This window comes from Poecile atricapillus, chromosome 1, assembly GCF_030490865.1.
Source record: "Poecile atricapillus isolate bPoeAtr1 chromosome 1, bPoeAtr1.hap1, whole genome shotgun sequence".
Taxonomy (NCBI): Eukaryota; Metazoa; Chordata; class Aves; order Passeriformes; family Paridae; genus Poecile; species Poecile atricapillus.
The window spans coordinates 144986829-145454335 of NC_081249.1; the positions used below are offsets into that span (position 1 = coordinate 144986829).

At 38.2% G+C, this 467507-nt stretch overlaps 13 protein-coding genes across 23 annotated transcripts; 7 read left to right on the forward strand and 6 right to left on the reverse strand.

Moving 5' to 3' along the window:
• Positions 1-2105: 2105 nt before the first annotated feature.
• Positions 2106-29399, forward strand: CAPN3 (calpain 3). Of its 2 annotated transcripts, XM_058842331.1 has the most exons (24): positions 2106-2694; positions 8614-8683; positions 9148-9266; positions 9884-10017; positions 10424-10592; positions 11165-11305; positions 13694-13777; positions 14149-14234; positions 14903-14980; positions 15443-15603; positions 16160-16329; positions 16951-16962; positions 18113-18321; positions 18842-18878; positions 19829-19843; positions 20959-21060; positions 22418-22495; positions 23202-23259; positions 23846-23910; positions 24948-25016; positions 25568-25646; positions 27165-27281; positions 27752-27810; positions 28411-29399. In XM_058842331.1, exons 1-24 carry the CDS (start codon positions 2404-2406, stop codon positions 28435-28437), a joined length of 2430 nt encoding a protein of 809 aa, XP_058698314.1. In that variant the 5' UTR covers positions 2106-2403; the 3' UTR covers positions 28438-29399. The 2 variants fall into 2 exon arrangements, with proteins under 2 accessions (XP_058698314.1, XP_058698322.1); XM_058842339.1 differs by lacking the exon at positions 19829-19843 and having other exon boundaries at positions 18842-18893.
• Positions 29400-30470: 1071 nt separating this feature from the next.
• On the reverse strand, positions 30471-71679 carry ZNF106 (zinc finger protein 106). 3 transcript variants are annotated; one of them, XM_058842311.1, is made up of 22 exons: positions 71513-71678; positions 62727-62812; positions 61384-61445; positions 57062-57259; positions 52798-54888; positions 51341-51953; positions 50388-50457; positions 48596-48750; positions 48440-48500; positions 47778-48119; positions 43541-44318; positions 43126-43181; positions 42496-42641; positions 42058-42192; positions 41053-41169; positions 40501-40692; positions 39779-39841; positions 38163-38282; positions 37624-37695; positions 36381-36452; positions 35595-35741; positions 30471-34600 (listed from the first exon to the last, which is right to left on the reverse strand). In XM_058842311.1, the coding sequence occupies exons 2-22, from the start codon at positions 62778-62780 to the stop codon at positions 34544-34546; spliced, it is 5601 nt and encodes a 1866-aa protein (XP_058698294.1). In that variant the 5' UTR covers positions 62781-62812; positions 71513-71678; the 3' UTR covers positions 30471-34543. The 3 variants fall into 3 exon arrangements, 2 of the variants coding, with proteins under 2 accessions (XP_058698294.1, XP_058698285.1); XM_058842302.1 differs by having other exon boundaries at positions 43541-44321; XR_009277957.1 differs by lacking the exons at positions 30471-34600; positions 35595-35741; positions 36381-36452; ... (1 more) ...; positions 38163-38282; positions 39779-39841 and having other exon boundaries at positions 40555-40692; positions 41053-41206; positions 43541-44321; positions 71513-71679.
• Positions 71680-71764: 85 nt separating this feature from the next.
• Positions 71765-91709, forward strand: SNAP23 (synaptosome associated protein 23). 2 transcript variants are annotated; one of them, XM_058842389.1, is made up of 8 exons: positions 71765-72083; positions 80767-80872; positions 81405-81446; positions 82686-82734; positions 83252-83369; positions 86648-86800; positions 87362-87506; positions 89899-91709. In XM_058842389.1, exons 2-8 carry the CDS (start codon positions 80816-80818, stop codon positions 89962-89964), a joined length of 630 nt encoding a protein of 209 aa, XP_058698372.1. In that variant the 5' UTR covers positions 71765-72083; positions 80767-80815; the 3' UTR covers positions 89965-91709. The 2 variants fall into 2 exon arrangements, with proteins under 2 accessions (XP_058698372.1, XP_058698363.1); XM_058842380.1 differs by lacking the exon at positions 71765-72083 and adding an exon at positions 72809-72941.
• Positions 91710-95061: 3352 nt separating this feature from the next.
• LRRC57 (leucine rich repeat containing 57) lies at positions 95062-100646 on the reverse strand. Its single transcript, XM_058842365.1, has 6 exons — positions 100547-100646; positions 99690-99860; positions 98486-98621; positions 97217-97485; positions 96568-96753; positions 95062-96008 (listed from the first exon to the last, which is right to left on the reverse strand). The coding sequence occupies exons 2-6, from the start codon at positions 99771-99773 to the stop codon at positions 95967-95969; spliced, it is 717 nt and encodes a 238-aa protein (XP_058698348.1). The 5' UTR covers positions 99774-99860; positions 100547-100646; the 3' UTR covers positions 95062-95966.
• HAUS2 (HAUS augmin like complex subunit 2) lies at positions 100642-105553 on the forward strand. The gene is made up of 6 exons (XM_058842353.1): positions 100642-100955; positions 101362-101454; positions 103142-103211; positions 104002-104134; positions 104789-104897; positions 105035-105553. The coding sequence occupies exons 1-6, from the start codon at positions 100686-100688 to the stop codon at positions 105182-105184; spliced, it is 825 nt and encodes a 274-aa protein (XP_058698336.1). The 5' UTR covers positions 100642-100685; the 3' UTR covers positions 105185-105553.
• Positions 105554-108001: 2448 nt separating this feature from the next.
• Positions 108002-206845, forward strand: STARD9 (StAR related lipid transfer domain containing 9). Its single transcript, XM_058850652.1, has 34 exons — positions 108002-108094; positions 120810-120879; positions 122231-122347; positions 148375-148491; positions 150419-150451; positions 150541-150602; positions 151064-151176; positions 156149-156218; positions 158426-158498; positions 159377-159444; positions 160425-160522; positions 160740-160940; positions 161361-161458; positions 163188-163265; positions 164017-164091; positions 164588-164767; positions 168571-168622; positions 169503-169640; positions 170429-170511; positions 171522-171625; positions 173746-173790; positions 180780-180970; positions 184266-184746; positions 185618-196816; positions 197599-197796; positions 198944-199127; positions 199613-199759; positions 200398-200503; positions 201111-201253; positions 201487-201551; positions 201640-201845; positions 202243-202322; positions 202717-202875; positions 203939-206845. Exons 1-34 carry the CDS (start codon positions 108048-108050, stop codon positions 204038-204040), a joined length of 15183 nt encoding a protein of 5060 aa, XP_058706635.1. The 5' UTR covers positions 108002-108047; the 3' UTR covers positions 204041-206845.
• A 950-nt stretch (positions 206846-207795) lies between these two features.
• Positions 207796-239679, reverse strand: CDAN1 (codanin 1). The gene is made up of 28 exons (XM_058862600.1): positions 239290-239679; positions 236051-236751; positions 234304-234528; positions 231818-232011; positions 231273-231392; positions 230285-230363; positions 229766-229886; positions 228662-228771; positions 227877-227966; positions 226739-226814; positions 224606-224814; positions 223876-223990; positions 222931-223074; positions 222153-222319; positions 221511-221592; positions 220752-220841; positions 219610-219664; positions 218490-218623; positions 217700-217803; positions 216100-216249; positions 215645-215708; positions 215075-215153; positions 213981-214138; positions 212914-213021; positions 212476-212539; positions 211063-211265; positions 210272-210379; positions 207796-209572 (listed from the first exon to the last, which is right to left on the reverse strand). The coding sequence occupies exons 1-28, from the start codon at positions 239383-239385 to the stop codon at positions 209447-209449; spliced, it is 3972 nt and encodes a 1323-aa protein (XP_058718583.1). The 5' UTR covers positions 239386-239679; the 3' UTR covers positions 207796-209446.
• Positions 239680-239721: 42 nt separating this feature from the next.
• LOC131584712 (uncharacterized) lies at positions 239722-242457 on the forward strand. The gene is made up of 2 exons (XM_058850089.1): positions 239722-240190; positions 240912-242457. The coding sequence occupies exons 1-2, from the start codon at positions 239737-239739 to the stop codon at positions 241568-241570; spliced, it is 1113 nt and encodes a 370-aa protein (XP_058706072.1). The 5' UTR covers positions 239722-239736; the 3' UTR covers positions 241571-242457.
• Positions 242458-245356: 2899 nt separating this feature from the next.
• TTBK2 (tau tubulin kinase 2) lies at positions 245357-327999 on the reverse strand. 2 transcript variants are annotated; one of them, XM_058855401.1, is made up of 16 exons: positions 327871-327999; positions 305284-305443; positions 301306-301453; positions 295744-295817; positions 294590-294730; positions 293187-293291; positions 279169-279234; positions 278534-278626; positions 277437-277562; positions 274386-274543; positions 273202-273418; positions 271607-271818; positions 269920-270517; positions 264591-264839; positions 253650-254914; positions 245357-252657 (listed from the first exon to the last, which is right to left on the reverse strand). In XM_058855401.1, exons 2-16 carry the CDS (start codon positions 305350-305352, stop codon positions 252189-252191), a joined length of 3990 nt encoding a protein of 1329 aa, XP_058711384.1. In that variant the 5' UTR covers positions 305353-305443; positions 327871-327999; the 3' UTR covers positions 245357-252188. The 2 variants fall into 2 exon arrangements, with proteins under 2 accessions (XP_058711384.1, XP_058711393.1); XM_058855410.1 differs by lacking the exon at positions 264591-264839.
• Positions 328000-328680: 681 nt separating this feature from the next.
• On the forward strand, positions 328681-347958 carry LOC131574792 (photoreceptor outer segment membrane glycoprotein 2). The gene is made up of 5 exons (XM_058829538.1): positions 328681-328806; positions 330096-330515; positions 340322-340990; positions 344742-344988; positions 346351-347958. The coding sequence occupies exons 3-5, from the start codon at positions 340410-340412 to the stop codon at positions 346615-346617; spliced, it is 1095 nt and encodes a 364-aa protein (XP_058685521.1). The 5' UTR covers positions 328681-328806; positions 330096-330515; positions 340322-340409; the 3' UTR covers positions 346618-347958.
• Positions 347959-351269: 3311 nt separating this feature from the next.
• On the reverse strand, positions 351270-410918 carry UBR1 (ubiquitin protein ligase E3 component n-recognin 1). Of its 2 annotated transcripts, none has more exons than XM_058840319.1 (47): positions 410755-410918; positions 400125-400381; positions 397923-398001; positions 396521-396631; positions 395066-395196; positions 393924-394062; positions 393325-393387; positions 392895-393018; positions 391059-391166; positions 390647-390735; positions 389722-389820; positions 388896-389053; positions 388145-388244; positions 387753-387881; positions 387357-387537; positions 386430-386491; positions 386104-386214; positions 385068-385133; positions 384859-384960; positions 384185-384248; positions 383645-383769; positions 382701-382753; positions 381592-381694; positions 381023-381071; positions 379370-379524; positions 378368-378467; positions 376576-376685; positions 375841-375930; positions 374087-374274; positions 373764-373969; positions 371375-371468; positions 368938-369090; positions 368415-368512; positions 367753-367846; positions 366170-366318; positions 363808-363863; positions 363409-363505; positions 362167-362234; positions 361176-361326; positions 360247-360334; positions 359453-359586; positions 358138-358246; positions 355985-356041; positions 355436-355513; positions 354630-354800; positions 354333-354434; positions 351270-353898 (listed from the first exon to the last, which is right to left on the reverse strand). In XM_058840319.1, the coding sequence occupies exons 1-47, from the start codon at positions 410833-410835 to the stop codon at positions 353757-353759; spliced, it is 5274 nt and encodes a 1757-aa protein (XP_058696302.1). In that variant the 5' UTR covers positions 410836-410918; the 3' UTR covers positions 351270-353756. The 2 variants fall into 2 exon arrangements, with proteins under 2 accessions (XP_058696302.1, XP_058696292.1); XM_058840309.1 differs by having other exon boundaries at positions 393924-394065; positions 410755-410913.
• Positions 410919-413604: 2686 nt separating this feature from the next.
• Positions 413605-442104, forward strand: TMEM62 (transmembrane protein 62). 4 transcript variants are annotated; one of them, XR_009276888.1, is made up of 16 exons: positions 413613-414020; positions 417895-418006; positions 418899-419036; positions 420333-420378; positions 421585-421726; positions 421924-422048; positions 422189-422311; positions 423172-423327; positions 424775-424934; positions 426536-426649; positions 427603-427687; positions 429234-429338; positions 430097-430215; positions 431120-431454; positions 438029-438111; positions 441974-442104. XR_009276888.1 is itself a non-coding variant. In XM_058832021.1 (15 exons), the coding sequence occupies exons 1-14, from the start codon at positions 413859-413861 to the stop codon at positions 431444-431446; spliced, it is 1914 nt and encodes a 637-aa protein (XP_058688004.1). In that variant the 5' UTR covers positions 413613-413858; the 3' UTR covers positions 431447-431454; positions 438029-438452. The 4 variants fall into 4 exon arrangements, 3 of the variants coding, with proteins under 3 accessions (XP_058688025.1, XP_058688004.1, XP_058688013.1); XM_058832021.1 differs by lacking the exon at positions 441974-442104 and having other exon boundaries at positions 438029-438452; XM_058832030.1 differs by lacking the exons at positions 438029-438111; positions 441974-442104 and having other exon boundaries at positions 413614-414020; positions 431120-433070.
• Positions 438587-452538, reverse strand: PTGR2 (prostaglandin reductase 2). Of its 2 annotated transcripts, none has more exons than XM_058832053.1 (10): positions 452495-452538; positions 447460-447528; positions 446143-446261; positions 444933-445124; positions 443822-443992; positions 442630-442839; positions 442091-442212; positions 440829-440916; positions 440048-440087; positions 438587-438810 (listed from the first exon to the last, which is right to left on the reverse strand). In XM_058832053.1, the coding sequence occupies exons 2-10, from the start codon at positions 447494-447496 to the stop codon at positions 438746-438748; spliced, it is 1044 nt and encodes a 347-aa protein (XP_058688036.1). In that variant the 5' UTR covers positions 447497-447528; positions 452495-452538; the 3' UTR covers positions 438587-438745. The 2 variants fall into 2 exon arrangements, with proteins under 2 accessions (XP_058688036.1, XP_058688046.1); XM_058832063.1 differs by lacking the exon at positions 452495-452538 and adding an exon at positions 452340-452363.
• Positions 452539-467507: the final 14969 nt, after the last annotated feature.

Genomic DNA, 467507 nt, shown 5'->3' on the forward strand with positions numbered 1-467507 from the left:
ATTTTTCCATATATTTATGCCATAAATGAAGAAATAATTTTTTTAGTATATCTTTACAAAAGAAATAATTTGGTTCAATTAGTGAAAACAACTGGAGAGAAAACTTCATACAAATTAAATAGCAATATTAACATTTTAGATTAGTTCAATAAAGATTAGTTCATTGTTACTGTCTGAACAGGTCAGCTATTTGGATACTTCTGCTTGCAGTAAATTCCATCATATACAGGATTTAATTCCTGAGAATTTGTTTTGCTGTTTGTGTTAGACAGCACATCCATTCTCCTCTATGGAAAATTGTGTTTATTTAAAGATACCATTTGTCTTTTACTAGGAATTCCTGTAAAAAAGATCAGAAACCTGCATAACAAACCATCTGTCCAGTAAGAAACAAGAAAAGGAGAGATTGTATTTTAAGTAGGTGTAACTCTTGAACATACCTAAATAATGACATTGGCGTAGAAGTGAGAAGTGCATGTCCTCCTGCCATTCCGTATGCAGGCACTGGCTGATCTGTTAGCTCTAGCAGTAGCAGCAGGCTTGCTGACCATGCCAATAAAAAAAACCACAAACAAACCCACTGCTGATCATTCACATGATCCTCCCCAGCAGCCCACAAAGAGTTTCTCAAATGCCATACCACTACAATTCTTCCAGAAACTGAGCTCTGTATATAAGAGGTGCATTGGTATACTGGGCAGGAAGGGAGAATACGAAGGAAAAAACACATGCACAGGCTGCCAAATGTGCACTGTGCTGAGCTGTGCAGTGAAAAGCCCTTGCATCTCACTATTTGAGTATCCTGCAAAGAGTAACACGTGGCTCTGCCAAGCTGTCCTGCAATGTAGTGTCAAGTATGAGACCTGCAATCCTTGCATCTAAATGTAATGAGGAAGTCATCAATTCTGCATCTGAAGAACCCACCCTAAAGCAATTGCATTCCTATTTTCACAGCTGCTTGAGTATGTCTTTTTCAATTGCCCTGTTGGTGCAAGAAGGCTTGAATTCATGATAAAAAGAAAAGGATTTAGGCCACCTAAATGGCCTAAAAGACTGATGATTAATATTCCTAAAGATTAGTCAAGTTTGCCAACTATATATTACCTTGTTTAAAAGTTTCTCCAGGGAAGTTTCCTTTAATGAACTGTAGTTAGTCCACTTTACTGTTGATTTTAAGTGTGTAAACTGAGCAAATGGCTGAGGAAAAAAAAATACATCAGTGCTTTGGAAAATGCCATAGCCCTAGGCCAGAAGGTCAGCAATGTATATGTGAGCCAGAAATGAGTGTCATTAGGCAAAAATAAAATCGGTGTCAACCTGTGATTGAAGACTTCCCAATTAAAAAAAATAAAAATGAAGGTATTACAGGGCTTTTCTTGACGTATAAATATTGTCACCTTTTAAAGAAATGGGTTACAGAGAAAAGCAATATGTGTTTAGATTTTCACTCACAGAGGCTATGAATTTGTCCCTTATCCCACTGTTGTGTGAAAAAACATATGTGCAGACTCAGATGTTTCCTTTAACTTTGGTATATCTAACACACACATAGTGGCCCAGTTTCCACACTAGGCTCTATAACTTTTCAGCCCCTACACAAAGCGTTGCTTTTTTCATGGGAAGTAGCTATTACAAAGTGAATCTTAGTGTTGCCAAGCTGCTGTCCAGAGGAACCAAACCCAGCTGGCAGGTATTGACCTGACCTCAGTACCATCAAATAGCACCTTTTTCACTATTAGAAACATCTTCTGATCATCTTTTCTAGTAGTAAAAATTTGTCTATATCTTTTCTGCCACAAAGAGTAGAAACAAGTCAAGCACAACAGTTCTTTTAGTAGTGTCAGGACCATTGCCTGGCAGTACTTCGTACATAAGGTTCCCAAGCCAGCAGTTAAGCTTCCAGTTCCACTGTTCCCTCTACTTAAGGAAAAGATGAACTGCTTGCACCAGGAGTCAGCCCACACACAGAACCCGTCCCAGGAACATGCCTGGCCTCAGCACAAGCTGCACAGAAGACTGACACCTTCTCACTCATGCCTCCCCTCTCATTTTTCCTCTCTCTTTGCCTGTAGTTATTTTTAGATTTCACGGTTAAAGCTTGTCCCTTCTGGACACTCACACACACAGGACAGCACACACACGCTGTAGATACAACTCGGATACGGGACAGAGCCAAATAATCATCTTGCCCCACATCAAGGAACAAATTGCGATTTCTGATGACAAAATACTGTCCTTTAAGAGGATGCGAAACCACATGGAATTTTCTGGCTTGCAAATTTGACTAGAAGGCTTTCAACAGACAGAAAAGACGGTTTGCACAGCTACTTCCTCTTCTCTGAAATTTCCTTCCAGTTTGCAAGATCCTGCTGTCTTTCAGCATTTGCTGTAAGCCTGATTCCCATGCCGACTGCCATAAATGCAGCGGTGGCTCAGCAAACAGCTGCTGGGTCAGTCCCCAGCGCCACCATTGGCACTACGGAGGGAACAGGAGGGGGCACAGGGGGGATTTATTCTGCCATTATTAGTCGCAATCAGCCCATTATCAGCGTCAAGGAGAAGACCTATGAAGAGCTTCACAAGAAGTGCCTGGAGAAAAATGTTCTCTATGAAGATCCCGATTTCCCACCAAATGAGTCGTCACTTTTCTACAGCCAGAAAAGCCCCGTCAAGTTTGAATGGAAAAGACCACGTGTAAGTAACATGTTTGCTGATTGCCTTTTTCTGTCAATTGAAGTATACACCCTGAGTTTACATTTTTGCAGAAATTGTGTGCTGGATAGACAGGTGGAATAAACTGGAAATACGTTTCCTTAGAGCTCTCCTGGAAGATAACAATCCAGGGCTGTGAAAGGTTAGGCAATGTGTATATAACGACTAAAATACAATAAAACGTAATGAAACAACAACAACAAAAAGAGATTGAATTAAATACTTAGAAAGAGATATGGGGAGTTTAATTTTCTTCTTGCATGGTTTGCCTGGGATTTTCTGGTCTGAAAGTACTAAAGAAAAACTCCCCCCATTCTGCAACAAGTTACTGGATTTGCTGAGGCTTAATTTTTTTAACACTACCCTGTTTCACTTACACCTTTATTTTGGTATTCTGCCATTTTTCTCATGTGTGAAAATGAAAGGATGGTTTATGGTCTGAAACGTGCTTTTAATCAGTTGTGGGATTGCTTATCCCGCTTACCATAAACATGGGTATTCTAATCACTATGAAGACCCACTTTTGGCTAGTCATCCCATTCATTCTCCTGTTTTATGGGAATTCCTCAGGCAGCCTACCTTTTCTTTTTTATCTTTTTTTCTCAGTCTCTCTCACAGAGGCAGAGGACTAATAGCTCAGTTCCCAATTGATTCTCCCTCCTACTTCAGGAGGAGTTACACTTTTTCCCTGTCATATCTGCTGGGCAGTTGCTCCCCTGCAGCAAGGCATCCCCTAGAGCAGTGCCTTGGCCCCTGCTGTGGGGGTATTGTTCTGAGGAGCCTCCACAGCTCCTTCTCTCCGGCAGTTTTTGGCCACCTCTTTTATATTTGCCATACTTCCCCTGCGCCCAAACCTGTGTTTCGGTGGCAAAGTCAGTGGTGATAGATAAAACTGACCACGGGAGTGTAACTGAATAGCAAAAGACCATGAGCTCTTGTGGGTGGCTCTTACAGACGTGGAGGAAGGCCACGTGCTTCTGTCACAATAACAGCTTGAGTAATGTAGAGGGATCAAAATGAGTCCCCCATCTGCAGTGCCCTGTGCACTTGTGCCCTTTCATTCCTTCATCATCCCCATGGCTACATCAGCCCCTGGAAAAGTGTGCAAATAACTTAAATGCAGCCCCAAGTCAGTCATGTAAAGGGATGGGATTTCCCCTCTTTCTTCAGAGGGAAGCAATTTAGCAGTACAGTGCATGAGTGTCAGCACCCTGCGGCAGACAGACTGCAAGTGGCACATTAGAAAGCATCAAAACAAAAGAAATGCACAATATAACCTCAGACTCGTCTTATATAACTGTGCAGGCACAAATGAAGCCTTTCTTATTGGAAAAGTTCAGACCAGGATCTCAATTCCGAAGACTTTTCTTTAAGTCAGTCATAAATATGTAAGTTTGGACTTATTATTCATGTAGCAGCCACAGGCTGGGGACCTGTAAGATTTAAAATACAATGTCAATTTCAAAACCAAAGCTATCTGTTCTTTTTTTTGACACAAGCCAAGACTTTATAAAATCAAATTAATATGAAGGAGTAATACTGGGCTAAAGAGTATTTTGCTAACAGGTTAAAGCAATCATTGAAGCACCACATAAACTCAATTGCACGGGCTGTGTTTTGTAATAGTCTGTAAAGATACGGACAACTTCTGCTCTTGTTAAATTGCAGTGGCTTTTTTTTACCCCCCCAAAGAAAGAAACTAGCTTATAAAATATAAATTTTATATAATATATAATTAAAATAAATTATAATTATAATAATATATAAAAGAAATAAATATAATAACTATATTTATTTAATATATTATTTATATATTATATGTAATATATATAAATATAATAATAGTATATATTTTATACTTACAATAAATTATAATTATAAAATATAAATTATAAAATTATATAAAAATATAATTTTAATTACTTTGGAATTCAGGTCAGTAATTGAATAAAACTTGATAATGTACTCTAAAAGAAATAAAACAAAAAACCTCAGAGTTCAGAAGTCCTGAGAGAATATCCTAATGCTGACCAGTCTAGATCTTTCCTTGTGGCATTTTATGTGCCACATACCTCCAGATACAGCAAATAAACAAGTGATCAATGTGCTCTATCATCCCACTTAAAACAGAGGGCTGGGAAATGCACAACCTATTCCCAACTCTTTGGCATCCTGAGTCACCTTAGTCATGTCACCTCATCAATTTGTATCGAAGCCCCTCTACCCAGAGGTTGGGTCCTCCCCTGCCACCTCCCAAAAAGCTTGTCCTCTCCTGCTGCGAGGTAGTTAATGCATGAGGACTGGCCTTGTCCCTTACCCACAGAAGGACAGGTGCCGTGCAGGGCAGCTGGCAGCCCTGGCAGGGGGGCAGCAAAAAGGCCCTTGTAATTCTACCCAGCTGGTGACTGCCATGCCACGACATGAATGCACAGAGAAGACCTCCTAAAACTCAATTCGGACAAAAGCCAAGTGAGAGCTCTGAAAGTTTCCCTGAGTAAAGACTGCAGGATCCATCCCTCCAGTGTTTCTGTTCAGAGTATGCATGACCATGGTTTGGATACATAGAGGGAGAATAAAGTCTCCCTCAGTTAATGCAAAATATTAAATTAATCACTCACCCACAGCAGGTAAAAGAAGCCCAAAGAGCAGTTTACACCTGCAAAAGGTTATATCCAGCTCATTGGCTGGCTGTGCCTCTCACAACTATGCTGCCTGTGGGAATTTCTCACAGCTGAGAGCAAGGATGAGGCCACTGATCTTTGAGAGCTGAGAAAAAGTCTGTTTTAACATGACAGGGAATATTAAGAGGTCCTGCTGCAGTCCTGTTTGGATCTAATGACACCAGCGTCTTCATAGGCAGGCTCTACTGTGACATTGTGCTTTCAAATGCATCAATGTCATTCTCCTTCCTCACAGCCAAGTCACAGCACTACCCACCAAATTCAATGACTTCCCTATGGTGATCCTCTCCATAGCGAGAAAATCACCAGAAGAAGCTCTCTTTTAATAATGAATGCATATAAAATCAAGTCAACAAACTATTGGATTCTGCTTGGAATGAAAATTAATCAGTCAGATCATCTACTGCGCACACGTGAAGCTATTGGAATTTAGTAATCACAAAATGTGGGCCTGTGCAGGTCATGCCCCAAAGCAAAGATGGCAGTTAGTGCCACCAAGACAGAACTTTCAGATGAAGATTATCCAGCTCAGAATCTCTAAAACCAGCTTGGTGTCTGACACTGAGCTATGCCTTGAAGTGTGCAGCACAGCTATTTAAAAGCATGGTCTAGACCACAAGAGACAATGAGACTACAAATTGTCTTAGGTGGAAAAAGATCCTTCCTCTCTTTGATAGGATCAATTTAGGGAATTTACTTTGAATGCTATAGTTTATTAACAGCAGTTTTTAAAGGAATGAATGTCTGCAGCAGTATAAGCTGACTGGAAGATTTCCTCCTGATACAGAAGAAAAGCTAATGAAAATATAACAAAGGTCAAATGCCATTTTTAGTTGCATGCTGGCTTTGCATTTTCCAGTGCTCCCTTCCAAATGACTCATAAGTAATCTCTTCCCAGAAAGCAGCATGCACCACCACTAGGTTTTTTCCTGGGATTCTTTGTTTTCCCTGCTGTAACTGACTCTTTGTAATGAAATTGCATTCTGAACTGGATCAACCCAGTGCAACACAAAGATCCTTTGGATAGTTCCCAGACAGTCTGAGGGACTCAGATCAGAGGAGGCTCTTTTAAAAGATGAATCATTGCCTCAATGAAGTGCAGCCTGTTGGGATTCTCGGTGATAACTTGACCTAGGAGATGAAGAGCAATCCCTTGCTCAGCCAGGAAGACTGGAAGGACAGGCCTACCACCTGCAGCTTGGACACCAGGTTATCTGACTCTGCTGACTGAGTACTTCAGCCTTGGAAGATCTTGATACCTTTCTCTGCAACTTCAGCTGTAGTAACCAGAGCTAGCACAGCTGGAGATGAACTAGGGAAATAGAAATTAAAATAATATCCACAGTGTGCAATACACACCTGGTCCTCATAAAGAAATGTAAGAAAAGCATTTCTGTCATAGCAAAACCAGGCCATATGACAATTGCATGATTCTCTCCTTTGCATGCCTTTACCAAGCATCCTACAAAACAAATGACCCCAAGATGCAATAAATGGCTCTGAGTAACACATCATTGTACATTTAATATTTGGAAACACCTAGGTGGCACCTGACTACTTTCAACTAAAACACAGCATGCTGGATTTCAAAGCTAGTTACAATAAGAGCAAAATCGATCCAACATAAAATAATAGAATTGGAAAAAACACAAACCAAAAACCTGGCATCTCAGACTAGTGACTGTGCTAGACTGTGCTAGCAGAGCACCACAGCAATGTGAGGAAGAATATTTTAAACAAAGCAAGTGAGTGGAGAAAAGCATGAAGGCATCTCAAACATCTGCTTTGACAGAACAGGACCCGAACAGCTGACCAAGGCCCAAAATAACAGGACAATCCCTACATTCCTTCCCTCGAGGAAAAGATAGTGCCTGCAGGGGTTGGTGGTAGGGAGGGTGGCAGAAGTTGGTCTCTGGCTATATGACTAATCCAAATACTTACATCAAAACAACTCTTCTGATAACTGTGAAGGAGAAAAAAGTGGCTTTGAACCAAGTGAAACTACTAGACCTGAAGCATGAGTCTGGGAAAGTCCAGAGCTACCCTGATGATATGAGTAAAAAGCTTTAGACTATAGAGATAGAATCAGCTGCCCATGTGTGCTGCCACACAAGCAATTGTCAGTTGTCTGTTCTGTCCCCTTCCCACTCTAGTCCCAATATCTTTCAACAGATTGGGCTCTTGGACTATACTTCGTCTTCTTCCCAATTTGCAGCTGCTCAGGACAGTGCTCCTCAGATTGCAATATCTTTCTTTCCTTACCCTCACAAGAGATGCATCCGGAACTTGTGTCTTCTTATTCTTCTCCATATCAAGTATTTGAGTATGACAGACTCAAAGCATAAAGCAGGCACATTTTTTACTCTGTAGGACAGGTTATAGGAACTACTTTCCTTGGTTTTCCTCTACACTGCAGTCTTTATCCATTATAGAAAAGGGCTATGTAAGCCTGCAATTGTCCCACCTCGCTGCATTTTGCCTTCCCTCCCTGCAGAAATATCTTAATTGTTTATGCCTGTACAGCATCTTATACCCATTCTGTTCTAGTACAAATACTGACAAACCCAATATATTGTGCAATGTGCAAGACAAAAGACCTGTCCTCAGAGACAGAGGTGGTATCTGTACATATTTTTGAATACAGCATTGTCAATTAAATATGGCAACATGAGGAAAATAATAAAATTTCTTAACCAGCAACTGATTATTTCTGGTAATTAAACTTATGATCCTTTAATTTTAAGAATGAGTAATGGTGGGGTTCATTACCAATGAAATGCATTCTTCAACCCTTTTAATGCCCCAGCATACCAGTTACTGTAAGGTGGACATAAGATAATTTTGAAATAATTTAGCCTAGTACCCTGATGGTTTTTTCATCTGCTTGCTCTTGCCTTCAATGTTTTGGTTTTTTCATTACTGTGCGGAAAAAATATTTTCCCCAATTCTTCTCATTTCAATGTGTTTTCACATTCCAATACAGAGGGAACACCCCAGGCTCAATACGGAGCTATTGATACCCTGTAGATGCATGGGGAAAACTCTGGAACATCCAGATTCCAAAACATTTTCATAGTGAAGCTCTACAGATGAAAACTGGGAGAGAGCTTTTGATACCACAAGCTATCCTATAGGAAAATGTTCTAAAACTGCCTTTACTTCTGTGCTAAACAGGCATCATAATATATGCTATTCCTGGTCATCCATTTCTGTCTTGCAGGAAATCTGTGAAAATCCACGGTTTATTATTGGTGGAGCCAACAGAACAGATATCTGCCAAGGAGAATTAGGTATGAAATTCTTACTTCAACTCTGCACTTTTTAAAATCTGCATCATAGTTTAGCTCCCAGTTTTCTCTTGTTTCCAAGGTGGTATCTGAAATCCTCTATCTCAGTTATTCCTTTACTCTGTAGAAAATTGTTGAGATCTGTTCAGTAGCAATCTAGGCAAGAACTTTTAGTGAAAGATTCACATTACACAGGGAATTCTTAATGCAGGTAACAGTGCTCATCAGATTTTAGGCTTTTTCTAAAGTACAGGGAATATCATCTGTTTATCCTATTTGTACACTCAGCCATGAACAATGCCCATGAACATTTCTAGAGCACAAATAGATAAAGTGCTAAAGTACTGCAGAACACATGGAGACTCATGCTCTACTGAGAGTCAACATGTCACTTGGCAATATCTCAGGTTTTCCCTTTGATTCTAGTTGCTCTCTCCATTTTATCAGCTGCTTCTGCTCATTTACAGGTAACTGCTGGTTTCTGGCTGCCATTGCTTGCCTGACACTGAATAAAAAACTACTCTGTAGAGTCATACCTCATGACCAGTCCTTCATACAAAACTATGCTGGTATCTTTCACTTCCAGGTGAGTCGCTCCGTCTAGTGGTAAGCATACGCATTTACTCAAGGCTCAGCTCTTGGCACGCTCTTCCCTCTTTTCTCCACTCTTTGGAAGCCTGAGTGACAGCAGGGAGGAAAAGGGATTGAATTGTCTCACCGCAAACTCGTCCATCAGGGCAGTCACAGAAGGGACAGCCAATAAAAGCAGTTAGGGAGCACTAACCCACCAAGGAAGCATTTGCAGATTGTGGTGCCCTGGGTGTGAGGAATAACAACAGATGCCTGGTCCTGCCTCACTGCTCAGATACAGCACTACAGCCAGCACAGACACGCAGGTACTTGGCAGGAGCAGCTATTTTTAGGCCTACAAATAGCTGGTCTGTTATAACAAATTATCAAAGAACTTCATATTTGGAAAAGATTGACTGCTTTCACATTTCCTTTGGTTCTCTTAAAGAACCTTTTTTTCCCAGGCACATTCAGTACAGCTGCCTTCCTCACAGTAGCTGTCAGTTTTGGCCACATTTCAAAGCAGTTGATTTCCACATTTCTCCTCTCTCACCCTGACTTTTCAGCCAGGCTTCCCCACTCCCTGCACCAAGTCAATCCAGTTTTGTGTTTTTCCTGTTTTCTTTTGAGCAGTTCTGGCGCTATGGAGACTGGGTGGATGTTGTCATCGATGACTGCTTACCCACCTACAACAACCAGCTGGTCTTCACCAAGTCCTCCCAGCGCAACGAGTTCTGGAGTGCCCTCCTGGAAAAGGCCTATGCAAAGTAAAGCGAACCATGGGCTGTGCCGGGCTCCCCAGCAGGGCTCTGCCTGGGACAGTGCTTAAACCACTGCATACAGCCTTTAGAAGCACACAGAGAATATACCTGAATATGTCAGTGCTTTTTCCCACGCCTGGGAGCTGGGAATGGGTTAAAGTGTATTTTCTAGGAAGTTTTGCTACTCATTCAGAAGTCTACATTTGATTTTCAGCATATCTTTCTTTTTTTTTCTATGTGCACAGGTGGCATGTTTTAGAACTTTTAACTTGTGAGTTAGCAGACAGATGGTTTGAGGGTTTTTAGTATATGTGTTTACATAGCTGTAGTTATTCACACACAAGATGGATGTAAATATATAGGTAGCTATCTATACCTGTGTCAAAGAATCTTTTTCTTTTCTCTTTTCAAGACTCCATGGGTCATATGAAGCTTTGAAGGGAGGCAACACCACTGAAGCCATGGAGGACTTCACTGGAGGAGTCACAGAGTTCTACGAGATAAAGGATGCCCCTAAAGATATTTATAAAATCATGAAACATGCCATTGACAGAGGCTCCCTCATGGCCAGTTCCATTGATGTGAGTCCATATGAACTTTGCAGATAAGAAATGACAGAGGAGAGGGACCTCTCCATTCTTACCCAAATATGTACCACCTTTGGAACTGCTTGGTTTAGGCCACACACAAAACATCCATTTCTAGGAGATAGAGTAATCCCCCCTAGAGACCAGCCATTACTCACCAACAGGGAGAACCAAAAGGGAAATAGACCGAAGCAGAACACAAAGGTGGAAAGAACAGGTGCAATCGGCAAAACCAGCACCCCTTCCCCCTCAAGACCCTAACCTAGTGAAATGAGGTTAGTGTGAGGATGCTGCAATTCTGTTAAGACACAAATCTTCATGTCAAAGATGTTAAGTGTGTACATTAACATTTTATTGTCAATATGGCTTCAGACTGTCTTCACTTATTGTGAAATTTAAAAGTAAAAAAATTAATACTTTATGGATTACCATATTTCAGTAAAGGGGGAAGAACAAGCACTGCTATTGACCACTGTAGAAAAGTATGGACGTAATGAGGGAAAAGAGAAGTAATCTAGGCTAACTTTTACTACGCCATGATACTCTTCTCCCCTTCCCTGTGCCAGGATGACCTAGGCTTTTCCTATGGATCAGCTCCTGGAAGCAACATTGGAGAACTGATTGCTCGCATGGTGAAGAACCAAGAAAATGCACAGATGACTCAGTCTACTGTAGACTACCAGGGGATGGAGGAGAGGCCAGCCTGGGTATGTCTTCTAAGCAGTTGACTTCAGAATGCTTTTATTTAAAAACTGTTAGAGAAACATATCACCTATGCTTTTAAGTCCTTATTTGGTTTCACAGAATAACACTAATGAAATATTCTTATGGATGCTGTTTTACATGTGTGTTAAAAGACTTGAGTGCTTTCCAACACAGTGACTGATGCTAGAGGGCTTCACTGATACTCAGGCTTTAAAGGGCTGCTGGCTTGTGACACAGGCTTATTATTTGCAGAACAAGAAATTTAGTGGAAATTAGTGGATTTTATCAAGTCTCTTGCTTGAATAGGATGGAGAGAAGGAAAAAATTAAAATACTAGAATAGAACAAGATCCTTGAGTGTGCATGGAATGTCAAAGAAGGAAAAAGCAAGCTCTGCATAGCTCACAGTCCAGGCAAAAAAGCTCTTTGTGAAATTATTTTGAGACGGTGCTCTACCCTTTAATGGAGGAGAGTCTGCTCTAGGGATGCTCTTTTTTGATTACTGCCAACAAAATCCTCATTAAAAATGCCTAACAAGGAAAAGGAAAAACATGTTGAGTTATATGTGTGATGAAATACAAATTAACTCCAGCATATCCACCTCAGTATCTAGCAAAATAAAGAGAGGGATGTTAAAACCCTGTAAGAAAAAATCCCATACTGGACAACTTAGAAGCTTCCAAATCTGTAGAGGGACACTTTGCTGCCTTCACTGTGTCAGGCAGTTGTCATACCTTGCCCTTTAGGGAACTGCATTTCCATGACAATAGAATTATATCTCTTCTTTTACAAGGGTGTGGGGAAGGGTGGGAAAAAACAAACAAACAAACAAAACAACAAAAAAAACCAAAAAACAAAAAACAAAGAAAAATCCTCCACAATTACATCACTCAAAACTTTTGGTTGTGCACACTTTCTTCTGCATTTGCAGCTGAAATAGCTGATTTTTTTCCTCTTCTGACAACCATATTTAGTTCTTTCTAAAAGACTGAAATTATGTCATTCTTTGGGAAAGACCAGTATGACTAGCTTTTTTTTGCAAGCATAGCTGCCCAAACCACCCATGTTTGGGGGGAGAATTTCCTCTTTGGTGACTGTCAACTGAAAGATTTCAAAACTCTTTCTATACTTGTTGCCCCAGCAGCTGTTGGTTATTGCACATTCCTGAACCATCACCAGGAAAAAAATCAGGACTCCTGATAGAAAGAGGCAGATGAAATGCTTCCAAAACCTGCACTTTGAGATGTAGTCCAGAGCACCAGGAGTTAATGTTCTTAAACAGAAAGAAGAGAAAGGGGTTCTGTCAAGTAATGGTGGCAACAACGAGAAGAAACAAAGAAAAAGGGAAATAGGTGTGAGGTTATAATATGAAAACAGAATCAAGGGAAATGAAACCAAGTAGGTGCTGAAGTGAAATAATGGAAAACAGTTGCAACATCAAGGAAATACTTGGATGAGATCCTCCCTGTGCAAACTGAGACCATTCCTGTGTGACTTTACTAATTCTCCCCCAGGATCCAGCCCTGCCTTTTTCATGCCATGAGATGTGTCAAGAAGGGGTAGCAGAATTACTGAGAAGACCTTGCAGGCATCTCTCAGTAACAGACACAAAGAAGGAGGGGAAGTTTTGCTCATGGTCCACGTGCACACGGCAGGGTCTGCCCCTCTCACTGATAATGGAGATCCCTGTACAAGTACAGCAGGCTGTGTGCTTCTGCCATCTTGCTCCCAATTCCAGATCTCACAGATAAACCAGTAAAAATCCATAAGACACACTAAAAGCTGATGACTAAAACAACAAATGTATTTACACCTGAACAACAGAGTTACGCCCTTTCTGAAAGTTAGATGCAATAAAAGAGTGTCAGTTAGCAGGAGCAGTGTATTAAATGGGTGTTTAAATGTGTTTTCATGTGGAAAGATGAAAGTATTCTAGGTGTTGATTTGCTCTGATGTTTAACCAGTTCATAATAACCTGTAATAACCTTACTGAGCTATTCAGCAACATACTATCCCAGAAAAGGCTGAATAGTCCTTCTAATACAAAAAGCGAAGTATTTGATTAAGCATGCTATATCCCGCTATGTTCCAAGTGCAAAAAGCCATAGCCTTCAAAAAAGCAAAAAAGACACCAGAAAATGTCCTTCTCAATGGATATTAGCAACTTTTTCCATTTTTAGTTCATGATTCACTCCTTCCTAATCATCAACATGAATTCTGTGGGCGCTTAGGTTGACCACCTTGACAAACACAAAGAGGAGAAGAAGCCAAACAATCCCGTCACCCGAATGGTAGCACCCTCTCTTGGAAAGCCCTGGCTGGCAGCACCTGTCCTGGAGCAGGCAGCTGAGTTTTGCATGAGTCCCACGGGTTTTTCTCTCTGTCTAACAGACCATAGTGCCGATGCAGTATGAGACACGGATGTCCTGCGGGCTCGTCAAAGGCCATGCCTACTCCGTGACGGCCGTGGAAGAGGTACGTGCACTGCTCCCCTCCAGCTGTGCACAGCTGCAGCCACCACTGGCCTGGTCCCACGCTCAGCAGCCAAGCCATGAGAGGCATGAAACAAATGATGAGCTAAGGAAACAAAATTATATTCAAATAAGTAAAAATCTTGTGGACAAAGAAAGCTATCCAAGTTTTAGCTTTCTGGGGAAATGCCCACTTGGGCAAAGGTGGCCATAGGCAGCCACCTCCTGGTCTTACAGCCTTCCCACAGTCACCCCAAGATCAGGGCTGGGGTATGGCCCAGAAAAGCACCATCACTGAAGGGTGCGGTGACAGGCAGAACATTTCCTTTTGAAGCTACCCTCAGTCTATTCTTGTTGCTTTCTTTTTTCAATTAGACAGTATTTAAAGGGGAGAAAATACGCCTGGTAAGGCTGAGAAACCCCTGGGGCCAGGTGGAATGGAATGGAGCCTGGAGTGACAAGTGAGTAAGACAGTTTTGTGTGATTTGAAAAAGAAGTCGCAGCTTTATTTGCCTTTATGCAGTTTGTTTATAATGCTAATATTCAATGATGAGGTATCTGAATTGTCTTTGTCATAATTTTGAAGTTGATTGAGTGCTTAGCTGAAGATGTAAAAAAGAAAAGAGTACCTAATAAGATATTAAGAGGGACTTTAATAAATGGAAATGGAGAGCCCAGTTTAATGACACATTAAATCTGTTTTTACTGCTTATTAAATTCAGCAGTGTCTGTTTTCAAAACAAGATGTGATAGCAGAAATTTTTTTTAAGTTATGAAAGAACTAAATAAAGCAAGATGTCAGGGTTTCCCTTAAAGGAATTTCAATTGGCACACCAGCAATGATAATCTGCAAACACCTTTTTCTTCAAGCTAAGTAAAATTAACACAGTTCAGCAGATGTTTGAGAGCTGCTAAGAGGAATTCTAAGGGGAAGGCAGAGAGAAGTAGAACAATGGCTTCTTTTGTTTGAGCAGAAGAGGATAGCATTGAGAACAAGTAGTTTCAAGGCTTACAAAGGAAAAATTACGTGGAGGTAGCAAAATGATTTTTCACTCTTTGTGGCTAAAGTTTAGAAACTTTAATGAAAAGTGTATGGCAAATCTAAGCTAACTTGTTTACTCCTTTGAAGGTCAGAGGAGTGGGACTCTGTTAATGAAGCAGAGAAAATCCGCCTGCAGCACAAGGTCGTGGAAGATGGGGAGTTCTGGTGAGAGCATCAGTCAAAAACCAGTGCTTCTCTAGGAAATATGCAATCATAGCAAAAATGAATGACATTGCACTACTACAAATCTGCTAAAACCATTGCAGGGACCTCTGCTCCCCTTCATATTCCCGACAAGCCCTGCTCTGTGATCCTCTCATTCTTCCACCAGGGATTATTCAGTGCCATCAGCACAGTCTTTCTAATTATGTGACACTTCCACAAGCTCTCCATCACCCTTCCTACATACCATCCTCTCAGCTCAGTTTCCCCGAGTTTGGAGCTGTACCTGTGGTAACTGACCAACCAGCAGACCAAAAGCATTTGGAAAACATGGCACTCCCAACTGCAAACTTGTCCCAGTACTGACAGTGCTTTTGGTCACCATCCTCCACCTCCCCAGGGTCTTTCAGACAACTGCCAACCATGTAAATCCATTTGAGTTCAATTTCCTCTCAATTCCTCCAGGATATCATTTCAAGATTTCATGAGGCACTTCACAAAGCTTGAGATCTGTAACCTCACACCTGATACTCTGGAAGTGGATAAATTCCAGACCTGGACTGTGTCAGTCAATGAAGGACGCTGGGTGAGAGGCTGCTCAGCTGGAGGTTGCCGCAATTATCCAGGTGAAGAAAGGGTCCTGAGAGATACGAACTCTTTGATGGGGACGAGGGTAGATCCCAAAGGCTAAGTCATACCACAGCCTGGATAGTGCTCAGCCATAGGAAAAGCCTTGCTTCCTCAGTGGACAAGACATGCGATTGGTAGCTGGAAATCTTCTGTCACCATGCTGTAACAGAATATTGTAAGCCCAAAAGGCAGCCATGGCAAAAAAAAAAAATCATTGTTCAAGTACTTCACAGTACCCCAAGTAGAAGGGAAAAATTTCACCCTAACTGTTAGGTTTCACTTGGGAAATTCACTTTTTTGGATTAGCGATAGGTTTAGGGACTTAAGAAGTTTATCAGATGACAGTTCTCCATATATCCTCACTTGCTATTCAGTTGTTACAACTAGGGAACAGCCATAATATGTAAAAAAACCCACATAAGTCTTAGCCCAATTTTAACCTTTCCCTCAGGAGCCATAGGCAGGGAACTTAAAAGTTCTCTTTGATCATGAACACCATTAGAAGACTGAAGCTTTACATGTTTTCTTTGGCTTTCTGTTGGGATTTTTCAGATACATTTTGGACCAATCCCCAGTATCGCTTGAAGCTCCTGGAGGAAGATGATGATCCTGAGGATGAAGAGGTTATCTGCAGCTTCCTTGTTGCACTGATGCAGAAAAACAGGAGGAAAGAGCGCAAGCTGGGAGCCAACCTGTACACCATTGGCTTTGCCATCTATGAGGTAACAGCTCTAGATTTTGGTCTTTGCACTGTGGTCACAAATCCTGACAGTATGCATTTACCACTGAATCATTCAGACTGACTACATCAATTGCAATTTTTGCTTTGCAAGGAAGTTGGAAAATCTGGAAGAGAGGAAGGGAATTCAAGTCTTTCTAACTGCTTGTACCATAGTAATGTCAGGGTTTACCCACCTATTAAGTAAGATGCTTTTTAGGCTTTTATAGTGACCTAATGCCAGATTTTAGCATACTCTTTCCTATATATTCTTCAATCTCCCTTTTATCCTTTCTGAAATTAGGCATTTCATTGGCAGAAGAGTGTGAAAAAGGAAAAAGACATCCAAGACTCATATGTAGCAATTAACCTCTGTCCCTGATATTGAATTGATGAAAAAGTCAATTTACTCAGTCCCTTGCACAAACATATTTGGTTCAGATTTTAGCTGATTTCTTGTAGATGCCAAGAAACCTAGAAAGGAAGAGGGAAAGTGCTTATCTGGCTATGGGTATTTTAATTATTGTGTCCCCAGAACTCTAGGTGAATGCCCTTCTGTATGACCTATAAACATGCAGACTCCCCCTGCAGCTCTGACTGTTTCTTCTCTCTGTTTCTCCCTCAGGTGCCCAAAGAGGTATGCGCAGAACGGAGCCAGATTGACATCTTGGTGCATACTCACAGCTAGTGTTACTGTAGTGCCTGTCAGCAAGTCAGCAAGAGACTGCCCAGTCAAGGTTGTTTTCAGGGATGTAACAGCAGTAGAACTGCTAAATTTTTTGCTTTGAGTGTTTATTAGTAACATTTTGTGAGTAATTTTTTAGTTCTTTCTCACTTGCATCCCATTTCCACTTGGACCATTTCCTCAGTGCTTCTTTTGTCTTCTGTGGTGGCCTGGCCATCACTTGCACAGTTGGTCAGAGATGCAGAAGCAGTGCCTGTGAGGGCTTAGCCTCTGCACTCCATGCAGAACCACCCTAAACTACTTGCATTTACTCCTAAAAATAATACAAATGGCCTACATTCTGCAGTCACTGAGTTTTCTCTGTAGTCTTAGAATTTGTTTAGAAAATTAATGGTATTCTCAGACATTGAAGAAAGCTTATTAAAAATGCACAGATTACATTTTTTTCTGAGCCTGACAGCAGCTGAATCACCGGTATCACAAGTTTTGCTAACTAGCTCACCTGAAGTTTGTTACTTGGAAAGCATGAGATTGACAGTCTGAATGTTGTCTTTGCTAGCTATCTTACAGATGGTTATTTCTGAAAAAAACAGCCTGCAAGTGTTCTTAGTCCACAATTCTTGGCTTAATTTTCATATTTGAACTAATGCAATGTTTGATCATCATATTGTTAGATTCAGAACTCATGTTTTGGCTAGACAAGGACATGTTTCCGCTGAAAGCACCTTCCCTTTACCACTCTGCATGCAGGAGTTTGCTTACACTATTCCTTGCCTTATACCCTCCAAGGAAAGTGTCTGAGCTTTGGTTACATACAACCCAGCATGTAGCAAAAGGGTCAGATACAAGTGCCTACACAGCAGAAGCCAGCCACACAATCTGCAGATGGGCTCTGGAACAGCCCTCAGAAGCCAAATAGACTCAGTCAGTAGCAACTTAAAGGTGACAGAGTCCTTACCTGCCACCGGCTACCACCACTCCTCAGCTTGCTAAGCTGCTGCTTCCTGTGTTTACTGTCCCAGCCATGCACTGCCTGCATGGCAACCCACCTGGGAAATGGGAAAGACATCCTTGAAGACAAATTGGCTCATTTGTTCTGCAGATGCATGGTACCAAGCACCACTTGCAGAAGGATTTTTTCCTCTACAATGCCTCCAAAGCTAGAAGTAAGACTTACATAAACATGCGAGAAATCTCTGAGCGCTTCCGGTTACCTCCCAGCGAGTACGTCATCATCCCATCAACATATGACCCCCACCAGGAGGGAGAATTCATCCTTAGGGTCTTCTCAGAGAAAAGAAGTCTTTCAGAGTAAGTTGCAGAGCCGTTTATCTGGCCATATAGGTGGAGTGACCTCACTAGTCTGCTAAAGTCATGTTACCAGTCTGCTACACCCTGCTTTTTATTTTCTTAACCTCATTAGAAACTCCAAGCTGCAAACCCACAAGCTTACTTTATAGACTTTATAGACTAGCAAGAAACTGCTTTGAATTGTCTTTGGAGAAGCTTACTGCTTGCAAGATATCCTTTGCAAACAAACCATTAGCCATTTACTAAGGCCAAAGTACTTCTGTTTTACTTCCAGTTCATGGTTATCAAGGCTCTTTACAGGCGTAAGCCAGGAGGCAGCCATCCTGGATATGGTACTTGGGATGTTCAGCTCAAAATGGGAAAAGGCTGCTCCTTGAGCCTGCAGCTGTAATGCTGGAAGCCAGCCCACACTACTGGCTGCTTGGGAAGTTCAAGCAGCTGCTTAAAAAACACCTAAAACACCAAACAACTTTGGAAGCAGTCACTTTCCTGATTTATTTATTTTCTGCTTTCCACTTAGGGAGGTTGAAAACACGATTGAGGCAGAGCGTCCTTTGGTAAGTACTGTCTTGGTCCTCTTTTGTGTATAGGGGTAGAGAGAAGAGGAATATGATACCTAGGGAAACCTACAGCAGGAAATAATTTGCAGCTACAAATGACAGCACATTTATCACAAATTCTCACGTTTTTTCTCATCAAGATAGTTCTGTTGACACTTGCTTTATATACACTACTTTCTGAACTTGACTGAGACCAAAATACTATTGCAGATTTGAAATCTTGTCCTGGCATAAAGAAGCTGGATGCTAAGCATTGCCTTTGCCTCCATCCATGGAGATTATCCGTTTACCAAGGGAAGCCTAGCTCTGTGCCCTGAGATCCTTTCTTTGTAAAATTGGGATCATATCTAATAAAGGAAAACCACCTTATTTTGTAGTCCCTTCTTTCTGAAAAGGGATCCTAATAGCACTCTGATTCAAAATAGCATCCATGACAAGTTCTAATTCTTCACCGTGGAGTTTTACACATCTTTATGGGAATATACTAGAGCTAACAGTACAATTAATCTTGAAAAAAAAATCAGAGGAAATGCTGTTGCACAGAACTGAGCTCCATCAAACCTTGCTCAGAAATGCTCCCTTTTTGTTTGCTGTCATAGGGAAAAATAACTGTCCAGATATGAGGGAATTGGCAGGTTGGGAAAGAGAAAATAAATACTCAGAACTAAAGAGATTTTGTTCAAGCAGACCAAGCCCCAGAGGAGATGAGACACAGTTTTGCTATGGTTTCTGCAATGTGTTTCTTTCAGTGTGCCATTTCTTAGTGGCTGCATGTTCCCTCATTTCTAGTGATTTGAAAGCTGTATAAATATAGCAAATGGGAAAATTTGTATGAGTATAGGAACTGGAAAAATAAACATGAGAAAGGGAAAAATAAAAAAATTAAAGTTTGCCATCAGCTCTGCATAATCTGATCAAGCGCTTTTTAATTTTTTCTCTTCACACAGAAGAAAAAGGGCAAGGTAGGTACCTGTGCAATGTGCTTAGTGCCAGCAAGGCAAAGAAGCATGTGCAATGCATGAGCAAGGGCAGAGTTCCTTGGTATTATAATCATCTCTGTGTCTGGAAACTGACCTAGTTAATGAAGGGTGCTGGAAACGAGGCCATTTGCATGCAGCAAAGATTTTGTCTTCCTACATTAGATTCTAAGGAAATAGCATTAGCATCATAAACCCCTCTCACTCAAAGGGGTGGTGAAAGGGTAACAAATGATTCAGCTTTATCAGCTCAGTCCTCTGGATTGCTCAAACTGTCCTTCCTTCCTACCCCCTTCACAGGTAACCTGACACCCCTTGCTAGTGAAAAGCACGCCCTTCTCCAGACATGTGCCCTCACACTTGCTTTCCATTGCCTAGCGCAGCAGCCACTCCCCTTTCCTGAAGTTTCTGCTCACCAAAGTCCAGGATTCTATTTTTGATTTGACACAACACATTTTGGACCTTGAAAACGTAATCAGATATTTTAATCCCAAGACAGGCTGATTGTAATTAATACTCTAGAGTAATACATTCACATCATGTAGCAGTTTTTAACTTGTTTTAAATGCACCAAACCAGAACAATTGCACATGGCTGCTTCCAGCTGAGTGCTTCAAGAATCAATATAGAGAAAGAACATATGCTTCACATAACTAACAAGCTCATACACAAATAACTCCTTTTCTGTGTACAATTTACATTTGGTTTGTTTTCAGTGCTACTGCCCTTCATTGAGGGGCAAGCTCATCAGTTTAAGTGATGAGAATCTAGGAGGCCTATTTTGCTTAAAAACAGGGGGGAAACCCCATAAAAAACCAACTAAAGCACCAGAACAAAACCACACAAAGAAACCCAAAATGAAACAAAAAAAAAAAAAAATCTTTTGCAGCTTTTTTTAGCATGAGAAGAGCAGCAACAGCAGAAAATTTTTCACTTTTATTTTTATTCTTTATTTTCTTTCATTCCAAGAAATGGCTTCTCTCATCATACTCAAGAGCCTGAGTTATTGCTGCATGCACTTTCCATGGAATGCTTGTAAGCAAATTTTCCACTATTTCTTGTGTAATTTCCATTTCTCTTTTGCTCTCTTCTTCTTCTAGCCTATCATCTTCGTCTCTGACAGAGCGAACAGCAATAAGGAGCTGACAGCAGATGAAAATGCTGGCAAAGATGGTGGAAAAACCAAAGCAGATAATAAAAAGGTTTCTGCAGCAAGTGGCAGAGGGGGAAATAAGGCTTGGTCTGGCTAGCATGAAAGAGTGGCTGAGGAGAGCACAGGAGTAGGGCAAAGAGGTGTCCTGAGATACTAAACAGCTTCTCATCACATCTTAACATGACTTTCCTCTAGTTTATGTGGATCTAATGAGCATGAGCACAGAGAGACTGTCACTTCAGGTATTTAACAGCTTTGCAGGGGGATTTAGTAGCTTGAAGACATCTCCTGGTTGCTCTCTCATACAAGAATCCCATTTGTGAGAGATTCTTTCCCCACCTTCAACTCACTCCCGCTCGGCCCCCTGAGGCAGTACCACTTAAAGAGGGCACATGCACAAACCACAACCGAGGGTTTGTGCATGAGGGTTTGTTTCAGAAGCTCCTGGCAATGAGCATGGCCTCTCCTGTTACAAACTACACACCTCTATCCTAGTCCCTTTTGGCTAGAGGATAAATGATGGGCAAACCCAGGAGCACCCCCCTCATTTCTCTTGCTACCAGAAAGGAAGAAAACAGAGCAGCAAATTCAGAGTTTCTGCCTGCAGGAGGGTGAGACTCAATGTCTCTAACAGCCAGGTCCCCACATCCAGGCTTGTGGCATCTGGAGGCATGGCTGGAGCATCTGCTTAAAGGGAAGGTGCTGCTCTCCTGCATGGCTGCTAGAGCATGCAGGTGGTGAAGTGAGAACCAATCTAAACTTTCCTCTGCATTTAGACAAAGGAAAAGAACTAAGCCAAGAAATTCACTTTGTTACCGATAACTTTAATTTCCCTTTTCAGTATCAGTTTCAGAGTTCAGGGTTGCATTTTCCATGTGACTAGAAAAGCTTCATGTTCCTTGTTTTCCTCTGTCTCATATGCTGTTTGTCTTCAGCAAGGGGCTGCCCACATCATAAAGAGTGCTCACATGGTCAATTATAGCCTACAGGGCAGCTGGGAGGCAAATACTGTGTCCCTGCCCATGGCAAGGAGACTTGAACAAGAAAATGTTTAAGGTCCCTTTCAACTAAAACCATTCTTTGATTCTCATGTATGCTTCTTGTGCTCCAAACTTCTCTTTTGCAATATTTTGAAACAAAAAATTAGAAGATAACTGCCAGTGGAAGTAATAATTCAGGCTCCTTCAAACAGGAAAGAGAACAATGAGATGAAGTTAAATACTTGGCAGTTTTAAGGAACACAACTAACAAAAACATGGGGAAAGGAGTGGGAGGACAACCCATTCCTCCAAGTGCCTCCAGATTCACTAAGATGATCCCTCACAAAAGGGCAAGTGAGCCATCCAGGCCCTTTCTCTTCCTCACAGGGCTCAGAATGTATCTCTTCTTTGCTTGTCTCTTTTCAGCGTTCTTCAGCAAAAGCTCATGAGGAGAGTGAGGAACAAAAACAGTTCAGGAATATTTTCCGACAGATCGCAGGGGATGTGAGTATGCAATCAATCCCTGTCTCTGCTCTCAAAGCAGCCTGGCCACAAAAGTTCCTAAATCAACTACTCCATTGATTCAAAACACTAAATATTAAAATTTCCCTTGAATTTCCTCCCATCAAATTCTCTTTGTGATTTTGAGATAAGTAAAATCAAATAAAAACCCCATTAAGGACACAGCTATCATTATATGTATGTATAAGCTATTCCCACCGTGTCTGAGGGAGTCTTATTTAAATTCATCCTTTTTCTTCTATCTCTCCTACAAGATGCTGTTTTGCACAGCAAGTATAAACAAGTTAGAAATGCAGTGCCCTCTGCTATATGCTTACCAAGAAAAGTTAAAGATAAAAATATAAAGATCAAAGAACTGCATATATCAAGTAGGCTGCAAATGTGGCACAGGAATTTTCTGATTTTGCTATTTGACTTACACACTGGCTTGAAATTACCAGTCGTTCTTCTAGTTTAAGAGCACTTAGTTTAAGAGCACTGTATGGTAGCTTCAGGTCTACCTTGTACTGCAGTCTCAAGACAGAGCTGGACTAATATTCACGTGAAGTAGAATGCCCTCTGGTTTGAAACATGTATATACCTTATTGAAAAGTGACCAAAGACTTCATACTTTTAGCATATCCATCCATAAAACTGTTTTTCATAAAGAATGCTGTAACCAATGATATTCTCACCACATTTCCATTAGGACATGGAGATCAATGCTGAGGAACTTAGGAATGTTCTCAATAATGTCGTAAAAAAACGTGAGTTTGAGCATGTTTTTACTAACCCTGGAGAAAGAAATCTGTGACAGAGCATAACTCCCCACCCCAAGCTGCACTCTAAAAATTATTGATGTTTTCAAACTCAGAAATTTCCTAGTTACATTTCCATGGACATTGCATCTGAGACTTTACAAGCTGAACTTTTCACAGAGATGGTCTCTACAGGTTGTTAGCACTGATAATCTAGAAATGAGCAGATGTTCATTGGAACTACACATGGGACAATAATGCAATTTTCTGCAAATGTTCTTTTAAAAATTTTCTAGTGGAGAGTCAGACCTTTCTCCCTGTTTAGCAAACTTTAACCGACAGACCCTGCTTGCTTAGTAACCCAGAATTAGTTTAGTTTTCCAGAGGTTTTTTTTGTATATAACAAGTCAAGAAAAGTAATATCTAATTCACAAACAATAACATTACCGAGAGTCTCTGATTTTCAGATTTCCCTACCACTTCTTCCTGGATGAAGGAAGTAGGTTTGGCTTTTACTTTGATTAGCGTTATACCTGAGAGGAAAATCACTTGCTGATTTGAATGATTTGTATTCACCTGGGATCATTTGTTTCAGACAAGGACCTAAGGTCAGAAGGGTTTGAATTGGAGTCCTGCCGCAGCATGATTGCCTTAATGGATGTATCCTTTTCTGGTGTAAAGGGAGTGCTTGAAACCACTTGAGTTCACTGTTTTTCACCACCACACACACACACACAACTTAGTAAGCCAGGGAAACAAAACAGCAAATTGTTGTCAGATAAAAAAGCACTCCTGGTTTGGCACATCTTAATTCCAGTCATGTCAACATTAGCATAATTGGCAGAGAAATATATCCCCGAAAAGAAAGCTACAGAATAAATCAGTCAGTATGACATTCTTCTTTAGGTATCAGAGACTGGCCACATTATGTACTAAAGCATGATTTTTTGATTATTATATTTAAAACAAACTCAACGTAATTATAGTTCTTGCTAATAAACTTACTATATTTATCTCTTTAAGTTTATAATTTATCACATATTCTGTTGCATGCTCAGCTTGCAATGCAGGCAGAATTTGTCTGGAACAAGCGCAATAAAACAGACTATAAGATTCCACATGGTTACCTCTGCCACAACCACCCTCAATTTTCCAGTTTGACATAACACAATTTTGAGAGAATATAAGTGCATTCAAACATAACCAGAACAAAAGTGTAACTACAACCCACAGCCATAATGGTTGGAGCCTAAACACATTTTTGAAAACAGCTTTAGTCAACATTTTGCTTATTTCTCAATTCATTTTAAGCAAGGCAGAAAGAGCTTCCCTTCAGAGTAAAGCTCAGTTTTCTTAAAAAGCACTGAGTGAGCTTCACATTTGGAGGTATTTCAGATGAGCCCACTAAAACATCCTACTCACGCACTTCTAGAATAGTTCCAGAGGCAAAGCTGTGTTCTGTACCCAAAGTTTGTTTCTACGCAATTTATAAGTAGTACTTCACACTCCTGAAGCATTATGCTATGCACAATAACCAAAATGTTTATGAATATTTTACTGCACAGCTGAGTCCACTCTTAATGCTGAGGAGATTCCAAACCCTGTTTCACATTCATCCCTTCACCAGTAGTTACAGACTTAAGTAATTTTATCTTAAAAATATTGTGGGTTTTTTTACCTGAATGTTTGCATGACAGACAGATGGCTCAGGGAAGATAAACTTTGATGAATTTCGACATCTCTGGGACAAGATTAAAAGCTGGCAGGTATTGCTGTTCTTCACAGCTTCTGCACTGCAAATGTTCTACAGGAAAACCAGAATGCTCCACATGCACTCCACCAAAAAGAAAGGCTAAAAAATAATTGGGAATTACCTTTGAAAACGAAAAGTACCATCTCTTCTCATCCTACTTCACAGCCCAAGCAAATAGCCTGAATCTCTCAAGTATAGGCTGCCCCAGTGCAAATAGCACAGAGACATACAAATTGAAGGAGGAGAATGATGGGAACTAGAGTCAGGCCTCAATAATAGCTTAATTAGGGCAATGAAGAGGGAGGATTACCAGCATAAATTCAAGTCAAACAAGGAGAGTCTCAAGGGGAGAGCTTTTTTGCTTCCCAGAGATTGGATCTAAATTACTTTATTTTGCAACTGAGAGAAACTGTGCTGACAACCCAGACTGCTCAGCAGTGGCAATATAAGGCACGTGGCAAAGCCTCCAGGTGCCAGAGGCACACATCCCATATCCATTTAATGGGTGCATTCAAGAGAAGTACAAGTTTTTATTACAGTTGCTGTGTTCTTTTCTTTTTCCAGAAAATTTTCAAGCGTTATGACACGGATCATTCAGGAACCATTAACAGCTATGAGATGCGCAATGCAGTCAATGATGCAGGTACTTTCCCCAGTGCAGTGTCCCGCAGCTGAAGAAATCTTGTTTTGTTTTGGTGCATCACAGGGTGAGATCACTGAACACACTGGGGTGCCTTTTAAGGACAGATCCCATAGAAATGATAAAACATTTTTTCCCCCACTGGCAGAGTTTCTCAAATATCCAAATGGCAAGCCTTGTATGTCTTTCCAGACAAATAGATCTCTTCAGCTCTTCTTTAATGCAATGAGTGATCTTTTGCTGTCGTAAGGATGTCCTACTCAGGGTCCCACTATTCAGGGAGACCAGGGAGTGCTGAAGACATTTACTCTCCTTTAAGCAGTGGATTCTATACATTTGTGTGAGTAACAAACAAGAGCAGTGGAAAACCTTCAACCTGAATGTACAAGCACCGAAACCAGGATGGAGCAGGTCCATGTCCAAGTTTGCATCACAGGCAATTGTGTGGACATTCATTGAGTCATGTTAATGTTTCTCAGTAGTACTGAGACACTTGTGGGTTCAGTCTCATCTACCTGCACAATGAGAAGAAAGTATTTTTGCAAAATTTGCAGTTAATGAAATTAATTCTGAAAAGAGAGGCTTTGGATTTCTCTTACTTGTCTAAGATACACCAGAGTGCTTCTTCCCCTGGGGAGCAGCCCTCCCCCCACAGATATCTTTACCAGGTCTGTAAGGGAGCGAGATGATGTCTTTGATCAGAAAATCTGTAGTATTACTATAAACCGAGATGGGATTATTTCAGTGACACTTGCTTCCAGTAGTATTTTGGCACATCAAGGAACAGAAACAAATGGCTACCTTGTGCTTTACAAAACCTCGGTGATTCTGTAATCCTTTGCTAAAGACAAAACTACACTTGGATATTGACTCCTGCTGAACTATGGGTAATTTTTATTTTCTGGGTTTCTGTTCTCAATGTAAAAAGAGAAAATATTTAAATAAATCCTGCCCTGACCTTAGAGCCAAGAATATTTCAGAGTCTTACAGCACGTAAGCTGTGCATGACCTTGCGTTTAGCCAACAAACAGTTGTACCTGAACTGTGACAGACCCTTTCAAGGCAGAGGCACAGGCTGCAGCATTCAGTGCCAAAGTTTGGCTCCATCACACCAAGGAGTTGCTTCCTTGTCTATTTTTTGACCACTGTTTAACTGTGTTTTTATAGCAACTTCCTCCTTCATTTCTGTCCCCCACTTTTAGCTGATTTTCCCTCAGCAGGCCCAGCTGAGCCATCAGGCCCTCTGGGGCTGCAGCTCTCCTCTTCATGCTTACAGCCTGAGGTAACTTACATGCTAAGGGCCCTCCCAAATCACAACTTCAAAACATTGCTCCTGGCTTAGGAAGGCAGCTGGACACAGTGAAGCTCCTTAGAGCTTGACTTCATTTTGTTTAGCACTTGCAGCAGGACCTTCCAGCCTGAGCCTGGGCCAGGCCAGGGGAGCACCCGTGCCAAACCCCTCATGGAGCAGCGCTTTCCCCTCCTGAGGCCCAACTGTGCCTTGTTTTTGCTTCTCTGCAGGGTTTCGGCTGAACAACCAGCTCTACGACATCATCACCATGCGCTACGCTGACAAGAACATGAACATCGACTTCAACAGCTTCATCTGCTGCTTCGTGCGCCTGGACGCCATGTTCCGTGAGTGGCTGCCCCGGTGTGGCAGCACTGCCTCCCCTCCTGCCCCCAAACACAGCCATGCAGCCATGGAACAGCTTGGGCTGAAAAGGACCTTGAGGATGATCTGGTCCCAACCCCTCTGCTGTGGGCAGGGACACCTTGCACTGGACCAGATTGCTCAGAGCCCCGTCATACTCACAGTGAAGTTTGTTCACAGCACTACTGCCTGTGTAGGGTATTAATTACTAAAGATATGTGCTTAGGGAATCTAAGATGACAAGTTGTCTCATACAAATGCAAAAGAAACCACTGTGTTTCTCCTTGAATTAACTAAGGAAAAATGCAGCAGAAATACTTGCTGAGCCCACAAGTAAAGACCTGCACAAGTTGGCATTTCACAAGGGGAGCACCATTTGATTTCCTGTCTGGGAATCATCTTTACTCATACAGTAACCTAATCTACTCCTTGTATTTTTGTTTCCTTACTTTAGGGGCATTCCACGCCTTTGACAAAGATGGAGATGGCATCATTAAGCTGAATGTCCTAGAGGTAAACTGCTTTATGAGAGTATGTCTAACACAATGTCACAATATTAAATCTTAATTTTATTAATCATTGTACATGTTTTCAAGGCCGAACTCTATTGAATAGAGTTCATCTAAAATTGTCACCCAATTGGTTAAGAAAACCCAAAACCTCCTAAAATTTTACTACAAATTTTACACAGAAAACATCCATGATCTGCCAGCAACAGCTGCTCTATAAGACTCCAGCTGGTGCTGAAGGACACCTTAATATCATCTTTAAAGTCCATTAAAAAACTTTTTTTTTTTAATGAGGCAATTAAGATTAAACAAAGTGGTATGGTATTAAATGATAATGGGGTTTAGTATAGCTCTTGCCTTCTAAAAATCTTATTAAGAAAAATTAGAAAGTTTCAACTTCAAAGCATGCCCTTTGTTAGGGAAACCATTAAAAACACCCTTCACTTTTTGCAAAGGGAAGGAGAAGTAAGAGCAAGAGACTCAAGAAAATTCCCCACTGCCATGCTGACAGCATGCAGCTGCCCTCCAGCTAGAGATGGTGGTGTCTTCATACAATTGGTGGCAGGACACCAACAACTCTTCCACCCTTTAACTCTTCTTTCAGTGGCTGCAGCTCACGCTGTACGCGTAACACCAGAGCCAGTGGCCACCTCCATCAAGAGCACGCTGAAGACTTCCAAGGAGCTCGTACCATTCATCCCAACCGCAAACAGGAGCACTTCCTAATTATGTCATTCACTCCCCAAGATGAACAGCACATGGGAAGAAGCCCTTGGAAAAAGAGACACCCATACTCTAGTGGACAGGACAGTGCATGTATACTGTAACAACTTCTATAGCATCCTGACATTTTTCCTTTGGGCAAGAAGGATTAATTTATTGATGACTGAATTAAGCTTTCTCTGCATGGTGAAGACACTGAGAATACATATTTGTTCTGCTTGTGCTGACAACTGGAAAGGTCTTCCCTCAAGTCAGGTGAAACTGGGACTTTATTTAACTGTGAAAGTCAGAGGTGTTTACTGCCCCCGTGTAATTGGTCATTAACTTTTTGTCCTAGTCTTGGTATTATCGTTTCATCTCTTTGTAATGTTTACTGAATCTTTCACATGAAATTAGGCTAATTACATTAATATTATGCAACCCAATGTTGCAGTTAGATTTGTCTGTGCAGGTTGGATCTCTGCTATGTAGAAATTGGAGAGTAGGGCACGACAGACTGCAATACCAGACTACAGCTAGATATGCCTCAGCAGAAGTACCAGAACTGAGCAATTTGCTCTCATTTTTAGTACTCTTCCTAATTACAAATGTGAACATTGTGTTTTCCATTGCAACTGCATTCCCCATAACATTGAGAAACTTATTTGCCATTCAAGGCAGAAAACCTCTTATACATACAAATTTATATATCTACACACATATTTCCCCCCACCCAGGTCCTATTTCCCAACACTATAATGCATTTCCTTATTGCAAGAGGTGACTTGTAGCAGAATCAGATACTGTCAGCATGACCACTTTGGGAATATTATTCTAATGGGCAAGTACAATTAGTTTAATGGAACCAAAAATAAAATCAATTGGATTTTGGCCGAGGCTTTTTATTTTTATTCTGAAAGAATAGCTAAAGATGAAATATTGAGCTTCCTCCATTTCTTCTTCCATTCTCCTGAATATACAGAAGTTTTTGGAGTTTATGACAAGTGTGAAATTAGCTTAATATCTCAAATATTTGCCAGTTTATTCCTTGAATACATTAAAAAAAAAGAAGTGCACTTGAGAGGTTCCCTTGCTACCAGCTTAAATGATGACAGGTTTTCACAAGTACAATATAAAAAATGGAAGGAAAAACAAAACATGCAAGGAATACCAGACTTTGAGAGGAGAACCTTTTACTTAGTTCTCTAGTAACAAAAAGTAGCAAAGCAATCCACTAATGTAAAGCAAAATTTAAAAAAAAAATCACAGCATCAACTCAGTTACTCCACTGAGTAGTACATTTAACTGAAAGGTCACTAAGAAGCAGAAAACCTTTTGACTGCAAAGTCCTTAGTGCTGTCTTGCACTGTAACTTACTCTGAAAGAGAAAGGAAGTCCTATAATTTATCTAAAGAACAGCTATTGTCCTTCAAATTCAACTGTTTTTTTAACCCAAATAATTTTTAAGATGACTGGAACACCTGGAGCCCTGGCTTCCAGCCATGCCTTACCTCCACTGAGCTACTGTTTTCCATACAAGTATGGCAGAGATGCTCTCAGTTGGGATGTTCCAAGAAAAAACAAAATCTATCAGTTAAAAGATAAAAATCAGGATTTTTAACTGGCAATTCAAAAATGGTCCTTATACAGTTCTGGTGAGTGAACTACCAACAAGTTCTACAGCTCTACAGAACTTCCCCAGAAATGGGCCATGAAGCAAGACACGCAGTACATCAGCCTGGAGGCAGCAGTTGGGTGGACAGTTTCATTTCCCTGCCAAATGACTAGGTCTGAGATTCCTGCACACCTGTAACATTTCCTGCCAGTGCTGGAGCTTCAAAGTGGCCTGTTTAATTTTATCCAGCACTCACAGAACAGGAAAAAAATCCAAAACAAATAAAATTCTACCAAATCCTGTGAAAGAATCATTCTATTTAAAACAAAGGAGAAACAGACGAACCATTAACAATATAAAGAACTTTATTTTTTTTATTTCTTCTTTTGCCATGTAAAGTTTTGTTATTACACTCACAGCTTTGTACCAAAATGAGAGAAAAAAACCATGATCCATCTGTGCACGTTTTACACAGCTTACATTATTAAATATTCAATCAAGTTGTTCTATTCCACTTCCATTCTTTAAGAAGACTGTTTAACATTACAGCAAAATGAAATCTGAGAAGCTGGCAGGCGCATATAACAGAACATATACCTATACAGTTTGCTCTTTGAGGATTCATTATTTTACAAACAGCAGCTGAAACCGTTTTCTCATCCTTCCTCACATATTCTGCAACTCTGGACAACTCAGACTGCTTGAATTATAGTACAATACAGGCCCAAGAAAAAACCAAGATTCACCTGTACCTGTGTTTTAATTCAACTTAAGGGAAAAGTATTTTCCCAACGAAAACATTTCCCCTGCCATTTACAAGTTTGCAATTATCATTTACCTTGATCCAGCATGACTGTACTGTTTGAAAATGTGCATTAAGAACTGCACTACTTCAAACACACCACACAGCCAAGCTCCTGCTATTTTGCAGAAGCCAACTTATGTGCTGATACTAGGTTTAAAGTCTAATTCACATATAACTGACACAAGGTAAGCAGAAGCCTGGATATTTAATGCATCTTTGTACCAAGAGATGCAGTCTTCCCTCCATCCCCTTCCACGTACAGAAGCAGCAGCGTTAGGCCAGAGTGTTTTGCACTGCCAGATAGCTGTTATTTTTCTCTGAAATTTGAAGGAGAAAGGAGAAACTAATATAGACAAATCCCAAAAGGCCCCTAAAGGGCTGTCATACAGCAAGTCCAAAACCTTTTTTAACAGTAGACTAATAAAAAAATCCACAGCTAATCACAAAATAAATCTTCATTCTACTCACTCTTCCACCCACAATTTTTTACTTGCATAAAAAACAAACCAAAACCAAAAATAAGTAATCCTGAAACTGGCTTCAGATGTGCAGTACTGCTTTTCATGCAAATATTACTGTGTTAAATGTCACAAACAGCCCATCTTGCCAAAGTTATTGCATTCTTCAGCTAGAGGTATATCAGGAGTCAAAACCCTCAGTTGCAATACCAGAGAGGATCTCACTAACAAATACCAACAAACATTATTTTGGCATTTCTGTTCTGATATTGCCTCCAGATGAAGTAAATGGCCAGTTGTGAAATCTGCACCAAATTCCAACTGAACAAATAGGAAACCACTCCACAGAACTCCAGAGAAGCCTGGGGATTTTCACAGCTGCACCACTTTATAGCAAATCCTTTTAAGATATCCTCATGGAAAAACCAGCATTTTCCTCTGAATCCAAGGATTTTAAAAAATTGTTTCTGATTCATGAAGTAAAATTTTTCACCCATGCAGCTCTGCTATTTTCCCATCTCTTACAATGTATCTGAAATGACCTACAAAGCAGCAAAAGACACAACTGCTAAAGCTGGACTTCAGTAGCCCAGACTTTCCAGGAGGATTGTTTTCAAGACAGCTAAGGAAATATCATGGACCACACAAAAAGAAAGACCGCTTCTACCAGCTAGAAAAGATAAATCCAACAAGCAAATGGGAATGCAAATAAAGTGTCATAACTGTGTTTATTGCAACATCTAATGAGAAAGATCCTTATATGTTCCTGAAAACAGCTGAAAGAATGTAAAGAATCACAAGGGAGAAGTAACAAAATCTGCTCTCACACACATTTTTCAGAATGCCACTATTGCCCCACAGGCTTGTCCTCGGGACATACCTCCACATCTTCACTTGCAGCACAGTCCATGAAGGACAGCTTAGGATGCCTACCCTGTTTATGCCACACTTACATGCTCCCTCATCATGGTTCAAAAAACTCTCAGAACTCCTGAATACCAACACCTTTGGAAATGGTTTAAGTATTATGCAATCTTCTGCTTTTAGGTCATCAAAAAACCCAAACAAATGCTCTCAGGCTTTAGAGCATTACACCCTCCATCCTAAAACATCTACACTGCTTGAAGACTTCCCCAGACTTGATTCTCTATTGAACTGCTTCATCCACAGTCCATAGACAGAAAGATTAAAAAAGCCCAGCACCAAAACCACAAACACACATCCCCTAAAAACCAAAACAAGAACACCCTCAGAACAGCCTGAGGTCTGAGCCACATATTGGGGCTCTTTGCTATCCACAAACAGCTTAATAAAAAGTAAACAAACTAAATCACCACAAAAGCACTGGAACCTCAGAGATTCCCATGTCTTTGAAGTAGGATGCTACTACATCTCATTCATATTTTACTCCCATCTCAAAAATAATATCCATCAGTCAGAGCAATTCTGCTTGTCTGCTAAGATAATACAAAACCAGTGTGCTCCAGAGAAGGCCCTGAAGTTCCTTGATTGGATGGCAGAGGAACATCCATGGGCTTTCCTGAATTACTCACTTTCTTGGCCTAAAAAGGCTTCTTTACAGTCAAAGAATGAGGCTATAAAACTTATTTGGTCTATGGTTGACAAGTTTGAAAGTGGTTGTGAATAAGATACCCAGTAAAAACAGTCCACTCAGGATTTTTTGAATTCGTGTACAAGCAGCTCAGTTCACTGCCTTCACCCTCTCTTTACAGCTTGGGAAAACTTCTGCTTATTTTATCCTGAGCACCAAAGGCAAAAGTGAACACAAAGCTCCTTGCTAGATTAGTCTCAACGTTAAGAGGGTTCTTTGCTAAATTAGTGTCATTAGGGAGGGGAGAGAGGATGGCAAGTGCCAGAAGGATATTTCACTGAACTTCCAAGGTGAAGCAATCCCACTCAAGGGGACACCTGCAGGAGAACCCTGACAAGCTCAGTCTTTCTTTCTGCACTGGCCTCACTGTGGTACCTTTTGTGCATTAGGAGAAACAAGACTTTTACACGTGATATGCATTTCATATCCTCAGCTTCTGCTTGAGAACTTTAGACTTTAAAACCCTGTTCCATTCTTTCCAGTTGAGTTTTTGTGAACTTCATATAGCCCAAGACAATTAAGCCAGTTCACAACAGAAACAAAACATTACCAAAGTGGATGCACTCAGACACACAGTGCCTTTGCATTTCTCTTGGTTTGCTATGCCAGGAGGATATGGGACTGCAAAGCTCAGTCACTAAGATTCCACAAAATCAGCAATCCAATTACGGTGTTTTATCAAGACAGTAGTGGTGGTTACACTGCTCTTTAACTAAAAGAGAAACAAACACCACTTACTTTTTTCCCATACATTTGGACCTATACTGAAAAAGACTAAGATTGCAAAGCATGTGAGTAGAGCCACTGTTTTGGCTGTTTTGCTGCTACTGGCATCTCCCTCAAGAAATAACCACTTTCCTCAAAATAAACAAAATACCTCAAGAGGTATGGTATCTATCACTGTATATATTGTGCCAGTTACAGCAATTTTTACACAAGGAATAAAAAATAAGTTACATACAATTAACATTAAAAAATTAATTTATTCCAGTCTCCATAAAAACTTTTATTTTTATGAAGAAAGTAAAAACGTACACTGGATATTCAGGTTATATTGTTAGAATTTGTGATATTCTGGTTTGCAGAATTTTATTAAAATTGGCTAAAAAAATTGGATACAACAAAACCTGATACACCTTGGACACATAATAGGCTGCAAGCTGAGTTTGCAAACAGCAGCACCTATTGTAATCTAAGTTTTCAACACCCCTTTGGACTTCCCAAAGACTGTACTTCTTAAAAAAACAAATAAAACCATCTGAAAAGAGACAAACAACAAAAAAAACAAGGCAGACAAGAGGAAGGAATATTCTTGTCCACCAATGAATTAAAAACTTGCAAGAACTTGGGCTAAGTCTTAATTACCAGCCTTATTTCTACAGAGTACAACACAACCTGCAGTCTCTGTAGCAATGCATTTCAGCCCCACTCAGTTTTTGCATTCCAAGTGGGGAAAGAAAGAGGAAAGACCGGAATAAGAAACTGATGTTATTTGGAATAATTTTGGCATACAAAATTACTTCCCAATGTGGGAGGTGAAAAACTTCACGAGTCAATCCTGCTGTCATCCTCAGCATGTTTTTCAATGTGTCCTACAGCGTCCTAGAAAAGAACCAGAAGTCAATTAAAAAAAAATCATTATGATCATCACAACAAACTGCACAAAAAACTTTGCAAAAGATTCTATTGCAAATTCTTTGCAAAAGTCTTTGAAGCCTCAGTGAAGGTGACATTCAAGATAATATACATTTGCTTGGCTTAAAGCCTCTAAAAAGATAAATATTATCATTGTCAAGCTATTAAATCACATATGAAGTGTTTCACATCCCACATGATTAAAGGGAAATAAAAAACAGTTTCCTTCTTGATTAGAAGAGTAAATTAAATAAACACATCATATCTAAAGCCCAGACTTAAAGAGAAATTCAGAATTCTACTGTTTGTTAATTCTTGAAGAAACCTCCATCCTTCCTATACTTTGGAAAGCATTCAAAGGAAGGCAGCTTATACTGTGCCACGGACTAAAATGCAGATTATACCAATCAGTCTATAGGTAACAGCCCTCCTTACACCCATCCCACAATCCTTTCCACATCACTTAATCCAACTCTTAAGCCTTCTTCATTTTCTTCTTTCATTTTTTATGCACGATTTATTTAAAGATTGTTAGCAAAAACAATCTCATGTGAAAAATAAACAAAAATGAAAGGAATAAATAAAAATTAAAAGGATAAAAACCTGTTTTCAAGGCAGATGTTTTTTCATCTTATAAAGTTATTTTTCCTTCATAAACTTCCTAATATCTTGAATAGATTTTCTTATATAATATTTTGAGAATTCTACCATTTCCATGTAATATTTTAGGATCAAACTGTTTTAAATTGATCGTATGTCAAATTATCATAGCTGCACTGTTCATCTGCCATGGGCTGAACTGAATCCTGTTAGCCCTGGATGACTGTAACCACATGCAGTTAAGCCTGCCAAGGCTAGAAAAATTTAAGCCTTTTAAGAGAAATAAGATCAAGTCCCACAGTTGTGGTCATATAAAGTACTTTATATTACCAAATACAGCCATGTTATTTTAACCACATACCTGCTTGGAACCTTTCCTGGAAGTAAAGAAAGCATCACAGTTCTTCCAACGACATTTCAGGGTCTGAAAATTTGGATTGGTGTGGTCAGTTAGCAGGTGTTGTTTCAGATGGTCCACAACTCCAAAGATCAGTGAACATCCATGCCACTGGGAAAAAAACCCAACACACCAGAATAAGCCAGGGAAATACAATTTTTACTAATGCTTTTCTTCCTGCAATTTCACAATACTCTTCCAAGGCTGTAGGCACACCTGCCAAATCCTGTAAGTTTTTTATCTTATTCAATTTCCATTTTCCATGGTCTCTTCCTTTAATTACAGCTTTAAAGAAAATTTTCCTGCCTTTAGCCAAGCCTAGACCCATCAGCAGGAAATGGCAGGAGGAAGAGAGGAATTAAACCTTTACAAAATTTAAGCTTACCTATGACAAAGTAATTTGGAATTTAATTAACTTATTTATCACAGTAAATCAGCTTTTCTATGTCACTCACCCGAAGTTTTTGTTATTAAATAGTGATATGTCTAAAAACTGCCAGAAAGAACAGTAATTTACACTAACAACTTGCCCCAAAGCAACACACACACACACACACATACACACACTGAAGACAACAAGAAATTAAACTAGTGGTATATACCTAAGTGATATATACTTTAAAAGTACATACACATTTTAAAATAATAATGAATTATGAAAAATCTAAGGTCAAACTACCCAAGACTAAGTGACTAGAGCCCACCCCCAGAAAATTCAATAATGAAGACTAAATACAATTTGCTAATTACCCAGCATCGATAATTTTGCATCAGATTAAGCCTCACAGCTCTGACACTGCCATCATAGCATCCAGTGTAGATCTGTAAAAGAAACATTTATGGATAAATAAGCTGGGAATAAAAGAGGAAAAAAAAAGTAAAATTTTGAAGGAGACTTCAGTGCAGGTAAAAACAATGAAACATCAGTATGCAAGGCTTCTACATTTAAAAAATAGGTACAAACAAATTATTTAATTATTTTAATATTTGTATTCATAGTTCACAAAAACCTACAAATAAATAAGAAATGCTTCCATAACCTCTATTGTTGATAGTGTTGTGTGTGTAACAGTTCAGAAAAGTTTAAATTATGGTACTATACACTAAAGTTAAAAAATATGTAGGTGTAAATGTCAAGCTGAATGCATTTCCAGGACTTAACTAATTACATCAAAATAGGATGGAGAGGAAGTGTGTAGAAGAACACCAGAATTTCAGAAAGACTAATGCAGATCCTTTCACTCATCACTAAAGTTCTCATCTGAACCCTTCTTTTAATTGAGAATGCCCACAACAGACCACTGCTGGGGCACAGTTCAAGCCTCAGGTTGGACTTACATGAGATGTGATGCTTGGGCAGAATGTATTCCAATTATTAGGAAATCTGTTGCTTTGGACTTAACTTTTCTCTTATTACAGATCACTACTATACCTTTCATTTTACAGTCTCAAAGAAACCTTCCAAACAAATTCCTAGACATGCAGACAAATAAGCGCTTTTAAAAACTATTTTAAGAAATATTTATCCAGAAGTGCTTCTGAAATTGATCTTGCAGGGCAGATGCATGAAGAAACCTCCACACCTGAATCAATTGCACACCTTTGTTCTGTCAAAGGTTGCTAGAGGTTTGGCTTTGGGTGTATTTCTCCAGCACCTGAGCGATGCCCTTAAGTAAAAGTTAAACAGGATTGACACTTGAAAAAGCAGAAGTATTTTACTATTTCTAGCATCTTCGCTGTAATCATAACTGCAAGAAGAACTATTCTATTAAGACTACAGTAAGCTGAACAGTGATTTTTCCCCACACAATATTATTACATACATATAAAGCTGTTATAGCCACTTGATTTTTTGACTGAGAGCAACTTGGAAATGCCAAATCAGCCAAACAGCAGCAGGCTGATTTCTTTATCTGAAGAAATTGAACTGTCTTGTATGCACCTGTGGCAATTACAACCTTCTCTTTAAGAACAGTGAAAAGAAAGGAGTTACCATGCTCTTATGGATGGTCATACACATAATCATATCTGTGTGGCCTCCGTAGACTTGCAAGCGGTCGTGTGACTGGAAAGAAACAGAAACAGACATTTAATAGCATGACATTTTTAAGAGCCATTTTTCACAGACATCTAAAGGATAATACTTCCAAGAGCAGTTTCTTTGGTAGCAATTAAACTGCTATGGTGGATTCCAAACTTTATAGTCACCTTGAAAGCTCACTTTTGTTTACATTGCTTCTGGGAGTCTTTTTGTCCAACTAAGGACTTGTTCTCTCAGCAGACAAAGCTAACATTTTCCCACTTTTCTGAGCTGTCATTGTCTTGGAATAACCCAGGTTCCAAAAAGTGGTTTAGGTTATGTTCTTTAAAACCCATGTATCTTGACTGGTGAGACAACTATATATACTGAGTGACAGGAAAAAGAGAGATGGGCTAGAGACCAGAAAGTACAAAGATGACTTCTATTTGACTTCAAAATCATTAATTAACACATATTAGATAAATGTAATTAGTAACCACCTATTTTTTTACCTGTAGTTCATAAACACGAACAAATTTATCCAGACATGCTGTCACCATGACTTTCCCAAGAATGTTCACAACTGTTACTGCATGGTTATGGCCCTTATAGATCCGTACCAGCTCTCCAGTCTGCATCAAGAAAAAGCAAAGGTAAATAGGTGTTTGGTTTGAAAAACCAAAAGAACAAAAAGGTTTCACCTAACCCATATAGGGTAGCTAGCTTCAATGCTCATTACTAAAATATGGAAACAACCTTTATTAGACTTCCATTCCCTGTGAAGGCACGTATGACCAAATATTACTTATCCTTTTGTTTGCCCATCCTAACACAGAGCCATTCCAGTACAAAAGAAATGCATGGGTCTTTGTAAAGTTCTCTCTTCTTTTTTTCTGCTTCTGAACAGGAGTCACCAGTGTGTCCAGGTGGCTAAAAAGCCAAAGGTATCCCAGCCTATACCAGGAATAGTGTGGCCAGCAGGACCAGGGAAGTGATTCTTCCCCTGAACTCAGCACTGGTGAGGCCACATCTCAAGGGCCCCTCAGTTTAGGAAGGACACTGAGGTACTCGAGTGAGTCTAAAGAAGGGAAAGAAGCTGGTGAAGGGTCTGGAGCACAATTGTAATGAGAAGCAGCTGAAGGAGCTGGGTTTGTTAAACCGGGAGAGGAGGAGGCTCGGGGGGACCTTATCACTCTCTACAACTCCCTGAAGGGAGTGTGTAGCCAGAGAAAGTCAGCCCCTTCTCCCATGCAACAGGACAAGAGGAAATGACCTCAAGCTGTGCCAGAAGAGGTTGAACACTAAGAAGAAATTTTTCACAGAAAGAGTGATTACATTTTAGAAATGGCTGCACTGGGAGGTGGTGTCGGAGTCATTGTCTGTGGAAGCATTTAGGGAAAGATTGGATGTTGACAATGCCATGGTCTAGCTGTGATGGTGTTTGGTCACAGGTTGGACACGATGATCTCAGGGGTCTTTTCCAACCTAATTGATTCTATTTCCATCATTAGTGACCTATTCTCACCCATCCTGAAACTAGTACCATGCTATTAGTATTAGCACTATTTATGTCGTGATAAAGATCAGCTAGCAAATTCAGCTAAATACACAGAAATATACTAAAATTTTCCTCTGGTAAGTTTCTTATCTAACTTGCTGCAAAACTACATGAATGCTTCTGCTAGGACTAAGGGAAGATGGTGCAAAAGAGGGAGAGAATGGTAAGCTAGAGACAAAGCATTCATGATGCTTTTGAACCATCTAGGGTGGAGCACAGTGTTCCTCAAGTTCTTCCACTAATAAAGAAACTTTTTCCCCACCACAATATCTCACATGGTTTTTCTTGGAACCTTCTCCATATTATCAGCATGTCTATAGTTACATTTGCAAAAAAAAAGATGCCCAGATAAAAAGGCATTGCCTATCATGTGACAAGAGTCAGCAGGTTTATGTAGCCTCTTCATGCCTCCAGAGTTACATAGTCACATTCACAAAATCATAAGACTTCCTTTTCTGGAAGCAATCTGCCCCACCAGTCAGTCAAATATTTTGGAAGTACTGACTTTATAGCATACAAATTCAGTGCCTTAATAGCAGAAGTTAATCCATCTTTCTATATGAGACTTACATGAATGTTGTGGGCATGGACAGACTGATCACTGGAACCACTGAATACCAGATCATTCACAACCTTACAAAAAAAAAAAAAGTATTATATTTTGATTAGATATGAAAGGGACAAGCAAAATATTAAGATGCTATTCAGTTTGAAGTTGTGCTGTAATATTTCCTAAGTTTGGAAGCCTTAAAATCAATCAAGAGTATGAAGGAAAAAGCATGCACTGAGCTCTTTATGTAAGAGCTAGATATATTACAATGATTTTTGACATTTCACAAGTGACATAAGAAGCTTTTAAGTTGCAGAGCAACAGATAACTCACCCTACCTATGGATTATTCTCACAGACAGCTCAGCAGCAAATCAGGGACCAAGCAAACTGAATGCAGAATGCTGTTCTGCACATGCACAGTAAAGCCCAATGTTTCCTGGAAATTTTGGATGTGCTGCATACTTACTTATATGCTGCTCATCCAAGAGAAATTATGCTCCTAACCCCTAACAAGTGACAAGACAAGAGGAAACAGCCTCAAGGTGCACCAGGTGAAGTTCAGAATGGGTATTAGGAAAAGTTTGTTCACTGGAAGGATGATCAGGCATTGGAACAGGCTGTGTTCCAAGGAAGTGATGGAGAAAATCTCTATTAAAATAGAGAAATCCTCTATTTCCTATCACAATCTGCTCATCATTCTAAGCATTCTTTGTGCAAGATGTATTTTCAGAGACACTTGCCTTCATGCAGAGAATAGTCTTGCTGTGACCTTCCAGGGTTCTGAGAAGCAGTCCATTCCGTGCATCTCGCACGCTGATGGTGCAGTCATAGGAGCCCACTACCAACAACTTGCGTGCTCCTTCCTGAGCTGTGGCTAAACAGCTCACTGCTCTAGGGCCATGGCATTCAAAGGTATCAAGCTGTTTATTATTCTGGTGGGGAAAGAAAGAAATGGTATTCAAGAATTAAAATTTTGCTATGACACTGACTAACTTAACAATTAAGTTTCCAAATCAAAGAAATAACTCCTTATGTTATGAAGACCAGGAGAACCTTAAAGAAAAACATAACAATACAGCACCTGAAAGAAAAGTAAACAAAGAGATAGGTAGATAGGACAGCTTCATGCATGGACAAAATAAACAACCAAAAGGGGCCAACAGTGACCATTTATACCAAAATGAGTTCATTACAAATATATTTACTACTGTAAATAAAGAACGGAAAGAAACACAGAGGAAAGAAACAGTATCACAATAGGCTTTCAGGTGCCAATATTTAAACAAACTAACCTTTATGCTGAAAGTAACCACAGTGCCATTTGCAAGACCTGCATAAAGGATCCGCCATCTACTGTGTAAACAGAGCACTCGATCTTCCAATTTAAACTGTTCCATGCACTCTTTGGTCTAGCAATGGAAAGAAGTACTTAAAGATTTTCATTAACTGAAAACAATTCAAGAAAAAAACCTTAAATGAATGATAATTTTCACTTTTTAAACCAACAGAACTGGAGAAAAACATCTGAGAATCTGGTGTCACATGGCAGTTTGACCCTGATTTTAATCAGGCCCATCAATCTCTAAGGCTTGACTGTAGTTCAGCAACCAATTCTAAACCTTAACACTTTGTTCTAATCACAACCTTTAATGTGTATAGAAATTTAGACTTCTGACTGTATATATATACATATGAAAATCATCTGTTATCTGGTTGAGGATTCCCCATTAAGCTCCCCACAGGGAACTTAGAGAGTTTAAAACCTCTGGCAGTTTGCTCCCTGAAGCAGATACATGCTTTGTAGTCTTTCAAGTCACAGGTTGAGCAAATCTTTTTATCATTTAGCCTCAAATACCCAGCTTCAGGAAGCCTCAGTCTACTCTTTTACATGCCCTCAGCAAACCAGATACCTGCTCTCTTTATGGCTGCTCTAAAGATGGAGCAGAGAGCAGTGCCTTCCATAAGCAATGAAGTTAAAATACAGGGAGAGAAATAAGATTCATGGCCAAACAGCTATCCTGCACTTTGGTATTCCCAAAATTTGGGATTATACCATGCTGTTCTGGCAAAAAAAACTCTACTGACAAGCTAGTCAAAAGATTAGTCAACTGATTAGTAAATCAGTTACTGGTTTGCTGTCTTGCTTGTGTGTTTTTTTTCCCCTGTTCTATTCTAAAGAGGTATTAAGAGGTGTTCATGTCCAGATCATATGGGTTTAGAAGGCTTTTAAATTTTTATTTGCAAAGAAACACTTGCATAAAATGCAGCATATGTAAATCAACACAGAGTTTGAGTACCTTGATATTGTAACAGTTGACAGTGTGGTCACTTGAGCCAGTGTAGAGTGCAGCATTCTTCCCATTTGTCTGAGTGACCAGAAGGCAGTTCACTTTTGAAGTATGTCCTTCAAAGATGGCCACACACTTCCTGCTCTAAAAAGGAAAGCATGGAGTCTGTCAGCATAAAGGCCCATAAAACCTCTTGAAATATGTACCTAACAGAATAAGGTAGGACAGCTGAAAAAAATCAGGATATATGTGGCAATCTATCTCTCCTTGTCCCTCTCATAGGGAGAAAGAGTTGGGGAGGTGGAGAAGAGAGGTTTGAAGAAAAGAATAGTATAAAATAAATTAGAAGCTTGACGAAACAGCTGCTTCCTTTACTACACAGTAAGGCGTTACAAAAAAACCTTGTGATTGCAATTAATGTAACACCACTCCCACAACCTTACTTACAACGAGATTGTAGGCACAAACTGTTTTGTCTGCTGAGCAGGTATACAACAAATTCCCAAAAATCTGAATAGCATTCACTGCAGCCAAGTGTCCCTCAAAGTTTCCCTCAGTAGGTTCTTCATCCTCACCTGGCTCTGAAGACACTTCTGCAGGACAGAGACATGTACTTTTCAGTATGGGAACACAGTCAAGAAAACACACTGCTGTCAATCAGCAGAACTGTTTCATGGGCTCAGAACCTTTAAGTCAAATCTCATTGTGGATTTCAGCAGGACTGTGAATGTGACAGAGGGCAATATAAAGTGCTAAAAAGACCTTCATATGACTAAGTTCAGACCTATCTTTAAAATTAAAAAGAGATTGTATTATTGCTTGTCCTAGAGCACTACAGAGACTGTGGAGGAATAGCGCTCATGCGGGAAGTGCAGGGGGATGTGGAGGAGTCAAGACACAAAGCATTCAATGTAAGATGATATAAGTGAGTATGTGTCACTTCCCACTTCAGTTTTGAGTGTAAGCTTTTATCTTCAGGGCAAAATTCCCCAATGCAAGCAGGCTGACTAAGATTTAACACAAAGTCCTGCAAGATACTACATACAAAGCATCAGAAGGAAAGCTTAATAGATATACCTGAAGAGTTCTTTGATCCTCTTAGGGATGATATGGAAGTCTGTATCTCAGCCACACTATAAGACAAAAAATAAACAGTAGCAAGATTGGACTTTGCATGCTCATTTTCAGACAAAATGCTGGGGTAAGTAACATTCCAAAACACAAAACTCTGCACTTAGTGGAAAATACGCTGTGACAGATAAGCTCAAAACCAAACTGGGCAGCCCTGCTCTTGTATTAAGAGAAATTACTAGGTAACAAGACACACTCACTTGTTGACCAAAAAAGCCAAAGCCAAGTTAGTTTTTATTGCCCCTTTTATTTCACTCCTGAAGTCACTGATGTAAGACTTTCTGAATGAAAAAGAGGCCTCTTATGAATATACTATGTAACACTAATAATTTTACTTTTCAGAGCTCTACAATAATCTCACCTTCTTTTCCCATCATTCCTAGAATTTGTGCCAATCTCACTGGTGGAGCTCACTTCATCATAACCAGAGCAAGATGCCTCTAGGGCTGCTTGATCCACAGAATTGCATGAATCCCTCTTTGATGGACTGTCTGGTTTCTCATCTCCTGACTCTGATGAACCAACATCAACCACATCACACTGAGGTGCTGAAATTTCCACTAGTTCCAGAGAAGCATCACTGTCATTCTTGTCTTTGTTTCTTACTGCTTGAGCAGTAACTCCACTCTCCTCTCTTGTAGGAGTAGATGTAGTAACTTTTTCTCCTTTAGGAACCTTTCCACCCTTGACTTTCCGGACAGGCTTGAAGTCAATCATATCCTGCTCTGTATCACTGTTGTCTGGCACATGGGCTGCCCTCAGAGTTTTCTTCTTCCTTAACCTTCTCCTCCTTCTATTCCCTTTCTCAGCTGGGACTGAAGCCATTGTTAAGTGTTGCTCAGACGGTTCTGCTGACAATTTGGGCGTTTTATCCACTGGCATTTCTAGAAGGACTGAATGCTTTGAAAGGGAAGTGCTACACTGATCCAGCAAAAATTTTTCACCAACTGTATCATTTGCTTCTCTCTTGCTGCAAACAGACACTGAATGAGGAGAAGAGTTCTCAGGAAGTCCAGACTGTCCCTTGTCTGCATCAGGCTTGTGGACATCTTGATTAGTGTGCTGGAAACAAGCTGCCAGTCCTGCTAGGGATATGGCTGCAGTGATAACTGGATACACTGAAGTTTTCTGGTTGGTCTCTTCTAAAGAAAACAGCCTAGTGTTACATTCAATCTGTACAGCAACAACTCTTTATGCAGAGTGTATTTTCTGGTTACACTTAATTGTGAATGTAAAGTACATATTCTTACATGTTGAAAACTATGTGCACATGTAGATCTGCAATTTCAGTCAGCTATCCAGCCTTTAAAAAACATAACTAGGAAATAAAATGTTTATCCATGCATAGAAATAAAGGAATGGGGCACATCACTCAAGCTGCTGGCTGGCTGTATGCTTTTAAAGTTCTGACAATCTTTGGTGAATCCTACATTGTTGACTTAAGATGCTATCACCCCTCTGTGTCCTCCCCTATCAGCTGTCATGACTGCTGTAGAAATTACATTAATTAATGCATGCCAAGTACGATTCAGCTGCTCAATGACAGTTTGAAAATCTTGCTTAACCCATCTGGATTATTACAGCTATTACATATAGTTATTTCTACCAAGCTACTTGGATTTACTTCAAGGTAGATAGTTGCGCACAACCCACTCTGCAGCACTGTACCTTCATCGTGGGGAATAGCAGCACTGTAAGCCATGAGGGAAGGCTTTATTTAGTTAGTTTAGTTTACTTAGCTCATCTGTGGTGGACTATGCAATGGTGTCAACACACTCTCCCTGTCATTTAATTGTGGCTGAATTACTATGAACAAAATGATTCAACCTCTCAGCTGAGACAGACTAAGGGAATTATCTCACAGCTGTTTCCCACACCCTAAAATTCCCCAGTTACACTTGCAATAACTACAATCTAAAACAGGATATTTCAAGTTCACTGCATTTCTGGCGTGGGATCACACATCACAAACAGGAAGTTGGCAGTATTTGAAACACTTCCCTCTTCCAGCCTCTCAGAAGCCAGCAAATTAAACCTACACTAATGCTTGGCCAAAAGCACATTACACATCACAGGACCAATTTGATGGTTCGGAATCATGCAGCCAACTAGAAACAGCTAAAATGAGAACATCTCTCACCCACACCTTCCTCAGATGGGGAATTCCAAGATAAAACTAGAACTTGCTGACAGCATAGGATATATGTTGCATTTAAAGTAAATCAATGGAAAGAAGTTTTTCCCTGGACATATAAGTGTCATGCACAATTGCAAAACCTGATAGAAAAACCTCTGTATGGAAGAAATGAGTCATTAGATGAAGTTTGAACAAGTTACTGTGTAAAATTATACTGAGAAGAAGGCACACAAAACCTTAAATTCTGAATACGCCTCTAATATTATGTGCCACTCATTTCCCACTGGAAAGGGGAAGGAAGTAACTTGGTCACTTTATAACAGGAAAATAATAGCAAACAGCCACTTAAACTGAAACTTCTAAACTCAAAAGTTATTAATTCTCAGCACTTGGAGTGCTGCAGGTATTAGAAAAAGAAGTAGAAAATTACCATGGCAGTGTAAGAAAACAGAATCACTCAGTTCCACAGGTGGGACACTGCTGGCATTTAGGGGAAATCAAATGCAATCAGCTCCCTCAAAGAAAGGCTGAGCTAACCTTAATGGGAAGCTGACAAGCTAAACATTCAACTCCAAAAAGTAAACGATCTGCCACAGAGCGAATTCCTCTTCCTCAAATTTCAGAATTTACCTGAAGGCAAATGCTTATTTCCCCCCAAATTACTAGATTTATCTGAAGGCACTCTCATTTTAAATGTAGCACATATAGAAGCGCATCAATACCAAAACTATGGTAACTTGACAAATGAACATAGAAATAATATTCTTGCTTTTAATACATCAAAATTAAGTTTGTTGGAAACAGAAGAACAGTATGATTGAGAGCTTTCCAAAGTAATTATTTAAGTAACAAATGTAGCTATACACTGAAGGTTCATCTTCATAAGAAAAATATAAAAAAAAAATCTTCAACTTCTCTGTTGTGAAGTTTCAAGATTCTGCAAACAAGACACTTCATGCCACTGCAGCTAATGATCACTAAATCTTTCCTCAGAGTTGGAAAACTGAGAATAAAAATGACGCTGATACAAATAAAAAAAAATTAACTGATGTTTAAGCATAACAGTATGGCATATGCCAATAAAAACAGGAAAGCAAAGGAAAGGTAGTGGCTTTCTAAAAGCTGAGTCTTAACAATGCAAACAAACAAAAAAGCTGATTTCTTCCCCAGCCCCAAGTTTACTTTAGTGAATGCCCCCAGAGCTTGACATTCCTTGTCAAATCCTCAAAAAAAAAAAGATGAAGCAGAACTCAGAATACTACACTAACATATTTTAACAGAATGGAATACAGGAAATGCAATGGTGACTAAAAAAAAGCACAAAAACACCACCTATATGCAATTCTATAGCTGAAGCAAACTAAAAAATGTAAAAAAAATCAAATTCTTTTAATTAAAGAAGTCTAAACTTCAATTCAGCCAATATTCATCTTGTGCTTGAGAAAAAAAATAATGCTTAGAAAGGCAGAACTCAACTTTTTCCAACAGTATTTTGTACTTCAGTTGGAGAGGAAAAATATTGTGTTGGCTACCTTTAACAAGGATCAATCTTAAAAAAGCTTTTCTCAAATTATCTAAGTTAAAGGTCTGGGTAAGTGACATTGTTATGGCAGACAACCATCATCAGAGTCACCCTGATTGACTTCACTTAAGAAAGTATGGGATGAGCTTTTAATCTTCAGTTTTTACCTTCAGTCACAGTAGCAAGTTGCAAAGGAAACTACCAACAGCATTTAAGCCTTTGACCACAGACTACAGCACACAAGTTTCATGGCATCTAAACTGCCTAATTAAAGAGTTAGCTATTTCAGCTGCAGTCATTAAGATCTTACTTTGCTGAGACAGGAACTCTCCCATTAGCAGTCCAATTAATTCAGCAGTTTCTCCTCCAGATAAAAGTAAACCCCTATCTTCATTGCTAGCCCTCCCATGCCCCTCACACGAGTGAGCGGTGCCTAACAGCCAATTAGTAGAAGAACAGTAGAAGAATTACTAGCCAATTAGTAGAAGATGGATTGTTACTTCTAATATTACAATTTATACTCTTTGTGCTTACCCAGCAGAGCCCAAGAAGAGCACAGAATAATTTTGATGTAGCTGTTCATAATTTTTTTTTTTAATTTTCAGGCATATCTTTTTCATTTGTAGGCAGACTTTTTGCTACCAGTGCTCATTAAATGATGCAGAGTAAAAGACAAAAATTATAGGGGAGATTCTCAGGTTTGTTGGGTTGTGTTGGTTTTGCATTTTATTAGTTAATTAAATTATTCTAAGAGGATGTAACCTTCAAATCCATATTTGCTCTATTTTCAAAGCAAACCTAGAAAGTACTACACAAGTTAAAGAGCATTCACCCCTGCCTGACAGACTGCAGGCTGAGACACAACTTACTTTCTTTTTGGGAAAAAAGAATTTCCTTATTTTCTTAAAGTTAATTATCTTAAAGGAAAACTACAAATACCATCATTCTGTTCCGCCTCTTCTGTTTGTGGAGCACATGCAGAACTCTGGAGTACAGAATTCACGTTTAGTTCTGTGCCTTGTGGAGACACAGGTTCTCGTTTAACTTGTACTGAGGAGTCAGGAGTATTGGAAGGTATACTGCCAGAGGACTGGAATGGTGATGGCATGGTTACTGGAATAGAAGATCCTCCTGGAGGTACCGAGGAAGACAAACTGTCCACGAGGGGCAGGAGAGAGCCTGAAGGAACTGGGTCAGCTGCCATCTGAGATTTGCTGTTTCGTCTCTCAGTTAGGGCATTGCAGGAAAGTTGCTCTGAGAGTTCAGAAGGTTCATATGTTTCTAATGGCAAAGGAAGAGACACATTAAACAAACAAACAAATAAAATAAAAGAACAAAAATATTTTACAATAAAATTTAGTGGAGCCAGGAGCTCATTTCTTGTGGACACTGAGTCAAGGAAGAGAAAAAATTTTAAAAAAGACACTGGAGAGAACAATCAAAACTGACAGTTCACACTTGACAATAAAGGCCTCATTTTGAAAGTCTATGATTTTACTGTAGCTTAAATGAGCAGATTCAAGTTAAACACAGTTTTTAAAAGATTCTGAGTTCAAAGAATATTAAACATTCCACTGTTGTAGCTCTATGGTATCCTGTACCTTGTAGCCCCTGCAGGATCTGGATTCTCTGACTTCTCAGTGTACTCATTTCCATAGTTATCTGCAAAACAGTTGTGGCTTATATCAGTCCCACTGATTTGACAGGCAGTTCTTCATGCTGCTAACTAGTTCAGACAGTTTCCAAAGCCCTGTTACCTGCTGCTTTAACACAAGGAACCGTTGAACCTCAATATAGGCAGCTTGCAGGGCAGCCCTCGCCTGCAGGAGGCTCCTGTCCACACTCTGCAGGGACTTACTTAACTCTTCTTCCCTCAGAGAAATAGCCAGCAACTGATCTACCTGAGAACGTTCTGAAAAAGAAACAAAATGTAGAGTCCAATTGTACCCAACAATACATTAAGATCCACTACTTGCAATATCACAATAAATAACAGCACCTCAGAATGGAAAAAAATCACATAGATTAGGTCAAGCATTCAAGCATCAATAATTATACAAGCTGAAAAGGATTATTTATAGACAGCACTAGCCACATCTACATGGATCAAGGACAAAGTCAAGTATTCCTCTTTAAGGGATCTCAGCCTTGCCTCTAGTAACTAATTCCATCACAGCTTTGCCAGCACTGATTTAGTTTAAATAAATTAAGTCATTCTCTTTCACAAAGATCTTTTCTTGAAGTACATGTGTACTAGTACAAATACACACCTCCCATTAATGTAATCAAAAAGGCAAAGGCAAATTTAAGCTAAACAAGATCTAAATTATTCAGTAAATGCAAAGCCAAGGAAAAGCTGTTTCAGAGAAAAAGAACCTAATGATTAAAAAAAATAGTTTACTATTAAAGATCATTTTGGGCCATGAGACTGGTGTTTGCAATCTCCTGAGAAAGAGTCTCTGACCACTGTACTCAGTAAAAGATCATCCTATCCCTCCTAGAGACTTCTGGTATTACAGAGATTGTCCAAACAAATTTCCATTTGGGCACAGCTAATTGCATTCACATTATAGTTTCTTTTAGCAAATTTACTACAATAACAATCACACTAAAGCAAAATAATGGGAAAAAGATTTTAGTAAGTGGAATGTGTTATTAGTCTCTATAACAGACACTGGTCATTGAAGACAGGGGCTGATAAAATCCCCCATTTCAAGTAGTGAAATATTCATTCCCATAAAAGAGTCATATTATTGCCCTACATTACAAACAATTCTTAATAAACAATAAAAAAAAAAAATTAGAAATGTTAAAAAATTTGAAAGCCATCTTCTGGAGCCCAATGCTCCTAGCAATGGTTTAGTTATTCTAACTACAGAATACTAAAAATACTAAGAAAATACTCTTCCTAAAACACAATGGTTGGATGGTTCGTTCTGAGACATGGTGATGAGGATGTTTTAGGCATGTTTGAGAAAGATCTGTCTAATGCCAGAATAAGAGTTTTCTTTGATCAGGAGCAGGAAGGAGAGAGGCATTCCACCCTCATTTCCACTAAGGACATTAAAAAAGTAAAAAAGTATTTCCAGAGATGTCAAAAACAGAAGAGACAAAATTAAACAGAGTATAATTTTTTTGGTGAGACCACACAGAATTACAAAGGGAAAAGCTGCACAGAGAATTAGAAAGAAATTAACTGGGGACTTCTCCCTTAAGAACTTCCATCCAAATAGGCAACAAACCTCAATACCCTGTACAGGGGGAAAGCAAAGGTCCTATTTGTACAATCAGGAATATGAACTGCAGGCAGAAAGGATGCACATACCTTTCTCTTAGAAATAACTTATGACAGACTAAGATAAAGATCTTCAGAGAAGAATGTGTTGCAGATTTGTGAGCAGTCCACTCTATAAACTTCAGTAAAAGCCAAAGAAGTAGCATAGTAACATTAAGGAACTACTACTTCAGTCAAGTCAAAATACTACTATGTTTATGTGGGTGTTTATAGTCTCTACACTACATGCACACACATGTATGACATTCACTCACCTCTTTTACCTTTGATTTTTCTTCTTTTATTATTTCTTTCTAGACTAGGGATTTCAGGAGAAGATCCCTCCTGCAAGTAAAATCATCTATTAAAAAGTAACAAGAATAATTTTGCCTAAATCAAGAAGTAGAACATCCATCATCTTTTCAATCATTAATCATAGGCACAGAGAAGAACCCACAATTTGCTTGTACACTCTTGTTTAACTCATCATTTGCTCTGCTCTTAAAAGAGGGAAGACAACAGAGTGCGGTTATTTCATCTCAACCAGGAAGAAATATTAAATAGGCAAACAGCCTTCTTCTTATTCAGATGTTTAAGATCGCACTTGAACCAGAGTTTCTGCTCTACAGTTTTAGTTGAAGGTGTGGAGGATTAAACAGTAAGGAATTAAAATTACTGCTTTCTGCAAAACCATTTTGTGAAACTGATCACCAAGATTTTTTTTAACCTTTGGATAAATCTAAGACCAGACTGTGAAACAAATTCAGATTTAAGGATATAATTTTGGGTATATATATATTTTTTTTAAAATGTTTTTATTTCTTTGCTTAACCATAAAGCCAGAAACATCTAAGGAAAACAAATTTCTACTACAGGCTAGCTTCCATTTAAATTGTGTTGTGAAACACCAAGATGCTTGCTACAAAAGTAGTACTTCCACAGAAATATTTTACCAGCTTTTGTTTACCAACATAGTAGGCCAGGTAACAAATCAAATAAAGAGCATTTGTCATTCCTCTTGATTATAAAATATTATCAAAAGTCCCGCACTATGAAAGCAGAATTTAAAGAAAATTAAGTCAAACAAGGAATTAATTTAATGTTATCAATGTATAAGATTATCAGATGGGGAAAGTCTTCCTTGCACAGATCTCTTCAAAGCTGAACGACCACTGTTAGAGAAAGAACCTTTTCAGCACACCAAAGCTGGACAGAATTGCACACTTACTCCAGTTGCCCTTCGCTTCTTTCCAATTCCTTGGCTGTCATTCTGTTCAGTACCAGATGTGCAGCTACTGTCTGTAGCTGCATCTATGTTATTAGACACTGCAAGAAGTGAAGCTGGACGATTTTCTTCTGAGATCTCTAATACGTTTTGTTTTTCAAGTAGAGGTGTTCTCTTCTCTGGGCTCTCCTGGTCTTGTTCTGCGAGGCCTGTGATCTCAGAGGTGGCCTGTAGGCTGTGACTTCTTCTGCTAGCCTCAGTTCTTTCAGACATAAAAGGTGACAAAGCAAGAGATGGTGTCTCCTCTTTCTGATCAGCTTCAATGTCAGTGATTGCCTCATATCCAGATGTTATATGATGTGAGTGGCTGGCTGCAATTACTTGTCTTTGCCCACTTTCTTTAATTTTGGCTTGTTCACTGAAAAAGCTATAATCAGAAGGATTTCTGTCTGCTATGACACTGCTTTCAGAAAAGCTACGTTTTCTGGCAGAGCCAGATACTGCTAAAGAAATCCCTTCCCACTGGAATCCTTCTAGAGTAGATGGATCAGATTCTTCACTGAGTTCTAGACCTTCTTGCTCATTTTGAACAAGAGGCACCATTTCTATGCCAAACCTTTAACAAGATAAAAAGAAAAAGAAATAAATTAGTTACAAGCCTGCTACGCATAGAAAAAAGCCTCTCCCTTCCCCAAACGTACATTACTGCTCTAAGTAGTAGGTTTAATACCATTACACTGGTATTCTGTGCTTTCTTCCTCACCTGAAAATGGAACTTCTCCTGTGTATCACATAATCAGACTTAGCGGCTAAGAACTGGCAGCATGATTTTCAAGTCAGAAATCACATTATTATAAATTATTCCCCAGCAAGACTAGAATAATCACATATGACATCTGTTCAAGACACTTCAAATACTTCAGGTTTAAGGAGTTTCAAAAATGCAGATTTATATAATTGCTTCCTTAAAGACAAAAGCAAACTGCGTATCAGAATAAAATATTAACAAATGAAGACTGAGCATTTACAGTGCTTGCAGCACTGCAAGCATTTCTTGTAGTCCTAAATAGATGAGGACATAGGCAACTGTCACAGCATTGTTCCCATCCTGATTGCATTTTTACATTCTTCCATTACTAGAACTTGAAAAAAACCTATGTTGTTACCATCCACATTCAGATATTAAAGCAACCATTATGAACTGATCAGAACCTTTTCTGAGCAGATTACTTTTACTTATCTATGAACAGACATTCATTCATAGCATCAATCAACAAAAACTGCAGTATTTGCAAAAAAATTGCACCATTTTCAAAAACTCTGCCAAAGACCGTGGCATAGCAAGCTTCATTATGAGCTCTTAGTTTTAGGATTTTGGAGTTCATTTCAGATATGGAAAACAACAATCCTCCCCCCTCAGCATGCCCTGAGAAGCATCGTTAGATCTGAAAGCTACCAACCTTGGTAAACCTTTGCCAAGTTCCTGTTTCTTCTTGGTTACCTGCTGGATGACCTGATCCCAGTTAACATTTCGCCGGGAAGCACTAAGAATCTGCCTGAGCGTAGGTTTAAGCCCTGACTCCTTCTCTGTCTCGCTTCTCCGAAGACAATTCACATTCCGAATGCGACGTGCGTTATTGAGATTGGGCTCTGGGAGATGTGTCCCGACTTTGCTCTTCAGACTGATATGCCGTGTCAGGTCTCTTTGCAGAGAAGCAGGCAGGCCAAGCTTGCTTAAGTCTGGAAGAAGGCTGCCTCCTGACTGGCTTCCTCCTTTTTGAAGCTCATTATCTGAAGGATTTTCAAAACCTTCCATTTCAAACTGATCATGTGACTTGACACACTCTTCATTCCCTTCCCTGTCCTGTGAAATTTTCAAATCCACATGCAAAGGGTCCTGACTGCTTGATGAAGAAACTGTGGGTTCTATCTGAAACGTAAAATTTTTTAGCTCAACAGAAGCAATACTTGAAGCAGATGGTTTTTTATAATCTTCCTTTTCAGAGGTGATAGTTTTACCATCAGAAGCATCACAGGGTAAGCAAGAACTAACAGAAGAATCCAGCTTTGCAACTCTTGCTTCTGACTTCTCACTTCCCATTAAATCATCACCACTCACATCTCCTAATGAATCTAGTCTGAACTCCTTCTTTGGCAACGCTTTCCCAGTTTCTCTCCTATTCTGGTCACTTGTATCTTTGCAAGAACTTAAGGGTGCATTTTGCAAGGAATGGTTGGACTGAACACCTTTGGGATTTTGTTCTGCTTCACTTAAGTTATTAACAGGATCTCCAAGATTGCTACCAAGCACACCTTTGTTGTCTTGTAAGTTACCAATACCTGCACCATGCAGTTTTGATGAATAAGAGGAGAAACCGTTTGCTTCCAAGTTCACTGCATTCGAATGATTCTGTTCTTCACTACTAGTTGATGATAACAAAAGCCTGACATTTTTTAAGAGACTGTTCGTGTCTTGCTTTGTCAAGGATAACTTCATATCTGTGATATTCAGTAGAGGGGATTTCACTGATGGCATCCTATTACTTCTGCTATCATCTTTGTCAGGCTTTTCACTACTGGAGCAGTCTTTTACAACCTTGCAAGAATCAAGGTTATCTGAGGTTCCAATAGAAGGGGAAGATGCTTCATGTTCTTGAAGTTTTGAAAGGCTAACATTGGCTTCACCAGTTTTTTCTTTCACTGACGAATCAGGAAGTGGCGTAAGTACAGAATCCATTTTATCCAAAGTTTTTGAATTATCTTCAGACCGTGCTTGTTGCTCTGCAGTTTTCTGGGATGGGTAGGGAGTCCAGCGATATGTTTTATCTCTGGAAGGACTGACACTTTTTCCACTGGCTCTTGAAGTTTTGCTTTCTGGTTGTTTCAATAGACTAAAATCCAATCCCCCTTCAGCAGCGAGCTTATCACTAGTAAAATCCAGACAGTCATCCCTATTCCTTCGATTTCTGTATGGCAGAACATCGCCTTTCTCTGGCCGCTGCCATGTGTACCTTTCCTTACTGTATATACTTGGCTCTGGTGAATATGAATCTCCCGAGCTTCCAAAATTCCAGCCATTTGTACCACGAGAACTTGATTTCCAGTTTCCTCCATAACTCTTGGAATTCCAGCTAGAAAAATGACCTGTTTCCTCTGAGTGCCAAGTAGAATTTCTTTCCCTGGCACCATGATGCCAATTTGAGGTTCCTCCTCCTCGCCCACTTAGATGCCAAGCATTTCCAGAATTCCCATAGTTATGTCGATTTGAAGGGCTTCCTGAAACATTCTGGTGCCACCCAGAGCGCCCCCTTGCACCTCCTGAATGCTTGTTTATATTAAGGTTCCTCTGAGAGTGTGAAAATTTGCCTTGTCTAGGACTAACATAATCATCTTTTTCCCACTTCCAGTCCCTTTGTGATGCACTATGATGATGCCAAGACGATTGATCATAAGCTTCTCTTTCTTTGTATGCAGCTCTTTCTTCTCGCAATCTCTGTGATCTCCTATCATCACATTCTAATTCTTTGTTTGCACAACTTGGTTCAGTTTGCCTACAAAAGAATTGAGAAAAGTCTAAATTCTGATGCTATTCTACTAAAACGCAACAGTCCACAAGCTTCATGAATTTTATTTTCACTGGGAAGAAAATATATTTTTAAATTATTTATTATAAAAATAAACAAGATACTTTTTTAGCAGCTTTGCTGTTCAAGCTTCAGTAATGTTTGACTTTCAAAACTAATGTACCTTTACTTAAAGATGATAACTTCAAAATTTCTCTTACAAGACCAACTAATTTGGTGCAGGTACAGTTCAATAGATTAATTCTCAAATACTTGTCTTTAACTTGAAAGATAATATTCCTTTTTATTTATTACTGGACTAATAAGAAACTAATAAAAATAAAGCTTCTTTATGTTATATAATCTTTGTAATTTGATCTTAGTAGATAGAAAACTTAGTAGTGAGATAATTATTTTTTCTGAAGACTATTCTGCTGGTGCTACGTGGTGTAACTAGAGTGAACTGACACAAAACAGAGGAAAGTTAGGCTGAAAAACCCATTATTATCTTTACTGGATAATAACTGATGTGATGGCTCCATTTATAAAGGTTAAATTAAAACAAAGATGTAAAGCATCCACAGAAGATGCATCTCAAGATACAAAAGTGATTTGTCTTCTTTTAATCAAGGGACTGGAACAGTCCACAGCATGCAATGCTCAGTCTGTATGAGCCTCCCAGCAGCACTATCGACTGCCCTTTGGATAGCACTCTTGCTTGGCAACTTCCCACAAACACGTGCCAAACTATCACATGTCCATTTAAAGATAAACGCTCTCTTAACAGCTACAGCTATTCCCAGGGTCAGCAGACTAAACATTCTAAGTATTTATCCAACAAAATTAAGAGTTTTCATTAAAAGTTTTTTTCCAGAAACTGATCACAGAAATGCATCCATTCTAGATCCCTGGACAAGAAAGACAGTAAACTTTTACACTACTACCCAAAACCAATTGATTTGAGTAAACTGAAAATTCATACTGTATTACCCTTTGTTTTTGATACATTCCAGTTCTGCTAAAAGATTCACTAATAACTACTCTCTAATGGAAAACAGTCTACTGTGCAAAACAATCTGAGCTCTAAAACAAGAATTAAAAAAAATGTCTAAGTGATACAGTAAGTTCTAAGAGCTGACTCAACCAGATTATGATGTAACGGAAACAATTTTGCTGGATTAGTAACTTAATCCTTGTACTTTCTTCTTTTCCCCCTCTCCAAACCAGCACTCTACAGACAGAAATTTTAAATGGTTTTACTCGCCTCAGAATAACACTGCACTGACAACATTACTCTTCTTCCATAAAACAAAAAGAATAAGTGACATTTTTGCTACCTACATTAACCAGTATGAAAACATCACCATTGTGCAGTGCAGGGACACACTAGCTTTAAAACTAGTTTTGACACAGTGATGTCAAAACTTAATACTCTCCACAGATTTCAACATCTAAAAACACTAATTCAAATTTATAGCCACAGAAAGCAAGAGCTTCTTTCAAAAATTATATGCCCCTTTAGTATCGTCACTAGACATCTATTCAAATAATATATTCCCAACTGGAACATCACACAAGCAATGCTCATGTGCAGATTTTCATGTAAAATAAAAGACAGTACTTTCTGCAGCCTTCTATTTCATAGTGAGCCACTGGAACTATGTTTAGCTAATGGTAAGCAGCAAGGTAAAAGAGGTTAAGAAATTTCATTCAAGATTAGGGGATTTCAGTATGACATTTACAGAATAATCCGATTTATTTTATAAAACAAACATGTTCAGCAGCAGTTTCTTAAAGGCCAAGTTCCTACAGACAACCTCCACTGTAAACAACATTAGCACTACTGTCCATTTACTAAGCCTTCAGTTAAAAAGGTAGCAAATATTAAAATAAAAACATTAGGATTCTCAAAACACAAGACTGTTTTCACCCATAATGGAAAATTACTGTATTTCCTTACTAGTAGTAGAAGAACAGGACAAGAAGGTTCAGCAGAATTATATGTCAAAACTATGATATCCACACAAGTCTCTTGGATTGTTCTCATAACATGTACACTGGCTACAGGCAGTTTACATTTCATGAGCACCTAAGCCCCAGGAGTGCATTGTCATTGTGTTAAAAGCAGTTCTATAACCGAAGTGGAGAAAGAAAAACTCACCGGTTCCGTTCCTTCTTTTGCTTGATTAGTTGAGTGAGTTCTTTATCAAGGTATTCTTCTTCTGCCTCTTCTTTCTCATCCTCTTTTCTGTCATGGGCATTAATGTTGTCTTTGTGCAGCTGACTGGAGATGTGTTTGGCATATGCTGACAAACCCACCAGTGTCACCCTGCACACACGGCATTCATGGGTGCTATCCCTAGGAAGAGAGGCAGAGGGTGGACTTTCAACTCTGCCAACTGGCATGGCAGGTGGCTGTGGTCTTACTTTGTTTCCTCTGAATGTGCTTGAGTTCAAGGCAACTAGGTTTTGCTCAGTATATTCAAGTTATTTGAATTCTCTGGCTTTTTTCTTTCAAGGTTTAGTTTTTTGATGGTCAGCTTTTACAAGATTTTTTTCCAACAATCAAGAGGTAAGAGACTTGGTAATAAAGACGTGTTAACTGGGAGGAGGAATTCTTCTTGAATTGTTGTACTCAAAATCTATTCAGAGGAAACATAGTGAGCGAGGAGGCAGAATGAAAGGCTTCCAGAGCTAGCAGGAGCTCTGAAGCCCATCCATGCTGCCAGCTGCACTGGGGAAACCTGGTGACAGCTTCTACATTTAATCCCTGTCCTGAGCCTTCCCCCAGTGAAATTTAGAAAAGGGAAGAGGCAGTACATGGATACAGCCAATCCTGATACAACATAACCTAAACTGGGACAGCTGAGACTGCTGCCTGGAATCCAAAGACTCCACAGCACAGTGAGTGATGGGAGAGTGTCTTTAGTTCACCGTACTTAATTTGGTTCAAGTGTGCATGAGGTCTGCTTTCTACTTTAGAGGACTTATCTTACAAAATATAGAGAAAGTTGACAGCTGTACCAGGCAAATGGTTTTACTCATGTTACTGGATTAAGGTTACAGGACTTGAACTTTTTTTTCTCTTTTTAAGAAATTCAGATTTCTAAAACCACAACAATTTTTCTTCTGACAAATCCTTCCAATACTCCAGTGTTAAAGAAGTACACTGTTAACTTCCTAAACACAGAAAATATATTCACCAGATTAAAAAAAAACAAAAAACAAAAAACCTAGAAAAAAATTAATCAGAATATACTCCACTGCTAATAACTGAGCAGGACCAAGACAGGATTCACTGACTGCCTCCACAATGCTTCTTTCCATTCTGCCAGTTAATTTATAAAAGCAGATCTGTATGTCCCCATGGAACACTTGACACCAAGGTCTTAGAACATAAGCATCGCAACATGACACACAGTTCATGACTAGTGTTAAGAAAATGGAATCCATAGAGGAAAAAGACAAACATGAATCCTTGTTTTTTTAGTGAACAGTTAGAAATAAAATGAGAGAAAGATCAAAATATGTACATTCACTCAAGGTATTAAGGCAATAGCCTTATTGGAGTGGTCAGTCAAGTGTCATCAGCTATGTTTTATTTATCCTGGATATCAGTGGTTTTCCCTACTAACATAGTTGAGATATTTAATTAATGTAGTCATTCAGACACACCTAGAGATGGCTTTATTTTAAACAGCCTAAATATTAAAAAAATCAGAATTTTTATGTTTAATTATTCTGTATGTTGCAGCCTAGTTAATTTCAGATTAAACATTAAGATAAATTTCATTTATGTCAGTAGCTTCCAAATTTAGCCTGTACTTTCCACAACTAAGTGTACTTTATTTTGTACACTTCACACTCACTAATAAACATTCAAAGTCCATATCCTATAAATTGTGCTTTGGGCCATCTTATTAATGCAATAAAGGTAACCAAACCAGTATATTTTATTAATGTCATTGGAAGAATCCTCTTCACATTCATAAATAACACAGCTGTGCATAGCTAATAGGACTTATTTTTAACTTAGGTCATCACACAAGGCAAACTGCAAATAGAAAGTTGGCTTCTCACTGAAAAAGATGTTCCTTTTGCATAACATTCCACTTCACTCATAAGGATTCTCAATGAGAAGCACAGCCCAATGGTTCTAATGTGGTAGTAAATAGGCTTTAAAGAACAATCCACATCCCTCATAAGACCTATGCTTCAATTCTTTCATAAAACTTTTACCACACTCATTTATAAACTAACTAAGTAAATGCAAAGTTTTATTTACTTTGGACAAAGCCAGTGAGTTAACAGCTGGACTGAGGACAAAGAACTTGTTTCTATCACATCTAACTTGCAAGTTACTAATTACAAAGCTGTGGTCCTTGTACCAGCTGATAGTCTGAAAAGAATTCTCTGACCTGCTGTTAATCTGTAAGACCCTAAAGAAAAAAAATACAACTTTTTTTTTTTTATGAACTGCTTTAATTGAAGATAAACTGGCTAGGAGTTCACATAGCTACACTTGGGGGAACTTAAGATTCCCTTCAGTTCTACACTTTTCCTAAGCCCATTAATGCCATCCAGAACTAGCACAGTCCATGACACACACTGATCATGTCTACACACTCCCCTACCATACAGGAACACAACACATTCTTAGTTGTTCAACAAGACAGCCAAAAGAAGTTTGAGGTAAACACGACAAAAACGTTCTCAGTATAAAAGCATCCAAGAGTTTTATTTACTGCATGTGTACTTCAGACTGTAGTCTCAATGTCCTTTGTAACAGGAACACTATTTCACTTTTAACTAAAAACAAACAAAACCCAAATATGCTACAGCTTTGTACTTGGCATCCAGTTGTCCTTATACATCACAAAGACTAAGGCTTCGAGACAGGAGAATAGTCTTAAAATGCTTCCACAAAATTATTCTAGCCCTTGAGATTGATAAGCTAACTTCAAAAGGGAAAAAGTATGAATCAATATGTGTGTATCCTTTACCTCCTCTTCCATACAGGAAGTCTGAAAAGTGACTGCTAGTTGGATAATAAATTTCAAGGTGGTATGTTGATACTCTATACACTTTAATGGTATTATCCTCTGTTACACAATTCAGCCACACCCATGAGCTTCACATTTTCTTCTTCAAGTACATGGTTGTAAAAGTCTCCTAAAGAACTTCTAATTAAATTTAAACAGGAGGAAGAAGGGGCACAAGAGAGAGAACAACGCTGCTGTTGCACAGTGAAAAATTAAGTTCATTATTTTGAGAACAAGCATCTTCCATGCATTCTTCTGCAAGAGTAATGAAGACAGATAGTTACATTAGTAATAAAAAATGCAATGATGAAGAAATTTAACTTAACATCAGTCCTATGGAAATGGAAAACCAAAAATTGACAATCATTTGCAAGCCACTTCAGACACAATATATAACTTCTAGAAATTAGTGTTACTTTCCAGAGTCATAACTAAACTGAAACCAAAAATAAAATGTAGAAGGCAAAAAATATGATGCCAAAATAAGTAAAATTTCAGAATCATTGTCAGAAGAACACAGTCCAGAACAGAAGTGCCCCACAAGTCAGCTGACCAGAAGCCAAAAGTCGGTTTCTAGTGCAGAGAGCATTCTGGCTTTTTTCCCTGGGTATAAGATAGATGCTTTGACAAAATGAATCCCCCATACCCCAAAGAGTGGAAAGAGGATTACTTTTAGTCCTTTGAAAGATGTTTAAAACAGATTTGTCATTTGTTAAAGTTTGTGCTGAAAGATGATTAAAAATTAATTTGTAGATGAAATATTCAAGTATTTGACAGCATCTGATGTCTGTGGCTACCTCAAAATCCATACACTTGAAATCTTTTTTAGTGTACTCTGGTTGCAACTTAATTCTCTATTATTAGCATGATATTTGAATATCCCTTAACTCCCCCTCTCTCCTTTCCAAAGATTTCAAATAAAACAAGAAAACCTTAAAGAAAACACCATCCAGCATTGTTAGGTCTCTTAATCAAGCAACTGGACAATGGTGGCAACTGACAATCACTCTAGCAGGTATCATTCTCACAGTGTTTTAAAAGATCAAGAACTGTTTTTACATCATTGAGAACTTAAAAAAAAAACCCCAAAAATTTAAAAAGAAAAATACCACTGTTCCTAATTCTGACAGAGGCAGAAATCAAGTGCTTGCAAAAAAAAAAAAAAAAAAAAGAACCAAGCATGAAACTGCCAAGAACGAAGTAATTTTATTTCACTGCAGTCAAAGCAATGCAGGTGAGCTTTCTTCCACATCGTTTGCCTCCTGAGTTTCTGACATCACGAGAACACGTTCACTGCCAGCTGTACGACAAGGCACGCTACTAAAGTGAAACGTAAAAATAAATTGTGCAATTCAGCTTGTATGGGAAATAGGTCAGGAGTTCTTCCAGAAAGTGACATCCAAAATGGCACAGGGAAAAGGATGCAAGATTGTTCTCATACCTTCCCTTCAGGTTTTCCAGTTCTCTGTGGTGAAGCATGCTTCTCATGTGTTCTTCCATCTCCTTCAACATGAGGAGAAAAAATAAAATTGGTCAAAACAAAATAATATGCTATATCGTGTCTGAAAAGCTCACTTTTGAGAATTGTCCTGCCTTGCACAAGGGTGTACTCCTTGTACTCCTGCAGGGTTGTAGCAGTTGCCATTCCTGTTTCTATGACTATGAAAACACAAGTAGGCACACCTGCAGGAAGTTATGCTACCTTTCCCAAGATGAACATACATGAGTCATTAAAGCTCAACACAATGTAAGCAGAATTCCAGGAAAAAGTCAAATAGCAGTGCATGTAGCACAGTTTATTATACTGATTTTTCACTGTTGAGAATCATTTTAATTAAGTCTCATTAAGATCACTCTTCAGAATCACAGTACTTAAAACAGTTTTCCTGTGCAATCTGAGCAGTTGCTCTGCATTTGTAAGACAGCTGTAAATTCACCATCACATACTATTTTACTTGGTTAGACACTTCAGAAACTGAGATGTACATGTCAGTTTGTAGTTTACAGCAACCCTGATCCATGAACAGTAGTACTTTTATAATTATTTACTATTGAAAGGGAGCTGGCGGAAGAGAAAGAACATTCATCACTCAGAAAAAGGAGGTAGTCCAGGTGATTTAACTTTCTTTGGTGTATGACCCAAAGTGTTTGGAAATCTTCAAAGACCAGATACTAATCACTATCCTCGTTAGCCCTTGAAAACCTATCTTCAAAGGGAAAAGAACATCTTCAATCTTGATGAGTTGTGTGAATTAAAACACTGGCATTTGCCACATCTCCACATGCCATGCAGCTAAGCAATACATGAAGGTCCATTAAGAAACACTCAGTTTCAGTGCAGACTTTGCATAAATACACAGTACACAGAAGATGGACACCAAACTGACACATTAATGAAACACATGCTGTGCTACACAATTCCATTTGGCTCTTCCATATGGAAACACAGACCTCACAAAAGGAATTTGAAAAATTGTGTATTGCAGTATTCTTCCCATATCACAATTTACAGCCAAATGTGTTTTTCACTTTAGTATCTTTATAAAATAATATAAGAAACCTGTAAGACCTCACTATTTTTAACATTCAGAACCAAGCATTCTGCACAGCTCACTTCAAGAAAGATACTCCAAAGCACATGCAAATATATTCTTGGCTTTGAGATAGACCTATGGCAATATATACCTGGTAAAGGGAAATTGTAGTTTGCACAATTTTAAAATGGAAGCATTCTCATTCATATTTCATATTAATATCTACTGATACATGTCAAGCATTAATTACCTTTTTTGAGTTGTACACAATGTGACATAATGCACATTTTCGTTGCTGAACCATGCTTATTACTCTGGAAATATCTTATCCCATACCTGCAAATAAAAACAATTTTAAAATAACCAACATTCAGGATTACTTGTTTTATTAATTTATTTTACTAAATAAAGTAAGCAAAGTTCCCCTTCATGAAAACTATTGTGTTGAGCTTAAGAGAATACATGCTTCTCATGCATAGTCAATATTCTTCAAAAAAAAGATAAGATAGTTTTAAACAGTCATCTAAAACATCCATAATAAAAAGTAGCTTTCCCTTTCTTCCATTTTGGTCCTTCTCATCCAAGATGTGGTAATCATTCAACAGCCAGAGATGTGTAGGAATCCTCTTAGCTACTCAAATCAGATTAACAGAACACTTTTCACTGGGATGATGACAGGGAGATAAGGAATTGGGAAAACCAAGCAGGGCAAACTCAGATCTTTGTTTTAGTACACAGGGCCGCTCAAGGAAGATATTTAAGGCCCTAGGAAAATGAAACAGAGGCCATTCATGACATCAAAGACCACTAGTCTTCAAGTTTTATCAATTCATTTACCTACCATAAAATAACACCTGAAGTGATTTAAATTCTGTATTTTTCTCATTAGTCTCTGTAGGAAGTACACATATATATGTACTGAAATACACTAATCAGACAGCATTTTAACACTAATCAACTTAAGACTTGCATATATGCAAATGAAAGCAGTAGCAGGTCAAATTAAATGTCATATGTATTTTATCATAATGTTTAATTCATAATGAGTACAATGAAACTAGAGTCTAGGTTATAATGCAAAAACAGGTATGTCTGTTTAAAAAATGGTATAATCTTTGTACTTTTCTTTCTCTTAAAAGACACTAAAATACAGAATTTCTGAGCGTTATTGTCATTTTTTTATTGACTTGGCAGAGGTAGCTCCTCACCCTAAACTGGAAACAAATGTATTTTTTTAATACTTGGCATTTTTGTATCTGCACAGAAAAATACAAATCCTTTCAAATTCTGCTATCTTGTATTAGGCAATTTCAGAGCTAACTTAGCTAATAGATCAAACTTCACCTGTAAGAGCTTTCTTCAAGAACTCTTCTTCACAACTGGTTCCCTACAAAGAGTTCCCTACAAAGTTAATTCTAATTATTCAACATCAACCTGCTTTATCAGGGGCATCAAAACCTCTAAATCTGGTACTGACTAGAAGCTGTGAGCAAAGGGCAGGAACAGGATTTTTACCAAATCCAAATTATCTAGAATCAAAGCAGCTTTGATATTCAGTTATTCTGTCCAACTGTAAACAAAAATCAGCAAGTAAAACCACAACCCTTTAAGTCCAAAATGTAGTTCTTTGACAAGGAACTCTTTCCCTACAGTTTTCATGTCCATTTACATGTAAGGTACCAGCATCTGTCCATGTTAAAGGGGAAGAAACTGAGAGCTGCAATAGCACTTTTACCATTAGACAACAGTTTTCTCCCTAAAAAAAAAAATCCACATCATCATACTGAAACAAATACAATTAAAACACAACAGGAGATTCAGTCATCTTGTGTTCTCTAACCACCAGTCTTGATCTCCCTGAGATACCTGGTCGTGTTTAAATATGCATTTTTTTAGCTACATCACATGGGCACATTATATACTTGAATCATTAGTAGCAGCTGTTTATTTTGACAAATAACCCCCAACAAAGGTATAAGATTATTCAAAACTTTGCACCAGCCTGCATATAAATTCATAAGGTATCAGTGATGTCCATGCTGTTGGGGAGGGTGAAACAGGGAAACCTTATGAATGTGATTGTTTGGCAGAAGATTCTGAAAATATGAAGGCTAGAATCAAAGCAGAAATGAAAGCCTGCTTTGAGTCATAGGATACTGAGTATTGGTTAACCAAAGAACAATAGCCTAGCCAGCTAAAGGAGAATCCCTGTTGATAAAACAATGTCCTTCTGCTGATAGAAAGTCCAAAGTTCAAGAAGCAAGGAAAGAACTTGTAAAGCTTGTAGAGCCTAAAATGCAACACTGTATGTAAAATCTTTAGTGGGTGTATCTCGTAGTGATTGGTTACTGGGAATTAGAATATTCACTACAGAAAAAGATATATTGGACTGTAACAAGAACTTCGCTCTCTTAGCTTTTCTCTCTTACCTCTGAACCCTTCTCTCTTACCCCTTTACCCCTCTCTCAGCTCCCCTCTCCCCCGCTCTTACCTCTTAACTCCTAACTCGTCCCTCTTTCCCTCTCTTACTCTTACCCTCTTAAGCTTTTCCCCCCTCTTATCCCTCTCTTCTCTTCTCCCCCTCTCTCATAAGCCTCCCTGGTTTCCCCCGCTCTCCCTCTATTGCTCTTACTCCCTCCCTCCCCTTTTCCAACCTCTCCTCCCCTGCTCTCCCCGCTCTCTCTCCCCTCCCCCTGACCACATGAACGCCGAGGCTGGTGGCGGACACAGGTCTCCCCTCTCTTTACCCATATAATAAATTGCTTATACTTGAACAGCTTGACCCTGGAGAAGTCTCTCACCGCGAGCGAGCATTATACACAGCAATACATGCAAAAGCACCTCCCCTTATGGAAGGTCAGGATACAGAAATACTATCTTTTGCAACAAATTATTCTGAAAACATTTATGAAGATTACAACTTTTTAAAAAACATATTTCAGCTGAGACAGCAGTTAAGGAAAGTTTAAGCTACTACAAGTAGAGACAGAAAATGAGATATTGCAGACTCCTGATTCTCTAGTGATTTATTAGATGAGTATAGTGGCACATCATCAATATATTGTTTATACACAGATCCATGCAGCTGCAACAGATCTAAAGGAATTATTTATGATCATACACAAGTGACAAGGGTTTAGATGCCTATCCAACATAGTAAAGCTGGTTTGATGCAATTAATATGGACGAACTCATGGGAAGCAAGGCTGCTAATCCTTGCACCAACTTCAGACACTTCCTTTTGCATTAAAATATTCTGTACTCCCCGAACATTCTTCACTGGCACTACTTTGTAGTTGAGCAGAGTAATACCCTACATGTGCTCAAGATCTCATTCAAGATTACCCAAGTATTTACAGAATTTGTTCTGTGCTGGGCTGAAAGCAGCATAGGACTTAAATCAGGAAAAGCAGGCCAGTTAGCACGGAACATTAAAAAGCTTCCACCAGCAGAGCTAACATTACACCTGTTTTGGCTAATTAAAACATATAGTAACTATACACGATTACAGGAAGAGTTTCTGTCCATTTGGGCAAACTGCCCAATCAGCTGGGCATTACTTATGACAGAGTACTAAAAATACTAATAGAATTCAAATGCTATTGGATGTCACTATGAAAAGGGAAACTTTCAACTCTACAGAGAGAAGCCCTCAGAGGCATGGACTCAGAAATAAAGAGATTTGGTAGCTGTTACAGGGATTGGAAGAACACAGACACACATTCTATTTCCAGATCACCTCTTGACTTACTGTCTTACATAGATATAAACCAATTCCCATCATCCTTAGCTTTCTCCCAAATGCTGCTAAACCTATAAACCCCATGGATCACTTTAATTAAGTACTTCAATTTTACCGTAAAAGAACTTCCATTACGTAGCCTGAATAACCTAGTAAATCAAAGGTATCTCCTCAGTCATTATGCAAAATCAACAAGAATCAGACAGCTTTTGAGCCATGCATTTCGTCTCATCATATGCTGGTCTGTTCAATCTCAAAACTTCCACTCTTCATGAAGAAATTTCAGAAACAGAACTCTCTCTAGATAAATGCAGGCAATTTTGAATTTTTTTTAAAAAATAACACTTCCAGCTTTTATCAGCTTTAATACCTTGTGCTTTTTAAATTATTAACTTACTGCATAACATAGAAAATCACTTTATAAGGGATTTGAGAAGGAAGATGGACTACTCTAAAAAATGAGCAAACTGCAAGCAAAGATAAGATTTTGCTAAAGAGACCCCACCACCATATAAAAAGAACACATGTTAAGAGGAAAATGTAAAGCCTTTGAAACAAATTAGATATTACTAAAACTTCTTATTTTGAGGGAATGTAACTGTTCTATGGGTGATTTATTTCTTTGTTTTAAAGGGAAGGGATGCATTTTACAGCTATGCAATGTAAACACAACTTGCCCATAGCCTGCACTTGTACAGAGCTTGGAAACACCACACAGTTTTAATTAAACTAAGTCTGCTTTAATTAAAGCAAGTCTGCTACAGAGATTTTGGAGAACGTTCCTCACAACTGAAAATAGTCTACAAAGAAAATTAGGCATTAGACTACTTCCTGCTACAACACCCATTTGTCCACAGTTATTCAACCTTACTGAATAATCTGCTACAGATTAGTGGCTGAACACTCTGACTATATAAAGCCACAAGTGCCATGGAGTGGGGTGTGCAGTCTGGCATTCCAGCTGCCTAGAAATCCTCAGGAGGCTTCAAAAAGATCATCAGTGCTGGCCTGTTTAAAGACCTGCCTAAATGCTGCATGTCCCTACAGAGAGCAGTGGAAACTCAACACTTGAGGAGAACAGGAGGTTACAAATTCACTGTGCAGAATGTTCTGCAGCAACATGCTCAGCACATGCTCAGCTCCTTGTGGAGATGTCACTCCTTGGTGCCTTACTGACTTCTGTCCTGTGGCAACCAATTGCACACATAGCAGCTGAACTCCAGAATAGTAATAATACACAGGCCTATGCTCCAATTTCATCACCTCCAGCAGAATTTACATGGAAAAAAGCACCAGCATTCACAGCCTATCTTCCCTTCCAAGATTCATTGCCCCCTGAAGCATCTGAATTCACCATGCATACCCACTAGACCGTAACTTCTACTAATTACCTTAACCCTCCTTCTGGGCACATGTGTGAGGCATTAACTTTCCTTCTGAGATGTTGATCTGTGCAACCTAACCCAGGCAACAAACAAAAACTTAAGGGCTAACTAAAGTCATGACTAACAGCATGATTCTCCTTCAGCACACTGTCAGGCACTACAAACTACTTTGTAGTTGGTTTATTATTTTTACAGGACAAAGGAGAAAACTATATTACACTCCAGAAGTTAAAATACTTGTACCAGAAGTAAAGCTTTTAAGGTAAATTTCTCCCTGCTTTCCAAGATTTAATTTTATCCATGTGACAAATTAAGGGTAAGGAGTCTAGACTCCTGAGGACTGAAGCAGAGCCACTACACAGCAAATGTTTTAACTGAGCAGACAAGGGCTCAACTGTTTTGACATCAAACCAGGAAAGAAGAGTTATTTCACAAATCAAAGTTCTTTCGGCTCCTGTTAAAAGCAATAAAATTTACTTCACTAACTGGCCTAGAAAAAATCTAGCAGAAACTGTTTGAACACTATCCCATGAGAATGGCTGGGGTTTTTACAATATACACGAAAAGTTTGCTGGAGATAAAGACACCACAGAGAAATAGCTTAAACAGACCAGCACAGGCACAAAACACCTGGCAGGAACACTGAGTTTTCATTGACTTCTGTTTTTATTTCATGTAAATCAGGGCACAGACCAGAAGAACACTTACACTTTAAGCCACAATCAAATTGCATCTTTCCAACTCCTATACATAGGCAGTACTAATAATTTCCTAATATACAAAGGAAGTTTTCCTTGCTGTAAATCAAGATGATAATTTCTCCCTAGTGAAACTAAATGCCTTACTGCTACCTTATTCATGAAAGCTTTTCACACACCAGAAGATTCAGGAATATATTCTGTCCAAATTGGAATGGAGAGTAGTTCAGCATTATTGCTGTAAACTGTCATTTAGAACACCTAAAATCCACATATCTGGAAAGCTTCTGTTTTCTCCCACACTCCCTATTTGGTTTAAGGCATATGCAAATTTTGTTTTCTTCAGATGTTTTCCTCAAACATCAAACATTTCCTGGGCTTATTAAAATAGCCACTCCCCTTTCCAAACTGCCCAAAGCACTTTAAAATATTTGCTCAAAACTGGACATTATACTCCAGCTAAGATCCCTATTAGCACCCTTAGGAGAAGGGAATTGTCCGTGTATCCCTACTACTATTACAGCGTCAAACATATTTGATAATGACTGAGACAAAGTCTTACTATGAAGCAACACAGTGATCCAAAAGAAGTGGGTAAAACAACCTAATTAAATATCATCTTTAAATATTTAAATCTAATAATTTAAATATTTCTGTGACTTACAAAAGAATTTACATCAGCTAATTCTGGTAACCTTGAGTCACTTTATAAAGGGTCTTCACTATACAGACCATTATAAGAACGACAGAAATACCCAACACTTAATTTTACACTTATTTCTGTAACATTTAATTGTATCATTTTTTCCCCTTCCTAGGCTCTTTAAGCTCACAATATCCTTCACAGGTATGACATCTCTTTTACTGATAATAAGTTAAGAACAAGGACTCAAAAGCCACATCAAAACAGATTACTCTATACATCCCATCTATTGCAGTTCCACAGAAGCAGGTACCTGGCCTTGCCAAAATAACTCAGGCTCCCCAAGAAAGATCTGTACAGACAACAGAGAACGAGCAGGGAGAGCATTCAGTAAATAATTTGGCTTCTTCTATTTACAGTGTCATTACAGAGTATGAAGAATCACTGGAGAGTGATTTGAAGCACTCAAACCAAGGTACTCAAGTCACACTTCAGTATAAAGAGCATTTACGCCAGGAAAACCCAAGTTAAGGATTTCAAACATTATGACATCAATGACCAGGTAATAGAAATACAGGGCTCTGCCTAAATTATCCTATCTCTGTAATGCAGTTTGTCCCAGGGCTGAACACCAACAGCTCTACCACAATAGTATCAAAATGTAAAATAGTCTAGGACTTGACAAAAGAAACTCCAAAACCTTACATTACAAATATAAAACACAAAGAAATTACTTGTAAGGTATAGTATCCTCTTAATTAGTTAGAATCAGTTGGAGTCAGATAACACCTCAAATCTTATGACACCATCTGGTGGCAGAGTTCAGAGAAGAGGATTACCAGACGTTAAAAAGAGCTTTAACAGCTTAAATTTGATTCTGAACAAATTTAAATTTTATTCTGGATATCTTATGAATTTTTTCTTTACAAGATAAGGTAGAAAGAAAATTGATAGAAAAACATTTCCCCTTTACCTAGATACTACAAGTTGTAGTATCTCTGTACACAATTTAGGTACACATTTAGAGGACAGTGACTGCTGTTACTCTGTACTGGAGTCACAGCCCTGCAGGAGTTAAGATGTCTTCAGCTGACATCTCTTCAAATGTGGGACATTTTTGGACATAGGGAATAGAAGCTACCTGAAGTTTGGTCACAGTGATGAACCTGACTTAGGTAACATACAAACGTAAGTTGGGTAAAACCAATGTCTTGTTCCAAATTGAAACTGCCAGAGTATAGCACCTATTCTGCTAACTTTATATACAAAAATCAATCATTAGTGGAACATACAAAGCAGTGCAAGTGCAGCTGCCTTGCACTGCCAGTTCACCTGAAGTCAAGCAAGGACTTCAAAAAGAACCCAAAACATAATTCAGCTGCTTTTCACAGGAGGAACTTCAGGTTCGAAAGGAACTTTTCACAGGAGGAACTTCAGGTTACTATTTTCCATGGTAAAAAGTTAGAAACACATTGCATTGGCCCTTAGAGCCTGCTAATAGTAATCCCAAATACTGTGGTGCTAATGGAAATAAGCTTTTAAACGTCAGCAAAGCTATTAATCAAATTTTTGGAAGGCTTAAGTGTTTGTGGGGTTTTTTTAGGCCAGGATCTGTCAGTTCAGCAAAACAGCCAATTAGTTAAATACAGCAATTGAGATTTAACTGAAATAAGCAGCAAATAACTGAAGAACAGCAATAAGCAGCAGATATATAAGAAATGCAAGCCTGGAAACTCATGTTGAGAACAAAGTTCACAAATTCTCAATCGTCTTCTCTGTCAGGTCACACCACTTCAGTTCTTTAAAGCTATCACACCACTATCTGTTCTTTAAAGTTGCACTTCATCAGGTGTAGGAAGGAAGGTGAAAAAGCAAAGTTTTTTACTTGCATGAGAAGACTTTTACTAAATCTCCATCAACGAAGTATACTGAAATATGAATTTTAATCATCATTGCCACTTGAATCCAATGTTTCATAAACTTCTATGAGTTGACATTCATACACATCCCTGAAGAGTTGTTAATATGTTTGGATTTGAACTACCCTGTGTGCAGTGATAAATGATTACTTTCAAACACCTCATATTTTAACATACTATTATGACTTGTTTCATGCTATCAGTCCCACTCCTTTTAAGATACCAGATATTTATCGCTGAACTTATACATGCTTTCACTACAACATATTTTCAGATATTTGCTTATAAGGAAGGCAACTAAGCAACTCTGTACTCAGCCACACTTCATCCTCAGAAACACTTCTGGCAAGTATGAAGAGGCAGCAAGGCAGCTACACACCTGGACAGAGTCCTTCGCTCTAAGGAAGCTGCTCTAGAAGCAGGGCACCAAACACCAGGGATCACTACAGCAATAGGGGATGCTCACAAGGCAAAGCAAAGCGCATGCCCGCCCCAAGGCGAGACGTCCGCTGCCGCTGCCCCTCCAGGCCAGGCTGGCCCTGCTGCCCTCCATAGGCCGCTCACTCCGCCAGAGCCGGAGCAACCCACATCGCCCCCGGCCGCCACAGCGCTCCCCAAGCCCTCTGCTCTGTACAGCCCCGGTACTCACGGATCGCACCCCTCTCCACGGCAGAGGCCCGCATCCCATCCCCCTGTGGGATCGAGGAACCCGGCCAGCAGCGCTCCGGGACCGGCCGCGAGCACGGCGCCCGCAGCGGGCCCACCCCGCAGGACAGCGCGCCGTTTGGCGGGGCCACGGCACAGGCCACCAATGGGCCGGCGGAACGGCGGCCGCGCTGCACGCTGGGAGGCACGCCTACGTGCCCGCGGGGCCTGCCGGGAAATGCAGTCCCGGCGGCGGCGGGACGGTGGTGGACAGTCGACAGGCGAATGAACTTCATGGCAAGGGCACCGGCACTGGCCAGCTGGGGGCATTTATCAGCAATTAGTGATAATAAAAGTTAATGTTGTTGTGTGTAAATGCAGCGCTTTAAACACGCGTAGTGCCACGTGTTAGCGCTCTACAAATCCGACGCTGCAGACAGCGGGTACCTCAGCAGCGAGATGCCGTGGACATCACGCTGGGCCGGACCGGCATCCTGGGCGGCTGCGCCCGGGATATCTGCTCCAGGAACGATTTCTAAGGCAGAAGGAGAAGGACGTGGGCTGTGTAGTATGCAGTAAGTCTTACTCCACTGGGATCTTTCACGAGGCTAAAATCCACAGGGGCTTGACGCATCCCGAGATGCTGAGAGAGAGGAAGGAAACCAAGACCCAGCTCTTGAGATCGCAGCAGTTTCACTGGAAGAGGGACTTTAGGAGCCACGTAAGCTGGTGCAGCGAAAGGCCCTGATGCTGTGAAAGCTACCGGCTGTGCTTACAGTGCCTACAGCAGGTACGGGATCTGTCAGCACCCTCAGGGAAGAATTTACCTACGCCCGAGAAGGAATATACCTCCGGAAAGGCTGCGCAGTTTAGCTACAAAGGATGGGATCGGTGATTGCAAACAGTAGCTTTCCCTTTCTGCCCTCCTTTTCTCCGCTGGTGACAGAAGGGGGCTAACACTCATCGTCCGAGTAGAGAGTAGTAACTGCAGAAAAACCCCACTGATACAAAAAGGGCCACTTCTGTACTGCGTTGTTTGCTACCGCAGCTCCCGTCAGCACGGCCGGACCGCGGGCCACCACACGCGCAGCCCACACCCGGCACTGACACCCCGCAGACCCCACACGCCTGCACTGCCCACCCCAAGGGGGAGTGTGGTAGTTTAGATGGAGGGAAGCAGGCGCAGCAGCCCAAGTGTGCCGCCATGCTGGGTGTACAGAGGCCGGCGTTCCCGCCCTCCGCCGTGTGAGGCGCCGGGTGCGGCTCCTTTCTGCCGCCACATTGGGAGGGTAGAAGGGCGGGGTGGGACCGGCCTCGCTTCCGGGGGCGGCGGTGACGCGCGCGGGCCGGCGCTCGGCAGCGGGGACGGGCGGGACATGGGAGCTTAAAGGGGTGGCCCTGTCCGGCGTGAGGGAGCGGCGGTGGCAGTGCCGGTAGGTGTGCGACGGGTTGGGCTTTGGCAGCTTGCAGCGCCCCGGGCAGGGTGGCAGGCTCTCTCATCCGGTCCGTTTCCTCCTCCGTGCCGCGTAGCTCTCTCTGCGGGGCAGGCTGCGGCTGCCGGGGGCCTCTGTGGGGCGAGGCGGGCCTGGCGCGGTCCGGCCGCGCTGGCTCAGTGGTTGCCGTCCTGTATCGGCTGCTCGGGGTAATGGGGCGCCGGGCCCGGGTCCTCCGAGCCCCGCCTCAGCTGTGGGTGTGCCCGCCCCCGTGTGCGGGGAGGCCTCGTGGGCTCGCCCCTACCGGGGGCGGCAGTGCCATGTTCAGGTGCCTTTTGTTTTTGCTTGGCGAGAGCCCGTGCACTGCGCTGTTAGTAGGGTCCAGGAGAAAACCCACCTCTTGTTGCTTTTTCTTAAGCTTATGTATTGCGTCCTGCTGCCTCTAGACTACACTGTAAGATACTGTAGAGTTAATGTAGTAAATAATAAGCATCGAAGTGCTTTTTGTGTTTCTTTCACTTGTACGTCTCGATTCCTTGGTCCTGCTGGGAATATATTGGTGAGTCAGCTTTATTTTTCGCTTTTTCTTCCTTTTTTTTTGTCTTTCTGTTTCGCTTAATGTGAAGTTAACATATGACTTGACTCTCTAAACGACCTAAAGCAACTTCGGAAATTTCTTTATGCAACCTCTCTGTTTGCCTTTTTTTTTTTTTTTTTCTGAAAAAGGACACTAGATGTTCAGTGTTTAGAACTAAGGGTGTCGCTTTACTTCCCCTTCATAAACAAACGTGTTTCTGTGCTGTAGAGGGAACAGCTATGTAGGAAGGTAATTAGGGACAAAGGAAAAGTCTCTTGTGATATCAATTGCTTGGTTGATCTAATTGAGCACTTTATTGCTTACTGGTGGTCTAGTAGCCAGTCTATATGCCTGACCTCTGCTCTGCAGTTTTTGAAGTAGGTTGTTATATAGTACAGTTTGCATCTCTAGAAGAAATGGAATCTATTACTGTCAGTAAGTGGATCAAAGTTTAACTGAATTTGTATTGGCTAGTATCTGATTTGGAGTAGGTTTCATGAGGCTTTTTCAGGGACAAAAGTGAGTTTTTGAGGTGAGTGTAGAACTAAACACACTGCACAGAGGAGGTGGCATTGGTAGCGCCTATTCTTTGTGCTATCGCCTCTGTGCAGTGTGTTCAGGAAGCTGATAAGAGAAAGCAGGAAGCATGCAGAGTAGTGTCTTGGTCAAGGGCCCGGGTCTCTTCCTCTAGGGCCACATATGCTTTATTTATTTTATTTATTTCTTGTAGACATAATCATCTGGAGGAGTACATTCTGGTGCTGATACCTTGTGCCACTCTGCATTAGCTGGGCTGAATTTCAGCTAACTAGCAATTAGGATAGCTGTTTGTGTTAAGGAAGGGTTTTGAAAAAAAAAACTTTTCTGTGTTAGTGATATGAAGACTTTGAGAGAACAAAAAAACCCCAGCACCAAACACAAAGCTGTCTAATAAACTGTCTAATTTTGACCTTTGCAAGCATGCACAGGTCAAATTCATACTTAACATTCACATATGTGAGAATATTGCTTTATGAGTTCTTCCATCTTTTGGAGAAGGAAACAGCTCCCTTTACAATAGAAGGAACTCAGAGCATCCACAATCACCTGAGGCTGTACCAATTCACCGACAGCTAAAAATACAGCTCATGAGATACTGGCTTACAGTCAGTTGCTGCAACAGCTGAGTTGTATCACCAGCTAGTTCCTATCTTTGTGGTAAGAAGGCATAGGCTGTATTTCTCAATCATACTTTTAGATGAACTGGATAGGGTATTTCCTTCTCCCTCCCCCCCCCAGTTTACAAGTTATCAGTGAAGGAGGAAGAGAAGTTTGTGATATTGATTAAAAGCATAACTTCACAGCAAGAGGGGTAGGTGCAAATTGAGGACCTTCAGGTGGTGAGTAAGGAACTAGTTTATGATATGTAGCAAATGTAATGGATATATGACAAATTTCTGAAAGACATTCAGCCCATCAGAGGTACAGAACTGCTGCTTGTCAGCTAGAGATGCAGGACAAAAATCTTATTCAGGGTGGGTTTGTGAAAGTGCCAACAATCAAAACAGTATTGATCTGGTACCAGTAGACCTGTCTGACTTTAGAAAACTTGTCACTTTTATTAGCCTCTCCCTATCCAGATGTGGACAGTGTAATTGGAGTTGAACAAGCACTTTATCAGGCCTTGTGGCACCCTGCAGTTAATTTAAATTCATGAAGATCAGTAAGGGTTTTGAGTACTTTGAACAGCACAGCCGTAATGTGCTGTGACTGCAATAAAGCACGGAATTACGTTTTCTTTTTTCCTAGACACAATAAGCATTGGAATTGCTTCTCAGCTAAGTGCTGAAGAAAAGCATATTTAAATCATGTAACTTGCCTACTATAGTTTTAATTACTATGGAAGTGTCTTATAAATCTCAGGAGATCACTGGTATTAAAAAAAACCTTGAAAATGCTGTGCAAAGTCACTGTTGTAATGGCTTTTGAAACTTGTGTACATTGGAAACTGAGTGTGTTGGTATAAATAGCTGGCTTCCAGTTGGCAAGTAATTCTGAATGAAAATGGAAACACTTGCAAGAAAAACCTTTAGTGGTGCAGTGGAATATTTTAGGCCAATGAGAGAGACAACAAAAACAGATTTCGTGTTAATTTTTTATGGTGTGCTCTGGGAAGGTGAGTGGCAGAGATGATTATGTTGTTGCTGCCTGCATACAGCAATGCTTTTATCTCGAGGGTCTTTTCATTCAAATGCTTTATTACTTCCCACCAAAGTTTTTAATGTGCCTATTTTCAGGAAACCCAGCCAGTGAACTACTGTTGGATGAAGAGATACTTCCGTAGCTTTCTGATCACAAGCAGATATTTAAACCTGGGGACACATAAATGCAGACAAGTCACCATGGGTGTTCCTAACACAGAATTTGTTCCTCTCCCACTCTGAAAGTTCTGCCTTGGCAGATGTTTGCTCAGTTCAGTAGCTGGGGTTGGGACAGAACTCAGTGCTTGGGATTGATCCACTTCAAATGTGGCAGTGTGAGCAGTGATTTTCCCAAGCAAAAATTTGCACTGTACTCTCAAGGGATCACCCTACTGCTAACAGAGACCTAGCCATAGCTCACATCAGTCTGTGTCACCTTCCAACTTTTTCAAGTTACACAAAGAACTTGCTAAAATGCTTCAGCTGCTCTGTGAGTGTTGATTAACAAAATTAAGTTCTCTAAGGCAGTGATGCTTTGAATGGACCATGATAAAATCAGCCCAAAAGTGCTTGTTGTGTCCCTCATTATTTTGCAATAACGCTTGCTTCGTCTTTTTCTCAGTCATCTCCAACCTAACAACTTCACATAGGAGAGTGAATTCAGAGTTTTTTAGCATTTTTGGAGCCATGACCAAATGGATGGCAAGTGGAAAAAAGACTGTGCAGACATAAGTTTGCTTCCTCTTGTTCAGGAGGTAAAAGCAACTTAAACCTAATACATCCCCAATGCTCATCCTCTGGATTGGGCAGCAGTGTTTTAGTTATATGTATTATAGTGGTGAACTTACAGGATTGCTCAGTGCAACATGAGTAGTCTTGTGAAGAGATCTAAAGCTTTAGGTTGGAATTTCAAAGAACTTTTTCTGTCCTGCACAATCTTCCAAATAAAGCATGGCAGTAAAAATCTTATTTCTTCTTACTATTATTGTTAGGTTCTTATTATTTGCTGGCCATGCATCTATTTCCTTGCTGCTCTGGTTTCTCAATGAATCTTCCTTTTTATAAGGCAGTGATAGTTAAGGTAATGAGTGTGTTGTAGTCCTTTTCTTCGTAGGAAAGTTTAATGAGCCTGGCTACTTTGAGAAAATACATATTTGTAGCAAGTCTAGTTTTGCATACCCTGCAGGTATCAGACCTTCCTATGAAAGGGGCAGAAGGGGAGTTGTACTGAAATGTGTTTAACTGAGCAAATACTGCAGAAAACTGATAACAAAAAGTAAACAAAACTGACATCACATCCTTCCTTAAAGGAGTACTGCTTTGTATTTAGGCACATTAGATTCTTGTTTAAAACTTGCCAGTCTAGAAAGAAAATTAAGCCAAAATATCTTTGTAGTCTTTTGTCTTTCTTTACTTTGGTTATTTTGTGGCTAGGATTTTTTAAATGGAGCAGGAAAGCAAAGAAAATAGACATTGAGCATCAATGTTAAACTAAATGCTTGCCTTAGCAGATGTTATCATAACAAATGTTATCATAGCCATATCAAGTTTTTTCTCTCTGTATACTTTATCTTTGAGTAATCTTAATGCCTCATGTATAAAAGAATTTTGTCATTATACCATTAGCATAAGAGCTGGATACCTCAAAGGATGCTTTATGATTCCTAGGCGGAAAGATGGGGAAATGAGTATCCTTTCTTATGTATGTATACTGTCTTCTATTGGAACAGCTGAGTTATTTCAGTCCAAATGGCCTCATCTGGGCTGTTAAAATTTCTTTTGAGATTTCTTGCATGAAAGGTAGCTGCTGTGTTCAGCTGTTCCAATTAGGCCTGCAACTATTGAGTGTATATTTACGTCTTCAGAAACAGCCTATTTTGGAAATGTTTTGTTTGTTTTAAATTAGCGTTGTGTGATTTTTTATTTTTTTTTAATGTTTTAAACTGCTGTGTGGTAGGAAGTCTTTATTGCCTAGGGAATGTGTTTTTCTATTCTACCTTAAGGCACTAATTGCCTCTGCAGAGCTACCATGTAGGTTGTGTCTGTACTTACAAAAGCAATGCAGCAAACTAACAGGAATAAAGCTATGGGGTTTTTTTACTCTAATGCATTGGGCTTGGATATTCAACCTTAAACAGACATAATAATCAAACTAATTCAAAGAGCATGCTTTCTTATGCCTGTCTTAAGGAAATCTTAATCTGTCTTGTTCTATATATCTAATGGCAATGTCTGAAAAGTGAAGGTGGGTCAGCTTGCCAGGAAGTCTAGAGAAAGAAAGGTGCTGTCACTTTTCAGTGACATAAGACCTCAAGAAATTATCAGAAAAGTTGAGCAAACCTATCTATGATGAAATGTTGTCACAACCTTCCTCTTAACCAAGTGTTCTGCATGGTTTTACTTAGCTTACTCACACAGGTAATTTATCCTAGCAATTATATGAGCCATCGCTTTAAATTATGGTTTTATCTCATAAGAGGCAAAGCACTACAGGTGTACAAATATGAGCATCAGAATATAAGCACGTGCATACCTCAGCTTTGAAGAATCCTAGAAGTAACTTCTTTTCCTTCTGTGTCTGCTGTGTTAAAAGGGTTTTTCCTCCACATCTTGAAGCTGGATTTCTTCATTGTTAGGCCAATTTTTAAACAGTTTCAAGACCAAATGCTATTGATTTAGGGTAAAAGCGAGTGGAATGCTGTGCATTTCTATAGAATTTCTTGCTGGCTGACAGTGGAGCTATTTAGGAAGATCTAAGCAAGCTAGGGGAAGACAAAGCCTGTCTGTCAGCTGTTGGAACTGGTTTGCTGATGACACAAAGCTGGGAGGAGTGGCTGATGCCCCAGAGGGCTGTGCAGTCCTTCAGAGGGACCTCAACAGGCTGGAGAGATGGGAAGGGAAGAACTGTCTGAAATCCAGCAAAGACAAATGCAGGGTCCTGCACTGGGGAGGAATAACCCAGGCACCAGCACAGCCTGGGGGTGACCTGCTGGAGAGCAGCTCTGCTGGAAGGGACCTGGGTTCTGGTGGACAGCAAGGTGTCCCTGAGCCAGCAGTGCCCTGGTGACCAAGAAGGCAAATGGTGTCCTGGGTGCATCAGGAAGAGCATTGCCAGCAAGTGCAGGGAGGTGATCCTGCCCCTCTGCTCAGCCCTGGTGAATCACAGCTGGAGTGCTGTGTCCAGTTCTGGGCTGCTCAGTACGGTGAGACAGGGAGATTCTGGAGTGGGTCCAGCAAAGGTCTACAAAGACAATTAAGAGAGTGGAGCATTCCTCTTATGAGGAAGGGCTGAAGAAGCTGGGCCTGTTCAGCCTTGAAAAGAGACACCTGAGAGGGGACCTCATCGATGTCTGTCAGGATCTGAGGGAGCTGTCAGAGGATGGAGCCAGGTTCTGCTCAGTGGTGCCAAGCAACAGGACAAGAGGCAATGGGCAGAAACAGATGCACAGGAAGTTTCACCAGAATATGAGGAAAAGCTTCTTTACTGTGCAGGTGACTGAACACTGGAACAGGTTGCCCAGAGAGGTTGCTTAATCTAATTCAGTGAAAATAGGTACTTTCTTCCCTGTCCCATGTTTACTGGTCCTTAACTGTGCAAATCAGCTTGAAGGGAGTTCCCAAATTCAAAGCTGGGACTGCCTCAAATAAATCTTATGAAAAGAGTTTGAGTCTGTGAATGAAGAGATAATTCACTGATTATACACTGAAATTGGACTACTGAAAACAGAGTTATTTAGAGGCCTTATGTGGGAATATATATTTTTTTAAAAAAGTTTTATTTTTTTATTTAAATGGTAACAAAATTAACTTGCATTGACATCTACTTTAGAAAAATCTCCTGGAGCCATAGTCTCAGGCTATGCTAGTGCTGAAGACCAAACCTGCTGAAATATTATTTAAATCTTGAAGTACAGCTGTAAGGGATTTAAGTGTCTTGGTTTCAGTTCACCATCAGAGTTATGTACACTTCCTGTGAAGAACTGTGGGGTAACAGCTGGGTAAATTGCATAAATTTACCCTCCTAGGAGCAATTACTTATATATTCTAAAATACTGATCTTGTAGGGGAAAATTGATCAAATCAAGCAGGATATTTGGAATTATATCCATGGGTAATGTAAACTTCATTGCAAGCTACTCATGTGAAAGATCAAGGATTAGTTTAAAATTAAGGGGGAACATTTTGCGGGAAAAAATATCCTCTTACTTCTCAGCTTTTGTGTGCTATCTTACGAAATTCTTGTATAGCCTGTGAGTTCTGCTTTTCCATTGCTAGGAGTGGTGGCTTTATTACCGTTCCTCCAACAAAAAACGAAGATTCTTACCTCTGAAAAATCCATCTCTGATAGGAACACTCTTATTTATGGGATTGCTTATTCATCTTCTATTTTAGGCAAAATATATATCTTCTGTTTATAGCAAAAGGTAAATCATGGTGTGTTGAGACTGCAGTTATGACCCTGTGTTTATTATGAGAAGGTTAGATTAGAAAACCTTTGCCACAGTTGCAGACATAGCAGTTGAAACCTTTGTGAATCCTTTTGAATTTGAGGAATTTCCTATAAAAAAAGAACCACCATTTCTGGAGTGTTACCTGGGATCATTTTAGGTGGTGTTTCGTATGTGAGAACATTTCCCCCTTTTTCTGACTATTGAAATTCTGCATTGGAAATGGAAAGAACACTTCAACTTTATACTAATAACTTAAATGTCTTAATGAACTTATTTCTAGATTGCTGGGCAAACCAATGTGTTTTTCCAGCACGGAGAAGCTTGTTATTTTAAGACCTCATTTCCTGGTTTCTAACTAACAATAGAATTTTTTCAAAAATGTTTAGGAAGCCAAATCTTGGAAAGAAAACTGCTTCATATCCTGATTGTTCCTATATTTTTTAGTTCCTCAGGTCATACAGCTGAATAAGTATTTTAGTGTCTTCGAGTCCTAATGAGATGTTTTACTACACAGAATGAAATGGATAGGCCCTCATTCTTTGAACTATCTTCTAGTTTCAACTCAAAATACTGATGAAAGGATAATTCTGATGCTTACTTTGTGTCTGTTATTACAGGAGGAAGGTTCTCTTTAACGTGATTACTTACAAGTAGTATTTCCTCATCATGGATGAGCTATCACCTGAAGAAATTCAGCTGAGGGCCAACCAGGTCACTGATGAGGTAAATATTATAGGAAGACATCTGGGATTACAGTACTTGTCTGACAAAATTAGAACTTTTAAAAATAAAGACAGACCAGGATAATGATTCTGCAAGGTTATAGCTGAATGTTTTAAATTTTCACTTTAGTTGGTGAATACTGGAGTCCTCGAAGACTACTCCTAAAAATGAGGCTGAATTTTGAAGTCACTTACTTAATTGAGTATTCATCACCCAGTCCTGATTACTGATATTATGGAATTTGCTTACAGCATTGTTAATCATATTGATACTTCATGGCTTTCTTATTTAACTAAAATTCATTTGAATATGTCATCCTTTATGGCTTTCCAATGGGCTAAGAAAAATAATAGCAGGGACAGAAAATCAAGAAAAACTAATGTGCTGCTACTATGAGCATGTATTAAATACATACAAGGCAATGAACCTTTTGTATACTATTGCCTTACTACAGTGAACTGGCAGAGGAGACTTTCAGACACTGATGTGTATGTAAGTAATTAGTGCACTCATTTTAAAATTCTCTTTCTAGTCTTTGGAAAGCACAAGGAGGATTCTTGGCTTGGCCATTGAGGTAAGAAAAAGATTTTGAATTCTCTGGATTTATTGAGTATAAAAAGCAGCATGTTTACTGCCATTTTAAACAGTTTTTTGTCTTTCTCAAGACACACACTTCATCATTAGAAGTTGCTGCTTTAATTCAGTAGTAGCATTAGAATGGCATAACCTTCATGATTTTTACATTATATCAGATTACAGAAGAATCACTATCCTTTTTACCTGTTTTAAGCCAGAGGATCTAATCTCCAAATGCTACAGATTACTTGTAAAAAGTCTTCTGATGGTCAGTTATGTCTTTGGCTGCATAATTTACTTTTCATAACATCTTTCGTCTGTCTTTTAGCTCACTTGGTCTGTGAATAGTGGAAATGTTTAGCTGTGAGGACAGTAGGGCTCAGTTGGGTGGGGTAGTAGAGTACAACTGCTCTCAGTTCTAAACAAGTAATTCTGCATACATCTTCTTACAATCTGTTAATCAATTTTAACTAGTAATGATACTCCTAAAACCCTTTTACATGACTTGGAACAAATCTGTATTTTGGGTTTATCAACGTGAAGTTGTATGAGGAATCTACTTCTCTGCACAGTTGCAGAAGATGCTACTGTTATCATTTGAATTATCATAGCCTGATGAACACTTCTCACGCACGGGTGTTAAGCACATGTCATGAGCCAGCAATGTCTCTTGGTATAGCTTGGTGGTTCATTCTATGCTGCCAGTTTACAGTAAAGCATGGATGCAACTTGCATGCTGGATCCAAGACTGAGCCAGCAAAGAACTCTGCTGTAGTACACTTCTCACTGCTGAATTCTTAGGAATGGTTTTGCAGGCTTTGTTTTGCTTTCTTGCATTGTGACTCCCAGGACTAAAGGCCTTCTAAGCACTTTTGAAGGATTTAGGGATGAGTGAACCAAATGCTGCTTCTCAAAATGAAGCACAACTATGTTTACTTTTCTAGCTTGATGTTGTCAGTTCAATCTGAGTATTACAATAAATTTTATCTTGTTGTAAGGGAAGAAAAATCTCACAAAAATGCCTTAAAAACCTCACTAATTGAGATAGTAATTGAGGCACACTTCTTATCTTAACATAGCTCATAATTTGAGACTTCTAATAGCTTTACTACAGAAGTTATTCTAAGTCCAGTGTTTTATTATAAACTTGTTTGGATTATCAAACTTGCTATCCAGATTTTCTGATCTTGCAATGCAATCTCATTTTTTGTATATGCAACTAAATTTCTTTCTACAGTCCCAGGATGTTGGCATCAAAACTATTACCATGCTGGATGAGCAAGGAGGTAAGTTCTTCCCTAACACTAAAAATCAATATTATATTGTAATCAGTGTGAGAAAAGAATTATCATTAAAAGGGTTGTTGCTGAAACTAAAGGCTTATTATTAAAGACTATATAGGTGAAAATGGTATTTCCTAGTTGGTTATTCCTGTGTATTTGTTGTATTTAAAAGAGGTTTTGAAGTAGTTGAGAGGTAATGATAGTTACAATGTAATACAGCTCTGCTACAGAAGCTGCTTCTTTCCACCATGGCGTGAATGTAACTATGCATTTATTCTAAAAGTAGCAACAAAAATGCTACTCTAAGGATAGGGAAGTTATTTGCAAAGTAGTAACCAAAACCTTCCACTGAATATCTTTCTTAAAAATTAAAAAAAAAAATCCTAAAAGACAGGAAAGGAAAAAGTAATTTGTCTTGGTATAAAGATAGAACTGAAGCTTGTTCCTGCTAGAAAGAAATGTTAATTTTCCCCACCTTCCCCCAGTCCATGTTTATCCAGGTTACTTGTTTCTCTTCTAGAACAACTAAATCGTATAGAAGAAGGCATGGACCAGATAAATAAAGACATGAGAGAAGCTGAGAAGACACTGACAGAGCTCAACAAATGTTGTGGGCTCTGTGTCTGTCCTTGTAACAGGTCAGTTATATTGGTACTCGAGCCTGGAGTTCTAGAATATTCCCAATATATCTCCCAGGAGATATTAACTAATAAAAGAGCTAATTAAGCTAATTAAAAATTAATCTCTACCAAAGCTGATTGTTTTGGTTTGTAGAGCTGCATCCTTTTAAAGCTACATGAGAGTAACTGAAGCTTACTTGTATCTAACCATACATTTTTTAATATATAAATATATGTATATTTATACATAACCTTTTACTCTAAGTACAGCTGCTATATAACATCCTGCACAGTTGGGTCCTAATCTCTTTAAGGCTTCTATTTAGTAGAAGACTATCAATGTTCATGCAGATGAGACCAAATTGGACTGCAAATAGCTATATATATGCAAGTGCCTGTCTGTTAGAAATTTGATTCCAAAAATAATTTTTTCACAACAGTACTTTTGTACTAATATAAAAGCAACCTTATGTTTTGGAGAAGCAAGTTAATATTGGTTCTCTAAGCATTTGAAAAATATTCATGCTTTAGAGAGGGTGAGAGTAGAACAACAGAGCAGACACTGGTGTTAAAGCTTTAATCTTTTCACTAGTGACTACATAAGTTCTTGCAGACCTGCTTCACAGTGCCTTTATAACATCAATGTTAGGGCTGCTATATCTAAGTCAGTTCAATAATCTAATCTTTAGTATGGCACAATGAAGGAGGCATAAATTGAGTGTAGTGACTGAAATGAATAGTGTGTGCATTTGTTGGTTTTTGCTCTTTAGCATGAGCAAAATCAATTCTCATTCAATGGGGAAGTAGCAGAAATTTAGGTAAAAATTCCTTGTTGGAGCTGGGTCTACTTAACCAACAGAATAGTACTTTAAGGGTCATGTAGGATAGATATGAGTGTGAGTTCTAAGGCTGAAAGTCTTAGTGCTTTAGTCCCTTGAAAATGCAGATGTCCTGACCTCTGCATAGGTGAGCTTACTGCTTTATATTTGTTGGCTCAAGCTGGTGGACTTCGAGCAGTTTGGCACACTCAGTCTTTGTTTTCTGTAGTTGATAGTCTTATTTCACTGAAGCTAAGCAGCTCATTGATGCTGAGCAAGCTCAGAATTTGTGAACTCTTGTGGCACTCCAAGTACACAGATAATGAGAACAGAAATAGTTGTGTACCAAACTGGACAGTAATATACAGAAAAAAAATGGGTAAGTAGAGTGCAGCAAAGAACAAAGTGCATGTCTTTCATGTATCTACTGTTACACCAACCCTTTTATCAATGTCAGATTTACTTGCCAACCTTCTTGCCATACCTCCACAGCTTTTCGTATTTTTCATAAAAACATGAGGCTAAATAAGCTAAATCAGAACATTGCTGAATTGTTTGGTGTTTTTTTTAAATTTCTCTTAGGCTTAGATTATTTATAAAAGCTTTGTGAAAGCACAAAATACTGGCAGTTCTGTTACGCAATCGATGTACTAATAACAATTTACCTTTTTGTTGATCTTTACTATGCCTTCTTCTCCATTCTCTCCTAACACTGATGCTTGCTTTCTAAAAATGAAGACTAAGATAAGAAGCTGTATTCACTTAAACTGGTGAAAGTGGATTTTAGGACAAGGTCAGTGTTAGTAGTGCAGATGCATTTTTAACCAGCTGTCTGAAGTGATGTTTCTATTGCATTAGTGCTTGCATGTGCATGATGTCTGTCTGCATGCAGTTTGCCTTGTGACTGATGTTTCATAATACTGATACAAGTAGAAAATGTCCATTACTACAGAGGTTATTATTAGCTGTGGAAATGGTGAACAACTGCTTGAGCCATTGCTGGTTTGACAAGTTGTGTAAATTGCTTTAGCTTTGCAGAAATGCAACTTGAGAAATGTGAATGTATAGTAATTTGTAAACAGCTCTTAAAGATAGGTGCTGAGAAGTTTTCTTCTTAACTGTGCTTACTTTGAACAATAATTCTTTTTCTGCCTGTCTACTTCACAGATGCAACTAGTCTTCAGGTCACTTGTTTCTATTAATAAAGTCCTCACAGTTGCCTCTGGCATGTAAGACTTTACTTCTCCATAAGCAAATCATACAAAGATTTCTTCCGGCTTTAGTATAAATGAGATGAAAATATAATTATCAATCTAGTTGCAGTAAACTTAGAAATCTTTGGGCCTGTGTATGTGCAAGGAGCTAGAATTGACTAGTTTAGGTTTCTTCAGGATTTTGTTGGGTGCAATATTTTCATTATGAACTGAGAAATTATTCTATATTTCCCCCTTGATATATTCATTCTAGATTACTTCTTGCAGGATCTGACCAATGAGACATAATTTCCCATATTGAATACATAAACAGCAGTAGAATGAGAGGGAATACTTGCTCATTACAGCTAATTTCACAACTCTTCAAACATAATGTCCAGGTTAATGAAAGGCACCAAATCTCTAGAAATTGACTGCCTGTGATTTCAAAGTTAGGTGCACTGAGAGGTGCTACAGATTGCCCTTCACAAGTGTCCACCAAACAAGGTGAACATAAGACTATTCTCAAAATAAGTTCTTTAGGATTCATGACAACAGACCCCAATTTAGAGAAGTTTATTTCATCAGGTTTCCTTCCCCTCTTGCTTTTGTGGCTCTGTGGTTCTTGAGACTGCTTTGTGTCAGTGTGCTTTCTTTATTTTTTTTTCTCCTATGAATTACATGGAAAAATGTAATGGTAAGTTGGTTAATTGATTTAATGGAGTTAGTACAACTGAATTGCAGAATGAGCTACTTAAACAGGATTACTGTTAATTCATAATCAAAGTTAACATGAGAAGCATTAACTTTTTCTGTTGCCAAGTAACTGTTAATGTTTGATAAAAAAACAGTAGCAATTAATGGTTTTCTTCCATAGTATAGGTATTTGAGGGAGTTTTTACGTTCATCCTCATTTCTTCTTGAAAGATAACTAATCTTGACTCTGGATTAATTCCTGTTATAAGTACAACTCTATAGGGTAAGCTTTCCTGTGACTGTCATAAGTTTCTGTCCTCTGGTGAAGTATTGTTTTAAGCAAATTACTGTTCTTCTATTAAAGTTTAAGACCAAAGTAATCACTGTCCTTAGAGTAACTCAGTTGTGTTTGTACTATCAAGATACAAGAACTTGTATTATATAGATAGACAAAGTTTTATGTGTACAAAATTTAATCTCTTTCGGGCACAAGACGAATGTTTCCCGAAATTCTAGGTTAATAGTGAATTTCAGTCAGAAAGCCATATTTCTAATGCAGTGGTTCAGATTTCTTATTTTTGTGGAATAGGACAAAGAACTTTGAGGCCAGCAAAGCATACAGAGCAACCTGGGGAGATGGAACAGAAAACTCAGCAGATCATGTGATATCCATGCAACCGAGAAGTATAAATCGGCAGCAGCCTCAGACTTCTGGAGGACCAAGTGGCGGATATATTACAAGGTTTGCTTGTTCATATCTCTCCATCTCAAATGCACAAATCCTGTTACTAGCTGTCAGCTTCTTTCAGATGCATTTTAGGTCAAGTATGCGAAATAGAATTTTTTTTACTATTGTTTGGAGGAATTGTTACTTTTTGGAGAGGAGGTGGCACCTTCAGTATTGTAGTGCTCATCTTGCACTGCTATTTTTTTTTTACATAGTGGTGGTATTGTCAGTCTGTTTCTGAATGTGAGAACTGTAAGGCTTAGTACTCAGTTATTGAGGGGACTGTTAAAAATATCAAGGCCTATGACTGTCATCAAGTGTATTTGAGGGAAACTCAAACTCACGTCTTAAAGCTTCTGTTAACTATTTTAATTTTTAAGGCTATTTTTGTAGTAGCCTTAAAAGCTTAGCACTTTTTTTGGTGAATGCTTGCTTGAAATACAGGGGGTTTTAAAAGGGGAAAAACATACCTTGGTTTTAATGCATAGTGCAACAAACAGGTTCTACTAGAGTAAATACGGGCAGGATAAAAACAAGTTCTTGATTCTTGAAACATTGTCTTAATTATTTGAACAGGATAACCAATGATGCCAGAGAAGATGAAATGGATGAAAATCTTGCTCAAGTTGGAAACATTCTTGGGAATTTGAAAAACATGGCTTTGGATATGGGCAATGAGATTGATGCCCAGAATAAGCAAATAGACCGGATAAATGTAAAGGTAAGTGTCAAAGGTGTTCTCTGCTTTCAGTTCAGAGGCTGGAACTCAGAGGTTATTAGGAATGCACCCACTGTATTTGCAGCAAATTTGTGGTAAGGTTATGCTATCCTCTAGGTTGCAGTGATTTGAATAAGAATTCTACCTTGATATATATAGGGTATATAGCTTAAAATTCAAATGCTCGCGTGTCAGGAAACCTAAATATACAGCACAGATTACTGCTTACTCTAAAAACTAATAAATTCATGAGATCAAAAGTACAAACATTTACTGGAGGTATACCTGGGACATTGTTGCTAATTTTTTTTTCTTGTGGTGTGGAATAGGTACTTATAACAATAGCAAGGCTCTTCTGAAATTCCTAAAAAGTCACTACAATGAATGTAAAGTAAAACACAAGTAATTCATTGCCCTAATTCTTGTGGATGAATTAATATTGGAGCTTGGGAGACTTTGGAATAATGAAGTTTGTAGGTGCACAGGGAAGTGGGCTGCACATGAAGTTAGTCATAGTAACTTCCTTTCTTTTTTTTTTAATCATTTTACTACTTAAGTGTTTGCTTCTCCAAACAGATTAAGCATATATAATACAGTTTAGGGAGGTTTCTTTCCAAGGACAGCTTAATGAGGATGCTAAGACTATTTTAGAAATTCCCATATTCTGAAATTAATATAAGTTATTTTATAGACGTCCTGGTTAAGAAAGAAAGGAAAATGTTTAATGACTAGCCTATATTAAAGATTTCAAACAGTAGAAGTGAACACCAGTTACTGTGAAATTATAGTATTAAGACAAAATGGGAATTTAGAAATCTCATTGAAATGTGCAGTAGGGTTTAAAGCAAGAGGGACAGGACTCCTCTAGTTTGACAAAAATGGTGGTTGCATCTGTGTCAGCATCTCAATTTTGTCTAGTAATTAAGGGATTGTGGTATTGATAAGGCAAATCAACATGATTATATGGAGGATGCCTTAACTGCCTGGTCAAATAAACTGCAAGTGGGAATTATTGTTTTTAGTAATAGCGTTTCTAGTAAATTCAAGCATTTGTTTTGGCCTGATGCTCTTTTGGTTTAGTGATTTGAATAAATCTTGCTGATCTAGTCTTAGTAATTACTAAAATATGGTGTATACAAGTTAGAATTGCTTTGCAGACAAGAATAAAAATGAAAGTGCAGTTCCTGGACTTGACTGGCAACTTGTCTCAGGATATTTAAATTAATTTTTTTATGCTGATAACTTCCTAAATCTAGTGAACAGTATGGAAACCAAACCATATGTTGTCTGTAAATCTCCAAACAACAGTATAATGTAAAGAAACAAAGAGCAGTATTAAATTTAACTTCAGAATAGAATTGATACTTCTATTTTTTTTTCTTTAAATTCTGACTCACCTGGGAAATAGACTTGACTGGGTGACTTTTAGTAGTATTACACAGGACTCCTAGTCTGAATAAACCCATAATGAAGCTTACATTCCTGGATTTTTCTTAGATCGAGTAACTAGGTTTCCAAAGTGTTGTTAACAGATTTGAATCCCTGTTTCTGTAGTAGGTTTTTGTCCCTCCCTTGCCCTTGATTTGAAAGGCAGTAAGGAGGGAACAGGAGGGAAGGACTTGAACTGCAAGTGTGCTCTGCCCAGCCTATTGCAAGACAAAGGTGTGAAATGGCTAATACTTGGCACAGGTTGAGCTTCTTAGGACTTCCACTCCTACTGAGGGCAGAGGCTGATTTTGTGCTTATTACACTTCCTGCACATTCCCCAGAACACACTGTGTAATTGGGGCATTACTTACAAACTCCTTATCATACCTTTCAGTAAAACTATATTTTGACACTTGTTCAACCTAGATACTGTGACCTGACTTTCAATGCTTTATTTTAGTAAGTTAAACAATAATAAAATTTAAAGCTTGTTCTTACAAATAGCATATTGTTACAGCACTAGGACATTGGAGGGGAAGTGAATGAAAACTATGGATTTGCACTAAGCAAAATAAATCTAACTTCATGCCCGTAGGCCCAGTTTTGACTGTTACTTACAGTTCAGAGCAACCTTGTTGCTCTGCAGAGGTCCTTAAGATGTCTAAACACTGGTAAAGAATTTTTATTCCCTTGTTTTGTTAACTTGCTTTCTGACCAGCTGAGGTAAGCTGCTGTGTTTTGGAAGTCAGCTAAAGAGAAAAACCGTTTTCTCTTGGTTTTTTCTACCAAAATTGACAGCGTATGTTGTCTAGGGAAAAAAAACAAACAACTACTTCTAGCATATAGAAGTTGCTCCCCTTCTCTCTACCACCGATGATACCTTGCAATTCAGAAGTTCATGTCAGTTTGAATTTTTAAATTGTTTTGCATCAAGTCTTCAAATGACCTATGAATTTCTCTCTTTCAGGCTGATACAAACAGGGAACGCATTGAGCAAGCAAACATCAGAGCCAAGAAACTAATTGAAAATTAAAGCCTGCTGTCATTGTTCAATGACAGCCTCTCCAGCTGCAAGCCACCATATTCATGGATCTGTGGAACGTCTATTCTGAAATCAGAGGGGCGGGGAAAAATGAAGCAGTACCCCTTCTGTAGGGATTAGTTTTCTTTTATTGCTTCATGTAAACGTGGCCTTGACTCCAAGAAAGCAGCCAACTTCCTTTTACTCATCTGCCTTCACTTTCTTTAAACTGCTCAGGGCTAAAAGTGTTAGGGCTTTGAGAATCTTCCTGCATGTTTTATTCCTCTTCCCAGTTTCTTTATATTATTTGTTTTGAAATGTTATTTTCCTGCACCGAAAATTCAGTCCTTTATTTAAGTTGAACAAGCAGGGTAACCTGAATTCACAGTTGTGGAAAGTTGGAGAGGGCACTTTGCACTGTTTGAAATACCTCATAAGTTGAGTGTCTTCACTAAAATAGGGACTACGTGAACATTGTCTGATTTGTATCTCTAGCATCTAACCATAGTTTTACAATCCAAACCACGATTGGTTTGGAGTTGAATTTATGGATCACAGAATTGAAGAGGCCCATTACTTACCACTTGTGGGTTGAGGGCTTTAAAACACTTCTTAACCACACAAACTTAAAGGTAATGGTAACCAGAGGGATATACAGGTTTCCATTTCTTTACTGTAGATTGACATCGGTTTGGAGGCCATGACTAATCATGCTGCATTGTTCTGATAATATTTGTTGTGTATATCTGATCTAAACCCCATGCACACATGTAGGAGAAGATAAAGCTGTCTCCCGAGGTATTTATTTGATGGAAAATTTTACACCCCTTATCTAAAAGTTAACTTTTAAGTGTTTGAATGATGCATCTGAACTGGAAGAAACTGAGTAGAAAAGCATACAATTTTCTTGCATCCCCTATCTTTCTCTCTTTTGGCCAGTTTTCACTGGAGTTCAGTTTATGCCTTTCTCCAGTGCAAAATAATGATTGAGATCTGGTGCAGAGTTTGCTCTCAGCAGTGACTTTGGGGGTGCTTCTTAAGCCTACCAAAACCAGAGAAGCTTATTGTAAAACTTTAGTCACAAGTCTGGAGGAAGAAGTAGCTATTGATGACCTGTATGCTAGTTCAAAATAAACTAGTTCTAAATAGATTCCTGACTGGTTTATTATTGCAGACTTTGGGACTGGCAATTGGAAATATTACGTATCCAAGTTGCTTGCAAATAAAATGTTTTTCCTCTGTTGCAGAATATAGGAGTTTCTGACCAGGTGAGGTAAAGCACTCTCCTGAGAAGAAAAATAGTTTAGTTTTACTGCAATATAAAAAGATTTTCTTGAAATCTTGATAGTAATTAAGTTTCAAGTGACTTAGATTGTTTTAGCTCCACCCAGCAATATATTATGCCTTTTTTTAAAGCTGAAAATGCTGCTTTGGACTAACCTTTGATACTCAGTGTTTGGATGGCAAAAATCTTCAAACCAAACTGATTGGATGAATAATTAACACTAATAGCATTATGGGGTGCTTTTTTGAAAGACAGTCCACAACTACCCTGTAGCCACTAATCTTGAATCCCAGAGTCAGAGATGACACTAATCCACCAAAATGCAAGACAGTGTTTAAGTGTTCTGTTTTTTTTTTAGTAAAACTACAGTCAGTGTTACCAGTATCTTTTCAGTTGGCTGCCCGGACAACTTGATAGTTAAAGCAAAAAGAACCAAAACCAACAACCACACGCACAAAAAAAAAAAAATAAATACATAAATCCCACCAAACAAAAACCCAACCAAACAAAAACCCCCAAACAACTGACCAAAGGATGGGGCAGCTGCATGTAAAAATAGGCCAGTGGCAGTTTGCCTTCTGTGAATAAGGTAAAATCATTTTTAGGGGACTAGATACTTGAGTAGTGTGGGTTGGCTCCTCTCTAGCTTCCGGTTATTGTTGGCATGCTAATGAATTTCAAAAGTTCACTAGCTACCCAATCAGTAAATGAAGATTATGTGCCTAAAAATGCAAGTAGCAAAGAAGTACTTTTAAGAACTTTTTAATTGCATAGTAAACTTTGAGAAGCCACCTGCATAGGGATTTCATATGCCCTTTTTTCCTTCTTAAAAACTTCAAATTTATTTAAGGAATATTTGCTGCTAGTTGTGAAAGCCAAGTATATGTTATTTAATTATGATTGTCTCCTGGAACAGAAGACTGAAGTGGTTACCTTATTCTGCTTACACAGTACAAGCCTGCTCTGTACCATTTGGACATTCCAAACATTGGAATGTTTTTCTCCCTTGCCATTGCAAGTCCTTGTTCTTGACTTGCCTGAGCTCTCACAATAAATGAGCATGTTGGCTGATAAAATGCTGTGATTGGTGTATCAAAATTGTAATATTGTAATGAATACCACACAAGGATACAAGTTATGAGACTCTTGAGTACTATCAGAGTACCAATACTATTTTCTGATGCAGCAAGAGCCAAATCTGTGAGGGAGTTGATGCCTTTATGTTAGTCATAAACAGTTTGCTTCTTGGATGTCTTACTGTTGTGTATAGAATAGATGCTTAATTTCAATATCTATGGTATGAAATTGACACTTGTATATCTTTGTATGTCTGAATGCTATTAAGAATGAAGGTTTACAGTTTCTGCTTTTGATTGTTAAACTATATATTGTGCACAAAAATACATACTTTTATAACTGAATGTGTTTTAAAACTATTTTCTCCTAGAATTGTCTTTGTTTAGTTTCCTGTCGTTGAAAAACTTGGCAGGACTAATTGCTACTATTCAACTAGGAAGTTCCATGTCTATTTTTATTTCACAGAAATCCCAATGCTAAGAAAAGAATGGGTGTGGTTGGGAGGAGAGGAATATTGTGATCTTTAACACTTCAGTTTTGATCCTCACATAATCAACATCTCTTAAATTCACAGTGAACTGTGTCCATCTCTTCTTTGAAAGATCATGATGTACATGGGAGTATACTTCAGGATGATAAAGGAACAAAGTAAAATAATTTCAAACTTTCTAGTTAATTAAGTGGTAACAGATGACTAGCAAATAACTAGTCCAGTAGATGAAATTAACCTACTGCCACTACACTTTCATTTGTGAGGCATTTTAAATTGTATTTTCTCTCATACCAGAGCCTCAGGTTCCCAGAACACTCTTTAACGGGGAGGAGGTACAGGAAGAAAGAGAGACTTCTGTCGACTTGCCACAGTTCTAAGCTGCAGTAGAGACTAACATCCCTGGGAAGAGCTTGGAAGAAGTACTTCTAATATACTATCTAGTAACTACCAGAAACTAGGGACACCCTGGTTCTGTAACTATTATGAGGAGGTAGTACATGTCACATGGGTACACTTAAAGGACAATAATTGGTAAATTCCAGCTAGTCTGCTCCTTGATGAAAGACAGCTTTTTAGCACAGCAGTAACTGTACTATGAACTGCAGCACATGCTGCTTGTACAACTACTTGTAGAAAACACCTCTGTGAAGGCAATAGGGTGAAACAACTCACTGTTCACAATGACTTACAGCTGCTAATTCACTTTGCTGCATTTGAAGCAATGCAGTGTCTAAATGCTGGTGGAGCAGATGGATTAAATGTGTGTCTTCCTGAAATGGAAAACTGGACAGCAAGTGATACAGGTCTGAAACAAAATGCACAAATGGTTTCTATTGTTAACTAGGGTAATGCTCTACCTCAGTAACTCCAAAATTAAAAAGCTGCAAGTAATTATGCACAGAAATAAAACTTCACTTTTTGCAGGGTGGGGGTGATGAGAAGGGAAACAGGAAGTCCCAATATGAAACTACTGATAGGTTATGTAGAGTGCTGAAATGTCTAGAACAGCATTCCACTATGTGACTTAGTCACAGCTCATTGCTGTGAGTTAAAATGGTCAAGGGCATCAGTCAGTTATTTTATTCCTTGCAACAGAAATAAGTCATCCTCTGTTCTGGAGCAAGTTTAGTTAATTAGGACTAACTTGGTTCCAATCAGTATTTTACGTGATGCTTTCTCCGTTCTGCTCTACAAAAGCTTTGATAGCTGTCATAACTCCAAAGCAGCAAAGGAGCCTAACAATGAGAAATTGAAAGATTTGTAAATGTACCAGTGATCACAAAAAAGAAATGTTGACTTACTTAAATACTTCACACTAAGATTTTTTTTTTTTAGAGCAATGCTAACTCTGTAATTTTCAACAGTTCTGTTCTACCATCTCTTCTTACACATTGTTGAATAGAAAATAACAACACTGGTAAACAAACACATTCAATGAGAGAAGCAGCACCTCTGAGTGCAGATACTTTCAGTAAAAAATTGTACAACTGAAATGGTACCACAGCACAGTATTGCCAAGTGCATACATATTGATGATAGACCACTCCTTTGGTGAATGCAAAGGGGGAATCTGCTAACTAATTTGTTCTGTTGATGTCTCATGCACAGCAAAGCTCTAGGGAAAAAAAAACCAAAACAAACTAGTACTTCAAATGGGATTTAGGTATCAAGTAGAAGGAGGAAAAATTTAGAACAAGTGTGGAGGCTTTATTCACTACTCAGTTTGCATGTCTTAATCAGTGGAATCCATTAGTATGAAGTTGAATAGATTTCTGACTATACAGGGCTTTGCATCATGGTAAGACATAAGTGTTCTTAAAGCACTTCACTGTATGCCTTGCAAAACAAAGTAGTCTCATAAACATGGTCAGCTGTCAGGAAGCTAGTCAAGCTTCTGTCAAGCTAGTAGATTTTTTTATTAAAAAATAGCTGGAATGGGGATTCTTAAGTAGAACTGGTTCCCTGTTAAATGATGAATCACATCCATCCTTTGAATAAGGAGCTGATGTCCCCTAAAACACTCTTCTTCTAAGTATTACTATGTAAGAACTGAAATAAGATGGCAACAGGGTCAAGGAAATAAATACCTCTCTGAGCATCTCACAAAAGAACCACTTATTTTTAATCATAATTATGAGTGTAATGTTGAAGTGTAGCTGTTACCAACAACAGACTCAAGTAGCTAAGTGAGGGCTTTCAGTGACATCTTTGTATTACTTAAAAAAATGACAAGTTACACCAAATAAACTTGAACTGATTTTTTGAAAATAATTTACTAAAATATACAAGTACATATTCCTTTTCAGTATAAGTTACATAATTGCATACATTTTTAGCTCTTTCTAGGTGCTTTTGGTAATAAGGCAGCAGCAATGGGCTGACGACTAAAACCTTCAGCATTGCTCTGTACACAAGGAGTCAGTGCAAGGATATTATATTTTCTAGCAATATACATTTTTACTGAATACACTGAAGATGAACCTAATTTTTATTTCATACAGCTCAAGCAAAACTGGACTGTAGTGCAATTCTTGCTTACGGGAAAAGAAAGCCTGTAGTGTAAAATATAAATGAAGGATGCTCAAACCACAATTTGTTTACTGGAAGCTGTTAATAAAACATTTAACTTAATCACAACTATTTGTGCTTCATTAAAAAAAAAAAACAAAAAAAACCCCAACTAACACAGGTTATCAACTAAAACCTCATTTGTAAAAGTTCTTCTCTGCATAACAGTGCGTACTGCAAGACATACAGTGCATTAGTGGTAGAACTTCCATGTGCTATCATGGAAAAATGTTTCCAGAAGAAATAATCCTCTTACAAATCAACAGCCAGCTTCCTGACAAAAGGGAACTGGCAACTTTGAAATGCTTGTTCCCTTTCTCTGTGAAAGAACAAGCCCTGACAAAGGAGAACATGTAGTGTGTTAAAAGCTATTGTGGCACTAAAATCAAAACTGGCCCCTGGGCAGGTTCATCAGTTCAATACCTATATTCTCTAGTTCAAGTTTATTCAATGTGGTCTTAACAGGCTGTTTCAGACTACTACAAGAGGAGTACTCTGATCATTTCCTTCATCAGCCTTGGTTCAAGTCAGTGAAGCAGATGCTTTGATTCTATGTCTTCTTACTGGTAATATACAGGATCAGAATAGTGATCATGCAAACTTCTTCTTTGTAGCTGTAAATCGTTCCATGTACTACAAAGAAAACAGAAAAAAAACCTAAGATTTTTTCAGAAATTAATAGGGGATTCATTACTACTAAAAGCAGCTGAGCTTCTGCTCTCAGACTCAAAAACAGTCTGCATCTAAAGCATATTTTTATATCCCAGGCATAACTATTAAGAGTTTTAATTTTGAACAAAGACACGCCGAAAACATTTCTGGCATTTGCTGCAATTCTGATTAATGGTCAAATCTCCAGTGTTAAGGATGAACTAATATTAAATACTTAACAAATGCTGTATAATTTGAAACATCCCTTATTTTTTGTCACATTAAAGTGAAGACAGGATTGTCATTATCAGCTACCCTTTAAAAGATGCTGATGAAAGAACACTTATCCTACAAGGCAGTTATCTCTGAAGAACTCCGGGAGTTGTTTTCAGAGGTTAGTTACGAATCCAGTAGCAATGACACCACCAACAGACTATTTGGTGCTTTTATTCATCAGCATAAATGCTTAGTACTCTGAGTAAGGACTTAACCAGGAGTTTCTTTAAATACAAAAAGGCAAAAAAAAACCCAAAACACAAACCTTATCATAACCTTCCAGTTCTCTGAGTTTCTTGATTTCGAAGAGGTTGCCTTCTACTGCAAGCAGTGAGATCTGGGAATCACTGAGGATACTCTGAGGCAGCATGCTGAGTTCTAGACAGTTTTCTTCTAAACGCAAGACTTTGAGGCGTGGACAGTGGGAGATCTGCACTGAGATCTGGGAAATCTTGTGGAAATAAAAAAAAAGAGAAATGGGATTAAAATGGTAGTGATCAATGATTATTAAGTGATCTGTTTCTGACTTATACAGAAAAATTACCATATTGTAAATAGAAACTACATTAGTAGTAAGTACTTAAAAACGATGCATAAGTAACAACTGATCAAAAATCAAAATACATTTTTTTATTCCATGATGACAAGCAACCTACACATCTGTTTATCACATTCCTACTCAAGAACTGTTCAAATAATTTTCTGCATGACTAAATCCAGAATTTTTTAGTCAATCAATTCAGGCAGTTTGATGTGTTGGTACACAAAATCTAGTTATGATTCCTCATTTGTGTTGTGTCCAGAAAGTGTCTTTCAGCTATAAAGTTTTGATGGTCTCATCTTACATGGCTGTACTAAGTTCAAGATAAACCATGTCCTAAATTTACATTCCCACAACATCTCAGTTACCAGACCTGATTCTGATTCAAATTGAGTTCAATAGCCTGCAGTTCTCCCACGGTGTCGGGGACATTTTGGATCTGGTTTTTTGAAAGATCTACCACATCCAAATGGCGAAGACCAGAGAGCTGTGTAGGCACAGTCCGAAGCTGGTTTCCAGAAAGGCTCAGGGTTTTGAGAGCCGAAAGTTGTCCAAATGCAGCCGGTAGCTGCCTCAAGTGATTGCCATTCAAGTGAAGTGTTTCCAGTTTTTTCAGTTTGCACAGCTCATCAGGTAAAGCAGCTAGAGAAAAATGACAGAAAAACGTATGACCTAAAGAGCAGTAAACATTCATACCCATTTAATTCAAATAAGCTTCTGCAGGGAGAACAGTGCTATATTAAGTCATTTCTTACTGAATTCCTCCCCAGTTTCCAGTGAAGGCACAGATAGATCCCTGCAGAGAAACTTAAGCCCACAGACAACACGTGCTTGTTAACCATCATCTATAAATGTATCAAAAATAATCCGCAGACAAGGCAGACCTTCAAATTATGGCCTGAAATCACTATTCAGAAGATTTTAGCCTGTCAGTTATAGTCATTACACTCTGCCAACATGTTCTATGACACCTGAAATACCACAAAATTAACAGCTTCATCTTTGCTCTTTAAAGGTATTAGTCAACTTCCTCAGAAATGAGTTATAATTCATTCTGTGTCATACTAGCATACAAACATCACCAGGTAAGGTCTGCTGGCATCCATTCATACCTCTTTCCACCTACATGTGGGTATAACTAATGAGCTGCACTAGAGAGTCAGTGAAGTTTGTAAATTACCTTTATTTTCTCAAGTAGGCAGATAACACATAATTAATGCATAAAACCCCTAGTTTCTTCATCATGATTTTTTCATAATGTTAATGTTTAACAGAAACAGTAACAACCAGCAACACTGTCTACATGTAATCTTCATTACCTGTTCTCTTGACAAGTACTAAACCATCTGACACTGTTAAACCCTCACATCAGGTTAAGTCACAGCACAAAACCTCTGTGGGTTTAAGTACTCATGTAAAATTGGTAATACACTAAGCCACTAAAGCTAATTCTAAAAAACTAGTTTTGTAGAATTTATGATTTAGAGGTTCTTATCCTGTACATGAATTCCAAAGATTTCAATTTAGGTGACCAAACTCCTCATTTACATCTTGTGAGAGTTATATAATTAAATTTAGTTTTTGATAGAGAAAATGAGTTATTATCTTAAAACTCAGTGGAGATATTAATTAGCAGGCATACTTAGTTTGTTGTTGTTTAGAGCAAGGCTCTTCAAAAAGGAAAATTTTCCAATGAGAGGTGGCAGGAGCTCTATTTTGTTGTTCGACAAGTCTATTGTCCTTAAGTTGCTTGTTAGCTTCTGCAGATCTTCAGGAAACTATTGGGGGAGGAAAAGATACAGCATTTAAAAAGCTGATACAAATTTGAATGTTCAAGTTTCACAGCTTAAAATTTTAATTGTCTCACTGTTACATACTGCCATATGTATCACAATTGCAATCACCACACTGTGATTAGCTAATTTGTTTAACCCATATTTTTGAAAATATTTTTTCATCTGGGAAGGGGAAAGGGGTATAAAGAAAACACTAACATGTAGAAGGAGTAGTTTTTCATCCAAATAAGGAAAATTAAAAACATTGCATTTTCATCCTCTTATGTGCTTCTCTTAAACATGCCAACATATACTTTAAAATACAGCCAGTTAATAACTATATATTTTAGCAGAGTATTCTGTGAAAATTTTTCTTCTCCATTCCTTTTTGAAATAATTATGCATACCATTTTCCTTATTTATACCCTGTATCACTTTGGTACTGAGTTGTGGCACTCAGGTGAATAAAAGAAAAACCTGACAATCACCATCAAGGAGTCCTGATGAATAAGCCAGTGGTTTTGATCATCCTTTGGCTTGCCATAGAAAAAGTGAAGAGGGGAGGTAGGACAGTGGAAGAAGGTATGTTAGAAAAGGCTTGGAAAATTACTGCAATATAGAGTTATTCTTGGCTATCCTGTGAATTGTTGGTTCCAGGACATTCTGTGTTTTTCTGCAGTTGAGTCTAAGTTAAGATAACTTCCAATGTAATAAACTTTCAGGATGCTTGCTGCCAGCCCATTGAACAGCCTGTACAGACTATTCATATGTCTACAATTAAATATATCATAAGTACCTACAAGTGACATCTAAGTGTAATCTAAGTTACAATACGGTTATAAAATTTATATTGTCCTCTTCAAGTTTACAGCCATTTTCTAAAAGCATAACATCATAACTAGTAATTCTTGAACATATTTGCACTGTAAAGCATAAGCTCATAAGCATGTAAGTGCCCTGACAGATAAATTCTCGATCAGATGACAAGACAAGCAAAAATGAAAAAAAAAAATAAAAAATCTTGATATATTTTCCATACAAAGAGCCATGTTTCCCCTCCCAGTACATTACCTCAGTAAGCCCCTTTCCTGTGAGCTGAAACACACCAGTTTTCTGTGCTGTCTCCAGGTGGGCTTTTAGTGCACTATTTCCCATCCTAACAGTTCTCTATCAAGCACACAAAGTGCGACTGATGGTGTCAGCCAGTTTTACTCTGTGCTAGAGAAAGGCAATCCAAAGTCTCTGTGATAAAGCAAAGGTAAAAAGTCATTTTATGTGCACTGTCCCCAACACTACAAGTATTCTGACACACTGAACCATTTCACTGCTGTGCTTTCATCTCACTCATAATTAAACCTAGAAGTCTAAAGGCTTACTTGAATTTACCTAGACTAAGGTGTCTTCCTTACAGCAGTTTGATTACTGAAACTATGCAACAACCACAGTTAAAACTAAGTGGAAAACCGCACATTTTCTATAGTTTGCCTTTTCGAGGCCCCGCATCGCATCATAAGGAGATTCTCTACGGAGACGGGCTGTGATCTCTGTGGCATCTAGCAGCGCTGGAATGCCAACACTGTTACTGTTTTATTTGGGTTTTTTGAGACCTTTATTTAGAGAGCAGACTCCTCTGCCGTGTCTGTTAGCAGACACACGACACCCACCTCCGTAACCCCAGCGGGGCTTAATCCCAGGGCGCGCGGCTCACCCGGGATTAGTGCCGGGCTCGCTGGGGAGTGAAGGCTGGCACAGCACGTAGGCAGCCCGACACGAGATGTGCTCCGCGCCGCCTCGGGCCCCCCGGCAAGGGGCGAGGCCAGCACCGACCCGCGGCAGGCCGCGGTGCCCCCGCCCCAACCCCGTCCGGCTGCTCCGGCCCCGACCCTCGCACCGCCGGGGGCCGCCGGGCCCGGCCCGGCCCAACCGACCTGTCCGGCGCCGCTGGCAGACGCTCCGCGGCGGCGGAGCCCCGGCCCGTCCCCCGCGCTCCGCCCTTCCCGAACCGCCGCTCCGGCCGCGCCCGCCCGGAACCGGACGCGTGTCAGCGCCGTTCCTGCCACGCCCGCCATGGCGGCCCCCCGGCGCTCCCGCTCCCTGCGGGACAGCGGGACCCCGGCCGCGGCGGCCGCCACGCCCAGCCCCCGGCCCCGCGGGGCGGGCGAGCCCGAGCTCGACTCCGATCTCGACGGCGATTCCGAGCTGGAGCTGGAGTGCAGCTCGTGGCTCAGCGCGGAGAGCGATGAGGAGCCGGGCGCGGCCTGGCCCGAGCAGCCCGGGGAGCCCTCGGCGGCGGCCTTGCTGCTGGAGCGGTGCGTGGCGACGGGAGCCGTGCGGCAGGTACCGCCCGGGCCGCGGGGAGATGGGAGCCGTGAGCAGCAGGGAGATGGGAGCCGTGCGGCAGATACCGCCCGGGCAGCGGGGAGATGGGAGCCGTGAGCAGTGGAGAGATGGGAGCCGTGCGGCAGGTACCACCCGCGCAGCGGGGAGATGGGAGCCGTGAGCAGTGGAGAGATGGGAGCCGTGCGGCAGGTACCGCCCGGGCAGCGGGGAGATGGGAGCCGTGCGGCCGGTACCGCCCGGGCCGCCGGGATAGCGCCGCGCGGTTCTCGTTGCTCTCGTGAAGGGCGCTGTGTTGCGGAGCGCGGGAGAGGAACAGCTTTGGACTGTTAAAAACCTTTATGGAGCATTTGCTTGGTACGTTCGTGCTGCTGATTGCGTTTTTCCTGTTGTTTTACTTTCAAAGGAGACCTTGGATTTAACTTGCAGAAGAATGTCATGTTTTCCGAAATTCTCAGAGATGGAAAAAATGGTAAACGTGGAAGCTGAAATCAATGAGGTACAGCCTTTACTATTGTCAGTGTACACTCAACACTTCCATACCTGGAGATAATACAGGGCCCCAATGAAATATCAGACTGCCATATGCCATGTTGTTTCATGTTTTGAGGATTTTGTTAACAATTCAGCTGTTTAATGGGTGGCACTTTTTTTCCCCCAGTGGTCTGAATTGTTATAAAACAAAACTATGAAACAAAAGTTTAAGTAGAAGGATTCAGCACGCTGTACCTTTGACTAAAGTGTTACCTGAAGTTTTTTGAAGAAACTGAACAATAAAGAACAACTTGTAGTTGACTTCAGGACACAAAAAAGTGTCTCTTTATAGGCAATATTGTTGGTTAGCAGGTGGTAATCTCAGACATTTCATACTGCCTTAATTGGCTGTTGCCTTTTATTTTACAATGTTGGTTTAGACACTATGTAGACTATGAAACTGCTTTGTAGGAGATGTAAATAGGAGGGACATGGGTTTGAAGGGTAGACTATTCGGTGATTAAGGAATTGGCAGGAGAAGAGCACTGGACACAGCAGAAGATTGAGATACCATCCAGAGGGACTGGGCAAGCATGAGAAGTAAATAGGTTCACAAGAACCTCAAGAGGCTCAAGACCAAATGTGGGGTCCTGCACCTGGATCAGGGCAATCCCAGATGTGAGTACAGACTGGGAGATGAACTCATTGGGAGCAGCACTGTGGTGAAAGACTTGGGATTTCTTGTGGATGAAAAGTTGGACATGACGTGGCAATGTGTAGTCACAGCCCAGAAAAACAACCACATCCTGGGCTGCATCAAAAGTAGTGTGGCCAACAGGGCCAGGAAGGGGATTCTTGTCTTCTGTCCTTGTGAGACCCCACCTGGAGTGCTGTGTCCAGGTCTGGGATCCTCAGGACAGGAAAGAAGTGAACCCTCTTGAAGTAGTTCCTGAGGAGGGCCATGAAGATGGTCCAAGGGCTGGAACACCTCTCCTACAAAAACAGACTGAGAGAGCAGGGATTGTTCAGCAGCCACCCAATACTTAAAGAGGGTTTAAGAAAAGAGGGAGACTGACTTTTTCCACAGGCAGATACTGCTGGGACAAGGGGGAATGGCTTTAAAGTAAAAGAAAAGAGATGAGATTAGATTAGATTAGATTAGATTAGATTAGATTAGATTAGATTAGATTCAATTAAACATTAGGAAAAAATTCTTTACTGTGAGGGTGGTGAGACACTGGAACAGATTGCCTAGAGAAGTTGTGGATGCCCCATCCCTGAAGGTGTTCAGGGCCAGGTTAGAGAGGCTCTGAGCTACCTGGTCTAATGGGTGATATCCCTGCCTATTGGCAGGGGCTTGTAACTAGATGATTTTTAAGGGCCCTTTCAACCCAAGCCATTCTATCATAAGTTCTGTGGTTTAGGAATGAATTGCAAGATCTGTCTTTTCCAGCACAAACCTCCAAATCATTTAGGCTGGTGTTTTTAAACAGTCTTTTTCTTACTGACCACAAAATCCCCACCCAGTAGTAGAAACTCCCAGGGAGCAGGATAACGTGTTCTTGAGGTAATGCTTGCTCTCTTTCACACACATGTTCTCCCTATGCTACCGCTTTCTCCCTTTCCACTTCCTCCTTCACCCCAAGAGAGTCAACAATGTCTGGATAAGTATGTTAAAAATGCATTTTCATTTGATGTTATTATCGTTGTAGATAAAATTGAAAATAGAAATGATGCAGTTGGAGAATGAGACAGCAGACATTACTCACCCTTTTTACTTAGGTAAGTGCAGTTGTACTGTAGAAAAATGAAGAGTCTTAAGTTAGATGCAGATTAATGTTTCAAATGAGTACATGACCCTTCTAGAAGTTATTGCAGCAGTTACCTCTGAATAACTTGTTCGAGGTGGTAGGTGTTTTATTAACACCTGAAGCATGTTTCCATACTATTTGAACTTGCACTCTCTACTGTCTCATAGAAGCTGCATGTGTAACTCATTCTCCAAAACAGTGTAGGAGGTGTGGTTAGCTCCCCAGGGTCAGTGGATCATCAGTTCTGAGATCATCAGCAACTATTGGCCTGCATTTGCTACTCTGCTTCTTTTCCAGAAACTCAGTGTATTTCTGTTGCATCTCTATCCCCCTAAACTTATTACATTTTTAATTTAGCACTTAGGGAGCACGTGCATTGATTTATTATAATTGCACATTTTGTCCACTCTGATTTTATGTGTGCTTAAAAACTTTCTAGCTTGCTACTCTTGTGCTAGACTAGTGAAATCTGTTGTGATATTTCATTGCTATGGTATAGTTGACTTCATCCCATAGAGAATTTACTTAAAACTATAGATAATGTAAAACAATTATATCTATCTCTGAAAAGTAGGTATTGTGATTTTGAGTGCATGTTGATACTAAATCATATATGCTCCAACAAAAGCCATTCTGATTAATGCCTCTTGAATGTAAGCTGTCCACTGCAGTAGATCAGTATTTTTCTTTCTGTCTTCAGGAGAAATTTTGCTTTTGTTTTAGCAGGAGATTAGGTTCAAAGTTTCAATTTTATTTTATAGGGAAAAAGTGTGAGATTTTGCAAGACATGAACAGGCACTTGGAAGCCATTCTGAAAGAGAAGAGGGACCTCAGAAAGAGGTTGATCAAACACAGATGTGAAGAAAGCCTGCCTATTGAGGCTACTTTTCACAAGTAGGCACAAAGAAAATATTTTGTCTGGTTTTCTTGAGTCCAAATTAATTTGAACTAACAGACAATAAAAATCATATGTTCTCAATAATTTTTCCACTGATAAAAATAGACAAAAAAATGGTAGCAGAACCTCAGCTAAAAGCTGGTAGTTTACTCATTGATAAATTAATAGAAATGTAGTGATACATATTTTATGAATATTTACTTAGGTTATTGGTCTTGTCTTTAGAAGTCTACAGAACAAATTGTGATGCATTGTTTTAAACAAACGTGCTACATGCTGGATTTGTTATACTTCTCCCAAGCAGAAGTTGTTACTTTAGCACTGGGTATCTTCCTTCCACTGTTGCTTGCTTAGAATTAAATGTGAATGATTCTCAGAGATGCATAGTGCATGTTTTACAAGTATAGTACTTCTTCTTACAGTCTAAAAATCTAGCCCAGGTACTGAAGGAGTGGCTATTCACTTCTGTAATTCCTGCTCTGCTTGTTGCTAAAGGCCATACAAAAAGTGTAATTGCAGAAAAATTAATTAAGATGGTTAGAAATTTGCATAAAGCTGGAAAAGGGGACTAAGAAAAGCAGGGCAATGAAAAAATAACTTATTAAATTCTTGTTGTTTAGCACAAGTTTTGAGCTCATTTTTGGTTACAGGTGTATAGTAGAGTTGTTGGCTGAGGCTGTGACTTTCATTGAGAAGCTTGAAAACCATTTGCAGTCTGTGAAAAGCATCCCTCAGGTACCACACATGATGAGCAATATGGTGAGTAGTGAAAGAATTGAACCTGCTGTCTTCTCCAGCATGATAAATGCAATGCAGTTTGGTTGTTTAGGTTATTTCTATGTCCTGATAGACTGACAGGATGTATAGAGATTAAATCCAACCCTTTTCTGTTTCAGGACACCACTTTGTCAAAAACAAAGGTGCTCATGATAGAGTTGGAGGAGCTGACAGAGCAAATACTGAAATGGGAAGAACTGCAAAAGGAAGTGTATTCTAACAATGTATGCAATACTGCTGACTTGGACTTTGGCTTATCTTTAGCCTAACAAATAGTTTTCCTCAAGTAGGATGACTGCTCAAAAAACTACATTCTTAGGTTCTTCTGTGAAAACTGCAACAGAGATGTCTTTAAATCCATAGGTAGTTATATTTCTGTTATTAAGTAACAGTTCTCCAACTATTTACTAAAAAAAAGGACAATGAGCAGTAGTTCATAGGAAGACAGAGTACTGAGAAGTTCCTTTTTGAAATAGTTGGATAAGAGTCCCTTGGAGCCTGTGTCTTCAATGGAAAATTGTTATGATATTTTTTTTGCACTTGCTATAGTATCTTTATTCATTTTTGTAAGCATCTCGATAAAACACTGTATTTTGTATATTGCCGTAAAACTTTAATAAAAGTACTAGATTTCAAAAGCTCTGTTTCTTGCTTTTAATTTTGTTATAAAGTCCTATAATTAAAATTATAGAGCAAAGTCTTACTTCCAAGCTTATGCTTCCATAGGAGCTGCAGTCAAAAAATTAAATTAGTTTTAAATTACAGTTTTTTAGGACTGATGTGGTTTTGTGGGAAAGCAGGAAATTCTTCAATGATAGTGATAATATATTCTTCAGATTCTCTTTTTCTGTTGCTTGCCCTGTTTTCGGTGTCCCACTTGGAATAAAACTCTTGTACCATAAGTAAGATTGACAGTTTATCAAAAGCATTGATTGTCCCAGTTTGTAACCCTCATGAGGAGACAGGCTGGTGCAATGTCACTGGCAGGACATCTATAAACCAGTATAGTTGGTTGTCTTTGGAGGGTTTATATTCAGGATATGGAGTAGACTGAAGTGGTGCAAATGTATTCCTTTCTATTCTTGCATCATTTGTTATGTGAAAATCCAACCTGTTGATTTCTGTTGCTGAAATAAGAGCATTTTGCTTTTTCAAAATAACCACTGGGTGGCTCAGTACCACAAAGTTCACAAGTTTACCTGACTATTGCACATAAAGCAGAATTAAGGAAGAAATATTTGGCTTTGTTGAGCGCACTCTATTATTACTTACTTGTACTTGGTCTATTTTATATGTGAAATTTTCTGAGAATCTCTTTTTAATCTTTGTAACCATTCTGCAGAGTGTGATGACAAGACATCCAATTTAACAGTTCTCTAGTGTACTGTGTAAGCTGATGTTCCTCTCTGCTCCCATCGAGAAGAGGACAGAAACAATTTTAATTAGGTTTAAGCAGGATATCACTAGGTAGGCTCTAAGAATATAAACAGCATTTATGCAAACAGGCATTAATGGGGTCTTTGTGTCAACACTTGCTATATGTCATTACAGGATTTGAGTCCAAATTCTCATGCCACTGTTGTTTCAGAAGTGGAAATTAGGGTTTTCCACACAACTGCAGAGAACCTGACATTTTTAATGAAAATGCTTTGCACATTCTGTGACACAGGAGAAAACAGAACAATAGGTGATCATAGGTTGGACTCAATGAGTCATTTCCAACCTAATTGATTCTGTGATTTTTGTGAGTAAAAGTCCTGTACATCTACTCTAGGCTTAGACTCTCACTCTGTCTTACAGTGATGATTTAGACCAGGCAGTGAAACCGTTGTAATTTAATCATTTTAGATCACAATGGAAACATTCTAGTCAGTTTGTTCATTGTAATTCTTTGAAATATGTGGTCTTGCCATATCCCAAAGAGTTGAGCATATTTTCTTCTTTTACTGTATCTACTTTTGAAGAGTTGACTGTGGAGTTGGTAGAGTTTAGATAATTGCCATTTGCCAGTGATGTGTCAATTAATTCTTTAGTGTGATTTCAAAGTATTTCAAGTATACAATGATTCACAGCTTGTAGGTATTCATTTTAGCACCTCTGTGGTGAATGGAGTATTGGGTCCCAAGGATTTATTCCATTCTTCACTTTGGAAAAGTTCTGAAATATGGTGCCTTTTTCATTTAGCTATAACATTTCTGGAGTTTAAGGCAAACTGTCTCATGAAAATAACTATACTTAAAGCAGTTAAAAATTAAACAGAAGTTGTTTATATATAAAAACAACATAGGATTCTTAAACTCTCATATATGATATTTAAATATAGCTCAGTTTATCATATTTTGAAATGCAAAACCAGGAGTCCATTTAGAAATTTGCATTGGCAAATGGAATTGTCAAAATCAAATAGGACCTGCCTATTGAGCTTGGCATCTTTTTTATGCCAATGCTACTTGTTCTTGCATCTTCCCGTAGCATCATTAGCTGAGTCACTGACAGTGACAGTATTCTGAAAGAAATTTTTAAAATACCTTCCGTGATTTTTATATTACTCTTAAGTACAAAACTTACACCAGTGCAACAACTAGGTATTGATTTCAGTTAAAGTTCTTCGGAAGTTTCAAAATTTTCTTTTAGCTCCTAAGTACGACCCACACGAAGATTGGATGTTTCCAAGGAAATCTAAAACACTTGAGACCTTTCCTTTAGCACTAATAAGGAGGGGATACTTGCCTTCCCTAAATTCCTATCAAATGCATGTGAAGGGATTACAGGGCTCGTCCCTAGTGAGCGCTTTAAGGGCAGCACCCTTCATCGTGCTGGCGGCGTTGAACTCTTGGGTAAAGGAGGTTCAAACAGGCCTTTTTGGGGGTGCCGCCTCCTGTCTCAGGCTAAAAGCGCGGTTCGGATGCTGGAGAGGCTGCGCACGGCAGCTCCGGGCAGCCTTTCCCCAAGCGCCTGCTCTCGGCCGGGGAAATTCCCGTGCGCTCCCTCACGGGGGCTGCCTGGGCCGGGCTCTCTCCTGCCCGGCCCTCCCCGGCGGGGCGGCTCCGCTCCTCTCGCTCCTCCCGTCCCTCCCCGTCCCTCCCCGTCCCGCGGGATGCGGGGCCGGGGCTGCCGGCCGTCAGCCGAGCCATGGCCAACGTCAAGGTCGCCGTGCGGGTCCGGCCTCTGAGCAAAAGGTGCGGCGGGGCGCGGCGGGGCGCGGCGGGAGGCTCTGCTGGCCGGGGGAGCGGGGGCCGCCGGTCCCGGCAGCCGGACCGGGATCGCCGCCCTGGAGCGGCTCAGCCGCGGCTCAGACAGGGACAGCGGGACCCGGGGAACTCGGCGGTACGGCAGGAGGAGTGGCAGCCTCCCGCCGCCTCGCTAAATAGCTTGGAAAGTTTGCTTGGAAAGGTCACCCAGTGGGGCTGTTAGGCTGACTTCCTTCTTCCTGAGCTCCCCAAAACAGGACAATTGTCATGCGGTGTCCAGGAATCTTCCCTTCCCCTTCTGTTGTTGCTGTTTTTTCCAGTGGGAGGCAGAGCCGGATATTCCCATTGTCGCCCAGCTCCGCTCCCTCCCCGGCTTGCTTGGCTCCAATGGAAATCCCAAAAGCTACAGCTTGAAGACAACTCCCACAAAAAAAAAGAAGATGCCGTAGCACAATGCTCTGGTGTTATTTGTATATAACACATGCTTAAAACCTTGCAGACTTGGGAAATTCGGAGCAAAGAAGGAGAAAAGGTGGGCAGCCCAAATGTCAGCGGCTGGTAATTTGCTCCTCCTGTTAGAGAAATGCTATAGCACTCCAACAGGAATGGCTTGAAAAGTGGTACAAGCTCTAAGGGCCAGTCTTGGATTTGATGCTGCCTTTCTTTTTGGCTCGAGTCCCTCGTGTTGTCTTCTGACTGCATGGACTTTTGTGATAAATAACTCTTTCATGCAGTAGAGAAAATGATTTTTGAAGATTTGCCCAGCCAGAAAAGTAGCCTAGTCATTTAGCCAGCAGTACACTAGCATATTTTGGACTCTTTTGTTCTTACTTGGCTATGGATTTTTATTTTATTTTCATAAAAAGACTCTAGAGACTTTTGAATAAAATGAAAAATCTCACCCAAAACGAGCCTGCTAGTATTAATAGAAAGGGAAGCGTGCAAACTAATTTACAGGTTTTCACCACATTTTGCCTTTATGTCAAAGCTAACTGATTTTAAAGATACTCTGTGCACAATTTTGTTTAAAATCGTGCTTGGGTTGTATAGGTCTGATTTGTTGAACAGCTGTGAATGGAACAGAATTTAATAGCTATTATCTATTAAATTATTATCTGGCCTATTTTAAGAAGAGTTACAGCATTGAAATAAGCTAAGTTTAACCTTTTATTGCTTGGTGTTGCCTTAGTGGTGGATATATTATTTGATTGTTATCATTATCTTCCCTCTCACTAGATCTGCTTGGTGAGGAATGTTGTACCACGTCTGTATTAATGTTTTTCCTGCGTGGGCTGCTTTAAATAGTGCATAACAGTGAATAGGTCATTATAGTAATAAACAGCACCTGTAACTGTCAGATAAGGTGTGATAAACAGGAAAAATTTTGATGTAGGCAGTGTGGGCCAGCTGTTTGGTGAGGGATGTAGTTTGGAGAGGAAGGTAGGATTAGAGAGGTGGCCAGCTTCTTGCACATGGGAGGAATTAATCTGAGGCTGAAACAGAAATGTTTCTATGAAGGTGAGAGTGGGAACTCAGGAGGTAATGCAGGGAGAAACTGGTAATTAATTCCATCTACTCAACTCGTGATGGTGAAACAGATGGGATGGGAAGGGAGGCAGAGACCAGTCTCATGGTGTCTGACCCCAAAAGCAATAGGCCAGTTGTACCTTCTACTGTGCTGCCTCAGCAAAAGCATTTTAAGATGGATTTTTGTATTTTATAAATGGGAAGAGGAAGTGGTTGTATATACTCTGTGAAGGCTCTGACATGATAACTTTCTTTCCAGCCTTGAGCAAAATTGATCAAATGTAATGACTTAGAGGCAAATACCAAATATATGAAGGCTTCGAGTAAAATTGATAGACGTTGGAAAAAACTCTAAGTGGGCTTAAAGGTCTGTTCTCTTCCAGCTTCTTATACTGTTTCCATGCTGTTATCACACAAACCTCTTGCTATCTCTATACACACACTCTGCAGTTGCCCCAACAAGTACCCATATTGCTACAGCTTCTATCATGTTTTAGGTGTTTTAAAAAGGGAGACTTCCTGCAGTAAAAAATTCAGTTCAACTGGATTGAAGTACTGTAATTTGTACACTCTCTATTCCTGCCAAAAATACTAAACCTGGCTTTTAAGAGTACCAGAAGCTGAAAAGCTGCAGGCAAAGGCTAGAACTCATGAGTCGGTTGTTTCTAGGCTATCATATGAACTTCCTCGTTGCTGCTCTTCACTTAATTTACAGTTGCAGATGAACTGTGGTTTTCCATCTGAAAATTGAGATGTTAAAAAATGTTCATTCGGGAGCTGTCAAAATTCTTATTCTTTAGCATAAGGCAAAGAGTGGTCTTTTTGTTCTGTGTCTGTATGGCAACCATCACAGTGCATTCTTTGACAGAGAACTCCTATGGTCAAATAATCCATGACAGATATAAAGCAAGCATGGTTACACGAAATGCAGAACTACTGCATTTCCACTGCCTAAAGTTTGAACAGCCTGTAGCCAGTGTTCTTCATAATGCTATTTGTCATTCTCTAACAGACTAAATGATTTTTTTTTATCACCAAAATACAGTGTTGGGTGTAAATTCAGTCAAATATTTTCCCTGGAGTAATATTTAAAAGTCTTTATTAGACATTTACTATTCTACATGCTAAAAAAGATTTGTCACTTCTTGGTTACGTGGATACTTGCTCTGTGTGAATATGTTTCTCCCTTAGAATGAAATATGGAAGCCTGAATGGGTGCATTAAATTGTCTATAGCCATAGGTAATAATCAGGTATTAAACAGGAGCTGGGAACTGATGAAATCCCTTTATGGTTCATTTCCGGATGTCTTAATGCTTGGTCTATTGGATGTTGGACTTTTGTAAGGAAAGTGTAATGTTATTTTTGGCTGTCAGTCAGAAGCTGTTGATAGAAACACTTTGAATGCTAGCATGTAACTATGTGAACTGGGAATGTTGTTCCTCTTTCTTTTTTGATGGCTCTGTGGAGGATGCCAACACTGCAGTCTGCAGTGTGGTGCTGTGATAGGAGACCTTACCCTCCAGACTTGGAAATGGTGTGACTGGCTGAGAAAAGTATTCAAGTTATTTCAGTATCGTGTCCAGGGCTCTCCTTGTGCCTGGGTAGCTCTCTTAATACTGTGTTGGGTGTCTGTATGCCACAGAAACCCCTGAAGCGTTGGACATGTCCTTTTACTTTTTTATGTAGGCCAGCTGAAACAAATGCTAGTTTTTATGTGCTGCTGGATTCAAATGTGTTTGTCCCTTTGCTGTGATAACCAACGATGTATCCAGTACCTGCTTGGGGCTGCTGATTGCTCTTACTGAGAATCTTAGCCCTGTGTCATGTAAGAAGAGAGAGGGAGGGCTGTTTGTGCATGGGACCCTCTAGGAGAGGAGTGACCCACATGATCAGGGCAGTGTCATATTGGGACCAGGATGGAGCACAGCTGCCTCATGCCTTTCCCTCCCTGATCCACTACATCTTGTGCCCTCCATCCAGCTGGTCTCAGCTCATTTGTGTGTACCCGGGATTCAGTCCTTTATCAAAGTAGTTTGAGAGCTGCCACATAGCTCAGAGATAGGAAAGAACTTTAAAAAAAAAAAATTCTCTATACCACAATGAAGATTCTCATGCATTTCTGTAGAATTCTTTTCTTAGCATGGCCCAGTGACTAGAAGACATTGCATTCCTTCATGAATTGTGGAATGATACCTGGGTAAAATCATTCACAGCAAATTTCTTTGGTTCACTTGTAAAATTATAGTGTTGGTAGTTAAAAATTTGACACTGGGGCATCCAAGTTGCCTTGTGAGGCTTTTTAAACTTTAAAGTACTTTGCTTCAGAGATAGTACCCTGAAGTGTGAGAGTTACTTGTGCAGAACCAAGCAAAACGTAAGATATATTATGCTGTTGAAAATATCATCTCCACTTTTCAGCTGTTTCTCTGGCCTGGAAGAGAGCTCTTATTTGGGAGAGTCTTTCCTGGTGTCTGTACTAACTCACAAATGAACTTTCCCATTCTCTATGACCCTCACAGTCACCTGAAAGAGTTGCTAAACAGATTAATTGATCCAAAAGCTGCCCTTTGCCTTTTTTCTGCTTTGCGTTGTTTCTGAGCTGTAACCTGAAGCCTCGTGGCCAGCTATGTATTCCCCAGTCCCTTCAGTTCTTGGCCTTGTCCTCCACATTCTGGCAAATGAAAGCATCAAAGAAATGTCTGGGTAGTCCCAGGAGGCAAAGCTGGAGCACACTTCCAGCTGTGCAGGTGTTTACTATCACAGTCTGAGCTGCAACAGTTGTTTTCCTCATTTTTGCTGCTCTGCATGAACTATTCCTCTAATTGCCTTCCTGGAATGCAGCAGTTAATGACGCCGGAGGAAAGGATGGGAAAGAGGAGTTAAGTTTGAGGTCCTGAGAACTCAGGTGAGCAAGCCCATGCCTGGGAGGGAATTTTAGGGAGTTTCTCACTCAGAGTTTCCAGAAAATGGCTTGGTGTGGGAGGCTGACCTGAGCAGTGTGCTGATCATAGATTCACTGAATAGCTGAGAAAGAATCTCAAATGACGTGTGCATCATGATGTGAGTATTTAAAATCTATTGAAAGTAAAAGCTATGTGGAAAAATATAATTACTTTCAGATCATTTTAACATGCAAAGTAAATTACTATTGGCTTTTACATTTTTAACTAGGCTCTGCAGTGCTCTATCTCCTTTGTTCTTTGTAATCACATTATAGTAAACAAAGAAAAGATTATTTTGCAAGGGAGACTTAATGCTGTTTTATAGACTGTGCTCTCAGCTATTCTACATGTTCACGTGTAACCACAAGAATTTAGATACAGCAATGTGGCCTACTGCTGACAAGAGTGATAACTTGCAATAAATTTTGTAGAAAACATTCCTTGAATCTTGCATAAAATAAGTTAAATGCTTTATCAAAATAAAATTAAAGCAACAGCAGATTGGAACTTGTTGTTCTCCTTCTTGTATATTTTCATATTTATATATTCCTGGTGACTTTGGTGCTGTTGTTTTCTAACACATAGAGAAATGGCAGACTTTTATCTACTTTTATCTACTGTGATAGTTGAGTGATAGTTGTTCCTCTGTTAAACATGGGCTTTGGGAAAAAGCATGGTGGGAAAGACCAGTGTCAGGCCTCCAAGAGTCTTTTGCTGTCTCAAAATCTGTATGAACTGCATTGTTTACGCATTGCTCGTGATTTCAAACTTCTTTTCCACAGCAGAGCCAGGATTTTTAGAAGAAAAGTTGAGATTTTAATTTTGCTTTTATAAAGAAAGTCCCTCTCCAAACAAATGTCTCTTAACATTTGTTTAACATTATTCTGTTAAGGTTGTATTGACATCTTTTCCTCCCTCTGTTAAATTAGTTATTTTCTTTTACTTAGCCTATTATTTAAAGTTTCACGTAGGCTATCCAGGTGGCTGCTCTTTTCTCTTGGCATTAGCAGGTGGTTTTCATAAGACACATCTGTGACTTTGTAAGGGTACTGCATCAGCAGCTTTTCCCAGATGTATTTTTCTTGAAGTTGCATGAACCAAGTTTTCTAAGTTTGGTAAAGGACAGACTTTCTAGCTTCGTGAAAGAGCAGAACTGTGCATGACCCTGAGATGAGCTCAATAGGTTAGAGCATGGTGCTGATAACACCGGGGCTGTAGTTTTGGTCCCTCGATGGGCCATTCACATAATAGCTGGTTTCATGGAATGAAAACTAACTTCTGTATCCACATTCTGGTTTGCATGGAAAACATGGCATCTGTACAGCATTCTTTTGATGCAAGTTTGAATTATACTATGTCATTCCTCAGTAAACAGCTGTGAAATCAAGAATGGATGAAACTGCACTGACTGGACTGAAGCTTTGTTTTAAATCCTCCGTATTTCATGCTTCTTTGAACACTGGTGGTATGACAGATGAAAAAGACTTTTTTCTCTCCTCTTCCCTCCTCTCCTCCATGTCTCTGCATAAAAAGAAAACACCATTATTCCATAATTCAAAGCACTGCTGTATCATCAGGAGTATTTCTGACTTGGATTTATCGAGGAAGATGACTCATGTTTATATCTGCACCAAATACCGATATTTTTATTGCTATATAGTATTTGCAAAGGAGAATGAGGGAAACTACCCAAGAATAATGGTAATCACTAGGACTGGTGATTTTTTTGACTTTCAGATTGTGTTAGGCATTATGAAAGCCAATGAAAGCTTCATGCAGCTGGGAGTAGGCTCAAAAAATTACTTGAGCAGCATGTCTCATACAGCAGTATGCTGTCTTGGTGAACTCTGTGTACTTGGCTTCAATAGAGAGTTTAGAATTATTTATAAACATCTGTTCTGAATTTGGTCAGAGGACTGCTGACCATCTGTGCACTCCCATTTGCAAGACACAGTGAAACAGTTTTGACTTTAAAGAGAAATATCCAAAATGGTATTGGATAATGAGAATAATGAGAAACACTGAAAATGAATCTTAGATAAATTTACTTGATTGTCAATACTTTATTTTTACATATAAAAAAATCCTGCTTTGGCCAAAGTGAGGCTATTTATACCATTAGCACCTCGACCCTGACAGGTTACAGCAGCAGGTATAAGGAGATACGTCTCAGGCTGGTGTTGTGGAGGGATGCTGTGTTTGGGAAGGTTGTGGCTGGAGGTTCCTTGACATGTCAGTAGAGTTCAGAAGCTCTAATGGCTGAAAGCTTTGATATTCTCTACAATTTTTGGTGGAGCAGCATGGACTCTTAGTGCTCTCCTCATTGCACCCTTGGTCTCCCAACAGGTATTTCCTCAACCCATTTTCCTGTGATAATGTTCTCTGAAGACTAGCAAAGATGAGAATAAGCCCTGCAGTTTGTTGCTTTGTTTCCATGGCCAAGGTTGGTCAGTCATTCAAGAAGTGCAAAGATGGCAGCTTCTCAAAGACACTTCTGCCAAGGCTGCCAATAAACAAGAGCCAGAAACACTGAACAACATACTGTTAAGGGAAAGAAAAGATAAATCTGACTAACTGAAGTTTTCCCCATGAAATGTTTAAACTTCATGACCATGGGAATACTTGGACTAGATTTTCTTCAGGATTATACATAAACTGCTGGCATGGTGATTGCATAGGTGTGCCATTAGGTGGCACAAAGTGTCCCCAGGTACAAGTGTCTGCCTTACTTACAGGCTGCCACAGGTATGGGTCATGTCCTGGGAAGTGACAGTCCAAGAGACAGCAGGGGTAACTGATGGTATACATCCTGCCACATTTTTTTCTGGAAGAGCCTTTGCAAGAGGAGAGGGATTGGTATTCTTGACACACTACTTTTGAGGGACTATGCTTCAGTACAGGTTGAGATTGGGTTTGGAGTTAGCTTGAGTGGTGGGAACTGGCAGGAAAACATTAAGTAATTGCAATGATTACATTGCAGGATTATTTTTGAAGCTTCTTTTAAAAAATATTTAAGAATCTTCTTGTACTTGAGTTGTATATATTGGCTTTCATATGTTTGATAACTTTGGTGAATACTTTGCTGGCCTGTATTTGTAGAAGCTGTTTTGTTGCATGAAATGTCTACTGCTAATGACTACAGTATTTTTGCTTTATCACTTGTACGCGTTCCTAAAACAAACAGGCAATTTTAAAAAAGTCAGCTTCCTTTGTTCTCCAAGTGCCTGACTATTACTTGAGAGGGTGGAGGAGAAGTGGGCAAATTTTAGAATGCATAAAAAAACGACTTCCCCCTTTCTTTCCACCCACTGCTTCCTCCAGCTCTGCATACCTCCTTGCACTTCTGTGCTCTGTGTCTGAACTCATCTCAGTGAGATTCAGCAAGCTATGGAAGTGTCCCTCTCTGGGGTCTTGAACCTCTCATGATTCTTTCCCACTGGCTCATTCTTGCAGTGTCTTTGTCCCTAGGGGGGTTGCATTAGCTTTACATCTTGGCTGCAAAAATGACTTTTCATAGCAACAGGAAATGGTATGAGATTCCCTTTGGACTGCCTGTATTTTCAGGATTTCTGCAGCAGCTTTGCTTTTGCCAGGTCTCCCTTGTAGCTCCCTGTTACAGCCCTGCCACTCCATTCTGTACTTATGCCACTGCTCTGTTGTTGGGTCTGCATTTCTCTAAAGCTTTCTATAACTGAGAAGATGCAGGTCTTCCCTGGGACAAGCACCATCAAGTGTTGTTTCTACAGCTTTTTCTTTGTCCTGGGAACTTGTTTTCATGGAAAATAATTTAGGAGAGGCATTTCCCAAATACAGCATGCATTTTTCAAAAAGTGGGAGAGGAGAGAGGATGAGGAAACTAAGTGTTAGGACCACCGTGACTTCTAAGGAGCAGAAGCCAAACATGTTACTAGAGAAGTTTGAAGCTGATTTTTATGGGTACAAAAAATAGTTTTCAAACCTGTGGGGAGAAAAGAAATTTGGGGAGAAATGGGGAGCACCCATTCCTAAGGATGATGAATTGCTTTATCATTCAAATGCAAACTGTTGCATGTAAGACTGTAATGACAAATTTAGGTTTTGCTGAGAGTGCTTTTGTAGTGTTTGCAATTTGGAGTTAAGGTCAAAATATCTGGAACAGCTGTGAGTGTTTTTCCTCCTGGGCTTTAGATAGGAAACTGTGTTTTCTTTCCCCAGGTTCTATGTTTTGTACCTAAATGAAGTGTGATATAAATGTGTGTTTACAGCGAGTTCCAATGCACAGCCTGTAGAGCTGGCAGCTCCAGGTTGCTTTGTTTGTGCTCCCTGGTCTGGCTGTAAGCTGCAGCAGAAGGGAAGGGTCTCCATTCCCACCACCACATGTTCCTGCTCTTTCTCTTGCTTTGGCTCAGCAGGTTGTGTGACTGCTGGGCTCAGGGCTCTGGAAGGGCTTGAGAGTCCTGTGACACCTTGAGTATTTATTTTGGTATGGGTTTTTTTTTTCCTGATCACAGCTGATATGAGTCATTGCATGGGTGTGTGGTTGCTAGAAAGTAGAAACACATGTGGGGAGTTGGAGCAGCAAAGAGAAATTGCATCTTTCAGCAACAGTCTGGAATTAAGATAAAAGTCTGGGTGCTGTGAATATGCACCCAGAGCTAAGGAAGATTTTAGTTCTGTCCCCATCTTCTTGTGGCTTTCTTGTTTTGTGTGACTCAAGTGAAGGTACTTGATTGCTGCATTAAGCTTTGTGGCTTCATAGTGTGGAATGTTTGATACCTGGTAAAAGGTGGCGATTTCATTTTGTATTGTGTTTTACCAGGTTTATTTTACGTTTATTTTAATATAATAGATATGTAAATGCCAGTCCAATTTTTCTTAGATCCAGAAATTCTTTGTATCTCAAAGATTTTATGTTTGGAATTTCTTCCTTATCGTTAATCTTTAGTAATGACTGTAGCCTGTGAGAGCATCAGTCTAGAAGAACCCACAGAGAAAAGTCACTTTTTCATGGGGTTATGTGTAACATGTGTGGACTGAAGGCAGTGAGTTTCACGTAATTATCATAGCTGGGGTTGAGGCCACTGTTTGCTGTTGAGGTTGCCTTACTTCTGCAACTAGAACACCCTGGCATTTAAAACTATTAAAAGCTTTTCCAGATTTCACCCATTTGAGAACAAATGTTCTATTCATGAAAGCCTGTTTCAGACTAGGTTGCTTAAAATTATTTTTAAGCTTCACCCAGAACAGTTCAGCTGCTGCAGGAGATAAGGTTATGGGAAATTATGTTTCAAAACATATAAAAGCTACTCGGGGGACCTTTTATTTGAATTCCCCAATTAATTTTAAAATTTGAAATCTGATGTGATTCCCATCTCAATCTACCCATTTCTGCCCAAGTTCTAAACCATTAAAACTCTTTAACATGCTCAGTGAAGACTTGTAATAATGTAGCAGGTAAAAATTTTAAGGGCTCTACTTTCTCTCAGCTTGAATTTTCTAGTGTTGACCAAATCATGCTTGCATCATCCCCTTATGTAAAAAAAAAACTCATTGTTTGAGCATTGCTTTAATAACTTGAGCTTGGTGCTGTCCAAGCCACAATGGAAGCCCAGGAATGGGACCTGGAGAAGAAGGTGTTCTCTCTGATTTATTCTCAGTAATCTGTTTGCTGACCTCAGCACATGTACAGGAGGAAACAGCGGTTTATTTGTGGGGTGTACAAGTAAACTTGGGTTAGACACTGGAAGAACTGACAAGAGGAGCAGGGTTCTGTATCTTTGGAGCAGAGACATCAGCGACTAGCTACAATGCATTAGGAGAAGGGACACAAGACCTGCAAAGCAATTGAAGAATGCCTGGGCAAGATGGACATGATGCCAGTGAGAACACATGGCACATATCTGTAGGGAACGACGTGTGTGCATAGGAGGAGAAGGATAGGAACTCAGTGAACTATTTAGGGTGGTAAAACTGGAGCATTAAGGACTGAAAATTAAGGATGCTCACCGGATTGGGAAACAGGATAGGACCAAGCTCACACTTGGGCAGTGAGGGAAAGAGCTCTTTCCTAAATGATCCCTCTGGTTTTCTGTCTTCTGCTGTTCTTAAACTATTGTGAAATGCTGTTAAAATGTCCCACTGTCTCTTAAATCAGATCTACTGTACAGGGTAATTGCCAGCTTTGTCCATTAGCTCACCTGGCAGAGATTTATACATGGATATCAAAGCCCCCTGAGTAACTTACATTGGAAAGCATTTGCTTGTCAAAACATCTATAAAGTTACACATGTCCAGGTTGAAATGCATCACTTGCACATTTCTAGCTTAGGTACTCCCAGCCTGTATCCTCAGGCACTTTGTTCTTTAGGGAGCCCTATGAGACCTCTGTTCTGTACTCAGCTGTGCATAGTGGGACATTTGGTACCCAGCTCTCCATAATGTGCTTCCCTTTCTCTTGGGATCCAACTTGGGGCTCAGGTGGCTGATGTGCTGAACAGCTCAGTACTCACAGCTTAACTGAAATCTCTGGGAGCTGTCCTTGTATTTTCTGTGAAGAGCCACGTATAAGTTTATACTACAGGAAATACCAAGTTCAGTCTGTCTCAAGGAGGGTACCTCAAAAATCAGTAATGTGCAGCAAGAGACTTTAAGGTAAAGCATTACTTCTGTCTGCAAAATGGGAACAGTAATGCTCAGAAATGTGCTAAAACCTCTTATGCCTGGAAAGTTCAAATGCTACAGTGATTGTCTTCAAGCTTTAAGTGTCCTAAGGCATTGTTTTGAATCTTGTTTTGGAATAGAAGGTATGGGGTAAAAAATGAGTAGTGGAGAGACCCAGAGGCAGGGATGATATGCTTTGGGACACCTGGAAGTTAGGGTCCTCAGTGGAGACAGATTGTAATTGGTGGGGGACTAAATTCTTCTGCACACATATAAAGGAATCTGTTACAGGTCTAGGGTCAGGACTGAGCAGTTGTCAGCTGGGTTTGAATTTTCTAATTCTTATTCTCTCTGACCTAGTTTTTAACTGACCTCATGGTACTCATCCAGCTGATTATCAGGATATATATATATATATATGTATATATATATGCATCTAACCACAAATGACAGTGTGTCTTCACCTTAATTTTAATAAAATTAAGGACAAAATTGTTTTTAATTCTAAACCGATTTCTTGCAGCTTTACAAAGCTAATAGCCTTCATCAAAACTTTATCAGAAAGTTGAATCTTACAAGATTTGTCAGTATCAGACCATAAAGCAAAATACAGAGGAAACATAAAGCATCTTTGTCTTATTCTTAGCTTCTCAGTACCAAAGTTGGAGAAACAGGACACTGACATCTTCTTCCTCTATGCTATCCTACTATGTATTAAAAAATTCATTATAATTATTGAGAAGGATAAACAAGAGCATCCTTATCTTCAGGCAGCTATCCTGCTGTCAGCCTAGAAATACGATGAACTTGATTTGAGGATTTTGTTTGTTTGTTTCTTGGGCTTTTGTGTTGGTGTTTTTTTGTTTGTTTGTTTTTTGTTGTTTGTGGTTATGTTTTTTCTTTCTCCATTTCCTTTTTTCATTCCTTTCTAACATGACTTATTTTGGATGCGGAGGTGGTCTGTAGTACCCAGTCACAGCTGCTTCCAATGACAGATTTAGACAGTATATATGAGTGCATGGTCCTTTGCCCTTGAGGAAATCCTGTCCATTTTACATTTCATGACAGGTTTTTTTGTTTTATTGTTTGTTTGGTGCTTTTTTTTCCCCTAAAGTGTACTTTTTTGAGGACTACAACAAACACTTTGGATTAAGTGGGAAAAATCAGACAGTGGTTGCACTGAGGACTCTTGTGACTCACAAGTCTGTGACATGGATCCCTACCCCACAAAGCACAGCCAGTCTACCAGTGCTCCACTCTACTTCCTTGTGAAAGTAATTTAAAGCAACAACTCTTAAATACAAATGAAATCCTAACAATGTATTCAGGAAAAACACTTCAGAGCTCTTTAATCACCACAGTCTCAGGGTTTTTTAGCCCCTTGCTATTGAGATACCTGAATGCAGATCTGCAAATGCTGTTTCATGTCACAGAATCTTATCTGTGTGTATCTGATATCTGAAGTATCTGATTTATAGCTCTGATTTGTGGTTTGCTGAAGTAAACATAAATTTCTGAAGTTTAGTCGTTTGACACGCACCTTTCTGTTTTTTTATATTTTAAATGGGTTTTTAAAATGTGTTCTGTTTCCAGAGAGAGAGCAGAAGGAGGAAGAGTGATTGTAGAAGTTGATGACAAAGTGGCGAAAGTCAGAAATATAAAGGTATGCTTTTTGTTCTCTCCTCTTTTCCATGTAAGAATCCTGACATCCTGATAATTTTCTCTGTTTGCTTGGTTATTGGATCATTCTAATAGAAATATTAAGGGAGAAGTTTAAATTGGCACAGCCCTAGAACTATTGCAGCAGAAATGTGGGGAGGGGTTATTTTGGTTTGGGGTTAGTTTGTGTGTTTTGGGCGAGGGGTAGGAATTGAGAAGGGACATAACAGGTAGTTGCCTTGTCTGTATGTTATGGTTATCAAAGCTTCTGCAATCCTTGTTGCATGCCATTATTCAAAGCAGTTGGTAAATTGTTTAGGATTTTTGCATATCTTGCTGTTACTAACATCTGGATCATTTTTTTTCCCCCTGTATCTTTTGTCCTTTTGTATTTCCTCTCAGAGTGCAATTGATTTGCAGGAAATAGAGCAAATTGTGTAAAGCTAAACTTCAGGCCTTGGTAAAAGACCAAGAGCTATGAGAATAAACTGAGTATAGCCATCATCTTCTTTGAGAGCTCTGGAGCCTGCATGGTTTTTTTCTGCTTAAGTTAGTGTGAATGTTGAGGTTATAACAAAGTTACCAATCAGATGAAAATTACATGTGTCTTAGTTTAGGGCAAATTAGGGAGGAAAACTCTAAATGGGGATACCAGTATCATAAAGTCACCCCAGGACAACATGTATATGGTGTTTTGTAGCATGTTTGGACTCATTACTCTCCTCCTTTGAGTGTTCATAAGCTTATCTGTTTTATTACTGATCACTTGGGCAAGATTATATGGAAAGACTTACACAATTCCTTTAATTTCAGTGTGCTAGAAAGGCTTCACTGTCATTGTTAGTAGCCCATAAAGGTTGAGTTTGCACTGTGCAGTCCCAGTGACAGAAGCATTATCGTGCAACCCTGACAAAGCAAAGGGGAAATTGGGGAAAAGACCTGCATATTCAACTATGCAGAGGGAAAATTCTTTTCTTCTTATCAACTGGGGCCTCATTTCTGTGATGTGGTTCTCTGTGAAGCAGAAGAATTTCAGAGAAATATCAAAAGGTTTATAAAGCTTTCCTGCCAATACATAGAATTTATGAAGATTAGCTGAATTGTGTCTATTGTATGTGTCTTGGAGAACCTTGGCCATAGTAAATGAACCCTTCAGTAAAAATGCTCTAGCAGGTTTGTCAGGGATGTCTCCATCTCACTCTAAACACCAAAGACAATTGAATAAAGAGGTTTAACTCTTTTCCCTTTCCACAAGATGGATCCTAGATAAACTTCTCATTAACTTGGAAAATGCTTTTTTTTTTTGTGTGTCATCTTCAGAATGACTTGATATTTCTTTTCCCTTTTATTGTCAGGTTGACAGTAGGCTTGATAGCAGCTGGGACACGAGAGAAAAAACTGTGGCCTTCAGCTTTGACTACTGCTACTGGTCAGTCGACCCTGAAGATCCAAAGTATGCATCTCAGGAAATGGTGAGTGATGCTTCATGTCCACCTTCCCATCCCATTTTGTCCTTCATAACCACATCTTCAGGAAGACATTGAGATGTAGAATGCATGACATCTCCTTTTCTATTCTGCCCCAATCTTTTTCTTATTTTGTTTGCAATACCACAGTACTCAGTCCTTTTTTCTGAAGTAGGTGCAGTAGAAATGTAACACCCTTGTTTGTCAACCAATGCACACTTCCCTTTGTTACGTTAAATTTGGTAGTGATCATTAATGCTGATGACCTGAGGGCTCTAGCTTAGAAATGAGAACTTTTTTCAGGATCAGGTATGAAGATCTAGAGGGAGAAAGCTCTGAAAGAAAGAAAGAATGTTGAGGTGATTCTTCTGAGAGGATCAAGAGTGAAGTAATCACATCTTTAAGGGTAGAAAATTTTACTTATACTGTATTTTTCGGAGATCTTTTCCTTAATAAAGCATCAAAAATCTCATGTAACTAATGGAGACTCCCCTGTCTTCAGATCCAAGCTTTGGTTGATTAAAAAAGATTGAAGGATTTGGCATTAAAATAGGATGTTATAACGACTCTGTTAATAAACAAGGAATTATTAAATCTACAAATGAATACAGTGCATAGCAAAGCTATCAAAATATTTCATTATATAAGCATAGATATTTTGCCATTAAAATCAGGTTTTACTGCTGTTTTGTCTTCAGAATTATACAAATTTCATTTCTGTCTGTTGTCAGTACAACTGTTCCTGAAATTTTGACCTCTATAATTGTGGTGTTTTTCACAGAAATTCTTAGTTAAGACTGAGTTAGTCCTGTAAAATTTGTATTTCTGGTAATGATGAGCACACACTACTTTTGGGAGTCAGTGTTTGAAAAGCTGTCACATTTGGCAGTTACTATAACTGTAGGTGAAATTCTTGACTGTGCTTTATTTCGTTCCTGGTACAGTAATGTGGAAGATGCTTGGAGAACGTGGGAAGTATATTTTGTGTTTGAAAAAGTAAATTATCTTTCTGAAGTACTTGGCACTAGATAAATTTCTGGTTTAGGGGGTACAAAAAACAAATCTTTAAATGTTAATCTGTTTGGGCTCCCCCAACCCTGCTTACATTTTCTTGTTTGTTTTGATTTTGTGTTTGTTGTGAGTTTGTCACATAATACAAGTAGAAGCTTCCTTCTTTAAATGGTTGACAATATAGTTGGCTTTCTAGCTGGAATGGTTTAGCAGATGAAATGCTGATAAATTCAGCCTGCCAAGTCAGTTTTAGCTCTACTCTGTGAGAGAAATTATCAGAACTGCCAAATGGAAAATATAAATCTTGGCTACAAATGTAAGTTTTTGTTCTTGTTGTTATTAAATATAAGTGTGACTGAAAAAGAACGTAAGATGCAATATAAACACTGCAGCGTCCTTGCTGGGGTTGAGTAGCTATTTCAGATGCTGTGGAGAAATTTGTGTTATCATGCAGTACAGTTTTATCTGATAAAAACAGTGAGGGGGAAACATGAATTCCTGGGCCACAGAGAATTGAGAAACGGGCTGTAGTTCCTTTATGTGTGCCTGATGCTGACTGAAAGGATATCCACGGGTGCTCTGTAACTGCTGGGTTACTGAGCCTTAGACAGATGTCTTATGCGAGATAAGAAAAGTCAAAAAATGGACCGGTGTTTTGAAAGGCCTCGAGTCGTGAGGGAATTTCTTGGGCTTTTTGCCTGTCTTTGTGACTGTAGAACCAGTAAAATATACTTCAAATGTCCTTAAAAAGAGGTTGCTGGAATACAGCAATTTTACCATACTTCTGGGCATTTTTCTGCCCAGTTATACTGCATGAACGAATTTATTGTACTAATTCCATGTTTGGAATCATTGTTTCAGTGCTGAGCTGACAGCAATGATGTTATCAGCAGCCAAAGGAGGTCCAGTGCCACTGTCATCCTGTAAAAGCTTTTTTTCATGAGCTGACCTTGGAGTGCTTTTCCCTTGAAGATGTCCTGCCAACTGTTATCATATGTGGTTGGTGTATTGATTGAGGAAGAAAAGTAGATAAAAGTATCTGTCTTGAGATTGATTTTTGTAGAATGCTATCCTTTTAGTAAACTACTTTTATTTTTTTTTCCCTGTAGATGGATGTATAAAAGTCAAGTCCTAACAGCTTCTTCAGTTATGGACTCTCTGAGAGTGTAACAATAGTGGGAGGGCTCCAAATCCCAGTGCTTAAGTAGGATTTTAAAGATACAGCTCTGCTCCTCTGAATACTTCTTACAGTTTCTTCCAGATGTTAACACTGTATACTTCAGGTTCCTGTCTCTTACATTTCAGAGACATGTACACACAATACATTTTATTCCCTATGTATTTTGGTCAAATACTTCACAGGCACTTGTAAGAGGCTTAAGCCGCACATGTGTAAGTACTTTGAAATGTTTGGAAAATGAGTTTGGATTCATTGTTCTGGTTTTTATAAAGACTGTTCTTTCTCTGCCACCTGTATTTCATTTGTATTTTCCAAAAAGGGACTACACGTTGCCCATCTTGTATGTTTTTCCCAATGCATTCACATTAGTATTTTTATTTTTTTTAAAAAGTAGGGGAAGTATTTTTTCACTTTAATTTGGGAAAAGCAGACCTTGCAATACAGTAGACTGAGGAGGAACTGGACCAATGTAGTAAAATCAGTAATGTTCATGTGACAGATTCTATGCCTTTGCTTTTATTTTTTTAATAGTGCTGAAACCAGAAGTGCTTTTCTCTTCAAAAAGCTGGACCAAAAAGTCAAAAGTAAATGCTATTTTTTAAAAAGTCAAAAATATAAATTATTTTTAAGAACTGTTATTGTATGCATATTTTTTAGGGCTGAATTTAAGAAGTAATTCTTGTGTCATTATATCTATATATCTATATCTATATATACAAGTTTCCTTGACAGGAATTACAGAAATAATGTAAGCCACCTTCTGTCTCTGAAAAGAGTAAAGTTTGTTAAACTAAAAACAAAGCTGATTTTGACTACTGGAAGAAGGACCCATTACTGTTGTTGTCTGGGAAACAGGCTGCTTAGCAGATGTAACCTGTTGGATAGTGGCTGGTTTTGGAAGATGGCTTCAGGAATCCATGGATAGTCTACTTTTATTTATGATTATTCCCTCATTTGAAACATTTAAGGAAATAGATATGAGCCAGAATTCTGGTTTCTTTATTTCTCTCCTGTGGTGAAATACGAAGTTATATGAAGTATACAGTCTTTCTAATGATCATTGAGTAATTCATAATCTTCATTTAGATTTCCAGTGTAAGTGGTCTGAAGTCTTATCTTTCCTTTAGAAGTTGCATAAATTCTTCACAAAATATAAGATTTTTGAAATAGGTAGGTCAGCTGTACAAGCATTAATTCATTTTCCAAATAAGCTGAATTTTACAATGTGACCTGTGGTTTTTAGGTAGTCACTTTGGAGACCTTTGGTTTTTGTTTGGCATTTGTTGCCTTTGTTTTCTCACTGGGAAATGGAATACTTTGTGTTGATACTGATCTGAAGTTTTCATCCTCTTTCACTTTCACATTGCAGATGAGCAATACTACCTTCTTGTTTTAAAGATAATTTTTTTTTCTAACTGGATTTGTTGGTGTATAAGCAGAGTAGAGAAATCAAGAAACACCGTAAGGGAAGTCTTATTGGCTAAATCAACCAGACCTATCAGCCACCAAAGGAAGAGGGAAAGGAAACAGATTTGCCAAATCCTTCTAAATAGGGAGAGATGAACCAGGCACCAGGGTTATAGGCCAGAGAGAAAGAAAGATCAAAAACTTGTGTGGGGCCAGAGGAAAAACAGGTCACAAATAAATATGGATTAAGGACAGGGACAGAACATTTGATGTGCAAAGTATGAAGTGAGAAACAAAATGAAATTCTAAAATATTATAGGTATTTAAGAGAAAAAGGTCATGCATGGTTTTCTGATCTTAACTTTGCAATTTGTTACATGCATTTTCCATGGCTGTAAAAGAGTGAATGGTTTTCCAAAACATCACTGTCAAGATGCAGTGATAGTCTTAAAAAAACAGTCCTCTGCCCCCAGAAATGCCAAATTCAAAAGAGAAAATAAAACAAACAACCCCCAACAAAACAAGCAAAAACAACAACAGAAAAAACACAAAAAAGTGTAATATTTGAGGTGATGTGTCTTTTCCTGCCATTTTTGAGACAAAGTGTAGATTTCCTCTGTTACAAGTTGATGCAGAATTAGTTCAGTCTCACAGAAGGAAAATGCTGATTGTCTGCACCTGGGCTTTACCACTTGCAAACAATTAAGTAGTTTTATTGTATCTCCTTGCATTTTTCTACTAAGGTTTTTTAGGAAGTGATTTTGATTTGGCAAAAAAATCTTCTTTACTATAGGGAGGCATTTTGTGTGATTCTTTCCTTCCCATTCCTTTCCTCCCTAGATGTCTTCAGGAACCTGTGTGTAGTTTGGGATTGTTTTCCAAAGACAATGCTGGAAATGCATCACTCTTTGGTCATTATATAATTATGGGACTCTCCTGTCCTAGAGATTCATTATATTTTTTCATTTTGCAGTAAAAATCCTGTGTGATAATGTTATTTTAATGATATTTAGGGTTATAACTTTCATTTTCACAGGTAGACTCATGCTTGCTGATTCTTTCTGCTGGTTGAATGTGATATGTTAGTATGTAAGTGCTGTGAGACATTTACAGTTGTCTCAGAAACAAACATCTACATTTAAACTTACTCAAATTTTTGTCTGGCATAGAAAAGTGTGTTTCAATCTTTTGAGCTTCCCTTGTAAAACCTAAAATAGCTCTTAGTGAATGTTGCCCCAAATCTGTTTTAGCTCCACTAGACTGAGGAGAAATTTAAAAATGTTTAAAATTTTAAAAAGTTTAAAAATGTTGCAAAACTTATGTAACTGCTCATTTAAATCCTACTGATGAAAAAATATGTTTCAGCTTGGAAAAGAAATATGTTTCAGCAAGCACAGTTAAGCAAAATCAGAAGGGTATTTTGCAGAAGAGTAAGAAACACAGGAACAGAACTAAGCATCAAATACTTCTATAGCTGGTTGCTACAGCTTCAGTCCTCAGCTTCCCTCCAGCCACACTTCCCATCCGGCTATTGTGCACGCTCAGTGCCGTGGTGGGCAGGCTGACCCAGGAATCTGCTCCTTTTGATAACAGCACTCTGTTCCATGACTAACAGGCTTTGAATGGTGGGTATAATGAAATCCAGAAAAGTGTTTAAGTTCCCAACCAGCACTGATTCCAGTGGGATCCAGAACTCCGAATGGGTTTTCTTGAAACACTTTCTGTAGCTTAGTCTTTTGTACTTAGTGCAATAGTTTCATGGAGATGATAGTGTTTATAAGGGAAGTTGTAATTTAGACTTTAGGTTTTCCTTCCTCAGGCTTCCTAAAGAGTTAAATAAATAACATTCATATTGGTCAAAGAATTTTACACTTCTGGGCTGTTTGACCCAATAAGTGTGTGATTTTGGTTTGACACAGTATATTGGGTATATGTTGATGTGAATATTCCTTCAGTGTCTCTCTGAATATTATCATTCTCATTAACACTGTGACTCTTAATGGATAAATGAATGAAATAAAGATATATCCATAAAAGCCCTTGACCAAAAAGTCTATAAATAAACAAAAAAGATAACTGAAGTAAATCTAAGAAATGTAAGAGTGCACAGTGGTTAAATAGCTGAGTGATTACATACTCTTGCATACTTTTCCCTGAAGGAATATATTATTTTATGAAGACAAGCGTCTGTCTGTCAAAGAAAAAATAAAATTGCAAGACTTGTATATTTTTCCCTGTATGTGGAGGTTGCACTGTAATGTGTTACATGTGAAGAGTATCTTAATAAATTGGGAGGCTTTTACAGTAAGAAAGCAGTAAGAGTATAAAAACAAACCTTATTGCAAATTTAGTAATTGCTCCTAATTTCTTGACCTTCTCACCCTGTACCTTCCTATTGTTCAGCACTTGTTTATTAATGTAAGTGAAAGAATAACAATGATCCTTTTTTTGGTTCATTTTCACTGTGCTTTTGAACCACTGAGAGTTTTACTGAAAGATTGTTCAAAAGCAAGACATGTTCAATTAAAGGTTGCTTATTTCTAAGCTCTATATAGCAAGTAACACAGGTTCTCTTTGCCTGTCTGTCCATTCCACGTGTGTAGCTAGGAAGAGCTCCTTCCTCTTCAAATGTGTCATCCAATTATTTCTGTCTTTGTTTATAAATATATTCATTGCAAGAATTATTCCTTGCTCTGGAGGCAGAAATGGGGATTACTGATGGCTCATGTGGTAGAATACATATAAGCCCTATAAAGAGGTTTTGTCATTTCTTCTTCTAAGTGCTTTCCATCATGTCTGGTTTTTCAGTATAGTTGTATTTTATCCTATTTCCATCTAAGAAAAGTAGCTAGGGAAAGGAGTAGGTAGGCTTTTATTTAGTTGCTTATCAGAGTATGACTGAAAAACGAATAAAGGAGCAGATGTTTAGGATGCAAGGTTTCCAATATGGCACTAGGTTTTGATTTTTTTTTTTTTCAAGTGTTTTGTTTATTTGTTTTACATGTTAACTGCAAAAGCTTAGAAAAGTTACACAACTGTATTGTTTGGAAGGAAAATATTGCAACATACTTTCCAACTCTTCATCAAACTAAGTCACTGTATTCCTTTTTTTTTTTAAAGTGCAAAGTAATGTGTTGACAAACTTCACCTGAGAGACTGTTCCTCTCTAAGCTGAGTTTGTGATACTTCCATGCCTCTGTGCATTCCCTGCAAGATTCAAGTTTTAAATTGAAGTCTTGTAAATTATCAGCACAAAATCAAAATCTGTTATCTGTCCTATGAGCCTAATTATTAAAAAAAAAAATAACACAATGAACTTATAATTTAAATGTCTTGAAAAATTCTTTAGGTTTCTCTCTCTCTCTCTGTCCTCTCCTCCTCCTTGTCTTGTAAAAGGAGGGAGAAATAGAAGGCAGCAGCAGCTGTGGGTGTAAATGGCTTTTTCACACGAAATATTTGAAAAGCAGTAAGCATTCCATCTGCAAGAAATTTTTCTCTCCAATTCAGAGTGGGACAGAAGTGAAAAGGAGAGTGTGCTATAAGAAAAAGGCTTTTTGTGCAATAATTGGATCAGTATATAGTGGATTGTGATGGAGGCAGGGAAGCCACCATGAGTGTATGTTATAGATCTTCTGCCAGCAGCACAGCTGCTGTGTTCAGTTTGTGATCAAATAAGGTCATTCTTTCTGACTATACCAAGACTTCTTTGCTGAAAACTTCTCTGGGAACTATTGTGAATAATTGCAAACTTCAAAGCACGCTTTGTTGGAAGACAAAAAGAATCATATTGCGTTTCAATTTATTGAGACATTGAATTAATTGATAGGAATAGTTGTATACATTCATAGGCAACTATGGTCTAATGTAGAAACACTTCAAGTATGAGACCTAAACAGGAGTGTACAAGAAAGGATTAAGCTGAGGAAAAGCAGTAAACTGTTTAACAAACAATGAAATGAGACATTTTCTGTCTGTTCAGGCTGCTCATGCTCACTGATTGTTTCCCTGCTAGGCACTGACCATTGCATACTTAGATACACAGAGCACATTCTTTACAACAGGCACTCAGTATAACTCACTAAATAATATTCAAAGGACCTATAAATGCCTTCAGCAACTTAAAAGAAAAAAAAAGAATCAAGGTCTTTGGGTTGTCAGGTGTTGTGCATATTTGCAGTGAACCTGCACATTCTCAGTCTGAGTTACTTTTACAAACCTTGTAATTATTGCATGTCTTACAAGTAAAACCATGAACTTGTATAATGATCTGCAAACATTCTGAAGTCACCTGCAAACTATGCTTATTTGGATGGATGATTTTTTTTTTCTGTTTAAATTGACACTGGTTAAAGATGTGAGATAGAGATGTTTTTAAGAAAAAAATCTTCTATAAAGATAAGCTGTATGTAGATGTTGATCTTTCTTACTTGTAAATGGACATTCACAGTTTAAATTCCTCTATGTAATCACAGCACAGTTTTTTCTCCATGTTCTTAAAATGGTGGCATTTCTTTTCCTTCTTTTAATCTAATATAAGGACTATTCCATACTCCTTCTGTTTTGCAAACAGGTTCCCTTGTTCATCTGTAAGAATTTTCACACCATGGCAACTCACAGAAGGAAAGGTCATATTCATGGTACTTCCAAGGCTGCAGATTGATCCAAGATTAGTCTTTAACTTGGAGTGGTTTTTCTCCAGACTTATCAATGCTTTATGTGAATAGCTTTAGTTAGACTCATCTTTCGGGAGCTGAAATTACTGAAAAATTAGTCTGAACTTCAGCTAAGTCTCCAAGATCATTATGTCTGTGAGTTCCATAGTCACTGGATGGAAGGATGTTGATAGGCTTTTGCTGGGAGACTGGACCAGGTTTGGAGATTTTCTTCTCTGGGTGTGCAGTTTTATTTTCCTTTAGCAGGCAGCTTCCTTATGAAAGATTTTGTTGGGCAGGACTGTGCTAGCATTGAATAGTGAGGTATGTTTATTGCAACAGCTGTGATCGAGTTCCACACAGCCAGATTGTTTATCTCTGAAAATGAGCCATGTTTCTGATGTGTTGAAGGCATGAGGCTGGACTTGCACACATAAGTAGTTGAAGTCTGATAAACCTAAACAATATGCATGTGTCCAGTTTCACTGTTAATTAAAGTGTTTGGTATGATCAGCAGTTGTTCTTTTATATTATAGCAAAAAGCAACCCTTCTCTTTTTTGTGAATTTGTGCTCACTTTATTTATCTCCAATAGTAGTTGACTTTTATATTTTTCTGTTAACTAAGATGATATGCCTCAGGGAGATATGTGTGTGTGACCTTCAACACAAACTGAATGAATCATCATTTTGGCTGTATCTGAGCACCTGCGTGTTGACTCCCTATTCAGCTTTATTTTTAATCAACAAGAAAGCCTGCCCTTGAGACCTTGAATTGAAAAGCAAAATTAACATCTCCATTCAGTTGTGGCTTTTCTGACAAAGCAGGTTCTGATGGCAGTTCCTTTACATTATGTAAGACAGAGTGGAGATGAATAAAATTAATTCAGTCTGGAAATGCTTACAAGTAGCCTCAGCACATCAAAATTGAAATCCTGAGTATCAGTTTAGGTTTCCTTACCCTCACATTACACACCACTATGGAAAAGTTTTCACTCTTTATAACTTCAGTGTTAGAATATCAGGACATTCTTATCTGAACGAGGGGGGATGATATTCTCTGTTTTAGATTCACAGATGTATTTTGAGGGGTGTCTTATCAAATTACATCACTGTCACATGAAATAGTTATTAATAAGTTTTGGAGTGGACCATTTGAATCAGTCTTTGCTGGATAGGTCTTATTCTTGAGATGCTGAATGACAACAAATACTTTCCTGAATTGATGGGGAGCTTTTGTGTGTGCCAGTAAGGACCAGTTGCTTTCAAATTACACCTAATAAAGTTAAAATATATCTCAGTTTCTGCTCTACTGTTATTGCAAGTGTTTTCCATTTTCAGCCATCCCTTTCCTATACACACATATGTGCTTCAGAGTGTGTACATGGATTGTATCAATGGTTAGTGCTTTTATGGTATTGTTGGCAGGTTTCTTTACAAAGAGTTAAGTCTCTCTAAAGAGTATGCGCCTCATCCCACCCCAAGTGACAGACCTACAAATAAAACATCAAGTCTGAAAAATTAATCCAACAAAGTGTGAGGATCCAGACCAGTGTTAAATAAAGTGGTCTATTTTTTTTTATGTTTATAGATTTTTAATTTATTAGGATTTCCTAGATAAAGGTGGGGAAGGGAAACCTTCTCTAGTTAGCACTGGAGAACTGGAAAGAGAAAATGTTTATTCAATGTAAAGTACCTTCAGGGAAGTTTATATTTGCCCATTTTCCATGTTATTTCGAAGAACTGTCTGCATCTCTGGATTTTGTTTCATTTCAAATATGACTAAATGGGAGAGCCCAAATTACCGGTGCAAGACTGCTTTACACTTTTTGTTTTGGTAGCTCCAATTTTCTGAGTCCATAAATGTTCTGCGAGTTTCGTCCAGATCTTGATTTTAGTAAAAGATCTCTCACAGCACATTTAAGCTGGGCTTCAGGAATGCATCATCCATGAAAAAAACAATTGCTTTGGAGATGAACAGAACAAAGGGAGCAAATGTCTTATCTTGGGCTGGGTTTTGCTGAGTGTGTCTTTTTATGGTAGCAGAAAGTGAATGTGAGTAACTGCATGTAGTTTTAGGAATAAATAAGCTTTTTTTTTTTGCTGGAACATCTATGTTGAAAGTTTCATGGGTATTACATGTTGTAATCCTCACTGTGAAAAAATGAGATTTCCTGATGGATTTTAAAAGTCAAAAACCTCTGAGCAATGATTCAGTATTTTGAAGCAAGTCCTGTTGGGACTGGTCTATGACCAGGACAGTAGAACACAGTAATCACTTTGCCACACAACCAATGAGTAACCTGAGTCCTTGAAAGAATGATGCAAAACTTTGCTTACATTATGTCCCCGAAAGCTGTGGTGTCCCTTACGTGGTGTCACCTCTCCTTTGGGGGCAAGAGAGGTGCATCTCTGAGTCCCACCTGCAGAACAGCAAAGTGCTCCTTTAGCAGCTGGCATTGTGCTGCACATGCTGTGGCTTTGGAGCTGTATCTGCCTGTCCCACCATCTCCAGGACCTCCCTGCACGGAGCCAATGCTGTTGGGGATTCATGGTGGATAGCTCAGGTTACCCTACATCATGCATGCCATGCAGAAGTCCTCATGCTGCTTTACTTTGTGCTCTAAGGCTATTTTTTTCCCCCAGGCTCTCTTATTTTGATGTTCTTAGTTGTATCGTTTCTTAACAACTGAAAGTAATGGCCAGCGTAGTTAATGAGTGAATAATATATTTTTAATTGAGGCATGTTTTAACCTGTTTCCTAACAGAACACAAGTTTTGCTTCAAAATGTATGACTCTGTATTTACTGACCTTTTCATTACCTAAGCAAGGTCTGAAACCTACCTGCTTTTGTCTTTTTTATGACTCTATTTTTCTTTTTTTTATTAAATGGAAGAGCATTTCTCATAGCTGTTTTGAAGTAGGAGAAAAGATTGAATCATGTTAAAGATCTAGGGAGAGAGTTGATAGGAATTGATCATTAAAGCAGTGATTTTTTTTTGTATTCTACCATGTTCAAATTCCAATCAAGTGAAAGGGTTTGGTGGAGCTAGTTATCATTTTAAAGCCAAAAAATAATCTCATTTCTGTAATGATTAGGAAATATTCTAGTCCAGAACTTGGGGCTGTTACTTGTTCTTTTTCAATAGGTTTTTTTTTGTGTCTGTGTGTGTTTTTGCTTTTGTGTTTGTTTGTTTTGGGTTTTTTTTTTGATGGCTAACACTCCTATATCTCTTAGTTATTTTTAATGTGTCTTATAGCTCTAAACCAAGAAACAGAAACTGAATTTCCAATTCATATTCAGAAAATTAGCAACTATTTTGATTTTTGAGTGGAGAATAAGGTAAGTTAAAGCCTGGGCTGAGGTAGCTTTTATATTTTTAATTTAAATTCAGCAGAAACTCAAAAGAAGTGTCAATGTCTTGAAGATACATTTAGTCTGAAAACATAAAGATTTTGGAGGGTTACAGAAACTTGCTTTCAGCTATTCATGTCCCCCTTTACATCATTTCTGTGCATTTGACTCTGTTGAGTACACCACAATGCTGTTATTGTCTCACTTCCTACTGCATGTCATTTGCATAACTTTGTTGCTTATTACAATATATGGAATGTAATCTTTTTCTATTCCAATTATTATGAATGCAAGAGGCTTTCTGCAACTGCATTTCATTGGCATGTTGAGTTGAAAGGGGAAGCAAAAGAGATTAGAAGTTTGTCTTGATTAGAAGATCATCTTTTGCCCCCATTTTATCAGCTAAGAGTTGATTTTCTTTTTTCTTTATAGCAAGCTGAAGCTGTATCTGTCCAGCTCCTGCTTGAGGTCAGGGAGTATTCCATGAGCACTGCAGCTTGATCATCCCTAGTGCTAAACTGTTGGAGTGCTTCCTGGTGCTGCTTGGCCTGGGATAGCTGCTTCTATTTGTGAAGATTTGTAGGCACAGCCCAGGAACTGGCAGGGACCAGGACCATTTCTGTCTGGCAGTTTTCATGTGGCCACCCTGCCTAGGAGGCTGAGAGTGCTTGATAAGCTGAACACAATGGTCTGTTCCATGCCTTGTGGGCTGGGCATGTTTAAATAGCTGCTGGGGGGAGCTGGCTGAGGAGTTGTGGGTTGTGAGTTAGGGGTGGAGAGTTAATTTTGGGTGCTGAAGTTTGTTGCATGCAGTTTGGCACCTTTTATGCTTCATAGTGAGTATCAATAAATCAAGATTTTTTTTATTTATTTTTTTTTAATATATGTGGTCCACAAGATAACCAGCAGCATGCACATTGTAATGCTTTCCTGGGGCTGATATAGTTGGGAAAGACTCTGCAAGAAAGTCTGCCTTTCTTGCAGCCAGACTGGTTAACAGATTAATTTCTAAAAATGAGGAAAAGGACTTGGGGAGAGAAATTATTTGATAACAGAAATAGAAGAAATAATCCTACACACAGAATAAAATTGTAGAACTGTGCTTTTAAAAATCCTCTTCAAGTCAGGCTTTGACTTTTCCAAAGCAATTGAGGGACTAATAAAAAAAGAAGTGTTGGAAGTGAAATGCTTAAAAATGTACAGTCCACTGTGCTATTTTGACCTATTTGGGCAGCTTTGATCAAAGCAGGCAGCATTTTTAAAGAATTTGCAGATGCTGTGGCCTTCTTTTGCTGTGAGAGCAGCATATACAGATCTTGAATGTAAGAAACACCAAATGCTTCTGCTGAAGTCATTACACTGAAAAGAGAGAAGTCTGCTTGGAATTCCCAGGGAGATGGATGGTCATCTTACACAGCACAGCTGTTTGGAAATCACCTACTAGTTTGAACATGGGGTTATTATATTCAATATTCTTTTGAAACAAACAATATTCTCTAGTAACTGAATTTCTAGCTGAATCAATGATGCAACAGTTACCTACCTAAAAGAGAAAATAGTGCAAGTAGAAATAGAGATTAATAGGTTGGCATATTTGAGAACATCCTGGGGTTTTATGTGAATCTGTCTTTTTCTGAATAAATTTATTGTAGTAAGACACTTGTATTAAAAGAGGGTTGAGACATGTATTTAAAAATTATTGATTTAGCCTATACTCAATACAATAAACTTACATTGGGGTAGAACTGACAATTAAGTTGCAAATCATGAATTATAATTGGTGACAAAATTGATACCTCATTATAGACTATTGTACCAATAAGCTGAAAAGAATGTAGAAGGGTGGCTAATTAGTTAAATCCTGCAAATGCGTTAATGTCCTGCGTTTCAATCCTTTCTAAATATGTTTTCTGAACATCTATCTATCTGCCTCTGCTCATTGATTGTTCATTTCTTGGCCATTTTAGTGTGCTGCATAGCATAAAATCTTAATTTGTAGAAGGAATAAAATTTAATGCGTCTTCAAGAGCTTTTAATGCTGATGAAATTTCTTCATTCTGTCTCATTTTTCTGTATCACCTTTCATGTATTTTATTAGTTAGTGGGAAAAAAATCTGGTTTTCTTAGACAACCAGATATGTTCTCTGAATATTTTAAAAGCTTTTTCTTTTTTTTTTTTTAGTCCAGAAGACATCATGTCTGAGAGGGAAACTCCAGTACTTTCTTCACAGGCCATAATATCATGAATTTTTTTATTTTTTTTTTAATATTTTGCCAAAGGGTCTTTGTTCATTTTGGTAATACTAATGATTTGGTTATTGCTAGGCTTGTAATGGCTCACAAGTATGTGACCTTAACTGGGATATGGAGATTCTCTGGTTCTGATGCCTGGAGTTTTTTTACTGATTTTTAGAAGATCTGCATGTTTTGATTTTTGAAAATATATTGTGTTATCTTTTGCTCTATGAGAGTATTTGGATAGTTGGATTCTTCTATATTTTACAAACACTTTTAAGAAGTTTTACAGGTGATGTGAACCACCTTGCTTTTTGCTTTATGATAGTTAAATAAATTATAGAATGAACTATTGAACCATCTTCATAGTATGTCTTGCCCAGTTTTGAGGCTGGTGTGGTATGCAGTGAGCAGGGAAGAGAATTACAGAATAAAGCAGTATTTCTGTCCAGTCTCAGTAATTTCTAATTTCTGCTCCTAGGAGAGCTGAAATAAAAGAAACTGATACTCTGCACTTTTTTTTTTTAATGTAACATTTCTAGTTAGGCGAGCTTTGGTTCTTCATGGCAGCTTTGCGGTTAATGTGCACTCCTTGTAAATTGGAAGTGAACAGAGCTCCATTGACCTTGCAAAAGAGCAGAAAAAACAATTTACTAAACCACAGCCCTGTCAAACTTCATTCTTAATATATTGTTGAGAATAGGATGCCAAAATCTCTATCTATGAATTCATTAGTCACCTTAAATTGCCTGCTGTTGTTTGGATTCTCCTGGAAACTGCTAAAAGCCATACACATTTAGAAAGGACTTTTTTTCCAGAGGATTTTATGTAGTTCCAAACCATTTTTTTATTTTATTTATTTTTAAAGTTGTGGGACATACCATAGAAAACATCCTCTTTTTTTCTAAAAGAAACCAAACATAAATCTTTAATATTGCAATAATTTTTGAAGAGCTAGAAGTCAAGAAACTTGCTTTTGGGGATTTGACTGGTGATTCTTGATCTTCTCAATGTACATTGAAGTCATATCTGAATTCATAAAAGTGTGTAGATTTTTCCTTCACATCCTTTTTGTGGACATCAGCTGCACTTTTAGTTTAGGCCAGTCAGGTACGTGCTTCAAGACACAGGCATAAAATTAGTCCCGCCGCTGTAAAGGAGTTTTCTCAGTTGAAATGTCACTGTTCTCTGCTTATTGCAGAGTGGGTGGAGTAGATGACCTTTAAAGGTCCAAGCTGTTCTACAGAATTATTAGGGTTGGAAAAGACCTCTAAAATAATGGAGTCCAAACATTAATGCAGCACCACCTTGTTCATTGCTAGGCCATATCCCCAGTTGCCACATCCACAGATCTTTCGAATACTTCCAGGGACGGTGACACCATTACTTCCCTGGGCAACCTTTTCAGTGAAGAAAATTTTCCTGATATCCAATCCAAACCTTCCCTGGCACATCTTGAGGCTGTTTCCTCTCATCCTGTCACTTGTTAGCTGGGAGAAGAGGCTCACCCACACCTCACCACAGCCTCCTTTCATGTAGTTGTTCAGACCAGTAAGATTTCCCCTGAGCCTCCTTTTCTCCAGGTTAAACAACTTCAGCTTCCTCAGCCACTGACCATAAGACACTTCCAGACCCTTCACCATCTCCACTGCCCTTTTCTGGACCCACTCCATCACCTTAGTGTCCATATTGCTGAGAGATGCCCGCAGGGTTTGTACAGGGGGACAATCACTGCCCTGGTCCTGCTGGCCACACTGTTCCTGATACAGGCCAGGATGCCATCGGCCTTGTTGGCCACCTGGACACTGCTGGATCATGTTCAGCTGCTGTCAACCAGCACCTCCAGGTCCTTTTCTGCTGGGCAGCTTTCCAGCCACTCTTCCCCAGCCTGTAGTGCTGTGTGGGTTGGTTGTGTAGGACCTGATGCTTCACTTTGTTGAACCTCACACTGTTGGCCTGGTCCATCCATCCAGCCAGTCCAGATCCCTGCAGAGCCTTCCTGCCCTCCAGCAGGTCAGCACTCCCACCCAGCTCAGTGTCATCTGTGAACTGTCTGAGGGTGCACTCAGTCCCTTTGGCCAGGTTGTTGAAGACATTAGACAGGAGTGGCTTCCTAGCACTGGGCCCAGGAAAACAGCGCTGGCCACCGGCTGCCAGCTGGATGTAACTCCATCGACTACCACTCTCTGAGCCTGGCCTTCCTGCCAGTTCTCTGCACCATTTATGGTGCACCCAATAAGCCCTGAAAATATTCTAAAAACTGTCCCTGGCAGAAGGCGTGTACATTTATGTCTTTATTTTAAGTAAGCAAGCAACAGAAATAAAAATCTGATGATTAAAATAGATACAGTCCTAAGTCTGTTGCCTGAAACTAGGAGGATTTTTTTTCTTCCTGTGAAACAGAGGTAGAAGCAACTATAACTAATACAATACAATACGTGTCCTTTAAACCTTCTCATCTCCCCAGTTATGGAGATGCAATTTCTTTTAAACAAAAAACTGTTGCAGTGAAGTACCAATACTGTGCAGTAACACCATACAGGTTTTTTTTAGATGACAAGCATTGCCTTATTAACAAAATGTACTGCTACAACTTGTTTAACATCCCAATTTATAAACAGAATGTATCTCTATATTTTAGTGTAGAATCAGCTTACAGTTTGGTTCCAATAAATCTCATCATTGCAAGTGTAAAAAAACTGAAATCTGAGGTAAAGACCAAGCACTTAACTTCCATGAGCACTTGCAAGGTTCTACCCAGATTAAATAATGCCAAACACAGAAAATTTACTTCTAGAAGCAGGATGTTACTATATTGGGTTTGAGTACCATTGAAATGTAGTCATTGTTGATTGTTTTATGAACAGAATATGCCTTGTAGAATTTTTGCTGGCATTTTGACAGAATTATTGATATAAATAACAATTTTCAATGTCTTGCCATCTCTTTTGTTTATTTTTACTTTATTTTGGTCTCTTGTATGAAGGTGAAAAAATGAACTGATTGCTAGGAAAGTATATTTTATAGGCTTAAGAATTGTTTTCCAGTGTTGTAATCTTAAGAGCTTGTGATCTAATATGAAAAGAGAATACCCATTTCCAGCTGAAGGGAAAAGAAGCAGAAATCTGTCTTGATAGTGTCATTGTGCTTTTGTCTGAGTATTGCAAACAGTTGTTAGCCCTTACTGAATTACTGAAATATTTAAATTTGAAATAGATACTAAATATCTATTAATATCTATATCTAAATATCTCCATCCTCAGCCTTCTCACAAAATTAAGGAGCAGTTACTTTCAGAGACACAAACGAGAATTGGTATTTATCTCTGCTGTCTTGTACAAAAAGAATTAGTGATTTTATATTCTTTTTCTTTATTTTCCTTTCACATGGAATCACAGACATCCGCTAATGACCTGGGATCTTAGCCAAGAGCTAGCGGTGGTGGGAGAAAATGCAGGATATTTATAACTTCATTATAATCCATTATTTATTCCTTGCTCTCTTCATTGCAAGAAAGATATAATTGAGTATAAAAAACCCACTTAGCTCTCACAGTATTTATTTTGCTCATTTTAGAAGGATATCAGTACAACTGCTCTGCCCTTTTTTAATTCTTTTTTTCTTTTCAGTGGTCATTCAGGCACAGATAACAATGGTATCAGAACATTTAAAGTGACAACTTACATTATTTTTCTGCCATGAAATAATATCTGGGGCATGGGAATGAGATGTCTTAAACACCTGGCTGTGGAGTAAACAGTGGGACTGTAGAGAATATTGTGTTGCTTCTTCCAGCTGTGACATTAGCCTTTGCTAGACTTTGAAAAGCTAAAGATTTTAGCTTCCCCCATGGTTCCATTATTGAATGGTCTGACCCAGAATTCACTCAGGAAAAATTTTCCTTCATGGGGTATTGCTGGCACTGGTCTAAGTCACAGTGTTACTGTTCTGCTGTTGGAGATGCACAGAAATTAAATCCATACCTCTGACATCCAACCCAGCACTCAAAGCTGGTCCCATGCTCTTGGGGCAGAGAAATGAAACCACTTAGTTTCTCATCTTCTCATTAAGACAGTGTTGCAAGTTGTGTGCAGCTAGCCATTTGCATCCAATCTTCTTCCTTTCCCTCAGGATGCTTACTGGTTTTTATCCAGTTTTAAAGACCCCAAAACCACAAAATTATAGGCCTGAATCTTAAAGTATTCATTAATAAAGCCAAAAAATTGTCAGGTGTTTTCCACTGTAGAAAGCTTTATTATGATAAATATAGCTGGACTGAGCTAGATCAATATTGATGTAGTATCAAATGGTGTAGAGTTTGGATTATATGGCTATTACATTAAGATTTCTCTTCTATAAATCAGCGATAACACAATAGGAATCCCTTTTGGAAAGGAAAATAGATGAGAGGTATGTGCTTTTGTATGGGTAGATAAAATACACAAGCTGATGTTTACAGCAGAATATCTGCAATTTTATAAAAAAAGAAAAGAAAAAATGAAGTAGAGAGGAATTGTGCCCTTGGTGATGAAGCAGTTTAGAACTTTAAAAAGTTCAGGTTCTATCAGAACATTTATAAATTAGACTGATGTGGTAAGCACAGATTTTTTTCCTTTTTTGTCAAAATGAGATGTTTTTTTAATGATTAATCAGTGAATAAGGTGTATTTTCATGATTATATAATTCAGCAATAAAATGGCAGGAATGTAAAGCTACTACTCAGCCTAATCAGAATCCAATATTCTCCCTCCTGTTCCCCCCCTCCAGAAGAACAATAGATTTGTCACATGCTATCTGTGACTTTCTCTAGTACTTTTGTTTCATGGTTTCTCCTAAATACCTTAATCAAGCTTGAACTTTCACGCTGTTAAATTTAGTGTGTGTGTACGACCATTACCACACAGAGCAGACAGTTTTTCCACTGGAAAAAAAATTACACCTGGTAAGATGAACAAAGAAGTCATTGTTGTCTCTCAGTGGGAGAATTAAAGCACAAAGGGATTTAAAGACACACTGGAAGTCTGTTGGCAGAGCCAAGAACAGAACTGTCTCTTAAGTTCTGGTGCAAATGCCTCTGCCAGGAGCCAAGCTTCTTGAGCTGGAGAGAAGCCGTCCCTTTCACAGCCCTGCTTCCGGTTGGACTGGGAAAAAGAAACTGAAAAGGCAGGATAGAGAGAAGGAAAAGAAATAATCCTGGTTGTGAAGCTGTGGCCTCTTGTAAAGAGAGAAAAAACTTTCCCAAACTAACCAACCGATGCCTTCCCCCCTTCCGCTTTATCCCATTCAAACCAAGAAGTAATGTTGCTGAAGTAATCCAAATGTCACAGTAGAGGCTTCTGAGCAACTGATCAGCATAATGTGCTTCCCTTTGCTCGTGCTTTCTCTGACCATGTACAGAAAGCCCTTCGGCTGACACTTGTTTAATATTTGTTAAGACAAAACACGTGCAGAAAAAGCCTTGCATTGTTGGAACAACCTCCTAGATTTGTTTTTATGTATTCCTTCCTTGCATTCTCTTTCTGCCTTTTTATGTAAATTAATTAAGGGTTTGTAAAGACTGTGGGACGAAGGTTTTCATTATTTTGGCAGGAATTGCTTAGTTCTGTATAATTCTACTAAATTAATGTGGTTTTTTCACCTTAAATCTGAGTCTTGGATGCTACATTTGAGATGTAGCAGCAATGTCATTAAATACAATTTAGTTGTAACCCAAACAGCAACAGCTTGAGGCAAAATTCTGGAAGGAAAACACAGGAAATACGAGATGCAGCATATCTGTAGCTCACAGTGGAGACCGTGGCAAACAGAGCCTGCAGGATGGAGCCTCTTAGACTTCATGCAGTTACTCAGACTGCCCTGACCTATTGACACACTGACCTGAGTGTGATTTTGTTTGCATAGTACACAACAGCACCTCTTTAATACGTAATTCATTTCATAGCTGTGTCTGCTGCAGTTGTCTTGGTACTCTGAAGCTTTCTACCTACTGATGAGGAAGTTTTCCCTTATCTTGTTTGCAAGGCAAATCATTAATGGAAATAAGGCTGTTGAGTTTTCTCAGCATTTATAAAGTGACTTGTTGGTTCTGTGGTCAAAAGTAGCTTTTGACTGTGTGTCTTGCTTCAGCTGAGTCTTTTCCATTTTCATTAAACTGGGATATTTTAAAGGCTATTTTTAAATTGTGCTGTCCAAGAAGATCATTGTCTTTTGATTTTGTTCCTGGTTATTAGCTGTGGGAATTTATCTTAGTATCCTAACTTTAGCCTAATGTTTTGCAGTAAAACTGGATTGCTTTTGGTGAGTTTTCAGTGTTGATGTTTGTAGACTATGCCTTTAATAAGTACAAATTTTATTTATTCAAAAATCCTTTCTTTATTCCTTTCTTTTGTCTTTACCAAATAAACTCTCTTGAAATTTGAAGTTTCCTAGTTGGATTTAGTGTCCTAGAGTGACTATTATACATTGATGATTTCAGACATTGGCAATAAGTAAATGGGTGCTGTCCAAATAAGACTTGATAAACTATTCTGTTAATTTGTTGCTCATAAAAGTTGTAGCTTCCTCCTTCTTTTTTCCCCTCCCTTTTCCTCTGCTTTGGCCCTTGCTTGTTCATTGTTCTCAAAGCGAAATGAAAGTCTTATTTACCAGAAATTACTTAGGGGAAAAAACCCCCAAGTGACAGAAAATGCTTATTTATTAATATTCATTTTTTACATTTCCAAACTTGGCATTACATGCTGTACCTGGAAGTTTACTGGATTTTTTTTTAATGTGACTCTGAGACTTGGCATGAATGACTTGGAAAAACATTCAATTTCCCAAATTACTAAACCCCAAAGCTTAACAGTCAATTAACTGTCATTTAAAACAATTTCTTTTCCTTTCTTCTTGCAATCCATGTTCTGATTGGATTAAGGAAGGAAAGTTTTATGCTCAAGAAATTTATATTGCCAAACCTTCATTTCTGATAGAATGACTCCATTATCTTCAAAATTTAAGCATTTATTAGTGTAAGAGGGACACTATCAGAGAATAAAGAGAGCCCCTTCCACTTACATTGTAAAATATGTATTTGTTGTCATCAGCTGTGCTAGATGTGGATCTATTCAATGCATAGTAATTCCAAGTAAAGTCAAAGGTAGTGATATTAACTGAGCCTTGTGTTACAAAGTCAGTAGCATTAGTTTGAATCTCATGCATTAGAGAACAGTTTAATTATCTCCAACCTTTTGGAGGAATAAAAGAAAAACTGACAGCAAACACACTTGTCTGTCTTAGTGTGTGTCACAGAGAGGTTGTAGATTCAAGGGAATATCCACAGGCCATTGGTTTGATAATAACTAAGAAGTCAGAGAATATAAAAGAAAAAAGTTTTTATAATATGCACAGGTAGTTGGGAGAAATAGAATATGCTAAAACTTTTTTTTTAATTGAAAAATAAACAGGCCTTTTTAAAAATAAGAACTTGAAAACAGAAGGCTTCACAATTTTAATATCCGAGCAAAAATTTCAATGTAAACTAAAGTCTCAAATCATTACTGTTAACAAAAGAAATCTGAAAGTTATTTCACTTTTGGTGAGTAATTGGTCCATGTCATATTTTACTTCTTAGCAGTAGAACAAAATATATTCCAGAAAAAAAATACAGTCATCTATCTGCTGATCCATACTTATACACAGACATGCAGGTCTAACGTGATAAAATGTGACATTATCTCAGGCTAATAAATAAGGTATTTTTCAGTGCCTTGCAAAGTCATTATTTAAGAAAGATGTAAAAAAAACCACTATAAATTTTGACTTTTAAGCTAGAAAAGGAGAGCTGAGAGAAGATTTCTGATTCTGCTGTCCAAATGGGAAAGAATCAGAACAGATTGCTGCTCATCTCTTATAAATCTCCTGGTAGTGAAGAAGATTGTTATTCTTATTACTCACAAATCTAATTGCAAAATCTGTTTCCAATTTCTAAAAAGGAAGAGCTTTACTACTTTAGTATTGTGAAACTCACTTTATAAAGATTCATGCAATGGGAAGAAGAAATGTCTTTTGTCACTTGGTCATCACTGTTTCTTAGGATAGGTGGTGTCGTATCCTTCTTTGAAATCTCCGAGACTCCTCCAAATTTTATCTTTTGGTTAGACAATTGATATTCCTCATACATCGTTTTAAAAATGGACTGTGTGGAAAAGGTTAAAATTCTCAAGCATTCTTGAAGAAGCAACCCAAAACCATATCTCAGTTTGTTCTACCAATTTTTATTTTGTTTTGAATTGAGTAGTAAATCCTAATTTTCATGTCAGGGGTGACTTGATACAAACTGCAAATTTTTGGTGTGGATTTACTTTGTGTTTCATGCTGACTTCAGTTCATACTTCATAATTTTTGATTTCCAAAAGAGTTTCTGAGGCTGTTTGATGAGTGGCACATTCATTTAACCGCTAATACATTTGTATTTCAAAAGAAATAAATAGTCTTTCTAGTCTTCAGTTTTAAATAGGATTAACTCGATGGTGATAATTCGACAGTTGTCTTAATGCCTTCTCACAACTTTTTCAGAAAGGCATGGGGTTTTTTTTCCGCTGTTAGGACTGTTGACAAGTGATAAATTGTAGAATATTTCCCAGAACACCATGGGGTATGGACCACATACAGCTGGGCAAGTACAAGGAAAAGACATGGCAGAGGCAGTTAGGGCTTTGTTGAAAGGCTCGTTCTTGCACGGAACAAAGTGAGCAGTGCCAGTCACACAGAGCAGCCATGCAGGGAAGACAGCGTTGTCTCAGCCAAATGGTGTGTTCTCTGCAGGAAACCATATCCAACTCGTGTTTCTTGAAAAACCTCATCTTCCTGAAGTTTCATTTAAAATGTGAGACTTGGAATAATCCCAGAAGATTCTTCTTTTCCCTGCCACCCTCACCTCGTGATCAGCAAAATCTGTGATTCAATCTATTGTATCATGAAATATGTTAGTACATATGCCCAGAATGATTAATTAGAGGACTTTTTTGTATAATCTGCAACTGTTATTGCTAATGGGTATTTGGACTAATGCCTCTGATATTAGAGAAAGCTTTGATTTCAATTACTCTCCTTCCTTTTTAAGCAAGTAATAAATTTATTGCTGTGATTCAACTTCTCCATTTTTTCTGCAGTACACCGAAACAAAGAGGCTTTTCTGACTAAATTGAGGCTATATTCAATTAAATTAATTGTAACTTATCCTCACAAAAGGAGAGAGAGTAATTTACCAGAAAGAACAAAAATTAAACAGTACAAATCAGCTTTTACTAGAAGTTCAGTAAATAATTTTTGGAGATTCTGATGCATCACTATCCTAGGGTTGTTGTTGTTTTCAGAGAATCCAGGGGTTTTTTGTATTATGTCTTCTCTCAAGACCTAATTAAAAAAAGGTCTGATTTGAAAGACATATTTGAATTAAAGTGTCTGAGTAACCATGTGTATTTAATACAGAGTAAGTGTAGCAGCTTTAACTGAGAATGTGGAGTTAGAGGTTCTTCTTTCCGAGAGTCCAAGGTGCTCTTGGAGAGAGGGGATGCCCAGTAATTTGCACGGTTGGCTTAAATTGCTGTGGATGTGGTAAAATTACAAGGAGTTTTATGAACACTAGTGAGAACATCCCACAATCTTCTGCTAATGGATAGCATTATTCCTACTTTATCTGTAGGAAAACTGAGCCATGAAAACGTTAAATGAATTGCACAATGTTGTACAAAAGTTTCAACAACAGAGAAAGAGCTAAAATGGTGTTGTTCTAAAATACCAGCTTCAATGTCCAGATGACACTGATTGGTGTTGTTGTCCTGAAAGTTTGCCACCTGTGAAGATTTCATTTTATTATACTTAGCTCAAGTTACTAACTCTCAAAGATCCATTATGAACCTTCAGAAAGGAGGACAGCATTTAATGAGGAAACTATCACAGAATCAAGATACTTCTCTAGTATTTATCCCTGTTGTAAGCGGTTCTGCCATGTGAAGTATGGGTTTCTGAGTTGATATGGAGTCCTTCAGCTGCTTTTAGTACAATGAGCCATGCAAAATTCCTGAATTTATTCAATGTTGATACTCTGAAATGGGCACAGTATTGCCTTGCTCCCCTTACTTCAAGATAATTCATCCTGCAATTTCTTAGTCCTTTATACTGCTTGACTCTGGCCCTCTGTCAGTCTGCAGAACTAATTCTTGCCCTCTTGAATTTAGATTCTTTCCTCCTGCCCCTTATATTCACATTCTCAGCTACTGATTTCATTGAGGTGCTCACACAGGAGGAATTTTCTCCTTTGAACTTAAGTGTCCTGTCTTAGAGATGTCCTGCAAGATTTACATGCTAACCAGGTAGGGAAGAGATCCTAGTGGTACTTCTACTGAGTTCACTGGAGAATTCACATGAGAATAAATTTTCCTGGACTTTGAGCCCTTTTAACCTCTCTGCAGGGCTTCTACCTGCCTGATAGCCCAATTTGCTGCTCACAAGCAAATGTGCCTGTGCTCAGAAACACTCCTGCCCTGAATCCCTTGACCATCAGCTTGGACTCTACGCCTAATTGAAGTCTCTCACCTTAAACATTCCTTGGTGAGTTTTACACAGCCTTGCAGGCCCCACTCAAATATCCCAAATTCTCCTGTTTCTTTTTTTCCCCTCCAGGTTGCTGTCTGTGAAGTCCAGGTCAGCCACTCCAAAGCTCCACCTCTGTTTCTTAATGGCCTCCAGTAGTGACTGGAGGGTTTGTCTCTATCTTTTTTTTTTAATCCCTTGTCTATTACATTTGTATCCCTGTGTTCTGCTCATGGCTTTCACTGTGTGCTTTGAATGGAAAAGTTTCTTGAGCTGATGATCCTAGTGAAGCAGATGCTCTGACATGCCACATATTCAAATACAAAAAGGGGTAGTCAAATTTTGCCAAATAGGAATGTTATTAATTCTTCAGCTGGAAATTAGCATCTTGTCCTAGTCTGAGTTGAAATATGATCTGAAAACTAAAGTCTCAGGAGAGGACTTTCAATCTGCTTTCTGTGCAGTTTAGGAAAAGTGGTGATATCTATGATTTATTTTTTTTCTATTGTTTTTTGTATCAGTTTTGTATCAGACATTTATCTGGTCATTGGAGAAGAAAATGACCTGGCAGTGGATGAGATTTCGCAGCACTAAAACAGTGAAATCCTATGCATTTCTCTATATATACAGACCAGCTTTCTATGTGAACAGCAAAAGCATTAAAGCTTGTAACCTCTCTTTTGCAAGGCCAAAGTGTGCAGAGGCGTTGGCAGCCTGCCTGCTGGAACCTTTTGATCCACAATGCACTTCCTGGCAAACCTTACTAAGAGTCCTTTGAGCTGGTTTGGGGCAAGGCTTTGATGTCCTGAGAGCATGATCGCAATGTGGGTCACCTGTGGATCAAAAAGAAAAAAGAAGGAGCAGGGAAAGCAGAAGGAATAAGTGGTCAGACCTTGTTGAATGGGTAGTTTGTCAGTGTTGGTCCAGCTTTAGCAGCCACAGTAGGACCACTGCAAGCTTTGGAGGTCCTGAGAGGCTGACAAGGATTTGGTGATAACAAGTCCTGGCTCTGTAATGCAATGAGCAGAAAAAGACAGGTCACTGTGTGTTTGGTGTGAGAAAATAAAGCATGTAGCCTCTGGTGGAGTCACTTACAGACCAGGTGGGTCAGATAGAAATATTGCTTGGGTGAAATCTGTGTGCAGGATAGACTTTGCTTTGCTTCTGATCTGTAATTTTGATGCTGAATTTATGTAATTGCATCAAAGAGCCTTGATCATACCTTTCTGTCACATTTATGATGAGAACTGTAAATGCTCAGGGTAGGAAAGAGCCTCAAGAATTCACATAGTCTGAATATAAAATAAGAGATAGCAGACAGGGAAGCACTTAAACACTACTTCTACTTGTCAGCACTATGCTTGGTATATATATATATATATATATGTATATACACACACACACTAGTATCTTAAGGAAGATCTAACAAGTGGATGCTGGGCACTCAGCATTGAGTCTGATAAAATAAAAAGACAAATGAGTGAAGATCCTTGTTCCCATGGAGTTATTAAAGGAGCAAGATCTGTTACTATTAAAGAAGCAAGATCTGCAGGTAATGAAGAGTGTTTATAAGGAGATATATTGTTCATGGTCTGCTTTATTTCTCTTGGTCTTTTCAGGTGTTCCAGGACCTTGGCACTTCTGTGTTGTCTGGTGCATTTAGAGGATACAACATCTGCCTCTTTGCATATGGACAGACAGGCTCAGGAAAAACTTACACAATGATGGGAACACCTGTGAGTTACACCATTCATTTTAAACTTAGGGCAGGATGTCTAGCAGAAACACTGCTTTATTTTTAAATGGTGGTTGTGGTGCTTGTTGAACACAATGCTTATACATGTTTTATTCAGTTTTTAAATTTATAAAATGAGAGCCTTTAAATTTAGCTTAAAAAGAGAGTATCATGTAAAATATTAGAAAGTGTGGTGTAGTTTGAATATTTATTTTTAGATAATATTCTTACTACATATGAATCTTATCACAGAGTTAGAGGACAAAAAAATCAATACCCTGGAATAGTTCTGGATTTTAGAAATCGTAGCCCAAGATAATACGAAGTATTCATTCCTATGTGATATTTTGGCAATCTGACCTATGCTGAGATTAAGTTAATTTCACAAATAAAATTGAATGCAATTCACAGTAATACTTTTGAAACAGGCTTGAATATTACTTGGAATATTGGCCTGTGGAAGTACTTCCAGTTTTGACACACATTTGAATGAAATTTACAGAAGCTGTTACATTTTTAGATTTTTCTACCAGGCATCACCTAAAGTGCATTTTAATCTTTTTACTCAGATTGATGGAGTCAATTGATGATTTCCTGTGTTTTGTGTAACAGGAGACAATTCGATTTTTATCCAAGAATATTCTTAGCTGTTGGTGAAACGTACTGCTAAAAAAAAATATAAATAAATAGTTTGCATAAGTGGACCTGTATTTTCTACATCCATGGGATTCTGTTTTTGAGGTGAAATAAGGGCAAAATGTGTTTAACTCCAAAGATAAGAGGCTTGTTCTAACATAGTTTGTTCTTTTGACAAGAGTTTGGATTTTTAAAATTTTATTTTCTCAGTAGACATCAACAATAGGATTTAGTTACATTCTTACCAGATTCTCTATTAATTTTATCTGAAACCAAGTTTTATGCCATAAAAGCCTGAAGAATTGTTAAAATTTAGGTTAATAGGTAGCAAACTAGGATATTTATATTACCCTATCTTGAAAATTTTTGAATCTTAGCAATTCATAATGGCCACAACACAAAAATGCCATTATTTTCAAGGAAATATCTGGGTGTTGTGTTTCTAAAAGATTTCTTGCTTAAAAATTAATTTATTTCTCCTATGCAATACTGCTTTTAACTGCTCTTTAATAACATGTACTCACTGTGAAGCAGTGTTCCAGTGTCTGGTATAAACAGAATTTTTTGTCCATGGTGGTCCACTTGATGAACCTGGATTTTATTCTTGTAACACAGTTTCAAGTGTGCCTTTTGAAGAGTCTTTCATGCTATTCAGCAAGCAGAATCTACCTAAGCCCTGGTGTCTTTCCTGGGCTGCCTTGGCCCTGGAGTCACTAAAGTGTGAGCAATCATCCTAAGGAGAATTCATCACACAAAACCACACTGTTACTTCAGTGCTGTGTAGACTCTTTGGGCAAAATTTAAATCACATAGTCTGGGTATTGTTAACAGCCCCATATCCTGTTCTCTCTGAGAGACAAAATTTATAAAACTAGAATATAAAGCAATTCCAAGGCTCCTCTGTGATGCCATAGCATGAAGAAATAAAAGTAGAATAAAGAAAACTCAAATATATTCATGAGCAATCAAGCTAGTTTCAGTGTTGGCCTGGCTTCATCTAGTCTGCAACAGCTCTGACACATGTCCAGTATCATTACATCAAACAGCTTTTAGATTTAACCCAAGCCTCTGAACTTCTCATCAATGCTGTGTACATTGCTCTAAAATTACTTTTGGTATAGATAGCCATGCTGTTCTGAACTACACTCCATGGCTGTGTTGAAAATCACTATACAGCCATTACTGCACTATGATTCTGTCCTTTTCTTATAACTTGACTTTTGTTTAAAAATAGGTTTTGCATGAGTGTTGGAAAATATATTATTTAATTTTTTTCTGTTTATTATTTGAAGGCATCCATTGGGCTGACACCTCGTATATGTGAGGTATTTTTTTTTTCCTTCACTTGCATTTGTTTAAGCAGATAGATTTTCTTAATGTATTTTAAATTTACATAAACTTCTCATTTGTGAAGGGCCTCTTTTCAAGGAAGAATGATTACTCAGACCAGATGGCATCATGCAGGGTAAAGGTCAGGTAAGTGTTTTGGACAACAATATGGAAGCTTTTAACAACATACTCCTGTGATCAAGTGAAGTAAAGACTAGTTAATTTTGTTTCTGTTTTCTTAAAAGATGGTAGTTTTGGAATGAGGGGAAAAACAAAAAGGAATGATGAGAAAGCACTGGGTGTAGTTTTCCATCTAAGAATAGTTCTTTGGATGCTGATGTTCACTTTTGTATAAACAGCTGAAATAGGAATGCAGTGAAAATTTACTTGCTTTGTATAACTCCTAAATTGAGCCATGATCCTACATACCTGTCTTATTCATCATTCCCTTGGACCTAATAAAGCACTGCGTTTGAAAATCTGGGCATTTGAGGCCACTAATGCAAAAATCTATGTAAGAGTCAGTTACATTGTCTAAGTATACAGTTATTCCTTTTGTTTTGTTTTTAGTTGAGTGAATTTAACTTTCCCTTTTTTTTCCTTTTCAGTTTTCTTGAAATCTATAACGAGCGAGTCCGAGACCTGTTAAAACAGTCAGACAGAAAGAAACCCTACACACTTCGAGTTCGAGAACACCCTGAAACAGGACCATATGTGCAAGGTGAGAGTGGGCTTCACAATCAGCATCAGAACTGCAGGTGAATGCGTGTCAGGTGTGCATGTATCTTGGCATGTGTTCCTGCAGTGATGGTAATTGTCTCTGCTCTTCAAGGGATACTTTTCTCAAATGTTTTTCTTCTTGTATGATCACCTGTAGTATACTGAAAGCTTTGCCTTTGTTATCCTGCTGGCTGGATATCCTGCACTGTCTGCCTTTCCAGTCATAGGTCATATTTGAGCTATATTATTTTTCTTTCTTTTATTTTAAAGGAATATTAACTTAATCAAGGAATCTACCAACATTAGCTCTACATGGGTTCTCCAGACCAGCCTAAGATCCCTTCACACCCATTTCATACCTTGGCAGCAGAATATACATTTAAAAAAAAAAAAAAAAGTAGATCAATTCAACTTTTGATGTTGCAGGGCCGGCCATGAAAAGCAGTGAAAATCTCACCCAAGTGAAAACCTAATAAGCTTGATTTTCAGTTGTTAGCTTTTTCAGTTGCCTTCCTTATTTTTGTTCTTACCTTCTCTCTCATTGTTTTCCTACTTCCAGTTTATTTTCAGTCTTGATTGGTGCTTTCACCTCAAGGTCTCATACAGCTTTAAACTGTAGTTTGGCCTTTGGTATTTCAGAAATTGGTTGGCTCCTGGAGTAAAGTTTTCCCAGCTACATTGCTATGTATCCGACCCAAAGTTGGCAAAAATCACATCTCAAAATCTGCACACCAATGTAAAATCATACGGTGGAGATCAGAAGGAAGAGTGTTTTCCAAACTGAGAGTTTGTTTAGAAAGTAAATGCATACATTTCCTTTTCTTCTTGCCTTGTATCCAGTGGACAGAATTCCAGAGTAGCCTCTAGTATCACTGAATCTGCAACTGCTTGGCTGGCCACCAAGTGAGTAGTAATACCTAGGGGGTGTGCACTTAGTGCACAAAATGCATACCACATAGAATTTTATGGATCCTGGCACATCAGAGCAAATACTGATTTGTCCTGGCTTCTAAGCAGAGTCCTGGTCTCTGTTTAGTGAATTTCTCTTGCTCTCCCTGGTTGACTTTTCTCCCTGTTTTTCTTTATTACGGCATTGCACATCACATAGTTATCCTTCCTCCAGAGATTAAAGGAAGATGTGACAACAGATAGACTGTCTTGACTGTGTGAATGGATGGAGCCTGATTCCTTGGACACCTGCTGTATAGGTCATAGCACATCTAACAGCCCATGGTTCCTCCTCTCAAAATTTGAAATCAGCATGTGCAAAGTGTTGAACTTTCATGGTCCTGTACACAGGGCCCTGTCAGACATTCTGGTTCTTTCAGCTGTGCTTTCCCAGCACATCAGCATCCTGTTTAAAGGAGGCTTGGAAAATAATAGATGAATTGATGGTCTCATTAGTATGGCAAACATAATTCCTTAAAAAGCAGATTCATAGACATTTGGCTTTTATTGAGGGCTTTCCAAGATTCTGTTTCTACCTGCTTTTTATTGGAGAACTTCATTGTTGATGGAGTTCAGATACTAATTATTTTCTTTTAGCAGCTGCTCATTCACCACACAAGAAAGGGTCTTTAAACTGCTTCCTTCTTTGGCAATTTCCATCTCTTTTCTCAGGCCTTATATCTCCAGTGATTCCTTGGCTGCATATAATGGAGTTTCCCTGTTTTAAAAGAAAATAAAGTTATAGCTTCTGCCAATGGGCTGGCTTGCCTTTTTGTCTTCATCTGGAAACTTCCAGGCCAATTCTATCACTTCTTTTTCAATTCTGTTGTGGCTTTTGTTACTGTTGTTGTGGGGTTTGTTAGGGGGGGGTTGTTTGTCTGTTTGTTTCTATTGTGCTTTTTTTATTTACTCATTTTGAATAAGGATTTTATACTTGGACGCAACTGAAATTTTTGACTGGAACAATTTTATGCTAGAGTTCCAAAATATGCTAATAAAGGTCCCAGTTGATTAGATTTTTTAAACTAAGAGGAAAAGATAACGGCTAAATAACGTTTGCCACTTTTGGCAATGTTTGCAAATTCAGTTTGAATAATTTATTTTAGATTATTCACTCCCTCTGTATATTATGACAGCCTTTTACCTTTTCAGTGGTAAGTGTGATTAAGTTGTTTTTTTTTAAACTGATCACATGCATGAGAAATGCAATATTTTCTCTGCTGAAGACACCATGGTGTGCAATTAGATGCTGTTGTGAGACCATGTGAACTGAAGTAATTTCAGGATGATGAGTTAGTGGCTTAGGGCAAGAGATGATAGTTCTTGTTTTTCAACATGTGTATACAAATATATATTATTGAATTTGCCTATGCAGTTTATGCAGTTGAGAGCTGTTATAGTTTGCTTTATTTGAGACAGCCCCAGTGTCTATTTAGGAGTGGGACTAATAAAGTGTGATGGAAGTGCATTCATTAGCTCACATCAAAAATAAGCAGCAGTGAAGAATTTCTGTAATGAAGATTTTCTACGTGCTGAAGTAGTCTTTGGCAATTTTATACGTAGTCTCTCTGTGCAGGATCAGTGTGCAAGAATAATAATTCCAATAGCTAGACAGCCAAGATCAAAATTGTCAGCAAGTGTACTAGGAGAGCTTGGTTTGTGTTTCACTTCCAGGCAATTTACTGTATGGGAGAAATGAAATGCTGAGCATCAGCAAAGCTCAGAAATTTTCCATTGTTTTCCATAGATCAAGCAAGTATTAGAATCTGTATTTGCATCATACTTCTTGCAAGCAATCAGCAATTTTAAGGTTTACTGGCTCTTATGAGGAGCTCCTCAGTGTAAATTAGTTTTAGTTGTGTGTTTGGTGTCAATGACATCCAGAGTATGGCTAGCTGTGGATGAAGAGTAGAGATGGGGGATAATCAGAAAACTTGATCTCTTCAAGGACACTTAGATGCTGTGGGCAATGCATTTTCCATTTGCAAGTCCAGTCAGAAAGTCCCAGCTCTGAGCACTAAGTGTTTTAAATGTTTTCCAACCCATCGTTTTTTCACGTAAAGGCTTAGGGATTGTAGCCTTTAAAATGCTGGAAGTGTTTCAGTGCTTTGGATTGGAATAGTTTCAAACTTCTCCCTCACAGATGGTTGCACTGTTAAGGAATCGGCCTCTCTTAAATCAGGAAATGATGCAATCTATTTTATTACTCTGAGACAGATTTCTGGGGGGAGATCCTTTCTTACTCCAAGGCAGATTTCTAGACAAGTGAGTGGTTTTGATCTTTCTATGGGACTTGAAAATGACCTTTCTTTTTCTGGCAACCAACAGAACACTTCATTTCTTTTCAAGCAACATTTAAAATATTTCATTAACCTTATTAAAAAGCTAACTGTTTTAAACTCTCAGCTAGATTGACAATTCCAGTGCTTAGGGAAATGTAGGCAGGTAAGAATTTCTTCCTTGCCTCCTTTTTATAATGGTATTTTTTATTCAGTTAAATAAGACCCTGAAAAGGGATCTGGGAAAACAATGTATGATAGTTTCCATATTCTGAGCTTTGAAGATCCCAGTGTGGCTGGAAAAATAATGGGCTTCTTTCTCAAATGGAAAATGTGATGACTTCTGGAATTAATGTGTTGTAAAGAGACACTAGAGAGCAGAAGAAATACTTCTATTTGAAAATCATCCTGTACTTTGTGTGTGTGTAAGTGTTCACGCACGCACACTGGAGTTAGGGTTATTTTAAAAGTGTGAGTGATCCAAAAATCTTTTTTTTTCTTAATACGTATCAGTTATTAAAGGACTAAAGTGAAATCCCTTCTTTGTCCTAGGTTTTGCTTTCATTTAGAGTTAAGCAAGCTGTTATCATGAAAGGATAGACTCGTAACAATATCAGAAGTATCTATTTCAGTCTTGTTGAATTTCATATTAGTCTTGACTTACATTCTAGAAGTAGACAAATTATTTTATCCAAATCAATTTTTTTTTTCAGGACTTTCCCTTCACCCACACTTTTGTGGTCTGGAGTAACACAGTCCAAACCTAAATCTGTGGAGGGAGAACAAGCTTCTCTAGATTCCAGCTGTGAGATAAAACATTCTGCGCAGGCGTGTTTTGCTAGCTGTGGTATGACAAAGACTTGCTTCACAGCTCAGGTGTTTTTGTGGAGTTACTGCAGTACAGATGATAAATAATCCTTGGTGACAAGGCATATTAAACTGGATTTATGGGAAATACAAGCCTGTTGAGGATAATTTTGTGCATGTGCTGGAATTTGCACTTTGCCAGGAGCTGGCAGTGCTTCAGTGCAGCAGCACACCGCCCTCAGCTGGGGCCCTCTTGGTCATGACCACACCTCCAGCACAGCAGGCTCTGAATGTGGGATTCCTTTCATTTCTTTAGGGGTTTTCCCCTCCTTAAAAATACAGTCAAATTTAAAAAAACAAATAAAAATGAACCAAAAATTAACTGAAAGGAGAAGACAAGAAAAGGCCAAATGATCCATATCATTATTTGGGGAGATCCTTCAAAAAGCCCTCTGAGGAGAAAAGTGCATGAAGATTCCCAGATGCAGGCTAAAGCCTATTGAACTAAGTGGTAAATATTCACAGGGGTTGGTTCCTGGTTCAGTTAGTTGTGTGAGCAGAGCTGTCATCCAGAAGCAATGGCCAAAATTTTTTTTATTCTATTTGTACCCAAGTAGAAGCAGTGACATAGCTGAAAATTTATTATGGACTTAGAGTTATACTGTTTTTTATGTACCATTGTTGTGCAGGTGGAAAAGTTCTGATCTTTGAAGGTATGAGGCTTTTTTTTTATACTAATGTCACAGCATCAGAAGGATGAAGTAGAATTTTTTACTTCATTTTTTAAAAAAAACTACTCTAGTCAAGACACGACTTGTATTATAGACTGTCATCTCAGCAGAACATCCTTATTCTCCTGATGCTGGGTAAATTTTTGGATAAACAGAATGAAACTTCCTGAGAAAGCTAACTATTTAATTCTTCTTGAATCTTTGGCAGGTTTGACTCAGCATTTAGTTACAGACTACAAGCAAGTTGTAAAACTTCTAGAAGAAGGAATAGCTAAAAGGTATTTTATATTTCAAACCAGCTCCATCTGTATTTAACTCTTTTTTTCACTGTGTGTTGATTTCATTGATGTTTGTTTTACTGACCGTGTTGCCAGTGTTTTGTGATGACAGGATGTCAGATTTTGTGATCCTGCACATGACACACACACACGAGATGTTAACTATCATCATACTGCCCAGAGCAAGAGCTACAAGCACTCATGAAGTTGCTTCTTCAAAACTGATCCCATGCTGACTTATCCACAAAAATCCACCATCTGTCTGTGATAAAAAATGCAAGCCAAGAAAACATTTTGCTGTAAACAGACATCTGTTTTTTCCCTTCACTTGCTCATGATACTTTTGACTGGGTAGCTTTCAACTCACTTCATTGTGTAATTCAGTGATTTAAAACTGCTGAAAATATAATGTATACTTATTTATTTTCTAAAAGCACTTGGTTTACAATTATTTGGTTTTATTTCTATAAGTTTCTAGTCCAAAGTGTGTGTTTGCTGTGAGTGAACTGTGGGACTTAGAGCACTGGTGAAGCAAATGATTTTGGCTCTTGTTAGTTAAGGCACTTTTTGACAAGAAGCCCTGAATATTTTTCTTTACAGGTGCCCTTACAGTAATGGGGAAAAGTTACATTCGAAAGGATCCTTCAAATCCTAATCACAGTTCCAAAATTGGTATTAAGTCTTATCATGATATTAGTCAAGGTTTTAAAATAACAGTGATGATGGGAAGTAAATAAAAACTAAGCTGCATTATCACAAAGAACCCCATAGAATATACATCAGGATTAAGTTTTACTCTTTCTGCTTATAGCAATAGATGCAGCTTTATTGTAAAAAGAGACTATTTCAGGACAACAGAATTCCAGGTGAATATGTGGGTTAAGTGGGTTGTGTGTAATTGAGATGTGAACTCTCTCTGTAACTACCTTGTATTGTTGGAGTTGGGGAGTGCTAACACTTCCTCCTCCAAATCTTGGAGCACTATATTTTTCTCTTTTACTTTATAAACTTTGGTGCTGTGCCCTTACATTGTCTGCCCACTGTAGGGCTGTTTTCTGTCTTCTGCCCTTTACCTAACTGCTTGTCTTCCTCCAACATCTGGAGACTGGTTCATGTTCTCCTGCTACCTCAGCTTTGGCTTGCTTATAATCACTTATAAGATGTGCTCAGCTGCCTGTAGCTTTTGGCAGTGGCCACTCACATGACAGTGGAGGAGGTGTGGGAAGCAGAGAATAACGGGGAGGAGGGTCCTGGCTCTGCCCTCATGCCTTGGGCACTCAGCAGCGTACACACAGCTGCTCTCTAGTGCAACTGGTCTCTGCAGTGCTCTGACAGCTGGGCTTGTAACAAAAACATGGTACCACAGTCCTTTTCTGCACTGCTAAAATTACCTGCTGTTGTTGAGGGCAGGCTTGGCAAAACTGATGATAAAGGCTACACATATAGCTGATACTCAAGGCAAGCTCAAAGGAATTTGCTTTTGCCCTGAAAAAAATCCTGCTTTCTTTGGGTTTTTCTAATTAAAACAACAATAAAGAAAGTAGAATTTCCAGAAGTTTGCATTACAGAGGCAGTAGGAGTGTCCTGCTGCTCCTCTTTCTGTGAGCAGCTCCTGCTTGCCAGAGTGCACTGGGTCAGAGCTGTTTGACTGCTCTGTCCATGCCAGAGAGTCGAGCAAGTGTCACACAGGGAATTACAGTATTCATTTAGCACTCACATGCATGCACTGGTTAGTCTCATTGGACTCTAGCAGTGCAAAAGAGCTGTATCAGGGTGAAGGAACCCCAGATGTGGTGTATGAAGGTTTTTGAACCCTTTGGAAATGCCAAGGGATAAAAATGGGGACATAGAGAGAAATGTGCTGGGCTTGTACACTCTGTACTGGGGATGAGCTCTTTGATGCTGTTGCTGTCTGTACTTCTCTGCTGTGTTCCCTGCCTATGCCACTCCTTATACCTGTGCTGTAAGGCTGTTTTAAGATATCTCCTCAGAGTGCTGCTGGTGGAAAAAAAACACCTCTAATTGATTCTCAGTTTCCACCCTTCCATGTTCTCTGCCAAATGCTCAGGGATCAGATCCAAGAATGCAGCCTGCCATATTCTCCAAGTTTCACATTTTTTCATTTATCTGCTGTATTTGTTGATTTTGATTTCCCTGAATACAGGGAAGTAACTCTTTTTAATTGAATGGTTTTTTCTTCTTTCTAGAATCACAGCAGCTACACATATTCACAATGCCAGCAGCAGATCCCATGCTATCTTCACCATCCACTACACTCAGGTTAGCTAACAATAACCTAACTTCCTCTTCACTTTCAAAAGCATTGTTGTTCACTGTGTTGTGCACTGTTTACTCGTCACTATTTTGTGTTGTTTGTAGTAATGGTGGAAGCTGTTACTTATTTCCTTTGGATCACACTGCAGATGTGTTGAGTGTTTATTGAAGCATTCTGTTCCTTTGTGCAAGCTTAAGGTCAGAAGTGGTGCCAGAACCTCACTTTAAAAAGGAATGTTTTCAGTTTTAATCCTTTGAAATGCAATAACCCCTCTCGGATGCTGTGAAAATTACATGTGAATACGTTTGAGGTTATGTTTTATCACACTTGTTTAGTATTCCTAATTGAAGTACAGCATCAGTTTACACCAAAATTTCGTATCTGTCCAGCTTTTTAGATGTGCTCATCTCTTTAGCATTTGGCATCCAGTACTCTCCCTGAGACAATGCAGCCTTTCTCCGGAGGAATTACATCCTTCCCTGGCAGGGAAATCGTTCAGTGATCCAATAGACCTTTTCTATCTCACACTTCTAACATCCTGTAATCACAGAACATTTTAGGATATTTTTCCTTAGTTTCACAAAAGGCCTTCGGAATACATTAGTGGAAAATAACTCTGCAAGGTCTACAAGAAAGCCTTTCACAGTCTCTAGGCAGTAAAGGGGTTTTTTTGAGAGGAAATTGGCATAAGAGGGTAGTTTCTCTGTGGGATGAGAAAGCTGTTGAGTTAGTGGTTTGAACACAGTCAGAGGGTCAAGGTCACAAACAAAGGCAGTGAGACAGTCATATGTACAACTCAGCTTCAAACAAAAGAGCACATCAATTTTATTTTCATTAATTAATTAAGGGGAATAATCTTCTTTATTGATGTTTTCTTCTTCAGGCTATATTGGAGAACAATCTTCCCTCTGAAATTGCAAGCAAGATCAACTTAGTGGACCTTGCAGGCAGGTAATAATATACTGAAGGGAAAGAGGTAATTTTCTCTGAAGATGCTGACAGCACCATCTTAAAAGATGAAGTTTAATATTTTAAAGTTTCATTGAACTAACAATAATCCTGACTTTCTTATAATAAAGGTACATTAACAATCTTATAACAGGGAATATTAAGCTAATATTGTCTTTGTCAATAGTTCTTCTGTACTGGGTATTGGTGTTCATTGGGGAAGGGAATTCCTGGGTCCTCAGAACCAGTACTGTGCTGTTGCATACATTTAAGGTAATTCCATTCAGTTCTGTATTCTTATAAAGTGTTTTTTCTGGTAGCTGTTGTTGGAATTACTAAATCTGAGCTTGAAAAGAGGTGAGGGGAAAAGGAATGTGTTCCTCATGCTTAGCATTGGCAGGACAAAATAGTTATATCTCACTGTTTATGTTGTTCATATTCCAAAAGTTCCTAAGTCTCTGATCTTTGCTATGCATTTCAGTGAGGAACATGTGGTTGTGCTGGATGTGACAGAGAACAGAAAGATGGAAATTATGCTGAAGAATTACAGAACAGTCATAGAAAAGGACTTTTGTTTTCTCAAGAACATAAATTACCATGCACGTATGGTTAGAGAAAGTAGCATTGAGGGAATAGACAGACTTTTGTAATGAGCCAGTTTACCCTTGTGGAACTGTGAAATGCATGTTGTTTTTTAAATTCAGAAGCACTATGACTGGGTTGCCCAGTTCAGACTTGAGTTTATGTTTTGGTGGGTCTTCAATGCTGTCTTGCACCAACAGCCTTTGCTCATGGTTGTTCGGACTTTATGAAATAGAGGGCAATATTAAATATTTGAAGTATATGGGGTTTTTAATTGCAGAGTTCATAAATTTTGTTTTCTTGTATTGCTTGAAAATACATAATGTTTTCTTATTGACTGGATATTAATAATTAAGCATTTTTGTTTATTTTGCATTGTCTTTCATGCTTGCTTGCTACAGTGAAAGAGCTGATCCCAGTTACTGTAAAGATAGAATTACTGAAGGTGCCAATATTAACAAGTCACTAGTTACACTTGGAATTGTCATATCCACTTTAGGTAAGCACATTAGTTCTTTATATTGAAGGGTAGGGATAAAAGTGTATGACTCGCTCACCGTGTGTTGAGTGTAAATGTGTATTTGCATTTATGTCAAAAAGCTCAACTGAGCAGCTGTGTGGTGTCTTCATAAATTGTAATGACATTTAAGAAAATTAAGTAGCCGTGACAGAAAAAAATAACCCCTTTCCTGAGCTCTGTGGTATTCCTCCCTCAGCACAAAATTCTCAGATGTTCAGCAGCTGCCAGAGCATTAACACCATGACAAGCGAAGGGGAGGGCAGCCATGCGGGCAGTCCCCCCCCTGGCAGCAGCAGTGGTGCCAGACGGCCAGCTTACATCCCCTACCGCGACTCCATCCTCACCTGGCTGCTGAAGGACAGTCTGGGGGGCAACTCCAAGACCATTATGATTGCCAGTGAGTTTGGTTTCTATTAATTGTTTTATATTTTGTACTACATTGTGCCTTTAATGTACACTTCTACTGCAGTGAGAAGTCAGCTATAGCACTTAGAATCTGTCCTTGTAAAGATTTTCCTAAATACTTTAATAGAATACTCAAGGAAATGAAAATGCATGCTGATTGTGCATGAAATTATGTTTAAGAGTCTTAAGGTCATAGCTTTGATTTTAGGTGATTTGTTCAGTTATAAATACAATCTGGAGAAGACATTTTCTGTGAGCTTAATGAAATAACCCTAGGGTTATTTTTTTGTTTTAACTTTTAAAGAAGCAAGACTAAAAAAAAAAAAACAGCAAAAACCAAAACACCTTTTTGAAAAGTGATGAGTTAAATTAAATGCTTTTTTAAATTGTGTAATTTGTTTTCTCTCTGTAGCCATCTCACCTGCCAGCTCCAGCTACAACGAGACCATGAGTACCTTAAGATATGCCGCAAATGCCAAAAATATTATTAACAAGCCCAGAGTAAATGAGGTGAGGCCTTGAGTTCTCCCTAAGGTAGCCTATGCAGCTACAATTTCTCTTCTTCTCAGTACACAAAATAATGAAGTCTTTAAATATGTGGGAATAATTTTGGCCACAGAACTCAAGATTCATTCATTGCCTGTTCTAGGAATGAGCTCTGACTTTATGACAGATTCATTTGTTTGATTATGCAGAGGTCCTTCACAGGCTGCACAAGTTAAAAGATGGCAGAATATTAAGGAGAGGGTCAGGTGCTGCACTGGAGGCCTGAATACTATTGCTGCCTCTGCTATTCTGTTCTTGTTCAATGCTAGATGTTCAGATGCTTAAGGCAAATTTTCAGTGCGTGCTTTTTTCTCATTTTCCATCCTTGTGCTCAGTCCACATTTATCAAATGTGAAAAATGTAAACTGTCTCAATCAAAGGCATAATGTTAAAACAGATTGGAAGTTTTAGATACTACAGTCATAAGAACCACCATTAAAAATAATTCATGGGGAAGTGCATAATTCTGTCTGTCTTTACAGCAAAATTCAAGCAGTGTGTACTGATCCAGAAATATAAAACTCTAGAACTGCTGCTCTGTGACTGAGCATTCTTGACCTGGAATTCTGCATGAGGTTCCCTTTACACGTGATCGCATAATTTAAGGATTGAATCACCAGTGCATCCATTTAAGGAATATACAGTTAATTCTCGTTTCAAAAAAAGTCTTGATTCCAGTCATTTCCTAATATTTAATCCATTGATTTTACAGCTTTAATAGTATTCTTTTGTGATTTGGCATGAGTGTATCAAGATTTTATTTTGTAGATGAAAGGATAGAATCTTAGAGTTGTATCTCGCTATTTGCTTTCCTAACAATACTCTGTTAAATTTGGGCAGAAGGAAACCCTTCTAATCCTAAGTTTCCCAAATTTAATTTACATTGTAATTACCAGTGCCTATAAGTAGTTTTCAGACATCAGTGGTAGCAGCAATTGTGTGCTTGGTTTTGCCAGCAACAGTTCTCAGCTCTGTGACGGGCTAAAGTAACAAACACTTCTGGGTAAGCCGCCTGTCACTCAGCCTCTCAGCCTCCCAACTTGTGTACCCATCACTCTCTTACACAGTTTATCCTAGACCCTTGGCCCCAGCCCTGCAGTCTTCTTCCCCTCACTGCAAATTGACCTGGCAGCCCAGAGAAAGCTGACTCTTGACTTGAGAGTTTGTCTGAAATGTCTGTAAAAGCTGTTTTCCAGAAACTGCCAGTGCAGAAACACTTACTCTGAAAGTGAGATAAATGCCTCCACACCAAGCAGACAGGAAATTCATTATGTATCAGCTGTAAGGGCTTTTAATACCATCCTGAATGACATTCTGACGTCGTCTCCTCTAATCGGATTTTGTATACCAGCATTAAGTAGCAGCATCTTTCTGGTGTAATGTAACTATTTTGAAGGTAAATCCTTAGAAGTAGTGATGTATCCATCTAGTCATGATGGGAAAAAATGCTATGCCAGGTCTGTGTTCAGAAGAGAGATGGAAAAAAGTTTATAGTAAAAGAGAATCTATGGAAGATGAGAGTCACCTATCCTCAGGCAGTACGTAAGGGCCTGGCAGAGTGAAGCAAGGAGTTCTGCTGTGAGTCTGCCTATTCTCCTCTCTTCCTGCCTGTTGGAATATCTCCACATTGATTTCTTTAGCTAGAGTATTTTTAAAACTGATTTTTCCAACAATCTGTGTCTCAATGTTTCAGGATGCAAATGTGAAACTGATCAGAGAACTGAAAGAAGAAATTGATAGGTTGAAAACCATGCTGATGAGCTTTGAACTGGTATGTAGCAACATTTCCCTACTGCAGCTTTTGTGTTACTTTAGGTAGCTTACTTTGATCTCATCTGCTTTTCTTTCCATGTTTACCTTTCCATGTTTTTAACTGGAGAGAAATGAAACTGTTCTCTGGGTGATTTTGTAATTATTATAAGGTTAACTGCTTTTCTGTCATTTCTTCTCTTTCTGTCACTGTGCTGGTGAACCTGGACTATAAGTAGTCATGTAATGATTCAGAAGGATTTCCTTGACTGTCTTTCATAGAGTTGGATGGTTTACCTGCCCAGAAATACCATGAAATAGAAATATTTTATTTTTAAGCGTATGGAAGATTCGAGAGATGAACTGAAGTTTCACACTTCCTGCATGCTCTCTCCCACAAAAAGACTTGTGAACATCTGTTAGCCCTCACAATATAGCTGACATCCCTGGTGTTTTTCTCTGCTGGAATAATAAAGGTGTATTGGTTTTCCAAACCATGGAGAGAATTTTTTGCTGAGAGAGACAGAAACTACATTTCAGGACTTATTTACACTGAACTATCTCTGTTATTGCTTTTTCACCAGTTCTTTATGCAAAAAAAAATTGCATGAAATAGCTAGAGAGATGTAGGCTAGATGCTAGAAGGCAGCATGTGTATTTTGTCTTTCCTTCTCTTGACTTCATCACCTTGAAATGCTGGAGAGCGAAAGAACATGCCCACCAGTTGTGAATAAGAAAACTAACATGTTGTGTTGTGGCTGTTGTTTTTACAGAGAAATTCCAGTCCCTCTTGGAGTGATGACAGAGATGGCAATCTGACCGAGCTGGTCCTTCAGAATGAAATAAAGGTGTGTATGATTTACTTGATGCTGTAACTAACTCCTGCTCCACTAGACCAGGGGGATAGCATTGCTGTAGCTGTGAAAATACAGTGAAAACTCTTTTGTCTTAATCCTTTGCTCTGCAGATGCAGGAAATTGCTGTCTTTAATTCATGTTGAATGTGCTCCACCAGTTTATGACAAAATTCTCATGTCCTTAATGGGACACAGTCCACTGTGCATCACTAAGCCTGCACAATCTATCTCTTGTTTGAAAGCTGTCTCAATATATCACAGCATTTCATTATAGACAGTCTGTCCCTTCTAACATAAACTCCAATTTATTCAAATTAAATTATTGTACACTTAGCAAAATTACTGAGAAGATTTGATCACTGCTAACCTGGAAAGGTTTTGCAGACTTTAAGTTTTTCCCAAGGACGGTAAAAGAATTTGTTAGCATGATCAAAAATAAAAATTAGCCTACTTAGTAAGTGAAACAGTTCTCTCTCTGATTCTTTAAGATTGAGCAATTGACCAAAGACTGGACAAGTAAGTGGACAGACAGGAAAGCCATCATGGAAGAATACAGTGTGGACATCAACAAAGAAAAAGCTGGAGTAACAATAGATTCTAATTTACCTCATCTAATGGCCATGGATGATGACATCCTCAGCACAGGAGTGGTGTTGTACCATCTCAGGGTGAGATACTGTCTTATTTTACCCTTTAATTTGAAAATATTTGTTTTCATTGGAAATGGAGCATGGTTATGGTGACATTACAGCAACAGCTCTCAAAACATGAAGGTCACAAATTGCAAAACATAATGTGGGGGGAAAGCAGAAAATAATTTGAAACAGAGAAGGAGAAACATTAATATATGAATATAATCTGACCTCTTATGAATGCATTTACAAAGTATTTGATATTGCACTGCAAGCAAAGCAAAATATTTAAATTAGTCCACAAAGCACGAGGGCAGTTATGTGCTCATATACATGGAAATGTAAATGATGGAGCTTAAAGTATTCCAGACACACTGGTCCAAATTTTATTATGCATTTGTATACTTAAGACTGGAATATTTGTATATGTGTAGATAAAAGTAAGATTTAAGGAACAAATGCTCACTTTGGCAATGACTTCTATACGTTGCTTTTAACCCTACGGGAGATTTGCCATGTAGATACCAGGTACATAGCATGAAGGGTAATTACTTGTGATATTTCTTGAGTGGCTATTTTTGAAGATCACATAGAAATCCTGGCCTCACAGACACTTCTTTGTTGTGTAGGTGCTAACGTAAGGCAAGGTTTTCGCTAAGAAACTTTTATAACATTGTATGTATATTACGGCATATGATGTGCATGGCTGGGTCAGAGTTAGGGTCAGTTTTAGGGGATTTCTGGTTTTTGTTATGGCAAGTGCTAGGCCAGACTTCAACTTTTTAATGTTTAAATGAATGGAAATATTCATTAAGACCTGAAATATTGATGCTGCTTAATGTGAAAGGAACCTTGAATGGGCAGTTCTACAGAGGTGCACTCATTGCCAAAATATATGTTAAATACAGCTGAAAATCATCTATCTGTCTGCTAATAAAAGAATCTTTATCTAGATTTTGTGGTAATTGAGAGTTGAAGGACACAGGATTTTTTACTCCTCTTAAAAATGACAACAAATAGTTAAAACAGAAATCTTGCTGTTCTTCTATCATGTTGAAAGAGCAACTTAACTAATTTTTCTCATGCCAACACAAAGAAATTGTGCCAGGTAATTATTAGGGACCAAGTATTTATGTCCAGTACTGATCAACATGCAACTTCAGCTACTCAACCCTACATTAACAATAAATATTTATTGAAAGCAAATACTACTACTTAAACGTTCTTCTGTTATGTGCCATTTGGGAAAGAGCAAATACTTTCCCATACTAATTTTGACAACTCCTAATTTAAATATGTTCATTTTAATGGCATAACCTGGTTTGAAGGGTCATCTTCTGGAGTAATTCATGACTCTGTCACACTAACATCTTTGTCCCTTCTTTCTTTGCTTCTAGATGCTGCCTTTTCTTTTCTCTCTGCTTTACATCTTTTAGTCTCTGGTGTCTGTTACCTTCATCTGAACAGCAAGAAGGTAAAACATTAGCAGTTCCTTACAAATTAGGGTTTCACCATATAACAGTTCTTTACATTGTACTTCTAGAGAGAGGTCACAGCAGCAGTTTTCAGATTGTGCAAAATAAATATTGTGCTACTCTTTTACTCCCCTATTATTTCATAATATTAATTGCACTAATCAATGCTGTGCTTATGCTTAATTTTCTGGCTTTCATTAATAAAAGATGTATGTTTTCCTGTGATTTAGCTGACCTTTTTTGCATGGCTTAAAAATATGCAATTTGTTTATTGTTTCAGTAAAAGATGTACCACATAACCTTTTCTGAAAGCTGGAGTACTTCCAGAAGTGAAGGGGAAAAGCAGTCTTACTCTTTATGGTTCTGTAATATGCCTTAGGAATTCTACCCCTAGTCATGAGAAACAGCCAGAAGAGGTAACAATGTAAAAACATTTCAACAGAATGTGAAGATGCGCTGTGGTGTGCTCAGTTCAGGCTGTGCAGTGGTTTCATATGTAACATCTTTCCCTTTTTCAGGTGGAATACTCAATATTAAATTAGGAAAGAGTAGAAATAGTCCAGTTATTAGCTCAATAATAGCATTTAAAAAATTAAATCAGCATGGTCCTGAGATATTTTTATTTTGTTTTCTCAAGCTGAGTGGGTTTTCTTGTATTTTATCTGTATCCTTTGTCTCACCTGCAATTTTTAGTTGGATTGAAACTTACCCAGAATCAAGCCACTGCCTGGGATGCTGTTGTGAATTTCCTGAGCCAATACTGCTGTAATACATTCTTCTGAATTAAATTGTATTACCAGAGTTAGTTCAGCAACTTGAAAAAGGTTTCTTTTGGAATTACACTAACTATTTCATTGCCAAAGAAGATAATTGATAGTGAAGAAGGTAATTGATTAAGAGAACTTTTAGGAATTGGTTTACTTCTCTCTGTATAAAATACTTTTTGCTAATTCACTTGATTGAGTGGCACGAGTCAAAGGTTCATGCAGACCATAAGTTTTCTAGAAGTTGCAGCCAGGTGGATATTTTGCAGTTGAGTCTGCTGAAACTTAAACTGGCATGTGATTTGGTAATCACTTCAAAGCAGAGGCACAGTCCAGCTTTCAGCCTCTCCAGCAAATGAAGTCTCAGCAGGGCTCGTGCCTGAGGGATCTGTTGGTTGGTTCAGACAGCTGAGCTCTGTGATAACCATTCTCTTTCTGTCCAGTGCACAAACCCACTGTGACTTACCTGTAATTACCCAGAACTGGGGCACTTTGGAGTAGTGCACAGCTTCTGTTTCCCCAGAGTTCAGGCTTCCAATTACTACTTCTTGCTTGATCTTTAAATCTAGGCTTTACAATATGCTTGGAACAGAGAGTATATTCAGTTTGTTCTAACTTGGATACAAAAATCACATTGTTTACTGTCCATAATTAATTTTAATATAACTGAAAGGCTTTTCACTAAAGTGGAAAGTAGTTTTAGAAGCATTTACCAATCACTTTACCATAACCAATTACAGTGTCTCTTTAGAACCGGGAAATTTTCCTGCTTTGTTTTCCTAAGAAAAAAGCGTAGAATTGGTAATGGAAAGTTATAGACACATGGTAAATTAATTGCCTTCTTTTTGGGGGCAGTTTCTTCTTATAGTATTGTGCAAATGACTGTTTTTTATTGGTATTTGAAGGCAACCATAAAACTGCTGTCTCATTTCCATCGCTCACCTATAATATAGTTCGAGTCTTCTTGTTCTGGAGACTTTTATTTCTAGACAGTTCTTTTCTTTGAAGGTACTGAATCTTCAGGTTTGGGAACTTGCCCATATACTATAAGCACCAGGAAAACTTTTCATAGATGTTGTTTAAGTTTCAGAAACACCTTATTCTTCGTAGTTAGATTGAAGAGTTCATAATGTATGACAAAGTGCCCTTACAAATTAGGAGCTCTTTTAAATTTTAAAAGCCTGGTCAATTGAATAATCATTTTGCAGCTTCCCTCTTTCCGCATGGATATTTTTTAAATTTTTTTTTAAAATTATTTTAATATCTCATTTCTGCAATCACAGAGTCTCACAGTAAAAGTTCAAAGCATCAGGATGTGTGTTCATATTCAAAATGCTGGTCCCAAGCACAGTCGTCCACTGAGGGTTACTTTATCTACTGGAGTTGTAGAAGCTGACACAGCTGCAGGATGAAGAGTCATTGCTATGCTAAGGGGGACAGTGGGCTGAAATATTACAAGTACACAGCATTTACTTCAAACAATTCAGTCATTCAGAGGCATTAAAGTGTTTGCTAAAATGATGTACCAAAGCTTGTTTAAGTAGTACATATAGTCTTTTTCCTGTAAGCAACTTTTAAATTAATTCTTTCCTTGTTTTAGGAAGGAACAACCAAAATTGGAAGAAGTGATTCAGACCAAGATCAAGATATTGGTAAGAGAATGATATTACAACTTATTTTGTCATATGCTCAGGTCAAACCAAGAGATTTACACTTGTCATTTGTAATAGCTAGGTAGTGATTCTTTCTGTCATCTTTATTTATTGAAGAAGGTAAGCAGAAGAGACTCATTATTAATGTTTGCTAAAATATGTGATTATTTTTTGTTTGAGGGACCCAAATGTCACTGGATTTGACCAAACTGAGATCTCTTCAGAATTTTCTCCCCACTTGTGAAAGGCTACACTAGAGTTCAAAAATATCTACATCTTACATCCAAATTTTCAGATTTTCTGTCATAAACTAGTGGCACAAGACATTGAAAATGCTTTTCAGCTCTACTTGTTCAGAACATTTTAGATATGAAATCCAAATTATTTAGAATATGTCTTGCTTACTTTAATTTCTGCTTTTAATTTTAGCAGTCAATCTCAGAAGTTAGATACTATGATAGAGAACTGAAACTTTATACTGAAATTGGAAAATTTGCGGGATCTCAGCTTTGGTTAAGTTCTGCTAAGCTTGGTTATGTCTGATTATTTTTTGCCAATAGATTAATGAATTATAAACAATAAATGCCATAATGGCAATAAGAAAATTCAACATAAGAAGAATTTGCACATCAGCCCGCAAATCAGACAGTGATATGTAGTTTTCCAGTACCAGGAATAAAGAAACAATCTCACTATTTTCAATAGTGAGTTTCAATAGTAAGTTTTTCTGTGATTAAGTATTTACTAGCAGTATTTAATCTCCTTGTTTTGCACATGGTTCTCTGGGGTATGAGGTATGCATAGTGTCAAACACTTTGTGGTCCTCCATTCTGAGGGCAAGCCCAGCCCCTTCACCAGGTGAGATAAACCTGTGCTGTAGTTTTGCAGGGACAGTGGATTGAAAGGAATCACTGTTTGATAGACAACCACTGCGGGATTGTGACACTGCGGCCGGTCCCAGGTGCACGCTGCTCTGTGAATGGGTCTGAAGTCTCTGGATCCTGTCGTCTGTCACAAGGTAAGGTTTGTTTTTTCTGGGAATGAATGCTGCATTGTGGTCACCTTATCACTGCAGTCTAGATCTAGAATTTATGGAACTTGAGCAGATCAAAGAAAGGCATCTCTCAGTCTGCTGCCAGCCCCACAAGGTTTGAATCTAGAGATGGGACAGAAGTCAAATTAAGACATTGGTGACGATATTCTACCTCTTTGGCAACAGTAGTCTGTAGGTTTCTGAAAAGGGAAGACATGTAGTCAAGAGACATTATTGTGGAAAATAGTGGAGACTGACTCTAAGCCAGCTGGCCACTGAAAGGGATTTTTGGCAATTATATAATATGGTTGAAACAACCTTCAGCTTTTTCACAGTGTATTTAGGTGGAAGCTGGTAGCCACCAAGTCACAGGCTGTGATGAATGAGTTCAGATTAAATGGATAGGGCTTTAATACTTTTAGGTCCTTTAAGTTCTTTGGGGAACTTGCAGTGATCTAGATTCTTAAAAATATAGTGTAAATCAAGTTTTCAGCAGTGGGTTGGTTGTGTTTTTGGCATGAAGTCATGCTGGCCTTTAATATGAATGGGGAATTTACAGCTATATTTAGTCTGCAGAGATCTCCAAAATGAGTTTGCTTGGATGCTGTCATTTCTGATCAATAATTCTGCCATTCCACGGTGGCAAATTTTAAAAATAGTTCTCTGTTCTGTGATTTACAAAAAGCTGTTGGTCAGATTTTTTTTAACCTACTATTCTATAGTACTTTGATGAATTATGTCTCTGTAAGTGTTTACTTTTTCTGTTTTCACAGGGGCCCTTGTTGTCCTTGGCAAATCTCATAAGTTTAGATTCAATCACCCAGCAGAAGCTGCTATTTTAAGACTAAGAAGATCAGTAAGTTCTAAAACTGCTTTTGTCTCCTATTTTTTTTCCCCAGTTTTGTTGCTTCTTAAAAGCCAGCCTGATAAAGGTAATATTTCATCTCATCATCAAGTTCACTTGCTTCATTTCGTCCATCTAATGGTCTGTAATGACACTAAACCTTTTGTGGGAAGACACTAGCATTTCCTTCAGAGGTGCTTAGCAAAAGATGATGCAGATCCCTTGAATAATTTAGTGTTTCCTATTTCTAGCCATGTCTACAGTAGGATTGAAACAAAAAGGCAGAATGCTGCAGTGAAAAGACCAGCTAAAATTCTTTCCACATTTGATAATTTTCTGAGTTATCTTCCTTCTCTGTCATTTCACTGACTTGAATGAAGAAGTATACTAGAAGAAACGGAAAATTTATGGGATTAAGCACTTAAATGTTGTTGACTCTGAAAGCAGTTAATGGTTACATACATCAGAAATATATAAAATATTTCTTGGTATGTTAAGCTCAGGAACTAATTACTGTAAGATATTATTTGGTTGGCTAGTTCAATAATGTTTAAGAAAGGAGGTAATTCTTAAAATGACAAACATAACCAAAAACCTAACTTAAAAAAATGTAATTTTTCTCATTTAGGAGTTAACCATATTATCAAATGATATTGGCAAGAGTCTATCTTTTAAAATGGATTTTCATTTATTAACATTTTATACTTTCCACTCTTCCATCCTTTTGTACTCACTTTGAGATAAGGGGCTTAACTTCTATTTGTTGTCATTCTTAATTTCTTGATTAATGAAACATGCAGTTCATTCAAATAGAGCTGCTAAGAGATGTACTCAGTAACAAATGCTTAGCAATTTTGCTAATTATCGAAGACTAAGCAGAAGTGAGATTATAAACTCACATGGGAGGTATTATGCAGCCTTGCACACAATAGTTAACAATGACAGTTCTAAAGATACTTTGGAAGTTCCTGGGTGGCTGTGATTTTTTTTAATTCCTGTCCTATGTTGTGTGCTTTCTGTAGATTAATGAAACCCCACCCACTCTGAGTTGTGGAGCTTTGGACTGGCTCAATTTGGATGGAAGTTGCATCAATTCTCCACACTATATCCTTTCTTCTCTCTACAAGTAAGTTTAAAACTAAGAAAAAAGCAGCTGAACAAACAACTTGTTTTGTGGGATGATGTCTGAAATCAGGGACTTGGTTCAGACAAAAGTAAGCTGTATACAGAGTAAGTCCCATCACGTTTTTAAGTAGGCAGATAAAAATGTCAGAGAAAATACATTGGCCAGCTGACCAATATAGGGCATTATGATGCAACAAACCTGCAAAATCATTTATTGATGCTCAATTAAGAAAATGTCTCAGATGAGACTATCAGCCTTAATTCAGTTCACTTGGACATCTGCTTTACAGCTAATCTATAATTTCTACAATATTATTGCTTCAATGCACAGAATGGCCTTTTCAGGATATGATTTAGCCAAGGTAATTATTACCAATTGACTTTCACTGTTAATTTGTTGTGGAAATCATAAGGTTTGTTAATAAATTCCCTTCAGTTCAAGTCCTCATTGAGCCCTTCATCTCAGAAAGCCAATGTAATTGTTTGTTTTTTTTTAACTGAGCAGTAAATAAAGCATGTGCTGCTTTCAAAGTGTTGAAGAGCTGCTCATACTCAGAGTTTGGTGTATGCTTTTATAGCAGAGACTTTATGAAATGGAAAGGATTGCTGTGACGAAACAGTGATTAATATATATTAGGAAAATTAATTATGTTCTGTGTTTCAGTTCATAACATTGAAAATTGAATACTACAAAATTAAATATAATTGTATTCTTTTTCTTTTTTAATTCCTCTCAGTCTGGCACATTCAATTAACCTGTTAAAGGCAAGAAACAGGCATCTTGTCATTCATAACTGCTGATGGTTCTGCTTCTTGGTAGAGTGTTTTTACTGACAATCTTTTATGTCTTTCTAGAGGAAGTATTTAATCTCATTTTTATGAGCACAAAATGTTATTTCTGTCGTAAATATCCTTCATGCTTCTAATCAAGCAGCTTGCTTTCCACCTTAGATGGTGGGGTTTTATATGTTCTCTTTAAGGTATTTAATCTCTGCATTTGCTTTTCATTTGCTGCAGTGATACCTGCCTATACCAAACATTACTTCATTTGGTTTCTTTACTGAAGAACATTTTAGACATCATTGCTGTTCTTTCCTTCGGAAAAATTAAAAATAGTTTTCAAAATATGGGTTTGCCTAATGACCTTCAAATGTACGCACCAAGGTTCTCTTTATGTTGCTAAAAACATTAGTTGTGGATCTCTTTTCACAAGTTTTTTGATGAATCTAGAAAAAACCTGAAGAAATCCACAAGCATTATAAACAGTTTAGCACAAATTTGCACTTAGTTTTCCCCCTTTTAACCTGACAAAACTGCAGAAAATTTCTGATTGATTTTTTTTTTTCCAGACCATGTTCAGATAGATTTGTTTGTGTTGAGCAATTTTTAATCACTTGGCCAGGATATTACAAGCACATTACATTGCTTTATGTTACTCTCATGCTTACCTAGAGGATTTCAGATGGCTACTTCAGTAAAAAATGAAAAATGGTGTTGAATTTGCTTGGGTTTTATCAGTCTGACTCTTACAGGAATGATCTGAAAACCATGTCTAATAATAGCTGGTTTTCACCTTAAGTAATCCAGAGGTCTTTTTATCATTTTGGCATAGGTGAACTGAATTGATCCACTCCGTCTTGCTTCTCTGTAACCTGTGAGCCTGAATTTCTGTACAGACAAGTGGTTTTGCTCATGGTGGGGGTTATGGCTGAGACATCTAGCCTAGAATCTTTATTATAAGAATAAAATTATAGATGTTGTGTCTCATGAAGAAAAGTCAATGTCGAGCACTAAAAGGTGTGTGTGAGATACTTTGCAATAATACAGGACTAAGTGGACTACAGGGAGTGTTTGTTTGATCACCAGCAGAAAGTCCACCCTAGTGCAGGGTCTTGTCTCTGTCAGAAAGAGATGCTTAGAGGGAAGAACAGGGAAAGCTCTGTGTGTGTGTCTTGTTCTCTGTCCCCCTCTCACTTGAAAGTTCTTGGTGCTCTCCCAGCTGTTAGAAATCTGCATCTTCCTCTACTGAAAATTACAATAACATTGTGTGCAGTAGGCTTCAGTGAAGTTTTCTTGCCTTTTCCCCCAAATATTTATGATTTCCTATTTTTATTTTTGCAGTCAAAAATGTAGAAACTGTGAAGAAAAATGCTCTCTTAAGCCAAGGTAAGAATATTACTGTGTCCAAATCATGCTGAAATTTTTGACACCTTTAGCTTTGCCTTTCTCTTGTGCTACACTGGTTTTCTCCAGAAGAGATGGAACCTAATACTTGATTTTATTTTTAGAAAATAATTTATTCAAACTATTTTATCATATTGGAACAAGAATCTGTACATGCAGCTGAGTTACAGGCAATGCTCTGCAACCATATTCTTTCTTCATATGAGATTTTGTGCAAATGATTTGCATCTTTGTTGCATGTGTAGTGTGCATTTAAAAGCCATAACTGGAGTGAGGCTTACTCTGAAGTTGCTACCAATTTCCAGCATGTAAGAGCCCTAAATGTATTAAATTTCATGCCAATAGTAGGTACTGGGAATACTCATTAGTATTTTGAAAATGGCCTGGATAAATTGGGTTCTCTTCTGGTGAGAATAAAATTGCTTTAGGGAAAAGTAAAAAAAATAAATTAATTCCTAGAATAGAATGTGGTTCATTCATGCAAAGAAGCACAGCAGCTGCAAACAGAAATAATTCAGAAATTGTTGAGTTTTCATGTTTAAATACCTTTTTCATAAGGAACTGATGGTACTTTGCTTTCTTCTGGATTTTTTATTTCAGATCATATCAATATATGTATTACAGTAATGATTATTAATGATATTAGTCTTATGGCTGTATGATGATGTTCTTCTCATCTGCCTTTTATGGGTTGAATTACCAGTTCAAACTTTAATTGTACACTAAAATATTTTGAGAAATGAGAGGAAAAACTATTTTCTACCAGCACACACAAATATTAAACCTTTAGGCACTGTGAGTCATTGTACTCTTACTTGGTTGCTTGCTCATACACCCTACTCATAAGAGCCCCAGTGCTGCAATTTTCTGACACAGAAGGCTTGTGAATGGCATCAGTCATCATATTACAGCATCACCACAAATAAGTAGATAATAAAGGTATTTCTCCTGCCATTTCCTTAATACTATACTGCATATAAATAAAAACTCTGATTTATAGTCTTACTGGTTTAAAGAAAAAACCCCACAGGAGTTTTTCCACTAGAATTCAGTGGTATAGCAGTACACTGAATTATTTAGCTGCTTGGAACATGCTTAAACTTTCTTTCCTTGAAAATACCAACGTTGTTAAACTGGGGGGGATGGAAAATTTGATACAGCATAACCAACATATTTATTAATCTTACATGGTATAATTAACTTGTCCAACTAATATCTGTAATATACTCTGATTTCTCACTAATAGCTTTCATTTAAGAGTTTCAAAATTCTCTACCAAAAAGCAAAATAAAAAGGTTAAAGAAAACTTTTGCATTTCTTAGAAGATACCTCAGATATTCTGTTTTGTAGGGAAACGCACTGTGTCAGTTACAGCAACTGTACAATTTACAGCAGAATTGTGTACAGTGGATTAGCAGGGTAACTAATTCTGTATATAACTGACATTGTGAAGGGAAAACCTGTGTTAGCTGAGCTGGAATTTGAAGAGGCAGCATTGACCTTTATTGGAGAATGTGGCTGTGTCTTGTGTCTGTGACTCTTGGCCAAAAAGGCCTGTTTAAGAGATGTATTTAAAGGGGTGCCTTAAATAAGTCATTGCCTTACTGTTACCTTGGGGGCTTTGGCAAAGAAAAAGAGGTTTTGCATAGAAAGGCTGAAAAAAACACACATGAAACAGAACAAAGTGGTTTTTATGTACACAAACCAGTTAATCAGAAATCTAAATGATGCTTCACTTGATGGTAACTTCTATGTAGGGCATGACTATGTGTGTACATTTCCAAAGATTTCTAAAGGTTTCTGGCTCTGCTGGCCATTCAAGCTGATTTCTTTCTCCCACCACTCCCCAACTTTTGCTTTGAATTCTGTGAGCAGCATTCCTTCAGGAGGCTGAAGGAGGTGTCAATACAAGCTCCCCATATTCTCTTTCGTTGCTGTTCCCTTTGCTTTAGGGAAGAGGAGGGAGAGGTTTGGGCCCCTGTGCCAGGCAGAAGCAGATGTAGATCAAGTGCTGCTGCTCGGAGCCCCTGCGGGAAGGGCCCCGGATTGGCCACGGGAAGAGGGGGAGGATAGAGCTGGAGAAGGTGGGGGGAGCTGTGTAGATGCGAATTAGTGGATAGGCTGGTAGCTCTAACTTGTGACTGCTCTCAGTGTGGGGTTTGCAAGGGCACAAAATGCCTTGCTAGCATCTTTCTTGCTGCTTTATTTTTAACTGTTTTTCCCTTGGGAAAAAGAATTTGTAAAAGACAAATAGGACTTGAACAGCCCGCAGTCGAAAAGATGGGGATGCTAACTTGACTGATGTTTTCTTTGAGAAAACCGGCAAATTTCAGCTTCTACCAAAAAGTAATTATTTTTCACTGTAGCTTCTCTTATTTGAGCTTTAGGATTTTGTTGCAGCAGGTATTCAGCCTCACCACAGAGCTATTGCTGCCATAGTTACTGGAAGCTGCATTATGCTGTAGCAGCCGCCAGCCTCTGCATCAGCAGCAGAAGTGTTTGGGGAAGAGGGGAGGAGAATGGCACAATAGGATCCCAGAGAGCTGACAACAAAACCGGCTGGAAAAAAATGTGGATTTACAGATGGTTCATTTAGTGTGCATCGTGCAAACTTTGGAGAGAAAAATGAGATGGAAAAGCAACCCGGGAGAATCGGTATAATACCAATGTTTTCTCAGTAATTTGTGATTATCTTTAGTTTAGGGTTGTTGTCTTTTTGTTGTCATTTTACTTGCAGCTTTTAATGGTTTACTTGGAGGAGGGGGTAACTGTTGACACTTCTTGCTGCATTTGGTGCACCCAGAAATCTGCATGCTTTTATGAAATTCTCTGCAGAATTGCTTTTTTTAAATATGCTGTATGCTGGAGTATGCTGGTCCTGTGAAACCAAGATTTCATGTTTGTCTTGTTACCTACAGAAATGAAGCTGTTTCTCTTATGTTTGTCCTGAGGTTATTTTATTTCCTGCTAGAACTGTACTAAGTGTAGATTGCTTGTGTGGAAAAGCAGGAATGTGAGCAACAACATGCTGTGCTTTTTTGCTGTATCTCATAGTATTCCAGTGTTTCATGTCTAAATTTAACAGTACATCTGATTTAAGATGTTTTAGATGAAAAAAAATTAGTGATCTCTCCTACTTATTACAAAATTTGGCTAAATTCCTATGTTAACTGGATTGATACTTGTTTTTAGTTTAGTCATTCAAACATATATTACACAAACTAATTGTTCTTTGAATTGCTTATTAGGTGATTTAACTATGAAGTGTGTGTGAATCTGTTATTTTTTTCCTGGGCCATTGTCATGTCATTCTTTAGTTTAGTTTATCATGTTGTTTCCACAAACCAGCAAAAGTGTGCTGATATGACATAGCATGTTTGGAGGTAGACAGGGAGGATTCTGACTTCATGTTCTTGGTTTCAGCAGTTTCTGTGAGAGACAGAGCTGTTCCCCAAACTAGCCAGTCATTCTGCTTTCACCATCAGTATTTCACAGCCAGAGGGAAAACATCCTCTTGCATTTGTGTATTATGTAAGTGGCTCTGCGTGGATTTTTTGTTCCACTTCAGAAAACTGCCTGTAAGAAGCAGCTTCATAAAAATGTGTTTAATGTTCAGTCTCTGTATTCAGACCTGGCTTTACTGCTCTGCCTGATTTTTGTTTTGTACTACTAAAAATTAGAAAATGAAGCAGAGGCACTGAAATAACAGCAGAACTGCAATTTGGATATATGGATAAATACAAAAAGAGTATTTTATTACAGAGACTTTAACCTTACAGAGAGAGAATTGTACCAACTAGTTACATCACCTGAACAAAAGAAGAAAGAATACTGCAGTGATTGCTGTGCTGTGTTAGTTTTTCCAAGGTTTAAAGTGGAGTATGGCTGTTCCTCTGTACTCTGCCTTTCTGGGGTGTAGTCATAATATGGAGCTGTGATTAATACCATCAGTTTGACCTGCCTCGTGTTCTGCTCTGCGTGCAAACACACACGGCTGCTGGAAGCATCTCGCAGCTTCGTCGTAGTTCAGCAAAAAGCCATCACTGCACACGTGAGGGAAGATGCCAGTGCTGCTGAGAGCAAGCAGCACACTGCCACGTGCATTTTTTATATTGCTTACTCTCTGACCCTTTATAATGTGGGGGTGAGGGTGGCTTCAGCAAGGTTGGAAAGTATGGGAAAACCTTGTGACCCTGTCACAGCTGTAAACAGATGTTACCTAACCACCCCTGTGAGCATTGTGAGGTCTTTGGATTGAAAGACACTGAGTTGTTTCATTTACTTAAATGTTCTGGGTTTCAATTTGAACTCTGGCAAGTCAATTTTATGGGAAGATTGGCTAAAGGTCATGGTCAGAAAGAATGAGAGACATTATCAGAGGAATTTTATATAGTTTTAGTAAACAGTTACAGAACAAGAATTATTTCTCTACTGTTTTAGAATCATGCTTCTTTTCAGCCTGCTGGCAAATATTTACTCCATTTCCTCAGTCTCATGCAGAATGATGCTAATAATGATAAATTAATAGAAATCAGCTCTTCTGATATTTGACTTTCTGATGTTTGGTAATGCTAACGGATCCCCATCGCTTCTCTTGGATGAATCTACTTTGCTTCTTTCACATGTGTCTCAGACTAAGAAACTTGCCCAAGGTCATGTGAGACCAGTGATTAGATATGGTTTAGAGTCATATTGTTCAACTTCCATACCACCATAGGAATGAGAGCTTTCTTATGTCTGTTAGTAGAACAGGTTAAAGACTATCTCATCATCAACTCTGCAGAGAGGCTGTTAGGTTTAGTGCAGAGGCATCCAGAGGCACTCCTCATCCTGAAACCTTACAAGCCAAGGATGTAAAAGCACAGAGGTCATGTAACTGCTCCAAAATCAGAAGTGTTTTGTCCCAGATCAGTAACCAGATAACATCCAGACTATATGGCTGCTCCATTAGATAATATGGAAGACAACCTCAAAGCTACATTTAGGGCAAGCCTCCCTGAGACTTACCATTGAAACCATGGGAGCTCTTCCTAAACTAGATACTTCAGATTTAATGCTGTGTTTGGAGTGTGGTTCTTCTTTAGTGAACCAGTCTCACTTTAACCTCTGAGTTTGTCCCCCTGTGGCTGGTGGTGTTACAAATACCTGAACAGCCAGAGATTTATAATTGCCATAGGAGCATTTCAGTGCTGCAGTGAGGTGTCAGTTCAAGCCTACTTCAGCTGAATGAGATATGAGGCATCCCACTTCTATTTCCTGGGGATCAATTAAAGTTTATCTAAGAGGGAAAAAATTACAAATCAGAGGGTACTGGCATCTTTGTAATCGAGCCAAGGACAAAGAGATCTTGGACCTGCATATTCTTTTAATTTGTTTGTGTGGGTGGCGAATAGACACAAACCACTTAGAAGATGGCAGCAGCAAAGTTTGTACTGTGTTTGCACCATGACAGACAACTGAACAGAAAATACTCTTTCAGTTGCTCTCAGCATTGCATTTACATAAACATTAAAACAAAACAGAATTCTGTTTTTCTCATGTGAGCAAGATTCATAGTAATATTTTAAATTATTGAAGATCTTAAAGCTTTTATGTTAGGAGTTTTTCCTACTACTTCTTATGAAGTGAAATGTGTGTACCATGTAAAGGTACTCCAGGAGATTTGCAGATTTTGGCTGCTTAATTATTTCATCTGTTCTGTCTGCTAAACTATCACACAAAATCAAGTTTTTGCTGCAGAAACAGTTGCTTTCAATGCATGCTTACAGTTCTAAATTGAGATGTTAAATTATTCCTGTGTAGCAAAGGTCAAATACTTTTCATACAGATGACCTTGTATTGGTAGTGATTTTACAAACTAAATGATATTTACAAACTAAATGATATTTCCAAAGATTTCCTTTGAAAGTATATTTTTGGAGGTTTTTTTACCTTCAGGGACTCTTTAGAGTTTTGGTGTCTTTGATTGCTTTTTTGATTGACTTTTTTGATTGCTTTTTTGGTGGCTTTGATTGCTATTATTGTATAATAAATACATTATTTACTTTCTTAGTAAAATATAATTAAAACATTTTTTTGAGACTCAAAGGTTGAATTTTCTGAGGTTATATATAATAATGCAGTGTTTAGTAGGCAAAGATCATATAACACCTTTAGATATTATCTAACTTTAATGTTAAGAATTGCTTGATGATAGCATGTGGAGAAGTAGAATATATACTCCTTTCAGAGAGCTATACCTGGTAAGAATATATACTATTTTGATTGTTGTTCTGTGTGCATAAAATTTTGGCACAAAGTCAGGAGCCAAACATCTTGGAGAAGATTGTAAAGCAGTTTTTTACAGTCAATTTTCTGATCACAATTCTGCTCCAAATATAGAAGCAATAACCTGATATAGTTCTTGCATCCAACAAAGATTTGGATGATCAAGGTCTTTCCTTGGCACTGCCAGAGACTGTTGGTGTAATCCTGACAATACCTGTAAATATTTCTGAGCTGGAGTTTTTCCATTTACTCCATATTAGAGTAAATGGAGTTTTTCGTCTGAAAACAAAGAATGTTGGTCATATCTGTAAAGCACTTTGACGTACTTAGATGAAAAATAACGTATATAGTGGTAATAAAATTTTATAATTTATAAACAACCCCCTCCCCAGTTTCACTTATGCAGGACTACAGCAAAATGAAAAGTGGCAATATTTTTTAAATTTCTTTTTGCTATTATCTTCCTGGCAATGGAATTACCTGCTTCCCTACTAGAGCTTTCATGTTTTCTGGCATTTATGACCCTTAAAGGGTTGCAGCCTGCTGTGATGTGCATATACCTAGCTATGAGTTTTTGTCATAATGCACCCTTATTGAACAAAACATCATCTTGAATGTTGTCTGTCTTTCTTTAGTAAGATAACTTGTTTTATTACAAATAATATTTGCTTCTGGTTTAAATTCACTGTCAACATTTCTAACAGCAGAGAAATAGATGCTGTGCATGAAGAGTACAAGCAGAAACTGAGAGACCAGGAAGCTTTCCACAGAAAACAAATTCAACGACAGCAGCTCTATGTTGAGGATTTAAAGCAGCAGATTCTGAGAGGACAGATCAAAGCAGAGCGGGAACTAGAAAATGACCAAGCACTCATCAACCAGCAAATCCAAGAAAGTGCGTACCTGCCTCTTCCCCTGCTTCAATTCCCTTCCATTACTGCATATTTTCATCCTCTCAACACTTTTTGACCTAGTGATGCTTTTTTTTAATGAGTGGAACTTTTATTATGGCTAATTACTGGATTTCTCCTACAATTGCCTTTCCCATGAGAGCAGTTACTGAGCTTTGATTAACAGAACTGCAGGGCCTCCTTCGCAGCGCTCCAGCAGCACTGTTTAATTAGCACTGCAGGGCATTGCTGCGAGGGACAGCACCAGCTCTCCCCTGTGGCTCCGAGCCTCTCCTCTCCCCGGCTGATCCCAATCCTGCCTCCCTACAGCAGTGCTTCTGGTGTTCTCTAGTCGTCTTCTAACAAATGATTTGATCTAGGTTTCTTGATAAGCAAAGGGTGCCTATACAAAGGGTGCCATTCCCACCTGGCAAAATCTGCTCTTTGTTTGATCCTGGAAGAAGAAAACTTCTGTGAATTTTCGGCAGTGTCTCAGACCAAAACTTATGTAGTCAGCTGTCTTTTAATTATGCTAGCCACAGAGAAGAGATTAAAAGGAAATAGTGTTGATGGGATATAGCAGAAGAATATGTAGATGTAACAGAAAATCAGGAGAGTTTCCCCTCTCTTTTTAAAAAAACAAATATCTTTATTTTGTGGCTCTGTAGACTTGTTCTCTGCTTCCCTCTAATTCTGCTCTTTTCACTGTGTTCATGCAAAGCTTAGCCATGAAGATAGTTTTTGCCAGCCAAATACAATTCTTTACTTGGCAACCCACCAAAGTTCTTCACCTTTTCTGTGCCCTCTGTGGCTCAGCTCCTGACAGAGGCAAGTTTGTGAACAGAGATTAATTAGCATCTTAAGCTTGCAGCTCTCTTGCAGGGAAACTGATCTGCCAAATATTCTGCTTGCTAAAATCATGCTAAAGAGAACATGTCTGGAAACAAAGTTGACAAAAAAAGCTTTAAATGTGTCATCTAAAAATGTTATTAAGAAAAATTAACTAACATAATTACAAAAATGCTTCCCTTTTATCCACAGAGAAACCACAGAGCTAGAATTCCTACCTCTGTGCATGTGCTCTATGCAGAGCTGCCATCATCAGCAGGACAGGAGACTCATTGTGGTGGGGTTCACTAATGAAGTATGTTTAACAAGATCAGTATTCATCAAGCAAGTGATACCTACAATGTCTCTGTACAAATGATTTCTTGCATTAGGGAAACTTCCAGAGCCCCAAATTCCTCTGTTGCAGAGCTGCAGGTAGCCCTCATTCATCATATCAAACTTAAATACCTCTTAATTCCTGCATCCCTGAATAAGCAATGAAACATCACTTATTTAGTAAAGGACTGCACATTGCTCAGCCAAAAAAAATGCTTATGGTAAGACAGCAGTGCTTTGGGAAATTTTGGTTCTTTGAGAAATACTCCACTTGTAAAGGCACCTGGCCTGAGGTTTTTACATTGCTTATTCAGCAATGGATATTTTTTTTTGTTTGCTTTAAGAGCTGAATACGTATATTTTCATAGCAGCATAAAAAAATCTATTTAACATGTTCAAGCCATCAGATACAACCTGGTCATGGTGATCTCAATAATCCCTTTTTTGGCTATAGTTCATCATAGCTCAGATTGAAGCTGGTGTGCTCTGAAAAACCTCTAAGCGCATCCATCCCTTGCATGGGATAAAAGTAGTCTTTCATCCAGGGTTTTAAACAAATCAGCCTGGTTCTGATTTCTCTACTGCATCCTCCCTGACTGCAAAGATCAGGTTCCAAATATTTAGAGAAGACTAAGTCTGTAAGCAGAGGTAACGTATTTTGTTATCAAATCAGGTTAATCACTTGGTGTGTGAACGTATTTGGCATTTATGAGCTGTAGGGGTCATTAACAGAAGCGGAGAATCTAGATCTTTTTGTGGAGTAGAGTGATAATTCTGTGAAAAATATGCATTGACTGGTGGTATGAGCTTGTGTTTTTTGAATTGTTTGTCATAATAGCTGAAGGTTGTGTTGGCTTCACCTGTGTCTTTGCCATGACAGTATTTGTTTTATTCCATGCACATTTAACTAGTTGATCTTTAAAGTCCCTTCCAACCCAAGTCACTTCATGGCTCTGTAATTTTATGGTTACATGCTAAGATACATAGATTCCCATCAGGCTGTTTTGGCAAGCTGGGGCTCCTCGGGGCAGCCACAGTTGTCAGAGACAGCAAATTGGTGGTTATTGCTCTACCTCAGCCAGGTGTCACACAGGGATTGTTTTGCTTGGAAAGTTTTCACTTGATGCATTTAGAAAGGCTGTCAGAACTCTCTGGCAGGTACCCTTATGATGGCATCCTCGTAGCCTTGCCTGTAACTCACCAGAAGGCTGCATTCCCATCCACAGGACTGGTGGCTGCCAGCTGCCCTGCAAAAGAGGCCCATCCACACTGGGGCACAGGGAGGTCCAGCCTCCAGGTTTGCTGAACTTGCCACCAACAGTGAGCACAAAAATTGCCATTTCCTGTGCTAGACAAAGTCCATTAGTATCCATTATATGTCCATTATATGCGCTCCCTCATTTTCCATTTCCAGCATGCCAAGGCAAGTGAGAAAAAATACTTCCAAATACTTCCAAAACCCCACCACAAAATACTTTGCAGGTGTTTTTTGTTTTTTTTTTTCCCCATTTACCCAAGTTAAAGAGGAAAGGACAGAAACAAAAGGCACAAAAAATGTTTGGTTTAGAAACATTTGTGCAACTTCATCCTCTAGTGCCCTTGTTAACTCTGCTCCCAGTGCATATACATTCTTTCCCAATAAAGTTTAACATATGACTTCAGAATAACTAAAGCAGAAGCGTATTTCACAGAAAAGAAGCTAATGATGTCATGCTTTTCTACTGTGAATCTATACCCTGTGCCTGAAAATTGTACAGAATTAAACTCAGGTCTTTTCATGTTTCCACTGTATTTTAACAAAATTGAGGTGAATTTGAGTGTAATCTTTGAGAAATTAACATATGTTCATTTTTCTTACAGAAAAGGTCTTATCCACCAGTCTCCTTAGCTGTATTGTCCAAGCCCTTGCTTATGTGCTGCAGTTGCTACCTGAGTCCTTAACCCAATGAAGAGGCTTTTAGTTATCAATGAAGTAAAACAACAGTACATTTTTCTTTAGATTGTTGAGTCTCTACATGCATAGAAATCCTGTTCTCAAATGACCTCTAAAGGCTGATTAAATGAAGAAGCAAGATAGTAACAAATAGTGGTTTTCCTATGATTTTTACTTTCTTTCAATCACTGTGTTGTTTACAGACCAGCAGTGGCTTATAAATGAGAATAAACGTCTGGCTGCTCTTCAGCAACAGCAGAGGGAGTTTGCAGTGCAAACAGAGCCTACTCTGTGTGCAGAGGCTGAAGTGCAGAGTACCACTGGGCTGGAAACCTGCCTTTCCCTGCTGCAGCAGAACAAGAAGAGGCTGGTGCAGCTGGAGCTTTTGCAAAGGTACGCCTTAAAAAAGGCCGAAAGAAACTTAAGACGGAAAAAGGTCAAGTTCCGGCTGGAAAGGATAGTCAAGAAGCAGAAGCTATTGGAAGCCAAGCAAAACCTAGAGCAGCTGGAAGCTACCTGCTGGCTCAGTGAAGAGTGTGTGAAACAATCCCACGTCCTAAGTGATAATATTTCTGTACAGTCCTCTTTGGATCACCACTTGCAAAAGAGACGGAAATCGTTGGGTTCAAGTTCCTTGCAGCACAGGCATTTGTTCTGTAACTCATGCCTGCCCCAGGTACCCAGGTAATTTAACATCTGCTAAATCCTCTGCACTTTCAAAAGTAATGTAAATTCAAGGTATTTTCAGTGGCCACCTATAATCCTGAATGCCTTTCAATGTATTGAAAAAAAATCCCCAAATCTGAAATATCAGTGAACCCACTATATGTGCACCAGGCTGGACCTGTATGTCCTTTTCCTTTGGGTTTGTACAGTACTTTCCCTCTTTATCTGTTTGACATGGTCTTTCTCACTTTTTTACATTTCTCTTTCAAGCCTTTCTGCACTTTCTACATCTCTGAGAAGGCTTTTCAGAAGGGGCTTAACTTTTGTTGTTGTTTTGTTCAGACTGTTGGTAAATACTGATTTCTGCACAATTTTATCTTCATTATCATCAAACTCTTCAGAATATCGGTATCTTTGGGTGATTATGGATAGACTTTTATACTGGTCAGTTTTTCTCAAGCTAAATAAGCATCTCTGTGCAATACTAAAATGTTGGGATGCTACTGTGTCTATCACAACATGGTCCTTAGCTATTTCCACAGCAGGAAATAGCTAAACTCTGCTAAGTGGATTTCTGTGACTTAGAACTATCTTTTATTTTAATTAACGTTTACAGCTACTTGAGCCTACAGAGATTCAATATGAAGCTATAGCTCACAGCATTGAACTATTTCTTTGTGTGCAGAGCATCTTTCCAGATAGCAAGGGGATTTTATAATTAGTCACAGAATTTAATTTTTTTATTCCCTGCTAGAATTGGATTTTGAGAGGCATTAAGACTGTTGCTTCATAAGTCGTTATTCTTATTTGCAAGAATAATCTTGTGGTGGAAGTGTTAACTACATTATTCAAGCAAGGATTGGACTTTATTTCTTCTTTATTTCCACAGCTGTTTCTCGAAGAGGGAGTCTGTCTCAAAGTTATCTACCTCACCAAATATCGATCAATACTGTAAAGGTAGTACAACAGGGAGGTTGTCTCCTGCAGAATACCTTTATGGAAGTGGTAAAGGCATTTCTGGGAGTGATGACCTTAATGATGAAAAAGGGACCTCCTTTTCAGTCCAGAGGCAGCTAATTGAAAAACAAAAAATATCTTCAATCGAAAATAAAAAAGGAGCAGATAAAGACTCTAATGATTCAGCTATCATGGCTTGTATCAATAAAAATTATAAAAAAATTGAAAAGTCGGATGAAAGCCCAGGGCAAGCTGGATCTCAAAACCAGACCTCTAAAGGTTCCTCTCCTGATCTTTTTAAGGAGAAAGATGAGCCTAAAACCTTTATTACAGGGAGAAGAATGACAAAATCAAAGGTGCTAGGAGATTTAAGTCAGCCTGCCAGTAGCAATGTAGCACAAAATAGAGCTCAGGTATCCAATAAAAAGAATAGAATGGATATCAATAGAAAAGGCCACAGGTCTTCTCCAGAAAACTTTCCTAAACAAATGAAGAAAACAGTGTGTGGAAACACACCATCAGTGCATCTAAACCAAACAGTCAAGAACTGGAGGAGAGAGGCAAACTCAGCCTTGACAAGTCATGAGAAATCATCAGTGGAACAGAAAGAATTTCTGATGGCGGCAACATCAGTAGGAAATCTCACTAAGATGAACTCACAGACACCACTATCTTTTGTTGAAAAAAAGTGGCACAGTGCTGAGATGCTAAGTGCTGGAGTGTCCAAGACAGCCACAGATGTGCTGGGGAACTGGCAAGAGGATGATGAAAATGATATTTCTGATACTGACAGTTCCTATTCTGTAGATTCACTCTCCTGTGCTTATACAAAAGCTTTCCCAGAGAAACTGAAGCTGGAAGATTTTGAAAGAAATAAATGTATTGCCAATCCAGAAGATTCTGAGAGTGATGACAGTCAAATGTCACAAGACTCTCTGATAGAAAAGGAAAACAAAGCCAAAAAGCAAAATACAAGCCAATTTCACAAGTTAAAGGCCCATCATGAGTCAGCTAAACTTTCCAAAAGCGGAACCGAGAACCATATTTCGTCTTTGGTGACATCATATGCATCTCATATGGGACTGGGAAAGGCTGAAAGAAGCTTTTCTCTGGATAGCTTAGCTGATGGGGAAGAGATGCCAGCAGAAGATCTGGTAGAAGAATCCAAATCTGATTCATCTGATGAAGTGCCAGCTGAGATTTTCTGGAAGTTACAAACTCCTAAATTACCGGCTATACATATTGAGGAAGACCAAGAATCCAAGACCTATGACAGAGATACAGAAGGGACAAATTATGATCTGAAGCTGAGCAGTTCCTTTTATTTGAACACCAAGCCACAGACTGCTTCCAGTAATGCTTGCAAGCAGTTGCTGAAGGGAACAAAAGTCCCCTTTGTAGAACAAGAAAGGTCTCTTGAAAGAAGACTGTATTATACAAGTGGAAATCCTTTGCTTACTAATGGTGCCTGGTCTTCCTGTGACTCAAAGGTTGACATCAGCAACCCCAGAATAACAGCATCTTCTTCCCATGAAAACTTGGAATTTCAAGATGCTCATCTGTGCTCTTTGAGTAAACCAGAACTTTGGCTAAAGAAAGATGATCTGAAGCAGTCAGCTGCTGAGGTTTCTTTTGTTTCTGGCTCTAAGCAGATTCACAGCATTACTCACAGTCCACATCATGTAAACCAAATCAACTCAGTTTTCTCCTCTGACACGTTGGAAGTACCTTTACCTGAAACAACAACTGCAAGCACGGCTTCTGAGAGTGGATCATTAAGTAAGATTTTTAAGGGATGGACAAACGCTAATGAAAATTCTTCCCTGGAATCTCAAAATGTAATGTCCTCATTTGCTAGCTCAGTAGGACTAAGTTCCTCTTTTGTTCCTACTTCAGCAGAGCATGATTATTATGAACATTCAAGGTCACACCATCCTGAACAAGAACAACTGGGTGAATTGTCTACTTACAGGTCTGCTACTGAATGTGCACAAACATTCAGCTGTTCGGAAAGCACCTCCACTGCAAACTGCTTGTCACTGGTACCTAAGGAAGAGAACTCCCTCCCCACAACTCATCCAGAGTTGCCAAAAGATCACACTCTGAAAAAGACACCTTTTATCTCTGTGTTGCCTGTGCAAATTGTGGAGCAGAGGAATGGCTGTGTAGATGCAGATTTAGAAGATGACTTTTTCCAAACTTTTTCAAAAGATGAGCATGACAATGACTACAAGAACTTGATGACAAAATCAAGTGTGACAGATTCAGGCAGTGGAAGTGCATCTGTCAGTGCACCTGCTGCTGAGTGTTCTATGGGACTTGCTTATAATATGACCTCAACACAGACATCTGCAGTAAAACAAATCCAATTTGGAAACTGCGGGCAGCTTTTTCCCGTACAAAAAATATTAACATGTTGTGATGAAGGTTTCTTTCTCAGTGACTTAACAAACAAGAACTGCTCTCTAGTGAGCAGTTACAAGCTTCAGGTGCTGGCTGGACAAGGAGCAGAATCAGCTGATACAGAAGAGCTCCCCAGGTCCAGGGAGAGTAATCTGGAAACAATGCAAGAAACAGATAATGAGAAAATACCTGCAGAAGTAACAGCAGAGACAGATTTTTCCTCACAGAAGACAACAGATCAATGTCACTCTTTAGTTGCTGCTGCCAGTGCAAGCTATGACCAGTCTGCAGCACCAATAGAGATGTCTCAAAAGGAGAGAATCTGTATGGAAATAAGCACAGATAGCTTGGCAGACATTGTGCCAGAGGTGCCTTCATTCAGAGATCATGAAGAATACATACCAAAGGACGAAGGCTTGTCTTCACTAAATCACTATGAATTCAAATGCAAACCTGATTCAAAGGATTATTCCCCTAAATGTGCTCTAGCAGACAATTGGGCAAGTTGCTTATCCCAGCAAATTTCAGAAAATTCTGCATTATGCACTGATAACATAAGAGAAGAAAGCAGTGAAAGCAAAGAACACAATGTATTGAATTCGCAGGCTGTAGCTCAGAAAGAATTTTCATCCAAATATGAAAACCTAGTGGTAAGTGAAGTAAGTTATTTCCTACTGAATGTAAATGGGAAAAACACCAAGTCCTTTCCTGCTGCTATTTGTGAAAATACAAATGATTTTCTCCCAGAATCTAATTCAAGCCTATTTTACAAAGTTTCAACAAAAGCTAATCTTTTTCAAAGTGCATCTGAGACCGAAAATGATGATAAACTATTGGAGCATGTCACAATAGTGAAAGGAGACTGTGATGCTACATCTAATCTTACTGTGGAAGTCAGTGTCACAGAAAGTTGTTCAGATGTACATTCTGGCTGTCTTTGCCCAAGATGCTCTTCAAAATTAACAGGGCAGAAAAACACTACACACAAGACAACTGACATTTCTGCAGAATTTGATGCCTCTGTTCTCTTGGAAACAGAAACACAGAACAAATCTTTACCTGAATCTAGAGAAGAGAAAGAAGCATTTTTTGAAAGTGATTGCCAAGAGGACATCTTTGGTATTGAACATGATGCACATTCAGAGTTGGGGCGGGAATTTGAATGCAGCACAAATGCATCAGCTGCCATTTCTCAAGAGGAGAGTTCATATAGAAATAAAGAACCCAAATTTTTTAGAAACATACAAATGGATACAGAAGAAGCCATGGCTCCTTTTCAGAACACAGGGACAGCCAGGGATGAAGAAATAAAAGAATCAATCAATAAAGCAAGCAACTTAGAAAAAAGTGCATTGGAAATTAAATCCAGACACACTGAAAGTTTACCTGACAGACCAGTAGCCCAAGTCCAAAGTGTGGCTGAAGACAGGGGTGGAAAGGATTTTAAAGACATCAGTCTAGCTCTGAATCCAAAGAAACCTGCTGATACTGCAGCTTGTGAAGTTCACTGTGAGTTTAATACAAATCTGTGCCTGACACATGAAGAGGTGGACAAAGATGAACTGCAGGAAGCCAGCACAGGGGCAGAACATACTCAGGAATCAAAAGCACTTGTGCATTACGGCAGCCAACTTGAACCAAGCAGATTTTGCTTAAAAGAAAAAAGTGAGAAAATAGAAATAGGCACCTATTCACCAGAGCTTTCTGTTGCTCCCAAAACCACTCCTTCAGCTGTGTGTTCCCACACAACAGATATTACTCAGAATACTTTGGGATTCTTTGATACTTGCAGTGGGCTTTTACAGATGAATGGAACAACAGAGAATGTAGTTGAAACAGTACTAATCCCAAGGAGGCAAGGAAATATTTCAGCAAAACTTGAAAATGAAGGACAAATAAAATCTAACAATTTAATTGAGCATTGTGTACCAAACTGCTTGCCCCAGGAAGACAAGGTTAATGAATGTGAAGTGACTGGGAGTGAAGAACAAATTACCATGACAAACACTGAGGAACTGGTTATTATGAGGCAAGAAGACATATGCACAGATGAAAATACTTATTTTAATGAACAGTCTCCAGCTCTACATCAAGTGTATTGTGACAGAGGTGACAAGGAAGAAATTTTAGATCAATTTAAGATCCCTGAAAGGTACCTGATGGTTTCTGAAGTAGAACCAAATATACTGTTAGAAGATGATTCAAGATACCATGACCCTACTGAAATGAGTGAGGATGGTGATTCAGTGGACTCTGTTACAGAGATAGGAAATGTAGTTGATGCATGTGAATATTCAAATGGTGATAGTGCTGCTATTGACCAATACAGAACTGAACAAAAATGTACAAGTCTTGACAGACATACGGACATGAGTTGCTCTGTGCAATCTCCTGAGTGTGGCGCTTCGGAAAACTTGACTGTAGGTATTGTTAGAAAAAGTTCTGATATTTGTGAATCAGATCAATTAGGCTCCAGAGCTGAGGAAGAGAAAGTGCAATTGATGAAGCTGGTAGAAATGGCCAAAGCGTACAACCAAAAGCAGATATTTGTAGAAGACACAGAGGAGGTAGAACTGATCTTTTTACAAAACCTGGGTGAACTCTTCCCTGAAAACAAGGGCAGCTACCAAATGACACATGATGACAGCAGATTAAATGAAATATTAAGAGAAAGCCAGTGGGTCTCTACCAGCTTTTCTGGAAATAATGAATATATTAGCAAGCAACAAAATCCACCAGCATCACGGAAGCGTACAGAAAAAACCCAAGAACTTCAAGACTCACCATGCCAGTCTGTAAACCAGCCTTTATATCTTGGAGGAAGTGATGATTCCCATCTTGTTGAAGATGTTCCTACTGCACTGAAAGGAAGTACAAAACCATCTAACAGCAGTCTTGGAACTGGAGCTGTTCTGCCTTACTACGAAACATCAATGGAGAGTGAGATCGGTGGCAGTACATCTGTTGCAGCCAACAAAACAGAAGAGGAGCATCTTCCAGGTAAAACACAAAGTAAGAGTGTAGCTCTTCTGCAAACCAGGACCATGCAGCAGAGGCAGGAGGATGAATCCTTTGTATTTAAAAATGCACCTGATTATGCCTTATCTGCGCAGCCTGTCAATGAGAACAGCTCTTTCAGTCCCTACAGTGTGGGTGGTCTTGAGTCTGGAACTGCTGCACTTCAGCAAAGGGCCAGAGGATGCTCATTTTTCTTGGAAAAATTAGATTCTTCTGAAGATATAATACAGGATATTAATAATACTTATGAAAAACACAGTATGGATTTAATGGTCAATAAATTATTAAAAGACTGTCTTAATTCCATAGAAGACACAGCTCAAGAGGTAAAGGATACCATTGTGCCTGATTCACTAGTCTTGGATACTTCAAACCTGCAGTCTTCCTCAGAGAAAGAAGTGATGGAAGATATAGGGCTGGGAAAAACCCACTCTTTACTAGAAAGCTCTGCCCAAAAAATATTTCAGAATATTAATACAACTCAGAAAGTGTCTCACTTGGGGGGTTCACCACTGCATGATGAGGAGAGATTTTTAAGTGCAAGCTATCCTACAGAAAACAGTAAATGTGAAAATGCTGGTTTTCCTGGTGCAGCTGGATATCAGCATGAGTCCCCAGAAAACCAGGAACATGAGGCTTCTGAAGAGAGCTGTACAGACCAACCAGGCAACACTATTTCTGAGAAGGCTTCTTCAGCACTTTTGGAAGGCCTGAACAAGTCTCCAAAGGAAAATCCACATTATAGTAAAGGCATTCTAAATTGTAATAGAAACTTGGGCAGTTCTGAATGTTCTCCTGGTCCTCTGAATTGTCCAGCATCATCTGCAGATAGTTTAATTGTCAGCAATGGAGACACAGGTAAAAATGATACTGTTCTCTCTGAAGAAACTAAATACTTTGAAAATGAATCAACTGATTTGAGTATATCTGGAACTTTTCCTGGTGTTTCTCAAAAAGGAGATGGAAAGGAAAATAATTCTGCACTTGCAGAAGGCATGTATGCTCAGAGTAATAAACTCTCTGAAAACGTTGTGGGAACAGAGCAAAAGGAGAAAATTGTTCAAGGTTATTTCCAGAATTGTGGTGACATAAAAGAAGATAAAATTCGTGAGTTCTCAGAACATGGCACTAACACTGGTAGTGTGACTGTACCAGAACTGGGTCTGCTCACTTTCCAGACTCAAGGACAGAGTCACCCTAATGAATCAAGGTCTCTTCCATCACACTCTGCAGAAGACACTCCACCTGAGACACCATTTCAAAGCTCCAAGAACTTCAGTGCTTTTAACACATCCTCTTTATTTGGGGACTCAAAATCTCTAGTATTTAGTCAGCTTGAGGACTCACTTCAGCACAGTTGTTTGACTGAGAAAGTGTCCTGCAATTCTGCAGATGTGTGCTCTGTAAAAGAAGGAGATTTTCCCCAATCATTTTCAAGAGTCAATTACCCAGCCTTAACAGCCTTTTCAGAATTTCCTTTAACTGCAGATACAGGCCATGGTGAAACTAGCACATGTGATGCTTCACATTCAAATATATTGAAACAGTCTCCACTTGCTGTTTTGCAAATACAAGACACTCAGTCTGATAAAGCTGTGGTATTTGATGAGCCAGTATGTGCTTCAGGAAGTATTTTACTTTCTCTTGCAAAAGAAAACAGGCATTGTCCAGTGTCAGACATAGATTGTTCTTCATATGAAAATTCTGCTGTAGATGGGCAACCTGCATATGGAAGTAATAGTAAAAAACCTGACAGTGATACAAAAATTAATCAGCATCATTGGGATAAAGTTCCACCACAAGAAGCTTGCAACAAACAGATAGAGAAAATACCAAATGATAATTCTCTTTTACTACCATCATTACCTTCATGGGATACTAGAAGGGCAATTCTTATTAAAGAGGGACAAATGAGACATACACTTAACAGAAGTAAGGAAGAACTGCATTCAAATATTGAGGTTGAACACTTTGGAGTAAAGACAGAGCAGAGAAAAACATTAAGTAGAGAACCTGCTGAAAAGCAAACTAATGCATCCTCAAATTCTCCAAATGAATTAACAGGCTCAGAAGTTACAGTGTTGGAAAATCTGTACCCAAGAGATGTTCAAGTGGATCCTGAATACACCTGCAATTCATTTAGTCCAGCATATCCCACATACAGAAGCCCAGATCCCAGGCAACCATACCACACTGTCTTGGATTTTGAAAGAAACCCTGCAAATCTGCGAAATAAATGTCAGTATGTGCCTGCAGGTGAACAGATAGAACAGGTGCCAGATAGAACAAACAGAGATGGTACAAAAGAGATTTTACTTTGCAAAAATAATATATGTTCCAGCATTGACAGCCCTGCTGCTGATGCTGAGGCAGATACTTGTTCAACAATGGGAGACACTATAATGAGGAATAATACTCTGGAATCAGAAAGACTCAATTTTTCTGTGAAAAATAATGAAACAACCTCCATAAAGTTTTTGCTAGAAAACTGTGATTTAACTCCTCAAGAATCCAAACTGGTGCAATTCAGGAACAAAAGATCATATTCTACCACACGGAGTGCCAAGGGTTGTAAACAAAGTGAACGAAGACCTTATTTACAAAGTCACAGAGTATCAGCTCCAGCTATTGCTGTATTCTCTGATACAGAATATAATTTGGAAACTTCATCTAAGCCAGATCCTTTGTTATATTCTGCATCTAAATCACTGCAAGATTTGAATATGAGTGTAGAGCCTCCATCACCAACTGAAGATGATCTTTATGGATCTGAAAGATTTTCAAAGCAGGAATCGAAGAACTTTCTACAAGTTGAATCTAAACCCAGATTTCAGCAAAAAATGGGACAAACTAAGAAGCTTGCAAACTGTGATCCCAGAAACTTACAAAATTTTGCAGCAAAAAGCCAAAGTAGCCAGTCTTTTAAAGACTGTACTAGTCAATCTCCATCATCCTTACTGCCCACAGCTTGCAGTTCTGTGTGTGCAGAAACAAATGTCACTTCAAAGAGCAGTTCTGTAGCTCAGTGTAGTGAAGAGAAAGGACAAGAAGCTGGATACCAGCCAGAAACTGATTTATTTTTGCAAGATAATAAAGATGTGATGCATTTTAGATCAAGTGATATTAATCCATACATACACCCATGGCAACAAGATGGAGCCTGCAAGATTGGCTGGAAACAGTATGTTTTTGGAAGCGCAAGTGATGTCTCTTGCAATCAAATTCCTTTGAATACAGAAAATCGTAAAGTTATGCGATGTTCCAGTGTAGACAATGGATTGAACTCTCAAAATTCTCCTTTTCGTTCTCATCTAAGCTCATATGCTACAGCAAAAGTCTTGTCAAGCACTTTGAGTAGCATTGAAGGTCTTCAAGAATGGGACAGTGTCAGGCAAGACTTTCAATCAGCATGCTCGAGTGACAGTACCAAACAGTACAGCAACATATCCAGTGAAACATTGGAAACTAACTCAGAAAACAACACTGCTGAACTTGAGAATCCTTCTGCACAACCTGGTAACTCTTCAATGCAGGTTGATGAAATTGTACTATTATATCCTTCAGAGTCTCAAAAACCTTCCAAAAAACCAGCAGGGATTACCTGTGAGCAAGGAACACAAACAGCAGCTACAGGAAGGTATAAAAGGCAGAGAAGACATCAGAGAAGCTATACAGATGTTTCTGCAAAAAAGGAGGGAACAAACAGAGATTTACTTCATCAACCTCCTTCTTGGACAAGCATGCAGAACCTGTCCATGCATCTGTCACAGCTTCTTCAGAACACATCTGAGCTGCTGGGAAACCTTTCCCAACAGAGTATTATAGATAATGAGCAGAATGCCAAAATCAACCAAAAAGGAACTGAAGGTGCTGTAAAGGCTATTAGGTCAGATAGCTGTACTCAGACTACAACAGATGTAGGCACTCAGACCGAGACTTTGGAAAAACCTCAAAGCAAACATGAAGAAAAACAAGTGGAGGCAAAAATGGAAAAGGACTTGAGGGCAGCTCAGGCAGTAAATGTTGATTGGAAAACAATTGGTGCAGATAGAGTAGGAGAGATTCCCAAAAGTAAAGAGGAAACACTCTCTCTTGATGAAAGAACACAAGAAAAAACAGGGATGAAAAGCCTGAGCAATTCTGACTTCCATGACAGTCTTGACAGCATCCTGGAAGACTCCTTTATGCATCTGCCTTGTTTGCCCAAAACTTCCATCCCTATCTTACATTTTCAAAAAACATCACTAAATGCACAGCAGAATGTTGCTTTTGCCAGTACCCGAGTTTCACCCGTCACATCATCTTTGCCAAGTTCAGGGCAGGATGGTTCTTCATGCACTGTAGTTAGCAGCCCTACTAACAGCACCCCTCAATCTCCAACATCTTACACTCAGGATAAAAGAAGCGTCAATGAAACAGAGACTCCAGCTGAAAGAAAATTTTGGTACAAAAATACCCTGCTAGTCGATAGGGCCTCTTCCCCTATTCTTACTCTTAGCGCTAGTCCCAGCAGCCAGACTGCTTTTAGCAAGTCTGTCTGCCCTATTAAGGAACCCCTTGGATATTCCAGTGTTGCTTCAAGTCCTCTTCGCACCCAGAGAAAGCCGAGGGCAGGTCCACAGTGCAGCATGCAACATCATGTGGACAATTTTTCACAGACGGAGACAGACAGTGAATCAAGCACCTCTAGAGAACACAAGAGCATAAGAAAGAAACCTGGAACTTTCTCAGATAAGAAAGCAGCCAAAGAACTTTTAGGACAGGATGGTTCAAAAGACTTGGAACAAGAGCATAGACTCAGGGTTGACACCCACACTACCATTTGTGCAGAGCAGCTGTATCACTCCAGCAGTATGTTGGAGGTGTCAGGCCACAGTGAAGTTGTAGCAGGTGATGTCAGAGACCAGGGTTCAGTGGCACATTCTCTTCACTGTTTGTATGTTACAAGGGGTGGAAGAGGTTCTTCAGGTGGAACTGGGCACGAAAAGTACACTGGGAATTCTGATACTGCTTTGATTCGTAACTACCCTTCTCCAAATGCTGACTTATTCTTTAATCAAAAAATCAGTGCCACTTGTTCAAGTAAGACAAATGTTGGCACATCCTCAGAACCTCTGGTAGAAGCATCTTCGCTACAATTTCATGATTTCTTCTGGAAGACTGAGAACAGCTGCCCTCCCCCAGTCTCTGATGTGAGTGATGTGCAGACTTCCTTCCGAGACGACAGTACAGATTCTGTCACTGGAAGTGAATGTGACACTGAAATTCCTCTCAGCAAGAACACTACTTTTGCAAAGCCATACAGGCCCCGGAGCTACAGTCTCCGTGACTTACCCATACACAATAAATTTAGCAACTGGTGTGGTGTTAAGAGCAGCCCTCCTCCTTTATTACTCGGCTTGAGTGGCAGCGTGACCGATTTAAGAAGTCAGGCAGAGAAGAAGCCTAGAAGCACACGAGCAACAGAAATGGAAGGGAATTACCAGTCTTGTGACAGCAGGAGCAGAGAGATCAAGAGACTTCAGAGAGAGCGTGCCCAGATCATGTCTGGCATTCACCTGGATCTGCACCAGCATCCCCTCACAGTGGAACTGACTGAAGCCAAGCTCAATTATGGCATCGGGGAAACAGACGCCCTGCTGAGGGTCCTTCAGAGAGGAGCTGCAGATGAGCCAGGGGCAATTCCAGTGAAGCAGCAACTTTATGAAAGGTAGATTACTTAATGTAGTGTTGTTTTCAGTATTTTTAATACACATCATGCAGCTTAAAAAGCATTCAGTAATGAGCATTTAATCACTTAGTCACACTGAGTGAAGTATGTGTGAAGAGATACACTATCAGGCTTTATTTTAAAAGCTGCTAGGCAATGCATTTAGGACAAAATTTTGGGGTTACTCCAAGAAAACAGGGAAAAGTGACTTGGTGTAATTCAAATCTAGTATCACCCCACTCTTAAAATTTCTGGCAGCCACAAGAGTTATCATGTGTACCTGGTGATGTGGGAATATATTTAATTGATTTATTGCAATGTAAAAATGATGGATCCATCCTATTTATGGAAATATTCCATTCATGCTTCTGTGAATAAATGCTGCTGTATGAAAAAATAAAAATAATTTTTAACTCCCCATAAATATACAAAATATTTTTTTAAAAAAGCAAGATACTCAGTTCTTGTGATTGTAGAACTCAGTTTGTGAAACCATTGCAACAAAAAATTTGGAAGCAGCTACATTAGTCTTCATCCTCACTTTGCCTCTCAGCCATTACCAGCAGTAATCACAACCCTCTTGTACATTTCCTGCTGTCAGAAAAGCAGTGTCATTTTAGAATTTCTACATCATCTCTCAGCATGTAGACAAGGAGGTATTAGATGGTATTAGAGTCTATAAAAATTTTACATTACAAATCTACCTCATATTTAAGTGCTTAAGTTAGAAAATGTAACTTTGCAGGGTGCATTTTGTCACTCTAATCACATTTCCCTAACAGACACATGAGAACTATTGAAACTCTGAGGAAGGAAAGAGTAAAAAGGCTACAAAGATACCAAAGAAGCCGAAGCCTGAGCCCCCAAAAGCACTTGAGTCTGTCCCAGACTCTGGATGCAAGTCAGAAGGATCTAGATCTCCCCAGCAGACGCCGAGAATATCTGCAACAGCTGAGAAGAGATGTGGTGGAAAACACCAGGTAGGGCATTAGAAACCTCTCTTTAGGCCTGATGTTCATTCACAGTGTTCACAATGGGTGCACATTAATGGTTCTTACTGACATCCGAGACTTCAGGGGCAGAATTCTTCTCAGTGTGGGTGCATTAACCTTTGGGATAGAAAATGCTTTCAGGAAAAACACATGCCTGATTTTAGAAAACATTCATTAAAATCTTGGGTCTAGTTTTATTTCAGTCCATAACAAGTGCCTAATTTATTATATGTGTATGATGGATGGGGACAGCCAAGTATTCAGTCTGGACTGATTGGAGACCAGTTTGTTTTCTCACTCCTTTTTGTGATTTAGGAATGGTATTCTCCAGTTTAGTACTCCCACTAAAATCAGTGCTGCTTCCCCTTCCCCTCCAACTGGAGGTACAAAAGGTAAAGTTCATGGATTGAGATAAGAACAATTTGCTGGAAACAGCAATAAGATAAGAAAAAGAACAGTAACAGCAACAGCATTAATAGCAAAAGGTGTAAGAAAAGATTCAAGTGGAAAGCCCCCAGAGAACAGACAATATGGGATGGCTCCCTCTGCCACATCTTTGCTGCAAGAAACCCCTTCTCCCCAGAAAAGCCCCTTTACCCCACTGACAGCAATGATTTGAGATAGTACAGAATAACCTCTGTGTCCTGGCCATGCCCCCTCCCAGCAAAATTAACCCTGTCCTGGCAGAAACCAGAACACTCCTTCACTAACTTAAAAGCCACTGAGTTCAGTTTCCTTTTAAATATCAGAAAAGCTCTGCAACACTTCACTATTTAGAATTCCAGTTTCTTGTTTCCCACCATATTCCCTAAATGCTTTGTGGTCAGAAGACAGTTATTCTCCCAACAGAGTAATCTTGTATGTGATATGCCAAAGCCATAATTTTATATTATATGGAGACCTGATTTAGAAACTACTGTAGTAATCTCAGTAGTAAACTGGACTTGCAATCTGAGTAATTTTCCAAGGCTTAGGTCTACTTAGCCATTAGTGAACAAAGAGAAGCTTTTTGGAGGCTGGTGTGGTGGTTCTAATTGCTTTTCTGGCAGGTTTTCCTGTTCTAAATTGAAATGTGATTTTCTCATTGTATTTCAAGTAATTATGTGTGTTTCCCCTTACTTGTCCATTCTTACAGAGTTCAAGAACCAAAAAGAAGAAGCATTCAGCACCCTTCAGACATTGAACTGTTGCTCCGAGACTATCAGAGGGCACGAGAGGAAACCAAAACTGAAATTGCAAGAGCTAGGGACAAACTTAGGGAGAGAGCAGAGCAAGAGAAAAGACGGATACGGGAACAAATATTTTCTCAGTTACAGAAGGTGAGCATTGTATAGAGAGTATGCATAATCTTGAAGTTCTCAGGAATTCCTTTATATGTAATTTTTATTTGGTCTTCTAGCATTGAGTAGTTGCATTGGTAAAGTAAAATCTTTAGTCTTTAACAACTGTATTTGACCAGCAAGTTTAGTCAGGGGCTTGAGAAGTAGACAAAGAGCAACAAATGGGACTGAAAAGACATTTTTTATAAAACTTCTTCCTCTTAAAAGCATCCTAGCATTAGTTTGATAGTCTGAGCTCTTATATGTGGAGAAAACAGCAAAATCTGCATTTTCCCAGACTGCCAAGTTTTACAGGGTTATTCACTGTACGGTTTATATGATCCTAGGCTTTTAAAGAAACCTGCTTATTTAATGCTTTCTGTATGGCAAGTTTGTGGGATTTCTTTAGGTTCCTCTTTCAACTTTCAGTGCTCGGGTGGGTTTGTTTTTTTCTTTTGTTTGCAATACTGTGATGCCTATTACAGGAAGAAGCAAGACTGAAGACTCTTGCAAGTACAAGTACTTTATGTACAGACTCCAGCCTCAGCCTCTCCTCTGGCCCAACATCTGGTTACAACAGCAGTAATACTGCCACATACACTGCAAGTAACTTCAGCAGCCAGGAAGGGCAGGTGAGAAACCACTGCTGTGTGAGACCCATGTCTCCTGACACCTCAAGCACAGAGGCATTATGTAGGAACAGAGACAGTTTCTGAGATTATTTCAATTCTGCCACAGCTATGAAGCAGGACAAGTTTGTACTACCAGTACACAGAGGGGTGACATGGGGTGAGGGAGCAATTTTTAATGTAACTGCAAAGGACAATGACACTTATTGTTTGTTTGTTTGTTTAATTCATAGATAAAAAACAGATAGTTACTACTGCCTATGTAACTATCAGAGGTCTGCCAAATGTTTTAGAAACAACAGGCCTTATCTTGTGATAAATCTGATAGCATCTGATATTCTGTGTGCCTCCCTCAACGATACATGCATTGATGTAAGAGTTTCCACGTGTGAAAATGGACTTTTCTGAAGTCACTTTTGAAGTATGCACCTATGCTAGTTCCTTACACTTGGTTTGCTAAATTTCCCAAGTCAAAGTATAATTTCATAACTAGGGGAAAGGCAAAGGGGGTTACTTCATGATAAAGAGAAGCTTCCAAACTTGTAAGGCAGATTTGCTACTAATATTCCACTGCTGATGTAACACAATTTATTTTTCCCACTTCAAATGAACGCTCCCACTTCTGCACTTTCTTAAATCAGGTTTCTTCTGGAAATTCTTTGGTTTCAAGAGATACACGAGGTCGCTCAGCTGTCAGAAACAGTCAGCTTTATACATTAGAGCAATTGCATAAGAATTCAACATTTGGTAAGTAAAACATAGATTTGCTTCTTTTGAGTTGCATCCCAAAGCCTAATGAGATTAGGCATTCATGCAAATCAAAATCTAATTTGAATCTGGGTATTTCAAGGGTGTCCCTACCTTTACATGACTTCAGAAAAATACCATCAACTAGTAGCCAGAGCTTGCTTAGAATTTCTCTAAATATGAAATGGTGATTTGCTTTCTCTGAAGTTGGTGCTTTGATATGGTAACACCAAAGTACAGCTGTTTGAGATAATATGAGGGTAATATTTTGAATGAAAGAAGGAGGCAAGGGGTATGGGGCCCAGATCTGCAATGAGTATAGAATTGTACAAGCAAATCCTTATTTTTAGCCTCAAGAGTTAAGCTATTTCTCCTTATTTTATTTTCTTACATGTGGCAATAACCATTAAAGCTTCAGTACTGCAAGATATAACTGCAGTGTAATTACCAACACAGAATGTCTAGGCAAAGGGTGTTATCACTCCTTCATTAGGATCAGATGGATTGGGGGCTCCAGCGGAGAGTTTAAGCCACTACAATTTAAGAATAGTGGTGGGGTTGTATTTTAAATTTTTTATTCCCTCTCTGGCTTTTTTATTTCCGGCAGAAGCCAGCAGAATTCAGCCACCTCTTCCTTCAAGTGGCACCAGCTGTAGGTTCACTCATGGATTAACTATTTCTGTCAACTCCTCTTCAACAAAAGGATACCAAGATTTATCCAAACATATCTTGGCTAATGCTACCACTGAGGTAAGTAAAAACAGAGTTTTCACTTGTTCCTCCTGGAAGTTGTAGCAAAAATGGGTGGGACAAGTCTTGTTCTACATCACAGTTACCTGTGTCAGGTACAGACACAGACACTGAACAGTTTTGAAGGATGGGTAAAAGTGAGCCAGGCTGCAGCCATGGGTTGCAGAGGAGAGTGTGGGGTATTAGCTGGAATATTTGAGTGAAGCTGGTGTCATTTGTCATTGTTTTCTAAGGTAATGGCAGCATGCTCTCACAACCTGAGGAACCTCTACACATGCCAAGCAGCAGCTGGGTGGAAGTAAGTTTCTGGCAGGTCTGTGTAAGGGGAGGCCTTTCTCTGTACTTGGCCCTCTTGTGGGCAAATAGCTTTTGTTTGCCTTTGACAGATATCAATGCACAGAAAAAGAGGTGCAGGTGTACTACAAAGTCTTCCCTTCAGCAACAAGGCATGGATTTCTGGGAGCAGGAGTGATAGAAAGACCACTTCCCTACGTGTGGGGACTGGTGAGAGATCCTGGCAAAAGGCATCTCTACGACAGCTCTATCAACACAGCTCGAATACACAAGAAGGTAACCAGCCACATTCACCTGGGTGAGTATCCTCACACGTAGCAGATGACAATCACCATCACCATCTGGGTGTAGGCAGCCAGGAAGAAAGTTAAAGGCATCTTGCTCCATTTCATCAGGTGTAAATAAACAATTTCGTTATTTAGTATGGGAGCTTCAGCTTTACAAGACTTTTCCAAGGCTGATATCAAACACATCTTGCTGGGAAGTGGAGCTAAAGACAGCGGTTTGCAAGTAAAGATAAACCTGAAGTGGCTTGAAAAAGCATTTTAAATTATATATTACAGCATGTGAACCAGAGCTCTGCTCCCAGGCAGCAAGTCAAAATAAAATATATATCTGCATGGAAGGGGTGGGGGAAACTCTGACAAGTTGAAGTTGTCAAAGTCTAATTCCCCTTTCATTTTTTTTTTCCCCAGTGTATTTAGTGACTGATACTTCCCTGTGTTACCTAAAGCAGCCCCGGGATTTCTGCTGCATTACTGTAGAAGCCAAAGAGGTAAAGTGAACATTCTGTCTGCAGCACAGAAAAGGAGTTGTTCTGATAATCTGGTTCAAGGATAAAGGAGAGAAAGTCAATCTTCATACCTGCAGAAGTGCCAGTGTAGCAGAAAGGAAAGCCATGCCAGTATCACACAAGTGAATAATGTGTAAAACCCTCTTGTGAATGACAATTGCCAACCAAGGCCCATCACACAGTAACACAAGTGTAACACAGTATATTCTGGTTGCAAACAGGCAGAATTTTGACAAAAAGCGTATTTAATAGATAACATGAAAAATTAGTACTCTAAGTAAGTAATGTGAGAAATAGGCCTCATGACAAACAAAGAAAACATCGCTATATGCATAAAATTTTTCAAATTGTCATCTTTACACCTTGTCATGTGCAGGAGAACTTGTCTGTCCTGGCTATGCAGTCTGTCTATGATGCATCCATGCCTCACCCTTGTAAAGAAGCAGTGAGAGGGGAGATTTTGCCAAGTGCTTGGATACTGGAACCTGACATAGTGAATGGAAGAGAGATCACCAGAGTTATTTACATGGCACAGGTAAGGATTTTTCTGTATGTCCAACTGTGAATGTAAAAAGCTGTTACACAGCAGAACACTTGAAAGCTGGTAAGCAATAAAAAATACAGTCCTTATGCTAGACTCCATGAACCTTATGAAGTGACCACTAAGTCACCTCTGTCACGCTTCTCAGTGCAGAGACTCTCACTAGGATTGTGTTTAAGCATATGTTCCCAAGTTTTTACAGCATTCAAGGCTGCTTCCTTGGATATGAATTTCTTCTGTAAAGGTTTATTAGCAATTGTAGTGTATGTTGTGTTCTCATGTGGTGAGCCAATATGGGGAGTCTTGTTTGCATTTCTGCCTTGCTGTGGACACGGGAAGTCTACCTTTGATTATACTATTTTCAAAATCCGTGAAAATACTTGGTGCATTTTTCTAACCAAAGTCATTAGTCACTTGATACAAAAGTTAAGATTAGGATTCCAGTTAAGAATAAGAAAATTATACTCTTATAATCCGTTTTTTAAACTCATTTGAAAAGTAGGATCTCTTTGAGAGAGAAGTATAAGCATTTAAAAATGTCCAGAAGAGCATGCCTTAATGTGCAAAATTTATTTAAATGCTTATGTAAAGATAAATGCCATTAGTCCTTTAAACTCATCTATTTAAAACCTAAGGATACATTTTAAAAAATATCATTAATTATCACATGCATTTTACAATGCATAGGTGAAATGTATATATGCATTTTTAAACTTTATGTACATTTCATATTGCCTTGTAGTGTATGCACACACATTTTCAGTAACACTGTGTGTCTCAAACTAGTAAACTTTAGTCCAAGCTCAAACTCAAAAGCAATGTTTTGAGTTTATATGGCTCATACATGCTAGGAGTAACATCAAAAAGCAAAGTTTTGAAATTCTGTGGAGTATTGGGAAGAAAAAGATACAAACCACACAGTAATGATGGCATTTGTCCATTAACTACTTCTGTGCCTAACACAGACTCGTTACGCCAGAGCTATTCCAGACTGGAGAAGTGTTCTGTTTAAAACAGGTCCAGACTCCAGCCTGCAGCCTTTCCTCTAATCCTGCAGGTGGACCTTGGTGCCCCGGCCATCCCCGCCCGGCTCCTGAGTTCCATGGCAAAGCGGCAGCCCCTGGTGATTGCTCGGCTGGCTCACCTGCTCGCTGCCTAGTGCTGCAGCACCACCAGGCACTGAAGAGCCCCTGACAGCTCACAGGGACACAGAAGTGTCAGAAAAGGTCATGGAAAATGCTGCCTCCTGAGGCAGCCACCACCGAGCCTCACTTCAGGAGCTACTGCTGGACTATATGGAAGTACAGTTAGAGAAAAGGATCATTTGTTTTAGCCAACACCGCTTACAAGAGACGCAGCAAGTTTAGTGGGGAACCTTTCCTCCTGGGAACAGCAGTGGAAAACCTCCACAGAAGAGAAGTGTGCTGCTCTAGAAAGTGCAGAGGAAGAGACTTCGCTTTACAATGCCAGAAATCTTAGAGTGTATTACTTAACTCCTGTTTCCAAGCAGCATCAGAGATCAACTTCTTTCTTTAAGTATGCTTAGGCTGGAAGCAGTATCTGTATGGCTTGAGACCTTTAACAAGCTCTTGAGCAGAGCTGCAAAGTCACCTTCTAATGATGAGATAAGTACCAAATGCAGAATTCCTAACTGTGTAGATAAATCATTTATCTTAGCTGGCTTCCTGTTCCCTGAAGAGGGAAGTTAAATTAGCGCAATATTCACTAGTCATCCTACACCCTGGATAGATTTTTTTCATGTATTTGCTGACTGCCTGCAGCCAGTGTAAGGTGTTTCAGATTGCCACTACACTATGCAGCATCAGTCGACACCACCATACCTCAGGACACAGTTTTACTGTACTGCAGAATCAGGTGCTTTGAAATAAAGAAACCAAACCATTCTACACAGTGACACTGTCACGGGTAGGTTAGTACTCAGTAATCTGCTTGTTTCTAGGATTTAAATCCTGTAAGTGAGAGTAGCTCCAACATTTTTCCATAATGGCTTTTTCTCTCAGCTCTTCTACACTTTCACCCAAATGCATTAGGAGCTGAAAATATAGCCTGGTCATAGTTTTACCACATTTCTTTGTTCATAATGTGACCAGCTGTCTCACTGCAGCAAATACAGATTCTTCCCATTCAATTACCTCATGGGATTGCTGTGGCACTTCATCCAACAATCCTGCTGTCAGGCTTTACATGTTTGTTCAACACAATCCCTAGCTGGTTCACATGTCCCTAAATTTAAACAAAACCACAGCCACCTCAAATATCCAAATAACTTCAAATAATACTTCTTCAAATAATTCTTCAGCACAACAGTACAAAATCACTTTAGGTATATCTAAGCAATAAAATGTTATGCTTTCATTAGCTCAAAAAAGCCCATATTGTTCAAGAAGCTCTTGCACTTTGAATTTGTCAAGTAAGAAATGTGTACTCAAGCATCCACCCTACTCCAGTCAGTGCCTGCTGCTGTAACACAGTTACTTTCAGTACAAGGTGCATTTTCCCAGCACATGGTGAAGTTAGCTGCGCTTCCCACCTTTGAGTTCAAGAACCAAGATCTACTTTTACTCTATCTTTGCACAGATGTAATTTTGTTTCTCAGCTGCTATGTTAATTCCTGTTGCCAATATAGTGAATTTTAAATGAAAAGACAATAGCTATTTTAAATTGATACTTAAGAAAATAGCAGTTGAGACACACACCCGCCCACAGGCTTCCTCCTCAAACTATCAAACTATCCTATCAAACTATCCACAGGGTGGATAACAGAACCTTTCACTTACAAATTTGCTTTGTTTCATCTTTGGATAGTCATGGTTAGAATCTTAACACCAATGTATCGTGCTCTTTTTTTTGGTGAGGCGCAGCCTTTTGCTAAAAGCCTGAGTTACAGCATGGTCCAATGCAGCATCACATTTCTTCCACAGCCCTCAAGGAAGAATGGGCAACCTGTCACAGTTTTCTAAAACTGATTAGAATGACAGAGTTCCAGATTTGTAACGTGTCAGCGTCCTCCCTTCACTGGAAATCCGGAAGGAAGAGCAAACAAGGCAGTACAGTAAAGCTGCAGGAAAAATGAGCAGAACCAGCAGCATGGGATATTGGCTCTATCCCCAGTGCTGCTTCCGTAGCTTTCCAGAGGAGGCAGGGGAGGTCTTCATACACCCCACTACAGATTTGCTCAGTGCTTTGCTTTTTTTCCCTTTTATTTTGGACACGGCACTAGTGATAAAGCAGTTTTTGTAGGAAAAACATCTCGGGGGATTCCTGTTGCTCAACGATGCCAGTGCCTATGAAGGATAGTGTCTTATTGTACAGTGCATCAGATGTTTATTTTTATATATACTTAATATTTTTTTTCTATGTTTACAAAATTAAGTTATTTATATATGCTTGGTTTGAAGCGTTTTTATATGCTATCAAAGCTAAGTTTTATTTTTATCAGTATTGAATTAATGTAACTTTTTTTTAATACAACCTTCAATTGATACTAAAAAGCCTATTTATATGAATGTTTTCTTTTGCAAATACAACATTTTATGGTACTTGCTAATGTATGACATTGGTTTGTTTGGAAGGAAGAAACGAAGGCCCAGCAGATATCAAATTTGGTAATGTACAACAGGCAAAAGCCAACTTCCTGTAAGTTACTGCTGAGCAGCAGATGATCAAACCAATTGTGTTGTACCACCTAGGGTTGCATCTCTGCTCTTAAATCAAGGTTGCTATTTTCATATCCACAATAAACAGTATTTTCTACACAAGAAAATGCGCTCCACCTTATTTTGCACCAGCTAAGATACCCATGTATGGAACTATGCTGGATAGAAAAACAACACAAAGGCAAGTTTGTGATAACAGTAGGTCTCCTATTTACCTGCTGAGGAATGGAATATGAACTTTTAGCACAAGAATCAAGAAGCCAGTCACTGCTTAAATTTGGGTTCTGTGTCAGTGCTTTCTCTAAGCAAAGGGGTTTTTGTTTGGTTATTTAAAAAAAAAAAAGTCAGTTGGGTGGAGCTTCTTCCCAAGTCGTGTTACACAACACTCCAGACCAGCACATTCAGAAGTTAATATAACACCATTTTTGCTAATTCTCTTTTGAGGTCTGTGAGTTTGCAATAGGAAAGACCAGCAGAAGAAAGGCCACATGTTCAGAGCTGGCTTTCAGTAAGCTCCTGCTCTTCTGCCTGCAGCACCTGTGGCACCAGCAGCAGTGCCCAGGACAGAGGGACAATGCCCGAGGGGCTCGTGCTGAGAGGCAGCCACAGGCCCAGGGGGCTGCAGAGTCCTGGCCTCACATCCACAGGCAGAAAACCTGTGCTCCACACCTGCCCCTGTGCCTTGGATACAGAATAGGGTGTCTGGCTTTACAGAGCAAATGTGCCTGGGGGCCGTGGGATGCCCAAGAGTCAGTGAGACTGTGTCAAGTCATAAGAACACAGAAACAGAGGTGTTTCTTACCTGCTGGGTCCCCCTGCAGAGTGCCTCCTTACTCATAGGGCACAGCTGTGTTCTCTGGTTGCTGGAAACTGCTCCTGGGGCTCGGTCACCTTTTAAATAAAAACTTCCAAACATGTTGTATTAGAGAAGGATAATTCCAGTAGGCTGAGTTCATGGAAATAGCTGTGGCCATAATATCTATACAAACAGTTTTATGATACCCAAATAAAATCCATGCCAGAACCAGAAGCACCGTTTTTTAACCTCTTATGGATCCTAGCTTCTTCCCCTTTCACCACCCTTACCTTCCTTACATAACAAAGTCGATTTCTATTCCAGCAGAAGCTCAACAAGCCAGACAGGAGATCAGTACTGCACTTTCTCTGCCCCATGCCCTGTGGCAAGGTACCCGTTTTGTTCTTCAGCCTAGTACCAAGAGGTTCTATACTGACAGTCTGATCACAAGACAAGACATTTTATAATGTTTATTATGACAACAATTTCAAATAAGCCTGCAGCAAAACATCACATAATACTCAGCCTCACGGAGCAGATATGGCATGATATGGTGTACTTGCTCTTCAATTTATACTGAATTGTTCCATTGTATTGCAGCATGCCTACTCTTGGGAACTCTTTCATTCACATCAGAAAGCCCCTAAAAAGAGGAATGCAGGTGGAACCTGCCAAATCTTTCAATACAGTGCTTAGTAAACAAAACAAGAAAAAATTATATTATAGTTCAGACACTAATGTGCCTCTATGATTTCTCTTTCTGTATCACATTTTTAACAGAAGCTACAGTTCTACCTCATGAGTCCTATCTGCAGTTTTTCTTGAATCACTGACTCCAAGATGTTACCTTTTTCTCACCTTATACAGGGAAGAGGTTAGTTGTTAGTTCATTAACAAGCTAAACAGCCCTGGGCTTCACCTTGTCCAGAGGCTGTTCTTAAAAAAACACAGAACTTGCTTTCTGGAAAAACCTAATAGCACACTCCTAGACAAAAGGAAATAATGTCCTGACTGCTTTGGGGCAGGGGGAAGGAATCCCATGAGACAGCTGATGAGCACCTAAACATGCTCTGCTACTCACCAGCAGTCCCTGCCCCAAACCTCAGGTCAAGGCAATACATGGGAAGAAGGGAGTGAACAGGTCACACTCTTGGTGACAATCTGTCTGTAAGGGCAGAAAATGCCCACTGTCCTCCAAGAAACAGGCCCTGTTCAAAATCCACTCTCCAGGGAACATCACAGTGCTTCTTCACTACTTTGTCTGCTCTTCCAGGCTGTAGCTCTCTTGCTGCAGCACTTCCTGACTGAAAAAACCTAAACTCAAGGCAAGAAAGGTTATAAAAAAACAGTGAATAGCAGCCAGATGCCATTTATGTTCACAACTATAAAAGTGTCTTAAAAATACTGTCTTCTGTAAAAAATATAAACAGATATTTTATCTCTTGTTTCTATCAAAAGCCCTGGGAAATTACAAGTTCTGTTTCCAACAAGAGATGGAAAAACACTTAAGCATCTACAGCCTTTATGAGTAATGCCATCAATGGTCTAGTGGATTTATTTCATATGGTTTAACTTTTAAAATTAGTCTTAAAAAATTAAAATCAAACCTTCAGTACTGAGCTTACAATGAAAAATAAATATAGGCACATCTCTGTGTCATATAGGTTCACCTCTTCCTTCCCCTGACTGTAGAGGTCTTGTTAAAAGACAACATGAGAAGTCACGTTGAGTTAAGAGACAGCCACCAAGAAACCACCTCTCTGATCACAAAGTAACTTGAGTTGATTCCTGGGTTTGGTCACAGCCTGTTACTGCACAAATATAAAAAGTGTCTCTGAGTCCAAAGAACAGCTGCTCTGAGATACAATCAAGGTGCTTAAAAGACTTGACTTGGAGATCCATGTGCTGATGCAAATCCTTCAGCAGAGTCACCACGGCAAAATGTCCATGACAGAAAGCCCAGTGCAGGTTTTGCACAAAGTGACCCCTTATCTTCAATATGCTCCCAGCAAGAGCTCCCAATCCTTTCAGAAACACTGAAAATTCCATTTGCATCTTCATTAGTAATTTCTGTCCACAGAGTCCACCTCTGCTAACTTTGTGTCGTCACAGTAGCTAGAGATTGTCTGGTCAGCTCACAAGGGTTAGTCCTGGGCTCCTCTCTCTGATGTTCTGATACAAACACTCGGGATAGCCTCTTCAGGTATTTTACAAAATCCTGTAACAGACAGATACAAACCAGAGAACCTTACAAGGTTAAACATGTTGATGGTTTTCCAGTGCAAAAACCTAGATGAACTACAGAATTGACTGCAAGGACGAATGCCTGCAGACATGCTCAATCTCCCCTCTGATCCCCACACCCTCCTCAGACAAGATCACTGCCACAATTTAAATGGTTAAAACAGCTCCAACACGCAAGTGCTCACCAGCCTTGGAATACTGTCCATTTTTAGCAAGGCATTTGGGTGGATTCCTACATTTTAATTGTGGCCAGAATAGTGAGACTCCTCTAGAATGTTCCAACTGCTCTCACACTCTGGTGGTAGGAGGCACAGGGATTTAAGTGCAAGACTGATCAGTGAAGACCCTTTTGAACATGTCATTCTCAGCTGGAAGGCAGCAAGAATGACTGAACTGAGAACTGGTCACTGAGCCAGCTGGTCTCCAAACTGGTTTACAATTTTCTTGGAAATGTTTCCACTGCACAGGAAATGTTGCATTCCCACAAGCACAGCTTTCAGCCAAACACTCTAAAAGAAAGAAGCTTCTTGGAAACCAGTCCTTCTTTTGCATTATGAAGGAACAAAAGATGAGAAGGTTATAAGCCTTATTTATATGAAACAGAAATACAAAGATTGTCTGTTTATATAACTTTTTCATTTCACTTATTGTTCACGCATATCTAATTACTTACTGAGGGCCAAGGGAGCTCTTCAAGGCTACGCAGGCAGCTCTGGATTTCACTAGTTCGCATTAGTTCATGTTCTATAAGACCATGAAGCAAGAAAAGGAACAAATCCCACTGCACAAGAGAAGAAAATATCAACAACTCAAAACATGTTGTGTGCTTATTTCTTTATCCATATATAATTCATACTTTTCTTTTTGGATCAGAACATGGAGAAAAGAAGCAAGCACGTTATCTATCTGCGTGTGACAATGGGGACAAGAGCAACATCCAAAATGAGTGAACAGAATTCCTTTAGTTCATATATTGATTATATCCTACCACAAAGTCTCAAAATTCTCAGTTATGAACACACCAAGAATTTAATTCCTGCCTGATCAAGAACAGCGTGAAAAATTATTTCTTTGACTTCTGAAATAAGTTGTGCTTAGCCACTACATCAGGTGATTTTCAGGTTTTGTTGGGGTGCTTGTAACTCCAACACGCATGCAGAAATGCAAGCTGATAAAAGACACGAGAATGCAACCGATGACAGTCACGTGTGTCCGGTCCTTGCAATATCCCAGGCCAAATGGGCCATTCTGCCCTTGGCTCCTAACCAAAACTGTGCCTTCTGAAGAGCCCCCCAGGCAGGTACCACCCCCTGACAAGCTGCACACATCCCTCTGTCTCACTGCCCTGCAGAAACAAGGCCAGCCAGCAGCAGCCTCGGTCACACGAGCCACCCGTGAGCACTGCGGGCTGGCAGAATTCCTACACGAGTGCCAGCCTGCTCCACACATCAGAATGGGCTGTACCTCCTGCTGCTTAGCTTCTGCGAGATAACCCATGTTCTTCTTGCTGAAGATCAGCTGCACAGGTACAGACGTCCCAAAGTCCTCCTTCCAGATGGAGAACAGCAGTTTTAGGAGGCCAGAGGTGGGATTGTTCTTTACATGCAGTCTCTCAGGGCTTTTCTCTGGGGATTTGATCCCAAGACTCAGAGGAACACAATCTGAAACTAAGAAAAGGATGAGAAATGAATTCTTATAGCTGCATTACTTCCTTTTATAGTCATCATCTTGGTTCAGCAGCACACTTCAGGAGCTCAAACCAATGAACCTAAGAGGAATGTAGTTGGGAAATACGCAAAATTATGAGCTTTGACACTGTACACAGTATGACATAGGAAGAGATTTATACTCCTCAGACAAAGACTATCAATTGGTTGGAATATAGACCCAAGTCTTGAAAGTCAGCCTAATATTTAGTCAAAGAAAACCTAGGTGTTACTGCAAAAGAGAGAAGAGTAACACAGTTAAACATTTAAGTCTACAGACTGACTGAACAGTTGTTCAGTTTAGACTGACATAGTTTAGACTATAGACATGATTTCATACAAGTGAAAGTAAAGCTGAACTTAACTGCAGATGAACCTAAACAGAAGGAAGATACCAGTTCTTCCTTGGTACAGTCTAATGGAATGGGACAGGTTGACACTGCTGCCCCCAGAATAAATTTCACAATATTCAGATGTGAACTGCCTTCTGAAAAAACAAGTTACATATAAAATTTCTAAAGCTGGTTCTAAACCCACAAAATTAGAAGACTGCCCATGAAGAAAACACCTGTGTTGAGATCACAAGCTCCTGCTCAGAGAAAAACCGTATTTACACATCAGAGCAAGAGAAAAAAAACAAATTGAAAATGTTCACAGGAGTCATAATACACAGAAAACAAGTTACTTCCATTCTTTCCATAAAAAAAGCCAAAAAAGCATAATTTAATGGAAAAGGCCCTTACTTATAAGGAAAAAAGCCCAAACTCAACCACAATTTTTCAGAAATTAATGAAATGAAATTAATAAAATAATAATTAATAATTAACAATATTAATAGTAATTAATAATTAATTAAATTTCAGAAATGAAAAATATATCCCATATTTAACCGAAGGTGTCAATAAATAAAAAAAGTGAAAAGATACCTTTCACATAAAAGGTGTGAAACAGGTCAGAGGAATGGTTAGTCACTGTACAAATCTGATATGCAAAATGTAAGAGGGAATAAGAACAACCACCCAATTTGACAGAAAAAACATCTGTAGATGCAGTGACACCAAAGAGAATTAAATATCTATGAGCTCTAAACACTTAAATCTCTGACCTCAAGGTTCTAAGAGAGCTGTAATAACATATTTCAGTCTTAAATAGCTTATCATAATTCACTTACCCAGCAAAGACGCCAACTCAACCGTACACCTGGCCAGCTGCTGTTCTGATGTGGGACACATGAACTGGAAAACACAAAAAACCACTATTTTCCCCTCACACAGCAGACAGCACAAAACAGGGCTTCACAAGGGATAAAAAATATCTGAGAGAGCAGGCAGTTGACAGCAAGAAGCACACAGCTGTAATGAGGAGACCACTAAAGACTGAAAGATGAAAAGGTCATATATGAAAAGGGGATTTACAAAGGCAAGCTGAAGTAACAAGCAGATCTACACAGTATAAAAAAATGCAGTGCAATGTTGCCACGTTTGAGCTCAAATAAAAACCCCTCAACTGAACTCAACTGTGAGGCAAGACAAATTAAGAAGTTTACAGGTATCAAGACAGCCCAAAGTGATTCAAAGGAGGATTTTGTTGCTTTTTTTACATCTTTTACCTTTCTGCATCGAAGTGTCTGACTCAACCTTCCCAGCAAGCCCTCCAGCCACACGTAGTCAACCACTTCACCCTCCTCCCGTGGGCCCACAGCAACACAGAGCACATCCTTGGTGAGAAAGACAACAGCACACACATTAGTATCCTGCTCTTCCACAATCAGATCCTTGGATCTGTGACAGAGCAGTTCATAAATAGTTCTTGGGTCCTCATTAAAACCAAAACCTAAGTTAGTATATACATTTCATAACACAGATTAAAGCAGATTTTTCATAACCTTACCAAGATCTCACTTTCTAGCATAGTTCTCATTAACCTTATGAAGTAAAATTAAATGATGGCAACAAATTCATCTTCCTTAGAAGTAAAGGAAGCACTGAAAGCTCTAGATAAATTTGGCAGCACAGCAAGCAAGTTCAGGGTAGAAGTGCTACAGAAATCCAGAGCCCTCATATATTTTCAGGGAAGCTTCAGTGCCAACCCAGAGGTTTCCTCACACAACTTACCACCCCTTTTTTATTTTAGCACAAGCAAGAAAGCATTAAAGGATGTGAACTCATTTTCACATGACTGCTGGGAAAGCAATGACAGTGATAACCTAAAGCATTACTTGTCTGTCGAGCAGATAAGCTGCTGCAAAAAACATAGCCAGAATATATAATGGTAAAAAAGTGAGGGGTTCAGAATTCTTTTCCTTTGGGGGTACATAGGTTAAATGATTGCAAAATTGTACACAATACCATGGTGTCTGCACTGTGGTTTCCATCCTATTCATATCAAAAAGGCTACACTGCCATGCCACCAGAAATCCTGTATTTGAGACAGCCATCAGGGTCCTAACAGAGTCCCTAACAGGAAACTTGGATCTAGACACAGCCAGCAGGGAAAAACTGAGAACTTTCCATCATAGTCCCTAAGCACTCCCCACAGCCATCTCCTCAGAACCAGAATATTCTCTTAAAAAAACCTAAAAAACAAACAAAACCCCACAAAACAACAATAAAAACAAACCACAAAAACACCAATGTGAAAAGCAGAAAGGCAAGCCAGGAAGTGAATACCATGTACCTTAATCTCATTGATGATCTGGGAGGGAAATGGAGCACAGTGCTGGCAGCCTGGAGTACAGTCCCTTCTCAACTCAGGAGCATCCTCGCCTGGCAAGGGAAATCCTGGGACTTTCAGCATTCTGTTGAAGGTTGCCTTCACTTCCCTTTTGATGAGTGCTACAGAGAACAAACCCTGTCTGCTTCAGTTTTTGTCTCCACTGAAGCAGAGAATCATTTCCAAACACTCTTAGCCTCTCATTCCAAGGGCCACAGCAAATAAGGAAAAAAGTTTACATTTTCAACCCCCTCTCTCTGACCTCCCACTATATTTTAATGGACAGAGGCTCATGTGGAGAGGGTGTGCAAACTCACAGCTGTAGAAGGCAGCCACCTATCACTGCCAGGTACCACTGGCAACTCATCTCACTTCCCATAAAAATATTTCCATAGGTTTAACAAACACAGTAGCTAAGCCAGAAGGCAATGCCAAAGTAGAAAGCTGATTCAGTGTGATCATACCAGTTCAACCACTGTGCCCATAAAAACCATATGTCTTCTACCAAAATACATTTTGATCAGCATCCAGAACACTAAACTCCCGTGGCTGCAAATGGTACTTGGACATTCTTCTCCAGGCTTTTGGCACAACCTCTTGAAAAAAATCAGTTTTCAGAGACTCTGAAGAGTTGCCATAGCATTATTACAGAAAAAAGGACTACATTTGCCTTCAGCCTGCAGAAAATACACCCAGTCCAAGAAGTGTTTGTTTTACAGGAGATTTCAGAAGCGCTCTGCACACGTGAACCATAAGGTGACTTGAAGGAGCAGTTGTATGTACACACTGGAAGTGCTAAGACAACTTCAGATGACGTTTCCACAGCATTTACTCTCACAAGACTAAAAATCACTACCATGGGCCAAGCCCAAAAGATCCCCAAAGAAGTTTCTTAGAGCTAGAAATCATTCCTGTTATTCCTAAACAAGGAGGGACAGAGCAACCACATGTTTTCCACTAAAAGAAGAACGAACAGGACCAAGTACTTTATAACACTGTCTGTCCCTTGATCTCAGAAAAAAGAGTACAATGCACAGGTTCAAGGTGAAAATACTCACCTGCAATGTTGGCAGAGAGCCAGCCACAAGCTCTCTCAGTAGCCAATTCCACTGCAATGTTTTCTGCACTACTTAAAACCTTTACAGGGAGGATAACAAATGATAGAAGATTTACTATCAGCCACAGCACTGCAGTCAGTGAAAATTCAGAAGGAAGTCTAAAGGAAAAAAGATTAATTTTGGCATGCAACAATTAAACTGAGCACCACCACCTCTATGGAAACTGCTAGTTTGAGCAATACAACTGACCCATTTTGATTTTCCAAACCTCGTCAACTCTTTGTGGAAGTGGATGCTAAAACAAATGCATTATCATTGCAAGATAAACACAATTTATATAACATTCTAGCCTCATTAGTCAGCTATAAGCTGGAGTATCACTTTACCCAGAATATGCAAGGCAGCTCAGTAGAAGTGACTCTCCTTAGCTGTCTCTCAATCCTCCCATGAGAGCATCAATAGATTCGCTTGACCTGAGCTATTAAGGGATAAGTGAAGCAGCAATGGAAAAATGGTAATGATCTAGACTTAAAGTCAATGCTCTTAAGAAGTTTTAGGGAAAATACATACTGCTGCAGATGTCTCTTCTGGCAGCAACACCCTTACTGCCTCAGGACCTTTTTTTCTGCAAAATCTGCAAGAAAAGGAAGAAAGTGTGCCACAGGAATAGTCTAAGTTCTTGGACAACACTCAGAGGTTCATTATGTAGCTCATAATAATAAATCAGACAAGAAGAACAAGACAAGGAAAGGATAATTACAAGCAATTAAGCTGCAATATCAATTTTCCAAAGACAGGAAATAAAATAGCTGCAGTGGATGTCTGTTTGGAGCTGGATGCAGAGGGACACACAAACACAGTTTTAACTGGCTGGAGGCACAGCAGACACTCACCATAAGAAAAGCAGAGGGCATGGTTTATAGTTACCAGAACATGAGCATGACAGGCCAAGCTAAATTAGGCTTACAGATTCTGCAGTAAGAAGAGATGGGAAGGCACAAGTTTAAATAACTTTTCCTCCTTACTCTCTGCCTTTGATGAGTGCCTGGGCCCCTTCCTCGTATAGATGAGTGCACACCTCTTCAAGCAGTTTGTCATGATTAACATCCTCCTCCTTCACTTTATCGTGCAACATGACTTCAGCTCTTTGAACTAGCTCTGCTACCAATGTTGCCCTGCAACAAAACCAAGAACAATCAGGCAGACTGAAATCAATACAAGGAAACAGTGCACACTAACTGTATCCAGCTCTTCTCCCGGTTTTAGGGGGATACCCATCTCAAACGCAATAAATCACTCTGCTAAAAACAAATCAATTGTGCTGTATTTAGTAGTGTATCATCCCCTTGTTCTGTATGTATGGAAGAAAACAGCAATGAAGACACCAAAATAATACTAAGACTCAAGAGTCCAAAGGCTTTAGGTTTTACTAAAAACTGATTTGGTTACAGGTCTCCTTTCTGGCAGCAATACCCTTCTATGCTCAGTTGATAGTGCTCAGAAGTTCAAAGATGTCAGCAGCAGCCCACTACAACTACCAGTCCTTAGGGGCTGATAATATTTAATGGCTTCAGCAAGCTGGACAACAGAACAGTGCAAACTCTGAGCAAGCTCATGAGCTGGAGGGCGGGGCTGCCACACAGGAGGGCTGTGAAAAGAGGGAAAAATGGGCTGACTGTGCACCTGTACAGGCTGGGGTCTACTGGCTACAGAGCAGCCCTGCAGAAAGGACCTGGGGCTCCCAGAACATAAGGTGAGTTAGGAGTGTGCAAAGAAAGCCAACCTTATACTGGGCTGACAATAGCAACAGTGCAGCCAGCAAGTCAAGGGAAGTTACTGCTTCCCTCATCACTGAGAGGCTGCATCTGGAGTAGTATGTCCAGCTTTGAGATCTCAGGACAAGAAAGCCATTGACAATTTGTGTAACTGCAGGAGAAAAGAAAAAGAAATATTAAAATAGCTGGGATGCTGGAGCACACACCTACAAGGGGGAAGCAGCTTCACCTAGCCTGGAGAAAGAAAAAGCTGAAGGGAGAAGGAAAAGTTACAGGGAAGACAGAAGAAGACTTCCAGGAAGAGCACTGCTAGATTGACAGGAATATGTACAAGCTGGAATAATGGATATTCTGACATGATATAAGGAAACATTTTTCACAAAGCCTGGGAAAATTAAGCATTAGAACATGGTAGAAAGAGGTTGGCTGAATCCTCATCCTTAAGAGATGGAAACTTTTCCAACTGGAAAAGGTGCCAATAAACCTGATCTAATCTGAAAGCTGGGTGCTTTGAGCAGGAGTTTGGATCAAGTGACCTCCAGAGGTCATTTCTGATATGAGATTTTCCTATCATTAATAAGAATGTTCTGCACAGGCTACAAAGCCTCAATGCTGCACTACATTCACACACAAAGTGCCCCAAAAGTTGTACTGCCCTCCTCTCTACATCCCTTTCACAAATTGCCCTCTACAGCAGGAGATGTTGCAGGTCACAGTCTTACACACCCTTGGTGTTCTGCTACACAGCACTTCCCCAGGGAAGCTTCTTTCCCTCATACACACAAGTTTAAAGGATCAACTCCTTGCCTAATTGTAATGTAAAGTCACAGAACAGGTGACCAGCACTTACTTGATGTGCTTAACACAGTTGGATCCCACCCTCTCCGCCACAAACTCCACTGTTCTCCGTAGGGAAGGAGGCTGGTTGTGGAAGAAGGCCTGTTCCAAATCTACCTGTTCAAGAGAAAGTGCTACAATTGATTAGAGCGCTCCACCCAGATCCTCCTCTCACCAGCACAGGAATGGGCAGAACTACCACCTGGAGATGCAGGAAAAGACAATTTGCCTCCACTAGAACTTCCTGCTACTGTAGCATTCATCATCCCAGTTTTACTCCCTACTCCCTTCTAACCATTTAACCCAAAAGGTTATCAAGGTTTCTGAAGCTACAAAAAACCTGTAAAGGAAATGGGAGAGTTCTGACAGAGTCTACCAGTAGTGAGTCACCAGACAGGGCTCATCTTTGGAAGAACAAGCCCTTTTAATTACAGGCTGGTAATCCTGCAGGCTCCTACAGACATCATTCTTCCAGTGGAAAGCATGGCTACAATCTAACCAAAACAAAGTATGAGAAACATACCAACACTTGATGTTAAAGAAGAGAGAAAAGGATAAATAAGGCTAGTTATTCCAACTGCAAAAATGTTTACTGAGGTTATCTGGATTTCTGCACCCACACCATATTCTAGCCACATGACTGTAACAGAAAAACAACAGAAAACCTGACTGTTAAACACAATGTTTCCCTTCCATCTAGGTTCATTCTTTCCTTGGCATCAAGAGACCACTGTGTAACCTTACACTTACACAAGCAAATTCCTCCTGCCTCTTTTCCCCTTGTGACTCCCTAATTTCATTACCTGCAGCTTCCTCTGTGTGACAGAAGCCTTGGGTGCTAAGGATTCTGCAGCTGTGGGAGTGATTTTCCTTATAAAACCACCATTTTTTCCTCCACTACCAGCCACAAAAGAGGCAAGTAGTTTACGCAGCTCACCTGTACAAGAAAACACACAAAAGCAATCATCAACCTCATAAGCAAGGAGAAAAAACAAATACCAAAACTCAAGAAAGAGACTTTCACTTTTCCAGTCCTGCTCCCAGAGCAGATTCTCTCAGCTTCTACAAAAGCAGAAGCTTCAGTAAAGAAGAGGGGGCATCCCACACGTGCAACTGGCAGGGCACAGCAAGGCTCTGAAAAGAGGAAGCTTCCAAAAAGCCCCCTAGCACATGGGACTTGTTCAGAAGGGAGCAGGTTATTTTATGCATTCCTTTTTAGTGTAGCAAGCAAGAACCATAAAGTCTACAAGGACAACAAGGCAAGCAGTTTACAAAAAATTCCACAAGTCAGGAGCAAATACTGGGGGAAAAGCTGGACAACCTATTCACCCCTAGAAGCCTTTGTGACACAAGTTTAACACAGATTTTCCCATTAAGTCCCAAGAAGAAGAGCACCATCTCCCCATCTGGGACTCTGTGGTCTACAGAGAGGAATTTTACCATTGGTAGACAGATTCCATGAAAAAGCCATGCCAAACTACAACCTGAAAAAACACCAAGACACAAAAGGATTCTTCCCCTCTGCCTGGCAGCAGAAATACACTCAAGGATCAAGACATTCCATGCAGTACAAACACCTCTTTCTATACCTAGGATGGAAAAGTAGTGTTGTTATAATGCTTCCTTACAGCTTGTGAGGGGTGGCTTCCCCTTTCCCTCTGGAATCAAGCTCTGTGGATCAACTATCCTGAGTATGTAGCCTCCCTCCCCCAGCTTCACCAGATACTATCCACAGCTGCAGGAGCTCCTGCAATACAGCTTCTTATCAAGGTTCTTGCATACACAACTGAGACCTTAAGTTGTGAGGAGGAGTAAGAAAGGTGATCCAAGGACTCACAGTACCAAACAACAAATAGAAACAACTGGCTGAAAAAAGTAAATACATACTAATATGTAGACATCAAAAATAAGTGAAATACTCACCAAGATAGGGACAGCAAGTATAAAGTAACTGCTGATCCACCAAGGGTACAAAGTCCTGGTGAGAAAATTAAGGAAATGCTGAAAGGATACAGCACAAAAGAAACAGTCTTCAAGTCAGAAATCCCATACATGTGGTCACAGGCAGGTTTCAGGGCTACCTTTCCATTAAAACAACAGCTGGATTCCAAGTACACAGTAAAATTATGAACTTTGCAACCCAAGTCCAGCCCTGTAACAGAGAATGAGATGCTCTTCATTTTATTAGTGTAGCTCAGCCTTTGCCCTGATCACTATCAATGCCCAGTAAAGGCTGGGTTAAAGAAGGAAACTGTGACTGTTGCCACAGCTCATAAGGGAGAAACATTTCCACGGTGGAAAATAAATGAGGCCCATCTGCTATGCAGATGTATCATAGCTGTATGCTATTACACCTCCACAAGTGCCTTCCTCCAGACTCACTGGAATGCAATGCCAACGTGGAGAAATGTCACCTCAGTACCAACACAGCACAGGCAGGGCCATGGGTGGAACAGGAATTTCTGATCCCATCCACCAAGGCAGTATTTCTTAGCATCCATACCCCTTTTCCATGGAATACTATATATCTCCTTGCATGTCTAGGAATTACCTGAAACATCACATATGCCATACCCTCACCTCCTTTCCTGCTTGCTCATACCATTTGCAGTTCAGCCACCCTTAATCATGACACTGGAAAACAGGTGATCTCACAAACAGCAACCTTGCTCTTACACTCCCATCTTTCTTTTTCTGTTCAGCATTACTTTTGCTTATTTCTGGGAAGAGCTACAGTTCTACCAGCTCACCTTGCAGGAAAACAGCAACTGATCCTCCAGCATAACTTGGCACCTGTTCTGCAAATTATTGCAGCAGGTGAGATGGCTCCTGCCTGACAGAAAACCCAGAGCTGTAACACGGAGTTCACAACCCATAACACAGATGCAATGCAATTGAGGCACTTGGACAAACTGGGCATCACATCCACTGGTCTCCATATGCTCAGCTGCTCATGTGCAGCTGCCCTGAAGCCAAGCTCCTGAAAAAAATCTTACAACTCCTGAGGAAGTGGTAGGTCCATCTTCACCCACAGATTTAGAGGACATGCTGCTGCACTAACTCACCAAAGCCTGAGCAGATGTCACAGTATCCATCATAAATCTCTCCTGCCTGTCATCAGTAGTAAAAAACAACTCTTCAGGGACTGATGGAACCTGAAACAGAAAACCCAACAGCTGCAATCCAAAAGACAGTCAGTAACTTCCACCATTTCTGATAACAGACCTTGCCACCCACAAAAGAGAACCCCTAGCACTAAGGATCCTCTTGCCTTGAGAAGAATTTTCCATAAAATTAAAGACTTATTGTGATCAGAGTAACAAAAGCCACCTTCCTTACCCTCCCCATACAGCATCTTCCACATTTCCAACAGGTTCCTGCTAAGTAATTACCTTGCTTCCAACTGGAGGCACAAAAGAATTTTAGAAGTTCATCACACACCATCCTTCTATCTAATAAAATCCACAGAAACTCAAGGCTGACAGCTAGCACACCACCTTTGTGACAAGAGCTTCCAGTTCTAACAGGAACCAGCTGCCAATTCGCTTACAAGGCTGAAGATTAATAAGTACAGAATGTGTTTCAGATGCAATTGCAATTCCTATCAGAAAAAAAATTGTTGCTTCACACAATTCCACTGAAGGAAAATAATTCTTCACTATAATACAGTTATTCATTAAGCCCCATACCAATGTAAAAAGCCCATGATAAAAAAACAAACTACTGTATTGAATTGTTTTAATTAATTTCAATACTATTTTGTGTTGAGTTCTGTGCCCTTCTTTTTCTTCAGAGAAGAGTTACATGCACACAGGAGACACTACCTGAAAAAGCCAACCCAGAACTGCAAGGATCAGCAGTTTGTTCAGGAAACTCATCTCCTTGTCTTCAGAAAGGACCATTAACCTGCCATGCAGCAGAAGCAGCAAGAAAGAATGTCAGTTTTCAGTAGTTCAATTTTCATTAAGGAAAACATTCTCTAACCATTCACTTACCAATTACACTATCTATCACCATGAACACATTCCTTGCATGTCTGCCTAAAGAGAGAGTAAGCTCTACTTTTTTGTATGTACCTGCATTACAACGTCCTGTCTTAAGTTTACACTAGACAAGCCATTCTCTAGAATGTGCTTCAAATTTTCCTCAAGTATCTAGGAAATAAAACTAGAAAATTATTTAGGCATTGGAAACCTCGTAGGTTTAAGGTCAAAATTCAAGCTGCAGCTGGAAGGTCAATCACAGCTGCAGACGTAGAGTGATCAATTGGGATTTAAAGATTTTATTTACTTGATAAAAAAACACGTATTTGAATCAAGTATTAATCCCCAAGTTGAGGCTGTGTTGTCTTTGCAGCTTTATCTAAGAAAAAAAGTATGCATGATTTGCATCACAAAAAAAATTTAAAAAAAATATCAAACATTCACTGAATAGTTCTTTACAGATATAGCTTCCTAGGTTCTTACCTGTATACCTGCAGCAAGAGACCAAACACTTTCCTGTAATAATCAAGGAAAGGAGCAATATGATCCACAAGGGAAAGGTACTCCACAATCCAAGGAATAGTGAGGATAGAACGTTGATCCCGAATAGACTGTCTCAGAAGCTTTAATATATCCAGTACAGGCAGGGTCTTAAAGGACAAGAGAAGTTAAACCAGCGGTTTGAAGTTATCTTTTGATACTTATAGAAAAACTTTTATCTATATCTTGAATTTTCTTTCTAGGATTTCATCTTCTATACTGGTGACTTCTGGCTAATGAAAACACTTATTTGCACATGACCAGAGGTAAAAACCAAACTATGACTGCAACCAAAGGGGACTTTCAAAAGCAAGGCTAAAAGCCTGACAATGTACAAAGTGGAGTCAAGGTCTAATGCTTCCATTCAGTGATACACTGCTGGGAGAGGAGTGCAAAACTAACACAGCCAGTCCTGGTAGCTGGATTTTACGCTATAAATACAAGCTGTCTTAACTAGGTGAAAGTTTTGGTATGACAGACCCAGATTAGCAGAAATAACAGAAGACTAAGTACCTTACCATTGGCACACTGCTCCCTCTTTTTGAGGTTACACAAATTCTTTTTTCCTTTGTTCCCAACCCCAGAATAAGCAGCAGAGACACAGAAGCATACAACACCGTCCCAGGAAGCACTGGCTCACTTTGAAAGTGCATGACCACACACAATCCTTCTTGGGCTAGAAAAAGTGCCTGTTAAGCAAATGCAATGCTCAGTTTCTTACTTGGTTTCTCAGCACCAACGCGGAATCTTGCAAGTCTCTGGTTGGCTGCTCCACAGTGCGATAGGGCAGGAAAACAAGAAAGCCCAGGAACTTGGCAAGGAGTCGGAGACTCAACAGGGCCACAGTGAAACGCTTCTTTTCATCCTAAAGTGAGGGAAAGCAAGCTGAGTCAATGCTTCCCTACACTGGCAAAGCAAATGCCTATGCTAAACTTCCATCATGCAAAAGGGCCACTTCATCACTGCTTTTAATAAAGATAAGTTTCCAAAATACACATTTGTCAAGCATTTTTAATTGCTTCTGTCTCCACTGATTCACTTCTTCACAAGAAGGAATTATTTAAGAGCTTTCTAAAACAAGCAGCTGCTCAATCATATCTTTGCGTTAAGAACTTTGGAGTCAATGAGAGGCAGGGCTGATCTCGCATTGTCTCCTTTATAGCACTACCACTCTGCAAGTCTCCACGAACCTTTGCTGCTACTTTGCTAACAGACTACAAGCTGTGACACTCCTGATATGTAGACTTGAGTGAAGAAACACCTGTACACCTTTGAACAGGGATGACTACAAATTCAGTGCAACTGAAATCTTTCTATATGGAAAAGTAACAAGGAACTTATTCCAATGGGATGCCACAGCTGGACTTGGTTATTTCATTGATCTAACAGTTTATAACAACATAAAGAAAGAGGAGGCTTTCACTCTCTCAACTATTGTGCACTCATGACAGTTCTACGAAGCACCCTGAAGCATGCAAGTAAGTGGCAAGGGGCTCAGACAAACAGGAAAATTGCAGAGTTATGATAAAACCAAATGAAGAAGCTCTTGTCCTGTAAATACAGTGGTGGAAGCACCAAGCAACTCACAGTCAAGCCAGTAATTGTCTGACTACTGGAACAGCTCAGAGAAATTCCTGACAGAGATGTTTGCACAAAGCAAGCTTACCTGCTCCTCCATATCTGCTTCCCCATCACTGTGCTCGTGCTCCACCAGAGTAAGGCCATTCAGTTCAAGTATCTTCAGGCACAGACTATCCATCAGGTGCTGATTGAACTGGTAACTTCAGCAAAAGATGGTGATGAGTCAGACTGGGCTGAAAACAGCAGTAAAACCTCAACTAACACACTGTAAAATTTTAAGCTTGTCTTGTGAGTTGTAACAAGCATCAGGAGACATACAGCATAACAGACTGACAGAAAAGAAAGCAAGAGAGAAGACTTAGGACTGGCTGACCACCTTCATTTCCACTCTTCTTTTGTACTTTTTCAGAGATGCTATGTAACAAGTCTGCATAAGGATAATAAAATTGATCTGCCAAAGGAGGAATCTATAAAATAACTGAATTTAAGATCAAAATCTCCCATAGATGACAGTTCCCCCATGCTGTGAATTGTGAAAAACTCATTAAACAAAACCCTTAATCTGGCCTCCTCCTGTACACCTTGGCTTCATGCACTATCACACAAGAAGCACTTATCCAGTCCAATGTCCTTGCTAGGTAGCACTGAGAAATGCTGACAGCTCCAAGAAAATATTGTGGGATTACAGAAGAAAAATCAGTACCATATAATCTAGTCCCAGTCTTTCTGGACAACTCCCTGCTGCACGAGAAATATGCTGGCGCTTCCACTGCCCACACATTTCACAGAGGGAACAGCAAGCACAGGCTGCTCACCTTCCAGCACTGAGGATGAAGTCCCTGAAGAATTGTTGGCACCCTGGGAACGAAGGGGGTGGACAAGGCCCTCTGATGCTCTGAGGAACAACAAATCTTTCCTGCAGCCTCTTCAGACGGCTCAGATTATCAGAACCCAGCATATTAAGGACATCCTGGTCTGGAGTGTCTCCCCAGCTTGTACCACCACTGACAGGACCTTTGCACATCTTTAGGAGACAGAAAGAGTAGCAAGGTGGAATATTTGTAACAAGGCATCATTTCACTTCATCTCTCACCCAGCATATTATCCCTTCCTCTCAAGACTGTTTTTGGAGTAATCCAAGCGTGATCTTTCCTGGTGCCCACATATGGAGCAACTCTTCCCCATGCCAAAACATGCTACCCACCTTGGCCATAAACAGTCTAGAGGTCTTGTGAGAGATGGAATTCCATCCCTACACATCTAACTAGGGCATATCTAGCAGGCTAAGTGTGGATGTGTGGAGAGAATACCTATCACTCTCATGATCTTCATGAACCACTCTTTAGCTCTTTAGCTCAGTCTCCAAGGCCCATGATGCTGCACTACACATTCCCAGAGCAGGTTTTCCTGGAACTTCCAGAGAGTTAAATAAAATTTAATAATTAATGTCCCACTGCCTCAAACACACATATACAACTCAAGACTCAGAGAATTACAGAACTGCAGAACTGTTTAGAAAGGGCCCCTTGGATCATCTAATCCAACTCTCTTGTTCAGTCAGGTCAGCCTCCTGACCTGTTGTTAGTGAACACTACTGAGAAAAATCTTGCCCTCTCTTCTTCATTCCCTCCCAGCAGGTATTTATAAAAGTGCTAAGACAACCTGGAACCTTCTCTTCTCCATGCTGAATACCCCCAGCTCTCAGCTTCTTCCAGTACAAAGAATAATTGGTGCCTTAATAATTTACACGGCCCTGAGCTGGACTTGATCTAGTAAGTCTGTATGTCCTTCCTTGCGCTGGTGAGCCCAAGACTGGACACAGCACTTCAGACATAACCTAGCAAACGCTGAGCAACAGGAAAAGTTGACTGCATGTCCCTACATCTAAGTCATGATAGTTTTAATGAGAGAGATCATAATAAAAAGCAACATTTAAGAATGTCTATCAAGTGAGCAAGTACTTGGTCCGTTTATTCTAAATGGAGCTTCCTCACCTTCTCAAGGGAGCACCTTGCTACACTTCTCTACCTTTAAATTATCAGGCCTTGACACAAGTTCTCAGTCTCGGTTCATTTCTGCAAGAGTATCATAATACACACAAGATTCTGCAAATCACTTTCCAGACAGACACCTTGGATCCATTGAAGACACTCAGCTATCAGTTTAGATCTTTGGCTACCCTTGTGAAATCCTGCATTCTTCATTAAGAAGGCACAGATACAAAGGAGAAATACAGCACCTAGGACTAATTAAATCCCATTGATGGAACAAACTTAATCTTTCCCACAATTTCCACAAACACACCCATACAATCAGACAGGACACTGATGCAAACTCAGACTTGACACTAGAAGAATTAACAACATTCCAATAGCTTGCATGCAACTTGCTGGCAATGAGTGTGGGCCAATACTCAAGGTGAGGTGTTGTGGCTGTTTTGCTCTCCAAAAGGTGTCCAGCAATAAGCCAGGCTTGAAATTGGCCAAAACCACCCCCTCTCTAAATTACAACAGCAATACTGTACCAAAAACAGACTGCTGAGTGTTACACAGAACCACCAGAGATTTTTTGCACTCATGCTGCTAATAAACATTATTGGGAACCTCTGCATTTAACAAACGTCAAAATACATCCCTAAAATCTCTAGAAACTATAACTGTACTAAAATTAGAAGGTCAAAGTAAATAGCCATGAAGAATGAATGCTTACAGCTCATGATATTCTCAGTGTGCCTTATTCCTGATTTATAGAGACTTCATTGGTAATTTAGCACCGATTACTTCTGAAGAAGGAAAGAAATTCTCATCCTGAAAACTTGTTCCTTCCCCAAAAAAATTTCAATAGGAAAATCTCAAAGAAGCTTACAAGACATAGCTTGCTTTCTCAGGCCCAGGAAGGATCAAATCAGCTTTGATGTATATAATCATTAAAAAACCCAAGTCATTTACCTGGATAAGCTGTTTCTGAAAGAGCCTGGCAAAATGGCTGTGGTTGCAGGTTGCAGATAGGTGAGCCATCATGGCCCTGTGAAGGAAAACATTATAAAATTCTGACTGGAACTTCGTGGTACAAAACACAGTGTTCTAACCTCAAACTATACCAAAAACATTAAAAAAAAAAATGCTTTTAAGAAAGCAATCTCCAAAGGCCATTGAAAAAAAGCAGTATCTTTATAACCCCGTTTTCCAAGCACTGAGCCCCACCTGCACCTGACATGGAAACAAAAATTCTCCCTGGGCACCTGCAGCTCTGGTGATAAAAAGAATCTCTTCCTTTCCTTCAATAATGCTGTTATTTAGAAAAAAGAATAAACTCATTCAGCTCCCACTCTTCCTTGCTCAGAACAGTAAGTTGAGAGTTAACACATATGGAAGTAAGGAAACAGAAATGGTGCTACTTCTGATGCCCCAAAATTTCTCAGTTTTAGCCTCAGCTTTGTTTTGCTCTTGTGGTGAAAAGCCACCTACATACATGTAACTTGAGTAGGCTGGTGGTTGAGACTAACACAGAAACCCACAAGGCAACTGCTTTCAATGCTATAATAATGTCTTTATATATACTGCATTTTGATAAAGCAATAAATGAACAAAACTGTCTGCTTTCCACGGAAAGAGACCCAGTTGTCTTGTTTTCAGAGCCAATGCCCTAGGCCCCCTGAAATAATTAGAAGAGCTAACAGCTTCTGCACACATTGTTATGTTCTTATATTCACCTCTCCTCGCTTAAGAGGAGTCAGACATGGGAAGCACGACATGCACACACAAATGTACACAATAACAACGTTCAGACAACAATACACTGGTTTTGAGAGTAGCTCCTTCTGTGATTTTGAAAGGGAAGAAGCAACATCAAGACTTATCAAATTAGGCCCTTCCCACCTATGGCTTGTTTCTTTAGGATAACTGTTGGTACTTTTAAATTCAGAAGCAAGTGTATATGGGCAGTCTACTCCAAGCAGCACACAGCCCCCTACAGATTAGTGCACAGGACCAGGCAGAACATGGAACCAAGGATGCCAAGTGCAGTATGATTCAACAGCAATCCAGATACATTAAAGAGCTAGCTGAAACTGCATAAGACTCCTACCTGATCTTGCTGCCCAGAACTCTTTCAAAGTCCCAGCCAGTTTTCTCATGGTTATCCTCCCATTCACGCAGAAGTTCATAAAATATATCCCTGTGAATCAAGATATTTAAGGGAATGAATTCTCACTCTTCAAAATTTGAAGTAACAACTGAACATTAATTGCTCCAAAGCTCCCCAGCAAGAATCTACCTCAGATTAAATAACTCCAGCCTCCAAGCATTCAGATACCTTTGAAAAACTCATAAATGTTAGCAGTACTTCAGTGAGTTTCCATTTTCCATGTCTTTGACAGCAAGTGCTTAAGCTTGTTATGCCCAATCTATGATGGAATGACCAAAGCAGCCATTACCAGACAGACATAGTGAAGACTGAGAGGCAGGAAAGAATAAGCCACATGAAGTAATACCTATGAGAAAAAGAAAAGGACCAAGACAACTCATCATTCTGCCCTCACCCTGTTGCTGCAAGCACGGAGGGAGGCAGCAGGAAGAATAAAAGCATACCAGATTTATATGCAGAAGCAATCCAGTAGGCTGACACACTGTACTGGCATTATCAGAAGTCTCAATAACTCCTGAAGAATTACGCTGTTCTTCTCTAAAGACATTAACCATTTAGCTCCTGCAGTCAATATGGACAAAGACTTTTTTTTGTTTAATTAGAGCAAATATTTCAAGATTTTTTCTACAGCATGTAGCATACACAAGACATTCTTAATATCCTTTGTTCACAATCATGCAAAGCTTATACTCTGTGAGCATCCAGGAAAAGTAGAAGAAACTTACCTTTGTTTCTTAAATATGTGAAATGCTCTGTCACTGGGAAAGTTAGAGCGATTATCAGTTTCTGGCTGAAAAGAAACAGACTGTACAGAGCATGGCAGCAGGAGAGACACCTGTTAAAATATAAAGGTAGCCATTAAGCTAATGGAAGTCTCTAAACAATCTGAGAACCAGAAAAAAGCAGGGAAAAGGCATGATGAGGAAACAAATATCACTAGCTGAGTTGCTCAGACACACTACTTCCCATTTGCTGACTACTAGCAAACACCAACAGTTTTACAATGTACATTAGGGGACAGAGGCAGAGTCATTCAACATTAGGAGAAAAAAGTATCTGGTCTCCTTAAATCTCTGCTGAACAGATTGCAACCAGTAGTGATACAGTGTGGAAAGACCCACAAACAGTTGAGGTATACTGTCAATATAGGGCTTGAGAAAATTCAGGATCCTGGCTGGCAGTTTCTGTCAGCTTACTCTTTCTCCAATTAAAAAGCCTGTTCTTCAAGTAACAAGACCTTTATTTAAAACTTTAAAGCTCAGCTACTGACATGTCCCAGTCTCAGTACACTGCCCTTTCTTTGCCAAGTGTAACTGGGATGAAATGAGATACAAAATATATTTCTACCATCCAATTCCTACCAAGCAAATTGGTTCTCCAACCCAGCTGATCACACAAGGGAACCATTTTTCCCTGTCTGGATTGTCTCCTGTGAAATATTGTTTGCCTAAAAGGAGTCTGTATCTATGAAAGTAATCCACATCTTTGAAACTACCTTCTGATATTGCACCCAACTAATCATTCTCCTGGGATCCATGTTTATTAGGTGAGAATTCCAAAAGCAAAACTTGACCCTATCAAAGTCGCTGGCTGAGGTCAGAGCCTGGAGCACAATGCAAGGCTGGCCAGCAGTGATTCACAGCAAACACTCACTGGGCCCAGCAACTCACCCACCCACTGACAAGGAAAAAAAGTAGCTTTTAGACAGTTTCTAAAGACAACACAACAAGATGAAGTAGAAGGAATGAGATTTAACATCAAAGCCGTTGCAAATGAAAGAGCAACACAAAGGCTTGAAGCAATGTCACTCGGGGTCTGCCAATTTTTACCTTGGCTGTGCTGCTTTCATAAGCCTGTCTGAGCCTCTTGTGCAAGGTGGGAGAAAACGATGCAATCCGTTCATTTTCGGCCAAAAGCTTCAGCATCCCCTTTTCTAAATGGGAAATAATTCTGCCAAGATAATGGGGATAAAACTCAGAGAGACACACAGACATAAACAACACCTGATCTGTTCTAAGGAAATGCTTATGCTTACGTTTTATGATGCTGCCAAGTAAGGAGTTCTAAACCACATGTACCCAGCAGGAAATCCTACCAATATCTGTATTTGTTATCATTCTCATCTCTTGACTTTCCTTTTCTTGCACAATTACAACAAAGTTCAGTGGACAGATCTGTGCAAGGAAACCCCCAGACATCCAAATCCAGGTCGAGTTGTACGTTTTGAAGAAAAATTCTCAACTCTGTGCCTGTAACTGGTAAAGTTCTAAAGCCCAAGCACACTTGGGTTCTCACACACAAATGCAGATGCAAAATGCAGAAGCAGATGAAAAAATAATTCAACTCACTCATATTGATAATCCAAGACTCGAACAGCAAAATAAACACAGTTGTGCACACTTTCAAAATGCTGTCTCCCTGTAACATCTAAGGGAGGAAAAGAAACATGAGACACCAGTATCTTTTACCATTTATAAACTAAAGGACAAACAATTAGTTTTTAAGGAAAGGTAGGAACTGACATACTCAAAAATAATCTTCCATATCCCTATTCAATTTTCAGAAATTTCCATTCCCTAGCCTTCCTACACTAAAGGCAATTGAATTATTTAATGCTGTATGAGATAGAGTATTTTCTTTCTCAATGTTCTGAACAACAGTAAGCAGATACAGGACAGGAAAAGTAGACCAACTACAAACAATCATAAAATTATGTTCCCATAGCTGAAGATTTCATGTTCCTAATCTCCTAAGCCCTAAGAACCAATGAGTAGCAAAACAAAGGTCAATCAAATTGAGGCATGTGGGGTGGAGGAGGGTGTGGTGAGTCTCATCCTAAAGCCACTCTTTTGGTTGTAATATCCATATCAAAGTACTAATTGTGCATCAGGCTTAAGGCTCAATTTGCCAAAAAACAAATGCAACAATATGGCTGGATCCTGTGCTCTCAGATCCAAACCTGAAGCTTAATATACACATAGTTTATGGGTCAACAGCCCACCTGAGTTGCCAGATCAGTGGAGAAGCAACTTGAGCACATCTGTCCTTCTCTCTAAAAGTCAGTGTTAGGAAGTAGCTTAACAAATCTCACGCAATAGCAGAAAACTTCATAGTTTCAAGATTTTTTCATAGATTCAAACAGTTTCTAACAACCCCACTCTATCATACTGTGGAATCACTTCCCATACATGCATGACTTTTGTCAGCATCTCAGATGAGTCCCACAGTGGTAATAAGGCATTTTTATGCAATTTAAGAATAACTGTCCTAAGCTACTCTATAACACCTTCTCGTTCTATGGAAGGAACATTCTTTCCTTTCATTACTACTACTTACCTCTATTTATTTCACTGATTTCAGGGTCACTATCCCCATCTTCTGCAGTAGAAGTGCCTTTAGATGTCAACAGTTGCAGAACAAAAAACAGTTCCAGAAAAATATTTGGCACCAGGTTTTCTGGGAGAGAGTAATTGAGAGGTTAAAGGTGGATTATTCAATACTGTTCTGCTTTAATACACAAAGGAGAAAAGATAGATTCCCGTTCTGTGGTAGCCAGCAAAGAACTCTCTTCCCAAAACACAATCACAGTGTAGATCAGCATAGGAAATATGTGTTAGGGAATAGCCTGGTTTCAGATGGGACATACAACTTCAGTCTACTGCAGCTCAGAGTACTGCATCAGGCTCACCTCCTTCCCTAAACTTTTACCAAGTATTCATTTATTTTAATAACTGTGTTGGCTTAGTTTATTTTTCCAGATGTCACTTGTTTGTACACTACAGCTACCCCACAGCTTCCACTTCCCACTATCTCCCTCCCACAACACACACAGAAGTTCAAAGCTCAAAGAAAGGTCAGTCTCACATCTTCTGTGTCCTCACCTGCTATACATGATGAATAGAGCTGTGCCAGACACTCCAACTGTTTCTTGCAGGAAACCTTAGCAGGATTTGCACAGGTCACCAGATGGCTTTCAGCAGGAAGGCTGGCACTGCGAGTATAGCTAGGCTTAGTTGGAGTACCAGGATCGAAAGATATCCCTGCAGGAGAAGACGCCTGGTGCAGCAATTTGCATCTGAAATTCAAGAGCAGCAACATAACCATGTGAGTGAGGATGATCAGCAGCAGCCATGCAGCCAGAAGAGGTCTTTTCTTCCTCTAGAAGAAGGAGGTAGCACAAAGGAAATCCTGCAATAATTCAGCCATGTCATTTACACTGACTAAAGCAGCTTTTACCATGACAGTAACTTAAGTCATCTTTCTCTTACGGAGAATAGATCTTGGGGTTAGCAACCAAAAGACTCTAAACAATCCCATTCAAAGTCCAACTCTGTTAAAATAGTGTAGTACTTTGACCAAATTAACCAACTAACCTATGTTACTGTTTCTCTCATCTGAACTAATATTTGTTAAGGACAGGGAATCTGTTAGAGACCAGCTCCTAAAAATCTTTGCACATATGATTTCTGACAGTCAGACATTTTTAAAAACCTATGAAAATAAAGTTTTACATCCATACCTTTGTATGTAAGGTAATGACACTCTGAGAAGACCCAATACCGTTAAGTGGAACAGTGCAACAGCTAATGAAATCCCATTCTGGCAGGTTAAACAACAGAAAGAACAACCTACTTTGACTGCTGGATTCTAAATCAACAATGATCACTCAGTTAAATACGCAGACATTGTACAAAAATATATCTAGAGAGGTCATCCAAAATGCAGCACCGAGTAGCATACGTAAGAGACATGAGATAAAGGACACAAGCTGGTAACAGCAATATCAAATGACTGTCAAAGATTCCATGGAACATTTGCACTTGGAACATCACACCACATCTTAACACACCACCTCAAAAGTGAAATCTTTAATTCACTTTAAGGTCTCTGGGGAAGTCAGAAACATTTTTACCTGTAGCAAAGAACCTTTTCTATTGGCCTGTTTCTAGTGGGACTGCTGTGATGAAGAACGGTTGGTCCCAAAATGGAAGTAGAAAGATTACCAACAGCTTCCTTGCAATGAACATAATCAACCAACTGAAGAAAATTATTCATTAAGTACTTTGTGATCCCACCCAAGGGATGAGCCCACTGTCAAGTACTTTGTGACCTAACCCAAGGCAAGGCTCCAACAATGCAGTTAGACTCTGCTTCACTTCTGCCTGTGTTGTCATCTACCTCAGGATGAAATCCACCTTTTGCCCTTGCTCAAAGGGACCCAGCTGGCTGAAGGCTGCCTTACTTCTGTACTTCACCACCACTACTGAGGACACAACAGCAACTCCCAGCTTTCAAGTATGATGGGTCAAACGAGAATATCACTTCATGGGCAAGACCCAGCCCAGCACATACTGCTATTCCACTTACTTCAGTTGATACACATTATTGGGACATTTCAGGTAGAATTCAGACTGGAATAGGTGCTACTCAAGTGCAGAGTGGCAGGTTTGAATCCTGAGCAGTTCTGCTGTAGGTTCAGTACAAGCAGCAATTCATTAGACCCTACTGGATGTGTTTCAGCCAGTTCTGGTCCCGCTGACATGAATGGCAAAACTTAGCAGGAAAAGAATTACACCCATGTGTTCTGAGGAGTTTCCCCAAAAACAAAACCTACAAAGAACAGCAACAGTTCTGTCAGCAATTATAAACCATAAACAACAGTGCAAACTACTGCACTTCAGGTTTCTTTCTAATAATCAATCTTCACAAACAGTGGTAACATTTTACAAGCAATGAAAATCACATACTAACCAAACAGCAGAGACAAAATTAGAAGGTAGAATTCACCTCATCTGACAGCAATTTTCAACAGATAACTGCAGTAATAATCTTTAAAACAGTATCTCAAGTGCCTGTGTCCTGTTTTCTGACTGCAAGCTTCTGTTAGTCTACCTACCTTGCAAAACCATTAACACTTTCCACACATTTTCATCACTAACTCATTTTTTCCGAACCAGTGTCTTGGTGCAATCTTCAAACACAATCTAATTACACCCAATTGTTTCACCTGTGGAATCTAAGGAAAAATGCACAGGAAATAGCCACAAATACGAACCCATGAAGAGGAAATCTCATAAAAGCAATGAGGATTGACTAGACTTTTGAAGTGAGGATCATTGTTCCAGAGTCAGCACACCTCTAAAATGACTAACATGAGCTAGGTGCACTAATTTCCTTGTCTGACACCACAGACACACTTGGCTTTAGGCAAATAACTGTTTGAGGTCACCAATATCTGTTTCGGATATTCTGTCATTTTCACTTTGTCCTGGCCATGCCCCTTCCTGCCTACTGCAAAAATGAACCCTGTCCTGGCTGGAACCAGAGCACAAGGGAATTAAGAATCACCCCCCTGCTCAGACTGTACCGTTCTTTCTTCAACATCTCCCTCTCCTCTTGAAGGCTGTTGCTTATCACAGATGAGAGGTTTCCCTCCTGGGCAGCAGTGAAGGCCTCAAGGCTTGACCCAGCTGACCAGCGAGCAGCTGGAGACCGGCTGACAGGCGTAGAAGTGAAACAGGTCTTTGGTTTTGAGAGGGGCCGCTCGGCACTCACAGGAGTTGGGTTGATTCGCCTCGACGGTTTGCTTTTGCTGAAAAAAAGAGAAGCAATTCCATTAAAATCAAGCTAAACAACAACAAAAAACTTAGGTCTCAAGACAGGTATGCAATCAACTCTCCAAGAGGAACCTAATGCTAAAACAAAATGGATATCAAGTTGGGATATTGAATTTCTAAACTGTACCTACAGTTATCAATTCTATTCTGTCACTGAAAATAAAAGTCATGGAGCTATAGCCTGCCAAAAACAGCCTGCTAAACCTGCAGCAAAATTAATTATCAAATATCAAGCCATCTAACAGATGATACACGTGTTGTGCCACACAACCCTTCCAAATGTTTCTAATTTGAAAGGACAGGATATGGCATTTTAGTAAGAAACTGTTGGTGAATTTGTTTCTAACATAACCAGGAGAAAAACAAAACCAAAATCAATCAAGTTGCCATTGTCTATCAGTTAGAGTCCAGGTTTCCAAGTTACATTGTAAGTTCAGGGAAACCCATCCCTCCTGTATAAAATACTTAGATTTGTCCTTGGTAAAGTAGCAGAAAATGCTAAAAAATGGAAATGGATACAGAAACAAAATGTCAAGGAAATGCTGGTGGCTACATATTGACTGCTAAGGCGTTCTCAAAATCGCTGTAACATTGATTTCCAAAGACTCGTGACCTCTTTCCTCCTCCTTTTTCCTAGTTGAGCATTAATGCAATTGAGGAAAGGAGACTTGCTGTCTGTGCTGGAAACACACCTTATCTTTTGGCCAAAGCCTAATCTAGAGGATCACCCACACCCAGCATCTGGATTTTCTGTACAGACTCACACATCTAATAATCTTTAGCTGTAATTTTCCATGTCCAGCTATGAAGTCCCACCTTCAGAGGCCAATGACTGACAGACAGAGCAAACAGGCTGACAGAAAGGCTTTATATTTGGTAATGAGGATTTTAAGGAATAAAAGAGAAAGACTAAAGGACTGAGGCAACCACAGCACAAACAGCTGCCCAGAAGCTTAGCCAAAGTCACCAAGGAGACCAGGGCTTGTTGCAGACCTAGAAGAACACAGCCTGCTATTTTGTCCACAATTACACAGCACAAAGAAGCTGCACACTAACATCTGCTACCAGAAGCCACAGAAGGTCAATCCAAAAGCTTTTCTGCTAGCATCAGTAAAGCTGAAGAGCATTCCAGGACTGCTCTTCCTTACCATTAAATGAGAAAGGGGAAGAGCCGAGATAACGCTGACTTGTTAGAACATGCAAGGACAAAGGTGCTCAGCTTTGTATCAGCTGGGCTGTGCACTGGCAAGCTGCAGGCAGCATCACAAGCGAGAGGCTAAAGGTGTCTTGGGTGAGTCCATGGAGGGGAAACCTCAACTCCCTGTCAAGGCCATATTCCCCTCCCTACATGGTGACCAGAACAAAGCAGTTCTGACCACATTGCCCAGGTATTGTGCATTACAGCCTCTTCTGCATCTGGGCATGCACAACTGCTGGTCAAGGAGCTGCAACCTGCAGCACAGTCCCAGTGAGACGGCAAGGCAGACTTGCTCTTACTTTGTCCAGCCAGAGGCAGCACCCATGGGTGGAAACTCCTCCAAGTTGTTAAGGTTGAGCTGGCTGGGCGGGGATCTGGCAGGAACAAGAGGCACTTCATTCCGCTTCCTTCTCCCTCCGCTCCACGATCCACTGTCACTCTTTCCATCCTCCTCTTCAGCAAGGGAGCGCCCCAGGTCACGAGCTACCTGCCGGCCAGAGGCACCGACCGAGCTGCTGCCTTTCCTCCGGCCTCGTCTCACGGGCAGGGCTTCGGGCGTGGCCGCCAGGAAGCTCCCCAGGCTGGCCTTCTGAGAGGAGCGCTTCTCACCCTGGTGGAGCACAGGGCTGTGCCCAAAGCTCGGGCTGCTGCTGGAGACCACGCTGGGGAAATCACCACAAGGGCTAGACAGGTTCGAGCCAGAAAAGGAAGAGGAACCACTGGATGCTGCAGCAGGAGAAAAGCTGGTATCTGTGGTGCAGGTGGTCACTGAAGTCCTTTGAGAAAAGAGCTGCACTCGGCTGCTGGTTGCATGGCCTGCCCTCCTTTCTGACCCTGTCCTTTGGCTCCCATGGGCCTTGGAATTAGGAGTTTTAGCAGGAGTAGGGGGTCCATTAGTGAGAATCTGGCTGGTCTGCTCCCTTAAAAAATTTAGCAGAAAAGGCACAAAATCTTTCTGAAGCAAGCTAAGAGATACCAGCTTGTCATGGATGTGGTTCTCCTACGAGAAAAGTAGACAAAAAGTTAATATAAAGATGCTACCTGATTCTTTCTGTCCAAGTACCCAGATATATTTAAGTAGTAACTATGGGACTTCAATATACAATAAAAACCAACATGACTTGTCAAAGTAGGTCACTGAAATTCAAGCAACCATAGTGCTGGTCACAGACCTGAAAATCAGCCTACACATAAGCTATTTTGGCACAAGTTTTCAGATGGAGTCATTCACCTTGGTCTCTGACCGGAAAATAGTGTAACTGTTCCATGGAAACATCAGTAATACTCACTGAAGCTATGGCCAGGAAGGACTCGGAGAAAGTGACACCCCCGAGTTCAATATTTTGAAACCATCAGTACTGAAAGCATCTAATTCTAGCAGCAAAATCTAAAATCTGCAAGGTCTTTGTGCCCTATTTTTCTGTGAATGCCACCTGCTCCCACAGAGGGGTGCTATAACAACAACCGTTGAAGTACTTGAAGTCCTACAGCGCCAAAGCTGTTCTTCTATTTCAATTAAATAATTTTGCTTGAGACCTCACACAGATAAAAAAGACTAAACAAAGACTGTGCAACTTTAGGGTACACGAAGTTTATACTTGAGAAACTTAAACAAAAGCCCCACTACTGACTCAACACATTTGAAATCTAAACAGGTGGTGGTGATCTTACACGGGTAAATCTAGACAAAAACAACTTCACGGTATATGCAGAGTTTGAAGTTTTGTACCCTGGGTAAAAATTCTTTTGTTCCTAACACTGCACCAGGTTTCTGTTTCCTCTCAATGGGATTCAGCAACATTTGCAACAACAGAAGTTTTCAAAGGCAGCAACTTTTTCCTTACTGATACTGAAAGCATGGCACATGTACTCCAGTCAAGTCATATTCACAACTCTACTAGATGAAAAGCCCAAAAAGCAAACACTATTTCTGAAGGTGTTTTCTGCCTGAAAGAAAGCAGTGAAAGCATGCCCATAACTGGACTCACACAATCCTCAACACTTATACTAAAACTCATATTTGAAAACATGAGACCAATTCAGCTCCTTAGAGAAGCATGAGATTCTGACACAGCCCGGATGACAAAGCCAAGCAGCCAAGTCAGTGAAAAAGCACAGGTCAGAATACAAACCCCATGAGGTGTCAGAAGACCATCTCCAACCCAAAACTGCCATGAGAGCTAGAGCAAGGCATAGCCTAGCATTTCCTTCACCTGGAATTAGCACAAGGGCACAAAGATGATTACAGTCTATGCTATGCATAAGGTTGGGTAGTTTCTCCAACTTGTCAGAGCACAACCTGTTGTCACTCATCTTTCTCTGTCCAAGTTAACCAAGGTTTGGTTCCTCCATAACTGATAACAGCAACCTGTCAACAGCTGCCAGCTGCAAACCTCCCGCTTGCTTTCTCATGCTGCTCCCATGCACTGCTCCCAACAGCAAAAGGCATCAAGAAATTCCCTTGCAAGGGATCCCTCACCCACATAGCACTAGCTCAGCTGGCAGGATCTCAAACTTGATAATGTCCACAGGTCTGCTTCTGCAAGTCACAGCTGAAGAAATACCACACAGCATAAAAGTCCCGGTCCCTTCTTCCCACACGTTCAAGACGATAGCAGCACCCGACTAACTCATGTGGGTGATACCAGTACGCTTTAATACTAGGTAACACAGTGCAAAGGGCTCAGGTAGAAGATGCCTTAAATACCAGTTGTTTCTCTGTTTTACTCTCTATGTGAAATATAAGCACTCCTATTCTATCTACACTTACAAATGCTTTTATTTCCACAGGAACCCAAATCGTTCGTTACAAAACCCAGCCAACGAGCACTCTCTCCCAGCCCGCAAAGATCCTCCCCAAGGTCCAGGCGGGACGGGCATCCAGCCGGCAGGCGCGCTGGCGCCAGCACAGAGCCACGGCCAAGCCCCGGGCGCTGACAGCCTCGTCCTCCTCTCACCGCTACCTTCCCCTACAGCGACGCGGGAAGCGTCACCCCCGGTGTCACCGCGTTCCCTCCGGACACCAGTTGTGCTGCGCTGCGCTGCCCGCCCCTCTCCTCTCTGGGTTCTGTGCTGGCACACGCCAACCCGGGCTCCCGCCGCTTCCCCCCGGGCTCCCGCCGCTTCCCGCGCCCGCGGGGCCCCCCCGCTCCCGCCTCGGAGCCGCCCGGCGCCGGCGGCGCTGAGCTCCGGCGGGCTCAGCCCCGCGCATTCCAGCGGGCTCCTCACGCCCGCCGGGCAGCTCCCGGCGCAGTTCCCCGCCGGCGGCCTCGCCTTCCCGCCGCCGTGCCCGGAGCCCGCCCGCGCCGGGGGGCGGTGCCGCCGGCTGCTCGATGGCAGCTCGGCCCCAGCTGCGGAGAGGCACCTGACGGGGCCCCGGGCTGACCCACGCGGGCTTCGCTCCTCGCAGCAGCGCGGGGCGGACAAACTTTCCCGCACGGCCCCGGCCCGCGGCAGACGGAGGGCGCTGGGGGAGTGGCTGCGGGCCCGGCCCCGCCGGAGCCAGGGCGCTGCTGGCAGACGACCTCGCGCGCGTTACCTCAGCCGGGCGGTGGCCGGGGCCGTGCCGGAGCCACCGCACCACGGCGCTGACCGGCACCTCCTCCTGCAGCAGCAGCTCCAAAACCGCCGCCATTCCCGGCCCCGCTCCCGCCGAGCACGCGCACAACCCGCGCCGGGGGCGGGCCCGGCGTGTCCCCCCTTCCCGCGGGGGCGGCGCCGAGCGGGGATTCCCGCCGGGGAGGCGGGCGGGGGCCGCGCCCCCTCCCCATGTCAACACGCGGGGCACGGGGCGCCTGCGCCGGTCCGTGCGCGTCTTTTCCTCTCATGCGCGGTATTTCCTTCCCCAGCAGGGCTCGGGGCCCGGCCTAGGGACGGCGGTACCCGCGAACCGGGGCACAGGGAAGGGCAGCGGCGTCCCCACCCCCGCCCCCCCATCCCGCGGCTCTCCTCCCGCCCGCCCTCCCGCCGACACCCGCGGCGGAGGATGGCCGAGGACTCGCCGAAAAGGCGCAAGGCGAATTTCAACGAGGCGGAGACGGAGGTGCTGATCGAGCAGGTGCTGAAGCACGAGCAGCTGCTGTTCGCGGCGGGACCCGGCCGCGCCTCCGCGGGCCAGAAGCGGAAGGTGTGGGAGCTGATCCGGCACAAGGTGAACCCCGTTGCCGCCTGCCCCCGCGACGTAGAGGACCTGAAGAAGCGCTGGCGGGACCTGAAGCGCCGCGACCGCAGCAAGCTGTGCCGCCTCTCGCAGGGCTGCGGGCCGCCCGCGCCCCCCGCCCTCGGCCTCCTCCTGGCCCCCGAGGAGCTGCCGCCCGCCGCCGCGCCGCCCGCCCGCCGCCAGCGCCGCGCCTACGGCTCCCTGCTGCCCGCCGAGGCCGTGCCCATCGTGGGCGGCATCGACACGCTGGAGCTGCCCGGTGCCGTCGTGGGGGACATGGGTGAGTGCGGGAGCGACCCCCGCGGCAGCCCCGGTCTGCGGCGCTGCGTGCGCGCCGGGGCCGCGGGGACCGGCCCCGCAGGAAGGCTCTGGTTCGGAGCCTTGGAAAGGCAAACGTATATGGACGCACACAGAACTGTGAGGCTTCGTGCTCTAGGTCATAAAAGTGCCTGAGAGCAGCACCCAAGAGTAAAAACCGCGTCTTGTAGCAGATGCTGCCCTTCCACGAGGCGTTAGACCCGGCCACCGATCTTCACTATTGCAGTGATTATTCTTGCAAATGCAAAAAAGCCATGGCAGCACGCAGGTCCAGCCAGTATAAAGTGCTGCGAGCACAATAACTTTGTACGTGCTGGAGATAATGTCCTAGCATGCTGGAATACCAAGGGATTCTTGTAATCACAGTGTTTCAGCAATGCTCTTACTGTTTACTGCGTGCATGATAGAGCATGAAACGAGCTTGCAGTGAACTTTGGGTTCCTAAAGTTTGACTTCTGTGGTGGTAAGGGAGCTGTAGTATGCAGATACATGGTCAACTGGTGAATGCCACCTATTGAGGTAATTTGTATCCTAAAACCATCAAAGATAACATAGGGTGAGTTTGAAAGTCTTGTTTCAAGGACTAATGTTAGTGCTTAGTGGATGAGAAAATATATCACCACTGAGGTTATGAAGTTTCTCATGCACTTTGCTTTTCTTCCTCCCCCCCACCCTCTTTCTAGGGTTTAATGGCAGTCCTGGCACATCTCATCAATCCAGTCTTGAGCAGGTAAACCTCAAAGAAGAAATAGTAGTGAAGGTGGTAGAGCCAGAAGACAGCTCTGAGGACATGGTAGCGGTTCCACCTAGTCAAGAACAACTGCCTTTTCTGGGGACATCAGGTGGTGGTTCCTCTGGGAAAGTAAAAGCCAAAACAAAAGGCAGGTCCCAGGCAGACCAAAATGAAATGACTGAAGAGGACCTACTGCAGATTCAGCAGACCCAAATACAGGTGATCCAGTCTGGCTTTGACAGTGTCAACCACAATCTTCAGCTGCTGCAGCAAGGCATGCAAGATCTGAGTAACAGCATCAGCATCATGGCACATACGCTTGTTGCTATCAAGAACGTCTATGTGAAAAACAACACTGGCCCAACCACACATGCTACTGCATCTACTCAGACCACAGCTGGGTACCTGAGCCCAGGATCCCCCCAGCTCTCCCCTGCTAAGGACAGATCTAGAGCACAGGTGGCTGGAAGCAGCAGCAGAAGCAGCAGCTGCAGCTCCAGCTCCATGTCACAAGAACCAGGTCCTTCTGAGTTTCCTAGGCCCCCCCTGAGAACCATTAAGAAAGAACATCCAAATGGCTGCTACTACTTCTGCTTTGCAGATGTGTGAAAACTTAAGTATACATAAAAAGATTGTGTTGGGTGCTGATGTATGTTCTGCTCCGGCCTGTGACTTTGAAAGGAGCGAAGTGGACTTGCCTCCCATGTTTTTCCCAGTGGGAAACATTCTGCTATAGGTGGCATTAAACACTAATTACCAGTTTCCAGTTAACTCTGTTGCAGCTGGCTAATAAATCTCTTTTCTTTATCCTCTAACTCTCTTAAAAAACCAAACATTTATTTTGACCAAGATTTTTGTCTGTATCGTCCCTTGTTTAATGTCACCTTGTGAAAAATAAAAGTCATGAGAGTGAGGTAAAAAAGTAACATGGTTACTACCACCACTACATTATGGCTCCTACCATCAGGAGTTAACTTACACAAGTTACTTGGTTCTTGGATTAAACAGACCTCAGAAATAGCTGTTTTTTTCAGTACTTCCCTTTTCTAATACTTATAATGTTGGGGGTGTTTGCTTGGTTGTTGTTGAATTTTTTTTAAGTCTGAGCTGTTCAAGGCATCACAGGAGGAGTTGGAGATAATTGCTTATTCTAGGAATAGTCTAAGACTGAGGCATTCATGAGTGTCCTCCTCAGAATTCAATGTTCAACGTGGCTGTTGTTTATTCCCAGCTTGTCAAATGCACCTTCTCTTCAGAGACATTGTGTTTACTGCGCTGGCAGGGTAGTCTCTTTTTTTGTCACACTGTTAAAGCAGAGAAGTACAGAAGAATGAGGAATGGATGAGTGATGCCTGTTTCTGACGTATAGGTTATATATAGGCTGTATCTTCATCTGATTTTCTAAGTCTTATGGAATCAGTACCACAGTATTTGAAATACAGAGAACAAAAAGCTTTGTATTGTTTTACATGAAATGGAAGTTAGTTTTGCTGTTGAATTACAGGAGGCCAGGGCTCACTTCATTCCAGACAAATGCTCCTGCATAGGTTAGGAAGCTTTCAGTATAATTTCCTTCCTTGTAACTATAACCAAGGAAGAAGAAAGATGAGCAAAATGTAACCTGGTGTCAACTCTGAAGCAAGCAAAAATCATTTTATCTTCATGCCAAAAAAACACCATTTCGCATTTAGGTAAGGAAAACTATTGTCACTGGCACTATTTTGTGTTTCAGGCTTATACATTAGAGCCACTCTACTTTGCACAATTCAGAGGTAGCAGAGTGCAATGTTCTTATATCTGGTGTCTGTACCAGAGGGCAAACAAAAACATTCTCCCCTGAAATTTTGTCCAATGACTTGAAAAATCATACAGGTTCTCTTCTTAAGTATTTATCAGCAATGTTTAAAAAATTTCTACAGATAACAGATTGCCTATAGCAATGACTAGCTGCCTCTAGTGTTACAGTCAATTTGCACAAGCAAATTCTTCTTCAGGAGGAAGAATTCTGCAGGATTTTAGCAAATCCTTCTGCAGGAATATAGAAAATACAATTAACATAGAGAATCACAATTTAATTCCTCTCCTAGAGGCCTAAGAATATGTAATAGCATAAGGTATGTCACTTTTGCAGTCAGCTTTGACTGAACACCACTGTATGAAAACGTACTTAATTTCTGCCCTTTCACCATTTTGATGTACTGAATTAACTCACCTGCACTTCAAAAACCAGCCACTGCTGCCTACTAAAATGTGAATACGGGGTAATCAGTTGTTAGCAAGTATTTCCCATCAGTATCACAGATGGAGTAAAATACGCAAGTATCTCACAAAAATGAAATGTATGCATGTACAGCACAATGTTAATTGGTATTAATGCCTTGAAGAAGAGAAAGTTCTCTTTTCCAAGTTTACCTTAAAAAAAGATGGTACGGGTGACAGGTGTTAAGAAATTGCTGAGTTTAAGAATGGTGAATAATTGATCCTTCTAAATTAGAATTCTGTGTCTATGTTGTTAAAAGCTTTCCAGACTAACCTGTTGGAAGCATTATTTCTCCCCCATCAGCACAGATGGACTCTTGCACAGTTTTCTGTATTTTGTTTTCAAGGACAAAGAAGCTAATTCATGCTACCATGACATTCTAGGTAGAACAGCAAATACAATCTACCTGGTCCTTCTGGGCAGCAGTATGAGCTTGTTCAGGTTGCAGCTGGAAGTTCTTACCTGTCTTTCTTTTGATGTTACAGTTCTTTTTGCAACTGTTAATTCTTGAATTTCACGTACTACAGCATTTCTTGGGAGAGTTGACTTGTGTCTGCTTTCTCATGTTTCAGTACTGATTTACGTGAGAGGCAGCTACTGTGTGAGTAGAGAAGTGCAGCAAGATCCTGTGAGCAGAATGGGTAGATTTGATCTCCTGTATGAATGAAGACAAGCCAGGCAATGCTTAAAGACACTGTGGTGGTCAGACAAGAACCAGACCTCAACATCAGTCTACCACAACATGTTTGTTCTGATCTTGTTTCTTCCTCTGTGTTTCAGTTGTACCACTAAAATATACTGGAGCCAGATCAAAACCACTCTTCCACTTCTGATACATTCTAGATTTACATATTTTAAACAAAGAAAGAAACTGAGCTACCTCTCATCACTACAGAGTAGGCAAAATTGTTATTTTCATCTTCCAATTAATACAGCTGGTTACTATTTCTTTACACACCTTTTCTGTCATCAAATGATGGTTGTAGTTGGAGCACTGAAATCACATGCACCATCCAGAAGCCATGCCATTAAGTTGCTGGCTGCTCTTAACAGACAGTGAAACATAATTTTCTTGGATTGTTACTGAGTAAATGAATTCCCAATTTGTTTCCTCTCCTGTGAAGCTGTCTAGGCTATTTGTATTAATGGCAAGAACTAATGACCTGGTCATAAAGCTTAATGAAAATACTGCCAATGATTTGAACAGAGGCAGAGCTGGCTTTAAATTTGTCTGAATGGATGGCATAACAGAGGTAATACTGAAAAAGAAATCCAGGGAATTTTCTGGAATCTTCTGGACTTCCCTAAAAAACTTGTCCGGCTGTGCAAAGCGCAGACTGTTTTCTGGTAGCATAGGACTAAGACATTCAAGGACACAAACCACAAATATAAATTATGATGATTTTTACACTCTACTTATGCTTAGTGTTACTAGAAAGAGAAATAAAAGGGTCTTGGAAGAAACTAGAGCAACACTAACATTGTGTCCTCACACTGCATTTTCCCCATAGCGCTCAGATTCAGTAACAACTTCCATTCATTCATTTCTCTGCTATTTGCTGCTTGAGTTTATTGCACAGAGGGAGACAAGTCTCCTCAAGACACTGTAAAAGCTCAGTGACTACATCCAGACAGCTGATTATCCCCAAAAGAGGTCAATTATAATAGTCACCTCTGACTAAATAAAAAACTACAAATTTGAAGGGAAAAATGCTGTCAGCAGCTGGCTTTTGTGGACCACCATATTGTTACTTAAATTGACCTGATCTGGCTGTGCCAATCATTTATTGTTTAGATGAATACAGACAGAAGGGGTAAGAACAAATTGAAAGGTTGCTGACGAGGCCCATTTGGATTTTTCTGTTATTAATATACAACACGTGAACCTACGAAATCAGTTTAACTTCCATTGACTCAATAATTTCAATTTGCAATATGAACATGTGATCCATGTTGCAGTAGTACCAACACACACTTGCTTTTTACTTTCTTGAAACAGAGAAAAAAAATAATCAATCCCAAAGCACTTTATCCATTTAAATTACAGGGTACAATAGTAAAGAACACTGAAAAATATTTCAGCCAAAGCTTTATAAGTTAATGAATCATTATTCAAACACAATCAAGAATTGAAGTTTTGCATGCTGAATGAATATTTTATTTAGAACCAGTTTATAAAAATAAAATACAAAATAATTTGAAAACAAAACTTAAACATTGTACAAAGCCTTGATATGGTACAAATGAGAAAATAAATAATTACAACTTTATGTACAAATGACCATTGCAAGGGCATTAACTCTTTATGCTCTTGAGTGCCTGAGCAAACTTAAATGAAAAGAATGGCTTAGAAGATTTCCAAGGAGGGGAAGAGAACTGCAATTAACTGAGCAAGAGAATTTGAAGGACTCAACATTTGTCTTCCTCAATGGTAAAAAACAATCTTGGAACTACTTTCCACTTAATTTAATCATGCTGCAGCTTTACTATTGAGTACTTGATTTCTTATGGGGTGACAGCAATGTATTTTTAATTAATTCACAATTTCATTCTTTGTGGTATTTCCCAGAGATTTTAGATTAGCAGCCATTGATTGGCCACTTCAAAAAGTCAGTACTTGTCTGAAGGCATTGCTGGTGATTTCCTTAATTTACTAGTTTGGATATTCATAGGAACGCATTTGAAAACTGGCATCTCTTAGCACAAGCACTCAACTTGAGTCTGGGCTGACTCTAGAGAAAGAAAGTTAAAAGTTTGGGAAGAATTTCCAATCTTGCTTTCTGTGCAATGAAAGTAAAGAGGTTGTAGAGAATGCTGCTTGGCAACAAATCCAGATCTCCAGTCAGAGGAAACAGATGTGAAATTGCCAAAAAAATCCAAAAATCCTACTCCACTTTGTGTCCAACCTCTATGACCTTGCCTGCCATGCAGCAGATAATGGTTTTAAAAGGATCTGAAGCCAGGCAGACCAAAGTAATTACACTGCATCTCTTGGAGCAAGCTGTTCTGCTGTTACCATAGGCCCTTTACATAAAAGGTCAAAGGTCAAGTGATCTCAAAACAAACATCAAATTTATTCCAGCTCAATTCCTACAGACACGTGTGGATGATCAGGACCTTACATGATTAGCCAACTTGTGGTGCTGTTTTGAAAGAAACCACATTATACTCTTGGCCAAAGCTTGAGAAAGAATGTATTATCATCAATAGAGAGTAAAATCAGCCTACCTTTGCAAACCTGTATGGCAAGAGTCATTGCAAAGTTAATACATCAGTCTTTGAAACAATGGACTCCTGTACATTTTTCCTTAGAAAACCCAACCAAACAAAAAACCCTCTTGAAAGACACATATTTAAAAGCCTGATTATTTAAACCACGGGAAAACAAGTGATAAAAACTTTTTGGCATTTGACAATATCTTAAGATAATTCCTGACAATTATTATATAAACCAGGCTGACTTTATGTAATTTCTCTTTCACAAATATTATGCGTAGGGAAAAGGAAGACTGGCTTCAAGCAGACAGGTGAGGTATTCTTATGTGAGGTGCATGTTTATGCGATTTGATTAGCTAAGAAATGCATGACCTATGCCAGTGTATTGCATGTAGTCAAAACATTGAACCTCACTCCCTTTTACCAGCATTCCTGGTAACCAAAAATTGTACTAATTACAACCAAAGACATTTGAGCCAAAAGCGAAACAGCAAAGAAACTCCATCAGTTCACTGCCTACTTGATTAGCTAAAAGGAGTTGAATAAAAATATTATGTCCTTTTCTATAAATTTCAGAAAGAGGAATCATAGAATCATCAAGGCTGGAAAACACCCCCAAGATCCAAGTTCAACTGCTAACCTAGCACTGCCATGTTCACCATCCAAAGAATACCCAAAGCTTTTACCTGTTGAAGAGAGGAATCATGGATAAACATCAAGGCCTTTATCCAGCCAACAGTTCTCTGACCATTCCCAAAAGTGGAAAAGCATACAGAGAATGCACCACAGGAATCTTGGTGTTTACCTAAGCAGACCCTGACTCACTGAAAATGACAAGACAGACATGGCTCTTGTCACCTCACAACATCAGTCCTGCATGAAAAAATCCACATATTATAGGCCTATAATGAGAAAGACTTTAACTCTGAGCTCTCTTTTATTTTCCTATTCCTTTTCAGAAGACTACTCTCTCATTTAAGATATATATAAAAATTGGAGGCACATATAATTTGTTTTCCATTAGGCCCTTTTAAGAAATTGGAATAATCACATTCTTCTTACCAGAATTTACGTGTCTTAGTGTGCCATAAAAATGTTCAATTCATTATGGAAAAATCCTGTTTACAGGAAATAGACAGTACTGTAAATCTGGCTTTATCTACATTCTCATCAAAGAGAAAAAGAAAAAAAATATTTAGAAGCATTACAGTCAACCATTGCATAAATGTTACTGCAATAAAAAGGACTTACAGGAGTTTTGCCCAAGTAGGACTATAGGATCAGGCCTTGTAATATGAAAAAGACACAGAATCAGAATTAGGGCATAGGGACATTGCAGTAGATAAAAAGGAGACCAGAGTAAAAGCAAAACAGGTCTTGGCTCACTCTGGCAAATGAATTCCAGTGAACAGGATGGAACAGCTGAGACTCTTCCTATCTATATGTATATACACACATATATATGTATGTATATATATATTTCTATATAATATACAGTATCTATATAAGTGTATATGTAGATACACTTATGTACAAATGTGTATTTATATATATATATAAAATCAAAATTGTGTGTCTTGCCAGCAATAGTTAATACCATAATACTACAAGTCGTAGATGATAGAGCTCCAGCAAGTCTTTTTCAGATGAAAAATATTTCAAGCTATTTTTAAATATATAGGACTAAATCCTCTCTTATACATCAAGACTGTTTAGTGAGGTATGCAAAAAAGCTTGATCTCAAACATGCAGACTTCAAGGTAAGAATATGCCCAGATTTCCCAAGACAGGGTGTGGCTGGTGGCTGTAATGAATGCCTTGTGTCACTCTGCAGGGGTTTGCCTCCTGTATAAATATGTATAACTAGCAGTTACAATCTCATCTTGCTCCTGCCTTTGAGCAGTGAAATTCTCTACACTTATCGATCCTGCTCAAGCAGTAGATAGGTACTTAGCATCATACAATTTGCCAGCATTGCTCTACTGTATCACACTTTCTATTACTCTAGCAGGGTTTCACCTAAGTAGTAATTGGCATTTGTAATTAATAAAGAGGTTAATTAATATTGATTTTTGAGATTGAAACTTAGATTGATTTTACCATGCAATATTGTAGCACAAAAGTCTGTGTGAAATGTTTGGTGATTTCAAGTTCTATTTTAGTTTAAAGGCTTCATGCCTCAGTTTCTCTAAAAAATGCTCCAAAGTGCTGGCCACAACACAGAATACACCATAAAGAGGAAATGAGCGTGCAGCATCTGCACCTGCTACATGTCATGGCTCCATTGCACTGCCCTCCAAAGAAATGGAGGTTTGAAGAAGACAAAGCAACAGCTCCTTGAATTTTATTATTTCCCAGCTAATACTCCTATATAAGCTGCTGTGTGCTATGCAGAGTAACTGTAGTCATTTTGTACAATGGAGAAAATCTTCCCCATCCCTGAAAATGTGTTGCAGATAACCTGCCATAAACCATTTACACACACTCTGCACAAGGGCCACACACATGTACATTGGTGGTTTTCTGCAGAGCCAGTTCCACATTCAAATACTGAAGCTTACAACGTCCTTAATGATTATATAGGCCCTCTAGAAACATTAAGCTAATATTTATGTATGAGTTGATCAACTGACCATTACTTAATAACATTAACTGATTGCTATGTTAGACTATAGTAAGCAATTCTGTAAACTTTTGGGAGGAGGGTATCAAGCAACAAAAAACTTAAGAAGAGCAGGTACTTCAAGCTAAGTTACTCACAATTGCTCTTCCATTCACATCTTCATGATTTTCTCCTTAGATTCTGTTGAATCCATAGCAAAAAAGCAACTGGGAGTATACAGTCCTTTTAACTTTTTCATCACCAAAAGAAGCCTGTGTCATCGATCACAATTGATTTCTCTTTTTCTTTTTGGCATAGGTTACTATTTTTACATTGGCAAGTAGTTCAAGTACAAGTGAATTTCTACAGCATTGGTTTATTTTACATAGTAATGTCTAACAATGGACAAGCCTGTGCTTTGAAGACAACATAAATTAGGTGTTATATGCTCTCTCACCTGTAAAGCAGTTACCATTTCTGGATCCTGTTACACTAGAGAGAAAATTTAAACACCTCAACTTCAGCATTTTCAGGCAAGGATGCATAAAGTTAGTACTTATGAAAACTGACAATGTAATGTAAGATTAAACTTACATGATGATAATAAATGCTTTTCAGAAATAAGGAAAAATAATCATGGGCTGCCACACCACCTTAACAAATAATTCCAGCAAGTGCCCAGGACAAAAACATCACAATGTGACCAAATTCTTTTTTATGGTATACGGTACAGAAACATGTAGAAAACAGGAAGGAAAAGATGGAATTTGTTGTTGTCACATTCATCCATTAGGTATTCACAGACTGTCACTGTTCTTATATGACAAGTATTCACAATTAAGAACTCACATTATGAAATAAAAATGAGTAAAACCTAATTGTAGTAAAAAATAAAAATACCTTTTGAGTCTTTGTTCTTGTTCCATATGCAAATGTGCACATGAAATTAGAAATTAAAAAAAAAGCAAGCTGCAAGACAAAACGTTGGCTGGTTGAGAAATCAGCAGTCCTTCAATTTTGTACCAAGGTATAAAGGCTATTAGAATTTGTGCATTCCAGATTTTTTTTGCCAGGGGTGTAGGGGCGAATAGAAGAGGTAAGTATATGGGAACTAACAGAATGGGAACTATATTATTTGTGGTCCATAAATTACAAATGAAAAATGAGAAAGAATGAGTTTTTATAAGCATATACATATATGTATATATAAATATTTATATTATATAATTTACCATGAGGACATGCAATTATTGGTATAGCACCTATTATACAATATAATACAAAGGAATAGGACTTTCCAATGGTACAGTTTCTTCAGAAAAAGCAGGTATACCCTACCTATTGCATTCATCTGTAGTGCTTGAAACCTGAATGAAATTAAGGTTCCACACTGTGCTACATTACATATGGGAAACAATATACATAGTCATAGTAAGAAAAGAAAAAAATCAACATAGTCTGACAAAGCAAGTGAAATTCAGTGCAGCTCTAGGGCAGCTTTAATGCAGCATTAGAATGTGTTAGCTCAGAGACAAAATATTCCCTTTTTAATCCAAAGGTATTCATTTGGCAGAGGTTAAATAAAAAAGCACAGATGCTGGCTGGAGAGGCATATGACTACAGCAAGCAGATCAGTAACTGACAAGTGTCCTACGCATCCAGAGTCCCCACAACAGGAATCATTAGGGAGGAGAGCTGGCTGCATCTTTCCTGGCCTTGTGTTCTTGTGTGTCCCTGTTCTGACCCACTACACTTTTCTGAATATAGCAAAAGGTGCCACAACTTTCATTCCCTACAGAGTTCCTGCAGAGCACAAGATGTTACTAAGTAACTACCTAATAAAGTTGGAGGAATTAAACACCATGGACTTTACTGAGAGTCAACAAAGCTTGGCTATCAAAAACGCACTTAGGAAACAGAATGACAAGAATCCAATATAAAAAATATTTCATATTTCTTTCCATATACTTTGCTTTGATGATTAATATTCTTACCCAGATTTTGTAAGGGTTTTAAGTATATTTCCATCACCCCTAACCTATAAAGCTCACAAAGTAGACAATCTCCTCATCTCTGTTTCATCTTTCATGATTTTAGAAAACAAATTACCAAAAAAACAGATCTTGATTGGTAATCATCTCTGCATTGTAAGATCTGGGGTTCAAGTGATCCATAACTAATGGAAAAACAAAAGTCAGCAACAACAAAGGTTCTTTTTTCAGTTGAATTAAGGGGGTAAAGAAAGGTTCTTATTTTCTAACTTACACTGCAATTTACTGTAAATCTGCAACATCCAGTGAAGTGCATACATCTACTCCTTTCTCTCATTTCCTAGGAAGGAATGCTTTTCCTAATCCTATCAAAAGTGGTTTGAAAAACCCCACTATGACTCCCAAAACACTGTATGATATAGAACTGAGAATCAGCTTCTTGGATCCTAATTACTGCTAAACAAATTTCTAAATAGTTTTGGTACAAAAACATCTTGTCAATTGTTCATTTCTTTAATTTCATCAGTATCAAGAAGGGGTAAGGTATATGATACTTAGGTAAAAAATCTGTGCCATGATAGATAGAGGACAAAATGAGCACTCAGTGACTCAGAGGTGAGTGCAGCTCAAAATCAAAGAAATTTATAAGGTAGAAATATCATCTTCTAAACTGTGTGCTTTTTAAAACTGCAAATAATGCTTGAGCAGCACTTATCTCCCAAGTGGTGACGTCATTTTGGGAATAACTGTTTCTTACATACTCCTTGAGTATGTAGGGCCTTAAATAATTAGGCCAAATCTTCTAACTAGGGAAACTAAACACATCAAGATTAATACCGTTTTAAAATGCTCACTTTCAAAATACTTTCTCACTCTAAATACATTGCACCTCTTTGACTACCCAGTCATTTTTATCCTGGCCTCTACTTCCCATCTTTTGGATCTGCTTGCTGCCTGCTCTAAGGCAAAGCCTGGCCACTTATTTACACAGAATGCTTTCTCATGAATAGTTTACAATGGCTACTTTCTTTAAAATGTGCAGATTCAACACCTTTTTTTTAATATACTTTTTTGATTATTTTTTTTTAAATACACAGTACACAGACACAACATGCATCAGATTTAGGAGGAGACTTTATACCTGTCAAGGCCCAATTCCTATCTGCTAAGCTTAGTAGTTGATTTGCTCTTTCCTGTGGAAGTCTTAGTGTTTGGGGAATGGTGGAAAGAACTGCCAGATCCTTTCAGACCATTCTTGCTTGTTTTGTTGCAGCAGTGCTCTTGTTGGCAGGACCTCCTAGAAGATGAGGAGCCTGAATGGCTAGGAGGTGATTTACTCCTCCCAAAATGTGGGGATGAACTCCTCTGATCATGATGGGATCTCCCAGCCCGGGATGGAGAAGAACTGGCAGTACGGGGTAAAGAAGAGCTCCTAGGGGAGGCACTGGGACTGCGGCGGGGGATGACAGGGCTCTTGGGTGGTGTTTTTGGACTATGTGGAGATCCCGGACTCTTACACTGGGTAGAACTCCTTGGTCTTTGAGATCCATTCTGTAGGATTTGAGCCAGACGAGAGATAAGATCTGAGTCCGAGCTGCTACTGCCTAGGACTCTGTATCTGCGCAACCTTAAGAAGAAATGAAGAAAGATTATTTCTATTTCCACCTATTCACTAAAATTCAAATAGAAACTCTGTATCACTAGAAACTCAAGAGAAGCTTGCATTACTGAACAGATATCTGGAACTCAATTTTCCCATTAGGTAGAAATGTTTGGATCTAGGTTTTGGCTTCTGTGTTGTTCAGCTCAACACAGTATTTATATTTACATAAACCCACCCACATAAACAGCCTCAGTATTTATAGGATAACTGAAATTTCCTGGTGGTACTGGAAGAAGTGCACTGAAGAGCAGTGCTTATTGCCACTGTTTCAGAGGGACACATCCTGTGCACCATCAGTACACTTCCATACAATTTTAAGGGATGACAAGTCCCACTGCAACTTCCTTCAAAGGATTTTGCACAACTGTATCAAAATCATCCTTATCTTGGGAATGTAGACACTGATGAAACTAGATTGTGGTTGTCTGCATATAGATGGGGCAAAGAGGCGGTCTTCTAAAATTCACTCTGCCCTCCTTTAGTTAGTTGCTTTACTTAGGCATAGTCTGAGCATAGCTAATTGACTTGATGTTGATGACTGGAATCTTCAAATATTTACAATGTCTACGTTAAGACCAGGAAAATTTTCAAGGGGGCTGAATATAACAGCTCCTAAAAATTTCAGTGGGTTTGCAAATAACCAGCAGGTCTGGAAAAGTGACCTCACTTTAAAAACATGTGTAAAGATTTAGTTACAGATTGTCAGGTTTCAAAATATTGAATACACATCTATTGATGTATTAGTTTTAGCAGTGAACCAGGCTCATTCTTGTGTAACAGCTTCTCCTCAATCATTCTCCAGCAATGTAAGGTTTCTCAGAGAATTGAAGCTCAGCATTTTCTAAAAAATTAGTTAAAGGATGGAACTTCGACAGGGTTACATCCTGCACAGTAACTGCAGTCTAGCTCAAATCCATTTCCAATCTGAAAATCTATTTCTATTTTCTCTGCATTACCTAGCTTCAACCCCAGGTCTAGTAGGCGGTTTTCCTGGTGGTGGCCGAGGAAAGAACTGAGCTGAACTTGAACTGGTGACTTGATCAGTGGTTGCCCAAGACACCGGCCTTGGAATCTTGCTTTTTCTGGACTGAGGGCTGCTTGGAGACAAAGAGCTATCTTCATTCTGCTTACTGAAATGAGAGTCCAGTGTCAATCTAGAAAATGAAGCTAAGACATCATCCTCAGAAAATGGTACTGGAGCAGGAGCCGTTTTTTCCTCCAGTGACTTATCAGAGGCACTTGAGAGGTCACCAAGGAAAGATTTGAGCTGTCTCTTTTCCATAAGTAATTTGACCAAGTCTGTCTGATGGGCCTTTTTTAGAAGAAGCTTTTCCTTCGCAGAAACAGAAGAGGAATCTGACATTGAGTCTATCTCTTGTGCTAAAACTGGGATTCGACTCTGCCTGAATACAAAAGAAGTTTTAACTGAGTCCTTCTTAGATCGATAAGAATTCTCATTTTCTGAAATGCAGTGGAATAACTCTCCATTTCTGGGAGCATTTTTCTCTTTCTTATTCTCCTGCTGCAAAAAAGTAGTAAGGGCCACTTGGTGGCATTTCAAGTCTTGGCTATGGACTTCTTCCTTATCAGAATGAAAACCATTTTCCTGTACAGCTGCTATTTTGCTTGCCTGTCTATTGACATGTGCATTATTAAGTCTTGAGGGAGACAATTCTGATGTTTTTGGTTCTATTGACTTCAGAACCTCATCTTGATTTGGCACCAAACAGACAGGCCTTGACTTTGATTCTTGAGCTGCCTCAGTACTTGTTAGAGGTTCCTCCTCTGCAGATTTTGAGTTTCCTGGCAAAGAATTTTGTTCTTTGCTTAGCATTTCAATGGCATCCTCAGAAACCACTGGGAGGCCTTCTTCCTCAGCCTCCTCCACAGGAATCTTTCCAAGTTCTTTCTCTTCCTGTATCCCATTGTGTTCAGATAGATCCTTTTGCTCACAGTCCAGGACATTGACAGATTCTTTGACAAGTCCTTCCCTGCCAAGCACCTCTTGGTTAATATTAAGCATCAAATCTGGTCTGCTGGCACTAGCTGGAAGTGTATCCTCTGTCCCAACCAAACCTGGCAAACCTTCCTTTGGAGAGGAAAGTTCCACAGTGTGTTCCACAGACTGACCATCCTGCTCTCTTCTCTCTAGCTGGTGGCCATAGTGAAAGCTCTCTGAAGCAGATTGTGTGGATGCCACTGAAGGTCTGGGTATTGTTATCTGTATTGGAAAATTTAAAAAAAAGGTGAGAAATTCAGGAATGTTCTAAAAGTACCATCCTTTAAATAGCAGCTTTGGTTCCACATCTTCAAGATACATTATATAATGATTTCTATGAATCACACTTTTCAAATAACACTTAACTTCATAATCACATGTAGATAATCAGGGAAAAAAATAGTCTATCATCCTAAAACAGAAATATGTAACATATGAAAACGAGCATAATATCAGTAAAATTTGTTGCTGTTAGTAAATAAACCCCCTGGAAATGAGATCCAACCAAACAGGCAGATTTTTATTTACTTTATTTACTATTACTTTATTTTTATTTACTTGTTTGATTACTCTTTGATTTACATTTCCATATAAATGTAAAATCCTTAACAAGTACACAGCAATATTTTTAGACAAATACAGAAGACAAAAAACATAGTGATGTTTAGATTCAGAAATTGGATGGAGTAAGTTGGTGTATGAATCTGACACAATCTGGACTCAACAGGAAGTGGAAACTGGAGTCCAAGTTTGTTTAAAAACACTTTCTCGATGCACAACTGGTAGAAGAGACAACTAGTGAAGTGTTGCTAGGATTATGCTGTGTTACAATACAGAATTTACTTGATTTTGTCACAGAAATTATATATGGTGCTGAGCTTACTGGGCTTGTGCAAGAGCTAGTACATTGGTACTACAGCAATAAAAACCAAAGAAAACAGAAAAGAAAAAAAAAAAAAAGAAAAAACAACCAAAGAAACAGAGAGACCTGCAGCAAGAGTCTATCTTTTGTCTCCATTATAATTTGTTTTCAAGTTTGGGCCAATACAGTCCTCCATGTTTGCTGAATTAAAATGGTACATTGAGCAAAATTCTGAAGTTACTCAGTTTTGGCAAAACAGTCCTCCTTGTCTCCTCTTACTCTCAGTCTGGGTTCTTTCATCTCAAAGAAACACTATTTCTCTCTTGAGACAGTGAAGTGTTTCTTAGTTTAAAAGACTTCTTTTGAGAGAATCCAAGAACATCAGTTCTGAACTGATAGATTCTAGAACTAGCTAGATCTAGGAAACAGATTTTTTTTAAAAGCACCTTTCCATGATTAGATAGTTTAGTACCTAAATCTCAAGAGTTAAAAAACAGTTTAGCAAGAACTCTGCACAGAAAGGAATATGGATAAAACTGGAGGGAAAAAAATAAGAAAAAAAGGTTTATGAAACAGGGCAGCTGCCCCATAGGTTTTCATACATATGTAGGAACTTGCCCTAAGACAATACACCTCCAGGTAGCCTTAACTGAACGACTTGCTTTCATATGACAAAGGAACTTATTTCGGCCTGTCAGATAAAAATCATCAGCTCCTTTACAAATTCTCATCTACAAGCTGGGTAAAAGCGGGTTCAGGAAAATTTAATGCAATACTGTCCTTGGAAGAGCAGGTTCAAATTTTGGAGAGATCACTTGGGCATTTGCTGTCCACTGAGCTCTGTCTTTAGCTTGTTTCAATACCTTGTTCTCTAGGGCTGCAGATGCATCTCAAAAGTAAGGACATGTAAAATATTTCCTTTTCCAAACTCTTCACTTAATGAGCCAGTCTAGTTGCCAATTCAAGTAACTCAGGATTAAAACACCAGAGCTGTCTTCCACATACCTGTAGGATGACTTCCTTAGAATAGCATGATCCTGGTAAGCTCACAACTTACACAGGTGAGACAACCTTACGGATTTGCTTTCAGGAGGATATTTATCTATTTGATACATTTCCAGAAGAACTGCGACTGCATTTAAATCTTCCTTTGCTCAAATTTGTTTACATGAAAACTCTCTTTTTCTTGGGATACCTCTCTCACATGTCAATTCTTTGCTAGAAGAAAGCAGGTCTGATATGAAGTTAATTTACATTTTTCAACAGCCTTTATATCCTTCACCACATCTGGAGAGAGAATTTTCTAGTCTTTCAGGCACATCTTGATTTAACCCTTACATTCGAGAAAGAGGAGATTAGGCTTGTTGAACCACCTATAATCAAATAGGCAGGAGTTATTTGCGAAAAAAAACCACTGAACAAATGGAAAAAAGAAAAGGATATTGGACTAAGTATCAATAAAGACCCACTGAGTACTACTGAGTAATGCATACTTTCAGAAATGGCTTTTTGAACATATATATCCCTTTCTTGATTTGTATTCACTAACAAACAAAAGTTTGATTTCTCACATAGTCAATAAATCTCTTACTAGTCTTCTCAAAGCACAAGAACTGGATTATATCCTTGCTGGGCTTGCCATTTTATTATTTTATGGGTAACCATAAATGATCTTCATATTTTTATTTCTTGTGCTACTATATACACTCTTATCCTATGCAAACTTTTATGTTTAATCATGTCAGTTATCGAAAACACTAAACCTGAGGAACAAAGATTACAATTCATCTTACAATTAAGAAGTAAAATATGGGGAATACAACTTAAAATCCTACCTTTCCATTCACTATGATATCTAGTTTATAACACTGATGATTGCAATTCCTATACTTCAACAGGCGTTATGTGATACAACAGATCACTAAAAATGTCTGAGACAATATAGGGAACAATGAGTTTGAGATTTTCTTTTCACTTCAAAGTATTTGAATTAAATTACCACATAGTCTTGAATCTTTTGGCCTTTCCTAAATAATTTCCAAATTCCTTTCTGTTTTCTCAAATTCACACTTGAACTAAGATGAGAAATTATCCTGCAAGATAATTTCAAGAAATTCTGTGTGACAGTTAGTGGGATGTCAAGAACAAAAAAGAGCAAAACAACAACAAAAGGATGTCTCAGACATCCTTTATGACATCTGGTAAACTTTCCTCCTTTTAAACTTTTGACAGGCTGCAATAGTAAGTGATATGCTTGCATGAATGCCTCTGTGTACATATAGAGGTGTATATATACATACATACATATATATATATCCAGCTATATGTACATATACATATACAGCTAATTGTAGAGGAATGAAATACTGAGTTTAGGTGTGCAAAGTTGCTAAGTCTGAAAGACATAAAGGTGTGAATATGGATTATTGTACAATATCAGCAATAGCTTCTTCCTTCCACTCATGATGTCTGATACTTCTGCATGTCAAGTGCTGTCAGAACTTCAGGCCTCTTAGAAAAATGGTGTACAGGTTTGTTTCCTGCTAATCCTTTCATTATCTGTAATTTCTCATATTAATACATCATCATTATATTACTGGACATTCTGAAGACACTTCACCTAATCAGTTTTCTCTTCAGAACATCTTTCCTACTTTAGTAAATCTCGAAGCCTTTGTATCGAGGAGAACAAACCCCATGTATCCTTTCTCTTTTCCCTGCTTCTTTTTCACCCATGGTAGCCAGCCGGAACACAACCAGTGTTAGCACGAATCTGCAACTTTGACAAGACCAAAAAATCTCCCTGAATCTTTCCAGTTCATCAGCTTCCTCTTCATGAGTTTTGTTTACTTACATCCCTTAACTTCTATTTCCTTGCACAACATTATGCCTCTGCAAAGAAATTTGAACTGCAGGTTGCATGAAAGTGCCAAGGGTATATAGATGCAGTGTCCTGTAATTAACTGCAAGTGCCATTCTCACACAAGTAAACCACTGCTATGCTTTACATCTTGGGAGACAGCTCACAGCTTCCTGTTCAAAATACACCTACTTCCCAAAATACTCCATTCCTATCACTCCTACTGGCTTTCTAGAGTGTAATCCTATTGTAACCTTTACATTCCATCCCCAGATTACGTTTACAGCAGGGAAGTTAAAGACAATAAATTATACATTTACTGAAGTGTATTGGAACATCAGACTAGAGATTATTGTAAATTTTGTTACCAAATCCCTTTCAACAGCCCCATATATATAGTACAGCAAGCACTGCAGGCATTTGTATGAACTGCTGGTCCCAGGGACACTATATTTTTTTGGTAAAAGCTCACATGTGGCAGTCCCTAATCCTAGACTAAACAGAAGTAACATATGAGGATTTTTTATATCTGAAAAGAGGCACATGTTGCTCTCCACAGCTTTTCAGATATGTTATTTCTTCTATGTTAATTTTGGCATTGATTTACATGGAGGTTGCGAGAAATGGGAAGAGGTTGGAATAAGATACAAAGCTATAAATGTACAATCGTGTTTCCAAATTTTCTAATGTGACAGGTAGCTTTTGAGGATAAAGAACATTGAGATCTGCATGTACAGTCTTTCTCTAAGGCTTATTAGCCATGGCCTGACTTCTGAATTCTTTAAACATCTTCCCTTTTCAGTTATTCCTACATCACTTACCAGATAAAATAAGATTTTGTTGTTGTTGTTCTAACATAAAAACTGTATCCTCAAATAACCAATAGGGCAAATATTGATTGCTCTAAAAATAGTATCTTTAATTGCTTTTAGAGAATGACTGTGACTGTTAATAAGTGGCTAATTAGTTTGGTAACATGACTAAAACAAGTACTCATTCAATTTAAAACTATTTCCATATAATAAGCAGTATAAGCCAGTTGAAGAACACTCCTGAAATTTACTGCTAAAATGGAAAGCAGAGGCATTTACAGACTATTACTTCATAACACACAATACTTCTGTGATATTGCTATTAAAATGGTCAGTATTGTAGTATTTTTCTTGAGTTCCACATAAATGGTTCATTTCAAACAGAAAGAACATTAATTTGCCTTAATGCACAGTTCAGAGGTGTGAAGTTTTTTTCTCTGTAATTACAGTTGCACTAGAATCATATGTGAATTTAATAATAGAAGAAAAATATTTTAAGAAATAAAGATGTCTAAATTAAAAATTATCTTGTGGACGATACTATAGACATTATGTACACTTATTTACTGGCACAATATTAATTAGATTAATTAAAACTTCATTACATGAGAAAGAATCATTAGTCATTATGTCCTGAACTGTAACCACCTATTTATTTCAAGATGATTATAGTATGAAGTGTTGTCATGGAAACAATTGTTGACCCCAGAGTTAATAAGCTCTCCATGGGAAATCCCACAGACCACTTACCTTTCCTAAAACATCTTTATCTATTTTATGCTAATGAAATGATGATGTTAGAAAAATGTAATAAATCCCAAATGTTTGGTGTAGGATTGGCATTTTAAAAGAATAATTTAAAAAAGTAAAACTAAAACTTCAAGGACAGACAAGAATAGCTGAAATCTGTGATTTCCAATTTTGGGAATCTTAAAAGCACTGCTGATGCCAGAAAACACAAACATTTAAAACAATTATAACTTTTTATATATTTGGGGTTTTTTGACTCAATGTATGTGGATGCTATTACCAAGGCAAATTCATTGTCCAGACCTTCATGACTTTTCTGTTGCTTCTAGTAGAGAAACCTGCAGAAGCAGAATGGCCAAGAATGGTTCTGTCACTAGAAATGGAAATGTTCCCTACAGCAACACACTATTTGGAAAAAATTAAGTCATTCATGCTGACTGTTTGTCCTCAACTCTTAATTACTTAATTTACAACTTGGAAAGTTCCCATTAGAAGAATTTAACATGCTGTACTACTTAATTCTTCTTTACACCAAAAGCAGATGTGAAAAAAGTATGCCTGAAGAATTTCCTTCAGACAAAAGACTGCCCCAAAAAGGCAGCATTTAGATTTCTACGTATCAAGATATTTCCTCTAACACTTGGATAGAAGTAACAAATGAAAGTTTTCACTTGTCTGCATCAGAAAAATAGTGCATAGAATAACATTCTTCTAGAAACTTCATTATCAATATAAAATCTAGTTGCTTAAATGAATGTAAGCCAGGCTAAAAATTATTGAAAAATTAACAACTATTAATAATTACCCTTTCATGAATGAAATGGTAAAACATCTGTACATTTTCCCTACTTAATAAAATCAAATCTACTGTGTATGAAACAGTTCTAGAAGCTACAAACTGGACTAACTCCTTGAATTTCTGCCTTGATTAAAACAGGAAAGAACCTAACTTAAACCTCATGCTGACTCAATATAGTTTCCATCAGGATAGGTAACAAGAGGCATACAAATTCTGCAAAATCTGAAATTAGAACCTTTTTTCTACAAACTATGGCTTTAACCATGGCAGCAGTAAAAACACAGACTCACTTAACAGAGAAAACCTTTTCTCCCTTTTCTTTCAAGAACACATCTATTTGATAACGTGCCATGCCTTGAAAATGAAGACCAGAAAAGGATTTCTGGACAAATGTATCCCTTCATGATATTTTAAATTCTAAACCAGAGCATTAACTAGCTGAGTTTTATAGTAATCCTACCATACATGCCAAGTTAACACCACTGACAAATTTGAAAAGAAGACTTTGGGGTTTTGTTTGTTTATTTGTGGTTCCAAAAGGGATTGTTAAATATGAAAACCAATGTAAATTTCATTCTCTTGCAATTGCAGAATAGTGAAACCTGCTAAAATTAGTTCATTAAGAAAAGCAAAATTTACAACAATTATGCGCACTCCTGGCTCATAAACTTGAAATGCCTAAATGTAAAAAAAAAATAAAAAAAAAAATTATAAGGTATATGCATTCTTTCTCTAAATAACCCTGGAATATGTCAAGAAGTCTTACCTTATTCTTCCACAGGTCCCTGAATTCCAGTGAGAAGCTTAAAATTAAGGTAAATTTTTCAACTCAGATCAGTATATTATTTCTCATCTTGCATACAAATATGAAAGTGATGGCTTGCATCTCCATAGCTTCTTGTGTGGGAAGATTTTAGAGCATTTTGTAACTAATTATATAAGTATATAATTAAAAAATATTTTTTAAATGTTCCAATAAGGTAGAAATCTAAGAAATTTATTATAAATTTTCTATATTTATTATTATAAATTCTATTTATTTATTATAAAGAGAAAATATTTGTATAAGTGCCAACTAATTCTAATTGCTTAACCTGAGAGACACAAATTATCCTTCCCTAGAAAAATGCATAACCATAAAATTATTAAATTTCAATTAGCCTCCCTTACATACGTGATTAAGCACATTGAAGAAAGAAAATACACCTGAATGACAGACAAAACTGGAGTCCACCTGTGTTAAGGGCTGTATCATACTGTAGAGCAGCCAGTTTAGAAATATTCTATATTGCTGCAGTGGCTAGAAGATGTGTTCACTATCTTATTGCAAAATTAAAGCTGAGAAACCAGAGATAAAAATCTGAGGTCACTGATTCTGATTGTTTCTTAAGACACAGCCACACATTTAGCACTACAGCTACTTAAGCAGTATCTTCACACACAGACCTGGCCAGTAGCAGCTGCACTCACATCACCTTTACCATTAACCTCACACAACACCCGATGCAGCTCTCTAAATGAGCAGAGAACTCACCTGGTTGAAAAATTTACAGAAAGAAAAAGGTTAGGTTTCAAGAGGATTTGTACAATTTGACAATGCTCTAGGTGAGAAGGATACTAATAGCACTCCAGACTCACTCTTCATACCCAAGTACAAAGAATTCATCTGGTTTTTTATGAGCTGTAATGCTACCACACTCTTTTCTTTATGCTATGAGTTGAATAACTAAGGAGAGCTGAAGCAAAACACTCCAATTCTCTTCCATTATTTATGTATGGCAAGACAGGACTCCTCTATTGAACAAATATAGCCTCTCTGCACTAGTGAGCAGAGAACAGAGATTTTTATGACCTCCTCTATCTGATACCAAAGTACAGGAAGACAGGTTAAAGTTCCTAAACCCTCATTCATCAAAAATCTGTAAAGAAAGTCGCTTTGCTTGATTTCAGAAACAAATGTATCATTTCTTATTTTTTAATACATGAAATTAATACAACAGAGCAGATCCCTGACCTCTGCAATTCATTAGTTATGAATGCTGAACCAAATTGCAGACACAGGAAAGATGTGAAAATATATTCGGTACCAAATATTTATACAGACTAACATAAATGATGTTAAATTTTTTTAAGTATTTAAAATGTGTCAAAAAAAGAAGGACTTACAAAAGTTTTTGAATTCTTCAGTTGAGCCATGAAGTACACAAGGTTTTCATTGTTGGAATGAGCTAAACAATTATGTGCCTGTTTTTTCCATAGGAAATGACAAACTTGAAATTTGTAACACATTTAGGACTCTCAAATCACAGCTCAAAAAGCAATGCAGCAGTCAAGCACTTACCAGGTAAAAGGAAAGAAGAGGCTTAATGCTTACTCCACCAAGTAGCAGCACCTGGCACAATGCCAGGTCTTCTTCACATGACAGAGTATATCACTTTGCAGCCATTATTAATATTACAGGTGTATTTATTTTTTGGGTACTAAGGAAGCCAGAGAAGACCCTCTGTGCCAACTTGATTTTTCTGAGCATTGTGCACATTTCACTAAGTCTGCTAATTACACCTGCAATAGATTCTGATTGAAAAACTCTAATCATAGCTACAGACCAAAAAAAAAAAAAAAAGGTAATTTTGCATCCTAGGTACAAACCAATGCCAAAAAGTCCTGAAGCTTAACTCACAATGACTCAATTTCTCTTAGGTCCTCTGTCCTAGTCAATACATCAGCCATCATAAAGAGTGTTACTGTTTGTTTCTATACATCAAGCACAGAAATACAGATTGCTTTATATTCAGCTGGAAAACAGTCAGGGGTTTGACTTGTTATCACACATCAATGATCCCATGGAATTCTGGAAGTAACTAAGGTTGATGGATTACTTTTAATATCAATACACCTGTTCATTTTTCACACCATCTGTAATATAGAACTATACTGAAAAATACATTGGCAATCAAAGGCAACACAAAATATGATCCAAATGAAATATTAATGGTAAAATGATGATGATATGTTAGTCTTATGCATTAATGCTATATCATACTGCTTTACCCAACAATGCAAACTCCTGCTACTTAGCAAATCTCAACATTTTTGTGACTAATACAAAAATTGCTTCAATTATGATTGCAAGCCTTCATCTTCCATATTGAAATGAAACTGGAAATACAAAACTATAAAAAGCCCCCTTTCTCTACTGACATTTTTCATTACCCGTGACCCCTATTAATTGCCATCTTTATTTTATATACTGTAGGCAGGGGGGAAATTAATTATTTGCTAATTTCCAAAGAAACTATCTATTTCTATTGAATTTGATTGATCCCTTTTTGTCACATTAAAATAATTTAGGATAGTCCAAATTTCAATATGTGCTCCCAATTTGAAATTCAGCTGGTACTGTGATTATAGAAACCCATTATTCTTAGTTTTAAATAAAGCAAAATAAAAAAAAATTTCTATATTTCATAATCCTATCTCTTTTCAAGAGAAAATCTTTGAGGAAGTGAATCTGTTTTCCAGAACATCCAGAGATGCTCTGTGCTCCAGATCTTAACCTGAATAACAGCTCTTTAAATACTCCTCTCTTCTAAGTGGGACAAAATATCTTCCTCACAGAGTATTCCCAACTCTATTCCTGGAAAAGATCCATTCTTACTCCCCAGCTTGATCCTTCAAAACATTTTTTGGATGCTGTGTATAGCAGTATGATTAGCATATGCCTGCTGCCAGACTGCACAGAGCGACTGAAAATGTTAAACTTTGCAGATGACTGCTACAATGCAGTCACTTCTATGAAGATGAGGCTTATTCACCTGCTCAGGTTGTGCTTTTGAGATGCGAATGACAGGGGGGAACTTGTTGCCACAGGGAATGACAGGAAGCTGCCTACGACCAGTTGAGCAGGAGGAAGAGGAGTGGCTCTCAGCTGACTGACTCCTTGGTAAAGCAGCCTCCCTCAGAGGGTCCAAGTGGATGGATAGATAGGCTATAGGGCTCATGGTGCGGAGGATGGGACTTGAAATTCTCGGAGTGGAGAAATGCAGCATATGACATGAGTTGAGCTGTGAGAACAATATGGCAGGGAAGAAAATAAGGTTGAATATATTTTAATAATTCTTGTTTGTCTTGCCTTTATGCATTCCCTCAAAAAACCATACTCACAACTCACTAAGAGGCAGAAAGTTCATAATTTAAGAGGTGTCTTAAATCTAATCTTCACATTTTCCATCATCCATTTTCAAAAATCCAATATCAAAATCAAGAATAATCATAATTTCTCTAGCTGACCTCTTCATTCACTCAGTCTTAGAATCATAGAATCATTTAGGTCAGAAAATAAAATCAGATTCTTTAAGTCCAACCATTGCAACTATTATAACTGGCCAGTAACAATCTAGTGGAAATTTAATAAACTCACAGAGCCTATTTCAAGGACGTTGTGTACATCAGTTGATGGCTGGCTAGTTGACTGATCCTTTCAAACACTTAGCACATCTTCACAATATCATATCCATGTTTCTGAGATTACTACACTTATAGCATATACACCCATTGGAGGCTTTACTCCTGTGCCAATAGCAGCATACTTTAAGAACTGCACCTGACAGGATTAATCAGTAAGTTTAATACTAAAAAATTCTGATGAAATTTCCCGAATATGGGACCAGACTAGGAGGATACACTGGCCTGGAGAATCAAGGAACAATTGCTTCATCTTGAACTGCATTAATCTGAGCATTTAGGTAAGAGGTAAGAAAAAATAATAGGAACTGTAAAGTCTTCCAAACTATTAGTTTTAGACAAAGTACATTTTTAAACTGCTTATTGATGATTCTAATAAACCTATAGCTTTGATATACAAAGCTAAAATCAACCAGTTTTTTGCAAGACCTTTTCCAGCACTGAATAAATATCTGATGGTGACACATTTAAGTCTCTGTAAATGAGATTGCTATACATAGTTTGTATTCTTTGTTCCAATTACAGTTAGAGAAAACCATGAAGAGAAGAGATAAGGAAATTTTCAGCAAGCTTCATGCTTCATGAAGGTGACTTTTTGTTTCCTACCATGGTATTTGCAATTCTAACCTATATCCTTTGGAAAGCAAGAACATCTAGCAAGCATTTCTATTTCTAAGGAAAAGGTGTCTTTTAATTGCATCAATACTAAAGCTTCTGTTCCCACAATGCATAGTTGACTTTCAGATGGAAAAAAAAAGTATTTCCAGTATCTCATAAAAGCAGCGAATGAGGATAGAAGATACATGAAAATTAAATTACTTACAACTCAGGAATAAATAGAAACTTAAGAATAAGCTTTTGATGAAACATAATAGTACCTTGATATACAAAGTTTCCATTTCAGCAATATTTCTAAATAATAAAAATAAATAGGTTCACACAGAAAACCCTCCTCTATAACACACACACACACATATATACCCATCTACACGAATTTGTGCTGTCAGGCAAATGGCACCAAAGCAAACTGTTGTTTAACTGAAACTGAAGATGAAGATAGAAAGAGCTGTTACATGTTTAATTACTTCAAATCCGTTATTTCTTATTCACTGAAATATCTGCTTGACAAATATATGTTGCAAGGTTTTGTGCATGCACTCTATGAAGGTCATTGCAATTCAATACGAACAGAAAATTAATGAAGCTGTGAGTCCACAACACGGAAAGTCCAGCTCTAGCCCATTAGTACCAGGTGTAGGAAAAGAAAACCAGAGCCATATGATGCAAAGTGCTGCTCCAGTACAAATTCCCTCTTAGTGTAGATCAGCTCAAATTCTTTTGAGCAATTAGCCTCATAGCAGTAGATATTACAGCAAATCACACACTGTCTGTCCTGCAGCCAAAATCAACATAAAGCCATTATTAAAGCAGAAAGTCAGCACGTACACCCTTAGCATGCTCTGAGGAGTTCAACAGATATGTGACCTTGTGTCCATAACTAAGCCAGATCAAACTGGTCTGTGCTGGTAGCACACAGAATCTGTATTGCAACTGGAAAACCAAGATCAATAACAAATGACAAATGACCAATGTGACAAATACTTCTCTTACCTGCAGGCCTTTTTCATAATAGACAGCATAATTTGCTGTAATTTTTTATGCCTGAGACTTTCTCACACCCAAGCCAATAACTTACACATTTTTCTCTCTTATCTTTTGAGTTCAAGTTTCCATTCATAACTGGTGCAACTTTACATTCTTAATAGAATGTTGATGCTGTCTATAACAGATGAGAAGTGATATTACCAACAATTACAAGAAGTCCACGTACACAATTTCAGGAAGAATATTTATCTACAAATGGAAGGACTGTAGACCAGAAATTTCTTTCCTCCAGGAGAAAATAAAATTATGGGTGAGTGTATGAAATATTAGTTTCTTATACAGAAACATCCATGTTACTACTTACTAAAATACTGAGCAATAAAGCCCTGAAAGAAATAAAAAACAAAGAATAGTCATCAAAGTAAAAAGGAAATATTAAAAAAAAAACTTGACTTATGATAGGAAAACCATTTTATTCATTCACCACTGAAGTAACTGTTTGCATATTTAACAAACCTATCAGAATAAGCCCAAAAAGCAAAACTGTATTTTCTTCTAACTGACAGTGAAGCAGGTCAGTAGAAATCCATATGGGAGGTACATTCATAAGCATGATAATCATGAATTCTGGCCTGTCCTAGAGTTTCAAGCTGTTTGAAATGAGTGAACTATTTCAGTAATTATATTAAGCTTCTATACTACTATAATTTCAACATCTATTTTTAACCCCTTTCAGTAACGTGCATTTGATTTATAGTCCTAAAATTAACATTCTTGGATCCAAGCCTGCTCTTAGTAACTGGTGCAATATAATAAAATGAGCAGAAAAGTAAAGTATGACCTTTGCCTATTATTTTTATTGCCAGGAAGGTGCTACCTAGAAAAAATTATTAAAGAACAAGAGCATCTGATGCACAACCAAGGATCACATTGAAAAAACAGTTTCAGGGTAAGTACTCACGAAGAAAGAAAAGGACTCAACCAAACAGCTCCCTAAGGTCAGCAGGACTTTTGAACAGAGAGAATGACAATAAGAAGAGGCATATATACACACTTGCTCCCAGTGAAGTGACAAGAGCACTCACCTGTAAGAGCTAGGTTCTAGCACCCATCATAGGGAATATTTAAGTATGATTTAAAAAGTGAAATAAATCAATGAAGGACAAAAAGAAAAACTCACCCTGAAATAGCCTCTTGGGCTCTCCGTGGCTTTCGAGGGCTAATGAAGTAGATAGAAGACTAACACAAATTGCCATCACAGTTGGAGCAGACACACTGTACAGACACACTGTTCCCAGCTCCTAAACTGGCCAAGTAATTTCTATTTTCTTTATTCCCAGGTCAGTTTATATTTTCTATTGTATATCATTCACTTTTGAAACACCAAGTTCCTTCCTGCCATTCATCTTGCACTCACAACTCTACTTGCCCTTCCAGCATAACATAAACCACATTAATTTCTCCCTTTTTAAAGGTCATGACAAATACTACTTATCTCCCTGCAAAGCCAAAGTAAAATATAATTTCACTTGAGTTTCTACTTCAGCCAGTATTTCTTCCAATGCATTTTATAATAATTAACTTTGTTTGCAACTGTTTCTGCTCCTATGTTTTGCAGCTTCTTCCTTTTCCGATGAAGATATTGTCCATTCTTTGCACTGTAGTACAGAATATTTGTACCACCTTTACTTTTAGTTTTAGGTAAAACAGCTATTTCCTGCAAAAGAGCCACATTTGTATAGAGTTGTATAGCATATTTGCATACAAAATTACAAGCTGCTTTTAATGGCTTTTGAAATAAAAACACTTGATAATTATTATTTTGTACAGGACCAAGTGCTGCTCTTACTTGTCTGTTTTACTAAAACTGACCTTAAAATACAAAAACTGAACAACTTAAAAATTTAAAATAATTTTTCACCTTTAAAGGTTCCTAACCCATCAAAAACTCTTTCATGCAACTAATATTTCAAACTAAATCTCAAGAAATCTGTTGTTTAACACAGTTCTCGCCTTTTCCATGAGAACCTACGTGTAGTTGAAATTTTACTGTGCTGCTATAGTTAATTATATTGAGTAGTTAATTTTCACTATAAAGAATATTCCATACCTTACAATAAATGAGTAGTTGGTGACAAGTTTCTTTTTCTAATAAGCTGGTGGTAACTTTCACAAAAAGTGGTGATACATGAAGAAAAGATATAGCCAGGTTTCTTGGCTCAAGGGAACTTGAAAGAATTGACCTTTAGACCATAGATGCCACAATATCTACTTAAAAAAGGGGAGAAATAAAACCATGAGGTGATTCCCTATCCTTCTCCTTAAGTAAAGGCAATGAAATCTTTGTTTAGAAACAGTGACAGGAGAAAAAAGTAAATGTTCAAAAACTTGCAAATGAGAATTCTTCAGAAAAGATGGAAAAAGAGAAAAACGAATATACAATGGAAGCAAAGCAATCTCTCAGTGAAAAATACAGGAGCAAAGTAGGAGCTGCAGAAGTATTTTAGAAGTGAAAAGCATCAACACTTCATAAAAGGCAACAAGGTGTTTGTATAAGGACCATTAGAAATTTCAGAAGGAACAGGAAGAAACAAAGTGAACTCCAGAAGCAAACACTGCAGGAATCACAGTAAGAGGTGAAAGTAAGTAAGTGTCTCTTTAATTTCAGCCACTTCTTTAATTTCAGATTTTTTCTGGAACATATGAAACACTGTAGCACAGGATTTTACATAGTCTATTGTAATTTTATGTTTATGTACTGCAAATACAATAAATATGCATTCACATGTGTGTCTCTCACTGATTAGGAATCACTGCACAGGGAGCTTCTTTAGGTAGACAGGTATATAGATGGGTAACTCTTTGTTAAATGTGGCCAGTTTTGTGGGTCACACCTGCAGAACAATTAGCACTTCCATGAGTGACTGTAAACAGCTGTGTAACAGAATATGGAAGATCAGTCTTCAAGACTCAAATCCCATACCTGTTGAAACTAGGAATTTCTGCTACACTGCTGTATTTTAGTCACTACCTTTACCATTCATCTTACAATTCTGAATAAAGAAGTTTTCTTACCGGAGTGAGTGCTCCTTCTGCTTGAGCTTCCATAGGACTTGTAGGGGTGGCCGCAAGAAGCTGTCCTGCAGCTCCAGACAGAAGTTCCAATTTATCTGTAAGCTGTTCAGATGCAGCAGGATGACATTCCATGTCTAGAGCAAACTCCACCCCTGAAGTTTGGTTCTTAGCAAGGTTGTTTCCTGCCCAACCACCCTCTCTGGACTGCTCTTCTGGAAGGGATTCCTCTAGAACTTGTAGTACCTCTGGCTCTTCATCTGAGGGACTTCCAGTCATTTTGTGCCCTAAAGCCTCATTTGTCCTGAAGTCCTGCAAGTCCCGTTCCTTATCTATTATCACCCATTCCTTAGAATCAACCTCCTGCCTGCAGGAGCTTAGGTTAACAGCTACAAATCCATTGCTCATAACACCATCAGCGTGGTCAGGAGAATTAGCTGACACAGGCTTTGAAGCATCTGGAAGATACTCTTCATCATAGTGCCAAACATGGTCCGTGTGGGCAGTCACAGGAGCAGGAACAGATGTTTTCTGAGAAAGAGGAGGAACAGCAGCAACAGGAGTCTCTGCCACTTTCAAGTCTTTCTGCTTCTTCTCCAAACTTAGAGAAAAGAAGTTAATATCTGAATTAGTTAAGAATTAATTAAATAATGTATGTTACATTTGAGTGTTTTCAGAAGAAAATTAGGTTTATATAAAAATTTGTTGTCATATTCTAGAACCTGCAATGGTTCAAAGATCCACAGTTTAAGACAAATAAGTATGATGTCAAGTAAAAATGGATGGATGGACCAGAAGGGAGAATTGTAAAAGAAAAAAACTCAGTAGTGAGGTTACCACAGATGTCCACTGCACTTAATCCGTGACAAAGCAGGAACTCAAAGAGGGACAGAAGAAACAGATGTCTAACATATGTTATATGCTTTCAAGAATGTTATTTATTGCTTTGATCGATTCCTTACTTATTCTTTGTGTAATTTGCTTCATCAAACAAACTCAAATTCCTAGCTCCCCTATGAAGTATTTAGAAGATTTTTGCCACTGTCATCACCCCAGCTCTCTTCTAGTATCCCCACTAAACCTCTGCCTTTCAGTCAAATTTCACTGTGTCCTGCTCCCCATATTCTTTTTAGACATAGGAAAACTGAATCCATTTTCATATACCTGTCTCTTCTTTACCTTCATATTCCATTTTAAGTTCTCTGTCTTCCACCAAGATTTTCTTATGTTGGTTCTACACCTTTGGGCATAACTAAGCCTGCTTCATAGATTTCTAACTTCTTCACTCTACTTCCTGTAAACCTCCCTTCTCATGTCATATAGCCTTATGTCATGTTACCTCGGTTGAGCACCTAATGTCAACTTTTTAGGATGAGTTGTACTGACTGTCAAAAGTATGCCACTGAAGAAAAAGTTAATGAATACTTGGGTTACAACCACCAGGTCTTGAAATACAAAATTCCCAGGTGTGGAAGTCCAACTTCAACTGTATTCTAGCAATAATAATTTTCTAACATAGCTGCCATGTAGTGAAACCCATTAATTGAGCAATATTATGAAAAGTACTTTGCTGTAACTTCCATAAGCATACTCCATAGCTCCATTCCTGCTCTTCACACAGCAAAGATAATAGCATCCAAATCACATAGCCTTAAAAGATCCTAGCAAAAGGATAACATAATTTCTTTACCAGGTCTCAAGAAACTTATCAGTGTCGGGCTTAGACTCCAACGTCATACGCTTCTCCAGTTCAAAGCTGTGAATGGAACGTAACTTTCGCACCAGTGGAACATCTCTGTCTAACTGCGTGGTCTCTGAGCGAACTCGGATTGGAGAACCAAGACTCGGGGCATTAAGCATTCCATTCCCTGGTCCATGGCTGTTTTCTTCCTCTGTGGCAGCCTGTGCAAAATGTAAAATAAAAATGTAGGAGTGCCAAAACAAGAGGAAGACAAGGAACAACATGGCAAAGATCCTCCAAGTTTTTAGAATGTGAAAAGCCAATTTGTATTTGGAATGGTCTTTAAGTTCATGCATAGTTAAGGTAGTTAAATATGTTCTTCAGCACACACCTACAGTAGACAAGGTACTGGCAGTATACTGGATCAGGGTAAGTCTGAGGAGTATCAATGACCCAGTAATACAGTTACATTTATTCTGATTTTTCACACCCATCTCTGAAATATTTTTTAATAATAGTCTGAAACTTTGCACTAAGTAGCATCTTTGGTCTGCTTTACAGTCAAGTGCTCTTACTAAAAAGAAGTTAGCTCCCAGACTGTCTTTTTGATTCTCTGGAGCATAAAACACTGTTATACACTAAATCTACTAAATATTTCTATGACTTTAAACTATGTTTTCACCCAACTGCATTCTATCTTAATAATGACTGAACATGATTTAGAATAATAACTGAACATGACTTAGAGCTGGGAAATCATGATCATTCTTAGTTTCTACAGGTGTAACAGAAAGTGCCTTTGTTTGAACCAGAAAAATCTCCTTTCTCTCTCTTTGGGAAAAACACACAAATAAGCACATTTGAAAACAGGCACTATACCTTGGTCTTTCCCACAATACATTTTTTTCCTAGCAAATAATGAGTAACAGCTTCAAAATTAGACAGCCCTCCTAGATAAAGAACATTTTAGTACCAGATCTGTTTTCGTGTTAAAAACACTGTTATATGAAGAAAAAGGCTACATCTGTCCAGGTATGAAATACTGTGATTGTGAGTAAGGAAGACAGGAACCAATTCTCAGAGACCATTTTTGAAAATGAAGCAGCATTCTCTTCTAAAGACCAGCCAATGAATCTCTGAATCAGTACAAAGGTATCATATCTTATGGAGACAAAACCACCACGCGAATTAAATGGACACTGCCAATCATGCTGATGATTTGTCAATTGAAGAACATTAAAATCTTCTTTTGTAAAGTTAAGATCCAGCTTCTACACATGCAAGATGCAGGAAAATTGCTTTGATTTCATTCAGTGAGCAAGCATGAAGATTGTGTCTGAAGAAAACAAATATGAGTAAACTACAAAGAGCCTCAAATTATCAGCAAGCTATTCCTCATAAAAACCTGATAAAGTGGCAAAAGACTCAAAAGCCTGTCTGATTTTTTCAGTATAAAAAATGTGTTATCTCTGCCATAAATTATTTTCTTAGATCATTCTGGCTAATCAGTATCAGTACAACTGCCTTATTAATTATATCTTATGTGAACTATCAGGACAAGAAACTCTTCAGAGATGGTCTTGACAGTGCAAATTTGAAAGTACCTTACAGATCCCCAGTTTTATTTTGTTTCTGTTTGCATCCATTTCTTCCCAAACATCTTTTTCCTGAGGACGCTGATGTCCAGGGGATCCAGGTAGTTTCTCAGGTGATACCCCAACGGGAATAACATTCTCTCCATCACTGAGCTGTTCATCAGGGAATACTTCATCTGTATTTTCCCGCAGCAAATCTCCTGGGATAGGAGTGGCATTGGCAATTCTATGAAAGTAGTTTAAAAACAAAATCAGAATTGCAAACATTTTCATACTCTCATGTGTTTACAGAAATTATTTTCTATTTTCAAAGAAAGAAACAAACAAAAACTTACAAAGAAAATCATGTTTCTGCAGGAAACTAAATCTTGGAAATTATTTAATATAAAACCTTTTACTTCCTGGCTTTCACAACTTAATTAATTTAGGCACATAAGAAAATATGTAAATCAAAAAAACTATCACATAAAAGCTGGGTTTTTTTTAACGTTTTTGAAGCCACATCTGAGAAAATTTGTTAGAGATCGTGTCCAGGTGCAACTTCTCTCCTGGCTCTTCTATACATATTTTTCTACTCAAAAAAATTAATGGCACCCATAAACACTTCTTACATTCATCCATAAACACCTCTTATATTCTTCAGTCCCCTGAGATGAATATGGGTATTATTAAACATCACATCTTGTCCAATTTACTTCATTACATAATGTCTCAAACAACATATTAAATATTACTTCAAACACAACCAAAATCTATTTCCAAATTTCTTATAAAGATCTATTCATTTTTCAAACTTACAAGGAAATTGCAGCTAGAATTTTATTTCAAGCTTACAGAAAACAATGGGTTTATTTACAGGCAGTTAAATTTCCAGGCACTTAAACTCAGGACACATTATTTAGTTTCACAAAATACGATTTAGCAAAGGATGGATGAGCAAATTTACATGCAATTTCCTGAAGTACTATTTTTATTGCAGTAATTTTAGGACTGCAGTGCTTATCTTTCATGATAGTATAAACTGGTACCCTAAAAAGGGAAATACTTCAAATGCAGCTTCAAATCACAGCTCCCAAACCTCACTTCCTCTATGCATTCAAAATCCTGCAGAAAAAAACTAAATTATGGAGATCATTTCCCTTTGGTAGGAAGCCCCTCTGTGGCTGCCATAGAAGAGACCACACCATACATACCCAATTGCAGCTGGCGTAAGACGAGTGTGCAACTGAGGGGTGGTTGAAGTTGTTGTTGTTGTCAGAGAGCCATCAGTTCCACTCTTCTCCCAGTCAAAAGGGTCGCTTTCAATAACTCCAAATGTTTTCATGCTGTTGTCAAACACAGACATGAGAAGCTGAAAATAAAGAAAAAAGTCAATAAGCTTCATTTTTGTCTAAGAGACCAAGCAATTAAGAAATATCCTTCTGTAATACTGACAACATAAAAAATTAGTTTTTTATATAAACACTTCTCATTTTTCAAGATTTTGAGGCCAAGATATATAAAATTCCATTTTATTAAAAGAGAAAAAAAAATCCACACACATCTGTGTTTTTATCAGGCATGAGGCAAAGATACACCATAGACTTTTACAAAAAGACAGACATACACACACACAGAGATGCATAACTACATTGCTGAAGAATGCCATACAATGGCTCTCTAGCAGAGGAAGAGAAAAGAATACATTTGGTAACACTGTGAAACCAAGGAAATTAATGAGATACAGGAAAGGATACTTTTCTGCTAAATCATACCTTTCTGTCATTAAGAACTACATATCATTTACTTCATATAATGCTGACATTTATACTGTACAAATGTCTAATTTTCAATCCTCAGTTTATGCTATGAAAAAGCCTTTGGAAAATTTATGTCCATGACAGAGAAACAAATGGCATCACTTTCCTCTCTCTGTGAAATAAACTTTGTCTCATTCTACAAATGATGGGAAGGCTGTGTCCATATCATTCTCTTACTCTGTAACATTTCTATGTTTGTTTTTTTTTCCCTAGAAGTGAAAAATCTGGGGTTTTTTCCAATCCAGATGCTGGGGATTTTTCCACACTCTCCTTTGGCATACCCTTTGGCAACTTAAAATAGACGAGAAGTTTGGATCATTTTTCTTGTATGGAGTGGTCTCACCCATTTAATCTTTACTTTCAAGAATCTTCTGTGTGCCAGCTGTCCCAGTAATTTCTGCAACCCTACTGAAGAGCACAAAGCCATAGTTCACCCTGTCTCTTATGTTCTGTGTTTAATTCTTCTCTCCCTCTGAACATTAAGCAGTGCCTCTGAAGTAACTTTTAAGGTCATTCTCCTTTAAATCTTTTCATCAATTTCTGCTATAAGGCAAATACAAACTCAAATGCTTAATGATATCAGGAGGCTGAGGCAATGTATGCACAAATACCTGAATAAAATAAACATCTGACATTGCCAAATCAAACATAGCTTCTTGGCCTAAGTCATGAACTTTTTAGACTGTAAACTCTTCGAAGCAGGGATATACACACATTTTTGTTCACTGCCCACTCATAAAAATAAAGAATACAGTAGGTCGGAATAACACTGCAAACACAAGAGAGATCAGAGTTTAAAGGAGCACCCTCACTGCTCTAAATAAAACCACCCTGCTCTGGTCTAAAGCACTTGAGCAAGACTGTTGTAAGGCTCAGGCTGCAGCTACACAACTGCAAATGTTCCATGAATAGCCAAATGACTGTAAATTACTGGGCTGTCTCTACCATGGAAAAACTCTGTCCTGGTACCATGTTAATTGCTGAGTGCACGTGCTGTGTTAGATACAAATAAACCACAAAAAAGTATTCAAAACTACATGACTGTCTATATGCTTTATCATTCTGGTTCTGTAATGCAAAACATATTTACCAATCTATAATCAAGGTTTTTCTACACAACATCAAAGTTTCTGCAATAGTACTTTTTACCATAGGAAAAAAAATCTGATACGTCTTTATAACCAGGCCCACAAAACATTGAAAACTTTTTCCTCGCTTAATTGTAAACTATAAATTTCATGGAAATTTGTAATGGAGAAGAGGGGAAAAAAAAAAATCAAAGTATTTCTTTTTCAGGAATACTGAGCATGTTTTGTATTTGTAATAAGTTTTTTTTTTAACATTCAATTTTTTCACAAAAATTGATTTATTTGTTTTGCAAATGTGCAGAATCATATATCGGTGTATTTGGAGAAATCCACTTACTAACAGGAAATCAGTTATTTCTTGAGATTTTCACCTCTTATTTCAATTCTTATATATCTTGATTTTTTCGTTAATCTTACCAAGCAAAGTAGAGGAGTCACTCTTATCAAAGTTACAATTCCAGAACTGGTCAGATTTATTTATTCAGTTTAACCAATTACACTTGAACACCAACAGAAAGCCATTCCTTCTGATTTCACTGATTTAGGGAGTTGAACAAAGGCACAGAGGCAGAAAGGCCCAGCAAGTGGGAATGCGTGTTTCTGGGAGCCAAAGGAAAGCACACAGGGACAGCTTGTCGTGGTGTGCAATTCAATCAGTACAACTTCTCACAGTGTGCAAGACAGAAAAAACTCTCAAGTCTCTTCTTCCCTGCTTTTCCTGAGCATTCCTCTGCTGCTTCCCACAAACTCAAAAAAAGTTCTATCTTTATTTATTGTTCAATCATGGGTCAACATGAGCGAGTTAAGACATTCTACAGCATATCCTCTCAGCACACACCACCTCACCACTGAGCAGAGGCTGCCCATTTCAGCAGGCAATACTCTCTTAAACAAAGAAAAATTACTGGTATTCTGTGACCTCTGTACCCAATACTTCAGTTTTGAAAACACACACCATGAGTGTATGTTGAGCTCTAGCTGTAGGTGCTGAGTTCCAGACTTTGGAAAACTGCCAGGATGACAATCACTGAGAGAACAATCTGATCAATTAACTTAGGGAGCACCCACTAGAGGCTGTGATAGTAAGATAGCTCCCAGTCCAAACAGAATACTGACTGAAAAGCAGGTTTCAATTGTTTTTAGAAACTTAACAGCCTTACACTTCCCAAATAGAAAAAAATAACATGTTTGAACCACAGAGTTTCTGTGGCACTAAATGGTCATTAAATTAACTTTGTGGTGGCACAAACCATAATGACTACCATGATTACACATTGAAATCAAAGTAAATTGAAGGTGAAACAGCATAATTTTTTTTCCTTATAAAACAGAAAGAGAAAATAGTACAAGTGTTTACCTGGTAATCAGGCTTTGTGAAGTAATCCAAATTAGAGATGTGATCCAGAAAGACGTTGAATTCTTGAGGAAGATGTTTCAACATAAGTCTGTGTTCATACCTTTCTTTAATGGAGCCCACTTGCTCCTAGGAGTAAGTAACACAACAAACATTGGCACACCTTCATTCTCTCTTACAACATACTCACATTCTCTGTTACAGCCATTCAATACACTACTAACCAGAGAGACAGGTCACTAAATTACACTGAATGGTACTGAGAAAGGCCATTCCACACCAGAGAGCAAGATAGGAGATTCTGGTTTCAGCCTCAGTATGCTTGCAAAATAATGTACAAATTTCAAATTCAATATGAAAAGCCATTAGTTTTCCACTGTGTTTGTGTTGTTTGTGTTTGAATGCTGACTGATACAAAGAGCCATCACTAAACACTCCAACCCTTTCTAACAGTACATTTTAAAGATTTAAACTTCCTGTTGCATCATATCAAGTTCAGTCCCTTTTTGGTGTATATTCAGTCATGTAAGATGTGTAAATCAAAACCAAAAAGGAGATGCTACCTATACACCACACTGTCATCTACCAATACATAAACCACATCAGAGAGAACCTGATTTCAGTATGATTTCAAAAGAAGCTGCAAGAAGTAATAGCAGGCTGATTAGATATTGGTTCTTTGCATACTTCACCTATGACATATGACTAAAGGCACTACTGCATACTGCCCAATCCAGCAAATAAGAAATGCCTATTTCACAAATAATCAAAACAGATTAGAAATTTTAAGCGTGTGATAGGTGAAATAAGGTACTCAAGTGATAACAGGAATAATGAAGTAAGTTGCAAATATATACTTACATCTGCCCTTTACAATCATTTCAATCTAGAAGTATAGCCTCCTTTCCTCCTCGAACACTTAATAAAATTTGATTGCTTTTTATGCCATGGCACTAGCCACAAAAACTTACACTATAAAACTCTGGAAAATGTAATGTTGAAATTAATAAATGATTCTAAGAGGAACTTTTATCACAGCATTTCCCTGGAATACAGAAGTAAACCTGCCTTATACTCTTTGGTTTCACCTCTAGCTTTACCTTATCTTTTATTTTTCTCCAAGGCAGTTGCCCAACCACAAATTCCACCAACATGTAGAAGAGAGACCAGAGGTCATCATGCCGACCCATTTCCTGTAAAAGGAAATATTATTCTAAAGCATATTACAAATACCTAAACAAATGGGAAGATAAGTTTACTGCTCAAAACTTAAATTATTATATAAAATTTAATATAACCTATGCTGCAAAACAAGTTAATTAAATCCAGCGGCTATTTTAAGGAGAAACATACAAGTAAATTTCCACAAAAGACAGAGAGAAATAAAATAAAATTGAAGTGTATTTAAATAGCATTGCAAATCTCTGTTTATTCAGATTTCTTTAGAGTATGATGCTAAGACAACATACTGGGCAATATGTGCCTCATAAAACTCAGTAGCTTCACTTTTTTAACTTATTAACTTTCAATACAATTGAACACCAAATATAAGTATTAGAGTCACTATTTTTGTACAATAATTTTTTTTTGGTAAATTACATTATCCTTTTACAAAATTCATAGCTATTAATTTTTACATAATAAACACACAGATAAGAATACAAAAAAGGAGTAACTGTGTGACTGACTGCTTCCAGCTACATGAGATGGTTTTGATCCAAATTGTGATACTCACTCTGTTTCTGTGAGCGTTGATTGATGCGTATCGTACCGTTCCTCGAAAACCAGCAACAGCTCGTGGCTGTCAGAGAATAGAAAAGACTCTTATTGTCAGAAATAAACCCTCTGACTACTTAACTTGGCATCTACAAAGAGAGCCACAACACATCTCTTTTGAGATTTTATTGCAGTTTACTGTGCTTCTACAACTTCTCAGTGGAAATTCAAGTGGGCACTAATTGGCTGACCAATAAATTACAAAGGCCGCACTGGAGACACCAATTTAAACTCTTTCTTTCTTTTCCAGTCTCTGAAAACCAGAATTTCTTCCCTGATGCTCTAGATATCTTGTGAACATCAGTCAGTTGATGTTTATAATCAGAGAATGTATTTTCCCGTTCTTCTTTTATTCAAATAATAATATTACAGAAAGAATTATATAATTTATGACAGTCATAATTAGCAGCATTTACATAATTTAATTTTTTAAAATCAAACTGTGATATTATTACTTTGCCTAAGAGACATATCCAATCCATGCTACCCTCTTAATTAACCATTATATACAGACGAAACTGCCAGGACTATTAAATTTGCTTTCTTTTATGCAGTCTTATCTTCCCAATAAATAATTATTTTTGTTTCCTCTAACAATGAACATAAGAAATTTGAATTATCTAACTCAGCTCTGACTTGTACTTAGAGAGGTATTGGTGATCTGTCTGCTCGGCAAGACAATTCTAAAGTTTTTTTTAAAAGTTTGCACAATACATTGAAAAGTCTGGTTTGATATACACATGAAGATAAGCACAATACATTGATATCTTATTCAGATAAAACACTTCCACCTCTGTCTATATGTATCTTCTGTATAATTTTTTTTCTTATCCACCAACAGATGCTATACAGAGTTATCATTTAAATAAATCAGGAGCTGCTATTACTGTCCATAACTCTAATGATAGAATCCAGCAGGATTATGCAGCAACATCTTTAAAAACGGATTCAACAGCCCGTAAAATCAATGTCTGCTAGAGTAGTACAATGAGAGCTGAACAAGTGTTAGTTAAGGCAGAGAATATTTTCTAGGATGTTCCTAATATGAAGAGGTTATCAGATGATATTCCATAGATCTTAGACTTTGCACATCATCATACATTTTAAATGGTGCTCAGAACACATTTCATGTTCAGGCAGGACAGATTTAACTGTCTGTCTGCCTTATCTTTAATTTTATAAGTATATCATATTCCACACTGAACATTACCCTGAAATGAAACATAACACTGTAGTTGCAGAAATTTCACAATACCATGCAATCAGAAAAAGAATAGCTCAAAATGCTTTGGAACTGCTAAATTTCAGGAGAAACAATTTTTTTTAAAGAAGCACATGAATCTCCTTAGTAGTGCTGCAGGTTGGTAAATCATCCAACTAAGAGTAATATAGCATCACTGCCAAGGCAACCAAAACACAGATAAATTTAAAAAAAATATGTAGTTTAATGAATAGTACTTTTCAGGAGGGAACTGAGAGCTTAACTTTAAAACAGTTGAAAATACAAATTCCATAAATCTCAAGAGTATATAGCTTCAGAAGATGAAACCAAATGTTTGCTGTCTTTTGCCTCTGGCATGAATGTTTAAAAGGAAGGACTACATTCAGTTTTACTTAGTTAAATATTTCAGTTCTTCTGAGACTAATGGAAAATATGAAACCTAGGATGAAATTCCACTTTCTTTTCTAGTATCACAATTTCAACTTCTACTTGATAACTAGGACAGAAATGCTTCAGTTTCTGGACAAAGCAAGAGAAAAAGACTAAGAAGTGTCATATGAAAACTAAATTGTCCCATTCAGTTTACAAAAACTAAAAATCTGACCTATTCCACTACTGTCCTGGGGAAGAAATGTCCATATGAGGAAATTCACTGTGTACCAATTCAAATACTTCTGAATGTTAAAGTCACAGCCATCCTTATTTGCCCTAACATGATTTCAATTACCTGAGAATCACCTGGATGGGAAGGAAAAGAAAAAAAGAAAAAAAAAAATACTGTTTCTCTCTATGAGCTTATAATGAAATGAATTCTGAATTCTTTATTCCAGCAAGGACATCTAAAGCCTGTCACTCTTGCCTTATAGTTTCTATAGTCTGAAGAAAAAGCATCTGTCACTGTTATATTTCAAGATGCAATAAAATACCTTTTAGTAATGCAGCTGGTCACTATTCAGTAGCAGTATTACAATGCCACACAGCAATAATAAAATAATTCTACCATGCCTGCCTTGACGTGAGTGATGATCTGTAGGTCAAATCAAGTTTGCCCAATTCAGAACAGAACTTACAGACTTCTGAGCATTTGCATAACTTCTGAAACTGTTTCAGAAGTCTTCATATATCTCACAATGTCCCATGTAGCAAAGGAAAAATACTAAATCCTTCAAATTTAAGTTAAAAAAAAAATTGAAGATACATGCAGATTAATTAAGCAGATCCAGTGACTACAGTGAATTTTTCTACTTATAAGGGTAGTTTTTTAATGTAACATCAGTTTCCTTTGGAGGTGCTGATGCCCTGGAAACACTTGGCAATGTCTCAGATCCTAGGAAAGTGAACTATTTCCACTAAGCACACAGCTTTCAGACTCTGGGGAGACACTATGCTTACAAACCTATGAATGTTGCTTTTTTGGAGTGGCTGTGGACGAGGCAAATCACTCTCCTTAGCTCAGTTCAGTGTCTCTAGATAAATGCTCTGTGTTTATTGCTCTGGGAAACACTGGAAAGGTTACACAGAGCAAAAAAGTTAATTTATTACTGCAGTCATGGAAACTAGAAAATCAACATGAAAAAATAAATCAATTCTGTTTCTTCACATTATATCTGAGACACACCATGGTGCTCCCAATCAATCTGACCATGACTGAGTATTCCTAGGCATCTAGGTTTTGCACTAAGAAGCCAGTAGTGCTGCCTTAAGAGTAGGGTTCAAAAGCCATAGGGGATGCATAGAGAAGCAACCACTTACGTTACCCCTATTTTTCTTTGCTGAAGATAGAAATCTCCTTTTTCATATTTCCCCTTGAAAAGGACAATTTCCTAGTTCAAATTCCACCAGAAATATATTTCCATGATTGGAACTACACACAGTTCCAATTCTTGGAAACCCTTTTTCATAGCCTCAACAATTCGCATTCCAATCCTTCCCTTTTGAACATAATAGACTTTGCAGCCTAATGTAATGCCTAGCATGTGTTAGCAGCAGTCTAAAACAAATGAAAATTTCAAGGATCACTTGAATAGGGAAAGATCAAGCAGCTGAAATACAATTGCCATTACAATATATTATAGATTTCAATAGATTTTCACTGCATATACAGCTCTTCAAACCCACACTTTCAGCTGTCTTAAAATCCGTATCAGACACAGAGTATTTGCACTTAGAACTCTCCATCATCCCCTCTCCTACTAGTTGTCAGTATGACACATTACTTGGACTCAGATCTACCTAAACAAATGTGATTTCCAAAAACTGACTGCAGATCTCTGATCCTACACTACCTAGTTCCAGCAGAAGCTGAGTAACAAGGTAAGTTAAAAACTAACAATACAATTAAATTTTGCTATTGTGAGTTCTAACAGACATGTAGTGACAAATGAAAACTTATCTCCTACAGCATGTGCTATAAAAAGCAACACCATCTCTAAGCCAGCAGTATTTGATACACAAAACATCTCCTGAGCTACAGTTTTCAGTCTGGAGTCCTCAGCCAATGTAGTACTAACTAAAGACTACACTAGGTAAAACTGAAGTCATTCTGAAGCTGATTTATGAGCAAAGAAAAAGTCTGGAAGGGAGTAACAACCTACTAATGTCTGTCACAAACCTAAACTTACTGCAATGAAAAATCACACAGGATAAGTCTTCCACGTGTATGTTTGCTTTGCCCTGTGCAATCTTTCTTCTTCCTCTTATTCCAGAAGCTGAAACACAAATTATTTTAAGAGGAAGACTATCTATATGAAACAGTTATGCTCTGGCAAATAAGTTCCCCATAGAGAATATTGTTTTATTTATCTCTGCAAGTAAAAATTTTACAGTTGTTCTGCACTTAGAAGACTGGAGAATGGAGACCTTAATACTTTTATGTTTTGTACATATATAATTTAGTATTTAAAATGGTAATACCATATATTAAAGAGTTGCATAAATCCAGAAGTAGACTGTTTCAGTAGTAGGCTTGTTTCAACTATGGATGGAAAGCAAAAAGTCTCAAGAAAGCTAACGTACATAAATGTACCCTTTCTAGTTTTCTTCCCTATCCTACAGGGGCAGGAGGCGGGGTGGGGAAAATGAGCAAGTGGCTCTGTGGTACTTGGTTGCCAGCTGAGGTTAAACCACAACAATAAAATAACACATTTTCCTTCTTTTAAATTATTCAAAATATTTTTTCATAATTCAGCAGAGAATTTAGCTCATAGCTCAGACAGAACTGGAAACCAGCATTTGGGGTTTGATTTTTGTTTGCTTCTATTTTCACTATAAAATGAATTTTACTGGACCAAACCATCTCTCTTTCCACCACAATAGCTTTTAATTTCAAACAAATAGGACAGCCCTCAAAGACTTTCAGTTCCTGAAAATTTAATGAAAATTGGTGATTAAAGACAGAACCCAAATTAGTACACTGACACAGAGACAGATAGTTAAAATTCAATTAAAATGGCTCACATTCATCTTAAGGGACACCAATCAGCTGGTCAACCAGCATTAATTTTAGACGGCATGTAAATACCAGCCCAGCCTCAAAAGTGCAACTAGGTACTGATCAGAAAGGTAAGCCGTAGTATGAAGCTGAAAACACTAAAAAATTTGGAGGGCATAAGGGAAGAACACAAAACAATAGAAAAACGGTAAGTTTCACCATTCATAGAATAATTCCTTTAAAAAATAAGATCAAAAGATCAAATATCACTAGAAAAATTATTTTTCTTTTTTTAATAAGGCTGTTACCGCCCATTCCCTTGAGCATCTATTAGCTCTGTAGAAAATAAAGGAACTACTGAATCAAAATATAGAACATCTATAAGCACCTTCCAGCATGTCTAATTTAAATTTCTAAATTAAATTGTTTAATGACTGTTTGGATGTGATACCAGTGTTCTGCACACAACAGGAAAGGAGTAAAAAAACAATATACCCTAACAAAGTATTTTATCATCATTGTTTTTCATATCTCAGCTACTAATCAAAACATTTCTTCAGGCAGGATATTGTGTATTTGGTTTTATTTTTCACCCCAAAACCCCAAACTCCAGGTCCTAAAGAATCTTCCTCTCAAATATAACCAGACATGATTTTCTTAAGTTTTTGATTTAACTATTTAATTCCACGATTAGTCCACTGAGATGTTTCAAAACATATACACATACATATACATAAACATATACATATACGCTTGTACCCTTAATAATCTCCCTCTATGTCCTTGAAGGAGGTTTTAGGAGACAATAATTAATGATACACTGGTAGGTGTAACACTGCTGTATCATTACAGCTGCACAGCTCTGCCACTGGTAGGTGTTATCACAGCGATGCATTACCTAAAAAACCTTTGAAGCCCAACAGTCTAACAGTTATTTTAATTTGTTAAAAATAATGTCTCCACAAACCTCATCAAACTGACTCCTATCTCTTCCTTATAAAAGCATTACTAATTCAGAAATGGAACCTCAAATGACTGTCATAATTCTTTCAATTCATGCATACTGCTTATAAACCAATTAAACAAAGGGGTCTTGACTTAATCCCTTCAACAAATAACCATTTTCGTGTAGGACATTTTGACATAAAAATCTAAAACTTCTACAGTTTCTCCTGGTATTAAAAGAAAAAAAAAATTGGGCTCTGGTGTTTGCTGACTTAGAGGACATGAAGGAGAAAATTGAAGGGTATGTATAGCCTATTTAAGAATGATTTTATATATTTACAGCTTGCATTGTGTAAGTGTGATATTATACAATAATTTATTTTCTACAGAACTGAAAGTTATAAAGAAAATATAATGCTGTAATAATTCATCTTAGACACTTCAACAGAACTCCATTTACTAAAACAAGATTTTTTTTCTTAAGTAGTCCACTTTTTAAAAAGCTATTAACTAACAAATGCTTAGAATTCAGAATTTTGAAGAAAATCTTGCAAACCTCACCTATTTCCAAAAATATATGTGGTGTAGTCTGACTGATGCAGGCTTAGGGAAGAAAAGCTGCTAATACAGTTTAAAAATATTTGTTCCTTAGAAAATTTATTTTTCTCCAGTAGCAAAATGTGCAAAATTTAATTTAATAGACATGGAATGGCAGAAGCAGACTATCATAAGAAGCAACGGTCAGATTTCAAAAAAATTGGTCCAGTTCTCTCTTCCTAGTTTTGAATCATTATTTATTTTTTTAAAATTAATATTTATTTTTATTATTTATTTATTAATAAATATTTTTCTCTTAGAAACAAAACAGAAAATAGTTTTCAACTGTTTTCTGGAGATTACTGCATTCTATTTGTCAGCTGTATTATACACATACAGTTCTATTGCTTTTTATTTTACATTTATTTGTGCCATAATAATGCAACTGATTTTGCTAATAACAAAACACAAAATCAATGCAACAGCATTATTCAAATAAATTCAAAGATGCACACATTAAAATTTTTAAATATTTGTTTGCTTATGATTTCTTGTTTATTCTGTGCTTTTCTGCTGATTTATAGAGAGTTCACTACAAATGTACTATGTATTTTTAATGCTTTATAATCCCAGCTGTGGCATCTTCACATGAAGTGATGAAGAGAAGCAGAGAGAGGTGGCTGTTAAAAAAACTGATCTCAAAATACATGGTTAAGATACCTGTCCTATGTCTTCAGAAATCTGGTAACAATGAAAAATTGGACACAGTTTTGCTTTTGTAGGAAGAAATTATTTTCTCAGAGGGTGGTAGAGCACTGGAATGGGTTGTCCAGAGGGGCTGTAGATGCTCCATCACTGGAAGTGTTTGAAAGCCCATGTTGGATATGCCTTGAGCAACCTGGCCAAGGCAAGGGAGTGGGAGTCAGGTGATCTTTAAGGTCCCTTTCAACCCAAACCATTGTACAATTCTGTGTTCAGTGCTTCTTCTCATCACTTTATGCCTTTGTTAGACAGACAGTAAAGAAACTAATAAAAAAATTATTTTAGGATTGCCCAGTTACAGACATTTGATCCTAGAAACTTCTCATGCCAAATTTCAGCACACACAGGTCTTCGCTTTATAAGCATTGGTGAAGACGTGTCCAATACATCATGCATACCTTCCACGCAATTGCTGAGGAGGAAAAGTAATTTTTTGTCACTTCCTTGTTCCAAACAATTATGTTGTAAGCTAATGGTGTATTCCCTTTAAGAGAAAACTTACAAAAAGTCTCCTCTGAAGTATATCCATGTGTAAAAGCCACAGAGGACTATTACACAGAAACTTATTAACGTTTTTCAAAAAGCTCTGAGGAAAATGAAAAATATTTCAAGAGGAAAAATAAATACTCTGTTCCTTGTTTAGGTCCACACATGTAATCTTCAGCTAATCATATCCCTCTGTAATGTACTGTTCAGCACTGAGAGGCCATTACTGAGAAGAGATAGCATAAGGTAAACAAATGCCAGCAACAAAATGTTTCTCAGCAGGATGAAAGAGCATCTAAACAGTACATTTAACAAAATGACATGGATCATTACCCTGCAGCACAGGGCTTTCAACAGTTTTAGGCAGGTATGTTTAGAACAGTTAACGTATTTTAGCCAATTATTTATTATATGCATGATATGGTGTCCTAAGATATCAAACAGCTCCCTGGAAATTTTCTGTACTATTTAATTATTTTCCATTAAATCCACTGTCATTTAATACTGTACTCATAAACATGTCCTAGTTGTCCTTGGACTTTGCTTTAACCTGTGTCACTCAAAACAGAGGTGTGTCAAGGAACTGCTGAAGAAACAGTGTATCTTAGTGCTCTTTACCTGAAACCAAAACCAGATCAATTTCACAATTTTCTGGAGATAACTGAGGTGCTGCCAATCCTTTAAATTTAATGGGTGGTCTCATTTTATTCCCAATTTTATTCTGAATGTCATGTTCAGTAACTATCCTTGAACAACTTCCAATATACAGACTCTTATTTATATTAAATTCACACAGTCAAGGGATTTGGTAGTTACCAGCATAAATTCTAAATCATGAGGGCCACTGGGGCAAACAAAAAAACCTGCACCAGTTCTACTCTACACTATCTGTGACCACTTCTGAGTCTTAATTCTTGAAGTTATCAAGCTATCAATGTTTGCTGTAATAGCATCTACTTGAAAAGAAGATTGAGAATGTATAAGCAATCCATCTTTGAGCACTCCATGGGTCCAAATGGCTTTCAAAGAAGGCAAAAGATTTTCAGTGACCATTTTGTTTACAATTGTGTAGCTTCACTTTGCTCCTTTAGTTCTTAAAACTATCCCAACTCCTTTTTCCCATGATAAAAAGCATTTAATGGACATAGTTTTAACTATTTCAGCACCATAAAAACAATGATCTCTTCCAAATACAGAAATTAACAATCTGTAATTCTTCTGCCAAGATGACAGGAGGTAAGGCAGAATAACAAGGAAGTATTCTCCTTCTTCAGCAATCTAGATAACCCAGAATCTTACTAAAAGAAACATCATGCAATTCAAATTCATAAACATTCCCAAATTTTCACAAGTAAAAAAAAAAAAAATGAAAATACGAGTATACAAGAAATTTATACCTTCTGTCTCTGTATGTAATTGAAGTAAAATAGACTTCCAATGCTTTCAAAATGCATATAATACTCTGTTTTGTTATCTACTAACACATTCTTGTGAAGTATTCTGTGCAGGATTGTTTTGGGTTGTTTGTTTATTTGTTTGTTTGGGGTGGGGGTGTTTCATTATTTTATTGGTTCTTGTTTGTTTTGATTTTGTGGTTTCTTTTTTTTTTTTTTTTTTTTTTTTAAATAATTCAGCTTTTTAAGCTACATTTCTAGGACACCATCTGTACCTTAAAGTGAAACTTGAAGATAAAATCTCATTTACTGGAAAATCCTCAGAACCTGAGGGCACTGAAGAAAGACAAGCAGTACTTAGCTGATTTGTACAGAAACACCTGATATGGAATAATATGTGCATTGTTTGATGTGAACAGATTTGTAACTGCTGTCCTAGACAATAAAAAAATCTAGACATCTGCATTCACAATTGCTTTCACAGCATTTTTCTAAGGGTCAGACTGTACAGCAGCTGGTGTATCCTCTGCTTTAGCAGAAGTCAAAGACAATTTTTGTGGATACTCTTTTGCCTTTGGATTTGAATATTTCTGTTAATTTTCAGAGTAAGTAAATACTGTAGAATACTTTAAACCTACTTAATGTTAAAAGAATGTAGTTTTGATATTTTTTACTTGTTCTCAAATAAAAATACTAAAATTTAGACACTTGAAATTAAGGTCATGCTAAAATGTCTTATGACAATGAGAACTTTGACGAAGCTCTTAATTTTATTTAAACCACTGAGGAATGACCTAAAATCTAGTCACTGGGAAGAGCAGGAGAAAGGTGGGGAGATGGGGGAATGCAGTCATAGCTCCTCCCTTGACCTAAAAAGCCTTTATTATCAAAAATACAACAATTACCACAAACAAAACATTCTCCTCTGAACACATTTCAACCCACTAGTCACGATACTCTCAATAAAGGAATCCCACATTCCAAATGAAGCATCAAATTGGGCAAAAAGGAATTTTCTCCTTCAATTATCTTTGCTGAGTCCAAATCATCAGATTCAGGGTGTTAATCTGAACAATTCTTTAGGCTGCCAGTCAGCTCATGAGACCTGTATACTGAGTAAAAAAACACTGATGTTTTAGATGAAAAGGTTTTATCTAAATGCCATTTTCTTATGGATAGGTTTTTAATTCTGTTACTCCCTAGCTTCGTCACCTCAGTTATATACATTATACTACCTACTTTGTAAAACAAATAAAATTCAGTTATTTATAATTTGAAATCCACATAAATAAAAGACCACAAAACTCAGGCCTGTGATAATATGTGATGGATTAATTATGGATTTTAAAGAACTATGACCTAAAATTATTTTTTTAAGTTTAATTTTTTTAAAAGCAAAGACTAGTGGTTTTTTTTTTAAATTTTGCTTTCTTTGTATTACATTTAATAATACCTCAAAAAGCAGTTGTGGTTAAGGTTCACTTTAAAACAGGAGTGATGACAACTGCCTAAGACCTGGCTGCAGTACTGATGATGTTAAGAATGCAAATGTCCTTCGCATTTTGTCCCTCAAGGTTTTCTATTTCTGTACCACAGCTGACACCTTCACTTTCCATTTTTACCATGTAAACAGAGACATGGAAATTGATGGCTGCATGAAGTTAGGTTTACATTCAAAAAGAATAATTTATTCTTTGTCTCCATTAAAAAACAAAAAGATGCTAACACTTCAGCTATCTCTAAGACAATAGCAAAAACATGTTAGGTACTACATCCTCAAAAAACAATAAATAGCAGACTGTGAATCCCATAAATACACTAAATTTGCATCCTGCTAAATGTATTTGCTTGGTGATTAGAGTATCCCTACAATTAAATTCTAATTACCCAGCTTTGCAGTAATCAATTCTTATCTACACCATTAATTCATTTATTGGCTTCCTCTCTCCAAGAATTTATTTGCTTGCCTGTGTTTCATCCTTCCTTCTTTTAACATCCTACATCCACACTCAATTTTCTCTCTTCTGATCTTTTCCATCCCCAGAGAAGGCTCCTCCCACTAATTAGTGGTTCCTTATCAACTTCCATTCTATAATTTGATTCTACATGTACCCCAAATACCTGCATCCTAGTATTGTCCCCTCCATGTATAATTTAGTATCAAAAGCCATTACCTTTCATTCATCTTTCTCAAACCTACGAAATGCAATAAATGTTTGTTTCTGATTTTTAACTTTTAGCCAGGTAAAGGTGTCAGATCACAAAACTTAATAAACTGCAGGTCTTCACTACTCTCTTCAACATGTTTATACATTTTATAAATATCTTATTACCGAATACAACAGACATATCCCTCTCTCCTTGAAGTTAGCTCCTCACAAGCATAGTCATTCAGACAGCTGGAAGATAGGACAACTTTGGTAAAATGAATCCATGTCAAAATTAGCAGTTAAAAATATTTTATTTTACAGCAGTAATTCTGAGAGAGAACTTTCTGTAGCATGAAAAAGTGTGCAAAGCCTTGTTTTTGCTTTATGTTTTATTTTAACATGTTTTTCTTTCAGTTTTGAAGATTCACATAGACCACTGTAGTAAAATGATACTGCAAGAAGAAAACTGCAACTATAACCGATTAATTTAAGGCCAATGTCTGGAACAAGTGGGAAACTGTCTCTGCTAACTGAATAACCCAAGAGAAGGTAAAATTCCTGGATCCTTCAGATAAGCAATAAAGGTATTCCTTTTGATAGTATGCTCAGACATTGGGGAAGACCAATAAAGCTTGAACACATTTTCATTATGTAAAATTGTCCCTCAAAATACTCCTTCCTGTAATTATCTGAAATTACCTTCTATCCCTCTATATTAAGAGATACAATATTTTCCTGCAAGAAAAATGCTAAATTTTAAATTACAGTCCAGATAATGATTGTGAAATACCAAAAAGGATTAGTCCTTTTCTAACAGTTGTTGTATTATAACCAATTTTATCCCTTTTCACCAACTTTACAACAAATTACTACCTACACAGTGGATATGTAAAAATGAGATTAGAGTACTGCATTCCCTTTGTAGGGAAGAGGAGGAAAGAGAAAAAAGACAGCTACTATATCCTGGAGATTTCACTTTTTTCTGAAGGAGAGTTCTGATATTGTTGGATGAGGAAATTCTGTAATTCTAGAGAGAGACTATAAAAGTCTATTTCAGCTGCAGTGTGTGAAAAGATTCTGTTAAAAAGCAAAAAGGGCAATGACAGAAGTATCAGGGAAATCAGGAAGAATAAAGAAGAAATTTGATACTAGATTTTACAAACACAAAACCTGTTTCTATGTTTACAGCAATTCATGTCCACTTTTAAAAGCTCATTGAACTCCTCTGCTCTAACTCCATACCATTATTGGTTTTGAAAGTTTGGGTCAAACAGAATGGATGACCCAAACAACACATCATTGTCTAGGCCTCCAAGTTAACAAATCAAGAAAATCTAACTGATGACTCCCAAGAGCTAAATGTTTCACGTCTGAATTGTGTCTCTCAGTTACATAAAAATCAGTGCATCTTGCAGCAATAGTTCACATGAACTAGGGTTATAAGAAGCTAACAGTCAACAAGCCAACCTTAACTATGTTTTTATGAAGAGAGTATTGTGTTTTTGGAGAATGTGCTTTTATATTGTCCTGCATTACATGCAGTATCTGCAGAAGAAAGCCAATGAAGCTTCTTAGGACAGCCTCAAGGAGAAGTACATAGCACATTTAAAGAAAATATTAATAAATTCTATTAGTAAGCAAGGCAAACATTTTGGCTGCTCATTATACAAGAACCATTTCTAACTAACTATTTGCATACAAACGAAACCACTATTTTTTCCCCCACCATCACTGCACTCTCCAAATATTGATTACAGTGACAAAAACTTCTAAACAATTTCAATTGAAGAATTATTTCAGTTACACTGTAGGGCACTGCAATGAAAAACAAAATGAGAGAGGTAGTTTTTATAAAAGAAAGAATATCAAAAAACTTGAATTTTCTGTTACAATTTAGTTTTTCTGAAAATGTTACCTTTGGTGTGTATACACAGAGAATCTTGGGAATTATTTTCTCTTTGAAATTAGATGCCAGTTCAAAAAACATTATAAGCAGCCAAGCATACAGAACACAACAACACTGAGAAATTAACAAAAAAATAAAACTACTTTAAATGTTTAGCTCACCTTTTCAACAGTAGCAGACACTCTGCTGGTCTCCCCTGCTCTTTGTTTTCATTGCAGTGTCCAGCCTTTCAGCTAGACACAGCAGAACCCCACTAATTTACCTTACTAATTCACATACCTCATAATCTGCACAGAACAATCTGCCACTTTCCCAACTTCTTAGGCAAAATAAGGGTGAAAATCCTATTGAGATGGCTTCTACCACTCAATTTGTGTCATATTTATAAATATGCTACACAATATGGACTAGTACATTATTTGGTGCTGCCATCAAAATCTAAACTAAACTAACTTAATAAAGAAAATATTTCTTTTAAACATCATCATGTACAATGGCTCTGACTTGTTAATTTTGAAACTTTTAAATAAACAAAACTAACTGCCCACCAGTGAATTAGGGAGTCTCTACTTGCTGAAAATTGTGATTTCTTCATTGATAAACTTTGATGACCAATCTTCTTCAGATTGCATTGCACTGGCAATACAATAACTAGACTTATTTAATGTCCTCTTACATAAATAGTGTCCTATCACTGCTTTAATTATTCAGACTTTCTCTTTCAGATTATATAGTCAGTTTAGTGTCTGACTTTTACATTTTCTCAGTTTTTTGTTGTTGTTGTGGTTTTGTGTTTTGGGTTTTTTTAAATGCAATATAAAACAGCAAGTGAAATTCAGCTCTGGTATACCATTCTGATATTTAATGAAGACCTATGTATCACTTGATTTTCCAAAACAAATGACAGATTATCCCAAAATATCTTAGATGTACACCTCTGTCTCAAGCCAAAAACCAGAAACCTGACCCATTCCCTACTGCCGCTCTTTTAACATAGTTAATAAATCACAAGGCACTTCTGATCTGGGATGGTGTTTGTCAAGCTTAAAACACCAGTTCAATGCAACTCCCACACATCTCCAGAAGAAAAGACAACATACTACCACATTAAAGAATTAGGATTTCAACTGTGAAAAAAATCTTACTGGTCTGACATCCCCACATGAGTTGGTAAATTGCCGAGCTAAGCCAAAATCCAGCATAAAACACTTCCTACAGGTGCTTGGAAAACGTCCCATTGCGAAGTTTGACTAGGAAGAAAAAAAATACAGACAGATAATAGTTTCAACAGGTTTCAATATGCTCATATATTAATGCAATAACACAAACAGAAAATTCATACTATATTTCTCTATCCTTCCTTACATGTTTTCACTTCTACTGTATTCCTAATAAATTTGAAGAAAACATTGTTAAGAGAAACAGGCATCTGACTTAGCATATCTGAACAGTGGCCTATACTGTCAAAAAACACTGTCATCTTACTTTATCACTTAGAATATATTAATTTTCCAATCATGTCACCTACTCACAGAAATTCAGCATTGACTAATTGGTCACAAGGAAAACAAACAAGGATTTCAAGATTTGAGTTCAGCACAAACCACAGTTAGCTCCAGCTAATTCTTTCTCACCTATTCCACTTGACATTCACTGCCTCTATGCCTTTTTCCTATTAAATGCAGGCTTAAATGGGGATTGGTCAGTGAGAATACAAGTTTTATAAAAAGTTGCTAGGAAGAAGTGATGTAAATGAAATTTTTCTAATGTACAGAAGTTTTATATTGGAAGTTTTATGAAAGCATCATTCAGCTGACAGGAAACTTAGCTGTTTCCTTATAAATCAGATATAACCAACCATATTTGAATCCATTAGAAAACACAAAGATTTGCTTATTTTTTCCTCATTTACGAATTCTGACAATTCAGAGTTCTGGTGATATTTGTCATAAAGAGCAATACGAATTTCAGGAATAAATTCAAAGAAAAATAGAAAATAGTAAGAACAAAAGTGTGATACCATCAGGAAGGCACTCTTCTGATACTGACATATTAACAATAGATCTAAAAAGAATTGCACAATAAAACAATAGTTTTCTCATACAGTGTGTCTTTAATTTCCTTGTTTGTTGAAAATATATTAAATACATAAAAATTACTATTGAAGGACTTATAAATACACTGTACAGTTAGTATATATTCTTTTAGGTTTATTATATGACAATATTAATTGCCATTAGTCAGGCATATTAGGTCATATCTCATGGCAAATACTCTTGGTTACATGATGCTAAGAGTTGGAAGTTTCAACTACAGAAAATTGCAAGGAGGCCTAAACTGGAGACAATGAAAAAGACCAAAGTTACTGTTGTTGCAATCCAACATCAATTAATAGAAAAAAATCTGCCCTATCCGATGATAAAGCATTCAATTGTCCATCCCTTCTCATTTTTCTGTTTTAGCATCTAGTATAGAACATATTCTTACTTATGCACCCATCTAGTGACCACATCTTACTTGCCTGTTTTGATTTAATGGGCAGACTTACTGGTTTTATGTCCCTGTGCAAGAATCCCACAGAATGAATACTTTCAATAGATTCCAAAATCTGCTTCCCAAGCCGCAGAGTGGTACTAATGGTGAACGTTCCTCGAGATTGGCTACGACGCAGGTCTGCCAAGTTCCGACCCTGATAAAATTAGAAGGACATTTTCATTAAAAAATACCAACACCAAGATTCACAGATACTGTAGTCTTCCTACTTCTTTAGTTGTTCATGATCTACCATTAAAGACTCTCAATACCTATTTTCACACGTAAAGGTAACACATCTCACCTAAATGTAATGACGAAGTCCCCAAGTATCTCCAACACTAAATTTAGAATTTGTTTTTGAAAATATGAACCTTTGTACCTTTCTAGTTCTAAAAACGTGGAACAAACTAACCCTTATTAGAAAACCAGTGCAAACACTGTTACTTAAATTGTATTTGTGTCATACCCAAAAAAAGGCCTCTGAGAAAATGCTCATGAAGACTTCTTCACACTCATTTCTTTAAGGAAAAGTACGTAATTTTAAATTACACATTACATCAAACAGATGAAAAATATATTATGTAGGAAATGCAACCCCATGACATCACAGAACTGTTGTTCTGCTAAAATAACAGACAAACAACAGTATGAACTAAAACACACTTTTTTCAGAATTCATATTCACCCAGATGACCAAGGACATTCATTCCATAACTCTAAGTGCTAATCACCTATTTTATCCTTTTTTAAAAGAACAAGTCTTTCTGTAAAATGAAGTGCTTTATTTTACTTGCATAGGGTAATTTTTCACTTTTATAAAAAAAGCCAACAAAATGCAGAGACTAAAAAAATACATTTTAGACTATCTTCAAGTGAAGACTTAAAAGGAATGTAAAATATCTCAGAAGACATCACAGTTCACTCTTCCAACAGTCAGGTCTTTCTCAGGATGCAAGCTTTCTCTTTTTTGAGAGAATTATGGATATGGAAAGGATATGAAGGGAAAAATATAAGGATATGCTCAATTGAGGCTCACTTACTAATTTGTGATCTTTGGGAGTTTTTTTGTTTGTTTAGCATCCTCTAAAATCTTACTGGTATCTTCATATACACTTGGCTAATAAACCTCAACACACAAGCAAACATTGAGTGCTTTGATACACTAACCTGCAACTGCATGACCACATAATTAAATCTGTCATTCCGTCCACATCCTATGAATCTACAGACATGATCTTTTCCTAAGAGAAAAAGAAGCAAATTAGCCAATAATAATGAAATTCTGTGGTTTATTCCTGTAAATACCTAGGAAATTACTGGAAAATATGTAAAATAAGAAACAAAGCCCCATGCAGTTCAACAGCAATAAAACCAAAGTTAGTTCTACCTGCAATTAAACAGAAGCTTTCTCCTATACTAAAGCTCTCACTCTTCCATAAGAAAACATGCATGACAACATGCCTAAATGTCCACAAATTTGAGGGATTTTGGACTGGAAAAGGTTATTTTCTTACGAAGCTAATGGTTTGTAATAGACAATACTCCTAGCCAATATTCCCCTTTTCTATAAGCTGCAGCTGCCATGATGAAAGAAAACAGTCGTATTACTTGTGAGTTACGTTTTATATTAAAAAATGCAGAAAACGTAATTCAACTAATCCAATTTATTAATATTTTCCTTTAGAACACAATCCTTGCTGTTTAGCTACAAAAGATAAATTCAGCTCAGGTATACTGAAGCAAAAAAAAAAAAAAATCAGTTTTGTTTAAGCTGATTTTGTTTAAAGCCTCCTCCTGCCCTAGGAGCAAACTGCAGAGAAGACAGGTCAAAAATAATCTCCTTACTATCTTGCAGTTGTAAGTCAAAGCAGAATATTGCCCAGGTAAATACAGAGAAAAAGACAAGCCAAAGGCTAGAATTGGAAACAGAAGAGGAATGCAAACCTCTTGTCATTTTGGTACCAGTGTTCATTGACTTGGAGAAAAGCTGGGACCCGTTATGCTCCCACTCTGCCTTTCTCTACAACAGAACAGGGAGCTGTAGGATTAAAGTTCCTCAGGCCATTTACCTTCCTTTCTCATACCAGTGGAAGCTACAGCCAACAGAAAGCTGATGATCTCAAGTGGTTGCTAAATATGTGTAAAATTTGTCACCTAATATTTCTATCATTAATTTCTTTATACTTAGGATTACAAGAATGTCAGAAACAGGGAACTCCCACCCCCTCATTACTGTTTTCAAAACACCATAATGTCTAGCTACAGATCTGAGGGCACTTTTTGCTACTGCTGCACTTGTAGCTCCATCAAAACCCTACCTGACCCTACAGCTTCTAAATATTTTCAATTCCCTTGTCAGAAAAGTGGTTGCTGGTTTCTTGCTTCCTCAGGAAGCTACTTGCCACATCCAATTAAAATAGGTAAGTAGGCCCTTTTAAAAAAAGAAAATCTTACAGGATTCATAAAAATAATTTATTTTAAAAGAAACCTTTACATTTCTGCAAATACATAAGTGCTAAACTTATCACTGGTTTTCCTCCACTTTTTCCTTCCACCCATTTGTTCAAGTAAGACAGGCAATATTACAGACAGTGTAATTTTATGAACAGAAAGGATTAGTAGCGAATTTATCAAGATGAAATTTGGTATATTCATTGCTGCAGTTTCCATTAATGAAGTCTGATCTCAAATATTTATGATTAATTTTACAGCCACTTGTGGGTATTCTGAAGGAACATCTTCAGTGAAACATATATTTAGTCAGATTTTATCTGACAAATTCAGAAAAAGTTCAAAACTCAGTTTGGTCAGAGAAATCCCATTTTGACTGGAGCACCAACTCAGTTTGTGTGGTAAATTCCTTAGAAACTTTGATATAAAATTGAGGAAAGAGGAAGGACAGAAGTAGAGCCTGAATACCTTATTCAAATAGAATGATCCCCCACCACTCCAGTGAGGCTATACACACCTACTACAGCAGGAAAACAGTGGTTTTTTTACACCTGTGAGCTTCACTGTTGGGCTGCAGGGTGAGAAGATGATGGTAATAGGCTGCAGGGAACAACTCTGCCCTTGAAAAACCTCCTAGGGAGGGTGCTAAGCCTGCGTGCCATTCCTCAGGCTGCTGCAGTGTAGCACTACAGCAGCTTTGCAGCCTACACCAGACACAGCCCATCACTAAATTACACTCCAGAGCTGTAAATGAGTGAGGGAGAAGTCTGTAAGGTTGTGTGAGACAGAAACCAACTGAGTGAGTCTCACTCTCACTGAGTGAGATGTGATAAATCTGTCTTCTCCCATCTGACTGTGGGAACAGATGGCCTCTCAACATGGTTAAACAAAACAACCATCTGTTGCAGCAGATTTCTTTTTTTAAAAAAAAGCAAAAATAAGGAACTTAAAGAGTTAAACAATATTCTGCAACAATAATTAGGAGACAGAACGGAGAAAAAAATTAAGATGTAATTGATGACTAAGCTGTAATAAATAGCCGTATCAGTGAGCCTAGTCCTCCTTCATAATTAAGAGAGAAGTCATACAATTACTCACAGATTCCAGCAGGTTTTTCTAGCTCAGAGTCTTAAAAAGAGCTTCCTGAAGTTTTTCATTAGTCACCGTACCATATACAAAGTTATTTCTTTTATAAATTTCATTATACCACATAGTTATTACTCATTTTACCCCCGCAATAATGACCATATTGCTTTAATTCTAAAAGTTTCTGAAAGTAAAGAATGGTAAGAAATAATGTATCCCTATACTTCTGCCAACAGCTATTCTTATTTCAGTTTCACAGTTTCTGTGAAATAAGATTCTAACACAGATACATTCAAAAGCATGTTTATAACCCTGAGAATATGCCTAGGCCTAGTATAGACTAGAAGAGCTATTCTGCTCTAAACATAGGACACCTGTTTATTTATACTCTTGTAAAAGCCTGTTTCTTCATGATATTTCACAAGCTGTGCAATATTTTTTAAAAATCAGATCCACACATTAAGAAAATCCTCACCAAGACTGTAAGGTCACTGTCTCTCATTACAAACAGTGGAAACTTTTCAAATATTTGAAAGACAAAGGATGTTCATGACAATTCTACTCCTTCCCCTCTATGTCCAATGTAACTAGAACACCTTGCAAGAAGAGAACCTAAGCCCTTTGAGAAAAAGAGTAATTATATATATATATATATATATATACACACACACACACATACATACGCATACACCAAAAAGGGACAGAGGAACAAGATAAAAGTTGATCTCAGAGAATGTATGATAATAGAAGGTTGTTATAAAAACATCCTAAAAAGAACTCTTTACAATTTCACCTGAATCTGCATGAAAAGAAAAAAAATGTCAAAAATAAGACTAATTTCTACATCCTAAGAAAAATTTAAGAATAATAATAATAAAAAGTCTTTATGAAGCAATTGTAAAGTTGTTTTCGATTCCCCATTCTCATCCACTTTTCTTGATTTTCCCTATGCTTCTAATTTTTCGCTCTTCTGTACTGAAAACTTGTGAAGGCAAAGAAATTAATGCAAATGGCATCTAGGAGCAAAGATTTTCTGTAAAACACAAAATGGTCTCTACCATAACCTTATTTAATATAAAACCTTCCAAGTATGGATAAATAAAGGTGAATGTAAACCTAAAGTATTGTATCTGTGCAAATTATAAATTATAATATACGCGAAAGGTTCATTTGACCCATCTCTTCACTGTGTTTGCTTTACTGATCACCTACAACATTCCCCATCTAAAACCAGAGCAGTAACAGTGTTAAGTGTAAACTTCCACAACAATGACCGGAGGTCACCTCTAGTGTTACTATCACCACAAACTTTTTTTTTCTTTTTTTTTTTTTTTTTTGGTGCAAGAGAGCAACAAGACATAAAATGTAAGGAAAAATATATGTCTGGGTTTCATTTATATAAAAGCTTCTATTTATTATTTGCTCAGAGAAATAATACTTAGAAAATAAATATCAGAAATATTTATTTGGAGTACATATTTTGTGGATTATTTGTCTCAGTGGATCTGTTGCTCAGATGTTTCATTGTTTTGCTCTTTTTAACTAGATGTTTCCCATGATTCAATAGAACCAAAGATTCTTCTGCAGGAAGACTTGGGCTGTTTGGAATTATAGTTTCCTAACTATTCTTCTGAGAGTATAACTTCTGTAAGGCCCTATGGTAATTTTTCACACATAAATATTTTATTATTTCATAATTATTTTTCCACAAATATTTCAAAAGATAAAAAAAGTTTTGACTAAGAAAAAGTCCCTTTTCTAATATCTTAACTGAAACTCCACTATACTGAAATTTACAGTAGAAAGTTAAAATGCACCCCAGTTACACAGTCTTATATAAGGTCATATTTTCGTAAATACATTGACATTGTAGTGCTACCAAATTCCAGTGTTTTCTTTCATATCGTTTAATTTCCTTATCATTTAGTTGTCTCATGTGTACCATCTTAAAGACTCTGGATTTTGTAAAAACAGAATCAAGCTCATGTGTGCAGAAAAAAACCACAAACTCTTGGAGAAATTAATTCTGACTGCTTAAAACCCGCAAGAATTACAGACTATTTTGTTCTGCAAAACTCACCGTCTTCAGGAGAATTTCTTTCAAGAACCCTGACAAATGTTTTCCAAACTTTCAATTGGCAGTACTGAAACTTACTATTCATCTCTGGACTAGAAACTTTAAAATTCAAAGAAAATCTCTTTGCTCAGATATGTAATACTAGATGTTTCGGTGAAATCCTTGAAAGAGACCAAAAGCATCAGAACAGTTTGTTAACATCATAACATGTGACATGCTTGCCCTCTTAAATCTATAGAGGCTGTCAAATCCTGCTATAGTGTGACCTTTACAGCACATTAGGCAGCACCACACGTCATGTAGACTTCATTTTATTCAAAGTAAGAGTTTGGAAAAATTGGGCTGCAGACAGGAGGGCATGTATTATTAAAAATCGTCCAGATTAGAAATAATATTTTTTATAGAAAAATTCAGTTTAAACTTTCTTTCTGTAATCTTGTGTTGTAAAAAGCAATGAAGAGAAGCCACTGCATATTTCTCTGTAGTGATAGCTTCATTAAAGTATCTAAAGGTACAGAAAGTGTGACTATTCAAACTCTGATTCAAGGAATTGAACCCTGAAAGTGTTTCAGGATTTTACATGTTCAGTAGTTTTCTCATATAAGTTACAGTTCTTTAAAGTTGGGGCTTTTGCTTGTGGGGATTTTTTAAAGTATGTTTCCTATTTCAATATTAGAATTCTCAGCAATACCTGCAAAGCCAAGAAAACAAATATTCTTATTGCATATGGTATATGAAGGACTTTCAAATATTCAGTGCTACATAGTACAGAAAAAAACCAAAACATCTTAGAAACAAAAACAAGAATAACAACAAAGCCTAGAGCAAAAAACAAAGAGAAAATAGGGATTCAGACTAAAGTAAATCTGAACCGAGATTTTTGCAGCAATTTTGTTGTTCTTTTTATTTTCACTTCATCCCATTTCAAACAAAAGCTTCACTGTAGCAAAACTTTCAGAATTGCAAAGAGCTTCTATTCCACTTTTAATAAGCATTTATCAAGAACATGCAGAATATAGGAAATATTTACTCAAAATATTATTATAATTACAATGATCTTTTTAAAGAAGATACACTGACATTCAATTTCTCACATATCCAAGGTACAGCCCTACCTTGCAGCTTCTTCAACACAGCTACTTCCATTTTCAGCACTTGCTTGGGCTGCTGAGCAGATTCGACCTTCAGTGCAACGTTTTCCCGAGTAAGCAAGTCCAGTGCATCGTAAATTTCTCCAAATCCTCCACCTCCTATTTTCCTCAACTATGTTGGGGAAAAAGAAAGAACAAAAGCATATTTTAAAGAGGGGAGAAGAAAGTAAACAAAACAGCAATACTTCTTCATTCTGCCTGTCATACTGCAAACGCTCTTGGATTACAAATAAGATTTTAAAACAATAATTATACCCTTCAGTACATAAAAGAGCTACTGAATAATTGACCAAGGTATGGCTAACCACAGTTTGGAAGAGAACACACCTGATCCCCATCTGCACTATTGTATATAGCATAATAGAAAAGTGCAGTAGTATTCCCAGCATGAATCTGGGCAAAGTCAGCATGCTGAATAAAGTCTTTCCTCAAATAGTCACACACAGTACAGAGATCTTCAAATACAAATGCACAGTGACATTTTTAAAATATGCCACCTTTTTCTCCTCTCAGAAATACGCACACTGAATAATAAAGGTATAAAGTTATATAAGTTTTTGGACTTCCTGAAAAGAGACAGTATTTTCTATTATATGGAGTGACTTACAAACAGCAGCTAAACCATAAATTATAAGAAATGGCCAAGATGATCTTTGAATATACATCTCAAATGTTACATTCACGATTCACCAATATCATTCTTATTAACAGACAGACTCAAGAAACTTGCAGCACAGAAAGTTTCATCTGTGCAAGGAAGAGGTAAAAAGAATGCTCATGGCATGCTAATTAGTCTGCACTACATTCAGAGCAAATATGAATAGATGTTTTTTCACTCTGCTTTAAGTGGTCACTGGGAACAAACACTTATTTGGTTTTCAATATCAAAAACATCAATGTTGTTTTACAAAATGTCTCCCCTGGCTAACATTCTAAAGCTGATAAAAGAGAAAAGGAGACAAAAAGAATTTATGCTAAGACTGACATGGTTTTCTAAATGTCATCTGAAAACATACAGTTGTTAACATTATATGACTCCACTGTCTAAAATCTCATCTAAACAGTCCAGGGTTCTAGAGAGCAGCAATATGCTGACCGATCTTCAGATTCTGAAAAGTAATCTAATGTCTCCTAATCCAGATCATCAGACATTGGACTAAACAGGAAAAGCATTTTTTTTAAATAGCCTGGGGTTTATGAATAAGGAAGAAGATAACAGACAACACATGGATTTTCAGCATAGTACAAGCACACCAGTGAAAACGCATGGTGAAAAAGGTGAGAGGAAAAGGAAAGAGGTGACACAGACATTCTCACCCCCTTATAAACATAGACACATTTATCATCTAACTTCATTTACCGGCTTTGAGAAATGGCCAGACCAAGAAAGACTGCCTTTGAAAGCATTGTTTCTCTGCATGTGCGCTTGAAAGACATATAGAACAAACAAAACCACCGCCACAGTAATAAAATAAACAGATCAATTTATATCCTTAGCTTAAGTACACCAGAATCATTAACATACACCCAATAATTACATCACTCAGTAGTTCCAGGCACAAATTATTCTCTTTTTAATTGCAGAAAAAAATACTTAATGCATCCTTTGTCACCGAGTCACACACATTCAACTATGAGGCCATATTTTCCTTGGGGATTTTTTGCTGCCAAAATCCCTATAGAAGCTTTTCCTGTTGCTTTTCACATCCTTCACCAGTCACAACTGCCATCTTAGCTTGGGCATTCCCATATATTCCATATATCACACAGAGGCAACGTCTCCATGCTAATCTTGGGCAGCCCATCCCTATTTCACCTTCCGTTCACCTGCATTTTGCTTTCCAGTTAACACAGGTGCTGACCACTCAACCATACTGGCCTCCTGCCACATCTGCTCAACATCTTTTACCTTGATGAGGACTGCATTCCCCTTGTTTATATCTGCATTTCCCATTTTGTTCATTAGTTTCAGCCTTCTCCTTTTGCATTCAGCATCTCACAAGCCAAACTCTTTCTCTCGATTCTCTCTTCAAATTCTTTCCTTGTATGCTTCCAGGCTAAAGCATACAATTTCCAACAAATTTTATCTTGTTACCTTTGCTTACACTACATATTGAATGGCATTCTTAAATATACCTAAAACCAATTATCATTACAATCAAGTCTCTCTAAGCTGGGATTGTAATAAGTGTCTCAAAGGCAAAAAAGAGGCATAAGGAAAGGCATCAACAAAGGATAAAAGCAACTGTTAACAGACACCACTAGCGAAGGGTGTTGTCACTGGAGTAAAAATATTTTATGATGTCTTTTTTATGCTTACTTTTCAAAATAGAATCACCCTAAATAATGTCTAGGTTAAAATTAAATTTAACTGAACATGGTTTTTTTCAATGTTCATGTCCAAAAATTTTAGATATGGTTTTCACAACTGCAAAGAACAAGGTCCTCAACAGCAAAAAAAATCCAAAAACTGCCTTTCAGTTTCTTCCGCTGGGAGACAGTCCTACGAAAATCTGAATTCAAGAAGTCTATCACCTTAGATGCCATCGAGAAATCCTTAATGTTTGCTACAGAAGGTAAGAAATTGAAGAGTTACCCACAGGAAATACTTGGCACTCATCTACCCATAATACTTGACCTGGAAAACATATAACTAAAAATATATAATTACATGAAATGAACTTCAGCCTATTTTCAAAATTTTGCAGAAGACACTTATGTCATCAGCAGTCTTCATTATATAGGAAAGAAAATAAACCTGAAGAAAACACAGCTACTGTTGTACACATCAGACAACTAAGTAGTTTTGTGGACAGTGATATATTAGTATCTTATTATCAATTGTATTTTGTATATTATTGTATATAAAATAGTATTTTATACTATTTGATCTGATTCAAGACTATGCTTTCTGTATGCACTGCTGTATTGATCTAAAACATAAGAATGTATTTTGCAAATATTTATACTCCAGAGATAGATATTTAGGTTCTATCTACCTAAAAGGAAATACAAAGATTTCCTACGCAAAGTTAGGATCAGCTTCCTGCATATTTAAATGAAAGATAGGGCACAAGACAGGTGAAATTATTCTCTCTTATGAATTTAAATTAATGATGAATTTGTATCTTCAGTGTTCAGTCTTACAGTTCTAAAAATCTCGAAATAGGGGAGTAATATAAAGCAATCAATTCAGAATCCTTTCACAGCCTACTACACACACACAGATACTCTAAATGCTCTGTTGTGAACTGGCCTTTTTTTCTCTTCTTTTTTTTTTTAATTCTATGTAAAAAAACCCAATGTAATCAGAGGAATGGAGAAGGAACTGTGAGAACTCAGCCTGCTTCTCCCAGCAAAAATAGCTTCAAATGGATACTATTTCCCTCAAGATGCAAATCAAGGATAAGAACAGCAAAAGGGAACAGAGCTATTTATGGTAAAGCCAATGCTGGCACACAATCAAAAGAATACAAATCAGCTGAGAATAAATCTATGCCATAAAATCCAACAAACAAAAGGAAAAGCAGCAAGGTCCTGAAAGATCTTTCTATAAGAAGTAACATATCTCACAAACTTACTAATTTCAAGGGAGGGCCTCTGACTGATCTCCAAAATGGACTGACATTATCACTGGCTGATTGGGTTCAATATACCAACAGTACTCTTCCAGTTGTGCTTGGATCAGGCACTACACTGGGATTTAAGAACTCTCCTAGATCCTTATCAGGAAAGAAAAAAATAACCCACTTTAAATCCTCATAACTTCTCTTTAAAGAAGGATAAGAGAAACAAGTAGTTTTAAAGCTCATTCACAATTTAATGTAAGTATTAAGCAAAATATATCTCACAAGAATTTTCAAATTAATTTCAAAGCACAAACCACTTCTTTCTCAAAACGTATCTCGAGGAAGATACAGATTTGCAGGAAGACATACTCACCACCTTCCATCTTTCTTTGACCAATATTCCCACACTGAGGATGTCAGGCTGATCCCCTCCTCCACTCATTGCAACCTCCTGAGGTGATGGAGCTGCTATGCAAAGTCTGCGTCAGTAGAAACCATCCAGATCCCAGGAATGGCTTCCATTTAACCAGTCACTGCAAAATCAGAGCAGAACATGGGATCTCAGTGATTAACAGAATAAAAATAAAGCAGATTAACAGAGTAAAAAGCAAAACTTGTGTTCCTCACCCAGCACCTGAACTAGCTTTTGCATCCCACAGTGACTAACACTGAAATTGTAGTCAGTTTCCAGTACAGAAAAAAATTCAAGAATATCCCTCCTTAATTTTTTAACTTGCTCTCTCTCAAATCTACAATAACAATCTCAATACAGAACCAATGAACTTAAAGAGGTATATTCCACAAGCAGTTTCAAATTGCTGCAAGGCATAATTACATTTAAACTTAATTTTAATAATCCCTTTTAAAATTTAATTATTAACTTATTAAATAATTGTTTAATTAATAGTAATATATAACAACATTAAAATAATATTAACCCAAAATTATAATGTTAAAAACAGAAACTTTAATTTCAGTTGCGCTGCATACAGACTACTTCACATTTTACAATGTCTCTCACATAGCTAGGATTATTTCTGATTAAATACATCTAAAGTACAATTATGTCAGGCTATAAACAGCTGTCTTTGGCAAGGAAGAAACCCTGTATTTGGTCATTTTGACAATTTTTTTTTTTAATTTTCTGGTTTTAGCAATCATTACTGAATTGGATTATAGATAGTATTATAAAAAATTGTACTTTGGAGAATAATATATCCATAATGGCTCCCATCAGCAACTACTACAACAAATTAAAAGCTTATTTCAATTCTTTGAGCTTTTCTAGAACTGTTTCTTGTTACACTAGTGTAATTATAGAAATGTAACTCTGTATAAGCACTCTTATACAAAGACAATACTCTTCAAAAAGTATATTTGCTTTAGGTTATTTGTATGGCTGTCAAAATAGCGTAACAGCAAGTGAACAATGCTTTTCTCCCTGAATCAACACACAAATGATATGCAAAATTGGTAAAACCATTCTGATTTGAATCAGCAATATGGCCTTCCATGTGGCTAAATGCCAATCTTACTCCTGGGACTAAATTATGCTTTTTTAATAAATACTCTGCTGCTTAAACCTGGCTTTTTAAGACAAACATTTGTTTGACATGACAGTAATTGTGATTTTTTCATGTTCTTTCATATTTCTTTTTCATATTATATTTATGCCTTTTTGCTTCAATTGGACATTATGACAGCTAAACTAACTCCAGACAAAACAGACCCCTCTGGAGAAATATTAATCTGAATTAGTTGAGGATCTAAATTTACACCCAATGAGAGTGGATTACAAGCCTGTAAAAGAGTGTTCATTCAGAAAACACAGCCTAAATTGGTTTAATTAAAACAATGAAGGGAAACCAAATTAAGATTGTGTATTCTGAGTAACAGCATCCATCCTGCAATTTAATCAGGTTGAACTAAAGCAATTCAAATTCCACCGGTGATCGTAAACTCTCCCTGGCAGATAAGGTCAACATTCTAAAAAGAACTAGAGCCATTTATATGAACATTATTAACCACTGACCACACTTACTGTCCTTTCCAGCAGAATTATCATAACACAGTCAGGAACAAAGATGAAACAAAACCCCACTAATGAAGGGGAAAAGATCTGTTTCCAAAATTACATGCTTAAAGCACATACAGTGGCTTTTCCCCTAAATTAAATGGTCGCTTCTCTTTCTACCACCCGCCAGTTACATTGAAGCATGGGTTGGTCTTCACAAATAAATTGTTCACTTCTATATTGGAACTTCAAGAGGGTTTATTTTTTCCTAGTATTTGTTTTAACAAATAATGGTGAAACTATTCATCTCACCAGAGCAAAATCTAAAACTGCAAGTAAGATTTTGACTGAAACTTTCAAACATGAGCAAAATTCATCACCTGTAGGAAAAGTAGATGCTTTATTAAATCAAAGACATGACAGTTCACAGTTTTTTGTTAATACTGCTATCAGCCTTGAATGGATTCCCAATTCGATACTTAACTTTTTTTTTTTTTTAGTACATTTAAATATGCAATTTATAGTCACAACTATGACAAGTATTTCTGAGATCTATTCATTTGTGGATTCTTTAGCAGACTAACAGAGAATCAGTAACTGGCCCAGAATGCAAAGATTCAACACATACATTCACAGAACCACCCTGTATTTTAAGAATTCCCATAGAAGTATTACTCTATGTAATATCTGCATGGCCAGGGTAACAAAATCTTCATTTGTACACAATTCCTCAATCCTATTCTAATACACTCATTCCTTCTTAAATCTCTTGTCATCCTAGATCATTACAAAGACACAATATCTATATCATCAAAAAATAGGTATTCAAATCAACAAAACAACAGAACCCATTGAACTGTCATGCATGGGAGGCAAAAGTTCTCTCCTGAGCCCCTGAAGACAAGGTGTTAAGCTCCTCCTGGAGCTTAATAATCAACTGCAAGCATTACGAACATGTTGAAGTAAATTTGAAGAATCCTGTTTTTTTCAAGGCTTCAAGTAAAGCAGAAGAAGGATTCAGTGACAAATTCCAAAGCCAGAAGGCTTGAAATTGGTCCAAACCCTTACCTGATGAGGCCACTTCATAACTTCAACCCTTTTCACTGAATTAGCACACCCTAATATGTAAGACTCCAAATGTTCTTCACTGCTAACATGTTCCAGTATGTTTCCTCCCTCACAGTAAGCATAACTCGTTTTGTTTCAAGATTTAATATGTTTAACTTTTTATCACACGACTTAGTTACAGTTTTGGTAACCGAATTCCATTTCCAGTAATTTCACTTCATTTAAACATCTAAACATATTTTCTTTAACTTCCTGTGAGTGAATACTCAGGAAAGCTTTAAGCCTTCCTTCATAACCATGGGTCTTTTATATGGTCCTCCTTCAAAACCCCTCTCCTTGCTCCACATTCTTCTTGTGGAATGGACAGCAACATTGAGTTAGACATCCACACTGAATTAGATGTTATCATACCAATTCCTAATATGGAGAAAAGATATTTTTTTATTATTTCGTTGTGATAGAAGTCTTATTTCCCTAATTTAAGTCTGAAAATGCTTTATGCTTTTGCTAAACCACAACTTTATCAGATGCTTACACACCTCCATCCTTACACTAAGGCATTGCCACAAGAATATGGTTTTTAAAGAGTTTATTCACAATCCAGGTTTTTAAAGACCTTATTCACAATCTAGGCAGAGTTTCACTGTTCTGATGTATTCTCTAATGGTCTTAACACTGTATAATCTGCAGATCTGTTAATTATTGATGTACTGCAGTGGATAAATATCTTTCTATTCCTTATCTAATAACAGATAATGTGTATTCTAGTAGGCGCAATTTAGGCTACAATCACTTTTCCCAAATTTATATGGAAGAAAAGGACATTATTAGAGATTACTATATTTAAAGGAATTTTGGACAGATATAAATATGCATTCTTTGGAGGTGGTTCTCAGATCAAGATTGAAACTGAAATTTCTCTGAATTTGTAAGGATTTGAATTCAGACTGTTTGGACCACTCCAAATTTTACAGATGATTTAAAGATTCATGAAAGTACAAACAGTTGCATTTGTATTACTGAAATACATTGTTTTCAGCATAGCTCTTTAACAAGCTACAATGCTGTTAAACAATTTAAGAAAGCTCCAGCATGTTCTGTATTCTGTTGAAGCAGATGAATAATTAATGACACACAGTTAAGGTGCAAGCTTTCCCTTACTCATTCAGTAGATGAAGCCTTTAGCAGTGCAGTTTTTTAGGTGGCAGTAAGGCTATTTTCAGCACAACAAACACATCTTTATAATTCTCCTAAAAAAGTAATAGCCACTCTAATTGCAATATATCTCATAAAATTCTGTATTCATTAACTCATCAGTTTTCTTATCAGATCAGTTTATCACTTCAGAGGAACTTTTCAAGTTAACACAACTCCAATTAAAGACAATTAGCCCTCTGTCAAATTTATTTCCAGACGGCAGGTCATGGAGTAACTGGGACAATGCAATGAGGATAGACTGTTCCATAACATAAGCCTTTGCTGGGAACCAATTACAGTATAAAACAAGAACACAGTTAAAGAAGCATTAGAGCTGATATGCAGAATACCATATAGATATCCATTATTTAGAACCCTTCTATCCACCATAACTGATTTTAACAACACATCAGCTATGCAAAAGATTAATTTACCCCATCCAAGTACACTAAGAGATTATATGGTATTAGAAAACAACAGTGCAAAATTTTCAGAAAAAAAGAAAATCCTTTAATGCCATTTGTGTGTATATCCCCTTAGAGATAGCCTAAACTGAAGGCAACCTCTGCTCACCAGCCTTTACAGACGTTTAAATTCAGACCTAAGGTTGAGAAAGTAATATGGATAATTTTGGCTGAATGGACGTAGTATAAGTTCCAGGACAAAGCAAGGCAGTACAGAAGATTACTTCTGTTCCACAGAAAGGAATACATGTCCTGTTGCTTCCACTATGGAATAGTATCAACCTTTTACTATTAGGAGATCTCTGAGCATATTAGGAACTCTACCTGCCTGCCTTCAGCTTATTTTTAAAACCAGTAAACTAACTGGAATCTACCTAAGATGGTTTCCATTTCTGCATTTTCTATTTTTAAGCAGAACTTAAGGAACAAAAAACATTTTAAAAGGCCAGCATAAAGAGAAAATCAGGGCAGGAAATGTTCAAAGGTCCTAATTTCACCACATTTACAGTAAAGTCCACTGTCTTAGGCTAAGAACATTTTCAAATTGTTTATTCTAGGGATAGGAATTATTTAAATGCATCTATTTGAACATCCAAACTAGAAAGTCATCCTACACTTACTACTACATCCATTAAAAGCTGATGTTTCGAAAATCATCATTCACCACATCAATGAGAAAACTGTATTTAAGACCTTAAATTTCCAACTGTACTGGTTGTGAAGAAAATCTTTAAAATTTCAACACAAAACCAATGTCATTTTAGGTTTTCCTTCTCAAGCACTTGGGTGCCAAAAATACTCATCACCACTTGCAGATTCCAGGTGTGAAAAGCTCCCAGCTGTCTTGTGTGCTATTGCCAAAGAGTCTGTATTTCCTTCTGGCAACTTCTGCAGTTGTTATTACAAAGGTGGCGATATTTTCTCAGTTTGAAGACAGAGTTAAAAATATAACATTTAGTTTCAATTTTTATTTTAAAAATATATATATTTCAGGCTACCACACTGTTTTCACTTTCCAAGGGAATTCAGTACCAAAGTATTACGAAAACCCAAGTAAGGCAAAGTTTATTAAAGGAGTGTATTATCTTTCACTAAACCAATTAATGTAGCAAAACCATACAAGCTTTAGGTACACAAAACCCTCTTCAAGTCCTAAATAGAATTTATAATTTGAAAATTAAATAGGACTTCAAAGCATTTGCATTGAAGTAAACTTCAGTGTTTCTTGATCAGACCAACTGAGATAAAGGGTACTCTATATCTTGCCCTAGAGAAAGCATCTGTATGGGCATGACAGGGAGCGATTATAGGGTTGTGATGCCTATCAGAGAAACAGAATGTAATTTATTACCTACAGAAAACCAGAAAATTTTGGTCAGGGGAGAATTAGAATGAGTCTTATATCAAAAACTCTATTTAATCCATGACATTTTTACCAAGGTATTTTTCAGATGCATGAGTTATTTTCCTAATTTGATCTGCCCCTCTAGACCACAAAGGTTTACGCATAAAAAAGAGAAATAATGGAAGCTAGTTGTAGGGAACAGGGAAAGGCTGGACAACTTTGTTGCTTTCAACTGAAACCAGCTGTTTAACTTCAACCTCATGTGCAGAGCCTTTAATACTAATGTGGAAACCTAACCCTTGGGGAAGTGAAATTAATTCTCAATTTCTTTTCCACAACTCCAAGTGAGTTCCAAATCAAAAAGAGGATTGTGAAATCTTATTAATTACTCAGAAATTAATTTTTAAACCCTAAAAGTGTCACTTGTTTCAAAAAAAAAAGCTGTATTTCTGTTTCTTATATTCACTAAGACTGTTATGCTATTGACAACAAACCTAAATGGAACTAGAACCATGAATTTTTGCTATAAAAATTTGTTTTACTTATCAAGTCTTCTTCAAAGAAACTTGAAAATAGAAAGTCAGTTCTGCAATTACCTTAACTATACAAGGTTTTACAATAATAATTTTTCAAGATCCTAGGAAAACTTTCAATGTAGGAAAGTGATAGTGAAGCGTGGTTTTGAACAAAGACAACTTCAAGTCAAACAATTAAAATATTTTAAACAGTGGCTCAGTGCTATAATATAAATTCAGACTGTAAGTAGTTTGATCAGCAAAATTAAAATCTTTGCTTCCAGTTTTTTAAAATGTTGGAATAGTTAAGTTACCCTCTTAGGATAAACTCAGAATATTAATAGCTCACCATTTATATTCCAAAGAATAACATAAATTGATCTTTTAAGATGCTCCAAACTATTGACCTTTCAACTAGCACTATCTATTATTTCATAAAACCATTTTCTCAGCAAGGAAAAACATAAATGCCCTGCACATGCATAGAACACACAACTAAAGGAGACAAGAAGGCAAGCAATACACTTCTCTGAAGAACTTCTTCCAAAGCCTATGAAACTTTTCAGAGTAGATACACAGCCATTTATGGGGGAGAGGAGCTGCTGCTAGGGACCGTGCGAGAATGATGCCAGGGCATATATGCAGTTAAATGCTTAATCCAAAGAAGTAAAGTTCAGGGAAAACTCTAATTATAAATGAGAAGACTTAACTTTTTTTAAATACAAGAGAATTGGCAGGAAAACTTTGATGAGATGTTCAGAGGGATAGCATGTGAATAGCAAAACGTTATCTACACTGACAGCATTCAAGTGATCAACAGGGCTGCCAGTGGCACATAAGCAGCCCAGCTGGCAGCCACACGACTGTATCACAGCATTGTGCTCAGGCTGCAGAACCAGCCATAAAGTGACCTGGACCTCACTAACAAAACCTGAGAATTCTCTTGATGTATCAGTGGATAAAGCACATCACAAAAACATGCTGAGTGAGGCCTGACAGCTTGCTAAGCATAACAGGAAAAGGAACAGAGGAAAAGATCTTTTTTCAGTCTGTAATGTCTGATCTCTTAGCATCCCTATCTTTAGGGCACGTAACTAAATCTGCTGCAGTATTGTGATAAAGAGAGGGCACTAGCTGTGAATATATAGGTATTCTATCTCCTTAAATAAAGCTCTTAAATAAAGCTCTTCTTTTTGATAATGTGTGAAACGAGGACAGCAACTACTACACCAAGCAGGGCGACTCCAAAAGAGCCTAGCTGACGGGAAGATGGAACATGAGCAAGTCCGCATAGTGCAGGACATCTACCTACGTCTGGCAGGCCTCCTCAATGAGGGGAACGTACACCCATCCTGCCACACAGCACAGCGACCCCTGAAAGAGTTAAGGAGAAAAGACACACCATCACATTAGTTTATGCAGGAGACACCTCAGTTGTTCAAGGAGGATTGTACTTTTCAGCAGCAGATCAAGAAAGATAAAAAAGTCAGGCACAAAGAGAAGATGAAAAACTACAGCGACACTCATGCCAAGACCAATTCACCACTGCTGTCAACACCCCTAGCACCAGAGGGTGGGACACAGCCACAGAAGTGGGTCCTTATGCACTACCAAATGACAGGAGAGGTGGGAAATGGCTTGGTGCCTGGCTCTGATGAAAGAAGGTGGCACTAAGGCAGGTGAATAAACATATGACATACTGCCAGTAGAGCGGCACAAGTTGATACTTTATTTTCAGTTTGGCATGGCTGTGGAGAGAGGTTCTGTACAGTGCCAGGAAGTCTCTCCTGTTCACAAAATATTCCACAATGATCACATGGGCTCAGCAACATCAGATCTACAAATACAGTACACAAGAACAAAGGAGATGGGTATATCACATCTAAGACTGCCTAACCAGTTTGTCCCTAAAAAATATGGGTGCTGGAATCTACAAAGGTACAGGAGCTCCAATCAACAATGTGGCTTGGTCAGAGTATGCACTTTTTTTATAGCAGCTGAAGGTGCTTTCAAGATACAGTGACTGAAACTTGAGCTCGTAATTCAAGGTCCTTCAAAATGGAAGACAGGTATTAAAGAACCAAAATGGAAATTTGGCAAAGATATTTGAAGTTGGGACAAATCCAAAAATATCAACTTAATTTACAGCAGAAAAAAATTAGGTTACACAGTAGAAAAGCAGATAGCATAGACAGCTAATCAGAAGAGGAGACAGGCTGCATTCGACCAAAGATCCACCTAGTCAAATCTTCTGTCCCTGACTATTGCCAGCAGCTGATGTCTAGGGAGAAATACAAGAAGACGGAAAGCATAGGATCACCCTTGCCAGAATATTTTCTCAGGATATAGCAAGCTGGGACACAAAACACAGAGCCAAAGATGATATTTAAGATTTTTTTGTCTCCAAGCTCATCAGAACTTTTCTGAACCATGAAAACTTTACCACCCATAACACTCATAAAGCAAATTGTAACCTAATTCCATGCTGTGGGAAGCACATCTTTGTTTCCAATTTGTCTGTTGCTAGTTACATTTGAGGTTCATTAACCCTTGTACAGGAAGGCAAACAGAACCTGCAAGACCACATTCAAAAGAAGTAAGCTCATTGCTGTAAATTTCAAAATAATTTATCCTATATGAACCACTTTATGATAATTTTCACTCATCATTACCTCAGAGTATCAAGGTCTTTCTACAGTTCTTCCATCTTCATATTTGCTAATTTTAATAACCTTGTATCACCAAACGATGTCATTTCAGAATTTGCATCTTGTCCAGATCATCTGTAAATATACAATACAGCACAGAGAGCTACCCTTTTTAGGCTGATGAGCTATCATTTATTAAGATCAATATTTTCACTCAGATTCCATTAAAAAAATATTTTTGCACAAAGTGTTCACATATAGAAAACCTGACTCATCATCTTCCATCTGGATCATTAACAGCTCTGCTTACAAATTTGGAATGGATTCCTTGGGTATCTAAACACAATGCTCCCTCAAAAGGAGGAGCCAGACTGGATGGGGCCTTGAACAAGCTGGCATGAACAACCATGGCAGGGGTTGAATCTAGATGATCTTTACAGTTCCAATCCAAAATATTCAAGGGACAATTGAGAGGAACTGCTGGGTGACTTCATGGTATTGTATGACCAGGAGATAAAATAGTAAATGAGGTTCTAAGTGTGTACATATAAAATTATGTATATATATATACATATATATATGTAAAAACAATAACTGTTATTAAGAAACATATTAATATATCCTAACAGTTCATTAAATACATGAGAAAATATTAGCAACCAAGAATAAGATCTTATTATGATGCTACACAGTAAGAAAACATGGCAACTCAATGTCAAATAGCAGTCAAAAAAAAAAATCAAATCTTAGAAATTCAGACAAAGCAGACAACCCAAAGATCATGTATATATCAACGGTTCACAAATGCCTTGAGTATTATATACAATTCTAGCCCTTCCTATCTCAAAAAAAAATTAAATAGAACAAGATAATCAGGGATACTGACTAGTTTCCATATGAAGTAATGACTTACAGTTTTTTTCAAGGGATGATGGGAAGTAGAGAGGGGTACTTGACAGGTCTACAAAATCATTAGGGACATACAGAGGTTGGCTAGGAATCAGCTATTTATGATGTCATTTAATAAAGGAACCAAAAAAAAAAAAAAATCAAAATAGGTCAGCAGGAGCCAGACTCAGAGCAAATTAATTTGTGCAACTTCTTGCCAAAGGATACTATGAAACTAAAAGTTTACAATGCTTCAAGTGAACAACAGTCAACTACATAAAAAAGAAAACTACTGTGAGTTACTGAAAATACATATTAAGTATATTTAGTGCAAGAAGTCCCTTACTAAAAAATGGAAATCAACTAGAGGGAAGAATAATTTATATTATCTATGGTTTTGTACTTTTCCTTAGGCATCCACGTATGACCACAGTTGAATAAAGATCTTTACTCCAGAATTTTACATTCATACATTATGTTTGGGAAGATGGAGAGAGGACAGAGAAATTATGCTCCCTGTAACAACATAAATTGAAATTGTTTGAACTGATGAGATGCAACTAAAAATCTTTTGCATAATTTTCTGTCAGTTAGTTGAAAGAAGCTACCACCCTTAACCTGTTGACTAGCTAGCTGTTGTAGGAATGGCATCATAAAGCAAACCAGTTCAAGTAAACTCTTATTTTCTGGCACTTATGTGAAGCTATTTTGAAAGAAATATATGTGATAAACACTCAGGAACTCCAAACACCATTTGTTCTATTGCTTCAACTTCTATTTTACAAATGTTGTCCCTTTCACTTTGTGTTGGTTTTAGTGCTGTCTCAGTGTTTCCATATAGATTTTCTTCCCTGTACCTAACTTCAGAAAATACTTGGAAATGCCTCTAATCTTTATACTCAAACAATTTGATATCTTGAATGCAGAAAACCAATATATTAAGACACATTTCCTAACTTCAAGACTATCTCCATCTTAATAAAGTTGGTGCAGACATCCACGGTCAGATTTTTGACAATGAAAATTCACAGAATACATTTTAAATCACTGACAGTCAGATGCAGCAATGTTACAATTTGAATAGAAAGAAAACTTTAATGGAAAAACTCTTTCTTACCTCTGGCACCTGCAAAACATATGACAGCAATTTTTATATAGGTAACAGGACAGAAATTTTAGACTGCTAAATGTCTGAGCATCAAGAGGAACACAGGTATAAAAACCCACAACAAACGTGATATTTGTATTTGCTTTTTTACTTCAATAACATGGAACTCTCAATGCTTTGTTTAATTTACAAGAAAAAATAAATGTCAATCTCTTACGAGCAGCTATAAACAACTGCTGTAAAAGAAAAGACTTATGAATCTTCCCACATGTAAGTTGCTACGTAAAACTGATGAAAAAAAGGAAAGAATTCCCATAATTTTGTTGCCACTTGATACAATATTCCCATCTCTTAACATTCTTTTCACTTTTCTAAGTAGTTTTAGTTGGATATTCCTCAACATAACTTCATAAGGAATCTCTGAATATAAACCTTAATTCTAATATTTTCTATCTTTCCCATAGAAAACACATTAGAGGCAAATCTGACTACATCCTGTTCCATGGAAGCTTTATTTGTTCTGGATTAAGGCTTTTTTTGTCCTAATTTCATTCAGCACATATACACTTATTTATGATATGGCACTACTTGCGTACAACAAAGAATTCTACAAAGATTTCTACATTGTTTGCTAGAGAAGTGATCACACACTTTTAGTGACATAGAACTTCCTTCCCCCCAAGGGGATTAGGCTTTTACCGCATCATTAAATATTTAAAATCACAAGACCCTACAGCATGAAGAAAATAACAGGGAAAAAGAATGCTTTTTAATCCATTTGTTGGTCACTATCAGTTGTCAAGGCTGACAAAAGGACAATCTGTTCCTGGAAATTTTGTTGAGCTGGTAGCTGGTGATGGGAACAAGAGAAGAGATTCAAGTTTCATGTGCTTTTTCAGAAGTTTTATGTAAGTGTTGATGGCTGCAGTATTGAATTGCAGAAAGTGTTTTTAATTTGCTTACATCCAATAGCTTTGCTTCAGTCTGGCAGCAAGTAAATAAGATTTCAATAACCCCTAACAATTGTTCAGTAATAATTTTAACACTGAAAATATATTAAAAAAAAAAAAGTATCTGAGAGGCTTACATTTACTTCTAAGTGAAAAAAAGCTCTCATGGATAGAGCAATAGTTATACGCTCAAAATATTAAAATTGTTCATTCAACCAGCTAGAGATTTCTTCTTCATGTGCATGTGAACTAAAATTGCCATGCATATGGTGATGAATATGAAATTAAGCAAGTTTATTAAAACATGCCAAGGATTTAAAAAAACACAAATCATAGAAATTACTTCCCATCACCATGTTTAGATTATAACATACAATTCACACACATGAAGCCTAAATAAATAAACAAACTAAGCCTCTATTTTTGCCTTTAATACATCTACAGCTGCCTCTTTCAGGTTCCCTTACATTTCAGTTCCAAAACTCTGCCCTAGCCTTTTGTCTTCACGCTACAGAGAATAGCAGCCATGTCAAGAAATCCCAGCTCTTGCCTGAGAGCCATGCAGGCTGCACAGCATAAGGGCATTCAAACCTTTCACCAGAAAGAGCCTGAGGAAAAGGAATTAAATGGGAAAAGGGGAGAAGGAGGAAGATGCTATACGGTCAAACACTTTCATACTTCTCTCATGTTTTTTGTTACTCCTTCCTCCTAATTGCTGAAGTGGCCATCAGAGAGCTTCTGCTCTGTTCAAGATTCTCAGGCTTAACTGCATCAAAGCAAAAATTAGTTCAGAAAATCAGAAATATAGTATTCTTTATAATACTGCTATGCCAACATACTTTCTTAAAGAATATGACACAACACACTTTTTAATACATATCTATCTATATAATACATGTATATGTGTTTTTATGATATACACATATATGATACATGTTTACATTATTTACATATCTATTCTATGTACACTACATATATTTTTTTACAGAAATACAGAACTTTGTCATTGTATCAATGAGATTCATGTCTTCAACCATAACTTACAAAAAATGGCAGCAAATTTGGCAATGTAGATACATATAGATCCAAATGAATATGGCCTAACACCAAATGGCTATGATATTTTTAAAAGTGAATTATTAAAGTAATGGGAAAGGGGTATGTTTAATAATAATAATAATTTAAACCAGTGCTATCACGGATCATCTTTACAATATTAAAAAGAAAAAAAAACAAACCAAGTGGTGTGGACGAGAAGACAGGCCACAGGAATTTGTGGGTCATAAAGGAAAAAAATGAAACTAATACCTGCAATAAGCTAGAAGTTGTTTATAGATGTTAAGTTCTACTTTCCAGATTCATTTTTGGAGGTGTTTTATAGGATTCTCTTGAGGTGCTTGGTGAAAATTGTTAAGCTACAGGTAGAATAATGTTTTTTTTCCTTTTATACACTCTCTGAAAATTCACCGTAATGCACAGTGATCACTTATAGGAGTGCATTGACAAAGGTTCATATCCCTTGCTTGTGGATGGCATAGGTGCATTTGGTATAATTTGGACAGCAAAGAATCTGGTCATGATGACGAGTTTAGCATGGCTGAAGATGTTAAAAAGCCAGAATCTGTGGCTCAGGGAAAACTTTCACAGCAGAGTTTTGGGTTTTTTTCTGGTATAAGCAGCAAAGGCATACAGGTTATCTGTGCAAGTCCCAGGATACATTGATACGAGAAAACGAGACGCTCCTGTCCTGGCATCCCTGTTTTAGTAGCGAAGCACTGAGGTGCGTGCCGGCTACCCGGGTGGCTCTGGAAGCACGGGCACGGCAGGGCGGCTCTGGAAGCACGGGCACGGCAGGGTGGCTCTGGAAGCACGGGCACGGCAGCAGGGTGGCTCTGGAAGCACGGGCACGGCAGGCAGGGTGGCTCTGGAAGCACGGGCACGGCAGGCAGGGTGGCTCTGGAAGCACGGGCACGGCAGGAAGGGTGGCTCTGGAAGCACGGGCACGGCAGGCAGGGTGGCTCTGGAAGCACGGGCACGGCAGGGTGGCTCTGGAAGCACGGGCACGGCAGACAGGGTGGCTCTGGAAGCACGGGCACGGCAGGCAGGGTGGCTCTGGAAGCACGGGCACGGCAGGAAGGGTGGCTCTGGAAGCACGGGCACGGCAGGCAGGGTGGCTCTGGAAGCACGGGCACGGCAGCAGGGTGGCTCTGGAAGCACGGGCACGGCAGGCAGGGTGGCTCTGGAAGCACGGGCACGGCAGACAGGGTGGCTCTGGAAGCACGGGCACGGCAGGCAGGGTGGCTCAGCACCCTGGCCAGCTCCGGCCGGACAGCGAGCGGGGCCGGGCCGGCACGGAGCCCGGAGCCGCGCTGCGCCTTCCAGTCCGCCACCAATGTCAGTGACATGCTACTAGATCACACAGGTTTAGAGGAACACATTTGAATAGCTTGTATTTTAATAGGAATTTTCAAGGAGATCTCTGATTTAAAGGTTTCTGAAGCACAGAATATGCCAGAAGATAACTGATGCTAAAGTTTGGAAAGGATAAATGAAACTACTTTGGTAACTATGGGCCATCGGCTTAACATCAATTCCAGACAAATAAGGGGACTTGACTAATAAAGAGCTAAAGCAAGACACTATAACTACAGCCATTCAATTAAGTTCCCCTTCCTATCAACTTTTTACTATGGCATTACAAGTTTGGCCTATAGGAATAATATTTATTATGGCACTTAATGCTTCTGTAAGACATCTAAGTTTATATCACACAGTAGAGTCTCTTTCTGCCAGAAAATCAATAGGTCATACATTAAATAATAGGTCCCAAAATATAAGGTAACTGAACAAGTATCCTCTAATTACTCCCATAGGAACCAATTTCTTACTTAATACTGAAACTTTTTTACTCAGGAAAAAATTATGAAGTTTGTAATTGATACTGACATCACAAACTGATAAAGGACAAATGGCATCAACAGGTTACACAGACAGAAATCAAACTACACACGTGCCAACTTAGAAAAAAGAAGACAATATCCATCAAGGACCAAAGAATAAATGGAAACGTCACCTAACACGATGCAGCAATCAGTTACTTCTGATATATGCATCTGCTGGAGTATTAAAGTTATGACAACTATGGATTAATAGAAAAATAAATACTAAGAGAGATCATAATACCTCTCTATCTGCTCATGGTAGGATTGCTGCTAGGATATCATATCCAGTTCTGGTGTTCAAAATTACGAAACTTGGTTCCTTCAGATTATCTAATCAAAATTGCTTTAGTCAAGAAAATTGCAATAGATCTTCATTCTGACATGCAAATCATACAAGTAAAAGGTTGAATCTTTAGATTCCTTAAACACATACAAATATCTCCAATATCTTTCATTTTCATTAATGAAGATATTCTCATAGAATAATTGATTAACTCTTTCAATGGATTCCTCATTACTGACAATTCTTAAAAGACAACACAATGACTTCCGACACTATATGCTCTCACTCAACTACTGCTGGCACACATAATTCAGAGAAGTAATAGGAAGCTGGTTTTACACAAAGTTAGCCTCAATTATCACAATTCACACAGTCAGAGATAAGTGATGAGGCTTTTGTCTTTGAAAATTAATTATACAAGCATATTTCATTATTAAAATACAGTTATTCTAGGCATATTTAGTTTGCTGGGACTGTCTTAAGTTCAGAAAAAACATTCCAGGGATTAGTTGAAAAAACAAAACATGGCAGAATGATGAGGCATGAAAATCACTAAGTTTATGTATTACAAACATGGGGGTCAAGAGACTCTCAAAAATTATAAGAATTTCCTACACATCAGAAAAGTGAACAGTGCAGGATCAGATTTTAACTCTCTTCCAAACAAATGTACAATTATTTCCAAAAACAAAAGAGCAATGTTTCTCAGAAACCTTTACAGGCTTTCATTTTATCCCTTACTTAAATAATAAAAGGCATTGCATAACAGTTTTACATGTTTTAGGAAATACTGGCTGTATGTAAATAAAAATATTCAATTCCAAATCACTCCAAATTAAAGCCTGGGCTACAAAAATAATCCTGATTGTATTGTTGACCTATAACCTGCCATATTTGTATATTTTGAATGTTTTAACACTTGATCTATACAAATAATTTGTTAAAAAAATAGAAGGTTTACGTCGGATTGACTGAGAGGAGATGTAATTTTGTAGATATGGAAACAGTTACACATGACACCATAATGGCAGAGTGTAATAACCCTACATTGACAGCATCCTCTAAGTTCTTGAATTTACATAAACGAAATACAATTCTATTGACACAAGTTGTAAGTATTTTCCTTTTCTTTTTTTCTTTAAAAAATGACACCAACAGTCATTACATTTGCTTGGAACATATTCAGTTTTAAACTGTGGTAAGATACTTCTGCATTTTGAAATTATTATTTGAACAATTAATTTTTACTCTGTAAGAGCATAATGTGGACACAACCGTATGGCAAGCAGGGTTATGAGATTTCTACTGAGAAACAGGAAATATTCAATTATATGAGTGAAATCTGTGTACAGTTGGAGGTTTTTTTTTAGTAATATCAGAAGCTAGAATAGAAATAATACAGTTAAGAGTAGTAATAACTACATTCTTAGTTATTAAGACCAAAATTCAGCTTTTACATGTTTCAGAGCAAGGAGTATAAAAGCACTTTATAAAATGTCAGCACCAAATATGAGCAACATCTACTGCATGACTACTCATATGTCAGCCACAGCCCTGATTCAGACCATAAATCAATTCTGTCCAAACCTTTACTCCAGGAAAAAGAAATATTTCAGTGAGCCTTTACATGTTGGTACAGGGCCTCTCAATAGAATTGAAGTATTAACTGCCAGTTCCAACAAGCCAGACAAAGTACAGCTGCTCCCTGATTACAAAGGGAAAATTGACTGATCAAGGAAAGATACAGAAGCACTGCCACATGACTGAAGTATCCTAGGCTCAAAATTAATGAAATATATCAGAACAACAGGAAGGAATGTCCAGCCTGAAATTAGCATCCTGCCAAATTTCCTTCAAATTAATAGAGAAGAAAGTGCACCATCACCTCAAAGCAGCTTTTCATGTAAAATGTTCCTCTTTCTCTTGTGTCCTCCCTGAATTGACAATAGCCAGGAAAACCTGTCAGCTGAGCACACAGGCTACAGTAAATGAAAGGATCTGGTTATGACTATCTCAGCTATGCATTCAGGGTGAAGCTGCATATAACAGCATGACCTAGCAGGAGTTACAAACACGTATCAGCCAAAAAAAAATACAAACAACTCCCTTTTTACAATCATTCCCTGCCATGTTAGTGAGTTGACTCTGTGTAGCTCAGAGATCAATGGGGACTAGAAAAGGCTCAGGCAGAGAACATAATTTTCCACTTAAAAACAGCAGCCAACTGTTAGACTGATTTAACAATAATGTGCAATTTCATCTGCAGGAGCTAACATGTGAAAAATGTACATCCATAAATAAATAACAACTATCACCAGTCAATAACAGAAATTCTTTCCTGCACACATCTCCTTTACTATGGGAGGGTCACAGTTTGCTCCTCAGCTTCAGCATCAGTTCTTTAGCTCTTGGCTGATCAAGACAAGACCTGACTGAGTTAGCTAGTATGTTGCTCCCACAAGACCACTCAGTCCTCTCTATATGAATCTATCCCGTGACTCTTTCAAGATTTTTCTCTAACTAGAAGAATTATTCAACAGGTTTCCTCACTGGATACACTGCCTTGCTCAAAACTGTAATTTCACCCAAAACCATCATGATTATCACAATCTCTAGATTTTAATGAAAAAGCACAGAATGTCACAAAGAAAAATAACAGTGATCCAGTCAATTCCTCTCCTTCAGCTCTCAGACTACAACATGACAGCTTGTTCTAGGCTCACTTGACTTAGGGAATTATACTTTGATTTTATTTATAGACTACTGCAGATAGAAAATCAAAGCATCACATATGAACGGGGCATTCAATTCAATCAAACTCAAGGAAGAACACAGTAATTCTTTCTCTGATACATTTTCTATCAGTTGATAATGTCCATTCTAGATCTATTAAGCTCAAATGCTTATAAATTGAAAGACAAGAAAATAATTATTTCAAGGCAGCGTATAACTCAAGAATACAAATACATTCTAAAAAGTCACCAGTTTGATGCTGAAAAGTATATTCTATTTACGGATCACTGCCTCCTTTTTTTTTAATTCTTCAACACTGCAAAGCTAGAGTCATACTTCATATGCTCAGAAGTCACACTGCTTGCCACGAGTGGCATTTGAAGCATTACTATGGCAACAAGCAAAGTTGACAGCTACAAGACACATCCTGCTGATACACCACGTAACCAAGCAATCTAATTCTTACTATGTTGAACAACATTCTATCAAGTAAGTTTTGTTAAAACCCTCACTAAAACGTTAGTACCCTGAGACAGAGCATGACAGAAGCAACGAATACTATCTGAGAATTATCTGGGAAGTGACAGAGAGCAGAATGAACCCCTCTCAGAATCAATAAGCAGCTGTTGACTGAAGACAATTCCCAAGTACTAAAAAGACACAAGCTCTGAAAGGCAAGATTTCTCCCGACTGTGGATGAGTCTAGTGGAACAAATTTTTATTTGCTATAACTTCAGTTATGGGAGAAGTGTACAAAAAACTTAATAAAATTATGTCTATATAAACACACCGGGATGACACAAAACCTTATTCTTTATGCTTTTCCACATTTGAGCTCCACAGTAGTAACCTGTACCTGCAACAAGTAACTGATCCCTTTGCAACACCAGGATAGAAAAATATGGCTACATATTACACAGACTTGACATCCTCTGCAAGCTCCCAAAGCAGGTTCAGCGTATTTTACTCTTTCTTTACACATCAGACAGCTTTGTACTTTAAAAGAAATTTACTCTCTTTATCAATACCATCAGTAATCTGGCAAACTTCATCCATGAAAGAGGCCTTCAACCCTTCCAACTACTACTTGCACTGAAATGCAAGGCTAAGCTACATACACACATTTCTCCAAAAGGAAGAATTAGCGGATGGAGTTCCTCATCAGTGAAATTCTCAATAACTGATTAATCTCTTCAGACAAAAAGCAACAGCATGAAATAACAATCGAGTGATGCAATTCTCCGATGAAAAGTTCTCAAACACACAGGGCAAGAACTACAGAAAAACATGCCTGAACATAATAAAGAAAATATTTTTACATTTTTGACAAAATAGTTTTGTTAAAGACACTCAAGACTTCTTCAGTTTCTCAATTTGTCCTCCTTTCCTTGCTCCTCTCAAGTTAAATCTTTCCCTTCTCCCCAAAAAAACTTTTCAAGTTTTCCAAGATTGAGCTCCATTAATTGAAAAATAATTTTGAAAAATAACTGATCAAAAGTTGTGACTTGTACAACATCTCAAAAATGGGAAAAGAATTCTCAACCAGATGAAGAGGTGAAGCATCAGAAGGCCAGATTTTATTACTTGAATTTTCTACTACTTAGGTTTCAAGACTAGTAACCTATAAGCTCATACAGAGAATGATAGACAATAATTTTAAACAGCTAAGAATGGCATCTCAATTTCATAAGCAGCTTAAAAAGAAAAATCCCAGTTACTAGATTCCCTCAAAAGCACACTACTAAACACCTAGCACTGAAGCAAAGGGAGGGGAATATCGTGATTCTAAAATTTTAATAAATAAATGAAGCTGTAAAGGAAAAGTAAAAGACTAGATTATATTTTCAAAGAAGTTATTATGCAAGCACATATAAGATATAGTTACTAAAATCCACATTAGATAGTACCCAATATTTCTAACAAAAAGAGGGAAGTCAAGTTTTATTCTGCCACTGCATGACAGAAATACAGTACAAGCATTAAAGCACTCTACTTGTGTGTGGCAAGCAGAAAAATGAAACTGTCCCATTTAGTTGTAATCTCTTATCCAACTGAAATAGTTTTAATTTCCACTTCAAAAATTTACATGTTTAATTCCCACTTAAGTACCCTAGATACTATACTCTTAAACAGAAGGAAAAAAAAAAAGCCAAGTAAAAGATTTGAAAAAGTTTCTTTCACTCTCATCCTGAACAAGTAGTCAAGCTCATAACAAGAAAATTTTAAACACACATGACCTGTAGCTCTTGAATTCCTTAAGATAAACCTTGTATTTTGGCAATTTTGTATGTTTTAATTCTTGCCCATCAATACATTAACAATTGGCCCTTCAGACTGATCTGCTAGATCTACGGCACAACACACTGCTCAGAGAGATCAGTCAAAGGAAGCTCAGGTTTCTTGAGCTGAGAGTTTTTTCACAGAACGAGGGAGGAAGGACAGTGGCTGGTCCATGTGCCATGTGCCACAACTGTGCATCCCTGTGAGACCACGATGAATCCTGGTGTCCTGCACTGAAAAGGCAGCTGTTTCTCCTCCCCTCCAGCCTAACACAAAGGCTTTGTGTAGTGCTTCCCCAGAGAAAAAGAAACAGACAAGGCAAGACACGGGAATACACAGAAACTGTCAATCTCCTTTGTAAAGTACCAATTCATTCCCACTAGATAAACAAGCCAAACAGAAAACACAGTAGTATATTAATATACCACACACTGCAACTTCACACACTAAACAAATGCTTAACCTTCTGTACATATAGATCTAGCACTGGTAGAAACTGATGGTTTAGAAGCCAGTTTAGAACAAGTAAAACCCCGCTCATATCTCTCTTCTGTCATACTCAAAAATCTTTTTGATATAATCAGCCACACTGAGAAAAGCCTCTCTGGAATTTGTGATGTCAGAAGCATCAGAGCCTGCAGGATGCAGCAGCAGTACAGTGACTACACTAAACATAAGCGACATCACGATATTCCAGTCGCTCAATTTGTTCTTATTCTAACCTCATCCTTCTCAAACAGGAAGTTTAAAAAGATGCTGAGCTTCAAGTAAATAATGGTACATCAGGAATATATTATAGAAGAACAAAGTATTTTTTAGGGTAAATTGCTTCCATCTTTACATTTTTTAAACTGTATCTTGATGCACTGTTTTCAAAACAACTTTTGACAAATGACTACTCATACTATTGCAGTCAAACTTTCCTATATCTAATTTGACAGGCCGAACAAATGTTAACAAGAATACCTCTGGTTTAGCAAGTTAAGAAAGTTCTACTACTTTGTTAAACATAATTCATTCTGTAAAGCAAATGAATCATCATCAAGAAAGTATTCAGGACAACATAAACACAAAATAAAAATGCTGGGTATTTTTGTATCATGAATTCATACGATTAAGACTTGAAAAAACATTACCAAAATTCAAACAAGAGCAGCAAAATAAGTCCTAACCTTTTGTTTTCCCAGCTAAAATGAACTAACATATCTACAAGCATAGGTAGCATGTGTTCAACAGAGGCATAGCACTAACTACATAGAATGCGTTTTAAAAACCTACTCATTTTTTCCAGAACCACAACACAGAAACTAACCACACACTTTAAGGCTAAGATACTTAAATAAATAGAGTATGATTCATTTTAAAGCTCTCAACATTCCTGCAATATAGTTTACTAATTCAGAATATTTAAGCTGAAATTACACTGGTTGTGCACACGGTTAACTAAGAAAAGCCACTACAGACTATTTTATAACTCATTTTCTGTAGCCCTTTCCAGCTTGATTATAAGCACGGTAGAACGTTCTCAAAAGGCTGTGGTATACGCCGGGGTCATTTCTTTGTGTCCATCTCCCTCCACCCCCACGATAATACATCAATATTATAATTATTTGCACTCCCACCCCCACTTACACTAGCAGTTGTTCCCAACTGCTCTGGCTCACCCCAGAGGTTACAAACCTCGTAGCGAGCTTTGTCCTCTCATTGCTTTTGCTCTAGAGTGACAACAGAAGCCTAAGGATGCCGCTGCAGCTCCAGAGATCATCTGTAGGCTTGGGAACAAGGTGCTTTCCCACTTCCTCTTTGAAAAGCTAAAAGTACTTGAAATAACGTATTTTTAACGCCGCTCCACACGCAGTTTGTGTGTTCCCCCGAGCGCCGTGGTGCGCGCACCCGCGGCCTAGCCAGGCATATCTGTATGCACGGATCGATGCAAGTGCCGCTAATGGCTCCAGCACTTAGAGCGCCAGGCGACAGACAGCCCGCTTCCCATCCAGCCGTGCCCACACAGCAGCCGTCACACGCATGCCACAACCCAGAGCTGCAAATACAGACGCAGCTATTTTAAAACAGAGATCTTCCGCCGTCAGAACACGTAAATTTCTGTACCATTTGCCTTCTTGCAGTAAGTGGGAGGGACAAAAAAAAAAAAAATTAAAAAAAAAAACCAAAAAACCCTCGTGCCTATAAATCTGAGTTCTCCGTAGAGGCCGGGGCAGCGCTGACTGCTGCTGGAGCCCGCCAGACCTGCCAACCTGAACTCCACGGAGGGGATCGCCCCGTCCTGCCCCACTGGAATAAGCGCTTCCCGGGCCGGGCCGTGGCCCCCGGAGCTCCCGCGCCCAGCGAACTCCCTCTCCCGCGGGGACAGAAACCGCGACGCGGCTCCCACGCAGCAGCCGCTGGGGCCGGGCCGGCGGCCGCCGGAGCCCGCGGGCCGCGCCCCGCCGAGGCGGCCGGAGCGCCCGCGGGGACGGGGCGCGGGGTAACGGCGGCGGCCGCGCCGCAGCACCGCGAATCCTCACCTGGAACGGGGCCGAGGCGGCGGCTCCTCGGGGCGGCGCGGCGAGTCTCGGCGGCGCCCCCGGCCCCACAGGGGATGCTGTGCGCGGCGCGGGGCGGGGGCTACAGCGGCGCCCCCCGGCCCAGCCTCCGCCCCATGGCGTGCGGCGCGGTCTCTATGGCGACTGCAGAGCCGGGCCGGCCCGCGGGGAGGGGTAACGGCAGCGCGCAGGCGGAGGGCGCTCAGAGGGTCACGGGGTGGTTCGCAGCGCTCCCTACGGAGGCTGAGCCCCTCGCCGCGGCCGCCGCCATCCCTGCGGCAGTGCCGGCCGGAGCCCGGCCGCGCTCGCCCGCGCCGCCGCCCCCGCGCTCGCCCTTCCTCGGCCGCGGCGCCACCGAACCCGCTGTCCCCCGGGGCACCGCCCACATCCCATTTCCGGAGCGGTGATTGGGCAGCTGCGGAGATTCCTCACGGGCGATTGGCTGTCAGCGCGGTCAGTCCGGCGCCGGGGGCGGGCACACCTGGACGCGGCGCTGTGCGGTGCCGGGTTGGCTGAGCCGGCGAGCGCCGGTACAGCCGCGGCCGCCCCCGCGCAGCCCTGGGGCCGAGTCGCGGGGTGGGCGCCGGAGTTCCCGTTCCCGACGAGCTTCCGAGGGGCAGCGCCCGTGCGGGGGCCGGCGCCGGCCCTGGGCGCTCGCCGCCCCAGGGCCGCTGCCGGCGGGAGGTTGGGTCTTGATTGCGGTGCCGCCTCCGCCTCAGCAGCCGGGGCTCGGCCGCGCTGTCCGCGCCTGGTCGGGCTGCCCGGGGCCCGATGGGCGCAGGCCGCTGCCCGGCCGCGGGTGGGGCGAGAGGGCTGAGGAAGGAGAGGCCGGGGCGGGGGCCCCTGCTGGGGCACAGCAGGGCACCCCTGGGCTCCGCAGAGTGACAGTAGGAAACGGTGGATGTGTCCCGTGCCTAGGTGAGTACGGCCTTCGAAGAGAAGGCTTCCCGCTCTCACAGGTGACTCCTCACTGCGGGCAGGACTCATGAGGCCACGGAGCGGGCGCTCCTCGGTCGGTGCCGTCATCGCACAACAGCCCACAGGACGTGCTTGTAGGCCACGGTGTCAGCCCAGAGGCTGCATCCATCTGGCAGACCAGCACCTAGAAGAAGTCTGTGCTGTGGGAAGGAGGAAGGACAGATTTGCTCTGCTCACAGCAGCTTGTATGAAGCTATGTGTAAACATACCGTAGTGTTCACCACATGTGCAGTTTCCTTAAGTGGGGAAAAAAAAGAAAAGTGCCTTTTTTTCCCTACTGCCAACCAGATAAGAAGATGGTGTGAATAATTTAAGCCCTTTCTTCATTCATCACAAGGAGATCATAGTTAAAGAGTAAGGTTAGGAAACAGTATCTTCTCCTGCTACTTTATGAAAAGGAAGATTTTAGCTCTGGTAGTTTACAAGTGAGTTACCCAGAACTGGGAGCAGTGAAACCCCAGAGTTGCGAGTTGCTCAGTGTCAGTTTTAGGAAGATGCTTCTTCATTAACAAAGGGAATTGCCTCAAGCAGTGGGCCACCAGTCATAGTGGTGTGGATAAACATTGGTGAAAAGCATACATTTCCCTATATGTAGTAAATGCATATGTGTATTGTGTGTCCTAACAATTGAAGCAGTAAATAAAAAAGCTGATAGAGTGAAGAAATTTTCATGCTGTGAATAGAAATGAACCAATGTTGATGGCAATAGGTGGAGAAAGTTGCTTTTTTTATACACAATAGTGCATCTTTTACAAAAAGGAATTAAGGATTTTGCTTACTTTTAAAATGCACTTACAATTTCTCAGATAGAAAATATTCAACTGGAACTACATATTCCTTCAAATCTGTCTTAAAGGCATTGCAATGGTGACATTCATTTTAGGATAAGCAGCTCTTCTTATGCACCAAACAAATAATTTTTTCACATTCACTCTAAAGTAGGCAGTGTTTTTCCTCCCAGATTATAACTGAGTGTAGATAAATACCCCAACCACCTCTTATTTTAAGTAATAAGTTTTGCCAACAAAACTTGCTGTGTGCTAGATGTAATGAGGAGCTCATGAATATGAATCCATTTGTGAAGAGTGCTTTATTGTTCCCCAGATAATTGACATGTTGCCTGAGGTGTACAATTCTTCAGGAGAATTTTCTGATTCAATTAAAGAGAATAGAAAAGCCTTAACAAACTTGTTTATCTGGTTTGTCTGTTTACCTGTTCACCATTTCAGATCCAAGGGGCATAGTTTTTCTCATCACTTTGGAACTTCACAAGTTAATTCATTGTCTAATACAATTGACATCCACAGTATTATGGGAACCATACCAGGAGTACCTGTCTTCTTGCAGACTGAAAGCTTTAAAAGGCCAAAAAGCCTTTCCTTTATCGTCAGTTGAAGTACAGTGAGCTGCAAGTTTCCAAATTACCACATGCTCTTCATAAGCAGACAAAACCTGAATGGTTCGAATAAAAGTCAAGCCGGGAAGAAAATAAACTAAAACTGAGCCTTTTCAAAAGGAAAATCTGTTTCCACTTCTGTGAAGGAAGTCCTTAAAGAAAAGATCTAATCTTTTTTAACTCACTGCTCCAGAAATACACCAAGAAGTACTTCAAGGCCTTCTGTTCTACTATTTTAGGTTCATAGATGTTGGTAAGTATAACAGATACTAGCGTTTCCTCTGTCAGTGCAGACTTCCAGAATATCTTTACCACTCACCAAAAAAACCCTAACCAAACCCAAAAAAACATCAGCACATTAAAATCTCTTATGTAAATATGAAATTGAACTACTCTAGTTTTTTTGTTTGTTTGGTTTGGTTTTTTTTATAGTACATGTAGTTAAGCTCAGATGCATTGTGTTGATTTCCCTTGGAAAAAGCTATCCTGAGCCAAAAACTGTCCTATGCCCTTTGTTCACCTCTTACATTGTTAGTTCTAGTTGGCTATCTCAGTGTAAAAATGTGTATTGTTAGTCAGCAGCAGTAAACCACAGCAAATGAGCACCTGTTTCTTCTGGAGATTTTTAAGTATCTCGGATGGTACAAAATAAATTAGTAAAGCAAACTGGTTGCAGATGGGATGGAATTAGTTTTCTTTATAGTAACTGGTACAGTGCTGCATTTAGTATGAGAATAATGTTGACATCAGGCTGAAGTTTTAGTTGGGTTTGAGGTCTTCTTACTCTGCATCAAGGAGGTTTCAGCTTCCTATGCTCTGCTACTGAGGGTGTACACAAGAATGGAGGAGAACATGGCCAGGACAGCTGACCTAAACTGTCCAAAGGGACATTTCATACCACAGAACATCAAGTTAGCCATGAGGTGCCAATGGCTGCTGGAGGACAGGCTGGGCATCAGTCAGTAGGTGGTAAAAAATTGTATTATGCATCATTTGTTTTTCCTGGGTTTTATTTCTCTCTTCTTTCCCTTACAATTATTATTAGTAGTAATGTCTAATTGTTATTATCTTCTATATTTTGTTTCAGTTATTAATTTTTTTTAATCTCAGCCCATGAAGTTTCCTTTTTCTATCCATTTTTTTTCTCACTGGGGCAGGGATTGGGGGAGTGAGTGAGCAGCTGCTGTTACTTACTTGCTACCTGGGGTTAAACCCCAACACAGTGTGTTATCTTAATTCAATCCTAAATGTCTCACTTGACTGTAGACTGCAAGAAGTACTGCTCACCAAAACTCTGAAGTTAAAGAGCAAGAGGATTAATTACAGAAATTACTGCAAAGGCTTGCCAGACCAAACTTTATTGTAACCACATAGTTGCTATGGAAAGATGTGAACAAAAAAATTGAATTGTGCTGGTATGGGCATAGCAATGAATATGATTTCCTAATAAGTCTGACTTATGAAAGTATGAAAAATAATCTCCAGTCATGTAAAGATATTCTTACATCTTAATATGGATACTTTTATATTTAGTAATTATAAATATGATGCATAATTATTTAATATTAAATGTAATAAATGTTGAGTTGTGTAACGAGGCAATAAATAGAACTTGTCCAAATTTAAAAAAAAAGATAGAAACAAGCCAAAAAAGACCAAGGTGACAGCAAACTATTTCTGGGCACAACTAGACAGCACTTTAGCTTTTGTTATTTTTTTTTAATTTAAAAAAGGACAGAGAATGAGAAAATACCCAGATATCTAATGAAGTACCCACTTCTAAAATCTTTGTGAAGAAATAGATTGGAATTTCCAGGAATGTCTATAGATGGAACATAACTTTCTAATGCTTCCAAATTCAGGTTCCCTAGGCCTCATAAGGTATAGCAATGGAAAAATAAGTTTGCTTTCCTGGAAATCTTTTTTGTGTAGTAAGGGAGATGTGAGAATTTTCATCAATAGTTTTTGTCTGAAAGGAATGATCTGATTTTTCTTCGAGGAATCTTTAAATATTTAAACCCGCACATATACACAAACATATTCATATGTGAAGGAGAAGGGTGACATGATTAACAGTGTGCAAGAACTTCTGAACTCTGCTGTTATTTTTTTCAAACAAACACGTATGGGGGTAGATGACTCATCCTGTAAAGTCCAGACTCATTGGTTTCAAACACTTCCATTGGAACTAGCTTGCCTGGGCTTTGGGGTCCTGGCAATATTTATTTATTTCTGTATGAGTCAGAAGTTCTGAATAATGTTTCTGCTTAGTTGACTACAGAAAATAAAGCCCCAAAAAAACTTGGAGAGTCAGATGTCAGGAAAAAGGAGAAAGAAAGAAAAAAATAAAAGGACATGGATAGCAAGATGCCCAGACTTAATAGAGATGGAAAATTCACAGATTTGGTTAGTCAGTAAGTTAACATACACCAACTCTCAGAATTGAAAAATTATTGAAAATTGCAACAAAAATTAATATATAAATAGAGGCAGAAACAATACTTTCACTGAAGAGTAGAAAGGTAAAAACATTTGATAAGCTCACATTTCTGGCAAAAGTCAAGTAGCAAAGGAAGTATCAGCCAAAGATGAGAAAGCTCCTAACAAGTTTTGTAAATGTTTAAACAGGTATCTAGTTAATAGCAAATGACAAACCACAGACCTTGAGACATCTAGTTCAGCCCTTTTTCCAGGGAAGGACCAACTGTCCCTACAACACTCCTGGCCAGTGTTTGTCAACCTGTTCTAAAAGTACTTTTTTGATGGAAATCAAGGGATTTCATATGGGCTGTTCATTATTTCACCCATTATTCTCCTCATATCCTACCACCAAAGGAATTTATTCCTTTCCTCTGTGCAATTACCTACAAAATTACTTGAGCACTATTTTCATCTCTCACCATCAGTCATCTCGACACTAAGGCACCTGAGTTCCTTCAGTCTTTTTCCACAAACTGTCATTTCTTGACACAGTGTCAATAAGCATGAAGTCACCATTCAGGGGACAGAGGGACCTTGGAAGAGTTCTAAGAGCACTGTGTCTGGGTTCTGGCTTCTGTCGATTTGACAGCTTCAAAAAGTCCCATGAGCCTTTTTTTTTTTTTTTTTTTTTTTTTTTTCCTCTTGGTAACTCTTTTTTCTTTCCAAGAGAATCTCAAATTCCCTACAATATGTCTCAAGTTCCCTACAGTATGTCCTGAGTAATACTGTTCAGTTCAAATGATGTCTGGAGTGTGAAAAATAGCATCAACATCAGGTTTATAGTAAGCTGAGAATAGGTAATGATTAGTTTAGGAGGTCTTTTGAGGAGAAATGTGACTGTATATCTGACTACTTTGCTAGGAGAAGAAGGGTCAGTTGGTAGTGCACCAAAGTATTGATGCTATTAGATATGGAATTTTAAAAGGAAAATTTTACCTCATTATGTGAAGAGAATTCTGCTGCCAGGCCTCATAATATGTGTATAATTCCATTCTGCAAAAAGCTTCCTGATACCTGGCTTGCAAGGATAAGATCCAGAGTGAATATTGTACAAAAGTGAAAAGCAAGATTGCTGTATGGTCTAATTACGATTAAGGTTGTAAAAATGGATTCTAGTTTTCAGAAAGAAGTTACAGCCAAGATGGAAGTTTTAGGTTACCAGGCAATTTAAAATACATGTTCACTTCCATCTGTACTATAGAGTGCTGATTTTAAGGTGAATACACTATTTGTGTGCCTTAGTTTTCCATTTGTAATGACTCACCGTGAGTCATGAGTGGATGACTCAGAGATTGTGGACAGTACAGCTCCTATGGATTGAAATCAGAGCCCGCCTGACAGGTACTGATATGGATTTTCCTGCAATGCACAGGACTCCAAATGACAAGCCATGCATGTGCAGTGCAGTTCATGCAGGTCTGCTATAATTTCCTTTTCTGCCTGAGACTGATTTCAGGATATCCATATTGTTATAACCTTTACATATCTGAAAAATATAGTACTTCTTTTTCTGATTTTTTTCATCTGTGGTGTTCTTCAGGCAATTAGATGAGCTACAGTTATAGTATTCACATTTTTCATGGAACATAATACAGTGGATCTTCTAGTACAACATAGATCATAGTAGTACAGCACAGAACTGTAGTTGTAAAAAAATGACTGACTTCATTTTCAATAAGTTTTGTGTCATTTTAATGTATAAACTGGGTCCTTTTAAATTACTGACTATTGCCATTACTTCTTGCCTTTAAATTTTGAGATTCCCTCTGCCAACTCTGCAGTTCTGTAAGAATTTCAGATATTGTGCCTTAACTTTGGTATCTTCATCCACTATAACACCCATAATCATCTAAATACCACTATACTTCATTCCTAAAAGTTAAAAAAATATAATTGAAAAATGAATGTTCTTCAAAGACACAATTAGTTCTATTTGCTGAATAACTTGTCTAAGTGTCTACCATGTGGTTCACAGTTTTACAAAAGCAAAAAAAAGTGGGTGGTTTTTCATGTCCTCTCCCTGTTACCACATACAAGTGAGAATCTCTTCCTGAATATGGACTTGCCCCAGCTCAGAAGAAAAGGTTGTAAAGTTCTTGCTTCCATCAGACTAACCAAGTGCCTCCAGTTTATTCCAGTACTCCAAAATCTTATATCATTAGTTGCCATTTACATTAAATATAGGATGAAATGAAAAACAATCCAAATATAAAAATACTAATTTTTGGAAACTAGATATGAAATTAAACATTGCATCATCCCAACTTTCATTGCACTGATACACATCTATCCTTGGCTGTGGACTTATATATGAATGGTACTAAACAGGTAAGTAATTGGGCAAACATTTGTTAAATTTACCTGTTTTGGGTCCTAAGCAATGCACAGCAATCTCCACTGTTAGCAGGAAAGTGTGTGATCTCTTTCTATACCTACTGCTGGGTGATAGGTGCAATCCCCCATGTACAACCCACTCCTGCAAGTTACAAAATGCTACTCCATGATTGTGATGTCCAGGCTTCCCAAAGGTCTGCAAGAAAGTGCATCATGCTTAATTATAAACTGCCATAACACAGAACTAATTTCTAAGTAATTGAACTTTTGATATTAGATTTGCAGCTGAAGCCATTTCCAAATATGAGATGGAACAAAAAACACAGGTAGCACTGGCCTCTAGCTGCATTACAATTGGATTCAAATAATTTCTTACAATGGGGCATTCTCGAGCTTCCATTAGCTGTGTGAATGATCTCTAAACTGTATTGTAGAAAAAGCCTTCATACAGCAGCAGCACTGCCATCTCCTGCTTGCTTGCTTCCATGCAGGCAAGCACGAGGTCTGTGCTGCAAAGCAGCCACAGTGAAGGTACAGTTTTCTGCTACTAGGTAAGTGAGGAAGTAGCATTTTCTAATACTCAGGGATAACACGTTTGGAGTTCTGCAGATGGGGAGAGTTTTCACAGGTGAATTTTTTTAAGCACGGAAAAATACTTCAGCCATTTGTCCAGGATTTCTGATAAACCACATCCCAGCTGAACAATAGCTCAAAATGTGTACATTTGTGTACTTATGCTGTACCCAAGAAATACATTCTACCTGTTGAACATACTTCCATAGAATTGATCTGTTCACAAACCAAAACATTTGGAAATATCTAAAATATTCCCTGTAGTCTGCATAGTTCTGCAAGTCCAAAGCATGAATGACTCATGCACAGGATTAATTCAATGCAGTTGGGGTGTACTTGATCGTATGCAAGCATTTGTGTGATCCATATGCAGTAGGTCCAACAGGTCCCAGACGTACCACACACACTCTGAACCATTAGGACACAGGTGAGATAGAGCCAGAACACAGAGTTATAATCACAGTCATATCAGAATACTGCTTTATTGCTTATCATAAACTGGGACAATTTATGCTTCTGAGAATATTTCTACACATTTACAATGCCTGCTGCAGGGTCTCTTGCAGTCAGCCACGTGCCCACTGAACTCTCTCTGCTGTGCCAAGGGGTTATAGATATGGATCTTATAGCTCAAACCTGCTCCTGCTTAGGGATTCGGTTCTGGTACTGACATCACCTCAAACTTGACCAAGCACTGCTGCAGACTCAGCTTATTGCCACCAGTGATGCCACTTCAAACCAGCCATGTCTGTCCCACACATTGCTACACACTGGGCTCAGAAATGCCAGAGGATGTGACACTTTTGGTTCTGCCTTGGAATACAGCTAGATAAGAGACTAGGACAGAGGTTTCTACTAGATTGTTCTTGAACCTGGAAAGCTTCCCAAACAAGAACCTACCGTGAATCATACAGGATGATTAAAATGCTCTTGGTTACTTGAATTCTTTTTTTGGACAATCATATTCAATACACAGAGAACAGAAAATTGCATCCAAAACAACAAAATATGGAATGATTGGTAAGGAAAATAATAGTGGATATAAATGATAGTTGCCTAAGACAGATTTACCCTTCCCACAGAATCACAAAGTTTTATTATTCTTATTCTTCTCTCCTTTGGAGGCATATTTATTGTTAAGAACAAATTAAGAGACATTGAAGACATTAGCAGGTAATGAAAAACCGTTCCGTTGCTTACTAGCCCAAATCTCCAGCAGGGTAAAAAGGTAGAAGAAAGTCACATAAACCATTTAGTTGGTGAGATCTCAGTTCACACTCAGTTAATTGGCCTGTTTTGCAGGATTTAATCTGGCAGCATAAGAACCTTGAAATAAATCTCTTAGCTATGATTAGAGATGAAGGAGAGATTAGCACAGGCAGGAGAGTTGAAGCAGTTTTCTCCATTTCCATTGGTGAGTCAATGTGAAGACAGAGCAACTACAGAGACATCAGGAAATCATTCAGTCATCCTCAGGATGTCCAATTCAGGTATTTTCTCCCTTGTATTCAGCAAGTTACCAGTTTCAGGATCCTGTTCATTCCTCTGAAGCAGGTCAGTGGTTTCTTTTATAATGTCATAAATAGCAATGTATGTTTAGCTAATGTTTAGCTAAAATAGCAGATTTTAGCAAAATCAGTAAGATAAGATGCAGTTTGTTTATGACAAAATTGCAAAATTTCTTTGAACAATTCATATCTAATAAGTAAATATTATAAATAAATAGCTGTGCTATGTCTTGTTCAATATAGTTAGGGGAATTTGATAGCAAAGGAACATCCAGGTGATATCTTGGAAGCAAATTGTACGGTGATGGAAGCTGTCTTGAAAGTTAGATAAATTTGAATTTGATAAGGAAAACTTGAGAACAGTATTGATAGTAAGGGAGAGATTTCCACATTTATTTGGCTTCTTTTGCTGAAAGAAGTATTTCTCCCTTTATAAGAATAAAATCCAGTTTGCTCTCCCATAGCTGGGGAAGACATGTCTGTGTGTATATGATTCATAACTCTGGAGTGGTTTACGTGCAAAGGTTTCTAAGAACTATGACAGAGGCATTAGATCCACTGAAATGCTGGGAGCATTTTTGGCTTTACACTAGTCTGCTACCAAGTATGACTTGGAGAAGAACAAGCACACATTGCAGAGCAAGACTAACACTTTTAGCTCATAATTGCAGTTCCGCTCCTTCAGTTGGAAAAACTTTCTTCATCATGCTAAAAAATTATACTGTGCAGTTGTTTGTGTGTTACAAGAGATCTTACACTAATAAATGTATTCAATACTTTATTAAACAGGGAAAGAATAATGTTAGGATGCACTTACAAAATTCTTTATGATGTGAAGAGAGTCTTACTATCTGAAAAAAACTCAGTAAACTATTAGCGCAGGCAAAAAACTTAACATACTTATGTTATTATCCATATAGTAGGCTAGGAACAAGGAACAGAATAGGTAACTTGCTCTTCTGTCCCAGACTTGATGCACTCAAGGTTTCATGACAAGCACAGTGTTTCCCAAAGATCAATCCCAAGCATATCAGTGATAGCCAGGGTCAGTCAACAAGTGGTCTTTGAACTACAACAACCAGTCATTCCATCAGTCATTCCTCTGGCACTAAGACTCCATGAAATCACAGACCCTATGCTGCTGGTGTGTTAGATAAATGTCAATGTTCCATGAAATCTGATCCTACAAACAATACTAAAAATTGACAAAGGAAGCTAATAATACCTGATGAGAATTTCTGGAGACAAGGAATTATTAGAATTTTTCTAGCACAGAAACTTTTTAAACTTCAAGCATCTGAAAATGGGGGATGGAACTATATCAGAATAGCTCCATGAGATTGAATGTATTCCTGCTTCTGGAACTCAACTTCAAATTTCTTTACGGCTAGAATATGACGAAGTCTCAAATCTCTCTGGAGTAGATGAATTTCAAAAAGAGAACTATTGACAACTTTTGTCCAAATGTTAAAACAAAATATATTTAGCAAGTAGGGTGTTTTCAGTGACACCATAACTAAATGTGTGCTGAACAATTTCAAGGCATTGTTCAAATACATGTATGTGTTTCACAGAAACAAACAGTGAGTATGTGCTGGCTATTGAACATGAACTGTGTATCAGGAATGAGCAAATTTAACATCAGAATCTCTCTGTTGTGAGCTCTGAGGCCTGAGTATCGGGCAAATAAACCTGTTAGCAGCCATCATTTACAGCTATTTAAGGTCAAGTCACGAACTGCTTAACTGGTGAAGCAATCAGAGATACTGTCTCCAGGCTTAACAGGCTTATTCAGGCTGTCAGCTGAATTTGTAGGGAGGCTTAATTCTGTACCAGCAGAGCGTGATTCCTTCAAAGGAGGTCTGAACAATACTGGAGAAGAATGGTGTGAAGCAAGTGTTATAATTTTATGACTATTCTCTGGACATCTCTGTAAGGTGATTATACTATACGATTGTAACAATACAATCACAATCAATATTCAGCCATAATTGATAATCATACTTAACCATCATTAAAATTAGGGCCCTGTTTTTAAATTCAGAAAGCTTCTGGCCTCAACACCTTTGGAAATAGACTGGTCAGGAAAAATACTGTGCATTTAGCACAATATTCTGTGTATTGTACAAAAGATACACAGTGCTGAATAGCTTTGAGGGGAATTAGTTTTCTCTGTAAATGCAGGAGAAAATAAATCCAACTTGAATTCATTAGATCTCACAGGCCTTAAAATCTTAATGTATGAAGATATTTATCCATGCCCTAATTTGAATCACACAACCTATTCCTTGCCTGTACAAATAGAACTGATTATTTCCGACGTAAACACATGAAGACGCTGGCATTCCATTACCTTTTTAAACTGCACTCTACAACAATCTGCTTACCCAATGCTAAGCTTCACTGCAGCTGGGGATCCTTTACCAGGTCAGTGTAGCCCTACTTCTCTCCAGCTTGTCTGTCTGCAGGTGTTTTTCATGTTGTTTTAGCTGATACAAGTTTTATTCAGTAATAGCATCCACTAACTTAGAAAATATTATGCTGCTTATACATCTCTATTTCCCCAGATTTATAGGATTACATTTTACTTTTTATAAATATTAGTATTAGTGTAATTAAATGATTGTATAATTATGTAATGCAGAATTTTACAGTATAAAATCACTCTAATGAGAGTTGCCAAATTAGGAACAACACAAGCAAGTTTTCTGGAAAGAAAAAAAGGCTGTATATATGTTTGTTTGTCTTGTTTATTCAACTTTTGAACACAAACCTGACCATAACACAGGAATCAAATACCTATAATGGTTAAAAAAAAAAAAATGCAACAAGTAGAAGGGAAAGACACTGGGAGTCTTCTGAAGGGAAAGATGCAGACCAGTTCACTTTTAGGTATCAGATCCACACAGAAAATTGGTCTTGATAAAAATTCATAGGAATCCAGAGTCTCTGTTCATATTATTCACTTATTTTTAATTGCTCGAATTGGTCCTTACAATTTGGTTTTTTTAGTGATTCACACTGTTATGAAACTTAAGCAATAAATTTCACTGGGGCACTCCCTTGGCAAGACTCAGAGTGCATGAGGCTGTACAGGAAGTTCTCTTGTAGGCTCTATAAATACCTGGTCAAAGAGACAGTAATCTCTCTCCCTCTTCTTCAGATTTCTACTGCATGCCTTGGATCCATGCTCCTAATCAGCTTACAAGCTTCCCTTGACCTACGCTTCCTTTCCTAATGCACGTCTGACTATGGCTGTCCTCAAAGTCAAATTCACCAAAACCAAGAGGGACAAGCTGGCTCAGATCTTATGGATCCTCAACTGGGTTTCTGTAGTGAGTGGGATCATTCTCTTCAGTCTTGGCCTCTTTCTGAAAATAGAGATCAAGAAGCGCAATGAAGTGATGGCAAAAGGGGACATTAACTCTGTCCCCAACATGCTGATCTCTGTAGGGGTCATAGCATGTATCATCAATTTTCTGGGTGGCAAAATCTGCTATGACTGCTCAGACGCAAACAAGTTCTCCCGATGGAAACTAGTAATGCTGCCATACATCGTATGTACCTTTTGTTTTACCTTCTGCATCCTGGTGGGTGCTCTCATGTGCTACACCATGAGGAACGAGCTGGAAGAGTCTCTCTATCTGGGACTGAGGGATGCTATTAAATTCTATAAGGACACAGACATACCTGGACGGTGTTTCTTAAAGAAAACAGTGGATTTGTTACAAATTGGATTCCGTTGCTGTGGAAACAATGGCTTTAGAGACTGGTTTGAAATTCAATGGGTATCTCCTCGTTATCTGAATATGGCTTCCAAGGAGGTTTTGGAGTAAGTATTTATCAGTTATAATTAAAAATTCTAGAAGAAAAACTCTTTTGAAACTGGAAAGCCCTTTTTTCTTGACCTTTGTATCTTTAGTCAAAAAATGGAGAATGACCAGGTTACTCACAAATGCTAAATACATGCACAATCAAAAGTTGCCTTTTTCTAAGCCTTTAGGGATGCTAAGCAAAGCAAAGATGTATCTCCTTTTTCAGTGTGGTGAATTAGCTACCTCAAATTTTTTATTTAATTTCTAGTGAGCTGATAACAGTAAGAAAAGAAGGATTGTACTATAAGTACATTGCGCAGTCAGTTCTAAGCACTGAAAGACCCTTCTTCAAGGTATTAGACTTTGCAATCCCAAGTTCAAATCTGTATGTTCACATCTGAGAAACTGCCAAACCACATACACTGCATAAAAAAGCAGAAATCCCCCCTTTCTTTTTGGTGGTGGCGCTTCTCGTGATGTACCAACTGTGAAAGTATATGCTCAAAAAGAAGAGTGGTAATACAGACAAGGTAAAAAATTAAAACTTTCAAAAGTCTGTAATGATTCTTCTAAAGTTGAAAAAGGCCTTCACTGACAAGAGAATAGTAGCTTTGTATTCCCAGGAAAGACAAATGCAAAGAGCTTGCATTTTGTTGAACTCAAAAATCAGTGACAAAGCCAGAGGAAGGGAGGCCAAAGGTCTTAATTTTACAGAATTCACAATTTGAAACTGCCATCATAGCAAAGCTATCTAGAGAGCTGCAAATATACCAGAGGCCAGGACCTAGGAGAATACAAACAAGAGGGCATCAGCATACAGAAGACACTTGTCTGTGGAAATGAAGCAATACAAGCATTCTCAAGAGCGAAGTTATAAAGTGTCACACAGAACAGACTGAACCAGAGCTGTTTAAATGCTCATTTCTATGCTGAAAAGTGACATGGCAACCAAGACAGTGCCCAGGAATTTAAGAGCAGTAGCTTAGTGTGAGGTCAAAAGTAAAATATATTACCTTTTATTTCCGTGAGAGGCAGAAACAGTAATGTTTTACCCAGGGTCTTAACTAAGCTGTGTTTTCTTCTGCAGGCTCACCTGTGCTCTGCCATTGTTTTGAGAACACACTGTCAGTTAACTTTCGCCCCATTTAGACAGAAGTGGACAGTGAAATGTGTGTGAGGAAAGTAATTTCTGAATTTCTTCTGCTGTGGATAGATGGCTTAATTTCATCTTGATTGGCAGAATCCAAGTTGGTGCTGTATAAAGAAATTATACCATGACTTCCAAAAGTCTGGTAATGAAAGATTTGATATGAAATCATTGGAAGCAAAGCCCAGCTGGTAATGTTCTGTAAGGATGGAGAAGGAATCAATCTTTCTTGGTTTGAACTTGTACTCTGTGTCAGTTAGTAGTTTGTAGATCAAGAGGCAAAGCAGGTGAGATCTGACATACTGTGAATTCACATGTAACCTCAGAACGGAACTTTTCACACTCCTGAAAAACCCTCTTCCCTCCCCCCTCCTCTACAGCTCTATTGCCAACACCACAATTTGAGAAGGCATGGAAACAGTCACTGGGAATTGCGGGAACATGAGGCAGGCTACAGCAGTACAATGCTAGCACTGCTTTGGTTGGCTAAAAATCATCTTTGCTCAAAAGCCAATTTTTGCTTTACAATACCATAACTCTGAATTGCAACAGCAAATAGCAGTGAATGTCTTGCTCCACCAACTCTTTTACTGAGGTCTTCCTTTCTAACAGTGCCAAGACACTATTAAGTACCAAGATACAATTAAATAATTTTTAAATTTGCCACCCTCAGAGGAAACACAGTGGCAGGAAGATAAAACCCAAGTCTGGAAACTACTACTGTTGGCAGTAAAAAGAGGATTCCTCTGTATAACACATCTGGAACAGAAGAGAGTATTTAAATTGATGCTTGGGATCAAAAGAAAAGCTTAAGACCCAGTTTAAGAGATGGAGTACTATATTGGGGTCATCAAATATTTATAATACCCTGAAACATAGAGGGCATTTTGCCAGCCCAGGTAAGATTCTTCACGATGTGTCAATCTTCCTCTCTGTGAGCTTTCTTTTCCCCTTCCACACTGGAGCCCTCTGGTTTGTGCCTCTCTGGCTCCTTTCCCTTCCAGTGCCTAATTCTGCCTATGCCCACGGCATGGCTCACACACTTCAGTCTACTTTCAGTGGATTATTTGGGCTCTCTTACATTGATTCCATTCTGCCGCCATCACCAGGGATATGACGGCCACAAAATAAAAAGCTAGGCTTGAAAATGGAGAAAAATTCATGCCTACCCCAGTCCTAAGTGGGAAATGCAAACGAACTTCCTGGTTTACCTGGAAAGATCTTGGAGTAAAAATGTTTTTGAGAGAATTTTAATTAAAACAAAACACACCAGAACCCAAATAAAATACAGAGGAAGAAAAGGACAAGAAACAAAAAAAGGGGGTTGTGTTTAGTAGGCTCACAGCAATAAAATAAAAGCAATTATACTGCAAAGAACTGCCACAAATACTAAGCTTCCTAGCAGTTTATGTTTCATTTGAAGGTTACATTTAGTCCCAAATTCCAGATCAAGACTGGACCACAGTGTTTCTGCTCCTTCTGTTTACCTGATGAGCTTCTTGTAATGATTTCCTTCCCTCTCATCTAGATCAGCTGTAGTGGAACAGAAAAATATTACTTGAAAACATTAATAAATTAATAAGTTTTGGAAAGTATTAACAAATTTACTATTGGCAAATAGTGAAAGCTGGGTATCTAAGTGAAAGTTGTCTTTCATGTTTTCTGGCCCCCAGGAGAGGCCTGGACTTGATAAACCAGGCCATGGTTCTCACCCATGGGGCTGTCTCAGGAAATCAGCCTTTTCCACTGAGCATGAAAATAGGTACATGCTTAGAAGCTGCTTCCCCAAGGTGTGAGAGTGTCTCTCAGCAACTTAGATACTGTCCAGTTTCTGGAAAATCTCTTTCTCTGAAGAAAATGCATGCCAAGGATTCATTTAACCTCTAGAACATCTTGGTTAATTTGAGACTGTGTTCTCTTCCCATCCTATGGATTATTTTCCTATACCTCTTTATCTTTCCTCTTTCACTACTTGTTTTCCTCCTGATCTTATAAAGGAGGGAAAGGAATAACTTTTAGCAATAAACAAATTTCCTAAACTTACAGAAAGTGAAGTCACAAGAAGTGGAAACTCCCTTGTGAATTAGTCTCAAAACATGTGCTGGACGAGCCCTTGCAATGGGTACAGTGACAAAAGTCCAGCAGATGATTTCCAGTGGCTCCTGTGGCATACAAAGTTGTTCTTGTATTAGGATCTCTCTCATGGAATGATTGTGTAGAAAAATCAGTCCAGAAGTAGTGAAACACAGGATTTCCAGGGATATAATTTCCATTCAAATTCCACCAAGATAAACAAGTTCAAAAATTATTTTTAGTATTCAGCACAAAGATACCTAAAAAAGGCAACATCTCCCCAGACACTGAACTCACGTCTTGTGGCACAGAATGAAGAACCACATGAGGTACTGTGCTATACCACATTTAATTACAGCAAATCCAATATTCAGCTTTCCAGCAGTAAACAACTTTTCCAGCTGAAAGTATATCCTCATTTTTCTTTTGTTATATTGGAGAGGCCTACATTGCAGCCGAGTTATGTTACTTCCTTTTCTAAAATCACAGGCACTGCCTGCTGCTGCATTACACCAGGTTTGTAATGCCCAGACTTTGTCCTCTTGCAGCCGTCTGAAGAGCAATGTTGATGGGAAGTTCTTGGTGGATGGAGTCCCCTTCAGTTGCTGCAACCCCAGCTCTCCACGGCCCTGCATCCAGTACCAGCTGACAAACAACAGTGCTCACTACAACTACGATTTCCTGACAGAAGAGCTCAATATCTGGATGAGGGGGTGCAGAGAGACCCTGCTGGATTACTACACTGGTATCATGAGATCCATTGGCATTGCAGCATTACTTATTTGGTTGTTCGAGGTAAGTCTCATAAAAATGGTCTCTATCAGATTAATCAGTCTTCTGTCTCTCTAGAATGGGAAACGATGATGGTGTAACACATGAGAAGTGCCTCAGCATCCAGTATAAAGTCAACAAGCACTTCAGGAATGTTACAGGGTTTTCTTTAGTGAAGACAACTTTCCCAAAGTCCACAGAGCAGAAGGAAATCTTGTTGAGGATGAGAACTATCAGAAACATGTATATCATTCTGTATAGTTATAGAACTTTTTCAACAGAATATAGCATATTCCCTTCCCTGATGCATTTATGGGATCAGATACAGGATGATGCATGCAGTGGCATAACTGTAAGGAAATCTGGTGACAAGGTCTGGATGTTGTTTTAAGTCAGTTTTAACAAATATAAAAAATATGAGTAGGTCTTTTTATATTGTCTAGTTTCACCATATAGTTAGTCCTTGCAATTGTGGCATATCATCCCTTTAGAAGTAGATTGTGCTGCTGGTTATGCAATCAAAATAAACACATCAAAGGCAAGGTACACACCTGCAAAGCTGCAGTGTTCCTGCTGACATCTGTAAAGAGGAATTCTCTCGATGTTGTCATCTGCAAGTAAACGACCCCCCCCACCAATGGCACAGGCTCCAAAACTGTTTTCTTACCTTTTTAGTATGATTTAACTTTCTGATTATTGCTTAAGTATTAGCATTGTAATTAAAGTAGTTCACAACAGTCCTCAGGCAGTGGTAGGTGGGGTCATGGTGCCAGAAATAACAGGCCTCTGAAGCATGTGAAAAGCTGTGAGCCAGCTCTCCGTGCTCCCTTAAATACTGACAAGCTGATCTTGATTCCAACAGAACTATGAAAGTGGGGCTTTTTCCTAAACTTAGACTTGAGCCTCTGTTATAGGCTATCCTTCTTAATTTTCATGCCTTGGCACACAGAGGACACATATGGCTTACACAGGAATGATTAAACCTCCTTGGAAGAAATACTGATTTAATCAATGTCACTGAGAAAATCCACTGAAATTAACATACTACAATTTTTTTCTTTCCCAGTGACTGATGGTTCCACTAATTGATCATCCATTCTACATCAATTAGTTGCAGTCTCTGAGGCTAGAAGGTTCATGACTAATTCTAGGTACCAATAGCATACAAGGGTGATGGTTACCTGAAGAATGAACAGAGAAACAATCCTTCTCTCCCTGCTATCTTTCTTAAAAAATGCAATTTATTGGAAAAATGGTTAGGTATATTGCTAGGATAGAGTCTGTCTGCTTTACTCAGTTATGAAGCCTATAAATACACAAGTCAGAAAGCAGTGATAGGACTGAGGCTGCAATTTCAACTGTTTAACCATTAACTGTTTGTTACAGCTCTCTGTACTGATTGGTGTCCGGTACCTACAAACAGCCATGAAGAATGTCCTTCTGCTAGGAGATCTGGAGGGTGAATCAGATGGTTGGTTACTAGAAAATAGTTTTGTGGAAACTGCCAAATACAACATTAACATCATTAAGAACCTCGGTAAAGCCAACCAGATCTCCACTGTCTCAGGCATGAACGACCCCAACATTAACGTTCCAAACACAGACTGTGACAAAACTAATATTACAACAAAATCTATCCCTGCAGCTAGGTAGGCAAATCTTCCAAGAAATGACATCACAAGTCTAGCTTTGCTCTATTACAGTCCTACAGTCACCAGATTTTATCTGGTGGGGAAAAAAAAAGTAGAAAAACTAGTAAAACAACTGAACAAACCACAGACTGGTGACAACTCCAAAAATGCTGATACTTCCTTGGATGGATGTGTTTTTACTTGTGAAATCCCTGATTCTCAACACTGCACAAAACTTCTGGAATGTCCCCCACTTTCTCTTCTTTACTTACAGACTTCTATTGTGGTCTGAATGCATAAGAATTATCATTAAGCATAAGCAAATATTTCAGACAGGATGGGTCTACATGTACTAACATACAGATTAGTTGAATAGGTACCAGAGAAGTTTGTCATTACACCTGTAAAAATCCCAGGAGCAGGGAAATCCCAAAAGAAATTATTACGCTGGGAAAAAAGATTCTTTACAAAAAAGACAAAAACTGAAATGAAGATTCTGTTGGTGCAGGTTAGGAAAGGGGAAATTTTAACAGAAACATACATATATTACAGCCTACAATAACCCACCAGGTATGTGAAATTCAGGTGAAGGCAATGAAAGTTACCACAAAAGTATTTCACTCGTTTTTCCCAAAATGTCTGCAGTATCTTTTGATTTTCCCCCCTCCAATAGCTTAGAGAAAGCCAATTGCCCCACTTCCCTCAAGTCAAAGGGTACAGCTGAAAGGAGTTCTCTGATTAATAACTGCCAGCTTGTGCAGGGATATTTAAACTTCTAATTAGCATGTGATAGCACAAGTTTAAAAACAAGTAGATACTTCCTATGAAACAAACACTGATGATCCTAGATGCTTGAAAGCTCCTCATTTTATAAGTACTTACCACACTGATCCGGGGGTGGGAAATTCACATATTTGAAATCAATGAAGGCAGACACACACTGACAGCTCACGCATCACATCCCTGGTACAATGCCCAGGAGCTTTGCTGATGCATGGAGTGAAAGCCTTCAATGCCCAAAACACCTGTAGTTACAGGGTGCCCTATGACTATAACTGATCATTAATAGTCAGCAGGAAAAAAGTACCAATACAAACAGAAGTGGAAAGACCAAATAAAATATTTTACTTGCTACTGTTGTGAGTGCATTCTTTGTGGATACTCAAGTAAAAGAAATTTTATCACTGAAATATTTAAAATAGAACCATTCCTGCTTTTGAAACTGTGCAGAGTAACAGTAAAAATTTCTTTACCTAAATACTGTTGTTTTCCATAACGCTAGAAAAGGCAAAAATTATACTATAAGGATGTATCATAAGTAAATTTGCACAATGTAATAAACCATATTGTAATTCAAGCAGGCTATGTGCATTACCGTAACTTCAACTGGAATTCCTTCAATGCCTAACATGTTAGGCCTACACTTAGCTACATATTAAAACCCCTTCAAAGAGCTAGATTTCTAAGCTGAGACTTCCTTCCACAAGAATTGTTAATTCTTCCCTTTGCACTGCACTTACCTGTATGCCTGCTTCTTGTCTTCATTGTAATCACTTTGACCAGTGGGGGCTTAAAACTTAACCGGTATGTAATTCCTTCAGCCATTTCTGAGAGTCCAAAGTACTTACCAGCAGCTCTATAATTAGCTGATACAGGCTGGAAAAGAATGAATACGTAAAGTTGTCGTTCCTTGAGAGATCAAGGAGAAAGACAGTCCTGTGTTGCAAAGTAATCAGATTTTGCATATGTTTTTTCTTTAAATACAGCGTGGTTTTTTGCAGATGAGTATGCCAAGTGTCACCTGTGTCAGTCAATAGCAGTCATTTCCTCAACACAATTTTATTTCACTTTTGGTAAAACAGTCCTAGACTTCAATAACTAACGCTTGCAGAACTACAAGAACAGTGAGCTTGCTCTTTTGATAGCTTTCTAGTTTAATGGATTTGTCAAGAATCTGTTCTGAAGAAACAGATTTGGAAAGAAGAGTGAACTGATCATCCAGCCTCAGCATCTCTGTCAAGACAAAGAAATGTCATGCAGAAGTTGCTGTAACCCATTACCACAAAGAGCAGAGGTTTAAGTATCCAGATGTATCCAGATAAACAATTTTCTCTGGCCTCCACATAGCTCATTAACTTTCATATGAAGAAAACACATTTTATCATGGAAGCTTAATTAGTATTTACCACTTTAACCTTTGTCTCTCAGCCAACTGCCCCAAACTGCAGCAGTGGAATGTGATTGGTTTTGAAATTAACTTAGTTTCAGCAAACACCTCACAGGGAACGGTCCTTGTCTGACCTATTACCAGTAATTACTTAGTCATTACACTGTTAATTTCTATCCTGTCTAGGCATTCAGAGTCTCCACTGATACAGATGCATCACAAAAAGATAATAGTTCATTTCACAGTATCAGGATAAAAATTACTTTCGTTAATAAATGCTTTCTTCTTTGCTTTGTATTTCTTGATTTCCTCAGAACACGGAAGTGCTACACCCTACATATCCAGTTTCCTTTACAGCACCTGTGAACACAATAGTTTGGGTTTCCTGCAGTATTTAACACCAGAGGCACTGGATCAAGGAAACAAAGTCAGGTAGCAGCAAAGACTCCATCTTTAATTCTCAGTAATTTATAAAGACAGAGATAGCATTAGCAAGCCAAGCCTTTAAGCCGGGGCACCTGCTCAGATACAGAAATAAATACGATTTGGGGGACACTTCTTATCCTATTTGTTACTAATGCCTAATCCAGCCATAATTTATAACAATACAGCAAATTCCAGAGTAAGGAACTCACCTATCTTCTTCATCAAGTTCTTAATTTAAAAAATAAAATAAACACTAAAGTTGAGTTCCTGGTGAAGGCACTACGAGAGGCACTTTTCTTTAGAAATTGCATGTACAATGCTCTTCCTTTAAAGCTTTCTGATTGCCACTGAAAATACTTTCTCTATGTTGATCACAGAGAAAAAATAATAAGAAATATAAGCATGCAGCACATTTAGGATTTTGTGAAAATGAATATAGTTCAAGCAGGAACTCTGGTATCTTGGGATGAGTATCTCGATACTTGTACCCAAAGAGGCCAATATTACACTCCAGGCACAATTAAGGAGATGTAAGGTTCTGCAGTCTGCTGAAAAAGACTAACCACACATCTTCACAAATATAGCAAGGACTTCAAATGATCATGAAATCCACAGCCCCCACTTTGAGCTTCACAACATTTTGCTGCAGCTCATTCACTCAAGCATGAAGCCTGGAAACCTCTTAAATCTGATGGACTGTAAGTTCTTTGACAACCTGTACTTATACAGCACAAACTATACTCCTTTTTTTGACACTGATCTCATGAACAATAGTCAGACAGCAATAAGAAAAGTCAGATCCCATTTTAATGTCTCATGTTGAACTCTCTACCTAGTCTCTTACTCACCATTAGACAAAACCACATATATATCACCTCTTGGAATTTCAGCTTGCTCTCCATCAATGCAAATTTCCTTTATATAAACTTCACTTTCATGTATGATTTCAACTGTACTGAAGGCAACTTCAGAGAAATGTAGCTTGGATTAGAAATAACTAGATTTGAGACGTGTAAGGAAGCAGATTTTCATTATTAGCCATTTTTTTCCTGTATCAACTTTCCAATTTAGTCTACCTGCAAAATACTGATAAAAACAAAGAGATAAGACTGCACCACAGAAATGAAACAACTTCTGGTTTTGATAAAATATCTTTGAACACCTTGTCAAGCAATAGGTTAGAAGAATCTAAGTAACAACTTAAATGTTGTATTATGAATCTGCCTAGTTTACACCGGAGATTATTTTCTAGACAACAGCCTTGAATAAAGTGGATTTCAACCATAATGCAAAGCATATAATAGCAAAAATACTCCTCTATGTATCTTTGTACATTAAGATTTTTATTACACATGAATTAGTGCTGGGGCTTCTTTTTTTTTTCCCCCCTTAATTAACAGGATTCTTGTTCTAATTTTCTTCACAACATTTTTGCTAGCAGACTTCACTCTACCTCCACCTTTTGCCTTTTCAGGAATTAGTTTTTAAGAACCGTTTACTAAGAAGCAGCATAAAGAGGAACATCATTAACACCCAAATGGTGCCCAAAGCTTCAACAAAGCAGTGAGGACATGATGACACCAGTAGCCTCTAACATAAAAAAGAGCAAGAAGTACTGGCCATATCTATGTAAAAGATGTCTTGACTATTTGCTTAGGTCTATAATAAACCACCTTTTTAAAAGTATGTATCACACAGCATATTAGACCAACACCACAAAGTTTCCCTTTCTAGAGGTTAAGTATCTGCCAAACAGTACAGGCAGTTCTTCAAGAAGATACAAAACCAGAAATACACTCAACTAGGTCAGTTTCAGGGCATGTAAATATTAAATTCTGTACTTAAGATTTCCTTTAGAAATTTAGGTAGACACTGAAGAAATCTGAATCTGTAAAATACTAGGATAAGTTTAAAGTGGCATGTATCTACATAAGAAAAAGCATTCCTTACAGGATGACCATGACACAGCCTACACGGATAACTGATAGTCTACCAACCATTTACCAGCTCTTCTCCTTTCCCATGCTGACAGACACCACTATGAGACTCTTATAAAATGAAATGCGAGGTGCCAAAGCGCCTTCAAATAAAAACTGAATAATCTACGAGAAGTTACTTTATTTCCTTTTTTTTTAAATATACATATACAAGATATTTTATTTCAAAAGCACAAGAACATTATACAAGTTTCAAATTTACATTTTTGCAATTTAAGATACCAGTATGTGCATTATCAAATAACTTCTGTCAGCTTGGATGAAACAGAAATAAGTGGCATAAGCATCTTGCGGTCACTAAATACAGATTATACTCACAGTGAACAAAACTGCATAGTAATTTATGAAATGAAAGATGACCACGCTAGTCAGTGAATGATATGGGAGCCATTTGCAAAATTAGTATGTGCAAACGTACAGAAAGATGCAACTTTCCTCTCCCACTTCTTTTAACTACAAAGAGATTTCCAGAGCTTTAAAGGAGCTCACCTGCTCTTACCAGCTCCTGCCCTTATATACTACAGTTCAGACAAGAAAACAAAATAAAGTGATCTCACTGCATATTGGAAAATGGAAATTTTTTATCAGTGAAGTGCAAGATAACTGAAAGTTTTTGATAACTGAATATGTAAATATCAGAGGGAATAGTAAGAGAATACAGGTTTGGTATCAACGAGGCATTTACCAGCCTTAATTCAATATTTTTGTTGGTAAGCAGTGTTTTGATGACATAAAAATCACCAGTGCATTCAAGTTTTCATTACAACTGTTCTAAACTCAGTATGTGTCTCAAACATGTTTTAGAGAAGACTAACAGAATTAATGTTTGTCTTCAAAGAGTTTAATATTCAGGTTTAAAATCTGACAAAATCAAATAAGGAAAATAATCTTAATTTCAAGAAACAGAATACCTGGAAAATATCCCAAAGCCAACTTTTTATATCACTGGGGAAGGGTTACAGCAAAAGTATTTTAAAGGTATTTGAAACCAGAACAATGTTTAAGATCATTGGTATTCCATCTTCAGATTAGTTATGGTGCTGTCCAGTGCACTCATACATACATACTCAAAAAAACATTTTAAAAAACCCCAAAAGAATGGTATTTAAATCTAAATCATTAATTGTGATTCTACTATCTCTCATGTAATTATGGGAAAAGAAAAGAAAACAAATCATATAAAAACACACTCAGACATTAATTTGAAAACTTCCCCTTGAAAGCCTTATTAAAATGGCACGAAAGAGTCCAAATAGCAAAGGGGCAGGGAAATTGAGGGTAATGACAACTTCAAGCTTTCACATGGAAATGGCATCTCCTGGGAAAGATTTTTTACCCATCACATTACAAATTCTCTCACGTGTATTACGACTGAAATTCAGAAAACAGAACAACATTTAGAACTGAAGCACAATCACATATAATTGAGAGAGAGTTCAATCACAATGTGCTATTAACTACTGAAGGGGAAAGAGAGAGACTTAGCCACCTTTTCTTCTCTTTTCTGCTCTATCTGGCACTAAACCACTGAACATGCCTCCCAAAACACACCATGTCATTTATGCAGACTCCAAAACATGCTCCAAATAGTGACAGGGGATGATGAGTGGAAAATCCCTCAGATATGGGCTAACTTATTTCTGATTCTAAAACTTGCTGCTTTTGGGCCTTGATTCTAGTCCAGCGATAGCTTTGAAGGCCATTTCCTTACCATTAGTCTCTGGCTCTTGTATAGCTTACAGAGAGCTACACTGCAACTACCTACCTGCAGTATTTTCATTTTTGATTCCTGGGGAAGGTCTCAGAAGACAAACTGTAAAGGAAGTAAACCTAACCACAACCTAGGCAAATGGTGAAGCCCTAGATCTCTTATGATATATACTAATGGAGGAAAAATTCCTTAAAGTGCAGTTCTGGCAATGCAAAAAGCACAGACTTAATTTTTTGATGCAACAAGCAAGAGGGTAATCTTCCAATGCATTTTCTAACCCACACTTCTCATTTAAAGAATTCATCAATGAAAACTCTTCATTAAATCCCAAGGTACATCTGAATGCAAGCTTTTTCTGTAAAACTTAACTCTTTATCGTACCTGTTGCTGCAGGTGACTAAAGACCTGGCACCACTTCCACTCCAATGTTATCTATTTAAAGCTTCACTAAGCTTGGGAAAAGAACCCAGGAAGAAAGTAATGGAGGCTTTTCCTTGGAAACACCACTTAGATATGTTCTCAAGGCATGGAAGAGACAAATGTGGTGTGTGCTCTGAAACACACCATTTGAGAACTGTCCTCATGAAAATATATGAAACAATTTAAACTTCTGAAAAAAATGGAAATAGTTCTGGTTCAGTAATAGTTACAGAATGTGGTTTTACTTTTTTTTTTTTTAAGAAAAAAAGAGGAAAATATATGATATGAGTTTGTTTCAATGCATCAGTGACACATCCAACCTAGAGAATCCATCAATTAATTGTCTGAACTACAGAGACCACTTGAGTAGATTTTTTACTGCCACCCTCTTTCTTTTCCAAAGCACTGCCATAGGTAAGAATTTTCACTAAAATCAAGACTCAGAGCAGCTGCCAGTTGAATCCGAAGAAGATCTGATTCGTTTCTTGGCTCCTGGCAATCTCCTCTATGATGCAGTGCTGCTGCCACAGCAGATGGAGCTTCCGGTAACGCTCCTGACATAAGTGGAGGGGATTGCCTCTTCTTCAGAGAGGAAAACAGAATAACCAGTTAGCATACCAGAACAGCAACTGTATAGATTGCTAACATTAGCATGAGACCAATCAAATACTAATTAAATTCCAACAACTCTATTTGAAATGTAAAAATATCTCTACTTGTGACAAGCGATGACTGCCATTTCTATGATGACATTTCAGCAATGGCAGTTCTCACATGTTTATGATTAAACGCATACAAACATTCTTGAGAAAAGAAAAAGTTTAACAGTATCAAAGAAGAGTATTTTCTCATTATAAACTACCCATTCCTGACTGGAAACTGCCATTAGCTCCTCAGGCCAAGACACACATTACATACAATGACGTACACACTAGCCAGAAGAATGTGTTACCCAATTAATATAAGAAAGCAAGAGATATAAAAATGGAAAGGTAGGAAGTCAAGCATTTACTTACTTTAGACCTGGATCTGTTTCTCCATATTCATCCAAGTAGGGTGCAGGATATAAGCAGCCCCTGGTTTTACCTTCAATGAGGACAACTTTGCATTCCCTGATTCTTAAAAGAAAAGAATAGCTACATTTAAAATACAACTCCCAAGAACACGCTTCCCTTTTTGGTGAGCTATAATTTATGTCACAGTAATGTTTTTCTATTTCAGACAAAAAGAATCAAATGCTTTGACAATGTTGTGAATTCTATCCTTCTAATACTCCCCTTTATTCTTAAACACACTGAATTCTGGCTACTTACTTGAGAAACATGCAGACCCCAGCTCCACACTGAAGAGCGTGAGAAGTGCAGGCTCCCAGCTCCTCCCCATTCACCAGTTCCTGACAGCAAGTATTCTGGGAACACAACATTGCCCCACAGAATAAACACAATACTGGGTGTTTTTGTTCATCATCAGAAGACCGTGGGCATCTAAAAGAAGTGTAACCAGCGTGTTACAGTAGGAATTAAAACTTTAAAAGAAATGTTGACTAAGGTAAATGTTCCTTAAAAATACTCCAAAAAGACCTAGCTAACTAATGAAAAACCCCAAATAATAATCAAACATAAACCTAAGGCATATTATGTCACAATCATTTCACATATCACACTGCTTGAATTGATTTATCTGCAAGATATCTGCTTTGAGTAGGAGGTTGAACTACATGATCAACAGAAGTCCCTGCTGACCTCAATTATCCTATGATTCACTCTTCTTGGCATAAAACAGTGCCATCATCTGGGCTTGTTGTGTCCACTGCAAAAATAATTTTCAGGCTTATGGCCAAACCAAATGCACATTGCACAGGAGAAAAATGAACAGCAGACTAAGCTATAAAAATTTTATATGCTGTATTATCAAACACAAATTACTTCATTTAGCAAGCTGTTGTGTTTCACATTTTAAATGAACAGGTGCTAGTATTGGCCAGTATAACCATAACAATGCCTTCACTTCAAAATAATTTCTGTATTCTTTCAACAGCAGTTACAGTAAGTGCAATAATATAAAATTCACTAAAAGTGACGAAACACCTAAGAAGACAACTAAATATGCCTCATCTTACCTAAACTGAGAGGCTTGGTTCAGAAGGCAACTGTAGTCTTCAGGAAGCTCTATTAAATGATTTCTTTTCCTAGGATATCTGCATAAGTAGAATAGAACTATTATGAGAATAATAAAGATCAAAGTAAACAATGGAATAAATAACCAAGAATCCCTGCTAAGCTTTTGGTCATTTCTGCAAAAGCCCACAATTCTAGAGCAATTCTTCAGTCCTGGAATCCCAAGTGAGATGCTCCACATGGGAGCTTCAGCATTTCTATATTCCAGCAAAGGCCTTGAATTAAAATTCCACATATAACCTACATATATGAAGACATTTCATACTTCAGTTAGCTTTTGTTCTTTCCTAGAGCAGGACAGATTACTTGTCTAACAATGTTGTACAATCTCAAAGAGTCGCTGTATGAGGAATAATAAACAAGACATTTAAAGACAAAGGTACTTTCAGTAGTAGAGCAGAAGGAATAAAACACAGTCTCTAACTTGCTCACAACAAGAACTTCATTCTTTCATGTGTTTTAAGTGAAAAACAGAAGAACAATAAGCTTACCTTATTGCGATGCTTTTCCCTTTCAAACAACTTAAGACCACTGGATCAGCACACCACCTATTTCAAACAAACATTTGCAGATGACAACATTTGATAAAAATAGACATTTAGGTTCATTAAATAAAACTAGTAAGTGATAAGCAAACACAAAACACTGATAAAAGCATTGATAATTCTACCTAAAACTTTGCAAGGAAAAACAGGGGTGTTTATTTATAATTTTCTTCAGGAGAATGTTTTAAGTTTGCATACAGGAGGAGAAACCTATGTGAAAAAACACCTAAAATTACCATCATGCACATGAAAACACAAGATTTACACAGAGTTAAAAAATTCATGCAATCTTCAGACATGTTCAGTTTTTCAAAGTAGGCTACAATACACAGCACCTTTTGAAATATATGCGCTAAAAGACACAGCTTAAATAAATATTGTACAATCTAATAGAAAAAAATTGCTGTTTTTATTAAATAATCATCACCAAATGGTTATTTTACAATGGTTTATTGCATGATGTGTGCTTGCTTAGAATGACCAAATGTGTCTATCAAAACAGTGGCAGACATTGGCCAATGACTGAGCAGAGGAGCTGGTATGTTTAAGATGTCTTAAGTTATTGCTACAAAAAAAAGAAGGGAGAAATAACTGCAGCAGATGGTCAATCTAGTATGCTTCATTTAACACATTTCTCAACAATCATCAAATTTAGTCTTCTGAAATAAGATTTTGTGGAAAAACATATGGGAACCTGCATGATGATTTGGCAACCATTACTATTACGTTAAATATGCAGCCTCCTACTTGAAACCTCTTTTTCTGACTGGGAGCACTGTAACTATTTGTTAATCCTGCTTCTAGTGATCTTTCCCAGTGTTCACAAGCACCACCTTCTGTGTTCTCTTAGAAGCACTTCTGTGTCTTTAAGCAAATATGTAGGAACAAGTAAGACAAACTTATTTAATAGTTTACTTGTAGAAATTAATCTAGTAATTTTTAAGTAATAAGATATACTACAAATGGAATTGATCGTAATAAAACTGTATGTAGGGAACTGTTTAGGTCAGCTATAAGGACTGCTGGAAATCAATAGTTCAAAATGAAGAAATCTAGACAACAAAGGTTGAAACAACTAGAAGTTAAAAAATCCAACCAAACAACAACGCAGTAAAAGCCGATGTGAGTCGGCCAGATTTCTGCCAAGAACCAGGAATAATCATTACTGCCACCAGGTGATCAAATGGTCACGTTAAATACAGAGACATTCTCCAACACAATATAGCTGGATTATTCTTAATTGGGGATGATGTGTCTGCTTACTGATTTTGAAGTTTTGAATGCAGAATTTAACTAATTCTTTCTTTAGTGCTAAAGAAAGAATGTTTTCTTTACTGCTACTTTCACAAACTGAAAGAGGAGAAATTTAGGTTAGAAATTAGGAAGAAATTCTTTCCTTTGAGGATGGTAAGATACTGAACAGGTTGCCCAGGGAAGTTGTGGATGCCCCAGCCCTAGAAGTGTTTATGGCCAGGTTGAATAGCAGGTTGGAACAGCCTGGCTTAGTCGAAGGTGTCCCTGCCCATGGCAGGGGGGCTGGACCCAGAAGATCTTTAAGGACCCTCACAACCCTCTAACATTCTATGATTCCATGACTGCAGATGGCAATGTATGTAATGCTCAAATTGCTCAAATGCTCAAACCTTTTCACTATTAAGCCAATTTCAACATCCACCAGTCTATTTTGCAAATGCTGAGAAGAAATACAAAGCCTCACCCTGCCAGCTACATGATTTTCTACATTCTCATTTTATAGCTCATGTAATCAGCACTTTTGCTGCAGACAGATTAAAAACAGGCAAATGAACTTTTGTTGGCATATCAAACAAGCAAAGGTTTAAAATAACTTGTGGCTGTATGGTTTCATACAGGTCTGCAAGCACTAGTCCCTTAAACTGTAATTATTTACTATTGGAATTATCATAAAATAGAGAGTGCTTTATGTTTCTGAAATGCTTTAAGGGATTCAGTGTACCTGTGAAAAACATTTAGAACTTCACTATGAATTTGAGCTCAGTCACTTACTATCAGTTTTAATCTAGAATTGCCACAGGGCCATCACAACAGAAAAACATGGCCTGTCCAGTCCCAGTCAGTACCTTTGAAGCAGTGGATTTACTGTGTCCCAATATTCGTGGAAGAGCAGGAACAAATTTGTAGGTAGAGAGAGGTAACTACAAAGTGCCTTGAATTGCCCTTCTTCAGAAACTGCAAAAGACAACAGTTTACGTGTTTAAGCACTGCTGAATAATTCACTCAAAACTAGAAATCTCCAGATCCCTTTTCCATTGACTAGTCTGTATCCTACAGCCTCAGCATAGATCCTACGTAGTAGAATTGGATATTATTCCACCAACTTAATCAGAGCTATAATAATTTGGATAAGCTGAGGATCTGTTTAAAGAAATTTGATATATATTATTAAGTATTTTTTAATGCATAAGTTACTGTAATAGCAGAATTCCTTGCTTAAATTACTGCATAATACGTAACAGAAGTGCAGTAGATTTCTGGACTTGTATTTTAGTTTTCCACTATCCTTATGACAGTCCTCAGTGATATTAAATTTTGCTGTAATCAAGTCAGTGTTAACATTACATAAAATTGGGCTAATTTTATGGTTTGTTGGGTGGTCATTTATTGTCTCTGCTACAAAAAGTTGTATTGTTGGTTCACCAGAAAGACTCCTCCCTACAGAATCAAAGATCCAGACTCCTGGTAAGGATAACAGCGTACCCCAACATGCAGAGATTTTGACTTGTATATCCTAATAAAATTCAAAGTTGTTCACAGTTTATATAAATCAATTTTGTATTTTTGTTGTTGTATATTATACATGTTATATTTTGTCTCAGTTATTCATAAAAAATTCTTTATAAATAGTCAATGGTTCTGTGTTTCACTGCATTTTGACACATGATGAAATATTTCTTTTTGGTGTTAGCATCAGTAATGCATTAGGATCCTCCACAGAAGAGGCCAAAATTTTATGTGCTTTGTATCTATTTGGCTTTGTCTTGCTCAATCCCTGTATCTTTAGCATTTGCCAACATTAGCATTACATAAAAACATGGCATTTTTAAAATATATTTCAGGCAGTTTCTCAGGTGATGTAACCTAAATTCCTGAAATTATCCTTAAACTGCTGAATCTTTATCAACAAGTACATACTATCAATACATCACTGATAATTCACATATTTGCATATACTCAGAAATACTCAGAAGTAATGCTCTTCTATGCAAAGAAGGCCAAGACAGCTCAGCTTCACATGCCTGTCCCTGTCCTTACAAATTAGCAATTCCTTTATTTTCCAAGTCTTACTTTCATGTACTGACTATTGTTAAGTTATTGTGAATATTAAAAAATTCTTTCAAGACAAAGAAGGTCATAGATTTGTTTTCTCATATTTACCTTGTAGTAGCTCCTCAGGTGGAGAAACTCCCAGCAAATAATGAAAAAATAAAGCAGCACAACGAAGGTAAGGCATGATGCCTTTTTTAACACAATCCCACACAAGCCAGCCTGGAATATCCTGACTAAAGCAACTGTAAAGCACAAATGAGAAACAGCTGCAGTAGTTTATAGTGCAAATCATTCTAGCACTATCACATTTTGGCTAGCATTGATAGAATGGAAGCTGTGTAGAAGGAACCCTCATGTACCCCAAATTCTGTGAAACACAGCCACCAGCACTTCCAACTTCCCCTTTGCCCAAGGAATGAGTACTGAGTTTATGAACCACACCTGTATTAAATCTTCAAATTAGACAGCTGTACCTATCAGAAAAATCTGAAAAATAGGCATTAACACTCAAATAAGCAATAATGTTCAGCTTTATACTTATCCCCCCTTTCTAGTAGGACCATTTCATTCTTCCTGGATTCCATTCATAACACAAGAGATCTAAATCAAAATAATCGAAGTAAATAAAAAAAAAAAATACTGCAGTTGGACACATTTCTCTCCACAATGGATACAGGTATTTTTTCATCCACAGGTTAATGATTTACTCTGCTGTCAACAAAAGTAGCCACTTTAACTAAAAGTATTTTTCACCAGTTTCAGTGTTCTGGAGCATGGGAAGAAAGCACGAGGCACTGTGCTAACTCCCCATACAAAATGAGCACTTTTTTTCCTGTCTTCTTTGTTGTCCTGTGGATTGCTGTCTTTCCAGGAAAATGTAAAACAACTGAAGTGCTACTTACCCACTGGTGTACTGGGAAACCTCTCTACAGAAAGACTGTGCAGACTGTGCCTCCTCACTGTTGTCAGATGAGTGAGCAGCAGGGGATTCTGCACACAAAAAGATGAATTCACTGTAAATGCACTCCATCCTGACACACTTCTCTTTTACAAATACTAAAATCTTTTTTTTTTTATTATTAAATTGCATTACAGAATTAATTCTGCTTTAATTTGCTTAATTCTTTTCTATTTGCTGTTTTCTGTCTTTAAAATGTTCTCCTAAGACTGAATGCTGTAAGGAAGAATCAGGATTACTCCCTCATTGCTTATCCTTATTGCAGTAAAGAATTGCTTTCTACCCTTGAACTTCTGAAGTTGTCCTACATAGCTTAAGCTACAGGAATTTTTAAAAACATCTAGATTTTTTAAAATTCCTATTATACTGAAGGAAAAAAGCATTAGCTAGAAAGTCTATAGGCTATTCGGTAATTTTTAACAATGTTATGAAACAGGGATAAATTCAATTCTCTCCTATCAGTTCACAGGATTTATCTGGGTATTTACTAAGTTGATGGGTAAAAAAAGCTCTATTTCCCAAATCCATATTGATTATCACTGTGCAGCTCAGTGATGCTGGCAGAACTTTGATTCTCCTACAAGGAGTGAAGAAGGAGAAAATTACCCCTCTGAAATGACTGACTGAAGCAACTACTGGTATATCAATAACAATTTTGTTTTCTTAGCCTATGCACACAAAACAAAACGCTCTGAACTTGATGTAGCACTACTTAATTTTTACCAGGAAACACCAAAACACTTATTACTACCTAGGCCTAAGTGTCACTTATTATGAGGACGTTTATACATAGAAGAACTAATGATATCAATCCATTATTTTAAAGAAACTGTGAAAAAATGCCAGAAAAAAGCAACACAGATACACATCTACCTGTTGCTGAAGAGATGATGATTTGCATTATGTGTGCCAGTGTTGTCAGATGGAAGAGGTAGAGGTGGTTATAGGCTGAACTAACTGATGAAGGTTGCAAGTCTACAGCATCTTCCCAGTATAAAGATGGAAAGGATAACACAGCTCCCACCTACAGTGAAAAGGAGTAGGCAAATATTTAAGTGTCAAAACTTTGGTAGAAGATAAAAGGATAACAATTATACTCTCACTATACATTTGTAGATTAACATACTCCAGCTACAGAAATAATTTATATTGCCAGTTTTAATTCAAAGTGTAGCAAAAACTTACTGGAAAGTATTAACCATTTGTGCACTAGGGCATGTAGGAAACTCAGAGCTGCAAGGTAATTGCCAGTTTAGAGATATATCATGCCCAGTTCCTAAAAAGCTTAATTTCTGTTCTTTGACACAAGACAAAACACACTGAAAAAAGTGGGAAGTGAGACAAGAATTAGATACAAGGGCAGTCAAGGCAAAACAGATTTTATTCCGTAAGACTGGTTTTGTTGGCTGCTTTGTTTTCTGCTTGCTTGGGGTTTTTTTAAGAGCAGAAAAATCTATAGTACAGATTTGTATTAAGGACAGAAAGACGAGGCTAAGAAAAATAGAGAAGGTAATGAGAGTCAGTGTGAAGGAATCAGAAGGTATGAGATACTGATTGAGACAGAGGGAAAGTGAGGGAAAGAAACTGAGTGCATTTCTTAAGTTTATTTTTTATGCTTAATAACAATGGAAGTGGTAAAAAGATGATCGAGATTGCAATAATGAAATTTAATAAGAACAAGACAGCAAAGACTTGAAAGTCAGCAGAACTAATCTATAGCAATCATATATAATCATTAGATTGTTGTTCATGTATAATCAGTTGACTCATTCAAGTGAACAGATACTATTTACAGAGTACAGTACACAAAAAATACATGCTCAAAAGAAAGTATTAATACAAAGAATAAAATAAACCCGCTTACCAAAACGTGGAACATATCTACTTCTAAGAGTGATGGAGTATCTTCTCCTTTAAAGTTTGGTAGGAGAACTACAAAATAAAGGTATCAATTATACATTTAGCATGTATTTTCTTCTTTTAGATTGAACTATAGTATCAGAATCTGATTTTACAGCCTCTATCATTTCTGTATTTTCATCATTAAAAAGTCCAGATCTCTAAAGTAAGGATCTATTAAATTAACTGCTTACCACTGATTTAATTGATTGTGCATGTTTAGCTATTTCCACATGCCCCAACAGCTGACAATTTTACTTAATATATTTTCAAAATTCTGAGGCGTATATGTCTCCAGCTCTAATAAATCACACACAGTGTTAAGGGTAAAGGTACTTAGGCACCTCAACACTCGATCAGTCACAATCTCATCCAATACAAAAGCCTAAGAACCACACCTAAGATCTTTATCTAACAGAAAGCAAATCAGAGAGTGGGATTCACTAAGGTCACTAACCCAACCAGTAAGAAACATGCCTCAAACTAGCTCTCCCTGAGACTGAAATATCCTAAGCTAGGTTCAAGCAGCCTTTTGAAAGTACTCAAAGTCACAGAATTCTAGAATGGTTTGCACTGAAAGGGAGTTAAAGGTCATCCAGTTGAACTCCCCTGCCAAAGGCAGGAATGTGACTCTACATCAGGCTGCTTAGAGCTTCATCCAATCTGACCTTTAACACTTTCAGGGATGCAGCAACCACAACTTCCTTGAGCAGCCTGTTTCAGTGCCTCACCACCCCTACGGTACAGAAATTCTGCCTAACAGTTAATCTAAACCTAGTGTTTTTCAGTTTAAAACTATTCCCCTTTGTCCTGCTCCTATCTACCTCTATAAAAAGTCCCTCTCCCTCCTTTTTATAAACTCTCTTAAGATACTGCAAGGCTGCAATGAAGCCTTCCCAGAGCCTTCTCTTCTCCATGCTGAGTCTCAAAATTAAGGAATACCTACTTTGTGCCTTTATTCACCTGTTTAGAAGAGAATTTGAGTAATTCTGAACATTGCCAGAAACAGCTGGTACTCATCTGTTCCAGACTTTACTATCTGTAGGTCTGGGGTGAGTTCAATCTACACCACATCATTTCAGGCAACTGAAATGAGCACTGTTATCAAGCACTCCAACCCTTGCTTCTGTGCTGTGTTAACCTGTGTGCCACTTTAGAATAGAAACATCTGCAACACAAAAGGTAGTAAATAAAAGGAGTACAGTACCTCCTAGAAGACGAATCAGATGTTTCTGAATCAGGACCTGTGGGGATGTTGTTCTCTGAGCAGCTGCAAACTGTACTAATGCTTTAAGGCCACTGTGCTAGAGCGCAAGAGAAAATGATTGAATGGAAAAAAGGCAAAATATAATAGTGATATAGAACTGTAAAAACATACCTACTTCTACATAAACATAAAAGACATTTATAAATGAATTTAATATGAACATTCATATATAAGCAGACATACTATTCTTTCAAAGTGCTCTCTGTGCTATGAACCCAAGCATTGAGAGATATCCTCAACAGAGAATGATCTTGATGTTAGCAGTTTCAACAGGTTTATAGATGCATGTATATTAAACTTTTTTGTTTAAAATACATTGTATATCTTACTCATCCATACCTGTCTATTTTGTAGAGATCCAAATAAAGGCTTGCCCTCTGTTTCCAAGAGGTTTTCTTAAAATTAAACACAGAAAAAAATTAAGTTGTTTTTTTATACTGAACTTAACACTAGCTTATTCTTAACATATACACTCCTTTTTAAAGCTCAACTTCATTGTTGTAAGAGAATTCTCTTGGAAAAATAAAAAGTCTGTCTTAAATGGCATGGATCATTTCCAAGATAAATTATTGTAGTAAGCTTTTTAAAATTTTCAGTTTTCAGATCTTGCTAACTAAAGATTTAAAGCAATGTTGCTTCACATGAATGATGATAAACATTCATTCTATGGAGTCAGATTTATTTTCAGTTACCCTTATGCAACATTCAAAACCATCAGGTTACATTTACAGAGATGCTATTCAGCCATCTCACCCTCGTATTTATCATAGAACCTTAGACAGGTAGGTCCATCCTCACTAGACCAGGTTGCTTAAGGCCTTATCCAACCTGTCCTTGAACACTGCCAGGGCTGGGGCAGCCACAACTTCTCCGGGCAATCTGGCAAAATTGCACTACTGCATTTGACTGCAGTGGAAAGGAAATACTTTGAAAACAAAACTCCCAAGTTGGAATACAGTTCATCTTTCCTCCCCGAGTGCATTGGTTCTGAAGGAATAATAAAGAAAAAATAAGCTGATAAAAATAAGAAATCAAATTAACTCAATTGAGTAAAAAGGTACCAATTAAAATGTTTTTGTACTTTAATCACTTTTCAGAGATGAAACAGTACATTTGGAATTTTTAAATTTTATTTAATTGGGAGATTTGTTTTGGAGGCTTCTTGTCGTGGGGTTTTCGTGGGGTTTTTTGGAGTTTGTTTCTTTCTTTCAGGAGTCTGGCTTTTGGCAATTATACCAATTCATATCCCTTAGGTCAATGATGCTTTGAACCTCCTCTAGAGGCTCCTCTGAAGTTCCTTGTCTAGGCAGCTTGGCTATGTGCCCATTAAATGGTTTTAATAACGCACTATAACTAGACTCCAGACCAGCATACTGAAGCTATGCAGGCAGTTTTGCTGTACAGTTTCACAGACATCTGCTCTATTTGCAAACAAAAATGAATCCAAGGAAGTGGTGTGGCCTAGGATTAGTCAAACTGCAACACTGGTCCCTCTGGCTTTATACTATTCTCCTCAAGAGCACCTGAATTTTCTTTCACTAACACAGGCCCTCAATGTCACACCTATGATAACAATTATTGCATTTAAACACTTGCTGGCAAACTCTTCCTTGATAGCCACCAATATCTTTTTTCATATACCAAACAAAACCAACCTGCACAGTATTAAGTACAGTAATGTTAATAAAGTGGGTGGCTTCTGGTATTTTCTCAACCTTTTTGAAAATACTGAATCCATCACTATAGATGCAATCAGTTCTGTGACTATTTCTGCCTTATCAGAATATTCCCAATGTACCTCAAAACCTTCTGAACTCCTGATATTCCACTAGGGATTTAAGGTAGACTAAACTTGTACTTCAACAGCTTCATGAAGAAATACTTGGTATAGTTGGCAAATCACATGTATGGATGTGTACAATTGCATTCTCAATCCCTTCATCATGCATTTTAGACCTAGATCTTGCCTTTTTCCCTGCCTGGAAGCCTCTACAGATTTATCCACATCTTCATGTTTATTACACAAACTTGTGTTTGCAGTACAGAAATTAAATTAGATAATTTAATTTAAATTTAATAATTTAATAAGGTACATTATTACAAAAAAATGAAATAATTTTTCTGGTATTTTTTTTGCCTTCAGAAATTAATGGCAGAGACTGTTTGATAGTTTTTTTGGTGGGTTTTTTGTTTGTTTCTTTTCCTACCAGGTACCTACTTAGCAATTTCAGAATATAAGAGAATTACTTTTATAAATCCCATGAAAATTCTTTAAGAATACAGACCAAAACAAATAATGAGACAGGGAGTGCTATTTCACAGCTATTGGATATTTAGCGTAGGAGATGCCTGCAGGTCAATGATCTTTGGCAGCCTGAAGATATTAATTGAACATGCTTAATGTTACAATAAGTAATGTGGAAAATGACCACTAACTGCTGTCTCAAATGAAACTCAATGCTGATATTCCATACTGTATTTCATGAGCTACTATCTAAGAAAAACATCCCATTATTTATATTGGTTTATAGATAATAATTCTGTTATTTTATATGCAATTACATAGAATTTACTTTGCTATACTTTACATATGGCTCGTACTTATGTAAAACTTATTTGTACAATCATATTGTATAAAATTAAACAAGCAAGTGTAATACTTCTAATTCATAAGAAGGAATAAATTGAAATTATGCTTTACCTATACACTGGATGGTAAAAGCACATGTGCTCCAGGTCATCATAGGAATCCGGGAATCAGCTTCATTCGGAGCAACTTTGAGCCCAACTCTGTAAATGGTGGTGGCAAAGAGAATAAGCATCTCCTTGATACTGCTTGAGTATTTGGCTCTGCAAAACCAAGACAAGAAAATTTCAGTCTCAATTATTAATAGTATTAATTACTTTCTGTTTAATCAATCACCAAAGTCTAACAAAGTCTAAGTCCAAACCAAGACAGTTATTTATGGATGAAATATTGATAACAAAGACTCTTTGTCTAGACAGATGAAAAAAATCCCTAATTTTCAGCAGTAAACAAATACCTTGACAAAAATGCTTTACAAATTGAGAGATTAAGAGCTGCCAGCCTGGAAGATATTATTTCTGTATATTACATTATAATTCACTTTAGAAAAATGCAAATATATCAAAGTAAAATACAATGAAAACAAACATTGAAATAAACTAATTTTAAGTCCTGAAGCAAAAATAATAAGGTGCTAAAAATGGAAGACATCTCAAGTGTGTTTTTGAATATATTTTTTAGCATTTAAGCTCTTTTCAAATTACATTAGATTACTTTATATATACGTAGTTTTATGTAAACAAGTGTTTAGCAGTTTTAGTACCCTGTGAGGTTTTTTTCAAGTCATACACAGAACTTTTTAACAGAAATATATGACATTTGTATTAATTCCCTATATCTTTATGGACAAAACAATTGTACCACAAAATCTGGAATTTAGCCAGGCTTAAACAACACTGTTTAAGTTTAAACTACAGTATCTTTCCCATAAAGTTAAGTTATTAAGAAAAAATTTGATTCTTGAAAAAAAAAATTGATTCATGTTGTGTTTCTGACAAGAGAACATTTTTTTATTTTTTTACCAATAAAAGACATGTGGGTACTTTGCATAATTGTGTTGTCAGTCTGAAGTGACAGTACTTACAGCATGATCTATAAAGAAATAAGGGACAGCTGAGCTCACTTGAAAAGTATCTACCTATTCATTCTGTTTTAGTGGGCAAATGCCTTTGCCCACTGGAACTGAACATGCTTTATGTTACAATTAGTAATGTGGAACATGATCACTAATTGCTGTCTCAAATTAAACTCAATGTTGGCGTTGAGTTTAATTTAGAATAGAATAGAAATAGAAACAGACAACAGCCCTATTCCTCTAAGTGATCCATCATTGTGTCTAAAACCACCTGCAATCTATGTCCAAAACAGACGTGTAGCAGGAAAATTAAGGCAAATGGATAATAAACAACTTGCCTAGAGGCACAGCAAGTAACTCAAATCACTGGAATTGTGGATTAAAGATTGGAGACTTCCAGCTTCATACCAAGGACATAGTAAGTACCAGACTGGATTTGACTAAAAGGTCCACTCAGCTCCTCACAGATTCAATACTCAGTGAATGCTTATGGAAAAGAATAAGTAAGCCCCAAGTCAGACCAAACAAATCACGTCTTTCCTTCAATACTAATTCTGAAGCATACCAGGGATACAGAAGGGAAAATTAATATAGTGCAGAAAATACTTCCAGTAACACTTACGAGGACTGAACTCCATAACTAAGGATGGACTGGAATTCCAAAGCTGAGTTCCCCATTCCCTTGTTGGTGAAAGGTGGAAGATTTTGTTTGTCTCCTTCCAGGAAAAAAAAATAGATCCACATTAAAAAGCAAAGAAGCTGTTACAGTTTTTACAGCAGTTTAAGAAAAGAGAGTTGACTTTTTATTTCAAACTGATTTGAAAACAATTGCAAACACACCTCACCAGCCAGGGTATGTTCCATGATTCCTTAAGTAACATTTGACTCTTTTCCCCAACACAGTAGATTCTCCGTGCCTTCTGTTTTCTAAAAACTTTACTTTTGTCCTTTATAATTTAGTTGTTCTCTTTTTTACTACCTCACAGTCCATACAAAACTTTAATTAACCATGAGCATTAGTCTGTCAGCATCCTCTCCAAGTGCACATAATTTTTTTTTCTACAGGAAAGATGGAAATAATTTAACAAAAGCCAGAAAATTGGTGAGGGCACTGAAATCAAGACATCAATTCAGAAAAGGCAGTAACTTTTATCCCCAGCTTTATTTGATACTGTCTTGATTGAGAGCAAAATGTATTATTTATTTGAAGTTTTCTGCTCGTACTAGTTAAAACATGCACTGACATACTTCCCACAGAATAGCTTAACAATTAAGATAACAAACCTTTAGCATTTTTCACGCTGTAGCCTGATATTCTGACTGTGACAATTTCCAGCCACCTAGCTAGGGACAGGATTTGAGCTACTGCCTCTGCATCCTCACTGAAAAGAAAAATAGAAAGCAGGTTTTACTTTAACAGTCAAAGAACCACCTTAACTTAAAAAGCAGAGGACACAATCAGATCCAAACATACTAACACAGTATTTTCTCAGTTTTACTGGCTTCAGAAATGTTGAGCAAAAAGTACAAAATAGAGTGCAAGGTTAAATACTAGGTCTAGGTACTTTCTCACTTGATTTCAGATACAAAGAATAGGCAACCCAAAAGTGTTTTATAAAAAAAATAAAATATTTACTAACAAAAGAAGTATATTTGGCTAAACAATCAATAAGGAGATATGCAGTATTTTATACAGATAAGAAAGCTCAAACCGAGTTTTCCCTCCAAAAATTTGAAAAGCTGACCAGTCCAAAAGTAGTATTTCCTTTTTTTCTTTACTTAAAGGTTATCCAATCTGCTGCTTCACCTGTTTATTTTTTGAGCCTGCAATGGAACGATAGGAATCACAGTATTGCACAGAGATTTGCAAAGTGGACAAAGATATTCTCCATTCTCCAAGTCAAATATCTGTTCAACATGCAGACGTTGTCGGAAGTTCAGTTGCATGGCTTCAAAGTACCTACAACATTAAAAAGGAAATTACTAGAAAGTGGAATGGCTCAAATGCAACATGAACACAAAGGTTCAAAGCATAATTATACAGCAAACACTTATCCAAGCCAACAAACAAGTCTTCTCCTTTGATTTATAACTCTTCTACATGCTTGGATGTTAAAATAATAAAACTTCTGAGCACACAGATGAATTCATGCAAAAATACATGGTATATCACTGATGGGAAAATGATGGCAAGTTTTCCTTGCTTATAATATCCTTATAAATTTGATTATGATTTTGCAGACAAGCAGTCCTTCCATTTTTCTACTCTTCCCTCTTATCTTCAACATAATGAAACACTGTATCTAATAACTCTCAGGTGCAACTCACTATAGTAAACAGGCATTGAACATATGGTCATTTAATTTCAGAAAACACTGCTGGCAACATTTCATGAATGATTAATCAGCCATTGCAATCCATTGGTCCATTGCAATCACTGAGCCTCGTGACTAGACAGTGGAACTGTAGTCTTAACAGGAAGAAAGAATAATATATATTAGAATATCACACTTCAACTATTTTAAATTGAAAAGGAAATACAAAACAACTATGATCTTTTCACAGGTTTCATTATAGTTTTTGCCCCCTCAGTGGATGCAGTAAGCCTTCAAATTTCATTATTGTCTCATTGGTATTTATGGGAACAAAAAGAACAAACATTTAAATTTTCTTCTCTGGATACAAATTCACTCCTAATGTTCAGACCGAGTACGTAGGATCTTAGAGAGAGAGAGATGAAATTAACTTCCACACCAAGGTAATAACTAGATTTTATTTTTGCTTTAAACCATGTATCTTAAATAAAATAAAATCCCATTTATGTGAGAAGAGAAAGTGCATGTGCAGGAGCATCTGCAGAAGTTCTAATGAATACAGAATATTTAGGGAAGTATTTTGTTATAAACAAAAACCCATACATTTATTTTCCCCAAATTCACACGAGTATGTTTTTGCAAGCAGCTCCTCTTCCTCATACACATCATCTACAAGGATATTCCATTCCTTTCAACTCATTCTGTTTTAGAGGATTTGGAGCACTTTTAGGCTGCACATAGAAAGATACAGCAGGTATTGTTTGGAGGAGTATTAGTAAGTTCTAGAATGTCTGTTATGTAGTAAATAAAAGACTATACTTTAACCTTCTGTGCCATACCATATGTGAGGAGCCTGTTGTCCATTTTAAACTCAGTAACCCATACAGCAAGTCATCTTTTCTTAAAAAGAGCAAGGGAACTGAGCTCCAATGTTGCACTACTTAGATCTACGGAGATATAGATGGATCTGCCAAAAGCAGATGTATTATACTCAAGGAACATACTTCTGTTTAAGTGTGTGCACCTATTTGTTCTGTACTGATGTTTCATTGTAAAAAACAGCATTATGCACACATTTAGAAAAGTGAAAGGTAAGCACTAGAAGTTTAGTAAGATTTTTTTAAAGTAAAATGGCACAAGTACAAACAACAAACCTCAGGAGATTATTTATAACACATGTCATACAAAGAGTAGCTTGTAATTGCGCGACCCAAGTTTATCAGTTGATAATATTTCAGTGGGATTATTTCTATTATTACTTCACACTGCTTATATAGTTTAGACTTGCCAGACCTATGTGGAGTGAAATGTAGGATGACTGTATCCTACAAGCTTGGTCTTTTAATGTTCAGGCTGCGTTCAAATCCAAAACACTTGGTCTAATTTGTGGGTCCCCCACACAACAGAAGTCAAATAAAGTCTACAGCAATTGCATCAATTCTTCACCCTTACTTTTCATTAGGAGTGTCTTCACTGATATGGGAGGGGTCACAAAGAAATATTGGTAGATTTAACCACTCATATTCCTCCTATTCTGATGCTAGAATCTCTTCTAAACACTCATTGAAATAGATCAGTTTCACCCTTTAGGTACTGACCCGGTGACAGACTTTCAGAGTATTGTTGCTAAATGTAAACCTACTCAATATGGTTTCTTATTCTTGACCAGTTTTACTCCACTGTTTATATTTGCATAAATTAGTAAGTCCTTAGAGATTCTTCCCTGGGTCATAGAAGGCCCAAAAACCTTCGATGGTCATCAAGTCAAAACATCTCTTGTTCCATATTTCATTTTTAAATGAGTACAAGTAGTTTTGAATCCTTAATTAAATATTCACTTACTGTACTTTGTTTTCAGTGTATTATTTAGATGATTTGGAAAACAGATTAATTAAAAACTTCTAAAAGACAGCAAAGACACATCCTTACTTCTGCCAGCAGGCTGCATGCATTACATGACCACAGCTCCCTGTGTGGGTCCCACAAGGTAAGTCAGGGTGCATGAAGAGAGGATCTAGTGTATCTAGAAACACATAGCAGAAAAATTATTGAATGAACAGTAACATAACTTCCCAGCAGTATGAACAGAAATTAACAACAGCATATACAGAATATGAGCCTTCCGATCTTATTTTCCTACAGTTTGTAGTATCACATTGAAGCTCCACTAGGTTAATTTTTCCAGACAAATCATGCAGCAGAGCAATGACTAGGAGTACCCATTTAAACTACTGAAGATTTTTCATATAAAGAAAAATATGCCAGAATTCAAACTGATTAAAAAGAAAAAGGGTTGCTTCTGTACTGGAACAGATCTGTGTTTGGATTCACTGTCGCTGACGCTTTTACTGTCTTTCTTACTTTATTTTTAAATGAAAATAAAACTACTAAGGACAAGTAGGATGAATAATTTCTCCAACTAATCCCATATATTTTCAAACCACTGACACAGAAAGCACTGCTGTAAAACAAAAAACCAGTCTGTCTTTTACTAATTTTGCACAATTCTAAACAGAAACATTATGAGAAAATACTGATGTCTTTGTGTTGTACGTGCTCTCAAAGTGGGATCCCACTTTTGCTTTAAAGATATCTAAACTATACTGAACAACAGCAGTCCTTCATGCCTCATCTGGGGGACTGTTCATGATTTTGAACAAATACACTTGAATCTGACAAAATGAATGAAAAAAAAGAAACATAAATTGTGCTGAAAAAAATTTTGTTTTACAGCAGCTTAAGCTGCCATAAGTAAAATGGAGACTGAAATAAGAAAATAGACCTTGGCGTAACACTGAATTGCCACTATCTGCACCTTCTGCTGGGGGAACAAGCATTTTTACATTTATTTAGATCTTGAAAGTAAGAAGTTCTTACAGGCCTCCTTGTAACTGAGGAGCAGCAGAAGACCATGCAGTAAGGTATAAGTACTATAAACAATGCCCAGAAACAGCTTTAGAAAAAGGAACTCCATTCCCTTTTTTTTTTTTCAATTATTTCAATAGCCCAACCACTACAGAAAATTTACAAGTGTATCTGACTACAAGAGCATAGGACTTCATCTGTACTTCAGGATACCACAGAAAAAAGAAATGCAATTAGTATATTACCTAGATAAAAACTCTATACAACTGGCTCAAAATGTCATTATCAGTAGTCTGCTGATAAAAAGAAAAATGGATCAAGAAAAATTCTGTAGGAGTTTGTACTAGGCCTAGGACAATTCAGTACTTGTTAATAATCCAGAGGAATAAACATGAAACATCTTATTAGTGAAACAACTTTGAAAAGGTTTGTAAGCAAAATAAAAAATAGAGTAATACCCTGGAGAAACACGAAAATCTTACGATCTTTCCTCTGGTAACAATCAAGAGTTTACTTCTAAACTAATGCAGGAATAATGAATTGCACAAACATAATTTAAAGCTACTTTCTACATAGTAGTGTCAATAAAAAAATTTGATATAGCATCCATTTCACTCTATGCGCTGACCACAAACCATGAAAAACGACCCCCACATTTGTAAATAAGAAGGGATTTAAACTACAAGTTGTGACTGCACCTACCTTGAAATTTTACTTACTTCCTTTTTCAAAAAGAGAACAAAAATGTCAGTGAGTACTTAGGTTCTCCCCTATCCTTGCACTTATTTTCTTCTTTCCCTTAGGTAACAGACCAAAATTTCCATCATGTTTCGTTTACTGCTACTTACAAAAGAAATTCTGCTGGGGTTTGTGTTCCCTGTTACCAATATACTATTACACAAATGTAATTCTTGTGATTGTGTAACTTTCTTGTATTCAATCTTTTGTTCACTCATCAGATGATATCATATGATCCTTGCTTAGTTTTTTTCATTTTTTATATTGTTGTTTTTATTACTTCCTGGACATATAAGGGGAAAAAAACAAAACCAAAACAAAGCCCCTAACCCTTTTCAGGTTGGCATATTGGCCTCTGATAATGTTTATTTATTTCCTCCATACTGGGAAAATTTGCAGCTGTACTTGAATAAACTGGAAATGTGAACAGTCTTGGGTTTTCTCCAAAGTAACTACTCCCACCAAATCTACATGTCTTATTAAGTCTTGTGAGATCAAAGCATTTTCTGATTTCCCTCAACAACAAACCTAAATCTTTATATACTTCTCATTTAAGTTTAAAAGCATGGATTTTAAAGCAATTTAGAAGTTTGCACCCTTTTTTCTCAAACACAATAAGCCATTTAGTACCCTGACCAAACAAAATAATTTAATTGGTTCAAAGACTTTGAGCTCCAGGTACAGAACCGCTTGTAAGAGAAGAAAAATCACCTACCTCCTGAGAGGTCAAGGATTCTGCTCCTATTCTGAGTTAAGGCAGTTGACTTCTGCACACAGGCAGATAATACCATGGCAGCACTTTCCAACTTTACTTCCTGCTCCTCCTGACAAAGAATACAGGTCAAAACTTCTTTCTCAGTGACAGATGGACCTCGTTTGGGACCCAAAGCAATTCTGGAGTAATCAACTGCTGAAGAGATGCTGTAAGACCAGAAGTGACACAGATGTAAAATAACCAGTTGGATTTTCTCAACAAAATGAATTCTTCCAGACATTTAACAAGGTCATACACTATAAGTACGTCTGTTTTTTTCTTACCTTTCTTCTTCCATAATGGCATCCTCTTTCCCCTGGGCCTCCAGTGTGTTTTCATACAAGAGCTTGTGGGTTTCAATGAAATTCCTCTGCAAGGCAGACATCTGGGCCATTATCTTCTGACGGTGCAACCTTGCTGCTTCCGCCTTTCTCTTCCGCTCAGCTTTCTCTTTATCCTGAGTGCTCTGTGTCTTACAGTAAGAGAATAAAGAAGTCATGGGCAACTAAGAACATCAGAAAAGGAGAAGAATCCTTGCCCATTATAGGCATTCTAACTACTGACATCAAATTCCTTAACTGACAATATTTTAATGAGGAAAAAAAAAGTGAACTGCTATCTGAAATAAAAATAAGTAGAGCTCAAATCTTTACATGTTGACTAGGTTCATTAACTAAGACTGGACTTTTGTGGTCTACAAAAGGTCACTAGTATAATCCCTAGCCCAAAGATAAGATCAATAATACCTGAGTCATTTCAATTAGGTAATTGTCTGTTCTTAAGAAATTTTAGTGAGGTGAACATCAAAGCTTTCTCCAGAGTTGTGTTATTCTCCCCATAAGTGAAACCCTACTGAGTATTCAGGATCTCCCTTACAGAAATTGAAGAAAATTTTATTTTGAACTGCCTATCCATGACACAACAAATATGTCAGCATTTTATACATCTGTGTATTGTATTTTCATTATTCTTTATGGTACAATGGAAAACTATTGTTCTTCCAATATTTACCCATATCATATTTTCAAAAAACATAAAGTATTTCTATGCTTTAGAAATGCAGAATTCAAAAAACACAGGTAGATTTTATTACAACATATAGAACCTAACTCTTCACAACCAATTACTTAAGGGAGACATACAACATTATACACAAGGTTTACATTCAAAGTACCATCACTTTTCCAGGAAATCAAACAACAAATTGCTCTACAAGTAGAACTATAAGATATTAATTTCTTACTGACTTCTGTATTTTGTTTGATACCTTACCAAATCTCATATGACACCTACCTCAAAAAAGAAACATGGCATATGCTGTGTGGTAAGTTTAGAACTAGGCATGCAATGACCAGCCAAGAAATTTCTTGGCAGCAAGCTGTGGCCGAACAAAACGTGTAAGAGCAAACCGGTCTGTCTTCACACACTGGCTAAGGGTAATTAGATTCTTCTTTTCTGTTCAAATGCCAATTGAAAACACAACCATTCCATGGGACCAAAGTCATCTTTGAAATCTCCATTTCATTGTGTCATTTAACCACTAGATTCAGAAGTTTTTTGGAGGGAAGGGCAAAGAGACTGACAGTCAGAATAATTACTTAAGGCTCATGTCTTTATACAATCAGGGCAAAGGACATTAACCTCTTCACAGATAAAGTAAATTACAAAACATCATTTAAAGTGGAATTGTATTTCTAATTGTTGTACAATGACAATAGAAAGGTAGTCAAATCACAAAGACAAGAAAGGGAAAAATGAGCACAATTTACTTCCTTCAGCTCCCTCATCTGCTTCATCTAACTCAGAAGTACAACCAAAACTCACATTATCTGCTAATATTTCCATGAAACATGTTTAGCACAAATTTCACTTACTAAAAATATTATTCTTGGAAACTATATCCTAGTAGACAACATATCAGAAATCCGTTTTGAAAAATCATCATTTTAGGCAGCAATAAATTTAAACACATTATTGAAAATAACTATTCAAAACATTAAATATCAGGCTTCCACTGAAGCTTTATTTTTATCATTACCTCATCACCTTTTGTAGCTTCTGAGCTTGATGTAGCTCCTATTGTTGCCAAACTAGATTTTTCTCTCAATCTCTTCACCATGTCAAACATCTGAAAACAGAGACTTAGATGTTAAAAATAAAATGCAACTTGGCTCTTATAACAGTATAGATTAATACATTTCCAATGTTACAATATATAGGCACAGGAACAGGCAGCCAGAGAATTTGTGGATGCTGGAAGTGTTCAAGTGCAGGTTGGATAAGGCTATAGGCAATCTGGTCTATTGGAAGGTGTCCCTACCCATGGCAGGGGCTTGGAGCTAGATCATTTTTAATATCCCTTCAACTCAACCCACTCTATGATAGACAGGATTAAAACTCTTGGTATTTCCTTTCACCTCATTTTCAGATTTTCAAATGGATTAAACCACTCAATACTCCTAAATAACAGAAACACCCAAGACTGTATGGCCACTCCCAGAACTGCTTTACTCATTATTTGCTACTCATTATTGCAACAAATATAAAAGAAATATGCATTAAAATGTCATTACTAAAATAAGATATCCAAGCAAAAATTAATCCAATACTTGTAAGTACAAGGAGCAAGTACAATGCTGAACAGATGAAACAGATGAAACTTCTCAAGAAATCACTGCAGCTGTAAATGGATTATACGTAGGAATCATAAGACCTTTCATATTAGCTTTCTACACTACTGAAATCAGATCGTACTTATCTCTCCTTTGCATACCTGCAGTATCCAATTGACTGTGTCCTTCTGTGCCTCTAACTGGGGAACTCTCTTCAGTTTCTCCAGAAGCATTAACACATTCACAGCATTCAAAGCTGAGCTTCCCATTCCTTTACAAAGTGAAAAATAGGAAAGGGCCTTCAGGGAAAAAAAAAAACCCTAACATTTTAAACTTACAACCATGGACATGCCTTAAAATATTGCTAATTATACACATACATAGACACAAACTGTGCAGTTACATTTCTGGTATAGTTTCATCTGTTTATTTGTTACATATACGATAATTTATCCCCTTGCAGATCAAATATTTCTGCTTTAGAAAATTTTTGCTTAATGTCTGCTTAAAAAAGAATCGCCTTTCACTTCACGGGGAAGCAGTAAAGCTCTTTAGGGCTTACCTGTGTTTGCTAACAGCTTAGTGTGTACATGTTTATTTCTAATCACAAAAGCTATTGTAATTACAATAACTATTTCCTTCCTCACAACTTGAGAGTCCATAACATTCTAGGCTCTTCTCTTACACAAGAATGCTTTAAAATGGAGACCATTCTCCTTAATGATATTTCATTTGCTGTGCTTGTCATATGGAATTAATTTTACGTTTTTAGAAGGGAGACATATAAATTGCAAGAAAGAACTTCCTTTTAATAAACTGTGTCTAAAAAAGAGCTTTTTTACAAAGATAGTGATTATTTTTGCATCCCTTTCATGTACATGGGGCTTTGGTTTTTCTGGTTATGCAAAACTAAAGCTAGCAAAGCATTCTTTAGCATCTCAGTTATAATTACGACTTTTATTGTACTCCTACAGTTGACATGAAGCTTCTTAAATGGAAATACTTTCAGTGATGATACTTCTCCTTTCTCAACAATAAGAAAGAGTTAAAAAATAAAGTTCACTGGGAGTGCTTTCCAAACACAACATTTTTAAAAACCTAAATAAAGGGATTTCAGTAGTTTTAAGTATTTATTCTTGTAGAAGGTATTTGAAAGATACATAGTTATGATATTTAGGAACATGGTTTAGTGGTGCAATTGGTAGTACTGACTTAACATTTGGACTTAATGATCTTAAAGGTCTTTTCCAATACAAAAAATTCTATGATTCTATGATTTTACTTCACAATTCTCATCTCTGTTGCATCTCACAACAAGATTCAATCTCAAGTTACGTTTAGCTTGATCATGGAATTTTTAAATTTATTTTTACACAGTGAAGCAGAACTTGTAGAGAAGATGGAAGACTATTTAGAAAATGCAGATTTCAACACCCACACAGTAGTCCTGAATGTAACATTAGGAAGTCCTCAACAGAGATTTTAAAAAGAAAAGGGTACACCCCACAGCCACTAAGTTCTGTTTCTATTTTCACTACAATAGTAGAAGACTTGCAGGTAAATCAGTAATTGTACAGCTCAAGAGAACCAAAGATGGACACAATTCACTTAAATCTACTACCATTTTTCAAAGAGTTGTTAGTTTCCATTTCAATGCTGTTTTTGTGAAGGAAAAGCCATTTTCAGTTATGTAACACTAGTACTACTTTTCATTTCTTTCCCAGGAAGAGAAGCACATATCTGCTTCAACCTACCTGTCAACTGGGAACAGAGGAAGCTAGTCAAAACCTGGTTTCTTAATTATTAAAAAAAATTAAAAATTATCAGGTTTTAATTATATAGCATAAAATAAAACCTGTCTGATTAAATCACTAAATAATTTCTTCTAGTTTGAGTCCTTACAAAATCAAATTAGCCTAGTTTACTCTGTGCTTTAAAGAAAACGAAACATACGTGTTGCTTTGTGATAAAAATCAAAGGTTACTTCTTCTTCGGGAGACTTCTGTAACTGCTGCTTCTCTTCTAGTAACCCTAAAGAAAGGAGATGAAGCACCTGAAAAAAAACAGAAAACAGGAGGTCTCATTCAGTGTTTAAGATATGGAAAACTGACATATAAAATAAGGATGTTTAATACACTTCTGTATTATATACTGATTACAATAATGATAAAACACATGACAAGGCAGAGATCATACATGGAAGGTGAAATAAAGGCAGAATATATATCTACTGCATATTAGTTGCACTAAAATTCATCAACTTGTACATGCTTTATATTAGTAATACGTGAAATCTCGTCCTTTTGTTGATATAAAATCTATACTTGACTAATTCCATAATCCAAAGATTAGCAGGATTGGCAAGGCAATTAAACAATCTATACACTCTAACAAAACTAATTAATTCAAACTGTCTGTAATTTCATGTCCTAATTTTACAAATATTAAAATAACAACCTTGCTAAAACAAACAAAATATGATTCCAAAGAACATTTCAATGTTTCAAAAGACTAAAGTCACTGCAGTAAAATTAAACGTTTAAATACTTACAAAAATTCTATTATTTCAAGACTGAGGCCCCAAAGACATTTATGTATTTGGAGACTCTGCAGCTCAAAAAATGAAGGAATTCCAATTATCAAAGGGTTACTTAATTGTGAAGTTTCAAGAAAAAGATGAGAATATGTAAGGAGAATTACATATTGAAACAGCTTCAGTAATGAGGCAACACAGGGAGGAAAGTAAAATAGAAAACTTTAATACTATTATATATCATGTTTCCATTTTACAGAAGAGATAGATAATTAATAATATAATTATTTTCTTTGACAGTAAGATTTATAAAAACAGGTTTGGGGACAAAATCATTCCAAGTTAATCTTTACATATTTTGGTCTAATCATAAGCAGCTAGCACAGGAATGACCATCAGAAGATGACCAAGGACAAGCATACCATTTGGATCATTGCCTCAGTCCATAAGTGGGTTTCCAGTTCCACTGCCCGTTGCAGAAGGGTCCGCAGGATGTGCATCATAACATCGCAATTCAGAATCCTCACCACGTTGCTGAATGCAGGACTGAAGTCTGGAGGAGGAGGTGGTGGCAATGCTAGGAAACAGATGTGCAAACATATCAATGAACTAACATCACACTCAGAAGCAGAGAGCACAAACATACTCATTTCAGTGAAAAAACCTGGACCATTTAATAAAACCATACTCGAACACAATTGTGTGCCTAAGTTAACTTTCATCTTTGGCAAAACAAAGTACTTTTAGTAAGATCTTAAAACACATGCAAGCTAAGTTAAACAATCAATCACAAGTATTATTTATATCTGTAAATGCAAATTTTTAACACTCCGAAATGCCTTATTTATGTCTCACTATTAAACATACAGTTTGTGCTTTGCATCAGATAAAAGGTTTTCAAGTAGTTAGAAGTGAGGACTGGAGCTCCCAGACTGTAGTGTCCCACACTACAGTGTCCCATGTCTGGAGCTCTAAATTTTTTCTGCTACTGGCATTCCAGTCATTTCCAGTTATGTACACTTAATGAGTTAATGCTAGAACTCTGATGTGGAGTCTTGGCATCTACTAACAGCATCTCATTTAATGCCACAGCCTTTCCCTACCAGGAACCACTGACTTCAGTCTTCTTTAGATACCTGGATGTCTATTTTCAGACTGCCTCTTTTCAGAGGACCTCTGTGAATGCAGTGTTTCATTCTTTTGACAATTCAGGCTAAATGAACTTACTGACAAAGAAAACACAGCCACATAAAAGAATACGCAGGAAGTACCTGCAACAATAAATGCAGCCTCAAGGGAACACACATCAGTGTATCTTCGTATTTTGGAACTGTACTATCCAATGACATGAGTCTCTGACAATTACATCTAAATGATGGCATTTTTAAAAATTTCTACAAAATTAAGGCCCCTGATAACATTTTAAGCTGCCAGAGTGAAAGGGGAAGGAGAAAAGCTGAGTTTATTAAATTGTTCATTGTACTTATTTGTTCAGCTTACCAAGGCTTCCTCAAATCAACTCAATTAAATGCTTGAGACTTGAATGGGTAAAAGTAAACTCAAAAGGGAAATAACATTTGTGTTACAATAGTAACATGGATGTTTACTGCTTTATGTATTCATAGCTTATAAAAAATTATTTCTAAATTTAAATCTCATTTTTGTATTACTGAATATTTATGAGCACTATTTCCTGTGGCAACCTTCTCTACTTTGGCATTATTATGTCTCAACATTGTGCTAAAGAAACTGCTCACAAAAAAACCCCCAAAATCCTAGTTACTCTAACATAAAATCTGAATTGTTCATGGGTTTGACAGACACTGTGCCATGTTCATTTCCCTACATGTAAATTAAACTATAAATTCCAGAATTCCTATCTGTGATAAACAAAAAAGAGAAAAGAAATGCCAGGTGCTAATTAATGATAATTACAGCAAATCAAAACAAATTTAATATTAACTCAGCTATCCACTATTAAGTCACAAGACATCTACCAAAGCTCAGTATATATACACAACTCCATATACTACCAAATTAGAACATTTCTTGAATCATCTATTTTAAAATCATACCTTCATCCCTGTTTTCTTGTTTTCTTCTTTTCTTTTGTGTATGTTCAGCCTACAGAAAAAGGAGTGTTGTTGTATCAGCACCTCTACAGAAGTACACAATAATGAGATTAATGAAACAATGAGAAACCCTACACTAGAAATATGGCAAAATACTGCAAATGCCTGGTTGCGTACTTGAATTTTGTCTGAAACATGTTTAGCAACATTACATTTTGCATTTAAATATGTAGTATATATAAATAATTGGACATATTTGCTTCCTCAGTAAGAGTTACAAGAGCAAATTTTGGGGATTCCCAGTGCAAACATAATTCTTATCACATTTTCTTCTCAGCGTAGAGTTAACAGAGCTAATATACAAGTTGTCACGAAGGACACACTAATGCAAACCATACTATGTAAATTTGTATTGAAAATCTTAACTTCATGGAATGTTTAGTTTTGAAAGTAGCTGCATATACTCTTTACTGAATCAATTTCTTTAGATTGCATTAATTCAGCAAAATTCCTTTAACACTGGTATGTACTACTTTTTTAACACCTTTGCAAGCAAATCTTACACTACTTACCTTGCTGTGCTGGGTCTTAGTGTAGTGATAAAAGAACATATTGAATTCCTTCAAACATTCATCTTTCAGTTCATAAACTCCATGGCCAGAGACACCCGGTTTCCTTACAGAGAAATATTTCACGATATACAGATTAATCATGTACGTTCTGCACATCTTCGAATGCAAACAAACACAATTTGTTTTCTAAAGAAGCAGGAATTGTCATGGTTTCTCACTAACTTATTAAAAGGAGAGAGTGAGCATAGTTATGAGTCTTAAATTTTCAAGACAGGATTTACAGGAGTAAACAATTCAGCAGCAAAATATTTCTAGTCTATACCATCTAGAACACATCGTACAGCCTCTGAGAATTCTTTTCAACTCTGTGGCTTAGAATTCAGACAATGGATATTATTGCATAAAATTCAATCCTTTCTTTAACCAAAGTATGAAACAAGTAATACTTGCTGCTCTCCAGCCAGTGAGATATATTTTTATAACTGTTCATAGAATTCCCAAACTAAGATTCCTAGGTACACCTACAATTACTCCTAATTAACATGAACAAGCAAGCCATATGAAATTTAAAATAAGGTATACTAAAATATGACATTTTTCACACAAAAACAGCAGACATTTGAACTGGTTTTTTTCAACTAGAATTTATTGTTCTATATTTGCATACACACACACATATATTTATATATAAAATTAATTCCCAGGAAAAAAAGGGGAAAGTTGCAGAAAATTAGCAACTAAGTAACACTTACAACAGTTACTAGATAATGATTATCAAAAGGTATGATGACTTCCTAACTTTCCAAACCACCTTTGAAAAAAAAAAAAATGAACTTTTGAAGACTCTCCAACTAGGATTTGAGATTACTAAACTCCTAAGACTCCTCAAACTGAATTTGAGGAAAGAGGGTGGCAAAGGGAGAGAAACAGCAGCAGTGTAGGATATTCCACACACCATTCTTTACTATGCATATTTGCAAATATATTTATTTCAAGACAGCAAAATATTAGCTGAACAGAGACTGTAGTTCAGCTTGTTTAACCCAAACATAATCTAAGAAATTTTATTTCACATTCAAGCTACTTATAAAACAACATTAAGAACTTACTTGAATGTAGCCACTTTATCAATTACATTCTCCAAGCCAGTTTCATTGTTCTCCTGGTAAAAAATTAAGTTTGAGAGAAATATATAACAATTCAAATATCTTCACTATTATACTATGTGTAACACAAATAGACAAACAAATTTATATAATTCCCTAATTAATACACTATTCTCTTTTGCCTGACGGTAATCAGAAAGCAGATATTCATAATTGGCAAGTTCCAATGCAGACCTCCATTAATAACAGAGATGCTCTCTAGAAACAGGTCAATGCTTACCAAATCTTAATGAAGGGAAAAAAAAGGGCTTCAGCTATTTTAAAACAGTGAATGCAGATATATTTCAGGCTATTACATGTACAACAAAAATCTAAGGGTTTTGCATTGATTGCCGGCCCTGAACACATGCACAGACTATAAAATCTAATCCACATCCCTCGCCTTTGCTTGGATTTTCAACAACTGTAACGGAATGGCAAGGAAATCATTGTTTTCAAATAGGCATGTACAGCACTTGACTTCAAATGGATCTGCACAAGTTTAAGTGATCACAAGTACAGGCTTAAAATTATCAGTGGTACACAGGGCAGAATGGAATCCCATTCCATCATCCTACAGGGCCAAAACAGAAAATTTCAACTTTTCTTTTTGAATCTAGGAGAACTACAGCTGAATATTCTTAAAAAAAAAAAAAAAAAAAAAAATCACCTCTTAATTCAAAAGCATAATTCCCATACAAGTCTTTTCAGATCAGTCCTTGGATCTATGACATTTACCTTTACATCAGTAAAGGTATGACTTTTTGTCATGCCATTTTGTAATTCTCAAACCAACATTTAAACTTTATATTAGAAATGCTTCCAGATAAAGATATGAAAGCTAAATAAGAAAGACATAAAACAAGAAAAAATAAATAAAGGAAACAAGTATATAAATCAGGACTCACGTTTTCAGGCAAGGACTTGGTAATTGCACTGTGAGCCATTGGTTCAATACATAACAGGTGAATGATTTCTCTCATTATTACATCTTCTTTTGTCACATTACTGATTCCAGGCACATATCTTTCCCCTGTCAGAGTGAACCGAAAGGAGAAGAATGGCAAATATGATGGGTATAAAGCAAATTTTAATTTTGCACCATGATAATGGTATTGCTGGAATGCTTCATCGTGTAAGCTTGCATTTGTCAAAAGCCTGTCCCAAGTGTCTGAGAATAAAAATGTTTCTTAGACTAGCTTCCTTAAAAAATGGGTCAAGATGGACTCTCTTCATATTCTATGTCAATGTCAATTATGAGGTTATCTAACAGCTTTTTTCACTGTCCAACTCCTATTGATTCCAGCTGAGAAATAATTGTGTTACTAAATCATCTGTTTAAAAGAGGCACTCTCCAGTATGCTCTTTATGCTGTGTTAAAGAAAATCATCAAGCCTGCTCCATCAAAGCAATAATCTGTTACTACAACAGAGAGAAATGAAACTTACCCACAACATAGATGAGAATCTGTAGCATCTCTTCTATTAAAACATTATATTGCTTAATCAAATCCTGAAAGAATGAGAGAAATCAGGTTAAAAAACTTAAAATGAAAGCACAGAAAAACCCATCTGTCAAATGACACTCAGCTCAGTCTTCATATCTACTACTTTGCTGAAGCATTGTACTCTAGGAAGAAATTTCCATTCTAACAAACTGGAAAAAGTGCCTGCAGTGGTAGAGAAGATCTTATACAGGAACTAAAGTGCAAGATTCACATGCAAGAAAAGAAACAACAGCTAAAAAAAGTATCCCAAGTGAAGGGTAATATCAATAAGTTCAAGCCACGAGAAGCAGCATAACAACCCAAGAAACTACCACCAAAATAAAAGCACATAACACGGCCTAAGAAACATAGAAATGCTATCAGGAAGTCATTTACATGGATTTTGGTAGATGCCCTATGTAATAAAGATCCAAAAGGGGCAAGACTTGCTTGCTAATTTTGAGGAAGCCTCTACAAATTCCAAATACAAAATATTTACCTAACCAGCAGATCCTGTGTTTACTGACTTCTAGTGTGGCCTTAAAAATGCAGTTATCAACAGTAGCTAGTTTTTCTTACTGATGTTTCATATACTCAAAGCTAACAAATGAAACAGCAGAAGAGTTTGCTACTTACCTGATCTTTGGTGGGTTTGATCTTTTTGAAAGCATCAGCAAGCTCATATCTCTGCAGTATCAGCAGGAGAAACTGGTTTGGATCCATAAGAGATGCACCTATCTATCAAAAAACACAAATTAAGTTAACATCACTCACTATTTCAAACCCATGTAAATTTAACTGAATTTTTAAAAATGACAATTACACAATGATTCAGAACATTGTACCTGGAGCATAATGATGTCTTTATCATACATCTCTTCTCTGCATTTAACATCTTGATAATAGAATACCTAACAAACAGGAAAACGAAACAGAGATATAAAGACATGTACTACCTAATGTGCATCAGTTAATCTCTGAGGCTCTTCAAAATGTACCACACCTTTATTGAGTAAAGGAAAGTCCATATTTCTTTCAAAATAAATATGTATTTTAATGGAAGTGAAAAATGTTTTTTCACATATCCATAAGAAGTCTATGCCATACTTCACACCCCCTTTCAAGAGGGCATAACTCCAATAGCTTGCTGCTAATGAAGTAACTCAAAACATTCTCCTTCTCCTACCCCAGTTCTCAGAAAGACAATTTTGCGGGGTTTTCCCAAGATTTACTTCAATTTCATCAAAGGGTCCTGTGCAAGGTTAGCAGAGAATTTCTGCCATCAAAGGAAGAAAGAAGAAAAAGACAAACAAAGAAACAAACAAACAAAAAAACAACAACAAAAAACCCCACCCTAAAGTGGAGCCAAAGGAGGCAAATGCAAGGATAGACTTTTCCCTTTACCTTTATTATTGCAATAGAGGTCACAAGTATTAGAATATGCTCGTATGCCTAGCTATAGGGTTCTCAAAAATTTAGTGTGAGACTGAAATAGTTTAACTTTTGTATATAATAATTTCCACATACCATGAGAAATTTCTAACTTTTTATGTTATAAGCAAGAGTATTAACAAGTACTTATGCAGTGATAATGATATCTGAAAGTAGCTTACAAGTAGACATCAGCAACATTAATACTTATTTCACAGAGCAAGAAAGAGTCACAATGGAGATGAAAATACTCATCTAAGGGAGGTACGCCACTTGCTGAAGCCAGAAATAAAACCATGTAACCTAAATTTCCACCTAGAAACTTTTCTTATTACTGTAGGAGTGACCCCGTTACCCCTCTCTGCAATGGATAAACCCCTGACAGCATTACTGAGCAACCCTTGCAAACACTAATAGGATCAGCTCACCACTGAGCACTGTATGGAGTACCTGGCTTATCAGGGAGAGCCCATTCCTTCTCCACATCTCTGCAGCAACCTGTGCAACCAGGACAAGGCATCGCAAAGGATATTCTACCAGCAGCTCCACTTGAAATTCTTCCTAGAATTTAAAAAAAGAAAACAAAAACCACAAAAGACCACCTCAGAATAAATCTGCCAGTGGTTTTAAAAGTCGAAGTCCTAATGAACAAAGATATATTGACAGCTGAAAAATAACTTGTATGTGTGCCATGAAGGTTAGAGGATATAGCCTGAGGCTTTTTCTTTCCAGAGTATAAATCACAAAAGCATTTGGGGGGAAAAAAAGTCTCTTACAGGAGAAACAAACTCATGCAATCTTGAGATGGCTCCAGTCTTGCTTAGTCGTACATGAAGACCTACAAACCAAGGAAGAAAAATCAGAAAATAAATCAAAATCAGTGAAGGTTCTCCAAGTCCTTCTAAATGTTAGCTAAATCATCTACAATTCAGAGAATTCAAGAAAAAAAAGTCTGTTTAGGAAAGACTTCATACTTTCCTTTTTTTACAGCAGAAGATCTATTACATTATCACAATAGTTCCTACTAGTCTTACAATCCATTATTTTATGAATAAATTTACACTGAATGAATGAACACCATCTAAATTGAGATGCTATATAATATTAGCAAAAATTTATTTCACATTTAAATTATATATCAGTAGTAAATTAATTTCAAGACTACAAGGCTTAACAGATGGTATCTTGGTATCAAATGATGTGATAAAGAATCTACAGCTTAATAATAGCATATGATTTCATTTGTATTCTACAGAAAGCAGCAATTGCATTCTGACTGGAAGAATGTCCTGGCATTCTGCAAACATGTCTTTTAGGAGGATCATTTTAACAGTCCTAAGAGATATATGGGTAGAAAATAAATTCACATACAATAATAAATGGACATTCATTTAGATAAAGCAGATAGAACCAACTTCAAAGAAAACTAAGGATCTCTCATTAAAAAGGAAATTTTTTCGTTCTTGACTAACTTCTCTCTCTTCCATTTAAAAACACATCCTCCAACCTCCATATAAATGCTCTTTGGAGAAAAACTTCCCCTTAGTGGAACATATGGGGAATATGTCTTCCTGATCATGAGAATGTCAGAAAGTCAAAGAGCAACTGATCTGTGAAGCACTTCATCCAAATGTTTTCTGGAGTAAAAAAATAGAGATGGATGACAAACATGGTTTAAACAGCAATCAAAACACATTACCTACCAGCAAGAGTCCTAGACAGTGGCAAATGTATGCTGACAGGATCTGCAGACACTCTGTAAGGTCTGCTCTCCAGGGTATGGCCACATAAGTGAAATACTGTCTTCTCCCGAGATCGGCCATTTGTGCTGCACCTCATCACAGCTTTATGACATTCTCTGTAGGACCTGAGCAGCAGCTCTTCCTAGAATTTAAAATACATGCATAGATTATATTTAAAAACATGCAGTCCTTCCTTTCTCCCTTAGTCATACCCAGATTAATTATTTCAGACCATTTTTTTTGTGGATAGCCATATTGAATTATAGCAAACTTTTGTAAAAGCTGCTATTTCAAAAGCTCTCAGGAAGATTCACAAAAGGCATGCATGCAAGAATCCCAGAAAATTGATATACTTACGTCACAGGCACACCACTCCTGGAACATCAAAAGAATGTTCTTGAGCTGCATCTGTATGGCAATAGCTGCTTCCCAGTCAGGGTCTACCTCAATGTGCTGACCAATCTGTCTTTTTATCTCCTCCATTCCCTGAAATAGAAATCCCACAAAGTACTCTAAGTCAGTAATCACAGGCTTAACACAACAGAAAATTCCACAACCAAAAGGTAAAATAAATGTAATTAAATCTGATTAATATTACTTCTAGAAGCATGACTTCTGCACCCACCCAAAACAGGGACTGAACATTGTAATTGCATGTTTACATCCATTATAGTAATATGGGGAAAAAAGAGGAACTGTAATCTCTTTACAACAGAATATTATAAAGAAATTATTTTAAAGTATTGTACCTGCATGCAAGTTAGAATCCTTAGGAAAGAAACAAATCCTTCTAAAAAACGCTCCCTCAGACGGTCTGTCCATACTGTAGGCTTGCTGACTAAGACATACCTGTCCCCAAAAAGAATATTATCATCCTTTGCTCAAACTTCTCTTATGCTTATATTTCAAGTGTTCTTGAAATACATTTTTTTTCAATTAATACCATCAATTACATATCAAATTACATCATCCTCCCCATCTTAAAGTACTCAGAAAATTTCCCCAAATACTAGAACTACTAGTTCACTAGTACACTAGTATCTCAGTGTGACTCCATCATTGGAAATTGACAGGTTTTTTTTTTTAAATTCCAAGATATTTGAGATGGTTTGGTCTTACATTACTCTGTTTATTAGAGCAATTTGGTACCAGTAAAAGTAGAAAACCCTATGGAGATAAGGATTGTACAGCTTTCGCAGAATGACAGTAAATAGGAGACAAATTTCCCATACTGTCTCACAGGAGTTACATCTTATTTATTAATGCAAATATTATATGCAATTAGGTAATTGAAAACCAAAAAATGTTTTTACAGAATGTAATTTTGGTATTTTAAATTTTAAGTTTCCACTAAAAAAGAAAACATTAAGATTTTATGCGTGTTTTTTGAGGGGATTTGGTTTGATTTTAAAGCAGTTTTATCATAAGTCTCTGAATTGAAACACCTCATCATACTACCAATTTTTTAGAGCTGGTCTAGCTTCTCAGCCTCACACTTACCTAAGGTCATATATTACTGCATATACCCGGTTCAGTTTGTCCTGACTATAGCCTTGGAAGTTGAACTTGTCATTTTTGTCTAGGTACTCTGGAAGCACTTCTAAAAGTGTCTCTGTAATGGTGGTGATTACATTTTGCTCTTCAATAAGATGTCGGGCCTGCAAGCAAAAAATGAAAGTCTTTCTTCCCATTTTTGTTTAATGTTTTCATCAAAACAATTTTCCTTTGAACTCAATCTTTCTTATTAAAAGTTGTTTTAATCATTCGCAAACAGTCCAAGATAAAACTCCCACAGTATTTATTGCATACGAACACAACAACTGCTATCAACTTTGTACGCTTGTTCAGTTCTGACAGCATGTATATAATGGATATACAGGTTTTTTTTCTAGAAAGATCATGTAGAAAAGAATTTTTTACATTAGTACTTCAGCCAAGAAACATATAACCTTCAAAATTATAAATATACTTCCTCCCTATGTTTCACCCCCACAAGAAGACATTTAACCACTTTTTACCCCCCTTGCCCTGTTTTTAAAGTCACATTGACAGGTAAATGTGAGCAGTAAATAAATACACAAAGTTAATGCAGAGTACAATGTGCCAGGAACTTATACTTATTTGCATTCCCTCTATGATCTGTAATTAATTTCCACATCAACTCAAGCTCCTGCTTTCATATCGGCCTTAAGAAATCACGAAATCATTCATATTCAACTCAGCAACGCATGAAGACTCCCTGCCAAATACAACAATCTGCAAAGCTGGCACTGCTAACAATTCTCAAACTTATTCTACACCTCTAGCAGAGCCAGGCTGTACATACCAGAGTAGGTACAGTGAACATCTGAACTGAGAGTGCAGTCACGGAGAGAACTCTGTCATGATCATCACTGATGTATTCCTTTTGCAATGCTTTGTAATACTAGAAAAAGAAAGCATTGGGGACATTAAAAAAACATTAATAAAAATGTTTACTTTTTTATTCATAAGAATTATATCTCGGTGTGTTTCTCCCACCTAACAGAAGCAGTTCCAACAAAAACAGTACAATGTCCTCAATGCACCAAAGCAATTCAATATGGCTCCCACTGCCTTAATACTGAAGATAAGCACAAATTTAACTGATTTGCCAGATTGGAACCAACATTTTTTTCTTCTACAACCAATATTCCCCTGAAAAAATATTAGATATCTGAAAAAAATAAAATTCATGAAGAATAAAAAATTTCTTATAAAACAAGTCTTCCCCCTGCCGTGAATTGAATGGATAGTTGTTCAACAACTGTCTGTAAAAGACAAAGTCTTTGTTTGCTTTGTTTCAGTCCAGAGAAAATCAAGTATCAATCATCTTTATCAGAATTTAAAAGTCTCACCCTAAAACAAAAACTTTGTCTTTATGTTTTGTATATTTCTAAATTATTGTATCTAATTTTCAAAAAGAAAGGCCAATTTCAGTTGCAGTTCATCTGGCATTTTGAAAGATACACAGAATACAAACAACATGGCATTCAAACAAGCATATCCCTACATGAGTCTAAGGAACAGACCAGTGACAAGGGAATTAATTAACTGCATTCCATAAAGGCTGAGCTAGTTATTGAAGCTCTGCTTGTTAAAAATTCATTATTTATACTGAAATAATTTTCAGTATTATTTCAGTGTTCAGTATTTTTCAGTATTCAGTATTTTTTGGGGGTTAATTTCATTAAGGTAGTACAAATTCATAGCATAAAAACTAAACCATTTACCTTGACAAATTCCACAGCAAAAAGTTTTTTGTATTCCATTTCCATGAAAAAACTACTGAAGATAAGTTCATGAAGAACCTTCCTCGCCCCTGCAAAGAGCCAATACAATGCATGTCACTTTGTTGTACTAAGATCAGCTAAGATGCAGCTTTTTATGAAAAAAAGGAATCAATTACTAAACAATAATTAAAAATCATGAAAAGCCTTGAAATGGTTATGAAGCGTAAGAACAAAGTTAGTAATTTTTTTCAGGTTTTGATGTTTATTGGTATGTATTTAAAAAATATAACCATAATATAAAAACCATGAAGAAATATAATTCTACATGCATAGCACTTAGATTTATCTGTGTTACACACATGAAAAATGAGTTTGCCAAATCTTTAGTTTATAGCAACATGGATACACAAACCTTTATGAAGTCTTGCATCCCATAGCATCAACTTGCTTATAAAGCAGGGCTTTTCAGATCCAGCTTCTTCTTTGAGACATATTTGACAAAAGATCTGGCGAAAGTCACCTGTAGAGATTAAACTACTCATTTGTACAAGAATGTTTCAATAATTAAATTATATGACACAAGAAAATTAGAATTGCAGAATTCTGTTACTTACAAGAACAAAAGAAGGCACTTAAGTAAGAATTACTTTTAATATTTTTTCTCAATGAACACACTCGCACATACCCTTCGCCTTACTAATTTCTTCCTATTTTTCTTGTCTACCTATATTTAATAAATCCTGTGATGCAGAAGAATATTTTAAAATTAAAATAATTTAGACATCTTTGCAAAGCAAATCCATAAGAAGCCTTTACTATGTCAGCACAGAAGTGCTCAGGGCTAGGCAAGTCTCTGCTGCTCACTGCCTCAGACCTTGAAAGTCAGTCTTTTGCAGAATTTCAGATTTTTTTTGTATTTTCTTGCACCTATTAGTAAACTCAGTACTTGAAGTAGTTTTGGGGACGAACATATCGCAGTCAACCTTGTGTTTTTAGTGTTCCAAAATGAGGCCTTATGTTACTACTTTGAAAAGGAAAAATGAAGAGTCAGGAATCAAATTCCTGATAACCTGAAAATAAACATGATTAAATGTTTCTTGATCCATGGTCTACCACTTAAAACAAAACTATGAAAAGAACAGGAACCACCAGACCATAAAGAAGTTCCAGCTGAGTACAGAACATCAGGCTCATAAAGCCTCTATGTATATAATCCAGAAGAAGGACAGGAATGTTTGACTTCAATCTTTGTACTTTAAGATTCTCCTAAAACATAAAAGTATCTGTCAACTTACCTGGATAAAAATCAAATTTTCAGTAGAAACTTTGAAATAACCCATACTCAAAAATTTGTACGGATTAGAAGAACTATCTGAGGAATTCAGAACAGCAAGAAAATACCATTGGCAAAATAAATACAAACTTGAAAAGAACAGAACACTAAAGCCTGTAAAACACTGCCAAGAATTACAAAAAGGTACAGTTTTGATCTATGTATTTCAAGATCCACAGGTGTTCCAAAAAAATGAGAAGAAATTCACTCCACTAACAAAGCTTACAATGGGGCTAAAGCAGATCACCAGATTTACCTAGCAAGAAGGAGGTTAAGGTGTAGAGCTTTATCTATGTATATTTGTACTGTGTGGACAAATTTTATAATGGCTTTAGTGTGGCAAGACACAGGTATGAAAAAAACAATTAACAAATCTAAAGTACATTGATTCAGAAATATTTAAAATCATAAGCATCATCAAACACCAGAATAATGTTTGAAAGCTTGAAATAGGCTTTCCACTACTGGAAAAAATTTTTAATTAAGGTTTTAATTTGCTAGTTTTATTGACACTTCCTAATGAATCACAGCTATCAAATTTGAAGCAGGAATTAATGTAAGCAGAGGATGTACGTTTTCACTGATAGAGATGTTCTGTGGCTTTCCACTAGCACTAAGGAGGGTAGCTTTTAAGTAAGAGTCACATACTGAGTGTGTGTGACGCTGAGAATAATAAAACTTTGAGATAGTGCTCCATCAGGGAAACAAACACATTTATTTCAACAAGAAGGAACAGAGAAGTACTGCTATTCATAACCTCACTAACAAATAGCAGCACCCATGCTACTGCATTATTAATTTTCTAATTAGGAAGAACATCAAAGTCCTTTAATTAAGGGAATAACATATATAACACTGCTTAATTCATTCAAATACTGGCATGGCATTATTGTAACAAAACCCAGTAATGCTTACTTGAATAGCTCATGAGTTTGTTCAGCCAAGAACCAAGGCGCAAGGCAAACTTCTGGTGTGCCATAACATCAGCATGCAGAACCTCCACATGAAGTGGTCGCTGAGAAACATTTTCAGAATGCCTCTAGGAGTCAGGTAAATATTAATACATATAAAATAAAATGGCATTAATTTAATTATTTATTTTCACTACCCACCATCTCTCCCAAGCAAAACAAAGAAAACAGTTTGATGATTTATTTCTGAAGATATCTATCGATCTGTCTCAAATGTGGTGGTGTAAATTCAATTCCAAAAAGTTCACAGGCAAGTTATAAAACCAGAGAAGTGCCGAGCTAAAGACTCTACAGCAGTCAAATAACTACTGAGCATTAATACTAATTAGGTTGGTATGGGGTGCTTTTTTGTGAAAAATACTTTAGGAAGTTACCTTAATTTCTTCTTTTGCTTCCTGACAAGAGGCATAATGTCCTGCCTTAACAGCTCTACGACCCTGTTTAAGAAAATATTGAGCATGAGACCAATACAAAGCAAACCCAAAACACCACAAGTCCAATCCTTGCTATGGTTTTTATACATAATAGAAAAACAGTATCCAACATCACTCACAGTTCTATTAAATATCTAGAAACAAATAAAAATTAACATAATTGTCTGTAGAAAAAAAGCTATCCAAATTAACAACACAACAACTAAGTAAAGACTGGGTATCTTATTATTAAATAAGGAAAATTCACGTACACATTAAAATAGATGAGAGAGATTTCCGCAGAATACTTTAAATACAAACTATATCAACTTGCCTCCTGGCACAAAGTACATGAAATAGCAGGGTATAACCAGAGATACATGCTTCTTAAACAAATTCTCCACACCTGAGAAACAAATGTTGACTAAGAGTTGCTCAGCCATGTGCCTTTCTCTCCTCAAGTTCCAGCAACCAGAAACAAAGATTTTATAACCAAGTGACTGTAGTAGTAACTCTTAATATTAGAAGGAGACTCTCTCCAATATTCCAAATGCACTAACCTCTTTATCTATGGCAGTGGTATGCAACTGGGCTTCACCAAGTTCACAGCCAAGTGCCCTTTGCAGGCTGTAGATGACATGATCATAAGAATGGTGTTCATCATTGAAAAGGACACAGTAGTAGCTGTCTACCTTCTCTCTGCTGGGAAAAGGGTAACATATACAAATAAAATTGTAAATAGTGTCCTATCAAATACAGTTTAATTGATAGTTTGAGAAGAATGTCAAATACAATTTAAAAAGTTACTCAAGAAAAGCGAGCATATTCTTCATGCTAATGACACCCCCCATCATCTAAGCCAGAAAAAGCCATAGAAATTATGTATCAAGTACAAAAAAGGTTTGAAGTTATTTGATATTCACTTATCATTTCCTTTTTCTGCTGTTTTATGAATCCATTTGTTTTATAATGTGATACACAGCCTTTTTCCATTTTCATAGAATTATGGAATGGCTGTAGTTGGTGGGACCTTTAAAATTCATCTAGTCCAGCCCCCTGCAATGAGCAGGGACATCTTTAACTAGATCAGGTTGCTCAGAGCCCCATCCAACCTGACCTTGAATGTTTCCAGGGACAGCCCATCCACCAACCCTCTGGGCAACGAGTTCCAGCATTTCACCACCCTCACTGTAAAAAATTCCTTCTTGTATTTATTCTAAATCTACCCTCCTTGAGTTTCAAACCATCAGCCCTTATCCTATTGCAACAGACCTCACTAAAAGATTTGCCCATATCTTTCTCTCAAGCACTGTGGAAAGCATCCTTGTAAATGTGCCAGCTCATTTCTGCTCCCCTGTCCCTTAGCACCCCACCAGTGTCTCCCAAGACAGCCAATGGCACCTGGTGGGCCTCTCCACTCCTGACATTTCCTCCCCTGGGCACTACGAGCTGCCACTTCACTGTGGATCAGGCCCAGGAGCACTTCCCTTCAGTGACTGATGAAGGATGGTCAGACACTACTTTTCCCATGAAGTATCAAAGCTTTTCTCTACATAACTCTAGGTCAAACATACCACAGTGCTGTTTACAGGGATTTCAGCACTGATTTGCAGAGATGTCTGTAAGAGTATAAGACTATCCCAGGCAAAATTATAATCCAAGTTGCTAATGCATTGAAAAGAAAGTTGGAAATACTCCCTACCTGATGGTGAGCTCCACAGGCAGTTCCTTGTCTTCCTCCCAGATAAGCATATCTACAATGTATTTTATCACAGAGGGAAACACTCTCCTAGAATGTTCCATAATTTCTTCATTCAACTGACATTCAGAATTCTGTAAAACATGAGATAATATTAATATGGAAAAGAACCTGAAAAAAAATTAAAAGGGGGTTGGTAGAGTAATTATTATTAATTATGTTATTAAATATTCATATAACAGAAAATTATAATAAAATATGCATATATATACTGTAAACTATATATACATACTTGTACTACAATCAGGCAATTATCCTTTTCATGATTCTCATGCACATTAACCTCCCCTAATTTCTTCTTTTCAAAGTTATTTCATCCCAAGGATGTATTCCAACAGTTTCATAATACCATTCTTTATGCATCCATGTTTTATCTAGGACTAGACTATGAAAGGCCTCATCAAATATGTTAGTTTCACTTTTTTTTTTATATTTGTGTCCAAAAAAGCTGTTTAACAGCTTTCTGTATTCCCACAAATATTAAAAGTCTGCAGTGCAGACCAAGCAACAAGCTCCAAGTGGTAAACAAATTACTCCTTAATACAGCTTCAACCATTTTTATTTCTGAAATCCATTAACTTTCTTCAAAACAAAGGATGAAAAAGCGAAGGAAAACCTTATCTCATTTTTCTGTAAGACCAGTGCTTTTTATTCCCTTTCCATTAAACTTTTTTGCCAGATCATAAATAACAGTATGTTTGCTACATCAGGGATTAGAGGTCTGCTTGCAATGACAAATGTTAAGGTTTTTCATCCTGATTATCTCAGAATGAAGGATTCGGAAAAAAAGCCAAATTTTACCTGAAGCAACTGATTTGCCCATATTCGCTTTAAGAATTCCTTGTAAGATGGCCTATTTCTCGTTAATATTCTCCTTTACAAGGTACAATAACCATGATACATCCTAGCATAAGAAGTTAGTTTCAATGGACATAAAATTTTTTTTAGTCATAGTGACAAATCACACACCAGAAGTAACTAAGAAATTTAATTGCTCAGTAATGCAGTAACATAGAAAAGAGAAAATATTAAAATCAAACTTCTAAACATTTGCTAACCACTAGGAAACCAATTATTTGTAAATAAGAACTGAGTAATATACTTCGCAAAGAAAAGAACAAGTGACTGCAATTTTAATTCCAAGTGAAAGACTCAAGTGCACAAGACAGGTAGATGAAACTGTCTCTGAACAAAAAGGAAAAAAAAAAACCCAAAGGATATCTAATATATATGTTTGATCCCAAACACCTTGACCTAAGAAATCCTGGTTCAACTTGACTTAACCTGTTACATGAGTTATACAACACATATACATTCATATACAGGAATAAGCACTTTTTAAAATAAGAAGATAGCATTTATAATATTTATTAATTTCACTTTAAGCAATATTCTTACTTCTTTTGGAGAACTTGATGCTCCAGGCTCATGTTTAGTACACAGCGGTCCAGCCTTCCATGCCTCTGTATCCCCACAGTCACAAAATCCACCTCCAGTGGAACTATGCATCTAGAAAAAACATGTATTTCAGTCATGAAATATGCCCATAAAAGCAAGAGGAAAATAGCAAGTGTGCATTATTTAAATCAAACACAAGTACAAACACTTACTTAAAAATAGAAGAGTCACCGCATAACCAATGGATTTACCACCACTTTTTTTTTTTTGCTAAAAGGAAACTTACCAGAGGAGAAGGGGGGTAAAAGATAAAACTTTTTGAGCCAAAAATAGAGAAGGAAATAGAGTCAGAAAGGTATGCAAGTCCTAAATAAATTTAACTTGAAAGTAAGTGAAAAAGTCTATGACTGATGAGTGCTTCATAAATGGAAAAATATTTCTGGGTTTATTCATAAAATTAAAGCAAAGCTGTTTAATGTCTTTTTTAAAATTGCTTCATCAAGTTAGAAAATAATATTTTTTTAAAAAGTGCATATTAAACAGACATTTAGTAGTATCTCTACTTCTAACGAAAGAAAAGATTGCATGATTAGCATCTAAATATATTTTTATAACTAACTTTGCATTGCACTTTCAGAAGAATACAAATTCTGACCCTCCATTTTAGCAAAAAGTTCAGACAAATCTCAAGCAAAACCAATTCTCCTTAGCTTCCTCCAAATCCCCAATCTTGAAGTAATTCTAAAAAAACTCTGACCCAATAAAAAGACATTCAAAAATCTGTTATTTACCTGAAATATTTTAAAATAACCTGATCTAATTAGATGTGCTTCGAGCAGGAGGCTGGACTAGGTGACCTCCTTAGGTCCCTTCCAACATAAATTATTCTATGATGCTATAAAGAGCACATCCTGTATTCTTTAGATGAAAACACTACAAATCTGCTCCCATCTATTTCCATAACTGATGTTGTGCCCGAAGAATTTACTGAAAAACAGGGAAATGACAACAGCTTCTCAGCCCAGCTGTGGTTGCAAAGTGCTCTGTAATTATTATTGTCTGTTTTTTCTGGGTTTTCACCTTACTTAGATCCCAACAGAATTGACTGGGATTTAGGACACAGCTGTCATTTTCAGTCACAGCTCACTGCTCTGACCTACACTTCCATGAAATTGCCAGAGAATAACACTGTATGCATTAATAAGCACTCCTTTCTCTTATGTTTCTTCAATTAGCAAGTTGCTTTACATAGCTAGAAACACAAGAGAGAGAGATTAAGTAATTCATAAATCCCAGAATTTATTTTTCTTATAATAAAATCTCTATATATGCAGTTTATTATAGCCTCAAAAGAACTTCTCTAAAGCTACAAGTACCATTTCTTAAAATAAGATTTTCCTACCTTGTACCGGTGGTTCTTGTGAATGCTATTCTGGAAGCAGTCAATACAGAGCACACAAGTTGGATCAACTGCACAGTCTCTGCAATAAAAATGGTAAGTGGAAGAATTTCTAAAAAAAACACCTGACATTTTCATGCACAAAATAATATGTTGCTCTGAAAAAAAAGAAGAACTGAGATTAACAACAGATTCAAATTATAAAAACATTATTTCATTGTCTTTCTGCGACATGGAGTAACCAGTCTTGTTAAGTTTGAACCATGTACTCAAATATGTTATATCAAATTCTGTCAAAAACATGCTCAATTTCTACTTCCAAAACTTGCTTAGCAAAACTGTTTCTGGTTTTACTAAGAATAAGAATCTAGGTAAACCAGTGAGGACACTGAATTAACCTTTGTTATTGTTTCCAACATCAGTCAATAGTCAGTTTGCTGATTAAACTTTTGCTACACTTCGACTAGGTTATGTTTCTAACTTTTAAAACAGTTAGAAGTTAAAATCCAAAACTAATTTCTTTCTAAATGAGCAAGGAATATATACTTTGAAATGTAACTTGTACAATATCACTCATGCTCTTAAATACCTGAAAATACAGAATTACATTCATGGGTAATCAAATTCCATTTTATCCTATGTTTCACATTCATATTTTTATATACTGTCTTTTTCTTAAAACATGGCCACTTTTTTCTTTAAATGCTGTTTTATTCTAGGCAAAATGTGGATGACAGGTGCTAAACGACAACATATCAAATTTTTTACTTTAAAGTCAATTGGTCAATATTTAGTTCAAGCCTCTTTTACAACTAAAATCTCATGGTAATTCTGATTACAGAAATAACTTCCTTCCAAACCTTCAGATTATAATAATCGTTACAATAATTTAATACTTCAGTAATTCATTTATTACCATAAATCTACTGAAAGATGAATCAAAGAAAAAGGAAGGCAGAAGTGCCTGCTAGATTTGATTACCCAACTCAAGACATTCAGATTTTAGAACTTCAGAGTATCTTTTATTTTTAGCATTTTAAAAGTCTAAAGCAAACAGATACCTAGCTTCAGTTGCAGTAGTACACACAGTACCTTGTATAAATAGTACCACATTTTTGCAAGACTGGAACTCAAAACAATAAGAAAGAGACCAACTGTGAGAAATTTAGCTTTGTCCTTTTGCCTGCTACTAAACATGAGCTCTGGAGAGCTAGGAAGAGAATTATTCCTGTTCTAGCAGCACTAAACTGCCTTGTCCGGCTTTTTCCTTCATACAACTATCCCATCTACTATACACTTTCTAGTACACACAACAGGATTTCTTCAAAGACCATTCTCCTTTCATACAACACTAGCCAATTTCTAGAAAAGGCCGAAGAGTATGTGATCGATTAAAACTTCACAGTGCAATTCATAAACAAAGTTTACAGAGAGCTTTGATTCTGACACTTCCTAAATTCTAAGGGATGGATTTTTTTACTGATAGTGCTTTTCATCCTTAGTAATATTCTTTCGGAATTTCAAATTAAATTTTCTAGGCTTTTAAAATAAATTGAAAATTAGAATGAACTATGGCAATAGTATTTTAATAATTAATTTAATAATTAATAATATTAATGCTCATCAATTGCCAGAATTGTTGCAAACTTTACATTCACCACAAAAACTGCTGGCTTTTTAATATTAATATTATTTATTCATGATACTCAATGTATTTGTATTAACAGGAATTAATAAAATTAATTCTATCAAATCATTGAGCTGCCACCTTTAATATATTTCAGGATGAGAAAAAAAGGTGAAAAAATTACCATTGGCCAAAGCAATGGACTGATGATGCTTAGAAATGCTGGATTCTGTTTCACACTTTGAAAGGGTGAGTACTGTATCCCTCAATTCAGGTACAGACTCCATATTCGTACCCTATCGTCCAACACTTTTAACCAATAGCTTTCAATTAGTAACTTTTAGGTTACTTTTAGTAACCTTTCCATTTCTTCCCCCATTCTGACAGAGCCTTCTTTTCATATGCAATTTTCCTCACTCTACAGTGTTGTGAAATGATAAACAAATGCCAGCATCAGTTAAGCAAAGAAGTACTATTACACAAGCAATGACTAGTTAGCAGCACAACTGATTTTATTAAAGCACTTTGCTGCATTATCTCAGAAGGGAACACTGATGACAACACACCTTCATTCTTACCTGCAAGAGTATGTTGTCTCCCCTCCTTTGAACACCTTTCCACAGAGCTGAGAGGTTCCACTCTGTTGTAGTTTCTCCAGGAATATATCTGGGTCCTCCCCAAACAAATAACATTCCAGGGGGTATAATATTGCTGCCTGGACCATTTCTTCTTGTTTCTCCACCAAGGGGTCCATTTCAGCTGAGTAAATATTTGGCACATGTTTTGCCAAGCACTGTAAAAATGTAGCTTGGAAGTCGAATCTTTCATCACACCACTGCAACAAAAAGCACCCCATGGATAAACAAACAAATGAGTACATATCAAGAAAATAGGATTACACACTTTTACAGCAAATTCAGAAACCTTTCCTACATCAGAAGTCAGTTCTTTGAGCAATAAAATCCAAGAAACCATGGATTTCCAATTATTTCTGTGCTATTTTCTACCACAGTAACCTCTGTTCCTTTGAAGTCTTCTACTAAAACACTCTAAGGCAAGAGCTGGCAAGTGCTATGTTACTGTAGAGAAACCCATGCACTAATTAACTTTCAACTACACTCTTCCCAACAGGCCCACCAATACACAAAGCTTGATGTCTGTTCAGCTGCTGACAAATGGAAAGAATTGCCACAGCTGGGAAAAGCTTGGGATTCACTCCTTTGCCTGCTGCTAGTCACAAAACATGTACCAACTCAATGGTCTTCTGAAAGCCTTGTTAAACTGGTCATCAGAGGTCAATAGCTACTGAGGAAGAAAGAAGTACAAATGATCAGACAAGCTCATTGTCGTTGGGAAACCAGACTAAAATGCAATTTCATTTCTGTAAGACAATGAAAGTACTTGTGTTTTGACTTGAGGTTCTTAGTCCATAACTTTACTTCCAACTTCTTTACTTCTCCAAACAGTTCTCTCCAATTGTCCCGTTTCTGGCTTTCAGAATATTCATTCTTTCATATTATTCCCATGATTTAGAAATAACTTTTGGTTTTCTCCCTTGCAAATCAGGTAAGAGTCTTAAAGACAGCATCCTTACAAACACAACCTTGGTTAACATCCAAATATCATAGAATATCCTAAGCTGGAAGGGACTCACAAGGATCATTAAGTCCAAAACAGGACAGCCCCAAGAACCACACCATGTGCCTAAGAGCATTGTCCAAATGCTTCTTGAACTCTGGCAAGACTGGAGCAACAGCCACTTCTCTAGGAAGCCTGTTCCAGTGCCCAACCATCCTTTGGGTGATAAACCTGCCTTTTTATTTTAATTAACTTATTCAAATTTTTCAACTACCTAGCAACACTTTTATTAAATAGAAGTCATAAAGGGCATAAAGACACTAAACTGTAAAAAATAAATTTGGATTTAATTTTTAGTTATCAGATTACTTGCATATTAACACTGAAAAAAGAAAAACATCACAGACAGCTGATGGCTCTGAGAAAGATTCAATTGTAAGAGGTAGCTGAAAACCGAACTACTTGATCATGTGTCTATTTTTTTATGTGTCTGATTTAAGATGAGTGGAAGTGAATTATTATTATTCTTAAGCTTCATAACTTAGTGTTTCTGCTTAAACATGTTTCCTCCTGTAACTTTTGTTTTATCTTACCTATACTGCATTATGGCTTCATCAAATTCCCCTCCCAATCTGGTTACTGTATTTTTTAAATGCAGGAGGGTGGGATGTGACCCCTTGGTACGTTCTATTTGCGAGGCTTGAAAGAATCCCAGTCTGTACCCTTCTATCTTAATAGACCATGTTCCCAAGAGATGGTGCAAGTTTAGCTTCTGTGTTGTTGCTCCAGAGCACGTCATAGCTTCAAGAAACACAGGGCTAAGCTTCCCTGAAAATCTGCCAGAAGTGTAAAATGGGTTCTCACACAGTCAAACTCAAAAGCATTTCGAGCATTCTTGTGCAAAGCTTTTAATTCTATTTAAATGTTGATCGGAGAAGAGAGGACAGGAAGTAGGAGAGGGAAGAAGGGAAGCAAGAGAACTTTCTCAAGCAGGCTGCCTGCCCTCTGGTAAGCACACTAAAATATACACTCAGCCTGTACATTACCCAGGAAATACCCATTATATTCACATGAGAAACAAGCACGTTATTTTTCTTATTTCCAAAAGCTGTACCAGGCTAAACTTCAGACCTATCCCGTATCCTCTGTGCCTCCTATGAGAAGTAATTTGTTCCTTTCATAAAAATCTTTTTACTATACTATGTTCAAAAGTATAAAATTACATACAAAACTATCAACAAAACAAAATCTACCAAATAAACACCCCCTAGATTAAACTTGACTCTTCAATGCTAACTTTGTCCCTTTGTTTGAGAAGTCCCACTTTCCCTCTCCTCCCTTACCTGAGCTCATACCTATCAAGTGCTCAATTGCTACAGATATAAAAAAAATACGAATAGATAAATTGATAGGCTTTTTGTTTTTATTGACAGGATGAGCTGGAAGTCTAGAAAAGCCAAATTGCAAGATAGTTGCAAGCCACGATGGGGTTCACACTGCAGCTATCTGCCCAGCCTTGGCACAGGCAGCCCTGAGAGGCTGTGGGAATGCCATTCTTTGACATATTCAAAAGCCAGCTGGGCATGGTCCCAGGAAACCTGTTCTAGGTGACCCTGCTGGAGCAAAGAGTTTGAACAGAATGACCTGCAGAGGTGCCTCAATCATTGTGTGATTCAAATGCATCATAAGGAAAAATCTTATTTCTTTGTCAATCTCTGTAAATCCTCTAATTTCTGCTACCAGTAAACTCAAGAAAAAAGTTATTTTCCAGATTTGATTCCACTCAAGAGTAAATTTGAAATACAGTACTGAAAGAGGTAGAAACCATGAAATAACAGAATTAAGGAAGAAACATTACCAAATAACCAAAATAATACTATCAGTCACCTCTCCATAACCCCCCAGGCACTCACACCCTACTCACAGAGACCCACATGCTAACAGAAGAAAGCCCAGAGAAAGCTGACTGAATACACTCTGAGACTATCCCACTGGAAAATATTTTTGGACTGCAAACTCAAAATTACTGATTTTAGGAAAAAGAACTACCTTCACATTTGGAGCAAATTAGAGCTTCATCTAAGATCCGAATTCTGAAATTGCTCAGCTTTTAAATATTTGTATTAGTGACCTTAGTAGAACTTTTTCAATACGTTTCTTGGTCGTTTTCTCATTTTAATTAAAAGTTTATCAAAGAAACAGCCAGGTCACCACACATCCCATGTGGACCTACACACGGCCCTGAAATAAAACCAGCACCAGAATGAGCTAAGGGTGTTCTCATGGCAGCAGCACACCACAACCTTTCCTGCAGAGGGAGAGTAACATCCACACCATGTTGGGGGGCATTCACAGCTACTGGAAACAGCAGGCAAAGGTGGCACCCAAGAACCTGACACTAGTGAAGAGTGCATGCCAAAGATATACAGTCTCCTACCTCTGCTTTTATACTTTATATCCTTAACCTGCTCCAGACCCATCCCTTTTCCAACTTCAATCACACATTCCTGTCACCTTCACCTTTTTAAAGATGAGGATAATTCTCCAACTGCATGAAAGAAGAAGAAAAAGGGAGGCAGGAGGAGTTGCAAAGCTGTTTTCTCAAGTGTTAGCAGTTTTGTCAGAAGAGCAGACACAGAAACCATTTTGTCCACCACATTTGATTTGTGTTCTATAACAAAAGCAGTAATTTGTCATCTTTATTGACTTTTCAGAAGAATACTGTGACAGATGCACTGCTTCACAGTACCACTTGAGAGCAAGCCATTAGGAAACAACTTCTTGTCTTGCATGGGAAACATATCCTCCTCTGTGGGATCAGACTAATATTTCTTCCCATGTATAACCACAGAGATTTCCCCAAATGTCAATTTCAACCAAACATGCAGATTTATCCTACATGTAAAAGGACAGCTTGTAGCTTTTTCCAACCCTTTAAATAAGCATCATGCCAAAAGGTCAGAGGTTGAGAATTTATATTTGCCTACAAACTTACAAACACTGCTATAAATATGCAAAATATCTGTCATTGATATAGCAAATATATCCATGTCCAATTTTGTCTTTCACAAACACATTCCATTTATGAATACTACAAATAATAACAGGAATGAGAGAGAAGGAAGCATATAAGAAAAAAAGGGGGGAAAAAGTTAACAACACTCTCAATTCCCTTTTCACCTGAAGACCAGGCATCAAATGAGATTTCTCACCACTATGACAGAATTACTTTATAATTGAAGAGGTTCATTATGTACATTAATTCAGTAGCTGTTGCTTCCATGACAATCTTTGATCTACCTTCTAAGCACAGCTCTCTTGGAATTCTGAAGTTTTTTCAAACTAACAGCTTGCATGAGGCAATATTATAAAAAGCAGCTGTACTTTAACTGCACTGATTGACAACCTGATCTTTTTAGCGCAAAAGTGATTGCCTAAATTTCAAGACTATTTTTAGACCTAGACATTAATCAGTGAAAAGGAAAATGAATATTTATGAATATTAAACAACAAATTATGAAGGAACAGATACGACCAGTATCATGAACTAAAACCTGTACCTGTTCCAGCATTCCAGATAAAAGGAATGATGAAATACTTTGTTATGCATAGCAAAAATCTGTCAGGCACAAGATGACAATACCAGCTACCTGTCAAGGAAGCTAGAAAAAGCAGGATTTTAGAAGTAAATATTTAAAATGCTGAGGACATGCTGATTTCAAGCAGGTTCCATTCAACATAAATACCAAATGCAAAAGGCAGCTTTAATGCACAGAACACTTGTTACAAGTTAAACAGAGATTAGCAGGACAACATCTCAGAAAACCTTTATTCTGATATTGTCTAACTAATTGAGGAAACATATTTTAAAAGGATAAATATGCACAAGTTCTTTGATAAATAGGCAGAAAAATTAAAATTTCTTTGGAAAAGAAAGTTCAAAAGATTCTTGAACTAACATTTTCATATATGAGTTCTGCTTTCAAATTGTTGGTCCCATTTTTCATTCTTATTATTTTGGTTTAAAATTACCAGTTTTCTAATGCACTGAAAATAAGATCCAATTAAAGTACAGAACACCTAGGCACTATTTTTAGTAAAAACAACACGAAGACAAGGCAATCTATTTCAGCCTCAAAGATATATACTCCACAAAGAAGAGCCTTCAAAAAGAAACACTAGAAATTAATTAACATATGTCTTCTTCCCTTCCTTAAATCAAACTGAACTTTTTGTTTGTTTGTTTGTTTTTAGGAGCATAAATTCCATCTTTGGAAGGGGACAGTTCAGGGAGTTAAAATGGAAACTTACTCTATTCATTCTGTCACATTCATAACAGGAATTATGCTGTTTCACATTCTCAAACAAAGCACAACCAATGTTCTAGTAGAGAATCTAAGCTGTAAAAATGACTGTTTAGAACTCAAATACAAAATATCTGTTTTCTGATGCATCAGTCAGCTCCTTTATATAATATGGCTAAAAAAACCAAACCATATTACCAAACTTTAGTATCCAGTCTCCTCCGGTTATCAGTAATTACACTAAAAGAAGCAAGTTAGGTTTCAAATGTTTTTTCCCCTTGGCACAACATGGGTAACAACATTCAAGACTGTCTAACATTGTCCTAACAAAACATCAGCTTTGACCTGAAGACATAAAGAACTTTTTGATCTCTGCAGTCATTTAACTTTGGCCCCTGAGCCAAAGCAGGGTGCCAATTCATGTCAAAAGATGCTTTAATGAGGCAGGTGTTTGCCCACTGGGAATGAGACTCAAAACCAGCACAAACTACTAAAGCTTTGTCTACAGTACAATCCACCTCGATTCCAACAGTCGCCAACAACTACCAGCTGAGCTGAACCAGAGCAAATCCCTGACCACCAGACAAGGACAGGTAACCACCAGCACCATCTGTTACTGTTTCAGATGCTGGACAGCTAATACTAATGTCTTCTTCAGGGTAAACAACCCACAGATCCAAGCTGCTCAGCCTCTTGGAAACTGCAGGTCACTTTTAAATCACAGGCACTTCCAAAACCACAAGAGCACAGCTGCAGCTCGGGAGTAAGCACCTGGAAACAACCTGGTTCCAAGACAACAACTGGGTCAAATCATGGCCTGTAGCTCTCTCTGCCATGCTGGAGGTACCCCTATTGTACCTCCCTACCAAGCAGACACTCCAGCCTAAACATGCTGCAAAATTAGCATGATACTACTACTAAGGTTCAACAGGCAAAATAGTCAGGAATTCTAGAACTAATTTTCAGGTCTTTGAGGCATGAAATCTAATCACCTTTTCATGTTCCAGATTTTTTGGTGAAGCCTGCATTTGGTAGATAGCAACATACAACTAACACTAGAGGAAGCAGGAATTTAGTATCACATAGTAAACCAAAACAATGTGCTAAATAATTATTTTGGGGGAAAAGCTGCTCTCCCTATAAAAATAGCAAAAACATCTTTGCAGAGTAACTTATAATACTTTGTGAAAACCTAAAATTCAGTTTTAAGTTCTGACTATTCATTTGACAGATCATTTTTACTTTGTTTCTAGAGAAACAAAGGAAATACTTTGATTCTTTCTTTGATCCTTAACATACATGCTGTGGTCTCCTGCATCTGAAGGAACAGGACATCCATGAAATGTCTTAGCAAGCACCAGGCTGCACTTCAAAACACACAACTACAGTGAATATTTACAAAGAAATAATTCATTAATGGAAGGATGGAGGGTGCAGGGGGGTGGAAAACAACACCACTGCTACTTTTTTAATTTCCTGTGTATTCACACATTACCTAGTTTTCCAAATTCCAAAAATTACCTTATTTTCTAATTATCAATTTTAAGATGCACTGTACACAATCTAATTCTGCAGTGAAGGAACATGCAGAAAAATTCAGGTGACTCTATCCATATTTAGCACTCACTCAGCATCCCTCAAATACTTTCCCTTACATACCAAACCAAACCTGTTTATCCCTAACTTCTCTATTGCTGTGACAATAGGTTTCAGTGCCTAGGAGACACTGAAACAGTTACACGCCATCAGGAATATCCACCACTGTCTCCTGGAGCCACATACCTCCCACAACTGCAATACTGAAACTACGGCAACAATACCTTGTGCACTTTATGGGGACTCTAGCAGAAGTAACAGATATCTTTACAACCAGCTCACCCCTGCACTAATAAAAGCCACAAAAATTACTGAGAAGTATGAGTAAAAATGAAAGCTGACAGAGAAAAAAAACCACAGCACCCCTTGATGCTATAATAATGTGAAAGTACTTCAGTAAATACATAGGGAACCGGGGCCATACACCAGTTACCTGCTACAACTTTCACAGCTCCATTTCTTGGACATTGACACAAGTGTACAGTAAACACTGTTCTGCCAATATGCTGCACTGTTCTAAATACCATTTTGACCATATGCATTTCAGGGCTTATTTACACTAAAGGATATGATGGCTTACCCAAAATAAAATTTTAAACAAATTTAGCTTAACAAAGTAAAATTATATGGACATGTCATTTGATCTAAGCAGGTCAACTTAGTTTAGAAGACCCTGCAACTCCAAATAAGATGCCTGACTCAGATTTCACTAATTTCAAGAAATAACCTGTGCGTGAATATGACTATCTCTTCCATATTACTACTTGATTACGACATATCTATGCTACCAGGACTACTCATATATATTTTCTCAACTATGTAACAGCACTGAATGACACAAAAGATGTGAAATACCCTAAAATGCACAAGTGCCTGTATTGTGTTTTACATTATTAAACTGAAGCTTTTATCTTCTTGTACACCACTTACTCTCAGCTTTTGTTGGGAGTTCTGACCGATGGCAAAAGAAAGAACCTTAAAAAAAATCCTTTCTCTCTTTTTCTTCACAAATACTACTGAGAAGGTACACATACATGAAAATTAGAAGATTCAGTGTAAATTTAAAATGCTTGAAATAGCTTAATATCAAAGCCCTGCTCCAGGTAGCAGACACAAAAGCAGGCAGGAGTCAAACTGGAATTTGTTTAGAATACAAATGGACAACTGACCAAGGGCTGGACCCAGCCTGCAAAGCAGGCTTTTGTTAGGCCACCAGCAATGCCTGCTAGCCAACTACTAGACAAGCCAAATCCAGCCCATCAGTCAGCCAAGTAAACTGTGGATGCTGTTGGGAAAGCAAAGAAAGTAAACTCAAGTTTGGTAGACAAGGTTTAGTACTTAATCAACATTAAATTCAGACCACTCTTTTCCAGGGCAGATCAGGGAGCAATACAGCCACTATGGAGAAGAAGAAGCACAGACAGGACCTGGCTCCAACTAATGCAGCGAAACACCAGGTGTATTCAACCACAGTCATCCAGCCCAAAGAGCTGGAGATAAATGCAGAGAAGACACCACTGACTTGGGCTGGGTGGAGAAGAGTTTTTTACCTGAGTCAGCACAATCCATTCCATTATCAGGCTGGCTCCTGCAGAATCATTCAGGTAATCCTGCATCATGTACCTAGCACTCTGGGAAGGTTTGCAACCAGATGTGGTGCTGCACTGCAGCCAATGGCACCCAAAGCCAGAGATGAACAGAGGAGCAAGAGTCTGTCTGACTGCTCTGATATTGAGACAGATTTGACAAGTTCAGTGAGGCCGAAGATCACCCTATTTAACTTTATTTGCTCCACACAGCTTTCCAATTCTAGCACCACAGTGACTTTCAGAGCAGCTGTGCACAGTGAAAGCACTTGAAGTCAGGCAGGATATATTATTTCCACCTACTTAGTATCATCTTTAGGAAAGCAGTAAATTTGGTGTACTGCTCCCAGATTACAGCTGTCTCTAGCATCACTATAGCCAGGTTTGCTATCTAACACCACAAATGCTGTCAGACACAACCTAAGTACATATCCCAGGCTCCTCTTCTCCCTTTTATAACATACCCTCAACCCCTACTCCCTGTAAAAATCCCTGCAGTTTGCTTGGATGGATGGCAGGTAACATGGTCTGGATGGCCAACTACCTTCCTTGGAATAATGATAATTCCAAGACACTTTCAACTGGCTGAAATCACATAAAAATTAAGACAGCTTAGTGGACCAGAATCACCTTTGTGCAGCTGAGGATCTCTTCAACAACTCTTAGTTTTTCCCAATACCACTATTACCAGTTTTATGGATTGCCTGGGCTAACTCAGCCTTTTATGTACCCAGTCAATGAAAGGTTGATTGCATTGCTTTGCTACTGATTGCTTCTATTATCCTTAGTACCACTGACTTTATGCACAGCTCACAAGCTTAAGGAATCACCTGTCTTGGGCTGCAATTTTTGACACTATGCAATCAAATCACTTTTTCCTAGTATAAAATCAAGTTGTTTCTAATAAAAAAAAAATAAAAAAATAAAACACATAGGCCTGTTTCAATCACAGAAATACATGGCACTTAAGAATAAAGTCTGTGACCAAAGCGCCATTTCTAACGATTTGCAGATACTTGAAATTCTGAGAAGAAGGGTACAAGGAAAAATGGTCATTGGCTTAGAGCTGCCACATGCAAGACAAGTTCCACGAGTAAACATCATCTGACTTTTATTAGCAGTGTGTAGCATCACATAAAAAGTAGCTATTCTACAAGCTTGCCAGCACCCAAGTTTTAAACGCCAAGAGTCAACAGTTTCAGAAGTATACTATGTGTGCTGTTTCTGTTACAGAAAATAGAACATAAAAAATAAAGTTCCATCCGTCTGCCTTCGTTTCTTAAGTTGTCAGCCTTTGGGTTTTGATCTCCTCTAGATAAAGTGTTTCAAACATAACAATCACTACACAAGGTTGTGGAGGAAACCACAGAAGGCATTTTATGTACTACCATCAGACAGGGTCAACACCAAATTGCGATCAGTAACAAAATATTAAATCCACAGACGATTGTTTTTCAGAACGAAAAACGAAACAATATTTCTACTTAACGAAAAACTATCTACATTCTTTCTAAGTAAGACTATTTGCTGCTCCATGCACTCTGCAGACCAATAATTTGTTACTCAGCCTTTTCTGTTCCACGGTAGAGTCACCTTTAATTAAGAAAGGTAAAGACTATAGTTAAAAGACGCACATATAGACTACAACGTTTAAAGGACAGCCTCTGAAGCTTTCCAAAGTTTGATCTCATTTCATTCCGTCATGAAGCGTCAACTGAAGACACGGGACAGGGGCTGAGAGATGCTGCGGGGAACCGAGACTAACCGCTACCCCTGGGCCCCTGACGGCGGCTCGCCGGGCCCAGGGCAGGGCTGGCTCTGCTCTCCCGGGGCCGAGGCGGCGAGCCCCGGAGCCGCAGCCAGCGCAGGCCGCCGGGAGCGGGTGTGCAGCCCCGCCGGCACGGGGGCACCGGGCCGCCCGCTCCGGCTCCAACGCCCCGGCCGCGCCCCGGCAGGTGCCGCCGCCTCCCGCCGGCTGCGGCGGCCGCACAGCGGCGCGTCCCGGCCCTGCACGGCGCCGCTCAGCAGCCGCGGAGCGCCAGCCCCGCTCGGCCGAGCGGCGGGGCGGCAGCGCGGGCAGGGCACGGGCTGCCCCCGAGGGCGGGCAAAGGGAACCGCGGCGCGGCGCCGGTCTGCAGCCTCACCATAGCTCGCTCCGGGGCCTGCGCGGGGGCCCTGCCGCCCGCCGCTCCCGCCGCGGGACCTCTGTCGGCTCCGTCCGCCATTTTGAGAGCGAGGGACGCGGCCGGCGGCGCCGTGACGGCCCGGAAGGAGCCGCCGCCGTCACCGGGCGCTGCGCCCGCAGCCCAGGGCCCGCCCCGGCCCGCCCCGCGCGCAGCCGCCGCCGCCGCGCGGGGCCTCGGCAGCGCCTCCTGCGGGAGGCCGCAGCGAAGGCCGGCCCGCGGTCTGTCGGGAGCGAAGCTCGTGTTGATCCTGAAGGCTTACTTAGGCGGATGGGGTTCCTCTGCAGGCGCTTAAATTGTACAGCTTGGGTGCTCACTCCGCGCCCTGCATTACAGAGTCACGGGATCACAGAATTACAGAATCAGGCTGGAAAAGACCTCTGAGATCATCGTGTCCAAGCTACGACCGAACACAGCCTTATCATCCAGCCCATGTCACTGGGTGTCGCGTCCAGTCTTTTCCTTAAGCATCTCCAGGGACAGTGACTCCACCTCCCTGGGCAGCCCATTCCAATGTTTAATCACCCCTTCTGTGAAGAAATTCTTTCTCATGTCTAACCTACACCACCTAAAAGTCCCGGTGCTGCAGGGGACTGACTATGTCCTCTCATACTATTGCTAGCTAGATAATAGCATAAGTAATTTCATCTACACAGATGCAAAGTCACACCACTTCCGTGTGGCTAAGCAAAGGCAAAATTTTATTAATTTGGTGTAGGAGGCAGAAGTAGCTTTAGGCAAATGCCTATCTCCAGGATCAACATATTTCCTCCACACCTCCTTCCAACAGCATATCATAACTGTTCTGGGTATTTAGCAGATTTAGCAGATTAGGGCACTTAGGATCTTGATGGATATGCGACAGACATGGCCTATGCACTGCTGGAAGTTTTCCAGATTGTTGCAGTCCAGTTGCACAATTTCCTGTGTTTGTGCCTTCCTAAGGCTGAGGAAACAGGCAAAGCATTGGATTTTGGGGTCCATTTCAAATGCCTGATGTCTTGGATATTGGGAAGACTACCTTCTCCCACTGTAGTCTTCCTGTTTCAAGCAGTTTTTCCACATTTTTCAGTTATCAGTATGGATGGGATAAAGTTTACAGGTGATCTTTTCAGGTATATTCAATGATTTTTTGTACTGTACCAAGCCACAGGTACCCTCACAGTTTTTCTCTTACAGCTTCAGAATATCTGAATGTAGTTCCTCTGCCGTAGCTACTTTTTCATATTAAAAAGTCCTGTAGACTTGTTTATATTATTGAAATCTGTCACTTAAAATCACCATCACCGAGACAGGTTTAGGTATGAGGTGCAAAAAATACAAAGTGAATTTTGCCATGAGACACTTAACAATTTCATCTCATTCACTGTGTTTGTATTGCTGATCTGTACCCAATCCTTTTCAGTAGCATGGCTGACCGCTAACCCGAAGTGTTTGCACAACAACCAAGTTTGGGCTGTAATTACTGGAGTCCTCCACCTGTTTCGGCATCAACACTGGCAGTTTTATAATCCAGCTTCCAATGCTGTCAAGCAAGAGAAGCAAGGCAGAATTCTAGGACTGCAACAAACCCAGTAAAGCAGCAGGAGGGCTGCCTGCAGCCCCCGTGCTGCAAGGCAAGTGGCTTGCCTAGCCACTTCTTTTAGCTCTCAGCATGGGTTTGATTTACTGTGGGACTTTTAGAAGTTATGCTAATGTAAATCAACTGCTTTAATTGAACAAGACTGTTAGACTTACTTTTTAAAATTATTATTTAAAAAAAAAAAAAAAGAAATTGGAACCCACATGCACTGAGAGACAGCAAAAAAAAGTGTCAGCAAACCTCTTAAAAAGTTGGCTGGCACCACTGCCCAGGCAGAAATGGCACAAAACACCAAGATCTCCATGGATACTACAGTAACAGAAGAAAGGAGAAGAACGAAACAGGAATTCAGATCAAATTAATACAGACAGAATGCTTGACAGCCTAGCTAGAGATAAAACAGAATGGTAAAGCTTCAGGAAGAAAATGAGCAAACACCAGTTTTCAAGATTACTCCTGAAGATTACCTGGATTGCTGATTGATGTTTATTTAGAAACATTTCTTCAGGGTGTTTTTTGGGAGGAAGAGTAGACAAGCAAGATGATGAAAGGCAGATGAAAAAATAACAAAGCATACATACATGAAGTCCTGCAAAAGAGCAGCTAAATCATGAAGAACATCTAAAAAGACATGTCTTAAATTAATGCAGTCTAACTGATCTGAAAAATGTTTTTTCTTGATCAATCAACACTAATCATTACCAATGCTAAAAATTAAATCTTTGTCCTTCGACAAATTATATGAGAAAATATAATTACAATTAAACAATATTGAATTAGAAACTTCTAATACCTGAAGTTGTTTGATTGTATTATGTTAAATATCAAAGAGTGATGTGAAATGACTGCAGCTTTTTCACCTAAACTCTTACTTAAGATGGGAAAGAAAAATATCAACAGTAAATGGGCAGCAGTTAGTAAACTGAGTTGATAGCAAAGAATAACTTAGCAATCATGAAACTGTTCAGTTCCTATAGGTTTAAAGGTTTAAAGGTAAAATGGTGTGTGTACATATATATATATATATATAAATGTTAAAAAAACCATAAAAATACTTCTGTCAGGAGCAAAATAGGTCAACTGCCTCGATTTCTGAGCAGGTAGAATTATAATACCGTCAGGAGAAAAAGCGAAAGTTTACATGCTGTATTTGTAAGGAAGCAGAATGAGACACTGATCTCTTCGTACGCCTGGCTTTCGTTCTGTTTTAACCTAGGCACTTCCAGGCACTCCTGCGGCTGGAGGAGAAAGCGGGAACGCTCCCGGCCCAGGCAGCGGGGGGAGAGCCGGGATCCCGCGGCCTCGCCGGATAAAACCGCCAGCACAAGGGGAGCGCCCACCCCCGGCCCCGCTGGCATCGGTCCTCCGAGCCAAGCGCGGCCGAGCGCGGGCCGGGCCGGCCGCCGGGGAGGTGGACGCGGAAGTGCCGCGGCCGGCGGCGCAGGGCTCGCCCGGGGCGGGCGCGGTGGCGGCGCGGCGCAGGATGCTGGGGCTGGCGGCGGGGCTGCTGGCGGCGGCCGCCGTGGCGCTGCTGCTGGACTGGTACGGGCCGCCGGGGGCGCCGCCGGCCCCGGGGCTGCCCCGCCGCTGGGCCCCGCAGCCCGCGCCAGGGGCGGCCGCCGCCAGTCTGCTCTGGGTCGTGCAGGTGAGCGGGGCCGGGCGGGCGAGGGGCGGCCCGGCCGCGGGCACGGCGGAGCCGCGCGGTCAAGCCCAGGTTACAGGTGTTTTGCCGGGCTGTCCGAAAGGTCGCGCTGAAGAATATGTTCGGAGCCGGCAGCTCAATGTGCAGCTGTAGGGCGAGCTGCAGGCTGAGCTCTGCGGGGCGGGAGCCCGAGGCGAAAGGCCGGGACCTGTCAAACCCCTTTACACAGCGAAGGGCACGGGGCATGGGGATCTGTGGGACCGGATACTCAGAGACGGCAGGAGCCCGTGATTCCCGGACTTGCCTGCTTTCAGACTGTGAGGGTATAAAAGCCTGGGGGTTCCTTTCTTTGGGGCCCCTTCTCGGAGGTAACCAAGTCGAACTGTTATTTTGTTAATTACTGCACCAAGATTAAATTCTAAATTTTAAAAAGATTAAATTTTAATGATCCCGAAGTCTGAGACCCTGCTATGGGAAACCTGGTCCGACTGAGTGTATGGGGTGTAGCTGTGAAGGGGCCTTGGTCGCAGCTCAGGTGCTGTGAGTGTGACTGCCAGAGTGGCTCCTGGATGGTTGCACAGAGAAGTTTCCTTATCAGACAAGACGTGTGTAGTGGAAGTGGGTAATTAAAAATCACCTAATTATTACACTACCCTATAAATTGCATCAGCACCTATTGCGGTATTATCTAATATCCCACGGAGAAATGCAGGCTCTGCCTGTCCCGTTCCCCATCCAAAACCTCAGAAAAGTTGTGTGGCTGAAAAAATAGCTTAACTGAGTTATAGCAGTAGAAGGTACTGTGCCAATATTCAGAAGGTTAAATGTACACAGGTGTGTTTCCAGGTTAAACATAAAATCCAAGTTGACCTGGTATAGTCCTGGAAGCAAATTGTGACATATTCGTGCTTCTGTGGCCTCTTCTGACTCTTCTCCCCAGAGTATTCCCGAAGCACTTAATATAGAACTAGCCACAAAAGTGTTTACATGTTTGTAGTTAATCTATGGCTGAGATGTCACAGGGATTGCTCTGCATTTCCTTCTAACAAATAGCTGCTTTTGCTGTTTGTTTCTGTCTTGTTTCTGTTTTGTTTGTTTGCTTTCATTCTCAAGATCACTTTGCCTGACTTTAATAGCTGGAGTCAGTGCTCTTAGTGAATGAGCTGGCATATATTATTCCTCTGGTTCTCTCCAACTTTGGTGTCATTTTTTTTCAGTAATTTTTCCTTTAGTGACTCCAGGCTTATTTTTACTGCAGAGTAGATTTCAAGACAGGAAATACGCTTGAATTAATGCAAGGAAAGCCCCTATCCTGAGCTGCTATCTTGTGAAGAGTCAGATACAGCAGTGTATAGCAGTTGCAGAGCCATACTGACAAGCAGCATGCATAGGCCCATGTTTCTCTTGCTGTGTTCTCTCTGGTTGTGTCACTTCAAGTGGAGTTCTCCCAAGGATAGGTCAGAGCGCAGCTAATTTGAGACTTGGCTTTACTTTCAAGTGGTTATGTTCTCTTTCAGACGTGCCTTTTAACAGCTGCTTTATCATTGACCTAACTTGGAAATTAATCAAGCTCCAAATCCAGCCTTGTGCCTGAGGATGTTGTGGGAAACAGGCTTCAGGCTCCCTGGTGACTCTACAGGTCTAGCCTAGGTCACTGAATGCTGAATAGAGCTCAAGATGGTCAGTTCTGCCCCCAGTAGTTCCTGTCTTGTTTTTCTTCCCATACACAGGACTATCTCTTTCTAAACTGAGCTAAACCACAGTCTTTCTACTTTAATCTTCTATTAATGGCTTGCCCACCTTTATTGTAGCAGAATTTCCTTTCTTACCCAGTGCCAAATAGACACTCTAGCTCAGTATTTGACAAATTTATAATTAGCTCTCCCATTTCTGTCACCTGAATACATTCAACTGGTGCTCTAGACCTTGTAATTCTCCCTTGTTAACGCCTGCCTCTCCTGAACCACATCTATGCCAGATAAAGAATGTTGGTGGTGATTTCTCCTCACCCCTAAATCTCTTCCAACCCATTTTAATGAAAGTAACTTAGCCTATGATGCAATGAGAGGCCAAGGATCCACATCACTCAGAGGGAGAGGAAAGAGGAGCAAGTGGGCTTTCACCTACATTTTGGAAAGTAAATAAGAGCATTACAAGCTTTTCATCTTGCCCACTGTTTTTCATTTTATTGGGATATCATCTGAAGTGAATTAAAAATTAAAAAACAAAAACAAAAAACAAAAATAAGAAGAAGCTCCACTTCTTCCACTTCCGAGATTTTCATGTGTCATGGTTGTTAGCGGCGACAGAAACTTAGTTCCAGCTCTCGGAAGTCCCAGGACACTGTAACTTTTACAAATGACAAGTTGAATCTTTTTTTAAATCTTAAAGTCATGGGGAAGAAAAGTGGGAAGGTCACTGTAGAAAATCAGACTTCCAAACAACTCTGCTGTAAGGTTGGAAATTTACATTTTCTGTAGTTACTAGTAGAGCAGGAGTAAGGTTCCTGGTAAGACTGTTTTTCCTCAAGAATGAAAACTGTAGAAGTTTTGATTTTGATTAATTGCAAATCCACAGGCTGAAAAGAAGAAAAACAAGTTCTGTCCTTGTCAATGATTAAATGAGGTTTAATGTATCAAGGTAGTTTTGTGCTCTTTGCTTCACATTAGCTTGAGTGCATCAATGAAAGTGAAAATAAAGTTATATCTAGAAGTGTTTGTCTTTTTTAGCATGCAGTTCTGATCTAGGCAAAAATTCCATGTCATTCCAAATGGGGAATTTTCCTAAGCAGAATTAAAAAATTGTATTCAGTTTTTTAATAATATTTTCTTCCTATACAGTATAAGTATATGTGTGTGTATATATATATATATGTATGTATATATCAATAAGTAGCAGTAAATAATTTTTCTCCAAGACATTTTATCTGGATTTTTCAAAAACTACAAGCTTTACAAGAACAGGTTAACAGGTTTATTAAACTGAATGTAAAAGTTTATGTTTTTCTTTCCAAGTGATATTATCAGATGGCCACGAGCATGTCCTTACTGCTTTTTGAGCATCAAATACCATTTGTTTAAACCAAGGAGGACAGTTAAGTAATTGATTGACTGAAGTAGGATGGAAAGTGGAATTGAAACCATTCACACAAGGGATTTTTTGTACATTACTGAAAAGCCACAATGTAAAAAAATAGAAAGATCTTACTTTTTTTATTCTCCCTTAATGGCTCTTCTGATGTGAGGGCTTTGATTGATTCAGAAATGAACACCATCTTTCACAGTTACATACAAGTCATATCATCATTTCTTAGGCAATCTTTGCCTTTTTGAAGGCACATGAAATGGCATCTGAACACACTCATTAGATCCATTAAAATGCTTGGATAGAATTCTAAAAATCCTTCCACTCAGCTACTGGAAATGTCACACCACGTGCAAAATAAATTTTCAGTGTATTTTAAGATCTAGGTAGCTTTAACCTATTGCTTTGCAGAAGTACTTTGTATTCTTACTTGCAGCAAAACCATTGTGTTGCACAGAAACTCAGAGAATAGGAAAGGCAGCAGGCCACTTGCAGTCATCACAATTTATTGTGGATACCTAAGTATTTCCTCATATTATTGTATGCCCTAAGTTTTAAGGAAATTTTATTGATGTAAATGTGATTTTAAGGGTTGGAGTTGCAATATTATTTGCTTGTTCTGCTTTCGTTCTCCCCTAGTCACCCACTTCTTTTTCACCCTGTATGCCTCACACTGACATGAATCACTGTGATTGCTCTTAGGTTGCATTCTTATGTATACTTGGCTTTGCAGGACATCCTGGGTAGCAATAACCCTCTTTTTGGGGCAGTGTTTCATTCTTCTCTTTTTCAGGTGTCAGATATTCATATCAGCAAATTTCGGGATCCCAAACGAGCTCCTGACTTTGAAAAATTCTGCTCTGAAACAATTGATGTAATTCAGCCAGCACTTGTTCTGGCCACAGGTAAACAACTGAAAAATGTGAATTTCCTGTTTAGTGTACTGTCAAAGAAACAGCAAATAGGCAAAATTCTAGGATCTCAAGAGAGAACTTTAAACGTTAAGGTACCTTAAGCAATGGAAATAGAACTGCAGCTGAAGGGAGACTAGCTAGAAGCTGAAAAGAATGACTTCTCAACAAGAGAATTATTCTTCTCTTTAGCGTTCAGTTTCTTCAGTGAGTTTAGTGTGTTTTATATGTAACAGACACAATCACACAAGATAGCTATTGTATTCCCAATATGTGTTGCTACATCTTAGTCCTTGCTAGCAGCTACCTTCCCTCTTTTCCTGGTCATGATTCGACATTCTTTGTGTTTGAAATTACAGAACTGAGCAATGTCTGTGGTTAGTCATTAGGAGACAGTTCCTCTCTCAGAACAATCCCTGCTCATTTGTATGAAATTCACCTGTGAATTAATGTACGACTTTATTGCTGGTTTCCATTTGAACATTTCATACCAAGAGAGGTGAAATAAGCCTTGCCACTTCATTTGACAACTTGTATTGAAATAGATTAAGTTTTGACAAGAAAATCAAACAGACTTTGAGCCATTACTGTATGCAAGGTTTTAGAATCTTAATGCTAGACCTGGAGTTTTGTTTCTACAGAGAGTTACTTATCTAATCAGTGGAAGTGCTGCAGTGATGTGCTCAATAGATGTCTGATGATGCTGCTGCATCTGCATTAGAAGGCATTTACCCTGACCTGGACCAGATAAAGGGACATCCAGATTGCACCCAATCCTGCAGCCCGCCACTTGGACTTGGAGGCAGGGATGGCATGCTTGTTTAGTTACAGAACTTGTATAAGCTGTGTAGGCCTCTAGTTATATCTCACCTTTGTACATGCTCAGGTGATCTGACAGATGCTAAGACAAGAGATAAACTGGGATCTGAACAGGTAGAAGATGAGTGGATAACCTACCAGTCAATCCTGAAGAGATCAAGGGTCATGGAAAAAACCAAGTGGATAGACATCAAAGGGAATCATGGTAAGAAGGAAATGAAACATTTCTGTCTTTCCTGGGATTGCAGATCACAGAATTTAGAGGTAAAGTGTTAGTACTCACTAGTGTGTTTGTACTCATGAATCAGGAGACAGGCTTGCCTTCCACATGTCTACTGAGGACACATTTTGTTTACAAGCTCTTACTGGAGTTTTAGTACCAGAGAAGTAAGAGTCTTTTACCTGGCAAGTGGTAGAACATGACTTCAGATGTTAGTTTCCATGTCATTATTTTATATACCACATAATTTAATGGAGGGGCAAACTGTAACCTTACCATACTGAAAATATAGCTTGAATTTACTTTTCATAGACTTCCCCCTCATAGGTTTAAGTTTAAAAGGTATCACATGTCCAGAAGCTAAAGGAACTTTGGTTTCTTTTGAATAGAAGGGAGTCACAGGAGTTTATATCCACTGGTTGTCACCACACTGTAAGCATTCATACACAAGCTGACAATCATGTAGGCTGTATAAACAGGCTGTTACAGCAAGCTGCACTGGGGGGGAAAAAGCACATGCTTTGTCATATATACCCATAGACATGGAACTATGTCTATGGGTACTACTCTTGCAGTACAGACCTCCCCAGGCTGATGTCTGTTGTACACATCTGTCGCCCTGAAAACTCAGCTTCTGAGCTCGCTGACATGGTTTTCTAAAGACTTTCCCAGGACAGTAACTGTAAACATAGATATGTGTACATTCTTTCTGTTACGTCTTGTGATGGGCATCTCTCATGGCCAGTGCAGTGAGAAAGTGTTATCCTGACCATCCAATCCCTGGCCGTGGTCAGAAGCCTATAAATCCTGGGAGGAAAAATAAACTCTCTCTTCCTTTCACCACACCTCGACCTGTGTCCGTGTGATCTATTCATCTTCAGCGGCAACACACATCCCATTCTCTGATTCTATGATGCTACTTTATTTTCCATGAATGAGTTAAGTCTTACTTACAGAGCATGCACACAGCCCAAAAAAGCTGGAAAGTTCTGTGGAGCTGGAGATAGGTTTAGATTTTAGCTGCTAAATAACAGTTTATATTCCCACAATGCCTTTATATTTGAATTGAAACTTAAATGAGAAAACTATTGCAGTTTAATTGCATTGAGTATATAATGTCTCCTCTGCACAGTTAGTCTGCTTGTCAATTATGCATTTTTTAAGAAGTAGCTCTTCAGCACCTGCTGAGTGTGCTTATCTCAACATTACCTAGTTATATACAGGGGCCAATGATAAATTTGATCTGAAAGTTACCTTATTCCTTTTTTTGCTCCCTTACAGATTCATTCAACATTCCACACCTGGATAGCATTCAGAATTATTACAGGTACTTTTATTTACCATACAGATGCAGCTATATTCAAAGTCAAATTCACTAAACAATATCCTATTTTCAGCTATCATATATACGCTTTTCCACTGACTTTCCTATAGCCCAGGATCATATCTACTATTCCCTCTGTCTTTTGCATTGTCAGTTAGAAGAGCAAAATCGATTGAGAAAATAGAGACTTCTTTGTGCAGATTTCTTATCTCTTATCCTTTTGTGTTTTGTAATTGAGTGTGTTAAATCTGTCAATGTCTACAAAATGTTTAGTCACACTCTAGGAGAGATGATGGAGGAGTGAAATGGAGTTGTTTTTTAATAAATAAAAATATAAATAATATTAAAAATATTAAAATAATAAAGATTGTTTGCAGAAATAAAAATATAAGCTAAGGAAAATAGTAATTCAACACCACATTCTGGTGTTCATTATGCATTAAAATTAAAGAGGGAAGTGGGTTGTATTGCAATACAATATTTTTACACAAAAAACATAGATTCCTATTATATGTTCCAGCATTAGCAGAGGATGAATCAACTGTTACACATACTCAAGGAGGAACTCGAGGAAGAAATTTTATTGACGTTGATGATGTTCATAAAGATAACATGAACTTTAAAAAATATTGTGAAAGGGTTTTTATGGCATTGGAAGTATTGAAAACTTGTTTTTAATATATTTGCTTGTATTGTATTCAGGTCAAACTTTCTGGCAGTTTTATTGTTCTGATTGGTGGAGGAACAGGGATATGAACTGATTTCTGGATGGTTGTGTTCAAATTATACTCATCATCTGAACTCAGGAATGTTTTAGCTTCCACAAATCATGCAGGGAGTTAAACAAAACTAAAACAACTCAAAAAAACCCAAACGCACACAAAACGCCCACCCGAAAACCCCAAAAGAAAATTAAAAACAAACAACCTACATTTAATGAATTTTAGTGATTCTCAGATTAACTCATAACAATTTTAGCTGCAGAATTTAATCCTTAATAGAGCAATTTAGGTGGTACTGTTAGTTGAAATGTTTTTGCCAGTGGTAGATATGGACAATTCCCATCTAGCATAAAGTATCAAAAGCACTTCAATTTTGTAAGTCGGAAATAGTGAAATTACCTGTTGTCAATGAAAGGAGAGAAAGCAATGTATGTGTGTCATGGCTGCAAGCTTTCCTAACAGCAGTATTTCCATCTTATTTTATTAGGAAATACTCTGCCTGGCGTAAAGATGGCTCTTTCCATTACATCCACACTACCTCTTTTGGGAACTATTCATTCATCTGCGTGGATGCCACACTCAGCCCAGGCCCTAAGAGACCCTATAATTTTTTTGGGATTTTAAACATGGTATTGTATAAGTCTTTGCATTCCATTTTGCTGGCTGTTTTTTTCTGTAGCAGTTTGTTTGGAGGTTTGGGGTTTTTTTAATATAGAAAAATTGTTTGAAAGATTTGTGTTCATCTGTATGAGTGTTCACAGTTTTAAGTTATAATGCATATAAGACATTTATTTAGCAAAATGGATTTGTCACCTGCCTGTTTCAGAATCAAATGGCAGAGCTGTCTTTGATGGCAAAAGAAAGTCTACACAGCAACCATACTATCTGGTTTGGCCATTACCCCACCTCAACAATCATCTCCCCATCCCCTGGAATACGAACACTAATGAGGTAAGATATTCTTATCCTGCATGTTTTCAGCATGAAATACATTTCTTGCCTGTCTTTACATGCTTATCTCTCACTCTTAAGGTTTTCTGCAGCGATATTTCCTTCCCACCCAAATAATAACGATTCTTACTTTTTTTTAGTTCTGCCACAGCCTATTTATGTGGACATCTCCATACAATGGGTGGGCTGATGCCAGTCTTGCACAGTCAACACTATGGTGGCACTCTGGAACTTGAATTGGGAGACTGGATGGATAATAGGAGGTAAGCAAAGCCTATCTGAGCAAATTATTATATGAAACCTACCTTCCTGTACTGTGATTCCCTTTTATGCTGTGTGGTGAATTTGAAAGAAGCATGAGATCAGCCTGACTGATTATTACTATTAATGCTTTTGAAAAAAAGCATTATGTGTATGTTTGGGATTTTTCCCCATACCAACAGTGTGCTAATAAATTAAATATTTTTTATTACTTATTTATATTTAAAAATTAAAAAGGGGACATCTAAATGTCCCTTTAGTGTGTGTTTAGTATTCAAATGTAGACAAATAAGTTGTAATAAAATTCAGCATCACTACTTCAAAATACACATGCTCTGCACTAGCTATTAGAATTCTTGACACAGAAATAGTCCACCTGAGAAATGTTACCTTACTAGCATATCAAAAAGTGTCTAATGCTGCATGGAATGTATAGTAGTATATTAGTTTTTATTCTGCAGTAATCCAAAGAAAGATACTGGTAGGGAAAGAGCTCACTGGAGGTTTTGTCCTTACCTTGAGTACCTGCACAGACACTGTGGAAATGTACATAATATTTCACTTCTTTAATGTAATGTTCATCTACCTGATTCACATGCAAAATTCCATAGATCTTCACACTTGGAAGTTTGAGTACTTCTTCCATGATTTATAATAAAATATAATAAAATAAAGTATAATAAAATTAACCTCATCAGAGATAAGCAACTGTACAGTTAATACAGCAGGAAAATGTAAGATCAACTACAGAAGAGAATAAATGGAAAATAAAGCCAGGTTCTGTTTAGGAACTTGAGAAGCATGGGAATCAGCTGTTGACAGAGCAATTTGTATTAACAAAATTTTTTTCCTTTCATTATAGGTACCGGATCCTCGCATTTGATCATGACCTCTTCAGCTTTGCAGATCTTAACTTTGAAGAGTGGCCTGTAGTTCTCATCACCAATCCCAAATCCTTCCTTTACAGCAGTTCTACTCATGAACCATTAGTCAAAATTCTCTATTCCACTCATATCAGGTACCTTGGAATGTCTTGATTTCACAATATTTAACTATATTTATATGTATATACACAAAACCTTTTTTTTTTTTAAATGTGTGTCTACTGTTCTCAGAATTCACTTTTCTCTGGAAGATTGTTCCAGGGAGCTCTTTGTATCATGTCTGTGATAAAAAGATTGTGTAGTAGTAATTCATGTTTGTTTTATTTATGCAGTTATTTCCCCTAAAGTCAATTAAACTTTATGTAACCAAAGCTGATCAATTAATATATAACTAAAATAGATTAATATGTAATCAATATGCATAGATAAATACGTAATCTGTGTTATTTATCTCACATGTTCACACTGATTCTGCTGATTTCAGGATTTTGTCTATGTATTTTTCTAAATATTTTCTCTCTTCAGACTTCTAAGCTTTTTATCTCTTCAATTCTACATCCTTTGTATATTAAAACACAAGAAACCTCTGCCAATTTTCATATTTACTCTAAATCTCTCTATCTTTCCATTTTTATCTATTTAATTTTTACATTTATAGTTCAAATTTTTAGGCCCTTTTCAACATTTTATATTTGCTGTAAGACTAATCTGCTTGAAATAATGCATACATAGGGTTGCAATAAAAAAAAGTCTTTCATACTTCTCAGTTCGGGAGCAGTATCCTAGTAGGTGTCCTAATTATTTTCCAGTTTCCTATTCAGAACCTTATCTGAACATTCTTGTGATTATATTAAATATATGGACTGGTGGAATTGTTCAGCATAACTGTATGAACTGTATGAAACTCCTCCATTTGACTAAAACATGCTCTAGAATGTCTTTTGTATTACCAGAAGTGAAAGGAATTGCATGTGTAATACTTTGAGTCTCTGTTAGTATCACTGCTTCTATGAATATAAGCACTACCAAGTGACAATACATTTGTTGGTATCTGAGATCAAGACTGAGATATTGCATACCACTCCATTTGCTCTAAATGCAGTTACCAACTCTGAGAGCAAAAAGGAAAAAAAAACCAAAAACCCACTCCCAACAACAAAGGACTTTAGAGAGAGAGAGAGCCTGGCAATTTTTATCTCCAAGTGTTTGGTTATTTGTCTATGTGTGCTGGAGGATGCATCCCTCTTGTGTTGGCAAATGTTTTGAAGCAAGAGTTCTTAAATTATTTCTGCCAGGGCCTTACAGTTTCTGCCACCATTTTGTCTGTTCCACAGCCAGTTTTCTACCCTGTTCTTTTGTGTAGTACCATACAGAACTACTTTTTTTTTTTTTTTTTAACTGTAGGAAAAGGCTACCATGTTACCATTAGCCTACAGATATTACACTGTTTTAATTTCTAAATCTTTCAAACTCTTTACTCCAAGGCAGCTTAACCTTTAGGGTCTTTCTCTTAAGGAAGTAATGACATACCTGCAAGTCTGGTAACAAATCTGTTTCTTTTGCTCTTTATTTACTCCTTAGAATTCTGGCATTCTCTCCTTCTGTCATTAGCTCTGTTAAAGTCTACATAGATGGAGTTTACCTGGGGAATGCACATCAGGTGTCTGGCCCTCTCTATGTGCTGAAGTGGAGCCCACAAAACTACAGGGAAGGGTTCCATCACATAGATGTGACTGTCCAGGTAAGGTACCTGTTGGCACTCTTTGTACTGATTTTTTTTTTTCTTGGCATGGCTTCTCTATCACCCTTCTGCCTCACACAGGAACAAAATGCATGATAATAGACTTAACTTTTATATTTGTCTGATTACAAAATCCAAAGGATTTAATAAAGGAATAAACACTGACTGCTAAGCACCAAAATATTCATAAAGCTGCTGGGCTAAAGAAAGAAATATTATTTTTCACAAGAAATAAAATAAGACACAACAGAAGTGCACACTTGAATAGAAATTGGCCAGAAATGTCAAAAATTACAAAAAGGGGTTCTAAAGGTATATAAACAACAAGCAGAAACAAAAGGAAAATACTGGCAAGGTGTTAAACAACAGAGATTAATTAGTCACCAACAACTCTGAAAAAGCAGAGGTTCTCAACACTTTCTTCACCGCTGTCTTTACCAGCAGTGTTGGGCCTCAGGCCTTGGGAACAAGCATCAAGGTTGATGCAAAGAAAGATGCACTGTTAGTTCTTCAGTTAAGGAAGAGTTGGAGTAAGACCTGTCACAGGAGCTTAATCCTACAGATCAATGAGCCCTGACAGTTTCCACTCCAGAGCGTTAAGAGACCCACCTGGTTGACATCTTCGGAAGGCCACTCTCCATAGTCTTGAAGAAGTTGTGGAGATCAGGGGGCATCCCAGAAGACTGGCAGAAGGCTAATGACTCTCCTATCTACAAGAAGGGCTTAAAGGAGAATCCAGGAAATTACAGGCCCATCAGTCTTACTTCAGTCCCTGGGAAAATTAGGAAACAAATCCTTGTGGGGGTTATCTCAAGTCATAGGAAACACATGACTGGAAAGACCTAACACAGATTAACCAAGGGCAAATTATGGGCCAAGAAGAACACTATGAAGTTCATCAAGGAAAAGTGTAAGGACTTGCATCTGGGAAAACATAATCCAGGAGTGCAGCACAGGCTGTGATCTGCCTGGCTGGGGAGCAGCTCTGTGAAAAGAGACCTCAGTGTTCTGGTGGACCACAAGCTCAGTGTGAATGAACAGTGTGCTGGTGCAGCAGAAAATCTACTGGATGCCAGGGTGCATCTACAAGGGCATCACCAGCCAAGATAAGTCACTACCCTGCTATACTGAGTGCTTGTCAGGCCATATCTGGAACACTGCTCAAACTGTTGAATAAATTACAATAAATAACAAATGTTTGTTTATCTGTATGAGTTTATGGCAAATACACCAGAAATGAAGCACAACAAAATTTCAAAATATTTTAATATTGGCTATTACCTATACTTGAACTTTCAGAAAACAATTGTAGCGGGGGGAGGGGACAGTAAACAGTCAGTCTTCCATAAGTTGCTGAATCTATGGCAGGCTCTTCTTCATATGGAATGCTTTCAGATTACGATTTTATAATCATCAATTTACTTGAAACTGCAGAATTGACTGTAAGTAATCCTTTGTAGATAGAATTTAATACAGCAATATGCCAGAGAAGCATGCACCACTTGTATCTTTCTAGAAAAGCTGCAGTGATAATAAGAACTTTAACTTGGCAGTTTTTTGTACCACTGCTATATAAATACTCTCATTTTGTATCAATCTAGGATGCTTCAGGAAGAATTGGCACACGAGGCCATTTATTTGGTATGGAAGAAAACCTCTCTCTTAGATTTGACTTTTGGTCATCTGTTATTCTTCTCTCTGACCACTATGTTCTAGTAAGTACTTCAGCAAAACAGCTGTTACTCCATGTTGGTTTCCCAAGCTGCAGTAGGCATTTTTGTAATTCCTGAAGGAATTCCTAGACTTGAATGCAGTTTACTTTTTCCAGATAAGACAGATAAATGTTTCCGAAACATTCAAAGTTTCTCAAGTTGCACACTTCAACCACAAATGTGCAAGAATAGTTTATACAAACAGTTCACATCCTGGATTTAGTCCCAATTATCCAGTTTTGGGCATAAGTATACACACATTTTGTGCAAGCAAGAAATTGAAAAGGAGCTACTGGAGACAGTAGAAAAAGGAAACATTAAACCGAAGAGAAATTTGCTGTGAACTGTTGCAATGTGTTTTCTGGAAAGAATGCTGCAAATATTCTCACTGTCAGCTGCTGACATCATAACCAACTCCAACGGAGGGGAAAATCCACATCAGCTTTAGTATGTTCCAGGTCATATCCAGATGTGTTACAGCTCAGTACACACAAAGAAGGATGTCATGTCTTAGTAGTTTAGGTGCACTTCTAGAACTACATAAGAAATTCCGTATGACTGTAGTTCTTATTATAATTGGCTCAAAATTATTATCTTAGTTTTGTTAATCAGTCATGCATTCTATGCCATGTCTTGAACTGCATTTCTCCTCAGAACAGTGCTCAGATAATGTTTTGCCTTGGAAGTGTAACTACACTTTTTCAATGGTTGTGTTTACAAACTGTTTTTAAAAGATTCAGGTCTATTACATAGAATTCAAGTCAGTACAATACAAATCCAAAAACTTAGAAACTCTTAAGTTTCCTTTTTATTCTTCAGTTCAATGACATCAACAAGCTTTGAATATGTGTCTCAAATAGCATCTTCGTATCATTCTATTAGTGTCCATAAGGTGTGCTTCAAGGCACAGGACACACACTTCCAGGGCTGGCTTATAGTCAAAATTGTCTTTGCAGGCTCGAGTGCTCTTTGGACTGATCGTACTGATTCAGATTACCTTGCTTGTTGTTTTCCGACACCTCCAGAAGCCAGCACTCAAAGGTATGATCTAATGTTTACCTTTTAGTAGACCTGTTTTCCCCTAAACTTTTTACTGTTGACCTGTGCGTTAACAATAAGTAAGTGATTGTGCTGTTAATCACCATATGCGTTTTACATCTGCCACTGTGGGGTTTGATTGGTTTCTCAGAAGCTGCTGCTTTGCTTTTAAGGGAACCTGGAAAACCTCCGATATATCAAATAAAGTAAATTAGAAACTTGAGCAGGTATCTTTGTTTAAACAAAAATTAAGTTGATTGAAGTCCAAGGTTTCATTTTAATTTTCTCACTGAAGAATCCAATATGTAGGGAAAGGAATGTTCTGTTTTGTATTAGTTCTGTATGTGGGCTTGTTTCACTATCGTTCACAGAATTCTCTCTCGCCTGAGTGGAGAAACAGACTTCCTTCTGCAAAGACAATATTTGTTAACTTTTTGTTAATATTTTGTTACCTTTTTAAGAACATGAACAGATTGGGTCTTTCTCAAAATAATATTAAGGCCATTGCTGTCATAACTTGATACTTTGTGATAGATCTAGTAAATGAAAATTATTACTATTAAGCTCATGGCATTTATCCTTTGAACAATCATTTGAACCACACCTTACTCATGAAATTTTTCTGGAAGCCACCTCCCTTCCTATTCATGTCAGTGTTTGTCCCTTCCTTTATACTCCTAGTCATGTAGCATCCTGAGCTAACTACAGCAACTGCTTACATAGAAAAGGATCACATTTACAGTTGCCTTTATGGAACTCAGCAGCTAAATAGTAAAAAAACTGACTCTGTGGTCAGTTAGGTCCATGTAGACCATGACAAATGTTTTGACAAATTAGTGAACAAATTTGTTAGAGTTGTTGATTTCCAAAGGTGAAGCTTGCCCTCTGGGGGTTAATTCTTTGTGAGAAGGCCACATAATAGCTCTAAGTCTATAAGCTATCTTTTTAGGAACACTCTCTTGATCTGTGAATTGTCTGCTTCATTTAGAGAGTTAATACTACTTTTTTCTGCTAACACCACACACTTGTCAGAAAAATGTCATTTTAATGCCTAACCTTTATTTTTGCTTCAGTTGCAATCAGAGCTCACTAAAGTAGATTTAATAAAAGGAAATCAAATTAATCTAGTCCATGTTGACCCATCTTTCTGGGTTTGAAGGGTTACTGGTTTGATTCTCTTACTTTTCATTTAATACAAACTTTCTCCATGTTTTTCATTTTAGCTAACTTCATTTTCTGGGTATAGAATGGTCATTCAGTATTATTTACATACAGTAAGTGTATTCCTTTAGAATGGCAGGTTCCTTTGCTGTTTTTAATATAGATTGTTCTATTTATTGCTTCTTTATTTTCAGTTATCACAGTAATAGTAAGGCATTCATCTGCGTTTTTCTGTAGACATACCAAATATTATTTTTATATTCCTTATTTAAAAGAACGAGTAAATAATGTGCAGATTGGTTTCAGAAAGACCAGTATTACATATATATCAGGGGAAGTGTTGCAAACTGAATTGAGTGTATTTTTCATAAATGTTGTCTCTGTTTAGAAAAGCCAGGATTACTTACTCTGACTTCATATTCTCTTCATGTCTTCAGTAAAACAAACACCTTCTATTACTCAATTCTGGTTCTGAATTTATACACCATTCTGGGTAAGTAGCCCACAATAGTGGAGGACGTAAATTAGCATTTGAAAGCACACATTAGATCCTGATGAAAATTAAGAATTCTAACATCTTGGAGAATGGGGGAAATCTACTTAAGTTACAAAGTCTATGTGGAACTTTAAAAGCTAATGTCGAAAGAGACTAAAGGTTTATTTGTAAGAGCCTAACTTAGAAGCCCTGAATTAATTAAGCGCTTCGATTGTTCAATTACTCTGAAAGCAAAGTGAGTATTTTTGAATTTAGTTTGGTTTTCGCTTGCTTTTTGATTATTAGCATCAGAACTAACAATCTGAGCTTATTCTCCTCTGATAGCATGTAACTGATAGCATGTTTTCTTGTTAGTGTAGTATGCATAACACAGAGAAGCCTGCCTATTTTAATTTCTATGCTGAGCCAGGCTGGAATTGTTTGTGACCACATTTTTCATATATCTTAAATGTAATTCTGGGAAAAAGCTCCCCTTTGAAATGATTCACCTTTTTGCCTCTCTCATAAGGAAGATATTATATGTTGAAAATTGCCACAGAGATGAAATTAATTCAAAAGTATTTTCACTGCATGCCACAACCCCCTGTCATACTGTGGCATTTTCACAACAGACTGCAGTTTGCTGGTTATGAAAACACGAGGCTTATTACTATGGACAAGCAATAGGGAAGTCTCAGGGTACAAAAGGCCGTGTGGGAAAGGGCTGTGTCTCGGTTGTGTTTTCTGATGGTGATGTTTGGTTTCCTCTCTTGCAGGACCATGGTTTGTAGGTGAACTGATAGATGGCCAAATGGGAGCCTGTTTTTCCTTTGGGGTGTTTGTTGGTGGTTCCTTCTTACAGGGCAGTATGACATTTGTGGTTGGGATTTTACAGGTGAGTATTTATAAAATAAAGGCTAAAACCCAGCTTTTTTCTCAGGGACTTTTTTCCTTTTTTTTTTTTTTTTAATAGTTTTATAAAGAAAGAAGTCTTGAAAGTAGAGACATTAGTGACCATGCCTGTCTACAAGAGGTCTTTCTTACCTTTCTGCACATTTAAAGGGCAGAAAGGAAGGAGGTTGTGCATTATTTTCATATACTTCTCTTTTTCTCCAATAAAAGCTTTGGACTCCCTGGATCTCTGGGTTAGAGGCTGTCTCTACAGGTTTACAACTCTAAATGTTTTATAAATTTTCTGGTTTTGCTCTTGGCCCACACACAGTGATTACTAATGCACTAATGCAAAAAAAACTGAGTGGCCAGGACAGCCTTTGCAGCCTTCATAACCCTTCAGATCAGTAGGTGTCACTCTCTAAGCACACATGAGTCCAGTTTTCCCAGGAGTGGTTCCCCCTTAATATGAAAGACAAGGTGTCATTCCTTGGGATTTAAGATAGAGGACCAAACCAGCATTGCCTCCTTCTTCATGGTGTCTCCCTTGGACCAGTGTGACACTGCAGTGTGCTAGGTCAGAGCTACGCTAACATACGGTCTGTCTGGTTTTGTCCTGCTAATTTTTTGCTAAGTGCAGCTCTCTGAATCTGTTCCAGGAAGTGTCAGATGCGTGTTACTGCAAGGGAATGGGCAGGAATTCTTGGCCAGGGACTCAGGCACAGGCAGTCACAGCTTTATCAGCTGCAGAGTTGTGGAGGTGCATCCTGAGATTCTATTTCTGGGAATTGTACTCAGACCTCAGAATGGGACACCTTTATGTGTGCATATGTTTTTAAGCCTTCGTAGATGTTATCCAGAACCCTTGGCTTGCCCATTGTCTTATTTTCCTTTGTTCTTCCTTTCAGATGATGTTTTTCAACCTGCCATTGATGGCCTATCTGTGCTGGTGCCTGTTGCTGCGATGCCAGGGCCACAGCTTCCGTTCCCACATCCGTCATGTCCGACGCCTCGTGGCTGTGCTTGTTCACCTGGCAATGGCCCTGCTCCTGGCCTGGCAGGTCTATTCCTGCTATTTCCTGCAGCGAACATACGGCACCTTGGCGTTCTTCCTCTCCCCGATGAGAACATGGCTGGTGGCACTGACCGCAGCTCTCATTTATAAAACCTGGACACTGAAATCATCAGAGCTCAGAACTTACATAACAGAGATAAAAAATTGTCAGTGCTCCTGAAGTACAATGTAAGTACTCCAAGTTCTGTCTTAAAAACTGCCAAGAAACAAGATTATCATTTTGTGATGCTGGAATTCCATACATCCCAACCATTAGGTGTTAAGACCCAAAGCTGCACCTGCACTGCTACAGAACTGTATTAAATAGTAAATGTACAATATGTTATACAGACTATCCTTGTATTATACAACATATTGTATAATACATGTCATGTAGTACAGTTATGCATTATACATCAATATAGTAAACTGTGTACCAATCTCAGCAATGAGGTTTTTTTAGTGATAGATACGTCCAAATGGCTCACAAATGGAAATATTTGCCTATTACTACTGTGAATGGAAAAATACTTTTAATTAATTAAATTCTTGATTTTTATAATGTTGCAAAAAATGAGCATAGAACTTGATGAGCTTCTGGATTTGTGCTTAATTTGATTTTTATTTCAGGGTAGACATGTGTTTTTACAAGACTAGACCAGACGCTTTTATGAAGTCATAGTGATTGCAAAGGTGCTGTAGTGGCCTTCACAGTCAGAGTCCTATGCCCATACATATTTTCAGTTCATAATGCTGTACACAAGCAGATTATAGGGTGCAAGGTATGTCTATATATTTGTGTTCATGTTTACCTGAGCTGTGGCCTATAGCTCTTGCCCTGGGAGTGCTGGCTAACTAACAAGCTCGCTCTCTGGAAGGAAGGAGTTTCATTTTCCACTTCTGAGGCTGCCAGTCCTCCCACCCACAACTGGTGAAAGGACAGTGAATTATAAGTAGTGCTGGGGTTTTCAGCTTCAAAGCAAGGAACAGAGACAATGTCCTCAGGATGGGAGAGGCTAAAGGAATAATATGGTCTGATTCCTATAAAAGGAACAAAGTCTGTAATTTCTGTTTTTCTGGGTCTCAGCTATGTTTCTGGCTCTCAGCCAAATGCACCAAAGAGTGACCTAAGAAAACTAATTTCTTTGTTTTCATTTTTTCTAAGTCAAAAAATGATAAAACAGTTAGTTACAGTAATGAAGAATGCAATGATCCAGAGCCAAGAAAGCTGAGCTGCCTTGATCTGTAAAGAACACTGCATTGCTTCACAAAAGACCTACTGCGAGTGGAACATTTAAAATATTTTAGGTGATTTTACAGTAACTTATTTATGGCTCCTCAAGAAAAAAGAGGACTAATTTATTTATTGCCCCTTTGGAAAAACCAGCAGTGACTGTAGTAGAACACACAGGAAAATAAATTGGAAGCAAATATTGACTACAATAAGGACTTCTGTTATTTCTAACAGGCGACAGTTTTCCTATTCCTTAATTTCTGTTCTTCGATGATACAGGAAAATAGTAATGTAATAATAATGTAATTTCTTCAATGTAATAGGAATAAGAGAGAAAGAGCACCCATTTACATGAGTTAAATGTACTGTTAAGAGAATAAAGAATGTCATTTGTTGCTACAAAAGTTTGATTTGCAAAGCTGTTAAAAAATCAGAGACAGGGGACAAAATGTATTTGTGAGATACAATACTAAAAAATAGACAATAAAATCACATTTCACAATTAAATAACTTTTATGTGATTAGAGAGAATAAGAAATGGCAATAAAATACTTTATATCTTTTGACTTGCTCCCATTGTTAAATATAATGTCACTCGATACTTTTACCCTTAGGCTGGCCTCTCCAATATTCTCTGCAGTGCACACCACTTGAACCCACTGATTGATTAAGCTCCCACTTTGAGCATTCATGCATGGCTTATGTGGAGGCTGATTTTTTTTTTTTTTTTTTAAAGGAGAAAGAGGAACAAAAGTGCACTTACCAATCTAGAAAATTCTGGGGGTCCAGGGAAGCTGACACACAATCTCCTTTGGCTTCCTCAAATACCTCTCTGGGGCACTGCAGCACCCTGGCACTGTAAAGGATTCAGTGGGGTCCCCGATTAGGGGGTTGGTGCGCACTGGAGACCTGTCCCATCTGACTCGCTGCTGCCAGGACAGCAGGACAATCCAGCTCTGCAGCTGTGTCACCAAAATTCCTGTTGCTATGGGTTCTCTCACAGGTGTGCAGGAAGCCAGTGGACACAGAGCTGAAAGGCATATTTCCTGTGTGTGCAGAGCAGGTGCTGGGTGGTGGATCCACAGAGCCAGCACACTGCAGTGCCAGCACCTGCTTTTATACATCCCAACCCCTGGAACCTTTGCAATCATTGGCTATACGTTCTCTTGCCTTCATTTAAGGGCACATTATTCATTTATTTTGCCACCCACGCGCTAGGGGAAAGTGGCTGATGGGATTATATTTTACTATGCTAAAGGGTAGCACGAAAGTCAAGCAAATTTCTTCTTTGGTCTTATCAGGCAGTTGTTCCTGTGTTATCTCCTCATTTACTGGATTTATAGAGCTATCCTCCTCTGCTTCACACTTATTTTGCAGATTTACGTAATCACCTTTTTCCCACTTCTCCTCACTTGGAGCCTCGTTTCTTGGTTCCTGCTGGCTATCCTGCCAGATAGGGCAGATCTAGGAGAGACCTAGAGAATAGGATCTGTTGCATATACAGCACACTTATCACTCTACCCCGACCAGAGTACTGTAGCAAAACTAAACTTCAGTACTTTTTATCTTACTACTTTGAATCTACACTTCTGGTTGCAAAATTCTGTGTTAGTGTGGCTAAAACATTGTGTCTCCTTTCTGCTTTTCTGTGCTCTTCCTAAAGAGTTCTGAGTTGTCTCACAAAGTATTTTCTTTATGTGATGCTTATTCCAGCTGCTGCTATCATTTCTAATTGTGGGATAATACCATCTGCCTTTGGTCTTCTTTTCTCCCCTGGTAGTCTATTTATGGATTATATAAACATTTCCCACTGTGAAGAGAAGCCTATTAAGAGAAAGGTAGTATAGAAAAAAAGAGAAGAGCAATGTTAGCAACAGGACTAAGTAATCCTGCACTTTCTTCCACAATCAATGCATTAAAATATTGAATGAAGAGATTAAGCTATTTGAAAGGCATCTGCCTCAGGTCTCTTCACTTTTGTAACAACAGCAGTAAGAAACATTTATGTCTGGGCTGGAAAGGTCCTTTCATGGTGTTGGTGACATTTGAATTGAAATCCTGACATTTAAGTGCACAGCTTAGCACTAAACACTAATAGGTGCTCTTATGAAAAACACCATGTTTTTCTCATTATCAATGAAGAAGCCAAAAAGGAGGACAAGAAACAAGATGAACTAAAGCGAAAACAAAAACCAAATGAAACCAAACAAAAAGCCCCAAAACAAACAAACAAACCAAAAAAGGGATGAAAATGGAAGGGAAGAAAGCAGAAGGGAAAAAATGAAACATAGGGCACACAATAACAATACTTCAAGGTACAAAGGGAGATGGGATGGAAATGAGAATGCAGAAGACTAACAAATACAAAGCAGAAGACTGGCTTAACCAAAAGTAAGAAAAAAAGGCATCTCTGCCGACTACTGTTTACATTTTATTACCCTTTGCAAATGCTTATTTATAAAGATGGTAGCTGAACTTCCTTACTGTGGTCATGATGTTACATGAAGCTAGAAATGCATAAAAGTTCACAAAAAGCCCCTTGCAGCTATAGGGCAGTTTTGAAACCATAGCAATAGGGACTGGAGTAGTAGAGCAGTGAAGAGTCCTCAGGAGTGGAATGCTGTGTGAAGAGGCCAGAACAGAATACTGTAAATCCTTCTTTAGTTAACAACCAATTTTTCAAAGAGGCTCAAGGAGAAACTGTAATAGAATATAAGGTTAAATAGTAACTTGATAGCTGATAGAAGGAAAATGTAACTTAGAATTACGTTAGATTGCTGCAATAGTCAGAAACATCCCTCCAGGAAAATTTGTCTGTGTAAATGATAATGAACTGGACCAAGATTTGTACATGTGCATTAGGAATTTTGTCACAGGCATCAGTGATTAAGCATGGGTGACTATTCATCAGTGTTTGTATGACTCTTCCCTTGACACCTTTTTGTATAAAAGACTGTACTTGTTTCCTAGAAGTTGTGGCAGTGCTGTATGAGTTACAAGAGAAAAATTTGCTGGATTTTGCTAGAAAGTCAAGATGACCTAAAGAGATCAGTAGAGGAACAAAGAAACAAGGACCCCAGCCAATATGTTCTATGAGGCCCATCTTAAATCAAGGTAAACATGATGGTGAACTTCTTTGGCTCAGAAATGGTGTCCTTAGAGGAAAAGTAATTCTGTCAGTGAGAGATCATGACCATGTGTGGGAAATGGAAAAACGGAAAATTTCACAGATGCTGAAGGGTTCAATCTGCAGCCTTAGAAAGAACTTGGGCTAATGTAATGATAAAGGTACACAAACATTAAGTAGAAAAATTATAAACTTATGTTCCTATAATTGTAAGTAAGAATATGCCTTATGAGTAAGTAAGAAATTATATTAAGTAAAATGGTGTGAGGTTTGAGCTGTAATAATGACTTATAATGACTTATAGAGTAGGCTAGGGATCTAGAAGCTATAATAGAGGTGTGCGTGTGAGTACATGACCTGTCAGCTTATTGGCTAAGAGACAGACGCAGTGAGGCAAAATTAAGCAAAGAGGATAGGTTATTAAATAGAAACAAGTTTCTTGTCAACTGTCTACTGGACCAAAATGTTATATATTGCTGTGTGAAGAAACCCATGACTACCTTGAGCTATGGCTGACTTATTGCTCCTCTCTAAATCTCATGCCTTTGAGACTGATATATTATCAGGGTTACTTGAGCAATAAATCATCTCAAGTAGCAGGGTGGTCCCACCCCTCAGTCTTCAACTTGGCAACCATGGACTCAAGAAACCCATTGACTCAAAAGATGAGCAGTTATGCACATGCAGACCTTATTAGCAAAGATGATGCCAGTCAATTACGAGTAAAAATAAATATATATTAGATAGAGAGAGAGGGGCAAGATTGAAACTTATAAATATGCACAAGTTCCAAGCTGGCTTTGGGGAATTACTACCTAGCATCCATCTTAGTGCAAACAGGAAATAAACCAAATATCTTGGCTCTGGGCCAGATACTGGTTTTGCACACCAAGTACTGAACGTGTTTGAGGAACACCACCAGCTGTGTTGATGGAGATAAGAAACAGATGTATGGGTCTGGTTTTGGGGAAAGGAGAACAGTTTGACCTAAAAAACCATGGAATGCAACAAAGGGAAACTAAAACAATGACATGAAAGGGAAGAGACTGATTATGATGCTGGCATCTCAAGAGACAGAAATAATTAACCATTTGCCCAGAGAGTTACAGGGAATCAGGAGGGGGCTATGAAACAAGGTCTTGCCTTATTGTTGTAAAATGTTAAATATATAAAACTTCTCTTAAGAAGGGATGGTCTTTGATATTTATATACTTTCAAGCCTAATCAACAAGAAATCCATAAAACAGGTAGCAGCTAACAGTCAAGCTCTAAGCCCAGGTGTTAGACAATGTACTTGTTGGCCTCAAAGTTTAGGGCTTGATGTGCTTGATCTCAGGCATAGCAGGAGGTTAGCAAAGCCTGGGGAGAATGTACTATTGACAGAGGACACAAAGAATGCAGAGTTTACAAGCCACAGGGACATCTGGCAGAACTCCCCAAGATAAGGAAGAAACTAATAAAGACAACTCAGCAATTGTGCTGAAATTGGCTGACTGGATAAAGGTAATTCTGACGTGGGGATATCACAACCACTCAGGACTCAGGAAACCCACCAACCCAAAAGGAGAGAAAGACTGAGCATGTGGGCTAATTACCATGAGAATTGACCTCCAAAGCATACTGGATTTTTGTTACCAGTTGTCACTCTTTGTTAAATGACACCTGTCACCATACAAAATATATGACAGCTGAAGAGCCACACTATTACAATTATTAAGAAATTAGGACAATATGAAAAAGAAATCAGTATATTTTATAACTGATGGCACTTCATTTAAAGAATCTTCTCCCTTTGGCTTTTTATTCATAAGAGGTGACATGAACCAGGATTCACAAGTAAAGGAATACTTCTGTGAAAATAGTAAATAAACACTGAGGATATCAGGGTGAGGTTTACTTTGACTGTCCCTATCTTTCTTCCTTAAAGCCATTTGACTAATGCTACTAGAACCTGTATTGCCCTCCATAGCTTACCCAACTACCAGAATGCTACTGCAATTGAGCTGCCTTTATTATGGTAAGGAATCAGTATCTCAGCATGATCTCACTCTGAATCACCCCTCACATCACAGTTCTTAATAGACTCCTGACTTGTGTGGATTACTAAGCAATTCCTATAAAATTAATAGTGCTGGGAATGTTATAATTTTATCATATTTTGTTCCAGTTGTGAAAAATAACTGTCTAGAGGATGATGACTCCTGGAAGGTGTGTCAACTCATGGTGCCAAAGATGAGCTCACTCTGGAGTAGCCCTTCAGCAAATATTGTGATATTTACTCCCTCGAGATTTGAATCAAACTTTGCAGGTTTTTAGTTGTTTATCAGTAGCAATAGCTAGGCAGTTATGATTAAGCAATTGCACTGTGAAACTTGTAGTCATGGCTAATCCTTTGTTTTAAGGAAAAGGGAACACAATCCCAAAACAGCTGTCTGGATGAGAGCCCCTGGAGTGAAGTCAGCAGGACTGAGCTGTAAGGAGAAAGGTAATCCTGGCAGGGGAGATCACAACTCCCCAACCACCAAGTGAAAACAGATCCCCAAATGGAATGGGGGGGAAGACATGCACATTTGGAATAATTAGCATGGGAAACAAGAGATATAACTGGCAAATAAGGGTCTGAGTACTAATTAATGAAAAAGCCATATCAATTGTAAACAATAAATGTTTTTTGTTTGCCAAAATGTGTAAATAGTGTAAAGTTTTGATGATGATGGGCCAGACTTTTGTGGGTTGCCCCCTAATTTCCTAGTTTGCACAGAATACAATAAAGAAATAGGAATTCCTCACCTTGGTGTGTGAACTGCTGTCACACACTAACCAGGTGATGAGCCTGTGCTTGGGACAACACAGGATGTTCTTTCAAACCACACCCATTAAATATTTGCAACTGTAGGTGGCAACTGTCAAAATCATGTCAAGAACATATTACTCATTTCGAGTATAAATGATTGCATTGCTGTTTCCAGTTCTATTTCATTTATTAGCATCCCAAAATCTCTGCTTTCAGTACATACAGAGCAACTTAATGGTTTATTTAAGAAATGGAAATTAGTATAAGTAAAAACTTGCCCGCTGTTAGAGACAGAATGCAATTATTTTTCTCGAACCAGTGACTTTTACTTTGAAACAGAGACGATCTGTTTTCCAATATTGCCTCCATTCATCATGGACTGGAAAGCAGCTTCAAGAGAAATAATGAAATAAGTTAGTGCCAAGCAAAACAGGTCAAGTAGCTTCTAAAAAAGAAACCAAAAATGGTAGAAGCAAATGTATTAAGCAGCTCCCCAAAAAGGAGAGATACCACTTTGGATCTAATCATATTTACCCTTAATGATGCACTAAATTAAGAGGGGAAAAAAAAAAAAAAAGGAAAAAAGCTAGCCTGCAATAAACTGCTAAGGGCAGCTTTGCATAATAATTAAAAAAATTATCTGTAAGCACATGTTTGACCCTATACAAGTTAACAGCTACATTTGCTGCTTTTGTGATATGTCACACAAACAGCAAAGAGAGATATGATTGCATGAAGCCCACAAATGCTGTGGGTCACACAAACATTTGTGAAAGAAAAGGCTTATAAATATGGCACAATAGTGGGAGAAACTGGTGCAAAAAAATATACTTTTGAGTAAACAAAGTATGAAAGTATGATATATGACTGATATATTTGACCAAGTTACTTCGAAATACAAATGTATACCAATAAGGAGGAATTAGCAATGACTAGGAAAAATTGAAATCTGTAAGATCATTCTAATAGTTTTTAACCTTGTGGGACTAACAACTAAATTGACTAAATCATACTCTTCCCTCTTTCTTGAAAGGGAAGCATTCTTAAAACACCTCTTGGATCACATGGCTCATGTCACCAGATCCCCTTCATTTTTATATTTCCTTTGTTACAGATACTTTGAACAGGTTACAAAACATTTTCTTCTATTAAAAGAAATTAATTTTTACTTTCTTTAGTAATATGCTTTGCCCTTTCTTGTGTGTACTTTTCATTTTATTTTTTTTGTTAGCAAATCCAGTAACAACCTCTGTTAGATATTGTGTAAGGATTTTAAAAAAAAGCATTTCCTTACACACACAAGGACGAAGAAAGGGGCAGCACTTTAAACCTCTAAGATCAGGATGACTGTCAGCAGCTGCTAAGGTAGCAGTCTAAGAATAAATTCCCCTCAGTACTAAAAGAACAAAAAAATCTAAATTTATATTCAATGATTTTTTAAATATGCATTAATTCTCATTCAGAACATTTTAATGATTACTGAAAAAAATTATTATAACATAAAAGTAATGTTCTTGATAAAATACAAAAATCTAAATTGGCAAATGAAACAAAGGAGGTAGTTAACCTCTAATGTCATTGTATATAATCAGGTTATTAGTCTTCAAAAATGATGTAAATATCTTACCACCGATGTTTGCTAAGCCTTCTACCACTGTCTCTCTGACCTGTCAATGCAAACAAATCCTTTCAGTTTTCCTCAAACAAGAGCATCATTTCACATTTCTTAGAAACATGCCAAGAAACTGCCACAGAAACTACCAAAATCTAAAGACTTCTCTCACTACAATAGACAGGGCTCTGTTTGGACCAGATTCTTTCACTAAGAGAGGCGTGAATATTTTCTGATAAATTTGCACGTGATATAATTCTTCATTCAGATCCCTGACCCTACCAAAATTTAATGTCTTGGTATTTTCCCAGGAAGATTACTGATCACTTGAAGAAACAAAAACTAATTCAGACAGACCTCACAGGGAAGGCATGGTTAAGCATTACATTGTTACTCATTACAAAGTGATCACAAATGGTGATTATAAAGCTTGAAGTAAAATTTCCAACAAGATACTCAAAAAAAAGGTCTTTCTTAACTCATCAGGTATTTGAAAGTACATTTTTTTGAAGGTCTGATTCTTTAAGTAAAAAAGCACTTGCACCCTATGCTGAAATAAAGAATACAGACATGAGCAGCATGTAATCAGAGTAAGTTCATCATACTACAGTCAGACCATCCTCAGCAGCTACCTTTTAAAACAGCACTACCCAATAAGCTTTTAATTATACTTACACATTTTTTAAAAGGTATGTTCAATCCTGAGGCACAGTAAGAGAGCCAGAGACAAAGAAATTAGTCTTCCTGTTGTAGGAGATAGTAACAAAGGCCATAGAGTAAACCTAGAAGTTCTCACCTTCAGTTTACCCTCTTGGATCCACTGGCAGAGTTGTAATACACTCGCTTCTTGTTTGTCCATGTAGTTCAACACCAAGAATCTTTCCCTGTGAAAGAAAAAAATGAGCTTTGGTTTAAGGAACTTTGGTCAATGTACTTGAAAAGCCTTAAAAATCTTTTCAGAAAACAGCCTTGTTGAAACTGAAGGGTTATGAGCATGAATTATAAAGAAATAATAGCTCAGGGCTTTGCCAGTTTGTTGTGACAACTTCCTGCAGTGGGAGCTTGACAGTAACATCAGTCTTAGATAATTTTCTTCAAGTATCAGAGAGAAAAGAGTAATAGAAATCAAGTAGTAAAGTAGTATCACCAGAATAAGTAAATATCCATAAAATGTGAGCAAATTCCTATTATTTTTTACCTTTTTGTTTAGGGGTTTTTTTCAGTGGTGGGGAGAATAATTAGTGAACCTGCAATTAGATGGTGAGAATAACTAAATTTTCAGGCTCCCCACAATTTTGCATATCCTGCTGTCATGGCTTTCCATAGCAATTGAGAAATGAAATCAGGATCAAAAATGATAATTACTCGTAGGAACATAGTGACCAAATTCTCCACTGCATTCTACTACGCATGGTATATTTTACTAATTTTACCCATTTTTTAGAAAGGCAGACAACAGTAATAGTGACAAGGAAAGATTTTAATTAGAATAGATCAATTGATTTGCACAGAAATCAAGTCTCACAAACATCCCACAATGCAATGACTGTAGAGTTTAAGACTATCCTCCTAATCTCTGCCTAATAAAATGTTTTACCCATATATATCTGTCACACCTACAGTTCCATAATGTAATAAACCCCCAAATACTAAAAATGTAATTTCAATAAAATCACTGCATCAGCTGCATCTTTATGTCTGAACTACAACATTTTGAGAGAATGCACTCCGCAAAACATCTGAGAACAGAACTACAGCAACACCTTCCCTTGTACTAAAGAATTGTCAGGGGTTACAGGACTAAATCAAGCAACCTCAAACAGAACATAACAACTGACATTTATGATTCTAATAACAACATCTTTTCCCATTTTTCATGCTGATAAAGACAAACGTAAGGGAAAGGATCTACTGATACCATGATTATATTTTCCTTTTTAGGAATGGCAGCATTAAGGTCTGATTACAAGTAGCTACTGCAGATTGCAGACTACCTTCCAAACATCATATGAACAATCTACCTGGAACCTGGTCACAAGTTCTGGAGGAGAAATGTACCTTGTGATGTTCCTTTCTTTCTGTATTTTTTCTATGTCAGGAGGCAGTGGAGGGGGATAAGGCACGTCTTTGTTATACTGAGAAATCTGTCCACACAGGATGATATGGCTGTTCTGATTCATCTGTTTGGGACAGCATAAAGTGAGAAAAATTACATTCCTCAGTCTCAGAAAATAAATTTTTCAGATGCAACAGACGTTATTGCAAAATTTTCACTAGCCACATTTCCTATAAAAGTGGGAGAATTGCATGCAGTCCCACTTAATCTACGACAACATTCAAATAGATAAAAATGCAAGGCTATAGTGGAAAAATAACTGCTACACAGCTCAGTGTAATTTAAAAAGGCACTAAATAGAAGGAATATAGGAAATTGTTATCTTACTGTGGGCCCCCAGGATCAGCACCTGAAGTTGATCACTGAAGTGGAAAGCCTGCTGTGCTGTATTACAGGCTGGGCATCAGTATGAATTAATTGAATGTTGGGCATGCAGACATCAGAGAATGACTAGAATAAACCTGACAGCTGGAATAATTACCTGACTGATAACGGTATCACTGATGTGTCCACCAACATTGTCAAAGTAAACATCCACACCACCTGGGCAGAGTTCACGTAGCTGTTTTGCCACATCCCCCTTCTTGTAATTGATAGCAGCATCAAACCCCATTTCTTGGACCAAAATGGAGCACTTTTCATCTGTGCCAGCAATCCCCACCACTCTAGAGCAGCCCTCCAGACGGCCAATCTGCAGGCACACCGTTTAAAAAACAACAAAAAACAAACCAACAAAAACCCCAAACAATAAAGACAAATTAGATCATTCATCTGCATAAAAGTAGCAGGGAAAGAAAGGGGGTCCTAAGGGGTGTTACAGTTACTCCCATAGCACTAAACCCCACACAGCAAACACTCCCATCTCATGTGACACAACTGCCTCTTGTCACTCCCTCCTCACAACTACACATGGGGCAGGTACAATCAAAATTTGCCATCTTTTCAAACTCACTGACTGCAGAAGATTGTGTTTGTGGAATCACCAATGATTGTCAGTACTGGAGAACCAAATACAGTAGAAAAACTACCATCTGCTGAGTACCATAACATAACTAATAAAAGCAAAAAAAAATAGACAATAATTGATTTAAATACAATCTTCATAGATTTGCTCATGCATTGTTTCTCTATGACTCCTCTTTATTAGTAGGTCTAAAGTTTGCTTAATATTGATTTTGTTTGTATGTATATATACATAGAGAGAAGGAGAGGTATTTGTAGATATGCACATACACATTACAAACAGGAACAAAAGGAAGATAAAAGGACCATAAATCTCAAAACACAAAGGATGCCATGGAACACAGCACAAAGGGTTTACCACATTACTATGTTCTAATAGAGAAAAAAAGTCTCCAGTCAATAGTGTTGGAATGGCAGACTATCATATGAATGTATAATAAATACATGTATATATATCATCTATTTTACTTATGCTAGCAACAAGTAATCACCACCATCTTTTTTCTCCTCTCCCTATTTCATGAAACTTGAGTTCCATATGTAAAGTCTTTCACAGAGAGAATATGTGCCAAATCTGTGAAACTTGCCATTCCCACAGGGTTATACCTGCTCATGTTTACAAAGATTTTATCTGTATGTTTAATAACCAGCATGTTTCAGAAGACAAAACTTGGTAAGAGTATGTTTGTATGCCCTAGGCCTACACCTACCTGGCCGGCCAAAGAGCCGCAGGCACCGGCAGCTCCGCTCACCACCATGGTCTGATTTGCACCCACGGCCACGTGTCCTTTCTCCCTGATTCCCAGCAGGGCCGTCAGTCCTGTGATGCCAGCTGCACCCAGAAAGTAGGAAAGGCGTCCATTTACAAGCTGTGGAACCAGCTACAGAACAGAAACATAGGTAGGAGGTCATTTGTTTCTAAGGTATTTGCTCTTTGATTGCCTGAAGGTAGAAAACTAACTCAGGATATTTAACAGGCAAGGTACAACTGGTAGGGATGAGCTATCTCCAGCTCTATTCTAACAGCAAGTTTGTACAAAAATGTTATGTGGTTTTAGAAAAAGTTTTTATACAAAGTAACTCACAAAAACTTAAATTATGGAAGTTTTAAAAAGCAGTTGGGAGATAGGAAGTTTCCAGCAATGGTGAACTATCCCTGTTTGCATAAAGGATAAAAATGCACCATTTTATCAAATATGGTGTTTGCAGATCAGTGACAAAGAATCCTAAAGGAAGGAGTTTATTGGAAAGTATAAATTCTCAAACTTAATCAAACAGTAATTTTCTGTTACAAGAGAACAATCAACACAATATTCCTAATGCACTGAAACCTCTCCACTTTGCAGTAAATATTGAATACCCCTTCTTATGTGAATGTAAAACCTCAAGTAAAAGCTTTTATGAACATAATAAGTTAGAAAAATAAATTAAATATACCTAAAGCCTTTCATGTCTTACAGTTACACTCTCATGAACAAGATGTTCTATTACAATTAAAACAATCAAGAGAATTATTTAACTGAAGAAGCTCCATGGAATTTAAAAAAAACCAAACAATTAAAAAAATACTGGCCTGTCTGTTAACCAGGAAAAACGTTATGGGAAAAAAAAAAATTTTTATACAAATTTAGGCCCCTATCAGTAGATCTGCCTTTTGAGAACTGATTGCTTCAATAAGGTATGCTTGTTTTTCACAAAAAATAGTGTCATTAGCAGCTATTTAGGGGAAAAAAAAAAAAAGTTGGTGGGGGGGGGGGAGTGGTGGGAAGAGACGGTTTAGGAGAAAAATCAGTCACAACCTGGGCTTTGCATTTGTATTACCTTTTGTAGCAAGTCTCCATTAAGAATTGCCGCTGTCTGCCAGGGCCAAGTGAAGGAAGTTACAAAATCTCCTTTAGCGAGGTTATGGTGCTTGCTCTCCTCCACAACCCCGATACCCCCACCATCAGCAACTTCAGACAGCTGCCAGGGCTGCAGGTAATCCGAACCTGTGTCCTCATTCATTCGGCAGCGCTGAAAGACAAGGCTTTAATGAAAGGCTCTGGTGGAACACAACTTGTTTATCAGGTCAAGTTGAGTGGGGGATGAAGATGTATTCAGAACTTCAAATACAAAGGGCTGCTCAAAAACCTCTCTCAATAAGCCACAAGTACTCATAATCTTTTCTTAGATCCCTCTTCTCCCTTGTTTGCTCAGTAGAAAAGGAGGATGAACCATCCTGATCTCCTCCAGCAGTGTTACCAAAGCCAACACATTCTACAGATGTTGGCTCAAAGGTACCAGCACAACTGACGCTCAGGTCTGATGAGAATCCTATAAATGCCATTCCTCAACTGACGGAGTCCTAGAGATGCAGGATTGAAAAAAAATGCCCACAAGTTATTTAGTCCATACCTGTGCACTGAAGAACAGTCAAATATATGTAGACCATCCCTGACAGAAATCTGTTTAATGAAACATCTTGAAATGTGATGTTTTCTTTTCAGCTTCCCCTGTAGCTACACCTAGTATTTCAGGATTCTTAAATTTTTCCTTAATTCCCAAGCTAATGTACTTTCTTGAAATCTAGACTGTTTTTTTTCTATTATCACCATCTATGGAGGGAATAAATGATTGGAATTCTCTTTATAGCAAATTTTTACAGACTGTGTCTGTCTGGTTCTTCTTCTACCTTCCCTTCCATTTCAACCCACAATTCTCCCAAGCACATGATTTCTGTAATTTTTCATGACTGGAAAAAAAAAAGAATATAAAAAAGGCCAAAATCAGAAAAAGCTGATGCAAACAAATCTGTAATGGCATATCAGGGCTCAGGCTCTTCTTGGTCCAATAAAGTTATATTCCTAGATATTCCAAGCATATTAATGCCAAATTCCTTCCCAATATAACTCCATCAGATTGAATACAATTACTAAGTTACACATATATTTGTTCTGTAATTGGTAACTTTGGTGTTAAACATCATGACAGGTACAGAGTTGAAGGTACTTTAAAAAACAAATTCTGGCTCAGCTCTAAGTCCATCACCTACCATGTAGGGGTCCACCGAGAGATAAAGAGTTTTAACACGCACTTGTCCTGCTTGGACCGTATCTGGTATTGTACTCTGCTCCAGTCGGAAGTTTTCTGCCACTGGCACTCCATTCTTACCTAGAGTTATATTAGAATTCAACAAATAAATGAATCAATATAGAACTTCCCTTCATCAGTACGGGAAGGCCTTTTATAAAGGTTGTCCTTTTTGGAATAAATTAGATTATATATTTACTCAGGTGTAAAACTACAACCAACTACTCTCACCTTTCTGCCTCTTCTGACCCAAATGAGACGGAGAGAATACAGACTACAGCCACTGCACATGCACATGCTGCAAGGGCATCCCTTAACAGAGACTTCCTTACATTAAAGCTTCCCAGAAATATCCATAAAGCTGTGGTAAGAACCCCAGAACTGGAGGCTTTATCCTTGGGTTCTTACCACATGCAGCAGATCAATCAGACAGCTGGAACCACCAGTGCTGAGACAGCCACACAGCCTTGCCTATTTTAAGTCAGCGACTGCACAGCTAGAGTAGGCTCCTGTTCTACCATTTCAAAGACTTAATTGCAGATCACACAGTAGTTCTTAACTCTTAAAACTATTTTAGCATTTAGCAGAATACAATACTCCCTCCAAAACTTAATGTCTTCTACACTGGATTTATGAACTCACTATTCAAAATACTGTGCTGATCCCTAACAAGGCAAATGTGTAAGCACGAAAGTAAACAAAACCTCAACTTAAGTGTAAACTTAAAAAACAAACCCTTTGAAACTTGAGAGGAACAAAGGATTCAATATTTACTACAAGGAATCAAAAATTAATAGTAACAAAATATTTTAGACATCTCTTATAATGCGAAAAGAATAAATGCGAGAATTAAAAAGCCATGTTCCCTAATCTTTCTTCACCTTCAGCCCCTATACTTAGAGTTTTCTCATATATTATGTGTTAACCTTTTTTTCTCACCACACAGTTTAGAAATCTGCATATACAAATAAATGCAGTTTGAATATATGTTATATATTTAATAGAAATGTATCTATATTAATACAATTTACTTTTATTAATAAATGTAAATGTAAATAAATGACGATAAATTTATTACAAATGTATTTATTTATATTAATGGGAATTAATAAATTTATATATAAATAAATGCACTTTAAATAACCTTTATTGTTGCATGCAATATTAAGATATATAAATGTCAGTATCTCAAATTAGTGTCTGTTTCTACCTTCACCATTTTGGAGCATTAGGCGATCAGAACAAACACATTGCTTCTTTAGTGGAAAGAAATACATACCAGGCCGTGAATTCAGCACTACTCTTTGTATAATCATCTCTGCTTTTGCAACAAGTTCACACTGGATTTCTACAAAAGAAAATGTTTGAAGACCCGAAACATAAATTTTCTTGAAAAAAGAATATGAGGCAAAGTACTCAGTAATTTGGAAACTGGGTATGAAATACGGACCTCCCCAACTTCAGCATCCACACCCAAGGAAGATACAAAGAATCATATAATCCAACCTCAAGCATAAAATAAACAAATGTGCGAGTAAGAAGTTAACCTGTTAACCTCATTAAAGTCCTGATTTTATACAATGTCACAGTAGCACCTACTGGAAAGATGGAAAACTGTAATGCACCAGCTCCTTATAAGACAATCACCAGCCCCTATAAGGCAGAGAGAGGTTTGCTTTCTGATTTGCTTTCCTGTGCCAAGTGAGAACGCCCTGTTCCCACCTAACAGACAGAGGCAGCTTTGCGAACCAAGCCAGGTGCCACTCAATAAAAGGCAGGCAGCCACACCAGAATAGAAGTCTGCAGGTACATGATAAAAAGATATTGTTGTGTAAGATGTTTTGTAAGAAAAAGCAATTCTTTATATTAGCAGTGCCCAGAGATGAGAAAGAATGAGATCATCACTCAATCTGTTCTACAGAAAAATTTCTCCTTGAATTTCAACAGTTTAAAAGAGGATTGCAAATCTATGATTTTGCACCTGTGAGACCCAAAGTTATTAAGAGGAAATCACCCTGATTTAACAGGAGAAAAACATGATCTCACATGCTTTCAGTTCTAATACAAAATCAAAATGTGACTACTATTCTCAGCCAACAGCCATAAATAACCAACCTCCACATGAACAAAGGACATTAAAGAATTAAACATGATAACTGACATCTTTGTCATAACGTTTATTTTGCTGACAAGAACAGCAAATTGGAGCAAATCTAAAAGATGAGCCTATAAAGAGTACATATTAACCACTTATCCAACATCTTTACCCTGAACATTGCAAAATACAGAACCTTCTGTCTGTACTGCTACATAACAGCACTCACAAACCATCAAGAACTATAGTCTGGAATGCTGAAAATCATAATGAAAAAGTTATTAGGAGAAAAGATGCACATCCCTGGCCATCTCTCCCCTTTAAAACATGCAGCTGACTCAAAATACAAGTATCTTGTTAAAGAAACAGATCAAGGTTTAATGTTTTGTTGTGTTTGCACTTGAAAAACTACTTATTTGGGAAAAGTTGTTAAAAAGTTCATTTCTTTCCAGATTTCTAAGGATGCTACAAGGAATTAATCTCAAATATGTCTTTACAGCACCACATAATTGAAAAATAAGTGACCTGCAGAATTCTTTGGACAAAACAATGTAGAACAACAGTCTACAACAAAAGGAAAAAAACCCACCTTCAATGAAATTACTAGTTACTGATTATAAACAAAAATGAGCATTGAAAATGAAGAATTTAACAATTAAAAAGTGAAATAAAAATCCATTTTTATACCCACACAGCTGATACAATCTCTAGAACATAAAGAATGTAAAAACCTAACAGGAAGGATGGCCTAAGAAAAAGTCTGGCTGATGTTAGGTTCAGCTGTACTCAGCTATGGACTTCCTGTGCGATCATGGTCACATCATTCAGTATTTGTTTTACAGAATATTTTTCAGAACAAAACTCCAAATTCTTCCTGATAACATCTGCCCACAAAATTACATTCAAGTAGTACAACTGTTATTCCCAGAGCAATTGATATAGCATCTGAGAATTTCTGCTAATACAATGAGCATTTTTTAAACTGTCAGATGTATCCAGAGCAGTTTAAAAGGACAAGCCTACTCTAGTAAATGATTTGCACACATTCACAACTCAGCTGAAGTTTATAACTACTAATCCAACTGCTGTGTGCAGAAATAATGAGTTTAGAATGCAGTGAATATAAACCAACAGCATCTGACAGTTCACAATGAAATCTGGACAAATGACTCCCCAATACATACTATCCATACCCATGGGTGAGGGCTTGAGCCTCTGTTTAAAAATCACACAGAGCAGGCAGAAGTGCTGTACAGTTCATGCCTTACAGAGCCATCCACTCTCAAAACTGCTGACTTCATTTTTGTTAGCCTGAAACTAAATATGTGTATTATGCAAACACAAAACCCCAGTCTGAACAAGAGAGGATGAAGATAATTTTTATTGTGACTAACATACTCCTGAAATATCTGCTTTCTATCATTATAGAGAGGAAAAAAAAACATATAAAGAAAAATAATCAAAGATATTAACATACTAAAAGGAACACAAAGCAATACAGAGCAGCATAGAAAGATGTGAGTAGAGAAATTATCCAATATAAGTTTAGACTACTTCTTTGAATGCCTGACATTTTGAAGGAACAAAAGCACTGTTTATTTCCCAGCTTGTTTCACAGCTTTTGTTTGAAGAGCCTGTGTACTGATTGAATTTGAAGACCTTCCAAATACTGTGAGTGGGTGGACAAAAAGCGAAACTGGCAACTGAATTGTCACTCATTCTGCGACAGCTGCCACAGCAAATACAACACTGCAGATGGACATTTACCTGTAAATAGGGCTGCACCTAAAGGGGAAGTCAGAAACACCATGACACAAGCAAATGGTCACAGTAGCACCATAACACAGTAAGAATCAAACTTTCTTCACATTACAAACAATACAGAAGTGACTAAAGAAAATCTTTTAGCACTGTGTACAGTGAGGAAAGCTTTTTGGAAAAAGAGAACAGATTTTCTTTAAACTGAAATAAAGAGGATTTGTATCATATGCACAATTCTTTTCAATACATGCATAGTGCCAGTGTGCAGGATGCTTTTGACTATTTTTTAAAAAGACAGCACAATTATTATTTTTCAGCTTTTCCAAACAAAACCCATCTGAGTTTGTTTTACCCTTTATATCAGAGTAAAAATTCCAAGTTTTAACATCATCGTGCTATGCCAGTCACCTGATCCACCCTATGAGTACTCCAGGAGCATTAAGAAGCACAACAGCAGCATCTTTAGAGGAGTATCAAGTATGTTTTTGCCCAGTTTTACTCTTATTTCTGTCTCCCTTTGCCTTTCTTTCCCCACTGTTTCAGAGATACGTGACAACTCCTTTTAAAAAGTTAAATAAATTCCTCAGTGCTAAAATGCTCCGGTTTGTTTGCTCTGGGCTTGGTTCCCAGAACTTGTTGTTTCTGAGACTGCCCACAAAGCAGAGTTTTCAGTTGCCTATACTCTTGCAAAAACAAGTCACCTGCTTCCAAGTCATTAAAGCCCAGGCCAGATGTAGTCTAGTTAAAAAGCAAAAGGAAGAACAGGTAGTCCTGTATGAGGCCCAGGCAGCAAGGAGGAATATCTATTTAGATTGGCCCAGGCAGGCAATCTAAATAGAGAACAAGATTTGCAAGTCTTCTGAAACTGTGATGTCAAAGTGGCTGGAGCAAGGATCCTCAAAGGAAACTCAAGGAAAGAAATTTCAAGAATGACTCTGAATGAGGAACAGGCAGGAAGGAAAGATGGGAAGAACTGGGACTAGGAATCAATAAGAACAGAGAAACATGGCAAGAATAGCAACTTAATGGCCAGTAAAGCAGAGAAGAGCGAAACAGAATGGGGAGAGAGAACTGGAGAAACTGGGAACAATGAATGAGACAACCAAGAAAATTGAGATGGGAATGTCTGGTAAAAATAAAAAAAAAGAAGAGACAACTGTAACTGGCAAGGTGAGGTAAATGGAAATGGAAAAGCAAATGTAATGGATTAAGCACCAAAGTTTCCACCAGCTCCACTAAGGAGCTCTACATTTGATGAATGTTAATTAATGGCAAGCCAGAAGCAATACTGACTGTCATGAATGGAGAAAGACGCATGCCATAAAAAGCTACTTATTTTCATGAACTGAACCAATAAATTTAGATTTCTTAATGTTCCATGTCTCATCACTGAGTTTTCTGATGAGAAGTCTCTCCCATAGCATTTTCTTCATGTGGATTTTCTGACACACTATAAGAGCTGAGTGCAGGCTCCAATCTTTTCTCCAAGGAAGAAGCAGATGAAAAAGAAAGACAGTAGTAGTAGGATCTTGATCCAGCCATCTCTTTTTTTATATTCCCAAGAAGCCTAATATCTTTCAGCTTTTTATCAGATTTCACTGACCTACAGAGCAGAGCAAAATTTCCAGTAAGTATACACATTCGTATCTACATACAATAGGACTGTATAAACTTTACTTTTTCAGATTTACATGCCAAAAAAATATCTAAAAGTTTTTAGGTACCACATCTTGAACTTTTTTTCTTTTTTTTTTTTAGTACGTAGTTGCACAGATTTGTTACTGATGAAAATTGTTTAAAAGATCATATATATGGTATATATACATAAGTCCTATTTCTTCTTGGCAGAATTTCACATAAGGAATGTAGATTGCTCCCGGGAGGGCAGGAGCATCACCCGATGGGTTTTTTGAGAAGCCTATTACGCAGTCTGCAGGATCCCACGTGAGAGCCATCTCAGAGAGCCTGACTATCCAGGTTCCCAGGTATGCCCCGAGACAAAGTCAGAAAGCAGTGCTGCCAAAGGTCGAAGAGCCTCTGGAGAGAGCTCTGCCTACGCTCATTACCAGTTTCGGAAGCCGCAAATAGAGCAGCCCAGGAGAGAGAAGCCGAGAGAGGCAGGGGCAGCGCAGGGGGCTCAATGCTGCAGACTGGTCCGGGGCTGCAGTGGGCTCCGCTCCTCTCCTCCGGAATGGCTCCCCCGCCCCGGGACGCGCTTTGATCGGGGGCTCAGTAAAGCTCGATTGCAGCTCCCCTTCCAGGGATCGGGCAATGCCAACAGCCTCTTCCAATCTCTTCCGCACCTGTGGCCCCGCCTGCCCTGCGGCAAGGAGGTGCTAATCCCTGAGGATACGACTCTGGGAAGGAGAGTACAAGCTCTACCAAGCACGCCCCAGTCCGAACCCCGGCTCGCCCCCGGCACCGCTGGGGCCCCTCAGAGCCCGAAGCTCCCGCTCACCTTGAGCCGCCCCAAGCGCCCCCGAATTCGCCCGGCCCCGCGCATGCGCGCGGACCTTAAACAGGAAACGCGGGCTCGGCCCCCCCTTAAAGCGGCGATGCCCCGAGCCCGGCCGCGGTGGTGTCAGGGGTTGTGGTGGGATAGCCCCTGCAGTGCATAATCACACAGATTCATTAACGATAATCATTAATGGATTACCATTAATCCAGAGCCCCTGGAGCGCATAATCACACAGATTCATTAGAGCTGGAAAAGGCCTCCAAGGACATCGAGACCAACCTCTCACTGAACACCACACTGTCTACTATACAGGGCGCTAGCTACCACTCACGGTTCCTTGAACACCTCCAGGGAATGGCAAGTCCATCCTTTCCCCAGGTAGCCGGATTCCAGTCAATGCTTAATAAACCACTCAGTGAAGAAATTCTTCGTAATTTCTGAACCTCCTCTGGCATAGCTTGAGGCTATCTCCTCTTGTGCTGTCATGCACTGCCTGGGAGGAGAGACCAATCTTCATGTGGCTACAGTCTCCTTCCAGGTAATTGTAGACAGCAATGAGGTTCTCCACAACAAGTCTTCTTTTCTCCAGGATAAAACTCCCTCAGCTACTCATCACACTCGTGCTCTAGACCCTTCACCGCCTCCATTGCCCTTCTCTGGATCTGCTCCAGCACCTCAATGTCTTTTTTGTCATGACAGACCCGAAACTGGACACAGGACTCAAGGTGTGGTCTCGCCAGTGCTGAGTACAGGGGGACAATCACTGCCCTGGTCCTGCTGGCCACACTATTGCTGATACAGGCCAGGATGCCTTTGGCCTCCCTGGCCACCTGGGCACACATTGGCTGATGTTCCTTCCATTGTCAACCAGCATCCCCAGGTCCTTTTCCTCCAGTCAGCTTTCCAGTCACTCTTCCCCAGGCCTGTAGTGCTGCATGGAGCAAAATCTAAACGCAGGATTTGGCACCTGGCCTTATTAAACTGAGGTACTGGGAGAAAGCATTTGCAGATTTTGAGGGCATGTTTTCTTTGTGTTGACACTGGGAGATGTTTGCTCCTCTCATGTTCCAGTGGATGAGATTTTGTTCATTGCTGTGATATCGGGTTGTTTGATAGCTATTCCTAAAATTCCACCAAAGTTGCTGTTGCATGCAATATAATGTATTTACTATATATGTGCTATTTCTGTGCTTGAATGCCGATGAAGATATTTCTTTCCTTAAAAAACATGTTGTAGCAAGACCCAGAGCTTTCCTGAGATGAGGCTTAGGTCCTGGTACTGCCTGACATGATTATTCTGTGTACTTGCCCTATGTTGTAGTGATTCACTGTGCCGTAAGGACAATCAGGTCTGTGAAGGGGGCACTGGGTTGGTGCCAATTACTGTGGAGCCTGAAGTGACTGCTTCAGCCTGGAAAAAACTCTTCCAGACTAATGATTCTGATGACTTTGTACTCTGCCTCTCACATAAAGGCAGGCAAAGCCTTTCTGTTGTAGCTTGACCCATAGCACTGTAATATAGGTTTAAGTGAATCATTTATATTTGTTCCACATATATACAAATATACATATACAAAAATTTGCATTTACAGCTAATTGAAATAACATCACTGGAGCTGGAACAATCTAGAGGGGGAAAGAGGGAAAGATTAAGTATGTTAATAAGGGGATTTATACTTCCATACTTTTTTTCCCCAACTTGTATCGTCTGATCTCAGCATGTGTGTACTGATTGCAGGTGTAATGCACTGAAAGCAAGTCGTCAGGGTTGAAATCATCTTCAGAGCTTCAAATGGGCACATCTTGTGAGTAGGAGGCCTGCATTCAAAAGAATGAGCACTGACTTGCCTCCTACTTGTGCAAGAAAAGAGCAGCACAATTACAAAAATAATTTTTTCAGAAAACAATGTCACAGGTCACTACATGAGCAAATAGGAAAATATTATGAAATGTATTACTGGCGAGCTTCCTGTTCATTTAGAAGTTGTGTATCTCAATGACTAGTAATAATTGGAAAGAAAGTGGGGAAAGACAAAATATATGTTGTATATTGGCAGATGTACATATATTTTTACATCTGTATTACATAATATAATAGAAATACAACTTCTGGTGTTTGATAAAAGTATGAAAAAACCCCCAAGACCCTTAACCCAAACACATAAAATAGTATTTCAGAATCTCTGTACAACACCATTTTCTCTTGCCTGGCATAGGGTGGCTGTGATTCCTCAATAATCAAGGCTATCCTGGAGACAGTTGTAGCAATCACCTGTAGTTTGCTGCTTAACCTTTATGGTCATGCACATACACACACACATCCCCCCTTGTCTCTTTCACGTACTTGTTAAGTGAAGCTATTGCAAAATAAACTTAAAAATAAATTTAATAAATTTAAATTAAATTTAAAAATAAACTGTGAATTTAAAGTGCAGTAGCTCTTCTGCACTGACTTGGCTTGTGGATACTTTTTGTACTCTAAAAATGCTTTTTTGGGGTTTAACTCACTTCAGACTGGACTAAACTGCACAAAGTCACCCCACATGTGAAATAAAACTTTCAATGCAAGCAGGCCATTGTGGAATAGTTGTTACAGAACAGATATTAAGGGCTACTACCACTTATAAACAAATCTAAATGAACATTGATGTGATAATTTTAAAGTCAGTCAGAGAGGAGCAGAGATGAAATGGAGGATGTGGCCATGGACAACACATCACTGCTGCCTACCTAAATAGGGAATGTCATTCAGGGGAGCCTCACTTCACTGAACAGATCCTCAAGGTATCCTCTGACCAACTTCAGGCAAATTTGAGAAAACAAAAACATTTCTGAACCACATGGTGGGATAAAAAAATCCCACTTGATCCTTTTAGAACAAAGAAGGGGGAAAAAGAGGCTCCTGAATAAAAAGTCATTGGCTCCCAAACTCATGTGAAAGCTTGGAAAAAGTGTAAAATTAAAACAGCTATCTTGTCAAAAGTGGTTAAAATCATATTGCCATCAATTTTAGTGAAGCCAAAACGAATAGTTAAAATAGAACTCCAAAATCAAAGTCTGGAGGCTTTCTTTGTTTCTCCCTCCTTTAAGATTAAGTGACTGTCTAACGGACTCCAAACCACCTTGTTGTTCATGTTTACCTGCTCTTAATATAGAAGCAACAAACTTATATATTCTGCCTACACTGTGAGGCTTAGATATCTTTAAAATACAAAGGTTAAAATTCAAGATTTTGCTGGGCTCATGGGTCATATTTATGAGTACATGCCATAATAATTCTCCTTTTACACATTGCGATGTTCATGGGTAGCTCGTTCTTGCCAGATATTTCTTTATTGTTTTTAATTAATGTCACTGTAATAAGTAGTCTTTAAATCTCTGTAGATGAATAATGCAGATGTTGCTGATGTAACTGAAGTGCAGGTGTGTTTTGGCAGTAAAAATTCCCTGGGGCATGCATGAGCTCAAAGTGACAGCAGATTCTTTAGCCTGTGTGTGTAGGGAACAAAGTGATCTATGAGGTCTCCCAAGAAAAATCCTTCATGGAATCTGTGAAGAGAAATGCCCAGTTAGATTACATAAATCCAGCACAATTTAAATCTTTATTTTTGATGTAGCATGCCTCTAATATGATAGGAAAGAAAGATGTCATCTTCTGCTGTGGGGAAGCATTTTCCTAGGGTTCAGGAAGTTAGGGAAACATTTTTAATCTATTCTTCAGAGACGTGAGTATCTGGAGAAAGCGTGTGTTTCTCCACTGGTACAGAGGCCTTGTGGAAGAACTTGGTGAACCCTGTGTTCTTGAGTAACAAAACCAGTTCACTTATCCTACAAATTCTAAAGCACTCTTTCAGGTTGCAGTGAGAAAAATTATTGAAAAGTCATCTTTAGTAGATTTTATATTTCTGGTTTTCTAAACTATTAGTTTACTAGATTTCAGTTAAGTTTCTCGCCCTTGTTGCTGAGCCAGGAGACCAGACAATGAGAAACGTCCCCTGTTCACTCGACATAATGTCAGCCAACAGCATGAAGTGCTATTGAGTGTAATTTGAGCTAATCCACATGTGTTTGCATGAAATAACTTAGAAGTTTGCAGTTGATTTGTTCTGGCAACAAAGCTGTGGATGCAGGAACTTGAGGAGAGGACAGGAACACCTTAGGTCATTACAGCCATTGGCAGTGGCTCTTTGAATCAGCATAAGTGATGCAATATATGAATAGAAAAATTTTAGCTTGAGACAGCTGCTGATGTTGAACTGAGCTATTCAGCTGACTTCATGTCAGAGTGACATTCTGTGCTGTGGAGCCAGTTTAAAGGTGATTTGTGACCAGTCAACTCCCTTTTGGCCGATGATTTTAGAAAGGGTAGACAGCTGGGGAGAGCAAATTTTCTTCCAACTGAAGCTATGCCATCCATTTCTGAGCTGATTCTGCTTCTGCAATTTTTATTCATGCAGGTCCTCTTTTGTAAAAAGAAATGAAGCCCACAATGTATCACTTATGGACTGAGCTTATGCACTTATGGAGCATTAGCTCGAGGCAGGGATATTTGTGGGAGAGTTTTGGAGGACACTAAGATGCCCTATGAGACTAAGACCTTCTGATGCTAATTGCTGCCTAATCACAAAGTGGGCTTCATCTGTACAGGTATGTATAAAGATAAGAAACAATTGCTACTTTTAATGCTAACTTGGTTTTCTGATATTTCATGCTTGGGAATGTCTCAACCCATCTTTCTTTGTCATCATTTCAAAACCTTCATCTGGGTTCTGACAGGCCAAAGGGCATAGGTAGGATTTGGATTTGCTCTGTCATTAACAATTTTTGTGATGATAAGGAAGCTTAGTTTTATAAACATACTTTGCTAGTCAAAACTACTGATTTTGATATAGGTTTACACAGAAGACTATCTGTCCTATGTGTAGGACACATCTTGAAGAATCACATTGATTTTTAAGGTATAAAAAACTTATTTTGTAAATAAGGGACAAAAGCACACGCACACCTTGATATGTGATTTCTGTAAGGAAAACACAGGCTCAAAGTATTTCTCATAAATGTTTGGCCTGATCTTTAACCATCTGGTATTTTATAAAACCTTCTAATACCATAAAAAGTGAGCAAAATATGTAATCAATTTAATCTGATACTGATTACTACTGTTTGATCTTCATAAACTTTTATTCATGACTTTGGTTCCTAATCTGTCTGTGCCTTTTCTTCATCCTTAAGGGAAGAAACAAAATACTGAAGTGCTTGCTGCAGAGAATGATCTCCCTGTTGTCTTTATTTTGTTAGTGAGAGTTTCTTAAATCCATTTTGGTGTAACCAAATTAATTTTCATAATTGACCGGAGCATTATGTAGATGAAAGTGATCTTGTTGCTGTGCAGTATCATGTCAGGATCACGTCTTTCATTTTTTACTGCAGCACACTTGGGGAAATTAAGAATTTCTATTTTAGAACCACACTGCTAGATAAGCATCCTACGTCTGTGTAGGAGGTTTCTTTCTTTATTGCCTTGTGTGCCATTTCCATTTAATAATATCTCACAGTTACACATTTAAAAAAAGGTTCTACTAGTACTTTTTCTGAAATCTGCAACCAGTGAAGTATTAATATAAGTATGGTTTTTCTGTTATACTCTAAGATTCAGATATGTCTGTTTCAAAATAAAAAGAACTGTAATTTTCCCAATGTAATATAAAGCATCACCACTGAAAAATTAAAAATAAAATGTTGTTGTTATGGCCTGTAGTTGTTGAATATACTTTGTAGTGCAAAACTGTAATTCAAAACAGGAAAGATCAAAATGTTTTTAAATGAAGAATACTGATAACCTTGAAAGTATTTCTTCTTACTGCTGGCTTTTCCAATTTGTCCAAAATGTACTTCCAGATCTGAAAAAAAGTTATTAAATGCAAGTTATCCCTTATTTTTATTTGTTTCACAACCTATGTGCATGGAAATTTGCAATGTTTAATGAAAAGAAATCTAAATTTGTCATTTAGAAAGAACTGAGTTTGTTATAAACTAAGCTGCATTATGTGAGACTCCAATATACTAGACAATCCTGAAAAATGTGGCAAAGGAGGAAATGTGATCACAAAAGCTCAAATGACTTACTCAGAACACAAAATGATCCTTGTACAATCAAACTTGAACTGTGCTATGTTTCTTTAGTTAAAATTGCTGGCAGCAAATGGTCAAGACAAGTGTTCCTGTCTGAGTCAGGGACAGAAAACATATGAGCACCATTTGTTGAAAATGCTACTGATTGCTGCATTGGAGCAAGAGGCAGCAGTGGGTGGCAGACTGTGCTGCATAGTGAAATCCTAATATTAAAGGAATACTTTCATAGCATTACTATTCTTTTTCATAACTGAAATTCAAATTAATTGGAAAACTGCTCTGTATTTTTAATTAATGCACCCTAATGCTAGAAGAGCTAGTGCTAATGGCTTATAGAAGCAAAAAAAAAAAAAGGGTCTTCTAGAATCAGAAAAAAATTGTTCATATGAGGGATGTGTATAGGGCTGTGGGAAGTCATGCACAGTGTATGTAGTGTAGCTTCTTGTAAGTCTCCTTGGTATGCTAATCCTTGATCAAATAGAATTGAAAAATACATGTTGTAGGATTCAACCTAACTTTGGAAAAACACATTTGGGGTGTAGATAAAGATGAAAGCTGATGAAAGGAGAATAAAGGTAGGTGGAAACAAGGAGGAAAATGAATGAGGAGGAAGCTACTTCTGAAGGAACTTTTCTTGCACTAGCATCATGTTTCTGCAGTGCTATTTTTGAAAAGCAAGTACTGGTTTGTCAAAGACAACTAAGTAGATTTGCAAACTCTCAAGATAACCAAAGGCATATTTTTGGAACTTTGTGTAGGGCTTGCTTCAGAGCTGCTGGATATTAGTAGAAAACTTCTCATCCATTCAGTATGTGAACATTCTGGAAATACAGCACATGGTTGTTATCAGTCAATTATTAATGACTATGATATCAGTAAATCAGCTGTTGTGTTCAGCTGGCCGATGAATGAGCATTTACAGAGACATTCAGCTGCTCCCTCTCAGGAAAAGAAGAGGGATCAGTAAGCACAGCTGGCCTGGACAGAATTAATGGTGCCACTTACTGTATTCTAGGAGACTGTACTTGCCAGTATCATGGTTAATAAAGTATTTTATTGAACATGTGAAACTTAGACAGCAACTGTTCTCACTCTGCTAAATAGCTGCAGAATAACTGTGAGTGTTGTCTTTTAGAGAGTTGTCGCTCTATTAAGGAACGGCTGGGAAGAGACGACACAGACTCTCATGGAGTCAGAACAGGAGAATTTTTCTAATTTATTGCTTCGGGTCTCTTTATAGACCGATACATGCAAAGTACAGAAAGGAAACTCTAATTGGTTAGTAAACTGCTACATCACTAGCATTGGTCAGTGGTGCACAACACCCCTCTGACTTTCTCTTGCAAAGAAAACAAGAAACAGAAAACAACACCTGCAAGGCTGTTTTCTGTCCCTGAGGATTGTTTTAATTCTTTCTCATGTTTTTCCCAGACTAATTTCTCAGGCAAGACTGAGGAGCTATGCGGCCTGTAATTTCTACAGGCACCCTGGTTCAGATTTAGCATCCATAGAGAGTGATCAACAACTGGTAACTGGAAGGGCTGGGGAGGATCAGCAAAACTGGCTTGAAATTATAACTGTGCCCTGTATCTTACCCCGAATAGCTGGTAAGCAGTAAAGAGGCTTCTGCCATTTCTTAATGACAATACCTCAAGGCATTTTGGGGATACAATTTATACACCTACTGAGGAAATGAGAGCTTGTTTGGATGCCTTTCTTTCTGTTTTTTGTGCAGCTTTCTGTGGTGTGCCATGCAAGGTAGTACTAGTAGTACACACCTCTAGATTACTTAATGGGTACTGGCTTTGCAAATGCTGCAAGTCACTTTAATTTTAAATATAATCATGAATGCAAATTGACAGGAATAAATAGGCCATATCTTAATTCTGGCAAAAATGTTGAGTATTTTAATCATAACAATACATGACTGGTTGGAGATACTGGGTCTACAAATCAAGGAGCTTGTGATAAGTGGACTTGTCCAAGTGAACTTGTGAAATTATTTCTACAAATAGTCTTTTCTCGCTGTTTCAAGCACCACAATTTGGAGGCTGAAATGAGCTGACAGAATTTTGTTTGAATGTCAGAGAAATGAAGTCTGGTTGCTGTTCTCTAGAACAAACTGGAAGAATTGTAGCTGAGGGTCTGCTGGTGATATTTGAATGATGACTGATGAACCTAAGACTGAAGTGCATGTAGTAGGAGAGAGTTATAATTTTTAATAACAATACTCTTCAAAACTATGTTCCTGTTTAACTCCATTATCTAATTTTTTATGTCCTTGTCAATTTCTGTGTGTGCTTCCTGTGCAGCAAATCCCCACTCTGCAATTAGAAAATCATCTTTCATAATGAATTATGACAGTGTTTTGTTGTTATGAAGTTCTCTTTATTGTCTTCTGTGTTGCTTTGAATTTCTGATGTCTACTGCTCCTCAACCAACATACATCTTTCAAGAGCTTCCACTAAACTTTCTCCAAAAGGAAGAACACCCCAAAGATCCAACTGCTGTAGTCACCTGAACCGAACAGCAGTAAAATTTGTTTTCTTAGTGGTACAGATGTTAAGACTGATGATCCTATAACTCGGTAACTTTTCCTACTATTCACAGTTTCAAGATAAGAGGAGGTTTGCGTGTTGTCTGTGTGGTTGGTGTTTTGTGTGGTTTTTTGTGTGTTTTGTTTTTTTCTAAGTTGGGCAGCTTTTTTCCCCCTGGAGCGTTTGGATGCAGATTTCCTGAACCACTTCTCATTCTTGAGAAACTCTAGAAGTTTTCTATATCTTTTCTGTGATGCACATTGCTATGTGAAGCCCAATGTCATGATTCTATGGTGATGTACACTCTTGTTAGTGGACAGTGGATTTGCTACTCCCTTCCTTGAGCACAGTGGATTTCTGCTGTTTCTTGTTATTAGAACAACAGACAACATATTCAGAACACTTCTTGTGGGGAAGAGATTCTGCTGAGAACAAGAGAGTGATTGCTTTTTTTATTGCTTGAGGCAGTAGTGATATTGGAGTAAGCCTCTCTCATACATATGAGGGAAGCGTAAAGAAACTAACTTACAAGTACATATAAACAGACACTATGGTAAATCCAGCAAAGACAGAATACTCTGCTATTTGAATACCTTCTCCATGGTTCATGATCATTCATCGACCATGTGTATTTCCTGGCTCTTTATAACTGCATCCATATTTGGGAAGCATTCCTGCCTTGGAATACCATATTCTAGGTAGGGCTCTTGCTATGAAATTTTGTTTCATGCCCTATGTAGAAATAGAAAAAATTGTTGTAGATCGTACGACCAGTACAAGCCTTTTAAGGTTTCCCCATTGACAAGGAAAAAAGAATATTTTTCTATTAAAAAAGAATAAGGGGAGGAAAAAAGAACAAGCTTCATAATGAGATTTGTACTAATAAACCTAAAGAGAGTAACTGAATTAATTTTCCTTTTAATGGAATATTCTATGTAATTTATGCTGAAAATAAGGACTATTCAGAGATCACAGAGATAAACAGACCAGCTGGTTGGGATAGGTCACAACTTGGTATTGGAAGGAATCATGCAGAACTGCCAAAATACTACTGGAGTCCAGGTATGGAAATCAGTATGATGCAACTTGCTCGTGAATCTGAGAATAAAAACTGCACAGCAATTCACCAAAAATACTACACTGTGATGGTGATGACAGAAGAAGCTGCAGCCTGGCTTGCACCAATGCAAACTGCCAGTGCAGGCAAGTGCAGAGTGACAGAAAAGAAGGATTAATGAGTAGAGGGACAGATAAGGTCATCAAGGTGCATAATTATGTGGTTGCAGATTATCCTCTGTATTTGGTAAATGCCTGTCACATATGTCTTATTTATACATGTTGGTGTCTCCCACTGTAGTTTATATTCCCTTGCTGTTCTATAATTTATTTATGTGATGGAATAGGGATGAATCCTCATGAGAGAGTACCATGGGCTACCAGTGGAATCTGGTGTTATCAAATGCTCGCTTTTTGATTCCCCTGCTGCCCCTAGATTTATGCAGCGTATGTTTCAGTTTAATTGCAATGGTACTGAGGCACTAAAACCTACTTGGGCTGAAAGTTTCCTGAAGGACTGTAAGTGTCAAATGATTTGAAATGGGCTTTGAGATTGCTGCTTGTAATATATCAGCTAGTGTAGCTCAGAAGTTCCTAGTTGTGTTCTCCGTAAGAAATGACTTTAAGGTGCTCTTCTATACATGCACTGACCCATCCCTCATAACTCCAGGGGGATATCTTTTGTTAACGGGCCAGCTGTTAAAACCAAGTGTGGCAGTGTTCTTTATCTCTTCCACAACCCATCCTCCCTCCAGGGGGATATCTTCCGTGAACGGGCCATTGAGTCTCACTGCATGACTGATAAAATTACATCATCCCATTGTGAGATGCTCCATCCAGAGGGAGGAGCCGACGTGGATATAATCTGACATTTAGAACACCACAGTCAGCCTTTTTTCCACTGGATTCCCAGAGGAAGACCAGACCATTCTACACCACCACTGGACCTCCAGAGGGAAGCGACACTCTTCTACAGGATCACTGCTTTAACAGAGCCACATCTGTCACTCCAGGAGGACTGCAGCTGCCACTTAATTGGACTGCTACCAGCACCCTGACCAACAGGGTGTCAGGTTGTATTCTGACTCTGTCAGTGTTTTTTGTACTGCTGCATTTTATTTTAATTTTCCTATTAAGTTGTAGGGGCGTTTTAATTCATACATACTAGTAAAAAACTGTTATTCCTACTCCCATACCTTTCCCTGAGGGCCCCTTAGTTTCAAAATTATAATAATTTGGAGGGAGGGGGTTTACATTTTCCATTTCAAGGGAGGCTCCTGCCTTCCTTAGCATACACCGGTCTTTTCAAACCAAGACAATGTTATACAAAGACAGAAAAATAACACAATTTATTGTTTCAAATTCCAGTCTTTATTTCTGTTATTACACTAAATTCAACCAAGCTGTGAATATTACTTTGCAGTACATGTTGTCAGTAGGTCTTTCCTTGTTCATTTGTTGTTGTTAGGACTCTGAGTGCTTCTAGGGGGTTTCTCTGCCTGGGCTCGAAGCCAGTTTAAAGAAAGTACAACTGGTTATCTTGGGGAAGGAAAGACAGAAGAAGTTTTAGTGGGAATTACCTGCCAAAACAAGCCTCATGGGGGCCTTCTGCCACATTTTCCTGTGATTGCTTTGAGCTGAGGCTCTTGCATGTGTCTCTGCCTGAGCTATGTTGTAGCTGCACTGCAATCCTGTCTATGCCTGGCACTTGATCTTGGCCCCTCAAACTTTTCTACCCCCTTAACTTCAGCCTGACCTCATCCCATGGGGGTGCCTGATGTCCTTTGTTTTGGAATGCCCCCCTGGCCTGCCCTCCTTCCTCACTGAGTGTAGTGAGGGATCAGCCGTGCCAGCGTTAGGAATCTCCTTGGCTCCTGGCCCTTGGGGAGCAGCCCCTTGGTGCTTCCTGAGAATCACACACTTAAGTCTTAAATAGAGTACCTGCTACCAAAAAGAATATTTATATTTTAATTTCTTGGCAGTCTCGCATATATATTTTACAGAAACTGTGGGACTACTCTCATATTTTATAAAACATTCACTGTGAAACCAGTGTGGTGCAGGGATTGATGCAGGCTCCTGAAAACAGGTCTACAAACTTCCAAAACTCCAGAGTTTTGGAAATGACTACACATCAGTAGTAGCTAAGCATGTTCCTTTAAAGGATGCTGCACTCTTGTAATGCATAATGAGAGGTAAATTCCGAAAAGAAATCTCTTACAATTGTAGCCATTGAACCATTTAGTGATTATAGCATTAAAAATATGTATTAGGATTAAAAATTTATATATGCCTACCAGTTCTTGATATTTCTTGCCATGTTTTTCAGGACTATTTCCACTGATCTAAAGTATTCTGGATCTTGTGGAGAGCTACTCGTCCATGGACTTTTCTCAAAGTAGTAGTATTATTATTCCTGGTATCTAAGTTATAATGATAAATAGCTAAATAGAGGTAAAGAATTTATGGTGCTTTACATTTTCAGAGTTCTAATATAGATATATTCATTAGTTCATTTTCTAATTGTTCCTCTCACACAGTATGTAAGAAAATACAATCCATAAATATTTAAAAAAAAATCAGAGCCAGCTTACAGACAGCTTTTTAAAAAGATAATTTTATTATTATTTTTTAATATCATCCTCCTTAAGGTAACTTGAACCTAATTTTCAGGAGGACTTGTGTCACTATTCAGTCAACTGAACAGCAAGAAATATTTGGTGTCCTACTGTATGTGTAGATTGGTTACACTGGTGATGGGGCATGCTGGAGTTTAGTAGAATCTGCATATTGAACCCTTAAAATACAGGAAGAAGGTAGTGTGACAGAAGAGTTTACACATGGACGTGAGCATTTGGAGCTAACCAAAACTCAGCTATCTCCATGTGGCCTTCAGCTCACCATTTAGCTTCTTCAAATACTGTATTTTTCTCAGTTTTAGTCAACTATGTTACCACAGACTGTTGTTTGTAAAACAAACAAACAAACAAACAAATAATGTGGCATTCTGGGAAAAGCGATAAATGCAGAAAGACTGCAAAGTCTTTTTAAAGCTACACAAACTAGCAAAATTAGGAAGAAAGGTTCAACAGTCCCAGTTTTCAGAATGCCACATAATTTTATACTTCATAGATTCCTGCACTGCCTTTCCCAGCATGACATCTGGGCTTCTTTCAGTAGTGTTTAAGCAGAGTGAATAGCTTTGTTTTGCATATGGTTTCTTCTCTAATCCACTGTGTCCCTCCTTCCCTTTCCCTCATGTAACAGGGTCTACTTCTGGTTCTAGGGAGTCAGGTTATGATACACTGTCTATGTGTATGCATATGTATTTACACATGCATGCTCTATAAATACATGTATTTTCTCCCCAGGTTGATTAAAGAAGATGAATCCTCCTCAAATTTTGCTTGAGTAAAATGTCTTGATTTTAAAGCCAGATATGAAGAGTAAAATATAGATACAAGTTTTTTTTCTTTTTGAAAACTCTTTTAAATAAGCCAAATCCCTTCTTTGCAAGCATCCTCTCTGCATCAAGTTTCCCCAAGAGAAGTGGTGCCCTGGCATAATTAAAATGTAGTAACTTGAGTGTTAATTCTGACAGAGATCATAGACAGACATTGGTATTGGAGAAATTTAAATTTCTCATACTAGAGAGTAATTTGTCTTGTATAAAAAACATTTTTATAAACATTTTCTCCTGTAATACTGCTGGCAAATAGTGACTATGAGGGAATGGCTTTCTTTGTAATTAGGCTGATGGTCTTCTAAATTCAGAACCTCAAAATGAAAGCCCAAGTAACCTGAAACAGATATAATCACTCATATTTCATATAAGCAATTTTCAAACCCTTTAATTTAATTAAGTCTCCTCTTATGTGAGTTAAGGGGATTTCCCTCTTGAATCAGTCAGGTTGGAGGAGATTTTGAGAGGTCACCAGTTCAATCTCCTGCTCAAAGCAGGGTCAGCACTGAAATCAGACAGTGTTGCTCATTGTTACACTATTCTCACTAGCTGGTTGAAATGACCAGTATTTCAATTAGCCTCTCCTTGCTGAAGACATCTGTTTCAGCCCCTGACCATCTTGACTTTCTACTGACTCCAGTTTATTAACATATTTTTTATATTGTGATGCCCAAAAATGTACATGGTATTCCAGACACAGGCTACCCAAATCATGAGTAAAGAGGAATAGCCATTTCCCTTGACCTAGTCCAGGTTTTCTTTATGCAGGCCAGGATGCTGTGAGCCTTCACTGCTGCCTGGTGTTTCTCCCACTGTCCACCAGTACCCCAGATCTTATTCGGTGGAACTGTGTGTCCTGCCAGTCCCAGCCTATGCAATGGCAGGTCAGCCTGGGCAAAGTACAGAATTGCATTAGTCTCTGTTGAACTTCACGTGGTTCCTGTCAGTCCATTCTCTGGTTTGTCTAGAGACAGCCTTGCCCCTGAGCATTGAATATATTTAAGTGATAAACAGTGCCACTGTTCATTACAGGTTTATGCTGACATTAATATTTTTAAATAAAAATCACATCCTATTGAAATTTTAGAGGAAATTTCAGTGTGATTACAAGGTGGAAGCTTTAGGCTTATTAGAATTTGAAACTCTTATTACAAAGGGTGTAAATACTTTCTTATTAGCTATAGTGCTTAAGACCTTCATTTTATACTTAATTTCAGGGAGAACTAATAGCTTCATATTGTCTGTCATCATACTGGAGCACAACTTCAACTCCTTAGAGCTACAAAGAGGATGGAGCCTTGGCTCTACTCTGACCCGGTGAAAAGAGTGCCACCTACTGAGCCTGTGGCTCGGTTGGCAAACTTAAGCATGCAAAGCATAGTCTTTAATCCAAATTCTGCCTCAGTGCAATCCAGTGTATTAATAATATGAGTCGGTGTTGTTACACTACAAGATGTGTCTGTACAAGCCAAAGAAAACGAAGATTTTATGTGCTGATAGCTAGGAGATCTTCCAATCTCCTTCAGTGTAGAAATAAAATGATGATGTTACAGGGAATATATGTGTATTTAGTTTTGTCACAGTAAAGCTGAAAGAAGTGCAGCCATCATGTAGTTTCAGCATATGCTGAGAAAAGGAGAAAGGGAAACTTTTAGAAAAGCATAGCAAAAGCTGTTACTGAAAAGAAGAAAATTATGATGACTGGTTCTGGAGAAGATGTAAGGACCATGTAATGTGAGGAACAGAGAAACAATTGAAGAGTGTATAACTGTAAAATCCTTACAAAACATTTCATAAAACTTTTATTGCTCATATAAACACCATG

Excerpts from the sequence above, each read along its gene's own strand:
- CAPN3 (XM_058842339.1), top strand. The coding sequence starts at position 2,404 with ATGCCGACTGCCATAAATGCAGCGGTGGCTCAGCAAACAGCTGCTGGG. Across the intron at positions 9,267-9,883 it reads CTGGTATCTTTCACTTCCAG|TTCTGGCGCTATGGAGACTG; the intron begins GTGAGTCGCTCC and ends TCTTTTGAGCAG. Across the intron at positions 22,496-23,201 it reads TCCGACAGATCGCAGGGGAT|GACATGGAGATCAATGCTGA; the intron begins GTGAGTATGCAA and ends CATTTCCATTAG.
- ZNF106 (XM_058842302.1), bottom strand. The coding sequence starts at position 62,780 with ATGGTTCAGCAACGAAAATGTGCATTATGTCACATTGTGTACAACTCA. Across the intron at positions 50,458-51,340 it reads AGAAGCGAAGGGCAACTGGA|GAGGGATCTTCTCCTGAAAT; the intron begins GTAAGTGTGCAA and ends TTTTACTTGCAG. Across the intron at positions 34,601-35,594 it reads CCAGGAAAGGTTCCAAGCAG|GACGCTGTAGGACACATTGA; the intron begins GTATGTGGTTAA and ends GTTCTTTTCTAG.
- SNAP23 (XM_058842389.1), top strand. The coding sequence starts at position 80,816 with ATGGATGAGCTATCACCTGAAGAAATTCAGCTGAGGGCCAACCAGGTC. Across the intron at positions 81,447-82,685 it reads TTCTTGGCTTGGCCATTGAG|TCCCAGGATGTTGGCATCAA; the intron begins GTAAGAAAAAGA and ends TTCTTTCTACAG. Across the intron at positions 82,735-83,251 it reads CATGCTGGATGAGCAAGGAG|AACAACTAAATCGTATAGAA; the intron begins GTAAGTTCTTCC and ends TTTCTCTTCTAG.
- LRRC57 (XM_058842365.1), bottom strand. The coding sequence starts at position 99,773 with ATGGGAAATAGTGCACTAAAAGCCCACCTGGAGACAGCACAGAAAACT. Across the intron at positions 98,622-99,689 it reads CAGGAAAGGGGCTTACTGAG|TTTCCTGAAGATCTGCAGAA; the intron begins GTAATGTACTGG and ends CTCCCCCAATAG. Across the intron at positions 97,486-98,485 it reads TCTAAACAACAACAAACTAA|CTGCTTTACCTGATGAGCTG; the intron begins GTATGCCTGCTA and ends ATTTTTCTCTAG.
- HAUS2 (XM_058842353.1), top strand. The coding sequence starts at position 100,686 with ATGGCGGCCCCCCGGCGCTCCCGCTCCCTGCGGGACAGCGGGACCCCG. Across the intron at positions 100,956-101,361 it reads CGACGGGAGCCGTGCGGCAG|GAGACCTTGGATTTAACTTG; the intron begins GTACCGCCCGGG and ends TTACTTTCAAAG. Across the intron at positions 104,898-105,034 it reads CACACATGATGAGCAATATG|GACACCACTTTGTCAAAAAC; the intron begins GTGAGTAGTGAA and ends TTTCTGTTTCAG.
- STARD9 (XM_058850652.1), top strand. The coding sequence starts at position 108,048 with ATGGCCAACGTCAAGGTCGCCGTGCGGGTCCGGCCTCTGAGCAAAAG. Across the intron at positions 196,817-197,598 it reads AAGCAGCAACTTTATGAAAG|ACACATGAGAACTATTGAAA; the intron begins GTAGATTACTTA and ends TTTCCCTAACAG. Across the intron at positions 201,552-201,639 it reads CAAGCAGCAGCTGGGTGGAA|ATATCAATGCACAGAAAAAG; the intron begins GTAAGTTTCTGG and ends TGCCTTTGACAG.
- CDAN1 (XM_058862600.1), bottom strand. The coding sequence starts at position 239,385 with ATGGCGGCGGTTTTGGAGCTGCTGCTGCAGGAGGAGGTGCCGGTCAGC. Across the intron at positions 228,772-229,765 it reads ATGAAAGCAGCACAGCCAAG|GTGTCTCTCCTGCTGCCATG; the intron begins GTAAAAATTGGC and ends ATATTTTAACAG. Across the intron at positions 217,804-218,489 it reads TCACACAGAGGAAGCTGCAG|GTAGATTTGGAACAGGCCTT; the intron begins GTAATGAAATTA and ends TCTCTTGAACAG.
- LOC131584712 (XM_058850089.1), top strand. The coding sequence starts at position 239,737 with ATGGCCGAGGACTCGCCGAAAAGGCGCAAGGCGAATTTCAACGAGGCG. Across the intron at positions 240,191-240,911 it reads TGCCGTCGTGGGGGACATGG|GGTTTAATGGCAGTCCTGGC; the intron begins GTGAGTGCGGGA and ends CCCTCTTTCTAG.
- TTBK2 (XM_058855401.1), bottom strand. The coding sequence starts at position 305,352 with ATGAGTGGAGGAGGGGATCAGCCTGACATCCTCAGTGTGGGAATATTG. Across the intron at positions 294,731-295,743 it reads ATGTGGTCATGCAGTTGCAG|GGTCGGAACTTGGCAGACCT; the intron begins GTTAGTGTATCA and ends TAATTTTATCAG. Across the intron at positions 278,627-279,168 it reads TCAACGCTCACAGAAACAGA|GAAATGGGTCGGCATGATGA; the intron begins GTGAGTATCACA and ends TTCCTTTTACAG.
- LOC131574792 (XM_058829538.1), top strand. The coding sequence starts at position 340,410 with ATGGCTGTCCTCAAAGTCAAATTCACCAAAACCAAGAGGGACAAGCTG. Across the intron at positions 340,991-344,741 it reads GCTTCCAAGGAGGTTTTGGA|CCGTCTGAAGAGCAATGTTG; the intron begins GTAAGTATTTAT and ends GTCCTCTTGCAG. Across the intron at positions 344,989-346,350 it reads TACTTATTTGGTTGTTCGAG|CTCTCTGTACTGATTGGTGT; the intron begins GTAAGTCTCATA and ends TGTTTGTTACAG.
- UBR1 (XM_058840309.1), bottom strand. The coding sequence starts at position 410,835 with ATGGCGGACGGAGCCGACAGAGGTCCCGCGGCGGGAGCGGCGGGCGGC. Across the intron at positions 384,961-385,067 it reads AAGACATCATTATGCTCCAG|ATAGGTGCATCTCTTATGGA; the intron begins GTACAATGTTCT and ends GTTTTTTGATAG. Across the intron at positions 354,801-355,435 it reads AACCAAGCCTCTCAGTTTAG|ATGCCCACGGTCTTCTGATG; the intron begins GTAAGATGAGGC and ends CACTTCTTTTAG.
- TMEM62 (XM_058832021.1), top strand. The coding sequence starts at position 413,859 with ATGCTGGGGCTGGCGGCGGGGCTGCTGGCGGCGGCCGCCGTGGCGCTG. Across the intron at positions 419,037-420,332 it reads AGACATCAAAGGGAATCATG|ATTCATTCAACATTCCACAC; the intron begins GTAAGAAGGAAA and ends GCTCCCTTACAG. Across the intron at positions 424,935-426,535 it reads ACATAGATGTGACTGTCCAG|GATGCTTCAGGAAGAATTGG; the intron begins GTAAGGTACCTG and ends GTATCAATCTAG.
- PTGR2 (XM_058832053.1), bottom strand. The coding sequence starts at position 447,496 with ATGATTATACAAAGAGTAGTGCTGAATTCACGGCCTG. Across the intron at positions 443,993-444,932 it reads ATGGAGACTTGCTACAAAAG|CTGGTTCCACAGCTTGTAAA; the intron begins GTAATACAAATG and ends TCTGTTCTGTAG. Across the intron at positions 440,917-442,090 it reads AAAGAAAGGAACATCACAAG|GGAAAGATTCTTGGTGTTGA; the intron begins GTACATTTCTCC and ends TTTCTTTCACAG.